General features: G+C 42.1%; 11 protein-coding genes, 1 long non-coding RNA gene, 5 other non-coding genes and 1 pseudogene across 32 annotated transcripts in view; 12 read left to right on the top strand and 6 right to left on the bottom strand.

Moving 5' to 3' along the window:
- The window catches only part of tmem248 (transmembrane protein 248), a 31084-nt gene extending 30109 nt beyond the window's left edge, over nt 1-975 (top strand). For both annotated transcript variants that reach the window (XM_014197875.2, XM_014197876.2), the window contains one exon: nt 1-975. This exon is cut by the window's left edge and continues 1364 nt beyond it. The gene's annotated coding sequence lies outside the window, so the exon portion shown is untranslated.
- Nucleotides 976-7485: 6510 nt separating this feature from the next.
- LOC106603748 (rab effector Noc2) lies at nt 7486-112020 on the top strand. Of its 5 annotated transcripts, none has more exons than XM_045717288.1 (11): nt 7486-7766; nt 14043-14118; nt 14648-14710; nt 16665-16764; nt 17245-17388; nt 17652-17781; nt 24650-24736; nt 57036-57207; nt 73882-73986; nt 74259-74426; nt 111212-112020. In XM_045717288.1, exons 4-11 carry the CDS (start codon nt 16688-16690, stop codon nt 111295-111297), a joined length of 969 nt encoding a protein of 322 aa, XP_045573244.1. In that variant the 5' UTR covers nt 7486-7766; nt 14043-14118; nt 14648-14710; nt 16665-16687; the 3' UTR covers nt 111298-112020. The 5 variants fall into 5 exon arrangements, with proteins under 5 accessions (XP_045573244.1, XP_014053280.1, XP_045573245.1 ...); XM_014197805.2 differs by having other exon boundaries at nt 14648-14723; XM_045717290.1 differs by lacking the exon at nt 7486-7766 and having other exon boundaries at nt 13969-14118.
- A 21389-nt stretch (nt 112021-133409) lies between these two features.
- Nucleotides 133410-322805, top strand: LOC106603746 (double C2-like domain-containing protein beta). 2 transcript variants are annotated; one of them, XM_014197801.2, is made up of 10 exons: nt 133410-134161; nt 214958-215037; nt 233204-233227; nt 259818-259892; nt 271946-272055; nt 298974-299100; nt 309649-309806; nt 316013-316094; nt 318531-318627; nt 319366-322805. In XM_014197801.2, exons 1-10 carry the CDS (start codon nt 133828-133830, stop codon nt 319500-319502), a joined length of 1224 nt encoding a protein of 407 aa, XP_014053276.1. In that variant the 5' UTR covers nt 133410-133827; the 3' UTR covers nt 319503-322805. The 2 variants fall into 2 exon arrangements, with proteins under 2 accessions (XP_014053276.1, XP_014053277.1); XM_014197802.2 differs by lacking the exon at nt 233204-233227 and having other exon boundaries at nt 133411-134161.
- A 2116-nt stretch (nt 322806-324921) lies between these two features.
- si:ch211-209a2.2 (L-asparaginase) lies at nt 324922-337467 on the bottom strand. The gene is made up of 7 exons (XM_014197807.2): nt 337090-337467; nt 336707-336802; nt 336071-336234; nt 326557-326640; nt 325966-326065; nt 325696-325758; nt 324922-325241 (listed from the first exon to the last, which is right to left on the bottom strand). Exons 1-7 carry the CDS (start codon nt 337198-337200, stop codon nt 325059-325061), a joined length of 801 nt encoding a protein of 266 aa, XP_014053282.1. The 5' UTR covers nt 337201-337467; the 3' UTR covers nt 324922-325058.
- A 78-nt stretch (nt 337468-337545) lies between these two features.
- Nucleotides 337546-342158, top strand: LOC106603751 (uncharacterized). Of its 2 annotated transcripts, none has more exons than XR_001328487.2 (9): nt 337546-337722; nt 338542-338613; nt 338980-339039; nt 339214-339270; nt 339620-339674; nt 340981-341024; nt 341396-341463; nt 341696-341731; nt 341997-342158. It is a non-coding gene; the product is annotated as an uncharacterized lncRNA (long non-coding RNA). The 2 variants fall into 2 exon arrangements; XR_001328490.2 differs by having other exon boundaries at nt 337665-338016.
- LOC123742594 (small nucleolar RNA SNORA18) lies at nt 339416-339549 on the top strand. Its single transcript, XR_006769748.1, has one exon. It is a non-coding gene; the product is annotated as a small nucleolar RNA SNORA18 (small nucleolar RNA).
- On the top strand, nt 340778-340914 carry LOC123742592 (small nucleolar RNA SNORA8). The gene has a single exon (XR_006769746.1). It is a non-coding gene; the product is annotated as a small nucleolar RNA SNORA8 (small nucleolar RNA).
- On the top strand, nt 341074-341213 carry LOC123742593 (small nucleolar RNA SNORA8). Its single transcript, XR_006769747.1, has one exon. It is a non-coding gene; the product is annotated as a small nucleolar RNA SNORA8 (small nucleolar RNA).
- Nucleotides 342159-350776: 8618 nt separating the features above from the next.
- On the top strand, nt 350777-373194 carry castor2 (cytosolic arginine sensor for mTORC1 subunit 2). Its single transcript, XM_014197803.2, has 9 exons — nt 350777-351165; nt 363546-363616; nt 364812-365005; nt 367003-367135; nt 368474-368597; nt 368924-369034; nt 369926-370008; nt 370259-370353; nt 370483-373194. The coding sequence occupies exons 1-9, from the start codon at nt 351050-351052 to the stop codon at nt 370546-370548; spliced, it is 993 nt and encodes a 330-aa protein (XP_014053278.1). The 5' UTR covers nt 350777-351049; the 3' UTR covers nt 370549-373194.
- A 3038-nt stretch (nt 373195-376232) lies between these two features.
- Nucleotides 376233-390133, bottom strand: rcc1l (RCC1 like). Of its 6 annotated transcripts, none has more exons than XM_014197649.2 (12): nt 389921-390133; nt 388097-388386; nt 386858-386987; nt 386091-386219; nt 384575-384641; nt 381429-381480; nt 381089-381173; nt 379160-379341; nt 378645-378732; nt 378028-378201; nt 377456-377541; nt 376233-376871 (listed from the first exon to the last, which is right to left on the bottom strand). In XM_014197649.2, exons 2-12 carry the CDS (start codon nt 388376-388378, stop codon nt 376794-376796), a joined length of 1353 nt encoding a protein of 450 aa, XP_014053124.1. In that variant the 5' UTR covers nt 388379-388386; nt 389921-390133; the 3' UTR covers nt 376233-376793.
- A 1847-nt stretch (nt 390134-391980) lies between these two features.
- On the bottom strand, nt 391981-406767 carry ncf1 (neutrophil cytosolic factor 1). Its single transcript, NM_001165350.1, is given in 11 exon segments — nt 391981-393982; nt 400622-400797; nt 400969-401082; nt 401264-401381; nt 402082-402189; nt 402589-402711; nt 402871-402929; nt 403751-403916; nt 406105-406180; nt 406321-406401; nt 406682-406767. Coding segments are annotated over 11 exon segments (1239 nt in total). The 5' UTR covers nt 406754-406767; the 3' UTR covers nt 391981-393836.
- A 4455-nt stretch (nt 406768-411222) lies between these two features.
- On the bottom strand, nt 411223-413498 carry LOC123723715 (zinc finger protein 527). The gene is made up of 4 exons (XM_014197655.2): nt 413327-413498; nt 412726-412965; nt 412591-412632; nt 411223-412339 (listed from the first exon to the last, which is right to left on the bottom strand). Exons 1-4 carry the CDS (start codon nt 413379-413381, stop codon nt 411519-411521), a joined length of 1158 nt encoding a protein of 385 aa, XP_014053130.1. The 5' UTR covers nt 413382-413498; the 3' UTR covers nt 411223-411518.
- Nucleotides 413499-418354: 4856 nt separating this feature from the next.
- upk2 (uroplakin 2) lies at nt 418355-420436 on the top strand. Its single transcript, NM_001140930.1, is given in 5 exon segments — nt 418355-418467; nt 418921-419064; nt 419278-419419; nt 419526-419584; nt 419739-420436. Coding segments are annotated over 5 exon segments (540 nt in total). The 5' UTR covers nt 418355-418415; the 3' UTR covers nt 419882-420436.
- Nucleotides 420431-421930, bottom strand: LOC106603683 (tripartite motif-containing protein 29-like; annotated as a pseudogene).
- Nucleotides 421931-431126: 9196 nt separating this feature from the next.
- On the top strand, nt 431127-442983 carry cenatac (centrosomal AT-AC splicing factor). 3 transcript variants are annotated; one of them, XR_006769666.1, is made up of 11 exons: nt 431127-431537; nt 431681-431847; nt 434505-434603; nt 434702-434768; nt 435116-435178; nt 436321-436385; nt 439388-439505; nt 439620-439650; nt 439736-439853; nt 442533-442665; nt 442825-442983. XR_006769666.1 is itself a non-coding variant. In XM_014197800.2 (11 exons), the coding sequence occupies exons 1-11, from the start codon at nt 431421-431423 to the stop codon at nt 442925-442927; spliced, it is 1059 nt and encodes a 352-aa protein (XP_014053275.1). In that variant the 5' UTR covers nt 431127-431420; the 3' UTR covers nt 442928-442983. The 3 variants fall into 3 exon arrangements, 2 of the variants coding, with proteins under 2 accessions (XP_014053275.1, XP_014053274.1); XM_014197800.2 differs by having other exon boundaries at nt 439391-439505; nt 439755-439853; XM_014197799.2 differs by having other exon boundaries at nt 439755-439853.
- Nucleotides 442984-442985: 2 nt separating this feature from the next.
- Nucleotides 442986-482500, bottom strand: part of LOC106603743 (glutamate receptor ionotropic, kainate 4) — a 75134-nt gene continuing 35619 nt past the window's right edge. For both annotated transcript variants that reach the window (XM_014197795.2, XM_014197797.2), the window contains 14 exons: nt 480754-480807; nt 478546-478710; nt 476880-477032; nt 464960-465064; nt 458188-458295; nt 453973-454176; nt 452255-452368; nt 449423-449532; nt 446929-447102; nt 446469-446634; nt 446079-446304; nt 445359-445487; nt 444760-444878; nt 442986-444302 (listed from right to left, as the gene is read on the bottom strand). In XM_014197795.2, coding sequence (XP_014053270.1) covers nt 443937-444302; nt 444760-444878; nt 445359-445487; nt 446079-446304; nt 446469-446634; nt 446929-447102; nt 449423-449532; nt 452255-452368; nt 453973-454176; nt 458188-458295; nt 464960-465064; nt 476880-477032; nt 478546-478710; nt 480754-480807 — 2193 coding nt within the window. In that variant the 3' untranslated portion in view covers nt 442986-443936. The remainder of the gene's footprint in view (nt 444303-444759; nt 444879-445358; nt 445488-446078; nt 446305-446468; nt 446635-446928; nt 447103-449422; nt 449533-452254; nt 452369-453972; nt 454177-458187; nt 458296-464959; nt 465065-476879; nt 477033-478545; nt 478711-480753; nt 480808-482500) is intronic.
- Nucleotides 463343-463395, top strand: LOC123742631 (U7 small nuclear RNA). The gene has a single exon (XR_006769781.1). It is a non-coding gene; the product is annotated as a U7 small nuclear RNA (small nuclear RNA).
- trnaa-agc (transfer RNA alanine (anticodon AGC)) lies at nt 465172-465246 on the top strand. Its single transcript has one exon. It is a non-coding gene; the product is annotated as a tRNA-Ala (tRNA).

Here is a 482500-nt window from a genome sequence, read left to right as displayed (position 1 = left end):
CTTTTATTTGCGGATGATTGAATTGATCCCTTTTCATTTTTAGAATTGGTTTTCGGATTTCATTTGAAATGGGTTTTAAGGGTGCTGTCATATCAACTTGGTTTTCCTGCAGTAGCTAACCGAGTGTGGCATACAATACATGCTTCCCCCCCCTCCATAGAACTGCATTAATTCCACTGATATCGCCTCTCTTGTTAGTTCAGAAGTTCATGTTAAGGTTAACTATGCAGCGGTAGGTGGGTGCATCCAAATCCTTTTTGTCTAATGCTTTCAGTCAGAGCTGAATATATTACATTGTAGTGTGTCATTTCATAAGTACATAGTAAAGACTGTGTCCTGGGTTGATGGGTGACAAACAAAGCATTGTGTTGTCAGCCCAGAAACCATTCATTGTAATGCCTATGATTTTGTCCTTTTCTTCCCTGTGAGAAATGCCTGCCCATTTGAAAGATTGCCTTAATATTACTTTGTTGTTTTCGTCCTCAAAGTAGATGGCTGTATGTCTGTCTGTTTTGCTTTCAGTTCATGCTCATCATCCCGTCATTCAGAATTATCTCCATAGGCATCACATCAGGCTTAGCTTGTCAAAGGTGTCCCTGGGTTTCGTCACACCCTGTATGTAGTATAGTTGACTATACGATCACCAACATTTTGTATTATAGTACAGGAGGTATGTTAGATATGAATTTGACCTTACTCTCACAGCACAGGATATTAGTTATGTGTTCTCACCTGGACCTTAAATGTTACGACATCCATCCCCCAATACTGAGCATGGCAACCATTTTACCTTGTTTTCCTTCAATTCTTATAGCAGCACATTGTGCCTTTTGCACTAACCTGCTGCACCATCCCAGTAAATAGCTCCTCTGTTTAAATGTGAATACAAGGGGTCAAAGGTAACAATGACAAACTTTTCTCCAGTGCAACTGTAAATTATTTGAGTTGAAATAAACTTGTCATCTGTTGAAGATATTTGTGTTCACATTTCTCCTCTCTATCCCAACATGTCTCTTCACCGTAGCATCCTACCTACAGTTAACTGACCATATATGCCATCTTAAACTGCAGCTCAACAATTGGGAAGGTATCTATGTGATAGGGTAAATAACATTCAGTTTGATTTTCAACCATTACCACATGGTCCAAACACAAAATTTGTCATGTCTGACTTTGTTTTGAGATTCACATAGATTGACATTTGCTTCAGTCATTACATATTTTGTCCTACAAAACATTCATCATCATCCTGTCTTTGAAGTCTTCTCTCACTTTTTTTTTATCCATGGGCCCTCAACTCATTTGATTGTTTACTTTTTCAATGTAGGTCACCTATAGAAACTACTGAATACCATGCATTATAAATGGCTGGTTCCATTCCAGTTTGCAACCTGCATCTCTGTGAAGAAAGATTCATTTTGTTCCTGGCACTGAAATGGCAGTGATGGTGACGTCTATCTTATTAAACGGAAATTGACAGAAGACAGACAGCCTCCTGGGCTGTTGTTCAGATCATATTGATCTCCCCCTCTTTCATGTGGCTCAGTAATTGTATTTGTGGATGGTTTTCTCCAACTCAAAACACAAGTATGATGCCATTGCAATTCTTTCACTTGTCTTGTTGCATGATTGAAATGTTAACAACCGCTGCTCCGTTTGTATGATGATTGACAATCCCTCTGTTTCTGTACTGTTTGTAAAATAGGCATATGCTTTGCTGAATAAAATCAAAGATAGACTACTGATGAATATGTTCTACTGTCAAATTTAATCGATACTTGGTGACCATGGCACGCAACCTGTCGTTTTATGACCCTGGTGAAGGACTGTGGCACATCTGGGACTTATTCAAGAGGGTGCGACGCTACAGAATGTTTAGATAGAACTATTGTGAAGGACTTAACACTAATGCAGAAAAGTGGATAATATCAGCTCTATACACAATTTCTATATGAAACCATAAGGGTATTGCACCCCACTAAACAGGCCCCTGTTTTATGGCTAGAATCTAACCCCACCTTGGCTACATTGGATATCATTCAAAAAGTGGTAGGTACTGAAATGATAAGACTTACAATAAACTACATTAAGTTTTCTTAAGCAGAGTAATCACATTTTCTACAACAAATTGCTTGATTGTTCTGGTATCTGGACTACGAGAGTTTGAGAAGGAAATGGGAGATTATCCTTAATAGCAAAGCTAGGAGTTTTAAAATGGCCGAAGGGGAAAATAAATTACATGGGGCACTTTGAGCTTGGCCATCTGTGTTGCTAATTCTATTTGTTGTCAATAATGGATTCCCTGGCTGCCAGAGGCCCTTAACCTGGAGAATATGATTCTGACCTTTCAGATGGATTTTTGGGCCCTTCTTTCACAGAGGGGGGGGAGGGAAGTCAAGGAAACATCTAAGCATATCTCTCCATCAGACCAGGTGTGAAGGCTACATAAACACAGAACAAAGCCCTAGTATCCCTTTCCAGAGATGGAGACTAGATATCTTTTGTCTTGGTTTTGAGACCACATAAATGAGGTCTGGGTCTCGGATGGTGGCTTTCCGCTCCCTCCGTTCGCTACATTGGTGTCAGAAGTGGAATGGCGCAATGGTGGCCATCGGAAAGGCATGTACACCTGAAGGATTCACTGAAGGAAGTAATATAATAACCTTAACTCAATGGATTTTTGGGCCCTTCTTCCTGATTTTGCTACAATATTATCTATACTGTGGTCCCTACATTTGTGACAAAATTGGTTTAGGCAGCTAGGTGATCCTGAATGAATTTACAGACTTTTGATCCAACAGTAGCACTAAAACACCTGATATCTGATTAGAGAATTTATTTCAGAATTATTTTGTTGATAGCATTGAATATATTTCACATTTGCTTATCCAAATACCTACAAATGCCCAGACAAGGAATTGTTGAACATTTTGACTTTCAATTTTGTATCGCAGATGAGATGTAGGTTGATTCAATCAATCACACTTTCATTCAATTGCCTTTCTTCTCTTGCACGCATGGTAGATTACTTTTGCTTTTGCTAGTTTACATAATAGACACATTTTATTTTCAATGATGTTACCTAACATTTAAAATGTGTTAATTTGACTCAAATATGATATATTGGCGGGTTAAATTTTTTTTATCTTGAATAATCCTTCATGATTAATTCAGTTTGTTTACAAACATTCATGAATGGTGTAGCCTAGCACTCGGAAAACGTTTGAACTTTTTAGGCCTACATGGAAAGTTATTCTATCCCAAAAGGCTAAAGAAATTGTCCTCTCATTCGCACTGTTGGTATTCTTGGTATTTTATTAGGATCCCCATTAGCTGTTGTGAAAGCCGCAGCTACTCTTCCTGGCGTCCACACAGAACATGAAACATGAAATAATACAGAACATTAATAGACAAAACTACATACATTTAAAAATGGCACACATAGCCTACATATCAATACATACACACAATATCTAGGTCAAATACGGGAGATGTGTTGTGCCATGAGGTGTTGCTTTATCTGTTTTTTTAAACCAGGTTTATTGTTCATTTGAGCAGTATGAGATGGGAGTACCATGCAATAATGTCTCTATATAATACTGTACACTTTCGTAAATTTGTTCTGGATTTGGGGACTATGGTGGGATAAGTGTGTGTGGCAGAGCTGTGTGTCAGTTAACTATGCAAACAATTTGGAATTTTCAACACATTGTTTCTTACAAAAAGAGGAAGTGATGCAGTCAGTCTCTCTTCAACTCTTAGCAAAGAGAGACTGGCATGCATAGTATTTACAGTTGAAGTCGGAAGTTGACATACATTTAAACTCAGTTTTTCACAATTCCTGACATTTAATCCTGGTAAAAATTCCCTGTCTTAGATCAGTTAGGAACACCACTATATTTTAAGAATTTGAAATGTCAATAATAGTAGAGAGAAAGATTTATTTCAGCTTTTATTTCTTTCATCACATTCCCGGTGGGTCAGATGTTTACATACACTCAGTTAGTATTTGGTAGCATTGCCTTTAAATTCTTTAACTTGGGTCAAAATGTTTCAGGTAGCCTTCCACAAGCTTCCATAAGTTGGGTGAATTTTGGCTCATTCCTTCTGACAAAGATGGTGTAACTGAGTCATGCCTCATGATGCCATCTATTTTGTGAAGTGCACCAGTCCCTCCTGCAGCAAAGCACCCCCACAACATGATGCTGCCACCCCCATGCTTCATGGTTGGGATGGTGTTCTTCAGCTTGCAATCTTCCCCCTTTTTCCTCCAAACATAACGATGGTCATTATGGCCAAACAGTTCTATTTTTGTTTCATCGGACCAGAGGACATTTCTCCAAAAAGTACGATCTTTGTCCCCATGTGCAGTTGCAAACCATAGTCTGGCTTTTTTATGGCAGTTTTGGCACAGTGGCTTCTTCCTTGCTGAGCGGCCTTTCAGGTTATGTCGATATAGGACTTGTTTTACTGTGAATATAGATGCTTTTGTACCTGTTTCGTCCAGCATCTTCACAAAGTCCTTTGCTGTTGTTCTGGGATTGATTTGCACTGTTCGCACCAAAGTACATTCATCTCTAGGAGACAGAACGCATCTCCTTCCTGAGCGCTATGCAGGCTGCGTGGTCCCATGGTGTTTATACTTGCATACCATTGTTTGTACAGATGAATGTGGTACCTTCAGGCATTTGGAAATTGCTCCCAAGGATGAACCAGACTTGTGGAGGTCTACAATATATTTTCTGAGGTATTGGTTGATTTATTTTGATTTTCCCATGATGTCAAGCAAAGAGGCACTGAGTTTGAAGGCAGGCCTTGAAATACATCCACAGGTACACCTCCAGTTGACTCAAATTATGTCAATTAGCCTATCAGAAGCTTCTAAAGCCATGACATCATTTTCTGGAATTTTCCAAGCTGTTTAAAGGCACAGTCAACTTAGTGTATGTAAACTTCTGACCCAGTGGAATTGTGATACAGTGAGTTAGAAATGAAATAATATGTTTGTAAACAATTGTTGGAAAAATAACTTGTGTCATGCACAAAGTAGATGTCCTAACTGACTTGCTAAAACTATAGTTTGTTAACAAGAAATTTGTGGAGTGATTGAAAAAAGAGTTTTAATGACTCCAACTTAAGGTTGTAAACTTCCAACTTCAACTGTATGTTAGCCCTCTGATTACAATGAAAAGCAAGACGTGCCGCTCTGTTCTAGGCCAGCTGCAGGTTAACTAGGTCTTTCTTAGCAGCACCTGACCACATGGCTGGACAATAATCAAGATAAGACAAAACTAAAGTGTGCAGGACTTGTTTTCTGGAGTGTGGTGTCAAAAAAGCAGAACATCTCTTTATTACGGACAGATCTTTCCCCGTCTTTACAACCATTGAATCTATATGTTTTTACCATGACAGTTTACAGTATAAGGTAACACCAGTGGCATGTCATTGGTAAAAATATATTTTAAAAAATAGAGGGCCTACAGAACTACTCTGCTGTACACCACAGCCTACATGTTTGACATTAGAGAAGCTAACACTAAATAAAACCCTCTGAGTTGTATTAGATAGATAGCTCTGAATCCACGATATGCCAGAGGTTAAAAAGCCATGAAACATATATTTTCTCAACAAAAGATTATGGTCAATAATATTAAAGACTGCACTGAAATCTAACAGTACAGCTCCCACAATCTTCTTATTGATTTCTTTCAACCAATCATCAGTCATTTGTGTCAGTGCATCACATGTTTAGTGCCCTTCTCTATAAGCTTGCTGAACGTCTGTTGTCAATTTGTTTACAGAGAAAATAGCATTGTATTTGGTCACAATCTTTTCTAACAGTTTGATAAGAGCTGGCAGCAAGCTGATTGGTCTGCTGTTAGAACCAGTAAAGGACACTTTACCACTCTTGGATAGCGGAATGACTTTGGCTTCCCTTCAGGCCTGAGGACAAAAATATAGATATAACAGATAGGAGTGGCCATATAGTCAGCTACCATCCTCAGTAGCCTTCCATCTAAGTTGGCAATGCCAGGAGGTTTGTCATTATTGATCGATAACAATTATTTTGTATCTGTCCCACACTTTACAAAAATCAAACTTACAATGCTTTTCTTTCATTATTTGTTTTTTTCTGCATGAATATGATTGTTCACTGTTCGTTGTTGGTATTTCCTGCTTAAGTTTGCCACTTTGCCAATGAAGTAATCATTCAAATAATTGACAACATCAAATGGTTTTGTGATGAATAAGCCATCTGATTTGATGAAAGATGGAGTTGAATTTGTCTATCTGTCCATAATTTCATTTAAAGTACGCCAACATTTTTTTCCATAATTCATTATGTCATTGATCTTGGCTTTATAATACAGTTTCTAGTCACATAATGTCTCAATTTGCAGTAAGTCAGCCAGTTAGATGTTCAGCCAGGCTTATTAGCCACGTCTCTTTCAACCATACAGCTTTTCATTTCCTCAACAATCCATGGAGCCTTAACAGTTCTAACAGTCAGTTTCTTAACAGGTGCATGTGTATCAGTAATTGGAATCATCCACATAAGAGTAACAGCAAAAACTTTTCTATGATCTCTTATACAATATTTTAGGCCCATCTTTTGGAACCTTGGTTCTCATAGATATAGGCACTATTTTATGATCACTACATCCTGTGTAAATCTTTTGACTGTGCGTTACTTAGTAAACAACATTTAATTGATAGGCTATATTGCTACAATTCCAGGGAGCACGCGTGGTAGGCGTTCGTTTATAATGTCTGCTGAAACCGTTCCACAGTAAGCCCACCCTCCAGACATCATGCCTTCTGAAACAGATCCACAGTAAACCTACCTACCCCTCTGATCTGAGTGGTTACTGTAGATGTAAAGACATAATGCAACTGACTTGGCCAATGTTTTTCCAGAGAGGTGAGTGATTGAGAGTGTGTGACAGATGTCCTCTGTTGTCATTAGAGATGCTTGCCCTTTAGTTGCTTCGAGACTTTTGGTCCCTTATAATGAAGTTGACCTATGCATGATTAAATTTAGTTTTTAGCGGTTTCAATCCTGAATGGTCATCACACCTTTATCCTATTTGTCTCAAATTGATTGTAAAGCATATGGTCATCATAATTGTGTATAATGCAATGATTGTATTTAATGCCTCAAAGTATGAGTATTAAGAAATGAACATATATTAAATACATTGTTGAATGTTAAATGTACATTTGTGGACACTAAATACAATATTTGCATTATACACAATTATGATGAGACAGCAATGGCTTTATAATGGAAAATGTAAATATGTCTATTATGCCACAGAACTCTGGTCGAACACTGAACTAGAACACTTGCCATACAATCCTCTCTCTCTCTCTCCCATTTCCATAAGCCCAGAGAGAGGCTGCTGTTTGCGGTGGAGAGCAAAGCACACGTGGGTTAATGACTTTTTCTAGTGGGTGGGTGGGGGAAGCAGCCGCCACCAGATAACTTGAACCACTCGTCCACTGTGCCAAGCTAACGACACATTTGCTCCCACGTTTGCTCCCTGTGACACTAGAAATGGTCTTTCCCATATCCCTTCTAATAAATTGACAAGAGGAAACAGCACAGAAGTCCACTCCAAAGCCTCCCTGAATTGGATGTGTTTTCATTGTACCAGACAGGTGTTTTTGTGCCGAGTTCACGTCAAGTTCCAGGAGCAGCTGGAGCAGAGAGAGGGAAAACCTGCACGGATCCACTATTGACCTCCATCTGCGGACACACACAGGTAAGAGAAATGACCGAGGTAAAGATGGTTTTATATTCACACATTTGGACATTCATCACACATTCAACAGACATTTGCCAAAAGCCATTTAAAAATGTATAAATCAATAACTAATTCAACGTTTGTTACAGAAACATCAAACTAGGTATGATTTATTCTATAAATGTCTAACATACTTTTACAACCTTTTGTTTTTAGTAAACATTCCAGTTTTGATTTGAAAAAAATGCATCAAATCTATAAGATGCCATTTAAAGAAGTATAAATCAATAACTAATTCAACGTTTGTCACAGAAACATCAAACTAGGCAGGATTTATTCTATAAATGTTTAGTGTACTTTTACAACCTTTGCTTTGAGTAAACATTGCAGTTCTGATTTCATAGAAATACATTAACGTCTATAAAATGGCATTAAAAATATATATATCAATAACATTTTCACTGATTATGACAGAATCATCAAACTAGATATGATTTATTCTATAAATGTCTAACATATTTTTAAAACCTTTGTTGTGAATACAAATGCCAGTTTGGATTTTATAGAAATACATAGAATCTATAAAAGCAATTTTAAAGATGTGTAAATCAATAACTAATTCACCGTTTGTCACAGAAACATCAAACTAGGTATGATTTATTCTATAAATGTCTAGCATACTTTTACAACCTTAGTTTTGAGTAAAAAATAATTGCAATTTTGACTTGATAGAAATACATAAAATCTATCAAATGCCATTTTAAACTGTATAAATCAATAATGAATTCACTGTTTGTCAGAGAAACATCAAACAAGGTGTGATTTATTCTATAAATGTCTAGTGTACTTTTACAACCTTTGCTTTGAGTAAACATTCCAGTTCTGATATGATAGAAATGCCACAACATCTATAAAATGGAATTAAAAAAATATATATACAGTTGAAGTCGGAAGTTTACACCTTAGCCAAATACATTTAAACTCAGTTTTTCACAATTCCTGACATTTAAACCTAGTAAAAATTCCCTTTCTTAGGTCAATTAGGATCACCACTTTATTTTAAGAATGTGAAATGTCATAATAGTAGTAGAGAGAATTATTTATTTCATCTTTTATTTTTTTTCATTACATTCCCAGTGGGTCAGAAGTTTACATGCACTCAATTAGTATTTGGTAGCATTGCCTTTAAATTCTTTAACTTGGGTCAAACATTTTCGGTAGCCTTCCACAAGCTTCCCACAGTAAGTTGGGTGAATTTTGGCCCATTCCTCCTGCCAGGGCTGGTGTAACTGAGTCAGGTTTGTAGGCCTCCTTGCTCGCACATGCTTTTTCAGTTCTGCCCAGCTTTGTGATGGCCACTCCAATACCTTGACTTTGTTGTCCTTAAGCCATTTTGCCACAACTTTGAAAGTATGCTTGGGGGTCATTGTCCATTTGGAAGACCCATTTCCGACCAAGCTTTAACTTCCTGACTGATGTCTTGAGATGTTGCTTCAATATATCCACATATTTTCCTGCCTCATGATGCCATCTATTTTGTGAAGTGCACCAGTCCCTCCTGCAGCAAAGCACCCCCACAACATGATGCTGCCACCCCCATGCTTCATGGTTGGAATGGTGTTCTTCGGCGTGCAAGCGACCCCCTTTTTCCTCCAAACATAACGATGGTAATTTTGGTCAAACAGTTCTATTTTTGTTTCATCAGACCAGAGGACATTTCTCCAAAAAGTACGATATTTGTCCCCATGTGCAGTTGCAAACCATAGCCTGGCTTTTTTATGGCGGTTTTGGAGCAGTGGCTTCTTCCTTGCTGAGCGGCCTTTCAGGTTATGTCGATATAGGACTCGATTTACTGTGGATATAGATACTTTTGTGCCTGTTTCCTCCAGCATCTTCACAAGGTCCTTTGCTATTGTTTGTCCCAAGGATGAACCAGACTTGTGGAGGTCTACAATTTTTTAGTGATTTCTTTTGATTTTCCCATGATGTCAAGCAAAGAGGCACTGAGTTTTAAGGTAGGCCTTGAAATACATCCACAGGTACACCTCCAATTGACTCAAATTATGTCAATTAGCTTATCAGAAGCTTCTAAAGTCATGACATTATTTTCTGGAATTTTCCAACTTAGTGTATGTAAACTTCTGACCCATTGGAATTGTAATACAGTGAATTATAAGTGAAATAATCTGTCTGTAAACAATTGTTGGAAAAATGACTTGTGTCATGCACAAAGTAGATGTCCTAACCAACTTGCCAAAACTACAGTTTGTTAACAAGAAATTTGTGGAGTGGTTGAAAAACAAGTTTTAATGACTCCAACCTTAGTCTATGTAAACTTCCGACTTCAACTGTATGTATATATATATATATATATATATATATATATATATACATATATCAATAACGTTTTCACTGATTATGACAGAATCATCAAGCTAGGTATGATATTTTCTATCAATGTCTAGCATACTTTTACAACCTTTGTTTTGAGGAAAAAATCCAGTTTTGATTTGTAGGAATACATAAAATCTATAAAATTCAAGTTTAAAGCTATGTAAATCAATCACTAATGCACCGTTTGTCACAGAAACATCAAACTAGGTTTGCTTTATTCTATAAATGTCTAGCATACTTTAACAACCTTTGTTTTGAGTAAAAATTCCAGTTTTGACTTGATTGAAATACATAAAATCTATCAAATGCCATTTTAAAATGTATAAATCAATAATGAATTCACTGTTTGTCACAGAAACATCAAACAAGGTGATTTATTCTATAAATACCTAGCATACTTTTACAACTTTTGTTTTAAGTAAAAAATACAGTTTTGATTTAATTGATGGCATGTAGTCCATCTAGAGGGTGTGTGGTTAAAGTTTTAACGAGTCTGTTGTACACTATTAGAAGGTGCCTGGCATATAATTCTGCATCTTCAGTCATATAAGAGTGAACCATAACATACACTACCGTTCAAAAGTTTGGGGTCACTTAGAAATGTCCTTGTTTTTGAAAGAAAAGCAAATTTTTGGTCTATTAAAATAACATCAAATTGATCAGAAATACAGTGTAAATATTGTTAATGTTGTAAATGACTTTTGTAGCTGGACACGGCTGATTTTTTTAATGGAATATCTACGTAGGCGTACAGAGGCCCATTATCAGCAACCATCACTCCTGTGTTCCAATGGCACGTTGTGTTAGCTAATCCAAGTTTATAATTTTAAAAGGCTAATTGATCATTAGAAAACCCTTTCGTAATGATTTTAGCACAGCTGAAAACTGTTCTGATTAAAGCTTGTTCTAATTAAAGAAGCAATAAAACTGGCCTTCTTTAGACTAGTTGAGTATCTGGAGCAACAGCATTTGTGGGTTCGATTCCAGGCTCAAAATGGCCAGAACAAAGGACTTTCTTCTTAAACTCGTCAGTCTATTCTTGTTCTGAGAAATGAAGGCTATTCCATGCGAGAAATTGCCAAGAAACTGAAGATCTCGTACAACGCTGTGTACTACTCCCTTCACAGAACAGCGCAAACTGGCTTAAACCAGAATATAAAGAGGAGTGGGAGGCCCCGGTGCACAACTGAGCAAGAGGACAAGTACATTTGATTGTCAAGTTTGAGAAAAGTCCTCAACTGGCAGCTTCATTAATTAGTACCCGCAAAACACCAGTCTCAACGTCAACAGAACTGGGATTTTTACTCAAAACAAAGGTTGTAAAAGCACACTAGACATTTATAGAATAAATCACACCTTGTTTGATGTTTTATAGATTTCATGTATTTCTATAAAATGAAAACTGGCATTTGTATTCACAACAAGGTTTTAAAAGTATGCTAGACATTTGTATAATAAATCATATCTTGTTTGATGATTCTGTGACAAACGGTGAATTAGTTATTGATTTATACACTTTTAAATGACATTTTATTGATTTTATGTATTTCTATAATATCAAAACTGGAATTTTTCCTCAACAAAGGTTGTAAAAGTATGCTAAACATTTATAGAATAAATCATACGTAGTTTAATGTTTCCGTGACAAATGGTGAATTAGTTATTGATTTATACAATTTAAAATGGCATTTTATAGATGTTATGTATTTCTATCAAATCAGAACTGGAATTTTTGCTCAAGAAAGGTTGTAAAAGTATGCTAGACATTTATAGAATAAATCATACCTAGTTTGATGTTTCTGTGAAAAACGTTGAATTAGTTATTGATTTATACAGTTTAAAATGGCATTATATAGATTTTATGTATTTCTATCAAATTAAAACCTGGAATTTTTCCACTAAACAAAGGTGTAAAAGTATGCTAGACATTTATAGGTTAAATCGTACTTAGTTTGATGTTTCTGTGACAAACGGTGAATTAGTTATTGATTTATACTTCTTTAAATGACATTTTATAGATTTTACGTATTTATATCAAATCAAAACTGGAATGTTTACTCAAAACAAAAGTTTGTAAAAGTATGCTAGACATTCATAGAATAAATCATCCCTAGTTAGAGTTTTCTGTCATAATCAGTGAAAACGTTATTGATTTATATAGCTTTAAATGGCATTTTATAAATGTTATGTATTTCTATCAAATCAAAACTGGAATGTTTACTCAAAGCAAAGGTTGTAAAAGTATACTAGACATTTCTAGAATAAATCATACCTTGTTTGATGTTTCTGTGACAAACAGTGAATTAGTTATTGATTTTTACATTTGTAAATGGCTTTTGGCGAATGTCTTATGAATGTCATTGATCATTAGAAAACCCTTTCGTAATGACGTAAGGATGTCTGTTGAATGTCTGAATGTGTGAATATAAAACCAACTTTACCTCGGTAGAGAAATGACCTCTTCATAGTATTTCAAACTAAAGCAATGTTTTCTGTGAGCTACAATTCATGGCACATACTTTATGCATAATAACTAAATGCATACAAACATTCACCTTGGCCTGAAGTTCCTTTCATTAATGAAATAGCTGACTGAAGATTTGAGCACAACATGTCAATACTTTGTAACTTCAAAGAAAAGTTTACAGCACAGAAAATGCATCAAAGACATAATTAGATGTATTTTGGATTGTCACATACCAGATAGATGCAGTGAAATGTGTTGTTTTACAGGGTCAGCCATAGTAGAACAGCATCCCTGGAGCAAATTAGGGTTAAGTGCTTTGCTCAAGGGCACATCGACAGATTCTTCACCTTGTCAGCTCAGATATTCAAACCAACAACCTTTTGGTTACTGGCCCAATGCCCAAACTGCTAGGCTACTTGCCGCCTAAATTAACAAGTACAGAAACCACAAGAGACACTGAATCCTGTGTAGGGACAGACTGTATAAGTAAAGTTGTCACTAGAAACGTGCCACTCTAAAGTCGCCTAAAAACAAGCAGGTAGATTAGCAATATATCAGATGCATGACTGTTAAACCTGTGCTACACATGAACTCTAGGCAAGTAGGCATTTTCAATGGGGGGGCATCACATTTGTATCACTTTTTATATCCCACCTGGTAAGATTTTGATGGCAATTGCTTCATGCTGTTCTATACGCTAAAAACAGCATGTTTTGAATGGGCCACATAAACAAATGTATTCATTCAGTCTACATTTACATTTTAGTCATTTAGCAGACGCTCTTATCCAGAGCGACTTACAGTAGTGAATGCATACATTTTCTCTCTGTACTGGTCCCCCGTGGGAATCGAACCCACAACCCTGGTGTTGCAAACACCATGCTCTACCAACTGAGCCACATGGGACCAAATAGATTTTGAGAATAATGAGGAGTGGGTCCTCTGGTAGAGTTCACATTCAACCTCAATCAGCCAGGGCATACACATTATTACAACAGACGAGTTACAGCAATTGAAAACAACACTGTCACATTTAATTTCAATGACTTGAATTATGCACAAAGGGCCCTCCCCAAATAAGATAAAGGAGACTCTCAGAATTGTTGGTAAAAGCATGTCAATGGTAACCATGTTAGCCTTTTCCTGTGTGCTTGCATTGGGTGGAGAGCCATGGCACTGCTTTTGTTATCCTAGTCAATCACAGAAGTCTGTTTTACATTTACATTAGTCATTTAACAGACACTCTTATAAGTCAGAGTGACTTACAGTGCATTCATCTGGAAGGAACAGGATGTTTCTGTGGGGAATTGTTCTCCTGTCATGTGACCAGCCTGTCAGACAAGGCAGGCAGGCTGTGAACTACGACTGAGAGCTAAACCCCTGACTTCACTGTTTCCTTCTTTTCCTCGCTCTTGCCTTTTGTTTGTTCACAGGCCTAGCCCGCAGCAAAGCGATATAACTGGCTCTCATAGCTCTCGCTCGTTCAAAGGAAGGGGGGAAATTTTACAGGTAAACAGTTTCTCTCCCTTCTTTTGACTGTTTGCCAACAGCTTTGTGCCAAGGCAGGTTTTCCCCTTGAAAAGGTGCAGAGAGCGATTGCCCCAGAGCTAGATAGATCCCTGTAGTTTATGTAATGGAAAGACTGTTTGATAAGGTTGAGACGTGTGCTGGAAATCAGTCAGTTATTACTGCCAGATAAGAGCCGACGATGACTGCTTTAATGTTGCTCTGTTTCATAGCCAATTCGTTGGAAAAAGTGCACTTTGAAGTATATCACAAGGCAGTGTGTTATAGATTGAGCATATCTCTGTATGCACATACATAATTGAATTACCTGATTGAACAAGCTGACAATACTCTATTTTCTTCTTAAATTGTTTATGTACATGTTACAGGGCCAAATAGGGAAGTTTGTGAGCACTATGAAACTTGATGTAGATGTAAAGTTTTATCTCACTGATTTGGCAAATTCAATCTGAAGCCTGTAAACGTGTTTGTGTCCTAATGAATTCTGCTGTTTTTGTTTGCTGTGCTCTAGCCGTACTTAATGCAGTCAGCCGGGGCTGAGACCAGACCACTAGTGTTGAACAAAGGCCATTAGGTGGGTTGGAAAGGTAAATAGATTTAATTGCTCAGCCATAAACAAGAACACGGTGGCATCTCTGTGACATGGTGTTTTAGGTTTATAGCCAGAGAATATTCGTGGTAGGAAGGTTGTACGTGTTAGCGAGGGAAAGAGTAAAAAAAAAAAATGTTCATAAAATATATATTTAAATTGTCTAAAGTGGCTTCTGTCCTGGTCAATTAACAGAAGCCTATATGATATCTGTGTCCCTGTCTTTTACGATTAGTGGTAATGAAAGAGAAAAAGCAAGGCGAGGTTTCTATTTTTGCCTACTGAGATGTAGCCCGAGGCCGGCATTGGATTCAATCCAACAGATTAACGACCTGCGCACAGGGATATACATTTTGTGGAGATTACGTTTGCTGTAAACGACTCTGCAGATGTTTAGCTCATGCCCAAATCAATTTATAAAGTCCATCACATTATACAGGTTATCAGTGTTGTTTTTTAATGGAATTTAAACATAAAAATAAATAAAATAATCATAAGTATTTTCACTTTGAGACCAATTTTAAATGCCAGAGAGATACAATCAATTGGGAAAAATAGCTTGAAGGGTTGGTGCAGTGATTGAACCCCGGTCTCCGTTGGGAGAGAAGTAGGCCTACATGTGGTTAGAGAAGGGGAGCATTACCCTTTACACCAGGGGCTCTGCATCTACAGTAGTGTGTTTGTTAGTGGGGGAACGAGAGGTGGAGCAGAATCAAAGAATGCATGATTTAAATTGTAAACCCCTCTTCGAGCAAATGAGAGTGGGGCACTCAGACCCTTGCTGTGTCCCAACAACACTTAGAAATTAGGACAGTGACTTGGATATTGACATGATAAAATGAGGTTACACAATGTGAATGAATGTTGTGTGTGTGCATGTGCTGTCCTCCCCTATGAGGGAAGTGGGCAGATGTTTTCCACAGTGCTTATAATTCCTTATTGATAGTCTGGTAACAGTACTCAGTAAAGCAAACCATTTTCCAGCAGGGTGAAATCAGCTGTAATGGTTGTTTGCATGTGTGCCCACATACCAGAGAACTGGGTGACTCATTGTTTGGGCCTGTGATAAATAGCTGCCTTTGCTCTACTTCACAGAGACAAATGCTTTTACCTTTGCATTGCCCTCTAAGATACACACATCAATACACTCCCGACAAGAATGTCATCTGTTTGTTTGGATACAAGGGCCTTCTTTCATCCTTTTCCATTTGAAATGACAATCAGTAATGGGTTTATCCAGGAGCTACTCATTTACTGGACATTGATGTTCTACTAATAGCACGTGTTAGTGCAATCCAAGAGTAAAGAAGAAAAGGAAAAAAAACATATTTGTGGACAATAACATGTTGTTGTTGGCTGATGCGAGTGGACCATTTCACATGCACATCTGTTGATGAATGTATTACACAAACAACTGAAGCAATGGATGTATTGCCTGGCAGTGAAATGGAGATGGCGTGACCATCACGATGATCTGTTGCCCAAGGCAGGAATCATTATTGAAGTTGTAACTGGCAACAGAGACTGTTGTATTTCTGCCTACACTGTGAAGAGCCACCCAGAACTGACTTCTGGTCTCGTTAGCTGCCCTACAGAGCTGAGACATAGGCACACTTTTATGTCCCTCTCTTCATGGACATAACCCTCCATCTTCTTTGCTTACTGATTGGTCAGTTTATTATCTGTAGGTCCGTGTTTATCATGTTGTTGATTTGGTTTTCTTCCCTAGCAGTACTCATTCACTTATCAATGTATTTTGATAATGTCATACCAACTTCTTTCCTATTGCGATCTATGTACAAAAGCCACAAGTATATACAACTAAACTCAATTAGAGGGGGTAATACAGTGCTGGGTCAATATCTATTTGAAGTAATTTTCCCAGATGGGGTGTAGCCTTTCATTTAGTAGGACTGAGTGTCTGGATGTGTTTTTGCAGCCCTTGTCATCAGCTCTCAAAAGATGACGGAGGCCATGTTTGGGACAGTGAACGATCAGTGGGTCTGTCCCAACGACCGGCAGCTGGCCCTTCGAGCCAAGTGAGTACGCACTCCAAAATCTCTACCATCTCACTAAGTATGTGAGTGTTTTTGTTGTGTCACCTGGGGAAGATGTAATGGTTGTGTAAAGTATTCCTGTGCCCATTATTTTCATTACTTTGAATAGTTTTTGTTGTAGAACTGAGTGTGTGTTTTGTTGAAACTTGTTTTTGATAGCATGGCAGTTATGTTTTATAAAACCATTGTGACCATTTGATCTTACACTGCAATGTATATTTATGTATTTGATACAACATTTTGCACGTGTACTAGTTTGTTTGTGTTCAGTGCAGTCATATAAGGAGATATTTTTGCTAGCAGGATAGATATTTTTGTAAGGCGTGCATACATGCATGCATAAGCCTGTGTTAGTCACATAACATGTTTCACTTTGGCCTGCACTGCCACATGTAATGACACAAAAGAATAAACATGAAAATTGATGAACAGCGTAAAGCAACATGTGTGTCTGTGTCCCAGGCTGCAGACAGGCTGGTCTGTCCACACCTTCTGTACAGACCGACAGAGGAAGAGCCAGATGCTGGAGCAGCAGGAGATGGAGAACATCCTTAGTGTCATCCGCAGGGCTGAGGAACTGGAACAGACTGAACAGCTCCGCATCGGGTAGGACGCACTCGCGCGCACACACCACACATGCGGTTGGTAATGCTATTGAAAATTAGAATAAAACCATGAATTGCTGGTAGTTTATCTGGGAATGACTATCCTTAAGCTGTCAGTTGCAGTACATAGCCAACTTTAGTCTTTGTTTGTGTGTGTGTGTGTGTGTGTGTGTGTGTGTGTGTGTGTGTGTGTGTGTGTGTGTGTGTGTGTGTGTGTGTGTGTGTGTGTGTGCGTGCGTGTGTCCGTGCGTGTGTCCGTCCCAGGAGGCTGGTGGAGCGTCTGGACAACATGAGGAAAAGTGCGATGGGAAACGGCCTGTCCCAGTGCCTGCTGTGTGGGGAGGTCCTGGGCCTCCTGGGAACCCCCTCCGTCTTCTGTCAGGACTGCTGCAAGGTAAAGGTCACCGCACCTACTCTTCTGTTCTACTATAGCAGAGGCCCAAACTGACCTGAAGGGTTGCAGTGTCTTTGGTTTTCATCCAAATCTCTTAATCCGTAACTCTTCCCAGCATTTGAAAGTACTGTGGGGATAGAGCTGGGACGATAAATTACCAATACCGATATTGCCTTCCTCTTATTGAAGCAATTTTGCTTACATCTGTAATTTTCATGATTAGGCAATGGCACTAGTTTACAACCGGAGTATGCAATTGAGATGATGCACTGGTAGAATGAAGCGGAGCGCGCGATTTGGGGTGAATACATCAAGTAGCCTACCAATGGAACGTTTTTGTAGGACTTTAAAGGTTCAATCTGCGATTAAATTAATGAGATATACCCAATGTTAGACAAGAATCCAAAGTTATAAATGCCTTTATGAGCTTAGTTCAACTGTACCCCATCAGAACCCCAAATAGAAGATTGATTTACTCCATTGTTTGTAAACAAGGTAATTGTAAACAAACACTATTATAGCCTCAAAACATGGTTGAAACAATACTTTTGATATCATAGAGCTATGGGTGCAATGACTGACCATCTATTTCTGAATTTGAGTGGTTACATTTCTCCAGCCCCATCCCTCACTTTGTTATTGTTTGAACTGCAGATTGCCGCTTTCCATTTACTGTTAGATCAATTACATGGCTATCTAGCAACAATATCCTATTTAAAATGTGTAATCTAGCTAATATGTTTTGATTTCCCACTTCCTCGGGTGGTGAATTATGTAGCATATAGCCTAGGTCAATATCCACAAAAAAAGATGGGGGCAAATTCATCTCTAAAGTGCCAAAAATAACTGATCATTCTGAATCCTTTTTTGAAATGTTGCAAATTAAAATGTCAATCATGCATTCCCTGAATCAGTTAGATGAAATAGCCAACTTCTTTCTTGTCTTACTTATTGATGACAATGGAAAAAGTTAGTCTAGATCCCTGTCGCTAATGGAAAGTAACTGCATCCAAAAAATATGCTTTTGTATTTATCGATGATGTTGATAATTAACACACCTGATTCAACTAAAGGCTTGATGATGATCACTACTCTTTTTAGCCGTGAATCATTACAATTGCAGTATTCTCCTACAGATACTGTGGGTTTGACATGAAGCTCATTGAACTTCTCCTATTCTGAGTGTTCTCTCCAACTCCTCTGCTCCATGTGCTAGAGGCCAGTGGCACTGGGACGTAATGAGATCAGAAGGGAGGAAATGAAACAACCCAGGGGAAATAGATTATGTGGGTCTCTGAGAGGAAATGTAATAAGTGGTATGCGACTGTATAAACCAGATAAGAGGGGGTTCATTCTGCTGTTCAGTAGTGCCTATAATGGTTCTCATCTCAAACAGATACTTACAAGAGCTCTGTCATGTCTATAACATAATAACTTTCACCAAGCAAGGCACAGGCCTATTAGACGTAAACAGAATGTATAGGACTCATCATTAGGGAATATTGTTTAATTGTAGTGAATGGCAGTTCAATTCACTGTTCCAAAGCATGGACTTGACTGGATAGCCAGCTTGTAGTAATCACTTTTCACCATTGGGTTGCAGCAGAGACCTTAGATGGGAATGCCTAAGTTGCTTACCTAAAGCATGAAAGCGGGAGTGTTTTATGATAATCTATGTAAAATAACATTTCAAATGGGAAAATATTTCTGAATATACTCATTCTCCTACTAATTTCCCTGTAAAAAATGTACAAATACTGTAGATTAGTTGACGTTGCATGATATGTTCAATGGTGTACTCATGATGTTATGCAAACTCCTTAAGTGGTCTATGCTAGACTGTTTTATGTATCGCTCGACTACATGAAAGAAAATGTTGAGAGGTCAGTTTGAAGATTGTCGGAAGGAAAAGCCCGGTAGTAAACTTAAGGCACAGGAGAGGGCAGCAAAGCCCTGAAAGAGGAGCATAGAGCAGGCTGTGTTTACAGTCTCATAGGAAATGGATATGTGGATATCTTCACCATCCTAACTGGGAGGGACAGGTGTGGAGGCATCCAATATATTAAGTGTGTCCAATCCCAAACTTAAGGATGCTGCTAGGGACTGTGTGATGCTCGATGATGAACGGTTGGACTGTGTAAAGCTGTGCAAATACAGGCCCATCCAGGGAATGAGGAGACATGCGCGCACACACACAGCTAATGAAGTCACTACCCTGCCTCTGCCCACTACCCTGCCCTGTACCTTAGACACTGTCACTAGCCGGCTACTGCCCGCTACTCTACCCTGCTCCTTAGACACTGTTTCTAGTCTGCTACCGCCGGCTACTCTACCCTGCACGTTAGACACTGTTACTAGCCGGCTACTGCCCGGTACTCTACCCTTCTCCTTAGACACTGTTTCTAGTCTGCTACCGCCGGCTACTCTACCCTGCACGTTAGACACTGTTACTAGCCGGCTACTGCCCGGTACTCTACCCTTCTCCTTAGACACTGTTTCTAGTCTGCTACCGCCGGCTACTCTACCCTGCACATTAGACACTGTTACTAGCCGGCTACCGCCCGGTACTATGCCCTGCTCCTTAGACCCTGTCACTAGCTCCCCTGTAGCTCAGTTGGTAGAGCATGGCGCTTGCAACGCCAGGTTTGTGAGTTTGATTCCCACGGGGGGCCAGTATTAATAAATAAAGGTAATAAAATGTATGCCCTCTACTGTAAGTCGCTCTGGATAAGAGCGTCTGCTAAATTACAATTTAAAAAATGTAGACACTGCTGCCCTATGTATATAGAGTCATTGAAAACTACTCACTTTAATAATGTTTATTGTTCTGAAATCATTGAAAAAGACAAGATTACCATTCTTACAACATTATTTTTTTGAAATGGCAATTGATCTCTGATAAATTATGCTAATTGATTACACACATTATACACTGCTCAAAAAAATAAAGGGAACACTTAAACAACACAATGTAACTCCAAGTCAATCACACTTCTGTGAAATCAAACTGTCCACTTAGGAAGCAACACTGATTGACAATACATTTCACATGCTGTTGTGCAAATGGAATAGATAACAAGTGGAAATTATAGGCAATTTGCAAGACACCCCCAATAAAGGAGTGGTTCTGCAGGTGGAGACCACAGACCACTTCTCAGTTCCTATGCTTCCTGGCTGATGTTTTGGTCACTTTTGAATGCTGGCGGTGCTTTCACTCTAGTGGTAGCATGAGACGGAGTCTACAACCCACACAAGTGGCTCAGGTAGTGCAGCTCATCCAGGATGGCACATTAATGCGAGCTGTGGCAAGAAGGTTTGCTGTGTCTGTCAGCGTAGTGTCCAGAGCATGGAGGCGCTACCAGGAGACAGGCCAGTACATCAGGAGACGTGGAGGAGGCCGTAGGAGGGCAACAACCCAGCAGCAGGACCACTACCTCCACCTTTGTGCAAGGAGGAGCAGGAGGAGCACTGCCAGAGCCCTGCAAAATGACCTCCAGCAGGCCACAAATGTGCATGTGTCTGCTCAAACGGTCAGAAACAGACTCCATGAGGGTGGTATGAGGGCCCGATGTCCACAGGTGGGGGTTGTGCTTACAGCCCAACACCGTGCAGGACATTTGGCATTTGCCAGAGAACACCAAGATTGGCAAATTCGCCACTGGCGCCCTGTGCTTTTCACAGATGAAAGCAGGTTCACACTGAACACGTGACAGATGTGACAGAGTCTGGAGACGCCGTGGAGAACGTGCTGCTGCCTGCAACATCCTCCAGCATGACCGGTTTGGCGGTGGGTCAGTCATGGTGTGGGGTGGCATTTCTTTGGGGAGCCGCACAGCCCTCCATGTGCTCGCCAGAGGTAACCTGACTGCCATTAGGTACCGAGATGAGATCCTCAGACCCCTTGTGAGACCATATGCTGGTGCGGTTGGCCCTGGGTTCCTCCTAATGCAAGACAATGCTAGACCTCATGTGGCTGGAGTGTGTCAGCAGTTCCTGCAAGAGGAAGGCATTGATGCTATTGACTGGCCCGCCCGTTCCCCAGACCTGAATCCAATTGAGCACATTTGGGACATCATGTCACGCTCCATCCACCAACGCCACGTTGCACCACAGACTGTCCAGGAGTTGGCGGATGCTTTAGTCCAGGTCTGGGAGGAGATCCCTCAGGAGACCATCCGCCACCTCATCAGGAGCATTCCCAGGCGTTGTAGGGAGGTCATACCGGCACGTGGAGGCCACACACACTACTGAGCCTCATTTTGACTTGTTTTAAGGACATTACATCAAAGTTGGATCAGCCTGTAGTGTGGTTTTCCACTTTAATTTTGAGTGTGACTCCAAATCCAGACCTCCATGGGTTGATAAATTGGATTTCCATTGATTATTTTTGTGTGATTTTGTTGTCAGCACATTCAACTATGTAAAGAAAAAAGTATTTAATAAGATTATTTCTTTCATTCAGATCTAGGATGTGTTGTATAAGTGTTCCCTTTATTTTTTTGAGCAGTATATATACATAGCTCATCCTATACAACTACTGCTGTACATACCTTTTCCTACTTTTATATTGTCCATACTGTCTATACAGACCACATATTTATATTCTGGACTCTGATATTGCTCATTCTGATATTGCTCATTCTGATATTTCTTCATTTCTAGTTATTATGATTAAAATATATATTTGATTTATTATTATTTCTGTATTAGTATAATACTGTTAGACATTTACTGCACTGCTGGAGCTAGAAACATAAGCTTTTTGCTGCACTCGCTTTAACATCTGCTAATTTATGTATGTGACAAATAAACTTTGATTTGATATGACCCTCAGTTCGCTGCAGGTGTGGGAGCGGTGGCATCTGTCTCAGTATAACATCACACACTTTAGGTCATTGACACACTGTGATTCTAGACTTGTTACGTTTTCCTTTCAACTTGTCTTATGAAGTAAGCTACTGCCTATTCAATAAAAAAAATGGAATTCCCCACAGTGGAGATAGATATCACATTTGAGCTAATTCATATGTTTGCATATATACTTCTTGTTGAATGTTTATAGTCTTGTCAATAAATGCCCCCAGTCGAAACACAGCCCAGATTTGTTAGTATGTAATTGGAAGGTAGACAGATGTATTGGTCACTAGGTGACTGTAGTCTTCAGAAGAAGACCTGCTCTGGGTATGAAAACTGACAGGTGTACACATCCATCAGACTATGCTCTGTAGCTAGAGTACAGATGAGATGGCTATAGTCAGGCATCTTTGGGCCAGGTATCCTGGAATCCAGAAGCAAATCTTACGTGCGATGGCCAGCATTTTGGCATAATATTCCATTTATATTAACATTCTGTTACAGTAAACTACTATTTTAGCTGATGGCAGTTGACCGAAAATGTTTGATCTTAGAAGGTGGAGACCCAGATATTCTATTTCTCTCTCACTCTCTAAAAATACTGACTTACTTCAGGAAAGACAATTATGAGCACTTCAGCCAAGGTCTGTCCTCCATTGCATTAGGTTTGATTAAAGCTTCCTTCCTGTGACTTTATCAAGTGAAATGTTATTGGTCACATACACATGCAAATGTTATTGCGGGTGTAGCGAATGCTTGCTTTTCAACATCATAATCAACCCTGCTTCCAAATTTATTCTTAAGGTAATGTAATTGGATGTTTTTTACACTGCTGCATCCAACCAAGCTCTCGCTTTGTCAAAGGCTACGCTAGGTGAACACACTGAAGATCTTTGTTGTTCTCTAGGAACATACAAATGTTTCCTTTTTTCTTGTTGTAAGATAATGTCGTTTTTCCATTTTAAGCAATGCAAAACATACACATACAAACGAGAACATACAAACATCCACAACATCACCCCTGCCCAGACCCACCTGCTCACACATCTCCAGCGCCCATATCACTCTCCGCCACATGGCCTCAAACTGCACCATTTTGTTTCTCTCCGTCTTCCACGCACTTTCAACATTTACAAATATGTTTCTGATGATTGTATTAATGCTCAGTTCCAAGTCGATCCCTTAGCCCTTACTCCCTAGCCACTGCTGTAGGTCTGAGAGGACTGGATAGATTGATGCAATATGATGAAAACTACACCCAGCCAGCCATTCAGAATGGAGAAGGAAGCTGTCTTCAGAAGTTCCTAGTGTGTAGGGGCTAGAGGCCATTTGAAATTCCGCATAAGTCTGCATGTTCAAATGACTCACCCCCTTTATTTGTGGTGGGAGGAGGTTGAGCAGTGTTTTGTTGAGTTGTGCAATGACTTGACTTCACATCATGGAAATACATGTGTCACAGTGACTTTTCTGTGAACTTTTCAACGTCACAAACTTGGCTGTGATGGCTCAGCAAATTTCCAACACTTTGATAACTATTGATGGTACTCTATAATTGAATTGATCAGTGATTTTTATTCTGTTTCGTTCTTTAAACAATAAAAAAAGTGTCCTTTCAAAAGCTTTATATTTATTTACATTCATTTAATTTTGCAGGATATATATTATCAGGCACGCTCCAATTTTATGAAGTACAGAGTTGTTGGACTTACTAAAGGTTCTTCACTTGGCACGGACTGTTTTCAATTTCAATATGGAACATTGCATTTTGTATAGTAATTCAAGCCAAACTGTAAAATTATCATGTGCGTTTTTTTACTGTTGCAAAGTGCAAGAACTTTATAGCTAAGTATGTATATAACTTTTTACAACTTAGAGTATATAATACATATTAAAGTATAGAAAAGTATTGTATGACCTTTTTGTGTTTTGTCCACGTTACTCAGTACACCACTCATGTTCAATTCAAAATCGGGTCTTATTTAAAAAAAAGTTATTCTCTCTCTCTCTCTTACAGAAAGTGTGCACCAAGTGTGGCATAGAGCCCCAGTGCAGTCAGAAGAGAACTCAGTGGCTGTGCAAGATCTGCAGTGAACACAGAGAGGTAACGTACATCCCTACAACTGGATAGCCCATCTGAAGTTGAACTGGCAACTACATGAAAACATATATTTGATAATTCTTCAAATTACTATTCACATTATATACCAGATGGATGCTTTCCATTGTGGTGAGTCCTATATATTTATAAGGGGGTAAGCCCATTCAGTGAACACTTTCAGTTTGAGAAAAGTGCAATGGAAGTGCAGAAGCAAAACAGTATAATTTCATGGAAGTATCTTAGCAACAGCAGCAGCATCCAGAGACAATGTTTACCACAGGAGGTTGGTTGCACCTTAATTGGGGAGAACGGGCTCCTGGTATTGACTGGAGCGGAATTAGAGGAATGTTATAAAATACATCAAACACGTCGTTTCCAGGTGTTTGATGCCATTCCATTTGTGCCGTTCCAGCCATTATGAGTCGTTCTCCCCTCAGCAGCCACCTGTGTATACTGAACAAAAATATAAATGCAACATGCAACAATTTCATTGGTTTTACTGAGCTACAGTTCATATGAGGAAATCAATCAATTGAAATAAATGAATTAGGCCCTAATCTATGTATTTCACATGACTGGAAATACAGATATGCATATATTGGTCACAGATACCTTAAAAAAAATGGGCCTCAAAATGGGCCTCAGGATCTCGTCACGGTATTTTTGTGCATTCAAATTTCCATAGATAAAATGCATTTGTGTTCATTATCCGTAATTTATGCCTGCCCATACCATAACTCCACCGCCACCATGGGGCACGCTGTTCACAACGTTGACATCAGCAACCTGCTCACCCACACGTGGTCTGCAGATGTGATGCTGGTTGGACATACTGCCAAATTCTCTAAAACAACATTGGCGACTGCTTATGGAAGAGAAATTAACATTAAATTATCTGGCAACAGCTCTGGTGGACATTGCTGCAGTCAATTGTACTATCCCTCAAACCTGACATCTGTGGGATTGTGTTGTGTGACAAAACGCTGCTGCTACTCTCTGTTTATCTTATATGCATAGTCACTTTAACTATACGTTCATGTACATACTACCTCAATTGGCCCGACCAACTAGTGCTCCTGCACATTGGCTAACCGGGCTATATGCATTGTGTCCCACCACCCGCCAACCCCTCTTTTTACGCTACTGCTACTCTCTGTTCATCATATATGCATAGTCACTTTAACCATACCTACATGTACATACTACCTCAATAAGCCTGACTAACCGGTGTCTGTATATAGCCTTGCTACTCTTGTTTTCAAATGTCTTTTTACTATTCGGCGCACGTGACAAATAAACTTTGATTTGATTTGAAAACCGCACATTTTAGAGTGGCCTTTTATTGTCCCCAGCACAAGGTGCACCTCTGTAATGATCATGCTGTTTAATTGGCTTCTTGATATGCTACACCTGCCAGGTGGCTAGATTATCTTGCCAAAGGAGAAATGCTCACTGACAGGGATGTAAACACTTTTGTGCACTAAATTTGAGAAATCATTTTTTGTGTGCATATAGAACATTTCTGAGATAATTTATTTCAGCTCTTGAAACATGGTACCAACACTTTACATGTTGTGTTTATATTTTTGTTCAGTGTAGTATCTGTCTGTGGTCCCACAGGGCTGTAGCTAGCTGACAGACTTCAGACAGAGTGCTGCAGGTTGGCTTCTCCAGGGATAAGGTTTCTCTCAGGGATTGATTTTGGCACCCATTGGTCATCAGCAGGGCTGGCAGGATCTGGATGGGCATCTCACCACAGTGTTGTTTACAATGCACAAGCCTGATTGGGGGATTCATCTTTCATCTTTTCGATTATGGAAATGTACCTTTTTTTAATGCTGATAAAAGAGCGATAAAAGTGTTTGCGATGACAGGTTTTTTTTCGAGGGATGAGCCAGCACTGTAGTAACGACATGGAGCATTCTAGACCCTTCAATGTATGCCTTTCAAAAGTGTTCTGCAATTTAGTCCTGGCATTTTCTCCTCCATGCGTATATCAATCTTGGATCAGGATCTTGATACCTGGCCATAGACAAAATGGATGTGCATTATTTCAGCTGTACTGTTGGTTGTCATTCAAGCCGAACACCATTTTGGAAATTACAGTAACAGCAGTCAATGGACTATATTCATTCACTATACTATAGGACTATTTTCATTGGCCTCTCTCAAGGAGTTTATTGGTTGGCCTGTTCCATGTGTGGGGGCATTTCTCTGAGTAATTGAACATCTGAACCACGTAATATTACCATATGTAGGCCTATATCCAGATTATTCAAGTAATTTGCAACTTTCGCCTCATGGAAAGCCATATCACAATAGTGCCCCCAAAAAGCTGCTTAGCTGGAGCCTGTGAATTGGCGACCTAGATGTATTATTACCGTACAACACAGAACTTCTTGGTTTTAGGTAGGCCGCCTTTGTTCAAGTATCATTTCCTCAGTGTTGACATATGGATCACCAGGCATCCCTGACTTTAATAGGGGAGGTGGAGGGAGGATGGGGTTAGTTTTAGCAGGAAGATCACAGAAGCTTATGAATAATTTCCACGACTCTGCAGAATTGAGGACTGAGAGAGGGCACTGTACCGTAAAGACATTTATGTCCAAATCGTTTTCATTGCCAAATGTTTTAACCACACACTGTGCCTTGAAAGGCAGTCTTCATTTGTCATTCCCCACTGCTGTGAATCTGCTCCCGCAGATAGTCACCGTTTGGAAGGTAGTGTTTGACAGGGCACCTTATTGACCTTCTTTAGATGGTGCCGGTGCTTACTCAAAATGGCTGTCTTCAGTCGGATTTGGGCTTGGTAATGACATGCCTCTGTGGAGGCGCCCCTCCTGAGTTTAGTTTCCTTTCCCTCAGTTCTATTTTGTTAACTCTCCTCTCTTTCTCTCCCTCTCACTTTGTCACAGATTAGTGTTCAGATTAGATTTTCATATGGTCATACCGTCCTTCTCTCATCTCGGGATTTACCGTATTACTGGTTTAGTTCACGGGGGGGGGGTAATTTTGTGCTTCATTTGCTCTTCTCTACTGGATGAGAATTGATGAATGGGCATTCTATCAGCAGACAGCGCTCTGACTGATGTGTAGTTACTTTTCTCAGTGTAACCAGTCTACTTTTCTCTGGTAAAATGCAAGATTAACTTTAAGAAAAACATTAGGACATTTAGCTGGCTTCATTCTTTCTATGATACACATTATAAATATGAGGCCCATGCAAATTTTTGCATAAAAAAACGTGTTTTTCATTGTGAGCATTTCACTTTCACAAGCTACACTATACAAAATAATGTGGACACGCCTTCAAATGAGTGGATTCGGCTATTTCAGCCACACCTGTTGCTGACAGATGTATAAAATCGAGCAAATAGCCATGTAATCTCCATAGACAAACATTGGCAGTAGAATGGCCTTACTGAAGAGCTCAGTGACTTTCAACATGGCACCTTTCCAACAAGTCAGTGCGTCAAATTACTGCCCTGCTAGAGCTGCCCTGGTCAACTGTAAGTGTTTTTATTGAGAAGTGGAAACGTCTAGGAGCTGTGGATGGGACCGTCGAGTGCTGAAGTGCATAGCTCGTAAAAATAGTCTATCCTTGGTTGCAACACTCACTACTGAGTTACAAACTGCCTTTGGAAGCAATGTCAGCACAATAACTGTCCGTCGGGAACTTCATAAAATTGTTTTGTAAATAAGATACCTTATTTACAAAAGTATTTGGACCTTTTGCTATGAGACTCGAAATTGAGCTCCGGTGCATCCTGTTTCTTTTGATCATCCTTGATGTTTCTACAACTTGTTTGGAGTCCACCTGTGGTAAATTCAATTGATTGGTCATGATTTGGAAAGGCACACACCTGTCTATATAAGGTCCAACAGTTGACAGTGCATGGCAGAGCAAAAACCAAGCCATGAGGTCAAAGGAATTGTCCGTAGAGCGCTGAGACAGGATTGTGTCGAGGCACAGATCTGGGGAAGGGTACCAAAAACATTTCCTTGGCCAGAGTGGTGACCAAGAACCCAATTGTCACTCTGACAGAGCTCCAGAGTTCCTCTGTGGAAATGGGAGAACTTTCCAGAAAGACAACCATCTCTGCAGAACTCCACATACCTCATACCCCATCGTAGTCGTCAGATTGAGGGAAAACTTGAATGTAAAATGGTGGTGGTGTTAGTTGATTAGAGTGCTCTAGTGTTGCACTGCACCTCGTTGGATCTGACCTTTAACTTTTTACTGCAGTGGGCTAAATCAGGGTCACGGAGTGTTTCTTGATAGTCTTAAACAAATCTACTTCGAAACAAAAGTATACACCTCACATACATATTTATGCAATAACAAAAAGATGACACCTGCACCATGTCAGATATAGAGTTGAAATGTATTACATTTTGAGTTTGCATCCCAATATTACATACATCACAGAAGACTGAAATATAACGAAACCGTTTGACATAGAAACACTGAATTTTCTGCAGGTCTTTTTATAATGTTTATTAATTATGAAATTATAACAAATATAGATAACATTCCACCCATGAGGTCACTAGAGGGCAATTTGATCATTTGATTGCAGGAAGGGGCTACTGGATTCTGATACAGGCTCAATTATAGTGTCTTAATAAAGGATTCACACTCCTTGACTTTTTGCACATTTTGTTGTTACAGCCTGAATGTAAAATAGATTACATTTTGACACAATACTCCATAATGTCAAAGTGGAATTATGTTTTTAGAAATGTTTACAAATTTTCTTCTGAAATCACCTTATTCCTAGAAATTAATTCAAGGCAAGGTATGTCCTGCTCTTCCATATGGAAGAAAATACAAAATTAAACAAACCCTGATAACTCATTACCACATACCTTATATATTCTTAAAAAGTTTGGCTCAATCTCAGGGTACAAGCTGAATCTAGGCAAGAGTGAGCTTTTTCCTGTAAATCAGGCTGCTTTAAAGTGTTCTTTTACAAGCTTTCAGTTTAGGATTGTCCAGGATCAATTCACATACTTGGGAGTTAAAGTGACAAGGAAATATTTAAATTTGTTTAAGGAAACATTGTTGATCTAGCAGACAGTTTGAAACAGTCTTTTACTTTTTGGAAGTCTCAACCTCTTTCTCTTATTGGAAGGGTTAATGTCATTAAAATAAACGTGTTGCCCACATGTTTATATTAATTTCAATGTTTACCCAATTTTTATTCCAAAATCTTTTTTTAATTCACTGGATCAAACATTCATGTATTTTATTTGGGATGGCAAGGTACCACGGATTGGTAAAAAACATTTACAGAAGCCTAAGCCTAAGGTGGTTTAGCTCTACCAAATTTTCAGACATATTATTGGGCTGCAAATTTCAGAGGCCTTTTGTACTGGCTGCAGACTGATCCTACTGGCCCTGAACCACTCTGGGTCCAGATGGAGTCTGAATCATGTAAACTTGCAGCACTCCTCGGTGTTGTGCTCGTCTCTTCCAGTGTGCCTAGGCAAAAGGTGTGTCAACCCAATTGTAAAACAGTCGCTTGAAATTTGGAATCAGTTCCGTTTAGCCTTTAGCCTCTGAGGCTTTTCTCTCTCAGGCCCGATCAATCAGAAGATTTTATTTCCTCTATCTTTAAAACCTGTTGGGGCTAGGGGGCAGTATTTGCACGGCTGGATAAAAAAATGTACCCGATTTAATATGGTTACTAATCCTACCCAGTAACTAGAATATGCATATACTTATTATATATGGATAGAAAACACCCTAAATTTTCTAAAACTGTTTGAATGGTGTCTGTGAGTATAACAGAACTCATTTGGCAGGCAAAACCCTGAGACATTTTCTGACAGGAAGTGGATACCTGATGTGTTGTATTACCTTTAAACCTATGCCATTGAAAAACACAGGGGCTGAGGAATATTTTGGCACTTCCTATTGCTTCCACTAGATGTCACCAGCCTTTACAAAGTGTTTTGAGTCTTCTGGAGGGAGATCTGACCGAACGAGAGCCATGGAACGATGATGGCCCATTAGACACCTGGCGCGCGAGTTCATGTTGGGTACCCTCGTTCCAATACGTTATAAAAGAGAATGCATTCGTCCACCTTGAATATTATTCATGTTCTGGTTAAAAAAGGCCCTAATGATTTATGCTATACAACGTTTGACATGTTTGAACGAACGTAAATATATTTTTTCCCCTCGTTCATGAAGTGAAGTCCGGCGGGCTTAGATCATGTGCTAACAAGACGGAGATTTTTGGACATAAATGATGAGCTTTTTTGAACAAAACTACATTCGTTATGGACCTGTGATACCTGGAAGTGACATCTGATGAAGAGAATCAAAGGTAATGGATTATTTACATAGTATTTTCGATTTTAGATCTCCCCAACATGACGGCTGGTCTGTATCGCAACGCGTATTTTTCTGGACGCAGTGCTCAGATTATTGCAAAGTGTGATTTTCCCAGTAAGGTTATTTTTAAATCTGGCAAGTTGATTGCGTTCAAGAGATGTAAATCTATAATTCTTTAAATGACAATATAATATTTTACCAATGTTTTCTAATTTTAATTATTTAATTTCTGGTGCTGACTTGACTGCCGGTTATTGGAGGGAAACGATTTCCTCAACATCAATGCCATAGTAAAACGCTGTTTTTGGATATAAATATGAACTTGATAGAACTAAAAATGCATGCATTGTCTAACATAATGTCCTAGGAGTGTCATCTGATGGAGATTGTAAAAGGTTAGTGCATCATTTTAGCTGGTTTTATGGTTTTGGTGACCCTGTCTTTGAATTGACAAAACATTACACACAACTCTTGTAAATGTACTGTCCTAACATACTCTAAATTTATGCTTTCGCCGTAAAACCTTTTTGAAATCGTAAAACGTGGTTAGATTAAGGAGATGTTTATCTTTCAAAGGGTGTAAAATAGTTGTATGTTTGAAAAATTTGAATTTTGACATTTATTTGGATTCAAATTTGCCGCTCTTGAAATGCACCTGCTGTTGATGGAGTGCACCACGGGTGGGACGCTTGCGTCCCACCTAGCCCATAGAGGTTAAATGATGGGGCTTTTGGCATCTGTCACCCACTTGGCCTCTCCTCACTATCCTAGTTATTATTTGATGATACATTTGCCTCTTTTGCTCAGCTACAGGAAAAGTTCAACCTCCCCAATCCCATTTCTTCCGCTCTCTTCAGACTAGGAACTTTGTCAGAGCTAATACACCTGAATTTTCCAATAGGCCTGCGAATACAGCTATATAGATTATCTTTGAGCTAAACAAGCTTCCTAAGTGTGCAATTTCAGATGTATACGCAATCATTAAAGACTCGATTGGAAAAGGATTTGGGGGAGGAACTTGTGGAAGACACCTGGGAATCTGTGCTGCACAGGGTGCATTCATCCTCTTTTAGCACTAGACACAGCCTAATTCAAGGTGGTTCACCGTATCCACTGGTCCGGGGCCAAACTTAGAAGAATATTCTCTGATTTTGATCCTACCTGTGTCAGATGCAAAACGGATCCAGCCACACTGTTGCATATGTTTTGGGACTGTCACAAACTGTCTGGTTTCTGGGAATTAATATTTAAATGTTATAGATCCATCTCCCCTTACAGCCCTTTTTGGAGTACTGCCTATAAGTACCCCTGTCAAGAATTCAGTCGCACACTATTGCTTAATTAAACAACTTTTAGCTAGACGGCTAATACTCCAGAACTGGAAGATGGCAGTTCCCCCATCTTATAAAAATTGGGTGGGAGATGTGTTGTGCTCTCTGAAATGACAGAAACTGTAATTTAATACATGTGGGAACTCTATATGATGCTTGGGCTCCATTCCGGTCTTACTTTGAACAGTCCATCCTCTGATGGCATTCTTATTAAAACAAAAATAAGTCTGTATTTGACACCCCTGTGACTCAAAGGTTGGAGGAGCATTTCTTTGTGGGTTTTTGGGGTGAGGGGGACATTGAGGTTGATGTGCCTATTGATTCTTATTGAATGTGACTTGCTGATGCCTTATTCCTCTTGCCCTGTCAGAGACTAAAATGTGAGCTTACATAAAAATAAAAAAAGCATTGTAAACTTAAATATTGGTCCAGTGGATGGTCAGTCTGTGGCCATGACTGTCTGTAAGTGGTTGCATTTTTCCACCCATATCCCTCGTCTGTTTACAGGAACAGTGGTGAGGTTACCGCTCTGTCCCTCTAAACTTCTTGCGGATTCGCTAGCGTCCCATTTCAAAAACTTCCGGTGAAATTGCAGAACGCCAAATTCAAATTAAATTACTATAAATATTAAACTTTCATGAAATCACAAGTGCAATACATCAAAATAAAGCTGAACTTGTTGTTAACCTCTTGTCGTTCGCCTCGGACAGGGGGCGCTACAGCGATTAAAAAAAACGGCCTCCTACTCAAACTCAGAAGCTAGGATATGCATATAATTAATGCTTGTGGATAGAAAACACCCTAAAGTTTCTAAAACTGTTTGAATGGTGTCTGTGAGTATAACAGAACTCATATGGCAGTCAAAACCCCGAGACAGATCGTAACAGGAAGTGGAATTCTGAATTGCGGACTCAACTTCATCAGTTTGCCTGTAAATCACACAGTGAGCAATGGTTCATTGAGCACTTCCTATTGCTTCCACTAGATGTCCCCAGTCTTTACAAAGTGATTTGAGCCTTCTACTGTGAAAACTGAATGAATGAGACGCAGTGGAACGTGGTCACACGGAGAGGGCCATCACCATTATGACGCCGGCGCCCCTGGCTACCCTCCCCTTTCGAAACGTTTTGAAACACAATGCAATCATCCCCCTTGAATCTTATTGGAGCTCTGGTTGAAAAAGGCCCTAAAGATTTATGTTATACAACGTTTGACATGTTTGAACGAACCTACATTTAAAAAAAAAATCATTTATTCGAAAGTGGAGGCCCGCGCACGACTGAACTTTTGGTGCAGCCTTCAGAACGCGCTAACAAGAACAAGATATTGGAACATAAAGGATTAACTTTTTCGAACGAAAATACATTTGTTGTGGACCTGGGATTCCTAGAAGTGCTTTCAGATGAAGATAATCAAAGGTAAGGGATTATTTACAATAGTATACAAGACTAGATTTGATATGCGATTGTTCCAAGATGGCGCTGACCTGTAACGGTAGCCTATTTTCTGAGTATCGCATCCCCTTTTATCGCAAAGTGTGATTACCCAGTAAAGTTATTTTTAAATCTGGCATTACAGGTGCTTTCAAGAGATATTCATCTATAAATCTTAAAATGACAATATTACATTTTAAAAATGTTTTAGAATAGTAATTTAGTAAATTGTAGCGCTGTTTCACCGGATGCATTTGAGGGAAAATAGTTAGTCAACGTTACGCGCCGATGTAAAATGCTGTTTTTATATATAAATATGAACTTTATCAAACAAAAGAATGCATGTATTGTGTAACATGATGTCCTAGGGGTGTCATCTGATGAAGATTGTCAAAGGTTAGTGCTGCATTTAGCTGTTTTTTGGTTATTTGTGATGCATGTGGTTGGTCGGAAAATGGCAATGTGGCTACTTTTACGATATACTCCTCTAACATAATCTAATGTTTTGCTTTTGCTGTAAAGCCTTTTTGAAATCGGACAACGTGGTTCGATTCAGGAGAGGTGTATCTATAAAACGATATAACATGGTCCTATATTTGAAAAAATATATATATTAAATTTCGTTATGCTAATGGAAATAGGATTTTTCGCTGGATTTTTCGCCCGACCAGGGGTTAATCCAGCCACCGTGTCAGATTTCAAAAAGGCTTTATGGCAAAAGCAAACCATGCGATTATCTTAGGACAGCGCCCAGCACACAAATGCATAACAAATAATTTTCAACCAGGGAGTTACGACACAAAAGTCAGAAATAGCGATATAATATATGCCTTACCTTTGAAGATCTTCTTCTGGGACCTTCTTCACTCCAAAAGGTCCCAGTTACATTACAAATGGTCCTTTTGTTCGATAAAGTCCTTTTTTATATCCATAAAATCTCAGTTTAGCTGGCGCGCTTCAGTCAATAATCCACTCGGTTTCCCTCCTTCAAAATGCATACAAAATTAATCCCAAACGTTACCAATAAACTTATCCGAAGAAGTCCAATCAACGTTTATAATCAAACCTTAGGTACCCTAATATGCAAATAAATGATACAATTTAAGACGGAGAATCGTTATTGTCTTTACCAGAGAAAAATACTAAAGAACGCGCTCTCATTCACTCGCTTTGAAACACTACAGCCAAAATGGGAGCCACCTAGAAAACTACAATTTCTGACATTGAAATCAAACATTGAAATCAGTGGTAGGATGATTTTTTTGGGGGGGGAGGGGGATGGTTTGTCCTCGGGGTTTTGTCTGCCATTTCAGTTCTGTTATACTCACAGACATTATTTTAACAGTTTTAGAAACTTTAGAGTTTTCTATCCAAATCCACCAATTATATGCATATCCTAGCTTCTGGGCCTGAGTAGCAGGCAGTTTACTTAGGGCATGCTTTTCATCCTGACATCAAAATACCGCCCCCTATCCCAAAAAAGTTAACTACAGCATTCCCTTTAACCTTTTTACCCTTCTGCCCAGTGTGTTTGAACTTGTCTAAAGTACGGTATCTTTATAGTTTTTTTTCTTTTTTTCTACTTGAGTATATTATTTATATTGTTTGTTGTCTTGTGTGTAAAACTGAAAAAAGAGTTAAAACACATTTTGTTTTACAAATGAAAAGCTGGAATGTCTTGAGTCAATAAGTATTTAACCCCTTTGTTATGGCAAACCAAAATACATTCAGGAGTAAAAATGTGTTTAACAAGTCATATAATAAGTTGCATGGACTCACTGTGTGCAATAAGTGTTTGAAGATGATTATTGAATGGCAATCTCATCTCTGTACCCCACACATATATTTATCTGTAAGGTCCCTCAGTTCAGCAATGAATTTCAAAAGCCGACTCAATCACAAAGACCAGGGAGGTTTTCCAATGCCTCGTAAAGAGGGATTTCACCATCAGGCCAATGGTGACTTTTAAACAGTTTACAAAGTTTTATTGGCTATTTTACTCCACATTGCTAATCTAAATGACAGAGTGAAAAGAAGGAAGTCTGTACAGAATAAAAACACATCACTCTTCATATTTTCAAGCATGGTGGTGGCTGCATCATGTTATAGGTATGTTTGTCATCGGCAAGGACAAAGAAGTTTATTTTTTTTAGGATAAAAATAAACGTAATTGAGCTAAGCACAGGCAAAATCCTACAGGAAAACCTGGTGCGGTCTGCTTTCCAACAGACACTGGGTGACAAATTCACCTTTCAACAAGACAGTAACCTAAAACACAAGGCCAAACAGGACCCTGTCTTTCAAAGATAATTTGTAAAAATCCAAATAACTTCACAGATCTTCATTTTAAAGGGTTTAAACACTTTCCCATGCTTGTCCAATAAACCATGAACAATGAATGAACATGCACCTGTGGAACGATTGTTAAGACACTAACAGCTTACAGACGGTAGTAAATTAAGGTCACAGTTATGAAAACTTAGGACACTAAAGAGTCCTTTCTACTGACAATGAAAAACACAAAAAAAACACTGCTCATCTGCATGAACGTGCCTTAGGCATACTGCAAGGAGGCATGAGGACTGCAGATGTGGTCAGGGCAATAAATTGCAATGTCCGTACTGTGAGACAAGATCGGTACATTCGAACATCACACCTGCGGGACAGGTACAGGATGGCAACACAACTTCCCGAGTTACACCAGGAACGCACAATCCCTCCATCAGTGTTCAGACTGTCCTCAATAGGCTGAGAGAGGCTGGACTGAGGGTTTGTAGGCCTGTTGTAAGGCAGGTCTTCACCAGACATCACCGGCAACAACGTCGCCTATGGGCACAAACCCACCGCCGCTGGACCAGACAGGACTGGCAGAAAGTGCTCTTCACTGACGAGTCGCAGTTTTGTCTCACCAGGAGTGATGGTCATATTCGCGTTTATCGTCGAAGGAATGAGCGTGACACCGAGGCCTGTACTCTGGAGCAGGATCGATTTGGAGGTGGAGGGTCCGTCATGGTCTGGGGCGGTGTGTCACAGCATCATCGGACTGAGCTTGTTGTCATTGCAGGCAATCTCAAAGCTGTGCTTTACAGGGAAGACATCCTCCTTCCTCATGTGGTACCCTTCCTGCAGGCTCATCCTGACATGACCCTCCATCATGACAATGCCACAAGCCATACTGCTCATTCTGTGCGTGATTTCCTGCAAGACAGGAATGTCAGTGTTCTGCCATGGCCAGTGAAGAGCCCGGATCTCAATCCCATTGAGCACGTCTGGGACCTGTTGGATCGGAGGGTGAGGACTAGGGCCATTCCCCCCAAAAATGTCTGGGAACTTGCAGGTGCCATGGTGGAGGAGTGGAGTAACATCTCACAGCAAGAACTGGCAAATCTGGTGCAGTCCATGAGGAGGAGATGCACTGCAGTACTTAATGCAGCTGGTGGCCACACCAGATACTGAATGTTACTTTTGATTTTGACTCCCCTTTGTTCAGGGACACATTTCAAGTTCCACATGTCTGTGGAACTTGTTCAGTTCATGTCTCAGTTGTTGAATCTTGTTATGTTCATACAAATATTTACACATTAAGTTTGCTGAAAATAAACGCAGTTGACAGTGAGAGGACATTTCTTTTTTGCTGAGTTTAGTTTAAGCAGACTGTGTTTGTCTATTGTTGTGACTTAGATGAAGATCAGATCAAATTTTATAAACAATTTATGCAGAAATCCAGGTAATTCCAAAGGGTTCACATACTTTTGCTTGCCGCTGTATATTATAGTGATGGGGAATTTGTTTAGCACACAGGTTGTTCTGGCTAACCTCTGGTCCTATTTGGGATGACACTCTATTTTTTCTGACCTCATTGCAACACATCCCGACCTTAACTTTCATCATTTGATACTGGGCGGAGATTTCAATTGTGTATTGCATCCAAGTCTAGACAGATCCAGACCGAAGCCTAGTAATGTAATTTCAAAATCAGGCGCAGTAATCAGCACATTTCTAGAATCCTGTAATTTGTCTGATCCATGGAGGAGGAGGGATCCCACTGCTAAACAGTACTCATTTTTTTCTCCAGTCCACAACTCATACTCTAGGATTGACTTTTTCCTGCTGGACAATAGAATTCTTCCTTTTGTAACTAATCGGCAATATCTTCTATGGGCTACGTTGGAAATATCAGGGCGGCAAATTCAAAAACAACAAAATGTCATAATTCAACTTTCTCAAACATACAACTGTTTTACACCATTTTAAAGATACACTTTTCCTTGATGTAACCACATTGTCCGATTTCAAAAAGGCTTTACAGCGAAAGCAAAACATTAGATTGTGTTAGGAGAGTACATAGACAAAAATAATCACACAGCCATTTTCCAAGCAAGGACATGTGTCAATAAAACCCAAAACACAGCTAAATGAAGCACTAACCTTTGACGATCTTCATCAGATGACACTCCTAGGACATTGTGTTACAAAACATACATGTATTGTGTTCGATAGAGTTCATATTTATATCCAAAAACAGCATTTTACATTGGCGCGTGATGTTCAGAAAATGTATTCCCACCAAAACTCCCGGTGAATGTGCACATCAATTTACAAAAATACTCATAAACGTTGACAAAATATATAACAATTATTTAACCTGTCTGGGAACCTGGGACGCTTGCGTCCCACCCTGGTCAACAGCCAGTGGAATCGCGTCGCGCGAAACACAAATACCTCATAAATGCCATAACTTCAATTTCTCAAACATATGACTATTTTACACCATTTTATAGATACACCTCTCCTGAATCGAACCACGTTGTCCGATTTCAAAAAGGCTTTACGCAAAAGCAAAACATTAGATTATGTTAGGAGAGTACCCTACCAAAAAAAATCACAGTGCCATTTTCAAAGCAACTAGCATGCATCACAAATACCCAAAACACAGCTAAATGCAGCACTAACCTTTGACAATCCTCATCGGATGACACTCCTAGGACATCATGTTACACAATACATGCATTTTTTGTTCGATAAATTTCATATTTATATATAAAAACAGCATTTTACATCGGTGAGTGACGTTCAGAAAATATTTTCCCTCAAATGCTTCCGGTGGAGCAGCGCTACAATTTACAAAATTACTATTCGAAAACATTGTTAAAATTTAATATTGTCATTCAAAGAATTATAGATTAACATCTCGTGAATGCAACCTCATTGCCAGATTTAAAAATAACTTTACTGGGAAATCACACTTTGCAATAAACAACGTGGTATGCTCAGAAAAATAGGCTAGGTGATACATGTTAGCGCCATCTTGGAACCATCTAAAATCAAATATACTATTGTAAATATTTCCCTTACCTATATATATATATATATATATATATATATATATATATATATATATATATATATATATATATATATAGGTATCTAAAATCAAATATACTATTATACTATTGTAAATATTCCCTTACATATACATATATATATATACATATATATCACACATCTATCTATCCATCTATCCATCTATCCATCTATCCATCTATACATACACCATCTTCCTCTCCCCGCTCGGCGCTTCTCTCACCCCATCCCCATCATTGCGTCTCTCAATACATACATTTTAAACAAACTTACAAACAGATATTAAACAAAAAAGCTCAGTTTAAACCAAGAAGTTATGTTCCACACATGGAAGAGAATTCTTGCAGCATAATAGCTGATACCTCAGGTTCTAGGTAATTTAGATAAGGTTTCCATACTTTGTAGAACTGATCTGTTTTAGAATGCAATGTACATGTCAGATATTCCAGTGGCACCCATTCAAATAGTATCTTATGCCAATTTTTAATAGAAGGAACCTTATCACTAATCCACTGTAAAAGGATGTTTTTCCTCGCTGCGAAAGTAAGGATGTTGTAAAGCCTCCTCTTACCCACATAAGTAACATGCCTACTAGGTAGACGTAACAGTAAAGAAACTGGGTCCAATTCTAGATCAACCCCTAGGATTTTTTCAATTTCTTGCAGAACACCAGACCAATATCTTTGTATTTTGGTACATGACCATAAACAATGTGTTAGGGTGCCTGTATCAGTTTTACATTTAAGACACCAAGGAGAAGAGGAAGAGGGGCTAAAAGCATGTCTGCGATTTGGGGATATATGCAATGTTTGTATTATTCTTAATTGGATTGCTCTAGTACGATTACATATAGATATTGTTTTTGCATCTCCGAATGTCCTCCCACATCTCTTCATCAATAGTAACAGACAATTCTTTCTCCCACACTTGTTTCACCCTCTGTGTGTCGACAGCAGAAAAGGACCGTAAAGCATCATAAAACAGACTTACAGGCATTTTCCTTAGTGGGAAAAAAAGCATTCTTTCAATGACAGACATATCAGGGTTGCCAATTAAGGTGGTGCTCTTCAGAATATCATGTTTTACTTGTAGGAAGCAGAAAAAGTTCTGCTTTGGGAGTCGATATTTCTCAACCATCTGCTCAAATGACAATAAAATCTTATCAGCTTATAAGTCATTTAGTCTGCGTGTGCCCTTACTAAGCCAAAAGCTAAAGCCAGCATCCAGCAATCCTGGACCAAAATCTGGGTTGTTAAGAATTGGGGTAAGAGCAGAGGTTAGTTTGGACCTTCCCAAAAAACGTTGAACTGACCTCAATACTTTGAGTGTGTTAAGTGTAATGGAATTATTGCAGTGATCTTCTACAGACTTGAAACTTCTGAAAAATAAAAGATCCTGTAAGGGGTATTTTGAAAGAGAAGTCTCAATGTCTAACCAAATAGAGGAGTCATCGTTTGTGATCCAGTCAGAAATATAACATAGGTGGGCACACCACTGATAGAACCTGATATTGGGCAGCTGCAATATTGCCATCTTAAGTCTTGGCTTGCGTCTACTCCATATAAAGGAACTTAGCCATCCATTTACATCCTTTATTAGCTTATTGGAGAGTAATACTGGGATCATTTGGATTGGGTAAATTAGTCTAGGTAAAATGTTCATTTTCAAGAGGGATATTCTACCCAACCATGAAATCGGGAAAGGGAGTTCCAGCGCTCCAGATCCTGTCTTATTGTATCAAACAAGGGAACAAAATTGGCTTTGTACATTTGCTGGAATTTAGGAGTTACAAATATACCCCGATACGTAAAACCTGAGGGAGACCATTTAAAAGGGAAGGGGGGAGAAGTATTAGGTACAGAGTGAAGGTTACCAAGTGGCATAGTCTCTGATTTAGTTAAGTTAATCTTGTAGCCTGAGAATTTTCTGAATAATTCAATAATGTTAATAAGAGATGTAATTGAAGTCTCGGGACTAGAGATGAATATCAGGACATCATCAGCATACAAGCTTATTTTATGGTGAACATCACCAATGAACAGCCCCTGTATAGCAGGCGTTACCCTGATGGCCTCGGCCAGTGGTTCCATATTGAGTGCAAATAGGAAAGGGGACAAAGGACAGCCCTGTTTGGTACCTCTGTGTATAGAGAAGCTATTTGACCGTAGCCCATTAGTAAGGACAGCAGCCTGAGGATCATCATATAAAACTTTCACCCATTTTATAAAGTTGTCCCCTAGACCAAATCTATTTAGAGCAAAGAATAGGTAAGACCACTCCACACGATCAAATGTTTTCTCAGCATCTAGGGAGAGCACAAGACCATCCATAGCACTTCGTTGGTAGGCTTGAATTACATTAAGAAGCCACCTGACAATGTTGCATGACTTACGGCCCTTAATGAAGCCAGTTTGGTCTCCTTTCACAATTAGTGGCAGTGAGTCCTCTAATCTTGTGGCCAGAATTTTAGAAAGCAATTTTCTATCCACATTCAGAAGGGAAATGGGTTTGTACGAGGAACAAGACTCTGGACATTTTCCCTTTTTGAGAATAAGTGATATGTTGGCTTCTCTCAGCATTTGAGGGAGCTGGTCATTTGAAAATGAGTGGTTAAACATATCACGCAATGGTCCTGGGGCCTTACCATTTTGCAGATTCTTAATTGCAAACATTATCTCTTCCTCGGTAATAGAGGCATTAAGGAGAGACCTCTTCTTCGGAGATAGTAGGGAGCTCAATCTTAGAAAATAAGTTCTCCATTAATTTGGGTGCATCATTTGTCAGTACTGAGGCATAAAGATTTGCATAAAAGTTCTTAAATGAGTCATTTATCAATTTACTTTCATATAAATGATTGCCATCAGAATCAGTAATAGTAGCAATTGACTGTGAGTCAGCTCTCTTTTTAGCTAGGTACGCCAAGTACTTTCCTGGCTTATAGCCATGTTCATATAGCTTTTGCCTGACAAATCTCATTTTCTTTTCAGCGTCCTGTGTTAGGAGAGAGTCCAACGTTGATCTAAGGACTGATATTTCCTTTAATAGGGCAGGAGTGGGAGTTTTAATGTGGTCCTTCTCTTTAGTTCCTAATTCACCCTCTAACATTTTTTTCTTTTCACGCTTTTTCCGCCTCCTAGTGGCTGTGTATGACATAATCAGACCCCTGGCGTACGCTTTACAGGTTTCCCAAAAGAGCGAGGGGTTATATGTTGATTGAGAGTTAATAGAGAAAAATGCTTTAAACTCTGTAATAAAATATGATGTGAATGTATGGTCTTTAAGAATGGTTGTATTCAACCTCCAATCTCTTGACAGATTGAATGCCCCGTTGAATTTTATGTCCAGGATCACCTCCGCGATCACCTCAGGAGGGTGGGCAGGGGGGAAGTAAATATTCATTATGGAAATATTCTGCCCTTGTAATGTACCATTAATTATAACAAAGCGACCAAATTTATCTTTCACACAATTCAACATCTTAAGTGGTAGGTTATTTTTCACAAGAATTGCTACACCTCTACTTCTAGAGAAAAACACTTGACCAAACCCCCCTTGCAATTTCAGATGCTCCTTATCATCCAAATTAGTTTCTTGCAACAGAGCAATATCAATATTTTATTTTTTCAAAAAAGACTGTACCTTCTTCCTTTTAATCGGGTTATGGCTCCCTCTCTAATGTTCCATGTACATACACGCAGTCTGTTACCTGCCATTGCACTTTGACCATTCAATATCCAGACTGAATCCTTCTGTAAAAATGGGGTGGTACCTTTTTCCATGTGTTGAACTCTCTTCTATCTCACCGAGCATAAGCAAACGATATGAACCCTGAACTCGAACTATATTAAACCCAAAAATTAAACATGTAATGATCCAAAAGGGGGTTTTCCCACTAGCTAACATGCAGGGGATTTCAACTTTCCAATGTAGACTCTCTATTGAGGCATTGCCACTCAATAGCCTCATCCTTCATATATATGGAAATGAAAATCAATAGAAGAAGATTGAGGATCTTCCACCTAAAACCAAGCCTGGGCACCAATATAGATTCACACATATCACATATCTCAGTCTGAGCTATAGTGGCAGTTACTTTAGCAAGAAAAATAATAAAGATACGGATATTACTGAACAGGAGCACGTGAGAACTCACACCACTGTTTCATGATCAGATTCAAATAAAAAAAGTTATCCAATGCTGCGGAGGTGCAGCTTAGTTATTTACCCGAGAGAGTCAATAAATGCAGCAATAAATGTGTAGAGTTTTTAGGCGATCCGTTGACCATAATCTTCAATGTGGCCAGGTACAGCAGTGCATAGTCCATCTTCATTCTCGAGTCGAGCCTTCACCTCATCAAACGCTTTGCGTCTTCGTACAACCGCTTTGGAATAATCATTGAAGAATGAGACCTTTGGATCTTTATGTTGACTACCGTCAGAACCGATGTTTCTAGCCGCATCTAGCCGCTGCTTGTCGGTGAAGTTGTGGAACTTTATAACCACTGGCCGTAGGCATTGGTTGGGACCAGGTATCGGTGCTTGAGAGCGATGGGCTCTGTCCAGCTTCACACGACCAGCCTTAGTGTCCATTTGTAGGTAGCCAGGGATCCATTCCTCTAAAAATTTGACTGAACGTGTTGCAGCTTCTGTTTAAGTAGAGGCAGACATTCTATGAACATGGAGAGAACTGGCAAGTTATTATCTCACCAGCTTCGACAATCCGCTGCCAGCAGCACCATATCTGAAATCTGTGTTGTAGCTGATTTCACTTCTACCCATCCCAAAGAAATCAACAATCAATTTAAGCAATTCTACTCTGCTCTTTACTTGTCAGAGGCTCTTCCTGACACATCACGTATGCATGCATTTCTAGACAATCTAGACATCTCGTCTCAATTCAGTTGAACAAACCAACATGGATGCCTCAATAAGTGATGATGAAGCTACTCTGGCAATCCAGTCCATGCAAATGTAAAATGGTATAGAATCCTCTTGATCCCCCCTCTGTCGAAGAAGCTTATACCTTCTTTTTTGATATTTCCAGTGGTATTTTAAACAAACACACCCCCATAAAGAAAATGAGAATTAAAAACAGGTTCAGCCCTTGGTTCAACAGGGATCTTGCAGAGTTACTCCACCTCAAGAATTGCATTTGACGAAATGCTCGACACACGCATACTCAGACTCTTGTTCAGGCAAATGACAAATAAGTGCACTCAGGCTATCCGGAAGGCCAAAGTTAGTTACTTTAAGGAGCAGTTCTCCCTCTGTAGGTCTAACCCCAATAAGTTCTGGAAAACGGTTAAAGGCTTGGAGAATAAATCCTCCTCTTCACAGCTGCCCATGTCCCTTAATGTTAATGATGTGGTTGTTACTGACAAGAAGCACATGGCTGAGCTCTTTAATCACCACTTCATTAAGTCCGGATTCCTATTTGACTCATCAATGCCTCCTTGCCCGTCCAAAATTTCCTCATCTCCCACCCCTTCTAATGCAACTATCTCTGATGCTTCTCCCTCTTTTTCCCCTGCAGGCAGTCCATTGAGTGCGAGGTGCTAAAGGAGCTCCTGAAACTTGACCCCCAAAAAACATCTGGGTCAGATGGTTTAGACCCTTTCTTCTTTAAGGTCTCTCCTTTCTGGGGAGGTTCCCATTGCTAGGAAGGCAGCCACGGTTCGTCCTTTATTTAATGGGGGAGCTCAAGCTGATCCTAACTGTTATAGGCCTATTTCTATTTTGCCCTGCTTATCAAAAGTGTGGAAAAGCTTTCTTGATGTCTATAGTATTCTCTCTGGTATTCAATCTGGTTTCCGCTCAGGTTATGGATGTAAACTGGTCATCTCTGTATACCCGTCGTAAGACCCACTGGTTGATGCTTATTTATAAAACCGTCTTAGGCCTCACTCCTCGATATCTGAGATATCTACTGCTACCCTCATCCTCCATATACAACACCCGTTCTGCCAGTCACATTCTGTTAAAGGTCCCCAATGCACACACATCCCTGGGTTGCTCCTCTTTTCAGTTCGCTGCAGCTAGTGACTGGAACAAGCTGCAACAAACACTCAAACTGGACAGTTTTATCTCAATCTCTTTATTCAAAGACTCAATCATGGACACTCTTACTGACAGTTGTGGCTGCTTTGCGTGATGTGTTGTTGTCTCTACCTTCTTGCCATTTGTGCTGTTGTCTGTGCCCAATAATGTTTGTACCATGTTTTGTGCTGCTACCATGTTGTGTTGCTACCATGTTGTGTTGTCATGTGTTGCTGCCTTGCTATGTTGTTGTCCTAGGTCTATCTTTATGTAGTGTTGTCTCTTGTCGTGATGTGTGTTTTGTCCTATATTTATATTTTATTTATTTTTTTATTTTTAATCCCCCATTCCAGCAGGAGGCCTTTTGACTTTTGGTAGGCCGTCATTGTAAATAAGAATTTGTTCTTAACTGACTTGCCTAGTTAAAGAAAGGCTAAATAAAATAAATACATTAAAAAGAATGGCAAAGCTCCTGGGCCTGATGGCTTCCCTATTGAATTTAATAAAGCATATTCCTCTAATCTATCCCCTATCCTCAGCTCAATGTACAATGAAATCCTTTCTAGTCAGAAACTGCCCCAGACACTTACCCAGGCGACTATTTCGGTTTTGCTTAAAAAGGACAAGAATCTCCTAGACTGTGGCTCATACCACCCTATAAGCCTTTTGTGCTGTGATTATAAAATTCTCACTAAAGGTCCTCTCGTGCTGTGTAGAGACAGTAGTACCTAATATAATTAACTCTGACCAAACTGGATTTATCTCAGGTAGGCAATCTTTCTATAATATGAGCCAGCTATTTAATGTTGTCATCTCTCTTGATGCTGAGAAGGGTTTTGACCGGGAATATCTATTTACAGAACTAGAGAGATTTGGGTTTGGCCCGCCATTCCTTTCCTGGATTAAGATTTTGTGCTCGTCCCCAGTGGCTTCTGTTCGAACCAACAATGTTACCGCCAGGTACTTCTCTCTTCACAGGGGGGCCAGTCAGGGTTGCTGTTTATCCCCTTTCCTATTTGATATGGCTATTGAGCATCTTGCTATGTACTTATTCCAAATTATTCCCATTTTTCTGCCAAAGTCGATGTTCAAACAACTGTACAGCTACATTTCCAACTTAATTTGGAATAAGTCAAATCCACGAATGAGAAAGGTATATTTAGAGAGACCTAAGCCCGTAGGCGGGCTGGGACTTTCCAATTTTTTACACTACTATTGGTCAGCAAATATATCTAAATGTGTTTATTTGGGTTTCTACATTTGAAAATAAGGATGGTCCAACTTGGGCCATCATGGAGTTACAGTCAAGCCTTCCAACTTTTCCTGTCTCGCTCCTTTGCTCCTCACAGCCCATGAACCTTGGCATCCATGTTTTGAATCCCATTGTCAAGAACTCCCTTGAAATCTGGTCCCAATTCCGAAGCAAGCTGCTTCTCTCCATTAACATCTAATCATCTCTTCCCAGCGTCACAGATTGACATGGCATTCCTGTTCTGGTATAGGAATGGTCTGGTGTTTTTTTGTGACCTATTTGTTGATAACACGTTCATCTCATTCGATACTCTGAAGGTTGATCATAATATGGCCAATACCCACTTTTTTTTAGATATCTGCAAACTCGCGGCTTTGCCAAAAAACATTTCCCTTCATTTCAACTCAAGCCCACTAAGTGTCCAGTCAAGAGGTGCTTAGATCTTAACCCGTATCTAAAGGGCACAATCTCCAGATTATACGACATAATACAGAACATTAATCTGCCTTCCTTGGCAAGTACAAAATCTGCGTGGGAGGAAGACATTGGTGGCGAGCTACCCAATGATATATGGCAACAAAGTATTGAGTGTATCTGCACCTTATCATTTTGCATAAGGCATGGACTCATTCAGTTTAAAGTTTTGCACCGTCACCATTACTCAAATGACAGATTGGAAAAAATATATCAATGTTTAAGTGTTTGAGATGCCACCAGAGTCCGGCAACTGTGGGACACATCTTTGAGTGGCTTCTGGGACCCCATTTTTGAGGCATTCTCACATATGTGTCATACAACTGTTAGCCCCAACCTGTTCACTGCCATTTTGGTGGTACTTCCTTTATGCAGTGTGTTAAGGTGATGTCATCTCTGCCTGTGGAGAAGGTTAGGTACACTGTGCATGGGTCCCGACAAAAGTTTGATTTAACCTGGTCCCCAGTAATACAATGCTTGAAAAGCCTGTCTTTTACTTAGTGTAACTTGCATATTTTGGTAAGCAGTCATGTCTGTTCTCGTAGCCATTTGTGCTGATAAGAATTTGTTATTGAACTTTTTCCATTGTTTTTGGTTGTGTTACTGTTTGTTTCATTCATTACATTTTCTAGCATATCCTTGTACGATGCCTTGGTGGGAGGGAAATGAGGGTTTGGGGTTGTTCTGTTTCTGTTCTCATATCTGAAAATCTATAAAGTTATATAAAAAAAGATGGTGAAGTTATTAAATACACTTTGGACGGTGTATCAATACACCCAGTCACTACAAAGATCCAGGTGTCCTTCCTAACTCAGTTGCCGGAGAAGGAAACAGCTCAGGGGTTTCACCATGAGGGCAATGGTGACTTTTTAAAGCAGTTACTGAGTTTAACCCACTGTTCCTAGGCTGTCATTGTAAATAAGAATTTATTCTTAACTGACTTGCCTAGTGTTTTTTTTTTTAGGGGTGGATCAGTTTAATATTGCGGAAAGAATGTTGCTTCCATCAATGTAATTGTCTGCATCATTTCCAATCCCCCACACATTTTTGGGGTAAATATATATATCCATATACATACACGCATGCATACATATACCCATATATAGATACACATACCTATATAGACATACATACTTTTTTTAGAATATACCTTTATTATTCCCCGCAAACCCTACCACCCTTCCCCCAATTGGAGTAAACTAATAAACAATAACACTTAGGCTTCTACCTTCAGTTTATATATCTTATGCACATTTTACAGACACAATCTATTTTACAATAGTTATATTTTGTTTGTTTTTAGGCTTCCTCTATTTCTGATGTCTATCCAGTTTGATTTCTATTTGTAACTGTGCTATTTCACAAACGCTCTGAACCTATATACATTTTACAGACCCCGTATGTTTTACATTGGTTATCTTGTTATTAGTCCCACCCTTCAGCTCCATTCAACTCCTCCCATCTATCTCTCAACATCATCCATTTTGGATTTCTATTTGCCATATATTTTTCAACTGTGCAGTGATGCTTCACAAAAGTATTGAACCTTTCTGTTCTCATAGCTTCTACAGATTGTAAATTAAAAATAAACATTTTTGCTAAAATAATTATTATATTATTGATTGATTGACTATGGCTTTTCAAATCACCCAGTATTGCTATCTGCAGCATTATTTCCAGGCAAATGTTGCAATTCTTCAGCCATTCCTGGACCTTTGACCAAAAACGAGCTACATATGGACAATACCAAAATAAATGATCTAATGACTCTGCCTCCTCACAGCAGAATCTGCAGAGCTGGGAAGATTGTATCTCCCATATATATAACATTCTATTGGTTGCAAGAATTTTGTATAGCAATTTAAATTGAATTCGAAATGTTGAATCCGGTGGTGTTTTGCGTATCAATTCATAAACCATGTACCATGGAATGGGTACATCGAAAATCTCTTCCCAACTATTTAGCAATTTATATGGCACAGCTGTCAGTTTTTTGTTCCTTAAATGAAATTGCTATATGTTTTTATTTATCACACTTTTCTTTAACCATTTATGTTCTTTAATACAGGGCCGACATACAAGTTCCTTACTTTTTTCCCCTTCTACTTGCCTCTTCCATTTCTGTGGTAATGCTGCAATTAATTGGTTGTAATTTTGGGTATAGCAGACATTTCCATGTGTCTGTGTTAGCTGTATGTGTGACATAACTCCACCAGTCCTATTTATGATACAATTCACTAAAATTATACCTTTTTTAAACAATGTTTTTTTTTAATCAATAAGTATATTTGAGTTTAACCACTATTTGTTGTGTTATTTGTTCTGTCTTTTCGGGTGGATTAAACTGAAATTGCAACCAACTTTCTAAGGCTTGTTTAAAAAAATAACGATATTTTGGAGATTATTTCCTTTTCAAACAACTGAAAGTGAGCAGATGTAATCTGAATAAAGGGAAAAAGGCCCTTCTTGAACATAGCATGAGACATTCTTACCAATTTACTAGAGAACCAGTTTGGATTTAAGTAGAACTTTTGTATGACTGATGCCTTTAGTCAGAGGTCTAATGCTTTAATATTTAATAGTTTCTGCCCTCCGAATTCATATTCGTTATATAAATAGGCCCTTTTAATTTTGTCTGGCTTGCCGTTCAAAATAAAATGGAATATTTTTTGTTCATATAATTTAAAAAGCAGGTCACTGGGTGTAGGCAAAACCATAAGCAAATAGGTAAACTGGGATATGACTAAAGAGTTAATCAGGGTGATTTTTTTCCACAAATAGACAGGTATTTTCCTTTCCATGGTAGCAAGATCTTATCTATTTTTGCTAACTTTCTATACACATTTATTGGAGTTAGGCAACTGACTTGCCTAGTTAAATAACGGTTAAATAAAAAATAAATTAATAAATAAAAAAATAAAAAATGCCCCCACAATGTAACCACAACCTAATGAAACATTCTGGGAACCTTTAACCTTATCAGTCCTGAGACCCCAGCAACATCAGCTTTTCATAGATAGCTTTTAATAGTTTGTAGCTCAAACCATTCAGACTCTACAGACATTTTTGAAAAAAGAACGGGGCCCGGGCCCCTTCGGGATCCACCCTTGTCTCACAAACACTGCTCAGGTTCAGCCCCCAATGGTTGTTATTTACGAATCCAATGGTATAACCCAGAAGTCTGTAGCTCAGACACACAATGTTTAAAAGGGGTTAAAGTCCAAAACGCACCAACTTTACCGTGGGACTCATTGGGTTAAAGAACAGACAATGTGATCTGGGAACGTTCTTGTAACATCAGGTGAATGTTTTTTTGCGCCCTTAAACAAACATTGTAGAATCATCTGCATAACTCGACAGTTATTGTGTTTTTTGGGAACATATCTTTTGTGATGTCCCCACAATATACCCACCAGATGGTTCCCACAACCTAATGAAACATTCTGGGAACCTTTAAATAACAGATTAAATGTCTTAAAGGATATTTCGTGCAACATCAGGTGATTCTGTAATCATCACCACGAATGGACAGTTTTTATGTAAATTTGCCACGACCTAACACATTTTCTAGGAACTTTCACAGAACTAATTTTGGTTTGCTCGGAAAACATTACTGGTACATTGTGTTATTACATTACGTGGAAACCTAATGATAACTTTTGGGGAATGTTCTGTGGTGGTTGTTAAAGATGTTGTGCACAACATTTTAGTCAATAATTCTTTTTTTTTAATGTTAGATAAAACCCTAGTTAAGGTTTTATATATATAGATATACAGTTGAAGTCGGAGGTTTACATACACCTTAGCCAAATACATTTAAACTCAGTTTTTCACAATTCCTGACATTTAATCCCAGTAAAAATTCCCTGTCTTAGGTCAGTTAGGATCACCACTTTATTTTAAGAATGTGAAATGTCAGAATTATTTATTTCATCACATTCCCAGTGGGTCAGAAGTTTACATACACTCAGTTAGTATTTGGTAGCATTGCCTTTAAATTGTTTAACTTGGGTCAAACGTTTCAGGTAGCCTTCCACAAGCTTCCCCACAATAAGTTGGGTGAATTTTGGCCCATTCCTCCTGACAGAGCTGGTGTAACTCAGTCAGATTTGTAGGCCTCCTTGCTCGCACACGCTTTTTCAGTTCTGTCCAGAAATGTTCTATAGGATTGAGGTCAGGGCTTTGTGATGGCCACTCCAATACCTTGACTTTGTTGTCCTTAAGCCATTTTGCCACAACTTTGGAAGTATGCTTGGGGGTCATTGTCCATTTGTGACCAAGCTTTAACTTCCTGACTGGTGTCTTGAGATGTTGCTTCAATATATCCACATATTTTCCCGCCTCATGATGCCATCTATTTTGTGAAGTGCACCAGTCCCTCCTGCATATATATATACACACAATTGAATTCGGAAGTTAATATCAATCTTACCTTAATGGCAATCTTAGCTAATGTTCTGGGAATGTTCCCGATTTTCTGGGTCTCCTGTGAAAGTAAAATCACATTAAACTGGAGTAAATGTGAAGAAATTTAGACTGTAATCAATGTCAATGATTTTCTCTAGACTGTGTGACATCTGTTACCACCAATAAGTGGAGTTTGCTCTTGAGGTCGATGCACCCCACTAGGGGAACTTATTTAGACCTCCTGGGCCCCGGCCCAGTGGCTGTGTTCCCCGTTCCGGCCGGTCACTCTCCACACATTAGCGCCGGAGTATTAGTGGTTAGTGCCGCTCAACCTCTCCCGGGGCTGACCCTTTTTGTCAGTGTGACACAGTGGATCCGGGTGGCACTAATAGAGTTTTGGCTCGCTGCTCCTCCCCAAGCCCACTGACTTTAACTCCCGATCCAGTCGCCGGTCTGACCGGCCATGCACCGCACCCAGAGAACTAATTTCACGAAACACTGCCTCTCCCCATGCAAATTAAAGATGTTATCTTATCATACCCACTAATTAAAATGCCTGAAAGGAAATTGTTTGCCGCGATTTCCATTTCAATTGGCACGTCCCAAATCTGTCGAATAGTGAAAGGGAAATTAATGCTTGGATAGGCGTGGCACTATTGAAGCACAATTGGTAATTGGCTGGAGAATACCTGGATTGTATTGGTAATAGTTTGGTGTTACCTGCATGGATGTTTACCTTATGGTAATTCTCCTTATAAGCTTATCTCAATTTGTTGTTTGATACTCACTGGCAACTGTTGTAGTCTGAGGGATTTAATAAAAGTAGTGTTACTTATTTTAAAACAGGTGAATGCTTTTTTGTAAAGTAAGTTCCTGTCTCTTTTTCTGTCTTTGGCAGACCTGCCCTGCAATTGATGATAAAATGTGTATTGTAACAGTCCACGGTGTATATGGGCTGTCTATCATGGCATTCAGTGGTTCTCACTGTGTCCATCTGTCTTCCCAATGAAAAACAAGTCTGGAGATGGGCTGTACGCTCTAGTAAAGATCCACAGTTTTCCACTCACACGTCTCATATCACTGTGGTTACACCTGTGCCAAACCCCAGCAGCCGTCTCCTGTTTCTGTTGTCTAATTTCAAAGATGCCATCTGTACAGCTGTGGGTTTCTCAGCATGGTTTATCAGCGCTGTGCTGCTAACCTACACCGCAAGTCATTCCTCTTTGAAAAGTGGTTCATATCTTGTTTGTACTGCAGTCTTTCCCCGTTCTAAGGCAGATTGTGTCTTCACTGAACTAACAGTATGAAATGTATAAAGGTTTTTGAGACCAGAAAAAATAGTGAAGCTAGTCAGACTGATGAATATTCTAAACATGAACATATTTTCAATTATATGCATATCTTTATTTCTTCACACTCCACATAGAAGTTACCATTAAGTCAGGGATGGACAACTTTGAAGGGAGTGGGGGCCACAAACAATCTGAAATCATGAGGGGCCGCAGTTGCTGGTGGGTCTGCGTACCCACATCCCCCCCATTCACACAAATCGAGCAAAACATTTTAGTGGCCCCCTTCTTGACAGCGGAGAGACACCTGCAATTCTACACATATTTCTATCGGGTGGAGAGAAATGTTTGCATGTTTTTAACAAGATAAGAAGTTTAGATAGCTGGCTGCTAAACTAAATTAGCAATCAAAACTTATCAGTGACTGACATAACAAGAGAAAAACTGCTGATGCACAATCAAATTTCAAAATTGCACCTTGTGTATACTACTATTCTAAATCGAAACAGTAAGTTGAGACCCCGACTGAGTTTTTCTTTTGGGGGGAGGGGGGAATTGATCCGAGGGTCTACAAAACGTGGGCCGCCGGTTCCCCATTCCTGCATTAAGCAATGTGTTTTTTTCCTGCCTGGTGAAAGATGACATTACTTCTTACTTCGATGACAAATCCTTAGTGTAGTTGATTGACATATTGTCAATACAGCGTTCTTGTGCATGTTACATGCTGAATTGATGAGGCAAACAACGGGCAAACTCACTGACATGAGTCTCTCATCCAATATGTTTATCTTGAATTGAAAAGCAGGAGCTAATGACATTGCACTTTGATTGTTTGTCAAGGAAATTAAGTTTGTTTTCTGAACTCTAGTTGCTTTTACTCTATAAATCCTCGGCTTTATAACAGAGGATTTACATATTTTTGTTGGGGAGGATGTTAGATTATACATTTTAACAAAACAGTTTTTCGGACGACTGCTTGTAATCCTATTATAGCCAAATACTCATCTTTGCAGTATCATTGTAATTTCCACCTTGCATCACTCTTTCTTGTGATCTGCAGCAAAAGATTACTAAGAAAAAAAAAACACGAATTTCGTACATTTGGTTGTGTTCTCCAGGGGTGATTTCTGCTGTGTATGTTCTTTAATAAAGTAGATGCGTCACTGCATGTACACCCAGAGGAACTCATCAAACAGTCTTTAAACAGTCATTTCAAGAACAAAAAGAAGCTGTGCTACATAACTCCCATCACAGACATCAATCCTGTGGCCTCGGCGGAGCACAGTCGCTAACAGCACGCCTGCTACATGTTTAACCATGAATGAAAGGTGGACCTATTCTGTGCTTGTTAACCTAGATTACAGCCCCCTCAACCTGGCAGCTAAGATAATGAAGACCCATATTATGGGACCTGACGTGGAGAAAGTTGCCTCACCACCATCTCCCCCCTTTATGTTGTCCTTGACGTGACAGTTGTGATTCCCCAGTAGAGCATGCTCTTCCTTTACCATAATGACTACTACCGTGATTAAATAATGAGAGAAATTGCGCCTGGCAGCTTTTACCTTTTTGTTATTTCTCCCCCTCCTATGATAAATAATTGAATGTAAAGAGATCAATGCAATACATCTCTGTCACGTCTGTTGTAAAGACAGGTTATGAGAGTGCCTGTCATCCCTTTGCACCCGGTGAATTTGTCCATTTAAATTTGACACGTTTCTATTGGTTTTGTTCTCTGGCATGTTCGTTTTGTAGGAAAGCTGATGTGTATATATACAGGTTAGGGGCTCTTAAGTAAGCATTTCACTGTAAGGTCTACACCTGTCGTATTCGGCGCATGTGACTAATACAATTTTATTTGATTTTATTTGAAATAGAAGTACAGGGTTCAAAGAAATACAGTTTAAACCTTATTTACTAGAAAACAGTTCTCTAACCTTTCATTTGAGCTCCATGGTCATCCAAGAATTTGAATCTTAATGCATGGTTACCATGCAATTGCATCATTTATTTCAGAAACTGACTTGATAGTTTGAGTAAAAAATGATATTCTTAATTACTGACTATAGGTTATGAGGAAAAAAGGCATTTCTTTTCAATTCAGTACAGTGTACTTGAGTTGTACATACAGTGAGGGAAAAAAGTATTTGATCCCCTGCTGATTTTGTACAATTGCCCACTGACAAAGAAATTATCAGTCTATAATTTTAATGGTAGGTTTATTTGAACAGTGAGAGACAGAATAACAACAACAAAAAATCCAGAAAAACAAATTTTAATGAGGGAAATAAGTATTTGACCCCTCTGCAAAACCTGACTTAGTACTTGGTGGCAAAACCCTTGTTGGCAATCACAGAGGTCAGATGTTTCTTGTAGTTGGCCACCAGGTTTGCACACATCTCAGGAAAGATTTTGTCCCATTCCTCTTTGCAGATCTGCTCCAAGTCATTAAGGTTTCGAGGCTGACGTTTGGCAACTCGAACCTTCAGCTCCCTCCACAGATTTTCTATGGGATTAATCTGGAGACTGGCTAGGCCACTCCAGGACCTTAATGTGCTTGTTCTTGAGCCAGTCCTTTGTTGCCTTGGCCGTGTGTTTTGGGTCATTGTCATGCTGGAATACCCATCCACGACCCATTTTCAATGCCCTGGCTGAGGGAAGGAGGTTCTCACCCAAGATTTGATGGTACATGGCCCCGTCCATCGTCCCTTTGATGCGGTGAAGTTGTCCTGTCCCCTTAGCAGAAAAACACCCCCAAAGCATGTTTCCACCTCCATGTTTGACGGTGGGGATGGTGTTCTTGGGGTCATAGGCAGCATTCCTACTCCTCCAAACATGGCGAGTTGAGTTGATGCCAAAGAGCTCCATTTTGGTCTCATCTGACCACAACACTTTCACCCAGTTGTCCTCTGAGTCATTCAGATGTTCATTGGCAAACTTCAGACGGGCATGTATACGTGCTTTCTTGAGCAGGGGGACCTTGCGGGTGCTGCAGGATTTCAGTCCTTCACGGCGTAGTGTGTTACCAATTGTTTTCTTGGTGACTATGGTCCCAGCTGCCTTGAGATCATTGACAAGATTCTCCCGTGTCGTTCGGGGCTGATTCCTCACCGTTCTCATGATCATTGCAACTCCACGAGGTGAGATCTTGCATGGAGCCCCAGGCCAAGGGAGATTGACAGTTTTTTTGTGTTTCTTCCATTTGTGAATAATCGCACTAACTGTTGTCACCTTCTCACCAAGCTGCTTGGCGATGGTCTTGTAGCCCATTCCAGCCTTGTGTAGGTCTACAATCTTGTCCCTGACATCCTTGGAGAGCTCTTTGGTGTTGGCCATGGTGGAGAGTTTGGAATCTGATTGATTGATTGCTTCTGTGGAAAGGTGTCTTTTATACAGGTAACAAACTGAGATTAGGAGCACTCCCTTTGAGAGTGTGCTCCTAATCTCAGCTCATTACCTGTATAAAAGACACCTGGGAGCCAGAAATCTTTCTGATTGAGAGGGGGTCAAATACTTATTTCCCTCATTAAAATGCAAATCAATTTATAACATTTTTGACATGTGTTTTTCTGGATTTTTTGTTGTTGTTATTCTGTCTCTATTCTGTTCAAATAAACCTACCATTAAAATTATAGACTGATCATTTCTTTGTCAGTGGGCAAATGTACAAAATCAACAGGGGATCAAATACTTTTTTCCCTCACTGTACATTCGCCCAAAGTGGAAGCCGGAATGAGAACATCATTTTTGGAATGCTTACTTCTTCCTGCTGATTTTCAGGGGGTTTCGGGGAGCTTACTTGCTGATACAAATGTGAAAATGTTGCCTTCTTGATAAAATGTGATAATGCAGTAGGCCGGCAGAAATGAGGAAATGTTTCCAACTAGGATGTGGCACTTGCCAACTCTGGAGCAGCTGCTATCGGCCCTGACATTTTAGTGCCTGCTGTCCATTAGTGGCACATGGCTTGCCCACAGCACTGAACGGTGGTGAGCCTAGCGCCCACCTCCAGTTTGTTAGCATGCTTTTGTCAGGAGACTGTCAGTGCTTCTCCAGACAAGACTGTTGTGGCCTATTGGAGCTCAGACATTGCTTTTAGACCAATCTGTGTCTTTGAAATTATTGTTATTTTCCTTTTGGGTATGCATGGAAAAGCTGTCATATTTTATGTTTAATATACTGTATGCAAATTGCACATTTTCAATGTTTGTCTGATGTGAGGTTGCGCCTCGCAATTTGTAAACCAGGGCCACGTTCGGTATCCAGGAAACTAGAGAAAACGTATGAAAACTGAAAAAGTACTAATTGAACTAGTAGGCACTCACACATTTGTCCTCAAAACTGACGACAACCCTTTTGTATGTGTTATCCAGGTGTGGAAGCGCTCTGGAGCCTGGTTCTACAAGTTCATGCCCAAGTACGTGTACCCTGGGAAGGAGGGGCCGAGTGGTGCTCCTCTGGGACTGCGAGGAGCCAATGGAGGAGGGCAGAAGATGGCCAGGAGTTCCACTGTCAGCCGCACCTACACATGGGCACACAGCAAAGGTCAGTCAGTCACTCCCCATGTCCACTGTAATGCAGTTATTCCTTATTTGGAATAGTTTAAAATGGGTACATTTGGTGTCCTGTTGCGGCTTCTTTTGAGACATGCTTGAACTGAAAAAAAACATCAGTTCTTTATAAGACAGAAATTCATCATGATTTCAGTTTGTTTTTGTAAAGTTACAAAACAGTGACATAGAGATGACCTTAGATTTTAGAATACTCTTTAAGTCCATGTTTGATTAGGATGACGCTTCACTGGGCGTGTCCGAAAACTCATAATATTAGTAGGCTTTTTGGGTAGTAAAGAAAAGAGTATAATAGTATGTGAAACTTTTACAAATTAGTACATTAAATGCCAGGATGTCATATTTATTTACGTTTTTCATTTAGCATGAATTCGCTGCACACTATTGAGGAAAATAATAGTATTTTCCTACACACGTGTTTGACAAAAGCTGATAATTGGATAAAGGGGATGGGCTGTGCCTTAATGAACGAATGGCGTGGAACAACCCAATTGCACTTAAGATAACGCCTTCTTTGCATGGATTAGCTTAGTATGTTGTTTTGTTGCTTACATACATTTTTACTGAATAGTATGTTCTAAATAGTGTGTAGTATGGTTAGTACATAGTATACACAGAGTGTAAAAAACAGTGCTCTTTCCATGACATACACTGACCAGCTGAATCCAGCTGAAAGCTATGGTCCCTTATTGATGTAATTTGTTAAATCCAATTCAATTAGTGTCGATGAAGTAGAGGATACAGGATAAAGAAGGATTTTTAAGCCTCGAAACAATTGAGACATGGATTGTGTATGTGTGCCATTCATATGTTCCAGACACACCAGTTTGAGTGTGTCAAGAACTGCAATGCTGCTGGGTTTCCCATGCATATCAAGAATGGTTCACCACCCAAAGGACATCCAGTCAACTCCTCATTTTGCTGTTTTACTCTCACAGTTTTAGAGAAGCAAGGTTAAGAATTTTTTTTTCTGATATGTGTGGGCTGCTTCAGGTCCAATATCTCCTCCCTACAAGGGAAGGTGAATCCAGATCTTTTTTGCCATTTATCTTCAGTTGTCAAATCTGATAACATGACAATGATAAGAGGGAGATGCATCATCATCACTGTCTATTGTCTCTGTGGAGCTACAGTATAAAACATTATATATATTATCTGCAGTTGTGCTTTGGATGCACCTTACAATCACTATAGCATTTTGATAAAAAGGTGGACACTTACTCTCACAGCTTTATAACCAACAAGGTCAAAAGTATCATTGCCTTAGAATGCAAGTCTCCCTTTCTAAAGGCCTCATCTATGTTTTCTATGGTGTTTCTCAGGGCCAAGCTCCTCATCTCTGATGTTGAATGGCTAGCTGGGGGCCTCTGAGCTCCATTATGCCACATATTTGCTATGAGTCACCTGGGGAATGAACAAACAGCCTTTGATGCAAGGCCACAGATGTGTTTCTGACCGTCCTCCTAAGCTATTCTAAAAGCGTTTGTCGCTGCATTTTCCTCAATAGATATGTGAGCGTCTCCTCTGTTTATTCTCTATCACAAGGCCATAACTGAAGCCTTTAGTATTTATTGAATCCTGAGCGAAAAACAGCTGTCTGAGCTTAGCGTATACCACCCTGAGTTTGGTAAGCAGTTAGTGCCATTTTAGATTTAGATTTCAACATTCTGACATTGAATTCATGTTCTCAAACCTTTGCATACATACATGTATGTTAATTGGCCCCAAATTGAAAGTGAGGTGACGCCCCTCAGACCACCTCTTAAACAGCATCATATTTATGACTGCATCTTGAAAGAGAAAGAAAACCCACTGCATTATTGCCAGGACTGGTCCATTAATAAAGATTAAATTGATGTCAAAAACTACCTGAAATAGCGAGCAGCTGGTTGCAATTTGCTTAACCCTTTTAAAAAGAGCGAGCACAAAAGAACGATTTATGCTAAATAAATGGTGTGTAACACAGATAAATACCCAACAATCTGTTATTCTTGATTCAATGAAGTAGTTCAGTGAATCACACACTGAACTACTTCATTGAATCAAGAATAACAGATCGTTGGGTTTTTATCTGTGTTGTGCACGTTGTGCGTGTGTGCTGCATAGCACACTCACTGTACCTTGTGTGTTTGTGCATATCCTATATAGTTTAATACACATGAACTGTGTGTGTGTGGGTGGGTGGGTGGGTGGGTGGGTGGGTGGGTGGGTTTGTCTTTTTATGTATACTGTAGGTCACTACACATCTGCCTGTCAGGGTGTGGACCTGTGGGATTTTTAAGGGGATTTCTATAAAGTCTCCCTTCATGGGGCTGAGAGAAGAAAAAAAATGTTTTAAAGCTACTTTCCTACTATTCTACACATTTTTCCATGGGGCGGAGAGAACATTTGACCGTTTTAAAGATAGTTCCCTGCAATTTTACACATTTTGCCATAGCTTATGCTGTTATTATGCTATCTGAGTGACTCAAACATTATAACAAAATCATTGAGGGCCCCATGCCAAGACATTTTGGGAACTGTCTAGTTTTTTTATTGTTGATTGTTAGTTTTGAATGATGATCTTATTTAAACATACAGTATATAGAGTTCTGTTATCTTTTCAACATACTTTATATATGTTTTTTGTTGTTTTAAGTTTACACTGCCAACATTTTACCTGTAATGACTTCCGCCGAAGTTGGTCCCTCTCCTTGTTCGGGCAGCGGTCGACGTCACCGACCTTCTAGCCATCGCCGATCCACTTTTCATTTTCCATTGGTTTTGTCTTGTCTTCCATCACACCTGGTTCCAATTCCATCAATTACATGTTATGTATTTAACCCTCTGTTCCCCCCCATGTCCTTGTCCGTAATTGTTTGTTGTAGTGCTTGTGCACGGTATGCTGGTATTGATCGGGTTTTGTTTGACCCATTTATTGTATTGTTCTGTTGACGGTGGTTTATGGTAATTAAACACAACCGTTGTAAATCAGTTTCCGCTCTCCTGCGCCTGACTTCTCTGCCGCCAGTAGCATCGCATTACAGAAATACGGACCAAAACTATGGAGTCAGCAGGAGCAGGTACCCCGGGTATAGGGGTGGAGGAGCGTATCCGGGAGCACGCAGCAATGCTCCAACATCTTGGCACCACCATGGACCGCGTTGTCCAGACAATGGACCGCTGGGAGAGACAGGGAGTTCTTCCAGCGCCTCCACCAGCACAACCAGAGTCTCCACTGAGCGCCCCTCTTCATCCTGGTCCCAGTGGGATTCGTCTCTCCCTGCCCCAGGAATACGATGGGAAGGCTGCGAATTGCCAGGGGTTCATTTTACAAATGGATCTATACCTGGCCACCGTCCACCCGGCTCCGGGCCGTGAGAGGGTATCCGCCCTCGTCTCGTGCCTCACCGGGAAAGCCCTGGCGTGGGCCAACGCCGTGTGGAGAGAGGGAGATGCGGCGTTGCACCAGTTTGAGGACTTCACCCGCTGTTTCCGGGCAGTCTTCGATCACCCGCGGCGGGTGAGCACCTCCTCCATCTGAGGCAGGAGACGAGGAGCGCCCAGGTGTTCACCCTGGAGTTTAGGACCCTGGCTGCCGGCGCGGGATGGAACAACAGGGCCCTGATCAACCATTACCGCTGCAGTCTGTGCAATGACGTCCGTCGGGAGTTGGCCTGCAGAGACACCACTCTCACGTTCGACCAGCTGGTGGACCTGTCCATCCGGCTGGACAACCTGCTGGCTACCCGCGGACGTTCAGATCGGGGTCTGGTGGTTCCATCCACCCGCACCCCTCTCCGATACCTATGGAGCTGGAAGGGGCAGTGCGCAGGGAGACCAGAGGGGGTTCCAGCTTGTGCACCATCTGTGGCCGCAGAGGTCACACTGCCCATCGGTGCCGGGTTGGCTCCTCTGGGGATCTTTGGCGTCACCCCAGGTGAGCCGACACCATTCTCACCCAGAGCCCTCTGTTGCTCATATGTTTGTCTATGTCACTTTTTATGAGTTTTCCCCGCATTCCCAGCATAAGGCGCTCGTCGATTCAGGCGCGACTGGGAATTTTATAGATAGATCGTTCGCCCATAGTTTAGGAATCCCCATTGTTCCCGTGGCTGTGCCCTTCCCCGTTCATGCCTTAGATAGTCGACCATTAGGGTCAGGTTTGATCAGGGAGGCCACCTCTCCTCTGGGCATGGTGACGCAGGGGGGGCACAAAGAGAGAATTAGTCTCTTCCTTATTGAATCTCCTGCGTTTCCCGTGGTGCTAGGCCTACCCTGGTTAGTTTGTCATGACCCCACTGTTTCTTGGCCACAGAGGGCTCTCACGAGGTGGTCGCAGGAGTGCTCGGGGAGGTGTTTAGGGGTTTCCGTTGGTGCTACTACGGTGGAAAGTCCTGACCAGGTCTCCACTGTGCGCATTCCCCCTAAATATGCCGATTTGGCTCTCGCCTTCTCTAAAAAGAAGGCGACTCAATTACCACCCCATCGATGGGGCGATTGTGCGATAAATCTCCTGGTAGACGCTGCACTTCCCAGGAGTCACGTGTATCCCCTCTCACAGGCGGAGACGGAGGCTATGGAAACATATGTCTCCGAATCCCTGCATCAGGGGTACATTTGGTCCTCCACTTCACCCGTCTCTTCGAGTTTCTTTTTTGTGGAGAAGAAGGAGGGAGGTCTGCGCCCATGTATTGACTATCGGGGTCTGAACCAGATCACTGTGAGGTATAGTTACCCGCTACCACTCATAGCCACAGCGATTGAGTCAATGCACGGGGCGCGCTTCTTCACCAAACTAGATCTCAGGAGCGCTTACAAGCTGGTACGTATCCGAGAGGGAGACGAGTGGAAGACGGCTTTCAGTACCACCTCAGGGCACTATGAGTACCTCGTCATGCCGTATGGGTTGATGAATGCTCCATCAGTCTTCCAAGCCTTTGTAGACGAGATTTTCAGGGACCTGCACGGGCAGGGTGTAGTGTATATTGATGACATTCTGATATACTCCGCTACACGCGCCGAGCATGTGTCCCTGGTGCGCAGGGTGCTTGGTCGCCTGTTGGAGCATGACCTGTACGTCAAGGCTGAGAAATGCTTGTTTTTCCAGCAATCCGTCTCCTTCCTAGGGTATCGCATTTCCACCTCAGGGGTGGAGATGGAGAGTGACCGCATTTCAGCCGTGCGTAATTGGCCGACTCCCACCACGGTAAATGAGGTGCAGCGGTTCTTAGGGTTTGCCAACTACTACCGGAGGTTTATCTAAGGTTTTGGTCAGGTAGCGGCTCCCATTACCTCACTGCTGAAGGGGGGCCCGGTGCATTTGCAGTGGTCGGGTGAGGCGGACAAGGCTTTTAGTCACCTGAGGGCTCTATTTACCTCGGCTCCCGTGCTGGCCCATCCGGATCCCTCTTTGGCGTTCGAGGCTGGGATAGGAGCGGTGCTCTCTCAGCGCTCAGGTACGCCACTGAAGCTCCGCCCCTGTGCCTTCTTCTCGAAGAAGCTCAGCCCAGTGAAGCGAAACTATGACGTCGGGGACCAGGAGCTGTTGGCTGTCGTCAAGGCCTTGAAGACGTGGAGACATTGGCTTGAGGGGGCTAGACACCCTTTTCTCATCTGGACTGAACACCGCAATCTGGAGTACATCTGGGCAGCGAGGAGACTGAACCCTCGCCAGGCTAGGTGGGCCATGTTTTTCACCCGTTTTGTGTTTACCCTTTCCTACAGATCAGGCTCCCAGACCGTGAAGGCAGACGCATTGTCCCGGCTGTATGACTCAGAGGAGCGGCCCATGGATCCCACTCCCATACTCCCCGCCTCCTGCCTGGTGGCGCCTGTAGTGTGGGAGCTGGACACGGACATAGAGCAGGCGTTACGTGCAGAGCCCGCTCCCGTCCTGTGTCCCGCTGGGCATCTGTACGTCCCGTCTGTTGTTCGTGACCGGTTGATCTATTGGGCCCACACGTCACCCTCCTCTTTTCATCCTGGGATCAGTCGGACATTGCGCTGTTTGAGCGGGAGGTACTGGTGGCCTACCTTGGCTAAGGAAGTGAGGGTTTATGTTTCCTCTTGCTCGGTGTGTGCCCAGTGTAAGGCTCCTAGGCACCTGCCCAGAGGTAAGCTACACCCCTTACCCGTTCCACAGCGGCCTTGTTGGCACCTGTCGGTGGATTTTCTGACTGATCTTCCACTCTCACAGGGTAACACCGCGATCCTGGTCATTGTGGATCATTTCTCTAAGTCCTGTCGTCTCCTCCCTCTGCCCGGTCTCCCTACGGCCCTACAGACTGCGGAGGCCTTGTTTACACACGTGTTCCGGCACTACGGGGTGCCTGAGGATATAGTGTCTGATCGGGGTCCCCAGTTCACATCTAGGGTCAGGAAGGTGTTCATGGAACGTCTGGGGGTCTCGATCAGCCTTACTTCAGGGTTTCACCCCGAGAGTAATGGGCAGCTGGAGAGAGTGAACCAGGATGTGGGAAGGTTTCTGCGGTCCTGTTGCCAGGACCGGCTGGGGTAGTGGGCGTCGTTCGTGCCCTGGGCCGAGATGGCCCAGAACTCGCTCCACCACTCCTCCACTAACCTCTCTCCCTTCCAGTGCGTACTGGGGTACCAGCCGGTTCTGGCACCTTGGCATCAGAGTCAGACAGAGGTTCCTGCGGTGGACGACTGGTTCAGGCGTGCGGAGGAGACATGGGAAGCCGTCCGTGTCCACCTTCAGCAGGCTGTGATGCGCCAAAAGGAGAAAGCAGATCGCCACCGCTCTCGCCCGAAACCTGCCCCTCCACCTGCCCTGCCAGAAGCTGGGTCCGTGGTTTGTGGGGCCATTTAATGTCCTGAGGAGAGTGAACAAGGTTTGTTATAGCCTACAGCTTCCACCCGATTACCGTATTAACCCCTCTTTCCATGTGTCTCTCCTCAGGCCGGTGGTGGCTGGCCCGCTCCAGGAGTCTGAGGTGCGGGAGGTTCCTCCGCCCCCTCTGGATATCGGGGGGGCCCCGGCGTACTCAGTTCGCTCCATACTGGATTCGAGGCGTCGGGCGAAGGGCCTTCAGTATCTCGGGGTATGGGAGGGGTACGGTCCGGAGGAGAGGTGCTGGGTTCCAGTCGAAGACGTGTTGGACCCTTCAATGCTGCAGGAGTTCCACCGTCTTCGTCCGGATCGCCCTGCGCCTCGCCCTCCGGGTCATCCCCGAGGCCGGTGTCGATGCGCTGCTGGAGCCGCGCGTCAAGGTGGGGGTACTGTCACGACTTCGCCGAAGTTGTTCCCTCTCCTTGTTCGGGCGGCGTTTGGCGGTCGATGTCACCAACCTTCTAGCCATCGCCGATCCACTTTTCATTTTCCAATGGTTTTGTCTTGTCTTCCATCACACCTGGTTCCAATTCCATCAATTACATGTTGTGTATTTAACCCTCTGTCCCCCCATGTCCTTGTCCGTAATTGTTTGTTGTAGTGCATGTGCACAGTATGCTGGTAATTACCGGGTTTTGTTTGACCCATTTGTTGTATTGTTCAGTTGACAGTGGTTTATGGTTATTAAACACAACCGTTGTAAATCAGTTTCCGCTCTCCTGTGCCTGACTTCTCTGCCTCCAGTAGCATCGCATTACATTACCATCACGAAAATTATAATCATATCTTTTTAAAATATACTGCTCAAAAAAATAATGGGAACACTTAACAACACATCCTAGATCTGAATGAAAGAAATAATCTTAAAATACTTTTTTCTTTACATAGTTGAATGTGCTGACAACAAAATCACACAAAAATAATCAATGGAAATCCAATTTATCAACCCATGGAGGTCTGGATTTGGAGTCACACTCAAAATTAAAGAGGAAAACCACACTACAGGCTGATCCAACTTTGATGTAATGTCCTTAAAACAAGTCAAAATGAGGCTCAGTAGTGTGTGTGGCCTCCACGTGCCTGTATGACCTCCCTACAACGCCTGGGCATGCACCTGATGAGGTGACGGATGGTCTCCTGAGGGATCTCCTCCCAGACCTGGACTAAAGCATCCGCCAACTCCTGGACAGTCTGTGGTGCAACGTGGCGTTGGTGGATGGAGCGAGACATGATGTCCCAGATGTGCTCAATTGGATTCAGGTCTGGGGAACGGGCGGGCCAGTCCATAGCATTAATGCCTTCCTCTTGCAGGAACTGCTGACACACGAGGTCTAGCATTGTCTTGCATTAGGAGAAACCCAGGGCCAACCGCACCAGCATATGGTCTCACAAGGGGTCTGAGGATCTCATCTCGGTACCTAATGGCAGTCAGGCTACCTCTGGCGAGCACATGGAGGGCTGTGCGGCCCCCCAAAGAAATGCCACCCCACACCATGACTGACCCACCGCCAAACCGGTCATGCTGGAGGATGTTGCAGGCAGCAGAACGTTCTCCACGGTGTCTCCAGACTCTGTCACGTCTGTCACATGTGCTCTGTGTGAACCTGCTTTCATCTGTGAAGAGCACAGGGCGCCAGTGGCGAATTTGCCAATCTTGGTGTTCTCTGGCAAATGCCAAACGTCCTGCACGGTGTTGGGCTGTAAGCACAACCCCCACCTGTGGACATCGGGCCCTCATACCACCCTCATGGAGTCTGTTTCTGACCGTTTGAGCAGACACATGCACATTTGTGGCCTGCTGGAGGTCATTTTGCAGGGCTCTGGCAGTGCTCCTCCTGCTCCTCCTTGCACAAAGGCGGAGGTAGCGGTCCTGCTGCTGGGTTGTTGCCCTCCTACGGCCTCCTCCACGTCTCCTGATGTACTGGCCTGTCTCCTGGTAGCGCTGACAGACACAGCAAACCTTCTTGCCACAGCTCGCATTGATGTGCTATCCTGGATGAGCTGCACTACCTGAGCCACTTGTGTGGGTTGTAGACTCCGTCTCATGCTACCACTAGAGTGAAAGCACCGCCAGCATTCAAAAGTGACCAAAACATCAGCCAGGAAGCATAGGAACTGAGAAGTGGTCTGTGGTCCCCACCTGCAGAATCACTCCTTTATTGGGGGTGTCTTGCTAATTGCCTATAATTTCCACCTGTTGTCTATCCCATTTGCACAACAGCATGTGAAATTTATTGTCAATCAGTGTTGCTTCCTAAGTGGACAGTTTGATTTCACAGAAGTGTGATTGACTTGGAGTTACATTGTGCTGTTTAAGTGTTCCCTTTATTTTTTTGAGCAGTGTATATTTATTGGAGTGGCGGCAATGATTTAGCACCAGCGGCTTGCCACTGCTAAATGAATATAGGGGAAACACTGAAATATAATCATTCGAATATGAATCATACACCCAGTACATTAATATTTGAGACTGTATTATCATACTGTCTACTGTTATTTCACATTACAGACGAACTAGGTTCATCAGCACTTCAGAAGACACTGCACACGCAGACATTACATAGCATTACACATTTCACATTACATCATATAGCATGAGCTATGGGCTTGTCACGTTTGGGCCCGCTTCACATGTGCTTTTCAATAGTCCAGGCTGAGTCATGGTCAGCTATTGTGGTCCCAGCAAAAAGCACGGGTGGGTTCAGATGGTGCTGGAATTTCCAGCTGTGACCTGTGTGCACCGTGGCCCACCGCTTCGGTGCAGATGAGCGGATACAGAGCTGCAGAGGCAGGGGAGGGCTCACCGCGAAATAATCTGGACACAGACTCCAGCAGGTGTAAAAGCTGATCTGAGTATAGTTTTTAGGAGCTAAGGAAGCGCGCAACGTGACACCACACTGCGTCTGTGGAAAGTACAAGGGGACTCTGCAGAGGTGTAGTACTGTAAATGCGACATTTTTGTATCGCAAAATAATTGTGCAAAGATAATGCCATTTTTAAAAAATGATTTATTACAAAAAACACAAGGAAGGGGTAACATTAAAGTATTAGAACATGAAGGACAAACAATACAGCATCGAGAGCAAAAAATGACTATAAACCTCATTCTGGCAGCAGGATTTGATTTCAGTGATTGGAGTGAAGCATCTTACTCTTATGAACTATAAAGTCACAAATAAGATTTTTGAACCACGTAGATTTTTTGGGTTGTGATTGATGGGCTTTTGTGATTCAGTCTTCCCACATCCATAGTAGTTATTTCCATGCATTTACCTATATAGGCTACTTATCTAGTGCGTCTATAACACAGAAATGGAATTCGGAACCATTTCCCGCCTTGTTTTGTGAGCGGGCATGCACTGATATCGCTCCCTACCTCTCTTCCTAGTCATTAAGGGCACTCATCAGGGAAGTGTGAGATTGAGCAATGAGAGCACTGGTCTGTCCTCAGTCCTATTTCCAGCTTTAGGTGGAGCCTTGTGGCTGTTGCACAGCATGGAGAAACACTGGGCTCTAAAGATAGGGAGATGATTCACTGTCTAATGACTGGCTCGGCTCATTAAAATATCCACCAGTTTAGAACACTTAGAATAAAGAGGATTCTGTGTTTGGAGGATGGGTTTGTTTTACTTACAATGCTTTGTGTGGGTGGGTGGATGCTTCAACCATTTTTTTGTTTGTTTGTGAGTCGTGTGCGTGTTCATGTATTAATCAACCTTTTCTTCTACGAGGCACGAAACCAGTCATTTTACTAACCACAACCATGTCCAAATAGCATCTTGCTTATTATTCATTGACCTGTGTTGTTTCGACTCGGCGATAGATAAAGCTATTGTGCTTGACCTCGCCCCACCTATCTAGATGAATGGGGTTATCTAGTTGAATGGGCTTAGTCCCAAATGGCACCCTCTTCCCTATATAGTGCACTTTATAGGAAATAGGGTGCCATTTGAGATGCAGCCTTATTGTCTGGGGCTACATTTCAGCTCTTCCTCCATGGTGAAATGCCCCAAGATCATTTGAATTAATTTCCCTATATAGTGCACTTTATAGGAAATAGGGTGCCATTTGAGATGCAGCCTTATTGTCTGGGGCTACATTTCAGCTCTTCCTCCATGGTGAAATGCCCCAAGATCATTTGAATTAATTTCCCTGGGTTAATCAGAGATCATTTATGTAAATTCCCAAAATGGGTTTCATTAGTGTGCCTGAAATTCTGTATTTGGCTGTGCTAACCGAGTAATGATCATAATACCCCGCTATTGATGAGTTTATAGAAGGCAATGGGTGGTTATTTTAGGATGGAGGGATGCAGGGTTGACATGGAGGGAGAGGGAGGGTTGCTCTGTCTCTGGACAATATCTTTTGGATCTCCATTCTGTCAAAGGTTGAAATGGGAAATGCCCTCTGTTCTCTGTTGAGGGGGATTTACCACCACAAACCAATGCTGGCACTAAGGCTGCACTCAACGAGCTGTATAGGGCCATAAGCAAACAAGAAAACACAAATGCACATCCAGAGCCGGCGTTCCTAGTGTCTGGTGATTTTTTTTTACCAGCATGTCACCTGTGCAACTAAAAGCAAAAAAACACTTCATCACCTTTACTCCACACACAGAAACTCATACAAATCTCTCCCTCGCCCTCACTTTATCCCTACTTATATGTAAATATCTACCTCAATTACCTCGTACCCCTGCACATTGACTCGGTACTGGTACCCCGTGTATATAGCCAAGTTATCGTTACTCATTGTGTCAGTATTTCACTGTTAGTCTACATCTGTTGTTTACGAAGCATGTGACAAATACATTTAGATTTGATCTTGATTCAGGTCTTTTTAATCAAGGGGACCTGTCCCATATCCATTCTCCTTTTACCATACTGCTGTTCTGTTTTAAGGCTATCGGTAACAGTGATTTTGAATTACAAAACTGTTCAATCTCCTTGGCTTTGTCTATAGCTTTAATAGTAAGGAAGGTTCTAAGTCAATGGCTTTGTATACCATTGCTCAGAAGAATTCTACCTGCCACTGCATGTCATCATGACCATCAATTAAATGTGCTTTCATTGACTTGGGTAACAATCTCCCCATTCCCACTAACAGGATGAAGCTCTGTACTAAGTGATGTGCCTGAATACTAAGTGCTCCATTTGGCAACTAAAAAGGGAGGCATTTCAATCTGTAATTCAGGATAAACACTGCATAAATTCACTCTGTGTGTTTTCCTACTCCGACACCCATTTTAACATCACGCTTTGAAGATGATGATAAATATTGAAAAACGCCAATGAACATTCCTTGCCCGTGAGTTGTGCTTAAAACGAGCTGTTCAGAGGTATGAGTCATATTCGAAGTGGACAAGATCAATTGAAATTAGAGATCTTGCTCTCTCTCTCTTTGGAGACCCCAGGTTTCTGCATGATAAGTGGTAGAGATAGCCAGCCTGCCGGTGATGCTACCAATCATTCAACAGGGCCTTCCAAATTGGCTCACAGAGACAGGGAGCAATAAGAAAACTTGACAGAACAACCACGCTTTTAACGCAGACGCCATCTGTGGCGTAGGCTCGAGACGGTGACTCTTAAAAATGTTTATTTGGCCAAATGTATTCCGAGGTAGATTTTATTTTTATGATGGAGAGGGTAACACCGCTTTCCTAGTCAGACCTCAACGTGACCCATGCGCTTTATTGTGTTTGTTCAAATAAAGCGCTAAAATAGCTGCCGTGTGCATTCCCCACAGTACTGCAGGTGCAATACACATACTGTACTACTGGATGAAGACTTACCAACCACTATACCATATAGTGTCATTAGACCTTATGAAATATGCCTCTCAGTTTTGTCATCACTGCCATGGCAAATAACTGCATGTCAGTGTATAGGTCTTGAAAGCATTTTTTCAAAAGAACGGTCAGCAATGTGCCAGATTTGTTGTAATGCTGACAAATTAGGTTGAAGTACATCACATATATAACAACACATTTCACTGCACCTCTCCGGTGTGTGTGACAATACATATTTTTGTCCCAAATTTGTTTTATACTAGCATACAACACAAATAGTGCTGTTCAATCTGTTAGCTAGAGCGACATGTTAAATCTTGACCTCTATCTAAGAAGTCTGTCATTTGTATTTGGCGCCGTCTACTCCATCAATCAAATTAATTTATAAAGCCCTTCTTACATCAGCTGATTTCACAAAGTGCTGTACAGAAACCCAGCCTAAAACCCCAAACGTAGAAGCACGGTGGCTAGGAAAAACTCCCTAGAATGGCCAGAACCTAGGAAGAAACCAGGCTATGAGGGGTGGCCAGTCCTCTTCTGGCTGTGCCAGCTGGAGATTATAACAGAACATGTCCACACAGTCATGAACACCTCAGTCATGCCTCACTCACATTCTTGCCCTTCGCCGTGTGACTGAGTCACACAAACACATTATACTCACTGAGACCTCTGACTGCATTACCCAACCACACTAGCTATGGCATTTATTTTATAACCTTTATTTAAAAAGGCAAGTCAGTTAAGAACAAATTCTTATTTTCAATGACAGCCTATGAACAGTGGGTTAACTGCCTTGTTCAGGGGTAGAACGACAGATTTTTACCTTGTCAGCTCAGGGATTTGATCTTGCAACCTTTCAGTTACTAGTCCAACACTCTAACCACTAGGCTACCTGCTGTCCCACATCTGAATCGGGAACTCAAATAATTGAAACCAGAGCGTCTCCTCTGAGGAAGCCATTACTCTTCGTTTAGTTAGTTTGCCACCACTGTTGATTGGTTGTTTAATGAGATGGGAGGAACATTATGCCAACAGCAACAAGCATGTAGAGAGCGAGCAAAATGCCACTGGTTTCCCTTTTTTCATTGTATTTTTAGATAGTTGTGTGGGTGGGGGGTGTAGGTTGAATGAGCCATATAGGTAAGAGCAGTGGGGTAAGTTTGCACGCTAACCTGTACTCAATATGTGCTGCAGGCAGCATTACCCACTAGACCAGCCAGAGGCTCTCCTTATTTCCTTTTAGCTTATTGCTGTGCAGCTCTGTGTTTTTAGGTGAATGAAGTTTACCTCTGCACCCCAGATGTTTGTTGGCACAATAAGGGTTGAGAGAAGTACAGAGTCAATCACTTGGCAGCTCCTCTGGATGTAGTTTTGGAGTTGAGTGCCTTGCTCAAGGGCACAATGGAAGGAAATTGCACATATGCTGCACATTACGATGGTATCCTCAGAAAATTGCTGTCGAGCAGCAAGATGTACTGGAAATAAAAACCTAAATATAAGTTTTCCCATAAAATGGCAGAAATTTGCCTTTTAGATCTGTCTGTCTGTAATCCTCTAGAACACTAGAAAACTTGGATTCAAAAGGTCCTTGAGGCCTAGGCTGTATAAAGTGGTGTCATGTTTTGCATAGCACAATCTGAAGTTGAGAACTTTACATTTTCCACTCCAATATTAACTTTGTTCCCCAATTGATCCGCGCAGTTGTTTTGGTTTGGGTAAAGCTGAAAAGTCAAACGCGCACTCATATTCTCCTCTATAGCTGCCTGCCTGTGGGGCTGACACAGTTTGGGCTGGTGCGGGAGGGAATTGCTGTGAGTCAGCAATGACATAGAAGTCGCTGCTCCCTTGGCCGTATTCATCAGGCCAGATTGAAGAGCCGGGTGGTATTTCACAGGGAGCATGAGAAAGGAATGAGTGAGGGTGTGTGTGTGTGTACAGTAGGTGCATGCGTATGACAGCGTGGGTTTGTGGCTGCACCTGTGTATATGCAAGTCAATATGAATGTGTGTGTATAAATGAATGAGACTGTTTATTTGGAGAGAGAGAGAGAAGGGGTGGTATATAGCACACACTCAGTCCTTGCATTGCCAGCCTTCCTGCCTGATTGAAACCACGGCAGATGGGCTGCGAAAAATTGGAAGGCAGACCCACACTGGTCTTCCTGTATTTTTTTATTTCTCTCTCTCTATCCTTTATAAAACATAATCAGGCCACTGATCGGGTCAGTGTGTGGTGATGCAATGGCGAGGGCCAGAGCGGCGCAGACTTGGTTAGGTGCCCTCACACCCCTGCCTAACTCCTAAATTGCCCCAGCACACCCCGAAGCGCAGGGGATTATGCAACTTGCTCTCTGAAGCCATCGGTTTACGTTTGAATCAGATTCAGTTTCTCTCTCTGGCTGCCATGTGTCATTTACGATACTGCAGCTAGCATGATGTGGTTGTTTAAACCAATATGAACTAGACCAATAGAAGGTCCCAGCAGAGCGAGAGCTTGTCTCTGTGCTATGATAATGGTTTATGATTATCTTTGCATGATAAATGGAACCCCTCTTCAGGTCATACAGAGGCACCTGCAGTTGGATAACTAGGCTCGGCAGTATACCATATTTTAAGATATACCGGTATTTTACTTTACCTCCTTTAACGGTATTTGAATGTTTGGTTTGTTAAATGTGATACGCCATGTGTAAAGTACATTTTTATAGTTTACTTCGCTACTTGAGTCATCTCTCTCCTCGCTCTCTCTCTCTCTCTCTCTCTCTCTCCATGCCTCTTCCACAGAGACCTAGCCCAGCCCCCTGTCACTCAAGGAGTGCATTTGTTGTTCCTCAACCACAAGACACTTGCGTTCAGTGTGTTTGGTCAATGCAGCACATGCAACAATGTTGATGGCAAAGATGCTGTTTTATCTTTGCTTTTTAATATAAATCCACTAGAGTTATATTGTTTCTTACATCTGCAAACAGCTAGTTTGTCTTTTCTTAGCAAGTTGGGCCTACATCTTGTTAGCCACTAATGCTAATCACGAATCCTAATCGCTTGCTAGCCAATAAATGTACTGAGTCAGAGCAAACGTAAATTTGCTATACAGCATGATAATGCCAGTGATGGTGTAGACCTAAATTGACATGTTGTTTATGCAACAGTGTATTCTAAATCAAAGAGGAATACGCAAAGCAAGCTTATGTTAGCTACATGAAGTAGCTAGGAGAAAACATTTAATGTAGCCAAAGATTATAGGGTCCTCTAGGAAACACTTCTCAACACTTTGGTTCCTACCCTGTCACAATAACACCTCCCTGGTATTTTCATTTGTTGTCAAGTCAAACAACACTGTATTCAAAGTTCCCACTATTATATTCTAACTGTAGAACTAGAATAATCATTCTATTTCCATGATTCCAACAGTTGTTCTAAATCGCAATTGCAACATTTGATTAAAAATAAGGCCTAGATTGCTTGCCCATATCGTGCAGCCCTATGTGGCAGTATGGAAATGATCTCAAATAAGTGCAGTAAATGCAGAAATGGATGAAAATGCTGAATTTTTGGGGGGTTGACGTTAAATTGAACAGTATAAAGCAATAAGAATGGCGAAAGACCCGTTGAATTCACTTAGAATGTATGTGTTGCCACCCTTGGGTCATGCACTACTCATAAAGCAAATGTAGAACTTTTATTATTCAAAAACATAAAATAGCGTCAAATACCGTCATACTATCTTTTTTTTTTTATACCGTGATATAATATTTTTCCCATATCACCCAGCCCTATGAATAACGCCCATAACTTCTTAATTAACACGTTAATGCCATTATGGAGTGACACTGGGCTGTACCTTTCTAACTTTTTTTCATTTACACATGGTCTATATTGTAGGAGAATCACCTAGTCACTTCGTCAAGAGGTTCAGATCTCTTGATGTAAGAGCTAAGGTGTTGTGTTGTTTTTATGTGATACCTACTGGTCTTGTTATAATCCCCTATTGACGTGCCCTCTTGTCTTGTCTCTTCTGTGTGTCTGCAGTGGTGTCTAGTGGCAGCGACAGTGAGTCGGACCACAGTGAGGGAAGCGTGAAGAGCAAGGTGTCCAGCCACGGTCTCCCTGAGGGCAAGCAGCGTACTGACTCAGGTACATCCCTCTGGAAGTATACCTTCTCTCTGTAATTTCAACAGCCTGACCCTGGCACGCATATGACACCACAAATATACACAATGGAGTAATACAACCTTTGATTTAGAGATTGTATGGGGATAAGACAGTTGTAATTAGTGTGTAAGCCATTGATCAGTTTTATTCTTGAACAATCAATATCAATCACAATGAACAGCAAAACTATTGAACAATAGGAAATCTTCCAGACTGTGCCTTTTAACCCCTTGGCCCTGTGTGTTTGTCCACAGTGTTCAGTGGGGGGCAGATTGCGACCCCCACAGTGCTGGGTTGGGGTCCACAGGGCAGCCTGCTGTCACAGAGCCGCTCCAGCCTAGCCAGCGAGCCCCCCCACAGCACCACCCCCCCAGCAGCCCCCCCTGAGGACTACGACACAGACCGCAGCTTCCCCTCCCCCAGTGAGTACACCCATATGTACATCTAGAACTCAACATTATCTATGTGGCTCTAATGGCTCAGTCGGTTAGACAGAGCATGGTGCTGGCAACGTCAGGGTTGTGGAGTATGTACTGCATTGGCCATATAGGTGTGACTTTCAATGTGGCCTTGGATAAAAGTCCCATATTATATCACTACATCCATAGTATCCATACCCAGAGTGGGTTCTAATCCATCAAACCACTCCCTTCCCCCTGTTCTTGTTGACTACTTTCAACGGACCTGACAGGACCAGATAGATTTAAGCAATATGGGAATGCTGTGTGGATCCACATCACCTTATATTAGGCAAGGTGTTGTTTACACTACACTGCTTTCACATCTCATAGGCCTAATCAATAAGGGCAGAGGTGAGAGAGTGAATCAACCCCTGTGTGTTGCCTAACCCTACACACTAGGCCAGTATCTAACAAGTCTGGCCTGTTGCAATGCATTGCAAATTAAGAGCTCTGACCGCTTTGGCTGCCATGTCAAGCCGGCCTAGATTGGCTCTGTGTAGAGGACTCTTGAGGGGATGTGAGCTCAGAGCAACAGGCGTTGGTGCCAAGAACGGATGCCAAGAAGGGCACCTGTTTGCGCTCTCCCTTCCATGTTGTGTTCCCAACAATAATGTCTCTAAATTCGGAAGCAATATGTGCACACCCACCGACCGGAAGAAACCTGAACACGAGTACTTACAGAACTGAACCCCCCTTAGCCCTCTGACAAATGTAAAATGTAAATACTGAGCAAAGCTCCTGTTCTCCACCCCAGGAAGGAAACCCTGTCCTCGGGTGTTCCAGCCCCAACAAGACCCCCTGTCTCTCTCGGTTTATGCCAGTGGGTGCGGTGTAATGCCACTATGGGGTCCCCCACCGCTACCCCTGCCCTCCACAGCCAGAACGCCCGCTGGCATAACTCAAGACCAATTAAGCCTCATTTGTACAGCGATGGTGTCTTGCCAATTTGTGGCACCCGCTTTTTTAAAGATAACAACTCTCTTTCATGTGCTCACTTGACACATTTGTTGAAAGCGTTGACTTTCCCGACTGTGACCATGCAGAACGTAGAGCCTTAATTTAATTGGGGACTTTAATTTGTATTTTGTTTTGTACTTCTCTTTGCCTTCATGCATCCCTACAAAGAAAGCCATTTACCACATTTCATACCCTCCTCTTTTATCTGCCCTTTTCCTGTATACTTTTATATCATTAAACTTAAGCGGTACTGTATCACCAATGCCAGCTACCACCGTCCAGTGTGGTAAACGTGCAGGCTAACTTTGCAGGATAATGACTTAATTTGACTTCAGGGTCCTGTGTCGCTCAGTTGGTAGAGCATGGCGCTTGCAACACTAGGGTTGTGGGTTCGATTCCCAAAGGGGACCAGTATGAAAATGTATTGCTCTGGATAAGAGTGTCTGCTTAATGACAAAACATTTGCATCTACGTGTACTCCGTTAGCCAACTAGCAAAATGACTCCCTCTGCACCACTAAATGGAAAAGGACCCGGAAATCCATCTCTGCCCAATAGTTGGGGATAGACTGCATAGATAATGGTCCGCAGAGTCTCTCTTTTTCGTTTCTACTTCTCCCCCTAATACCCCACTGCTGTAATTGATTGAAAATACGGATGTAATTTATTTACAAATGTGGACATCAAGGATAGCCCGGGCTGTGTTGAATGCGCCACTGCATGGATTACCTCCAGGGAAGCCGGAGAATGGATTTATATTTATACGGCGTTGATTTATGTCGCCTGCGAGCGGCTGGCCGTCATTAATCAGAACATAATGGGGTTTAGCCCTATGCAAGGCGCTGGGACTCCCCTGCTCACTCATTTGTTTTCAATCAACATCGTCCTGTTTCAAGCCACTTAGGGATTAGTCAGAGCAATTACTCATTCCCACTATTTCTTCCTTTGAATCTTATTCATTAGTCTTTCTTTATAAGGTAGCAGAACCGTTTCATGTGTGTGCATGTTCAACCAAGCTTGAATAACAACCATTTTTGAAGTGTGTTATTACAGTAGAGTTTTATCTCCAGATTTCCCATTAGATCTTGGTTTTAGCATTGATTTGTGATTTATTTTCTTCTATTTGAGACACTAGCACACTTTCAATCCAGTCTATTTCACACCCTTTTAGACACAACCTGTATGTTGAAGCTATTCACCATGATATATAGCTCTAGACTGGAGTAGCTTTTAATGACGATGACATTTAGCAGACATTGTGTACTTTACTAGGTATATTTACTGGAATCCAAAGCACTGAAGGTGCAAAAGGAGCTATATGAAAAGTATTTTTTCTATATGGTACTCTTTATGACTTTATTACTACCTCCGATCATTGTAGATGATGCAACCAAGGCCAGACTACTGTTCTCGCAAGAATGAATGATGGACATCATACGATGCTAAGTAAAAAAGGAAGAATGTCATCATATCACCCCAAGCAACCATTTCTTAATTCAATCAGTTTTTTTGTAGTTTTTTTTCACTCTACCCAATGTGAAATCATGCTAGTTGGCTTTGTGTGCGTTCCTTCAATGAAGCCTTGAGCCCACGCACAACCTGGGTCTTTATGTTCACATCGCTTTGTTTTGATGTAGTCTTTCAAGCGCCTTTTTTTCTGTCATTACTAAGGTAGCCGTGTGCAGCTGTGTGCCAGCTCAACTGGAAATTGAAGCGAGAGAGGGAAAATAACCAATAAGGCTCTTACAGTAGTGTCTGTAAGTCTTTCATTGATTTCCCTGATAGCAGGAGGGAAAATTACTTGTTGTCGGTCTCTGTGAATAACCCTCCCACTTCCCCATGCACCCCAGTCTTATACTTCCAACCATTCTCCACTCCTCCTCCTCTCTCTCCCTCACTTCATTTATCTAATCTACCTTGACATTTCTGAAGTTTGCTGCTATGCTGAGGTTGTATAATCGCACTTCATCATTGTGCACTCTTTCGGGAATCATTCCTCACTCTCTGATGCAGAAAACCTGCCACAGTGTTTCAGCAAAGGTTTTCTGAATGAAAAATGACCGGAGGGAGTCGGCACTGAAGAGGAATCGTTTTACAGTTCCTGTGTACGCTCGCCGTTTTAACACAACGTACATGTATGTTGAGTCTCCCCTTTTCCTTAAGAGCTACCCTAACATTACCTGCAGTTAACCTGATTAGAATAGGAAATGTGCATATTACATGTGCCGCTCCGTCTTGGTTTAATGAAATGCTGTTTAGTGATCGCGTCTTCCTCAAATGCGCTTACTCAATTAGACGATGCCATACACAGGCTTGATGAAGTGGCATTTTTTCTCCCTGTCAGTTAGCACCGATTGAGCCCATCTAATGAGAACCTGGGACTCTGATACAGAAACCTACTGTAGCATTGAGGTCTGCAAGAGATTCAAGAGGCTCCAATATGTGATAAATCTCTTATGTGAAATCGGTAGCATTTGCAGAGCTCAGTACAGTATGTACCAGGACCCTACTTAATACACTATCAGCGCTAACTGTTCTTGTACGGCCAAATGAACTGGAGTACACAAGTCCATTTTACTCTGTTCTTGTCATTAATTACAGTTAAATACACAACAGCCACACAGGAAATCATTGACGTAAATACAATCAAGTTACCGGCCTTGATGCAGAGCCGCTGGCTGATTGAGAACATCAGCTTTGTTTTTCTTCATACTACTCATACTTCCTCAAAACCTGTTTGCTAGTATTCTGCCATTTTAAAGGCTACTGTATTTGGGTTACATTATTGTTCTCATTTTCTATTGGTTGACTTCAAAGCAAAATGGTGTCATTCTGCATGCGATATGCTGTAGACCGGGTCAGAGGTTACACACCCCTTATGTAAGCGCTCTATATGAGATTGGTCAATCGTAGGCAGTTTGTTTGGGTCTTGTAGTTGAAGGTTATTGGAGAGATTGGCATTTCAACGCCCTTTTAAGGATCCTTCTGTCCTCTGCGTAAGATGAGTCATCCACCCTCACCTTTTCCCTCGGCCAGCAACAGTTTCATCTGAAGAGCATCACTAGTCTGACTGATACCGTTCTTCACAACATAACAAAAAGACGTGTAATTAACACCCTTTATTCCTGGCCATTGGTATCAGCAACAACTGAACATTAATATGACACAGCCTGTGTCCCAAATAGCACCCTGTTCCCTACATAGAGCACTACTTTTGACCCGATCAAAAGTAGTGCACTATATACGCAGCCTCAGTCACCGATGAAAGCAATGATCAACTTGCAATATACGATGTCATTACCTCACTTACATCACAAGTTTGATATAATTGATTTAACATTTCCAAATGTGCGTCTGCGGAACGTAGCCTCCCCCAACAAAATATCCGATAATGACTCTGATCTGTCAGTTACACTGTTGCGAAATGCTAACATGACACCTCTTTCAGGAATACAAAACACCTCCTCTGCCAAGGCTGGGGACAGATGCAATGACTGCCATTTTCTAATAAGGGTTGGGGAAGGAGGGGGTGGGTGATGGCGCGGTGGAGGGAGGGTGAGGGGGGTGGGGGCAGTCATTTGGCAAACATAATTAATAACACTCCAGTCTCCTCTGATTAGCTCAAGACAAGGCCTGAATACGAGATGAGGACTAGCAATAGAGAGTCTGCTGGAGATTTGCCCAGGGACCGATGATGTGTTACTCCGACCTAATGATTATTCTAGGAGGCATTATGAAAACAGTGAAAGCCTATTGTAGTTTCAGCTTAACATTGGATGGTATATAGGCCAATTGGGATGTATTTACAATGTTGCTTGATTTGCTTCATACTGTACCATCTCTACCGTTGAAAAACAACAAAAAGATGCCTTTAACCTACTTCTCATGTAAAAATATTTGGAATTGATACAATTGTTGTAATACACAGTCGAGTCGATGAAGTAATCTGCAGACATTAAAATTAGCCAGTATGGGTTTCCATTCAAAATGTGTCTTAGGAAATTAATAATTATCTTCCCACTAAGGGAGACAGTCAGACTGCAGTGCTGTGTTCAGGCATTCTCCACGGAAGTTCACAATGTCAAGCAATTCCTTCTGCTTTGACAGGCAGTCATGATTGGATGCGGTGAAATAACTTTACAGAAAAACTTGAGGGACAGGGAGGTTGATGGGAAAACACACTTGGTGTCTCTTGACATTTTGGTCCAGCACTGATGTGGTTCTCTCATTTTGGTCCAGCAACTGGCTGAATTAAAGTTGTTGATAAAACAACTGTAGTAGAGCTATGTGGTGTGCATTTTGCATTGGGCTCTTAATTTAATCATACAGCGGTGAGTTGCAGAAATTGTGTGGATTAAAAAACAGCCTTGACCCAAATTGTAATTATTACTAGAGCTCTGCATCTTCGTAAGCCAAGTAATCTGCACTTTATAATTGATTGTAGGTCTACCTTACCTTATGGTGAGGCATTGTCTCGCATGAGCGTCTCTCAACAGAAACATAAGCCTCATAGAGTGCTGAGGAGAAGGAGGAGCACCGCGGACCCTTTGTTTCCGGAAGTGATTTAGCCATTTATTGTAGCCATTTGTGCTCTGTAGTGTTACTAGTTTTCTCGTGTCAATTAACTCGTGACATTCCTGGATGACTCATTATACGAAGGAAGTCTAATTTAGTCAACATCCTTAACCTTCTTCAAGGTTACATACAGTTGAAGTCGGAAGTTTACATACACTTAGGTTTGAGTCATTAAAACTTGTTATCAACCACTCCACAAATTTCTTGTTAACAAACTATAGTTTTGGCAAGTCGGTTAAGACATCTACTTTGTGCATGACAGAAGTCCTTTTTCCAACAATTGTTTATAGACAGATTATTTCACTTATAATTCACTGTATCACAATTCCAGTGGGTCAGAAGTTTACATACACTAAGTTGACTGTTCCTTTTAAACAGCTTAGAACATTCCAGAAAATGATGTCATGGCTTTAGAAGCTTCTGATAGGCTAATTGACATAATTTGAGTCAATTGGAGGTGTACCTGTGGATGTATTTCAAGGCCAACCTTCAAACTCAGTGCCTCTTTGCTTGACATCATGGGAAAATCAAAAGAAATCAGCCAAGACCGCAAAAAAAAATTGGTTGGTTCATCCTTAAGAGCAATGTCCAAATGCCCGAAGGTACCACGATCATCTGTACAAAGAATAGTACGCAAGTATAAACATCATGGGACCACGCAGCTGTCATACCGCTCAGGAAGGAGACGCGTTCTGTCTCCTAGAGATGAACGTACTTTGGTGCGAAAAATGCATATCAATCCCAGAACAACAGCAAAGGACCTTGTGAAGATGCTGGAGGAAAGACAGTAAAACCAGTCCTATATCGACATAACCTGAAAGGAGCCTCAGCAAGGAAGAAGCCACTGCTCCAAAACCATCATAAATAAGCCAGACTACGGTTTGCATCTGCACATGGGGACAAAGATCATACTTTTTGGAGAAATGTCCTCTGGTCTGATGAAACAAAAATATAACTTTTGGCCATAATGACCATTGTTTTGTTTGGAGGAAAAAGGGGGAGGCAACCATGAAGCACGGGGGTGGCAGCATCATGTTGTGGGGGTGCTTTGCTGCAGGAGGGACTGGTGCACTTCACAAAATAGATGGTATCATGAGACAGGAAATTTATGTGGATATATTGAAGCAACATCTCAAGACATCAGTCAGGAAGTTAAAGCTTGGTCGCAAATGGGTCTTCCAAATAGACAATGACCCCAAGCATACTTCCAAAGTTGTTGCAAAATGGCTTAAGGACAACAAAGTCAAGGTATTGGAGTGGCCATCACAAAGCCCTGACCTTAATTCTATAGAAAATTTGTGGGCAGAACTGAAAAAGCGTGTGCGAGCAAGGAGGCCTACAAACCTGATACAGTTACACCAGCTCTGTCAGGAGGAATGGGCCAAAATTCACCCAACTTATTGTGGGAAGCTTGTGGAAGGTTAGCCAAAACCTTTGAGCAAAGTTAATGAATTTAAAGGCAATGCTACCAAATACTAATTGAGTGTATGCAAACTTCTGACCCAGTGGGGATGTGATGAAAGAAATCATTCTCTCTACTATTATTCTGACATTTCACATTCTTAAAATAAAGTGGTGATCCTAACTGATCTAAGACAGGGAATTTCTACTAGGATTAAATGTCAGAAATTGTGAAAAACGGAGTTTAAATGTATTTGGCTAAGGTGTATGTAAACTTCCAACTTCAACTGTATCTGGCTATGCTGGCAAAATCACTACATATCCCAATGAGCCAAGAAACTTCCAGCTAGCCATACGCAAATGATGCTGGTAGATCTCAAAACTGAATTTGGATCCGTTAAAATTAATTTTAAGTAGCAATGATATCCTTCGCCACTGTTGTCTTACGACATGATAGATAGCTCGAACCAGTCATGAATATTCAACAAAACAATAACAATTTTCACATTTTCTTTCCAGCGAATTTCTTAGTTATATGATTGTATAACTTGCAAACGACTTTTGAAGTTGAGGGTGCAGTATTTATGAAGTTCAAAAACTAGCATAGTTTAGCCAGCTAGTTTAGCCAGGGAAAACCAGGGAAAACAAGCTTTGGACAGGATATTGCTGGGCAGACATGCGTACTAGGCTAATTCGGGACACAGATTGTAGTGTTTATGCCGTGATATCAGGAGCTGACGGTGCAAAGTTTGATTAAACAATTCAGAGACTGAAACAAATACATCAGATTACAAATATTTAAGGAGAGCGAATCGATATACAATCCGAATTCAGTTGTAACTGTCAATAGTAAAACAAAGTTTAAAACGATATTTGAGTTTTTACCTTAATCCAGAAAATGTATGCTGAAGTCGCTTCAGGACACAGTAGACACCTTCTCCTCACCACTCTATTGAGCTGCACATACAGTGGTAGTGATTCACACTCTAGTTATTCATTTAACTGAGGGAAACTGTACTAGCTATAGCTAAAGGTGCGCAAAGTAAGTAGAGTGGAAAACTTTAGCTAAACGTGGCTCTCCTAATGATCTGGATGGATGAAAAGCTAACAGGAGACAGGGGTGTTTAACCCTTTGGCCTGCAGCTCTTTATGTGGCGCTCGTCAGCTATGCTGATGCACCGATGGAGGAGACTCTCTCTCCCACACGCAGCCCTATTATCTACCCAGGAGGCTGCAGTAATTGTGTTGGTGTCAGTTAAAGGTATTGGTATGCAAAACGGACCAGTGCCGGTTTATTCAGTGGTCCGACAGCTCTTTTTTTATGGGCAGTAGATCTTACCGATAGTCATTCAGGTTCCTAAGGCGTCTTTATTTAAGCCTGTATGAAATGTTATCTGGGCTTCCAGCAAGGAATTTATTAATCACTAAAGGGTCCACAGTTATAGCTGTTCTTTAAAAAAAAAAATGAAAGGGACGCTGGAACAAAAGGTGTATGCAGTTATCACACAGACAGAGTAATTTGATACTTTGTATATTCCCATTTGAAATTGGTAAATGACTGAGTGAGGTGAATGCCACAATTGGATTTGATTGATTTGTAAATGACTTTTTAATTGTATTAAATATCCTAAATTCATTAATGATCTTTCAGTTACACCTCAACTGCGCCACAGCGACTGGCTATTCATTGCTAACTATGTCCGGAGGCGTCTTTCAGAAAAATTGTCTCAACAGAAAAGAAAATGGCCAGTCAAAATCCTAAGTGATGGTCTCCGCTGAGATGAATGGAATGCTTTCCCTCTTCAACCCTGTTGTCGACCTTTATCCCCAAGGCCAACCTTAATGTCTGGTTCACCTGCTGTTTCCCCAAGGCTGGACATAAAGATCGTATGTTAGTCATGCACTGCATCTCCCGACACACACCTCACTACAGCATAGTAAGAAGCTACAGGGGGCCCATTCTGTGTGGAAAACCTTGTCGTGTGCCATGCAGACAGGCTCTTGGCTTGGAATGCTACACTTCTTTTGTTCAATGGGGCCAATGACTTACCTAAGAAGTTGGGTCATTCCACGAATAGAGTACATTTTGCATCCCTTTGATGTTGTAAGTAGAAATTGTGCACCAATATTACATTGTAATAGCCTGTTGTATTAAATGTGCCCTTCAATATAGACCACATGAGCATTCAATGTATCCGAATAAAGACTTGCTAAAGTGCCAAAAATCTGCATTTTTAATAATCAACATTCTGATTTTAACCCACTTAACCCCAAAATGTCTAAGTTTTTACCATCAGTGTAATGTGTTCAGTGTCATCAGTGTAGTTATGTTCTTGCTTTGACTGTCATTTCTAAAGATTATTATATATTTAATGTAATTATTGATACATTTACGTCTCTCCCTCATTTTCAGGTGTTTGATTATGGGAAAACTATTCCTTTTTAAATAATTTTTCATAAGAAACATTGAAAATATAAGCTATAGTAAAAGCAGGTGAGCTGGTGCTACTCTTTTTGGCTATTTTTTGGTGTTTTGTGGTGGAAAACTGAGATCTTCAAGCATAACAAGCATCCTGTTACCCATAGGCTAGAAATATTTTAACGTTTTAAAAAGGTTTGTGAAGCTTGCATTCAATTGCCCCTCCCTGTTGCACACACCAAGCTTCCATTTCCACTGTCACAAGGGGATTTATGGCTGATTTAAGATGAAAACCTCAACCATGTTATGGTCAACCAGATTTAATGGCACTTTATTGGCACTTACTTTTATTTAACCTCTTGAGATGGGAAAGCATGTATTTGTATGAAGTTGAACATTTATGGCAGAATGTTATTTTAATTTATTTTTACCAAGTTAGAACACCCTAAATGTATGTACTCTATTTGTGGAATGACCCATATATAATGTTCAATGGTGATGCTCTTACCTCTTTACTGTGTGTCCTCTGCATTCTCAATATGTATCTTCTTATCCAACAAACCAAACCTCTTTGGCACTGGCCAGAGACCACAAAGCTCTTGTGTTAGTTTCAATAGCTGTTCAGTGATAATTGTGAAGTTTACTTTTTAAACATACTGAATCTTTATGGTATTCTGAGACTTTATTGAGACCATATGTAAATCAGAAGGGGATACAGGAGAAACAGTGGGAAGGGTGGACACGGATTGAACCTGGTCTCCGGTAGGGGGATTTGTATACACGACGTGCCGGGAGTGTTAGCACTCAACCACGGCTTTGCTTAGGTTGTCCTTTTTAAAGGAAGATAAATAACGGTTTATCTGCCGTGATCTATTGTCTACTCATGCATAAGGTACCATTGCAGTAGTCTTTACACTCTTATTTGCTCATTCAGTGGTTCCCTCAGATCAGTTCCCTATCCATTTGGATAGTTTTGATGTGATATCAATTCTTCTATGGTTTCTGAGCATGTGCGGTATCACTATGGTGAGATTATGGGCTACCTGGTTGCCTGGAGACAGACAGCAGGCTCTTCCTTCCTGGAGCCATGTTCCAGCAGATCCCCTTTAATGAAAATGACTGTGTGACACAAATAGCAGTATTAATTTAATTGTGGACTGTGCCAGTCCTCCCTCAATGGTCGGTAATTGTATTATCATGGAGGGGTGGTGGATTACTCTTAAAATATAGAAATAAACTACAGTAGGAGGTGGTGAGGGGTAGATATGATGCTGTACTGCTCCTGGAATCTAAGGTGCAGTCAAGCATATGACCAGCTCCCTGTACAGAAGCAGTGATGTTATGGATCAACTCTTCAAAGGGATAATTTTAACAAGAATTCAGTTTGATTTGAACCCCTATTCCACAATTATTGTTATATTTTAAGCTTTACTCAGTCTACTGAAATAGCCATCTGTAATTTCCAAAGAAATGTTTTATTGATGGCCACCTTCTCGCGATAAGAATGCCCCGATTGTCCATGAATAGAATGCTGTTTGAATAGCTTGTTTGTCCTCCACATTTACCATTAAGCACCTGAAATTGATTGTACCATGTAGGTCATTTGTGCTTTCCCTATTGTTACTATGCACTGTGGAGAAAAAAGTAACTGAATTTCATGTTGCTTTCCAACAGCTATTAATTCTATTGGACGAGAGGATCTGAGGGCTCTGTTGTTCTGAACTGTGTTCTGATGAGTCATTTTGGAAATTATGAACTGAGAGGGGAAGCAGACAGGCTCTCCATGGTGCCAGAGTCGGCCTGGTGGGACTGCGGGGTCGCGTGTGTCTGTGTGCCCGCCGCGCTGCGTTACACTGATTGACAGTGATGACCACCTGCCGGCCTTAGCACAGCGGGCACCCTTCACATGCCCCCTCCACAGTGGTGGGGACACGTCCTCACCACAGAGCCAACCCCAAACTCTGACCCATACTAGGAAGTAGGAGATGCAGGTGGATAAGCTGTGTGGTTCTCCACCTCTAACCCACAGCTCAGAGTCTGGAGGTATGGGTTTAAACATACCACTGTGGCAGAGCTACAGGGCTTCCTTTTTGTAGTGATGTTAGTCTGATTTGGTTGCATTCCTGTTTCAATGTGAGCTCATGCCATGATTTAAAACAATTCCTGATAGACAACCTGTGTACAGGAATGGATTGACATTGCTAAAATTGTAATGATAATGATTGAAACACCAAGTTACAGTTTATGTAGAATTGCTTATTCTTGAGGGAAAGCCCTCGATAATGACTTCTTTCCTAGTCTTAGTTATTCTTTGATATGACGTTTGTCTTTTTATGTTGTAGCACATGGACACTGTGCTACAATCCACAAATATACTTAACTCAAGGCTTCCAGTTTTTTGGAAACTCTTGTTCAATGGCCTGTTTTTCCAGTGTTGATTTTCTAGTGGTCTCACCATTCTTTGAAGATCCTGAGTCTTGGAGAGCACACAGCAAAACGGGGAATCCCGGGGAAAATGGAGCAGGCTTTCAGGGGCCGCTAAACCGCAGTGACAACCTTTAAAAAATATTAAAGCATTACACAGCTATTAAAACCTGCCTAATAGACACATTGCAGGAGGCACACACAGACACGCATGCAGACACATCTCTTGCATCTCTCCTGTTGCTCTTGGAGCACAAAGTGTGCGCAAAAAGTGTTTTTATACTGTTTTCATACTTCTGTTAAATATTCTTAAATATTTTTACTGAAAATGTAAAATATTACAGATTTTGCTTGGTTCTAAGCTGATGCCTGTGGAACCTAATAAAGGTGTATTGAATGGAATTGGAAAACGGGCAACTTCCAATCATTACTCCTATAGTCCATACTCGATAAGCTTAATGAAAAGGAACTTTTTAAAATGTGGAATGTTTATGATTGAATTGTAATAATCCATCTGTCTTTCTATTACATACCTCTCTCTCTCTCTCTCTCTCTCTCTCTCTCTCTCTCTCTCTCTCTCTCTCTCTCTCTCTCTCTCTCAGAATGACTGAAAATGTGTATGGTGAATATTGTGCATCTGAGGAAATTATCTCCATTTTAATCCTGCTTATCTTCTTACTCCCGATCTTTAGCTGCACTGTGATCTCTACTTTCTAGAATAATAACTTTCAGGTATATGGGGTAGATTATTTATAGCGTTTAGAAGCCAGTGCCATTACCAGAATAGTAGTTTCACTGTTTCGGTCACCATAGTGCCTGATTTCATGTCATGCCTGGTGTTTAGCATCTGTTGCCACTCCTCTTGTACCAAGTCAATTGTACCGTGCAGTGCATGCTATTTTTGCCTTTTCACTTGGTGATGAGTTTTAAAAACAAAAACCTTTACAGTGGATGATGACAGTTAGTGCCATTTCATTAACAAACAAGCACTTCTTAGTGCCCTCGCCTGCTGTCAGGGGCCCGCTTCATACACTTGCCCTGTGTCAGCACCTGGGGGCCAGCGCCGATTGGGAGCCCACTCCATAGCCATCACATTACATAGGTAATGGGGCTCCCCTGCCAATGTGGCCCCTCGGCCCTGGCCCTAGAGGCCCAATCACAGTCAAAATGGTTCTCAGTCCACGCAAGGGCTTCTATAAGTGTTGTGTGTGAGTGTGTACTTGTGGCTGTGCAGCTGTGTGTGTACGCTTATGTTTGTCCACAAACGGATGAAGCAGGGGAACTATTGGAAGCAACAATATACCGCTGGCCTTCACCATAGTCCCTCCCTGTTTGTCTGTTTTTTTTTCGGGTTGGTACACTTTTTCTTCTTGTTTGTGTTACCCTAGGACAATACCCACATGTGGGTATATGATGGTGCCGCCTTTGTGGCAGACAAAGCCTGATTTGGAATCCCCTCAAAGCATTTCAGCTTAGAGATGAGACTGGAAATGAACATCAATTTGTGATGCTTTTACATTTCTTCAGACACCTACACTTATCTAAAAGAATAGCCCTGTTGCAGTGCTCCTACATTGCAATTACATGGTTCCATGTACACTTATGCTGGAGTGCTCTAGCCTTGATTTATGTATAAGGATTTGGTGTAAATGGCCATAACCAATGCAGGAACTGTGAATGGGTTTATTTCTGTTCCCCACAAAGTGGGGAGCACTTAAACTAGCTTAAACTACAATCAATTGATTGTATAAGCTTGGTCATTGTAGCATGCATTGACGTCACACAGATATTCACTTCACCCCCCCAAAAAAAATCACATGAATTATTTTGTCTGAGAGGTTATGAGTGATTGAATGGTAAAATCACTGAGTTATGCATGCTATACAGTTGTCCAAATAGCTTCCCACTGAACCGTGCCACAATGGCCCCCCATGTCAAAGTCTTTTGAGAACTGTATGAACAGCATCTTTTCAAAAGACCCTAGGCATTCCTGGCAACATTTCTTCAATGAACAAGAAATTGTTATGAGGTGTTTGCACTGAAAGCACCGGAGGGCGTGGGTTGGTAAAGGCACCTAATACACACGTCACAAAAGCCAGGGCTGTGTTAAACAAAGGTATGTGATTCTAAGCCCGCGAATGACGTTGTGGCCTTGTGCTCCCGCTCAGACAATAAGGCTTATGGGTCGGTATTGCTCAGCATCGAGCCTTGTCGTCGGCCCCCCTCCACGCCGTACCACCTCCATATCCCTCGGTCTCCCGGAGAATAGACATTCTGTTCTAACACATTTCTCACTGAGTCTTTACAAACAACAAGGTTGCCCAGACCTCGGCAAAACTTCTCCTCGCTGTACTCTTTAGCTAAATTTTGGAGAAAGAGAAGCGACATCGATTTCTCTGCTTCAAAACCTACTGTGTGTCTCTTTTGAGGATGTTTCCGGTCTTTTTTTGGAAGTCGCTGAGCCCTTAAGTAGTTCCAGGGGATATTTTAGTCCTTCGAAATGCCTCCCGGATTAGCTAAGCGTGGACTTGTACTGCGGGCTATTCCTCTGTGGCCTAGCCAGACTTGTGAGGACAACCTAGGTCGTTGTCCAACCAGCTCTTTACCGTTGGACTCCTAGCAATCCAGATGCGTCACACACACTCCCCGTTTATAGGCTTTTTGCCCTACAGGCTATTGGTTATATGCTGCTTCTACCCCTAGCATGTACTTCTGTCTGTGAGGATGACTCACTAGCTTAGCGTAGTCAGCCTGCGGCTTTGTATCCTCACAGATATGTGGGCTCTCCATAGGGACAAGGGTAACCAGAGAATGACATACAATGCCTTCGCCTCCCAACCTCGCACTGCCAGACGTATGTATGCACTGACTCACCATAAACCGTTAGGCAAACATGAAATACTCCGGTTGAGCGAGGACATTTACATAAGCTAGCAGCTTACCAGTGCCAGCCACCCAAGTGAAAGGAATCTGTCAATCATGTCTATTCGACGACAGAGATTCTGTCTTGGTTTACATTGTCCATGTACCAAGTCGATGTGTGTCTGCCTTTGAAAGCCATAATCAAACCCATCAGATTGAAGTGTGTATTGTGAACAGATTCAATTCTGTGCACAATAGAAATTGCAGGTTCCTATGCAATCAAATCTGCTATCCTGGAGTTATCAGGGTGAGCCAGAATGATATTATTTTCCAGTAAAGTTTGTGTCATTCAATGGATTTACCCTGAAGTTCTCTCATTCTCCGAGCATTGTTTCATGTAAAATATAGTTGTGTGACTAACAGAAAAATAATATCTTATGTTTAACCTATTGTACAGTTTTCTGCTTTCACACTTTCTCTAATATCATTTTTGGGGGAATGCAAAGGTGTATTTACTCTGTGCCTGAGCATATTAGATAATCAGTTTGAGTTGGCAGTGAAAAGTGGAAAGTGTTACAACCTCTTAGTTGTTGGAATTGTCCTGAGCTCATTGGTATTCTTGGAAACACTCTGCCATATTCTTTTCATGAGGTAGTCTAAGAGCCCTCCATTGCACACATTTTATTTTACTTCTAATGTTAAAATCCCAGACTTCCCTTAAAGGAGTGTTTATTTGCCCCTCAGTGCTCTGACAAAGTAATGCCCCTATACTCGAGAGAGGGCCATAAACTATTTTCATCACTCCACAACAGCTTTCCCAGTGTATTTTTCTCCCTCTTACAAGCTATGAATATCCACCATCATGCCCCTAACCCATTCAAAGGGATAGAAAAAATATATATTTTCTCAACACTTGACATTACAGTGGAATAATTCCAGAGTAACTGTAGTGGACTATCCTTGTAATTACCTTATATTGGGTAGAAAAGCACAATCAACACAGTACTTTATACAGATAATCATAAAAAATTCTTCCATGTACATGCTTGATAGACGTTTGGCTGATAGAAGTTTATTTCTCTTTAATTACTCTAGTGTAAAGCGTGTACGAAAACCTCTCAAACCTCAGCCAGGTCCTGTTTGTTCTGCTGTTTGTAAGCATGGCCATCAATCGGGATGGGCTCCTCAATGTCTTCAAATTGGTCAGACTATCTGGCTCGAAGGACCATAAAGAAGTCGAGCCACACAGCGGTTGGTGGACTCTGAGACACAAGGCCTATATTGTCAGGTCTGAAGTTATTGGCACCCTTCATACAGATGAGCAAAAAAGACTAACATAAATAATACAAATACTGAGCTATATAGTATGTAATTTTTTGTGGTGGGAATTGAATTAATTTATACTAATACAATTGCTCAGAGAAAGATTTTGTTTAACAAGTAATACTTTCTCTCAAAAAGATAGGTGTCAAAATTATTGGCACCGCTATTTCAATACCTTTCAATACCTCACCTTGCAAGGATAACGGCACTGAGCCTTTTTCTAAAATGTTTTATGAGATTGGAGACCAAAACCCAGAGCTGGACGCAGTGGTTGTGCATGCTGGTACAAATGACATCAAGCTGCGGCAATGGGCTGAGTTGAGACAGGACTTTGAATAACTGAGACAGACTACGGGCAAGCAGATAATTTTTTCTGTCCCTATCCAAAAACATGGTTGTGGAATTGATCGCCTCTCCCGGCTACTTGCACTGGACTTTTGGATGAAATCAGGACACTTCTCTAAAAAGCATTGGATTTTATTGACAATTTCGATCTGTTTTGGGAGCGACCGCAGTTTCTAAAAATGGACGGCCTGCACCCGAACAGGAGAGCAGCTTGGATGCTGAGTGCCAACATCGAAAAGGTAATAAAAAGGCTATGATGGGATATCAGTCCTTGCCCGCAACAGGTAACCCTCATTGATTCTTGTTTTAATCCACGTCCTCGTTCAAGGCATAGACAAAATGGCACAGTTCTAAACAATCTTGTATCTATACCATTTTAAGCCAACTCCATGGCTATTTTATATAGAGAGTTACATACTGATCATAGCATGTTTGTGTTAGAGACTCCGACTGATCTGAAATCCCGCAGCTGTGGCCTTGGACTGATTCATGTAAAGTTTGAATTCGAAAATGGAACTTATTGTAATTCTGGCTTCTCAAACCAGCCCTGACATTTTGATAATACTGAGACTTGGTTAAAAAAGTGCAAGATTCTGATGTGTCTCTGAATGGATAAAATGTTTACAGATGTGGCAGAGGTGGGGGTGTCACCATATTCATAAAGAACAACTTGAATGCTGCTGTGTGTATCACCTCTGTCTCCAAGCAATTTGAATGTATTATCCTAAATGTGGGCCTTGGTTATAATGCCCAACTAACATTAGTGGGAGTTTATCGCCCTGCCTCGGCCCTCCCAATTGCTCTTAGCAAATTGTCTGAATTGCTGTCTAACTATGCTACATCTGAATTATTAATATTGGGTGATCTTAACCTGGATTGGTTGATGCCAGTATCAGATAGACTGAAAGATATCTGTACTGAGTTAGATTTAACTCAACTAAATCCACCCGCACAAACTTAAAAAAAAGGAAAATCTATTATTTTGGATATCATTCTGCCAAACACCCCTCATAAGTATAGAGCCAATGGAATTTTACCTAACAAGCTTAGTGACCATTGTCCCATTGCCTGTATTAGAGATACTAAGCTACCTAAATCCCATCTGCGCATTATTACAAAGATATATTTTAGAGCTTTCAATGAGCAACATTTCCTGTATGACCTGGGGTTGTATGATAGGGAGGTTGTGTCCTTTATGTCTGACTTGGATCAGGCCCTTAAAATATTTACCTCTTTATTTAACTCTGTTGCAGATAAGCATCCCCCATATAAGAGATTAACCTCTTCGCTATAGGGGGCAGTATTTTCACGGCCGGATGAAAAACGTACCCAAATTAAACTGCCTACTTCTCGGGCCCAGAGTTAAATATTTGCATATTATTAGTAGATTTGGATAGAAAATACTCTGAAGTTTCTAAAACTGTTTGAATGGTGTCTGTGAGTATAACAGAACTCATATGGCAGGCAAAAACCTGAGAAGATTCCAAGCAAGAAGTGGCCTGTCTGAGAATTTGTAGTTCTTCTTTTGGTTCTCTATCGAAACTTCAGTATCTGTGCGGTTACGTAGCACTTTCTAAGGCTTCCATTGGCTCTCTAAAGCCTTCAGAAAGCGGATTGAGGCGTCTGTCTCTCCTGTCTCTGGGCAGAGTATAGTAGCTCAGTTTCTCAGTGGTCTGCCTGGTGACTAAGAGACTGGATATGCGCATTGACTAGACCACGCTGTTTTTTCTTTTCCTCTTTGAATGAATACACTATTGTCCGGTTGGAACATTATCGCTATTTTACGAGAAAAATACCATGAAAATTGATTTTAAACAGCGTTTGACATGCTTCTAAGTAAGGTAATGGAACATTTTTAATTTTTTGTCTCGAATTCCGCTTGCGCGTTACCCTTTGGATAGTGACCTGAACGCACGAACACAACGGAGGTATTTGGACATAACTATGGATTATTTGGAACAAAAACAACATTTCTTGTGGAAGTAGAAGTCCTGGGAGTACATTCTGATGAAGATCAGCAAAGGTAATACAATTTTTCTAATACTAATTCTGAGTTTAGTGAGCCCCGAACTTGGCGGGTGTCTGAATAGCTCACCGTCATGGCTGAGCTATGTACTCAGAATATTGCAAAATGTGCTTTCGCCGAAAAGCTGTTTTAAAATCTGACACCGCGATTGGATAAAGGAGTTCTGTATCTATAATTCTTAAAATAATTGTTATGTATTTTGTCAATGTTTATGATGAGTAATTTAGTAAATTCACCGGAAGCTTTCGGTGGGAATACAATTTCTGAACATCACACGCCAATGTAAAAAGCTGTTTTTTGATATAAATATGTACTTGATTGAACAAAACATGCATGATTGTATAACATAATGCCCTAGGAGTGTCATCTAATGAAGATCATCAAAGGTTAGTGCTTCATTTAGCTGTGTTTTGGGTTTTTGTGACATATATGCTTGCTTGGAAAATGGCTGTGTGATTATTATTGGCTGTGTACTCTCCTAACATAATCTAATGTTTTGCTTTCGCTGTAAAGCCTAATTGAAATCGGATAATGTGGTTAGATTAACGAGAGTCTTATCTTGAAAATGGTGTAAAATAGTGGTATGTTTGAAACATTTTAATTATTGCATTTTTGAGGTTTTGTATTTCGCGCCATGCTCTTCCATTGGATATTGGCGAGGCGTTCCGCTAGCGGAACCCCTAGATGTAAGAAGTAAGGATAAAAGGACAAATCTAACCCATGGTTCACGCATTAATTATCTGAAAGATTTTATGAATGAAACTTAGCTTGTGTTAAGGCTAGATTCACTGGTTCTACCTCTGACTGGCAGTCCTTCAGACATTTGAAAAATGTATATCTTACTCTGGTTAGAAAAGCAAAGACAAAATACAGTTGAAGTCGGAAGTTTACATACACTTAGGTTCGAGTCATTAAAACTCGTTTTTCAACCACTCCACAAATTTCTTGTTAACAAACTATAGTTTTGGCAAGTCGGTTAGGACGTCTACTTTGTGCATGACACAAGTAATTTTTCCAACAATTGTTTACAGACAGATTATTTCACTTATAATTCATTGTATCACAATTCCAGTGGGTCAGAAGTTTACATACACTAAGTTGACTGTGCCTTTAAACAGCTTGAAAAATTCTCAAAAATTATGTCATGGCTTTAGAAGCTTCTGATAGGCTAATTGACATAATTTGAATCAATTGGAGGTGTACCTGTGGATGTATTTCGAGGCCTACCTTCAAACTCAGTGCCTCTTTGCTTGACATCATGGGAAAATCAAAAGAAATCAGCCAAGACCGCAGAAAAACAATTGTAGACCTCCACAAGTCTGGTTCATCCTTGGGAGTAATTTCCAAACGCCTGAAGGTACTATGTTCATCTGTACAAACAATAGTACGCAAGTATAAACACCATGGGACCACGCAGCCGTCATACCGCTCAGGAAGAAGATGCGTTCTGTCTCCTGGAGATTAATGTACTTTGGTGCGAAAAGTGCAAATTAATCCCAGAACAACAGCAAAGGACCTTGTGAAGATGCTGGAGGAAACAGGTACAAAAGTATCTATAGCCACAGTAAAACGAGTACTATATCGACATAACCTGAAAGGCAGCTCGGCAAGGAAAAAGCCACTGTTCCAAAACCACCATAAAAAAGCCAGACTATGGTTTGCAACTGCACATGGGGACATAAAATATCCTCTGGTCTGATGAAACAAAAATAGAACTGTTTGGCCATAATGACCATGATTATGTTTGGAGGAAAAAGGGAGAGGCTTGCAAGCCGAAGAACACCATCCCAGCCGTGAAGCACGGGGGTGGCAGCATCATGTTGTGGGGGTGCTTTGATGCAGGAGGGACTGGTGCACTTCACAAAATAGATGGCATCATGAGAAAGGAAAATTAAGTGGATATATTGAAGCAACATCTCAAGACATCAGTCAGGAAGTTAAAGCTTGGATGCAAATGATTCTTCCAAGTAGACAATGACCCCAAGCATACTTACAAAGTTGTTGCAAAATGGCTTAAGGACAACAAAGTCAAGGTAATCGGAGTGGCCATCACAAAGCCCTGACCTCAATCCTATAGAAAGTTTGAGGGCAGAACTGAAAAAGTGTGTGTGAGCAAGGAGGCCTACAAACCTGACTCAGTTACACCAGCTCTGTCAGGAGGAAATGGGCCAAAATTCACCCAACTTATTGTGGGAAGCTTGTGAAAGGCTAACCGAAACGTTCGACCCAAGTTAAAGAATTGAAAGGCAATGCTACCAAATACCAATGGAGTGTATGTAAACTTCTGACCCACTGGGAATGTGATGAAAGAAATAAAAGCAAAATAAATCATGCTCTCTGCTATTTTATTATTTCACATTCTTAAAATAAAGTGGTGATCCTAACTGACCTAAGTAAGGGAATTTTTACTAGGATTAAATGTCAGGAATTGTGAAAAACGGAGTTTAAATGTATTTGGCTAAGGTGTATGTAAACTTCAAATCAAATCAAAGTTTATTTGTCACGTGCGCCGAATACAACAGGTGTAGACCTTACAGTGAAATGCTTACTTACAGGCTCTAACCAATAGTGCGAAAAAAGGTGTGTGTGTAGATAAGTAAAGTAATAAAAAGACATTTGAAAATAAGAGTAGCAAGACTATATACTGACACCTGTTAGTCAGGCTTATTGAGGTAGTATGTACATGTAGGTATGATTAAAGTGACTATGTATGTATGATGAACAGAGAGTAGCAATTGCGTAAAAAGTGGGGTTGGCGGGTGGTGAGACAGAATGCAGATAGCCCGGTTGGTTGGGCAAATTGAGGTAGTATGTACATGAATGTATAGTTAAAGTGACTATGCATATAAGATAAACAGAGAGTAGCAGCAGCGTAAAAGAGTGGTTGGGGGGGGGGGCACACAATGCAAATAGTCCAGGTAACCAGGAGTCTTATGGCTTGGGGGTAAAAACTGTTGAGAAGCCTTTTTGTCCTAGACTTGGCACTCCGGTACCGCTTGCCATGCGGTAGTAGAGAGAACAGTCTATGACTGGGGTGGCTGGGGTCTTTGACAATTTTTAGGGCCTTTCTCTGACACCGCCTGTCACAGGGGTCGTTGAATGGAGACCAAGACGCAGCGTGTATAGTGCTGATTCTGTTTCTTTAATGAATACACTTAAACAACAAAATAACAAAACGACCAACAACAGTCCCGTCAGGTACTCTAGACTAAACGGAAACAATAACCCACAAACCCCAAAGGAAAACAGGCTGCCTAAGTATGGCTTCCAATCAGAGACAACGATAGACAGCTGCCTCTGATTGGAAACCATACCTGGCCACAACATAGAAAATGACAACATAGAATGAAACTCTAGACAACCCACATAGAAAACAGAAAACCCAAAACACATACAGTGCCTTGCGAAAGTATTCGGCCCCCTTGAACTTTTCGACCTTTTGTCACATTTCAGGCTTCAAACATAAAGATATAAAACTGTAATTTTTTGTGAAGAATCAACAACAAGTGGGACACAATCATGAAGTGGAACGAAATTTATTGGATATTTCAAACTTTTTAAACAAATAAAAAACTGAAAAATTGGGCGTGCAAAATTATTCAGCCCCTTTACTTTCAGTTCAGTGAGGATCTCTGAATGATCCAATGTTGACCTAAATGACTAATGATGACAAATAGAATCCACCTGTGTGTAATCAAGTCTCCGTATAAATGCACCTGCTCGGTGATAGTCTCAGAGGTCCGTTTAAAGCGCAGAGAGCATCATGAAGAACAAGGAACACACCAGTCAGGGCCGAGATACTGTTGTGGAGAAGTTTAAAGCCGGATTTGGATACAAAAAGATTTCCCAAGCTTTAAACATCCCAAGGAGCACTGTGCAAGCGATAATATTGAAATGGAAGGAGTATCAGACCACTGCAAATCTACGAAGACCCGGCCGTCCCTCTAAACTTTCAGCTCATACAAGGAGAAGACTGATCAAAGATGCAGCCAAGAGGCCCATGATCACTCTGGATGAACTGCAGAGATCTACAGCTGAGGTGGGAGACTCTGTCCATAGGACAACAATCAGTTGTTTACTGCACAAATCTGGCCTTTATGGAAGATTGGCAAGAAGAAAGCCATTTCTTAAAGATATCCATAAAAAGTGTTGTTTAAAGTTTGCCACTAGCCACCTTGGAGACACACCAAACATGTGGAAGAAGGTGCTCTGGTCAGATGAAACCAAAATCGAACTTTTTGGCAACAATGCAAAACGTTATGTTTGGCATAAAAGCAACACAGCTCATCACCCTGAACACACCATCCCCACTGTCAAACATGGTGGTGGCAGCATCATGGTTTGGGCCTGCTTTTCTTCAGCAGGGGCAGGGAAGATGGTTAAAATTGATGGGAAGATGGATGGAGCCAAATACAGGACCATTCTGGAAGAAAACCTGATGGAGTCTGCAAAAGACCTGAGACTGGGACGGAGATTTGTCTTCCAACAAGACAATGATCCAAAACATAAAGCAAAATCTACAATGGAATGGTTCACAAATAAACATATCCAGGTGTTAGAATGGCCAAGTCAAAGTCCAGACCTGAATCCAATCGAGAATCTGTGGAAAGAACTGAAAACTGCTGTTCACAAACGCTCTCCATCCAACCTCACTGAGCTCGAGCAGTTTTGCAAGGAGGAATGGGCAAGAATTTCAGTCTCTCGATGTGCAAAACTGATAGAGACATACCCCAAGCGACTTACAGCTGTAATCGCAGCAAAAGGTGGCGCTACAAAGTATTAACTTAAGGGGGCTGAATAATTACCTCAATTACTTCAACTACCTCGTACTCCTGCACATTGACTCGGTACCGGCACTCCTTGTATATAGCCTTGATGTTGTTATTTTATTGTGTTAATCTTTCCATTTATGATTTTTTTGCTAATTTTTCTTAACTCTGCATTGTAGGGAAAGGGCTCGTAAGTAAGCATTTCCTGATAAAGTCTACACTTGTTGTATTCGGTGCATGTGACAAATACAATTTGATTTGATTTGACTGTAAAATGTGGTGGATCTTTTGATAAGTCAACCCAATTGAACACTTATGGGAGATTCTAGAGCGGTGCCTGAGACAGCGTTTTCCACCAACATCAACAAAATACCAAATTATTGAATTTCTCATGGAAGAATGGTGTCATATCCCTCCAATAGAGTTCCAGACACTTGTAGAATCTATGCCAAGGCGCATTGAAGCTGTTCTGGCTCGTGGTCGCCCAGCACCCTATTAAGACACTTTATGTTGGTGTTTCCTTTATTTGGGCAGTTACCTGTATACACGCACACAAGGCCTATATCTAGTGTGACCCTCGGTTTTAAATGTACAAGTGATTCTGAAGATGTACAATAAGACACTGCCTGCTTCATTGGGAAAATAATAGTTGAATCAACTTGAAATATGGAAAAAATTATCACTTTGTTTTCACTTCATAGATATCTTTTCACTGTTTGTCCAGTGAATCGGTTTGGCTGGTTATGGTTGTAATTCCATGCAGCACAAGCAAATTTGTTTGATAAACATTTTTGCCAAGGCAATATACCCCGTTTATGATTTGAAACCACCCAGCAGATGTCTGACGGCCTATTTTCTGCTGCCCAGTCCCACCTTTGATGTCCAGCTGTGGCTGACTGTGGCTAGATTAGACCCATTCTGATGGAAGGGGCTGATAAATGTTATCCTTTTGGTCCGGCATTGTGTTTCCCCCGTAAAGGTGTCTCTGCCTCAAGGTGGGAAAAGCTGGCTTCCGTCTCCATGGCAACGGCCTGGCGGCACCGGCAGACAGCTCAGACTGCAGGAATCCTGGTTGATGAAGCGGCATTTATATTTCTGCCACATTTTGCCCAATTTCACAGGCGTTATCCTCAACGCTACTGATTTTATTTGTCGGATGTTTGTTTTAGTTTTCTTCTGACTCTACAGTGGTATTGTATTGGTACCTCTTTATTTGTTTTAGATCACCTCTTAATCTTGCAATGTACATACCATCACAGTTAGCCAACAAAAATGTGAAGAATGGCACAAATGCATCCCTTGACATTTTCACATTCAAATAACACTTGATTTAATAACACTTGATCTGTAGAGCTCAAGAAATTACATTTCATTAGTGCAACACTCTAATCAAGGGGGTTATTATATTCACTGAAATTACTGTAAATGTAAGTTTGTGTCTCAAACAGTGACATTTGCCGGACAATACTGTATTCTGGATTTTATCGCTCATTGATTGGGCTAGATATTCTTTCCTAACATGCACCTGTGGAAAAGAGGGACTCAGGTATGCAGAAGAGTGGCCACCATTCACATTGGACAAAGGAAGGCATTTTCACTCTGAAAGGAGCCTAAGTAGTGCACCAAGAGTCATCAATTAAACTGCAATAACTACTCAGGCTCAAACCCAATTTGACTTTTGATGAGGAAGTCAAACTCATATATGACTAAGGATTTGTCATCCACCCTCTTTGGATTCTTGATTTTCAAGGGCTTGCCGTAGATGACACTGCTTTCCCCAGACACCAAGACCCCAGAAAAGTATTTACAACCACCATGGGGGTGTGCACTCCGGCTAGTTTCTCGCAACTCAGTGACAAAGACAAATTCTAAACCAATTTTTGGCAGCTATTACAGAGATCACTTAAAAATTGAAACTACAGTTAGAACCTCATCAGGTCCTAATTACAATCAATCCATGCAGTTTATTATTTATTAGTATTTGCTTAATTTATATTCTCCTCCTTCAGAGGAGCTGACCAGGTTTCAATCAGAAATCGGATTGGTACGTGTTGCTTGCTCCTTGGTTGCTTTTCCAGAGTGTAGAGTCGTGTTGTGCCATATTGTGCTTCTCCCGTTATGGGCTCTCTGGCAGCAAGGTGTGGTGAGATCTGAAGTAAAGGATGGCCAGAGAAAAGGGAGGTATTCATCACATTGACACAATTCACTTAATTGCTTGTATTTCATGGAATTAGACAAATTAACCTGTGAATGGTGTTTAATCTTCCAGGTGGAGGTGCCAATGGGCCACGTTTAGGTGGAGTGGCAGTGTGTGTGACAGTGTGTGTGGCATCGTCTGTCGGAGGGACACATTCTCACCCAAGCATGAGGCTAATGACGTCTCAATCAAACTAGCATTTTTGGACAGTCTAGCAGGTTTTTCTCAGGGACGTCAACAGTTTCGCATGTTAGCCAGTGGTGCTTCATATACATTCAACTGGTTTATACTTATGGACTTATTTGCACCCTGTACACCTCTGGGAGGTGATGCAGTGTGAATATTTATGGACGTTGTGAGCAAACCGACAAATATGTGCCTGTGAGGGAAGTTAGCCTTCCCTGTAGCTCAGTTGGTAGAGCATGGTGTTTGCAACACCAGGGTTGTGGGTTCGATTCCCACGGGGGGCCAGCACAGAAAAAAAAAAATGTATGAGTTGTATGAAATGTATGCATTCACTACTGTAAGTCGCTCTGGATAAGAGCGTCTGCTAAATGACTAAAATGTAAAAAAGTTGTGTTGAGGGATGATGCATTCAGATTGACTTTGGCTGCATGACCTGCATAGCATAGCAATTTAGTTGCTACTTATAAAACATGTATACTGGCTTTTCACAGGTTTTAGCAAACAAAGTTGCTGATTTTTATTCTATTGACTCCAACTAACCCTCTTTAAAAATCACCACTCTGCTAGAACAAAGTTAAACAATAAGGGCAGCTAACACCCTGCTCTGCCCGTTTTTGTGTAAACAAGTTAGCCTTATCTCACCCATTCTCAGGAAAAGTGGGGGTGGGAGGCAGAAAAACAACAGTGGCCAAATTGCGTGCCATGTCTGCTGATACCTGATTAATGGGCTCCTAACGATCACCCTGAGGAGGGCCTCACCACCCAACAACTCTGTGCAAATGAGTCCATGAAGGTATCCGAATGATGAACCTGACCTTTTCAAACACACCCTGGTTTAAATGGCCCACACTGAGACCTGCTCGGAATTTAGGCACTCACACTTCTGGCTCATACGCACACACACACACACACACACACACACACACACACACACACACACACACACACACACACACACACACACACACACACACACACACACACACACACACACACACACACACACACAACCCTGTCAAATACAGTACACACACACCAACCGGGGCCCTTAACACTGGGTTGTGTGGGTGACTCACCCATTTCCAGAGCCCTCTTTGGAGAAGGTAATTAAAGGAGTTCTCACTTGGGCAGTGAAAGTAATCATGGCCTCACAGTTCCTCCTCTCTGGATTTTCCTGGCATACTTTTGGTCATTAATTATGTCATCCCGCTCCCTGACTAATGACCGCTTACTTTTCAAAGTTTGTCTTTAGAAAGGCGCCATATGCTGCTGTGTGGCCCCAGTTCCTCTGAGGGGCTTTTTATTTAGCTCATAATGAGTCCATTAGCAATCCAATTTATCCAATGAGTGTCACATTGGCATTATTAGCGTCATGATTGTTCTCCTGAACCACTGCTCATGTTTTTGCTTTCAGCTGAACTTTTTCATTAAAGACGGATTAGCAAAACTATTTAGTCGCATTAGATATGGTGGCACATGTCTAAACAACATTGGTATTATAGCCAAATACTTGATGTTACTTTAGACAATGGACATTAAAACCATAGTACTTGTTGAAACTTAACAGACAATGTTTAATTTAATAATGGACCTAGGAAAGACATTATCATAGTGTGGCTGAGATACCTGTAGCCATGGGGTATTCAACATAGGAGGCTGCGGAGGAACTGCAGGGGTCCGCCAAATATATATACAGTACCAGTCAAAAGTTTGGACACACCTACTCATTCAAGGGTTTTTCTTTATTTGTACCGTTTTCTACATTGTAGAATAATAGTGAAGACATCAAAACTATGAAATAATACATATGGAATCATGTAGTAATCAGAAAAGTGTTAAACAAATAAAAATATATTTTATATTTCAGATTCTTCAAAGTAGCCACTCTTTGCCTTGATGACAAATAAATAAATCACTGACAGTGTCACCAGCAAAGCACCATCACACCTCCTCCATACTTCACGATGGGAACCATACATCCATTCACCTACTCTGCGTCTCACAAAGACACGACGGTTGGAACCAAAAATCTCAAATTTGGACTCCTCAGACCAAAGGACAGATTTACACCGGTCTAATGTCTATTGCTCGTGTTTCTTGGCCCAAGCAAGTCTCTTATTATTATTGTTGTCCTTTAGCAGTGGTTTCTTTGCAGTAATTTGACCATAAAGGCCTGATCCACACAGTCTCCTCTGAACAGTAGATGTTGAGATGTGTCTGTAACTTGAGCTTTGTGAACATTTATTTGGGCTGCAATTTCTGAGGCTCATAACTCTAATGAACTTATCTTCTGCAGCAGAGGTAACTCTGGGTCTTCCTTTCTTGTGGCGGAGAGAGCCAGTTTCATCATAGCGCTTGATCGTTTTTGCAACTGCACTGGAAGAAACTTTTGAAGTTCTAGAAAGTTTCCGGATTGAATGACCTTCATGTCTTAAAGTTGTTTCTCTTTGCTTATTTGAGCTGTTCTTGTCATAATATGGACTTGGTATTTTACCAAATAGGGCTATCTTCTGTTTACCACCCCTACCTTGTCACAACAGAACTGATTGGCTCAAACGCATTAAGAAGGAAAGAAATTCCACAAATTCACGTTTATTAACAAGGCACAACTGTTAATTTAAATGCATTCCAGGTGACTACCTCATGAAGCTGGTTGAGAGAATGCTAAGCGTGTGCAAAGCTGTCATCAAGGCAAAGGGTGGCTACTTTGAAGAATCTCAAATATAACATATATTTTGAGTTGTTTAACACTTGTTTGGTTACTACATGATTCCATATGTGTTATTTCATAGTTTTGATGTCTTCACTATTATTCTACAATGTAGAAAATAGTACAAATAAAGAAAAACCCTGGAATGAGTAGGTGTGTCCAAACTTTTGACTGGTACTGTATGTAAATGTGATATTTCCGTTTTGTAATTTTTATAAATTTGCCCAAAAATCGAAAAACCTGCTTTTGCTTTGTCATTATGGGTTATTGTGTGTTTTAAAATAAGGCTGTAATGTAACAAAATGTGGAAAAAGTCAGGGGGTCTGAATACTTTCCGAATGCACTGCATATGTGCTTTGGTTTCGAAATACCTGGTTGAAGCATTCAAACAGCTTATCAAAGCCGGGAGACAGTATCAACATACAGTCAGACTTGGGATGTGACCTGTCAATGTGTTTTGTGTCTAACCCAGTGCTCTTTCTTGTCTGTAAAGTTGTGGCGATTAAGGTCCAAGAAGTCATTTTTTTGATTTATAACTACTGGTGAGAGTTATTATTTTCCAGGAGGGCATTTTTACACCAGCTTTCAGACAAGCTCACAGCTACTGTGTAATTATTTAGTCTATATCCCCAGTACCTGGAGCGACCACCGGTTTAATACCCCTGGCCTACAGGTATCTCAGCCACACTATGATAATGTCTTTCCTAGGTCTATTATTAAATTAAACATCGTCTGTTAAGCTCCCCTGAATTTCCTGAAATTCATCAAAGATGTGTATTCAACTGCTGTCACCAGTCTTATATGAATAATGATATGCCCCCGTAGCCCAATCAGTCAGTCTTGGGCTAATGACATCTCACTACTGGAAATGTTATCATTAACGCATAGATAGATGGGGTAGATGGGTGGCAGTTGGTTTCATAGTACCCTGACATACCTTAAGTGTCCCATATCTCACTCTGCACTTCTGAAACTGAAATACCTTGAGAGCTAGTCGGTCCATGGAGCCTGACAAAAAAGAAGTATGACTCAGATTCTGCGTCCAGGAACCTGGATTAAGGGAACCAGGAATGTGTAACGCCCTGGCCATAGAGAGGGGTTTTTGTTCTCTATTTTGGTTAGGCCAGGGTGTTACATGGGTGGGCGTTCTATGTTTATTTTTCTATGTTGGTTTGTTTCTTTGGTTGGCGGTGTGTGGCTCCCAATCAGGAACAGCTGTAGTTCGTTGTTGCTGATTGGGAGTCATACATAGGCAGCCTGTTTTTCCTTTGGGATTTGTGGGTGATTGTTTTCTGTTGAGAGTTTTCCTGACAGGACTGTTTTGCTGTCGTCTTTGGTTTATTTTTGTAAAGTGTTCTCTTTTCATATTAAATTTCTAAGATGAACACACATCCTCCGCTGCACCTTGGTCTCATGACGACGATAGCCGTTACAGAATGAGTCATCGTGGGTCACATACTCACTTGTTTAGGTGGATACATTGTTTCACTGTTGCTATTAGGGTTGCACATTTTGGGGAATATTCAGATGTGGAAACTTTCCGTGGGAATATATGGGAATTAACCGGAATATGGGAATTAATTAATATGGGAAATATATGCAAATTGATACAATTTAAATGTTGATGTTTTTTGCATTAGTTATATTTACCATATCATATGGAGACAGAAAGATAAACATTTATCTTATCATAAGTAGACATAATTGCAAATGATTAAATCCTTCCAATAGAAATAAAAAAAACGATTTAGTTACGAATTGAATTTTTATTAAATGACTTGTCTCTTCACATGGGATGATTTCACTGAACAACAAAACAAAGGGAATAGTGAATGATCCATCGCATCTCCCAAAAATGTTTTCAACATACATCTGTAAAATGATAATCAAAGCTTTAGTTTCTAGACTGTCTTCCTCTCAGGCTACCATGTCTTTTCCCTGGACTTCCTCAATGTCTTCCTCTTGAACATCAGATTCTGAGAACTCATCTTCACTGTCACTTTCCAACCATGTTGTGGATGGCTCGTTTTCAGGCTCAAAAAGCCTCAAATTTGCACAGATGGCCACCAATATTTCAGCCTGTTGCATGCTTTGGCGAGTGTGTTCCCAAACAAGGACCAGTTGTGCTCTGAGGCGGCTGATGTTGGTGGGATTTGGAGGATGATGGAGGCAACAGGCGAAAGAGCTTCAGATCCACAAAGTCCCTTCCACCAGGTGGCTGATGAGATATGTTGGCACGACTGCCATATTTCATCTCCATCCCAAAGCCCTTGCTTGGAAGTGTACTTCGCCAGACTGCCAAGAACCTTGTCCTCATCCAGACCAAGGTTGTGAGACACAATAGTGATGACACCATAGGCCTTGTTGATCTCTGCACCAGACAGGATGCTCTTGCCAGCATACTTGGGGTCCAACATGTACGCTGCGGCATGTATAGGCTTCAGGCAGAAGTCTTCATGCTTTTTGATGTATTTCAGAACTGCAGTTTCCTCTGCTTGGAGCAACAGTGAAGTGGGCAGGGCAGTATGGATTTCTTCTCTTACATCTGCAAGCAGAGTCTGAACATCAGACGGGATGTCATTGTCTCCCTCAATCCGTGCAATGGCTACTGCTATAGGTTTCAGGCTGCTTACCACTCTCTCCCAAAATACATTCTCATGAGGATCCTCTTGATGGGGCTGTCCATATCGGCAGACTGTAATATGGCCATTTCTTGGAGAGACTCCTTCCCCTCCAGGAGACTGTCAAACATGATGACAACGCCACCCCAACGGGTGTTGCTGGGCAGCTTCAATGTGGTGCTCTTATTAGATTGCTGCTATAACTTGATGATCCTTCACATACCTAACCATTTCCTTGGCTCTCTTGTAGAGTGTATCCATTGTTTTCAGTGCCATGATGTCCTTGAGGAACAGATTCAATGCATGAGCAGCACCGCCAATGGGTGTGATGTGAGTGTAGGACTTCCCCACTTTAGACCAAGCAGCCTTCATGTTCGCAGCATTGTCTGTCACCAGTGCAAATACCTTCTGTGGTCCAAGGTCATTGATGACTGCCTTCAGCTCATCTGCAATGTAGAGACCGGTATGTCTGTTGTCCCTTATGTCTGTGGTCTTGTAGAATACTGGTTGAGGGGTGAAGATGTAGCTAATTATTCCATGCCCACGAACATTCGACCACCCATCAGAGATGATTGCAATACAGTCTGCTTTCTCTATAATTAGCTTGACCTTCACTTGAACTATGTTGAACTCTGCATCCAGCAAATGAGTAGATAAAGCATGTCTGGTTGGAGGGGTGTATGCTGGGCAAAGAACATTCAGAAATGTCTTCCAATACACATTGCCTGTGAGCATCAGAGGTGAACCAGTTGCATACACAGCTTGAGCAAGACATTCATCAGCATTTCTCTGACTACGTTCCTCCATTGAGTTAAAAAAACATCTGATTCCAGGAGGAACATGAGCTGTTGCTATCGATAAGGTGTCTGATACATTATTTTCACCTCGAATAGAAGTAGAGGGACTTTTGTCAGAGGTTGCTTGTTGTGAGCGCTGAGGGAACTTTATGCACTTGGCCAGATGATTCTGCATCTTTGTTGCATTCTTCACATATGATTTGGCACAGTATTTTCAAATGTATACAGCTTTTCCTTCTACATTAGCTGCAGTGAAATATCTCCACACATCAGATAGTGCCTGTGGCATTTTCCTGTAAAGATTAGAAAAAATGAGTAAAAAAAACCCATATACATTTCCATGTTAGTTAAATAGTTAACCTGTTAGGGCTAGGGGGCAGCATTGACACGGCTGGATAAAAAACATACCCGATTTAATCTGGTTACCACTCCTACTCAGTAACTAGAATATGCATATACTTATTACATATGGATAGAAAACACCCTAAATTTTCTAAAACTGTTTGAATGGTGTCTGTGAGTATAACAGAACTCAAATGGCAGGTCAAAACCTGAGAGATTCCTTTACAGGAAGTGGCCTGTCTGACCATTTCTGGAACTTCTTTGCCATCTCTATCATTTACTAAGGATCTCTGCTCTAACGTGACACTTCCCACGTCTTCCATAGGCTCTCATAGCCCGGGAAAAAACAGAATGTCGTCATTCCAGCCCCAGGCTGAAACACATTATCGCCTTTCTCAAGTGGCCCATCAAGAGACACTAGCTTATGCGCGTGACCCCGACCGCCCCCGCCTTTGGGATTTTTTCCTCTGTTTGCCGAAAAGGAGATTCCCTGTCGGAATATTATCGCTTTTCTACGAGAAAAATGACGTAAAAATTGATTTTAAACAGCGGTTGACATGCTTCGACGTACGGCAATGGAATACTTTGAATTTTATTGTCAGGAATTGCGCCAAGCGCGCGACACTTCTTTACTATTTCGGATAGTGTCTGGAAGCATACGAACAAAACGCCGCTATTCGGATATAACGATGGATTATTTTGGACCAAACCAACATTTGTTATTGAAGTAGCTGTCCTGGGTGTGCATTCTGACGAAGACAACAAAAGGTAATGACATTTTTATAATAGTAAATATGATTATGGTGAGTGCTAAACTTGCCGGGTGTCTAAATAGCGAGCCGTGATGCCTGGGCTATGTACTTAGAATATTGCAAAATGTGCTTTCACCAAAAGCTATTTTAAAATCGGACATATCGAGTGCATAGAGGAGGTCTGTATCTATAATTCTTAAAATAATTGTTATGCTTTTTGTGAACGTTTATCGTGAGTAATTTAGTAAAATGTTAGCGAATTCCCCGGAAGTTTGCGGGGGGTATGCTAGTTCTGAACGTCACATGCTAATGTAAAAAGCTGGTTTTTGATATAAATATGAACTTGATTGAACAAAACATGCATGTATTGTATAACATAATGTCCTAGGGTTGTCATCTGATGAAGATCATCAAAGGTTAGTGCTGCATTTAGCTGTGGTTTTTGTTTATGTGACATTATATGCTAGCTTGAAAAATGGGTGTCTGATTATTTCTGGCTGGGTACTCTGCTGACATAATCTAATGTTTTGCTTTCGTTGTAAAGCCTTTTTGAAATCGGACAGTGTGGTTAGATTAACGAGAGTCTTATCTTTAAATGGCTGTAAAATAGTCATATGTTTGAGAAATTGAAGTAATAGGATTTTTAAGATTTTGAAAATCGCGCCACAGGCTGCAAGTGGCTGTTACGTAGGTGGGACGAATTCGTCCCGCCGGTCCCATAGAGGTTAAGCAGTTAGATTAAAATGGAAACAGTTGAATTAACACTCCTCAGTTAGCAGGCTCAAGCAAGCTAGAACCCACATGGTAGCAAAAACTAACTAGCAGAAATTGTTAACAAGTTAGAAATGATTTAAACACACTTTGCTGTAGGCTACTATTTACTAGTTAACTTCTATGGGCTAGGTGGGACGCTTGCGTCCCACCTACTCAACAGCCAGTGTAATCCCGTGGCGCGATATTCAAATACCTCAAAAATGCAAAAACTTCAATTTTTCAAACATATGACTATTTTACACCATTTTAAAGACAAGACTCTCGTTAATCTAACCACACTGTCCGATTTCAAAAAGGCTTTACAACGAAAGCAAAACATTAGATTATGTCAGCAGAGTACCCAGCCAGAAATAATCAGACACCCATTTTTCAAGCTAGCATATAATGTCACATAAACAAAAACCACAGCTAAATGCAGCACTAACCTTTGATGATCTTCATCAGATGACAACCCTAGGACATTATGTTATACAATACATGCATGTTTTGTTCAATCAAGTTCATATTTATCAAAAACCAGCTTTTTACATTAGCATGTGACTAGCATGTGACTAGCATTCCCACCAAACACTGCCGGTGAATTTACTAAATTACTCACGATAAACGTTCACAAAAAACATAACAATTATTTTAAGAATTATAGATACAGAACTCCTCTATGCACTCGATATGTCCGATTTTAAAATAGCTTTACGGTGAAAGCACATTTTGCAATATTCTCAGTAGATAGCCCGGCATCACAGGGCTAGCTATTTAGACACCCAGCAAGTTTAGCACTCACCAAAGTCAGATTTACTATAAGAAAAATGTTATTACCTTTGCTGTTCTTCGTCAGAATGCACTCCCAGGACTTCTACTTCAATAACAAATGTTGGTTTGGTCCCAAATAATCCATTGTTATATCCAAATAGCGGCGTTTTGTTCGTGCGTTCAAGACACTATCCGAAAGTGTAAATAAGGGTGACGAGCATGGCGCATTTCGTGACAAAAAAATTCTAAATATTCCATTACCGTACTTCGAGGCATGTCAACCGCTGTTTAAAATCAATTTTTATGCCATTTTTCTTGTAAAAAAGCGATAATATTCCGACCGGGAAAGCCTGTATACGTACAAAGAGAGAGAAAATAAATACATCTCGTGCCCTCGTGCACGAGTGTGAGTCTCAGAGTACTCTGACCAGCCACTATCCAAACGCGATAATGTGTTTCAGCCAGAGGCTGCCTCGATATAATTCAGCTTTTTCCCGGGTTCTGAGAGCCTATGGGAGCCATAGGAAGTGTCACGTTACGGCAAAGATCCTCAGTCTTCAATAAAAAGAGCCAAGATGAACAACAACTTGTCAGAGAGGGCGCTTCCTGTTTGGAATCTTCTCAGGTTTTTGCCTGCCATATGAGTTCTGTTATACTCACAGACACCATTCAAACAGTTTTAGAAACTTTAGGGTGTTTTCTATCCAAAGCCAATCATTATATGCATATTCTAGTTACTGGGCAGGAGCAGTAACCAGATTAAATCGTGTACGTTTTTTATCCGGCCGTGTCAATACTGCCCCCTAGCCCTAACAGGTTAACAAAAAATGATGTATGTCATATAAAATAGATTCACCCCACCCAGTATTGTTATCAAAACTGACCAGAAAGCATGTAGTCATTTGCTCAGACAGTGTAGTAGTGTGGGCTCAATATCATCTCATTCGTGTGCAAGATCTTGAGAATCAGCTGTACATGTGATGGAAGAGTGCACTGCACATGTGGTGGAAGAATGCACTGTGCATGCAGAGGGTTGCGATTCCATTGAATTGGAGATCGTTTAACCAAAATATACCACAAGACCTATAATTGCCTTAAGTGTATCCCACAAAAAAGGTTCACTGTTATAAGCTAACTTTTTTATGAATTTAAGCAAAATTCCCGAAATTCCAGGGCTTAACTTCCCATGGACAATTTCCCTGGAAAATGTCTGGAAATTTACCGGAAAGTTTCCGACCCTTTGCAACCTTAGTTGGTATTAGTCTAGGCTACTGTTAGCCAAAAGCTACTGGAATAGCACCCTGAAAACAACTGCACTGTCTGCTGTTGTGGCATTTTGCGTCATTCTGATTGGTTAAGAGAGTAGAGCAATAATTTTCTGAAAAATTATACTATCTGAATATCCGAAAATAAAATTATGATATTATTAGAAGAATAGTGAATAGTAATAGTAATTTCAAATACCCATCCCTAGCACAATTACAGTGAAAGTGAAGTATATGACAGAATATTTAGTTAGTGCTTAGTTATCAATGTATTTGTTTGTTATTGCGCTGTTAACAAAAGTGTTAACTGCATTTTTCAAATACGAAGCTCAGGACATGATAAAAGTACTTTACAAGGTTTTCTTTTGTTGTGAAGATGATCATTTGCAATTGTCTTTTTTCCATCACAATTGTTTGGACTGTAAAACACTTATTCCAGCAGTGTGTACATATTGTTAATGCCCTGGAATTGAATTGGAATTACACTGTTTAGTAAACTGGTCTTTCCCAAAGGTGCAGTGCCTATCATTGATTTTGACTTATTCCAGCATTAGACTTGTGATAGTCTTAGCATGAACACTGGGACAGTGGTAGCCTACTGTAAAAAGAAAACATTGAATAGCATCTCTGTGATCCTAATGTGTTGTTTAATTAAATCAATACTGTATGTCCCTTGCAGTGCTTATTTATTACAGGATTTTGTCCCCATTGGTTCAGGTGTATACTACTTAGGCTTATTACCATTTAAAGGGGTAGTCCATCCAAAATCCATTCCTTTTCATAAAAAATGTTCTGGTGATTTCTGTCTACACACACACACACACACACACACACACACACACACACACACACCAGTGTTTTCGAAACTGGAGGTGCGTACCACTTTCTTACATTACCATTTGGCTTTAAACCTGCACCCCTCTCACACAAACAAACCCACCGACCATGCCTTCGAGAGTTACAACATTTCTCACTGATATGATAGACGTTGTCTGAATAATTTAGTTAGCTACGTTATTTATTCACTTAATTGGCCCCTAAAAATATATTGATGTTTCTGTGGGCAGATGTGAAGTTCATGACCTCTGCACGAAGAGGTTTAATCTTTTTACTTGTATATCATTGGTGAATTAACATACTTAACAGCAAGCATCCTTAGAGCATGAATGTGATGGATTGGTGAAGGCAGACATTATGCACAAGTCCGTCCCATTTTGTTATGTTGATTTGTTGTTGTTGATTTTCTCTGCAGGATTGTCTCCGCTGTTGATTTCAGGTGAAAGAAGATTCACAGTGACGATTCCAAATGCCAAACTTGTGTTTACCGAAAATGTGTGATTCATAGCAATAACTAGTGAGGAGTTTGTATTTTGAGTTATTGACATAACTTTAATTTACACACTGTCCTGCTGTCAGTACTTTTTGGCTGTTTGACGATTGTTGTGCCCAATCAATGTACCCCACACTCCCTTACTCATTCAGTAGACTGGAGTTAATATGGCAGCCATATGGAGTGCTGATTGTGTTAAATTCTCTAAGTTAATGAACTGTGTGAAATGTTTGCTCTTAGATTGACCACCACCTACCTCAAGAGATTCAGACAAATGTGCCTCACACTCAGAATGCTTCCATTCAGCCATTACACAGTAGGTAGTGTGAAGCATAGCACAGAGAATTTTCGAACAACCTTTTCTTGGCGGTACTTCCTCAATTTCTTACTTCCTTAATTCCTGACTTAGAAGAAACAACTTTAATAATGAAGCATTTTCTAAATTAGACAATTAGACATGGAAGTTAAGAAGCTGTGTTGTCTTCCAAGTCAGGAATTGAGGAAGTTTTGCCAAGTAAAGGTTGGTCAAAAATTATCTGTGTTATGCTTTACACTACCTACTGTGTAACGTCTGTATGGAAGCATTCACATATCACCGCTGTTTCAAAGTGTAGCTAAGCAACAGGCACCTGTCACATTGGTTGGTGGTCATGTCTCTCTGATAAATGTAATTGTTCTGTTGCTTGGCAGAGTGAAGGGGAAATCAATAAAGGAAAAGTCTTGCTGCCTGATTCGAAGGTCAGAATGCCTCTTACAGTGTGCTGCCAGATTTTGCAATTTAGTTTAATAGCTGGTCCGCTTATGTAGCATTATAACCTATGTCTAATGTTCACTTTGTGGATCAGGGAGGGAGGGGAGCCAAGGGTAGATGCTCTACTACAGTTTAAGTGACAAAGTTTACCTATGTTTACTTGGGTAGCATACCATGACATAGAGAGGACATAATGTAGCATGGACCCTGGCATAGAGAGGACCTAATGTAGCATGGACCCTGGCATAGAGAGGACATAATGTAGCATGGACCCTGACATAGAGAGGATATAATGTAGCATGGACCCTGGCATAGGGAGGATATAATGTAGCATTGACCCTGACATGGAGAGCAAGGTTCTACACTAACTTTTTCCACTGGTGGCACTGGTGCTACCGTACCAACTTTTTTAGTTAATGGCACAAGCACATGATTTGATAGAACCAATTAAAAAAAGAAAAGTGCCTGCATTCCATACAGAACCAGTTTAATAATGACTAGCCATCTTTTAAATGAGCATGCCCTTGTGTTCTTACAAATATTTGAATTGATTTTACTGTAACAGCAAAGAAAAGAGACTGTTAAAATGAAGTACAACATTTATTTATTTTGATTTCAAAGTGTTTGGAGAAAAAAAAAAACGATATTTGATACCAAAACTATACCATGGCAACAAATAAAAAAATCAGGGGAAAGGACTTTTATTTTCCTCAGTTTTCTCAGGTTTTCACTCTCAGAATCACACTTTAAAAAAATATTTGTTTTTCTAAGTCCACAACAATGCTTCAACCACACCAGGGGACTATTTTTTACATCTTGGGAAAAATCTGAGAATGTTTTTTTTTTGTCTAGACAGTTGTGATTGGCTAGCGGTGTTTCTGTAGCGCACTTGTGATGAAGTTTTCAAAACAAATGGCCACTAAAGCAAATTATCATGATTCTGCCAGGTAGGCTACTTTCTAGATACCCTTTAATTACATCTACCCAAAGATGGTTTGGCTATCATTAGCATTGCCTACAGCTAAACAAAGTGGTTGACATATAGGCCCTACGCATACCGCACACACAGGGCTCGGCATTTAGGTAAATTTGTCAGTGGCACGCCGGGCCAGTGCCAACTAAAAGCTATTGGCCCGAATGGAAAACAAATACTGGCCCGGGTCAAGATCCTTCAGGAAACCGAATGATGCATGCATAATTTCAATAGCAGGTGATTTTATCGTTCATTTACGGGCTGAGAAAGTAGCCTATACAGGGTTCATACAGACATTGACATTTAAAATTTCAAGCACTTAATTGTCATTTTCAAGGACCTACATTTTGCCCTTTCCTGCAGTCAAAAGACCAAATCACCCTCTTGTGACCTCATGGGTGGAATGTTATTCATATTTTTCATAATTTCATAATTAATAAACATAACCTTTTTTTTAAACGTCAAAAATCCGCTGTTTCTATGTCAAACAATTTTGTTATATTTCAGTCTTCTGTGATGTATGTAAAGTGTAATATTGGGATGTCAACTCAAAATGTTGTACATTTCAACTCTACCTGACATGGTACAGGTGTCATTTATTTTAAGCCCATAAGCATGTGTGTGAGGTGTATACTTTTTTTTCAAAGTAGTTTTGTTTAAGACTACCAAGAAACAGTCTGCGTGATCCTGATTTAGCCCACTGCAGTAAAATATTAATTGTTTAAATAGCCAATAGCAAAAAACTCCCCCACAAAATGTATGTGTCACGCCCTGACCTGAGAGAGACGGTTTATTTCTCTATTTTGTTAGGTCAGGGTGTGGGGTGGGCATTCTATGTATTTTATTTCTATGTTTTGGCCAGGTATGGTTTCCAATCAGAGGCAGCTGTCTATCGTTGTCTCTGATTGGGAACCATACATAGGCAGCCCTTTTTCCCTCCTTGAGTTGTGGGAGCTTGTTTTTGTGTTGTGCCTGTGAGCACACCATTACTTCACGTTTCGTTTGCTTCTGTATTTGTTTTGGAGAGTTTCATTTATTAAAACATGTGGAACTCTGCGCACGCTGCGCCTTGGTCTATTCATTTTGACGAGCGTGACAGAAGATCCCACCACAAGAAAGCCAAGCAGCGTGCGCTTGCTGGGAAGACGAGCTGGACCGGGGAGAACCAACATCAAGGGAAGCACGAGAGGCATCCCCCAATTTTTTGGGGGGGAGGGGCACACGGGGAGTTTGGCAGAGTCATGTTGGAGACCTGAGCCAACTCCCCGTGCTTACCGTGGGGAGCGAGTGACGGGGCAAGCACCGTGTTATGCGGTGATGCGCACTGTGTCGCCAGTGCGCACTCACAGGCCGGTGCGATCTGTGCCCGCGCCCTGCAGTTGTCGAGCTGGATTGAGCATCCAGCAAAGACGGGTTGTGCCAGCCATACGCGCCAGACCTCCAGTGTGCCTCCATGGCCCAGTATATCCTGCGCCAGTTCTGCACACTGTGTCGCCAGTGCGCCTGCACAGCCCAGTTCGTCCTGTGCCAGCGCTCCGCCCTTGCTGGGCTAAAATAAACATCCAGCCAGGACGGGGTGTACCGGCCCTAAGCTCCAGACCTCCAGTGTGCCTCCACGGCCCAGTATACCCTGTGCCTGCTCTGCGCACCCATTCTCCTGCGCATCTCCCCAGTCCGGTGAGACCGGTTCCAGCTCCATGAAGGAAGCCTCCAGTGATGATCTATGGTCCGAAGCCTCCAGTGCTGATCCATGGCACGAAGCCTCCAGTGATGTTCCATGGCCCGGAGCCTGTAGGGATGATCAAATCAAATTTATTTATATAGCCCTTCTTACATCAGCTGATATCTCAAAGTGCTGTACAAAAACCCAGCCTAAAACCCCAAACAGCAAGCAATGCAGGTGTAGAAGCACAGTGGCTAGGAAAAACTCCCTAGAAAGGCCAAAACCTAGGAAGAAACCTAGAGAGGAACCAGGCTATGAGGGGTGGCCAGTCCTCTTCTGGCTGTGCCGGGTGGAGATTATAACAGCACATGGCCTAGATGTTCAAATGTTCACAAATGACCACCATGGTCAAATAATAATAATCATAGTAGTTGTCGAGGGTGCAACAAGTCAGTAACACAAGAGTAAGTGTCAGTTGGCTTTTTCATAGCCGATCTTTGAGAGTATCTCTACCGCTCCTGCTGTCTCTAGAGAGTTGAGAACAGCAGGTCTGGGACAGGTAGCACGTCCGGTGAATAGGTCAGGGTTCCAGCAGGTCTGGGACAGCAGGTCTGGGACAGGTAGCACGTCCGGTGAACAGGTCAGGGTTCCATAGCTGCGGGCAGAACAGTTAGAACTGGAGCAGCAGCACGGCCAGGTGAACTGGGGACAGCAAGGAGTCATCAAGCCAGGTAGTCCTGAGGCATGGTCCTAGGGCTCAGGTCCTCCGAGAGAGAGAAAGAAAGAAAGAAAGAGAGAATTAGAGAGAGTATATTTCAATTCACACAGGACACCGGAAAAGACAAGAGAAATACTCCAGATGTGACAGACTGACCCTAGCCCCCCGACACATAAACTACTGCAGCATAAATACTGGAGGCTGAGACAGGAGGGGTCAGGAGACACTGTGGCCCCATCCGATGAAACCCCCGGACAGGGCCAAACAGGTAGGATATAAACCCACCCACTTTGCCAAAGCACAGCCTCCACACCACTGGAGGGATATCTCCAACCACCAACATATCATCCCGGGACAAGGCCGAGTATAGCCCACAAAGATCTCCGCCACGGCACAGCCCAAGGGGGGGCGCCAACCCAGACAGGAAGACCACGTCAGTGACTCAACCCACTCAAGTGACGCACCCCTCCCAGGGACGGCATGGAAGAACACCAGCAAGCCAGTGACTCAGCCCCCGTAATAGGGGTAGAGGCAGAGAATCCCAGTGGAAAGAGGGGAAACCGGCCAGGCAGAGACAGCAAGGGTGGTTCGTTGCTCCAGCCTTTCCGTTCACCTTCACACCCCTGGGCCAGACTACACTTAATCATAGGACCTACTGAAGAGATATGTCTTCAGTAAAGACTTAACCTCTCTAGGGTATGTGGGACCACCTACTCAACAGCCAGTGGAATCCCGTGGCGCGTTATTCAAATACCTTAGAAATGCTATTACTTCAATTTCTCAAACATATGACTATTTTACACCATTTTAAAGACAAGACTCTCGTTAATCTAACCACACTGTCCGATTTCAAAAAGACTTTACAACGAAAGCAAAACATTAGATTATGTCAGCAGAGTACCCAGCCAGAAATAATCAGACACCCATTTTTCAAGCTAGCATATAATGTCACATAAACCCAAACCACAGGTAAATGCAGCACTAACCTTTGATGATCTTCATCAGATGACACTCCTAGGACATTATGTTATACAATACATGCATGTTTTGTTCAATAAAGTTCATATTTTTATCAAAAACCAGCTTTTTACATTAGCATGTGACGTTCAGAACTAGCATACCCACCGCAAACTTCCGGTGAATTTACTAAATTACTCACGATAAACGTTCACAAAAAACATAACAATTATTTTAAGAATTCTAGATACAGAACTCCTTTATGTAATCGCTATGTCCGATTTTAAAATAGCTTTTCGGCAAAAGCACATTTTGCAATATTCTGAGTAGATAGCCCAGCCATCATGGCTAGCTATTTTTAACCCCACCAAGTTTGGCCCTCACCAAACTCCAATTTACTATTAGAAAAATTTGATTACCTTTGCTGTTCTTCGTCAGAATGCACTCCCAGGACTTCTACTTCAATAACAAATGTTGGTTTGGTACAAAATAATCCATAGTTATATCCAAATAGCGGCGTTTTGTTGTGCGTTCAAGACACTATCCGAAGGGTAGCGAAGGGTGACGCGCCCGGCGCGTTTCGTGACAAAGAAATTCAAAATATTCCATTACCATACTTCGATGCATGTCAAACGCTGTTTAAAATCAATTTTTATGCGATTTTTCTCGTAAAAAAGCGATAATATTCTGACCGGGAGTCGTTGTTTTCGTTCAAAGACAGAGAAAGTAAAATGGACTCTTCTCGTGCACACGTGCGCCAGTCTCATTGTTTTCAGATCGACCACTATCCAAATGCGCTACTGTTTTTCAGCCATGGCCTGCAAAGTCATCATTCAACGTTCTGGCGCCTTCTAAGAGCCTATGGGAGCGTTAGAAAATGTCACGTTACAGCAGAGATCCCCTGTTTTGGACAGAGATGATCAAGAAGGCCAAGAAATAGTCAGAGAGGGCGCTTCCTGTTTGGAATCTTCTCAGGTTTTGGCCTGCCAAATGAGTTCTGTTATACTCACAGACACCATTCAAACAGTTTTAGAAACTTTGGAGTGTTTTCTATCCAAAGCTAATAATTATATGCATATTCTAGTTTCTGGGCAGGAGTAATAATCAGATTAAATCGGGTACGTTTTTTTATCCGGCCGTGAAAATACTGTCCCCTATCCATAACAAGTTAACTTGTTCTCTGAAACATAGTATTGTATTTGGTCAAACACAATTCTCTCCATCAGTTTACTAAGAACATGTAGCAAACTGATTGGGTGGCAGTTAGAGCCAGCAAAGGGTGCTTTACTATCCAGGCTATCCACTATCCAGGCTGTATCACAACCGGACTATTGGGAGTCCCATCGTGCGGCGCACAATTGGCCCAGCGTCGTCTGGGTTTGGCCGGTGTAGGCCGTCATTGTAAATAAGAATGTGTTCAATTAACTGACTTGCCTAGTTAAATAAAGGTTAAATAAAAAATGTATGTTTTAGGCAGTGGATTTACTTTAGCTCCTGCCGCTCCTTTAGATTTTTGTTAAAGATAAAGCAAATAGAGGTGGCAATACAGTCTGCTACCATTCTCAATAGTTACCCATCAAAGTTGTCTATCTCTGGTGGCTTATCATTACTGATAGATAACAATAGTTTTTCCACCTCTCCCACACTAACTTGATCAAATTCAGCAAGCCTTCTCTTTCATTATAAGATATTTTATATAGAAATATGATGGTTGATTGTTCAATGTTGTCATTCCACTTCTGAGTTTTTCCACTTTACTAGTGAAATAATCATTGAAATTATTGGCACTATCAAAAGGTAATGTTATAAATTACTCATCAGCTTCAAAGAACGATGGAAATGAATTGGGTTTTCTGCCCATGATATCATTAAGGTACTTTTATGTAATTTGTCTTGGTTTGATAATATCGTTTCTTATTCTTTTTGTTAAGTTTTTTTTAGTCACCAAATTTCTCAATTTATAGTATGTCAACCATTCAGCTGGCCAGACTGACTTGTTTGCCACCTCTTTTGCATGTTTTTTTTTAGAACCTACACTTTTTTAATTCATCATCCAAAGGGCTCTAACAGTTCTCACAGTTAATGTTTAACAGGTGCATGCTTGTCAACAATTGGCACGAATACTGTTACAAATACTTCCAGTGTTGCATCTGAATTCACTTCCTCATACGCATCAGACAAACATATTTTTTTACATCTTCAACAAAAGAGTCTTAAGAAAATATTTTGTATGATCTCTTAAAAATTATTTTAATACCAGCCTTTGGCACTTTGGCTTTCCTTGTTATTGTCACATTGTTATGGCCACTACAGGCAATGGGAATTGATATTGCTTTGGAGCAAAGCTCTGCAGCATTAGTGAACATGTTATCAATACAAGTGGATCCAATGCTATTGGTATGCACTCTAGTTGGTTGAGTGATAACATGGGTCATATTACAGGCATTAGTCACAGTTAGAAGCTTCCTCTTGAGATGACAGCTATTTGCTAACCAGTCAATGTTCAGGTCACCCAAAACATATACCTCTCTATTAACATCACACACACTATCAATCATTACACACATATTATCCAAATACTGACTGTTCGCACTTGGTGGCCTATAGAAACACCCCGAAAGAAGAGGATTTAGATGAGGCAGGTGAACTTGCAATCACAACACTATACTTTTTTTTTAACTAGGCAAGTCAGTTAAGAACAAGTTCTTATTTTCAATGACAGCCTACAAACAGTGGGTTAACTGCCTTGTTCATGGGCAGAATGACAGATTTTTACCTTGTCAGCTCAGGGATTCAATCTTGCAACCTTTCGGTTACTAGTCCAATGCTCTAACCACTAGGCTACCTGCCACCCAATGAGATCCTCTCAGGAATATGGCGCCGGAAATGTACTGCAACACCTCCCCCATAGGAATTCTTGTATTTTCTGTACATGTTATATCCTTGTATTGCTACTGATGTATCATCAAAGGAATTTTCTAAGTGCATTTCAGAGATGGCCAGTGTTAGCAAGTTATTGATTTCATGAACCTTATTTTTAAGTTTACATAAATTAATATGGCCTATTCTTATACCTTTCCTGGGTAGTTATCGGAGATAATCAGTAAAATAAAAACATTGTTTAGCTAATAGTCAGTCAATCAGGTGCTTGTGAGTGTGTATTGGTGTATGTATACAGTACCAGTCAAAAGTTTGGACACACCTACTCATTCAAGGGTTTTTCTTTATTTATACATTGTAGAATAATAGCGAAGACATCAAAACTATGAAATAACACATATGGAATTATGTAGTAACCAAATAAGTGTTAAACAAATCAAAATATATTTTCTATTTTAGCATTCCAAAAAATGATACATTCAGGAATATTTTTGTCATGGCATGTGGCCCCCATTGATTTTGTTATAATGTCAGAGCAGAAGGAAGCAAGTTCTCTTCCAGGACAACCTTGTACGTGGCTTGATTCATGCGTTCTTCACAAAGACAAATCTGCCCGAATCCAGCCTTGCTGAAGCATCCCCAGATCATCACCAATCCTACACCAAATTTCACAGTGGGTGCGAGACACTGTGGCTTGTTCGGCCTCTCCAGACCTCGCACCCACTGTGAAATTTGGTGGGTTCCTTCTGCTCTGACAATGTTCCCCAACTCGGAGGATTGTTTTTTCCAGCAGGACAATATTCCATGCCACACAGCCAGGTCAATCAAGGTGTGGATGGAGGACCACCAGATCAAAACCCTGTCATGGCGAGCCCAATCTCCAGACCTGAACCCTATTGAAAACCTCTAATATGATCAAGAGGAAGATGAATGGTCACAAGCCATCAAACAAAGTCGAGCTGCTTGAATTTTTGCGCCGAGTGGCATAAAGTAAATTCTGTGCTTCCAACTTTGTGACAACTGTTTGCACAAAGCGAGGTCCGTACAGAAATGGTTTGTCGAGATCGGTGTGGAAGAACTTCACTGGCCTGCACAGAGCCATGACCTCAATGCCATCAAACACCTTTGGGATGAATTGGAACACTGGCTGCTGCGACATGACTGCCGTTTGACAAGTAAAAATATTCCATAATAATAATCTCTCATGTAGTCTAACCTACCCGCACCGCCTACCCGCACTGTATCTGAGGGGCTATTGGCCAGAGCGCACGTGTCAAGAACAGAGTGGCACATTTGCTATTTATCGCAACAGTTTGGTAAAGTTCAAAATGCAATGGAAACACACTGAACTTTAGATTTTAGAGGGTTGGAACTCTTTCTTATCGGTCTATTAACTAATTTACCGCTTGGTAATATCACCAGGCAGGCCAATATTCCATCCAACCAAAACAGTCTGAAGTTTTTCAAAAAGCTCTTACGGTCAAAGGGCATTATAGTAAGTTTTACAATTTTACTGTATCATTCCAACCTCAGTGTGAAAATATATATAAAAAAGGAAAAAACTATTTTTTTTTATTGCGCTGGGACTTTAAAAGCTAAATATTTTTTAAAAGCGAAATATATTTTTTTAAATGACATTTGCTGCAGCGGAAGCAATGATTGAGCAGCGGTGGGCCGCTGCTAAATGAATATGGGGAAACATGTTAATCACACACTATCAAGTGCTCCAATTACAATTATTGTTAATTCTTTACAGGACCTATTGATCATTAGGGCCACGTGCTGCTGTTGTGAAATGCAGGGAAACACTTGGCCTCAGTCCTGGAGATGGGAAGTCCTGGAGATTTCCCCTTGTCTCTGAAAATAAACTTTACTCTGCAAACTTTGCCGTAGAAGTGCCCTACTACAGCTCCGTACCTCAGTACCCAATAAGATCACTACAACGCATACCTACTGTAAGTCCCTAGGAAGTGCCCTACAACACTACCAAAGTCCCTTCTCCAGTTACTGCCGTACAGTGGTCCAACCATTGCCTAGGTGCCTTGTATTCATCTCTGAAATGAAAAATCCCTGTTCGTTTTGTTCTTTGGAGTCTTCTGTTGTCCTCTGATTAAGAGAATACAAGCTCTTAATCTCATTTATTGGCATGGAGCCTAATAATGGATTGATTTTCTGTTTTATTCTACCAGTTACTTAAATCCCAAGTGGATCTTCTAGTGTTTATATTGTTCACAGACCTGGCTCAAACTAACGCTCTGATTTGTATGGAGATTTTATTGTCTGGTTCATGGCAGTGATTCTTGGCCGTATTTCAGGTTTTATTAGTTGTATGTACGGGATATCAAATCAAGTCAAATGTTATTAGTCACATGCGCCGAATACAACAGGTGTAGACCTTACAGTGAAATGCATACTTACGAGCCCCTAACTAACAATGCAGATAAAATAAATATTGATAAGAAGTAAAAGTAACAAGTAATTAAAGAGCAGCAGTAAAATAACAATAGCGAGACTATATACAGGGGGGTAGAGGTACAGGATCAATGTGCGAGGGCACCGGTTAGTTGAGGTAATATGTACATGTAGGTAGAGTTACTAAAGTGACTATGCATAGATGATAACAACAGAGAGTAGCAGTTTGTGTAAAAGAGGGTGGGGGGCAATGCAAATACTCTGGGTAGCCATTTGATTAGGCATTCAGAAGTCTTAATGCTTGGGGGTAGAAGCTGTTTAGAAGCCTGTTGGACCTAGACTTGGTGTTCCGGTACCGCTTGCCGTGCGGTAGCAAAGAGAACAGTCTATGACTAGGGTGGCTGGAGTCTTTGACAATTTTTAGGGACTTCCTCTGACACCGCCTGGTGTAGAGGTCCTGGATGGCAGGGAGCTTGGTCCCAGTGATGTACTGGGCTATTCGCACTACCCTCTGTAGTGCCTTGCGGTCGGAGGCCGAGCAGTTGCCATACCAGGCAGTGGTGGAACCAGTCAGGATGCTTTCAATGGTGCAGCTGTAGAACTCTTTGAGGATCTGAGGACCCATGCCAAATCTTTTCAGTTTCCTGAGGGGGAATAGGTTTTGTCGTGCCCTCTTCACGACTGCCTTGGTGTGCTTGGACCATGTTAGTTTGTTGGTGATGTGGACACCAAAAAACTTGAAGCTCTCAACCTGCTCCACTGCAGCCCTGTCGATGAGAATAGGGGCGTGCTCGGTCCCCTTTTTCCAATAGTCCATGATCATCTCCTTTTGTCTTGATCACGTTGAGGGAGAGATGTTGTCCTGCTACCACACGGCCAGGTCTCTGCCCTTCTCCCTATAGGCTGTCTCGTCGTTGATCAGGCCTAACACTGTTGTTTCATCGGTAAACTTAATGATGGTGTTGGAGTCGTGCCTGGCCGTGCAGTCATGAGTGAACAGGGAGTACAGGAGGGGGCTGAGCACACACCCCTGAGGGGCCCCTGTGTTGAGGATCAGCGTGGCAGAAGTGTTGTTACCTACCCTTACCACCTGGGGTCGGCCCGTCAGGAAGTCCAGGATCCAGTTGCAGAGGGAGGTGTTTAGTCCCAGGGTCCTTAGCTTATTGATGAGCTTTGAGGGAACTATGGTGTTGAACGCTGAGCTGTAGTCAATGAATAGCATTCTCACATAGGTGTTCCTTTTGTCCAGGTGGGAAAGGGCAGTGTGGAGTGCAATAGTGCATCATCTGTTGATCTGTTGGGGCGGTATGCAAATTGGAGTGGGTCTAGGGTTTCTTGGATAATGGTGTTAATGTGAGCCATGACCAGCCTTTCAAAGCACTTCATGGCTACAGACATGAGTGCTACAGGTCGGTAGTAATTTAGGCAGACTCCCTTAGTGTTTTGGGGCACAGGTACTATGGTGGTCTGCTTGAAACATGTTGGTATTACAGACTCGGGCAGGGAGAGGTTGAAAATGTCAGTGAAGACACTTGCCAGTTGGTCAGCGCATGCTCACTGTACACGTCCTGGTAATCCATCTGGCCCTGCGGCCTTGTGAATGTTTACCTGTTTAAAGGTCTTACTCACATCGGCTGCGGAGAGCGTGATCACAGTCTTCCGGAACAGCTGGTGCTCTCATGCATGTTTCAGTGCCATTTGCCTTGAAGCGAGCATAGAAGTAGTTTAGCTCATCTGGTAGGCTCGTGTCACTGGGCAAATCTCAGCTGTGCTTCCCTTTATAGTCTGTAATGGTTTGCAAGCCCTGCCACATCCGACGAGCATCAGAGCCGGTTATAGTACGATTCGATCTTAGTCCTGTATTGACGCTTTGCCTGTTTAATGGTTTGTCGGAGGGCATAGCGGGATTTCTTATAAGCTTCCTGGTTATAGTCCCGCTCCTTGAAAGCGGCAGCTCTAGCCTTTAGCTCAGAGTGGATGTTTCCTGTACACCATGGCTTCTGGTTGGGGTATGTATGTACGGTCACTGTGGGGACGATGTCATCGATGCACTTATTGATGAAGCCAGTGACTGATGTCGTGTACTCCTCGAAGCCATCGGAGGAATCCCGGAACATATTCCAGTCTGTGCGGCAAAACAGTCCTGTAGCTTAGCCTCTCTGTGTGTGGAGTAAAGGTGGTCCAGAGTTTTTTTCCCCTCTGGTTGCACAATTAACACGCTGATAGAAATTTGGTAAAACAGATTTAAGTTTCCCTGCATTAAAGTCCCCGGCTACTAGGAGCGCCGCCTCTGGGTGAGCGTTTTCTTATGGCGGAATACAGCTCATTCAATGCTGTCTTAGTGCCAGCCTCAGTCTGTGGTGGTATGTAAACAGCTATGAAAAATACAGATGAAAACTCTAGGTGGATAGTGTGTTCTACAGTTTATCATGAGATATTCTACCTCAGGCGAGCAATAGCTTGAGACTTCCTTAGATATCGTGTACCAGCTGTTATTTACAAAAATACATAGCCCGTCGCCCCTTGTCTTACCAGACACCACTGTTCTATCCTGCCGGTACAGCGTATATAACATGCCAGCTGTATGTTGATAGTGTTGTCGTTCAGCCACGACTCCGTGAAGCATAAGATATTACAGTTTTGAGTGTCCCGTTGGTAGTTTAATCTTTGGCGTAGATTGCACGTTTTCTAGCAGAATGGAAGGAAGTGGGGGTTTATTCGATCACCTACGAATTCTCAGAAGGCAGCCCGCCCTTTGGCCCCTTTTTCTCCACCTCCTCTTCCCGCAAATCACGGGGATTTGGGCCTGTTCCCGCGAAAGCAATATATAGTTTGCGTCAGGCTTGTCAGACTCGTTAAAGGCAAAAAAGGATTCTGCCAGTCTGTGGTGAGTAATCGCAGTCCTGATGTCCTGAAGTTATTTTCGGTCACAAGAGACGGTAGCGGCAACATTATGTACAAAATAAGTTTAAAAAAACAAGTTAAAAAAACGCAACTAAACAAACAAAAAAAACACGTAAAATGTCTGCCTTCTTTATACACGAAATGCTTACTTGCAGGTTCCTTCTAGACAATGCAACAACAATAAGAAGTAATAAAATATGAGAATACGAACATAGTGATATTCCACAAATTAACAAGGCACACCTGTTTATTGAAATGCATTCCAATTGATTACCTCATGAAGCTGGTTGAGAGAATGCCAAGAGTGTGCAAAGCTGTCATGAAGGCAAAGGGTGTTGTCTATTTTGAAGAATCTAAAATATATTTTGATTTGTTTAACACTTTTTTGGTTACTACGTGATTCCATATGTGTTTTTTCATAGTTTTGATGTCTTCACTATTATTCTACTATGTAGAAAATAGTTCAAAATAAAGAAAAACCCTTGAATGAGTAGGTGTGTCCAAATTTTTGACTGGTACTGTATATGTTTAAAATACATTTTGACAGCATGCAATGTAGCTAGTAAAATATATTTCATGAATATGTGTTGCCATAGGGCTAGGGGGCAGTATTGACACGGCTGGATAAAAAAACATACCCGATTTAATCTGGTTACCACTCCTACCCAGTAACTAGAATATGCATATACTTATTACATATGGATAGAAAACACCCTACATTTTCTAAAACTGTTTGAATGGTGTCTGTGAGTATAACAGAACTCATTTGGCAGGCAAAACCCTGAGACATTTTCTGACAGGAAGTGGATACCTGATGTGTTGTATTACCTTTAAACCTATCCCATTGAAAAACACAGGGGCTGAGGAATATTTTGGCACTTCCTATTGCTTCCACTAGATGTCACCAGCCTTTACAAAGTGTTTTGAGTCTTCTGGAGGGAGATCTGACCGAACAAGAGCCATGGAACGATGATGGCCCATTAGACACCTGGCGCGCGAGTTCATGTTGGGTACCCTCGTTCCAATACGTTATAAAAGAGTATGCATTCGTCCACCTTGAATATTATTCATGTTCTGGTTAAAAAGGCCCTAATGATTTATGCTATACAACGTTTGACATGTTTGAACGAACGTAAATATATTTTTTCCCCTCGTTCATGACGAGAAGTCCGGCTGGCTTAGATCATGTGCTAACAAGACGGAGATTTTTGGACATAAATGATGAGCTTTTTTGAACAAAACTACATTCGTTATGGACCTGTGATACCTGGAAGTGACATCTGATGAAGAGAATCAAAGGTAATGGATTATTTACATAGTATTTTCGATTTTAGATCTCCCCAACATGACGTCTAGTCTGTATCGCAACGCGTATTTTTCTGGGCGCAGTGCTCAGATTATTGCAAAGTGTGATTTCCCAGTAAGGTTATTTTTAAATCTGGCAAGTTGATTGCGTTCAAGAGATGTAAATCTATAATTCTTTAAATGACAATATAATATTTTACCAATGTTTTCTAATTTTAATTATTTAATTTGTGGTGCTGACTTGACTGCCGGTTATTGGAGGGAAACGATTTCCTCAACATCAATGCCATAGTAAAACGCTGTTTTTGGATATAAATATGAACTTGATAGAACTAAAAATGCATGCATTGTCTAACATAATGTCCTAGGAGTGTCATCTGATGGAGATTGTAAAAGGTTAGTGCATCATTTTAGCTGGTTTTATGGTTTTGGTGACCCTGTCTTTGAATTGACAAAACATTACACACAACTCTTGTAAATGTACTGTCCTAACATACTCTAAATTTATGCTTTTGCCGTAAAACCTTTTTGAAATCGTAAAACGTGGTTAGATTAAGGAGATGTTTATCTTTCAAAGGGTGTAAAATAGTTGTATATTTGAAAAATTTGAATTTTGACATTTATTTGGATTCAAATTTGCCGCTCTTGAAATGCACCTGCTGTTGATGGAGTGCACCACGGGTGGGACGCTAGCGTCCCACCTAGCCCATAGAGGTTAATGAATGGAAAATGTAGCTTTTTACCTTACATACTGTAGCTAGGCTACATAAAAATGTAATGCATGAAAGTTCCGCACTAAATAACAATAGAATGCTGTGGTAAACATTGAAAAGTTTGATTTTTAAAATGTATTCACTTTTATTTATTCAGGGTAGCCCAATTGAGACCAGGGTCTCATTCCCAATGGTGCCCTGAGTACAAACGTTTTATCACAAACAGAAAGCAAAAGTAACATTACAAATAAAACAATAATAAAATGCACAAGACCACAATTTTAACAAATAAATCAATTACCCGAAAGATTGCAGTTGGTCATCCAACCGCAATCCTCAATTAATTAACTCAACACCAGAGTCCTAAACTGCCCTAGCAGTAGGGATTCAAGATGCAAGGAATTTTGTTGGTTATTCCAACAATGGGGGACACTAACACTAAAGGAGTATTTACCTAAATTGGTTGAGACCTGAGGGACCTTGTGTTAACCAATCCTGCAAGCGGGTTTGGTAGCTCATTCTTTTATATGTTATCAACGAAGTTAGGTAAGTTGGATGCTTGTGTAGTAGAGCTTTGTGAACAAAAAAGGAATAATGAAGTGATCTACGAGACTTTAATGAGGACAGCCAACCTTTTGACACAGGATGCAGTGGTGAATGAATGACTCATGTTTTTGCTCAAATAATTTGGTCCATTGTTCAATTGTGTTATGGGAGTCACTGGAAGGTTGCATCTAAAATACAATGTACACATTTTCTCTGCACTTAACTTATCTATTTTTGAAAATAATGTCACCCCCAGTGTCCATTTTCAGACTCACAAGTTGACAGTTACCCTGTGGATAATGCAGAGACAAAGAGTCAGTGAAAGAATTCCACACAAGATGAAGAATAAATAAGGGATTAATGTTCATGAACACTTTTTCATTTCATTGGGAACTATACTGAATAAAAATATAAAAGCAACATGCAACAATCTCAAAGATTTTACTGAGTTACAGTTAATTTAAGAAAATCTGCCAATTTAAATAAATTAGGCTCTAATCAATGGATTTCACATGACTGGGGATATAGATATGCATCTGTTGGATCAGAAAACCAGTCAGTTTCTGGTGGGACCACCATTTGCCTCATGCAGCACAACACATCTCCTTCACAGAGAGTTGATTGTGGAATGTTATCCTACTCCTCTTCAATGGCTGTGCGAATTGGATAATGGCGGGAATTTGAACACGCTGTTGCACACGTCGATCCAGAACATGCTGAATTGGTGGCAAGTCTGGTGAGTATGCAGGCCATGGAAAAACGAGGACATTTTCAGCTTCCTGGAATTGTGTGCAGATCCTTGCGACATGGGGCCATGCATTATCTGTAATGTGTGCGTGTCGGTGGCAGGGAAGTCAGGCGCAGGAAAACGAACGTGGTATAAACGAAGTCGTTTAATAAGTGCTCATAAAACTCCAAAACCAAAATATACAAAAAAATTATATAAGTGGATACAAAACCAGTCGCGCACCGACACATGACTTGCACATAACATACAATAAAACAATCTCCGACAAGGACATGAGGGGAAACAGATGGTTAAATACGCAACATGTAATTGATGGGATTGGAACCAGGTGTGAAGGAAGACAAGACAAAACCAATGGAAAATGAAAAATGGATCAGTGATGCTAGAAGGTTGGTAACGTCGACTGCCGAACACCGCCCGAACAAGGAGAGGGACCGACTTCGGCGGAAGTCGTGACATTATCATGCTGATACATGAGGTGATGGTGGCGGATGAATGGCATGACAATGGGCCTGATCTCGTCACGGTATCTCTGTGCATTCAAATTGCCATTGATAAAATGAAATTTTGCTTGTTGTCCGTAGCTTATGCCTGCCCATACCATAACCCCACCACCACAATGGGGCATTCTGTTCACAACGTTGACATCAGCAAACCGCTCGCATACCAATTGCACACTCCCTCAAAAATTGAGAGATCTGTTTCATTGTGTTGTGTGACAAAACTGCACATTTTAGAGGGCCTTTTTTTGTCCCCAGCACAAGGTGCACCTGTGTAATGATCATACTGTTTAATCAGCTTCTTTATATGCCACACTTGTCAGGTGTATGGATTATCTTTGCAAAAGAGAAACACCCACTAACAGGGATGTAAATACATTTGTGCACAAAATGTGAGCGAAATAAGCTTTTTGTGAGTTTGTAAAATTTCTGTGATCTTTGATTTCAGTTTATGAAACATGGGACTAACACTTTACATGTTGCGTTTATATTTTTGTCCAGTGTAACTAGCTAAATGATTAAAAAGATGAGTTACATTGGCTGGGGTCTGTCCTTAGGCAGCTGAGGCTCCAGACCAGAATGATCCACTGCAGGATGGAAAAATAAGATTATGGGTCAAAACGTAGCCTATTTGGTTAGCAACTTCAGAACCTCAGAACTAACACCTTTTTTTTGCCCGTCTGATGGAAGGATGAAATAAAACACATTTACTCATTAATGAAAACATGTAGTTCATCTTTTTTTTAATGTTGGCAACTGTTTTATAATATCAATAAGGCCCTCGAACCCGGAGATTATCGTGGGATAACTCCCTCTTAAGGGTTGTTCCCGGCCCTCAGTGAAAAAACAGCCCATAGTCGGGAGTTATCACACGATAATCCCCGGGTCCTCATGCCTTATTGATTACATAATGTTTTCAGCTTAGTCATTCTATTTTTAATTTTTTCAAATGTTCTTAATTATTTTAAATATATACTGCTCAAAAAAATAAAGGGAACACTTAAACAACACATCCTAGATCTGAATGAAAGAAATAATCTTATTAAATACTTTTTTCTTTACATAGTTGAATGTGCTGACAACAAAATCACACAAAAATAATCAATGGAAATTCAATTTATCAACCCATGGAGGTCTGGATTTGGAGTCACACTCAAAATTAAAGTGGAAAACCACACTACAGGCTGATCCAACTTTTTGATGTAATGTCCTTAAAACAAGTCAAAATGAGGCTTAGTAGTGTGTGTGTCCTCCACGTGCCTATACGACCTCCCTACAACGCCTGGGCATGCTCCTGATGAGGTGGCGGATGGTCTCCTGAGGGATCTCCTCCCAGACCTGGACTAAAGCATCCGCCAACTCCTGGACAGTCTGTGGTGCAATGTGGCGTTGGTGGATGGAGCGAGACATGATGTCCCAGATGTGCTCAATTGGATTCAGGTCTGGGGAACGGGCGGGCCAGTCCATAGCATCAATGCCTTCCTCTTGCAGGAACTGCTGACACACTCCAGCCACATGAGGTCTAGCATTGTCTTGCATTAGGAGGAACCCAGGGCCAACCGCACCAGCATATGGTCTCACAAGGGGTCTGAGGATCTCATCTCGGTACCTAATGACAGTCAGGCTACCTCTGGCGAGCACATGGAGGCTGTGCGGGCCCCCAAAGAAATGCCACCCAACACCATGACTGACCCACCGCCAAACTGGTCATGCTGGAGGATGTTGCAGGCAGCAGAACGTTCTCCACGGCGTCTCCAGACTCTGTCACGTGCTCAATGTGAACCTGCTTTCATCTGTGAAGAGCACAGGGCGCCAGTGGCAAATTTGCCAATCTTGGTGTTCTCTGGCAAATGCCAAACGTCCTGCACGGTGTTGGGCTGTAAGCACAACCCCCACCTGTGAACGTCGGGCCCTCATACCACCCTCATGGAGTCTGTTTCTGACCGTTTGAGCAGACACATGCACATTTGTGGCCTGCTGGAGGTCATTTTGCAGGGCTCTGGCAGTGCTCCTTCTGCTCCTCCTTGCACAAAGGCGGAGGTAGCGGTCCTACTGCTGGGTTGTTGCCCTCCTACGGCCTCCTCCACGTCTCCTGATGTACTGGTCTGTCTCCTGGTAGCGCCTCCATGCTCTGGACACTATGCTGACAGACACAGCAAACCTTCTTGCCATAGCTCGCATTGATGTGCCATCCTGGATGAGCTGCACTACCTGAGCCACTTGTGTGGGTTGTAGACTCCGTGTCATGCTACCGCTAGAGTGAAAGCACCGCCAGCATTCAAAAGTGACCAAAACATCAGTCAGGAAGCATAGGAACTGAGAAGTGGTCTGTGGTCCCCACCTGCAGAACCACTCCTTTATTGGGGGTGTCTTGCTAATTGCCTATAATTTCCACCTGTTGTCTATTCCATTTGCACAACAGCATGTGAGATTTATTGTCAATCAGTGTTGCTTCCTAAGTGGACAGTTTGATTTCACAGAAGTGTGATTGACTTGGAGTTACATTGTGTTGTTTACGTGTTCCCTTTATTTTTTTGAGCAGTGTATTTTACATGTGATAAGGCCACATGGAGGGCCAGAGATAATTAGACACCTGTGATAATCTGAAGTACTGAAAAGGGGCCACTAAGTGTCTTGTGATAGATTACATAGAATCCTTGAAAGATACAAAAATTCTGGTAGTTTACTGGTAAACTTTTAACATTTCCAGTAATATACCCTTAACTGTAACAGAACATTTAGCAAGTGAGGTTTTTGTCTCCTCATCCACTGTCAATTAAATAGTGTGGTCAACAATGCAATGTTAGTGTAAGGGCATTTAAAATGTACCAGTGTCTCTAACACGTTTTAAAAAATAGAACCTTCAAAGTCTGCCCTTGTAGTGCACTTAAAAGAGTGCACTTTTTCAGATACATAAGATAGCCTTGAAGGGAAAAAAAGCAACAAGAGCTAGTCTCTTCGGAGCATTAAACCCCAGATGGAAAGTAACATCTCACACCATTTGCCAACATCTCATCAATCTATTTCACATCAACATGTCCTCACAAATAGTGTTGCCTGTCTGTCACCTCCCTTAAATATTGTTTTTATAAGAAATGCAGTCCATCAACTCTCTCTCTCTCGCATCTTGCCTCTGCCAACGAGAGCTCATACTAGATGTTCGGCACAATGGGCTTGGGTGTTTTTAGTTATTTTCAATTTTTTTGTTGTAAAAGTTTGGGAAAGTGAATTAAATGTGCCTGTTATCATCAGTCTCAAAGAGAGAAATCCTCCGGAGGTATTGTCAGAAATGGATTGGGAATTAATGAGATTTGCTCTCATTGAGTATTTCCCTCAAAGAATGGCCACCATACACCGCTGATTCATTAATAGCTTAATTGTTCTGAATTGCTAAACGTCAGTCAAAAGGGGTTCATTTATATTTAAATTAGGACATGTATTTTATGGTTTTGCTGGTTATTTTTGCAATAGTTTTCTTTAATGTACATTTTGATTGGCAGGTTGACAGATTGCTTGATCAGGTGATTTGTTGATGAATAGATTACATGACTTTTCTGACTCCTGTCAAGCTTGTCAGATGTCATGTGGACTCATGATCTTTTAAGTGAGGTGAAAGTCACTCTTATAGATGTCTACATTCCCAGTGTGATCGATGCTTCACCATTTTCATTTTGAGCAGGCAACAAGAAAAATGTTGCTGTCTTTGACAGCTGCTGTTCACTTTTGTCAGCATTGTCACGCTACCTGTGTCAACAGCCACGATGAACAACCAAGGCTGAGGACAGTCTAGATCTGAAAAACACACAGAATCAATGTTTGTGGGCCATATACAAACACAGTGCTTTGCAGAGGGCATTTAAAGTTACATTTTCTTTTACATGTAAATGGATATTTCACTACTTTTTAAACTCATACATTATCTCCAGCACCATACCACTATGACAACGACAATTTGTTAATGATATGTAGTCAAAAAAAGTACAAAGAAAATGTCCTTCAAAAATTCAGTGATTTTCAAAAACAGTAATGACGTCCCACACAGGGGGAGGTCGTTTGCCCATTCTACGTAACGGTGAGTTAATTTAGAAAAGTTGAAAAGGACTGATTTTAAATTAAGACCTGATAACATCATAGGTGGTTGTGGGGATTGAACCCACAACAATCTGGGCTCTAAGGCTGCGTTTAGACAGGCAGCCCAATTTGGATATTTTTCCATTAATTGGTCTTTTGACCAATCACATCAGATCTTTTCACATCAGAATTTTCTTCAGAGCCGAATTAGTGAAAGGCAGAACAATTCTGATATTTCTATCTAAACACAGCTAATGTTACCACTCGATAACACAGACATTCCATTTTTCAATTCTTAATTGTTATTATGTTGATCTTTGTTATTCAGCACCTGTTGCTCTAGAGATTCGTTTGATAGAAGGTGACCAATGTTTAATTGTCTCACTGCTCATTCCAAACATGGGCTGGTCAAAGATACCCCAGGGCCCGACTCTCTCCCTGTGTGTTACACACAAAACACTTTGCCTCTTTCTTTTTTCTTCCTTTCTCTTTGTCGCTAGCTCGCTCGCTCTCTCTCACTCACAAACATATATACGCACATGAACGCTTGCACTCCTCATAAGTACACAGACACTCTTCCTTACAGACACACATTATGCCTAAACTCTACAGTCCCCACACTCACACGGAGCTATTCACTTCTCTTTCACACACACACTTACATTTGCGGTAGTGCTCCTATAACAGAGACGCGCTCACTCAAAGACGCACGTTTTATCTTTCACTCCACAGCACACAGGCATGCGCACACACGCACGCATAGGTATTCTCTGCAGTCTCTCTCTTTATGCTCTTTCTCTCACACACACGGCAGAGCCTCCCGCTCTCTGACAGATGGATGGGGACTAATAGCATAATTAAGTACCCACACCGGCGGTCCCTGTTTACCGCTCGGTTGCTAAGAGGTGACATCAGCTGAGCCCACCTCCTTCCTCACTAATCCCCCCCCATCCCCCACACCCCCTCTCGCTCTCACTCTCTTGCGCACACACAAACAAACGGTAGCCGTGTGCAGGGTGTGGAGTAGAGGTAGAGAGAGCAGGCAGGCAGCAGTGTGTGAGGCAGACAGACAGCATGGTTAGAGTGTGCAGGGTGGACCAGCCACGGCTCTCCATGTAGCCCAGTGCAGCACAAGCTAGAGGGGGGGAGTCCGAGGAGTCACCAGGACCTACTCATCTCACTCACAGCCAGGAGCTCTCTCTCCACTCATGCTACTGGCTTTCTCTTCAGGGATAGACTTCAGAGGAGCAACTTCAAATTTCAGTTTTTTTTCTCTGGCTGGCTTTGGTGTTTACTTTCGAGGAGCCTTTTTTGTGTATTTGAGGACACCTGGGGAATAGTTATTGTTTTGACTGGGTCTTGACTGGGCTGGGTGGGCGCTCCAAGGGACCGCATGCATGACACAACGCAAAGGCGAGAAGACCACCATCAGCATCCAGGAGCACATGGCCATTGACGTGTGCCCTGGCCCCATCCAGCCCATCAAGCAGATCTCTGACTACTTCCCCCGCTACCCGCGGGGTCTCCCCCCGACAGCACCCCCAGCCCTCAGCCGGGCCGGCTCGCTGCGCTCCTCCTCCGCCAGCCACAACTCTGGGGATGACCCGGCCCGCTCCCACACCGGCGACGACCCGGATCGGGCGTTTGGCGGTGCCGCCGCCCCAACACCCGCGGTGACCGGCAAGAAGGAGGAGGAACCGGACGTGGAGGGCTATGACTCGGACGACTCAAGTGAGTAGAGACATTTTCTCTCTTTTGTCCTCTTTTTCTTCCTTCATTCCTTCCTTCAGTGTCTGGTTGCCGAGTGGCCATCTGGTGTGGCTGTGTCTTTTTTGACCTTCTCTTCTCCACTCTCCTTTTCCTTCCATCTGTGGTTGCCGAGTGCCGGTGTGTCTGTGCGTCTCCCTGTCTGTGGCGTAGCTAACTCTGACTGTTGAGAGCCAACTGTTGCTGCCGCAGAGCGGCTGTTGCTTCGTTCCCTGCAAATACTGTACTCCTGCACTCATAAACTATAGACTTCCGTAGGTACCATAAGCACAGATCAACAAAAATAATTATTCTACCAGTGTAAGAAAGGTGATGTGATTACACGTGATGTGAAAAGGCTGGCCTTATGTGCTTGTTGTGCTGAAGCTTCATGCCTTCTTTGAGTAGTTGTAAATTAGCAGGCAGGATATACACTGAGTATACCTAACATTAGGAACACCTTCTTAATATTGAGTTGCACTCAACGCGCGTTTACTGTGAACACTGAGGCTGTACCCAGTTTAAGTTACAGTTTCAGACAGTGGCCAAGTAGGCTACTGTGGCTATTTGATCATAATGGCGGCCTACCAGAGTGGCCTACTATAAAAAACAATGGAGAAAACTGCATCCTATAACATTTTAACATGGCGATAGAACAGCTATCATTCAGTCTACAGTAGCAGCCAATGTCTGGTGTTCAATGTAGGCATACATTCCATGAGACTTTTGAAAAAAAAACATGCAGGGATCGACATTAACCTGTTAATCCACTTGTCCTTCAGACAAAGAGGTGACCAGAAATATTGTTGTGTTGTTTGATGCAAGAAACCACTTTACAAAATAAACTGCATTATTATTCCCATACCATTGTTACAGAGAATCAGACAAATTATGCTACCCTCTGCCTATTGGCTACTTAGCTTATTCAAGCCTGTCTCAAAATACAACTGGCTCCAGGTCATCTATAAGTCTTTGCTAGGTAAAGCTCCGCCTTATCTCAGCTCACTGGTCACCATAGCAACACACACCCGTAGCACGCGCTCCAGCAAGTATATTTCACTGGTCATCCCCAAAGCCAACACCTACTTTGGTCGCCTTTCCTTCCAGTTCTCTGCTGCCGTTGACTGGAACGAATTGCAAAAATCACTGAAGTTGGAGACTTATATCTCCCTCACTAACTTTAAGCATCAGCTGTCAGAGCAGCTGACCAATCACTGCACCTGTACACAGCCCATCTGTAAATAGCCCATCCAACCAACTACCTACCTCATCCCCATATTTGTTTTTCTGCTCTTTTGCACACCAGTATTTCTACTTGCACATCCTCATCTGCACATCTATCACTCCAGTGTAAATTGCTAAATTGTAATTACTTCGCCATTATGGCCTATTTATTGCCTTACCTCCTTAATTTGCACTGTATACAGATTTTTCTATTGTGTTATTGACTGTATGTTTGTTTGTCCCATGTGTAACTCTGTGTTGTTGTTTTTGTCACACTGCTTTGCTTTATCTTGGCCAGGTCGCAGTTGTAAATGAGAACTTGTTCTCAACTGGCCTACCTGGTTAAATAAAGGTGAAAAAAAACAGCCCCTTTATGACCCAAAAAAGTTCTTTACCTGACTCACTTTTTTATAGATTTTTTTTAAAAATGTACACATTTTGAGCTTCCAACAACAGCAATCACTCCCCTATTGTTGACTACAAATGATCTATACCTGGGCTAATAACTCACTAACTAGCAAAGGATATGAACAGAATGTGCACACGTGGCTACATGCAGCTCTCGCTTTGATCTCAAACAAATGCATCAACGACCGCTCATGCTGTAAACACTCCAGTTCAAAGTAAATGACACAGATCCATATATATTGGATAGGTATATTTGTGTATAGGCCTACTGCAGCTCTGATTGTTTATGTCCAACCGGTCTCTGTAGAGTACGGGATGAGTAGTACGTGTCAATGCAATAGAATCCTACTCCGATGCGTTCTATCTACAACAAATTCTCTTGCATAGTTTTTTGTTTCAGTATGTTGCATTGAAAGTGGCTATTGCGTTGATTCAATCACAATTGCCACAGTAAAGGGAAATGTTGTTTGTGTTAACAGGAGAAACTCTAGAACAATGGTCATCAACCTTTTCTGAATCCATATCTCTTTCTGAGTCAAAATACAAGCCAAGATCTACCGCTCAGATTTTTTTTTTTACATGACTTAAAGAATGTAAGCCTATGCAACATTAACCAATTAAAAATAGTACTGTAGCAATGAGGTTTGTGCAGTCAGCTATAGGCCCGATACATTATCACCGCATATTGGCTTTGCTTGAATTGCCCGGCCAATGCATTGTTGTTCAGGCCATTTAAAAATATATATTTCTAAATTTGAGGTAGGCTATATGATCACACCGGTAATAAATCCGTTGTTTTATTACTTGTGAGGCACAGCTGAGTGAGCGTACATTTAAATAATTTGCTTTTTATATTTTTATTTTACTGGGCTGATGGTGCCTGCATCTGATGGTCTCAGCGGAGGAGGGAGAGAGGGAGAGCGGAGGAAGAGAGCAGCAGACTGAGGGTCAACCTCTCAACATCCCTCCGCTCTCCCTTTCCTCCACTGACACTGACCAAAAAGGGACACCATCTTCCAGCTGATGGCAAAACTCGAATTGCACTGCATTATTTCTGCCTCATGCACAAATTCATGTTGTTACTCCTATGAATAGAGAAAGTGAAATATTTATTGATATTCAAAAAGACCCAAGCTGCTAATAATAACAACAACTCAAGCCTATATATATATTTACTTTCTTAATCATTCATTACTGCTGCAGTGCTTGTTGTAGCACTGAGTGGAAATAGGAAGAATGCACATTTTATGGCTTATAAAAGGGATGACAGTGCTGAGTAAGAACTTAAACATGAACTCACAGCAGCTATTTGCTGTATTTGTTGACAGCCTCTCTCTAGTCATGGTTTTAAACGCTTTGAAATCTCACAGCATCAACTTTGCTGTAGCTTTCTTTTATGCCTGCTACGTTACTGCAGACACGGTAATCTGAGCCATCCGATTGGCCAGTGGTAGGTCTATAGTGCCGGGCCGTTGGGAAGGCAGAGTTTGTATCTTCAGACACATGAAATGGTTCAAAATGGCAACCGTTCGCCTACCCGGGGCACAAGGCAGCTGAATCAGGTGCACCTACTGCTAACAGCCCGAGACAAATATAATTTAAAAAAAATAGGAACACCAGGCTTTATAGTTGTTTTTTTTACAGAAATGGTTGTCGATCGACGTGCTAGCTGTCCCAGACCTGCTGTTTTCAACTCTCTAGAGACAGCAGGAGCGGTAGAGATACTCTCAATGATCGGCTATGAAAAGCCAACTGACATTTACTCCTGAGGTGCTGACCTGTTGCACCCTCGACAACTACTGTGATTATTATTATTTGACTATGCTGGTCATTTATGAACATTTGAACATCTTGGCCATGTTCTGTAATAACCTCCACCCGGCACAGCCAGAAGAGGACTGGCCACCCCTCATAGCCTGGTTCCTCTCTAGGTTTCTTCCTAGGTTTTGGCCTTTCTAGGGAGTTTTTCCTAGCCACTGTGCTTCTACATCTGCATTGCTTGCTGTTTGGGGTTTTAGGCTGGGTTTCTGTACAGCACTTTGAGATATCAGCTGATGTAAGAAGGGCTATATAAATGAATTTGATTTGATCGACTAGGAATGCCTTGGAGGTCGATTGGGATCGACCGGTTGGTGACCACTGCTCTAGAAAGTTGAGTGAAGTTCAATCTCGTGCTTCTCTCTGTGGGCTACTTCTTCTGCGCCGCAGTCCCGGGAGAGCTTTGCGTCATTCTCGGCAAAACATTGGTTGCACCACCCCCTTTTGCCCTCAGAACAGCCTCAATTTGCCTGGGCATGTACTCTACAAGGTGTCGAAGGAGTTCCACAGGGATGCTGGCCAATGTTGACTTCAATGCATCCCATAGTTGTGTCAAGTTGGCTGAATCTCCTTTGGGTGGTAGACCATTCTTGATACACACGGGAAACTGAGTGTGAAAAATCCAGCAGCGTTGCAGTTCTTGACACAAACCTGGCACCTACTACCATACCCTGTTCAAAGGCACTTAAATGTATTGTCTTGCCCATTCACCCTCACCATGTCTCAATTGTCTCAAGGCTCAAAAATCCTTCTTTAAATCTGTCTCCTCCCCTTCATCTACACTGATTGAAGTGGATTGTGATATCAATAAGGGGTCATAACTTTCACCTGGTCAGTCTATGTCATGGAAAGAGCAGGTATTCTTAGTGTTTTGTATACTCAGTGTGTGTAGTGGGCTCCGGTCGGATTTGTAGGCATGCTGTTGAGTCTCGGCACGAGGGCTGTTTACATCCACACGCAAGCAGCCGGCCAAACAGCGAGGCTGGCAGGCTCCTGTTGTCTGTCTGTGTCTGTGTGTGTGTGTGTGTGCATGCACATACAGTATGAGCTATTAGTATCAAGCTACTGTTGTGTGCGTGTGTGTGGCGTGTGTGTGTGTGCATATGCCCCAGTCTCGCCTGCCCCAGTCTCACCTGCCAAGGGAATGCACCTCCTGTGACAAGCCCGTTTTGAATTTCTTGTCTTACAGTGAGTGGTTTTCATGTCACCCACTGTCTGAATGCTCTAAAAAGCAAATCCCTTATGAGAGCACTAATCACTTTGCCCAGCTACCCAAACACTTCAGCCAAACGTTACACCACGCCTATGGATGTTAGGTTCTTCAAAGCAAATGAGTCTGGATCTGAGTACCTCCCTGAAAATTTCAAGAATGGAGATCCATTCTAGACCAGTACATCACGGTGGCCAAGCTTCCTGCCATCCAGGACCTATATAATAGGCGGTGTCAGAGGAAAGCCCATAAAATTGTCAGAGACTCCAGTCACCCAAGTTATAGACGGTTTTCTTTGCTACCGCACTGCAAGCGGTACCAGAGCACAAAGTCTAGGACCAAAAGGCTCCTTAACAGCTTCTAGCCCCAAGCCATAAGACTGCTAAACAATGAATCAAATGGCCACCGGACTATTTACACTGACCCCCCCACCCGACCCCTCCATTTGTTTTGTACACTGCTGCTACTCGCTGTTTATTATCTATGCATAGTCACATCACCCCTACCTACATGTACAAATTACCTCAACTAACCTGTACCCCCACACACCGACTCGGTACCAGTACCCCCGTATATAGCCTCGTTATTGTTATTTTGTGTTACTTTTTATAATTTTTTACTTTAGTTTATTTGGTAAATATTTTCTTAACTCTTTCTGGAACTTCTTTGTTGGTTAAGGGCTTGTAAGTAAGCATTTCACAGTAAGCTCTACACCTGTTGTATTCGGTGCATGTGACAAATAAAGTTTGATTTTGATTTGTCCCAGAAACCGATAGGTTGGGCCAGAGCCAGAACACACGTGGGTAAAGCGACGTTTTTATAATTTGGTATTGGTTTTGATACTCTAATTGGTTAGAGATTATCCAATCGCTGATGACTTTGTTTTGTGCAACACCCCTCATTTTAAGGTCACCACAATCATCTTCAATAATGGCAGTCTCCGACTGAAATATGTAACTAACGAAGAATTCAGTGTGAATTCATTGTGAGTCATTAGGGATCTAAACAATATTGAGAACGTTAAAAAGAAGCTGACTGTGCAGGCTGTCCATCCACTGACGTTAGTGTCACTCAAGCATGTCAATCTTACAGACCCGTTATCTATTTCCCTCCAATGGGTGCTGTTATGGGTCTTTTTAACACTATAGTGAATAAAGGTTAGTGTGACAGCACAGTAAAGGCTTAATCCATACAGAGTGACATGCAGAGGGTTTAGGGATGCCCTGCCTATCCTATAATCCTGCACCAGATTGGGGGATGGAATGGCAACAGCACGGAGTGGGTGGAATAGGCTGACTTTGACAGATGTTGAGCTATGACCTTGCAGACAGCGCAAAGCTCTCTTATCGAGAGGGGAAAGGAACATGGAGTTGCACTCGGCATTAAAGTAGCCTTGATTTGAAGTGGAATCAAGCCCTTCTTCAACCGTTATATAACGGTTTACATTGTCGAGGACTAAATATTTTGTACAGTTACCAGTGGTGTAAAGTACTTATGTAAAAATACTTTAAAGTACTACTTAAGTAGTTTATGGGGTATCTGTACTTTACTATTTATATTTTTGACAACTGTTACTTTTACGTCACTACATTCCTAAACAAATCATGTAATTTTTACTCCATACATTTTTACTGACATCCAAAAGTACTTACATTTTGAATGCTTAGCAGGAAAGGAAAAATGGTGCAATTTACACACTTATCAGGACATCATCCCTGGTCATCCTTACTGCCTCTGACCTTGAGGACTCACTAAACACATTCTTCGTTTGTAAATTATGTCTGCGTGTTGGAGTGCGCCTCTGGCTATCCGTACATTTAAAAATATATATACACTGCTCAAAAAAATAAAGGGAACACTTAAACAACACAATGTAACTCCAAGTCAATCACACTTCTGTGAAATCAAACTGTCCACTTAGGAAGCAACACTGATTGACAATAAATTTCACATGCTGTTGTGCAAATGGAATAGACAACAGGTGGAAATTATAGGCAATTAGCAAGACACCCCCAATAAAGGAGTGGTTCTGCAGGTGGGGAACACAGACCACTTCTCAGTTCCTATGCTTCCTGGCTGATGTTTTGGTCACTTTTGAATGCTGGCGGTGCTTTCACTCTAGTGGTAGCATGAGACGGAGTCTACAACCCACACAAGTGGCTCAGGTAGTGTAGCTCATCCAGGATGGAACATCAATGCGAGCTGTGAAAAGAAGGTTTGCTGTGTCTGTCAGCGTAGTGTCCAGAGCATGGAGGCGCTACCAGGAGACAGGCCAGTACATCAGGAGACGTGGAAGAGGCCGTAGGAGGGCAACAACCCAGCAGCAGGACTGCTACCTCCGCCTTTGTGCAAGGAGGAGCAGGAGAAGCACTGCCAGAGCCCTGCAAAATGACCTCCAGCAGGCCACAAATGTGCATGTGTCTGCTCAAACGGACAGAAACAGACTCCATGAGGGTGGTATGAGGGCCTGACGTCCACAGGTGGGGGTTGTGCTTACAGCCCAACACCGTGCAGGACGTTTGGCATTTGCCAGAGAACACCAAGATTGGCAAATTTGCCACTGGCGCCCTGTGCTCTTCACAGATGAAAGCAGGTTCACGCTGAGCAAGTGACAGACGTGACAGAGTCTGGAGACGCCGTGGAGAACGTTCTGCTGCCTGCAACATCCTCCAGCATGACCGGTTTGGCGGTGGGTCAGTCATGGTGTGGGGTGGCATTTCTTTGGGGGGCCGCACAGCCCTCCATGTGCTCGCCAGAGGTAGCCTGACTGCCATTAGGTACCGAGATGAGATCCTCAGACCCCTTGTGAGACCATATGCTGGTGCGGTTGGCCCTGGGTTCCTCCTAATGCAAGACAATGCTGGACCTCATGTGGCTGGAGTGTCAGCAGTTCCTGCAAGAGGAAGGCATTGATGCTATGGACTGGCCCGCCCGTTCCCCAGACCTGAATCCAATTGAGCACATCTGGGACATCATGTCTCGCTCCATCCACCAACGCCACGTTACACCACAGACTATCCAGGAGTTGGCGGATGCTTTAGTCCAGGTCTGGGAGGAGATCCCTCAGGAGACCATCCGCCACCTCATCAGGAGCATGCCCAGGCGTTGTGGGGAGGTCATACAGGCACGTGGAGGCCACACACACTACTGAGCCTCATTTTGACTTGTTTTAAGGACATTACATCAAAGTTGGATCAGCCTGTAGTGTGGTTTTCTACTTTAATTTTGAGTGTGACTCGAAATCCAGACCTCCATGGGTTGATAAATTGGATTTCCATTGATTATTTTTGTGTGATTTTGTTGTCAGCACATTCAACTATGTAAAGAATAAAGTATTTAATAAGATTATTTCTTTCATTCAGATCTAGGATGTGTTGTTTAAGTGTTCCCTTAATTTTTTGGAGCAGTATATATTCTGTGTATATTGTGCCATCTGGTTTGCTTAAAACTTCTCTAGGGTAGGGGGCAGTATTTTGACGTCCGGATGAAAGGCATGCCCGTAGTAAACTGCCTGCTACTCAGGATCAGAAGGTAAGATATGCATATTATTAGTAGATTTGGATAGAAAACACTCTGACGTTTCTAAAACTGTTTGAATGATGTCTGTGAGTATAACAGAACTAATATGGCAGGCAAAAACCTGAGAAAAATCCAACCAGGAAGTGTGGAAATCTGAGGTTTGTAGTTTTTCAAGTGATTGCCTATACAGTATAAAGTGACTTAGGGTTCATTTTGCACTTCCTAAGGCTTCCACTAGATGTCAACAGTCTTTAGAACGTTGTTTCATGCTTCTACTGTGACTGGGGAGAGAATAAGAGGTCCTGGAAGTAGACGACTGAGAAAATGACATGAGTTCAGTGGGGCGCGCTCACATGAGAGTTAGCTGTGTTCCTTTTCTTTTTTGAAGACATTGGAATTGTCCGTTTGGAATATTAAAAACATCCTAAAGATTGATGCTGTACATCGTTTGACATGTTTCTATGAACGTCAATATAACTTTTTTTGACTTTTCGTCGTGACATTTTGCGCACGCTTCCTGCATTTGGAGTAGTGGACTAAACGCGCAAACAAGATGGTGGTATTTGGACATAAATGATGGACTTTATTGAACAAAACGAACATTTATTGTGGAACTGGGATTCCTGGGAGTGCATTCTGATGAAGATCAAAGGTAAGTGAATATTTATAATGCTCCTTCTGATTTTAGTTGACTCCAAAATGGCGGGTATCTGTATTGCTTGTTTTGATATCTGAGCGCTGTACTCAGATTTTTGCAAAATTTTCTTTCGCCGTAAAGCTTTTTTGAAATCTGACACAGCAGTTGCATTAAGGAGAAATGTATCTATAAATCTTTGAATAACTGTTGAATATTTTATCAACCTTTATGATGAGTATTTCTGTAAATTGATGTGCTCATTCATTGGATGTTTTGGGAGGCAAAACATTTCTGAACATTACATGCCAATGTAAAATGGGGTTTGTGGATATAAATATGAACTTTATCGAGCAAAACATACATGTATTGTGTAACATGAAGTCCTATGAGTGCCATCTGATGAAGATCATCAAAGGTTAATGATTTATTTTAGCTGTATTTCTGGGTTTTTGTGACGCCTCTCCTTGCTTGGAAAATGGCTGTGTGATTTTTCTTGTCTCGGCGCTGTCCTAACATAATCTAATGCTTTGCTTTCGCAAATAAAGCCTTTTTGAAATCGGACAATGTGGTTGGATTAACGAGAAGTGTATCTTTAAAATGTGATAATAGTTGTATGTTTGAGAAATTTGAATTATGAGATTTTTGTTGTTTTGAATTTGCCGCCCTGCTATTTCACTGGCTGTTGAATAGTGTGTCCCGCAGGTGGGACGTTAGCGTCTCACATACCCCAGAGAGGTTAATATAAGGAATTTGAAATTATGTATACTTTTGATACTTAAGTATGTTTTTGCAATTACATTTATGTTTGATACTTAAGTATATCTAAAACCAAAAACTTTTAGACTTTTACTCAAGTAATATTTTACTGGGTGACTCACTTTTTTACTCAAGTATGACAATTGGGTACTTTTTCCAACACTGACATTTACTTACGGTATGGCCAAAACAACTAGACCTAGTTGTGACATAATTGTTTCAAAGTGCATTAGTGAGTGTAGGTTGGATACAGACTGTACCTTCAACAATAGACTAGAGAGGCAATAGGACAGGTGGTATTAGTATGGTATTGGTATGGCTGCTGAGAGCATATGCTTTAGTCTGTTGTTGAATGGATTTTGAGCCATTAGATCTGATTGTCTTGGGCAGAATGTTAGAAACATATCAGTGCTTCATGGCCAACAGGTGGATAGTGGTTATACACTATTGCTAAAATCATATGCCTCATCTGCTGCTGTACAAACTTGGAACAATTAGATCTGATTGTCTTGGACAGAATGAGGGAAACGCATTAGCACGTAGAGTGCTTCTGCTTCGCCCCAAGGGCACTGGACCAGAACACAGTGTGGTGAACAGAGTGTTTTCTAACCACAATCCTCCTGGCTGCTCCTTCTTCGGCATAACGGTAACTGTTGCAATGAGCACGAGGATGCACAAATTGGCAACATGGAGGAGCAAATTAATTGTAATGAAGCCGTGTGTTGTGTGAGATGTGCAATACAAATAGGGCAATTAGAAAGACACACTTGAAGCAACATATAATGGGCGCAGAAACACACAAGGAAGGAGTCATCGGAGATGCCTTAGAACAGTGGTTCCCAAACTTTTTATAGTCCCATACCCCTTGAAACATTCAACCTCCAGCTGCGTACCCCCTCTAGCACCAGGGTCAGCACACTCTCAAATGTTGTTTATTGCCATCATTGTAAGCCTGCCACACACTATACAATACAATTATTAAACATAAGAATGAGCGTGAGTTGTCGTCATAACCGGGCTCGTGGGAAGTGACAAAGAGCTCTTATAGGACCAGGGCACAAATAACAATATAATAATAATCAATAATTTTGCTCTTTATTTAACCATCTTACATATAAAACCTTATTTGTTCATTGAAAATTGTGAATAACTCACCACAGGTTAATTGAGAAGGTTCTGCTTGAAAGGATGCACATAACTCTGCAATGTTGGGTTGTACTGGAGAGAGTCTAAGTCTCCAGGATGCTGGCCTTCTAGGCAGTGTTCCTCTGTCCAGTGCCTGTGTTCTTTTGCCCATCTTTATCTTTATTGGCCAGTCTGAGATATGTATTTTTCTTTGCAACTCTGCCTAGATGGCCAGAATCCCGGAGTCGCCTCTTCACTGTTGACGTTGAGACTGGTGTTTTGCCGGTACTATTTAATGAAGCTGCCAGTTGAGGACTTGTGAGGCGTCTGTTTCTCAAACTAGACACTGTAATGTACTTGTCCTCTTGCTCAGTTGTGCACCGGGGCCTCCCACTCCTCTTTCTATTCTGGTTTAAGCCAGTTTGCGCTGTTCTGTGAAGGGAGTAGTACACAGCGTTGTACGAGATCTTCAGTTTCTTGGCAATTTCTCGCATGGAATAGCCTTCATTTCTCAGAACAAGAATAGACTGCGACTCAGAAGAAAGTTTTTTGTTTCTGGCCATTTTGAGCCTGTAATTAAACCCAAAAAGGCTGATGCTCCAGATACTCAACTAGTCTAAAGAAGGTCAGTTTTATTGCTTCTTTAATCAGAACAACAGTTTTCAGCTGTGCTAACATAATTGCAAAAGGGTTTTCTAATGATCAATTAGCCTTTTAAAATGATAAACTTGGATTAGCTAACACAACGTGCCAATGGAACACAGGAGTGATGGTTGCTGATAATGGGCCTTTGTACGCCTATGTAGATATTCTGTCAAAAATCTGCCGTTTCCCGCTACAATAGTCATTTACAACATTAACAATGTCTACACTGTATTTCTGATCAATTTGATGTTATTTTAATGGACCAAAAAAATGTGGTTTTCTTTCAAAAACAAGGACATTTCTAAGTGACCCCAAACTTTTGAATGGTAGTGTATAACACACTTTGGCTGAGGAAAGGCACTTCTCCCAATATAAGTGAACCCCAAATCAATGTAGTTCTCATCCTATTTGCGCCTCTTCGATGGTCCAACGTCCCTGGCTGTTGTTTGGTGCTTTCCCGGGTAAGAGGGCAGTAGCTCTTCGGCTGTATCAGATACACAACTGTCAGTGTCTTTGCTAGCTGGGCTAAAAACAAATGTAGAATTACTTATTCTAGCATTGGATGTGCTCGTGGAAGCAAAACAACTTGTGTTGTCAACAGGTGCAGGTGTAGTACTGCTGGTAGTAGCAGTACTACTAGTAGAGCTGGTATGTGTCTTTATGGACGCGGGCCTTACTTTTTTAACCATTTATTCATTTTCGAGCAAACGGAATGAGCAGCAGCTGTTTGGCTACATACGGACCTTTCGTGGAATTCCCGCGAGAGAGTAAGGGTTAATGTGATTGGATGTTAATTATTTGACTAGGCTACCTGTATTTGACATTGTGTTGTTATTTCGCTGAACACTAGATGGTTTAATTGTATTTTTAGCAGTGAAACGAGGCTACTCAGGCGAGAAAAAAAAACTCACCCAAATGTATAGCCCGTTGGAAAATATAAATGGACTGTTTGAAAATGTGAATAATGTTTTACATTATATATCTTTTTAATGTGATTCACACTTTTATTTTGCATACCCCCAACGGAATTTGGCCAGTTTGGGAATACCTGCCTTAGAAGAAACTAGATTCCCTAATTTGAGCCAGTTTGCTACAGCACGAAAATAATACTGCAGCAGCAGGGAATGTGAATTTTTAAGTGGAAATTACAAACTTCAGAAGCCTTTTTAAACCTCAAATATACTACAAGTGTTACATTTCCTGTATGGTAGGGAAGTTATCCTGCAAAAGGGTGGTCAAATTAAAATCCAACATCTATAGGAGGTAGTTGAAATGCAGCAGGTGCGTTTCTTTTGGAAAGTTGTATCTGATGCTTTCTCACTTCAACATTTAACTACTGTCTCGCTGTCTCCACCTTGACAGAGTGTTTATATTATAGGACAAATTCGATTAGACCGACATCAAATTGGGAAGCCAAGGTAACGAACAGGGAACCACAATCATGCACTGACTATTGTAGCAATAAATAGTAAATTAAAGTTCTCAACAATGCTGTCAATCTTGAGTCATCATCTGGCGTATGTGCATGTCACCAGCCTATTCGGGAGCAACTAGCTTCCAGTGTTGTGTCTAAGGAAAAGAGAGACACTGAAATAAAAGTCTGATGCATCACAGAAAATAAGCCCTGGTTATTGCACATCCCACGTCAAGGGATGTTGTCCCAGCTAGTATTACAACACATCAGGCTGCTGGAGTTAGTTGTCTAAAGCCTTGTTCACACTGCAGCCCTTAATGCTCAAATCAGTTTTGTTTTTCAAATCCGTTTTGGAATACTGACTGTCCAAAGAGCAAGTTATAAGTGACCAAATCGGATTTGTGTGTGTTCAGACAGCAGTCATTTGCTGGCATGGCTACGCTAGTTGTTATAGTAGCAACGTGTGTGTGTGCGCAGTGGCGTAGTTTGATTGGTGGTGGTGCTTGTACTTCATATCACTCAGAAGTTAAGTAGCAAACTAAGGTGACAACAATGCCTGCCATGAATGTTTCCCAGTTGCTGTGAATGTTCAAAATCATAGTGTAAGAACACATGTAAAGCCTCAAGGATAAGATGATCCAACTTTCAAAACGAGTCCTTTTTGGCTAGCCACAGCAGTCAACTAGCTATCTAGGTAGCTGTTTAGCTTTCTAGCACATTCACTAATTAGTTTGTAAACATTTAATACGCTATTGTAACTACCACATTATGTTCTTGTCAAACTGTCTACAGAGTAGCTAGCAAGCAACAAGATATGCCAATTAACAGTCTAGAAACCACTTGATGGCAAATAAATAAGATTTGACTGTTCAGACACAAGTCGCATGCCCAGAAATCAGATTTGTATCGGACTTCAAACCACCTACGAACGATGGTTTGAAATGTGGCTTGAATTATCCAATTCCATGTGGCTTTTGGCTGTTCAGACTGCAGGAAAAATAGAATTTAATCGGATATGTAAAGAAAATATATATTTGCTTCACTTCAAGCTGCCAATGTGAACAAGGCTTAAGAGACCACATTGTAGATTAGTCTGACACAGTAGAACAGCATCTGCCCTATTTAGCTAGTGTTTGTAGCTGTAGTGTCTGTTCAGGTGGATGGTAGTCAGTGAGAAGCCAAAGGATAGCGGGCAGTATACCCCTATAGGGTTGAGGCCAGGAATGGAACTGTTCACTGAAGAAGCTGAAGTGAATGGTTTACTATGGGAGGATAGGGCCATGTATTTGTTTTCTAGTTTGACATACTTAGCCCTTTCCCATTCCATTGTGTAATTTTAAATAAGAGGTTTTTTTTGTGTATATTTTCTGGAAACACGGATCTTTTAATAGGACAGTATTTACGCACATGGTTGATTAGTCATGCTGTACAATAAAGCAATTTCCTCCTCAAGGCTGAGCTGGGAAGTAATGGGGAGGAGAGGGGGTAAATTAAGAGCATCAAGACTTGCTTATCATTATAGCCAGATAAGAAGTAGATGAACTCAACATTTACAGATATAGTCTGAACTGTCCAAGCACCCAGTCTAAGAATAGGTGTAAAAAAACTAATAAAGAAAAAACCTTAAAGAGAAATTACACCGCTGCTCTATTTCACCATATATGCCCTTTTAATATGTTATGTCATAAAAATCCTCACTACACGCAAATACAAGTGTTTCTGCATCTCACCGGTAGAAACGAGCCATCTGCATTTCCTGGAAACATCCATTATTTGGGAGGAGACATGAGCATCTCGTCATTTTAGAAAGATCTCTGATCCAAGAAATATCAAAATGTCTGTAGCCAGATTTCGAAACGGAACTGAAGTCTCAACTGATGGGGTTGCCGGGTCGTCGAACGTTGAAAAGTGATGCTATTTGTAACAGTTGTCGTTGGGAATGGATGACCAAAACACAGCCGGGATATGAATGCTCATCTTATTATTTATTTGAATAAAGAGAACACTGAAAACAAGAAAACGAATAAAGACAAGGTGACCGTTTCACAGGCTATACGGATACTAGCAGTGCGAAATACAACAACCCACAAACCCCAGGTGAAAAACACACTCCTAATATATGACTCCCAATCAGGAACAACGAAATACAGCTGTTCCTGATCGGGAGCCACACAGACTAACAAAGAAATAGAATACCTAGAAAACACATACAACACAAACCTTCTGCCACGTCCAGACCAAAACTAATACAATACTCCCTCTGCTGGTCAGGACGTGACACTATTCCATCGAATTTCCCCTTCACTTCAAAGGAGGAAGGCATCCGATTAGCCAACATCAACGCAGCAGAAAATAAGACGAGCTGAGCAAACTGAGCTAACTAACATTACCTAGCTAAACCAAAATCTTAACTAGCTAGGTAGCTTTCATAAATACACTGGCTAGACATTTCAAAGCAAATCAATGTATTTGGCCAGCTGCTTTCTACTGATATGATTTGTAACTTTGCAAGCTAACGTTAGCTTCGTTAGGTTATATTAGCTACAGCCTACCGAACCGTATCTAACTACCACAGAGAATAACATGACTATTTAGAGTCCGATCCCCTCAACATCTGCAGCGGCATCAACATCAAGCTCAGCACATGTCACCTTTGCTAAATCTTTCCATGACTCCATGATAAGCAAATAAATATACTGGAGCTAGGCATAAACATGGTCTGTGTCTTGATGTCATAATTGGTGTGTTTAGAAGTAGGGTACAACTTCTACTGTAGTATGGAGGGTAAAGTTGATTGTTCATGCAAGGCTTGAAGTCTAGATTGGAGAATAGGAGGTATTGGGTGTGGGTAACCGACTGGTGTCTGTTGGGGGTGGGTATTGTGTGTGACGGTTAGCATGCATGATATATTGACATGAGGGTGGTGGGTGGATATAGTACCTTGTTTGAGTGTGTATTGATGTGGACAAAATAGTAAAATGTTGGCTAATCACTGACTACTGTGTGTCCTACAGACTAATCACTGACTACTGTGTGTCCTACAGACTAACCCTGCTGCTGATGACAATGACCTTGACACCAGCTTTAGTAGTACAGAGCCTGTAGACCCATTGGGGCCAGTCAGTAACCAAAAGGTCACTAGTTCAAATTCCTGAGCTGACTAGGTGAAAAATATGCTGATGTGCTCTTGAGCAAGGCACTTAACCCTAATTGCTCCTACAAGTTTCTCTGGAAAAGTGTCTGCTAAATGACTAAAATGTACATTGAAGCTTTCAGGTCGGAACAAGCTCAACATCTGACTCTGAAACAACCCAGGACAGCCAAAAGTATTTATGAAAGCACAATACCCTCTAGAGAAAACAAAATCACCAATACATTAAACTGTCTAGAAGCCAAGTGCTCCTCAATCTTTTCACACCCTTGCAGTCAGCTCTTTGGCATGGGGGAGAGTTGCTGTTAGTATACTCTTCTAGCCTATTCACTATATTGTTGGCAGTGCTTGTCTACTCAACAGCACAACTGTAGGTGTTCATACACAACAATACACAACTTTCTTCAAGTCAAGCCCCCCTCAAACGTTGCACATCTTTGCCAACAGCCCAACAACATCTCAATGCCCCATTATTGACACATACAGTACCAGTCTCTTTTTTTCTTTTACTTTTTTTTACAGATTTGTTTGCAAATAAACATGTTTCAATAAAACAGTAGATTAGTATGTCAATATAGCAAATAAGTAGACATGGCTTATATTCAGGTTTATTTGCTCTGGAGACCAAGGTTAATTTGCACAGCGGTATGCAGAAACAGTTATGGCAATGTATGACATAAAGGGAATACTTGCATATGGTGTGTTTGGGTGGTGCAGTGAGGTGTTTGGAGTAATTTTAATACAAGGGGAGATTGTTGTTAAGGGACCTTTCACATCTCTTGAGTCATCAACTTCTCTGTATTGAAGCGGTATTGTCTGAGAGAAAGACAAAAACGCTATTAGACATTCATGGGCAATTGTTGTGTACAGTCGTGGCCAAAAGTTTTGAGAATGACACAAATATTAATTTTCACAAAGTCTGCTGCCTCAGTGTATTTTGATATTTTTGTCAGATGTTACTATGGAATACTGAAGTATATTTACAAGCATTTCATAAGTGTCAAAGGATTTTATTCACAATTACATGAAGTTGATGCAAAGAGTCAGTATTTGCAGTGTTGACCCATCTTTTTCAAGACCTCTGCAATCCGCCCTCACATGCTGTCAATTAACTTCTGGGCCACACTGATGGCAGCCCATTCTTGCATAATCAATGCTTGGAGTTTGTCAACCCGCCTCTTGAGGGTTGACCACAAGTTTTCAATGGGATTAAGGTCTGGGGAGTTTCCTGGCCATGGACCCAAAATATCGATGTTTTGTTCCTCGAGCCACTTAGTTATCACTTTTGCCTTATGGCAAGGTGCTCCATCATGCCGGAAAAGGCATTGTTCATCACCAAACTGTTCCTGGATGGTTGGGAGAAGTTGCTCTCGGAGGATGTGTTGGTACCATTCTTTATTCATGGCTGTGTTCTTAGGCAAAATTGTGAGTGAGCCCACTCCCTTGGCTGAGAAGCAACTCCACACATGAATGGGCTCAGGATGGTTTACTGTTGGCATGACACAGGACTGATGGTAGCACTCACCTTGTCTTCTCCGGACAAGCCTTTTTTCGGATGCCCCAAACAATCGGAAAGGGGATTCATCAGAGAAAATGACTTTACCCCAGTCCTTAGCAGTCCAATCCCTGTACCTTTTGCAGAATATCAGTCTGTCCCTGATGTTTTTCCTGGAGAGAGGTGGCTTCTTTGCTGCCCTTCTTGACACCAGGCCATCCTCAAAAAGGCTTTGCCTCACTGTGCGTGCAGATGCACTCACACCTGCCTGCTGCCGTTCCTGAGCAAGCTCTGGACTGGTGGTGCCCCGATCCCACAGCTGAATCAACTTTAGGAGACGGTCCTGGCGCTTGCTGGACTTTCTTGGGCGCCCTGAAGCCTTCTTCACAACAATTGAACCGCTCTCCTTGAAGTTCTTGATGATCCGATAAATGGTTGATTTAGGTGCAATCTTACTGGCAGCAATATCCTTGCCTGTGAAGCCCTTTTTGTGCAAAGCAATGATGACGGCACGTGTTTCCTTGCAGGTAACCATGGTTGACAGAGGAAGAACAATGATTCCAAGCACCACCCTCCTTTTGAAGCTTCCAGTCTGTTATTCGAACTCAATCAGCATGACACAGCCTTGTCCTCGTCAACACTCACACCTGTGTTAACGAGAGAATCACTGACATGTCAGCTGGTCCTTTTGTGGCATGGCTGAAATACAGTGGAAATGTTTTTGGGGATTCAGTTCATTTGCATGGCAAAGAGGGACTTTGCAATTAATTGCAATTACATCTGATCACTATTCATAACATTCTGGAGTATATGCAAATTGCCATCATACAAACTGAGGCAGCAGACTTTGTGAAAATTAATATTTGTGTCATTCTCAAAACTTTTTGCCACGACTGTACTGTCTGTATTCTAACTGTAGCAGCAGTATGTATAATATGAAACATCTCACAGACACACGTTAGCTAGGTGAGAAAGCATGTGTTTTGCATGCTTGTGTGTGTGTGTGAGAGTGACAGAGAGAGTGTTCTGGTCACTGCCAGCCCAGCTGGGACGGGTGTAGGCCAGGTTGGAAGGTTATGTCGATATAGGACTTGTTTTACTGTGGATATAGATCGTTTTGTACTCGTTTCCTCCAGCATCTTCATAAGGTTCTTTGCTGTTGTTCTGGGATTGATTTGCACTTTTCGCACCAAAGTACATTCATCTCTACGAGACGTGTCTCCTTCCTCAGCGGTATGGCGGCTGCGTGGTCCCATGGTGTTTATACTTGTGTACTATTGTTTGTACAGATGAACGTGGTACCTTCAGGCATTTTGAAATTGCTCCCTAGGATGAACCAGACTTGTGGAGGTCCACAATTTTTATCCTGAGGTCTTGGCTGAATTCTTTTGATTTTTTCCATGATGTCAAGCAAAGAGGCACTGAGTTGGAAGGTAGGCCTTGAAATACATCCACAGGTACACCTCCAATTGACTCAAATTATGTCAATTAGCCTATCAGAAGCTTCTAAAGCCATGACATCATTTTCTGGAATTTTCCAAGCTGTTTAAAGGCACAGTAAACTTAGTGATTGTAAACTTCTGACCCACTGGAATTGTGATATAGTGAATTATAAGTGAAATAATCTGTCAGTAAACAATTGTTGGAAAAATTACTTGTGTCATCCACAAGTAACCGACTTGCCAAAACTATAGTTGTTAACAAGAAATTTGTGGAGTGGTTGAAAAACAAGTTTTAATGACTCCAACCTAAGTGTATGTAAACTTCCGACTTCAACTGTGTATATATAGACACACAAAGTTTACATTTTTGACTGCACTGGACCTTTAAGACTTTAATGGAGTAGACTAGGATTTGGTTAGACCAGTGTCATGGGAGGAGGGGATTAAGCGTCTTCCACTTGTTTGCGTCTTCAAGACTGCAGTCCAGCCGAATATCTGTGTTGCAGTCCAGCCAAAATATCTTCTCCCCATGCACCCAATCACTCTCTCTTTTTCTCATTCCCTCTCTCTCTCCACTATTTACCTTCTGGCTAGGTAAATAGGGGGGACAAAACATGGTTTACATTTTCTGATTGCCCACAGAGCCACCACCACCCCTTTCCTTCTCCCCCCTCACCACCCACGAACGGTAATCAGAACCGATTGGATCTCCCACCCTTTCCACAACGTTATTAATTAAACGCCTCCGTCCGATGATTAGACGCAGAGCCCGAGAGAGGGAGCCTTTTCATCACGACTGTGTGGCGCCATTTTAAACGGTGTTACTTACATCTTCTTTCCTCCCTCTCTCCCCTGTATGGTGCATCGAGCTCATGTGTTGACAGGGGTAGAAGTGAGGATGTGCTCACGGGAGGCGAATTGCATGGCTCGTCGGAGATGTCGTGCCTGGGCAGCCTCAGTGTCTCTCTGGGTAGAAGTGCAGGCCAAAGGGATTTGTTTGCCTCTGAACTGCTAAGTGAGAGAGAGATTAGGGAGGGGGTGTTATGATGCACAGGAAGGGAGAATGTGATGGAGGATGTGTCAAGTGCCATGTTGTTTCCTGGGCGCAATCCCATTGGGAACACTATCAGGTGAGAGAGGGATTTGAGCAGCCAGGGTCGCACAGTAGAATCTAGGGCTGGGTTGATACCAGCAATGTTCCCTCTAAACTGCGTGAGAGCAGCTCCCCCGGGACAGCCGCTCCAAGAAATATTAGCCCACAGAGAGAAGCATGAGCTTAAACTTCACTCAACTTTCTAGAGTAGTGGTCACCAACCGGTCAACGGGATTGAACTTCACGCAACTTTCTAGAGCAGTGGTCACTAACCGGTCAATCTCCAAGGCATTCCTGGTCGATCGTCAAACATTTCTGTAAAAAAAACTACGATAAAGCCTTGTGTTCCTATTTTTTTTATTGGTCTCAGGCTGTTGGCGTAGGTGCACCCGATTCAGCTGCCTTGCGTGCCAGGTAGGGGAAGTGTTGCTTTTTTTAAAACATTTCATGTGTCTGAAGGTACAAATTCTGCCTTCCGGGCCCGGAGAGCAAATCCAGTGCACTATAGGCCTACTGCTGGTCAATCGGATGGCTTAGATTACCGTGTCTGCAGTAACATAGCAGGCATAAAAGAAAGCTACAGCAAAGATGATACTGAAAGATTTCAAAACATTTAAAACCTTGAATAGAGAGAGGCTTTCAACACATACAGCAAATAGCTGGTGTTTTTATGAGTGAGTTCATGTTTAAGTTCTCACTCAGCACTGTCAACAGCACTCAGCACTTTCTGTGAGCGCCTTCTTCCTATTTCCACACAGCGCTACAACAAGCACTGCAGCAGTAATAAATGAGTAGGAAAGTTTATCTATTGGCTTGCATTGTTGTTACCATAAGCGGGTTGGGTCTTTTTTAATATGGAGGGATATTTCACTTTCTCTGTTCATAGATACAGTGAGGGAAAAAAGTATTTGAACCCCTGCTGACTTTGTACAAATGATCAGTCTATAATTTTAATGGTAGGTTTATTTGAACAGTGAGAGACAGAATAACAACAAAAAAATCCAGAAAAACGCATGTCAAAAAGTATTTGACCCCCTCTCAATCAGAAAGATTTCTGGCTCCCAGGTGTCTTTTATACAGGTAACGAGCTGAGATTATGAGCACACTCTTAAAGGGAGTGCTCCTAATCTCAGTTTGTTACTTGTATAAAAGACATCTGTCCACAGAAGTAATCAATCACTCAGATTACAAACTCTCCACCATGGCCAAGACCAAAGAGCTCTCCAAGGATGTCAGGGACAAGATTGTAGACCTACACAAGGCTGGAATGGGCTACAAGACCATCAGCTTGGTGAGAAGGTGACAACAGTTGGTGTGATTATTCGCAAATGGAAGAAACACAAAAGAACTGTCAATCTCCCTCAGCCTGGGGCTCCATGCAAGATCTCACCTCGTGGAGTTGCAATGATCATGAGAACGGTGAGGAATCAGCCCAGAACTACACGGGAGGATCTTGTCAATGATCTCAATGCAGCTGGGACTATAGTCACCAAGAAAACAATTGGTAACACACTACGCCGTGAAGGACTGAAATCCTGCAGCGCCCGCAAGGTCCCCCTGCTCAAGAAAGCACATATACATGCCCGTCTGAAGTTTGCCAATGAACATCTGAATGATTCAGAGGACAACTGGGTAAAAGTGTTGTGGTCAGATGAGACCAAAATGTAGCTTTTTGGCATCAACTCAACTTGCCGTGTTTGGAGGAGGAGGAATGCTGCCTATGACCCCAAGAACACCATCCCCACCGTCAAACATGGAGGTGGAAACATTATGCTTTGGGGCTGTTTTTCTGCTAAGTGGACAGGACAACTTCACCGCATCAAAGGGACGATGGATGGGGCCATGTACCATCAAATCTTGGGTGAGAACCTCCTTCCCTCAGCCAGGGCATTGAAAGGGGGTCATGGATGGGTATTCCAGCATGACAATGACCCAAAACACACGGCCAAGGCAACAAAGGAGTGGCTCAAGAAGAAGCACATTAAGGTCCTGGAGTGGCTTAGCCAGTCTCCAGATTAATCCCATAGAAAATCTGTGGAGGGAGCTGAAGGTTCGAGTTGCCAAACGTCAGCCTCGAAACATTAATGACTTGGAGAAGATCTGCAAAGAGGAGTGGGACAAAATCCCTCCTGAGATGTGTGCAAACCTGGTGGCCAACTACAAGAAACATCTGACCTCTGATTGCCAACAAGTACTAAGTCATGTTTTGCAGAGGGGTCAAATACTTATTTCCCTCATTAAAATGCAAATCAATTTATAACATTTTTGACATGTGTTTTTCCGTTTTTTTTGTTGTTATTCTGTCTCTCACTGTTCAAATAAACCAACCATTAAAATGATAGACTGATCATTTCTTTGTCAGTGGGCAAACGTACAAAATCGGCAGGGGATCAAATACTTTTTTCCCTCACTGTAGGAGTAACAACATGAATTTGTGCATGAGGCAGAAATAATGCTGTGCGACTCTTGTTTCGCCATCAGCTGGAAGGTAAAATAAGCGTGCACACAATAAATGTGCACTGGAAGTTGCACAGAGTTTTGCGCTCAGCAGATCTGAAATTTGCTTAGTGGGGGGAAACAAACATCCTTATGTTGTCATCCAGTCACATGTATTTATTTTCCAAGCTATATCACACAATATTTTACATACAGCAGGTTTTTAAAGGACCAAAGAGTTTGGTCTGCTTTCTGTGAATAAAATATTGCGATACTGGTTTCTTCTCGACCCTAGTAGAATCCTATTATGACTCTATCTGCCAGCTGTCATCTGATAATGGCTGACTGTGGAGTCCAGTGTTCTCCTACTGTGGCCACCCTCAGGCTAACAGAAATAGCCCAAGTCCAGACTAACTTCATTACGGGGCTGTTATTTGTATACTCGGTCCATGGGGTCCACGTAATGTCTTTGTTTATGAGCACTTTCTGGGCAACAGTTTACTGGCAATGGATAAAATCTCTTCCCTCCCTCTTCCGCTACAAAATGGACCCATTTGCCATCTGGTGGTGTTGTCAGTGGGGCCCGGTTATGTTTGTTTTTGCGCCACTGTGTTTACTTGGATATGTTGGCTGGCATGCGTTTCGAGTACTTTGTTTGTTGTCGGTGTGCGAGTTTGTCACGGCTTTATCGGTCCAGTTTGTAAAATGCTAATGTCCACATTCACGCGCCACAAGGGGATTGAGTGCTTATGTGACACCAGCTGAAGAGCAGATGATGGGAAGATCTCAATTGCATACTCCTCATGTCCTCTCTCATCATCTCCTCTCAAAGCCAATTGGATGAGAAAGCCAGAGGTCCATGTCCTCTGACCTTCTCATCCAATGGGTTTTGAGGAGGAGATGAAGAGAGAGGAGTGAGGATGACGCGAGAAGTATGCAATTGAGATCTTTCCGATGATGCGGTTTACTGCACACTAAGCATTTATGTCATGGATATTATGAGTTTTAGCCATGGCAGGACTATGGGACAATGTCTGTGTGTTGCAATTAGATTTGTTTGTATCCATGGTAGCTGAGAAAATGCCCTTTATGGATGACTAATATTTCTAGTCTCTTGCTAGCTGACATAATATTTTGTTGTGTGTTTTTATTGTTTATATCCAAGATTAACGTGTCCGAGAGGGCAGCTCCGACCTGTATAAAACAGATGAAGCTCATAGTGATACATGAATTATGTTATATTTTCTAACTAGTTAGCTACTATTTGCTATTGTTAAAACTTTTTAAAATCAATTGCAATACATTTTGACTTCCACAAACTTTAGTCCATCTTGGAGCAATCATCATACATCTGCCCACTCACTGACAGCATTCAAATCCCTTTCTTGTACTCTTTCTTGCACAAAATCCCTTTCATCCGGCCTTTAATAAAATACTAAGCAGCCTTACCAGCTGCCATTCTTACATGGCTCCTTCAGTATACCGGGGGGCAAGATGAAAGATAGGGTTCAGAACTACAAGTAAAGTACTGCTGACATTACCCAATGACATTCTGCTGCCGTGTTCCACATTAAAACATGGTTAGTACACTACGCACATCCTGTCCCTTTTCAAGGATACGTTTGATACCTAAAAGGGAGGTTACATAAATAACCGTGGCTGTACCGCTTTGTCCTTTAAAAGTACCGGTACTTGAGTCATCCTTTAAAAGACATGAGGAGAACAGAGAAGAGGGCTGGAAGCAGAGGGTCTCACAACAGAAATCAATTTTCATCGATATATGTATGGTCTATCTCCGCACTATTTCAGAGCCCCAAACCTAAAGCACTTCATTCTTTGAGAGTTAGGGAGAAAGTGGTGCTTTTTAAGAACACTGCCCGTGCTTCGCTAGAAAAGGGATGGTGGAGGCAACCAGGCTCTCTGCCATTAGCCATATATAGACAATCTCTCAGGAAGTTTCGCACAATTATCCCTACTTTTCTAGCTCTTCAGAAAGTGTTAAAATGGTTGTTTACAGTGTTAGAATACATCACTAAACATATTTTGACTGCAAATAGGCCACTTTAAGTAGCTCAGGCCCATAAATGGTGCTCAGTTTGCTTATACTATAGCTTTTGTTATAAAATCACCTGGATTGGCTTTAAAGGTTAACATGGTCACATTTAAGGTACCTCACATAAAATGTTAACTCGCTGCACTCTGTATTTAAATGTTCAATCATACATTTTAACATCCCGTCAAATGCTTCTGATCACATTCTTTCAAGTATTTTACATCAATGCAACAAACATGAACCATCTGCTCTTTAAACAGTGCTGCATGTTGTAGAAAATCTTCAATACAAAACTTTATTTAATGGTGTGACATTAACGGGGGTGAAGGTGCCGTGAGAGTTATTTAAGATACTCTTCAAAGAGGTAAGGTTTCAGGCATTTTCGAAAGAAGGGCAGGGACTCCACTGTCCTGACTTTAAGGGCAAGCTTGTTCCACCATTGGGGTGCAAGGACAGAGAACAGCTTTGACTGGGCTGAGCAGGAGCTGCCCTCCTGTATGGGTGGGAGGACCATGAGACCAGAGTTGGCGGAATGGAGTGCTCGGGTTGGGATGTAGCATAGTCTGAAGGTAAGGAGGTGCAGTTCCCCTTGCTGTTCTGTAGGCAAGCACCAGGGTCTTGAAGAAGATGGAAGCCAGTGGAGTGTGCGGAGGAGCGGGGTGACATGGGAGAACTTAGGAAGGTAACTAATCATCTCGCTCTCTCCCAGAAGCTTAGCTGGTATGTAAAACCCGTGAATTCAGACAAACAAAGACGTGTAATGGGTTTTCACTCAAAAAGATGTCCCATAAAGCTTCATAATTACATTTTCTTTTCATTCAAAACAGCATTTGTAAATAACAGATGAGCAGCAGGTGCTTTTAATCAGGAGAGAGAGAGAGAGAGAGAGAGAGAGAGAGAGAGAGAGAGAGAGAGAGAGAGAGACTTTAGCAGCAGATACAGAGAAAGAGTTGGGAATGGAAGGAAGATGGGTCCTCCGGAAGTTTAGGTTTCCACTCAAATGCCTGCAGCCCTGTTCTGTTAGCACACAGTGAGTCACTCAGCCACGGAGCGGGAGGGGAAGGTTGGGCCGGACGGGAACAGTGAGATTTAAAAGTTGTGAAAAGGGAGGAGAGTAGGGGTCGAAGAGGCAGAGTCAGGAAAAAGAAGAATTAGCAGAAGGAAGAGAGGATAACCACTGGTTTATGATATGTAGCCTACGGTATTAACACATAATCACATCTCTGGGCCCATAGAGACCAGTGAAGTGCTGACTGTGAACCAGTATATACAACTGGTAGCCTATAGTAGCAAGGCCTACTGAGCCACTAGCAACTCAAGAGGCTATCTAAGCCTTTCTACTACTTCTACATTCCTCTAGCATGGACTCTGTGACCAGTGCTTGACTTCCTGTGGTGATTGTAGTGTGTACACACACCCCACCCCACACACACACACCCACACATACTCTTCACATCCAATCCTCATCCCAGCACTCGTAAACCCTAATCCCTCTAATAGTTGTGATCTGACATTGGATGAAGGTTGGGAGGAAGACACTATCTTCAGAGTGGCACGGTGTGTTGTGTTGTGGGGTGCACTGCCAGCTGTGGAAGGATCAGTCCCACCCCAGTGTATCTGATGACTTATCAGGTATTAGCGATAGCCACCTGCTACGCTCAAGGGCCTCTCCCTGAAGTGTTACCCACCATGGGGGACTGAACCATGGAATTATATTCAGTTCTACAGTATAGAAAAGACAGGAATCTACCCCTCATGAAGTCTCATGTGGCCCAACAGTATAGGGATGCAAGTGGATCTTGCTTTGTGTGTGCATGATGCATAGAACACTTGGAGTTAGTGTGGTAGGCTAAAACTGGTTGAACACTGCAAATTATCCCAATAAGGTTAGCTGTCATTACCATGATCCTAAAGGGACTTTCACAATTCAAAAAGTGGATATGAAGTCAATCCATTACAGCCCTCAACATTGGCTTTATTATAGAGTGAAAGCATTGCGAATCATCCCGGATTGTGGACAGTGCCCAGCAGGTGGTCCATTAGGGGCGGATCTGATTCGTGGCTCCTTGCTAGGCATTATGGGAACAATATTAACATCACTAACAAAATGCAAACAAATGTATGTGGTAAGTGTCCAAGTTAGAGTTGACATCATCCAAAATGAAGCTATTTTTAATGTAACTGTCATCACATCTACTGTAATGCACTGAATAGCTATGAGGCAGTAGGTTGGTGATAATGATATGCTATTGTGTCAGAGGAGTGCAGTGGTGTAAAGTGCTTAAGTAGAAATACTTGAAAGTACTACGTAAGTAGTTTTTTTGGGTATCTGTACTTTACTTTACTATTTATATTTTTGACAACTTTTACTTCACTACATTCCTAAAGAAAATTATGTACTTTTTACTACATACATTTTCCCTGACAAACAAAAGTTCTCGTTACATTTTGAAAGCTTAGCAAGACAGGAAAATGGTCTAATTCACACACTTATCAAGAGAACATCCCAATTGCCTCTGATTTTGCCTCTGATCTGACTCACTAAACCAAAAACTTTTAGACTTTTACTTAAGTAGTATTTTACTGGGTGACTGACTTTTACTTGAGACATTTTCTATTAAAGGCATGTTTACTTTTACTCAAGTTTGAAAATTGGGTACTTTTTGCACCACTTTTTCCACCACAGTGGACTGTCATGAACCCTCTATGTCAGTGGTATTCAAACTTTACAGGCGGGACCCAATTTTTTCCACTATCATTTCTTTTCTCATAAGAACTTCTCGCGACCCCACTCCACCCAAACTCTAATGGCATAATCTTAAAATCGTTACGATTGCATTTTTACAAAAACAAATAACCTTCATCTCTTATCGAAACCAATAAATAAATGTAATTTAAAATTCTTTCTCCAAAACGTTTGCATTGTCCCCCAAAAATATAAATAAAAAACATTTAGCGACCCGACTGCGGTTCCCACGCGACGTCTCGACTCCGACTTTGAATACCACTGCTCTAATTGACATAATTTGAGTCAATTGGAGATGTACCTGTGGATGTATTTCAAGGCTTACCTTCAAACTCAGTGCCTCTTTGCTTGACATCATGGGAAAATCTAAAGAAATCAGCCAAGATCTCAGGAAAAAAATTGTAGACCTCCACAAGTCTGGTTCATCCTTGGGAGCAATTTCCAAACACCTGAAGGTACCACGTTCATGTGTACAAACAATAGTACGCAAGTATAAACACCATGGGACCACGCAGCCGTCATACCGCTCAGGAAGGAGACACGTTCTGTCTCCGAGATATGAGAGTTCTTTTGTGCGAAAAGTGCAAATCAATCCCGGAACAACAGCAAAGGACCTTGTGAAGATGCTGGAGGAAACGGGTTCAAAGTATCTATATCCACAGTAAAACAAGTCCTATATCGACATAACCTGAAAGGCCGCTTAGGAAGGAAAAAGCCACTGCTCCAAAACTGCCATAAAAAAGCCAGATTACAGATTGCAACTGCACATGGGGACAAAGATCGTACTTTTTGGAGAATTGTCCTCTGGTCTGATGAAACAAAAATAGAACTGTTTGGCCATAATGACCATCATTATGTTTGGAGGAAAAAGGGGGAGGCTTGAAAGCCGAAGAACACCATCCCAACCGTGAAGCGCGGCTGTGACAGTATCATGTTGTGGGGGTGCTTTGCTGCAGGAGGGACTGGTGCACTTCACAAAATAGATGGCATCATGAGACAGGAAAATTATGTGGATATATTGAAGCAGAATCTCAAGACACCAGTCAGGAAGTTAAAGCTTGGTTGCAAATTGGTCTTCCAAATGGACAATGACCCCAGGCATACTTCCAAAGTTGTGGCAAAATGGCTTAAGGACAACAAAGTCAAGATTTTGGATTGACTATCAAGTCCTGACCTCATCCTTTAGAAAATTTGTCGGCAGAACTGAATAAGCATGTGCGAGCAAAGAGGCCTACAAACCTGACTCAGTTACACCAGCTCTGTCAGGAGGAATGGGCCAAAATTCACCCAACTTATTGTGGGAAGCTTGTGGAAGGCTACCTGAAATGTTTTACCCAAGTTCAACAATTTAAAGGCAATGCTACCAAATACTAATTGAGTGTATGTATATTTCTGACCCACTGGGAATTTGATGAAAGAAATAAAAGCTGAAATAAATAATTCTCTCTACTATTATTCTGACATTTCACATTCTTAAAATAAAGTGGTGATCCTAACTGACCTAAGACAGGGAATTTTTACTCGGATGAAATATCAGGAATTGTGAAAAACTGAGTTTAAATGTATTTGGCTACGGTGCATGAAAATTTCCGACTTCAACTGTACATATGAGATGAGTAATGCAAGATATGTAAACATTATTAAAGTGTCATTGTTAAAGTGACTAGTGATCCATTTATTAAAGTGGCCAATGATTTCAAGTCTATGTAGGCAGCAGCCTCTCTGTGTTAGTGATGGCTGTTTAACTTCTTGTGGATCCCTTCGCGTGCCAATCCTGTTAATGGGATTGATTTGACAACACCCAGTGAAATTGCAGCGTGCCAAATTCAAAACCAGAAATACTCATAATAATAATTCATAAATCATACAAGTGTTATACATCGGTTTAAAGATGAACTTCTTGTTAATCCAGCCACAGTGTCAGATTTCAAAAAGGCTTTACGGCGAAAGCAAACCATGCGATTATCTGAGGACAGCGCCCAGCATACCAACCCATGAAAATCAGATTTCTACCCGCCAGGCGCGACACAAAAGTCAGAAATAACAATATAATTCATGCCTTACCTTTGAATATCTTCTTCTGTTGGCACGCCAATATGTCCATTAAACATCACAAATGGTCCTTTTGTTCGATAGATTCTGTAGTTATATCCCCAAAATGTCCATTTATTTGGTGCGTTTGATTCAGAAAATACACCGGTTCCAACTCGCCCAACATAACTACAAAGTATCTAATACGTTACCTGTAAACTTGATCCAAACATTGCAAACAACTTTCCTAATCCAACTTTAGGTATTTTAAAACGTAAATAATTGATAAAATTTAAGACGGGATAAACTGTGTTCAATAGCGGATAAAATGAAAGTGGAACGAGTTTCAGGTCACGTGCACCAAACAAAACAGTCCACTTGGCTCTACATCCAGAAAGGAAAGGGCTACTTCTTCATTTCTCAAAGGAAAAACATCAACCAATTTCTAAAGACTGTTGACATCTAGTGGAAGCCCTAGGAACTGCAACCAGGTCCCTCATAAATCTAGTTCCCATAGAAAACCAATCGAAAAGACAGTGACCTCAAATTATTTTTTGCCTGGATGGTTTGTCCTTGGGGTTTTGCCTGCCAAATAAGTTCTGTTATACTCACAGACATAAATGTAACAGCTTTAGAAACTTTAGAGTGTTTTCTATCCAAATATACCAATTACATTACATATCCTGCTTCTGGGCCTGAGTAGCAGGTAGTTTACTTTGGGCACACTTTTCATACGGAAGTGAAAATAGTGCCCCCTTGCCCAAAGAGGTTTTAACAGTCTGATGGCCTTGTCCCAGGTTTGATGCACCTGTACTGACCTCGCTTTCTGGATGGTAGCGGGGTGAACAGGCAGTGGCTCGGGTGGTTGTTGTCCTTGATGATCTTTTTGGCCTTCCTGTGACATTGGGTGATGTAGGTGTCCTGGAGGGCAGGAAGTTTGCCCCCGGTGATGCGTTGTGCAGACCGCACCACCCTCTGGAGAGCCCTGCGGTTATGGGCGGAGCAGTTGCCATACCAGGCGGTGATGCAGCCCAACAGGATGCTCTCAATTGTGCATCTGTAAAGGTTTGTGAGGGTTTTAGGTGACAAGCCAAATTTCTAAAGTCTCCTGAAGTTGAAGAAGTGCTGTTGCGCCTTCTTAATCACACTGTCTGTGTGGGTTTGACCATTTCAGTTTGTCCGTGATATGTACGCTGAGGAACTTAAAACTTTCAACTTTCTCCACTGCTGTCCCGTCGATGTGGATAGGGGGTGTGCTCCCTCTGCTGTTTCCTGAAGTCCACAATCATCTCCTTTGTTTTGTTGACGTTGAGTGAGATGTTGTTTTCCTGACACCACACTCCGAGTGCCCTTACATGCTCCCCATAGGCTGTCTCGTCGTTGTTGGTAATCAAGCCTACTACTGGAGGCATGTTGTCTGCAAACTTGATGATTGAGTTGGAGGCGTGCATGGCCACACAGTCATGGGTGAACAGGGAGAACAGGAGGGGGCTGAGCACCCACCCTTGTGGGGCCACTGTGTTGAGGATCAGCGAAGTGGAGATGTTGTTTCCTACCTTCACCACCTGGGGGTGGCCCGTCAGGAAGTCCAGGACCCAATTGCAGAGGGCGGGGTTGAGACCCAGGGCCTCAAGCTTAATGATGAACTTGGAGGGTACTATGGTGTTGAATGCTGAGCTGTAGTCAATGAACAACATTCTTACATTCCTCTTGTCTAGATGGGATAGGGCAGTGTGATTGCCTATTGGGGACCTATTGGGGCAAATTGAAGTGTTGACAGGTAATGTGGAGGTGATATGATCCTTGAGTAGTCTCTCAAGGCACATGATGATAGAAGTGAGTGCTACGGGGCGATAGTCATTTAGTTCAGTTACCTTTGCCTTCTTGGGTACAGGAACAATGGTGGCCATCTTGAAGCATGTGGGGACAGCAGACTGGGTAAGGGAGAGATTTGAATATGTCCATAAACACACCAGCCAGATGGTCTGTGCATATTCTGAGGACGCAGCTAGGGATGCCGTCTGGGCCAGCAGCCTTGTGAAGGTTAACACTTTTAAATGTCTTACTCACGTTGGCCACGGAGAAGGAGAGCCCACAGTCCTTGGTAACGGGCCGCGTCGGTGGCACTGTATTATCCTCAAAGCGTTAGTTTGTCTGGAAGCAAGACATCGGTGTCCGTGACGTGGCTGGTTTTCCTTTTTGTAGTCCATGAATGTCTGTACACCCTGCCACATACATCTCCTGTCTGAGCCATTGAATTGCGACTCCACTTTGTCTCTATAATGACATTTCACTTGTTTGATTGCATTGCGGAGGGAATATCTACGCTGTTTGTTTTCAGCCATATTCCGAGTCACCTTTCAATGGTTAAATGTGTTGGTTCGCGCTTTCAGTTTTGCAGGAATGCTGCCATCTATCCATGGTTTCTGGTTAGGGCAGATTTTAATAGTCACAGTGGGTACAACATCTCCTATGCACTTCCTTATAAACTCACTCACTGACTCAGCAAAAACAGTGCCTTGCAAAAGTATTCATCCCCCGTGGCGTTTTTCCTATTTTGTTGCATTACAACCTGTCATTTAAATGGATTTGTATTTGTATTTCATGTTCATATAATGGACATACACAAAATAGTCCAAATTGGTGAAGTGAAATGTAAAAAAAAAAAACGGAAAAGTGTTGCGTGCATATGTATTTTCCCCCTTTCTTATGAAGCCCCTAAATAAGATCTGGTGCAACAAATTACCTTCAGAAGTGACATAATTAGTTAAATAAAATCCACCTGTGTGCAATCTAAGCGTCACATGATCTGTCACATGATCTCAGTATATATACACCTGTTCTGAAAAGCCCCAGAGTCAGCAACACCACTAAGCAAGGGGCACCACCAAGCAAGCGGCACCATGTAGATCAAGGAGCTCTCCAAACAGGTCAGGCACAAAGTTGTGGAGAAGTACAGATCAGGTTTGGGTTATAAAAAAATATCAGAAACTTTGAACATCCCACAGAGCACCATTAAATAAATAATACAAAAATTGAAAGAATATGGCACCGCAACAAAACTGACAAGAGAGGGCCGCCCACCAAAACTCATGGACCAGGCAAGGAGGGCATTAATCAGAGAGGCAACAAAGAGGCCAAAGATAACCCTGAAGGAGCTGCAAAGCTCCACAGCGGAGATTGGAGTATTTGTCCATAGGACCACTTTAAGCCGTACACTCCACAGAGCTGGGCTTTACGGAAGAGTGACCAGAAAAAAGCCATTGCTTAAAGAATAAAAATAAGCAAACATGTTTGGTGTTCGCCAAAAGGCATGTGGGAGACTCCCCAAACATATGGAAGAAGGTATTCTGGTCAGATGAGACTAAAATTGAGCTTTTTGGCCATCAAGGAAAACGCTATGTCTGGCGCAAACCCAACACCTTTCATCACCCCGAGATGTTTTAAATCGTCAGGGACTGAGGAACTGGTCAGAATTGAAGGATGGCGCTAAATACAGGGAAATTCTTGAGGGAAACGTGTTTGTCTTCCAGAGATTTGAGACTGGGACAGAGGTTTACCTCCCAGCAGGACAATGACCCTAAGCATACTGCTAAAGCAACACTCGAGTGATTTAAGGGGAAACATTTAACCTGTTGGGGCTAGGGGGCAGTATTTTCACGTCTGGATAAAAAAACGTACCCGACTTAATCTGGTTACTAATCCTACCCAGTAACTAGAATATGCATATACTTATTATATATGGATAGAAAACACCCTAAAGTTTCTAAAACTGTTTGAATGGTGTCTGTGAGTATAACAGAACTCATTTGGCAGGCAAAACCCTGAGACAGATTCTGACAGGAAGTGGATACCTGATGTGTTGAATTACCTTTAAGCCTATGCCATTGAAACACACAGGGGCTTATTAATGTTTTGGCACTTCCTATTGCTTCCACTAGATGTCACCAGCCTTTACAAAGTGTTTTGAGTCTTCTACTGTGAGATCTGACCGAACAAGAGCCTTGGAACGGTGATGGCCGATTAGACTCTGGCGCGCGAGGTCATGTTGGGTACCCTCGTTCCAATACGTTTTAAAAGAGAATGAATTCGTCCACCTTGAATATTATTCATGTTCTGGTTAAAAAAGGCACTAATGATTTATGCTATACAACGTTTGACATGTTTGAACGAACGTAAATATATTTTTTCCCCTCGTTCATGAAGTGAAGTCCGGCAGGCTTAGATCATGTGCTAACAACACGGAGCTTTTTGGACATAAATTATGAGCTTTTTTGAACAAAACTACATTCGTTATGGACCTGGGATTCCTGGAAGTGACATCTGATGAAGAGAATCAAAGGTAATGGATTATTTACATAGTATTTTCGATTTTAGATCTCTCCAACATGGCGGTTAGTCTGTATCGCAAAGCGTATTTTTCTGGGTGCAGTGCTCAGATTATTGCAAAGTGTGATTTCCCAGTAAGGTTATTTTTAAATCTGGCAAGTCGATTGCCTTCAAGAGATGTAAATCTATAATTCTTTAAATGACAATATAATATTTTACCAATGTTTTCTAATATTAATTATTTAATTTGTTGTGCTGACTTGACTGCCGGTTATTGGAGTGAAACGATTTCCTGAACATCAACGCCATAGTAAAACGCTGTTTTTGGATATAAAGATGAACTTGATAGAAATAAAAATGCATGTATTGTCTAACATAATGTCCTAGGAGTGTCATCTGATGGAGATTGTCAAAGGTTAGTGCATAACTTTAGCTGATTTTATGGTTTTGGTGACGCCTGTCTTTGAATTGACAAAACATTGCACACAGCTAATGTCAATGTACTCTCCTAACATAATCTAACTTTATGCTTTCGCCGTAAAACCTTTTTGAAATCGGACAACGTGGTTAGATTAAGGAGATGTTTATCTTTCAAAGGGTGTAAGATAGTTGTATGTTTGAAAAATTTGAATTTTGACATTTATTTGGTTTCAAATTTGCCGCTCTTGAAATGCACCTGCTGTTGATAGGGTGCACCACGGGTGGCACGCTAGCGTCCCACATAGCCCCAAGAGGTTAAATGTCTTGGAAATGGCCTAGTCAAAGCCCAGACCTCAATCCAATTGAGAATCTGTGGTATGACTTAAAGATTGCTGTACACCAGCGGAACCCATCCAACTTGAAGGAGCTGGAGAAGTTTTGCCTTGAAGAATGGGCAAAAATTAGAGTGGCTAGATGTGCCAAGCTTATCGAGACATACCCCAAGAGACTTGCAGTTGTAATTGCTGCAAAAGGTGGCTCTACAAAGTATTGACTTTGGGGGGTGAATAGTAATGCACGCTCAAGTTTTCTGTTTTTTTTTGTCTTATTTCTTGTTTGTTTCACCCCAAAAAATATTTTGATCTTCAAAGTGGTAGGCATGTTGTGTAAATCAAATGATACAAACCCCCCAAAAATCCATTTTAATTCCAGGTTGTAAGGCAAAAAAATAGGAAAAATGCCAAGGGGGTGAATACGTTCGCAAGCCACTGTCAATCAATATTATTCTCTGAGTCTACCCGGAACATGTCCCAGTCCGCGTGATCAAAACAATCTTGAAGCGTGGATTCCGATTGGTCAGACCACCGTTGAATAGTCCTTATCACGGGTACAACCGGTTTGAGTTTCTGCCTATAGGAAGGGAGGAGCGAAATGGAGTCGTGGTCAGATTTGCCGAAGGGAGGGCGGGGTAGGGCCTTGTATGCATTGCGGAAGTTAGAGTAGCAGTGATCCAGTGTTTTGCCAGCGTGAGTGCTAAAATCAATATGCTGGTAGAATTTAGGTAGCCTTGTTCTCAAATTTGCTTTGTTAAAATCCCCAGCTACAATAAATGCAGCCTCAGGATATATGGTTTCCAGTTTGCATAAAGTCCAGTGAAGTTCCTTGTGGGCCGTCGTGGTATCGGCTTGAAGGGGATATACACGGCTGTGACAATAACCAAAGAGAATTCTCTTTGGAGATAAGTCTGCATTTCATTGTGAGGAATTCTAGGTCAGGTGAACAAAAGTACTTGAGTTCATTTATGCTGTTACAATTACACCATGAGTCGTTAATTATGAAAAATTCACATCCGCCCTTCTTCTTCATGGAGAGATGTTTATTTCAGTCGGCGCAACGCACAAAGAATCCTGGTGGCTATACCGACTAAGACAGCATATTCCGAGAGAGCCATGTTTCCTTGAAACAGAGTATGTTACAATCCCTAAAGTCTCTCTGGGAATTAACCCTTGCCCTAATTTTGGCTACCTTGTTATCTAGAGACTGGATATTAGCGAGTAATATACTCAGAAGCGGTGGGTGGTGTGCGCACCTCTGAAGTCTGACCAGAAGGCCGCTCTGTCTTCCTCTTCTGCGGCGACGTTGTTTTGGGTCAGCTTCTGGAATCAGTTCAAATGCCCTGGGTGGTTCGGACAAAGTATCTGCTTCGGGAAAGTTGTATTACTGATCGTGGTGCTGGTAAGTTGACGTCGCTCGGATATCCAATAGTTCTTCCCGGCTGCATGTAATAACACTTAAGATTTTCTGAGCTAACAATGTAAGAAATAATATATTAGAAAACTAAATACTGCTAGTTTCCCAATGAGAAAGATCTCAATTTAAGGTAAGGTTTGCCCCTTGTATGATCGAATTTGATATTGTTTTATGGTGATACCATCTCTTTTATTTGTACACATTTTTCTAAAACAGAAAATGGACACAATTGAATGGATATCAATCAACAAAGAGGTAAGAAAATATATAGGCTATAAGAATATGTTGAAGGCTAGCTGTTTTGGGTGCAGATGACTGAACTGCTCACTTTTGTATCTGTGTCTGCATGTATACAGACAAGGAGGCATACAAAGGTATGTCAATTGGTATTGGTATGTTATGAAGATCACATTTACCGCTTCAATTAATATCCCATAGGACTCTACATTATGGACAAGGTATGTGTTTGAAAACCACTATCATAACAGTTTTTTTAAATTCACATTCACCACAAAAACCAAGGTATGAATTCTGTCATGTGCATGTTTTGTTAACCATCTGTATAATTACTATTTTTGGGATTCACAGACTTCACCCTCCCTACACCTCTGAATATAGCAGGAAACCTGTTCGATCACCATGCACTGCAAAATCATTCTGGCTAGGGATACGGAGAACATCAACACATTAATATCAACACGTCAGAGGATATACCCATTGGACTTGGGGCTCTGCTGGGAGTTTACATCATTATTTAGATTTTTTTATTCTGCTTTGCCACTAAAATCATAATAAACACAGAACTCAAATATTGTGTTATTGTTATGCGTATTATTATTAATAGGGGAGTGGGAGTAGTTAATAAAAATGAACACCAAAAAGGTTCTTTAAAAGGTTCTTCGAGGATCCATTAAAAGGGGTTATTTTGAAGAACCCTTTTAAAGGATTCTTGGAAGAACCTATAGGGGTTCCCCCACAGTTTAAATTTGAAGAACATCTAAAGGACACTCCAGGAACCTTTTCTTTTTAGAGTGTACCTGTGGAATTCTCCATGGTAAAGAGTCAATACGAATCGAGATCAATAGTGAATCTTTGATTTTAGATCTTTTTATACTGTATGTAGCTACTAGTGTTCATGAGTGAATCATGAAAGACATGTCTTTCAGATACATGCTCTCTGTGTTTGTACAGCAAAAATACATTACCAATGCACCCCTGTCTACCTTGAGAACTGGTCTCCATACCCTCTCCACCTTGTTAATAATGTAATAATGTAGTCCCCCCCTTTCAGTTCCTATTTCCTCCTTCTATTACTGTCCTACTCTGTTACTCTGATTAGGCGTTTCTGCTCATTCTGAGCCAGTCAGACCTACCTTGTGATCTCATTAACAGAATGAGATTGGCATCGTTGGATACTGTACTGTGTGCATGTCCAGACCAGATAATCTTGTGGCTGCAATGTAAAGCTGTTGTTGTTTACCATGAACTACGACTGTTTTTGTATCGGGATTTGTGCCTTTTTATTTTCAAAGTGCAAGACTATTTGATATTAGGAAGTGCAAGCTGTTTGTGTGGGGGACAACTGCCTCAATCTAGTGTTGTTGATATCAGAGGGAATTTGATCAACTGTATCTAACATGACTCCGTATGATTGAAATTCCTAGTGTTGGGCCTCCCGCGTGGCGCAGTGGTCTAAGGTACTGCCTCGCAGTGCTTGAGACATCACTACAGACCCAGGGGGGCTTTACTTGGCTCATCGTGTTCTAGCGACTCCTTGTGGCGGGCCGGATGCCTGCAGGCTGACGCCATTCGTCAGTTGAACAGTGTTTATTCCGACACATTGGTGCGGCTGGCTTCTGGGTTAAGCAAGCGGGTGTTACGGAGCGCGGTTTGGCAGGTCATGTTTTGGAGGATGTATGACTCGACCTTTGCCTCTCCCAAGCCCGTTGGGGAATTGCAGTCATGAGACAAGATCGCAATTGGTGAGAAAAAGGGTGTAAAATAATAATAGAAATTCCTAGTCTTAATAGTGGACCATATGGAGTAGCTGCAGTGAGCCTGTGTGATGTTACACATTATAAGAACCAGTCAGTCAGCGAACATAGATTGAAGCTACTCCCCAATTGTGTCTCCAGAAATGTCAGACATCCTACTTGAGACCAGGGTTTTGCTTTAATGGACCGAACGACAGCTCTGTCAAGGTCAAAGACAGCTTAAAAAATAAAATAAAAATCACACTGTTTATCCAAGAGCCGCATTTGTGTAATATCTGAGCACGGTATTGGAGGGTCAAATTTCCTCCAGCGAGCTGATACACAGTGGTAAGCTGCATTCTAATCCCTCCAGAGGTACGTTAATAGCATAGACTGGATGGGGCCCAATGGTTGTGCTGCCTATCTGTTTGGCTAAATTTAGCCGCTACACAATTTAGAGAGGCTTTGGGCCTCAGAGGGTCCTCCCAAAGATTTCCAAGTTCACTCACGCCACATGCGTCACATGTAGCTAGCATCTATCGCTAGTAGAAAGAGAGAAACAAAGAGTTCAAATGAAGGAGAAAGGAAAAAAGAGGGACGTGGGCATGAAACCAGAATGGGGGAGAGAGACGGCAAGATCTGGAGGTGCCACTCTGTTGTGAGAGATTTGGTCTAGTGAAGACTGATAACAAGGTAGACAGAGAGAAGGGCAGTGTGTGGTTTATTTTTTCCCCCAGACAGAGAGAAGGGGAAAGATAAAATGAAGGACGTAAGCCAGAAACAGAGAAGAAGACAATAAGATGTGAGGTTGAGGTGGGCTGGAGGTGCCACTGACGGCCATGAGAGACTTGGTGAGCAGGTACCAGCAGTGAGACTGGGGTGAGGGGATTGCACCTGACTTGTAAGCTAATATTGAGCTAGCTGTCAGTTAAAGAGCCAGCTGAATGTCAGGGATCACAAGTGTGTCTGTCAAATGTGTCTATGGAAGGATAAAATCAAATCAACCTTACATGTCGACAGGACTTCCTCCCCTTTCCCTTTTCAAAAGTCCAGCTCAGTACGTACTCAATATGAATTATGAAGTACATTTTTTGAAATTGAGATTTGAAATACGTACACTACCGTTCAAAAGTTGGGTCACTTAGAAATGTCCTTGTTTTTGAAAGATGTCATACAACGCTGTTCACAGAACAGCGCAAACTGGCTCTAACCAGAATAGAAAGAGTGGGAGGCCCTGGTGCACAACTGAGCAAGAGGACAAGTACATTAAAGTGTCTAGTTTGAGAAACAGATGCCTCACAAGTCCTCAAATGGCAGCTTCATTAAATAAAAAAATAAAAAAAGCAATTTCTCAGACTGGCCAATAAAAATAAAAGATTAAGATGGGCGAAAGAACACAGACACTCTGCCTAGAAGGCCAGCATCCCGGAGTTGCCTCTTCACTGTTGACGTTGAAACTGGTGTTTTGTGGGTACTATTTAATGAAGCTGCCAGTTGAGGACTTGTGAGGCATATGTTTCTCAAACTAGACACTGTAATGTACTTGTCCTCTTGCTCAGTTGTGCACCGGGGTCTCCCACTCCTCTTTCTATTCTGGTTAGAGCCAGTTTGTGCTGTTCTGTGAAGGGAGTAGTACACAGCGTTGTACAGATCTTCAATTTCTTGGCAATTTTTCACATAGAATAGCCTTCATTTCTCAGAACAAGAATAGACTGACGAGTTTCAGAAGAAAGTGCTTTGTTTCTGGCCATTTTGAGCCTGTAATCAAACCCATAAATTCTGATGCTCCAGATACTGAACTAGTCTAAGGAAGGCCAGTTGTATTGCTTCTCTAATCACCACAACAGTTTTCAGCTGTGCTAACATAATTGCAAAAGGGTTTTCTAATTATCAATTAGCCTTTTAAAATGATAAACTTGGATTAGCTAACACAACGTGCCATTGGAACACAGGGGTTGCTGATAATGGGCCTTTGTACGCCTACGTAGATATTCCATTGAAAATCAGCCGTTTCAAGCTACAATAGTCATTTACAACATTAACAATGTCTACACTGTATTTCTGATCAATTTGATGTTATTTCCTTTAAAAAAAAGGACATTTCTAAGTGACCCCAAACTTTTGAACAGTAGAGTATGTATCAAGAAAAACGTGAAATACATCAAATGTATCAAGAAAAGCCTCTTGAAATTAAGTTATTAACAAGTTGTTTTACTTTAAAACTAAATATACTGTCTTTTTTAACATTGGTCATTCCAGCTGAAACTGTTTACCCTCAAAGCAGTCTGTTTGAAATATTTATCTCCCCTCTTAGCTCTAATTTCATTTTCTCCAGACTGCTCACCTGCACTTGCACCGGTGTTTGCTTCCTGTGAAAAACCACAGCCACCCATGGCTCCCGTTAATAGAGCCGCAGAGAGGAAGTCTTACTAATCATGAGCCATGTTCCCTCCTTAACACCGCCAGTGTAATTCATCCGGTCCCACAGGTTTCTGGGGTTTGGATACGCCTGGCTTCTGTTTGTGCTAGCTTTAATTGGAGTATTATTCAAAGCACTCCCAAATGATCTCCCTGGTTCGTGGGTAGTGTGTTGGTGAAATAAGCAGCTAGGGGAGCCGGCAGTGTTTTGTGTAACAAGGACTCGGCAGATCTTCTGTTGTAGTTTTTTCCAAGTGAGTCAGGAGAATGCCAAGTCGGGTGACAGAGAGGAAGACGCCTGCTTTATGCACTGGCACACACTTGTTGTGTTGCCGGCAGCAGCCACATGCCTTTAGAGCCGACAGTATTGATTTGTATGATAATAAGGACTCATCAATCCAGCATCCAAATGTTCACCGGTGACAGCGACTGAGGGAAAATGCATGACTTGTTTTTGGAGGGATATCTATCAGTTTTTTGGAATTAGTTTGAGGCATTGTGATTGAAACAGGTAAGACAGTGAGGGTGGAAAATACCTCTGAACCCTCAGCGTGAGTGAGGAAGGGATCAATCCTTGGGAAGGCTTGTTTTTCCTGTTTGACAGACCGCTCTAACTATACAAAAGAGGTGGCCTTGACAGACACCTCCACCGAGACTGAGTGAAAAGCACTCTCTTCGCTGTTTACATAACCCATTCATACTTTAAGCGAGACAACAAAGGCATTTTCAAAGGCATTGCAAGTCCTGACTTATCTGAAGCTGAGTTTGTGGTTATAGAGTTTCTAGTTCATTTGATGTGCAACAATCAAACCTGTGTCTTTCATAAAAACAAGAGGTCAGATGCAGGTCTGTTTAACTTCCCAGTGACTGAACCCTGAGAAAATGTAGTACACGTAAAACTTCATTTAATAGTATTTATTTGGTTAAATCACTCAACACAACAGGCGCTATTAGAGACAAGCTTATTTTTGAGCCAGGCGTCTATTTCCTTAATGCACACAGCCTTTGCTCATTTGCATAGTTAATTGTTAAATTCCAGCATTGACTTCCAGCATTTCATTCAATTTCTTTATTTACTGCACTAATGTGTTATCATTTACACTCTGTCACGTTTCTTTTGTCTTAGTATGCCTCTATTAAAAATAATAATAATCCTTGTCAAAATAATTATTCTCCTCTTTGGCTGTGCATTTTCGGCAATTCTTACCTAGACCATTAGAGGGCGATCAGCTGATTTCTGAGGTTCTGTACTCCTGAAGTTGTTGACTGTTTTTGTGCTTGACAGGTACTGTAGCTGTTCTCAGCTGTTAGCAGCCAATGGCTAGCAGTTTCCCGCTGATGATTGCCTGAATGTTTTCTAGTCATTACTGAATTATTTAATGTAATAAATCAAACATTAAACCTGGCAAACAATTCATGGTAAATTTGTAATCAATTAATTTAGACCCTGCGTTTATTTGAAATGGGTGTTTATTTGCTGAAATGTGTGCCGTTGTCCAGCTATTAAAAGGGGCAGCATTTAATTAAAGTTGTACGGTATGTTATAACAGGTGTTTCAGGACAGTAATGATGTTTGTTTAGTCTGACTCGGGTATTAAACCTCTAAAAGTCTAAGGTGACGTTGGGGGGGTACTAAGCATATGGAATTGTTTTAAGATTGTCATACCATGGATCATTTAGCTATTTGATTTAGAATTATCAAATTTTATTAGTCATATGCGCTGAATACAACAGGTGTAGACCTTAGAGTTGTAAGGGCTGTCTGAAGAGAGAGTGGACCAAGATGCAGCGGAGTTAGTGTTCATCATTTAATATTTAATTGAACAACTTGAACACTATACAAAAACAAGAAAACCGACAGCAAACAGTCCTGTCAGGTGCAAACACTAACAAACAATTACCCACAAAACCCAAAGGAAAAACATGCTCCTTATGTGTGACTCCCAATCAGCAACAACGAGCTTCAGCTGTGCCTGATTGGGAGCCACACACAGCCCAAAACAAAGAAATACAAAAACATGGAAACGGAACATAGAACGCCCACCCAATGTAACACCCTGGCCTAACCAAAATAAAGAACAAAAAACCCCTCTATGGCCAGGGCGTTACAAGAGTAAAATGCTTATTTACGAGCCCCTAACCAACAATGCAGTTAAAATATGGATAAGAATAAGAAATAAAAGTAACAAGTAATTAAAGATCACATTGAGGGAGAGGTTGTCTTATAAGCTCCGGGTTAGAGTCCCGCTCCTTGAAAGTGGCAGCTCTAGCCTTTAGCTCAGTGCGGATGTTGCCTGTAATCTATGGCTTCTGGCTGGGGTATGTACAGTTGAAGTCAGATGTTTACATACACTTATGTTGTAGACCTTAAAACTCGTTTTTCAACCACTCCACAAATGTCTTGTTAACAACCCGTAGTTTTGGCAAGTCTGTTAGGGCATGACACAAGTCATTTTTCCAACATTTGTTTACAGACAGATTATTTCACTTATAATTCACTGTATCACAATTCCAGTGGGTTAGAAGTTTACATACACTAAGTTGACTGTGCCTTTAAACAGCTTGGAAAATTCCAGAAAATGATGTCATGGCTTTAGAAGCTTCTGATTGGCTAATTGACATCATTTGAGTCAATTGGAGGGGTGGTGTATTTCAAGGCCTCCCTTCAAATTCAGTGCCTCTTTGCTTGACATCATGGAAAAAAATCTAAAGAAATCAGCCAAGACCTCAGGAAAAAAATTGTAGAGCTCCACAAGTCTGGTTCATCCTTGGGAGCAATTTCCAAACACCTGAAGGTACCACGTTCATGTGTACAAACAATAGTACGCAAGTATAAACACCATGGTACCACGCAGCTGTCATACCGCTGAGGAAGGAGACATGTTCTGTCTCCTAGAGATGAACGTACTTTGGTGTGAAAAGTGCAAATCAATCCCCGAACAACAGCAAAGGACCTTATAAAGATGCTGGAGGAAACAGGTACAAAAGTATCTATGTCCACAGTAAAACGAGTCCTATATCGACATAACCTGAAAGGCCACTCAGCAAGGAACAAGCCACTGCTCCAAAACCGCCATAAAAAAGCCAGACTAAGGTTTGCAACTACACATGGGGAAAAGATCGTACTTTTTGGAGAAATGTCCTCTGGTCTGATGAAACGAACATAGAACTGTTTGGCCATATTGACCATCGTTATGTTTGGAGGAAAAGGGGGACGCTTGCAAGCCGAAGAACACCATCCCAACCGTGAAGCCCGGGGGTGGCAGCATCGTGTTGTACTTTGCTGCAGAAGGGACTGGTGCACTTCACAAAATAGATGGCTTCATGAGGAAGTAAAAGTATGTGGATATATTGAAGCAACATCTCAAGACATCAGTCAGGAAGTTAAAGCTTGGTCACAAGTGGATCTTCGAAATGGACAATGACCCCAAGCATACTTCCAAAGTTGTGGCCAAATGGCTTAAGGACAACAAGGTCAAGGTATTGGAGTGGCCATCACAAAGCCCTGACCTCCATCCTATAGAAAATATGTGGGAGCATGGTGGCTTACAAACCATGATTCAGTTTCACCAGCTCTGGCAGGAGGAATGGGCCAACATTCACCCAAATTATTGTGGGAAGCTTGTAGAAGGCTACACAAAACATTTGACCCAAATTAAACAATTTACTGGCAATGCTAACAATTACTAATTGAGTGTATGTAAACTTCTGACCCACTGGAAATGTGATGAAAGAAATAAAAGCTGAAATAAATCACTCTACTATTATTCTGACATTTCACATTCTTAAAATAAAGTGGTGATCCTAACTGAGCTAAGGCAGGGAATTTTTACTAGGATTAAATGTCAGAAATTGTGAAACTGAGTTTAAATGTATTTGGCTAAGGTGTATGTAAACTTCCGACTTCAACTGTGGGGACGATGTCATCGATGCACTTACTGATGAAGCCAATGACTGATGTGGTGTACTTCTCAATGCCATCGGAGTAATCCCGGAACATATTTCAGTCTGTCCTAGCAAAACAGTCCTATAGCTTAGCATCTGCTTCATCTGACCACTTTGTTTTGATCTTGTCACTGGTGCATCCTGCTTTAATTTTAGCTTGTAAGCAGGAACCAGGTGTGAGTGCATCTGCACGCACAGTGAAGCGAAGACTTTTGGAGGATGGCCTGGTGTCAAGAAGGGCAGCAAAGAAGCCACTTCTCTCCAGGAAATACATCAGTGACAGACTGATATTCTGCAAAAGGTACAGGAATTGGACTGCTGAGGACTGGGGTAAAGTCATTTTCTCTGATGAATCCCCTTTCCGATTGTTTGGGGCATACGGAAAAAAGCTTGTCCGGAGAAGACAAGGTGAGCGCTACCATCAGTCCTGTGTCATGCCAACAGTAAAGCATCCTGAGACCATTCATGTGTGTGGTTGCTTCTCAGCCAAGGGAGTGGGCTCACTCCGAATTTTGCCCAAGAACACAGCCATGAATAAAGAATGGTACCAACACATCCTCCGAGAGCAACTTCTCCTAACAATCCAGGAACAGTTTGGTGACAAACAATGCCTTTTCCAGCATGGTGGAGCACCTTGCCATAAGGCAAAAGTGATAACTAAGTGGCTCGGGGAACAAAACATCGATATTTTGGATCCATGGCCAGGAAACTCCCCAGACCTTAATCCCATTGAGAACTTGTGGTCAATCCTCAAGAGGCGGGTGGACAAACAAAAACCCACAAATTCTGACAAACTCCAAGCATTGTTTATGCAAGAATGGGCTGCCATCAGTCAGGATGTGGCCCAGAAGTTAATTGACAGCATGCCAGGGCGGATTGCAGAGGTCTTGAAAAAGAAGGGTCAACACTGCAAATATTGACTCTTTGCATCAACTGTCACAGGCGTCGTATAGAGGAGACCAAGGCGCAGCATGTAGAGTGCTCATTGTTATATACTTTAATGGAAAACGAACACTAGACAAAATAACAACCAACAGTTCCGTCAGGTATACAAACTAAACAGAAAGCAACTACCCACGACATATTAAGGAAAAAAGGCTGCCTAAGTATGGCTTCCAATCAGAGACAACGATAGACAGCTGCCTCCGATTGGAAACCATACCCGGCCAAAACATAGAAATACAAACATAGAATGCCCACCCTCTATCACACCCTGACCTAACTAAACAGAGAAAAAACAGCTCTCTAGGTCAGAGCGTGACATCAACAATGTAATTGTCAATAAAAGCCTTTGACACTTATGAAATGCTTGTAATTATACTTCAGTATTCCATAGTAACATCTGACAAAAATATCTAAAGACCCTGAAGCAGAAAACTTCGTGGAAATTAATATTTGTGTCATTCTCAAAACTTTTGGCCACGACTGTACAGCTGCAGCGATCGGTTAAGCTGCTCTGACAGCCAATGCTTTAAGTTAGTGAGGGAGATACAAGTCTCCAACTTCAGTGATTTTTGCAATTCGTTCCAGTCATTGGCAGCAGAGAACTGGAAGGAAAGGCGGCCACAGTAGGTGTTGGCTTTGGGGATGACCATTGAAATATACATGCATGGAGCGCATGCTATGGGTGGGTGTTGCTATGGTGACCAGTGATCTGAGATAAGGTGGAGCTTTAATACAAACATTTTACAAGCAAGTAAAGGAATTACCAAAGTCAGAAATAGCGAAAAAAATTAATCACTTACCTTTGAAGATCTTCATATGGTTGCAGTCACAAGAGTCCCAGCTACACAACAAATGCTTGTTTTGTTCAATAAAGTCCCTCTTTATATCCCAAAAACTCTGTTTTGTTGGCGCGTTTTGTTCAGTAATCCACTGGCTCAAAGGCGGTCAAAACATGCAGACGAATACATCCTAATAGTACCGGTAAAGTTTGTCGAAACATGTCAAACGATGTTTATAATTAATCCTCAGGTTATCAATTGTCTAAGTAATCGATAGTATTTCAACCAGACAAGTTAACCCATTACTGTACTTGAGCCTTCCTCTGTTTCTCCATTGTAAAGACAGGGTGTGAACCTCAATAGTCTGGTGGTGTTTTCTTCATCAGCAGTGATCTGATAAAATAAGATAAGAAAGCAATATGGCAGGCCAGTGTGAATGAAGGAAAAAATAACCAGGAGAGAGAGAGAGAGACACACACACACACACAGAGGCCACCCATGAGTAAGACGGGTATATTAACTTAAGGGGCCTTGAGGGACAGTTCATATGAAACTGCAGCATATATCATGCTTTTCCCTGTGGGTTCTTTCATTTCTCAAACGCACCCTTTTTCTAATGTGACCGCAGGCGTTTCTGGCCATTGCATAGTCCCTCTACACCCACCCATTTATTGTTCTAGAGATCATATTAGATCAAGTCTGGCCCAATATGGTGGGACATTTGATGGTGATTGGGTTTTGTCCACCTCATCCATTCCCCTCTTTTCCTGATTCCCAGTAATGCCTGGGGCTCCCTTCGAAGATTAGGCTGTCTATTTCCATGGGCCTCCAACATGTGGCCATGCATAGTCTGTAGGCTGACACCAGAACCATACACACACACACAAAATACATACATGCATGTACTGTAGATACACAGTAAATAATTATTCCGTGTGCACACACACACACACACACACACACCCTCCAGGCCCATTGGCAGACCCGGACACCACACACGACCAGTACTTAATTTGTAAATCTTGGGGTGCCTAAACAAAAAGTGAGTGTGAGAAGGGGGTGACCTGGGGAGTTCAGAGGTACAGGAACGCATGAGAAAAAAAAAATCTACTTTATAATAAAGCATTGCATTCATATCATTTGCGTAGTGGCATATTTATTTTATTTGTCCTTTATTTTATTTAACTAGGCAAGTCAGTTAAGAACAAATTCTTATTTACAATGACAGCCTACCACAGCCAAACCTGGACCAATTCTGCACCACCCTAAGGGACTCCCAATCATGGCCGGATGTGAGAGCCTGGATTCAAGGGTCTGTAGTGATGCCTCTTGCACTGAGATGCAGTGTAAGAGGTACCTTAGACCGCAGTGCCTTAGACCGCTGTGCCACTTGGAAGCCCTAGAACAGTAGAGGCACTTACAGAAGTTGCACACATGGGGAGCATTTTTTGTAGCCTAGGGTCCAGGAAAAAATGTGGCCTTTTATGAATGCATTTCATGCAATTCTACCTAATTTGACATAACCGGAGGCCTAATATTTTTGAATATCGCACTAAAGATCGAAATGACAGACCACTTTGGCACTGACAAACTGAAAATCTGAGATCAATAAAAACGACTTTGTCTTGAATCCATAAATATCCTAGGTGTGTGGAGACAGATATTTTAGAGTACAATATGAGGAAATTCTAGTCCTAAAAATGCTTTCCAGTTTCACTGACTCACCCAATGATGCGCAGCTCACTCACTGGTGATGGCCGGTGCGCTCGTTGCACTCTGTTTTACTTTGTAAAGCAATATTTGGAAGTTGATCAAATATTTTGGTAGCCTACAGCATAGTCTTTTAAGCAGGAGCCATTTGCTTTCCAACCTGTGTTTTTCCTCAATTGTATTTGAAATATTGTGAAAAGCCTGTTTTGTCTGCATGCTGTTTTTTCACTGACAGATTTGTCGCATTTTCCCAAATGCAGGCTATTCCTTGTTAGACTACAATCAACAGCTAGGCTACTTTTTAAAATAAGCTATTGATTCTCTATGGCTAAATTATAGGCATTTCTCATGGTGTATTAGGCTATTCTGAATTATTTCATTTGTTTCTAAACAGACAGAAGTAATTATATAACTCTGGCAAATGTATTTCAATTTATCAGACTTGCTGCAGTTCCTTCAGAAACCTTTTTATATTTTATAAGGAAATAAATGAAGTGCAACGCTGGAGAGATGAGAGTTGCAGGCTCATGTCTATCAGAGCAGAGTGGGAAAGAGATCATAGAAAGTTAATCTCATTCTAGTTATGTGAGAGATACTGACATGCTTCTCACACAGCCACCGCCAAGCGTTGGTCTCAAACACAGGTTACAATGTTGCACAATCGAGATCCGATGATAGTATCGGTAATGTGTTTTCGGATCTTCCCTTGGTTGTATTCTCATGGGGCAGAAAATCTCAGAGATCAATTGGTGAACTCTGATTTACGACCCCAAGATATCCCTGCACAACGTCTATTTGCGCCCCTACTGGATGGAAGCTACAAGTGTAATGGCTGTGCTCAATGCAATGGCACTTATAAATGTAGATCCTTCAAACACCCCCAAACAGGGAAACAGATCCCATTCAAATGTGTTATCACGTGCTCCACTAAGGCAGTTATCTTATAACTTGTCCTTGTGGTAAAAATTGTGGGTTAAACAAAGCGCAAATTAAAAGTATGAATCTCGGAGCCCATTAGGTGCAAAAACTCGACTTACCCAGTTGGAAGCAAATCACTCAATTTCTTCTCTACGTTATATTGACATCGAACATGTCACCCTCCCTAGGAGAGGGGGTGACCTCGATAATTTATTGTTAAAATGAGAGGCTGCCTTGATCTTTAATTTAAAGACCCTTGCTCCCTTCGGTCTCAACGTAGAAATTGATCTGAAGCCATTCTTGTGATTTTGCTATTGTAAATGTTTGTAGGCTTATGTAGCCAAATTGTATCTATGACCGTATTCTATCCATTTATGTTTTTTGTTTGCTATTTTAATATATGAGAATTAACCAATGATATCAGGCCACACCCGGCCATGATAACAGACACATGCATGTATCTTTTGACACTATATAAACGAGTCACCTCGCAGTGTTTGTCATTATACCCTGATGAAGACAGCTTGTCTGTCGAAACGTTGGACATTACATTTTTGCATCTGAGCGGAGTGTTCCACTCCGCTAGCCAGCACCTCACTTAAATAGGTGTGCGTTTCTTTTGCCTCTAGATTACAATGTTACGCAAACCATAAAATCTACTTTTTCACATTACGTTGTTAGGTTCTAATTGTCAGAGTAAAAACTCAACGACCACTATGAAAGCTTAAACCAAGTTTATTCCTCCGAGAGGGTCAATACAGCTGCATTAGACAAAAACATTTTCACACAAGCACTGATATTTAACCCTTCCTCCTAGGCTGAGACTCCTCCTACACATCTGTACAAACATTGTGTCTTTACTGCTAAGCAGGACACTAAGTGATGCGGGCCATAAACTTTTATTTCTCCCTTAATGAGACCTGACCTCGACCCCCCCCCTCATCACTAATCCATGGCTCTCTCCCCTTATCAATGCCTGCCAAATGTGATCGCTTCCCTGCAATGTCTTTCAATAGGATCCCTGATATAATGTAAACGTTATACATTACCCTCTCCCTCAGTGACATGAATAAGTACATTTCATATTCTCAGAACAGTCCCTCCTCTAGAACAATACCTTCCTACTGTTCAACTTACTTACACTTGGAAATTACTTATAAATGAACAAACAATCATAATAAAACATTCATCATGAGGTTTACAAACTCAGAGACTTATGGCCTCTGTTCTATGATCACACCATACAAATCTTATTTCCATCTCTCATATAACACTGATAATAACTTGTAACATGGAGCTGTTGACTTCTTCCAGTTCAACGTTCTCCTTCTGGTTCCTAAGAGACCCGAGAAACACAAAACATAACAGTATTAACAATGTGGTAAGCTATGCATAATTATATATGCATGAAAACCAAAGTCTGAGACCATGACAATTCCCACTCTCTCTTTACCTGACTCTATGCATCCAGGATACTTTTCTGCTGGATTCCACAAAAATAAAAGCCTCCTCATGCTTTCGGCCGGTCTTCCCCTTTCCGCCCCCAGGTTTCCCAAGAGGTGTTCCCAAGCTATGTCATTTTCACTTTGTTCCCCATTTCCTCCATTGCCACCTGATAGGCACGTCACCTGATAGGAAAGTGCGTATCCCTAATCAACGCTACATCCTCGAGGTAACTCATCACTGTATAGACTTTTACATCAATGCCTCCGAAATGTTGTTAAGAGTACAGTTACCCCAATATCTATCCTTTCATATGATGCATTAACCAATAAAGCAGCTAACCCAACCAAACTATGATAAGGTAGCACCCAGACCCAACCCATCTGCATGTCTTACAGTGGAATCTAGTCTTTCTCTCGCTTTCTTTAGCTCCGCTTCCTCTGTCATGGCATCTTCAAGCTCACCCATTATGCAGCTGGACCTCCCTTCCCGTGAGAATTGTGCACCCACTGAGGAGAGACCTGACGATCTTTACCCCTGCAGGTGATGTAAGGAGTACTATGCATGGACCAGACCAATGCTGTCCCAACACCCCCACCTGGTGTATCTTGATGTACACTCAATCTCCAGAATTCAGCTCGTGCCCTCATTTATCTCCTGCTTCTCATGTGCTGCTGTCACCTGAGGATATACACACTGCAACGCATGGGTAATTTCCTGACAACAGACTCCCCCTTTATGGCCAAATCACAAATTTGTGACATTTGAATAACATACCCCGGTACTCCCATCGGTCTCCCAGCTACCAAGTCCTCATAAAATGATATCCCAACAATGCTACTAAAGTAACCCCTGCTACTACTAACATGGCCCATGACTATAGCCTCCTTCAATTACTTTCCCTACAGCGACTGCCGTGAGAATAACTACTGCATGTAATCTGTCAAGTGTTCGCTGGCTGTTAGAAATTGGGAAAGAGATTAATGAGTTGGAAGAATATCCAACCTAGCAAAACTATGAGCCTTGTATGCAATTAATTGTACCGTATCATCCAGCAATCTTTATGTATCGATGCGATTTAACATAAACATTTTGACGACATTGTAAAACAAGAGAACAAACCAAAAAAAAAAATATTCATGGTTGACCCAAGCTATCATCCAGTGAGTTCTCTAACAACCTCCCTGCCAGACGATGCTTAAAGATAAGGTTTCTAGAGCCTTCCTAGGCCTAATAAATTTGAGCAGTGCCCCAACCCCTCACCGTTTGAAAGCAACTCTTGCTGTATCCAAATCATAACTAAAACATTTTATAATTGATCCAACCCAAATTCAGAATGACAGTCCTTAGTGCTTACTTTGAGTCTATGACTCAAATTCAAGCCTCTCAACCTAGCACACATCATCCCAGTTAGAATGTACATTTATAAACGGAACCTTTCATTGCCGGTAATAACTCTCCTCATTACAGCCCCTCTTTGTCCCTGTTTTCCTGTTGCAAGTGGCCTGGTAATGAAAGAGCGGTATCTCAATGCATACTTAGTCTAAAATGTTTGCAGTATGTAGACCACACCCCCCACCCTTTCTCCCGGGAATTATCATTCTAGCGTGTCTTCTTCAGATAGTGTTACATCTTCCCAACGGCACATGTGACTCTTGCCTGTCACGCCCTTGATAATGTCCCGATTTCAATATGCAACTAGATACATACGTTTCTCCCATGTACACGAGTCTCTCACCTGAGCCGTTCTCTCTCCACACGCACGGTCTCAGCACTCCTGCCGCCCATACCCAGGTTTGGCTCGGACTCAGAAGTGTTAAGTCAATGTTGCATTGAACGCCTTTGTCGCTCTTTCTTCAGCCGGTTAGGGAGGGTTTTGAGGTTCACACACACTGTTTGTGGCCAAATTATTCCTGCATGCATTAAGACACCATCTGACGTCACCTTTCATGATAATCAAGAAAGGACAGATCAGAACAACAGTTTAGTTCAATTCCTTTCTGTTTCAGAAAATCCAGACAAGCATTGACTATGACAAATTATTACATTCCCAATTTTCTTAACATTATCTCTAAAACAAATGTCAAAGAGCATAACATACTGTTACTGTTGAAACCATTTTCAGAATTAGCTCATACTCCCTTACATGCTGAACACACCACTTGCGTCGCGTGCGCGAGCGTTGCAAAATACATTTAAACATACATGCTATTCAATTATTGCACCCACACTGCTCGTGTGCACCATCGAGCGTCTGCGTTGCCAAGTGCTAAAATAGAAGTCAGGTCTATTTGTGACGCTGAACGCAGTGCAAGTCCTGCCTCTCCCATCTCCTCATTGGTTTATAGAAGCAGATACCAACATGTAATCTCCTCCTCATACCCACGTGGGTGATTGAAAGATGAACTGAGTTCGGTCGGTCGTCGTGGTAACTATGAAAGTTAGATGCCAATCGCCATATAAAGTCCAAAGAAGAAAAAGCATGGAAGGAGGAGAGATGACTAGAAACTATTTGGTTGACCGTTTTATGTGTGGATTAGTTGTCGGAGTAGAGGACCTTGTGCATTTCAGGTAAAATAACGTCGCAACGTTTATATCCCAGGACAAATTAGCTAGCAACAGCAAGCTAGCTAAATAGGAGAAACTAGCTAGCAACTGCAAGCTAACTAGCTAAATTGCCATAAATGTATAATGCTGTTCGACCTGTCCCCAAATTATTATAAATGGTTCAGATTTAGTTTTGATATTTCAACCTGCGTGTCGTTATCACGTTTGGTGTGGGGGGAGAAAATCAATTTGCGCACGATGGCGCACACCTGTGGCAGGTTTGGGTACGGTGTTATTTTACTGGCGACCTCTCTGAAGAGTTACCAGAACAGGGAGTTAGCACCCTAACCCATCGGGGAATCCCACACTCCATAAGGCCCAATCTGGTGAAATTTGTAACGAAACAAAGACAAAAATAAAATCAGCAATACACATATCACAATACATTTGGAGTAACTGTCATCCCTTGTTAACATATCATTTCCTTCTAAACTCAGCAAAAAAGAAATGTCCCTGTTTCAGGACCCTGTCTTTCAAAGATAATTCGTTAAAATCCAAACAACGTCACAGATCTTCATTGTAAAGGGTTTAAACATTGTTTTCCATGCTTGTTCAATGAACCATAAACAATTAATGAACATGCACCTGTGGAACGGTCGTTAAGACACTAACAGCTTACAGACGGTAGACAATTGAGGTCACAGTTATGAAAACTTACGACACTAAAGAGGCCTTTCTACTGACTCTGAAAAACATGAAAAGAAAGATGCCTAGGATCCCTGCTCATCAGCGTGAACGTGCCTTAGGCATGCTGCAAGGAGGCATGAGGACTGCAGATGTGGCCAGGGCAAAAAATTGCAATGTCTGTACTGTGAGACGCCTAAGACAGCGCTACAAGGAGACAGGACGGACAGCTGATTGTCCTCGCAGTGGCAGACCAAGTGTAACACCAGCACAGGTTCGGTACATCTGAACATCACACCTGCGGGACAGGTACAGGATGGCAACAACTGCCCGAGTTACACCAGGAACACACAATCCCTCCATCAGTGCTCAGACTGTCCTCAAAAGGCTAAGAGAGGCTGGACTGAGGGCTTGTAGGCCTGATGTAAGGCAGGTCCTTACCAGACATCACCGGCAACAACGTCGCCTATGGGCACAAACCCACCATCGCTGGACCAGACAGGACTGGCAAAAAGTGCTCTTCACTGATGAGTCGTGGTTTTGTCTCACCAAGGGTGATGGTCAGATTCGCATTTATCGTCGAAGGAATGAGCGTTACACCAAGGCCTGTACTCTGGAGCAGGATCGATTTGGAGGTGGAGGGTCCGTCATGGTCTGGGGTGATGTGTCACAGCATCATCGGACTGAGCTTGTTGTCATTGCAGGCAATCTCAACGCTGTGCTTTACAGGGAAGACATCCTCCTCCCTCATGTGGCACCCTACCTGCAGGCTCATCCTGACATGACCCTTCAGCATGACAATGCCAGCAGCCATACTGCTCGTTCTGTGTGTGATTTCCTGCAAGACAGGAATGTCAGTGTTCTGCCATGGCCAGCGAAGAGCCCCGGATCTCAATCCCATTGAGCACGTCTGGGACCTGTTGGATCGGAGGGTGAGGGCTAGGGCCATTCCCCCCAGAAACTTACAGCTGCCTTGGTGGAAGAGTGGGGTAACATCTCACAGCAAGAACTGGCAAATCTGGTGCAGTCCATGAGGAGGAGATGCACTGCGGTACTTAATGCAGCTGGTGGCACACCAGATACTGACTGTTACTTTTGATTTTGACCCCCCCTTTGTTCAGGGACACATTATTCCATTTCTGTTAGTCACATGTCTGTGGAACTTGTTCAGTTTATGTCTCAGTTGTTAAATCTTGTTATGTTCATACAAATATTTACACATGTTAAGTTTGCTGAAAATAAATGCAGTTGACAGTGAGAGGCCGTGTATTATTTTGCTGAGTTGATATGCAGACTGAACAAAATACATTTGTGTATTTACCCAAGGACCAGGACCCCAGGGAACTGGTCATTTTCCCTTCAAACACATAATTCACACCTTGATTCAAAAACATGTTAAATAAAAAATAATAACCAATCGAAAAACCAATCAACTTAGAATTACAACTCTTGACACCTCCATAAGGAAATAGTATCTTTTTTATTTGTTATTTCAACTTTATTTAACCAGGTCGGCTAGTTGAGAACAAGTTCTAATTTACAACTGGGACCTGGCCAAGATAAAGCAAAGCAGTGCGACAAACACCAACAAAGAGTTACACATGGAATGAACAAACATACAGTCAATAATACAATAGAAAAGATAGTGTGTGCAAATGAGGTCGGATAAGGGAGGTAAGGCAATAAATAGGCCGTAGTGGCAAAATAATTACAATATAGCAATTAAACACTGGAGTGATAGATGTGCAGAAGATGAATGTGCATTCCCCTGGCCTTTCTCCTAGATTCTTCAACTCAAAATATTTTTCCCTGTGGCAAATTTAGCCAATTTCTCATCATAAGGAATGTGCGATTTGATCCCTGACATCTATTAAAAAGTTGGGTAAGACGTGCTCTCATAAGTCTTCCTTCACATAGAAACTGTAATTTCTATGAACCACTGTCGGTTGAACGGAGGCCATACACCACTATGTGAAATGTTCCTGTTCCGCTGTTCTCAAGAGGATGTGTCGCTGCTCATTTGACCAGGATGCAAACGCTTGTAGAGCGGCATTTCCTCCAAATGCAGCAGGTTCCAGTACCACCCCACACTCAATCTTCCAATGTCCGATAACGCCCTGTTTTAGATGTGGGACTATCCCCCTACGTTTTGATGTCTTTTTGCTACGTTTCTTTGTCTTACCTTGGCCATTGAAACCACTGTTAGTGACTTTCACTGTGGCCGTATTAACCCCTCACACGTATGCGAAGTGAGCAAAGTTATATTCCACTCTCAACATCTTGCTCCATTTCATCAACAACCCCTGCAATTACCATTTTGATCACAGGTATCAAACCTGCCATCAAAGCTGAAGTGCAAATTCTATCAATGTACTCACGTACTGTAACGGCCGTCGTCAGAATTAGACCAAGGTGCAGCAGAGGATGTGTTCATCATTAGAATTTTAATTCAAAAAACAAGAGAACACTACAAAAATGAACAAAAAACGACAGCAAACAGTCCTGTTAGGAAAATACTCAAAACAGAAACAATTACCCACAAAACCCAAAGGAAAAACATGCTCCTTATGTGTGACTCCCAATCAGCAACAACGAGCTTCAGCTGTGCCTGATTGGGAGCCACACACGGCCCAAAACAAAGAAATACAAAAACATAGAGAAAGGAACATAGAACGCCCACCCAATGTAACACCCTGGCCGAACCAAAATAAAGAACAAAAAACCCCTCTCTATGGCCAGGGTGTTACATGTACCTAGTTTTTTTGCAGCTGAATACACAAATTTCCCATATTTGAGCTGAATTGGTAGAATGCTTGTGCACTTCTTTCAGCATGGTTTTATTAAAATCCTCTAGCTCTATTTTACCGGGAGAATCGGGGCCATCTGTTGCCATATCAATAGTTATTATTCCCCAACCTCTCCCGACGTTGTCCAGGGTGTTTTAGATTTATTCACTCCCGTCTATAATACACACCTTCTATTAACTATTTTTCCAAGGTAGTGCTACTCACTTCCCCAGAGAATAGCTATGGTATTTGGGCCTATTGATTGGTCACGGCACTTAATACCGTGTATTAGAACCAATACTATAGTGTTTTCAAATGTATTACTGGAGAATACGGATGCCAGATGCCAGTATTGCGCCTCAAATATCACTGTTGTTGATTACCAAAATTATTCATACTTGTCTTCCTGTTTCCACATCATTTTTCATGGTCCCCCTCCCCATAGGGCATAAACCGACCTCTCTCCGTAGTTCTACTGCTACTACACGTAACTCAAACAGTGTTCAAATATCTTATTTTTTCTTTATTTTAAACTCACTAGCTTCTAGAACTCTCGTCTTCCTAAAACTTACTAGCTGCTAGAACTCTCATCTTCCTAAAACTCAATGCAGCTGGGACTTTTGTCCCTTTTACAGATCTCGCAGGGGAATACCACTAGGGACCTATCCTATACGGAACCCACCCTACACTCTATTGTCACTCCTGGATCTCGCAGAGGAAAACCTACACTCGGGACCTATCCTTAAAGGAACCCACCCTACACCTTATATCAGCCTGGATCTCGCAGAGGAAAACCTCCATTCAGGACCTATCCTTATGGAACCTACCCTACAACTGATTTTTACCTGGATCTCGCAGAGGAAAACCTCCACTCGGGACCTATCCATATGGAACCTACCCTACACCAAATATTTACGACCGGTTGTTACACAATGGGCCTACTGAATAAACTCAGGCTTTCTAGGTCCGTATCCTATAATTGTTCAGCCTACATTTTTCATCTCCCCAAGATGTCAAAATGAGTGGAAACAGGTGTAGGAACTGTGCTTACCTTGTTTGTTACCAGCTCCTGCTCCACTGATCTGGACTCTCTGGTTTGACTACAAATTGTGGTGAATCCTATTCATGACGCCAACTGTTCTAATTCTCAGAGTAAAAACTCAACGGACACTATGAAAGCTTAACCCAAGTTTATTCTTCCGAGGGTCAATACAATTGACAAAAACATTTTCACACAAGCACTGATATTTAACCCTTTCTCCAAGGCTTAGTCTCTTCCTACACATCTGTACAAACATTGTGTCTTTACTGCTAGGCAGGACACTAAGTGATGCGGGCCATAAACTTTTATTTCTCCCGTAACATGACCTGACCTGATCTCGACCCCCCTTCATCACTATTCCATGGCTCTCTCCCCTTATCAATACCTGCCGAATGTGATCGATTCCCTGCACTCTTTCTATAGGATCCCTGATATAATGTAAACGTTATACATTACCCTCTCTCCCTCAGTGACATGAATAAGTATATTTCCTATTCGCAGAACCCAACAAAACATTTTCTGGGGGCAGGATAATTAACGAAGAGGCAACTCGAATGAACTTTGATCGCTTTTGTTAGAATTTTTACGAGAGGTGCTGGATCCGGCCAAATAGGTTCCAGAACAAACAGTCCAAAACGGAGAGGTGCTGGATCCTGTTCCAGGAGCATCCAGCTCAAATTAAGCACTGCACACGACACACCAAGCCCACTGGCAGACCCGGAGACACACACACACACACACACACACACAGGCAAACCCGGACACCACACACCAGGCCCATTGGCAGATCCGGACACCACACGCACACCTTCACATGCAGACACATCACCATTCCAGCCCCTTTCCTCCTTTTTCTCCCATGCTGTGAAATGCAGAGATTTGCTGTCCCTCAATTTGCCCCAGCTTCCGGCCCTCACTGACAACGCCCTGCGGAGGCACAGGTGCATCACAGTGTGGAAGGAAGAGTGATTAGTGAGGAGCTAAAGCACTGCTCCAATCAGCCAGTTGGCTACTCCATCAGATGGCAAGAACACTGTCCCTACTACAGTAAGCACTTGACAGTCTGTCCCTATCATGGACATGTTTTATGAGTAAAAAGTCCCTGATCAGTTTATAGACTGAAGGAATGGATGTCATAGTAAGGTCATTGATTAAGGATGTGAATTAGAAAGCCATGATCTAGATCAAAATAAGCCTTTGTGTCTTCTGAGACGATAGGGTGGATGAGAGGTGGGAAAGCTGGTGGAGGTGGTGTCACACCTCACTGATGCTGTCTACAGAAGTATCCTCAGTAAACCTAACAACAGCAGGGTAGAAATGATCAACGCATATTTATTTTGTGCAGAATTGACTTTGCAAATTCCCTGTTCATTTCCTCTCTCTCTCCCTCCCTCCTTCCCTGTATCCTTTTTTCTCTCTCTTGCTCTCTTTCCCGCCATCTCCCTCATCTATCTATCACTACCTCTCTCCTGTGAAAAATATGCCTAGTAAGGGTAGAAGCCAAAATGTGGATGGTGAAGAGAGTAGTGTATGGTGATTTGGTCTCAGAGCGATAATACTACTATTCTCTCAGCCCTCAAAGAACAGCTTGCTAATGAGAGTTGTAATGAAGCTGAACTTGTGATGAAGCAAGTGCAAAGACTTACTCAACGAACACACTTACTCAACAAACTGGTGCCTTTGTAGCTCAGTTGGTAGAGCATGGCGCTTGAAATGCCGGGGTAGTTGGTTTGATTCCCGAGACCACCCATACTTGACTGTAAGTTGCTTTGGATAAAGATGTCTGCTAAATGGCATATATTATTATTAACCCAATGAAAGGGAGCTTACAACAGAATTTTAGAATAGTGTTGCAAGTCTGTTCTAAGTTTACTGTTTTCAATTTGCACTTAGGATTGCCATAGGTAGCATTTAGCTTACATGTCAACCATCAAACACACTAATTACTGTATTAGTACTTGATATATGTTCTGCATTCAAAACTCATTTTTATTTGCAGAGAAAATTCATAGCAGCAGTAGTTTGGTCCTGAGACCATCCTCAGACTACATGTATCCAGCCCATCTGTTCCACTGCTTGGTTTCGGGTTTCTCTTGATGGTTGGTCACTGCTGTTGAAAACAATGTATTTACTTGTAGATGTCTCATCATCTACAGTATACTACAGTGTAGTTCTCCAAGGAAGATGGCTGGCCAGTTTGCCAGGCTCCCAGACGGATTATCAGGACGCATCAGCTGGCAAGTGTTTTCACTGACATTTTCAACCTCTCCCTGACCCAGTCTGTAATACCTACATGTTTCAAGCAGACGACCATAGTCCCTGTGCCCAACAAGGTAACCAGTCTAAATTACTATCACCCCGTAGCACTCACATCTGTAGTCATAAAATGCTTTGAAAGGCTGGTCATGGCTCACATCAACACCATCATCCCAGGCACTCTGGACACAATCCAATTCGCATACCGCCCCAACAGATCCACAGATGACTCCATCTCTATTGCAATTCACACTGCCCTTTCCCACCTGGACAAGAGGAACACCTATGTGAGAATGCTGTTCATTCACTACAGCTCAGCGCTCAACACCATAGTGCCCTCATAGTGCTCATCACTAAGCTAAGGACCCTGGAACTGAACACCTCCGTCTGCAACTGGACTTCCTGACGAGCCCTTCCCAAGTGCTGAGGGTAGGCAACAACACATCCGCCACGCTGACCCTCAACAGGGGGGCCCCTCAGGGGTGCTTGCTTAGTCCCCTCCTGTACTCCCTGTTCACCCATGACTGCTTGGCCCTGCACGACTCCAACACCATCAACACAATGTTGGTAGGCCTGATCACTGATGACGATGACACAGCCTATAGGGAGGAGGTCAGAGACCTGGCAGTGTAGTGCCAGGACAACAACCTCTCCACCAACGTCAGCAAGACAAATGTGCTGATCGTGGACTACAGGAAATGGAGGGCTGAGCACACCCCCATTCACATCGACGGGTCTGTAGTGGAGCAGGTCGAAAGCTTCAAGTTGCTCGATGTCCACATCACTAAGACTCTATCATGGTCCACACACACCAAGACAGTCATGAAGAGGGAACGACAACACCTTTTTCCTCTCAAGAGGCTAAAAAGATTTGTTATGGGCCATCAGATCCTCAAAAAGTTATACAGCTGCACCACTGAGAGAACCTTGACTGACTGCATCACCACTTGGTATTGCAACTGCTTGGCATCCGACCACAAGGCACTACGGAGGGTAATGCGTACTGCCCAGGACATCACTGGGGCCGAGTTCCCTGCCATCCAGAACCTCTATACCAGGTGGTGTCAGAGGAAGGCCCTAAAATTGTCAAAGACTACAGCAACCCAAATCATAGACTGTTCTCTCTGCTACCGCACAGCAAGCAGTACCGATGCACCAAGTCTGGAACCAACAGGACCCTGAACAGCTTCTACTCCCAAGCCATAAGACTGCTAAATAGTTAGTTACATAAACTCAGCAAAAAAATAAACTGTTAACTGCGTTTATTTTATCAAACTTAACATGTGTAAATATTTGTATGAACATAACAAGATTCAACAATTTTGACATAAACTGAACAAGTTCCACAGACATGTGACTAACAGAAATGGAATAATGTGTCCCTGAACAAAGGGGGGGTCAAAATCAAAAGTAACAGTCAGTATCAGGTGTGGCCACCAGCTGCATTAAGTACTGCAGTGCATCTCCTCATGGACTGCACCAGATTTGCCAGTTCTTGCTGTGAGATGATATCCCACTCTTCCACCAAGGCAGCTGCAAGTTCCCGTACATTTCTGGGGGGAATGGCCCTAGCCCTCACCCTCCGATCCAACAGGTCCCAGACGTGCTCAATGGGATTGAGATATGGGCTCTTCGCTGGCCATGGCAGAACACTGACAATCCTGTCTTGTAGGAAATCACGCACAGAACGAGCAGTAAGGCTGGTGGCATTGTCATGCTGGAGGGTCATGTCAGGATGAGCCTGCAGCAAGGGTACCACATGAGGGATGAGGATGTCTTCCCTGTAACGCACAGCGTTGAGATTGCCTGCAATGACAACAAGCTCAGTCCGATGATGCTGTGACACACCGCCCCAGACCATGACGGACCCTCCACCTCCAAATCGATCCCGCTCCAGAGTACAGGTCTTGGTGTAACGCTCATTCCTTCGACGATAAACGCCAATCCGACCATCACTCCTGGTGAGTCAAAACTGAGACTCCTCAGTGAAGAGCACTTTTTGCCAGTCCTGTCTGGTCCAGCGATGGTGGGTTTGTGCCCATAGGCGACGTTGTTGCCGGTGATGTCTGGTGAGGACCTGCCTTACAACAGGCCTACAAGTCCTCAGTCCAGCCTCTCTCAGCCTATTGCGGACAGTCTGAGCACTGATGGGGGGATTGTGCGTTCCTGGTGTAACTCGGGCAGTGGTGTTCGGATGTACCGATCCTGTGCAGGTGTTGTTACACGTGGTCTGCCACTGCGAGGACGATCAGCTGTCAGTCCTATCTCTCTGTAGCGCTGTCTTAGGCCTCTCACAGTACAGACATTGCAATTTATTGCCCTGGCCACATCTGCAGTCCTCATGCCTCCTTGCAGCATGCCTAAGGCACGTTCACGCAGTTGAGCAGGGACCCTGGTTATCTTTCTTTTGGTGTTTTTCAGAGTCAGTAGAAAGGCCTCTTTAGTGTCCTAAGTTTTCATAACTGTGACCTCAATTGCCTTCATTCTGTAAGCTGTTAGTGTCTTAATGACCGTTCCACAGGTGCATGTTCATTAATTGTTTATGGTTCATTGAACAAGCATGGAAACAGTGTTTTAAAACCTTTACAATGAAGATCTGTGAAGTTATTTGGATTTTTACTAATTATCTTTGAAAGACAGGGTCCTGAAAAAGGGACGTTTCTTTTTTTGATGAGTTTAGTTTGGGTAGCTATCTGCATTGACCCTTTTTACACAAACTTTTTTTGACTCATCACATAATGCTGCTTCTACTGTTTATCGCTTATTCCTAGTTATATGTTCATACACTACGTGACTAAAAGTATGTGAACACCTACTCGTCGAACATCTCATTCCAAAATCATGGGCATTAATATGGAGTTCGTCCATCAGACTGCTAGAGACTCCAGAGAGCACGTCTCCACTGCTCCAGAGTCAAATGGCTTAGGCTTGTGTGCGGCTGCTCGGCCAAGGAAACCATTTCATGAAGCTCCCGACGAACAGTTATTTTGCTGATGTTACTTCTAGAGGCAGTTTGGAACTCTGTAGTGAGTGGTGCAACCGAGGACAGACAATTTTTACGTGCTACGCGCTTCAGCACTCGGCTGTCCCATTCTGTGAGCTTGTGTGGCCTACCACTTCGCGGCTGAGCCGTTGTTGCTCATAGATGTTTCCACTTCACAATAACAGCACTTACAGTTGACCAGTGCAGCTCTAGCAGGTTCAGAAATTTGACGAACTGACTTGTTGGAAAGGTGGCATCCTTTGACGGAGGGCCATGTTGAAAGTCACTGAGCTCTTCAGTAAGGCCATTCTACTGCCACTGTTTGTCTATGGAGATTGCATGGCGGTGTGCTCGATTTTATACACAGGTCAGTACCAAGTGTGGCTGAAATAGCCGAATCCACTAATTTGAAGGGGTGTCCACATACATTTGTATATATCGTGTATATACACCTCAATTACCTCGTTCCCCTGCACATCGACTCGGTACTGGTGCCCCATGTGTATAGTCAAGTTATCATTACTCATTGTGTATCTATTACTTTTGTTATTATGTGTGTTAATTTTCTATTATTTCTCTATTTTCTTTCTCTGCATTGTTGGGAAGTTCCCGTAAGTAAGCATTTCACTGTTAGTCACTGTTTACGAAGCATGTGACAAATACAATTTCATTTGATTTGAATCGTGGATTACCTCTCACTGGCTTTGGCAACACACCATCTAGATTAAAAGAGGGGAGAGTTTTGTGAATGTTGTCAAAGCTCACCTGCTGTCGCTGTTGCTGCGCCATCTGTCTGCGACTCCCCCCACAAAAACTCCAGACTGGCCCATAATCCCTCTGTCTGGAACCAATCTGTGTGGTTCCTTGGCTGTGTTCCAATTCCATACCCTTTTCCCGAAGTGTGCACTCATGGATATAAAAGGAATGGAGTGGTGTAAGGAATATGGTGGAAACTTCCTCCAGCTATGCTTGCACCAATCAAATGCTTCCAGGCCCTAAATGCATGAGGGGGAGTAAACGAGCGCACACTTCTGAACGAAGGGTAGAGAATCGGAACGCAACCCTCGTTTCCCTAGGATTTGATCTATGATGTAAAAACAATAGATATTCTCCTGAGAAATGTTACATTCTAGTGACGGACGCTTGGCGTATTTGTCCAAAGACTAGTTATTGCCTTCTAGCTGCTATCAATTCTGTTGGTGCACTGGGAGTCATGTCAATATCTTCAGTTTAGGTCTGCATGCATCCTAACCTGATAAACACACACATATCTCCCATTGACGTCAATGCATGATTTCTAGATCTACTTCTACTTCTTGATGTCCCTCGTTGATTCTCTAGTTGGGATTCAGCACCTCAGTAAGATCATGCATCAAATAGGAAGAGTCGTACTGTATGTATCATTAGACTGTGTGCTCTCAAGCAAACTACCCTCTTTGGTGAGGTGACAATAATGCCTTACACCATGCTACCCCTCAGCCTCAGATTGGGAGCAACAGGGGCACACACCTATAAGCATGCAAGCATGTACACACAAACACACATACAAGTGCATGGAGATGCACACTAACAGACACAGCCCAATATGTTTTTATTTTATACAATATACAGACACACACTCATACTAGCACACCTGCTAAAAACTATCTAGTCTGTCTGTGTCCTTCTCCTTCTCACACAGACAGACCAGTCGGGAAGACTGTGTGTGTGTGTGTGTGTGTGTGTGTGTGTGTGTGTGTGTGTGTGTGTGTGTGTGTGTGTGTGTGTGTGTGTGTGTGTGTGTGTGTGTGTGTGTGTGTGTGTGTGTGTGTGTGTGTTTTTCTAATGAGAGCCCTTTGGAGTGAGTGACAGTGTCAGAAGGTTAAATGTCACCCTCTCATGGCCCTCCTGAGCAATTAATAGAGGAGCATGACCTCTACCATGGCTCTACCAGCACCACTATTAAATCTATTTATACACCAACAATTCGCCTATATATTGTACAAGATCTCCCATTACCATTTACTTTGAGGTAAGCCGTCTAAGCAAAAAATCGATTTAGTTAGTTACGGAATGGACGGCTGTGAGGTGTACTAGCTGCATGCGAGTAGCCAAACTGATCTGCTATATTCATTTCTTTTAGATATTTAAGTTCTTATCTACAGTCAAACCCCTGTGGAATGGTTTGTCGTGTGTACGGCCAGGACTTTCCCTCAATGTGTGTTCATGTTGCGTGTCCTTGACCACCCCAAACACTTATGTTGTCATGACTCCCCTGTCCCCTGTGCTATCAGGCTCTGGCACACCTGGTTTCTGTCAGAATGTATTAAGTGCCTTCCCAGAACTGTACAATGCAATATCCCTTACCTCGACATTTACCGTAGACTCCATTCAACTACCGCTGAGGCAGCACTTTCTCTGTCACTTTCTCAATTCTCCCCAACCAAACAACAGTGCCACCATACATCCCAGTGCTGACGTGTTGTTGTCAGTGCAGGAGGCCTTTTGCAAAGGTCCTTGATGACATTTTATTCAGTTCATCGTCTTATCAGTTCTTCAAGTCTTTGATTTGATTCATCATAGTTGACTCCACAGTTTTGAGGATGTGCAGTATTTGGGTACATGTTTCAACAGCTGTACTGTAACCCACTGGGCGTGTTCTTGACTAACTGTTAGAATCTTTGGGACATAGACCTAACCGTTGAGACAGACTTGTTGTTCTTCTTCAACCATAGACCTGTCATTACACGTGGCATGGGTTACAAGGTTACAAGATAAAAACACCTGCGTCTGCGGTGACACAGATAAACTAGGCATTGTTTTTACTCTCCGTGAGTGCTCCTGTCATGTCGAACACATGACTTCACAGGGATTCATTAATATTACTGAGTTCTGAAGAGAACAACAGAAGACTTTACAGGTGATAGAGAATCACACTGAGACATGTTTAGATTTTTCTCATGTTCAACGTGTATGATTTTATTCAGATCTCCATTAGCTGTTGAAGAAGCAACAGCTATTCTTCCTGGGGTCCACACAAAACATAGAACATGACAAAATACACAACACTAAGGGACAGCAACAGCAACACAAATTTAAACTAAGAACACTACTATTTTAAGAAGAAAATAAAGAATAATAAATGAACAATGCTAAGTAGTGTGTGTCTCTTCAGAGTCCGTGTTGTTCCTTGAGGTGTTGTTTTATCTGTTTTTTAAAACTGATTTTATTGCTTGCCTGAGTTACCTGAGGTGAAAGAGAATTGTACTACTGCACAAGACGATTTGAATCAGTGGATCACTGTGAGGACTGTCGCTGGGAAACGAGAAGCAAGTACAGGGAGTGAATATTTAATAAATAACAGACATGAAACAAAACAGTGTCTGGACAAAGTAAACATAACGACATTAATGCTGACACGGGGATGAAACTGAGGAATAGAAAGATATAGGGGAGACAATAAAGTGATGGAGTCCAGGTGAGTCCAATGAAGCGCTGATGCGCGTAACGATGGTGACAGGTGTGCGTCATGATGGGCGGCCATTATTACCTCGAGTGCCAGAGAGAGGGAGCGGGAGCAGGTGTGACAGATCACATTTTGCAAGGTGAGTGAGTGAGTGAGTGAGTGAGTGAGTGAGTGAGCGAGCGGTCATTCTGTAAAATTAACAACAATAGTACTGGTATAACATTCTCCAGGCAAGGACCAAACAACAAGCCCTCAGTCCAGCCTCTCTCAGCCTATTGCACTGATAGGGATTGTGCATTCCTGGTGTAACTCGGGCAGTTGTGGCCATTGTCGTGTCTTTGGCATCATTAAAACTGAAGACATATTTATCAAATAACTCTCTGTAATTATTATTATGCGATTAACCTGATTAATCATGTAACTGTAATTAACTAGGAAGTCGGGGCACCAAGGAAAATATTCAGATTACAAAGTTATAATTTTCCTAATATAACTTTCAGATATTATAATATCTGATCTATTAGTCTTCTGATTAATGACGTATTAGTTACCTCACGTCAGTCTCATTCCAAACGTCGTAAATTGTTGGTTATCTGCACGAACCCAGTCTTCACTATGAGTCATCCATACATCAATTGTCTTAAAATCATTTATTTACTAACTAAGTAATTCACAGAAATGCATAACAAACAGTAGATATCGTTACAAGAAATGATAAAGGAATGTTCCCTAGTGGGCTAAACCGGCATGGCGGCTTGTTAGACAAAAGGGGAGTGGGGGAGGTTGAGAAGACACTACAGAGTTGATAATTATAACAATTGAAATGCTAACCCTTTGCACATGAACGCTCACTCATTTGGGAATAATTGCAATAAATACAGATATTTACGCTCAGTGTGTCGTCGGGATCTTTGTTGAAAAGTTTGTTTCTGTTGGAGAGTTTGTCCTCTCTCTCTCTCTCTCTCTCTCTCTCTCTCGTGGTTAGGATGGATAGTTCAGAGTGACATTCATTCATGTCGTTATAGAATGGCGGTTTCGTCGGTCTTCGCGTTCAATGATAGCGAACTCCTAGCTGCAGACTAGTAATTAATATCAAAGACTTGTTCTTATTCTGTCGGTATCGATAGTCTAAGAGTTTAACCTCTTGGGGCTAGGTGGGACGCTAGCGTGCCACCCGTGGTGCACTCCATCAACAGCAGGTGCATTTCAAGAGCGGCAAATTTGAATCCAAATAAATGTCAAAATTCAAATTTTTCAAAAATACAACTATGTTACACCATTTGAAAGATAAACATCTCCTTAATCTAACCACGTTTTACGATTTCAAAAAGGTTTTACGGCGAAAGCATAAATTTAGAGTATGTTAGGACAGTACATTTACAAGAGTTGTGTGTAATGTTTTGTCAAGTCAAAGACAGGGTCACCAAAACCATAAAACCAGCTAAAATGATACACTAACCTTTTACAATCTCCATCAGATGACACTCCTAGGACATTATGTTAGACAATGCATGCATTTTTAGTTCTATCAAGTTGATATTTATATCCAAAAACAGCGTTTTACTATGGCATTGATGTTGAGGAAATCGTTTCCCTCCAATAACCGGCAGTCAAGTCAGCGTCACAAATTAAATAATTAAAATTAGAAAACATTGGTAAAATATTATATTGTCATTTAAAGAATTATAGATTTACATCTTTTGAACGCAATCAACTTGCCAGATTTAAAAATAACCTTACTGGGAAATCACACTTTGCAATAATCTGAGCACTGTGCCCAGAAAAATACGCGTTGCGATACAGACTAGACGTCATGTTGGGGAGATCTAAAATCGAAAATACTATGTAAATAATCCATTACCTTTGATTCTCTTCATCAGATGTCACTTCCAGGTATCACAGGTCCATAACGAATGTAGTTTTGTTCAAAAAAGCTCATCATTTATGTCCAAAAATCTCCGTCTCGTTAGCACATGATGTAAGCCAGCCGGACTTCTCGTCATGAACGAGGGGAAAAAATATATTTCCGTTCGTTCAAACATGTCAAACGTTGTATAGCATAAATCATTAGGGCCTTTTTTAACCAGAACATGAATAATATTCAAGGTGGACGAATGCATAGTCTTTTATAACGTATTGGAACGAGGGTACCCAACATGAAGTAGCGCGCCAGGTGTCTAATGGGACATCACCGTTCCATGGCTCTTGTTTGGTCAGATCTCCCTCCAGAAGACTCAAAACACTTTGTAAAGGCTGGTGACATCTAGTGGAAGCAATAGGAAGTGCCAAAATATTCCTAAACCCCTGTGTTTTTCAATGGGATAGGTTTAAAGTCAATACAACACATCAGGTATCCACTTCCTGTCAGAAAATGTCTCAGGGTTTTGCCTGCCAAATGAGTTCTGTTATACTCACAGACACCATTCAAACAGTTTTGGAAACTTTAGAGTGTTTTCTATCCATATATAATAAGTATATGCATATTCTAGTTACTGGGTAGGATTAGTAACCAGATTAAATCGGGCACATTTTTTTTATCCAGACGTGCAAATGCTGCCCCCTAGACCCAACAGGTTAACCACGTGGTATGGTTAAAGTTCAGAAAGAGGAATGCATGGTCTCCAACCTTTAGCCATCTCGTAATTGAGGTCAGCTCGGTCTCGTGATAGAAAACCTGGGTGGGGGTTATATTCGGAATAAAAGAAAAAGGCTGTCTCATGACGCCAGGTCCCGTCTGTTCATGGGGGCGTGCCGATGACTTAGTGAAATTTTAAACAGAAATACAATTCTCTCACATTAACCTCTCTGGGCCAGTGGGACGTTTGCGTCCCACCCTAATCAACAGCCAGTGTAATCGCGTGGCGCGAAATACAAATACCTCAAAAATGCTATAACTTCAATTTCTCAAACATACGATTATTTTACACCATTTGAAAGATAAGACTCTCGTTAATCCAACCACATTGTCCGATTTCAAAAAGGCTTTACAGCGAAAGCAAAACATTAGATTATGTCAGGAGAGTACCCTGCCAAAAATAATCACACAGCCATTTTCAAAGCAAGCATGTATGTCACAAAAACCAAAACCACAGCTAAATGCAGCACTAACCTTTGATGATCTTCAACAGATGACACTCCTAGGACATTATGTTATACAATACCTGCATGTTTTGTTCAATCAAGTTCATATTGATATCAAAAAACAGCTTTTTACATTAGCATGTGATGTTCAGAACTAGCATACCCACTGAAAACTTCTGGTGAATTTACTAAATTACTCATGATAAACGTTGACAAAATACATAACAATTATTTTAAGAATTATAGATACAGAACTCCTTTATGCAAACGCTATGTCAGATTTTAAAATAGCTTTTCGGCGAAAGCACATTTTGCAATATTCTGAGTACATAGCTCGGCCATCACAGGCTAGCTAATTTGACACCCCCCAAGTTTGGGGCAACCTAAACTCAGAATTACTATTAGACAAATTGGATTACCTTTGCTGTTCTTTGTCAGAATGCACTCCCAGGACTTCTACTTCAACAACAAATGTTGTTTTGGTTCCAAATAATCCATAGTTATATCCAAATACCTCCGTTTATTTCGTGCGTTCAGGTCACTATCCGAAGGGTAACGCGCGAGCGCATTTCGTGACAAAAAAATTCAAAATATTACATTACCGTACTTAGAAGCATGTCAAACACTATTTAAAATCAATTTTTATGCTATTTTTCTCGTAAAATAGCGATAATATTCCAACCGGACAACGTTGTATTCATTCAAAGACTGAAAGAAAAAAATTTAGAAGTCTCATGAACGCGCATCTCAGTCTCACTGTCCCCAGGCAGGCCACTTACAAACTCTGGTGCTGTACTTTTCCCAGAGACAGGAGACACGTCATTCCACTTTCTGAACGCTTTAGAGAGCCAATGGAAGCCTTAGAAAGTGTCACGTAACAGCACAGATGCTGTAATGTCGATAGAGATGCAACAGAAGGACAACAAATTGTCAGACAGGGCACTTCCTGCATGGAATCTTCTCAGGTTTTGGCCTGCCATATGAGTTCTGTTATACTCACAGACACCATTCAAACAGTTTTAGAAACTTTAGAGTGTTTTTTATCCAAATATACTAATTATATGCATATTCTCGTTTCTGGGCAAGAGTAGTAACCAGTTTAAATCGGTACGTTTTTTATCCGGCTGTGAAAATACTGCCTCCTAGCCCCAACAGGTTAACATCATTACAAGCATCCCAACATATCCCAAATAGCTTTATCCTTATTCATTCATTTTATACAACCATTAGATGTAAGTCTCACAACTGAGGCTATTATATAAACAGCGCCATGGTAATGTGGCCCGTATTGTCTCTCATGAGCTTCACAAAATTGTACCAAATGGACCAGTTCATAACTGGATTCTTCACCGATCTTTTATACCTTCTCCAGAACCTGAATATTGTTCAGTTGTCAAGTTCTGTGAGGTAGAAGAATTCTTCCTTTGTTTGGTCTATGAAAACTCACTCTGTCTCCATACTGTGGCCATGAGGCAGGACATTCTCTTAGGAATTTACAACCGCTCTCACAGAGCCTGGGTGTGGGAGACAGAGGTAGGGGGATGGTGCATAGAAAACCCAAAGAGGGCAACGTCATGACACCATCCTGTACCTGTCCTGCAGGTGTGATGTTCGGATGTACTGATCCTGTGCAGGTGTTGTTACACGTGGTCTGCCACTGCGAGGACAATCAGCTGTCCGTCCTGTCTCCCTGTAGCGCTGTCTTAGGCGTCTCACAGTACAGACATTGCAATTTATTGCCCTGGCCACATCTGCAGTACTCATGCCTCCTTGCAGCATGCCTAAGGCACGTTCACGCAGATGAGCAGGGACCCTGAGCATCTTTCTTTTGGTGTTTTTCGGTAGAAAGGCCTCTTTAGTGTCCTAAGTTTACCTAACTGTGACCTTAAGTGTCTTAATGACCGTTCCACAGGTGCATGTTCATTAATTGTTTATGGTTCATTGAACAAGCATGGGAAACAATGTTTAAACCCTTTACAATGAAGATCTGTGAAGTTATTTGGATTTTTACAAATTATCTTTGAAAGACAGGGTCCTGAAAAAGGGACGTTTCTTTTTTTGCTGCATTTGCACTTATTCATACCCAATAGTTTAAGAATCAGACGGTGTAATCATCACATAATAGACAGATTCAAGACACAATCATCATATGCTTTCTTCTCATATTAAGAAACTCTGATTTCTGTCAAATAGGACATCTTTACACAGAGAAGAAAGCGGTGTCTGGGTGCAAATGCCATCAAATACTGTCAAATTTGCAAAATGTCAAAGATGAGTCTTTGAAAAGGTCAGCGGGAAACCTTTTTAGATAATCATGTAATGATGCTATTCCAATGACAGGCCTTTCACTTGTGAGATACGGTCTGCATGCAATTGTAAATGCTGGAATTTATAATTAGAAATACAGTGAGCTCCAAAAGTATTGGGATAGTTGAGAACCTTTGGTTTGTTTTGGCTCTGTACTCTAGCACAATGGATTTGAAATTAGATCATGACTATGAAGTTAAAGTGCAGACTGTCAGGTTTAATATGAGGGTATTGTCATCCATATCGGGTGAACCGTTTAGAAATTGCAGCACTTTTTGTACTTGTAATTTTTGTAAATAAGAATTAGAATAATTTTCGAAACACTTCTACATTAATGTGGATGCTACCATGATTATGGATAATCACTGTCCCAATACTTTTGGAGCACACTGTGATTGATAGATATAAAGTGCATTCGGAAAGTATTCGTACCCCTTGACTATTTCCACATATTGTTACATTACAGCCTTATTCTCAAATTAATAAAATTATTTTTCCCCTCATCAATCTACACACAATACCCCATGATGGCAAAGCAAAAACAGGTTTTCATAAATTTTTGCAAATGTATTAAAAATAAAAAACGTAAATATTACATTTACAGTTGAAGTCGGAAGTTTACATAAACTGAGTTTAAATGTATTTGGCTAAGGTGTTTCACAATTCCTGACATTTAATCCTAGTAAAAATTCCCTGTCTTAGGTCAGTTCGGATCACCACTTTATTTTAAGAATTTGAAATGTCAGAATAATAGTTGAGAATGATTTATTTTAGCTTTTGTTTCTTTCCTCACATTCCCAGTGGGTCAGAAGTTTACATACACTCAATTAGTATTTGGTAGCATTGCCTTTCAATTGTTTAACTTGGGTCAAATGTTTCGGGTAGCCTCCTTGCTCGCACACGCTTTTTCAGTTCTGTCCACAAATTATCTGTAGGATTGAGATCAGGCCTTTATGATGGCCACTCCTTGACTTTGTTGTCCTTAAGCCATTTTGCCACAACTTTGGAAGTATGCTTGGGGGTCATTGTCCATTTGGAAGACCCATTTGCGACCAAGCTTTAACTTCCTGACAGATGTCTTGAGATGTTGCTTCATTATATCCACATAATTTTCCTACCTCATGATGCCATCTATTTTGTGACGTGCACCAGTCCCTCCTGCAGCAAAGCACCCCCACAACATGATGCTGCCACCCCCGTGCTTCATGGTTGGGATTGTGTTCTTCGGCTTTCAAGCCTCCCCCTTCTTCCTCCAAACATAACGATGGTCATTACGGCCAAACAGTTCTATTTTTGTTTCATCAGACCAGAGGATATTTCTCCAAAAGGTACGATCTTTGTCCCCATGTACAGTTGCAAACCGTAGTCTGGCATTTTTATGGCAGTTTTGGAGCAGTGGCTTCTTCCTTGCTAAGCGGCCTTTCAGGTTATGTCAATATTGGACTCGTTTTACTGTGGATATAGACACTTTTGAACCTGTTTCCTCTAGCATCTTCACAAGTCCCTTTGCTGTTGTTCGGGGATTGATTTGCACTTATTGCACCTAGGTAGGGTTCATCTCTAGGAGACAAAGCGTCTCCTTCCTGAGAGGTATGACGGCTGTGTGGTCCCATGGTGTTTATACTTGCATACTATTGTTTGTACAGATGAACGTGGTAGCTTCAGGCGTTTGGAAATTGCTCCCAATGGTGAACCAGACTTATGGAGGTCTACAATTTTTTTCCTGAGGTCTTGGCTGATTTCTTTTGATTTTCCCATGATGTCAAGCAAAGAGGCACTGAGTTTGAAGGTAAGCCTTGATATACATCCACAGGGACAATTCCAATTGATTCAAATGATGTCAATTAGCCTATCAGAAGCTTCAAAGCCATGACATCATTTTCTGGAATTTTCCAAGCTGTTTATTGGCACAGTCAACTTAATTTATGTAAATTTCTGACCCACTGGAATTGTGATACAGTGAAATAATCTGTCTGTAAACAATTGTTGGAAAAATTGTGTCATGCACAAAAGTAGATGTCCTTACTGACTTGCCAAAACTACAGTTTGTTAACAAGAAATTTGTGGAGTGGTTGAAAAACTAGTTTTAATCACTCCAACCTAAGTGTTTGTAAACTTCCAATTTCAACTGTACATAAGTACTTAAACCCTTTACTCAGTACTTTGTTGAAGCACCTTTGGCAGCGATTACAGCCTCGAGTCTTCTTGGGTATGACGCTATGAGCTTGGCACACCTGTATTTGGGGAATTTCTCCCATTCTTCTCTGCAGATCCTCTCAAGCTCTGTCTGGTTGGATGGAGAGCGTCGCTGCACAGCTATTTTCAGGTCTCTCCAGAGATGTTCAATCGGGTTCAAGTCCGGGCTCTGGCCGGGCCACTCAAAGACATTCAGAGACTTGTCCCGAAGCCACTCCTGCATTGTCTTGGCTGTGTGCTTAGGGTTGTTGTCCTGTTGGCAGGTGAACCTTCGCCCCAGTCTGAGGTCCTGAGCACTCTGGAGCAGGTTTTCATCAAGGACCTCTCTGAACTTTTCTCCGTTCATCTTTCCCTCGACCCTGACTAGTCTCCCAGTCCCTGCCACTGAAAAACATCCCCACAGCATGATGCTGCCACCACCGTGCTTCACCGTAGGGATGGTGCCAGGTTTCCTCCAGACGTGACGCTTGGCATTCAGGCCAAAGAGTTCTTGGTCTTGGTTACATCAGAACACATAATCTTGTGCCTCATGGTCTGAGAATCCTTCAGGTGCCTTTTGGCATACTCCAAGCGGACTGTTATGTGCCTTTTACTGAGGAGTGACTTTCGTCTGGCCACTCTGCCATAAAGGCCTGATTGGTGGAGTGCTGCAGGGATGGTTGTCTTTCTGGAAGGTTCTCCCATCTCCACAGAGGAACTCTGGTGCTCTGTCAGAGTGACCATTGGGTTCTTGGTCAACTCCCTGACCAAGGCCTTTCTCCCCAATTGCTCAGATTGGCCAGGTGGCCAGCTCTAGGAAGAGTCTTGGTGGTTCCAAACTTCTTCCATTTAACCTCTTGGGGCTAGGTGGGACGCTAGCGTGCCACCTGTGGTGCACTCCATCAACAGCAGGTGCATTTCAAGAGCGGCAAATTTGAATCCAAATAAATGTCAAAATTCAAATTTTTCAAAAATACAACTATGTTACACCATTTGAAAGATAAACATCTCCTTAATCTAACCACGTTTTACGATTTCAAAAAGGTTTTACGGCGAAAGCATAAATTTAGAGTATGTTAGGACAGTACATTTACAAGAGTTGTGTGTAATGTTTTGTCAAGTCAAAGACAGGGTCACCAAAACCATAAAACCAGCTAAAATGATACACTAACCTTTTACAATCTCCATCAGATGACACTCCTAGGACATTATGTTAGACAATGCATGCATTTTTAGTTCTATCAAGTTCATATTTATATACAAAAACAGCGTTTTACTATGGCATTGATGTTGAGGAAATCGTTTCCCTCCAATAACCCGGCAGTCAAGTCAGCGTCAGAAATTAAATAATTAAAATTAGAAAACATTGTTAAAATATTATATTGTCATTTAAAGAATTATAGATTTACATCTTTTGAACGCAATCAACTTGCCAGATTTAAAAATAACCTTACTGGGAAATCACACTTTGCAATAATCTGAGCACTGTGCCCAGAAAAATACGGCGTTGCGATACAGACTAGACGTCATGTTGGGGAGATCTAAAATCGAAAATACTATGTAAATAATCCATTACCTTTGATTCTCTTCATCAGATGTCACTTCCAGGTATCACAGGTCCATAACGAATGTAGTTTTGTTCAAAAAAGCTCATCATTTATGTCCAAAAATCTCCGTCTCGTTAGCACATGATGTAAGCCAGCCGGACTTCTCGTCATGAACGAGGGGAAAAAATATATTTCCGTTCGTTCAAACATGTCAAACGTTGTATAGCATAAATCATTAGGGCCTTTTTTAACCAGAACATGAATAATATTCAAGGTGGACGAATGCATAGCCTTTTATAACGTATTGGAACGAGGGTACCCAACATGAAGTAGCGCGCCAGGTGTCTAATGGGACATCACCGTTCCATGGCTCTTGTTCGGTCAGATCTCCCTCCAGAAGACTCAAAACACTTTGTAAAGGCTGGTGACATCTAGTGGAAGCAATAGGAAGTGCCAAAATATTCCTAAACCCCTGTGTCTTTCAATGGGATAGCTTTAAAGTCAATACAACACATCAGGTATCCACTTCCTGTCAGAAAATGTCTCAGGGTTTTGCCTGCCAAATGAGTTCTGTTATACTCACAGACACCATTCAAACAGTTTTGGAAACTTTAGAGTGTTTTCTATCCATATATAATAAGTATATGCATATTCTAGTTACTGGGTAGGATTAGTAACCAGATTAAATCGGGTACATTTTTTTTATCCAGACGTGCAAATGCTGCCCCCTAGACCCAACAGGTTAAGAATGACAGACGCCACTGTGTTCTTGGATCTTCAATGCTGCAGAAATTGTTTTGTTCCCTTCCCCAGATCTGTGCTTCGACACAGTCCTGTCTCAGAGCTCTACGGACAATTCCTTCACCTTCATGGCTTGGTTTTTGCTCTGACATGCACTGTCAGTTGTGGGACCCTATATAGACAGGTGTGTGCCTTTCCAAATCATGTCCAATCATTTGGATTTACCACAGGTGGACTCCAGTCAAGTTGTAGAAACATCTCAAGGATGATCAATGGAAAAAGAGTGCACCTGAGCTCAATTTCGAGTCTCATAACAAAGGGTCTGAATACTTATGTAAATAAGGTATATATATTTATTTTTTTACACCTGTTTTCGCTTTGTCATTATGGGTTATTGTTTGTAGATTGATGAGGAATTTGTATTATTTAATCCATTTTAGAATAAGGCTGTAACATAACAAAATGTGGAAAAATGGAAGGGGTGTGAATACTTTCCGAATGCACTGAAAATACTGTTGCCATTCTATTTGTTTATAAGACAATGATTTACACTATTGTACCTTGAGTGCCCAGACATACTCTTTACATCTTGCATTAATGACACTTGCATTAATGACACTGTCTTTCTTTCACATCAGACAGCACAGGTCTATTAGCGTTATTATTGCCTCCAACCGTACAGTATCACATCCTGATTTCCATAGTTTCATTCACTTTAAGCCTTAGTCACCCATTTGATATGAAGCGCAGTACGATTGTGGTTTCTGTCAAGGCAAGGAATCGTTTTCTGCATTTGATAATGCCACCGACCCCAGGAGTGGACTAAAAGATTCTGGGTCAGGTATAATATTGCTCTTCCCTGCACCCTGGCTACTCGAATCCAAATATTTCCTTTCTCTCTTTTGAGCTTTTATGGCTTTGACATTTTATCATTAGTTTTACAGTAACGCCCGCCGGCATGTCCTAGGATTCCTGCGATCCGTTCGCCACCAACAACAACAAGAGGCCTGTTTCTTTTCTCTTTTTTTCTTGCCCTCCTTGATCACCATGGAGATAACCGGGTTGTTTACCACCTGACTTCTGTGGGGCACAATGGAAATATGATTATGGTAATAGGGTCGTGTTTAGTGACGATCGAGGAGGACTTGTCCAGACGCTTAGGCCCAGTGAAGAGGCCCATTTAGGCGATACCCACAGCCTTAATTAATATTTTATTCATTTTAATTGAACTAGATGAGCTTTGATTAAGCACTCAGAGGCCCCAATGTTGGCCGCGCCTGAACAATGGTGGCCCTTTTGTCAACCACATAATGAAACGCTTTGTCTGCTGTTGCTGTTTTTGGCCGAGAGGAGAGGAGTGCTCATTTTCTTGATGGGCTCTCTGACACCGTCTCTTAATGTGCTTCCAAATGTAGGTAACCGTTGAGAAGCCTCGATCTGTGCGTCACCAGGAAATGCGCGGGGAAGGGATTTAATGTTGTGCGGCGCCCCGAAAGCTTTTAATGAAGCTTTTGGCTCATCAGGCAAGACTAACACACACACACACACACCAGCGGAATTAGGCGGCCAGTGCCATCTCTCGCTCTCTTTCTCTCTGAGAGAAAGGCAATTTGTGTCCTATTTTTATTAATTGAGCTTTTATTGTTATTATTCTTATTAACCTCATTGGGCTAGGTGGGACGCTAGCGTCCCCCCCGTGGTGCACTCCATCAACAGCAGGTGCATTTCAAGAGCGGCAAATTTGAAACCAAATAAATGTCAAAATTCAAATTTTTCAAACATACAACTATCTTACACCCTTTGAAAGATAAACATCTCCTTAATCTAACCACGTTGTCCGATTTCAAAAAGGTTTTACGGCGAAAGCATAAAGTTAGATTATGTTAGGAGAGTACATTGACAATAGCTGTGTGTAATGTTTTGTCAATTCAAAGACAGGGTCACCAAAACCATAAAACCAGCTAAAATGATGCACTAACCTTTTACAATCTCCATCAGATGACACTCCTAGGACATTATGTTAGACAATGCATGCATTTGTAGTTCTATCAAGTTCATATTTATATCCAAAAACAGCGTTTTACTATGGCATTGATGTTGAGGAAATCGTTTCCCTCCAATAACCGGCAGTCAAGTCAGCACCACAAATTAAATAATTAAAATTAGAAAACATTGGTAAAATATTATATTGTCATTTAAAGAATTATAGATTTACATCTCTTGAACGCAATCAACTTGCCAGATTTAAAAATAACCTTACTGGGAAATCACACTTTGCAATAATCTGAGCACTGCGCCCAGAAAAATACGCGTTGCGATACAGACTAGCCGCCATGTTGGGGAGATCTAAAATCGAAAATACTATGTAAATAATCCATTACCTTTGATTCTCTTCATCAGATGTCACTTCCAGGTATCACAGGTCCATAACGAATGTAGTTTTGTTCAAAAAAGCTCATCATTTATATCCAAAAAGATCTGTGTTGTTAGCACATGATCTAAGCCAGCCGGACTTTCGTCATGAACGAGGGGAAAAAATATATTTTCGTTCGTTCAAACATGTCAAACGTTGTATAGCATAAATCATTAGGGCCTTTTTTAAACAGAACATGAATAATATTCAAGGTGGACGAATGCATTCTCTTTTAAAACGTTTTGGAACGAGGGTACCCAACATGACCTCGCGCGCCAGAGTCTAATCGGCCATCACCGTTCCATGGCTCTTGTTCGGTCAGATCTCATAGTAGAAGATTCAAAACACTTTGTAAAGGCTGGTGACATCTAGTGGAAGCAATAGGAAGTGCCAAAACATTAATCAGCCCCTGTGTGTTTCAATGGCATAGGCTTAAAGGTAATTCAACACATCAGGTATCCACTTCCTGTCAGAAAATGTCTCAGGGTTTTGCCTGCCAAATGAGTTCTGTTATACTCACAGACACCATTCAAACAGTTTTAGAAACTTTAGGGTGTTTTCTATCCATATATAATAAGTATATGCATATTCTAGTTACTGGGTAGGATTAGTAACCAGATTAAATCGGGTACGGTTTTTTATCCAGCCGTGAAAATACTGCCCCCTAGCCCCAACAGGTTAACTTACTTTCCTATAGTTGTTGCATTGTCATGTGGTGAACCTGCAAGGGAGCATGTACTCCATGTACTGTATATCATGTATATATGACAAATAAACAAACTTGAACACACACATACATCTAACTATGGCATTTATGTGTACATCTTTCTCTCGGCAGCCACTGAGTGCCCCGACAAAAGAAAAACGAGGCGATAGCCTGGCTCTCCTAGCCCACTAATGCACCCACAAAGTGCTTTCTAATATGCACAACGGGGAGAAAGATTCAACGTTTTCTACGGCACTGTAGACTAGGCCGGCACGCTAAGGTTAATCACAAAGTGGTAGGCCTAAACGTTGGGCACCGTTTATGGAATCAAAGAAAAATGCTGTGTAAGATGGGGATGGACGGCTGCACCAAGCCAAGGCTGCTGCCAGTCAGTGCTGATGAATTAGACTGTGTTATATTAAAATGACTCCTCTTGTCTGGCTCCCGCTCCAAAAGGCGCGCGCTTTGTATTATTGACATTTCCCTTAATTACCGGCTGTCCCCACAGCCAGAGTTATAATTTATGCGGCGGAAATGATTTTCTTAACATCACTCCAATGAGCCTTTCAATGCTTTGTTGCAGTGAACTTTCTGCGGACATGGATTCGATCAGCTGTCTGTTATGTTTTTGACTGGCTGTATCTGCATGCACATTGAGAGACTTCCTGCTTGTTGTTGGTCTGTAGGTTACTGTGCTCCTTCTCCTCTTCCTGTGATGTCATTCATTGTTTGTTTGTTGGTCTGTAGTTTACTGTGCTGCTTCTTCTCTTCCTGTGATGTCATTCGTTGTTTGTTAGTTGGTCTGTAGGTCACTGTGCTCCTTCTCTTCCTATTTGTAGGTTGCTGCTACACCACTTTGCAGTGTAGAGGTTGCAAGTGACATAACACAAGCTGCCAAACTAGAGCAGTAGGTACTCTACCCTTACAGTTATACGTACCAGGAAAGCCACCCATGGATGTGAAACACATAAAACTGCAGAACATTGAGGTACTAACACATCTAATGACCTGAGAGGCCAAACGGTCATCAGACAGCTGAAAGCCATGCTGTGGCGAGACAACCTGTGGCTCCGGCCATACTGTATGTATTGGCTTACCGTATTTCCCATGCAAAGAATACAGACGGTCCGTTATAGTACGGAAACATGTTTTTGCCCCAGGATTTTCAAGCCTTTGAGGAAACCAATTGATAGCTTTGCAATACGAAAACCAAAAGCACAGAGCACTTTTAGTTCGAGAGAGACATGTTTAGCCATTGAATAGATGGGAATAGATACGGGAGGAGTGTATCGGCCAGATCCATACAGTTGCACGCCTCCCTGAATTTTGCGTAATGGCTTTATTACCTGCCAATTTTTGCTCCCTCTCCCCCTCTCTGCGTGATTGCTGTTGGGAAAATGCTGCCTGCAGGGATATGTTCCTTTTTAGAGCACAGAAATAATGACACGACATTGCGTAATGGATTTGATACAAGCTACGTGCTACGAGGCAACGAAGGGGAAGAACATTGTTGGTGGGGGTGATGAAGGGACAGTAGGAGGAAAAACAAATTTGAGAGGCAATTCCACAGGAAAAAAAGAGCACAGGCCTCCGCTGAATGCCGTACCCCCAGCATCTCATAAATGTATTAGAGATTGAAGTCACGGCCCGGGCGCCAATCTCGATAATCGAAAACAAACCTGGTTTAATCCCTCTGGTGTCCTCTGTTGCCTTTCTACGCAGCATCACGCGCACACACACAACCTCCATGGGCAAACGTGTTGCAATGTTTATTGAATTAATGCACCCTCCAGATGCCAGCGAGAAGACAAACAAAGGCGGTATCAAGGTCTTGGACTAACGGTCTCTCTGACAGGAAGTGGCAGAATGTAATGCTATTTTAGGTGTTGGGCCATGCTGTGGAACAGGCCTTTATGGGGCTAATGAAAGGATTATTTTGTATGATCATGTAGTTAATGAAACATTTGGAAGAGTTTATACTCCAGATGGACCCTATGGAGTAGATCAGGCATGAAATATGTTCTACTCTATATTGGCAGACAGGTCTATATGAAGTGAGGTTAAACACAGTTGTGGTGTGTTTGAAGCAAGCAGTTGAAGGCATCTCCACTCTGTCGTCTGATTTCTGTTGTAGTCTCCTCTTTCTCTCTTTCTTCCATAGTGTGTAGTTGAAGCCATCTCTGCTCTGATATCTATAAAAAATGTTCTCCTCTCGCTCTCTCTCTCTCTCCTAAAGCTACGTTGGGGACCCTGGACTTCAGTTTACTGTATGACCAGGAAAACAACGCTTTGCACTGTACCATCAACAAAGCCAAGGTGAGCATCCATGATGATGTTTGTCATTCAACGGGATATTGTTTCCATGGTTTAGGGTTAACCAATGTAAAAACACACACACACACACACACACACACACACACACACACACACACACACACAACCAGAACCACCCCAAGCATGGATCAACATCTCATAGGTTAATTAGTTATATCAGTTGTTAATTCATTACCAATCAGTGCTATTAAGCTGTTACCCCATGTTGTCAAGTTAAAACTATATCCTTGTCGTAATGCTTGTCGAAATAGTAGATGTAGTATTGACACTCACATTTGTATTGCTTGGTAGTCATTGGAGCAATTCCATTTAAGTACCTAGGTCCGGGGCTCAATAGCAGTACATATTTCGATCCATACATGGCAATATAGTAGGTAGCTGGTCTCTAACTAACTTTGCAAAATGACAGGGAATAAATGGTATGTTTCTTGTTAAATAGTCAGATGTTTGCAATTTATTCTGCTTTAAACCCAGCCTGTAAATGGGACCATAATTTCCCCCCCTATTTCAGATAAAAGATGAGGAGGACTTTTAGAGCTCAGCAGCTCTCTCTTTTCCTATTTCAGATATCTAGAACGGTAACATAAAGTAGGCTCCACGGACATCCATGATGCTACATGGTTATATTTTGATCAAGGTGGTTGATAGCCTTTCTCTATCTCAAACACACACAGACAACACTCCAGGCTCATAGCTAAACATGTACCAGAGGCTCGCAGGGGGATCACTGGCAGCTTGTTTTGGCTCTGTCGGTGTGTATGTGTTCTCTGCTTCTTGCCACTCTGTGGTCATGTGAAGGGTATTTCCCCTGACAACAAGCTGCTGGTAGCATCTGTTGCTGTCCACTTTACTCTGGATCCAGACGAAGCCTTTAGTCTGTCCTTACAGCAGCTCTATAGTACACACACAGGTCAACACACACACACAAAAACACATGTGCATGCACAGGCTCACGCACTCACAAACACACACACACACACACACACACACAGGAAAACACACACATGCATGCACTTGCTTATGCACACACTCAAACCCACACAAAAACACATGTGCATGCACACGCACACATTAAAATCCACAAACACTCAAATCCCCCCAAGAAGGGAAATCTCTTCATGTCTGAGACTCAAAGCATTTTCCCTCACTGTGTTTTGTTTAAATAATTGCCACTTCCTCTTGAAGATTACTTTTAGGTTTCAGTAGCTCATTCACTGGGCTCTAGGACAAAGCAGGAAACATCTGTATACATTTCAGATATCTCTTCCCCTCTGTTGCTCACCCAAATTCTTTGTGACATTTACTAGTTAATGATCTCAAATGGATTTCCTGTGACCTACTGCATGCTATTGTATCATGGCTTGGTCTGCAATAGGCCAGACAGGATGTCTGAATGCAGTGGCTCAGGTGGCTTAAGAGGAATGTCTGAAATCAGGATTATTTACTGAAGACTGCATGCTTTCCAACCCAAACAAACAGCATCTCCATCCAAATCAACAAGGTGGGGAAAAAGTTACAGAGCCTCTGCTATCTTTTCCCTCTCCACTTAAAGTTGAAGTGGCCATTTTCCTTTTCCAACTTGCTCGTAATTGTCTTTTCAGGATAAGTAGGTCCAATATACCCAGCCAGATCCACATTGGCTGGCTTGGGGGAAATGCCAGACAAGGAGAGTCAGGTCAGACACTTACTTTGCCCTCTTCCACATACCCTTTTCTCCTCAAAGAGAACCAGCTGGCTGATCTGAGAATAACCCCTTCTTGTTCCAATCCCTTCTATTCCCCAAGGAAATAATTTAAGTTTCAGGGGTAACACACTGGGGTCATGTTCAGCAGGGCACACTGTATCATTTTTTTTTTTGCAATGGAAAACGAAAATCTGTGGTTTTAAGTTCAAGCAGTACCTCCCTCTTTCACCCCAGTTTCTCCCTATCAAACATGCCAATCTGAGATGGCAGATTAGGCCTTTGGTTAGTGACTTCCTCTGGGATTTCAGCTGCTCCAGCTGTCACAGTCAGTGCAAGGCTCTACATGAAACCCCAGGTGTCATAGTAGGCAGCAGGCTTCCTCTGCTCTGGTACCTGGCAGCGGACTAGCGAAGCCCCAGTCCAGGAAGCTCCAGGCGACTCCTTTGGCTTCCTCTCAAAGCCTTGGAGCAGCGGCTGGGCTAGCATCAGAGAGAGACTCCCTGGGAGAGAGAGTGCTAGAGAGGCTCTGTCTGGGCTTGTGGATGGCCTCACTTTTTTTCACTGTTGGGATTTCTGCAAGGTTTTGAGGATTTGAAGAGTATTCGATCCCATTAGGGTGCTTGTCATCGCTTAACATAACTGGAATGCATGCCAAAAAGGCAAAAACACTCAAATGCAGCAGCAGAGCCTTTTAAAACTCAGCTTTTTTTCTTTGGTGGTGGGGAAATTTCACCTCTATGACTTTCTTGTAACAGACTAAATACCTACTTCACGTACATTTTGACATCCTCCATGCACTATTTTTAGTGCAAAAGTTAACACACTAGAAAAGACTGGTAAGATAAGCAGTGTTTTTCCCTGGCATGGATCCATATGTGAAAGTAAAGGCCAAGTCTCAATAGACACTCAGGACATACATGGTCAATAAATAACTACAGGATTGATGCATTTCTGCCAAGAACACAGAGTACAGAAAAAGTTATATTTTTCTTTAATAATGCAAAACAAAGAATTCTCAGGAGAGAGGGAATAGGCCTCTGTTCTATCTAGTGCACTTCATTACATTGTTTGATCCATCACCTGTTTTATTTAGACTGAACCATCAAGCATGACGAGCCACTCTGGACGAAGCTAGCGTAGATAGGCTAAGCATCGCTAGCTAGTGGATCTTGGCCGATAGTACTACTGACCGTGAGCAGTGGTACGGTCTCTCTCTTGCTGTGCGAAATACACTTGTTTGCTCAATCTAAGTAATATAGATGTATCTATGAACATATGTTGCCATCCACAAGGATACACTGTGTAGTAGGGAATGTTTTAAATCAAAACCTGGAAGTGTCAGAGTCAACCCAGGAGCTAGAAAGCTTTATAGACCACCACTACCAGGCCCTGTCAGACATGAAACAAAGGCAGCATCCGCGCTAGTTCCGTCATACGCCCATCGTTTGACATCACCAGTTAAAGAGAGTCTTTCAACATGGAGGCCATGGACAGTGCCAGGGATGTGCTGGAGTCTTTCGACAAAAGAAATTGTGAAATTGGAGATGCTAGAGACAATCCAACAGAGCATCTCAGAACTGACAGCCTGTATGGAGTTCAGCCAAAAGGAAATAGACAAACTGAAGAAGAAGAATGAATATTTTAAAGGTACCATATATAACATTCAGAATGCAGTTGAGACAATTTATCGGGAGATCAGAAAGCTGAAGGAGTCACTGCTTGGTGTACAATCTCGGGGAATGAGAGACAATCTATTATTTTCTGGAATTTCTGAGACCGATAATATCAAACCAGAGTATAGTGTGAAGGAATTTATGACTAAAAAGATGAAACTGCCCCCCGATGGGGTGGAGAAAATCACCTTCTCTAGGGTGCATAGAATGGGGAAATCTTTCAGAGGCAGACCTCGCACAATTATTGTGCGCTTTGAACATTTCAAAACAGAATGAAATGGTCAAAAGCAGGAACAGAGAATGAAAAGGAACTAACTATGGGATGAATGACCACTTTCCCCATGATATAAGCAAGTACTACAGTGAGGGGAAAAAGTATTTGATCCCCTGCTGATTTTGTACATTTGCCCACTGACAAATAAATTATCAGTCTATAATTTTAATGGTAGGTTTATTTGAACAGTGAGACAGAATAACAAAAAAATTCAGAAAAACGCATGTCAAAAATGTTATAAAATGATTTGCATTTTAATGAGGGAAATAAGTATTTGACCCCTCTGCAAAACATGACTTAGTACTTGGTGGCAAAACCCTTGTTGGCAATAAGAGGTCAGACGTTTCTTGTAGTTGGCCACCAGGTTTGCACACATCTCAGGAGGGATTTTGTCCCACACCTCTTTGCAGATCTTCTCCAAGCTATTAAGGTTTTGAGGCTGACGTTTGGCAACTCGAACCTTCAGCTCCCTCCACAGATTTTCTATGGGATTAAGGTCTGGAAACTGTCTAGGCCACTCCAGGACTGAGCCACTCCTTTGTTGCCTTGGCCGTGTGTTTTGGGTCATTGTCCTGCTGGAATACCCATCCACGACCCATTTTTAATGCCCTGGCTGAGGGAAGGAGGTTCTCACCCAAGATTTGACGGTACATGGCCCCGTCCATCGTCCCTTTGATGCGGTGAAGTTGTCCTGTCCCCTTAGCAGAAAAACACCCCCAAAGCATAATGTTTCCACCTCCATGTTTGACGATGGGGATGGTGTTCTTGGGGTCATAGGCAGCATTCCTCCTCCTCCAAACACGGCGAGTTGAGTTGATGCCAAAGAGCTCCATTTTGGTCTCCTCTAACCACAACACTTTCACCCAGTTGTCCTCTGAATCATTCAGATGTTCATTGGCAAACTTCAGACGGGCATGTATATGTGCTTTCTTGAGCAGGGGGACCTTGCGGGTGCTGCAGGATTTCAGTCCTTCACAGCGTAGTGTGTTACCAATTCTTTTCTTAGTGACTATGGTCCCAGCTGCCTTGAGATCATTGACAAGATCCTCCCGTGTAGTTCTGGACTGATTCCTCACCATTCTCATGATCATTGCAACTCCACGAGGTGAGATCTTGCATGGAGCCCCAGGCAGAGGGAGATTGACAGTTCTTTTGTGTTTCTTCCATTTGCGAATAATCGCACCAACTGTTGTCACCTTCTCACCAAGCTGCTTGGCGATGGTCTTGTAGCCCATTCCAGCCTTGTGTAGGTCTACAATCTTGTCCCTGACATCCTTGGAGAGCTCTTTGGTCTTGGCCATGGTGGAGAGTTTGGAATCTGAGTGATTGATTGCTTCTGTGGACAGGTGTCTTTTATACAAGTAACAAGCTGAGATTAGGAGCACTCCCTTTAACCTGTTATGGATAGGGGGCAGTATTTTCACGGCCGGATAAAAAACGTACCCGATTTAATCTGATTATTACTCCTGCCCAGAAACTAGAATATGCATATCATTATTAGCTTTGGATAGAAAACACTCCAAAGTTTCTAAAACTGTTTGAATGGTGTCTGTGAGTATAACAGAACTCATTTGGCAGGCCAAAACCTGAGAAGATTCTGTACAGGAAGTACCCTGTCTGACCATTTCTTGGCCTTCTTTGTCATCTCTATCCATTACAAAGGATCTCTGCTGTTACGTGACACTTCCTACGGCTCCAATGGGCTCTCAGAGCCCGGGAAAAAGCTGAATGACGTAATTCAAAGCCCAGGCTGAAACACACGAGCGCTTTTGCTAAGTGGTCTATCAGCGGACAAAGGAATTGGGCGCGTGCCCGAGTCGACCCCATGCTGTATTTTCTTTCGTCTGTTTACCTAATTGCAGATTCCCGGTCGGAATATTATCGCTTTTTTACGAGAAAAATGGCATAAAAATTGATTTTAAACAGCGGTTGACATGCTTCGAAGTACGGTAATTAAATATTTAGGAATCTTTTGTCACGAAATGCGATAGTGTCTAGAACGCACGAACAAAACGCCGCTGTTGGACATAACTATGGATTATTTTGGACCAAACCAACATTTATTATTGAATAAAAGTCCTGGGAGTGCATTCTGACGAAGAACATCAAAGGTAATCAAACTTTTCTAATAGTAAATCTGATTTTGGTGAGTGCTAAACTTGGTGGGTGTCTAAATAGCTAGCCCTGTGATGCCGGGCTATCTACTGAGAATATTGTAAAATGTGCTTTCACCGAAAAGCTATTTTAAAATCGGACATATCGAGTGCATAGAGGAGTTCTGTATCTATAATTCTTAAAATAATTGTTATGTTTTTTGTGAACGTTTATCGTGAGTAATTTAGTAAATTCACCGGAGGTTTGCGGGGGGTATGCTAGTTCTGAACGTCACATGCTAATGTAAAAAAGCAGTTTTTTGATATAAATATGAACTTGATTGAACAAAACATGCATGCATTGTATAACATAATGTCCTAGGGTTGTCATCTGATGAAGATCATCAAAGGTTAGTGCTGCATTTAGCTGTGGTTTTGTTTTTTGTGACATTATATGCTAGCTTGAAAAATGGGTAGTCTGATTATTTCTGGCTGGGTACTCTGCTGACATAATCTAATGTTTTTCTTTCGCTGTAAAGCCTTTTTGAAATCGGACAGTGTGGTTAGATAAAGGAGAGTCTTGTCTTTAAAATGCTGTAAAATAGTCATATGTTTGAAAAATGGAAGTTTTCGGATTTTAGAGGAATTTGTATTTCGCGCCACGCCCATCATTGGATATTGGAGCAGGTGTTCCGCTAGCGGAACATCTAGATGTAAGAGGTTAAGAGTGTGCTCCTAATCTCAGCTCGTTACCTGTATAAAAGACACCTGGGAGCCAGAAATCTTTCTGATTGAGAGAGGGTCAAATACTTATTTCCCTCATTAAAATGCAAATAAATTTATAACATTTTTGACATGCGTTTTTCTGGATTTTTTGGTTATTCTGTCTCTCACTGTTGAAATAAACCTACCATTAAAATTATAGACTGATCATTTCTTTGTCAGTGGGCAAACATACAAAATCAGCAGGGGATCAAATACTTTTTTCCCTCATTGTATATTCTGTCATGAATGAACACAGGGGCTAGAGCAACCGAGTAGCACCGGTTGAGGACAAACTGTACATAAATGGCTAGCTGTTCCAAGACACAAATTATCCCCTGGCTGTTTTAGTTCATTCCCTCTTTGCCATGACTTTTGAATCCTGCATTCCACTAAAAACACAATGACTGCATCTAAAAGAATTTCGCATTCTGTTGATTTGCAATTATCAAAGAAAGGACAGGAACAGACAAGGTGGTGGTGTTGCAATATATATATACAGATTCACTTACCGTTTAAACTGAGAGATGAAGAGAAATGCTATGGCTACAGGTTTATTTAACATTTCAACCACCAATTTTGGTGGGGTGTGTGTACAGGCAACCATGTTCAAATGTATCTTACCTGGATGATATACAGTATGTGACCATGCCTCTGATGAAAATAAAGAGTTATACATTCTCTGAGATTTTGATATTAATTGGAAGGTCAAGAATGATGGCAGCAAATCCAGGATTGCCAGATTCACTGACAGTGTAAATCTAATGCAAATGGTTAATGCCACTAGAAGATCATCCAAAAACAGGTTTTGCAACCAAACAGAAACATGTATTGATTTTATATTTTTCAGTAATACAGAAAAAAGTACAAAGGCTAAATCTGTACCTTTGGGCTGGACCGATCATAGTAGTATTGCAATAACTAATAAAGCAATGGTCCCAAAAAAGCCGCCTCAAAATTGTGGTAAAAGGAGCTATAAGAATTGCAAAGTGCCTTTGGAATGTATACAGACCCCTTGACTTTTTCCACATGTTGTTAGGTTACAGCCTTATTCTAAAATTGATTCAATAGTTTTTTTCCCCTTATCAATCTACACACAATACCCCATAATAACAAAGCAAAAACAGGTTATACATTTTTGCTAATTTAAAAATATAATATACATAAGTAGGGTTAAGTATTCAAACCCTTTACTCAATACTTTGTTGAACCACCTTTGGCAGTGATTACAGCCCCTTGGATATGACGGTACAAGCTTGACACACCTGTATTTGGGGAGTTTTCCCATTCTTCTCTGCAGATCCTCTCAACCTCTATTAGATTGGATGGGGAGTGTTGTTGAACAGCTATTTTCAGGTCTCTCCAGAGATGTTCGATCGGGTTCAAGTCCGGGCTCTGGCTGGGCCACTCAAGGACATTCAGAGACTTGGCTTGAAGCCACTCCTTTGTTGTCTTGGCTGTGTGCTTAGAGTCGTTGTCCTGTTGGCAGGTGAACCTTCGCCCCAGTCTGAGGTCCTGAGTGCTCTGGAGCAGGTTTTCATCAAGGATCTCTCTCTGCAGTACTTTGCGCTATTCAGCTTTGCCTCGATCCTGATTAGTCTCCCAGTCCCTGCTGATGAAAAACATCCCCACAGCATGATGCTGCCAGCACCGTGCTTCACTTTAGGGATGGTGCCAGGTTTTCTCCAGACTTGACGCTTGGCATTCAGGCCAAAGAGTTCAATCTTGGTTTCATCAGACCACAGAATGTTGTTTCTCATGGTCTGAGAGTCATTAGGTGCCTTTTGGCAAACTCCAAGCGGGCTGTCATGTGCCTTTTTATTGAGGAGTACTGGTGGAGTGCTACAGAGATGGTTGTCCTTCTGGAAGGTTTTCCCATCTCCACAGAGGTACTCTGGAGCTCTGTCAGAGTGACCATTGGGTTCTTGGTCACCTCCCTGACCAAGGCCCCTCTCCCCCAATTGCTCAGTTTGGCTGGGTGGCCAGCTTTCAGAAGAGTATTTGTGGTTCTAAACTTCTTCCATTTAAGAATGATTGAGGCCACTTTCTTCTTAGGGAAGGAAATGCTGCGGAAATGTTTTGGTACCCTTCCCCAGATATGTACCTGGACACAATCCTGTCTCAGAGCCCTTCAACCTAATGGCTTGGTTTTTGCTCTGACATGCACTGTCAACTGTGGGACCTTATATAGACAGGTGTGTGCCTTTCCAAATCATGTCCAATCAATTGAATTTACCACAGGTGGACTCCAATCAAGTTGTAGAAACATCTCAAGGATGATCAATGGAAACAGGATGCACCTGAGCTCAATTCCGAGTCTTATAGCAAAGGGTCTGAATACTTATGTCAATTTGCAAACATTTCTAGAAACCAGTTTTCATTTTGTCATTATGGGGTATTGTGTGTGTGTGTGTGTGTGTGTGTGTGTGTGTGTGTGTGTGTGTGTAGATTGCTAAGGATTTTTTTTTGTTAATCCATTTTAGAATAAGGCTGTAATGTAACAAAATGTGGAAAGAGTCAAGGGGTCTGAATACTTTCCAAGGCACTGGAACTGTAAACATTTTCTTGATGACTTAAATGATTTGCCCTGGGAATTGGTCTACCTTGAAGACAACATAAATCATGCAGTAGTATGTTTCACAACATTTTACAAGGACGGTTGATCGCTATGCCCAAATAATAATAGAAACTGTGAAGGTCAGCCCATCCCCATGGATGGACAATGAGCTATGTGGGGTTTTTACACAGCGATATGAGGCAAAGATTCATGCTAATAACTCACAATTTGAATCTGATATAACGTTGTACAGGAAACCCGCGGAACTATGCTGTGTAACTGAATCATCAGAATGTATTATTATTTTGTACAAAAAAAGCGTTCACTGACTGCAAAAACAATCCCACATCAGTCTGGAATAGTGTAAAAGGCCTCCTGGGCACATCCAGCACATACTATCAATATACTGTGGAAGTAAATGAGGAAATAAAAACAAAACCTCTTGATATTGCTAATCATTTTGCAGATTATTTTGAAAATAAGGTGAACAGTCTCAGGCAGAATATGAGCCATCCTGTCAATGAAAGGGACATTGTTTATTCTACTGACAAAATCATCAAAAGCCTGCAGTTTCACTTTACCACAGGTATCAACTGATGAAGTGCGCAAAGCATTAATGTACTTACCTGAGGACAAGTCACCTGGGCTTGATCTCATTGACAAACTTCTTTGACTAGCAGCACCATATATTGCAGCTGCAATTAGGCATATTTTTTTAAGGAATTAAAGTTTCCCAATGAATGGAAGCATGCAAAAATTGTGTACAATTCCAAAAGGCAAAACACAACCTTTTTATCAGACCGTAGACTAGCCTACTGTCATCATTTAGTAATATTTTGGAAGCAATTGTCAGTAACTGTATATGGGTGTACAGTCGTGGCCAAAAGTTTTGAGAATGACACAAATATTAATTTTCACCAAGTTTGCTGCTTCAGTGTCTTTTAGATATTTTTGTCAGATGTTACTATGGAATACTGAAGTATAATTACAAGCATTTCATAAGTGTCAAAGGCTTTTATTGACAATTACATGAAGTTGATGCAAAGAGTCAATATTTGCAGTGTGGACCCTTCTTTTTCAAGACCTCTGCAAGCCCGGGCATGCATGCTGTTAATTAACTTCTGGGCCACATCCTGACTGACGGTAGCCCATTCTTGCATAATCAATGCTTGGAGTTTGTCAGAATTTGTGGGTTTTTGTTTGTCCACCCGCCTCTTGAGGATTGACCACAAATTCTCAATGGGATTAAGGTCTGGGGAGTTTCCTCGCCATGGACCCAAAATATCGATATTTTGTTCCCCAAGCCACTTAGTTATCACTTTTGCCTTATGGCAAGGTGCTCCAGCATGCTGAAAAAGGCATTGTTCGTCACCAAACTGTTCCTGGATGGTTGGGAGAAGTTACTCTCGGAGGATGTGTTGGAACCCTTCTTTATTCATGGCTGTGTTCTTAGGCATAATTGTGAGTGAGCCCACTCCCTTGGTTGAGAAGCAACCCCACACATGAATGGTCTCAGGATGCTTTACTGTTGGCATGACACAGGACTGATGGTAGCACTCACCTTGTCTTCTCCTTATAAGCTTTTTTTCCAGATGCCCCAATCAATCGGAAAGGGGATTCGTCAGAGAAAATGACTTTTACCCCAGTCCTCAGCAGTCCAACCCCTGTACCTTTTGCAGAATATCAGTCTGTCCCTGATGTTTTTCCTGGAGATAAGTGGCTTTTTGCTGCCCTTCTTGACACCAGGCCATCCTCCAAAAGTCTTCGCCTCACTGTGCGTGCAGATGCACTCACACCTGCCTGCTGCCATTCCTTACCAAGCTCTGTACTGGTGGTGCCCCGATCCCGCAGCTGAATCAACTTTAGGAGATGGTCCTGGCGATTGCTGGACTTTCTTGGATGCCCTGAAGTCTTCTTCACAACAATTGAACCGCTCTCCTTGAAGTTCTTGATGATCCGATAAATGGTTGAATTAGGTGCAATCTTACTGGCAGCAATATCCTTACCTGTGAAGCCCTTTTTGTGCAAAGCAATGATGACGACACGTGTTTCCTTGCAGGTAACCATGTTTGACAGAGGAAGAAGAATGAATCCAAGCACCACCCTCCTTTTGAAGCTTCCAGTCTGTTATTCGAACTCAATCAGCATGACAGAGGGATCTCCAGCCTTGTCCTCATCAATACTCACACCTGTTGTTACGAACCCCTTTTGCCCTACAGTCTAAGGGGGATGGAAACGAGACCCATAACATATCTCATGCAAATCATAACAGTGAAAAGGAACAGTGAGAACAACAAAAAAGACAACCTAAACCTACCATCAAACACTTTAGGTTTATTTTTCAAACACATGGTAATGGGGGGGGCTGAGCTGGACCCAAGGAAAGTCGCTGGAGTTTCCGGGCTGCAGGCCGTCTCAGGAGGTTCCGGACTGGGGAGCGTCGCTGGAGGCTCTGGACTAGAGACCATCTAAGGAGGCTCTGGACTGGGGACCGTCGCTGCAGGCTCCGTGCCATGGATCATCACTACAGGTTCCGCGCCATGGATCATCACTGGAGGCTTCTTTCATGGAGCTGGAATAGGTCTCACCGTACTAGAGAATGTCGCTGAGAGTTCTGGACTAGGGAACGTCGCTGGAGGCCGGGTGCGCAGAGCAGGCACAGGGTATACTGGGTCGTGGAGGCGCACTGGAGGTCTGGAGCTTATGGCTGGCACAACCCGTCCTGGCTGGATAACCACCGTAGCCCGACAAGCGCGAAGCGTTGTGACAGGTCGCACAGGTTTATGTTGGCGAACTGGGGGTACTGTGCGTAGAGCTGGCGCAGGATTACCTGGGCCGAGAAGACGCACCGGAGACCAGGAATGCTGAGCAGGCATACTCATTCCTGGCTGAATGCCAACTCTAGCACGGCACCTGTGAGGAGCTTGCATCGAGCGCACCGGGCTGTACCTGCGCACTGGCGACACAGTGCGTATCTCACCATAACATGGTGCTTGCTCGATCACTCGCCCCCCACAGTAAGCACGGGGAGTTGGCTCAGGTCTCCAACCTGACTCTGCCAATCTCCCTGTGTGCCCCCCCCCAAAAAAAGTTTTGGGTGGCTGTCTCTCGCACTTGCCTCGTTGTTGGTACAGCGCCTCATAATAACGCCGCTCTGCTTTAGCTGCCTCAATCTACTCCCTCAGGCGGCAATACTCCCCAGCCTGCCTCCCGGGTCCTTTACCATCCAGAATCTCTTCACAGGTCCATTCCTTACCACGCTGCTTGGTCTTTTTGTGGTGGGTTATTCTGTCACGGCTGTCGAAAGGAGCAGACCAAAGTGCAGCATGGTTGTAGTTCCACATTTTATTAAATCCGTGAAACTTTGCAATGCATAAATAACTGAATGGACAAAACAACAAACCGTGACGCAGAGAGAAACAAACACTACTCAAAATATAATAACCCACAAAACCCAGGAAGAAAACACCTACTTAAATATGATCTCCAATTAGAGACAACGAGGACCAGCTGCCTCCAATTGGAGATCAACCCAAAAAACAACAACATAGAAATAGAAAAACTAGAACTTAAACATAGAAATACAAAACATAGAAAAACACAAAACACCCCCTGTCACGCCCTGACCTACTCTACCATAGAAAATAACCTCTTACTATGGTCAGGACGTGACAGCAGGTGTGTCTTCAGATTGGCGACTGATTGGCTGCCACCTTTGACTAGGGCAGAAGGAGAGAAAACAAATACACACAGGATACCTGTATCTGTAACACCTGTGTTAACAAGAGAATCACTGACATGATGTCAGCTGGTCCTTTTGTGGCAGGGCTGAAATGCAGTTTTTGGGGGTTTCAGTTCATTTGAATGGCAAAGAGGGACTTTGCAATTAATTGCAATTTATCTGATCTCTCTTCATAACATTCTAGAGTATATGCAAATTGCCATCATACAAACTCAGGCAGCAGACTTTGTGAAAATTAACATTTGTGTCATTCTCAAAACTTTTGGCTACGACTGTATATAGAACAAAATAAAATGATCACAGTCTACCAGCATGCATACCGTAAGGATCACTTGACTGCAGCAGCTCTGGTTGATTTAACAGATCATTGGCTCTGGTCACAAGACCAAGGTAAACTTCTGGGTGTGCTGCTTCTTGATTTCAGTGCTGCTTTTGACCTTGTTGATTTAAATTGTGTCACTATGGATTTGATTACACCTCATTAAGATGCTTAGAGTTCTATCTTGTCAACAGAAAGTTTACATTCACAAATGGTGCCTATTCTGAACCTCATTCTGTATACTGTGGTGTCCCACAAGGCATAGGACCTCTTATATGCTTGCTGTATTCAAATTATCTCCCTCTGGTGCTCTCCAATTCTATGGCATGTTTGCTGACAATACCACTGTCTATGTAACAGGCAATGTTGTAGGGCAGCTAAAAAAGGCTCTTGAAGCTGACATGATTAGTATTTCAACTTGGATAACCCAAAACAAATTAGTACTAATAAAACCAAGACAATACTAATATGTATGAAGAGAAGGAAGAAACTACACTCCTCACAGCTGACAGATGACAGGACTCCCATAGAGGAGGTTTCAGAGACTAGGCTAAGTGTGCTGCTAGACAACAGTATCTCTTGGTCATCACACATTTCACAGCTCTGCAACAAAATCATCGGCACCTCCTGTATGCTCAGAGGGATTGTGAAATATATGCCAGAGCAAATTCTTAAACAAATCTCACAAGCTCTCATCCATAGTCAAATTAACTACTGCTCTGTCGTCTGGAGTAATGCAAGTGTTGGTGACCTAAAGAGAATGCAGATAAGGCATTCCAAATGAGGCATTCCAAATGGTTCTGCAATGTGGTTACAAGAGGTCTTCCATATAATCATATAATGCACTCAAATGGCCGACTGTCAAGAAAATTATAGAAAATAATATACTCATTATTTTTCATAAAATTCACCACTCTCTGAAAAACCAACCGCTATATATGATAAACTGGATATGGTCAAAGACAAATACTGTCGTAACACACAGAGCAGAACCAAGGCCACCTACAGACCACCAAAACCCAAATTAGAGCTGGGCAAAAGCTTTTAGAGATTAATTCACAATATTTGTTTTTACATTTCTTAAGGACTCTTGGAAGACTGGCCCTTGGGCTAAAAGTCAATTCAAATCAAACAGAGGCTAGAATAAAAGCTTTCATATGTTGCTGGTTGGTAAACAATAGAAAGTAATTGTTCCCATTCCTCAGAGCTGCGCTGGCTATTAGTGCTCTACAGGGGACGCAGGTCACATAGGCCTACCTTTATGTGTGAAACTCACTATCCCCCCTCAGGGTTCTCCACTATTCATCACGTGCCCCCCCCCCAATTAATGCTGAGCCATTCCTAGAGCAAATAAGTTTACTATTGTGTGATGATGAAAAATCACACACGCTTTCTCTGGCAAGAGTCGGTGTTCAATGCGGCAATACTGATTTTCGTAGTTATCGTGTTATATGTTGCTGGACTATAAAACGTGCATTGTTGCACATATTTGTTCCTTCTTACTCATTCTAAGATACTGCATGGGTATTGACTTAGACATTTCTTTTCCAAATTGCACCCAGAAGTCAGATTGTACGTCAGGCATTTGATTTGTTTTGATTTCCCAAAATGCAATAATGAGTTAAAGTGAATTGCAGTTCACTTTGATAATGATATGGTTGCGTTGTTAATTTTCTCTGCTTGGTACGTATGCCTTCCACATTAGAGCCTCCTCTTCAGTGTCAACAAAAGCCACTCCAGCTAACAGAAGTGTGCTCTTAAAGGGAGACCTGAGCCAGCTCCAGAGTCCTGTGGTGTTATTGCCTATGATTGTTACTTGAAGAGTGTTGAAGTAACAGTGAGACAAAGAAGCGCCTCTGACAGGGCTTGGCCCTCCATCCTGTAGCTCTGTATCTGTCAGGGTGGCTGGATAGCACAGAGGGTAGCTGGCAGCTGAGGGGACAGACTGGGCATGGCAGTGGGTAGGAGAGTGGGTGCCCCGGCAGGCCAGCCTGCATTGATTGATGGCAGCTATTTGCAGACTGGTTGACTCCTGAACTGTATCCATTGCCAGACTGAGGGACACATGTGGAGAGGAGTGGTCTCTTTCTCTGTCTCTCCCAGTGTGTATCAGATGAGATGATCTTTTCCTGCATCTCAATAAGCCAAACTAAATTGCTTCACTTAAATAATTGGAGCGGTAAAAACAAATCTCCCAGAAGTTTCTGAGCTTTCAGATATGCACAGAGGGGGAAGGGGCCACACAGACTGGAGCCCACTTAAGAGAATTGAGACTCCATAGTAACACGATCACATGTGAAGGGTCCAGCTCCACCCTTTGACGAACGTACCCAGCTCTCCAGTGTGACAGGATTCTGATAATTACCCATCCATCTCGGTAACTGTCCTTGGACCACGCACATCCGTAATTAAAACAAAGCTGTAGATTCCCATTCAAGCCATGTGGTTTACCCGGAATAATCCATGACTCCTGGAACTGGGAGATAACTTGTTTGTTTTTATCTCCCCCAAGTTCATTAGCGAGTCATTGTGAAGCTTAGAGAGCCAGTCACTATGAAGGAGGAGGCTTCGTCTCCAGCCTGACAGAGCGTAGAGAGGCTGCTGTCTATCTTCTAATGCAACGTTGACGCGCCACCTGTCATGTGATCTCGCGGCTGTTGCGTGTGTCTGTTTGTTGTAGCAGAAATACAGAGCCAAAAATGCTTAATCGTATCAAAGATAGGTTGTGCGACGACATTTTAACAAATTTTATCTGGACTGTCACTATCAGCATTGACAGCAATGATGGTCTCCACTCTTTGACGTCTTTAGTTGTCCTCACCATAAAGAGCATTGCCAGAGACACACAGGTGACCAAGGTCACAAACTCTCTGACCTTGTATATTCTGATCGCTGTGGTAGATGTGAGCTTTGTTTTGATGTGCATTGAATTAATTATAGCTTGAGGGAGAGCCACCACTAACATGTTGCAGGCAATATTGACATCATATGCTGTTTCAATGGATCTGGAGACACATACTTCAGTCCTAGCCATAATGAACATTAAGAAACCTGTTAGTCTAAGAGGCACATAAGACTTATTAACGACGTTATCCCTTATCTGTAAAATGATTCAACCAAGATGGATTGAGCATTGATGATACAATATTGCTAACACACACACACACACACACACACACACACACACACACACACACACACACACACACACACACACACACACTAGCCTTCCGCATGCTTCTAGTGAAGCTAGTGTGCAGTATGTTTATGGTGAGTTGTTACGCATAACATACTGGACAACCCTCTTACCAGTATGTGAACTCTTACTCCTCATCCTGTGAGAACAGAGCTATCTAAAAGGATTTAATTTATAGACTTTGGGTATTCTCTCTCTTAGAAGCCATGATGGAGGCAATGGCAAAGGAGAGTTCCCATGTCACATTACAACTCTAACATGATCTTAGATAGGTGGCTTTGACTGCTGATTCAGTGGAATGCCGACAGGAATGTTCATGCTTCAATCTGCAGTATTATGGCTGTGACTTCAGATAACAAAATATTCTCCCATGACCCACATGAGATGATCCCCCCCCCCAGAATGAATCTGGGGCATATTCTATTGCAAAACGTTTCTTAAATGAAAGCAAATGGAACAAAATGGGGAGGGACCTACATGAATTATTTGCCAAACATTCCACTTTGCAACTGTTTGGACTAATGATTACACCCCTGTTGTACTAAATGTCTCCCAGACTCCGTTAGAATGAATCACAGAGATTGCATGCTTGTCCACCTACTGCAGTACACACGACCCCAATTTGACTCAACGTGTCAAACACACACACACACACACACACACACCCCCGCCTAACTCAATTAAAGTCACCTGTCTGTGACCTTTGGGTACTTTGACGGTGACAGCTCTGAAAGAGTCACTCTCATTAGTTAGTGATAGCAGCTCGGTCACTTGCTAAGAGAGGTCCCCTGCTCAATGATGTCAGCCCTATACACCACTAGACTTTTGATGCTGGGAAAATGACTCTAAGGCAACCTTAACAAAACCAAGTCTGGTAAAAGGGTCAGTACAACATTTGAGTTTTCACCTAAACAAAAAACCAAACTGCATACGTTGAGCAGAAATTATGTTTTGGAATTGACCTTTGCTAAAACTAGTTTATGTTCTATTTCAAAATCAACTGAGCAATCTACAAATCTGCCCATATTGTTTAAACACGGATGAGATGTAATGTTACCAATTGATTCTGGGTTTAATGAGTTGTATAGCATGAGGAAAGAACTGGTTGTAAGGCAGTCAATGTCCTTATTTACTCTGCCCTATACCCATGCATTTTGACTGTTAGAGCTCTATAGGGGAACTGTTTATCCCCTGCCCCAACTCCTGCACTTTGGGACAGCATTGGATTTGGAGCAGCTCATTACCGAAGTGTTAAACTTGGCTAAATGGATGTTTAATTGAACCTCCAGGCACCATATTAATTTGGTAGTTTTTTATGTAACGATACTCATTCTCATTATTTGTTTAGCCTTTGGTGCAACAGTTATGTAGTAGTATGTGACTCACTGACCGAATTATGAGTGGCACATTCTATCTCAAACTTTTATTGTAAAACAGGATTTGGAAATGTTAATGAAAAGAACCTTAACAAGGCCAACTTAATCCCTAACAATGAGTTTCAAGGTAACAATGTTTCAAAACTGTAAACTTTCTAGCAACTCACCATGAAATACAAACGTACATTTCATTTCATTGTAACACACTTTTCAAATTCCGTCTTTGTTATTATTTTAATAATGTTTCCAAACTCATATCGATATAAAGCATTTTCATTTGATTTGTATTTTTTTTTTTAAGTTCAGACAATACTCTCTTTCCACTCTTTTTATTTTCTTCAAAGGCATGCTGTTGTTTTTCTCTTTATCTAAAGTCTTCATATTTATTTTATGTTTCTCTTCTTCCACCTTACTCTCTTGCATGCACTCCTCTCTCTCGACATGGTCCTGGTTTATGTTTGCTGGGGAACAGCTCCCCAATCCCAGGTATAAGAAGGTAAGGCACCGACTACCACTGTTCCCTGTGGAGTGGAAAATCCATAACCAAACCCTAACCAGCCTACACCAACCCAATCAATTACCATTTTCTCCTGTGGTGTGCACAAACCAAAAACAAACCCTAACCACCCTACACCATCCACAACCAATTACCACTTTCCCCTGTGGAATGGACAGCCTCTAATCAAACCCTTACCAAACCCTAACCAGCAGCCTACACCAACCCAAACCAACTCCCACTTTATCCTGTAGAGTGGACAACCCATAACCAAATCTTATCCAGCCGACACCAACCCCAACCAACTCCTAATGTCCCCTCTGGAGTGGACAACCCCTAACCATACCTTAACCAACCTAGACCAACCCCAACCAACTCCTAATGTCCCCTCTGGAGTGGACGACCCCTAACCATACCTTAACCAACCTAGACCAACCCCAACCAACTCCTAATGTCCCCTCTGGAGTGGACAACCCCTAACCATACCTTAACCAACCTAGACCAACCCCAACCAACTCCCAATGTCCCCTTTGGAGTGGACAAACCCTAACCATACCTTAACCAACCTAGACCAACCCCAACCAACTCCTAATGTCCCCTCTGGAGTGGACAACCCCTAACCATACCTTAACCAACCTAGACCAACCCCAACCAACTCCTAATGTCCCCTCTGGAGTGGACAACCCCTAACCATACCTTAACCAACCTAGACCAACCCCAACCAACTCCTAATGTCCCCTCTGGAGTGGACAACCCCAAACCATACTTTAACCAAACCTTAACCAACCTAGACCAACCCCAACCAACTCCCAATGTCCCCTTTGGAGTGGACAAACCCTAACCAAACCCTTACTAAACAGTAACCAGCCTATACCAACCCTAACCAACTCTTTCTCGCTATAGGCATCCCACCAAGTAATACCTGGTGACGCATCCAGTCAGCCGCTCGAGAGTAACATGTGTTACAATGTTTGAAATATTTGTTTTTTTATAGTTTTTTGTTGTTGTCGTACTGCATACTTTTCCTTGCTCTTTTAAAGGATTAAGCATGGCTTTGATAACGATGGATTGTACAAACGTTGTGCAATACTCAAAAAACGCACCACATATCCGAGACAAACTTCAGTGCTTTGGGATAATGCGCGCAAGAAGCCAGATGAGAGGGACTACAGCTGGTAAGGGCAGACATAGGAAAATACTAAATAATAGAAGGTAAAAGACCTAAAATACTTCAAAAACACAATCGCTCACGTGAATGCAGAGTTGTAACTGAATTATGTGATGTCTCAAATATGTCCAAAAATGCCACAGAGACTCCGAATGTTTGTAATTCAAGGTCATTGATTAACAAAGTGGATGAATTTAAACTGCTTCTTCAATCCGTAAATGCAGACATTGGATGTGTCACTGAAACTTGGGCCCACAAAAATATCCCAGATTAATATCTTTTCTAACAAGAAAATCTGTTCAGAAAATGACAGGTCCAGAGGGGATGAGAGGAGTGGGCGTGGCTATGTATGTGAATCACAGTATGCAGGCAAAGAGAAGAACTGACCCAGAGAAAGAGGAATTTGAGTGTATGTGGCTTCGACTCCGTCCTAAACGACTACCCGGCTCAGTTTCAACTCTGGTAATGGGAGTACTCTACCATCCACCATGGGCAAATGAGAAAACACTTCCGCATAACACTGTGGATTATCTCATAAATACTGTCGATTTGATCAGGATGTCCTCTCCCCAAATGGGTTTCATCCTGTGTGGAGACTTTAATCATGTGCCCATCAAGATGCTGGCAAACGGTCAGTGGTCAAAGACAAGACCAGAGGGGACTCCATCCTAGATTTGATCATTACAAACATGAAGAATCACTACAACACCCCCACTGTACTTGCTCCTCTCGGATCCAGTGATCACAAATGTCTGCTGTTCTCCCCATTCACAACATCAGGAGGGAGAAGCGACGTGCAGTGGAAAAAAGAACGTCTGGTAACCCAGAACTAAAGGAGGCCTCGGCACCATATGAGGTGGAGAGCATCGATGCAAAGGTGGAGACGTTAAACTCCTGCATTCAAACTGCGCTTGATGTATGCATGCCAATAAGAAAACAACACTGGATAAGCACTGGATGACTGAACGAATAAAGGCTGTTATAAGAAAAAGAGAAGATGTTCAACAGATGTGGAAAAACAATGAAATGGAGAAAATACAGAAACAGTGCAAATGCTTATCAAGGAAGCAAAGACAAACTACTGCAAAACTGAAATCAAGGACCTAAAGAATAAAAACCCTAAGGAATGGTGGGACTTCATTAACAAAGGACTGGGACGAAAGAAAACACAAGGAGGGAGAATACAGGTTGAGGGAATTGAAGACAATGACGTGGCTGATGTTTTCAATTGCTGAGGCATGGACAAACACCACACCTCTTGCCATCTTCCCCCTGCCCATGCCTACAAGGCAGGTTGAGCTGTGCGGCATTGGCCAAAGCAAGCTCTGACCAGACTCAGCCTACGTAAAGCATGTAGGCCTGATGGCATTGCAGCCTGGCTACTAAAAGAGCATGCAGAAGATCTAGCCCCTGTCATCACACACATTGTTAACATCTCATACTCGCAATAGACTGATCCTGCTGCCTGGAAGATTGCCAATGTGTGTCCCATACTAAAGTGTCAAACCCATGTACAACGAGTGACTGGAGGCACATCTCTCTAACTTCATGCCTTGGAAAGTTGTATTTTGAGTGAACGAATCAGTATGCCTGCCTACCAAAGTCCAGCACTACTGCCGCCCTTGTGAAAGCCACACACTCCTAGCTGACAGCTACAGACTCCAGAAAACCAACAATGGTGAGGTGTTACTTGCTGATATGTCCAAAGCGTTTGATCAAGTACATCACATACAGCTTCTCCAACATCTGTCTGACATTGAACTGTGTCCACATCTACACCCCCGGAAGAAGGCAGAGGGTGATGGCAAATGGCACATTTAGGCCTTGGTCAGAGGTGACCTCTGGTTTGCCACCAGAGGGTGTGGTTTCACCATATGTTTCTCCTTCACATGTCCACATGAAAAGTTGTCTTCAGTGGCACTCTAGTCTAGACAATGGGTATGCAGACGATGTAGGGCTGTCCCGAGCCATACCATTAACCAGCATCCAAGAGGATACTTCCATGGGCTTGGAGGCAAAGCAGCTGGAAGAGTGGGCCACATCCAACATCATGCTCCTGAATGGGAAAAGGTCTGTGGATATTCGGATATGTTTCTCTAGAGATCATCCACAACCTGCGCCACTAATCCTAGGAGGACAGGAAGTACCAGTGGTAACAACAGCCAAGTATCTTGGTTTTCATCTAGATTCTAACCTCAGTGGTGACACACATGTGGAGCAGTCAGTGAGGAAAGCCTCAAAATGCCTGCACTTTTTGACTGTTCTTTGCCAGAAATGGCCTACCCACTGAAGATCTGGTCACAGTCTATACTACACTGGTCAGGCCTTGTCTGGAATACGGTGGAGTGCTGTTAGTTGGATGCAGTAAAAAGCAGCAGGCCCAACTAGACAGGGTGTAGAAGAGGGCCTTAAGGATCATCTCCAGAGGTGGAGCAGTCCAACCACAGCTCCCATCACTGCAGAGGAGGCGAGAGCAGGCTGCAGTGCACCTGGTGAAGGACATGCACACTCTTATCCACTGAATAACCTGCTCCCTCCAAAAGAGGTAACTGCACCGCCAGGCTCCTGAGAAACAGCCACGAACTGTCCTGTATAACTGCCTGTACGAACAGCCTGCGAAATGCTACTCTACCCACTGCTATCAGACTGTATAATAACTTTAGCTCTTCAACGGTTCTCCCCCAAATTTTATTTTTTACAATCACATTTTAATATTTCAATTTCCATCATGGAAAATGTCCTGTGATGTTTCAAGTGATCTGAATTATATTTATGTCAAGTATTATGTGTTTATCTATTTTAAATGAGTGTTTTGCAATTATTAGTAATGTAAATTCTGCATTTCTTCAGTTTTATCTGTGAGCAAGAATAAATAAACTCAAACCTTTTTCTAATACTCTTCTCACACTATCATACTATACTGTGCTGGCCTGGATACTTTATTTTCATATTGTCCTTTCCCAGCACAGTTCTATCAACTACAGTGGAGGCATGACCAGGCAAGCGCAGTAGAGCTCTGCTCGGCTCTGTTCAGTTGTGTGAAAAGTGTATAAGCAATGTACTTGATACAACGCCCAGATGTGAGAGTCAGACTTAGCTTAGGTACATGTTAAACCACCAGTGTAGATTTATCCTTTCTATAAATTGTGGCACATTTCAGGTTATACGAGTCACGGAGCATGCCCTTGTTTCTGTCATTGCTGCAGAATGAGACTGTTTCTGGTATGTAAAATACAGTGACAGTACTTTTAATTAACCAGAGCCTGGTTGAATCATTATGGAGTGTCACTTGTAAAACCTGAAAATGGTCTGCCAGGCACTTTTATCCTTCTGTGAGTTTTTTTAATCAGGTGTTTTCAATTTCAGTCCAGACTGGGCCAATCCCAGCCAGAAAATGATCTTCTAGCCCAACACTAACACATCTGATTCAAATAATCATTAAACCGTAGAGTGATTAAGGTCCCCAAGACTAGAAAAGCCAACCTAGTCTGATAGATCTTACTGGCCCAATGTCAAGGTTCTTTCTATCTCTATTTCTGTTTGTGTAGATGTGGTACATAAAGTTAGTTTCACCCTTGAACTTTCCTCCCTATATTGAATATTTGTTAATTGATCATTGCCACGTTGATTGACACAAAATGTATTGCCCTAATTTCACCCATCCAGATCTGTAAAATGCCTATGGGTTAGTCAGTGTCAAAATTAACACATGGCGATATATAGGCTAATGCATGTGTATGTTTCCAAAGCAGTATGATACTGCTTATATGTCATTGATACATTGATATGATACAGTGCCTTCAGAAAGTATTCATACCCCTTGACTTATTCTACATTTTGTTGTGTTACAGCCTGAATTAAAAGTGGATTAATCATTTTCTCACACATCCACACACAATACCCCATAGTGAAAAATGAAATACAGAAATATCTCATTTACATAGGTGTTCACACTCCTGAGTCAATATATGTTACAATCATCTTTGGCAGTGATTACAGCTGTGAGTCTTTCTGGGTAAGTCTCTTAGAGCTTTGCACACCTGGATTTTACAATATTTGCACATTATTATTTTAATTATTCTTCAAGCTCTGTCAAGTTCTTTGTTGATCATTGCTAGACAGACATTTTCATGTATTGCCATAGATTTTGAAGCCAATTTAAGTCAAAACTGTAAATACATTCAATGTCGTCTTGGTAGGAAACTCTGTGGGCTCAGTTGGTAGAGCATAGCACTTGCAATGTCTGGGTTTAATTCCCACGCGGGAGCAATATGAACAAAAATGTATGTACTCACTACTGCTCTGGATAAGAGCGTCTTATGAAATGTATATTTGGCCTTGTGTTTTAGGTTATTGTCCTGCTGAAAGGTACATTTGTCTCCCAGTGTCTGTTGGGAAGCAGACTGAACCAGGTTTTCCTCTAGGATTGTGCCTGCGCTTGGCTCTGTTCAGTTTCTTTCAATCATAAAAACTCCCTAGTCCTTGCCGATAACGAGCATATCCAAAACATGATGCAGCCACCATGCTTGAAAATATGAAGAGTGGTACTCAGATGTGTTGTGTTGGATTTTTTCCAAACTTAACGCTTTGTATTCAGAACATGAAGTTAATTTCTTTGCCCATTTTCTTTTGCAGTTTTACTTTAGTCAAATCAAATCAGTTTATTTGTCACGTGCGCCGAATACAACAGGTGTAGTAGACCTTACAGTGAAATGCTTAAATACAGGCTCTAACCAATAGTGCAAAAAAGGTATTAGGTGAACAATAGGTAAGTAAAGAAATAAAACAACAGTAAAAAGACATGCTATAAAAGTAGCGAGGCTACATACAGACACCAGTTAGTCAGGCTGATTGAGGTAGTATGTACATGTCGATATGGTTAAAGTGACTATGCATATATGATGAACAGAGAGTAGCAGTAGCGTAAAAGAGGGGTTGGTGGGTGGCGGGACACAATGCAGATAGCCCGGCTAGCCCATGTGCGGGAGCACTGGTTGGTCGGCCCAATTGATGTAGTATGTACATGAATGTATAGTTAAAGTGACTATGCATATATGATGAACAGAGAGTAGCAGCAGTGTAAAAAGGGGGAAGGGGGGTGCACACAATGCAAATAGTCCGGGTAGCCATTTGATTACCTGTTCAGGAGTCTTATGGCTTGGGAGTAAAAACTGTTGAGAAGCCTTTTTGTCCTAGACTTGGCACTCCGGTAAAGCTTGCCATGCGGTAGTAGAGAGAACAGTCCATGACTGGGGTGGCTGGGGTCTTTGACAATTTTTAGGGCCTTCCTCTGACACCGCCAGGTCCTGGATGGCAGGCAGCTTAGCCCCAGTGATGTACTGGGCTGTACGCACTACCCTCTGTATTGTCTTGCGGTCAGAGGCCGAGCAATTGCCGTACCAGGCAGTGATGCAACCAGTCAGGATGCTCTTGATGTTGCAGCTGTAGAACGTTTTGAGGATCTCAGGACCCATGCCAAATCTTTTTAGTTTTCTGAGGGGGAATAGGCTTTGTCGTGCCCTCTTCACGACTGTCTTGGTGTGTTTGGAACATTCGAGTTTGTTCTTGATGTGGACACCAAGGAACTTGAAGCTCTCAACCTGCTCCACTACAGCCCCGTCGATGAGAATGGGGGCGTGCTCAGTCCTCCTTTTCCTGTAGTCCACAATCATCTCCTTAGTCTTGGTTACGTTGAGGGATAGGTTGTTATTCTGGCACCACCCGGCAAGGTGTCTGACCTCCTCCCTATAGGCTGTCTCATCGTTGTCGGTGATCAGGCCTACCACTGTTGTGTCATCTGCAAACTTAATGATGGTGTTGGAGTCATGCCTGGCTATGCAGTCGTGTGTGAACAGGGAGTAAAGGAGGGGACTGGGCACGCACCCCTGGGGAGCTCCAGTGTTGAGGATCAGCGTGGCAGATGTGTTGCTATCTACCCTCACCACCTGGGGGCGGCCCGTCAGGAAGTCCAGGATCCAGTTGCAGAGGGAGGTGTTTAGTCCCAGGATCCTTAGCTTAGTGATGAGCTTTTTTTCCCACCTTTTGTCCAGGTGGGAAAGGGCAGTGTGGAGTGGAGTGCAATAGAGATTGCATCATCTGTGGATCTGTTTGGGCGGTATGCAAATTGGAGTGGGTCTAGGGTTTCTGGGATAATGGTGTTGATGTGAGCCATTACCAACCTTTCAAAGCACTTCATGGCTACGGGCGTGAATGCTACGGGTCCATAGTCATTTAGGCAGGTTTCCTTTGTGTTCTTGGGCACAGGGACCATGGTGGTCTGCTTGAAACATGTTGGTATTACAGACTCAATCAGGGACATGTTGAAAATGTCAGTGAAGACACCTGCCAAGGCCCCGCAGCCTTGTGTATGTTGACCTGTTTAAAGGTCTTACTCACGTTGGCTATGGAGAGCGTGATCACACAGTCGTCTGGAACACCTGATGCATGCCTCAGTGTTGCTTGCCTCGACGTGAGCATAGAAGTGATTTAGCTCATCTGGTAGGCTCGTGTCACTGGGCTGCTCACGGCTGTGCATCCCTTTGTAGTCTTTAATAGTTTGCAAGCCCTGCCACATAAGACAAGCGTCGGAGCCGGTGTAGTATGATTCAATCTTAGCCCTGTATTGACGCTTTGCCTGTTTGATGGTTCGTCGCAGGGCATAGCAGGATTTCTTGTAAACTTCCGGATTAGAGTCCCGCACCTTGAAAGCGGCAGCTCTACCCTTTAGCTCAGTGCGAATGTTGCCTGTAATCCATGGCTTCTGGTTGGGGTATGTACGTACAGTCACTGTGGGGAAGACGTCCTCGATGCACTTATTGATAAAGCCAGTGACTGATATGGTGTCCTCCTCAATGCCATCGGAAGAATCCCGGAACATGTTCCAGTCTGTGATAGCAAAACAGTCCCGTAGTTTAGCATCTGCTTCATCTGACCACTTTTTTATAGACCGAGTCACTGGTGCTTCCTGCTTTAATTTTTGCTGGTAAGCAGGAATCAGGAGGATAGAGTTGTGGTCGGATTTACCAAATGGACGGCGAGGGAGAGCTTTGTACGCATCTCTGTGTGTGGAGTACAGGTGATGTACTTTGTCTGTGGTGGTAAATAAACAGCCACGAAAAGTATAGCTGAAAAGTCTTTAGGCAAGTAGTGTGGCCTGCAATTTATCACAATATACTCTACTTCAGGTGAAGTAGAGTATATACCCCCCCTCGTCTTACCAGAGTGTGTTGTTCTATCTTGCCGGTGAAGCATACATCCCCTAGCTGAATATGTCGTCATTCAGCCACGGTTCCGTGAAACATACGATATTACAGTTTTTGATGTCCCATTGGTAGGATATTCGGGATTGTACCTCGTCTAATTTATTGTCCAATGATTGCACGTTGGCGAGTAGTATTGACGATAACGGCAGCTTTCCCACTCGCCTTCTCTGGGTCCTGACAAGGCATCCGGCTCTTTGTCCTCTGTACCTGCGTCGCTTCATCTTGCAAATAATGGGGATGTCGGCCCTGTGGGGTGTTTGGAGAATGTCCTGTGCGTCCTCCTTGTTGTAAATCTTTGTCTAATCCGAGGTGAGTGATCGCTGTCCTGATATCCAGAAGCTCTTTTTTGCCATAAGATACGGTTGCAGAAATATTATGTACAAAATAAGTTACAAATAACGCGAAAAAACACATAATAGCACAATTGGTTGGGCGCCCGTAAAACTGCTGCCATTTCTTCCGGCACCATTTTAAACATCGTGCCTTTTTAAAAATGTTATTCTGTACAGGCTTCCTTCTTTTCACTCTGTCATTTAGGTTAGTATTGTGGAGTAACTACAATGTTGTTTATACATCCTCAGTTTTCTCCCATCACAGCCATTAAACGAACTGTTTTAAAGTCACCATTAGTCTCATGGTGAAATCCCTGAGCGGTTTCTTTCCTCTCCGGCAACTGAGTTAGGAAGGATGCCTGTATCTTTGTAATAACTGGGTGTATTGATAAACCATCCAAAGCCTAATTAATTACTTCACCATGCTTAAAGGGATATTCAATGTCTGTTTTTTGTGTTTTTACCCATTTACCAATAGGTGCCCTTCTTTGCGAGTCATTGGAAAATGTCCCTACTCTTTGTGGTTGAATCTGTGTTTGAAATTCACTGCTTGACTGAGGGACCTTACAGATATTTGTATGTGTGGGCTACAGAGATGAGGTACTCATTCAAAAATCATGTTAAACATTAATATTGCACACAGAGTGAGTCTATTTAACTTGTTAAGCAAATAACAAAGTGCTTGAATGAAACAAGACATTTTAGCTTTTCATTTTTAATTTGTAATAATGTCTAAAAACATAATCCCACTATGGGGTATTGTGTGTAGGACAGTGACATTCAGGGTGTGTAATAACAAAATGTGGAAAAAGTCAAGGGGTGTGAATACTTTCTGAATGCATGAGTATTTCTTTATTAGGATCCCCATTAGCCGACACCAATGGTGACAGCTAGTCTTACTGGGGTCCGACACATAACGAAAAAAATAATTTTAGTACAATTTGTACTGAACAAAAATATCAACGCAACATACAACAATTTCAAAGATTTTACTGAGTTGCAGTTCATACAAGGAAATCAATCAATTGAAATAAATTAATTAGGCCCTAATCTGTGGATTTCACATGACTGGGAATACAGATATGCATGTATTGCTCACAGATACCTTTAAAGAAAAGGTAGGGCCGGGCCGTGGATCAGAAAACCAGTCAGTGTCTGGTGTGACCACCATTTGCTCATGCAGCGCAACACATCTCCTTCACATAGAGTTGATCAGGCTGTTGACTGTGGCCTGTGGAATGTTGTCCCACTCCTCTTCAATGGCAGTGCAAAGTAGCTGGATATTGGCGGGAACTGGAACATGCTGTCGTACATGTCGATCCAGAGCATCCCAAACTGCTCAATGGGTGACATGTCTGGTGACTGGGACATTTTCTGCTTTCAGGAATTGTGTACAGATCCTTGTGACATGGGGCCGTGCATTATCATGCTGAAACATACGGTGATGGCGGCGGATGAATGGCACGACAATGGGCGTCAGGTTCTGGTCACAGTATCTCTGCATTCAAATTGCCATCGATAAAATGCAATTATGTTCATTGGCAATAGTTTATGCCTGCCCATACCATAACCTCACCACCACCATGGGGCACTCTGTTCACAATGTTGACATCAGCAAATCGCTCTCCCACATGATGCCATACACGTGGTCTGCGGTTGTGAGGCCGGTTGGACATGCTACCAAATTATATTCTCTAAAACAACATTGGTGTTGGCCTATGGTAGAGAAATGAACATTTAAATCTCTGGCAACAGCTCTGGTGGACATTATTGCAGTCAGCGTGTAAATGTTATTTTTTTTATTTCACCTTTATTTAACCAGTGTCATGACGTTGGCCTCTTTTGGTACAGGGAGGACAGTTGAACCCTCCCCTTTGTACCATCTCCTAACCTACCTTCCCCCCAACCCAGGCCCTGTGTGAAAGGGTTGTAAAAACTCTAAGAGGAGAATCTCCTACCACATGTTTCATAGAGACACAAAGGAAATTCTTCCAACTCATAGAATTGGAGAACCGAACGACATTTGTGTTCTGGAGAAGGTATGGAAGATTGGTGAAGAATCCAGCTACGAACTGGTCCGCTTGGTACAATTTTGTGATACTCAGAAGAGACAATATAGCCATATTACCATAAAACTGTTTATATAATAGCCTCAGCGATGAGACTTGCATCATAATGGTTGTATAAAATGTATTAATAAGGATAAAGCTATTTGTAATACATTGAGATGCTATGTACTGATGTTAATGTGATAGAATTGGATTTCTGTACCAAGCTTCACTCAGCCATCGGCACGCCCCCCAAGGGACACAGACAGGACCAGGCGTCATTTGACAAGCCTGTTCAAGGGTCACTATAAAACTATACCCTGAGCTACATTTCTTTAGACCAGGCCTCCACTCCATTGCGAGAAGTGGGCCAATAGGTTTGACCATCCAAGTACTCTACTGAAAGTGAACTATACCACGTGGTTAACTTTTAGACTATTGATACTGACAGAATAAGAACAAGTCTTTGATATTAATTATTAGTCTGCAGCTAAGTAAATTATATCATTGAACGCGAAGACCAACGAAACATCCATTCTATAACGACATTAATGAATGTCGCTTTGCAAGATCCATTCTAACCGAGTGAGAGAGAGAGAGTGAGAGAGAGAACTCTCCATCAGAACGACGCTCGAACAAGGATCCCGACGACACACTGAGCGTAAATATATATTGATTGCAATTGTTCCCGAATGAGTGAGCGTTCAATTGTCAATTGTTAATATTAATGAACTCTGTGTACCTCCTCAGCTGACCGTTTATGACCCATTGTCTAACAGACCAGCCATGCCTGTAGCCATTAGGGCACATTACCCTACCAATCCTTTGTGACGATAATTACTGTTTGTATGTTTTCTGTTAATTACTTAGTGTAGTAAATAAATGATTTTAAGACAATTGATGTATGGATGATTTTAGTAAAGACTGGGTTCGTGCAGATACAACAATTTACGACGTTTGGAATGAGACTGGACGCGAGGTAAAATACACCATTTAACCTCTTATGGCTAGGGGGCAGTATTTTCACGGCAGGATAAAAAACGTACCCGATTTAATCTGGTTACTAATCCTACCCAGTAACTAGAATATGCATATACTTATTATATATGGATAGAAAACACCCTAAAGTTTCTAAAACTGTTTGAATGGTGTCTGTGAGTATAACAGAACTCAAATGGCAGGTCAAAACCTGAGAGATTCCTTTACAGGAAGTGGCCTGTCTGACCATTTCTGGAACTTCTTTGCCATCTCTATCTTTTACAAAGGATCTCTGCTCTAACGTGACACTTCCTACGTCGTCCATAGGCGCTCAGAGCCTGGGAAAAACCTGAATGTCGTCATCCCAGCCCCAGGCTGAAACACATTATCGCCTTTCTCAAGTGGCCGATCAAGGGACTGTGGGCTTATGCGCGTGACCTGGCCACCCCCGTCTTTGTGATTTTTTTTCCTCTGTTTGCCGAAAAGGAGATTCCCGGTCGGAATATTATCGCTTTTCTATGAGAAAAATGGCATAAAAATTGATTTTAAACAGCGGTTGACATGCTTCGAAGTACGGTAATGGAATATTTAGATTTTTTTTGTCACGAATTGCGCCATGCGCCCGACCCTTCTTTACCATTCGGATAGTGTCTGGGACGCACGAACAAAACGTCGCTATTCGGATATAATGATGGATTATTTTGGACCAAACCAACATTTGTTATTGAAGTAGCAGTCCTGGGAGTGCATTCTGACGAAGACAACAAAAGGTAATCAAACTTTTATAATAGTAAATCTGATATTGGTGAGTGCTAAACTTGCCGGGTGTCTAAATAGCTAGCCCGTGATGGCTGGGCTATGTACTTAGAATATTGCAAAATGTGCTTTCACCAAAAAGCTATTTTAAAATCGGACATATCGAGTGCATAGAGGAGTTCTGTATCTATAATTCTTAAAATAATTGTTATGCTTTTTGTGAACGTTTATCGTGAGTAATTTAGTAAATTGTTAGCAAATTCCTCCGGAAGTTTGCGGGGGGTATGCTAGTTCTGAACGTCACATGCTAATGTAAAAAGCTGTTTTTTGATATAAATATGAACTTGATTGAACAAAACATGCATGTATTGTATAACATAATGTCCTAGGTGTGTCATCTGATGAAGATCATCAAAGGTTAGTGCTGCATTTAGCTGTCTTCTGGGTTTTTGTGACATTATATGCTAGCTTGAAAAATGGGTGTCTGATTATTTCTGGCTTGGTACTCTGCTGACATAATCTAATGTTTTGCTTTCGCTGTAAAGCCTTTTTGAAATCGGACAGTGTGGTTAGATAAAGGAGAGTCTTGTCTTTAAAATGCTGTGAAATAGTCATATGTTTGAAAAATTGAAGTTTTTGTATTTTTGAGGAATTTGTAATTCGCGCCACGCCTATCATTGGATATTGGAGCAGGTGTTCCGCTAGCGGAACATCTAGATGTAAGAGGTTAAACCAGAAGATAATCGGCCTATATTATAATATAGGAAAGTTATATTAGGAAAATTATAACTTTGTAATCTGAATATTTTCCTTGGTGCCCCGATCTCCTAGTTAATTACAATTAAATGATTAATCAGTTTAATCGTGTGATAATAATTACAGGGAGTTAATTGATAAACATGTCTTCAGTTTAATGGTACCCCAAAGACACAACACCAGGTAGGCAAGTTGAGAACAAGTTCTCATTTACAATTGCGACCTGGCCAAGATAAAGCAAAGCAGTTTGACGTCATACAACAACACAGAGTTACACATGGAGTAAAACAAATATACAGTCAATAATACAGTAGAAAAATAAGTCTATGTACAATGTGAGCAAATGAGGTGAGATAAGGGAGGTAACGGCAAAAAAAGTCCATGGTGGCAAAGTAAATACAATATAGCAAGTAAAACACTGGAATGGTAGATTTGTAGTAGAAGAAAGTGCAAAGTAGATATAGAGATAATAGGGTGCAAAGGAGCAAAATAAAATAAATAAAATAAATAAATACAGTAGGGGAAGAGGTAGTTGTTTGGGCTAAATTATAGATGGGCTATGTACAGGTGCAGTGATCTGTGAGCTGCTCTGACAGCTGCTGCTTAAAGCTAGTGAGGAAGAAGTGTTTCCAGTTTCAAAGATTTTTGTAGTTCGTTCCAGTCATTGGCAGCAGAGAACTGGAAAGAGAGACGGCCAAAGGAAGAATTGGCTTTGGGGGTGACCAGAGAGATATACCTGCTGGAGCGCGTGCTACAGGTGGGTGCTGCTATGGTGACCAGTGAGCGGAGATAAGGGGGGACTTTCCCTAGCAGGGTCTTGTAGATGACCTGGAGCCAGTGGGTTTGGCGACGATTATGAAGCGAAGGCCAGCCAACGAGAGCGTACAGGTCGCAGTGGTGGGTAGTATATGGGGCTTTGGTGACAAAACGGATGGCACTGTGATAGACTGCATCCAGTTTGTTGAGTAGGGTATTGGAGGCTATTTTGTAAATGACATCGCCAAAGTCGAGGTTCGGTAGGATGGTCAGTTTTACGAGGGTATGTTTGGCAGCATGAGTGAAGGATGCTTTGTTGCGAAATAGGAAGCCAATTCTTGATTTAACTTTGGATTGGAGATGTTTGATGTGAGTCTGGAAGGAGAGTTTACAGTCTAACCAGACACCTAGGTATTTGTAGTTGTCCACATATTCTAAGTCAGAACTGTCCAGAGTAGTGATGCAGGACAGGCGGGCAGGTGCAGGCAGCGATCGGTTGAAGAGCATGCATTTAGTTTTACTTGTATTTAGGAGCAGGTGGAGGCCAAGGAAGGAGAGTTGTATGGCATTGAAGCTCGTCTGGAGGGTTGTTAACACAGTGTCCAAAGAAGGGCCAGAAGTATACAGAATGGTGTCGTCTGCGTAGAGGTGGATCAGAGACTCACCAGCAGGAAGAGCGACATCATTGATGTATACAGAGAAAAGAGTTGGCCCAAGAATTGAACCCTGTGGCACCCCATAGAGACTGCCAGAGGTCCGGACAACAGGCCCTCCGATTTGACACACTGAACTCTGTCAGAGAAGTAGTTGGTGAACCAGGCGATGCAATCATTAGAGAAACCAAGGCTATTGAGTCTGCCGATGAGGATGTGGTGATTGACAGAGTCGAAAGCTTTGGCCAGGTCAATGAAAATGGCAGCACAGTATTGTTTCTTATCGATGGCGGTTACGATATCATTTAGGACCTTGAGCGTGGCTGAGGTGCACCCATGACCAACTCTGAAACCAGATTGCATAGCGGAGAAGGTGCGGTGGGATTCGAAATGGTCGGTAATCTGTTTGTTGACTTGGCTTTCGAAGACCTTAGAAAGGCAGGGTAGTATGCATATAGGTCTATAGCAATTTGGGTCAAGAGTGTCCCCTCCTTTGAAGAGGGGGATGACAGCAGCTGCTTTCCAATCTATGGGAATCTCAGACGACACGAAAGAGAGGTTGAACAGGCTAGTAATAGGGGTTGCAATAATTTCGACAGATAATTTTAGAAAGAAAGGGTCCATATTGTCTAGCCCGGCTGATTTGTAGGGGTCCAGATTTTGCAGCTCTTTCAGAACATCAGCTGAATGGATTTGGGAGAAGGAGAAATGGGGAAGGCTTGGGCGAGTAGCTGTGGGGGGTGCAGTGCTGTTGACTGCAGTGGAGGTAGCCAGGTGGAAAGCATGGCCAGCCGTAGAAAAATGCTTATTGAAATTCTCAATTATAGTGGGTTTATCAGTGGTGACAGAGTTTCCTATCCTCAGTGCAGTGGGCAGTTGGGAGGAGGTGTTCTTATTGTCCATACCTTTACAATGTCCCAGAACTTTTTTGAATTTGTGTTGCAGGAAGCAAATTTCTGCTTGAAAAAGCTAGCGTTAGCTTTTCTAACTACCTGTGTATATTGGTTTCTAACTTCCCTGAAAAGTTGCATATCACGGGGCCTGTTTGATGCTAATGCAGAACGCCATAGGATGTTTTTGTGTTGGTTAAGGGCAGTCAGGTCTGGGGAGAACCAAGGGCTATATCTGTTCCTGGTTCTAAATTTATTGAATGGGGCATGCTTATTTAAGATGGTGAGGAAGGCATTTTAAAAAAATAACCAGGCATCCTCTGCTGACGGGATGAGATCAATATCCTTCCAGGATACCAGGGCCAGGTCGATTAGAAAGGTCTGCTCACTGAAATGTTTCAGGGAGCGTTTGACAGTGATGAGTGGAGGTCGTTTGACCGTAGACCCATTACGGATGCAGGCAATGAGGCAGTGATCGCTGAGATCTTGGTTGAAAACAGCAGAGATGTATTTAGAGGGCAAATTGGTTAGGGTGATATCTATGAGGGTGCCCGTGTTTACGGCTTTGGGGTGGTACCTGGTGGGTTCATTAATAATTTGAGTGAGATTGAGGACGTCAAGCTTGGATTGTAGGATGGCTGGGGTGTTAAGCATGTCCCAGTTTTGGTCACCTAGTAGCACGAGCTCTGAAGATAGATGGGGGGCAATCAGTTCACATATGGTGTCCAGAGCACAGCTGGGGGCCGAGGGTGGTCTATAGCAGGCGGCAACGGTGAGAGACTTGTTTTTAGAGAGATGGATTTTTAAAAGTAGAAGTTCAAATTGTTTGGGTACAGACCTGGATAGTAGGACAGAACTCTGCAGGCTATCTCTGCAGTAGATTGCAACACCACCCCCTTTGGTCGTTCTATCTTGTCTGAAAATGTTGTAGTTAGGGATGAAGATTTCAGAGTCTTTGGTGGACTTCCTAAGCCAGGATTCAGACACGGCTAGGACATCCGGGTTGGCAGAGTGTGCTAAAGCAGTGAATAAAACAAACTTAGGGAGGAGGCTTCTAATGTTAACATGCATGAAACCAAGGCTATTACGGTTACAGAAGTCATCAAAAGAGAGCGCCTGGGGAGTAGGAGTGGAGCTAGGCACTGCAGGGCCTGGATTCACCTCTACATCACCAGAGGAACAGAGAAGTATGAGGATAAGGGTACGGCTAAAAGCTATAAGAATTGGTCGTCTGTGACGTCCGGAATAGAGAGAAAAAGTAGCAGGTTTCTGGGGCGAAAAAATAGCTTCATGGTATAATGTACAGACAAAGGTATGGTAGGATGTGAGTACAGTGGAGGTAAACCTAGGCATTTAGTGATGATGAGAGAGATATTGTCTCTAGAAACATCATTGAAACCAGAAGATGTCATAGCATGTGTGGGTGGAGGAACTGAGAGGTTGGATAAGGTATAATGAGCAGGGCTAGATAAGCCAATAAACACTAACCAGAACAGCAATGGACAAGGTATATTGACATTAAGGAGAGGCATGCTTAGCCGAGTGATCAAAGGGTCCAGTGAGAGTTAGATAGCTAGCCGAGCCATAGGTAGCAAGCTGGTAGAAGATGGAGGAGGTCTGTTTTTAGCCACCTCGTGCGATTCTGTCTGTAGATTAGTGGGGTTCCGTGTGGTAGGGGGGACCAGTCCAATTGGCAAAATAGTTAGTTATAGTGGCCCAAGAAAATTGTCCGATAGACCTATTCAGATAGCAGCCAATAAGACAGCTAACGATTAGCGGGCCACAGATGGGCATTCGGGTTACGTCGTGACGGAGGGGCCAGTTGGATAACTCCCTCGGGCAGATAACGTCGGTAGTCCAGTTGTGAAGGCCCGATGGGGCTCCGTATCGGCAGTAAAACGGGTCCGGATAGGTGATTGTAGCCCAGGAGAGGCTGATGGAACTCTTCAGCTGGCTAGCTCCGGAATAGCCCAGGAGTGGCTGATGAAACGCTTCAGCTGGCTAGCTCCGGAATAATTTATGTTAACTCCGGGACCAACGTTGCCAATAGTCACTCAGGTAGCAGCTAGCTAGCTGCAAGATCCAGGTGTAAATGTCCAGAGCCTGTGGTAGAAATCCAGGTATATGGAGAGAGAATAGGTCCGGTAAGCTCTGGTCGGAGTGGCGCTGTACAAAAATTGGCAATAGCTTTTCGAGCTAATGGATAGCTGAGGACCGCTAACCGTGGCTAGCTGAACTACAACGTTAGCCAGTGAACTGGCTAACCTCTGGCTAGCTTCTGTTGTGGATTTCAGATTTGAGGTAAATAATACTTTTTTTAAATTGGTGAGGCGGGTTGCAGGAGAGTGTTTTGAGGTTGAGTTTTTAGAAAAAGAATATGTAAAAATATATGCGAAGAAAATATGTAAATATATATATATATATACGGGACACGACAAGAGGAAGACAAAGGACGTCTGAACTGCTACGCCATCTTGGGATCATCATCAATTACATCAATTACACACGCCCTCAAAACATGAGGCATTTGTTTTTTGAAACCAGGTTTGCTGTTCACTATATGAGATGGAAGGGAGTTCCATGCAATCATAGCTCTGTATAATACTGTACATTTCCTTAAATTTGTTCTGGACCTGGGGACTGTGAGAAGAAACCTGGAGGCATGTCTGGTGGGGTAAGTTTGTCTGTAAGTGCTGTGTGTATCGATGCAAATAATTAGGAATTTCCAACACAATGTTTCTTCTAAAAACATGAACTGATGTAGTCAGCCTTTGTTTATTTTTTATATTTTCTTCTTTATTTGTCTTTTTATACTTTTTTTGGATCAACTTAATTATTGTGGATAGATTGTTGCTTCCATCAATGTAATTGCATCATTTCCAATCCCTCATATTTTTGGGGTATATATACATACATACATACATACATACATACATACATACATACATACATACATACATACATACATACATACATACATACATACATACATACATACATACATACATACAGTTGAAGTTGGAAGTTTACATACACCTTAGCCAAATACATTTAAACTCGGTTATTCACAATTCCTGACTTTTAATCCTAGTAAAGATTCCCTGTTTTAGGTCAGTTGGGATCACCATTTTATTTTAATGTGAAATGTCAGAATAATAGTAGAGAATTATTTATTTCTTTCATCACATTCCCAGTGGGTCATAAATTTACATACACTCAATTAGTATTCGGTAGCATTGCCTTTAAATTGTTTAACTTGGGTCAAACGTTTCGGGTAGCCTTCCACAAGCTTCCCACAATAAGTTGGGTGAATTTTGGCCCATTCCTCCTGACAGAGCTGGTGTAACTGAATCAGGTTTGTCGGCCTCCTTGCTCGCACACGCTTTTTCAGTTCTGCCCACAAATTTTCTATGGGATTGAGGTCAGGGCTTTGTGATGGTCACTCCAATACCTTGACTTTGTTGTCCTTAAGCCATTTTGCCACAACTTTGGAAGTATGCTTGGGGTCATTGTCAATTTGGAAGACCCATTTGCGACCAAGCTTTAACTTCCTGACTGTCTTCAGATGTTGCTTCAATATATCCACATAATTTTCCTGCCTCACGATGCCATCTATTTTGTGAAGTGCACCAGTCCCTCCTGCAGAAAAGCCCCCCCACAACATGACGCTGCCACCCCCGTGCTTCACGGTTGGGATGGTGTTCTTCGGCTTGCAAGCTTCCCTCTTTTTCCTCAAAACATAATGATGCCAAACAGTTCTATTTTTGTTTCATCAGACCAGAGGACATTTCTCCAAAAAGTACGATCTTTGTCCCCATGTGCAGTTGCAAACCATAGTCTGGCTTTTTTATGGCTGTTTTGGAGCAGTGGCATCTTCCTTGTTGGGCAGCCTTTCAGGTCATGTCGATATAGGACTCGTTTCACTGTGGATGTAGATACTTTTGTACCTGTTTCCTCCAGCATCTTCACAAGGTCCTTTGCTGCTGTTCTGGGATTGATTTGCACTTTTCGCACCAAAGTACCTTCATCTCTAGGAGGCAGAACGCGTCTCCTTCCTGAGCGGTATGACGGCTGCGTGGTCCCATGGTGTTTATACTTGCGTACTATTGTTTGTACAGATGAACATGGTACCTTCAGGCGTTTGGAAATTGCTCCCAAGGATGAACCAAACTTGTGGAGGTCTACAATTTTTTTCTGATGTCTTGGCTGATTTCTTTTGATTTTCCCATGATGTCAAGCAAAGAGGCACTGAGTTTGAAGGTAGGCCTTGGTACACCTCCAATTGACTCAATTGATGTCAATTAGCCTATCAGAAGCTTCTAAAGCCATGACATCATTTTCGGGAATTTTCGAAGCTGTTTAAAGGCACAGTCAACTTAGTGTATGTAAACTTCTGACCCACTGGAATTGTGATACAGTGAATTATAAGTGAAATAATCTGTCTGTAAACAATTGTTGGAAAAATTACTTGTGTCATGCACAAAGTAGATGTCCTAACCGACTTGCCAAAACTATAGTTTGTTAACAAGAAATTTGTGAAGTGGTTGAAAAACGAGTTTTAATGACTCCAACCTAAGTGTATGTAAACTTCTGACTTCAACTGTATATACACATGTACACTTTTTTTTGTATATACCTTTATTATTCCCCGCAAACTCTACAACCCCTCCCCCAATTGGAGTAAACTAATAAACAAAAACACTTAGGCTTCTACCTTCTGTTTATTCATAGTATACACATTTTACAGACACAACCTATTTTACAATAGTTATATTTTGTTTGTTTTTAGTCCTGGCCTTCCTTTATTTCTAATGTCCATCCAGTTTTATTTCTATTTGTATCTGCTATTTCACAAAAGTTCTGAACCTATATACATTTTACAGACCCCGTAAGTTTTACATTTGTTATCTTGTTGTTATTAGTCCTACCCTTCAGCTCCATTCAACCCCTCCCATCTATCGCTTAGAAATCCAAAATGGATGGTGTTATTTGCCATATATTTTTCAACTGTGCTTCTCATAGTTTCAGCAGATTGTAAATTAAAGAAACATTTTTGCAAAAATAATGATTATTATTGATTGATTGACTATGACTTTTCAAATCACCCAGTATTGCTATCTGCAGCGTTAGTTCTAGGTAAATGTTGCAATTGTTCAGCCATTCCTGGACCTGTGACCAAAAACGAGCTACATGTGGACTGTACCAAAATAAATGATCTAATGACTCTGCCTCCTCACAGCTAAATCTGCAGAGCTGGGAAGATTGTATCCCCCATATATAAAACATTCTATTGGTTGCAAGAATTTTGTATAATTTAAATTGAAAAATTCAATGTTTTGAATCCGGCGTCATTTTTGCGTGTCAATTCATAAACCATGTGCCATGGAATTGGTACATTGAAAATCAGTCTTTCCACAACTCTTAGCCAAGAGAGACTGGCATTCATTGTATTGATGTTAGCCCTCTGATTACGATGAAGAGCAAAACATGCCGCTCTGTTCTGGGCCAGCTGCAGCTTAACTAGGTCCTTCTTTGCAGCACTTGACCATATGACTGGACAATAATCAAGATAAGATGAAACTAGAGCCTGCAGGACTTGCTTTGTGGTGTCAAAAAAGCAGAGCATCTCTTTATCACGGACAGACCTCTCCCCATCTTTACAACCATTAAATCTACAGTGTATGTTTTGAACATGACAGTTTACAATCTAAGGCAGGGATGGCTAACTTTGATTGGTTTAGGGGCCACAAAAAATCTGAACTCATCATGAGGGGCCGCAGCTGCTCGCGGGTCTGCAGGAACCACCAGTTGTCCATCCCTGATCTAAGGGGGGAGGGGGTATGGATGTGAGTTCAGTTGGTAGAGCATGGTGTTTGCAATGCCAGCATGGTGTGTGCAACGTCAGGGTTGTGGGTTCAGTTCCCACGGGGGGCCAGTACAATTATTTTTTTTTAAATAAAAAATAAAATAAATGCATGAAATGAAAATGTATGAAATGTATGCATTCACTACTGTAAGTCGCTCTGGATAAGAGCGTCTGCTAAATGACTAAAATGTAAATGTAGTTCCTGCAGACTGGAGAGCAACTGTCCTCAATTTGTTCAACAGCCACACCATTCAGTGCCAGATTCAGGCTGAGGGTACGGTGTATGCTTTTTTATCGGTGTAAGTTTAGGTGTAGTACCTGAAAGTCTATGAATCAACAGGTAAAGTAGTGGAGCCTTTCAAATCAAATCACATGCGCCAAATGCTGTGAAATTCTTACAAGCAGTTTTAAGAAAGAGAGAAAATAGAGCCTTTCTAAAGTGGGCGTACATCCTACAGTATACTATACATTTGGGCCGGGACGTAACCAGTATCGCAATACTTGTTAGTATCGTGGCTTAGGAAAAAAACACAAAGCGAATTTAATTTCTTTATAAGTTAAAGGCTCTGCATGGTCAATCCGACATCTGCATTGGCCGTCCAGCATTTAGGGTGATACGGCTCTGTAGAAGTCAGGGCGTTCATTCTTCTCGCTCTTCACCGAGCAGCGGAGAGCTGTTGCAAAGGAAGTTGTCAAGGAAGTGAGTTTGTGTTTATACTGGACCTCCCGCCCCCACCTACCATCAAGCAATCATGTCAATGCGGAGCTGTATGGAGCCCTTTGCATTGTTACAAAATTTGGCCTCTGCCTGCCTCCGGAGGCTCTGCAATTGCGTCACACTATCCATACTGCACCTACGACCACATTTTCAGATCAAGCATAAATTATCTCTTAACCCACACCCTGACTGTTACTCTGGGTTCAGCTCCCCGCGGGCTGGGATCTCCACCCCACCTCATCTATTCCATTATCACAGGCCAGTCAGATATGCTAACAAAGATATATGCCAGAGACAGTTAAATGTGGCAGGGAATAAGGCCAACATGCAGCGACGGAGAAAGGGGTCTCCAGATGTAGCACAGATGCTAGACAGAATGTATTAACAACATTTATGTTTTAAGCAAACAGTGGGGTTAGTTTTAGTTTTTTTGATATCTGAGATAGATTAGACTTTTTTCAGTTTTTCAAAAAGCGTTTTTTGGGGCAGTTGTGTGCATCCCACACGAGCTGCAAGATAAAGGTATGCATACTTTGCAGCAGCTGCCTGTGGCTTCTTTGATAAATAGGTCAGAAAAACAGTGAGTGTATTGACTATAAAGGTCCAATGCAGCCATTGTTACCTCAATATCAAATAATTTTGAGGTAACAATTAAGTACCTTACTGTGATTTTTTTTCTCTAATTAAAATAGTAAAAAGAAAAAAATAGGTTCTTAGCATAGAGTCATTTCTCAAGCAAGAATTTTGCTAGGACTGTCTGGAAGTGGTCTAAGTGGGGAGGGGAAGTCTGAAAACTAGCTTTGGAAGTCTAGGCTGGCCATGAAGCTTAGGTTATCTACAAGACTTCTTACATCCCTCCAATTCCCTCCAGCATTTCACTGAAACTAATCCCTACATTCACAAACATGTATTCTGCCTTGCTCAACCACACACACCTCCTCGCCTCTTCGTAAGGAGATGAAGGAGCGAAGGGTAGTATTAGAGATAAAGGGGACTTGACTTGATTCAACAAATTCACAGACACTTCCAGGCATGTGGGGAAAGGGGCCGGAGGGAGGCGGAGACACAGGCACGACACACAAAGGCAGCATCAAGGGGAATGAATGTGTGAGGTGTGTGGATACACTGATGCATGGTGCTCATCTGCCTTTCATAACCGTCATCTCCCCCCATTTCCCCATAATTATGATCAACCGGCTATTCACTGGTGGCTTAGGCAATCAGGGCCGCGATCATGCAGTAGTCTGTTCATCCGACACCAAACCCACATAATGCATCTCTGCCCAGTTTAAAGTTTAGAAGGTCAGTGGGGTGGTAACCGCCACGGAGGGAGATAGTATCTATGTCAGTCCCTTCAATCAACTTCCATTTTTTAGTGCCATAGTTTCAAGTTTTAATGGGAAAATATGTATGATATAGCCTATTCCCTGTCTTTACTATAAAGAAATGACAAAAAATTGTTAGATGATGAAAGCATTTCAGCTTTGGTTGTAGTTGGTCATTCGATGATGGCCTCTCAGGCTTGATTACAACCATTTTCTAAATGAGACATTCATGGCTCAACTCGGGCCATCATACCTGGTATCCTGTAGAACACTTAACCAGATGTCCAGGTATTTCAGACCAGGGCCCATGTCTGGTCCTCCTCTAGCCTGGTGGAACTATTCTGATCTCGCTCACAAGCCTGATCTCGCTTGCTTCTGTTTCGGTTGACTGGGCTAGTCTTTCTTCTGTAAGGAAGAACTAGGTAGAGGAGGTTGTAGCTGCACAGGGAGCTTTGGTTGAGTGTTACCTCGCCATGTGTGTAATGCTTCCACCCATACAGCCTAACAGTCAGGGTTTGGGTGAATTCCAATTTAATTTGAAATTCCAATTAAATTCACTCATGAAGTGGAGAATTTATGTTGAATTCAATTCAAATGTCAACATTCTTTAAGTTATTGAATTGGGATTAGACTGTTTGGACTATTTCAATTGAAATTGAATTGTAACTGTACAAATATTTAATCTTGAATTGATGGAAGTAAGGCAATTAGTATAAAAAATGGAGTACAGGATTTGTTTTAAATCATTTCAACTAGTATTTCTATATTTCCAGTATAGCTAGCCTGTCTGAACAGTGACATTATCATCCTGAAAGCCTGCGGGAATTGAATTGGAATTTTGGGAACGTACCTACCATTGGAATTTAGAGGAATTTAATTATCTCTGAATTCAAAGACTGAACTGGAGTTTGAATTGAGTTAAATGGAATTTACAGGGAGAGGGAATTTAATTTGTGGAATTAACCCTAACTCTGGTGACAGTGCAAGAACACAGTATCATAGTGCCTCAAAGCTATTGATCTATTGCTCTTCAGCGATGTAACAGAGTGAAGGAGCACCCCTAGCCTCATACTGTATGTCAGCCAGCTAGCTGTTTAAACCATGAACAAAGCAATTTACCTAGGGAAGCATTCACTCACTAAACACTACATGTACTCAATACATCAGCCTTGAGCTGCCGTTCAAATGCAAAGCTGATATTTCATGCTACTTGTAGACAGCAATTTCCAAAGTGTCTGAATGCTATTGGGTTCAGCCCAAAGACTGGTAGTGGTATCTACAGTAGAACATAACATCAAATAACTTGGAGTAGTGGGGCCCACAAGTGTGTGTTGGGAGCCTTTTTGTTGCCTGGCGCAATTCCACGACAGATCCTATCAATTCACATTTGTGGAGCAAGCCGCTCGCACAATGGGGAGACACTTGCCCCGCTGCACTATCAAAGAGAACAACCATCTGTGTCCCACACAAACATCTGACTCAACCTGGGGCTTTGTAGAGGAGATGAGATGCTGTTCGCTGCGAATGAAAGGAGGAAAGGCTCAGAGCGTAGAGAGTAGAGGCAGTAATGGACCTCCAACAAATGATTGCTAAGAGGAAGCGACGTAGGAACAGAGAAAAAACACTCATTCCCTCCTGCTCCGCTCAGTCCTACAATCATATTTCAAGCTTTTTTGTTGTTAAAGTTTTCATAGTTTAGTTTTGATGTGGAATTGGAATGTGACATGAGTTTTTGATTAGGCACACACAAATATGTATAAAAGGTTTTGCAGACGAGTAGCCGCCTCATGAAAATAGAAATATTAACTTTGCACTTGTTCACCCGAAACTCATGGGGATCAAAAAAACGTCCATTACCATTTGTGGTTCTGACAAGTGTTGCTCTGTGTTGGGAGAGAAATGCCACACACACACTGAAGAATGTTCATCCCACACATGGCTGAGCAAATAAGTTTGGGAGATAGGATAGCACTGACGCAGACGGATAGACACGTGCGAGCGCACGCACCCACATACACAGTTAAACTTAACAGAGGGGGAGAGAGAGAAAAAGTACAAGTTTGATTCAGCTGACACTAGGCAATTGCAAACAAGTCACAAACAACTAAGAGTTACAACAATCTGTTTATTGTAACTTCAAATATTAATACATGTCCATCTGACAATGCCCTAGTACAAGGATGGGCAACTCCGTTCACTGCCGCAGTAGCTGATGCTGCACATCAATGGCGTTTGGTTGAAATAGGGAAATATACAGTGCCTTGCAAAAGTATTTAGACCCCTTGGATTTCTTCACATTTTGTGTTGGTGACCTGATAGGTCACCCATTGAGCAGTTTGGGATACTCTGGATCAACATGTAGGACAGCGTGTTCCAGTTCCCGACAATATCCAGCAACTTCGCACAGCCATTGAAGAGGAGTGGGACAACATTCCATAGGCCACAATCAACAGCCGGATCAACTCTATGTGAAGGAGATGTGTCGCGCTGCATGAGGCAAATGGTGGTCACACCAGATACTGACTGGTTTTCTGATCCACGCCCCTAATTTTCTGTGACCAACAGATGCAAATCTGTATTCCCAGTCATGTGAAATCCATAGATTAGGGCCTAATGAATTCATTTCAATTGACTGATGTCCTTTTATGAACTGTAACTCAATAAAATCTTTGAAATTGTTCCATGTTGCGTTTATATTTTTGTTCAGTATAGTTGATTTACTAACACGAATGCTGACCAAGTACTTCATATGAACCGTTTTAGTTCTCTTGTTAGAGAGCTAACCTTCACAAGAGTTATATTTACTCGTTATTTTAGTTTCCCTCAACACATTCTGAAGTCGACTGAGGCAGTGAGATGGAATTGTTTGTTTGTGGAAAAGTTATTTTGCCAGCCGTGGAACAGGTCTCACCTCTGGAGTTTCTAATTAGGTGACATGGCTTTTGTTCTTCTGACGAGGTTGTGCACTCGACAGAAACAAAAGTGTTTGACTTAAATTGGATGTCAGGCGGCCTTGTATGTCTGGCAGGTACTACCTTGTGAAGTCTTATGACACTCTCTTCTCTGTCTGTCTCTCCCACAGGGGCTAAAACCCATGGACCACAACGGGCTCTCGGATCCGTATGTCAAACTGCACCTGCTGCCTGGGGCCAGTAAGGTACGTACCCGTCTTATTATACTTACATTAAAAGGTACATTATAGTAGTTTAGTTGCTAACTGAAATTTTGTGTGTCGTCTGTACAGTTCATAGGCACTATGATAATAGTAATATATTTATTTCCTCATACAATACAATCTGTAATTTTAGGCTAACAAGGAGATGTGCCCTTTTCTTTCCAATGAGGTCATTTCTGGACAATAAGTTTTGCCATTTAGGGGACCCTTATTGGCTCAAGAGCACCAAGTGTATTACCAACCAAAAACAGATGTTTTCAGACCTCAAATGTGTTCTTCTGTTGAGATAAGTCCAGCTCCACGCCCATCTGCTTTGTAGTTCCAGCGATATGCCACTGTCCAAAAAGAATAGAAAGATGAGAACCATATAAGTTCCAGATTTATTGTGCTTATCTTTTCCATTCACTTGAGGTGTATAGCTGAGGCGTACACAACTGGTGGTATGGGATGTGGATTCATCTTGATATTGGGATACTATTGAAAACATCTGACAAACTTAGATTTTGGAGTGTAATGTCCCTTTAATACTCTAAATGCAGTGATGCATAATGTTGTCTTGGCCTGTGTGTTGCATATCAGATGGTGTCATGTCTGATTATCGTAAATGAATGGACACTATCATGCCCTGTTATGAAAGCGGACACTATCATGCCCTGTTATGAATGCTTGGAATATACAGTAGCTTGCGTGAAGGTTTATCTGCTGCTGCTACTCTGCTGCTTCTACTCTGTTCTTTATTTTACTCATATTATTATCTATCCTATTGGCTAGTACTTTACCCTGTCTTCATGTACATTGAGCAACAATATAAACGCAACATGCAAAATGTCAAAGATTTTACTGAATTACAGTTCATATAAGGAAATCAGTCAATTTCAATAAGTATATTAGGCTCTAATCTATGGATTTCACATGACTGGGAATACAGATATGAATCTGTTGGTCACAAATACCTTAACAAAAAAAAGTAGGGGTGTGGATCAGAAACCAGTCAGAATCTGGTGTGATCACCATCTTCTTCGCATAGAGTTGATCAGGCTGTTGATTGTGAGTTGTGGAATCTTGTCCCACTCCTCTTCAATGGCTTTGCGAAGTTGATGGATATTGGCGGGAACTGTAACACGCTGTCGTACACGTCGATCCAAAGCATCCCAATGAGCATGTCTGATGAGTATACAGGCCATGGAAGAACTGGGACATTTTCAGCTTTCAAGAATTGTGTACGGATCCTTGCGACATGGAGCTGCACATTATCATGCTGAAACATGAGGTGATGGCGGCGGATGAATGGCACGACAATGGGCCTCAGGATCTCATTACGTTATCTCTGTGCATTCAAATTGCTATCCATAAAATGCAATTGTGTTCGTTGTCCGTAGCTTATGCATGCCCATACCATAACCCCACCTCCACCATGGGCACTCTGTTCACAACGTTGACATCAGCAAACCGGTCGCCCACACGACACCATACATGCTGTGTGCCATCTACCCGGTACGGTTGAAACCGAGATTCCTCTGTGAAGAGCACACTTCTCCGAACTGCAGTCAGGTCAAGACCCTGGTGAGGACGACGAGCACGTAGATGAGCTTCCCTGAGACGGTTTCTGACAGTTTGCAGAGAAATTCTTCAGTTGTGCAAACACACAATTTCATCACTTGTCTGGGTGGCTGGTCTCAGATGATCCCACAGGTGAAGAAGCCAGATGTGGAGGACCTTGGCGGCATGGTTACACGTGGTCTGCGGTTGTGAGGCCAGTTGGACGTACTGCCAAATTCTCTAAAATTATGTTGGAGGCGGCGTATGGTAGAGAAATTAACATAAACACACAACTGCACATTTTAGAGTGGCCTTTTATTGTCCCCAGCAAAAGGTGCACCTGTGTAATGATCATGCTGTTTAATCAGCTTCTTGATATGCCACACCTGTCAGGTGGATGGATTATCTGGGCAAAGGAGAAATGCTCACTAACAGGGATGTAAACAAATTTGTGCACAAAATTAGAAAGAAATAAGCTTTTTTGTGCATATGCAACATTTCTGGGATATTTTATTTCAGCTCATGGAACCAACACTTTACATGTTGCATTTATATTTTTGTTCAGTACACATATCTACCTCAAATACCTCATACCCCTGCACATTGATCTGGTACTGGTACTTTCACAGTAAAATCCACACCCATTGTATTAGGCGCATTTGACAAATACAATTTAATTTGATGAAACTGGCTTAACTTGTGTTTTTACTGCAGCAAATCATTTATCATATAGTGACACCAGTTATATCGATATACCCCCAGCCTGTCATGTCAGGCTTGCGACAAGTAGTTTAGGAAGAGTGTTACATTGATTAATTAGTGAAGAGAGCATTGCGATTGAGCCACTACTAATTTCAGATTATGTCTATGGTTATCAGACGGTTGGCAATTAATTTTATCCATGCTGATCGTGTCCATTCAAAGGGATGACGCATGCTGTCCCATTCTCTCCAACCCCCTCAAGTTTAGCCCGTCCTCATCTTCCATTCATTTCCAAGCCAAGACCTTATTTCATTACCAAAGCCCAGGTAGTCTTTCACTGTGACTTATTATGTCAGTTCAAGGGTTTTGAATCCTTTAATCAAATTATTGTAGTGTAGTACCTGCGGATAAAGCCAGTTCTTTTTACATGTATGTTACCATTTCCCGGCCACAAATACTGTTGTATTGTCATCTTTGTCTCCGTGATCTAGCCTTCTCTCGTGCCAACAATCACTTAGCAGCTGCAAATAAGGGTTTCCTAATCAGCCAGGCTGTCCCCAACTGTTTGGACACCTTGACCTCCGTGTGAATTCTCCTTAAGACCATTATTAGGTCATTGATTGGGTGTGAACATCGGGCATATGGACACTGTTTAATTTGGGGGCCTGAAATTGCACCACAAACATGGCAGCTGTGACAGGCCTCAGATGTTCCTCACTCCTCCTTAATGGCGGCCATCAAGTGGTCCAGACAGACTTGCCGCCAGAGAATTTACCTCCAAATTTGTTTTGCTTTTGTCTGAGTTTGGTCTAGCGCTAACGCAGCCAACTCCATACTGTGCATGACCTGTGAAAAAACGGAGTTTAGAATTTCAATCCCCATGTTGATCTCCTCAACCCGGTCTGCACACCTCTCATTGGTTTCCCCCTTTTTTAAGCACTATATCTGTCCCAATAAAACAATGACATTTGAAAGGAGGGTAATTCACTTCCCCTTTTCATAAAAACTAAACACAATTTGCCTTAGCAATGGTGTCAACCTATGGTCCTGGAGAGCGTTAGATAGACACAGTGCTCTGGTTGTTTGTGTGGCGTTTCAGAAATGAATCAGCTGCTGTTTGAGAGGAAACCAATAAGCTGGGGCTTTGTTCCCCGGAACATTCATGTGCGATGACTCAGCGGCAAATAATCCCACCAGTTAATCGAAGATGTTCTTCATCCTCACTGTCCATTACTCACCACCACACACAATATCATCTTGCTGTTTTGTTCAACTCAACACTGTTCTCTAGCAGAACGTGTGGGCTTGTGAAATCCACCTTGCAAAGCAATGTGCTTCTCCAATTACTAAAGTGGAGTGAAGTGTCTCATAGCAATGGAACTCTGTGGTAGGAGCTGTTCCTTAACTTTCTATAAAGAGCACAATACAGTGTAAAAGCTACATAGCATCTTCCTCACAAGTCAACATATAAGCAAGGGTTTGCCAATGACATGCATACGTCTATATGTTTTTTTTTCCTTAAGCACTTACGGATGTTCATGCATTGCATTTAAATGTTTCTTAGGTGCTGTTACAGTATGGTATGATGTTTTATGTTTTGCACTTCTTAGACACATTGTTATATAAGCATTTTTAGTATCGATACAATACTACTGCATATACAGTTATAAATCAAAAGTTTGCACACACCTACTCATTCAAGGGTTTTTCTTTATTTTACTATTTTCTACATTGTAGAATAATTCTACATTGTAGAATAATCAAGACATCAAAACTATGAAATAACACAAATGGAATCATGTCGTCACCAAAAAAGTGTTAAACAAATCAAAATATATTTTAGATTTTAGATTCTTCAAAGTAGCCACCCTTTACCTTGATGACAGCTTTGCACACTCTTGGCATTCTCTCAACCAGCTTCAGCTGGAATGTTTTTCCAACGGTCTTGAAGGAGTACCCACATATGCTGAGAACTTGTTGGTTGCTTTTCCTTCACTCTGCGGTCAAACTCATCCCAAACCATCTCAAATGGGTTGAGGTCGGGTGATTGTGGAGGCCAGGTCATCTGATGCAGAACTCCATCACTCTCCTTCTTGGTCAAATAGCCCTTACACAGCCTGGAGGTGTGTTTTGGGTCATTGTCCTGTTGAAAAACAAATGATAGTCTTACTAAGCGCAAACCAGTGCTCAGCATATGTGGGAACTCTTTCAAGACTGTTGGAAAATCATCCCAGGTGAAGCTGGTTGAGAGAATGCCAAGAATGTGCAAAGCTGTCATCAAGACAAAGGGTGGCTACTTTGAAAAATATAAAATATATTTTCACTTGTGTTATTTCATAGTTTTGATGTCTTCACAATTCTACAATGTAGAAAATAGTAAAAATCAAGAAAAACCCTTTTGACTGGTACTGTATGTGACAGCTCTTTTTTACGTGCATGTCAGATAAAAGGTAGGGATGAAAGGGACATACTGAACTCTCTATTTTAATCAAATATCCAACCTCACTCTTATCGCAAAAGATTAGTAACCAGAGGCTGCTGCTGCAGATGCAACCGTAAATATAGATACTTCCTCATGTAATGGCTTATGTAAAGACATTGAATGTGTGATTCATCACTGTGGAATTATATTCTTACTGCATCGACCCCAGTCAGCAGCCATACAATGGCACTACTTTTCAGATTCTAGTGATAACCAAAACCATGTATACCTTATATGTACATTATGTATGTGATTTGTGGTTGTCTTACCTACCTTAAGTTAACTGCACTGATTGTAAATCACTGGTGATAACTAGCTAATGCAGTCAGCATGCATTGATTGATTGATTGATTGATATTGGTAGATTAGTTTAATTTGAGAAATATTCAATCACTGGCAGGGAGCCAGGTTGATATTTCGCTGGCTGTCGTTTGTGATTAAATGCATCTCTCACATCAGATGGTAATCAGTTATAGATCACCACTTGTGCACAAACAAAGCACCACAGCCGCAAGATAAATGAACACAACACGGAAGCTTCTTGTTCAAATTTTTGTTTATCGAACCCACTGGAATTAATAATTGCCTGCTTATTAAGTTCCCAGCATGCATTGATATGCCTATTCTTTCATTTAATTGCAATCTGACATTTGCAATCTACGTCTGAGAAGAAATGCACGCCATTGTCCTTGTGTGTCGCTACTGTGGCATTCTGGTTTTGACGAAATCACCCGAGAGTTGAGAACGCGTCATATAAACAGGGAAATTGTTCACACCTCTGGTTTAACCTGAGAAGAGATTGATATGGATGAGATGAGACAAGATTGCTAATCTGAATTACAGATTAGAAATTGATAGGAAGATGGTAGAGGAGCAGACATACAGTAGTAGGAAGGGTGAGACGTGGGGATTGAACTCTTGTCTCGGGGTTTAGGCCTGTTGCGGTGACCGTATTACCACCACGCCGACAGTCATGAGTCATGACCGTTGTCAAATTCCACATGACCGTTGAGTCATGGTAATATCCTTTTATGCACTCTGGACATGCATTGGTAGTAGCCAATTCGCTAACGACCATCAGGTCACTAATGGCCTGATACTTGATACTAAGTGCTCTATTGTCCCTCTAACCACTCTGATACCAATGCAAATACAATCGAAAGTACAACAGTGGTGTGCAGAATGGCATTTCGGAACGCACAACTTGTCGACCCTTGTCACGGATGGCCTATTGCAGTGGAAGACCACACCGGGTTCCTCTCCTATCAGCTAAAAACAAGAAGAAGCAGCTCCAATGGGCACATGATCACCAACACTGGACAATTGAGGAGTGGAAAAACATCACCTGGAACATGACAGCTAGTTCAGTTTACTTGAGAGTCCCCAGACTTCAACCCAATAGAGAATATTTGGGATGAGATGGACTGTTCTAAAGGCAAATGTCAGTCCGACTCGGTACCGACCCGGTACCTAATAAACTGGCCGGTGAGTGTATATGAGCCCAAGCCCCCCCCCCCCCCCCCACATAATTAAAATAATGATTGTGTCATTATACAATACATAGCCTAATACCCTACCACATATTACTCACGGCAGAAAAAACAACAACATAGATTTAAGATATTCTCCAAAATGAAACAAATTCTAGTAATCACCTTTTGAATATGTGAACTGTATACTGGATTAGCATACTGGATGGACTGTTTACCTTATGCTACACTCCAAACTTTCTTTTCATGAGTCTTTGATTTTTTTATATTTTCATAATTAATAGACTGACACATTACGTTTAGCTACAGCATATCTCACCACCATGGGTTTCCATCTCCTCTTCTCTCACCTTCATACCTTTCTCAAGCGCGCAGAGAGAGTAGCTGTCAACAGTTTAATGAAATATGTTTTGTTGTGAAAACATCTTACTATCGATGTTCCCAAGCAGATTTCACTTGGTTTTCCAAATTAAGCACTGGGTAGCTGCAGGAACAGGGTTGGATATCCCATAGCATACAGAGTTTGGGTGGAATATCACCTGTCTCTCAGCGAGAGGCTGCATGCTCCTCAAACAGTGGTTGATGTGTGGAGTGAAATAAAGATTCTTAAAAACCCAGACATTTCTATATGCAATCCCGTGTGAACGCAGAGTTCTGATGGTTACCACTAAAAAGAGGAGGATCCCAGCTGCTAATATATTGATTTCTCAGCTGATAATATTAAGCACATGCTCCAATATAAAACCGGAGTAGCCTACCCAGCATGATTGAAAAACAAACCATGGGAAGCGGCCTCCATTCGCTATTCGAGTGCATACGGATTACATGTATTTTTCCCCTGCCCCTGTTCCTGCCCATTTGATAATGGACCATTCTAAATCTTAAACCAATTTTACATATTAGTAAAGACAAGATTAATTTGAGAAAAGTCTGATGGGTGAAAATATGATCACTTGATGAGATAACACCTTGTGTGCAGCCTGAGGCAAGGAACAGAGTGCAATACTTTTTTGCAATTGTTTATAATCTTATAGTTGGGTCATGGAGCCCATATATGTTTTGATTTCTATGACATTCTAAGGTTTTTATCATTCACAACTAAAGTTTCCAAATAACTCTAAATCTAGCATATAGGACCTGGTTCAATTGATCACTTTTACGCTAAACATAGCCACTTCATATTCGCACTCGCTCTGGGATTGGAAAAATATTGTTTCTATTTTATTCAGCTAAGTTCAATTATATTCTTCTTACTACTGAACAAAAATATGAAAGCAACATGTAAAGTGTTGTTCCCATGTTTCATGAGCTGAAAAAGACACCAAAAACTTTTGATTCACACAACATTTTGTGTACAAATTAGATTACATCCCTGTTTGTGAGCATTTCTCCTTTGCCAAGATAATCCATCCACCTGACAGGTGTGGCATATCAAGAAACTGATTAAACAGCATGATCATTACACAGGTGCAACTTGTGCTGGGGACAATAAAAGGGCACTCTAAAATTTTTCACACAACACAAAGCCACAGATGTCTCAAGTTTTGAGGGAGTGTGCAATTGGCATGCTGACTGCAGGAATGTCCACCAAAGCTGTTGCCAGAGAATTTAATTTGAATTTCTCTACCATAAGCCACCTCCGTTGTTTTAGAGAATTTGGCAGTAGGTCCAACCAGCCTCACACTGTAACCACGCCAGCCGAGGACCTCCTGTCACGGTAGTCATAAGGAGAGGACCAAAACGCAGCGGGAATATGTACACTCATCTTCTTTTATTGGGACAAAGAAGGAAAAACCCAAAACAAACACGTATACACAACGCCGAATAACAGGCCGGTAAGGCACAAAGCTATACACAGCATAATCTCACACAAACTAACAGGTGAAAACAGGCAACCTAAGTATGACTCTCAATCAGCAACAACGATGTACAGCTGTTCCTGATTGAGAGTCATACCAGGCCAACACAGAAATACAAAACTAGAACAGCCCCTTAGAAATACAACCACAAGAACATACCCAACACCCCGGAACACATAAATCAAATACCCCTCTACAATACACACACACCCCGAACCACCTAAATCAACTACCCCCTTTACATCGACACTTACACCAATAAACCCCAGAAACACTCTACACAAAATATCCCTCTATCTAAACACATACACAAAACCATGAAAACAAATACCCTCTGCCACGTCCTGACCAAGCTACAATAACAAATAGACCCCTTTACTGGTCAGAACGTGACACCTCCACATCCGGCTTCTATTTATGCATAGTCACTTTACACCTACCTACATGTACATATTACCTCAATTACCTTGACTAACCTGTACCCCTGCACATTGACTCGGTACCGGCACCCCCTGTATATAGCCTCGTTATTGTTATTTTATTGTTGCTCTTTTATTTATTTTTTACATTTGTTTATTTAGTAAATCTTTTCTTAACTCTTATTTTTCTTAACTGCGTTTTTGGTTAAGGGCTTGTAAGTAAGTATTTCACAATAAGGTGAGTTTGCACAACCAAAGAATTTCTGCACAAACTGTCAGAAACCTTCTCAGGGAAGCTCATCTGCGTGCTCGTCGTCCTCACCAGGGTCTTGACCTGACTACAGTTCAGCGTCGAAACCGAGTTCAGTGGGATAATGCTCAGCTTCGATGCCTGCTGGCTGGCTAGAGAAGTGTGCTCTTTACGGATGAATCCCGGTTTCAACTGTACGGTATGGGCATGCATAAGCTATGGACAACAAACACAATTGCATTTTATCGATGACAATTTGAATGCACAGTGATAGCGTGATGAGATCCTGAGGCCCATTGTTGTGCCATTCATCTGATGCCATCGCCTCATGTTTCAGCATGATAATGCACAGTCACATGTCGCAAGGATCTTTACACAATTCCTGGAAGCTGAAAATGTCCCAGTTCTTCCATGGCCTGCATACTCAAACATGTCACCCATTGAGCAAGTTTGGGATGCTCTGGATCAACGTTTACAACAGCATGCTCCAGTTCCCTCCAATATCCAGAAACTTCACACAGCCATTGAAGAGGAGTGGAACAACATTCCGCAGGCCACAATCAACAGCCTCAAGTAAAATAAAATTGTATTGGTCACATAGACATGGTTAGCAGATGTTATAGTGAGTGTAGCGAAATGCTTGTGCTTCTAGTTCTGACAGTGCAGCAATATCGAACAAATAATATCTAACAATTCCAGAACAAATAACTAATCTAAGTAAGGAATGGAATAAGAATATATAAATATATGGATGAGCAATGTCGGAGCGGCATAGGCTAAGATGCAATAGATAGTATAGAATGCAGTATATACATATGACATGAGTAACACAAGATATGTAAACATTATTAAAGTGGCATTATTAAGGTGACTAGTGAAAAGGAGTGATCAACTCTATGCGAAAGAGATATGTTGCGCTGCATGAGGCAAATAAATGGTGGTCACACCAGATACTGACTGATTTTATGATCCACCCCTCTACGTTTTTTTTAAGGTATCTGTGACCAACAGATGCATATCTGTATTCCCAGTCATGTGAAATTCATAGATCAGGGCCTAATTTATTTATTTTAATTGATTGATTAACTCAGTCAAATCTTTGAAATTGTTGCATGTTGTGTTTTATATTTTTGTTCAGTGTATAAAATCATATAATATAAAATAATGGCACATGAGTCATAAGCTTATCTTGTCTGCTAAATGAACTAGCCTACAGCCTATGGCATGGAGCCTAGCCAGATAACATGTACAATCGTGGCCAAAAGTTTTGAGAATAACACACATTTTCACAAAGTCTGCTGCCTCAATTTGTATGATGGCAATTTGCATATAATCCAGAATGTTATGAAGAGTGATCAAATAAATTGCAATTAATATTTGCCATGCAAATGAACTGAATCCCCCAAAAACATTTACACTGCATTTCGGCCCTGCCACAAAAGGACCAGCTGACATCATGTCAGTGATTCTCTCGTTAACACAGGTGTGAGTGTTGATGAGGACAAGGCTGGAGATAACTCTGTCATGCTGATTGAGTTCGAATAACAGACTGGAAGCTTCAAAAGGAGGGTGGTGCTTGGAATCATTCTTCTTCCTCTGTCAATCATGGTTACCTGCAAGGAAACACGTACCGTCATCATTGCTTTGCACAAAAAGGGCTTCACAGGCAAGGATATTGCTACCAGTAAGATTGCACCTAAATCAACCATTTATCAGATCATCAAGAACTTCAAGGAGAGCGGTTAAATTGTTGTGAAGAAGGCTTCAGGGCATCCAAGAAAGTCCAGCAAGCGCCAGGACCGTCTCCTAAAGTTGATTCAGCTGCGGGATCGGGGCACCACCAGTACAGAGTTTGCTCAGGAATGGCAGCAGGCAGGTGTGAGTGCATCTGCACGCACAGTGAGGCGAAGACTTTTGGAGGATGGCCTGGTGTCAAAAAGGGCAGCAAAGAAGCCACTTCTCTCCAGAAAAAACATCAGGGACAGACTGATATTCTGCAAAAGGTACAGGGATTGGACTGCTGACGACTGGGGTAAAGTCATTTTCTCTGATGAATCCCCTTTCCGATTGTTTGGGGCATCCGGAAAAAAGCTTGTCCAGAGAAGACAAGGTGAGCGCTACTATCAGCCATGTCATGCCAACAGTAAAGCATCCTGAGACCATTCATGTCTGGGGTTGCTTCTTAGCCAAGGGAGTGGGCTCACTCACAATTTTGCCTAAGAACACAGCCATGAATAAAGAATGGTATCAACACATCCTCCAAGAGCAACTTCTCCCAACCATCCAGGAACAGTTTGGTGACGAACAATGCCTTTTCCAGCATGATGGTGCACCTTGACATAAGGCAAAAGTGATAACTAAGTGGCTTGGGGAACAAAACATTGATATTTTGGGTCCATGGCGAGGAAACTCCCCAGACCTTAATCCCATTGAGAACTTGTGGTCAATCCTCAAAAGGCGGGTGGACAAACAAAACCCCGCAAATTCTGACAAACTCCAAGCATTGATTATGCAAGAATGGGCTGCCATCAGTCAGGATGTAGCCCAGAAGTTAATTGACAGCATGCCAGGGCGGATTGCAGAGGTCTTGAAAAAGAAGGGTCCACACTGCAAATATTGACTCTTTGCATCAACTTCATGTAATTGTCAATAAAAGCCTTTGGCACTTATGAAATGCTTGTAATTATACTTCAGTATTCCATAGTAACATCTGACAAAAATATCCAAAGACACTGAAGCAGCAAACTTTGTGAAAATGTATATTTGTGTCATTCTCAAAACTTTTGGCCACGACTGTAGTAAGCATTATTTCTTTAGACCTGCCTAAAATAAATAATGGATATATTGTGATGGTGTATATTAAATGGAGTTATTATACTTTCTTAAATTGTAGATGTTCCAAACGTGTTTATGTTAATTCACGGTCAATTACTGTGAGGCCTGTAGGCATTTGCATGACAATAACCGTCTGACAAAATTTCATGACCACCACAGCCCTATCTGGGGTCGTATATTATGTGTTAGAGCCAGGAGTGTTACCATTCCACCACAGGCTCTGCATGGAAAACCCGACTTCTGTGACCTAATAATGACTTCTATTGTGCCCTATGTGTCATTGTCAGCCTATGATGGAGTGGAGGTCGAAGGTCAATACCTAATCACAATATCTTTCTCCCTCTCTATTGCTTTCTCTCTTTATTTCTTGCTCATGCTCTCTCTCACACTCTCTCACACTCTCTCACTCTCTCACTCTTTCACTCTTTCACTCACTCACTCACTCACTCACTCTGTCAGGCCAATAAGCTTCGCACCAAGACCCTGCGCAACACCCTCAACCCCATCTGGAGCGAGACCCTGACCTACTATGGTATCACCGATGAGGATATGGTCCGCAAAACACTCAGGTAATCATCTTCTGTCTCCATATTCTAACCCCTAGCCTGCTTACATTTAAATTCAATCAAAACGTTGGAATCACGTTAATCAACGTGATCAAGACAAAGGAGATGATTGTGGACTACAGGAAAAAGAGGACCGAGCACACCCCCATTCTCAGGGGCTGCAGTGGAGCAGGTTGAGAGCTTAAAGTTCTTTGGTGTCCACATCACCAACAAACTAACATTGTCCAAGCAAACCAAGACAGTCGTGAAGAGGGCACGACAAAATGTATTCCCCCTTAGGAGACTGAAAAGATTTGGCATGGGTCCTCAGATCCTCAAAAGGTTCTACAGCTGCACCATCGAGAGCATCCTGACTGGTTGCATCACTGCCTGGTATGGCAACTGCTCGGCCTCTGACCGCAAGGCACTACAGAGGGTTGTGCGAACGGCCCAGTATGTCATTGGGGCCAAGGACTGCCCTTTCCATGATCTCGCCATCACGGTGGACAACTCCATTGTGTCCTCCTCCCAGAGTGCTAAGAGCCTCGGCGTGACCCTGGACAACACCCTGTCGTTCTCCGCCAACAACAAGGCGGTGACCCGATCCTGTAGGTTCATGCTATACAACATTCGCAGAGTACGACCCTGCCTTACACAGGAAGCAGCGCAGGTCCTAATCCAGGCACTTGTCATCTCCCGTCTGGATTACTGCAACTCCCTGTTGGCGGGGCTCCCTGCCTGTGCCATTAAACCCCTACAACTCATCCAGAACGTCGCAGCCCATCTGGTGTTCAACCTTCCCAAGTTCTCTCACGTCACCCCGCTCCTCCGCACACTCCACTGGCTTCCAGTTGAAGCTCGCATCTGCTACAAGACCATGGTGCTTGCCTACGGAACTGTGAGGGGAACGGCACCTCCGTACCTTCAGGCTCTGATCAGGCCCTACACCCAAACAAGGGCACTGCGTTCATCCACCTCTGGCATGCTGGCCCCCCTACCTCTGCGGAAGCACAGTTCCCGCTCAGCCCAGTCAAAACTGTTCGCTGCTCTGGCACCCCAATGGTGGAACAAGCTCCCTCACGACGCCAGGACAGCGGAGTCAATCACCACCTTCCGTAGACACCTGAAACCCCACCTCTTTAAGGAATACCTGGGATAGGATATAGTAATCCTTCTAATCCTTCCTCTGTTGTTATCTATGCATAGTCACTTTAATAACTCTACCTACATGTACAGTTGAAGTCGGAAGTTTACATACACCTTAGCCAAATACATTTAAACTCAGTTTTTCACAATTCCTGACATTTAATCCTAGTAAAAATTCCCTGCCTTAGGTCAGTTAGGATCACCACTTTATTTTAAGAATGTGAAATATCAGCATAATAGTAGAGTGATTTATTTCAGCTTTTATGTCTTTCATCACATTCCCAGGGGGTCAGAAGTTTACATACACGCAATTAGTATTTGGTAGCATTGCCTTTTAATTTGTTTAACTTGGGTCAAAGTTTTTGGGTAGCCTTCCACAAGCTTCCCACAATAAGTTTGGTGAATTTTGGCCCATTCCTCCTGACAGAGCTGGTGTAACTTAGTCAGGTTTGTAGGCCTCCTCGCACATGCTTTTTCAGTTCTGCCCACACATTTTCTATGGGATTGAGGTCAGGGCTTTGTGATGGCCACTCCAATACCTTGACTTTGTTGTCCTTAAGCCATTTTGCCACAACTTTGGAAATATGCTTGGGGTCATTGTCCATTTGGAAGGCCCATTTGCGACCAAGCTTTAACTTCCTGACTGATGTCTTGAGATGTTGCTTCAATATCTCCACATAATTTTACTTCCTCATGAAGCCATCTATTTTGTGAAGTGCGCCAGTCCCTCCTGCAGCAAAGCACCCCCACAACATGATGCTGCCACCCCTGTGCTTCACGGTTGGGATGGTGTTCTTCGGCTTGCAAGCCTCCCCCTTTTTCCTCCAAACATAACGATGGTCGTTGTTGCCAGACAGTTCTATTTTTGTTTCATCAGACCAGAGGACATTTCTCCAAAAAGTACGATCTTTGTCCCCATGTGCAGTTGCAAACCGTAGTCTGGCTTTTTTATGGCGGTTTTGGAGCAGTGGCTTCTTCCTTGCTGAGCCGCCTTTCAGGTTATTTTGATATAGGACTCGTTTTACAGTGGATATAGAAACTTTTGTACCCGTTTCCTCCAGCATCTTCACAAGGTCCTTTGCTGTTGTTCTGGGATTGATTTGCACTTTTCGCACTAAAGTACGTTCATCTCTAGGAGACAGAACGCGTCTCCTTCCTGAGCGGTATGATGGCTGCATGGTCCCATGGTGTTTATACTTGCGTACTATTGTTTGTACAAATGAACATGGTACCTTCGGGCGTTTGGAAATTGCACCCAAGGATGAACCAGACTTGTGGAGGTCTACAATTATTTTCTGAGGTCTTGGCTGATTTCTTTTGATTTTCCCATGATGTCAAGCAAAGAGGCACTGAGTTTGAAGGTAGGCCTTGAAATACATCCACAGGTACACCTCCAATTGACTCAAATTATGTCAATTAGCCTATCAGAAGCTTCTAAAGCCATGACATCATTTTCGGGAATTTTCCAAGCTGTTTAAAGGCAGTCAACTTAGTGTATGTAAACTTCTGACCCACTGGAAATGTGATAGTGATTTTTAAGTGAAATAATCTGTCTGTAAACAATTGTTAGAAAAATGACTTGTGTCATGCACAAAGTCGATGTCCTAACCGACTTGCCAAAACTATAGATTTTAACACTCATTTTTTGGAGTGGTTGAAAACGAGTTTTAATGACTCCAACCTAAGTGTATGTAAACTTCCGAGTTCAACTGTACATATTACCTCAACTAACCGGTGCCCCCGCACCTTGACTCTGTACCGGTACCCCCCTGTATATCATCTCACTGTTGTTATTTTACTGCTGCTCTTTAATTACCTGTTACTTTTATTTCTTATTCTTACCCGTATCTTTTTTAAACTGCATTGTTGGTTAGGGCTTGTAAGTAAGCATTTCACTGTAAGGTCTACACCTGTTTTATTCAGCGCATGTGACTAATAAAATTTGAATTGATTGGGTCCAATTTTGATTGCTAACACGACCACAATTGTGAAGAGGTCACCATGTGTCTCTTACCCTAGGCACAAAAGGAATCAAGTACAATTTTGTAGGCTTAAATCTGTTTTATCCATTCATGCAGTCTCCTTTTAATCAACTTCTAATGGTGTCAAGGGCGGGATTGCACGCATAATTCTGTCAAGAGTCAATGACGTGAAAAAGAGACACTTGTTCCTCAACAGAGTGCACATCATCCTTCATCCTCCGCCTCTTTGTCACAGTGTTTATCCTGTTAGTGGGGCTTTAATCGCGTTGCTGAGTGCTCTGCAATATTGTAGAGTTTGGGATTTGTTACCCGTGACTTGCCAAGCATTGACTCTTAAAACTGTTTGTGTAATGCCTTAGTGTTTTCCATTCCAGGATCCAGATTTTGTTGCGGCTGACTTCTATTCGCTGCACATTTTGTAAACCACCCTCTCGTTTGTGTCAGCGGATTTAATGAGTTAGCAGCTGAAGTGTTGGGAGGAAACCAACTGCTTAAGGTGACCATGAGCATGGTACACTCCTGGGACAGGTGTTTGCCACTTGACAGCTTGAAGTAGGGAGGTGGCAAAAGAGGTCTCCTAAATCCAAACACATAGTCTGTGGGATTATAATTAACTGTCAATCACCCAGAGTTTTTGTTGTTGTTGCTAGTATGACATAGTAGAATGTTTGCCATTCACCCAGTGATATCACCCCTGCCATAAAGGAGCATCAGCACTGTGACTCACACACCCACCCTCCATCCCCTAGTCATCAATTGATTAAACTCCACTGAACCCCTATAAAGTGATAATGATGAATGCAGAGTAGCAGCTCCTGTTTAGCCTGTTGTGTGTGTATTCAATAGGAACAACAGAAGCAAATGGAACAAAACGGAAAGGGACCTACCTGAATTTGTCCAACAAAAACTCTTGTTTTCATAGCAAAACATTTTCCATTGCAAAACGTTTTGCTATGGTGTGCGCTAATGAATACACCCTTTGTCCCATATATGTTTGTGCTATCATGCCAACTCCTTGTTATGCCAAATATGATAGCACAAACAGATCTGGGACCAGGCTAGCACCAATTAGGTTAAACAAGTGAATGAGTGATGGTGCATGATAATGCCGCCCATCACAAAGGTCATTTGGCCCATCAGTAGCTGTATATGACACTAATGACAAAAAAATCTTTACTAACAGCTAATTAGCATTAGTGGTTTACTGATCACCCTGATGAGTTAATTAGCCATAAATAATGACAATTTCAAAAAAAATTAATAAGTGTAGGTGTCTTCCATCCTTTTTGTTTGAGCAGTGTATACTATACAGTACATAAGCAAAACATTTGTCAGGGGCAAATGTGTCATGGAAAATATGTACTCTACCATCATCCCAGGTCTGTATGAGCTTTAACTAACTCCTCTCCTCTCACTATCATTCTTAATATGGCATAACAACATTACATTTACATTTAAGTCATTTAGCAGACGCTCTTATCCAGAGCGACTTACAAATTGGTGCATTCACCTTATGATATCCAGTGGAACAACCACTTTACAATAGTGCATCTAAATCTTTTAAGGGGGGGGGTTAGAAGGATTACTTTATCCTATCCTAGGTATTCCTTAAAGAGGTGGGGTTTCAGGTGTCTCCGGAAGGTGGTGATTGACTCCGCTGTCCTGGCGTCGTGAGGGAGCTTGTTCCACCATTGGGGTGCCAGAGCAGCGAACAGTTTTGACTGGGCTGAGCGGGAACTGTGCTTCCTCAGAGGTAGGGGGGCCAGCAGGCCAGAGGTGGATGAACGCAGTGCCCTTGTTTGGGTGTAGGGCCTGATCAGAGCCTGAAGGTATGGAGGTGCCGTTCCCTTCACAGCTCCGTAGGCAATCACCATGGTCTTGTGTCAGAAGGAGCTGACTGAGGCACATGTACAGGCACATGTACTGTACAGATCTGGGACCAGGCTAGATCAATGTACTCTACATCAGAGTTCCTATGTTCATCCAGGACTTTGTTTCAACCTGTATGAGTTTATCCATATGTTGATACAGTTGAAGTCGGAAGTTTACATACACCTTAAGCCAAATACATTTAAACTAAGTTTTTCAAAATTTCTGACATTTAATCCTCGTAAAAATTCCCTGTCTTAGGTCAGTTAGGATCACCACTTTATTTTAAGAATGTGAAATGTCAGAATAACAGTAGAGAGAATGATTTATTTCAGCTTTTATTTCTTTCATCACATTCCCAGTGGGTCAGAAGTTTACATACACGCAATTAGTATTTGGTAGCATTGCCTTTAAATTGTTTAACTTGGGTCAAACGTTAAGGTAGCCTTCAACAAGCTTCCCACAATAGGTTTGGTGAATTTTGGCCCATTCCTCCTGACAGAGCTGGTGTAACTTAGTCAGGTTTGTAGGCCTCCTTGCTCGCACATGCTTTTTCAGTTCTGCCCACAAATTTTCTATGGGATTGAGGTCAGGGCTTTGTGATGGCCACTCCAATACCTTGACTTTGTTGTCCTTAAGCCATTTTGCCACAACTTTGGAAGTATGCTTGGGGTCATTGTCCATTTGGAAGATCCATTTGCATCCAAGCTTTAACTTCCTGACTGATGTCTTGAGATGTCTCTTCAATATATCCATATAATTTTACTTCCTCATGATGCCATCTATTTTGTGAAGTGCACCAGTCCCTCCTGCAGCAAAGCACCCCCACAACATGACGCTTCCACCCCCATGCTTCACGGTTGGGATGGTGTTCTTCGGCTTGCAAGCATCCCCCTTTTTCCTAACATAACGATGGTCATTATGGCCAAACAGTTCTATTTTTGTTTCATCAGACCAGAGGACATTTCTCCAAAAATTACAATCTTTGTCCCCATGAGCAGTTGCAAACCGCAGTCTGGCTTTTTTATGGTGGTTTTGGAGCAGTGGCTTCTTCCTTGCTGAGCGGCCTTTCAGGTTATGTCGATATAGGACTCGTTTACAGTGGATATAGATACTTTTGTATAGATACTTTTGTGTTTCCTCCAGCATCTTCACAAGGTCCTTTGCTGTTGTTCTGGGACTGATTTGCACTTTTTGCACCAAAGTACGTTCATCAGTGAATTATAAGTGAAATAATCTGTCTGTAAACAATTGTTGGAAAAATTACTTGTGTCACGCACAAAGTAGATGTCCTAACCGACTTGCCAAAACTATAGTTTGTTCACAAGAAATTTGTGGAGTGGTTGAAAAACTAGTTTTAATGACTCCAACCTAAGCGTAGGTAAACTTCGAACTGTATGTGTCATCCTTTTATTAGGTACAGATGATTCAGACCATCTCATTGATTGGATTCCAAGTTTTACCCCCGGGCATTAGAAGACTGTCAATTATTTTCTAATCTACTCTGAGGCCGTAATGTAACTTTGTCAGGTTGAAACCAATGGAAATTGACAGTCGACGTCGATAGCTTTCCCCATTTATTGCATGATGATTTACCAATTTGGCGTAATGCCGTTATCAGCAGTATAGACTCAAACATGGATCCCTCTTGTAGTGCATAACCCGGGCCCTCAATGGAATGTGATGTAGGCGATATTGTTATTTGGAGACCTAGCCTCTCCTTCGCCTTTTTTGTCCTGGGAGTGTCAGACAATCAGATCCTTTGTTGTTGAATGTGATGTGGCTACTGCTAGCTAGCATGAGGACTAAAAGGGCCTTTTTCCAGGAAAACAAGCAGTATTTCAATTTTTTCGATGGAGCAGTGTGGAATTTTTTTTAATTTTGAGTGTAGTGGCATATCCCATCCCTGCATTGAGGTATGTTTTCTGACCCATATCTCGCGCCGGGTCCGCTTTGTATTAATGTAAACATGATTGCATTCTGACCTCAGTGCAGCTGAAGTATGGTAGGGGCAATATCTGCTGGCAACATGGAAGTTAACCCTGTATTTGCATCAATGCTCTTGGGCAGTGGTGATTGACATTTAGAGGCTTGGCTATTTGTTTAATTAATAGAATGGCCACAGAGTATGTCCCCTCCCTCCCAGACACTTGCTTCAGAAGGCAAGCTATTCACAAAGCATCACTTCTCTAGTGTACTCGCATCTACATACATGCAAGTCAACAGGGTAATTAGCTGTAGCATTTGATATAGCTGCCACTCATCAGTGGGACATTCAGACAGCGGTCCAGTGGCAATGGCCTCCAGTGGGAGGGTGGCATTGGACCCCTCTTTCTGCAAATTTTACACTCAGCAGCTGCACACCTCACAAGGGGAGAGGTCAGTTGTCACTAGATCTCACTGGGGCTAAGGAAAGTAACAGAGGCAGCTCTCCAATGTAAAATGGTCAGTAGATTATAATCAAAACACAGCAAACCTTTTCCTAAAATTTAAGTTACACACTGATAAACATTACCAGTGGGGAACATTACCTGTAAGTTGTTATGAACTGTTATGAACTCTGTTAAGCTTCAGGTGTGGTGGTAGAGGTTATGAAGTGATATCAGGACTGAGTTAAGAGACACCTGACTGAGATAAGGCAGAAAGAGGATGCTATTCAACTGGCCTGGTGAAAGCCTTGTCAGTCAGGATTGTTTTTTTTACATGTTTGTTGATGAACACCTATTTTAGACTCTCTTATGTGATGTGGGAATGTTGGATGTGTATTCATGTTGTTGTTTGAGGGAGTTTTACAGACAAAACACACACAGGTGCAGACATTTGTCAGTCTGGTCACTCTGATGTGATGATCATTTTGGTTTATATTTTTGTGTTTGTCCATGTAATAGTGTGTGAATGTGTGGCTCTACATTTGTGTGCATGTGTTTGCGCGTGACGTGAGTGCATGTGTGTGAGAGACGGGTAGAGACGGAGGGAGACAACGAGACATAGAGAAAAGGGGATAGATAGACCATGTCTGTGTGAATGTGGTGTGTTGATTAGGGAGGGCCCACCTGATGATTCACGAGGCGTTCACACTACGGCCTTACTTTAGACTGTCTCTGCCTGTTGCCATGGAAACTACCATCTCCTTTATACCGGCCTCGCCTTCGGGGGTCACCCTTGTCCTTCATGTAAATAAATACTAAACAATAAAAGATAACTGAACAGAGAAGTCTAACCATGTGATAACTTCCAGTCCTCAAGTATGGTGATAAATAATTTGCTGATTCAGAATGCCTTGGCTCTCCCTGTCCTATTGTTTTCCATGAACCCATATCTCTCTCAGCTCGCCGTTGATATCAGAGTGATAAAACTGGATTATTATGCCTGGCTGTCACACCTTCCAACCCAACAGCCTGTTCTCGCCAGTGTGCATCGATCAGAGTAGATTGGAAATTAAAAAGGACATCGCCATGGTGAGGCAGAGGAGGGGATGAAGGGCAGATGGCACTTACCCTCCTCAGGGACAGTTTTTTTATTTTAAAAAATCAATTAAAAGGAAATGGAATGTTTTTGGCCCTAAGGTTTCACCTCTTGAGAGTCTGCCATCCCTTTTACTCCTTGGTGCACCCAAATTAAAGTTCAAGAGGAGAGTTCACCAGGAGACATCTTAGGAATCGAACGCCTTCGCATTTCGTATAGTTGACCCTCCGAAAAAAAAACACAATGCATATTGTAGATTGAGCTCAACAGTTGTTGAGTAGGAGTTTGCTCTAAATTAAGCAGTGACCACAAGACGTGCCAAAAGAGAATGGATCAACTTTAGTTAACTTCCAGGTGTCTTAGTGTGGAACTTCCCAAGAAAAAAATGGTATGGTTATGTTGATCCCTGGGAAAAATTGTACACTATGTAGGGAATTTTCCTGCCTTCCCAGACTCCTTGTACGGCCAAACGCTATGCCACGCCCACGGATGTTAGTTTCTTCTCCACAATGAGTCTAGATCTGGGTACCTCCCTGACGATTTCTAGAACACAAACACATTCTAACCTTTCCGATTGGTTACAGAAAGCGATGGAGATGGGCCAGAACACTTGGGTAAAGCGGCATTTTGAAAATCTGTCTTTAGCTTTGATACTCTGATTGGTTAGAGATGGTCTAATCACAGATTACTTTGTTTTGTACAACACCCCTTATTTTGACATCACCACAAACAACTTCAACAATGGTGGTCTCAGACTAAAGTATGTAGCAAACATAAAGCAGTGGAAGAAATCAGTTTGAGTCGTCAGGCAAGTAGGGAATAGGGTTGGTGGTATTCCAGACACAGCCCTAGTCTTAGCCTGTTAGATTGTCTGCATTCATAAGTGTGTCACTACCACCTCCAGCGATTTGTAAACTTTCTGTTGTGCTTTGATTAGAGAATTGACCTGTTAGAGGTCGGTCCATCAGCTCGCTACAGCTGGTTCCAGGCAGAGATGGCCTGTATCCAACTCTCTCCAGTAACCCTCAGGAGTTAGTCGGAAACCTAAAAAGAAAGCTCAAACCAAATCACCACTGCCTGCTAAAGTTCCCCAGAAAAAAAGGTTAAAATAGCACAATAAAACATGTGCATCAGTTAAAATGATATGGGCCGAATATGTGACTGAACTAATATCACACTGTTCTTGATTCCCCTGACCACTACAATTACAGTATTCTACGCTCTACCTCCCGTGTCTTTTAAGTGGATTGATCCCACATGATTCTCATTTTCAGACTCATCCTCTGCCAACACACTGCTTGTTTCCTCAGAAGGCTATGAGCAGGGGTGCCGTTTCGTTCATGCACAAACCCCTTTGGCCACGGCCGTGCAGTTGAGTAGATTTACTGTGCCACGGGGCAGCCGCGCAATGGGATTATGTCATCTCGTTTACAGATTTATCTGAATTGTCAACAGAGATGGCTTGCATGGCCCGGCGCTTATTGATTCCCACTGAGTTATATCAGAGAGGACCAAGTGCTCTCAGATTTGGGTTTTCATATTTGTGGTCGACTGGTCGTCCATCAATCTGTGTTCGACTAAGCAATCCACAGGGCTGAACAACACATTAGAACACAGAATGACAAAGGATGATTTCATGAAATCCCTCATGAAATCCAATCAAACCACCTTAAAATTATTTCAGACACTCCAACAACCATAATGAGAAGGAAAAGGCTAAATGAACCATACCCCCCAACCAGCGTGTTTCACTCAAAGCTGGGTAAGTGGAGGTAATTGATCGGCGTTAAGTTAGATGTATGAAGCAGCAGTCTGAGAGCATAGAAACATACTGTACTGTACTCAGTCCTAACAAATGGGAGAGATGAGGCAAAGGCCCTGCTCCATAGAAACATTATGAGACACTGAGAGAACTGCAGAGGCTCAGGAGTCAGGCCACACACTGTGTTAACATTAGCCTCATCTGACAGCTTCCCAGTCATTCGCCATTGCTCTACTCACTCTCTCTTCACCAGTGCCAAGAGTGAACAACTGAACATCAGAGAGGCACTTTAATGGGGGGGTCGGTGAGGCACGGCGCGCAGAAACTGCTAACAGCAAGAAAAGTTGGAGTGAAAGTGTGTGTGAGAGTGAAAGAGTGTCACGGTTCCACCTGTCACCAGAGAGCGGCAGAGACCGTCCTAGAGACATTAACAACACTCAGGTGTGTCCTATTTACTCGTTAGGATTTTCCTGTTAAAAGAGGTATGTTTTCTGTTGTCCTTTGCAGAAGTTTGAATTGGTTACTGTGTGTGATTGTTTCCTGAGTGAGTGCTTGAGACTTGTTTTTATCCCCTTTCCCAAGTGTACTGTGATCCTGTGGCTACCGTTTCTCAGTAAAGTATTATGTTTATCCTTAACCACTGATTCCTCGTCTGGTCTCTTCTCTGCACCTGGTTCCAACCTTACCATGTCACAGAGAGAAAGACGGCAGACCGCCGGATCCTCCTCTAAACACCTATGACAGCTATCTTTATGGCAAAGTTGTCTGCCTGACTGCTCCTCATTCAAAGTTCTTGATTTGATAAATAGCCCCTTTATAGTACAGTATGGAAGAACGATGTGCAGAGTCTGCACGTTGCAAGATTGTGTGCTACAAGTTGAACTAGTGTGGGCTAAAGCCAGGCTGCAGTACAGCGTGGGGGCGGTTCATCAATAGCCTTTCCCAAAAATAATGAAAAGGCTATAGTCAACTTCATGATTCTACAGTATCAAAGAGGTACTTCAGTCATAAAGCCTGTCCTTTAATGTCGAATCTGCCACCCTAAGACTGCGTTTACACAGGAAGCTCAATTCTGATATTTATTTCACTAATTGTTCTTTTGACCAATCAGATCAGCTCTGAAAAAGATCTGATGTGATTGGTCAAAAGACCAATTAGTGTAAAAAAAGATTAGAATTGGGCTACTTGTGTAAACGCAGTCTGTTTTTTCTGGAGGGTCTTAATTTCTATTCAGTTCTCCGCAAGGCCCAACATGCGTGATTCTCCAGGACAGAGTTAGTGTTCTATAAATCACATTTATTTGCCTCTCTTAATGAATTGAACTTGCATTGATTTAAGTATAATGAGACACGTGTTAAGTTGCAGCTCATTCGTGAAGAGTTGTGTTTGTGTTTCCCCCTTTCCCCCACAGGAGTCAATCAAATATGTATACGGTTCTTAAACACTACTGGGTGTGTAGTTCACTATATAGGGAATGTGGTGCCATTAGAGACTCAGACACTGTAATGATCTGCTGTTCACTAGTCCCAGTGTACTGACCCTCAGTCCCACCAACGATTCACTCATTATGTTTGCCCGGGGCAATTCACAAATGAGTTGTGTCACAACGATAAGCTTGCTTTAGCCTAGTTTTCAGCATGGAGGGACAGATATGTATGCTATGTGTGTGAAACTTAGGAGTGGTGAATGATGGCTTGGTTTCAAGGCTCTGTTGAGCAGGGCTACAACTTCAACAAACCCAACATTACCCATTCTGGTCCATGGTTTGCTCCATTTCAGATAGACATTCAAATGGTTCTTGTTTGGTAGAGGACTGTTGCCTGAGTCAGATGTGGGACATCCTCAACCAGTGAAGGTGAACAATAGGTCCATTGAATGTTACACCTTCTTAGTAGTAGGAGATCAGATCAGACTGTCAGATGTGTCATTCAAACCTCCTGCGAGCTGGTTGCACATCTGTCTCTAACCTCTAGTCTAGGCCACCTGCCATCTGTTGTAGGGGATAGTTGTATGTTCTACTTAGCCAATTTTGACCCGATTGATCCTGATTGCTCTGTGAAACAAGCTTTCACCAATCATATCAAACACAATGTTTTCTCACTTACTGACCTCTGGGTAATAGGTTAATGTGGGGTATTTGATAGACTCACATCTTCCTGGCCTCCTGAGTGGTACAGTGGTCTAAGGCACTGCATCGCAGTTGCTAGCTGTGCCACTGGAGATCCTGGTTCGAGTCCAGGGTCTGTCGCAGCCCGGCCGTGACCAGGAGACCCATGGGGCGGCGCATAATTGGCACAGCGTCGTCTGGGTTAGGGGAGGGTTTGGCCAGCAGGGATGACCTTGTCCCATCACGCTCTGGCATTTAAAAAACAAATATATATATACTGCTCAAAAAAATAAAGGGAACACTTAAACAACACATCCTAGATCTGAATGAAAGAAATAATCTTATTAAATACTTTTTTCTTTACATAGTTGAATGTGCTGACAACAAAATCACACAAAAATAATAAATGGAAATCCAATTTATCAACCCATGGAGGTCTGGATTTGGAGTCACACTCAAAATTAAAGTGGAAAACCACACTACAGGCTGATCCAACTTTGATGTAATGTCCTTAAAACAAGTCAAAATGAGGCTCAGTAGTGTGTGTGGCCTCCACGTGCCTGTATGACCTCCCTACAACGCCTGGGCATGCTCCTGATGAGGTGGCGGATGGTCTCCTGAGGGATCTCCTCCCAGACCTGGACTAAAACATCCGCCAACTCCTGGACAGTCTGTGGTGCAACGTGGCGTTGGTGGATGGAGCGAGACATGATGTCCCAGATGTGCTCAATTGGATTCAGGTCTAGGGAACGGGTGGGCCAATCCATAGCATCAATGCCTTCCTCTTGCAGGAACTGCTGACACACTCCAGCCACATGAGGTCTAGCATTGTCTTGCATTAGGAGGAACCCAGGGCCAACCGCACCAGCATATGGTCTCACAAGTGGTCTGAGGATCTCATCTCGGTACCTAATGGCAGTCAGGCTACCTCTGGCGAGCACATGGAGGGCTGTGCGGCCCCCCAAAGAAATGCCACCCCACACCATGACTGACCCACCGCCAAACCGGTCATGCTGGAGGATGTTGCAGGCAGCAGAACGTTCTCCACGGCGTCTCCAGACTGTCACGTCTGTCACGTGCTCAGTGTGAACCTGCTTTCATCTGTGAAGAGCACAGGGCGCCAGTGGCGAATTTGCCAATCTTGGTGTTCTCTGGCAAATGCCAAACGTCCTGCACGGTGTTGGGCTGTAAGCACAACCCCCACCTGTGGACGTCGGGCCCTCATACCACCCTCATGGAGTCTGTTTCTGACCGTTTGAGCAGACACATGCACATTTGTGGCCTGCTGGAGGTCATTTTGCAGGGCTCTGGCAGTGCTTCTCCTGCTCCTCCTTGCACAAAGGCGGAGGTAGCGGTCCTGCTGCTGGGTTGTTTCCCTCCTACGGCCTCCTCCACATCTCCTGATGTACTGGCCTGTCTCCTGGTAGCGCATCCATGCTCTGGACATTACGCTGACAGACACAGCAAACCTTCTTGCCACAGCTCGCATTGATGTGCCATCCTGGATGAGCTGCACTACCTGAGCCACTTGTGTGGGTTGTAGACTCCGTCTCATGCTACCACTAGAGTGAAAGCACCGCCAGCATTCAAAAGTGACCAAAACATCAGCCAGGAAGCATAGGAACTGAGAAGTGGTCTGTGGTCCCCACCTGCAGAACCACTCCTTTATTGGGGGTGTCTCGCTAATTGCCTATAATTTCCACCTGTTGTCTATTCCATTTGCACAACAGCATGTGAAATTTATTGTCAATCAGTGTTGCTTCCTAAATGGACAGTTTGATTTCACAGAAGTGTGATTGACTTGGAGTTACAATGTGTTGTTTAAGTGTTCCCTTTATTTTTTTGAGCAGTGTATATTACTTGATAAACAAAATCTCTTACTTTGAGCAATTGTATAATTTTCCTTATATTTTTTGCATACAATATTGCTCAGTATTTTATACAGTATGTTTTGCTCATCTTTATCAGTAATTATGGACCTGGCTGTATATATGTAATATTCAGAGAAGGCTGAATTGTAGGAGAATCACAGCTGGGGCATGGATCATGGATGGGGGCTGCCCTCTCGTTCCCTCTGGGGCTGTCCATGGCTCGTTCACGTCAGGACGTAATGGAGATGGATGAACGGGGTGTCGGGAGCTGGGCAGGCTAGGAAATGGGAGCGAGGGTGTGAACGGAACGAGGAAGAAAGACCCTGCTTATCCTGTCACAGAGGAGCAGATGAGAGCTGAGGTGTGACAGCTGGAATAGGCCTACAGGGGAGATGGCTGTGTGTGTCACTGTCTCTCTCCCATCAATCTCTCGCTCACTCCCTCCCTCCATCCCCTCACCACAATCCCATATCTCACACACTGTGAGCAAGCTGGCTAGAGCTGGTCAGGCTTGTCACTGGCTGGTGGCAGGAGTATTATAACTATCCAAAAGAGTCCAGGTGTGATTTGACATCTAATGTAGCAATATTTGGAGCCGTTTGTGATGTTTTGGACATGTTTTTGTTTTTATTGTTGTTGTTGTGACAACAACACATATTACATTGGATATTTGGTGGCATCAATTTCATTACACACTGTCATTGCCAATGTAGCGGACATGAGTCGGTCATGGTTGCTCATGGTCATGTGATGATGGTCGTGCTGCTGCTCCAGTTTCAACTGTTCTGCCTGCGGCTATGGAACCCTGACCTGTTCACCAGACGTGCTACCTTGCCCCGGACCTGCTGTTTTCTCTCTCTACCGCACCTGCTGTCTCATACTCTGAATGATAGCTATGAAAAGCCAACTAACATTTACTCCTGAGGTCCTGACCTGTTGCAACCTCTACAACCACTATGATTATTATTATTTGACCCTGCTGGTCATCTATGAACATTTGAACATCTTGGCCATGTACTGTTATAATCTCCACCCGGCACAGCCAGAAGAGGACTGGCCACCCCTCAGAGCCTGGTTCCTCTCTCGGTTTCTTCCTAGGTTCCTGCCTTTCTAGGGAGTTTTTTCTAGCCACCGTGCTTCTACATCTGCAGTGCTTGCTGTTTTGGTTTTAGGCTGGGTTTCTGTATAGCACTTTGTGACATCGGCTGATGTAAAAAGGGCTTTATAAATACATTTGATTGATTGATGAGGTAGCACTGCCTGCGACTTCAGAATCGAGAATTTCCTCTTGGTCTAACAGTCAAGACGTTGGTTTCTCTTGTGGTGAGACCCGTGTTCAGATCCCACCGTGACACCAATCTCTCAGAAATGTGATGACAGAAACAAAAGTGCAACATTGTTACTGATTTGTTTCGCAATTTTAAGTTGAATAGCGGAGGTGCATAAAGATGGCAGATCCCATGCACTTACCACAATTTCCTAATTTGCTAAGTTTGGCGTATTGTGCATTGCTCTCCATTACTCTTTTTTTGTATCGTCCTTAGCAGAGTATACATCCCAATTTTAGCTCCAAGATGTCAGCAATAAAAAGAAAAAGTAGATTTATTGCCGTAGTTTAAAAACTCTATGAATAGTGCTTAAATAATGTCCTCATATCTGAATTCTGCCATCTTTATGCACGTTCGCCATTGAGGATTCACAAATATAACCAAGTTTGAGTTGTCATTTACCTCCAGCTCATCAGATAGAAGTGGGGAGGGGCACAATGACTCCCTGTTAGTCATCATTAATTATTGGAACAAAACATCTAGTCATAGCTGTGATTACCTGATAGAGGTGCATTGCTCCCAAACACAAAATCTGTTTTCCTCTGTCTGGGATATTTGTTCGTGTACTGTAGGGTATTATTAATAACATGTTTTTTTTTCCAAATGAGACGTCACCTGGAACAGGTGTGATTTTAAAGAAAGAGAAGTTGATGTGATTGTAAATTGCTGGCATGTTTAGTACTGGTTCTGTTTTTTTGTGTTTTTTTTTTTACAATTATAAAACATTGCACCCACAACCCTATTATTCTCAACTTTGATTCAACCAAAACATTGTTTGATTCATTTTCCCATGGATAAATCTCACTCAAAAAAGACACATCAAAATTTGTATGGTTAAACTCTTAATAATGTATCTAAAAAAATACATTTCATATTTATTAAAATCTCTCCTTAATTATGTTTCCTCTTTCATTCCAATTCAGAGCCATATAATGCATCTAAGTGTATTGTTCTTTGGTTTCGAATCCAACTCCTGTACAATAATTATCCACCATTTCCCATGTTGAATGGCATTGACCTTGTGCCACTGCAGTCAGAGGTAGTTTGAGGTAATGAATCTGCTCCAGGGTGAAGTTTCCCCACATACAGATCTAGGATCAATTTCCCCTTCCTCAATCCTAACCTTAACCATCTGTGGGGGAAATGCAAAACTGACCCAAGATCAGCGTCTTAGGGCCAATTTACACCAATTTATCCTCAAACTAAATGTTCTCTGTAGGTCTCTTAGCTAATGAAGTGGAATGAGTAGTTGATGATCATGTCAATTGGTCAATACTTGGTTATGGATGAATGGGAGGACCACTAGCAGGTTGACATGTACAGTAAAGGGATAGGCAGTGTCGAGTGTGATACAGTGACCAAAGCTTGATCCACAGACCTAAGCCCAGTTACGTTTCTTCCCTCTAAGTGGGCCACCTAAAAATGGTGCACTCGTTCAGTCCTCCTCAAGGGTTTAAAACCATTGGGATGGTGTATGAATTTGCCAAAGGGAGTTTTGACTATATCTCAATCCAGTCATTTTACATCCACAAAGGTGAGTTTACGAGTGCACACTGGGAGAAGGCGGGAAAACACATTTGGGCTCTAGTCCTGGATCTCTCATCGTGTTTGAGAACTAAAGGTTCTAAACCCCCATGTTATTTACAAGGTTTGTTGTTTATTCATCTAAACACAGAACTATAGACCTTTTCAGCTTCAATTGCGATTTTAAGCATGCTGGGCTCCCAAACAGACATGCACTTCATCGCTAACGTTCTGAGAAGATAATGACTGGTGTTTTCTCATTTCGATCCACACAAAGCTGTAAACAAGGTCATAGAAAGCCATTCTGACAAAGGAAAAGGCACTCATTATTGAAAGCAAAACACATCCTATGTGGCATTTTTTCTAATAGAATCAGCTTCCACTTTGATAACTCATCGTAAGTGGACAAACACAGTCTGCACTCCTGTTTTAGATGTTACCTAATCGGCGTGTCATCAACCTTGCTCAATAGCATTGTTTTCCATAAACTGTCAGAGTAATTCATGTAATTGAAAATGTGTGATAATAGAACTGTGAAAATCACTGAACCACTCATGATGAAATGGAACCCATTTGTGTCCACACCGCCCCATAAAAGTAACTTTGTTTTAGGAAACCATCTCATTTACATTTAAGTAATTTTAGCAGGCACTCGTCTTATCCAGAGCAACTTACATCAGGTGCTAATATACCAACTAATCACAAAAACTGAATGGATGACAAACATATTCATTGTTTTTTTATATATATTTTTGCCCGTCAGACTAAATGGACTGATTTTCTAGTTTCTCTCACACAAGATATTTACACCGAGGTAGCACCACAGGTACCAGAGTGGTGTGGCTGAAACCTAACCAGGTAAAACTCCGGACCTTATATGGTATGATGGGACCAGAGTTTTCTAATCAGGTCACATGGTTTAAAAAAACTCCTTGAAAAACTCCTGGCCTTGGGAAGGATGAAAACCCTGTCAAACTGCAGTAACCTTGTAGGACTAGGGGGGGTTTCCTATGCACAGAGAGAGAAAGCAACATGATTGGACAATAAAACTCACAGGGCTGAGCTTGCTTTATGCAGGTTTGCATCGTGTAGTCATGCCTTATGCAACTTTAGGCCTAATTAAAAATGTTCTCACAGTCTATGTCAGGTATTGTGTTTAATGATGAATTCCAGTTAAAAATTGTGGTTTTAAAAAGTCTAGGTAGTCTAGTCAGCCCAAGTGTGAATATAAACCAAATTTGATCCCATTCACATTTTCTCACAAACAAATGGACTGTATAAACACAACGTTACTACTTTGTTTACCTTGGCCAGAGAGACAGGGCGCATAGTAGGCTAGAGACTATGCAGCTGCTGTTGTTAGTAGCCTACAGTTGATCAGACTGAAACATTTTCCAGTTTCCAATGAAAAACAGCATTTCAGATTGCTAATGCATTCGGAATATATTCAGACCCCTTGACTGTTTCCACATTATGTTACGTTACAGCCTTATTTTAAAATTCATGACATTTTTTCCCCCTCATCAATCTACACACAAAACCCCATAATGACAAAGCAAAAACAGGTTTTTGGATATTGTTTAAAAAAGTAACTATTCAGACCCTTTACTCAGTACTTTGCTGAAGCACCTATGGCAACGATTACAGCCTAGAGTCTTCTTGGGTATGACACTACAAGCTTGGCACACCTGTATTTGGGGAGTTTCTCACATTCTTCATTGCAGATCCTCTCAAGCTCTGTCAAGTTGGATGGGGAGCGTCGCTGCACAGCTATTTTCAGGTCTCTCCAGAGATGTTCGATTGGGTTCAAGTCCGGGGTCTGGCTGGGCCACTCAAGGACATTGAGACTTGTCCCGAAGCCACTCCTGCGTTGTCTTGGCTTTGTGCTTAGGGTATTTGTCCTGTTGGAAGGTGAACCTTTGCCCCAGCCTGAAGTCCTGAGCGCTCTGGAGCAGGTTTTCATCAAGGATCTCTCTGTACTTTTCTCAGTTCATCTTTCCCTCGATCCTGACTAGTCTCCCAGTCCCTGCCGCAGAAAAACATCCCCATAGCATGATGCTGCCACCACCTTGCTTCACTGTATTGATGGTGCCAGGTGTCCTCCAAACGTGACGCTTGACATTCAGGCCAAAGACATCAATCTTGGTTTCATCAGACCAGATAATTTTGTTTCTCATGGTCTGAATGTTCTTTAGGTGCCTTTTGGCAAACTCCAAGCGGGCTGTCATGTGCCTTTTACTGAGGAGTGGCTTCTCTACCATGAAGGTCTGATTGGTGGAGCTCTGCATTGGTAGAGCGCTGCAGAGATGGTTGTCCTTCTGGAAGATTCTCCTAGGAACTCTGGAGCTCTGTCAGAGTGAGCATTGGGTTCTTGGTCACCTCCCTGACCAAGGCCCTTCACCCCCGATTGCTCAGTTTGGCTGGGCAGCCAGCTCTAGGAAGAGTCTTTGTGGTTCCAAACTTCTTCCATTTAAGAATGATGGAGGCCACTTTGTTCTATGGGACCTTCAATGCTGTAGAAATGTTTAGGTACCCTTCCCCAAATCTGTGCCATGACGCAATCCTATCTCAGAGCCCTTCGACCTAATGCCTTGGTTTTTGCTCTGACATGCACTGTCAACTGTGGGACTTTATATAGACAGGTGTGTGCCTTTCTAAATCATGTCCAATCAATTGAATTTACCACAGGTGGACTCCAATCATGTTGTAGAAACATCTCAAGGATGATCAATAGAAACAGGATGCACCTGAGCTCAATTTCGAAGTCTCATAGCAAAGGGTCTGAGTACTTATGTAAATAAGGTATTTCTGTTATTTTATTAAATGTTTTACTTGCAAAAATGTCTAAACCTGTCTTCGCTTTGTCATTATTGGGTATTGTGTGTAGATTGATGGGGGAAAAAAATATTCAATCAATTTTAGAATAAGGCTGTAATGTAACTCAATGTGGAAAAAGTCAAGTGAATACTTTCCGAATGCACTGTAATGGAAGAGTTTTTGCTTGCGTCTGTCAGGTGTGATGTGTTGTCACGCTTGCTAAAGCCCCCTAAGGTCTAAGGGGGCTTGTGGGGATCGTAGAGCATAACTGAGTTAGGCCAAACCGTTCAGACGCTACATACATTTTCATGAGAAGACCGACTTTTCTCCTGGTCCACCGCAGATGCGGAAGACCAACATTGGCGGATGCGGTGGATTGAGACGCAGCCCATGCAAAAAAAACAGATATTTCTAGCTTAAACAGACAGATTTGTATGGGGATTTTTTATCATGCTAATTCGATTTCCATGGGGATGCGGAGATCGATAAATACCAGAGGAAAGTGGAGAGCACACCTTGAGTTTTGTGCCCGACCCGCGCGACCTGAATCTGATCGGTCAAGACACGCAAATAGCCTGCAGCAGCACTCCAATGTGAAGGACAGAGAAATTCTACACGAGTTGACAAATCATGAGGCAAATCGGTAAAAAAACAGCACTTTGCATTGATATATTTTATTAAACTAAATTGAAAAGTGCTGTGGCAAATGCCGCCTCACGTTTTCTGGCGTCTGTATTGAGAACATTCTCTGAGTTAAATTAGATTTTTTTTTGCAGGGGAGACTAGATTGAAAAGGAAAGAATATGTCCTCATTCCTCTGGAAAAGCCACAAAACTAATGTCTCTGCACCCTCGTCCAATTCAGATGTTCTATTCATTTCATAACCGTGCCTTTGCCACCCGTTTAATTCAACAGTAACAACAGAAGATGAGAAAGAACCCCAAGTGCGTTACACTGACAGCAGATACATGTCCTCTCTAAATATATATATACTGTAGGTTTTAATCTGTACCACCACCTGTCCATAGGATAAATTGGTGACTGCTCAGTGGAGTTTCCAATATTGCTGCTGCGATTTAGATATGCCCCTCATGAGTGAAATGTAATTATCATTTGTTGTACAAAGGCCCATGTTTTCCCCCCACATGTCAGTCAATTACACACAGACAAGGAAACTAATTTCACACTGTATAAGCTCAATGTAAATAGATGTACTGTACAGCGCACAAATGAGAACATTGGATGAGTGTGCTCGCATAAGCACTGTTCTTATACACACAATGTTGAGAACATGCTGGAACAGGAACCTTTTGAGAGCTCCTGCGGTCATACTGGGGATTGTATTGATTTTAATTTGCAACTGAATGAAGTGCTCAAAAGGAGGACAGAATCGTTCCAGATAATTAGCGAGCCCTCGAGGTGTTATGGGAGGTAGAGAGGGGCTCGCTGAGAAGAGGATGAAAGAACAATCTCTAACACTTTCCATGTACAAGCTGTATAGTCCCTGTTTTTATGCTCAGTGCATTATATAACTTGCTATAACCATTCATAACACATCATCATGGTCTCCTATAACTGCCTGTATATGTGCATAATTGTTTTAAAGGCAAAAAGGCAGGCGGTTCATGAAGTGTTATTGACACATATCACTATTTTATTTTATTTCAGCAGAAATAAAATACTTATTACTTAGAAAACTCTTTTATCCAAATGGACTTACAGTACAGCGAGTGCATACATTTTTGTATGTTAAACCCACAACCATGGCATTGCTAGCACTACACTTTTACCAACTGGGCCACACAGAACTACTTGGCCTGTGAGGTTTCAAATGCTACAGGTAACTGCCAAAATAAAGGAAACACTTGAGTAAATGAGGGTTATGTTTCACTAAATTGGATCATTCCAATATATTGGTATCACTCCGCGGCGGAGGGATACATCCGAGGTGAGGATTTACAGATTTACTCCCGTGTGCACCTGTGTCACGGCTGGTCCACCCCTATATATAGACCCCATGGCCGCGACACATGTTCTCTTTAATTTTCTCGGTGGATGTCTGTATGGTTTGTGGTACAGACTTTCTGAAGTTTGCTTGGTAAGTCACTGGTAAGTGTAATATCTTGCATGGAAGTATACTCACTGGCAGTTTGCAGCTGGCCACATGGCCAGCCCCTCCTCTTGAGTGCTCCACTCGCTGCACGCGGTTGATCTGTATCTTCCGCCCGTGGTTTGTTGTACTTGTGTTTCGTTAGCGTTACACTATGACTCCGTGTGCATCCATTAGTAGGGTGGCTCTTGTTGTAATTTACCTTACACAACTTGCCGACTGGCTTGTCCTATGTGTGTTGTGATTTACTTAAACATGCTGCTCCCCGCTCCCTAGGCTGCTAATTACCCTGCATGTTTTTTGTTTCTTGTTCTTTCCCCTACAGAATGTAAGGGTATCGTGGAGGCATCAACTTTGGAGTTCCTTAACGGAGTTACTCCATCATATGGTGCTGTTTTTACTGCTTGGATATTAAACCGACTAGGTAATATTGCAGTTGGCGTAAACCAAAAACCAAATAAATCAAATCCATTACCTGGTTGCTGTTTTTTGTCAGCCTGTTTTTCCCACACGGGTCTTCCCCTTTTTTTGCAGAGCTACTGGGTAATTTATCCCTCACCGGGTTCCTATTCCTCCAAGCGGGTCACAACATAAGCTCTCCCAAGGTCGTTGGACCCCTGCTCTGTGGCCTTGTTGGCTTGGCTGAGCTTATGGCTTCCCTTTGTGACAGGTTTGATGGTGGCATCCCCCTGGGGATCCACATAACTCTTGTATGCATTGCCTGGGTTTGAGCCATGCGGAGAGGGCGGTGGAGCGCCCTACTGGATGCCTGTTTTGTGTGGTGTTCTCAGAACGCCTGCGCCTGGCGCGTTTGGAGGCCATGCACGAGTGGGTCGACCAGGCTCGGGCTCAGGCTGGGGACGAGCTCCCTCCCTCAGGAGTGGTGCGCCAGCGAGCTGTTAGTCCCTCTACTGGGCCAAGTAGCCCTGTCCTGGCACCTCTAACGTCCCGAGGATTGCTGACCCTCAATTACCTGGAAGATTAGCTGATTTGTGCCCCAACCAGGACCCAGGTCCTGTCAGAGACATGCACTTGACCCATATCGGCGGGCTCGGCATTACTGAAAACGACAAGAAAAGTCATCTGACGTCCACCCAGAGGGTGGCCTTCATTGGCATGGAATTGGACTCAGTCCTCATGAGAGCATGCCTGCCCACCAGAAGGGTTCAGGTGATCTTATCTTGCCTCAAACACTTTCGGCATGGGCAGATGGTATCCGCCCTGACCTGCCAATGCCTGTTGGGCTTGCTGACGGCGGCCTTGTTGCTGATACCCCTGGGCCTGCTCCATCTCCGGCCTCTTCAACGGTGGTTCAACTCCCACTGGCTGCACCTGAAACGCCACCATTACCGCCAGCTGCGGGTGACCACACAGTGCCTCAGGGCATTGTTGAGGTGGCGCTGTCACTCCTTTCTCTCAGGTGGGGTGGAGATGTTGAGGATGTGCCGCCGGGAGCTGGTCAGCACAGACTCCTCCCAGATCGTCTGGGGGGGTGTGACCAAGGGCAGATCGGCCAGCAGCTGTTGGCTACCCCCTTGGAGCGGCAGGCACATCAATACACTAGAACTCCAAGCTGTACTCTTTCCTTCCACATCTGAAGGGAAGACATGTCCTGGTGAGAACGGACAACACCACAGTGGTGGCTTACAGGTCCCGTGTGGCTCAGTTGGTAGAGCATGGTGTTTGCAACGCCAGGGTTGTGGGTTCGATTCCCACGGGGGACCAGTACCGAGAAAAAATGTTTGAAATGTATGCATTCACTACTGTAAGTCACTCTGGATAAGAGCGTCTGCTAAAATGACTAAAATGTTACATCAACCGCCTCCATCTTATGGCACGGGAGCTCCTTCTCTGGGCTCAGGGATGTCATCCTGAATGTGGCAGCGGATATGCTCTCGAGGGAGGGCTAGCCACCTTGGGACTGGAGCCTACATCCCCAGGTGGTGCAGCACCTGTGGGACAAGTTCGGGAGGGTGCAGGTGGACCTGTTTGCCTCCCTGGACAATGCACATTTCTCCATGTCGGAGCCACCAAGGACTCTGGGCTTGGATGCTCTGGCTCACGATTGGCCAGGGCTGGAGCTTTATGCATTCCCCCCTTTTCCCCTGATAGAGGCTGTGCTGGACAGGACGAGGATGGCGGAGCATCTGCCCCTGAGACTTGACCTGCTGTCTCGGGCCGGGGGAACTCTGTGGCATCCGAGACCGCACCGCCTCAGTCTGTGGGCTTGGCCACTGAATGGCACCAATGGTCCATATTAGGACTACAGGAGGGTGTAATGAACACCATGTAGAGCGCAATGGCACTGACTACAACTGCTGCATACCAGTTGTGCTGGCGGTTGTTCTGCTCTTGGTGCCCTGGTATTGAGGTTGTGCCTGAGTCATGCAGGGTGCAGTATCCTCCAATACCTGCAGTCTCGCTTGGATGAGGGCTTGGCAGCCTCTACGCTGAGAGGGTATTTGGCCAATATATCTGCTTGCCATGTGGGATGGATAGACATGCCAGTGTTGCACCATCCCTTGGTCTCCAGGTTTATGAAGGGGGTTCGTTTCCTGCATCCAGCTAGGACCCGCTCAATGGCGGGCTGGGCTCTGGTTCTGGTCTTGGCTCCTTTGGCAAAGCCGTCTTTCGAACCGTTGGAGTCTACCTCCCTGAAACACCTCTCTTTGAACGTGGCTTTCTTAGCGATTACTTCCATGAAGAGGGTGGATGAGCTCCATGCTCTTTCGGTAAGTTCTGAGTGCTACCGGGTGGACCCCGGTGGGAGGAGTATATCTCTCCGTCCCAACCCTTCATTCTTCCCGAAGGTTCTGTCAGACAAGCATGTGAACATACCTTTTATCCTGTCTGCTTACGACACCCCGGCAGTGGCGGGGGAGTCTGGGCCTCCCTCCGGCATGCTGTGCCCTGTGTGGGCACTGGCTGCCTATGTGGAGCAGACACGGTCAGTGAGAACAACAGACCAGCTCTTTATCTGCTATGATGAGAGAGTCCTGGGGGCTGGGTTATCAAAGCAGAGGCTCTCTCACTGGATCGTGGACATGATTACGACAGCATACCACCTGGCTGGCAGGCCAGTGCTGGGATCTGTGGTAGCACATTCAACACGAGGTGTGGCTGCGTCCTGGGCTCTACTTGGCTTCCGCTTGCACCTTTGCTAGGTACTATCAGGAAAATGTGGCACCTCCCTCTGCGGTTGGTTCAGCAGTACTGGGCATTGCCTCCCCTTCCGGGGACTGTGCCAGGACCCCCTTTCCACATTGGCTGGCCAGGTCCCTCTAGCACCGACTAAATCTGGTACGGGTATACCAATATATTGGAGTGATCCAATATAGTGAAACATAACGAAGGTTGCGTATGTAACCATGGTTATGTGAGCTATATGGATCACTCCAATCCTCTACGGTGCTAGAGACGCCTAAAAGATGATGTAGAGAACGTGTGTCGTGGCCATGGGGTCTATATATAGGGGCGGACCCCAGCCGTGTCACTGGTGTACACGGGAGTAAATCTGTAAATCCTCACCTCGAATGTATCCCTCCACCACGGAGTGATACCAATATATTGGAGTGATCCATATAGCTCACATAACCGTGGATACATACGTAACCTTCATTCTAACAGCTCTGTTGTGGTATGGGCTGCATTTTCCTGGCATGGTTTAGGTCCACTCAACCACATAGAGGGCAAGGTAAACACCAATAAATACACAGCCGTTCTAAGTGATTACCTTCAACCTATGGTGAAGCATTTCTATCCTGATGGGAGTGGTCTCTTCCAAGATGACAATGGCCCCATCCACAGGGCATGAAAACTATGTCAACTGTATGACATGGCCGTCTCAGTCACCAGATCTCAACCCAACCCAACGCCCTATTTAGACACTTTATGTTGGTGTTTCCTTTATTTTAGCGGTTACCTATACATGAGAAAACAAGGATCAACTTAACACTGAAATATCTCCAGTAGTCTCAGAGGAGGAATAGGTATAAAAATAGAATTAATAGAAAGGGGGTCTCCATTCAAGTCAATGATGGCATAATGGGTGGACTGCAGCCATTTTGAGTGTACCCTTGCCTAGGTCAAAATTATACAGGTTAAGACAACGTTGTCACAAATATTGTTCCCATTGTTGTAAAGAGTTATGGGATATTAGAATCCCATTGTCCTAACCTTCCCATCTTCAACCTAGACCCATACCAGGAAGTAAAAGTTGGAAGTGTACCCTTCTATCTGTACTGTGATTGGTTGAGTCAACTCAACTGACATTACACAAAATACATTTCATTGCATGAGCCACATCAGTTAGCATAATTTGAATGAACATTCTACATTACCATGGCAATCCAGCATCAGTTGATAGAACATTCCCATATACCATGGAAAATTTGCATCACAGGTTTACCAGTCAAATTGCCATGGTAAGAGCTTCCAACCCTGTTCTATTCATTCTATTTCTATGAGAATATGGCTCTATTCAGTCATAAGAAGTGTGCTGGCTGTCACTGGCAACGCGACAAACACATCATTGTCGTCCATTCATTTACAAAGTTCTCTGCAGAAACTACCATATTGCTTTACATCACTCCTGACACACAGAAGTATGAAATACCTCACTCACTCCCAGGGATGGCTAATTCTTGAAATTCCTTTTATCGCTACTGATCTAGGCAAAACGGCCGGGAAACCTGGATACTGGGTTTGATTAAATAGCAGCCCACAGTCACTTCAACTCTACTGCTGCTGACTCTTTTTCAATGTCTCCCCATTTTTCCTCCTCCTATCGCTCTTCTGCCCTCTTCTGATTTTTCTCTCTCTTATAGCTGCTTTGTATCTTTTGATTGATCTGAATATGGCTGAATGCTTCTTATCCTCCCATGCCAAAATCTGACCCTTAATATACTCATCTCTCTCTCTCTCATTTACTCTTTCCTCTCTCTCTTGTTCTGTACATTCAGGATTTCAGTGTGTGATGAGGACAAGTTCCGCCACAATGAGTTCATCGGAGAGACACGCATCCCTCTCAAGAAACTCAAGCCCAACCAGACCAAGAACTTCTACAACTGCTTGGAGAAACAGCTACCTGTAAGTTATCTCCAATTTGCCTTTTTCATCCTCCCCTTTGAATCCAAATGTAAGCATTTCCTAAGGTAAATTGGTTATTTGGTCAAAACTGCTAAATTACAAACCTTGACATGTAAATGTTATGTTCTGTATGTACAGATAATTTGCCTAAATAGAAATCTTACCTAGTGTTGAAAGACATCAATACTGTATGTCTCCTGTTATTAATAAACAATGAGCCTTGAAACATCTCACATACAGCCCAAATCCTTAACTTCATGAAACAACCACAGTAATTTCAATGAAACGCCACTTACTGAGGGGTCTGTTCAACACTGCCTCTCTCCTTGAATTAATTAAGCAGGTTAACAGCATTAAAGACCAGAGAGAATGACGGTCTCTCATAATCCATAGAACAAGCAATTATATTTACCAAGGACTGAGCATGGATGCAAGAGGCATATGATTTACTCACAAGTGCTACTTAGTGCACTGGAGGATGTTGTTGTCATCAAAATAGCTATTGTGTGATTATTTTACGCTACTGTTGCTAGTCAAATATGGACAAGCTTCTTTCACATACAATAGCTCCACCTTCAATTTCAATTGAACTTGAGATCTACTAAATCGATCTTTCGTTGAGCTGCAAAATTTGATTCTCTAAACTTTCTGAAAATGTGGGTTGCTGTTTCCAAGAACCTTAGTTTGGGAGCTTTACTTTTTACGAATGAGCTGATTGATAGGGTAGATATTGATAGCTATTCAGAGCCCTTTCTTAATATTCACTCTTTTATCCAAGCGTGTCGGTAAGATCTAATTTCATCTGGTTTAGCGGTGCTCACAGAAATACTTTTCTCTTACCGTCAACGACACAATCTGCTCTGAATACTCAGAGAAGGCTTAGCCCAGCCTTTGACTGAACAGCACTGTCTTTTTCTCTGGCTTTCCAATGGGCAGCCTGTGGATTACTGAGCTATGTGCTGCTGACGCACATACAGGCTCATACACACACACTCACTCACTCACTCACTCACTCACTCACTCACTCACTCACTCACTCACTCTTCATTCCTCAATTAGACTCTTCCCTTTATTGTTTAATTAAGAAGCACCTATGTCTAGAGCTTTCTTCTGGCTGTCCGCTACCACAGCTTCTACTATGTGTGTGTGAGCGTGTGCGTGCATGCTTGTGTGTGTACGTCACTGTTTTTGTTTGTCAGTGTGTGAGTGGGTGTGTGTGCAGACCAGCTGGGCTCTTGCAGCCAGCCTCCCACCTGTATTCAGCTGCTTTGTAGCAATGCAAAGCACCTCAGCAGGGGATAGTTTAGAGAGGGTCTCAGTTAAGGTTGCACAATTCATCGAATTCACATTGAAATCGCAATATTGACATGCAATATCCATATATCATGCAATATTTTGAAATGCCACTCAGTCACGCGTCGCGTTCTTTTTTATAAATGCTGAACAAAATTATGAACGCCAAATGTAAAGTGTTGGTCCCATGTTTCATGAGCTGAAATGAAAGATCCCAGAAATGTTCCATATGCACAAAAACATTATTTCTCAAATTGTGTGCACAAATTTGATTAAATCCCTTAAAACAACCTGTTGTGGACAGGCGTTCCGCCGTTCCGCCAACGGAACGCCTAGCCAACAGCCAATGGAGTCGCATGGCGCGAAATACAAAAACAACTAAAATACCACAATTCAATTTTTTCAAACAATCAACTATTTTACACCATTTTGAAAGATAAGACTCTCATTAATCTAACCACATTGTCCGATTTCAAAAAGGCTTTACAGCGAAAGCAAAACATTAGATTATGTTAGGAGAGTACATAGACCAAAATAACCACACAGCCATTTTCCAAGCAAGCATATATGTCAATAAAACCCAAAACACAGCTAAATGAAGCACTAACCTTTGATGATCTTCATCAGATGACACTCCTAGGACATTATGTTATACAATACATGCATGTTTTGTTCAATCAAGTTCATATTTATATCAAAAACCAGCTTTTTACATTGGCGCATGATGTTCAGAAAATGTATTCCCACCAAAAACTTCCGGTGAATTTACAAAAATACTCATCATAAACGTTGACAAAATACATAACAATTATTTTAAGAATTATAGATACAGAACTCCTTTATGCAATCGCTGTGTCAGATTTTAAAATAGCTTTTCGGCGAAAGCACATTTTTCAATATTCTGACTACATAGCTCAGCCATCACGGCGAGCTATTCAGACACCCGCCAAGTTCGGGCAACAAACTCAGAATTAATATTAGAAATATTGTATTACCTTTGCTGATCTTCGTCCGAATGCACTCCCAGGACTGCTACTTCCACAAGAAATGTTGTTTTTGTTCCAAATAATCCATATTTATGTCCAAATACCTCCGTTTTGTTCGTGCGTTCAGGTCACTATCCAAAGGGTAACGTGCGAGCGCATTTCGAGACACAAAAATTCAAAATGTTCCATTACTGTACTTAGAAGCATGTCAAACGCTGTTTAAAATCAATTTTTATCATAACATTTTTACATTTTAGTCATTTAGCAGACACTCTTATCCAGAGCGACTTACAGTAGTGAATGCATACATTTCATACATTTTTTCTCCGTACTGGTCCCCCGTGGGAATCGAAGCCACAACCCTGGCGTTGCAAACACCATGCTCTACCAACTGAGCCACACGGGACCTGTAAAGTTGCGATAATATTCCAACCGGACAATAGTGTATTCATTCAAGGAGGAAAAGAAAAAACGGCGTGCTCACGGGAACGCGCATATCCAATCCCTTTGTCCTCAGGCAGACCACTCAGAAACTGAGCTACTATACTCTGCCCAGAGACAGGAGAAGGCTCAATCCGCTTTCTGAAGGCTTTAGACAGCCAATGGAAACCTTAGAAAGTGCAACGTAACCCCACAGATACTGTAGTTTCGATAGGGAATCAAAAGAAGAACTACAATTCTCAGACTTTCCACTTCCTGCTTGGGATTTTCTCAGGTTTTTGCCTGCCATATGAGTTATGTTATACTCACATACACCATTCAAACAGTTTTAGAAACTTCGAGTGCTTTCTATCCAAATCTACTAATAATATGCATATTCTCATTTCTGGGCAAGAGTAGTAACCAGTTTAAATCGGGTACATTTTTTCATCCGGTCGTGAAAATACTGCCCCTATCCTAAACAGGTTAAGTGAGCATTTCTCCTTTGCCAAGATAATCCATCCACCTGACAGGTATGGCATATCAAGAAGCTGATTAAACAGCATGATCATTACACAGTTGCACCTTGTGCTGGGGACAATAAAAGGCCACTCTAAAATGTGTTGTGTTTTGTCACACAACACAATGCCACAGATGTCTCAAGTTTTGAGGGAGCGTGCAATTGGCATGCTGACTGCAGGAATGACCACCAGAGCTGTTGCTAGAGAATTGAATGTGTCGCTCTGCATGAGGCAAATGGTGGTCACTAGGGTTGAATATTTTCCTGGTATTTTACAAATGTTCCATCCCGAGAATAAATAAATGTTCTCCCTGGTAACCCGGTATTTCCCTCCAAAACCAGAAGTGTCATTCAAAAGCATTATAAAGCATATAAATATGCTTATGTCTGGATTTGATTATAGTTTTGATCGAAATTCAAGCCTGATGCTCCCTGAGCCAGATGAGCCATTCATTTTAGACATTTAATGAGCCTAAGCTCAAAAAAGCCCAAATGATTGTGCCGTTATCCAATACATATATGATATAGGCTACTGCACATTACGCACGACAGAAAAACACAAAAGCCCATAGATCTAGCTAGCTATATGCTCTCTTGGGTAAATAAATTAAACTAGCTCCAGTAGGCTCATCTTTTTCAGTGTGAACTGTATTACTGTACTGTATTTTATTATACTGTATCATATGGACTGGAATTACACACACTGTTCAAACCACGATGAAGCAGGGAGAGAACATGGTGGAGCACATGTGACCTACACAGTTGCTAGTATAGGCTAGCGAATTAGATTTTAATTTTGAAATATATAATAGGGCCTATTTGTATAATTAGTAGGCTGACGCATATATACACTACCGGTCAAAAGTTTTAGAACGCCTACTCATTCAAGGGTTTTTCTTAATTTTTTTACATTACTACAAAATCGAAAAAATATTATCTGACATGGGCTAGTTGATCTGGAACTTTCTGACAAGTTATAAATAGCTGTCTTACAACAGGAAAACTGAAGATGCACTACCCAATTTAGAAATTGCACCTTGAGCATTCTGCTATTACAACTTCCAAGACTTACTTGAAAGCCGGACTGAGCTGCGTTTTTTTTTTTCGTCTTCTAAAAAAAATCATTATACAGTACCTGTCAAACGTTTGGACACACCTACTCATTCCAGGGTTTTTCTTTATTTTACTATTTTCTACATTGTGGAATAATAGTGAAGACATCAAAACTATGAAATAACACATATGGAATCATGTAGTAACCAAAAAAGTGTTAAACAAATCAAAATAAATGTTATATTTGAAGTTCTTCAAATAGCCACCCTTTGCCTTGATGACAGCTTTGCACACTCTTGGCATTATCTCAACCTGCTTCATGAGGTAGTCACCTGGAATGCATTTAAATTAACAGGTGTGCCTTCATAAAAGTTCATTTGTGGAATTTCTTTCCTTCTTAATGCGTTTGAGCCAATCAGTTGTGTTGTGACAAGGTAGGGTGGGTATACAGAAGATAGCCCTATTTGGTAAAAGACCAAGCCCATATTATGGCAAGAACAGCTGAAATAAGCAAAGAGAAATGACAGTCCATCATTACTTTAAGACATGAAGGTCAGTCAATAGGGAAAAGTTTAAGAACTTTAAAAGTTTCTTCAAGTGCAGTTGCAAAAAAACATCAAGCACTATGATGAAACTGGCTCTCATGAGGACTGCCACAGGAACAGAGTTACCTCTGCTGCAGAGGATAAGTTCATTAGAGTTACCAGCCTCAGAAATTGCAGCCCAAATAAATGCTTCACAGAGTTCAAGTAACAGACACATCACAACATCAACTGTTCAGAGGAGACTGTGTTAATCAGGCCTTCATGGTCGAATTGCCTCAAAGAAACCACTACTGAAGGACACCAATAAGAAGAAGAGACTGGCTTGGGCCAAGAAACACAAGCAATGGACATTAGACCGGTGGAAAGTTGTCCTATTCCAGGTGACGCTGGTTGAGAGTATGCCAAGAGTGTGCTAAGCTGTCATTAAGGCTATTTGAAGAATCTCAAATATAAATGTTATTTTGATTTGTTTAACACTTTTTTGGTTACTACAAGATTCCATGTGTTATTTCATAGTTTTGCTGTCTTTACTATTATTCTACAATGTAGAAAATAGTAAAAATTAAGAAAAACCCTTGAATGAGTAGGTGTTCTAAAACTTTTGACCTGTAGTGTACCTTTCATAATATTTATCCTAGAGTATCTCCTCTTTTGTTGTTCTTATCTTCATCATTCTAATGGCATCCATGAATAATAAAGGAATATAATTAGACGCAGAAGGCTTTCACATGCATAACCCATCATCAATTAGCTAAATATACGACCAATAATGCATTGAATTAATTACCTGAAAGAAGTGGGATAGGACATCTACAGTATATATAGGGCTATATATAAATCTGGAACAGAGTTATCTATTTTGGATGCAATTTGAATGGAGTTAATGGAGAGAGAGAGAGAAAGACTGCGAGAGAGTGCTTGCGCATGCACTGATTTAAAGCAACAATATTTGAGTGATAGACTGTTTTAAAACTCTGCAGATGCAATAAAAATACAAAAATCTTTACAATAAAAAAATAAGGTGAACGCCAAAATCCAAATGGAGATGGGTAAATTAGACGCACATTCGGTCTTTATATTACTGTAGCATAGACTTTGCTGCAGCAAATGTAGGCCTTCCTGTCACAAGAAAAAAAGTTATGATGATGAGATGATAGGTCTACATGCATTGTGAACTACGCGCCATACTGAGATGGGTTGTCTGTCCCCACCCTGAGCGCTGATGATTCATCATGTGGAGGCCGTAGAGAAGCCAGATTTAGATATCGCATATAATTTAAGAGTTCCATTTCACGCCATGCTGTCATATACATAATGTATTTTCATTTACCGGTTTCTCGCAGTTATTTATCCCAGGGAAATGGGAGTGGTTTTGGGCTGTAAATCCAGGTAAATCTCGGTATCTGGTCACACCAGATACTGACAAGCCCCTACTTTTTTTAAGGTATCTCTGACCAACAGATGCATATCTGTATTCCCAGTTATGTGAAATCCATAGACTTGGGTCTAATGAGAGGGAGTGAGAGTGGCTTGTTCACACAGCAGCCAATAGCAAAACCGGGACAGGCAGATACTTTCATTGCAGGAATCAACATAAAGCATAGGCTATTACTGTTGACCAAGTTTAGAACAATCTACAGGAACGTTGTGTAGCAAAATCACAGAAAATTACAGACTTAGTCCTCCTCAGTCACTCTGTGTGCTGAGTACCAACTGAGGGTAGTTTAGAGAGGGTCTCAGTCCTCCTTAGTCGCTCGGTATGTTGAGTACCAACTGCAGGTAGTTTAGAGATGGTTTCAGTCCTTCCTCCTCAGTCACTCTGTGTGCTGAGTACCAACTGAGGGTATTTTAGAGAGGGTCTCAGTCCTCCTCAGTCACTCGGTGTGCTGAGTACCAACTGAGGTAGTTTAGAGAGGGTCTCAGTCCTCCTCAGTCACTCTGTATGCTGAGTACCAACTGAGGGTAGTTTAGAGAGGGCCTCAGTCCTCCTCAGTCACTCGGTATGATGAGTACCAACTGAGGGTAATATAGAGAGGGTCTCAGTCCTCCTCAGTCACTCTGTATGCTGAGTACCAACTGAGGGTAGTTTAGAGAGGGTCTCAGTCCTCCTCAGTCACTCTGTATGCTGAGTACCAACTGAGGGTAGTTTAGAGAGGGTCTCAGTCCTCCTCAGTCACTCGGTATGATGAGTACCAACTGAGGGTAGGCTGGAGAAGGTCTCAGTCTCTCAGTCACTCGGTATCCTGACTACCAACTGAGGGTAGTTTAGAGAGGGTCTCAGTCCTCCTCGGTCACTCGGTATGCTGAGTACCAACTGAGGATAGTTTAGGGAGAGTCTCAGTCCTCCTAAGTCACTCTGTGTGCTGAGTACCAACTGAGGGTAGGCTAGAGAAGGTCTCAGTCCTCTCAGTCACTCGGTATCCTGACTACCAACTGAGGATAGTTTAGAGAGGGTCTCAGTCCTCCTCGGTCACTCGGTATGCTGAGTACCAACTGAGGGTAGTTTAGAGAGGGTTTCAGCCCTTCTCAGTCACTCTGTGTGTTGAGTACCAACTTAGGGTAGTTTAGAGAGGGTCTCAGTCCTCCTCAATCACAGTATGCTGAATACCAACTGAGGGTAATTTAGAGAGGGTCTCAGTCCTCCTCGGTCACTCTGTATGCTGAGTACAAACTGAGGGTAGTTTAGAGAGGGTTTCAGCGGTTCTCAGTCACTCTGTGTGTTGAGTACCAACTTAGGGTAGTTTAGAGAGGGTCTCAGTCCTCCTCAATCACAGTATGCTGAGTACCAACTGAGGGTAATTTAGAGAGGGTCTAAGTCCTCCTCAGTCACTCTGTATGCTGAGTACCAACTGAGGGTAGTTTAGAGAGGGTTTTAGCCCTTCTCAGTCACTCTGTGTGCTGAGTACCAACTGAGGGTAGTTTAGAGAGGGTCTCGGTCCTCCTCAGTCACTCGGTATGCTGAGTACCAACTGAGGGTAGTTTAGAGAGGGTCTCAGTCCTCCTCAGTCACTCTGTGTGCAGAGTACCAACTGAGGGTAGTTTAGAAAGGGTCTCAGTCCTCCTCAGTCACTCTGTGTGCTGAGTACCAACTGCTAAACCCTCCCCTTCCCTTTAGTGTGTGCTTGTATCCATTGTCTGGCTCTCATTAACAGCACACACTTCTGGTGTGAAGATGGCCTCATAGCATTCAGTTCCTTGATTTGCCCTTGTTTGTTGATGGTTGTCGTTGCTCTGTCGTTCCCTCTGTATTCAATGCTACAGGTCTTTTACAATCTAGTTTTGACTCAAGGGTACTCTCTCGTGGACAGACTACGTAACATACATGTTATCGTAATGTCTGTCAAAAGACTGTGGGTTATGATCACTAATGAGTGACAGTTGTTCCTGCATGTAGGTTTTTTATCCTTTGTTATTTGAACAAATCACGATTTAGCGGGTGTGTGCGTCTTTAGAAATTCAGAAGGGGAGGGGACATTTGGCCTATAGCCCGAAACCTTCAAAAGACAGGGGTGTGGAGCTACTGCCCTGCTTCTGCTCCTCACACTAGTGTCTTTTCTGAACGTCTCCCCCGAAAACCTAATCTAGTTTCTAACACAGTTATACACGATTTTAGTTAATTCTGGGTTCACAAATTTAACAAAAGTGATATATTTGATTCATTATCAAGGTTAGGGTTGCAAAATGTCACTTACTTTGCCAAAAATGTGTAGGTTTTTCAGAAATCCCGGTTGGACATTCCCAAAAGCAGGAGGGAATAAGCAGGTATTCCAGAATCTTCCAACCAGGATTTCTGGGAAACCTAGGAATTTTGGGAAAGTTACCAGAATGTTGATTCAGCTTAGCTCTGAAAGATGTGGTTTGACAATGACCAAGGTGTCGGCTACATGACAAACAGATCCCCCAAGGCTACATATTTCTTATCTTGACCATACACTGGAAATGAGAATAAATCGCCTTCAATATTTGGGCTGAATTATTCATAGCCGTTCAAGACAACACCGACAAAAATTGGAGCTGAGACTTCTGTCCATGATTAATTCAACTGGGGTTGGCAGACACTTTTCCCCATCAAGCAGGGAAGAGAGTCCATTACATATTTGCTGCTCCAGTGTTTTTGGGGGCAGAATGTAGTATACTGCAGGGATCAGCACAAATCACAACAGAGGGATATCAGGGGAGAAAGCTGTTGACCAAAGCAAGTCAATACACTCCATCATTGCGCGGCCGTGCTGATCCACTTGATGCCGTCAAAGGATGTTGATGTAGATGCGTAACCAGGGGCAACACGACAGGGTTGATCAGAGAGTGGTCAGGTTGAATCAGGGGTAGTAGGGGAGGTGGCCCCTTGAACTCTGCTACAGCTGATCTGGGATCAGTTCTACGGGGCTGGACTTTGGATGGTGACAATCTGCTCAGAGGAAATTTGTTGGTTCTCATGCCGTCTCTTGTTAGTCACAATGTTGATGCTGGATGCTTTCTTCTACCTCAGCAATACAACACTTTGGGTATTTCCAGTATGTTTGTGAAACATTGTGCTATTAGGAACACTTACACACTTTTGCTTTAGATTCACAATATTGTGTGTTCCATGATGAATATTGTGACATATGTCAGGGCATTTCCACAGTAGAAGATATAAGAACCTCAGACAATATGACAATGCAGTGTGCATTCCATTTTATCTGTCCCCCTTACCAACCTCCAATTCTCTACTTCATGCTTTCTTTGTCTTTGTGTACTCTCCCTCTCTCTCTCTCTCTCTCTCTCTCACCATTCATTGCCCTTACTCTTTGGTCTGCGTTTTGACTTGCTGTTATTTTTTTTTTCTCCCCCAACGATGATTCAGCTGGCCTTGAAAGTCTCTCAGTTTCAGCAGTTCATTTAATCTATTCAAATTCTCCACTGCACGGTTGTTTTCCCCATCGCTCATCCACCACGCTCTCTCACCGTTTGAACCGGTAGGCTGTTTGAGGGCGTCTCTGTGAAGCTCAGTGCAAACGTAAACGAGACAGAGTAGTCACACAGCAGGGCGGGAATCATCAGAGACTCCTTCTGCACAGCAAATTAGCTAGCATCATTAGCCCAGAATTCTGGGCAAAGTGCATTTCCGATAAGGTGGACAATGAATCGGCAAATTTGCACATCTTAGGTTTGGAATGTAATCGAGACTAATGGGCACATGGTATTAAAGTAACTGCGAAGAGTTGCGCTGTGGCTGTGCAGACACTTGTGCCAAGTGTGGACTTGGAGTGTCTTGCATGGAGATTGATTATAGGTGTAGTCTAAGAGGCACACAGCAATACTCACTTTGCAAAATCAAACTCCAAATCAAGTCACAACATTAAATTAGATTCCGAAACTGATCCATGACATTTGCATTAGGAGAAAAAGCCCATCTAAAAAGCCCTTACTCAAAACTTGTCCATCAATCTTAACTGTTAGTTACTATGTACATCCCACTCAGTCTCTTCCTCCAGTCTCCTCATGTAATGGGTTGTGGAAGTGAATATTAACCATTGTAACTTCTAAACTGTTGATCCAACTGTTGGACTTCAAGAAGATCCACTTTGCATCAAAATGTTCTTAATAATTATGGTGGTATAGGATAGAGTATATAATGTGACGTGTGTTTGACTATGTAGCTATCGAGCATGACACCTCCACTATCTACTCACTGTGCTCATTTCCTTTGACCCCTGACCCCTGTGTGTCCCCAATCCTTACCCCGCAGATCGACAAGACAGATGACAAGTCCCTGGAGGAGCGAGGGCGTATCATGATCTCCCTCAAGTACAGTTCCCAGAAGTCTGGCCTGGTGGTGGGCATTGTCCGCTGTGCCCACCTCGCCGCCATGGACGCCAACGGCTTCTCAGATCCCTATGTCAAAACGTGAGTTTGTCACACATTCTTGAGATAGCACACGTCCCCAAACACACGCACTCCAGACCTCTAGTGGTACTGGATTGATGTTTGCTCATCATCCCTTAGGTCTGTCTGTATGGAATCAAGCTCTGGTTTATTACTTTTTCTGTTTTTATTAGGGTAACAAAATTTCCCTCCATTTGGAAATGTTGTCTGATACAGTACTAGACCAATACATTTTATCCTAGTGTTGAAAAACATGATGCATCTCTACATCGCCTATCAGCCAATACCTCTTTTGAATGTATGCAAAAATTCAGATTACCCTGCACTCACGAGGAAAATGATAAGATCATCTACTTTGACATATAGCCAAAGGATCTCGCTAAGCCTAGGGCTGGCAATCATTGCTAGCAGACTAAAGCAAGATCCAAATTCACCACGGTGTATAAAGTCCCTGGAACAAAACAGCTAGTAGCAGTGCTAACATTTCAGCGGTGAATCTCCTGTGATTACTCTCCAACATGAAAGAGATGTACTGCGCAAGAGGCCATCCTGAGGGCTGCAATTATGAACGGGTGTTCTTTTAATCACACCTGAACATTACTGTACTTCTTTCATCTCGCTGAATGATGGAAGTGCAATACATTACACTGGCAAGATCTCCACAAAAACAACCCACTGGGCACAGACCTCAATTCAACGTCTATTCCACAATGGTTCAATGTAATTTCATTGAAATTACATGGAAACAATGTTGATTCAACCAGTGTGTGCCAAGTGGGAAAGGAGGAAGACTCATCGAGAGAGAGGACAACAATTCCAACCAGCAATGGAGAACCACTCCCCAAATCCTGAAAGACTCGCAGCCCAGATAATAGATTTACAGACTCCCTTTTATGAGGGCTTGAAGGAGGGTTGCATCCAAAATGTCTCCCTATTACACAACATAGGGAATAGGGTGCTATTTTAGATGCAGCGGAGGAGTATGCTCTGTTGAATAGAGAAGAGCTGCAATGATTTTTCTGTCCTCCGACACCCAGTCTATGTCATGGCTGTCTGGCTTCAGAAGGCTGCCGGACTCTGAGTCGCTCCAACCCACTGTGTTGATGATAAGCTGGGCTTTTGTACTGGGCCTGTAGCTCTTTTGCACACACACAGACACACACACACACACACACACACACACACCAGTTGACAGGGCAGTGGTCCCTCTGAGAGTTACACGTGGTCAAAGGAAACGTTTGATTGACAGGCTGGGTGAATGTATGACAAGTGCACCCAGCATTTAACATTGCACATTGGTGAGAATAAAGACTCTGCTTTAATATAGTCTGTGTTAAAGGGGTTTGGGCACTTTATGATGGGGTTGGTTCTCTCAAAGGCTCTACATTTTCAGTGTCAACTTAGATTATAGAAACCCCTGTATCCCCTCTGACTCATTCTTTTGTCTCCGTTGGCATGCAAAGGCTGTGCTGCCGGCTTTATTGACTATGTATTGCCCAAACGGTGTTGAGTGACTGGCTTCTTTGCAGGATTTTTTGTTTTCAAATGAATGAGCTCAACATCTACACACAATTAAAGCTTCAAACTAGCCATACTCCCCTTTGATTCTCGATTACAAGGAAGTGAAAAGTTGTGCAACGGTGAAATAATTTGAATGGCTGCTCTAAATACCCTAATAATGATCAATTAGACACCCAGGAGCAATGAGATATGGAGATTATTGCACAACGTGAAATATTTGTATTTCATTTTGGGGAAACTAATCCTGTTCATGGTTCCATCACTTTGATAGCCCCAAAGCAAACTCTTATAATTATCCCTGACTATTCAACTTTTTAATTGAATAATATAGTTTTGCTCTAAAATTGTAAATTGTGTGACCTGGCTGGTCTAGCGGTGATACCGCATGCTCCAGCACACATCTACAGTGTTAGCGTGGGTTTGAATCACACATGCTGCTTACGCCAAATCCTGACTCTGCCATCAGCATGACGCAACAGAAACCGGGATTCGTCGGACCAGGCACTGTTTTTCCACTCCTCAATTGTCCATTGTTTTTGATCACGTGCCAACTGGAGCTGCTTCTTCTTGTTTTTAGCTGATAGGAGTGGAACCCGGTGTGGTCTTCCACTGCAATAGACCATCCGTGACAAGGATCAACAAATTGTGTGTTCCAAGATGCCGTTTTGTGGCCCGCCTGTTAGCTTGCAAGATTCTTGCCATTCTCTTTCGACCTCTCTCATCAACTAACCGTTTTCGCCCACAGGACTGCCACTGACTGGATGATTTTTGTTTGTCGCACCATTCTTGGTAAACCCTAGACAATGCCGTGCGTGAAAAGCCCAGGTGGGCAGCCGTTTCTGAGACAATGGATCAGGCGCCTCTGGCACCAATGATCATACCACACTCAAAGTCGCTTAGGTCACTCATTGTGTCCATTCTAATGTTTAACCGAACAGTAACTGAATGCCTTAATGCCTGTATGTATGCTTTATATAGCAAACCACGGCCACATGACTCATTGTCTGTAGGAGCGATCCATTTTCATGAACGGTGTGGTGTACCCAATAAACTGACAACTGAGTGTATATCTATATAAAATCACAGTGCAATGCACTGCGGTAATCATTTCTTTGCTATACTATTACCATGGAACAAGATTATTCAACATTAAAATAAAATACCTACAGAGCAGCCTCCATAGGTATCCAGGTATCACCTGAACATGAGCACATCCACGTACAGCCCTTTGGGAATCGTACATCGGCTAATTAATTGACTGGATTGTGGAGACCTGTGTTTTCTTCACATGGGGTCTTGTAAATGGGATTCCCTCTGAACTCGAATGAGGTTTCTAGCAGCTAATGGAATTCCTCAGCCTGAAGAGCTAGCGGCTGCTATAGTCTGTAATAAGGTTCAGAGAAAATCTCTCTTTCCTGCCACAAGTGAGATCTGTATATTACTTTTCAAAGGGAGTAGAGGCATTTTATTTTACCCCATGTTCTTCCATGTTCTTCCTCAGGCACTGTTGAGACTAGTACATTTTTGACACTGTAGCCATTCTATAGGGCACAAGTAGAGTTTGTAGGCCAGGATGACCCGTGTATGGGGCAAAAATTGTCCTATGTTATTTCATTAAAGCGTGAGATGTCAGCCAATATGGAGTATGCAGTCGAGTTGGTTTGAGAAGAAAGCAGTTGGCTTTATAGCGAGAGCCTTACTACAGACAGAGTCAAGTACTGCAGTTCTACTGGACTCAGTGGGGTGCTCGATCAAACTTCCTCGAGCTCCAACTCCAGTCAAGCCCCACTACTCCACCCAGGGTTTGAATCACACTGTGACTCTTGGGGGTGCCCAAAATCTATTTGGAGTTCCTGACTTTGAAATAGTATGCATTTGTTTACTTAAACATTTATGGATGTGTTGATTGTTATGGGGTGCCCAGCACTCCTGTAATTCTAACCATGACTGTTGCTCTCCAGACTCTAACCATGACTGTTGCTCTCCAGACTCTGTCATTGTGCATTGTCAGCATGCACAGCACAAAAAGAACCGCTGCTGTAGGAAGTCATTGTAATGACTTCCATTATTTATGGGAGCATTGCGAACATGTTAAATGTATTTCTGGAGATCAGAGCTTTCAGTTGGACCTAGGATGTGTCCCAAATGGCACCCTATTCCCTATATAGTGCTTTTATGAAGTAGTGCACTATATGTAATGTGGGTTGCCATTTGGGATGCAATCCTAGTCTAGAGCCACCAGCTCCATGCTATTGTATGTTAATACAATATGGTAATCAACCTTTCAACCCATTGACTGTCAGTCACTGTAGCAACAGCTTGCTTAGTGCTGGCCTCAGTATGCTGCCCACCATCAGGTTAAATATAATGCCACAGCAACCTCTGGTGGTAGAATTGGTATAACATTCAGTTTGATCAGGCTGAATTAATTAGACATATTTTCTGTCTCATTCATTTTCATAAATACCTTTTCTCATTCCTTTTAATATTGGAAATGTTATGTCCAATATGATATCGCTATATTTAAGTCAGTCATTGCTGCTGGACTACTTAGAGCTCAGAGAAGCAAGACGTTTCGACATTCTGTGTCCCAGGATGGAATCTCCTGACTGCCTGTCTATTATAGTGTACAGCACACCCAAGAATTAAATCAAATGAAATCAAATCAAATGTATTTATATAGCCCTTCGTACATCAGCTGATATCTCAAAGTTCTGTACAGAAACCCAGCCTAAAACCCCAAACAGCAAGCAAAGCATGTGAAAGAAGCACGGTGGCTAGGAAAAACTCCCTAGGAAAAACTCCCTAGAAAGGCCAAAAACCTAGGAAGAAACCTAGAGAGGAACCAGGCTATGAGGGGTGGCCAGTCCTCTTCTGGCTGTGCAGGGTGGATATTATAACAGAACATGGTCAAGATGTTAAAATGTTCATAAATGACCAGCATGGTCAAATAATAATAATCATAGTAGTTGTCGAGGGTGCAACAAGCACGTCCGGTGAACAGGTCAGGGTTCCATAGCCGCAGGCAGAACAGTTGAAACTGGAGCAGCAGCACGGCCAGGTGGACTGGGGACAGCAAGGAGTCATCATACCAGGTAGTCCTGAGGCATGGTCCTAGGGCTCAGGTCCTCCGATAGAAAGACAGAAAGAGAGAAAGAGAGAATTAGAGAGAGCATATTTAAATTCACACAGGACACCGGATAAGACAAGAGAAATACTCCAGATGTAACAGACTGACCCTAGCCCCCCGACACATAAACTACTGCAGCATAAATACTGGAGGCTGAGACAGGAGGGATCAGAAGACACTGTGGCCCCATCCGATGATACCCCCGGACAGGGCCAAACAGGCAGGATATAACCCCACCCACTTTGCCAAAGCACAGCCCCCACACCACTAGAGGGATGTCTCCAACCACCAACTTACTGTCCTAAGACAAGGCCGAGTATAGCCCACAACGATCTCCGCCATGGCACAACCCAAGGGGGGCGCCAACCCAGACAGGAAGACCACGTCAGTGACTCAACCCACTCAAGTGACGCACCCCTCCCATGGACGGCATGGAAGAACACCAGTAAGCCAGTGACTCAGCCCCTGTAAAAGGGTTAGAGGCAGAGAATCCCAGTGGAAAGAGGGGAACCGGCAAGGCAGAGACAGCAAGGGCGGTTCGTTGCTCCAGCCTTTCCGTTCACCTTCACACTCCTGGGCCAGACTATACTTAATCATAGGACCTACTGAAGAGATAAGTCTTCAGTAAAGACTTAAAGGTTGAGACTGAGTCTGCGTCTCTCACATTGGAAGGCAGACCATTCCATAAAAATGGAGCTCTATAGGAGAAAGCCCTACCTCCAGCCGTTTGCTTAGAAATTCTAGGGACAATTAGGAGGCTTGCGTCTTGTGACCGTAGCGTACGTGTAGGTATGTATGGCAGGACCAAATCGGAAAGATAGGTAGGAGCAAGCCCATGTAATGCTTTGTAGGTTAGCAGTAAAACCTTGAAATCAGCCCTTGCCTTAACAGGAAGCCAGTGTACGGAGGCTAGCACTGGAGTAATTTGATCAAATTTTTTGGTTCTAGTCAGGATTCTAGCAGCCGTATTTAGCACTAACTGAAGTTTGTTTAGTGCTTTATCCGGATAGCCGGAAAGTAGAGCATTGCAGTAGTCCAGCCTAGAAGTAACAAAAGCATGGATTAATTTTTCTGCGTCATTTTTGGACAGAAAGTTTCTGATTTTTGCAATGTTACGTAGATGGAAAAAAGCTGTCCCTGAAACAGTCTTGATATGTTCTTCAAAAGAGAGATCAGGGTCCAGAGTAACGCCGAGGTCCTTCACAGTTTTATTTGAGACAACTGTACAACCATCCAGATTAATTGTCAGATTCAACAGAAGATCTCTTTGTTTCTTGGGACCTAGAACAAGCATCTCTGTTTTGTCCGAGTTTAAAAGTAGAAAGTTTGCAGCCATCCACTTCTTTATGTCTGAAACACAGGCTTCTAGCGAGGGCAATTTTGGGGCTTCACCATGTTTCATTGAAATGTACAGCTGTGTGTCGTCCGCATAGCAGTGAAATTTAACATTATGTTTTCGAATGACATCCCCAAGAGGTAAAATATATAGTGAAAACAATATCCACAGCAAACAACCGTAGACTGCAGAGAGACCTTTGCTGTCAATGAAGGTTACTGCTTTATGTCTTGTCTGCAGGTACCTGAAGCCTGACGAAAACAAAAAGTCAAAGCACAAGACTGCTGTGAAGAAGAAGACCCTCAACCCAGAGTTTAACGAGGTAAGGAAGGACTCACTCTCTCTTCCTCTCTTTTCAGTCTCTCTTTCAGGGCTGTCTTGTCTCTCTCAGACATCACAAATCTCTCCAATAATCCTTCCCATTTAAGACTTGAGACTGAGGAGGTACCAGACATTTTCAGATAAAGCTTTATCAACTTACCTATGACACTCATTTTTCAAATTTGTCTAATTATACCTAACTTTTTTCCAGAATGATAGAACTATATGAAAATCACAACTTTAATACTGACTCATTCTACATGTACTAATCTTACCATCACATCTGGCACCTGTATCTCTCTGGGTCTCCTTATCACACACTAGTGTCCATTTTTTACTAAAATGCATTGGATAAAGAAGATTGTAATTATTTTATTGGATTTTACCATTTATCACAGCCATTAGCATGGCAAAGTAGCAAGTAGCAACAAATCTTAGGTTAGAAAAGCCAGTTATCCGTTGATGATATTTCAGGGCACAGAGGTGAGTTTCCATCCCCTCCAGCCGACTCAGCTATGATGCTCCGGGCCTCCTTCAGATCAGCCCTCTGTTAATTGTCATTGAGAGGCCAACTTGACTGTAGTAAAAGCTTGTTTCCCCCACCTCTCCTGAGCCTGCCTCTTCTTCTCTAAATGCCACACAACCACTCTACCATTAGTCTGTTATGATGTTCAGAGCAGTGGGCTCCAGAGGCCCCGCTTTCATGCTCAGACCACTGCCAAAGAGCTAGCTTACTGTAGCACTCGACTGCAGCATCGAGTGGCTCGCATCGGAGTGTTCAGCCATATCAGAGTGAATGGCGTCCTCCCAGACCACGCAAAGCCCGTGACTTGACATTTCCAATGACATTTCCTTTAGAACCCATTTCCATCCTGTTGCTTGTTGGCCTTTCGGCTCGAGATTAGGCAACCTGGGCTTCCTGTGCATTAAGAAGGCATTTTGATTCAATAAGACGAACAGATAACTTTGAGTATTGAGGGTTTGACAACTAAATGGATTCTCCTCTATCAGCATGATTATGTATGGTTATAGGCAGCAGTAATTAATTGTCATTGATAACATTGTTTAATACTTTTATACACATTTATACTTTTTAAATATCTAACTATTTGACCTCCTAAAACAGCACTTTCATGGGTTTTCTTCAACATTCTAAAGCTCCCATTGCTGAAAACTCCCATGACTTTCAACATTCTATTCATTGTAAACAATGTGACTTTTGACGCAAATCAGCCACTTTGAACACTTTCCCCAAAAAGTACACAAAAATGTATAGTGTATGAAATCTTAGTCTACCTCTCTGCTATTCATATTGGAACACAAATATCGTCTACCAATCAAATTATAGCAATTGGGGAGCACATGAGAATGATTGACACACAGCTCACCACAACCCATTAAAAAACGAACCCGCAATAACAACCCCCACACTCACTAACCAAACTACAATATTCATGGGTTGCATATTTTGTCACAATATTGTTTTGAACATTCTCTTGAGGACTGATGCCCAAATGAATGTTCTACTCAATGCTTTGTTAATTAGCACTGGTGAAGATTTCATCAAAACTTTGCTAGCTAATGGCAACATTGCCCTTTCTCTAAAGTAAATTTGACGACATCTTAATGATGGCAAAGTTTTCCCTACTTATTATTTCCCTACTTTAGCACTGTCATCTTATTTCCAAGCCCCGTTCAGAGTGACTGGGTATCAGTCATCAGCCAGGCACCAATATGGGCAGCTGCAGCGTCCGTAGGACATTCATCACAGTGGCAACGACACGACTAAGTGACGGAGGTGTAACCCGTGAATAGCTAACCCATAGCCTACCTATCTAAAACATTCACTATAAATATTACTACAGCAATTTACTGGTACTAGTACCTCTGGGCTACTTACTACTACTTCCTAGTCTCCCACTGATGGCTACTATAAACTATTTATTTTTAAAAGTCCCTCCCTCTACTACAACAATTTTTCAACACTAACAAACTTCTAAACTTCTTCCACTAGATGCACCATCATATTTCTCTCCCTAAATAATAGCCTAAAACTTTTCTAATTCCTTATGAGTTAAAGTGTACTAGTGTGATGAAATATGTGCTCTAACTGCCCCACACTGCAAAGTAATAAGGTTAATATAGTAGTCTATCAAAGTAATCAGACCAGATATTTTTATATATTTTTGACGATATTTCACTGCTTCACTTAAGTAACAAATTAATAATTCTTCAACTATAATGAAAATACTTTTAAACAGCTGAAGCAAGTCACACAATTTTACTTAATGTAAAATTATATTTCTAGTATTTAAATAAGATTCCTTTGATTATGTTTCTGGTAGAATCTTTTTGGGGGGATAACCTTGCTTTCTGTAAGAAGCTGTTTGGCAAGTCAAGTTTTTACATTATTTACATTTTTTACTGACTTTTGTAGGAGTTCTTCTACGAAATCAAATACGCCGATCTCAGCAAGAAGACACTGGAGGTGACCGTGTGGGATTATGACATTGGCAAGTCCAACGATTTTATAGGTAAGCACTAAGCAGGCGTTACCAAGCGTAGTGACCCTTAGTGACCAAAGCGGTGTACGCAACTGCACACTGCCCTGCCATCCACACCAGTGACACTCCTGACCAGCCCGGGCTCCCCTGCCTCTCTGCACCTGGCACCTCTGTTTACAACACCTGCTCACCCACCAGAGGCCTCCATGTGTCCTGATACCTGCCCAGGGCCACAAACCTGGATCTAAATGACAACAACAAACAACTGAGCTCTAAAGGAGCAAGCACGAAACACTGACCCCTGGTGCGTGCCAGCCAGGCTATCAGCCTTTCAGATTGTCATGCCAACATGTGGTTGGTGGACGAGACATTGAACTTGAAGTGCACTTGAACTTGTCTGAGTGAGGGAAGTACTGTAAATTACAAGGACTCAATGTATTTTGAAAGATTAGACATTGAGGATTATAATACAATGCCTTCAGAAAGTATTCATACCCCTTGACTTATTTCACATTTTGTTGCATTATTGTCTGAACTTAAAATATCTATATTTTATATTAATCTCAAAATGACAGTGAAAACATGTTTTTAGATTTTTTTTTAATGTATTTATTGAAAATGAAATACAGAAATATCTCATTTATACAAGTATTCACACCCCTTTGCTATGACCCTCCAAATTGAGCTCAGGTGTATCCACTTTCTGAAGGCATTGTATATGTGTTGTGTTCTAACCCTTTTCTGCTGTTCTCCCATCCCCACTCTCAGGTGGCGTATCCCTGGGCATCAGCGCCAATGGGGAGAGGCTCAAACACTGGTTCGACTGTCTCAAAAACAAGGACAAGAAAATTGAGCGCTGGCACACGCTGACCAACGAACTTCCTGGTACAACATTCAACGACTAATGGCCCATCCCCACTACCTATACATTTGCAAGTAAGGCCCCTCCCATACTTGCTGTGGACAGGAGTTCAGCCTTGATCGACCAATTTACCAAATCACTCTCCAGCTTTCCCATTTCCGGAGACATTTACCAAATCACAGCTCTTGTTTTCTGTATTTCTCTCCCAAGGTTTTGAGCTCACCCATTATCTTCTATCCCCTTCTGATAATGTGCTGTCTTTAGGGCTTATTTGATGATACTGCACCTGCAGCTGTCCACGAAACAACGGTTTGGCAGTGTTGAGAAAGAGTCTGATGTATGTCCCAACAAAACTATAAGTGCGCAACACATGGGAAACACAGGGTTTGCTGCACAAAACTAGAGATGAGATTATATTTATATTGTTTGCTGTCCAGAGATGCATATTCACTAGGTTTACTGGCAAATGTACTGGCAGATATGGGGAGCGTGCACTTTGTTGAAATGACAGGAGAAAAGTGTTGATTATTTACTTCAGAAACTGCTCTAAAAAGCATGTAATGTTTACAACAGTCTAGTATGCAGCTCCACACACCTATGCTGTTCCTCTCAAGTTCGTCTTTGCAGGAGAAAGAAGGGAAAATACACACGTAATGTGTTTTATATAGACAGTCTACTTTCAGGTCATTGCAAATGTCTAATCCTGTGATGAAGGGTTTGGGCTAGGGGAGGGAAATGAGGAAGGGGTGAGGCATTTTTAATAAAGTAGCGCTAAGTATCTTGTTGCTTGTGTTTCAGTTGTTTTTAAAGTAGAGTAAAATGTACGCTACCCCAATCATTGTATCAGATGAATGTAGACTATAACCCTTCTATCCCACAGTACAGTAACTCCTCTGAGAATGTGCACCCAAGTGCTGTGTGTTATTGAACCAGTTCATACATAAAATTCAAGGTCTGATAAACATCAGAGTTGCGTTGGATGGCATGGGAGGAAGAGAATTGAACTTCTGCAGCCCCATTGGGAAACTGTCAATGATGTTGCCTGAGGTGGAACATTGTCCATAGATCTATATTTTTAATGACATGAGGGCTGTCATGGAACTACCGATTCATAGTTAATGTAGTGGAATGTACGAGTTGGCGCTGCTTAGTCCCAGAACCCTATTTAGTCGATGAGAAGGCAATATGGCTCAGAACACACTTATTTGATATCAAAGCATGGTTTGATCGTCGTGCAAAATTAAGCATTTTAAATTCACCATTTTATTGTTGCCTGTTGTCTAAGAAATCGCAGGGCTAAAATGTACGTTTATGTGTGCGTGCACATGTTTGTACTGTATGTATGTTGATGAACGCAACCAACAAATTGTCCTTTTAATTGTGAAATATTCAATTGGCCAATTCTTAGCCAACAGGTAATCATTGTATATGTATTGCTAGTGTTTTAAATTGTACATGTTGTTGGCGTTCAAACTTGAACTGTACTTTTAGTTTATGTATAGCAGCATACAACCAGTATATACCCAACAGTACATGATTATAAGTTGTTTAGTTTTGTGTTATAATTTATTTTACCCATAGTGATATTTTTGACATCTTTTGTCTTCCTTTAATAATGCCAAATTGTGTCCCATTTCATTCTTAAACATGCAGTGAGCTTAATTTCGAGGGTATTTTTTATTTTCATTGACCAACCCATGTGGGCTTAACGTTCCTACTTCATCTTCACAGTTTACTCAAGAGAGGGTAAAATATTCCACCTGTCTATCTGAGCGTTAGTCTCCCTGGCCTGGTGTGGAGAGTGATTTGTGAAACACTAACTCTCATTGGCTATGCAGCAGTCAAATATCTTCCCCCTCTACTAATGAGAAGTTGTTTTGGACACAAAGGTCCAACACTATCTCTTCATCAGTCCTACAGGGGTCAGGCAGGCATGAAGGTGGTCTCTTTCTCAAATGCATATACAGTCGCAACAGCAGCCCAACCTGTGGAATTTTGTAATCTGTTTGCCTTTGTACTCAAAACTGGATATTATGACAAAAATGCATGCAGATGTTATTGGTTTGTCACGAAATGACTTTGCTTAATGTTTGATACTGCTGTTTTTTCTGTGAAAAAAAGAACACAACTGTGGATGCTACAAGAATGTCAATATTTCTTCTGGACAACGTTTTGTACCTTTGAACACTATCGCATTGACTGTCTGGGGATGTGACTGCATGTGAAGAAAATATCTGCCTCTGTTTTGTTCCTTTTTTTTTAACACCCAGGCAATTGTTTGCATAGTTCTGGTGGTTCTCTGGTTTTCAAAAATTATTAAGAAAAACAATTCGATTTTCTCCTATTTCACCTTAGTCTTGGCACAGAATGGCCGTATGATCGTGCCTTTTCTTTTGTAACAGTGTATTTTTGCACCGCTCAAGATTAGATCAATATTAGCTTTTAATATGGAAATAATACATGGCACATTTATATTTATGTATATGCGTTAGTATCTGAACACTGTTTCACTCTTTGAATATTTCCCACCCAAATGACACGAGGCCAGAGTGTCATTCCACTGTGTGATGGTGACAGTGAGAGCATGGGGGGTGCAAGGTTGAGGTGGAAGCATGGATTTATATGTCTGTGGGTGGAAGAGGTCACAATGAAAGGCAACAGGGTCTGTATTAACAAAGTGTCTCAGAGAAAGAGTGCTGATCTAGGATCAGTTTTGCCTTTTAAATTATAATGAATTAGATTATGTGGACAGGGGTGACCTGATCCTAATCAGCATCCCTGGTCTTAGATGCTTTGTGAATGCGGGCCCAGATCCCGATTTCTGAACGTAGTACACAAACCACAGATAAGCCAGTATGCCAAGTTACATCTTCTACTTATATGGAGGAAGTTTTAGTGTACTTTTTTACAGTAATCCGAATGTGGCAGACTGGTGATGGAAAGGCTGTGAATTTAATTAGTCTGAGCTTATTATCTTGGTCAGGTGTTTTTTGTACTGACAATTACATCTGTGGCGAGTTGCCAAGCATGCCACAGAACATTGTGTTTTGTAAGCTGTTTTCGGCTCACTGAAGGTATTCATCTTCAAGTAACAACGATAGGGTTACCAATATTGTCCATATTCATTGAGCGTACACCATATTCATTACATTATCCAGTTATGTACATTTTTTGACCCAGCAAAAAACTCTACCAGAAACCAGAATATTTCTTATTTTATCCATTTTTTTTCTTTTTATGTAAGTATTACATTATTCCTTACATTTGTTTTTTACTCTGGCGAATGGTGTGCTATTTGTATGTTTAAAATTGAAATCGTGTTCAATAAAGTAGAGAACCAAAATAATATTGCCTCATATTGTAATGTCATGATTCTTTACAGGGTTCTCAAAGTTCAAGCCCCAGTTCTGGAGAGCTACTGGGTGTGAAGGCCTTTGCTTAGAGCAAGAAGAGCCCTGTGGCTTTAGGCTATTGGGTGTGGGAGAGGGGAAATCTGGGGACCCGTTGTCCAAGTAGGCTACACGTAGCGACTGTATGTGTGTGGAAAACATTTAATCACAGGTAAGGCATTTAACTTGTTTAGTATAGTCCGTTTGTAACTCCACTCAATACTTGTAGCTGTATAGTCCGTTTGTTTGTGTTGTTGATCTTGGCTAGCTTAATGTTCTGGTCGGTAGCTAGCTAGCGCTCACTCACTCACGTGCCTGTTAGCACCTTCATGAAAAGAGGCATGAGGGAAGCTTTAAAATATTGTGTTTTTCTAAGTAGTGAGAACACTTGTGAGCAGGCAATGATGAAAATGTATCTTTAGACATTGTACTTTTCTTGAGTTTTGTAATTGACTTAAACAAGCAGAGAAGAAAATAGTTTTTTGCTGTGAACCAATGGGGTCACCACAGGTTGTTTTCCCCACAGGCAGGCGGAACTGTGACATGCTAATATCGACTGGGACTCCGAAATCCTCCAACCAGGATTTCTGGGAAACCAGGGAATTTATTGAAATATCACAGAATTTTGCAAAACCCTACTGATGTGTCAACTTCTCTGCAAGGGAATGGACCATAGACGGATTAAACTGAAACTGAACTCTGCCCTCTAGCGGTGTGTATTTGTAATTCCACAAGTGCAACATTTGATACTATGACAGCTGGTCTAATGCCGCGTTGACATGCTTTTTAGTCGTCTTTTTATTTGTTTTTTGCGTGTCAAGTTTATTTTAACCATCACAAAACTATGATAACTGAAGTGAAAGGCTTGTATTTTATTCCCATTGTCTATAAAAGTACTATAAAAGTAAAACAACTTTTGCAAATCAAGTAGTCTTTTCTGTTATTCCTGTCTTTACAGGTACTCTCAGCTCTCATCCACTTCCGCAGTGGGAGGATTTGCTTTGTCTTTGTCTAATATCCCCGCCAAAGTTTTGAAGGACGGCCCCCACTCGCTGAGGTATCTGAAGTTCTCACAGCTGTCTGCCGTCCACGACTCGATGGAGCTCAGCGACTCTGCCCCATCCCCCTCGTAGGCGTATGTAGCCAACGAGTCATACAGGGGAGCAGAGAAACCCAGGTGGTTCTCCTGGAGACACTGGTGAATATAGTCCCTGATGATGTCAGTGCTGCCCTCTGGTAGGGGTTGACCCATTGATCTCAGTTTGAGTGGTGACATCTGACCATGACCCTGTGCCCCGGCGGAGCATGTTCTCCTTGATGGCCTTTGTATTCCTCAGCGTGCCCATGTCGAAGGCGTGGGTGTCCTCCACACATGAGGACAGTGAGGGTGCCAGTGCTGCTCTGGGCTGGGTAGCCACTGTCCTCCACCACCACCACAGGCACCACATAGTACTCCTGGACTCGCCTCTGAAACCCCACACGCTTGGTCACTATCCCCGTTGTGTTTCCAAAGTCTCGCACAGTGAAATTCATGTTTCTGATTTCCCTGGGGGATTCGAAGAAGAACTTCTGTCCAACAGCGGGAAGATCCTTGTTCGCAGCATTGATGGTCTGAATTACCTGGCATATTTTTGCATTTTCACAGACAAACGTGTCAAAGGGAATGGTGAGCTCCGGAGGGAACTCGTTGACATCCAGCACATTGACTGTGACCTTGTTGGATAAGATAGGGTTGTAAAAAAAGAATGGTCCACCACCCAAAGACCATCCAGCGTTGACATGCTAGTTGGAACTAGGAAACTGACATTTCTGATTTGCTAACTGGTTGTGCCGCGTTCAACCAGTTAGCAAGTCAAACATTTACGAGATTCATAGTTCTGACTAGACCGTGAACGCACAAAGAATATTTCTGCTAAGAGTTATGCCGCTTTTTACTGTAAACAAAAGTCAACGGACATGTTAATTAAAATACTGATGATGAGAGTCATAACATTCACAACTATTATCAACCATAAAAATACAATTAACATGGGCAAATGAGCTAAGAAAATAAAAGAATAGCAAACAGCAAAATATAATTCTCAACATTTATCAATTTTGACTGTAAGCATTTCAGTAGAGGGAGACAAATGAGTTGTAAAATGAAAAAGAGTGAACAAAACTCGATAATTAGGTACTACATAAGGATAATGGGGCTAATTGTGTCCATGTTATGGGACCAGGGAGAGTTCTACCAGGCCTCTGGCCATCTGGTCCTCCACATTGATCTTGGTTTTCTCGGCCACGAGGTCAGAGACTTCCTTCTGGGCCTCATTGCTCAGCATCTCCACCAGGGTTTGCAGACCCAGACGCCGAGCGTCATCCACCGGCTGATTGTTGAAGAGGTCGCGCTGCTGCAGTGACAATACAGACACAAATCACTCAGACTGTCCTTATAGGGGTACCCAAGGGTGTGATTATCACAACGTATGGGGTAGACTAAGGCTACTGGTCCATTTGGATAAGTTATAGAAGTGAGAAATTAGAAATGGTATAACAGATTATCACCTCTGAATTGCACATTTATCTGAATAAATGTAATTTCTTGGACCAAATAGAGTGCATTCGGAAAGTATTCAGACACCATTCACTTTTTCCACATTACAGCCTTATTCTAAAGTGGATTAAATAAAACATTTTCCTAATCAATCTACACACAATCCCCCATAATGACAAAGCATAAACAGGTTTAATCCATTTAAGAATAAGGCTGTAATGTAACAAAATGTGGAAAAAGTTAAGGAGTCTGAATACTTTCCGAATGCACTGTACTATATTAAACCTGGTTGGTTGTGGAGAATTCAATACCTCAAGACTGGAGCCGTTCCTGATGCAGAACCTGACCATGTCTGGCTGGTTAGTGCAGACAGCCTAGAATAAACCAAAGTTACATGCTTTTTTGTATTCATTGCAGTTCTATCCATCAACATGTTTCATTCTGTATATTGGTGTACTTCAATATCATCAAAGAATTAGGTCATGCCAGACCACAATGTTATTCTGACAATATCTAAATCATAGTACTGCTAAGTACAAAATCATGTTACAGTGAAGATTTATGGGAAAGTAGAAACCCACCACATGCAGAGGAGTTCTGCCGTCGGCATCAGCAAAGTTGAAGCTAACCCCTGCCTGCTTCCACACCTCCATCTGCTTGAAGTCTCCCAAGAACGCAAGGCTGCAGACAAGAGAGGCCTTTAATTACATCTCAAACATGGTGTCATTCCCAATTATTATGGATTCAAAGGTCAGTTCTATGTATGACAGTAAGGAAATCAAACATTTTCATAAAAATGTGATATTCAATACATTAAATGCTCAGTCCTTCTACACATAGGGAAATTAAGCAGTGATCATTTTCATACAATTATAAGTGCACAAATAGCTCTGAGACGTGACTTTCAATATATGCCAGTGGTCACCAACCCTGGTCACAGCAGGACTAGAGTTTTGCAAGACTTTTGTCCCAGCCTAGTACTAACATACATGATTCAACTAATGAAAGTCTTGATGAACAGTTGATTAGCAGAATCTGGCGGGAACAAAAACCTGCAAATGCCATTCCTCTCCAGGACCAGTGTTGGTGACCACAGCTAGGTTATATGCTGTTTTAGTTAACCATAAGATTCAATAGATTCAGTAGCTGGCTACTTCATTTAGCTCACCCACCAACACATCTCAACCCCCAGTTCCAGAGAGGATGTCTCCAGGTGAGCCCCCTCACTCATCAGTTGGGACACAACCTCTATGCTCCTGTATGGACACAATGATGAGTCATGTCGTTGAGGGACTCCTGGTAAAAGACCTTTAGTCTAGCCATTCATTTCATGATGAGGTCTCCCATTTGGAGCTTTAGATACAGATGCATAATAAAAAAATGAGGAAAAATCTTTCCTGGAAATCTTTCAAATAATGTGTAAATATATACATTTGCAGTTATTGTATAATTGCCATGCCATTAGTGATGGGGGGAACATACAGTTATATATCGGGATATTTTTACAGTATATCGTATGACAATATTGCAATATTATTTTTGTGCTAGTTGGCTGTACCTGCACCCAAACTCCAGTATTTTTCCTTCATAGCTTGTTCTCTAGCGAGCCAATTTGTTTTCAGCACTTTTATTTCCACGTCAAGCTATGTTTCCATCCAATTGGGGAAAAATGTTCATGCAAATATTCTAAAATCCACAAAAACAATATGCACATTTTTTCACCAGAGTTGTGTTAACTTTCCATCAAATTACTTTTGCTGTTAAATTCCCAATTAAAAAAAAACAAGTTAAATGGGTTTCCATCAGATTTTGAACTCCACTGATCATTTTGTCATATAATGTTATATAGCGAATGTGCCCACTCTGGTATTGGCACTAGAGGTCGACCGATTATGATTTTTCAACGCCGATACCGATTATTGGAGGGCCAAAAAAGCCGGTACCGATTATTATTATTTATATATATATATATATATATATATATATATATATATATATATATATATATATATATATATATATATATATATATACATACCAACACACACACACACACACACACACACACACACACACACAGCTCTGAAGTGGCAACGATACTGAAGAGTCTGCTTAGGAGACAAATACTCTCAACTGTTTGAATAATAAAAATAGAGTTTAAGTTACCTGTGATGAATGCTGAAAACAAAAACTGTAATTCCTATATGCAGGAAATCCTATTTTAATAATGGGCATGGTAAGAATTGACTACCAAAGTGCGAGTCAGAATTCCCTTGACAGCTTCTAGAAAAATCTGAAAAGCGGTTCCTTCATTTATTCCATAGGATATTTTTAGATTATCTTAAAATAAGGTCTGTGTTTGGTTTAGGCTTACACCACCTTGCCAATTTTATAACTGTGTAGATATCCATAGGATATAACTCTGATCAATATAAGCGAAGATACATTTTTTGTAGAGTGGATTTATGAAAATATGTTGACAAACGTTACCTAGTGAGATTTACACGGGTATCAAAACGCCGAGGCGGTTTAAGCACAAAACACAGACCTTATTTGAAGTAGATCAAGACATTCTCTATGGAAGACATGAACGGTAAAATAACGAAGGAACCCCTTTCAAGTTCAGCCGCAAGTTATTACAGGAATTATGACACGTCGACTATTTCTCTCTAAACCATATACCTTTGACTATTACGAGCCTGCTGCTGCCTACCACCGCTCAGTCAGACTGCTCTATCAAATATCAAATCATAGACTTAACTATAATATAATAAACCTTAGGTCATTAACATGGTCAAATCCGGAAACTATCATCTCTAAAACATTATTCTTTCAGTGACATACGGAACCGTTCCGTATTTTATCTAACGGGTGGCATCCATATGTCTAAATATTCCTGTTACATCGCACAACCTACAATGTTATTTCATAGTTCCGTAAAGTTCTGGCAAATTAGTTCGCAACAAGCCAGATTCTGTATACCCTGATTCTGCGTGCAACGAACGTGAGAGAACTGACACAATTTCACCTGGTTAATATTGCCTGCTAACCTAGATTTCTTTTAGCTAAATATGCAGGTTTAAAAATATATACTTCTGTGTATTGATTTTAAGAAAGGCATTGATGTTTATGGTTAGGTACAGTCGTGCAACGATTGTGCTTTTTTTCGCAAATGCGCTTTTGTTAAATCATCCCCGTTTGGCGAAGTCTGCTGTCTTTGTTAGGAAGAAATAGTCTTCACAGTTCGCAACAAGCCAGGCGGCCCAAACTGCTGCATATACCCTGACTCTGTTTGCAAGAGAAGTGACACATTTTCCCTAGTTAAAAGAAATTTATGTTAACAGGCAATATTAACTAAATATGCAGGTAAAAAAATATATACTTGTGTATTGATTTTAAGAAAGACATTGATGTTTATGGTTAGGTACACGTCGGAGCAAAGACAGTCCTTTTTCGTGAATGTGCACCACATCGATTATATGCAAAGCAGGACAGGCTAGATAAACAAGTAATATCATCAACCATGTGTAGTTAACTAGTGTTTATGATTGATTGATTGTTTTTTTTATAAGATAAGCTTAATGCTAGCTAGCAACTTACCTTGGCAAGGTAAAGCAGGTGGTTAGAGCGTTGGGCTAGTTAACGTAAGGTTGCATCCCCAAGCTGACAAGGTAAAAAACTGTCGTTCTGCCCCTGAACGAGGCAGTTAACCCACCGTTCCTAGGCCGTCATTGAAAATAAGAATGTGTTCTTTAACTGACTTGCCTAGTTAAATAAAGGTTTTTTAAAAATTACAAAATAAAACATAAAAAATAGAAAAAATAAATAAATTTAAACATTTTAATTCGGCAAATCGGTGGCCAAAAATACCGATTACCGATTGTTATGAAAACTTGAAATCGGCCGTAATTAATCAGCCATTCCGATTAATCGGTCGACCTCTAATTGGCACGTGTACTCTAACCAACAGCTTGCAGATACAGTGCGGGTATTGCCTACATCAGTGGTTTCCAAACTGTGGGGCGCACCCCGAGGGGTCGGCAGGAGGGGCATGGGGATCTCCCCGCCACAATTATTTTTTAAATATACTGTACAGTACCAGTCAAATATTTGGAAACACCTACTCATTCAAGGGTTTTTTCTTTATTTGTACTATTTTCTATTCCTGTAGGAATAGTCTTGTAGGAGTTCCCACATATGCTGAGCACTTGTTGGCTGCTTTTCCTTAACTCTGCAGTCCAACTCATCACAAACCATCTCAATTGGGTTGAGGTCGGGTGATTGTGGAGGCCAGGTCATCTGATGCAGCACCATCACTCTCCTTCTTGGTCAAATAGCCCTTACACAGCCTGGAGGTGTGTTAGGTCATTGTCCTGTTGAAAAACAAATGATAGTCCCACTAAACGCAAACCAGATGTGATGACGAATCACTGCAGAATGCGGTAGTAGCCATGCTGGTTAAGTGTGCCTTGAATTCTAAATAAATCACAGACAGTGTCACCAGCAAAGCACCCACACACCATCACACAACCTCCTCCATGCTTCAGGGTGGGAACCACACATGCAGAGATCATCCGTTCACCTACTCTGCATCTCACAAAGACACGGCGGTTGAAACCAAAAATCTCAAATTTGGACTCATCAGACCAAAGGACAGATTTCCACCGGTCTAATGTCCATTGCTCGTGTTTCTTGTTCCAATCAAGTCACTTCTTCTTTTTGGTGTCCTTCAGTAGTGGTTTCTTTTCAGCAATTCGACCATGAAGGCCTGATTCACGCAGTCTCCTCTGAACAGTTGATGTTGAGGTGTGTCTGTTACTTGTACAAAAAAAAATGCATGAAATGAAATGTATGCACTCACTACTGTAAGTCGCTCTGGATAAGAGCGTCTGCTAAATGACTAAAATGTAAAATGTACTTGAACTCTGAAAAACATTTATTTGCGCCGCAATTTTGGAGGCTGGTAAATCTAATGAACTTATCCTCTGCAGCAGAGGTAACTCTGGGTCTTTCTTTCTGTGGCGGTCCTCATGAGAGCCAGTTTCATCATAGCGCTTGATGGTTTTTATGACTGCATTTGAAGAAATTTTCAAAGTTCTTGACATTTTCCTGGATTGACTGACCTTCATGTCTTAAAGTAATGATGGACTGTTGTTTCTCTTTGCTTATTGGGCTGTTCTTGCCATAATATGGACTTGGTATTTCCCCAACCAGGGCTTCTGTATACCACCTCCTACGCTGTCACAACTGAACTGATTGGAATTTCTTTCCTTCTTCATGCGTTTGAGCCACAAACTCACTTTTAACAAGGCACACCTGTTTATTGAAATGCATTCCAGGTGACTACCTCATGAAGCTGGTTGAGAGAATGCCAAGAGTGTGCAAAGCTGTCATCAAGGCAAAGAGTGGCTACTTTGAAGAATCTCAAAAACAAATCAAAATATATTTTATATAACACTTTATTGGTTACTACATGATGCCATATGTGTTATTTCATAGTTTTGATGTCTTTACTATTATTCTACAATGTAGAAAAAAGTAAAATAAAGAAAAACCCTTGAATGAGTAGGTGTGTCCAAACGTTTGACTAGTACTGTATATTGATTTTTTTTAAACGCAGCTCAGTCCGGCTTTCAACTTATTCTTGGAAGTTGTAATAGCAAAATGTATTTATTTTTATTTCACCTTTATTTAACCAGGTAGGCTAGTTGAGAACAAGTTCTCATTTGCAACTGCGACCTGGCCAAGACAAAGCAAAGCAGTTCGTCACATACAACACATGGAAGTTACACATGGAATAAACAAACATACAGTCAATAATACAGTAGAAAAGTATATATACAGTATGTGCAAATGAGGTAGGATAAGGGAGGTAAGGCAATAAATAGGCCATGGTGGAGAAGTAATTACAATATAGCAATTAAACACTGGAATGGTAGATGTGCAGATGATGAATGTGCAAGTAGAGATACTGGGGTGCAAAGGAGACAGATACATAAATAAATACAGTATGGGGATGAGGTAGTTGGATGGGCTATTTACAGATGGGCTATGTACAGGTGCAGTGATCTGTGAGCTGCTCTGACAGCTGGTGCTTAAAGCTAGTGAGGGAGATATGAGTCTCAAGCTTCAGTGATTTTTGCAATTCGTTCCAGTCATTGGCAGCAGAGAACTGGAAGGAAAGGTGGCCAAAGGAAGAATTGGCTTTGGGGGTGACCAGTAAGATATACCTGCTGGAGCGTGTGCTGCTATGGTGACCAGTGAGCTGAGATAAGGCGGGGCTTTACCTAGCAGAGACTTGTAGATGACCAGGAGCCAGTGGGTTTGGAGAAGAGTATGAAGCGAGGGCCAGCCAACGAGAGCGTACAGGTCGCAGTGGTGGGTAGTATATGGGGCTTTGGTGACAAAACAGATGGCACTGTGATAGACTGCATCCAATTTGTTGAGTAGAGTGTTGGAGGCTATTTTGTAAATGACATCGCCGAAGTCGAGGACCGGTAGGATGGTCAGTTCTACGAGGTTATGTTTGGCTGCATGAGTGAAGGATGCTTTGTTGCGAAATAGGAAGCCGATTATATATTTAATTTTGGATTGGAGATGCTTAATGTGAGTCTGGAAGGAGAGTTTACAGTCTAACCAGACACCTAGGTATTTGTAGTTGTCCACATATTCTAAGTCAGAACCGTCCAGAGTAGTGATGCTGGACGGGTGGACAGGTGCAGGCAGCGATCGATAGAAGAGCATGCATTTAGTTTTACTTGCATTTAAGAGCAGTTGGAGGCCACGGAAGGAGAGTTGTATGGCATTAAAGCTCGTCTGGAGGTTAGTTAACAGTGTCCAAAGAAGGGCCAGAGGTATACAGAATTGTGATTTCAAAATTGGGTAGTGCATCTTCAGTTTTCCTGTTGTAAGATAGCTATTTATAACTTGTCAGAAAGTTCCAGATCAACTAGCCCATGTCAGCTAATATTTTTAGATTTTGTGGTAATGTTCGAGTCACTTAAAAATCACATGAATACACATTAGACATGGCAAAATGCAAAGAATTGCAAGAAAATGTGCTTTAAAACTGCAAAATGTTCTCTGCACCCCATGACAAAATGTGTAGAATTGCAAGAAATAAGCCTTTAACCTGTTACATTTTCTCTCTGCCAAAAAGAGGGGTGTGAACAGTTTGTGTCATAAACAGTGCTTGTGCCAATAGAAATAGACGTGGGGCCCAGCTGAAAACTGTTGTACTGATTAAAGAAGCAATAAAACTGGCCTTCTTTAGACTAGTTGAGTATCTGGAGCATCAGCATTTGTGGGTTCGATGACATGCTCAAAATGGCCAGAAACAAAGACCGTTCTTCTGAAACTCAGTCTATTCTTGTTCTGAGAAATGAAGGCTATTCCATGCGAGAAATTGCCAAGAAACTGAAGATCTCGTACAACGCTGTGTACTACTCCCATCACAGAACAGCGCAAACTGGCCCTAACCAGAATAGAAAGAGGAGTGTGAGGCCCCGGTGCACAACTGAGCACGAGGACAAGTAGAGGGTCTAGTTTGAGAAACAGACGCCTCACAAGTCCTCAACTGGCAGCTTCTTTAAATAGTACCCTCAAAACACCAGTCACAACGTCAACAGTGAAGAGGCGACACCGGGATGCTGGCCTTCTAGGCAGAGTTGCAAAGAAAAAGCCATATCTCAGACTGGCCAATAAAAATAAAAGATTAAGATGGGCAATGATCAATTAGCCTTTTAAAATGATCAACTTGGATTAGCTAACACAACGTGCCATTGGAACACAGGCGTGATGGTTGCTGATAATGGGCCTCTGTACGCATGTGTAGATATTTCATTAAAAATAGCTGTTCCAGCTACAATAGTAATTTACAACATTAACAATGTCTACACTGTATTTCTGATCAATTTGATGTTATTTTAATGGACAAAAAAAATTGCTTTTCTTTCAAAAACAAGGACATTTCTAAGTGACCCCAAACTTTTGAACGGTAGTGTAAATGTTGATGTTTTTTTACATTGGATATAGTTACCATATCATATGGAGACAGAAACATAAACCTTTCACCTTATCATAAGTAGACATAATTGCAAATTATTAAATCCTTCCAATAGAAATAAAAATAACAATTTAGTTCCGAATTGAACTTTAATTAAATGAGTTGACTCTTCACATGGGAGGATTTCACTGAACAACAAAAGAAAGGGACAATTGAAGGATTCCCAATGATCCATCACATTTCCCAAAAACGTTTTCAACATACATCTGTAAAATTATTGTCTAGAAACTAAAGCTTTGGTTGTCTTCCTCTCAGGCTTCCATGTCTTCTCCCTGGACCTCCTCAATGTCCACCTCTTGAACATCAGACTCTGAGTCCTCATCTTCACTGTCACTTTCCAACCTGGTGAGGATGGCTCATTGTCAGGCTCAAAAAGCCTCAAATTTTTCCCTTGTATTTATCAGCATGTTGCGTGCTTTGGTGTGTGTATTCCGAAACAAGGACCAGTTGCGCTCTGAGGCAGGTGATGTTGGTGGGATTTGGAGGATGATGGAGGCAACAGGGGAAAGAGCCTCAGATCCACAAAGTCCCTCCACTAGGTGACTGATGAGATATGTTGGCACGACTGCCATATTGCATCTCCATCCCAAAGCCCTTGCTTGGAAGTGTACTTCGCTAGACTTCCAAGAACCTTGCCCTCATCCAGGCCAAGGTGGCGAGACACGGTAGTGATGACACTATAGGCCTTGTTGATCTCTGCACCAGACAGGATGCTCTTGCCAGCATACTTGGGGTCCAACATGTACGCTGCGGTGTGTATGGGCTTCAAGCAGAAGTCTTCACCCTTTTTGATGTATTTCAGAACTGCAGTTTCCTCTGCTTGGAGCAACAGTGAAGTGGACAGGGCAGTACGGATTTATTCTCTTACATCTGCAAGCAGAGTCTGAACATCAGACAGGATGGCATTGTCTCCCTCAATCCGTGCAATAGCTACTGCTATAGGTTTCAGGAGTTTCAAGCTGCTTACCACTCTCTCCCAAAATACATCATCCAGGAGGATCCTCTTGATGGGGCTGTCCATATCGGCAGACTATAATATATTTCTTGGAGGACTCCTTCCCCTCCAGGAGACTGTCAAACATGATGACAACACCACCCCAACGGGTGTTGCTGGGCAGCTTCAATGTGGTGCTCCTATTCTTCTCACTTTGCTTGGTGAGGTAGATTGCTGCTATAACTTGATGACCCTTCACATACCTAACCATTTCCTTGGCTGTCTTGTAGAGTGTATCCATTGTTTTCAGTGCCATGATGTCCTTGAGCAGATTCAATGCTTAAGCAGCACAGCCAAAGGGTGTGATGTGAGGGTAGGACTCCTCCACTTTAGACCAAGCAGCCTTCATGTTCGCAGCATTGTCTGTCACCAGTGCAAATACCTTCTGTAGTCCAAGGTCAATGATGACTGCCTTCAGCTCATCTGCAATGTAAAGACCGGTGTGTCTGTTGTCCCTTGTGTCTGTGCTCTTGTAGAATACTGGTTGAGGGGTGGAGATGATGTAGTTAATTATTCCTTGCCCACGAACATTCAACCACCCATCAGAGATGATTGCAATAGTCTGCTTTCTCAATGATTTGCTTGACCTTCACTTGAACTCTGCATCCAGCAAATGAGTAGATAAAGCATGTCTGGTTGGAAGGGTGTATGTTGGGCGAAGAACATTCAGAAAGCTCTTCCAATACACATTGCCTGTGAGCATCAGAGGTGAACCAGTTGCATACACAGCTCGAGCAAGACATTCATCAGCATTTCTCTGACTTACATTCCTCCATTGAGTAAAAAAAAACTTCTGATTCCAGGAGGACCATGAGCTGTTGCTATAGATAAGGTGTCTGATTCCTAATTTTCACCTCAAATAGAAGTAGAGGGACTTTTGTCAGAGGTTGCTTGTTATGAGCGCTGAGGGAACTTTATGCACTTGGCCAGATGATTCTGCATCTTTGTTGCATTCTCCACATATGATTTGGCACAGTATTTGCAAATGTACACAGCGTTTCCTTCTACATTAGCTGCAATGAAATGTCTCCACACATCAGATAGGGCAGAAATAGCTAACAAGTTAAAAATTATTTAAACACACTTTGCTATAGGCTACTATTTATTATTTAACCAAAAATCATGTATGTCATATAAAATATATTCACCCCACCCAATATTGTAATCAAAACTTACCAGAAAGCATGTAGTCCTTGACTCAGACAGTGTAGTAGTGTGGGCTTAATAGCATCTCATTAGTGTGCAAGATCTTGAGAATCAGCTGTACATGTGATGGAAGAGTGCACTGCACATGTGGTGGAAGAATGTACTGTGCATGCAGAGGGTTGCAATTCCATTGTGGATAGTTTAACCAAAATATGCCACAAGCCCTAGAATTGCCTTATGTGTATCCTACAAAAAAGGTTCACTGTTATAAGCTAACTTTTTTGATGAATTTAAGCAAAATTCCCCAAAATCACGGGCTTAACTTCCCATGGAAAATTTCCTGGAAAGTTTCCAACCCTTTGCAACCCTACTCACTACTGTAAATTGCTCTGGATAAGAGCATCTGCTAAATGACTAAAATGCAAATACCACTGGGCCCCACCAGACACAGATAACCTAAGATTGGGGTTTGTTTTCTCACTTGCAGCGAATGCCATCTCGGAGAGCAGTTTCTCTCGCAAAATCCCTAACGTTGACATCCGCTCCCTTCTTCAGCAGGAATCGGACAGTCTCGACATCCCCCTCACCAGCAGCCAGGTGGAGAGGTGTCCTCCCATGTCCGTCTGACACAGACACATCAGCTCCCTAATGCATGACAGTCAACATGTTGGGATGAATTTCCTAAGTATCAATACTTATGTCAACCAAATTAAATTCCTCTAAATGATGATACAATAGCAATGTTTTCATGAACTAGTAACGTTAGGTTACAGGATTCCCTTCCCACAAATTCAGTTGTATGACACAGTAGCTAGTTAACTAAGTAGTACTAGCTAGGCTAATAGTAGTTACTTATATAACTGTAGTGAATTCGGGAGGTAACCCCGACCGGGGACTTGAACCTGGGTCCAATGACCGTCAAGCCAACGCCTTAACAGTTAAGCCAAGAGGTCCAAACCCCTTGTCGAGCTCTATACATTACCCCCTTACTTCGAGAGAGGGTGTCCCCATACTTCTCTATATCAATTGTAACGTGGCTCAAAACATCATGAGAAAAAAGCTATATATACACAAATATATATATATCGACCAATAATAATACTCTAGGTAACGTTACCTGCTGTAAGTGTCCCTCGAGACCAACAATGTCTCCTTGCAAAGCAGAGGCATTCAACAGCATGGGGAAAATGGCAAGCTGGCACACCTTCATCTCCTACGGTTAGTACAAGAAAATTAGCCTTACAATTGAGAGTTAGGACAATAAAATGAACCTTGCAAAAGGCTATAATTCTTATTGACATTGACTTATTGACTTGACAGACAGTTCACCAATAACGTTATACTTTTGACCGACTGTGATTGGTGCATCCAACGGTTAGCTAGCTGGCTAGAAGCTGACATAGTTCAGCGCTAACGCTAGCTAGTTAGCCTTTACTTACTACTCTATAACGTTATATTGGTTTACTAGCGAACTTTAGTTTGCTGGCTAAATACACCAACCTTTGCCATATCATCAGTCCCCAACCATCCCAAACGGATGGATGATGCCACAGCTGACCAAAATCTGTAAACTTCTTCAGGGATCTTTCCTTTTGATTGATAAATACCCATGGTGGCGAATTACTACGCTTTCGCAATATAAACTTTTATTGAGAGGCAACACCACTACAAGGCCTGTCTGGGGTTCAAAATAATGAAATTATTCACTAACATTAAAAGTAAATGAATGGTTTCCCGCGTTCGAAAGTTCCCACCCGTCACGTGACATAGCACATGCATATCAAACAGATGTGATTTGTTTACTTGTTGAACGTATTGTAATTAACATCATTAACGTAACTTCATGAACATTGCATTCAAAGTGTTCACAAATGCAAGTATTATCATTTACATTAATCGAATGTTTCATGTTTGTCGTCTGTATGGGAAAACAGTCCCTTGCCTTCTTGCGGCAAAATATCCACGACTATGATTGGTTGTGGTGGTATGCCGTAAAGCGTTTTCTGCCACGCTGTCTTATAAATACCCTTCCGTCTCCTTGAACGGTCTCATTTCGTCTGGCTTCAGGATCGGTTTGGTAAAATAGCAGGCTGATATGCTCAGTCGACGGTGCTGCTAAATGCACTAATGAAGGTACAATTGAATTACTGAGTAATATTTCATGTATTAATCCACGTTGTACATTCAATGTTTAGGAGCTTATCTTAGTTTCTTTTTTTTCTCTAAATATTTGTTATTTCTATTTTCGTAACTGCGTTGTTGGTTAGGGGCTTTTAAGTAAGCGTTTCACTGCTGTTTGTATTCGGCGCATGTGACAAATACGAATTTGAATAGTTGCGATATTGCTGCTTTGCCACGCGGTGTTGCAAATGGCTCGCTAACGTTAGCTCGTTAACGTTTGCAGAAGAGGCATCAAACTAACTACAGGTAGCTAGTTTTGTCATGGCTTGTCTATTGGCTAATATAACTTGCATATTGTGGTGGCAGCTTATGGTTGTTTTGACTAGACTGCTGTAGTTTGTAGTCTGTTAGCAGGCCATCTAATGTTAGCAAACAGGCCCGAAGATAACTGGCTAGCTAAATGCCATGTGCACCGCTACGTATGGAGTTTCCTAGATTCAATGGGTGAATTCCGTCGATGTGACATGGCTATAAAACTGTCGGGTTTGCTTTCATCTTTACAGATTAATTGTATTGGTGACAATGAGGCCCGTAACATCCTCGCTAACCAGTCTTAACCTAGCTAGTTGACTAAATACAGGCTGAGGTTTGTTAATTAATCTGCTAGTTAACGTCAGTAATATTTATCTGTGAATACTAGTGTAAACTATTGTTTGCGAATATAGCTAGTAACACTCCAATCTCAATAGTATTTTAAACAGAACTATGGGCTTCTAACGTAATTTTATTCTATGATTTTTGTTACACATGCCTGATCCTTGATAATTGCAGGAAATGACAGGCCCAGCATTTGGCCATCTTGAGTTGAGCCAGAACTCCATGCACCAGAAGCTTTTCCATGTGGTAAGAAATGTCCTGTCTTGTCCATGTTTTTGTAAGCACAGCGCCAGTTGGGGCCTTGACATCGTGGGCCTTAGTGCTGGAGCAGTGCACATAGCAATCCATTCTCTTGCAACCCACTGCTGTGCTCACCTAGCAGCAGTGTTACTTATGAGAGTGGACATTTATTTATCTTTAACTAGGCAAGTCAGTTAAGAAATTATTTACAATGGTCTGCTAAAAGGCTTCCTCCTTGGATGGGGGCTGGGACAAAAAGTATATTTTTAAGACCAACACTATGCATAGAGACTTAAAATTGCATTGCAGCAACACATGACAACACAATCAATTTGTAAATGTATTAATACAAAGTATTTGCTGTTTATCCAGTGCCTTCATCTTTCAGAGAACAGCTTAATATGAAGCTGTTTAATTCAAGCTCAAACTCAGGTATGTTTGATAACCTTAAGCTTGATATATTAATGGAAGTAATGATGATTGGCTTAAATGTTCAACTGCTCTGAATTGTGATTATGGTATGCCTTTCTGAACAAACCAAGCATGTAAACGCTGTAAACCAATGTGCATATGCATTGAATTCACTACTTTCCATTGCTTCAACAGTGAGTTGCCCTGAATACCCAAGAGTTCCTGAGCGTATGGTCATTGGCCTAGTGTCAAGTTAGTTTGTTTTTCCAAGATCTAATCTGAGTTAATTCAAAATAACCTTAACATGCACTTAGTTTTATAGTGGGTACTTTCACCACTTGCAATGCAAGTTCACACTGTTATTTATACTCAGTGCTTCGTATTTAAAGCTTCCTATACTGAGGCCTATCCCGACAGACTCCTCACTGTGGGCCCTAGTCGTTGGAAATGCCTCAGAGAACAAATTTGTGGTTTCGCTTTACCCACAGGGCTACTGCCATTAGCCCTGTGGGATATTACTACAGAACAAATACTCAAAATTGCAGCTCTGTTTTAAAGTGAAATTGTCTGTTTCTAATGACCTTCTGCTTGTCTCGTGTAGGTCTACCAAATGGCCACTAGGTGGCTCTCGAGCCCAGATGAACAACAGCCCTTCGGTGAGTATTATTAATGAGGGCTGACTATTTAGTTGACTTGTGGCTCATTTTCAGTCTAGCAGGTGCCAAACATTTAATGGCACGTCTTCATTTGCACCTGTCTCAGTGGACTATTCCATTACTAGGCTGTGGGGATGGGACACCACTAGCCCACTTACTCTAAATTTCTAATCTGCAATGTCTGGGTCACTGGAATTTCTGTTAATGCGTTAAATATTAGTCTTACACGGAACCGAAACCAGCTGTGCGTCATTGTGCATACATTTATTTTGTCTCCCTACACCAAATGGCCCCCTACACCTTGCTAATTTGAGAGGCAGAACTTGCAGCCCGATATGCGTCAAATAGAAAGGACTTCTATTTTAGCCCTTGTTGACGTGCGTGAGCAGTGTGGGTGCAATAATTGAATAATAGGTTTCTTAAGTTATTTTGTGCTGTGAGTGGTGTGGTCAGGTTGTTTGTGGAGCGCACCACTTAGGCTGCACGTGTGAAAACAAACTTTTAGTTTAGGACAGCTTTAGTATGAACAAATGACTAGTTAGTCAATGACTGACTAGAACTGTTTTGAAGCCTTTATCTTGGCACTCCACACTTGTGAAACTGTTTTGGAAGCTATAGACAACCCATTTAATGTTTAAATTTGAGTTTTCCGTGGGTTTGCTTAGACACTTAAATTCATACTTAAATTAAATTGTGAGCTTAATATGAAAAGGTATTTCTGTTACTGTTCCCACTATAATACTTGTGATTTTTGTCCTTGACATTTAATTGAAATACTGTAATTCCTATGGAGGACTCTTCTTGGTGTTGCCAATATGGTGACTGGTGGCCACTGCTTAGCAGACAAGGTTATAGCAATGCTATGAACAATTTCAATTACCTTGAATTGTAATCCTTTTAGACTTGTGGGCAGGGGTTAAAGTTCTCTGTCACAGGTGCTTTTCTGGTCTTTATTGTTCCGTCTTGTAGTTTAATACATTTCCAATTATCCTCTTTCCCTAAAAGCATGATAGTTAACTTATCCTGTAGACTATCTGATCTGAGGAACTTAGGTTTCAGTCATGGGACTTAGTCTATCCCCAGGGATTAAAAACTATGATCAAAGCACTGCATGGTATCTGCAGCCAGCCGCTACTCCGGTTGGACTGTTCATTAGTCAGTGCAAGAGCAACTCGGCATATGGCATCGTTGGTCTCCATGTCTTTGTGTGTGGCGTCCTGGTATATCTGTCGAGACACTTAACTTCTCAATAAGTTTCCATCATTGAACTTCTGGTATGCAAATTTAATCTGTTTTCTCTTGACAGGCCTGTTGTATCATGTGCCAAGGGCTCTGAGGGTAATGATTTAAGTGAGTATTTGTGTTGTCTCTTGTGGCGCTAGCAGAGGGCCCAATGAGTAGCACTGTATGGTATCTGCAGCCAGCCTTCACCACGGGCTGTTCTGTTCATAACACAGTGCAAGATCAACTCTTCATATGGCATTGTTAGGCTCTGGGCTGGTCTGTGCCTGGCGCCCTGGTATTTGTGCTGAGACAACACTTTCCCTCTCGACAATGATTCCCCAAATTGAGACTGTCAATGTATCAAAGTTATGTTTCTGGGCGTTTAGAATATGGTCAAGTGTGTATTAAAGGGTAAGAATACTGGCCATGGTGTGTGTGATAAATACCCTGCTGGATTGTCTTAAGTATTGAGTAATTAAGTGTTGCCTTCCCTTCAGGTACACCAGGACTGGTCTTTTGATGATAGTACACCTGAACTTGGCTGAATGATTAATCTCCAGTGAAGGTAACTTCCTTTTGTCTTCCTGGACTTTTTGGCTGTCATCGGTTTGGTCATATACCAAGGCTCTTGGGATATGCAGTTCCTGACTTGCTGTGGAATTGACCATAAAGTAAAACTTCCAGTGGGTTTCGCCAGCACCATGCTGGAGGTGCTCTATTGGAAACAGTGCAATAACAAAGGTAACTGAAGAGTTACTCCAATTTATTTGTATTTACCTCAATTAATTCTCTTTCAGGTTGAATGCCTGGCCTACTGAAATGACCAGAGCAAGGTGAGAAGCTACTCAGTGTGATGTGTGCCGGATCATTTTCAAAGGGGGCCTGTCAGGCTTTCCCACTGCTGGTCCTTCACGCAGTGATCCCACAACAGTGCCCCTGGTGACTCAATGCAGATCCTTTTTGCCATGGGTGGTCTGCAGTCTCCACGGGCCACATGACTCCTTACCCAATATTACATCAGTGCCGAGATCTATGCGTTCTTAATACGGATGAAGGAAATTGCTTATGGTTGAAGTTTATCCAAAATGTCTCCAACAGGTGATGTGTTTCAGCCCTGTGCACCTATCAAGTTAAGAGGCGTTTGAAGAAATTAACAAGATGAATGCTTTCTCCAAGATTTAACTTAGAATGCATTTGAAGATGTGGCTCAAACTGACCTGTTGGACTTTCTGAATTTCAATAAAATATTTGGTAATGTAACTTGAGTACTTCCTACTCTCCTCGAAAGAAACATGTAAAGTGTTGGGTTCATGACCTGCAGTTGAAGATCATTACACTTTCCCATATGCACAGAAAGCTTAGTTCCCCAATTGTGTGAACATCTTTACATCCCAGTTAGTAAGTGTTTCTCCTTTGCCAAGATACTCCAGACATTAGAGAAGTGAGGCATAGCAAGAAACTGATTAAACGGGTACAACTTGTTTGCCCTGCCCATTTGTGAAATCTATAGCTTGGGGCTTAATTTATTTCATTGGGAAAAATAACTTACATTTATATTTCCAGTATAGATGCATGGCTGTTAGGGATGTTTTGTGCTGCATTAAGCTCAGTTGGCTGCATATAATTGGCACATACCTCACACCCACCAAGAAGGTGGACTTCAGGACTTTTCCCATAACTTGTGGTTGCGCTTTATATGTATATACACTGCTCAAAATAACACATCCTAGATCTGAATGATACTTCTTTCTTTACATAGTTGAATGTGCTGACCTCACACAAATAATCAATGGAAATCCAATTTCTCAACCCATGGAGGTCTGGATTTGGTGTCACACTCAAAATTAAAGTGGAAAACCACACTACAGGCTGATCGAACTGTGGCCTCCACGTGCCTGTATGACCTCGCTACAACACCTGGGCATGCTCCTGATGAGGTGGTGGATGATCTGAGGGATCTCCTCCTGGACTAAAGCATCTGCTAACTCCTGGACAGTCTGGTGCAACGTGGTGTTGGTGGGTGGAGCGAGACATGATGTGCTCACTTGGATTCAGGTCTGGGGAACGGGCGGGCCAGTCCATAGCATCAATGCTTTCCTCTTGCAGGAACTGCTGACACACTCCAGCTACATGAGGTCTAGCATTGTCTTGCATTAGGAGGAACCCAGGGCCAACCGTACCAGCATATGGTCTCACAAGGGGTCTGAGGATCTCATCTCGGTACCTAATGGCAGTCAGGCTACCTCTGGCGAGCACATGGAGGGCTGTGCGGCCACACCATGACTGACCCGCTGCCAAACCGGTCATGCTGGAGGATGTTGCAGGCAGCAGAACGTTCTCCACGGCGTCTCCAGACTCTGTCACGTGCTCAGTGTGAACCTGCTTTTATCTGTGAAGAGCACAGGGCGCCAGTGGCGAATTTGCCAATCTTGGTGTTCTCTGGCAAATGCCAAACGTCCTGCACGGTGTTGGGCTGTAAGCACAACCCCCACCTGTGGACGTCAGGCCCTCATACCACCCTCATGGAGTTTGTTTCTGACTATTTGAGCAGACACATGCACATTTGTGGCCTGCTGGAGGTCATTTTGCAGGGCTCTGGCAGTGCTCCTCCTTGCACAAAGGCGGAGGTAGCGGTCCTGCTGCTGGGTTGTTGCCCTCCTACGGCCTCCATGTCTCCTGATGTACTGGCCTGTCTCCTGGTAGCGCCTCCATGCTCTGGACACTACGCTGACAGACACAGCAAACCTTCTTGCCACAGCTCGCATTGATGTGCCATCCTGGATGAGCTGCACTACCTGAGCCACTTGTGTGGGTTGTAGACTCCGTCTCATGCTACCACTAGAGTGAAAGCACCGCCAGCATTCAAAAGTGACCAAAACATCAGCCAGGAAGCATAGGAACTGAGAAGTGGTCTGTGGTCACCACCTGCAGAACCACTCCTTTATTGGGGGTGTCTTGCTAATTGCCTATAATTTCTACTTGTTGCACAACAGCATGTGAAATGTATTGTCAATCAGTGTTGCTTCCTAAGTGGACAGTTTGATTTCACAGAAGTGTGATTGACTTGGAGTTACATTGTGTTGTTTAAGTGTTCCCTTTATTTTTTTGAGCAGTATGTATACCCTGCAATGTTAACAGGCCTGGTGTTTACATGAGGCAGGGTGCTCTTCATGGGGAAGGTGACTAAGAACTGACTCTTAAAGGTGGGTTAGGGCAGCACTCCGTCTACCTTGCATAAACATGGCCAAAGTTCATTCCTGCTGCTAATGCATATTTTCACATGGGTCTGTGGTTGGGGGTGGTGTTGCGATGTGGTTTGGGCCATACTGTTGGTACTCCAACACGGGTGGGTTTCAGGATGTCATGGGGGGTCACGAGATTAAAGGATTCCCTTCTGTGAGCAGAGCCTACTACATTGTCTGTTTCCATGTATTTTGTTCTCGCTGTTTTGTGGTTAAATTTCACTGGGCACATGCATCTATAATGGGTGGTTTCTGAAGTTGATGTGAATGTGTGCCCGATGCATAGGCCCTGGCAATGGGCTTGAAGGTTATGGTGGGTTGTGAAGCAGCTAGTCGGCCAATTAGAAACCTGCTACACTGCTCAATGCACAAATGTGTGCTGATGTAATCAAAGAGCCAGACACTTTAAAGGTTCCTATAATCCTTGCGCTACTTCCAGAACATACCGTCTCGCACTGGTCTCTAGGTTGGGCTTCGATGCATGTGTACAGATTATTTTTGGTGTTGCTTGTTAGAATAGATAAACCAAATTGTGTTTGGACACAGGCATAAATCTAGTAACTGTATTATCACATGTATTTGCCCTGTTTCACTACATAATCCCTCCCTCGCATTAACAGCTGTTCAAAAAATCTGCTTGAGCTCTTCCCAATTTGTGTCTGGGCTCTCTGGTTCATACTTTTGATCTAATCTGTAGTGATGGAGTTTTTTTAATGTCTTGTGCCTTATTCTTTTCCTCCCAAGGCTTGCTAAAGTAAGATCTCAGGAAATGTACCAACCAATGAGAGTAATCTCATTGAGGGTTTATGCTCTCATTAAATTGAGGATCAAACAGTATGGGGCTCGGTTTCTGTGCCAAGAACAGTCTGTACAGATCCTGCTGTGAACTGCCGTCCACTCCTTCAGCCCTCTAATTTCCTGGTCATGTCCATGCCGTCCTCCATCAATGTAGAAGGAAATCCATTAGAACTTAGATTTTCAGTGCTCTATTAATTAGCCTATTTCCCCTAGCATCAGTGGAGAATATCAAATCTAAGTTTGGAGTGCACTCGGGAAGTATTCAGACCCCTTCCATTTTTCCACATTTTAGCATTCTAAAATTGATTAAATAAAAAATGCTCATCAAACAATACCCCATAATGACAAAGCGAAAAGTTGACCATTTTATAAATCTATAAAAAAACATACCTTATTTACATAGGTATTCAGACCCTTTGCTATGAGAGTTGAAATTGAGCTCCGGTGTATCCTTTTTCCATTGATTATCCTTGAGATGTTTCTACAACTTGATTGGAGTCCACCTGTGGTAAATTCAATTGATTGGACATGATTTGGAAAGGCACACACCTGTCTATATAAGGTCCAACAGTTGACAGTGCATGTCAGCAAAAACCAAGCCATGAGGTCAAAGGAATTGTCTGTAGAGCGCCGAGACAGGATTGTGTCGAGGCAAAGATCTGGGGAAGGGTAGCACAAAATGTCATAATTGAAGGTCCCCAAGAACACAGTGGCCTCCATCATTCTAAAATGGAAGAAGTTTGAAACCACCAAGACTCTTCCTAGAGCTGGCTGCCCGGCCAAACTGAGCAAGCAGGGGTTAACCTCTCTGGGGTATGTGGGATGCTAGCGCACACTATTCAACAGCCAGTGAAATAGAAGGGCGGCAAATTCAAAACAACAAAAATCTCATAATTCAAATTTCTCAAACATACAACTATTATATCCCATTTTAAAGACACACTTCTCGTTAATCCAACCACATTGTCCGATTTCAAAAAGGCTTTACGGCGAAAGCATAACATTAGATTATGTTAGGACAGCGCCGAGACAAGAAAAATCACACAGCCATTTTCCAAGCAAGGAGAGGCGTCACAAAAACCAGAAATACAGCTAAAATGAATCACTAACCTTTGATGATCTTCATCAGATGGCACTCATAGGACTTCATGTTACACAATACATGTATGTTTTGCTCGATAAAGTTCATATTTATATCTAAAAACCCATTTTACATTGGCGTGTAATGTTCAGAAATGTTTTGCCTCCCAAAATTTCCGGTGAATGAGCACATCAATTTACAGAAATACTCATCATAAACATTGATAAAATATTCAACAGTTATTCAAAGAATTATAGATACACTTCTCCTTAATGCAACCGCTGTGTCAGATTTCAAAAAAGTTTTACGGCGAAAGCACATTTTGCAATAATCTGAGTACAGCCCTCAGATATCAAAACAAGCCATACAGATACCCGCCATTTTGGAGTCAACAGAAATGACAAAAATTACATTATAAATATTCCCTTACCTTTGATGATCTTCATCAGAATGCACTCCCAGAAATCCCACTTCCACAATAAATGTTTGTTTTGTTCGATGAAGTCCATCATTTATGTCCAAATACCACCTCCTTTCTGTTCGCACGTTTAGTCCACTACTCCAAATGCAGGAAGCGTGAGCAAAATGTCACGACAAAAAGTCAAAAAAAGTTATATTTACGTTCGTAGAAACATGTCAAACGATGTATAGCATCAATCTTTAGGATGATTTTATCATAAATCTTCAGTAATATTCCAATCGGACAATTCCAATGCCTTCAAAAACGAAAAGGAACACAGCTAACTCTCACGTGAGCGTGCGCCTCTGAGCTCATGTCATTTTCTCACTCATCTACTTCCAGGAGCTCTTGTTCTCTCCCTATTCACAGTAGAAGCATGTAACAACATTCTAAAGACTGTTGACATCTAGTGGAAGCCTTAGGAAGTGGAAAATGAACCCCAAGTCACTGTGTACTGTACAGGCAATCACTTGAAAAACGACAAACCTCAGATTTCCACACTTCCTGGTTGGATTTTTCTCAGGTTTTTGCCTGCCCTATGAGTTCTGTTGTACTCAGACATCATTCAAACAGTTTTAAAAATGTCAGAGTGTTTTCTATCCAAATCTACTAATAATATGCATATCCTACCTTCTGAGCCTGAGTAGCAGGCAGTTTACTACGGGCACGCCTTTCATCCGGACGTCAAAATACTGCCCCCTACCCTAGAGAAGTTAAGGGCCTTGGTTAGGGAGGTGACCAAGGACCCAATGCTCACTCTGACAGAGCTCCTCTGTGGAAATGGGAGAACCTTCCAGAAAGACAACCATCTCTGCAGCACTTCACCAATCAGGCCTGTATGGTAAAGTGGCCAGATGGAAACCACTCCTCAGTAAAAGGCACATAACAGCCCAGTTGGAGTTTGCCAAAAGTCACCTAAAGTACTCTCTCAGAACATGGGAAACAAGATGATATAGTCTGATAAACCAAGACATAATTCTTTGGCCTGAATGTCAAGTGTCACGTCTGGAGGATACCTGGCATCATCCCTACGGTGAAGCATGGTGGTGGAAGCATCATGCTGTGGGGATGTTTATCAGCAGCAGGGACTGGGAGACTAATCAGGATTGATGGACAGATGAACTGAGCAAAATACAGAGAGATCCTTGATGAAAACCTGCTCCAGAGCACTCAATACCGCAGACTTGGGCGAGGTTCACCTTCAACAGGACAATGACCCAAAGCACACAGCCAAGAGAATGCAGGAGTGGCTTTGGGACAAGTCTGAATGTCCTTGAGTGGCCCAGCCAGAGCCCAGACTTGAACCCGATCAAAACATCTCTGGAGACCTGAAAATAGTAGTGCAGCAACGCTCCCCATCCAACCTGACAGAGCTTGAGAGGATCTGCAGAGAAGAATGAGAGAAATTCCCCAAATACAGGTGTGCCAAGTTTGTATCATCATACCCAAGAAGACTCGAGGCTGTAATCACTGCCAAAGGTGCTTCAACAAAGTACTTAGTAAAGGGTCTGAATATTTATGTAAATGTAATATGTCCTGGTGGAGCTTTTTATACATTTGCAGAAATAAAAACATAAAACTGTTTTTGCTTTGTCATTATGGGGTATTGCGTGTAGATTGATGGGGGGAAATGACAATTTAATCAATTTTAGATTAAGGCTGTAACGTAACAATGTGGAAAAAGTGAATACTTTTTAAATGCACTGTATCTGTCACGTGCCAAATACTACAGGTGTAGACTTTACCATGAAATGCTTCACATGCGCCGAATAAAACGGGTGTAGACTTTACTGTGAAATCCTTACTTACGAGCCCTTTCCCAACAATGCAGATTTAAAAAGTACAAAAATCAGCAATTAACTAACTGTTCAGCAGTCTTATAACTTGGGTGTAGAAGCTGTTCAGTAGCCTTTTGGTCCCAGACTTGGCAGTCCGGTATAGGATACGTACAGTATTGTTTTGAACTGTATAACATGGAGTGGGGAGGGGCTTAGCTTTTTCTAAAGGGGAATATGAACTGCATGTTTATTTTCAGGACGCTCAATCTTGTTATCTGAGCTCAGGGAGGAGTAGGCCTAGATATGTTTTAAATATGGAAATGCATGCTCTTGCAGTTTCACAAAAGTACACATTTCTATAGCATCATGTTTTAATCTGTACAGTATTTCAATGTGGTAAGTTTTATGCATCAGACCACCCTAGAAATTGTCCTAACAACCTGATGAACCTGCAGTTCAGTTCAAGCCTGAAGTTGCCAACTCAGCAACTCCTTCAGACCCATATAAATCTACTTTCACTAGTCCATGTCAATCCAAGGAAAGGGGAGGTGGTGGAAATGGCACCAGAGAAACCTCAAGAATACAAAAAAACATCTGAAGGGAAATGTCCTTTGAACTGAACAATGTCATATTTTCCACACCCTCAACTGGGGCCTAGCTTTGCGAGATCAGAATGGCTGTAGGATCTTATCACTGCCACAGACAAAAAAAAGCTTGTTATTTTATGGCTCCAGTCAGCTAGGGCCTTACTTACCACCAATCATAGCCTGTGAATAATTAAACTCCTGTCTAGTTTTTATACTGAAGCATGGCCTAGTCTGGTCCGCGAGTGTAGGAGGGGTGATGGAGCTATTGAGAGTATGTGCTTCCCTACCCACTATCTACGAAATAGCAGTAAGTTGATGGTGATTGAGATGGAACTTCCACTGCATGAAATGACATCACCACCTATACAAGTCTGTCCTCCCACCTGCAGGTTCAAAGAATGTGACCTGAGAAAACATCATAGTTAAAGCTCCTGAGTGGCGCAACGGTCTAAGGCACTGCTTCTCAGTGCTAGAAGCGTCACTACAGACAACCTGGTTCGATTCCAGGCTGTATCACAACCGGCTGTGATTGGGAGTCCCATAATAGGGTGGAGCACAATTGGACCAGCGTTGTCCGGGTTTGTCTGGTGTAGGCCATCATTGTAAATAAGAATTTGTTCTTAACTGACTTGCCTAGTTAAATAAAGGTTAAATTAAAAAAATGTTAAGTGTACCTGTATTTGCCTTTGTAGAGATACTCTTCAAAGATGTCTGAATGTTGCACTCTACCAAGCACAATGGAACCACTGTCCAGGGGGATTAATGACATCAATGGTGATTATGATTTAGTCAGTTTATTTGGTCACAGAATACCATGAATAACTCATTTGTACGTTCTGTTGCCTCAGTCTTTGGATTTCTGTCAAAAATAAATCATAGAAAAGCTCATTTGTGGGCACAATTCCACCACCTTCAAAATCGGTCAATGCTATCAGGGATCCTTGGGATGTATCTACCCTAAATCCTAAACATTTAAAATTTCAACTTCAATCAGGTAGGGAAGTCCCAAGGATCCCGGATAGTACAGACCCTTCACAATCCCGGTCTGGTAGGTAGTAAGGTCAGAGTTCAAATACTCTTTCAAGCTTTTGTTTACCTAATGGCATCATCACCATTGTCATTTACCAATGCATTGACTGACCAGGCCATGAATTCTGAACCTCCATTGAGTGATGCTCTGAGTGGAATCCCATAAATCAGGTTACTTGTTTCTTTGTGTTCAACATTAAACTCTTATCATGCTGCTATCTGCTTTGGGGAGCTGATGAACTAAACATCAAAAGAAAGTGAGTATGGTGATTGAGTTAACAGGGTCCCATTGTTAAAGTTGCAAATGTATAATGTGTCAGAGGCTGTCAGACATCAAGTGTGCTGTTCCCCCAGTTCTGGCTATCAATCAGGCTACCCTGCAACTCTGATTTCTGTAATAAGCCTACTTTAATTGTAAATTGTATTTATGAGGAGAGGGAAATTAGTCTTCCGTCTTTCAATGCAACCCCCTACAAAATCTTAACCTTATAAGTAGGCCACCTATAGGACCAAAACCTGTGTGAGTAACTGAAAGCAAACAGTTCATGAATTTCAGATGGAGATAGGTAAGTATATAAGACATGTATGGATAGTGGACAGGCCATTAATGTCCTAGCGATGACAGTTTTTGGACATTATGGGCACAGATGTAGTAGGCCTATCTTGCAAGGTTGATATGTAAGATGTCTGGGGTTTATCCTCAGACAAATTAATGCATTACAAATCATGCATATACAAAACTGAAACAAAATACTTAATTTGTCATATTTTACATTGTCCCTGTATTTGCTCAATGATGGCCCTGCCATGACGCCATAGGAAATGTGAAACTACATGTCCCAACATGCCCGTGTGGCAAAGCAGGTCCTCCCCTTCTTTTGAGTGGCAAGTTGTTTGTTTCACTGTTACCAGCTGCTGGACTATTCCAATCCCTGTCGGAGAGAATACACGGGGACCGACTGTCCTTCTCTTCCTCATTGTGATTCTTTTATTACACCCTGCTTCTATTTTACCTCTCTTTCACTCTTATCCTAAGTGGATAACTTGTCCTTCTCCCTCCCTTGCTTTCTGCTACGTTTCACGGTTTTTATAAGCTATATAGGTGTATTTATTTGTTTTTTTATTAGAAACGATATACATTAATATCTTAGATGTTCCTCAAATGAGAAGACGCAAATGATGGAGTTGCATATTTTAGAACACAGCTTGAAAGTAGCGAGTATAGCAAAAGAGGGCATTCAGATTTGCACTCACGGATTAATCAAACTCGCCTTCTTGCCCTCTAAAACAAGGTAAGTAGCTTTATATATATATATATATAAATATTATTAAATCCGATACAATAAAGAAAATGAGTCATTCTAAATATCTTATTGGGCAGTAACGTTATTGCAAACTAATTGCCCGACTAGATACAGTGTTGCCGATGGTGGTAGCAAAGCTGTCCAATTGTAATTGTCTTCAGCAGTTCTGTTTTAGCTTTCAATGAAAATGCATGCTCTGTTTTTGCAGGAGTCAATGAGTGCTGACAGTATTCTTTAAATTCAGTATGTTGTTTTGCATTGTCATTTTTTTCAGCTTTTGTGCTTTTGTAGTCCGGTCGACGTGAAGGGGTGTGTAGGCTACGTGCTTATGCTGCGTTGACGTCCTGTCGGAAACTCGGAAATCTACTTGCTTACTTGTAGAAAGATGATACCAGAGATACTGGATATAATGAGGCTTATGACTCCGCCCTAACAATGGAATTCGTTTTCCACAGACCGGAACGTCGGGCTGTCAAGCTCCCGCCTATTCCTCTCTTTGGTTTGGTGGATACATCTTATTTTAATATTTTTTTTTATAATCGAAGAGGGGTGTTGACATCAACCGCCTGTATTCAATGGAGAGTGAGAAGCTATGCTAGCCTCATGAATATGCATAGACAATCTCGAATTTCAACAAGGACTACTCCAATATATATTTTTCTCAGTTGTCAAGTGCCTCTCACTTATTTTATTTAACCCTTATTTTACCAGGTAATTTGACTGAGAACACATTCTCATTTACAGCAACGACCTGGGGAATAGTTACAGGGGGTGAATGCGCCAATTGGAAGCAGTACACGTATCAAAATGGCAATTCATTTTAATCGTGACTAAATTCAACACTTTCTCCACCCCATACAAAAACTCAGTTGCTTAATAATGAATGATCTGCTTAATGTGTACAGATTATGGGGTCGGAGTTAACCCTCTTGCTTCACCTCTTCTGCCTTGTTCATGAGCTAGTCAGAACTAATAAACTCAAATTTCTGGTTGTAGTTATACGTGCTGCGTTCAACCAGTTAACAAGTCGTACATTTCCTACTTCCGACAAGCACTTGAACGCGGCATTCCTCTCTGATACAGGAGTTTCCCACTTGGGAAGGAGAATTGACCAATAAATACCTCTACGCAAATTACTTCTGTTCATTTTAACTCGGAGGTCCCGAGTTTCCCACAGAACGTGAACGCGACATTGCAGCTCTGCGGTGTTGTTTCTTCGTTGTGTGTAGGTGTAAAATTAAATGAGGTGAGGTGGTTGCTTTACATCAAACTTGAACCGGCGGCGTGAGACATTTATGTTGTTCGCGATGATGCCGAATATATCATTTGCAATGTTGCAATCATGATTTGGTTAGCTAGCCATTCTATCTGCTGCTGGAGATATGAATGCTGTCCCGGTGGTTGTGTTTCTGACTACAGCCTTTTTCGGTTTTAAATACATTGAATAGGTTATAATTAGGAGACAACAATAACGCTGTATATTTTTTCCTCCTATTAATTTCACCTGGCATGATGAGGATAGGGCAGGTTATCTGTAGATTATCTTCTGTAAACCTATTGCAAAAGTTATACTTACATGATGGAATGCCACTTATCAATAGGCTACTCTAACCTAAACTTCGTTAGTGCAGTTTTCCTCAAGACCTATTCTTATCACTGCAATTTTGGCTGCATGTGTGAGAAATGGGCCTACAGGTCAATAATATAACAGTTTTGCATTCCAACAAAGATCTTGGGATCCTTGCTCTTATAACTGCACCAGGACACAAGTTGAAGGCAAGTATATTTTAGTGACACATTAATGACACATGGGGTTGAAAAGGCCATTGGCTAACCTATGTTTACCAAGCTCTCCTCCACCTTTCAGTGACCTTTTTACATGTGCTGTGGTGACCCCTGAAAAATACTTGAAAAGGAGGCAGAGTTCCACAGAATGCAGTATAAATGTTTGTTGCATCGCACAGCTTGGGAGCGTAAAACATGCATTTAGGTTCACATTTTGCAGTGGTATGGTCTTACGGAAATGTATATAGAAACCATGTCCCACAACCTTTGTTGTGTAGATACAGTTTTGTCTGAATAGAAAAGATGAGTACCGTGTAATTTCCTGGTTTTAGTCGGTGCTTATCTTTTCCATTCATTTGGTGTGGAGGCATATAGCTGGATCTACACAACCGATGTCGTGGGACGTGGTTTCAACTTGACTACTTTAGAGGTATTATAACGTCTGACAAACTATGATTTGAAAGTGTAATGACCCTTAAGGCAGTGTTTAAAAATGCAGATAAAGATACTGATAACCCATACTCTCTCCACTAAGTAAAACAGCAGTTATAGTATAGAAACAAGAAGACAGACAACATTTTGAAAGATCTTATTTCCTGATGCCCAGACAGAACTTAATTAAAATAGATGTATCTGTCATTAAACATAGCCTGTGGTTTCCCCTCATATCTTGGAAGTGTTTCATTGCTTCCATTGTTGGCAGACAGAGCTGGATGCACCAAGTTGGTCTGTTTTCAGAACATTGTTTGGCCTCAAGTGGAATGAGGAAATCTTTGATCGGCTTCATCTGAGATTTGGGCCTTGTTGCAGCTGTCATTTCATAGCATTTCTATCATTTGGGAGTCACTAATAGATTTGCATATTGAGTTTTTATATCTGCTGTCCCTCCCATCACATACAGTACTGATTGTGTCCAATTTCGAGTTAAGTAATGGAAGGTTGTTAATTGCTCATGGGTTTTCTAACAGCCTGAATCAAACTCATTTAGAAGCTCCCTGTGAAGTGCCTTGCATTCATGTAGAATGTAAGTCGTGCTGACTAAATGTGGAGGCAAACAAACACAAGACGCTGGCTTGGAAGCTGCTTGCCACCCAGAATGTTGTTGATGCTCTTCTCCCTAAATGTGCTGTCTCACTGTTGACAATCCTGTCTTATATATATATATATACAGTGCCATGAAAAATTATTTAATTTTCTCTACTTTTGCATGTTTTTGATACTGAATGTTATCAGATCTTCAACCAAAACCTAATATTATAAAGGGAACCTGAGTAAACAAATAACACAAATTACATACTTATTTCATTTATTTAATAAACAAAGTTGCAACACCCAGTGCTCCTGTGTGAAAAAGTAATTGCTCCCTTACACTCAATAACTGGTTGTGCCACCTTTAGCTGCAATGACTCCAACCAAACACTTGTTGTAGTTCTTGATCAGTCTCTCACATCGCTGTGGAGTAATTTTGGCCCACTCTTCCATGCAGAACTGCCAGGCATAATGGGGCCCATGTCATCCAAAAAGTTGATACTTTTGACTCCTCTGTCCATAGAACATTCATCCAAGAGTTTTGATGGTCATCCAGATGCTGTTTGGCAAACTTGAGTCAACTTTTTGGACGACATGGGTCCTGTTATGCCTGGCAAAAACCAAACACTGCATTTCACAGTAAAACCTCATACCAATGGTCAAGCGTGGTGGGAGTGTGATGGTTTGGGGATGCTTTACAGCCTCAGGACCTGGATGACTTTCATTAATAGAAGGAACCACGAATGCTGCTCTGTATCAGACAATTCTACAGGAGAATGTCAGGCCATCCGTCTGTGAGTTGAAGCTGAAGCGCAGCTGGGTTATGTCTCAAGACAATGATCCAAAACACACAATCGAGTCAACATGAAAATGTCTAAAAAGCCACACATTTTTAGTTTTGGAATGGCCTAGTTAAAGTCCAGACCTAATCCCAATTGAGATGTTGTGGCAGGACTTGAAACAAGCAGTTCATGCTTTAAAACTCACAAATGTCGCTGAGTTAAAGCAGTTCGGCATGCAAGAGTGGGCCAAAATTCCTCCACAGTGATGTGAGAGACTGATCAACAACTACAGGAAGCATTTTGTAGCAGTCATTGCAGCTAAAGGTGGCACAACCAGTTATTGTGTGTAACATGCTGTCGAGACTGGGCATGCTCATGCGCCATCGCGCACATGTTGATTTTGTACATCCACACCAGATGCAATCTAGATATGCAGGTTGAAATATCAAAACAAACTCTGAACCAACTATGTTAATTTGGGGACAGGTCAAAACACATTACACATTCATGAACATTTAGCTAGCTATCTTGCAGTTGCTAGCTAATCTATCCAGGGATATAAACATTGGGTTATTATTTTACCTGAAATGCACAAGGTCCTTTTTTTCTGGATCTTTGTATAATTTTGACCCATTTTGAGGCACAAAATCGTGTGTTCTCTACTCCAACAAGGGGAAACTAATAGTTTCTAGTAATCTCTCCTCCTTCAGTAGTAGTGGACTTTATATGTCAGTTGGCAACCAACTTTAAGGTGCATTACCACCACTGACTGGAGTCTGGACATGAGTTCATTTTTCAATCACCCACGCGGGTATATGCTCCTAAAAACCATTTACATTTAAGTCATTTAGCAGACGCTCTTATCCAGAGCGACTTACAAATTGGTGCATTCACCTTATGATATCCAGTGGAACAACCACTTTACAATAGTGCATCTAAATCTTTTAGGGGGGGGTTCTATTTTAGCGCCTGGCTACGCAGACTTGTGAGCAGTTTAGATTAAATGATTGAATAACATGTATGTGTACATTTATTTTGCAACGCTCGCATACACAACGCAAGCGATGTGGTCAGCATGTAAGGGGGCAATTACTTTTTCACACAGGGGAATTGGGTGTTGCATAACTTTGTTAATTAATTAAATAAAGTAAGTATACATTTTTTTTGCTATTTGTAAACACCGGTTCCCTTTATCTAATAGTAGTTTTTGGTTGAAGATCTGATAATTCAGTATACTAAAATATGCAAAAATAGAGAATCGGAAAGGGGTCAAATTCTTTTTCACCACACTGTACAAAAGAGATTAGATGATATTAAGCAAAAATAATTGATATGAAAATCCAGTAACTGAATCTCAGAAGGTATGTTGTTGGTCTATGGCAAAACATATCCTGATGTCTCCAAAAGAGACATGGTAATCTTCGTAGTACTTTACCGTTACATATTCATTCCAGCAGGAAGCCTTGGGTAAGTTACGGAATTGCACTGAGACTTCGATTTTTCACTTTAAAATATCCTAAACAAAAACCATTGATTTCAATGTTTAATAAACCAACAACTTTATGCATAATGAATACATTGAACATTTTACAGTAAAAACATAATAAAAAATAAAACTAACATTTACTGGGTTAACTGTGCAGATGCCAAAGTATGGTAACAGAAAATTATTCCTTGTGCATAGAGTTGTCTGATTCGTTAAACTTTTAAATCAATGGTTTTTGTTAGGCATACATTTTTAAGTGGAAAATCTGAGTCTCAGTGCAATTCCATTATTGTGGAATTTCCTTAACCTGTTGAGGACAGACGTTCCGCCTGCGGAACCCCTAGCCAACAGCTAATGGCATCGCACGGCGCGAAATACAAAACCAACTAAAATACCCCAATTCAATTTTCTCAAACAATCAACTATTTTACACCATTTTAAAGATAAGACTCTCGTTAACTTGTTATGGATAGGGGGCAGTATTTTCACGGCCCGGATAAAAAAACGTACCCGATTTAATCTGGTTATTACTCCTGCCCAGAAACTAGAATATGCATATAATTAGTAGCTTTGGATAGAAATCACTCTAAAGTTTCTAAAACTGTTTGAATGGTGTCTGTGAGTATAACAGAACTCAAATTGCAGGCCAAAACCTGAGAAGATTCTGTACAGGAAGTACCCTGTCTGACCATTTCTTGGCCTTCTTTGTCATCTCTATCCAAAACAAAGATCTCTGCTGTAACGTGACATTTTCTAAGACTCCCATAGGCTCTCAGATTTCAGATTTCAAAAAGGCTTTACAACGAAAGCAAAACATTAGATTTTGTCAGCAGAGTACCCAGCCAGAAATAATCAGACACCCATTTTTTCAAGCTAGCATATAATGTCACAAAAACCAAAACCACAGCTAAATGCAGCACTAACCTTTGATGATCTTCATCAGATGACACTCCTAGGACATTATGTTATACAATACATGCATGTTTTGTTCAATCAAGTACATATTTATATCAAAAAACAGCTTTTTACATTAGCATGTGACGTTCAGAACTAGCATTCCCACCGAACACTTCCGGTGGATTTACTAAATTACTCACGATAAACGTTCACAAAAAAACAAACAATTATTTTAAGAATTATAGATACAGAACTCCTTTATGCAATCGCGGTGTCAGATTTTAAAATAGCTTTTCGGTGAAAGCACATTTTGCAATATTCTGAGTACATAGCTCGGCCATCACAGGCTAGCTAATTTGACACCCACCAAGTTTGGGGCTCACTAAACTCAGAATTACTATTAGAAAAATTGGATTACCTTTGCTGTTCTTCGTCAGAATGCACTCCCAGGACTTCTACTTCAACAACAAATGTTGTTGTGGTTCCAAATAATCCATCGTTATATCCAAATACCTCCGTTTTGTTCGTGCGTTCAGGTCACTATCCGAAGGGTAACGCGCGAGCGCATTTCGTGACAAAAGAAATCTAAATATTCCATTACTGTACTTAAAAGCATGTCAAACGCTGTTTCAAATCAATTTCTATGCTATTTTTCACGTAAAATAGCGATAATATTCCAACTGGGCAACGTTGTATTCATTCAAAGGCCACAAAGAAAAAAATGGAGAAGTCTCGTGAACGCGCATCTCAGTCTCACTGTCCCCAGGCTGACCACTTACAAACTCTGCTGCTGTACTTTGCCCAGAGACAGCAGACACCCCATTCCACTTTCTGGCGGCTTTAGAGAGTCAATGGAAGCCTAAGAAAGTGTCACGTTACAGCACAGATGCTGTAATGTCGATAGAGATGCAACAGAAGGACAACACATTGTCAGACAGGGCACTTCCTGTATGGAATCTTTTCAGGTTTTGGCCTGCCATATGAGTTCTGTTATACTCACAGACACCATTCAAACAATTTTAGAAACTTTAGAGTGTTTTCTATCCAAATCTACTAATTATATGCATATTCTAGTTTCTGGGCAGGAGTAGTAACCAGATTAAATCGGGTACGTTTTTTATCCGGCCGTGAAAATACTGCCCCCTATCCCAAAGAAGTTTTAAGGTAGGTTGTTTCTGAGGGAGCTTGCACTGAGAGCATTTGTTTGAAAAGAAAAATCTAGGTAAAGAAAGACATTTGATTTGAATGGAAACATCCTTTTTGCTATTCATATTTGAACATGAAATCAGCTGGTAGTGAGTTACCCCTATCTAACCAATTCTTCATGAGCAATGCGTGAAACTCGAAGTACAAAAATATTTTCAAGAGGACACGGCCATGTTGAATTATCCCTCGGAGTCATCTAACGTTTCAAGTCAAAAGCAAAGATCAAGTTACAAATGTTTGTTCTTCATGGCAGTTTCCAGGTACATGCACCAAGAGCAATGAGGTAGACAAACTTCAAAACGGCACTCTCTAAAGTCTACCGTTAGCTCAGCATCCTTTCATCATCTCAAAACCTTCAATTGAAAACACAAATCCCATAGTGGTAAAGAGCCAAGTCAATACTGAAGGTGAATCTAATCTGAAGTCTCCTTTAATGGCAGTGAGGTGCCCTTTCTCCATGCATATGTATTAGTAATGCTCTCCACCATGCCAACACAAGGACACTCGAGATGATATGACACAACAGCAGGAGAGGTTTGGGAGTGGGACAAGTAGGCCAGTCGAGTATTTAGGAGATGACGCACGCCATCATCAAATAAATGACTCATTGCATCAGACTCGCTGCTTTCCACAATCAACAAGTATCATGGTACCCCTTGATTGAAAGAGAGGTTTGGGTGGATCGGACAAAAATTGCTCTTCTCTCCCAGAATCGTGAGCTGGTTCAGGTTTTATGATCGGCATAATAGTCTGCAGCAGGTGCTGGCAGTCTCAACTCAAGGTCCATGTATTTTATTTGGGCATGTTTGCATAGGGGCATTTATATCAAAGAAACCATAAGCTAAAAAAAAAACTGACGGCCCCTTACACTTCAGTGTGATGCAAAATGCATAGCGCATAAAATTAAAAAGGTATTATTCATCCTTATCAGACAGGTTCTTACCTGGATGATACATTGGAGATATATAAGACAAGCACTGGAAACAATAGAACACTATGAAAAATCTGGGAAACAGGGCCTGGTATTCATAGCTGATATTGAAAAGGCCTTTGATAAAGTACCACTAGAATTTCTATATAAATGCCTTGACTATTTTGGAGAATCTCTTATACAATGGGTTAAAGTTATGTATAGTTACCACAGGTGTAAAATGGTAAATAATGGCTACTTATCAAAAAGTATTAAACTGTCGGAGTAAAACCAGGTTTTCCACAATTGGCATATCTATTTATTATGGCCATCGAAATGTTAGCTATTAAAATCAGTTCCAACAATAATATCATGGGACTAGAAATCCAGGGCTTAAAATCAAAGGTATCATTGTACACCGACAACTCATGTTTTCTTTTAAATCCGCAATCTGGATCCCTCCACAGCCTCATAGAGGATCTAGATAATTTCTCTAACCTCTCTGGATTACAACCAAACTATGATAAGTGTATCATATTACGTATTGGAATAAAAAATATATATAACTTTTACATTACCATGACATTTATCAATAAAATGGTCTGACGGTGAAGTGGACATACTTGGTATTCATATCTCACTAGAATACATTTTTATAGAAAGTTAGCAAAAATGAATAAGATCTTGATACCATGGAACGGTAAATACCTGTCTATTTGTGGAAAAATTACCCTGATTAATTATTTTGTCATATCCCAGTTTACCTATTTGTACTTATGGCCCTGCCTACACCGAACAACTTTTTAAAATGTATTATTATATTAGCAAAAAATATCCACTTTATTTAGCACAGCAAGCCAGACAAAATTAAACAGACCTATTTATATAATTAGTATGAGTTTGGAGGGCAAAAAATATTCAATATTAAAGCATTGAACCTCTCACTAAAGGCTTCAGCCATACAAAAGGTATACTTAAATCAGAACTGCAGATTAGTTAAATTGCCTTTTCCCCTTTATCTAGATTACAACCTCTCACTTTATTTCATTTTCAAATAACCGAATCTCCAAAATATTGTTATTTTAAAACAAGCCATCGAAAGCTGGTTGCAATTTCAGTTTCATCCACCAGAAAAGATAGAACAAATATTACAACAAATATTATGGTTAAACTCAAATATACTAATTGATGAAAAAAAAATACATTATTTATAATAAAAATGTATTATTTTTGTTAATTATATCATAAAAAGGACTGGTGGAGTTATGTCACACATGGAGCTAACTATTTTTTATGATAAATAAAAAAAGTATACCAGTTAGTTACATTTAAGGACCAACAAATGTACAGCTGCGCCATACTGGTTGCAAAATAGTTGGAAAGAGATTTTTGATGTGCCGATTCTATAGCACATGGTTTATGAACTGATACACAAAACAACTCCTGATTCAAAACACCGTTTTTCAATTTAAAATTATTATAAAAAATTATTGCAACCAATAGAATGTTTTGTATATGGGGGATATAATCATCCCAACTCTGCAGATTTTGCTGCGAAGAGACAACCATTAGATCACTTGTTTTGGTAGGACTAAAGGGAAAAATGGAAAACTATGGTAAAATGTACATGTCTGTAAAATGTATAAGTTGGAAGTATAAAATCGAAGTATTGTTGTCCATTAGTTTACTCCAATTAGGGGGCAGGTGGTAGGGTTAGGGGAAAATAATAAAGAAGGAAAATATATATAAAAATACAATATCAGGCATTGGAAATTATGCAAACAATTACATATAGAACCTGCAATATATTAAAGCTGATCTATCCCTAATAAAATATCTATATGTTTTTGAAGACCCATAAGCACCATGTGAGGTTTGTAGGAACATATCAAATTGGGTGTCAAATTTTTGGGAAATTAATTTAGTAATTTAGCAGACACTTATCTGGAGGGAGAATAATAAAAGTTCAGTGATTTTACTGACTGATATCAAATTTGTTTGTGAATTATTAAGTGCTTAAAACTCGTAATTTCGTAATTTCTTCAACTGAATTGGCTACAATGGGAAGTTATAATAGTCAAAAACCATAGTTGGGTCACCTGCTACTGTCCTCCCTTTCACTAGCATACCATTCTGTTGTCTGGTGGTCAAACCAAGAGTATTAAAACTCTCTCTCTCTCTCTCTCTCTCTCTCTCTCTCTCTCTCTCTCTCTCTCTCTCTGTCTCTGTCTCTCTGTGTCTCTCTCTCTCTCTGTCTCTCTGTGTCTCTCTCTCTCTGTGTCTCTCTCTCTCTCTCTGTGTCTCTCTCTGTGTCTCTCTCTCTCTCTGTGTCTCTCTCTCTCTGTCTCTCTCTCTGTGTCTCTCTCTCTCTGTGGTCAAACCAAGAGTATTAAAACTCTCTCTCTCTCTCTCTGTGTCTCTCTCTCTGTGTCTCTCTCTCTGTGTCTCTCTCTGTGTCTCTCTCTCTCTGTGTCTCTCTCTCTGTCGTTCTCTCTGTGTCTCTCTCTCTCTGTGGTCAAACCAAGAGTATTACAACTCTATCTATCTCTCTCTCTCTCTCTCTCTCTCTCTCTCTCTCTCTCTCTCTCTCTCTCTCTCTCTCTCTCTCTCTCTCTCTCTCTCTCTCTCTCTCTCTCTCTCTCTCTATCTCTCTATCTCTGTATCTCTGTATCTCTCTATCTCTGTATCTCTGTGTCGTTAATGTCACTTCTCCCAGATCTTACTGACACCTACCCATGAGCCCACTCTGTCCATTTACTGTAACCAGCATCCTCACCCACTGAGCACTGACCAATACTGGATGTCCATGGACGTTGACATTTGGCCAGTCCACCCTGGCCTTGAATGTTAACGCCCACAGACGGACCGGACTGAACCAAATCTGAACCTATCATAAACATATGTTTCACAAGTTTGGATAGCACAGTGACTAGAGTAGAGTACAGTGCACTACAATACGGTGAGTAGAGTATTGTACTGTACTCAACCGTACTGAACTATACCTTACTGAACTCTACTGTACTGTAATACCCTATTCTGCTATGCTGTGTTGTACTGTACTTTTCTCTGCTGTACTGTGATGTCCAAACTTGTGAAACATGAGGAGAATGACATTCATATCCATAATTTAGCATTTCTGTGTAGTACAGATCAGGGACCCATGTTGTAATTCTGTTACCGTAATTCTGTTACTAGGTGTAAATCCACCACTTACTGTAGTTCAACAACCAAAATAGATTTTTTTCAAACTCAAGGTGTCATGTCATAGCTGACACCCCATTCTTTCTGCAGATATCTTTGAATCTTAATTCACAGCAGATATTTAAAAGTTTTGGGAAAATGTGGTCACATTAAAACCTGAGGGAGATTTTACTGTAATTCCATTACCAAAGTTTGCATCTGCACAGTTATTCAGCTAAATTAGTTTTTGTGTTTTTCAGTGGAAATTTGTTAAAAATAGTCCTTGTGCATAGAGTTGATCAACTTTGAAATCAATGTTTTTTGTTTGGCATACATTTAAAGAGAAGAAACTGAGTCGATCCGTAATTCCGTTAACGTGGAATTGCCGCTAGATGGATGCATGGAGCGAAAATATTCAAAAACATCTCGGGTTTTGCAATTCCTGTGGCAATGAGGTTTGCACAACAGTATGGAGCTCCTATCATCCATTACTGATGGATGAAATGAAAGAGATAGCTGGGCTTACTTTGATCTGAGCAAAACCATGGTGTATTCCTATGTTGTCTCGATGACCTGATGGGCCTCAAATATAGTCCATCATTATGTCATTAAATATGGTGATAAAGAAGATATTCAGACTTGTGATCAGACAGATTGGCTGCACGGATGTGTTGCTTGCTTTCCACGAAAGGAACTTCGTGGGCCATGTGGGGTCAAACAGATTTTTGGAGGCTGATGACATTAGAGGCTTTACGGAAGTTTAGTTTCTAATTGTTAACCTCAAATGTTTTGTTGTTGTGACTGAATGGTTCATATAGGCATATTATGTAACATAAAAAAAGTTACTCATGAAACAACACACTACTTAAGGCGAACAATATGCTTTTGCTCATTTGTGTTGTCCAATGTGGTACTTTCTGGGTATTTAGGGGACCCCTTTTTGCTTATTGCCTGCAAGCAGCTTTCAATAACTCCTTTCCATTTAAATAACTGAACTGAGATAATCAATATGTTCTGTTGAAACTAACTGGTTATTTACAAGTAGCATAATGAACCATGTTATTCAATGTGAAACCTCCTTTATCGTTTCCAGATGCAAGTTTTTCAGTTTGACGGAGACTCCGGAGGATTATACCATTATCGTCGATGAGGAAGGCTTCAAAGGTGGGTTTTGTGGTCGCTACCTCTGGATCTTTAGCAGGATGGTAAATCATGAAAACATGTGTAGCCCTATGATTTTCGGGCAGTGCTATCCAGAATCCTTGGGACAAATTAGACTTTAGAAGTGTTGTTGCATGCCTTCCTAACCGTTACCCATTGTACATTTCAACTTCCCAGGGATCCCAGACAGTAAGGACCTATGCTTTCTTTAATTTCTCATATCTTGACTCGATGCCAATGTTTGACTACATATTGCTACATCAGTTCTGCCCGTTGTTCCATTATGGATTTTTACATTTTTAATTTAACCTTTATTTAACTTGGCAAGTCAGTTAAGAATAAATTCTTATATACAATGATGGCCTGGGAACAGTGTTCAAGGTCAGAACGACAGATTCTTACCTTCTCAGCTCGGGGTTTCGATCTAGCATTCTTTCGGTTACTGGCCCAACGCTCTAACCACTAGGCTACCTGCCGCCCCGGTTAACAGAGGCCAAGCTGTCACTGGCTTGGTTTTGTGGTTGAGTGATGAATCCATGTCATTATAGTCTGGTTTTCAGGGGGACCCTCGTTGGTCACCATTGATACTAGAAGCTCTGTGTTGTGAAACAGTTGCAGGTATTCTACTGTAGGTAGATTGTCTGGAAGTTTATATTGTGCTCATCTGTATGCATGTACTTTCCTTTGCTGCATCGAGGCTTCAAGTACTTGTTGTTTTGTTTTGTTTTCATGCCAGTGCATGAAAATGGCCGCACACACATTTAGCTCTATATTGAGACTGTTGACATAGCTTTCGCTATTAATCTATGCTCAGTGGTAAATGTTTTACCCTGAGTGATTTATAAGCTAATTTACTAACCACAATGAAGACCCTCTTGAAGGCGACTTGTTTAACTAAGTTATTATTGTTTTTTAGGATGAAATAAGCATGGTCAGTCTAGTGATATTTCATTGTTCTCAGCAGTGGAGTCAGGCCTTTTTCCAAGTCAGACCCCTCTCATATTAATGGCACCCAGGCTTGACAATGCCTCATCCAGCTCATCAGCGGAGGAGAATGTCAAACAATCATACGTAAAATAAGAGACATTGAGAGTCCGGCGATGCCGTTAGCGCCTCATTTATCGCTAAGGGGACCGCTGACAGACAGACACATCCATCTGGGGCCACACTAATGCGTAATTTTCTTGTCCCCTTTCAGAACTGCCCGAGTCGGAGCACCTTAGTGTCGCCGAGGCCACGTGGTTGGCTCTCAACGTGGTGTCGGGGGGCGGGAGCGCCACCAACTCTCAACCAATCGGAGTCACCAAAATAGCCAAGTCTGTCATTGCCCCCCTGGCAGACCACAACATCTCTGTGTTTATGCTGTCCACCTATCAGACTGACTTTATCTTGGTGAGTGCTGTTCCACTACAGACCTCTCTTAAGCGTAAATTAAAACCTATCTAGTGCGCAACTCAAGAACTACTAATAGCTGGTCAAAATGGTGATCCATTGTAGATGTGGGCAGCCCATCAATTACAAACTTCGTACATACTGTATAAATTAGGCTTTAGAAGTCTTGTTGCATGCCTTCCTCAACTTCCCAAGGAACACATGCAAGATATCAGCCAGCCAATTGGCCATTGTTATGAGCACCTTGTAGCGGCGCCCTTCTCCCTTCACATGTTATTGATACTCACATTTAGTTTGAGGACCTATTTGTCAGCTTAGCTGCTTATTCCTGTAAGTATTACTGAACATGGTCATTTGCCTTACCTGTTAAGTTACCAGTGGTATGAAGGTAGCCTACTCTTAAATATACCAGTAGATAATCGAAAATAGCTTACGGAACGGGCCATTTTAATCAAGTATGCCCTCACTTGTACTTTGTGGCCTGTGAGTGTTTTTCCATTTTGCTCAACATGAAAAGACAACAGCAGTGGATCTACAGTACCACCCTGGGCGGCACTTTTGCTTTGAGAAGAATCTTTTCATTTTGTCGAAGTTGCTTAATCACACCAGTCCTTTCTCATGCCAGGCATTTTTGGCTATAGGGAGTATTTGTATTACCCTGCTACTAAAAGGGGGTGGGGGGAAACACACAAGGTCTGCTGAATAACCAACCGGTGCCTGTGTATGGAAATAATTGTTAACAAAAATGGAGATGTTGATAATCTGGCAGTAGTTATGTAAAGAGGATCAGCCTCAGCTCAGTCTCTTGCTGAAATTCCCGGTAACATTCATGGCCACTGTTCTCCCTCCACGCCAGCTGCTCCCAACCACGGCCTAATCACTGTCTGTAAAGAAATGAAGGAAACAACTTGCGTCTCTCTCTGTCTCTCTGCCTAATGTCTGTCCATTTGTCTGTCTCAATCATGTCCCTCTCTCGCTTTGCCTCAATCTCTCTGTCTGTCTGTTTGTCTTGTCTCACTCACTCTTTCTCTCCGTTTCTATCCTGCATGCTCTCGTTCCCTCCCACTGTGTCTGATTGTATTTGAGGGTCTGAGCCAGGCTGAAGGCCTCTTTTTATTTTTATTTATTTTTTAATCTGGTGTTGTATTATGATTATTTGCGTTACATAAACGGTGGGACCCGACCCAAATGAAGAAAGCCTTAAGTAACCTGACTTTGTCTGACTCAACCACCCTAGAGGAGTTAGAGGCCAGCTTCTCACAGGAGGCTTCACATTTTGTTTACATCCTCAATGCAACTCAAATAAGGGTTTAGTCAGGGGGAGAGGAGATGGATGAGTTTCTGTCAGGATCCGGCAGAACAGCCCCCATGGGGATGGAATCAGTCCGTCATGTCCAAATGTACAGTTCTTCAGGGAAGGAGGCACAGAGTTCAGTCGGGGAGAGCACAGTTTTGGGGGAATGGACACACAGTAGCTTTGCATTAGGCCCATATAATGGAGACCTCTTTGGGGCATTTCATTTCACGTTGAAATTGTATTTTAAAGCAGAAGACCGTCTCCAGCTTTTTAGCATTGCATTCCTTTGGGAGGTTGTTTTCCCAAGCCTTTTGCTAGTCAGATATACCTGCTTGGAATGCTTGATTAACTTTTGCTGTACCCACAGGCCCATCTCTTTAGTTACCCTTGAAGTGTTCCGATAAGCAAAATGCAGAAGCTCTTGAGTTCTTTTGAAATTTCACTGAATAGTTTTCTATTGGGACTCCGTAGTTTATTTCCCCTGATAAGTGCAGTTTCAAATTGTGTTTGAAGTGCAAATATGAGTTACTTTCTGACGTAATTGCATCAGCCAGTTGGAAAGACCGTCTTCACCTGCTGTTCAAATGCTATTTCACGTTTCTATAAAACTTTTTTGGTTTTCCCAGTTGTAACAAGTTTGTGTTGTGCTTTGGTTGAGGCTGAGTTGTTGATGGCGTAGTGGTTGTGTTGTGTTCATCAGGTTCGAGAGCGGGACCTGCCCATGGTCATGCACACCCTGTCTTCTGAGTTCACCCTGCTGAGAGTGATCAACGGAGAGACTGTGGCCGCCAACAGCCTGGGAGTCACCAACGGCTTTGTCAAGCCTAAACTCGGTAAGGCCAGGAGTGTCAAACTCAATCCATGGAGGACCTAGTGTCTGCAGGTTTTTGGTTTTTCCATTCAATTAAGACCTAGACAACCAGGTGAGGGAGTTCCTTACTAATCAGTGATCTTAATTCATCAATCAAGTACAAGGGAGGAGCGAAAACCTGCAGACACTCGGCCCTCCGTGGAATGAGTTTGACAGTGGGGTAGGCACACAATACTTTTATTTCCCTTTTCACACTATCATGTGGACACAAACTTTACTGTGCTGGCTCGGTTATTTACTTTTCACATTTTCCTTTCCTTTACAGTTCGAGCCCCTATGGGACATGTGTAACCAGGCCAGCACATCTCGACTCAGTAGTCTGAAAAGGCTATTGGATTTAGATACAGTAACGCACACTCTGTTTCAGGTTGTGCATTGGGGTTTCTGTGATACAAATGGAAATGTATTCATCCCCTGAATGAGAATATTGCAGCAACTCCCTAATATGAATGAGAATATTGCAGAGACTCCCTGATATGAATGAGAATATTGCAGAGACTCCCTGATATGAATGAGAATATTGCAGAGACTCCCTGATATGAATGAGAATATTGCAGAGACTCCCTGATATGAATGAGAATATTGCAGAGACTCCCTGATATGAATGAGAATATTGCAGAGACTCCCTGATATGAATGAGAATATTGCAGAGACTCCCTGATATGAATGAGAATATTGCAGAGACTCCCTGATATGAATGAAAATATTGCAGAGACTCCCTGATATGAATGAGAATATTGCAGACTCCCTGATATGAATGAGAATATTGCAGACTCCCTGATATGAATGAAAATATTGCAGAGACTCCCTGATATGAATTGGCTGTTTTGCTGCAGCCTGTCAAACCTTGAATTGAACAATCCATATTTGGTAAGAGTATGTCAATCCAACACGCGCTGTCAAGGTTCTTCCCCAGAACAGAACCTGAGAACACAGTATGATATGGCAGGCAGAACAGCAAGGGCCAGCCCCAGGCATAAGCGACATAAGCGGTTGCTTATAAGCCCATGGGCTCATTTTACATTTGTCATTTAGCAGACACTCTTATCCAGAGCGACTTACAGTAGTCAGTGCGTACATTTTCGTTCTGGTACCCCATGGGAATCTAACGACCCTGGCGTTGCAAGCGCCATGCTCTACCAACTGAGCCACACGGGACCACATTTTGTTGTCGAGATTTGTAAATCTCTTTAGGTGACATATTTGATGGGTAGTATGAATTCCCCCAAAAAAATATTAGCATATATGTTCACAACTGCCAGTATCATATTAATAAAAACATGTTTTTGCTCTCTCTCAGTGCCCCGTCCCATCATCCACCCTCTGTCCAGCCCCAGTAACATGTTCTGTGTGACCAGCCTGGACCCAGACACACTGCCCTCGGTGGCCACCCTGCTCATGGACGTCATGTTTTACTCAGGCGGGTAAGAACCCACTCCTCAGCACTCCTCCTGTTTTACATAAGGCTGTCACCAGAGGCCATCTTTTTAAGAGACCATCATACACACACACTGCCACAGGAACACTTAGCTGCTCCGTTCAGACAATTTGTTTTAGGAAGTCTAGAACCTGGAAAAGGGTTAGACTTAAGCAAGGGCTGTCATAGGATGGTTATGCTGCTGTTATGATTAGACTTTAAAGGTGTAGAAAGGTTTGACTAGCAGACCACTCGGTGACCAGGTTGGAATGGACAGGACCAAATGTAGTTGAAAGATTGGACAGACTTGAATCTCAGTACTTTCTATTCCAGCATGAAGGAGCCTGGGGCGTCTAGCGAGGACTCTGGACACATCCGCTTCTTCTCCTTCTCTCTGATTGAGGGCTACATCTCTCTGGTCATGGACGAGCAAACCACACCACGGTAGGTGCTCTCCTGTGGTACCGCCATTTAGAAGAAAAGAAAACGCATGGTTATGGTGTCTATCATCATCAGAAAGGCACAACTGCTATGTCAATTTGCTGTTTCGAGTCATTTGTGGACAAGTTGTTTGCTGCTGGGTTGTTAAGAAACAAACATAGAAGATCATAGAAAGTTTATTTGGAAAGAAGTTAATGTAGAGTTGACAGCTGTTACAGGTGTCACTTGTGTGGTAACCCGAACAGCTGCATTACTAATCACGTGGATTGAACTAAAGGATTACAGTACCACTACATTAGTAGCTATTTTATCATGGGCTTGTCCTACATTGGCGAGGTATCCCTTATATGGGTCAGTTTTGTCTCCAAGATAAGAAGGGGGACAATATGTGAACCAAGATTGTAGTACTTCCGAAGTAATGTATTTTTCACCATAGCATGTAGGACAGGGATGATCAACTAGATAAATAATTTGTAGACTGCAAATTGACCGCAAGAAGCCCAAACAGATATAATATTTGAATAAAACATCATTTCAAACCTTGCTTACATTTATCTATGATCTCATCTCTCTATTATGTGTGGGAATACTTTGCAACAGATTTTTCCTAAATGAAAAACACTTGGAGCTGATTTCCTGGTGTTTTTAGTATTTTATGTCTAACAAAAATTCCATCCACCAGTTGGGGAACCCTGATGTAGGGCAACCACTGGCCTACAATCTGAATTTGACCAAATCGCTGAATTTAACACAAAAGACAAAAATATGTATTCACTGTTTTCTGAAATCTTTGAATACATCTGATGTGAGAGGTACATTAAATAATATCTTTAAATGTTACTTGCTATAGATTGAATGAGTGTGTGCATTAATTTTCAAATTTCTTAAAACCAGGTTTCCAAACAATGTCCTCTTCACTAGTGCTTCAGGGGAGCTTTGGAAAATGGTACGCATTGGAGGACAGCCTTTAGGATTTGGTAAGTAAGACAGTTGTGGTTGTCTCTGTTTGGTTTCCACATGTTAGTCAGATCTCTGTGCAGAGTGCACATCACCAAGAGACACTGTTTGATGCGAGTGTAATTTGGCTAAGATTAGTAAAAACAAACTGTGATGCCAATACGAATATTACTTGGCAATGTGAATACATTAAACGCCCAGATACGCCCTGTCGAAAATAATTCTGATATTCATGGATATCTGTTCTTTATTCTCATTGCCTTGTGTCAGACGAGTGTGGAATCGTGGCTCAAATATCGGAACCCCTGGCGACTGCTGACATTCCAGCTTATTACATCAGTACCTTCAAGTTCGACCATGCCCTGGTGAGTGATGGTTTACAACTCTACACCCTCTCTGTATCGCTCTCTCTGTTTGTATGGTAAATTGTAGGGGTCAGTTTAAACTGGCGCTTTTGGAATAAAGACTTAACCCCGCCCTCCTATCTCTCATAGGTCCCAGAAGAAAACATCCAGAGTGTGATTGGAGCTTTGAGGACCAATGAGAGCGCAGGACAGTGAATGGGAGGTGGGAAGAGACAGTGGAACTAGCCATTCCTGTGCCCTCACACCCACACGTTGATTTATCATGTCAAACTCATTTTTTTTTTTAAGTGCCAAGAGCATATCAGTGGACTGCTGTGGGGGGTGGTTCTGGGAACAGGGTAATGTAAAGCTTGGGTGGTGTAGATGGGGTACAGGGGAGGAACGGTGCGTGTGTGTAGGGATGCTTTTGTTCAGCGATCAGCAACAAGCCCCTCCTATTCTGAGACATTGCCAACTACGCAACCCTACCCACCACCTCACCCCCTTGACCATCCACTCTTACCCCAAACAACATTCACTTCTTTGGGGACCCAAAGCTTGAGTGACTGCTGTGTTTTTTTCCCCCTCTCGCTCTTTTTCTTTCTCCTCTCCCTCACACCATTTCACCATGGCAACGCGGCCTACTAAGTTTGGGCCTATCTCTTCAACACCAGCCCGGAATGCTGCGACCCGGCCCTCACCTTTTACTTTGGCACCCACGCGGCCCATGACAGCCTATACTGGTGCTTTAGTATACCACACTTTCCTTCCAAACTTTGCAATTTCTCACAAGCTGCTCTTCCCATAACAACCATACTGTATTAGTTACCAGTCCTCCCCATAACAACCATACTGTATTAGTTACCAGTCCTCCCCATAACAACCATACTGTATTAGTTACCAGTCCTCCCCTTATGGAAAGAGAATGTTCTCTACAAACAATTATCAAGATTTCCATTATTCTTATTATTTATTTTTCTCAGTGCCAAGTCGTTTTAAAGACCAATGCCTTGTCTAACGCTCAGTGTGTTTGCACTTGAAGGTGACATTTCTGAGTTGTCGTTGGTAGTGACACGACATAGTGTGGTTTTGTTTTTACAAGTTATTGAATAAGCTTTTAATGTCAAGTCCTGATGAAATTCTCATTATGGAAACTCTTCTTAAAGTAATCCATTTCGGGGCTAGAGTTCTCATTGAAATGCCATTTAGCTGAATGCTAGCAAATAGATTGCAGGGACTGAGGCAAGATGTATGTCAATGGTCCTAAACTCTGGTGACCTGGAAAGCAGATAAGATTTGTCAGATAGGAAAATGAAAGATTCTGGTGTTGAGCGTTAAATTACATTTACTGACAAATCACAGAGCCACTGTTATGTAGAACATATCATATAAATAACATTCTAGTGGGCTATATATATAAGCCAGTTTTCATGTAGTATCGGTCGTTTTGGGAGAAGTAGGTTATCGTTTTGCATCAAGTGCCAGACCATGCCTGACACTAAACCAGCCCTTTACCACACAAACTAGTAGAATAAGGATAAGTGGTGGGGGAATGTTGGTTGGGTTGTGGATCATTGAACCAGTCCTGCAACCCTGGTCAGTTTAGGCCTTCAGCTCCCCTCCCTCCCTCAATCCTCGCCCCCTGCCCCCCCAGTCTGCACTTTAATACAGGTCCATCCTGCTGTACTGATGTGAAAACGGGGAAGACTATTTTACCCTTGAAGGATTCTCTTGAGAAGGTGAGACTATATTGGTCTTAATGCATTGGTGTTATTTTTTTTTTGTCCGCACCAAGAAAAGCTTGCTTCATCAGTTAGCTTTGATTAGCAGAAACCATGTAGCTATTAATCAGTGTTAAAAACATAAAAGGGTGATATAAAAAAAAATATTGCTTTTGCTTTCATGTTCTAGTGTGTTTGGTTTCTCAAGGCCTTCCTGTCATCTGTACTGTTTTCATTTCTAACATTGGTCCCCCAGACCCATTGCATATTCAAATTTCATCATCTCACCGTTATCCTAATTTAGACTTAATATGATGGATTCTGAAAGGAACTTGCAGATTTCAGCAATAATGTGATTTTTATATTGAAATCATTGGTTGATTTACATTGATTCAGTATGTGATGGGCTGGAATGTAAACTCCTATGCATGGGGTCTTGGGGGACTGCTGTTGGAGCAGTTGTTTTGCTAGATGCTGTACTACAATCTCTATTATTGGCTTTTTAGTCCAGCATTTTTTTAAATTCCTTGGCAGGGCTAGGTTTCCCACTTCAATGCACCCGCTAATAAAGAATCAAAAGTGATAGATTGAAGTGGTCAAACTGTGGGACAGAATCATTCCTATTACTTACAATGTACCTTGCTTATCAAGAATCAATCATTTTGAAGAATGAAATCAGCCAAGGCAGATGTGAGTCTTAAAAGGACACTGTGATGGAGAAAAATGCAACAGTGGCTTTTTACTTTGTGGCCCTATAAACAGACAAGACGGGATTCAAACAAACCACAATGCGAAATCGGCGATGGCTTTATCTATCTCTTCCATGCTGACGCATTTGTTAGCTTTAGCTTCTAAGATTTGTCTGCCATTTTAAAATGTTCTCGCTAATCATACTAATTCGCTAAAAAAGTTTGCTAAAGGTGGGAGAAAATATTTGGTAGTCATGATCAACCGCACCCCTCACTACAATTGTCTTTTAAAGACATTTTCCCTTAAATCAAGTGCAGTGCGACCACTGCACGTTGCGGTTTGTTTGAATCCTGGCCAAACACTTACATTTTACCTCTTTGTTGAAGGCGTCTTGCAGTGCAATAACATTGTGGTCTGACATTGGTATTACAAATAAAGCTTGTATTCTATACTTGAAGTGCAACTAAACATCCATATCACAGTCACACCTATTGTTGGTCGTTTTAACCCAGGTGTCTGCCATAACTTGTTTGACCAAGGTCTCAATTTAATCCGTATTGCGTAAATACATGAAATTTAAATAATGAAATTTAAAGGCAATGTTCCTGCTTTCAAGGTAAATGTTGAAATTACCTTTTTAAAATTCAACATCTGCGATACGGATTGAATCTAGCTCCAAATCACTTAATCCAAGTATTGACACCTCTAGATTGATCTCTGTCCTCACCATTGCTGCAAATAGGAACAGCTGAGAATACATTCTAAAGAAAAGTCACAGAAGAGTGGTCTCTGTATTATTTAACCTGTGCAAACAAACTAGAGAACACAGTTCCTTCTGACTTGCAGTGGGAGGCTAACTATACAACGCCATTACCTTTTTACTGCTTAAACACATAGGTGGAGGAGGTGCATTGTTAGAGGGCGCGTTCAGCAGTAGCGTCCTATTTGGCGTGCTTATTGACCTTTTCTATTTGCCGTAGAGGTCAGGCAAGTAGAGCAGCCATTGATGGAGCATGCAATCATGTGGATAACGGTGACCCAAGATTCTGTTTTGCAAACAGTGGCGATTTGAGTACCCAGAAATTGAGTAGTTTGTCTCTTTCAAGACGATTTGATACATGGGCTCTGATATGTTTTAGTTTGAAACGATTTAGTGCAATTCGGTTTGATTCGAGAATGAATACAATAGGATGCAATACCATTTGTTGCATAAACATGAATTTTCTATTCTTAAATTTAAAATATGCTGTGCTGACGTGTTTATATGTAGTCACGTTGGTCTACCAGAATGTAGCCTCTGTTTTTGTCCCCCACACTTTGGTTCTGCAATGACAATCACCCACTAATTAACTTGTCATTTTTACAGATTAAGTGTTTGAGCTGAAATTTGATATTTGCTTTTTTGGTCTTTTCTACATTGTAGAATAATACCAAAGACAAACTATGAAATAACACATGGAATCATGTAGTAACCAAAAAAGTGCTAAACAAATCTAAATATTTTATTATTCTTCAAAGTAGCCACCGTTTGCCTTGATGACAGCTTTGCACTCTCTCAACCAGCTTCATGGAATGCATTTCAATTAACAGGTGTGCCTTGATAAAAGTTAATTTGTGGCTCAAATGCATTAAGAAGGAAAGAAATTCCAATCAGTTCTATTGTGACAAGATAGGTGGTATACAGAAGCCCTAGTTGGTGAAATGGCAAGAACAGCTCATAAGCAAAGAGAAACAACAGTCCATCATTACTTTAAGACATGAAGGTCAATCAATCTGTGAAAATGTCAAGAACGTTGAACATTTCTTCAAGTGCAGTCGCAAAAACCATCAAGCGCTATGATGAAACTGGCTCTCATGAGGACCGCCACAGGAAGTTACCGCTGCTCTAGAGTTCATTAGATAACTGCACCTCAGATTGCAGCCCAAATTAACGCTTCAGAGTTCAAGTAAGACACATCAACTGTTCAGAAGAGACTAGGTGAATCAGGCATTCATGGTAAAATTGCTGAAATGAAACCACTACTAAAGGACACTAAGAAGAGACTTGCTTGGCCCAAGAAACACGAGCAATGGACATTAGACCGGTGGAAATCTGTCCTTTGGTCTGAGTCCAAATTTGTGATTTTTGGTTCCAACCGCCGTGTCTTTGTGAGACGCAGAGTAGGTGAACGGATGATCGCTGCATGTGTGATTCCCACCGTGAAGCATGGAGGAGGTGGTGTGTTGGTGACACTGATTTATTTAGAATTCAAGGCACACTTAACCAGCATGGCCACCGCAACATTCAGCAGCCATCCCATCTGGTTTGCACTTAGTGGGATTATCATTTGTTTTTCAACAGGACAATGACCCAACACACCTATGGGCTGTGTAAGGGCTATTTAACCAAGAAGGAATGTGATGGAGTGCTGCATCAGATGACCTGGCCTTCACAATCACCTGACCTGAACCCAATTGAGATGGTTTGTAATGAGTAGGACTGCAGAGTGAAGGAAAAGCAGCCAACAAGTGCTCAGCATATGTGGGAACTCCTTCAAGACTGTTGGAAAAGCATTCCAGGTGAAGCTGGTGGAGAGAATGCCAAGTATGTGCCAAGCTGTCAAAGGTGATTACTTTGAAGAATCTCAAAATATATTTTGATTTAACTTATTTGCTTACTACATGATTCCATGTGTGTTAATTCATAGTTTGTCTTAACTATTATTCTACAATGTAAAAATAAACCCTTGAATGAGGCGTGTCCAAACTTTTGACTGGTACTGTGTGTGTATATATAGCGTAACATTGGATTTCACCCCCATCTCATGTTTTTGAGTGATCTCTCTTTGGCCATGCAGTGCACCTCACAAAAGTGATTGCTGTCCTAGTTATGATCAACTTTACCCTGTACATCTACAAATTACCACATATACTGCTAGTTTAAAGCAAAACTATTGCTGATGGTGAACCTGAACAATCAAAATCTATTGTAAGCCCCGTTCAGCAGGTATAGCCAGATAAGTTGTCTCCGGTAGCTTACCCTTTTCGGTAAAACAGCATTTAACAGCGCAGATAACAATAACCTAGCAAATGACTAAAACCTAACATCACACAAGCCATTTTAGCATTTGAATGCGCTGCGCAGATTGGGGAAAAAGGAACAGGATCTCTACCTCGTTGATCAACGTGCGAAGCTGGGCACAATGCCTGTTGACATACTGCCAAATTCTCTAAAACGACAAAGGTGGCCTATGGTGGAGAAATTAACATGCAATGCTCTGGTGGACATTCCTGCAGTCAACATTCCAATTGCACACTCCCTTAACTTGTGGCATTGTGTTGCATGACAAAACTCTGCCTTTTATTGTCCCCAGAACAACATGCACTTGTGTAATAATCATGCTACTTATATACCACATCTGTCAGGTGGATGGATTACCTTGGCAAAGGAGAAATTCTCACTAACAGGGATGTAAACAAATGTGGGCACAAAATTGGAGAGAAATACACTTTTTGTGCATATGGACATTTTATTTCAGCTCATGAAACGTTTATAATTTTGTCAGTGTATAAAAAAAAATCAACAGTGAAGGTAAAATGCCATAAGGACATTATTCTGGAGGTCTGACAGTCAAGTTTCAGCACTTCTCTACAGGAAGAAAAAAATCCATGGCTCCACCGCATCAGTTCTGCTCCACTGATCTCCACATCATCCAACAAGGGTGCCCAGTCACTAGTGTCAGATCAATAGTGTATAGAGATTAATGGAGTGCTGCAGTGACTGTTGCCTGTGAACCCAGCCTCCATGTTATCCCAGCCGTGCTAGCCAGAGACACAGGGAGCAGACTGAAGCGTTGATGGCGGACACAGTCACCAGATTGCCGGGAACGGAGGATCTCTACCACCCATGGAGGACAGCTGGCTCTGGGGTTCAGGCCTCCATTGGCAGCCAGAGGATGTGAGGCTAACAGGGCGACTGAACAGGGCCAGATACCCCTCAGTGATCGAGGGGGAGGGTCACAGGGAAGAAAAGGGCTTACTTTAGGCTCTGTCCCTGCCGGCTGGGGACGCTCAGATGACAGACTTGACCAGCGCCACCATGTGGTCCACCCCACACGCTACATCCACCACATGACCTGGCACAGTCACCTGAAACACATTGAAAACAGTACACCATCAAAATATTACCATAAGATGCAGTTATGTAGCATTAAAACATACATGAACTAGTTATGCATCCTTTAAAAAGTATGCTAAAAAGGTCTGATTCACTCCAAAATCAAAGTGGCCTAATATCCAGGTGAGTCCACCTCCATCTGTTGGGTAGATCCAGCTAGATGCCTCAATCCCAAATGAATGATAAAGATGGGCACCATCTGAGTTTATCATATTAGACAGTGCCCATCTATTCCATTTGAATGAGATTCAGGCATATAGCTGGGTCTATGCAACATCACTTAATGTCTGAAAACATTGGACAAACGTTGTTGTAGGCTTAGCGGAGTTGCCAATAACCGGATGCATCCAGTTTTCAGAGATACATGTCAATCAAACTAGCCACCTTTTCCACTGAAAACCGAATGTGGGAACTCTGCTCAGGCGTTTTCTTTCACGCCTGCTACGTTGATACGCCTGTTAATGTTGTAGTGGACTATTACTAAGTCATTTGAATAAACCACAAAATGTCAATGATCAGCAAAAAAAATTGATAAGTAATCTAAGTTTTGTCTCACCCGCCATGGGAAGTACTGGTCCTCTTTCTTTCCAATACCAAGACAACCTCTCACATTCTTCCCCCAAACAAAGAGTTCCCCACGATCTGGAACATTTTTTGTTTTTACATTTTAGTCATTTACCAGACGCTCTTATCCAGAGCGACTTACAGTAGTGAATGCATACATTTCATACATTTGTTTCCCCCATACTGGTCCCCCATGGGAATTGAACCCACAACCCTGGCGTTGCAAACACCATGCTCTACCAACTGAGCCACACGGAACAGCAAGCAATAGGTACATTCTACATATTTAATATTATTATTTCATCCAATGGCTTGAAATGGGAATGGGTTAATAAAATGCTAACAATATGTAAACATACAAGTACATGGAAGCATTCATATCTTGTATCATCCACTGAATGGTATAGCACCACATTATTTCTTGGGTAAGAAGTCCTACTTCCTGTATGCCAACATATTCATCTTAAACTGTAACATTGTGAGTTTGTGACTCTAAAGATGTATTGTTGTTTTTTTTGTCCAACATAACTCATTCCACATACTGAAAATCGCGACTTAACCCACCTGTGACAGCCGCGAAATGGTTCAGTCCACAGTGGATGCGACTCACGGTCACCGCGGGGTTAAACTCTGAGCGGCCGAACAGTGCAGGAGGGACCAGCTCAGGGGTTTGGGATTCAGAGAGATTAGGGCCCTTTCCAAGAATGCCGTAGCCCCATACAAATACCTCCCCTCTCTCTGTAAAGACAAACACGCCTTTACTGACACACTACATATTATTTATTAGTCTATTGAATGGGAAGCTATGCTATACAGTCCAGTAATGTTAGTTTTGTGTTAATGGTGGTGGTGCAAGTGATCTTTTATTATTTCACTGCCAAGTTCCATTTTGGCAGCCACCCCCCTCAATATTCACAGATCTGAAAGGACTCAATCATTTTTAGCAATATGGTGATGCCTAACCTTCCTATAGTGTAATTGGAGCTTCCACCATATTGCTTTCACATTCTCAGATTGGTAAATATAACAGTTAGCAACGAGCACTAGGCAGGCAGGTGGCCCTCCAAAGTGATCCTGGTGGCACACCCACTTTTAGATGCAAATCAACCCGCCAGAGATGGAAGAGGTAGGAACAATGGAAGTGGCGAGAGGCTGAAATGGAACAGGGCCCCGGTACTCACCGTTCAGAATGGCCACCTGTGTGCCTCCACAGGCCACCTGGGTCACTTTGCCCACCCTTTCAAAAGGAAGGAGTCGAGGGGAGTTAATCTAAGGAGAGGGAGAACATAAAGTCAGTAGCTGGACAAAAGGTCACACATTGAAATAGAATAAGAACACGTAGTGGTACCAATAGTTTAGCCTGGTAGAACCAGCCTGAACGCTACATTCACAATTCAGTCTAGCATTCCTGCTCATTGAAACTATTTGAGCGGTATTATTCAAAACTATCCTCAGCAATTGGATCCCCCTCAACCAATCAGGATGGCTTAATTCAAAGCACAGCCATTTTCTCTTATTTGCAAACACCCATCTATTGGAGAAAGTCCAGACTGATACATGAAGTGAAATAGAACAGTCAATGCAGCTGGTTCCACCAGGCTAATATATACTGTAGTATAGCCTTGTGAGAAACAAGAGTCACAAAGTTTGGCAAACATGATTTGAGATTGTGATGGGCACTACGTTGGCTCCTCACCTGGGTGGCCTCAGTGACTGAGGAGAGTTGGAGGTACTCAGAGTTGCCCCAGCCATAGAGCTGGCCGTCCTGGGACACGGCCATGCTGCAGTCTCCGTAGGTGGTCACCTGCTGCACCCTCACACCAGCCAGGTCCCCTCCTACAGCCACCGGCCTGGCACACATGTTGTGGTGGCCCAGACCTGAAAAAAAATTGCTTTGTCTTTAGAAAACAGTTAAGTGTGTGGGAGACTATGCATGTGTGTAACTATGCAGGTGTCTTAATGAAAAAATGATGCCCTTTCTTTATGCACTAAGAGACTTGGGCCCATGTCCACAAAACTTCTCAGAAAAGGTCCTAGGAATCCTGTTTTAAACTTCCAGCTCAGAGTAGGTTTTAGGATGATGTTAAGACACTGCTCAGACAAACTGAGTTTCTCAGTTGGTAATTACAACAGTTTGAGGTACCGCAAAAGAAAAGATGGTGATGACGCTCATTGACATTGTTGTAAATGATGGGGAATAACCAATCCGAGGAGGCATCGCCAGCTGTGAACTCTATTCCATGCTTCAGACAAAAAAGGTGAATGTGACTGTACAAATGTTGCAATGCTAAAACGTTTGATATAATTTTCGCCTGACACAATCACTTTGCATACTCTTAATTCTTTCCTAATATGTTGGCATACATAACCTTTTTTAACCAATTCCAATGGTTGTTAAATTATTGTTTATTATATCAACACACTCATCACTCCCATTTAATAACTATCGCTTTGGCACAGCAGGCATCAAGTCACTTGCCAATGTTTCATAAAACGGTTGAAAGGTCTATAATTTTCCTCGAACACAATCCAAGTTAACATGAAGCCCTTGATGCCTTCAAATCGCCCAACTTACATGCAAACCCAATTTAGGATATATATTTTTTAACAATATGATATTGCACTCTGAAGGGATAACTTGAAATAACACGTATATTAATTAAATAATCAAAAGAAAAAGTAATTATTTGTAAGCCTAGTGCAGGGGTACTCAAGCACTATTTGAGAAGGTCCGGTCACACAAATTTCCTAGGTGGCAAAGGGCCAGATTGAGATTGTCATTTATTGGCATAGTAACAAACCCCACCTTGCAACCCCAAACTGTTCACACCCCTCTTGTTGGCGGAGAGAACATTTTGCAGTTTTAAAGCCAATTTCCCACAATTCTACCCATTTTGTATGGGAAAGAGAAATGTTTTGCTTTTTTAAAAGTAATTTCCTGCAATTCTACACATTTGTTTTTATATGATACCAGGTGTCGAAGCCTGACAAGGTTAAATTGGTAGTTGGGACCCGCGGTCCATATTGACCTGGGTACGGATCCAGTATTTTGGCATATCATGTACAACAGGCCTCGTGAAATAATTGTCAAAAGTGCAAGAGATACTGTTTTATGTAGGTAGATTGTAATCAATTCAGAAACATCAACATACTCCAAACTCCAAAGCAATTGCATGTGGCGCAGGAACTACTGACTTGCTGACCTTTTCTATTATCAAGACACAAGCCGGTTACTCTTAACTGGTTAAGACAGCTCATGAAGTGTCCTAAATATCTGCTGAGTAAATTGGACTCTTATGACTACAGAGGCTTCATGCATTGATTTTATTTTGCGGAGTAAAATGTCTCTATTCTCAGCGCTTACAACCAATTTTCTACTCAGGTACTTTGTGGATAAAAATGTGTAAAGCTCACACAGCAGGAGTGAAACACTATATTTGCACAAGGTCATTAATTGGTTAAGTACATTTGGGTAATTCTGCATAAAAATAAACTGATATTGGAGAGAAATGTACAGAAAAAGGTGGAGACACTGATAAACCATAGCGACTCAGTTTATCTTTATAGGGACCCCTTGGCATTTTCCCAGCGTGTGTGTGTGTGTGTGTGTGGGGGGGCTTCTAACCTGTCTGTCCGTCTGCCCCCCAGCCACAGGCATATACCTTGCCCGTCTCAGTCAGGAACAGACTGTGGTCCTGCCCACACACCACCTATAGGACAAACATGGCATCCACAGGGTTCAGTCACACATAATATGTGCACACAACATATTTTCACTCTGGGGTGAAGTTTCCCCTATGTTCAGATGTAGGATCAGCTTTCCCTCCCCCCCCATCCTATTATTTGTTTATTTAGCCTTTAATTACCAAGGTGAGTCATGTAGAACACATTTTACTTTACAATAATGACCAAGGTGGAGCAATAATGGCTGAGGTGTCTTTCTGTCCCCGTTACACAGAACACACCTGAGTCACTGGGCTGTCAAAGCCTTCCATCTTGTGAATGATGTGACTGGCACTGCAACGGAGAGAGACTATATATATTACATAGACAGATACATACAGTGCCTATAGACAGTCAACAGACCTTTGAACTTTAGTCACATTTTGCCAGCTTAAAATGTAATATAAAAAGTGAGATTGTAGATCTGGAGGAAAACACAACCTACTCCACATTATCAAAGTGAAAGAACATTTTAAAACATTTTCCAAATGAAGAAGAAAAAACCCCACTGAAATATCATAATTGGATAAGTCTCAACCCCAGAGTTAATACTTGGTGGAAGAACCTTTGGTAGCCATTACAGCTGTGAATAATTTTCAAAATTTTCTACCAACTTCGCACAACTCTTAGGGCAACATACACAGTTGAAGTCAGAAGTTTACATAAACGGAGTTTAAATGTATTTGGCTAAGGTGTTTCACAATTCCTGACATTTAATCCCAATAAAAATTCCCTGTCTTAGTTCAGTTAGGATCACCACTTTATTTTAAGAATGTGAAATGTCAGCAGAGAATGATTTATTTCAGCTTTTATTTCTTTCATCACATTCCCAGTGGGTCAGAAGTTGACATACACTCAATTGATATTTGGTAGCATTGCCTTTAAATTGTTTAACTTCGGTCAAACGTTTTGGGTAGCCTTCCACAAGCTTCCCTCAATACGTTGGGTGAATTTTAGCCCATTCCTCCTGACAGAGCTGGTGTAACTGAGTCAGGTTTGTAGGCCTCCTTGCACACAACATTTTTCTGCCCACAAATTTTATATAGGATTGAGGTCAGGGCTTTGTGATGGCCACTCCAATACCTTGACTTTGATGTCCTTAAGCAATTTTGCCACAACTTTGGAAGTATGCTTGGGGTCATTGTCCATTTGGAAAACCCATTTGCGACCAAGCTTTAACTTCCCGACTGACGTCTTGACATGTTGCTTCAATATATCCACATCATTTTCCTACCTCATGATGCCATCTATTTGTAAAGTGCACTTGTCCCTCCTGCAGCAAAGCACCCCCACAACATGATGCTGCCACCCCCGTGCTTCACGGTTGGGATGGTGTTCTTTGGCTTGCAAGCCTCCCCCTTTTTCCGCCAAACATAACGATGGTCATTATGGCCAAACAGTTCTATTTTTGTTTCATCAGACCAGAGGACATTTCTCCAAAAGTACAATCTTTGTCCCTATGTGCAGTTGCAAACTGCACATTATGGCGCTTTTGGAGCAGTGACTTCTTCCTTGCTGAGCGGCTTTTAAGCTTATGACGATATAGGACTCGTTTTATAGTGGATATAGATACTTTTGTACCCGTTTCCTCCAGCATCTTTACAAGGTCCTTTGCTGTTTTTCTTGGATTGATTTGCACTTTTTGCACCAAAGTACGTTCATCTCTAGGAGACAGAACGCGTCTCCTTCCTGAGCGGTATGACGGCTGCTTGGTCCCAATAGTACACAAGGTACCACGTTCATCTTTACAAACAATAGTACTATTGTGGTACCTTCAGGCATTTGGAAATTGCTCCCAAGGATGAAACAGACCAGAAAAAAGTTTTTTTCTGAGGTCTTGGCTGATTTCTTTTGATTTTTCCATGATGTCAAGCAATGAGGCACTGAGTTTGAAGGTAGACCTTGAAATACATCCACAGATACACCTCCAATAGACTCAAATTATGTCAGTTAGCCTATCAGAAGCTTCTAAAGCCATGACATAAACTTCTGACCCACTGGAATTGTGATACAGGGAATTTTAAGTGAAATAATTTTACTGTCAACAATTTACAACAAAATTTCTTGTGTCATGCACAAAGTAATGTCCTAACCAACTTACCAAAACTATAGTTTGTTAATAAGATATTTGTGGAGTGGTTGAAAAACGAGTTAATGACTCCAACCTAAGTGTATATAAACTTCCGACTTCAACTGTATCCATCGTTTTTGTCAAAATTGCTCAGGCTCAGTAAATTTGGCTGGGGATCAATAATGGAGGGCAATATTTAAACCTCGTCTCTGATTTTCTAAGAAGATTTAAACCAGGACTGAGACTAGACCACTCATGAACACTCAACACCTCTTGAAAAGCCATTCTGATGTGTCTGTTGCATAAAACATTGTGTAACTGTCCCACAGAAAAATAAAACCCTATCCTAGGGTTAGGTTTTCAGAAGACTGAGGCGGGTTTTCCTCTAACTTTTTACCTGAGCTTTGCTCCTTTCATATTTATTTTGATTCTAACAAACTCCCCAGTCCCTGCCGGTGACAAGCATACCCATACCATGATGCTGCCACCACAATACTTGAAAATACAAAATACTAACATTGCATTCACTCCATATTACTAGCCTGTATGACAAAGTGAAAAGAAAGAAGCCTGTGTTTAAACAAAATCCACTCCAAATTATCCTTTCTGTTTGTAAGAAAGCTGTTAAGTAATACTGCAAGACAAATAAATGTACTTTAAGGCCAACATTTTAAACTACAGGGTTGGGTGAATTCCAAAACACAGAGTGAAACCCTCTGTATTTCCAAATATGTTGGAGGCAGCATCATGTTATGGGTATGTTTGTCATCAGCAGGGACTGGGGGGAGAGAAAGAGAAGTCAATCAATTACTCAAGGAGCCCCGCCTGTCCAGAAAAGGTCCCCTCTGCCCACTCCCTGTCGTCCTCTCCTCTGCTCACTCTTAGTAGGCCCCTAAAGACCGGGGGCCATATGTATCAGAGTAGGCATGCTGATCTAGAATCAGCTCCCCCCAGTCCCTATAATCTTAATCTTTGTGATCAAAAGGTTAAACTGATCCTAAATCAGCACTCTAACTCCGAAACATACGACCCCTGAACACACATTTATAATAGGATTGTTGTTCAACCTGAGCACTTAGGCAGTCATTGGGCAGAAAAGCAGTACAATTCCTGGAGAGTGAATACATTTCCAGCCTGCATTGATTTGACACTATGAGTCATCACTAGTATGACTCAACATACACCCGGTCGTGTTGCATGACAACGGCAGAGGCAGACTTTTCTTTGCATTTTGAGCATGGTTTCAGCCTGATCAACTTCGTCAGTTATAAGGTAATATGTTGAGTAAACAACAGCGGTGTGTGTGTGGTATCATACCTGTAGACTTCATCTTCAACCATCTTCCTCCCACACTGGCCATAGGCATTGTTTCCCAGACTGAACACTTTGATATGATAAAGAGAGAATGAGGGAAAGGAGAGAGACACACACAAAAAACATGTGGGAGGATGATCCAGGGGTACGATTAGACATTGTTAACAATGTGGAAAATGGAGCAGTGTCTGTAAAACGAACAGTAGCACTTTATTTTGAAGTACAAAAATGTCCAGGTATTTTCTTAAGTACATTGTAAAAATGTAAATAAAATGTAAATAACACAGTATTAAACTATAAATTACATGTTTGTTTATTTGGGATTAAATAAAACAAGAATAACCGGTCACCAGGTAGTTACCAATTGTAATATTCTTTTAGGTAAGTATCTCAAAGTACAGATTGTTACCACATCACTTCCTAGTAAATTCCAGGGAAATACCAGCGGAAAGAGTACCGTATAATAAAGTGCCACCAAATGAACAATCGTTACGCAACTATGACGCCCTCTTCGACGATCATCAGCTCAAATGTATTTCTGCAAAGTGCATAGGCAAAGGTCAGGATTCAAATTACACATCTACTAAAAATAGTAGGAAGAATTAACATCAATATTTTCAACATGTAAGGGACCACATTTTGATATCTTAAGCCTACGGAGTTGACCTGCTCAGTTATGGGAGTGCCCTGGCTTGCATCCATGTGTAGTATTTGTATTTATTATGGATCCCCACTCTTCCTGGGGTCCGGCAGAATTAAGGCAGTTATACAATTTTAAAAACACTACAATACATTCACTACAGAATTCACAACACACTAAGTGTGTATGCCCTCAGGCACATATTTCTCAACCACATATCTACAACACAAAATCCATGTGTAGTGCGTATGTTATCATGTGTGTGTATGCATGTGTCTGTGCCGATGTTTGTGTTACTTCACAGTCCCCGCTGTTCCATAAGGTATATTTTTACCTGCTTTTTAAATCTGATTCTACTGCTTGCATCAGTTACCTGATGTGGAATAGAGTTCCATGTAGTAGGTTAAGGGCTTGTTCATGGGCACAACGGTAGGGGAATGTCTTTAGGATGTGAACCCACCAGCCTTCTAATTCCCAGATCAATCCCCCCCCCCCCTATTTTCCCTAGTTTGTGTGTGACATTTTCCTCAAAGAAGCACACACAGTGAGCAAAATAGCCCTAAACAGACAGGAAGGCATATTATCCAAGGTAACAATTATCTCAGAATCTTGAGCTAGCTATTTTACTTGATTTCCATTGCATTTCCTTACAAGTATGTGAATGTCTGTCACGAGAGCTTATCCAAGACAGGTTTCACACTTTCATGCTCTTTACTTAGACTGTTAAATAAAAGTCCCCTTCTCAGGGATATCATAAAAGGAAGGTGTAACACAAATCACATTGCTCACAGTACTGGGAGATATATGGGAATTTTCGTAACAGCTCAGTGTCGTTTTACGTGAGGAGAACAAAACGTCACCCTCTATGTTGCCTCTTACCTCCCTCTGAGTCGGTGAGCACCAGGGAGTGGGCACGGCCACATGCCACCTGCACCACCCTGGTCTGCTGGGGCCTGGCCAGGGGGAGAGGCACCGGAGAGGGCTCCAGCACATAGTCATAGCTCTTATCTAGAGAGGGAACACTAGGTGATTATAAACATCACTGGGATGGTCTGACACTAGCCTGGTCGCAGATCTGTTTGTGCTCTTGCAAACTCCATTGCTGTCTTTGTCAAGCCTTGGCAAGAGAGCAGAAACAGACTGGCACCCAGACTAGTCTGACACATGCTCGATCACAGGCATCAATTCAGGGCAGGCGCTGCACAAATTCATCTGAATATTGGACGGCTAAAGCAGTTGATGGGACTATACAATCCATTTCATATACACTAAAGATTGGTGAAAGTGTGCAGCAGTTGTTGAAAACACACACCCACCATCGAGCAAATTATGCACATCCTCCAATTGGTTGACAAGCTGGTGCACTTTTATGGCTGAATAGGTTAAAGCTGCAATCCTTAATGCGAAAAACAACAAACTGCAGCCCCAGCCACTTGGTTTGTTATAAAGCGATTGAGTTAAACAATCTTTTGGGAAAGGCAGTTGTACTCAACTCATTACACATCTCTAAGTTATATTCTTCCTCAATCAATTGGTCATTAATTGAAAGTGCAAGATCCCAGATCGTGTGTAAAAAAAAAAAGGAAAGGAGGAGAGAGTGCTTGTCATGGAGGATGGGGGAGCGAGAGAATGAATGAGTGTCTTACGGCGGTCTTGTTGGGTGCGTTGGAAGCCCAGCTGTGAGTCTCTGTTGAGGCCCATGCCCCACACCTTGGTGAGGTCCTTGGTGGAAGAGGAGAGGAGGGTAAAGCCGTACCCACAGGCTGCAGAGGAGATCTGAGGAGAGAGACCAGCTCGGGAGTCAGTCACTCACTCTCAAGTACAGCACTTGTGTATTCAACAGGTCGCATATAATTTTAGAAACGGCATGCATGGCAAGTATGCGTACCTAAAAAACATGAGCTGGCGCACACCCAGAATAATAGTTTGTGTGGAGGTGCTGACTAACGGCGAATATACTATAAAGAAAGTCGCACACTCCATGTGTAATCTCCCAGCAATTTAATGGGTATTTACCAACGTTTCGGCATCACTGTGCCTTCCTCAGGGTCTGTGTACCTGCCATGGATGCAGTTGCATTTCACAGTGAGTGAAGACATATGAGGCAAAACTAAGTGATGTCAAGTAGTAGTGGTTAGGCAGTGGTCAGGTCACCAACCCTGGTCCTTGAGACTTGGGAGTGCAAGGCTTTTGCTCCAGCCCAGTACTTACACACTTAATTTAGCTAATCAACTGCTCATCAAATCAAATGTTATTCGTCACATGCGCCGAATACAACCTTACCGTGAAATGCTTACTTACAAGCCCTTAATCAACAATACAGTTCAAGAAATAGAATAAAGAAAATATTGACTAAATAAACTAAAGTAAAAAAAATTAAATAAAAAGTAACACAAAATAAGAATAACGATGCCATGTACAGGGGGTAGTGGTACAGAGTCAAAGGTTAGTCGAGGTCATTTGTACATGTACTGTAGGTAGGGGTAAAGTGACTATGCATTGATAATAAACAGTGAGTAGCAGCAGTGTAAAAACTGTGGTTTGGGGGGGGGTCAATGTAAATAGTCTGGGTGGCCATTTGATTAATTGTTCAGCAGTCAAAAGTCAAAAAGACCTTGATTAGCGGAAATCGGCCTTGTTTTCAGTAGACACCAGACAAGAGAATAACGTTATGAAACAGAAGTAGTCAACTACCTTGTCTGAACTTGTCCAATAAGAACCCATATTTTTGTTTTCAGTTGCATAGCGTCATGCCCCAGCCCTAACAAACAAACACGGCCTGGCTGTGTAGACCAACTGGCATTGAACAAAAGCAGTTGTCATAAATTGTATAGAAACATGTCTATTGTGTCAGTTAAGTGTTTCTGTGGTTAAACAGACATTACCTGCTGCTCTGTCTCCAGACGGTAAGGAGTGAGCTGGTATTTCCTAGGCTTTTTCCTGCCACTGTCTGGAATCACAAAGCTGGGGATGCCCAGGGCTCCAGTGTAGCTAAACCCCCATACAAACACTTTGTGGTTGGGCTTTCTCTGCTTCCCAACATACTGAAACACTGGACCCTCATCCTTTAGCTCCCGAGACCTGCGGTCACTAGCGGGGGTCGCATATCCCCGAGCTCCAAGTGCTAACCTGTGTTGGGTACACAATCGAAGGTACGCTAATGACATCTCCACCCCTGAGAAATCATGAAACAGAAAACATAATGAGCCAGATATTAGGTTGTCATTGGCAGTTTGACAGAGAGGACTGAAAGAGGCTTGGTTAGAGTCAGAGTTGTGTAACGTCCTTTAGCTAGTCACGCATCATCACAAAAAAAGTGGAACTTTAGCTAGTTATCGATTAGCTCTCAAATCCCTACAAACAGAGAAGGGTTTTTCAGCAGTGTTGACAACTATTTTTCAAGGAAGTCTCTAAATGACTTAATGACTTAATAGTGACAACGTTAATTTGTACATGCACATTAAGAAATCACATTTTTGTTCATGCCACAGATAGAACAATGAGACAGATATTTCACTGGATGTATAAATGTGAAGCATTTATGATAGTGAAAGGAAGCCCAGTGGCAAGCAGTGGAAGAAGGAAGGAGATGGATTTTGGCCAACATTCTGCAAATTTTGTCATCAATGGAACATTTTTATCTCAATAGAGTTCTGGTACCAAAACTGCAATCTGTTACAAACAGAGTGGACAAAGTGTTGTAGACTTCACCCTTTGCCAAAGTTTTAAAAAACGGAGCTATTGAGTTAATGCACATTTCGGAGTAGGCGTTCCCTAACAGAAATATGCAAATATACGCTAGAACGCACCAATAGGATCTTGCTAGCTCGTGCTTGGCTCTGCCCACTTTGCTTGTTCTGCCGACTATGACTAATTTGTTCCCATTGGAAACGACAGGATGTGGTATATTTTAGATACAAAAATCTTTACTAATACTCTCCCTCAGTCTCTCAATCAATGAGAACTTCTCCAAAGCAAAATGTAAAAGAAAGTTTGAAGGAGAACAAAAAGGAACAGATTAAATATTTAAACAGCACAGAAAAACGCAGTAAAGTAGATATTTTTTTAAGTACGTTTTTACCGATTAAATACATTCACTTCAGGCGCTGCAGCAGCAGGGAGAGAATCAAGAAGCTAGAGCAGAGAGAGGCGGCGGGGGAGAGGGCGCAAGTGATGGGTGCACACATGCAGCAGACTGCCGGCCGAGCGGGAGCAGACTGCCGGCCGAGCGGGAGCAGACTGCCGGCCGAGCAGAACAGCTGTGCTCAGCCATGCGGGAACACAAAAATAGGGAAGTCGCTAAGCAACACTTTTTTCAGCGGTTACATCTTTCCCACATTAGGCTCCATGTGAAATACAATTCCAATGCTGTGTTTTAACGTTTAGAAAAAGACAATCGTTTTCAAACCGGGTTTCTAAACATGTGCTGATATGCCTCTTTTATATCAGCAATAAATCATATTTCAAATGAAAATATACACTTACTGTAGCAGTTTTGCTCAGATCCACCAGCAGTGTGTGCCTCCAGTTGATGAACTAGCTAACGTTACACTTCTTCCTCAGTTATGCTTACACACAGGTGTTCCGCAAGCGTCGGGGCTCATAACAAAATATCCCAGTTCAGAAGATACTATCTTCAATAAATAGGCGCTAAAGCAGTTAGTGTCTATGAATGGGGTAACGTTAGCTACTTATGGGAATGGTCTTACCTGTTATGGTTATTTGTAATATTCACGAATCGAGCTTCAATGTGACACCCACATACTGATTTCATCTTCGTAATATTCATAGCTACATTATTTTGGGTGGCATAGGTTGTGGTTTTATTCAATGCAATTTATTCTGACAGGCGTGTTACCGCAGAGACAACCATGAGTCATCCCTAACTGCACTTTCAACTTTGACCCGGTTCAAAAAGGAAGAAACTGGGCCAAATCCCTAACAACGCAGGTGACAGTACGCCACCTGCAGGGCTGGAGTGTAAATTCTGAATCCCAGTTTAATACCTGAGCAACTTTGAATGTTTTATGAATCAAGGCTGTCTCACGCCCATTCGCAATATATTAATACGTTTTTTGGGGGATCCTCCATTTCGTATGATTTGAATTTATTTGGTAGTTGCTAAATGCTATGGTTGTGCTTACTGTAGCTAAAGTTGCTAATTAGCTAAGGATCTAAAGTTGTTATCAACTTCATTTTGATTTAACCTTAATTTAACTAAGCAAGTCAGTTTTAAGAACAAATTCTTATTTACAATGACGGCCTACCCCGGCCAAACCCTCCCTAACCCAGACGATGCTGGGCCAATTGTGCGCCGCCCTATGGGACTCCTGATCACAATACAGCCCAGTATCAAACCCGGGTCTGTAGTGACGCCTTAGACCGCTGCACCTCTCACAACATGCAACCTTTAGGTTGCTAGTCGTTTGCGTCATAGGTTAGAGTTAGCGTAAGGGTTCAACATGCAACAATTTCAAAGATTTTACTGAGTTACAATTCATATAAGGAAATCAGTCAATTGAAATAAATTCGGACCTAATCTATGGATTTCACATGCCTGGGCAGCGGCGCAGCCATGTGTGGGCATAGGCCCAACCACTTGGGAGCCAGGCCCAGCCAATCAGAAGGAGTTTTTCCCCACAAAAGGGCTTTATTACAGACAGAAATACCCTTCAGTTTTATCAGCTGTCCGGGTGGCTGGTCGCAGACGATCCTGCAGGTGAAGAAGCAGGAAGTGGAGATCTAGGGCTGGCATGGTTACGTAGTCTGCGATTGTGAGGCCGGTTGGACGTACTGACAAATTCTCATAAACATTGAAGGCAGCTTATGGTAGAGAAATTAACATTACATTCTCTGGCAACAGCTCTGGTGGACGTTCCTGCAGTCAGCATGCCAATTGCACGCTCATTTAAAATTTGAGACATCTGGGCCTCCAGAGTGGTGTAGCGGTCTAAGGCACTGCATCGCAATGCTTGAAACATCACTATAGACCCGGGTTCAATCCCAGGCTGTGTCACAACCGGCCGTTGGCCCCGTGTCGTCCGGGTTAGGGCAGGTGTTAAAAAGCGTGGTTAGGCGGGTCATGTTTTGGAGGATGCATGACTCGACCATAGCTTCTCCTAAGCCAGTTGTGGAGTTGCAGCAATGAGACAAGATCGTAATTGGATATCCCACCCCCAAAAATGGAGACATCTGTGGCATTGTGTGACAAAACTGCACACTTTAGATTGTCCTTTTATTGTCCCCAGTACAAAGATGCACCTGTGTAATGATCATGCTGTTTAATCAGCTTCTTGACATGCCAAACCTGTCAGGTGGATGGATTATCTTGGCAAAGGACAAATACTCACTAACAGGGAAGTAAACAAATTTGTGCACATAATATGAGATATGCTTTTTGTGCGTATGGAACATTTGTGATCTTTTATTTCAGCTCATGAAACATGGTACCAACACTACAGGTTGTGTTTATATTTTTGTTCAGTATAGTTGCAGATGTTATAGTTGTGGTTCGCTGAAGTTAGCCCCAGCGTGATTCGAACACCCATCCACCTGGACCCACCTCCCTACTTCAGTTTCCGTCTTAACTAACATTCTGTCTTAAGTAACAATACCATTTGTAACGTCATGAATATGAGGTACCCCAAAAAATGTGTACTATGCTACATCTAGTCGGAGCGACCAGGCTGGAATCAATCAAACACACACACACACACACACACACACACAGAGCATAAGCAGAGAAGATAAAAATGCACTCTGCAGAACATTTTCTGAATATATTATTTATTTTGTAGGTTACAAATGGTTAAATTCAACAAATAAATAACTATTCTTATGTTCCAAAAACCGCATACTGCGTCAAACACATTTAACAACCACACACTTTATCAAAAAACATTAAAAACATTGCATACGTAAAAGTAACAAGAAAAATGACCCTAGAAAAACAAATACACCTTTGCTTTTGTACATACATTCACTTTTCACTATTGTTTTACTTTCTCCATAAGCAGTTAGCTAGTGCTAAGTGGTAACATTCAGAACAAAATGTAAAATGCCCTCTATGGCACACATGGTTGCCTTTATCGGCTGTTTAGCTTGTAATGCACACATTAATAACCCATCTCTGATTGCATTGCTGACATGAGTCCAGATCCACACAGTTAACCTGTTAGGGCTAGGGGGCAGTATTGACACAGCCGGATAAAAAACGTACCCGATTTAATCTGGTTACTACTCCTGCCCAGTAACTAGAATATGCATATAATTATTGGCTTTGGATAGAAAACACCCTAAAGTTTCTAAAACTGTTTGAATGGTGTCTGAGTATAACAGAACTCATATGGCAGGCCAAAACATGAAAAGATTTCATGCAGGAAGTGGCCTGTCTGAGAAGTAGTGTTTCATCTTGGCTATTTTTATTGAAGACTGAGGATCTTTGCAATAACGTGACACTTCCTACGGCTCCCATAGGCTCTCAGAGCCCGGGAAAAAGCTGAACGATATCGAGGCAGGCTCTGGCTGAAACACTTTATCGCTTTTGGCAAGTGGCCGCTCAGAGTACTATGGGCTTAGGCGCGTGCCCGAGTCGACCGAATGCTTTCTTTTCTTTTGTCTGTTTACCTAAACGCAGATTCCCGGTCGGAATATTATCGCTTTTTTATGAGAAAAATGGCATAAAAATTGATTTTAAACAGCGGTTGACATGCTTCGAAGTACGGTAATGGAATATTTAGAATTTTTTTGTCACGAATTGCGCCATGCTCGCCACGCTTATTTACCCTTTCGGATAGTGTCTTGAACGCACGAACAAAACGCCGCTGTTTGGATATAACGATGGATTATTTTGAACCAAACCAACATTTGTTATTGAAGTAGAAGTCCTGGGAGTGCATTCTGACGAAGACAGCAAAGGTAATAACATTTTTCTTATAGTAAATCTGACTTTGATGAGTGCTAAACTTGCTGGGTGTCTAAATAGCTAGCCCTGTGATGCCGGGCTATCTACTGAGAATATTGCAAAATGTGCTTTCACCGAAAAGCTATTTTAAAATCGGACATATCGAGTGCATAGAGGAGTTCTGTATCTATAATTCTTAAAATAATTGTTATGCTTTTTGTGAACGTTTATCGTGAGTAATTTAGTAAATTCACCGGCAGTGTTCGGTGGGAATGCTAGTCACATGCTAGTCACATGCTAATGTAAAAAGCTGGTTTTTGATATAAATATGAACTTGATTGAACAAAACATGCATGTATTGTATAACATAATGTCCTAGGGTTGTCATCTGATGAAGATCATCAAAGGTTAGTGCTACATTTAGCTGTGGTTTGGGTTTATGTGACATATGCTAGCTTGAAAAATGGGTGTCTGATTATTTCTGGCTGGGTACTCTGCTGACATAATCTAATGTTTTGCTTTCATTGTAAAGCCTTTTTGAAATCGGACAGTGAGGTTAGATTAACGAGAGTCTTATCTTTAAAATGGTGTAAAATATTCATATTTTTGAAAAATGGAAGGTTTTGCATTTCTAAGGTATTTGAATAACGCGCCACGGGATTACACTGGCTGTTGAGTAGGTGGGACGCAAGCGTCCCACCTAGCCCATAGAGGTTAAAAGCTTAGCTTGATTTGCGGACACTGACTTTCTTGCGGGTGTTCTCTGTACAGCGCTCCATGATGAGTTCAGGACTGGGCCTAGGGGGGATGATGGGAGCCCCTTTCAGCTCACCCCCTGGACTAGAGCCCGCTGTCTTTGGGATGTTGTCTGAAAAACAATACAATAAACCAGGCCTAAATTAATGAAAGTCAATCTATAGAGGTTAGGGAATTATGAAGGCCTTTTATTAGCAACGGTCATCTAAATGATTAAAATGTTAAAAATACAATTCTGATTAATCTAACAGTTGGACATTGGATGAAGAGACTCCAAACTTTTAGAATTGTTTTAATCCATCAGATATTGACTGAATTATAGCACACAAGACATTGTACTGGGAGAGACAAATAATTAATGAAGTTCAGGCATGTGGGAATTCCAGTATTCAATTCATTGTAACATTTCACTTTTTCTTATAATGCACCCACATATACATTTTCTTAGTATGAGGTAGTTTTAAATATTCTGAAATTAATTTTAAAAAAGTTGTGCCTCATTTGAATATACTGTTTGGTCACATGACAAATTAACATAAAGAGGTGGAACAGGGCTGTAACCACCCACATTCCTCTGTCTAGGCTACCTTTAATTATAAAACTGCATTCTTTAGACCAGGGGTACTAAACTCAGCAAATAAAGAAATGTCCTCTCTCTGTCAACTGCGTTTATTTTCAGCAAACTTAACATGTGTAAATATTTGTATGAACAAAACAAGATTAAACAACAGACATAAACTGAACAAGTTCCACAGACATGTGACTAATAGAAATTTAATAATGTGTCCCTGAACAAAGGGGGGGTCAAAATCAAAAGTAACAGTCAGTATCTGGAGTGACCACCAGCTGCATTAAGTACTGCAGTGCATCTCCTCATGGACTGCACCAGATTTGCCAGTTCTTGCTGTGAGATGTTACTCCACTCTTCCACCAAGGCACCTGCATGTTTCCGGACATTTCTGGGGGGAATGGCCCTAGCCCTCACCTTCCAATGGGATTGAGATCCGGGCTCTTCGCTGGCCTTGGCAGAACACTGACATTCCTGTCTTGCAGGAAATCATGCACAGAACGAGCAGTATGGCTGGTGGCATTGTCATGCTGGAGGGTCATGTCAGGATGAGCCTGCAGGAAGGGTACCACATGAGGGAGGATGTCTTCCCTGTAACGCACAGCGTTGAGATTGCCTGCAATGACAACAAGCTCAGTCCGATGATGCTGTGACACACCGCCCCAGACCATGATGGATCCTCCACCTCCAAATCGATCCTGCTCCAGAGTACAGGCCTCGGTGTAACGCTCATTCCTTTGACGATAAACGCAAATCCGACCATCACCCCTGGTGAGACAAAACCGCGACTCGTCAGTGAAGAGCACTTTTTACCTGTCCTGTCTGGTTCAGCAACAGTGGGTTTGTGCCCATAGTTTGTGCCCAACGCTGTTGCCGGTAATGTCTGGTGAGGACCTGCCTTACAACAGGCCGACAAGCCCTCAGTCCAGCCTCTCTCAGCCTATTGTGGACAGTCTGAGCACTGATGGAGGGATTATGCGTTCCTGGTGTAACTTGGGCAGTTGTTGTTGCCATCCTGTTCCTGTCCCGCAGGTGTGATGTTCGGATGTACTGATCCTGTGCAGGTGTTGTTACTTGTGATCTGCCACGGCGAGGACGATCAGCTGTCACTCCTGTCTCCCTGTAGTGCCGTCTTAGGCGTCTCACAGTACGGACATTGCAATTTATTGCCCTGGCAGTCCTCATGCCTCCTTGCAGCATGCCTAAGGCACGTTCACGTAGATGAGCAAGGGACCCTGGGCATCTTTCTTTTCATGTTTTTCAGAGTCAGTAGAAAGGCCTCTTTAGTGTCCTAAATGTTCATAACGGACCTTAATTGTCTACCTTCTGTAAACTGTTAGTGTGTTAACGACCATTCCACAGGTGAATGTTCATTAATTGTTTATGGTTCATTGAACAAGCATGGAAAACAGTATTTAAACCCTTTACAATGAAGATCTGTGAAGTTATTTGGATTTTTACGAATTATCTTTGATAGACAGTGTCCTGAAAAAGGGCCGTTTATTTTTTTGCTGTGTTTATTTGAGAAGGTCCCATCACACCAATTTCCTAGGTGGCAAAGATCCAAATGGATATTGTAATTTATCGGCGTAGTAGTAATACACTCCCACCTCGCAACCCCAAACTGTTCACAATGTGTGTTCATGAGATACCGGAGTGACTCAACAAAATCAATGGGGGCTCTTGGGCATCTGGCCAAGATATATACAAGATATAGATATCTGGTTAGCTCAATTTACCTATCTAGCTAACATGGGCTAGTAGTTGATCAACTGGAAATTTCTGACAGGTAATAAATAGCTCTATGTCTGTCAGCGAATGACATAAGAGGAAAACTGCCCTTGCACTCACTACCACATTTTGAAATTGCACCTTGTGCATTCTACTATTACAACTCTCAACGGTAGTAAGTTGAATGCCCGACTGAGTTCCCCAAAACAAAAAGTTTTTTTATTTCTAGAAAATTATTCAGGACCCGCGGTCTGCATTGACCCCTTAATGGATCCGGATGTGGACCGTGATCTACCTGTAGAGTATGGCTAGTCTGGACAGCCTCATTAATTATTCATTACTGTTGTCACTTTCGCTTGCATAATTCAACAATTGTTTAAAGAGAAGGATACACCCAATTTAAACTCAACAAACTTGCTCTAGGTTATACTGTACCTATCTATACATCCTTTACAGTGTTTGCGGGGTCAGAGATAATATCACTATAATCTGAGTGTTCAATTTTACGGAAGTGGCTTTCATTTCAGCACATCTAATTTGTTAACATTTCAACTGCACAAAAAATGAACACTCACCAAAATAAAGTTATCTTTCGTCTATTTTTTGTAATATAAGTATCGAGACGGTACGTTAAGTACCCGACTAAGAGTTGGAGTTCTTATAGGGATACACAGCGTGGCGTTCACATGGGGTCCACTGGAGTACGGATGTAAATATCTGCTGTTGGCGGCCATTCAAATTAGTCCAACTTCATTTGTTCAATCTCGTTAATTCTCTTAAAGTAAATACCATGACTGTTTTCTCATTAGCTGGGAATGTTGTTTGAAATGCCCAATACAACATTATTTGACTGATATTGTTAACCCACTGTATACCCCTTAGAAATAATAATTATTGTGAGCAGGGTATGCTGTTAGCATGCTAACACTCATTAAGATAGACTGATAGCTAACGATGGCTAGCATTCACTGGCTGATGTTTAAGTAACTTTGAGTGTAATGGAGTTGACTGGTTACTATGATGTCATTTGGATGGGAGCTATAATCCGGTTATAACATCACCCCCAAAAATCAACTGTGTCGTTATTTCTTGAATTCAGGTAAAGTAAAACGGTTTTCAATGAGGATAGAAAACCGTGGATGAGTAGTGTCCCCTTAGATGCATTTCAGCCATAACCGGAGTGTGTGACAGGTCATTACAAACATTTCTGCGGTCATAATGCTAGTGGGAAAAAAGCAAATGGCACGCAAGAGTAGGAAATAGTCGCAAGAGTAAAATGAAAGCAATCAATCCAGTGATATTTAAGTGAGTAGAATTTGTACCCCTCAAACACAGGAAAAGCTAAATCCTCAGGTGGTCGGGGCATACGCATTGCTACTTTTATGGAGACTGCAATACACACAGAGTATACAAAACAATAAGAACACCTGCTCTTTCCATGACATAGACTGACCAGGTAATTTCAGTTGAAAGCTATGATCCCTTATTGATGTCACATGTTAAATCCACTTCAATCAGTGTAGATGAAGGGAAGGAGACAGGGTAAAGGATGATTTTTAAGCCTTGAGATAACTAAGACATGGATTGTGTATGTGTGCCATTCAGAGGGTGAATGGGAAAGAAAAGATTTTAGTGCCTTTGAACGGGGTATGGTAGTAGGTGCCAGGTTCTTGTATCAAGAACTGCAACACTGCTGGGTTTTTCACACTCAACAGTTTCCCGTGTGTATCAAGAATGGTCCACCACCCAAAGGACATCCAGCCAGCTTGACATAACTGTGGGAAGCATTGGAGTCAACATGGCCAGCATTCCTGTGGAATGCTTTCGGCACCCTGTAGAGTCCATGCCTCAACGAATTGAGGCTGTTTTGAAGGCAAAAGGGTGGGGGAGGGGTGCAACTCAGTATTAGGAAGGTGTTCCTAATGTTTGGTATACTCAGTGTACATCTCTGGGAGCAAGCCATTGCCGGTACTGTTTGAAGCAGGGTCTCCGGCGGGGTAGTATCTATCTTTCAAACACTTGGGATTATTAGATTGAGCTCAATCCAATGTGTTTTATAAAGCCCTTTTTACATCAGCAGTTGTCACAAAGTTCCTTATAGCTGAGCTGTAAAGGAGTGACTAGAGCGGAGCTTGCCTGTATATATTGACAACAAACATACTGAACAAAAATATGAGCGCAACATGTAAAGTGTAGGTCCCATGTTTCAAGAGCTGAAAAAAAAAAGATCCCAGAAATGTTCCATATGCACAAAAAGCGTATTTCTCTCAAATTTGTTTACATCCCTGTTAGTGAGCATTTGTCCTTTGCCAATATAATCCATCCACCTGACAGGTGTGGCATATCAAGAAGCTGATTAAACAGCATGATCATCACACAGGTGCACCTTGTCCTGGGGACAATAAAAGGCCACTCTACATGTACAGTTTTGCCATACAACACAATGCCACGGATTTCTCAAGTTAAGGGCGTGTGCAGTTGGCATGCTGACTGCAGGAACATCCACCAGAGTTGTTGCTAGAGTATTTAATGTTCACTTCTCTACCATAATCCACCTCCAACTTTGTTTAAGAGAATTCAGCAGTACAGCCAACCGGCCTCACAACAGCAGACCACGTGTAATCATGCCAGCCCACGACCTCCACATCTGGCTTCTTCACCTGTGGGATCGTCTGACACCCGCCACCTGGACAGCTGATGAAAATGATAAAGCCCTTTTGTGGGGGAAAAATTAATTCTGACTGGCTGGGCCTGGCTCCCCAGTGGGTGGGCCTTTGCCCTCTTAGGCCCATAGATGGCTGCGCCCCTGCCCAGTCATGTGAAATCCATAGATTAGGGCCTAATTTATTTCAAGTGACTGATTTCCTTAAATGAAATAAATCAGTAAAATCGTTGGAATTGTTGCATGTTGCATTTATATTTTTGTTCATTATACATATTGACATAGTAAAATAGTGAACAAAAATATAAACACAACAATTTAAAAGATTTTACATAGTTACAGTTCCTATAAGTAAATCAGTCAACTGAAATACATTAATTAGGCCCTAATCTATGGATTTCACATGACTAGTAACACAGATATGCATTTGTTAGTGACAGATATCTTAAAAAAAAAAGTAGGGGAGTTGATCAGAAAATCAGTCAGTATCTGGTGTGACGACCATTTGCCTCATGCAGTGTAATATCTCCTTCGCATAGAGTTGATCAGGCTGTTGATTGTGGCCTGTGGAATATTGTCCCACTCTTCTTCAATGGCTGTGAATGGTGGCTAGATATTGGCGGGAACTGGAACACTCTGCCGTATATGTCGATCCAGAGCATCCCACACATGCTCAATGGGTGACATGTCTTGAATATGCAGGCTATGGAAGAACTGGGACATTTTCAGCTTCCAGGAATTGTGTACAGATCCTTGCGTCATAGGGCCATGCATTATAATACTGAAACTTGAGGTGATGGCGGCGGATAAATGGCACGACAATGAGCCTCAGGATCTCGTCACGGTATCTCTGTGCATTCAAATTGCCATCGATAAAATGCAATTGTGTTCATTGTCCGTAGCTTATGCCTGCCCATACCATTGCCCCATAGTGGCGGTGGGGTTCTCTGTTCACAATGTTGACATCAGCAAACCGCTCGCCAAAACACAACGCCATACACGTGGTCTGCGGTTGTGAGGCCGGTTGGACGTACTGCTAAATTCTCTAAAACAACGTTTGAGGCGGCTTATGGTAGAGAAATTAACATTAAATTATCTGGCAACAGGTCTGGTGGACATTCCTGCAGTCAGCATGCCAATTGCACGCTCCCTCAGAACTTGAGACATCTGTGGCATTGTGTTGTGTGGCAACTGCACATGTTAGAGTGGCCTTTTGTCCCCAGCACAAGGTGCACCTGTGTAATGATCAAGCTCTTCAATCTGCTACTTGATATGCCACACCTGTCAGGTGAATGGATTATCTTGGCAAAGGATATGTGCGCTCACTAACAGGGATGTCAACACATTTATGCACACAATTTGAGAGAAATAAGCTTTTTGTGCATATGCAACACTTCTGGGATGTTTTATTTTAGCTCATGAAACACTGGACCAACACTTAACATGTTGCGTTTATATTTTTGTTTAGTGTTTCATGATGAAACCCTCATATTAAACACCATTGCTATTGACTATGTTGATGTTTTTTTATTTAGGATAATGTTTAACAACTTTGTCATTCTATTTTTAAATCTTATTCAATTATTTCATATATTTTACATGCGATAAAGGCACACAGAGGGACAGAGATTATTAGACACCTGTGATAATCTGAAGTACCCAAAAGGGCCACTAGATGTCTTGTTATAGATGACATAAAATCCTTGAACTGATACCAAAATTCTAGTAGTTTACTGGTAAACTTGGAAAGTTTTCAGTAATATACCCTCCCTTTGCAACCCTAGGTATACCTCTGTTATTCCAGTCCTGCAGCGGGGACTGTGTGGAGGCCTTGGACGTCTTCCTGGGCTGATTGGGCCGGCTGCCCTTCTGCTGCAGGAAGCGGCGACTGTTCCTGCGGTACGTGTCCTGGCTGATGCGCTGGCGCCCTTTGCTGTGAATACTTTGTGCATTGCGGATTGTTGAACTGAAAGCCAAAAGGAAATGTGTAAAGAGGAAATGAGAAGTTAAAAGAAAACGTTAAAAAGAGAAGTATCAATAGAGGAAAGACTAGGTACTCGTCTTTGTCTGAGTTTTTATGCTCTCATAACTTTCTTTATCCATAGAGGAAGTCATTTCCTGAAGTTTGTAGTCCTACCGTCTGGGTGGGGGTGTCTGTCTTCTCATCACATGCTCTTCCGACGCCATCTCCTTCTTCTCTCCAGTTCTGTAGAGAAACATTGAGGGGAAGTGTCCCGTCTCCTCTCCTTTCCTATCCAAGACAATATGCACCCAACAAGCACTTAGAAACACTGTGTTTGTGGCTACATGATACAACAGTAGAAAATATGTAAGTTACTACTGATCCAAACAGCTGCCTGACTGTGGACTGACTTTCATAGAGACGAATAGAGAGAGGGAAGAGTAGAAGAGTACAGAATCAGCCTACATACCTGACCACCCACCATCCATCCAGGAGCTTGTGAATGACCTCGATAGTTTCCCCCGTCTCAAGAGTCAGCTCATCATCTTGTGCTGCCTTGTAGGCTTTGGTGGTGATGTAGAGTTCTCCTGTGCGGACAAACACACATTGGAATTATGAGCTCGAAGTCAACGCTTGTCTACCACCTAGAGGAAAGACTTCCCTAACTTCTTAAAGTTTGTTTCGGATTAGGTTGATATTGTAGTATGTACACTGCCAACACAAAACTTAACAAATCTCCTGAGACCTCACTGAAAACAGTGTCACAAATCAACAGATATTAGATAAAAATGTAAATGACTAAAATGTAGATAGTAAGGCTGGTAATTGCCAGGGACCTCATGATAAGCTATTACTACGATACTTAGGTGCAGATACAATATGTATTGAGATTCTCACAATTCTATATGTATTGTGATTCAATAGTGTGATTTCATTGTGATTCGATGTTCCAAACATATTGTCACCATATGTCTGCTGCAGAGGGACAAGAGAGAGCCATGAGAAAATACGTTTTGATCAATCATGGAAATAAAAGTGCTGAAAATATATTGGCCCACTATTTAAAAAGAAAATGGAGAACAGGCTATGAAAGAAAAATGAGTTTTGGTGCAGGTACAGCCAACTAGCGCAAAAATAATATTGCAATATTGTCAAAACGATACGATGTATCGTCAAAAATAATATCCCGATATGTAACTATCGATCCCCCCATCATTAGTAGATAGTGACACCATTATCCTCCTGGCTCTTATTTTAGCTGGAGTCCTGACAAGTGGGGAGACTTGCCTGCGTAGTTGGGATCGGCTTCTTCCGACTCCTCTGGTCCATCCAGGGGCTCTAGGTAAGAGGCGGGCACCCAGCCCCGCTTGGTATCACACTGGCAGAACCACCAACCTGCCATGGTAAAGGGGTCAAAGGTCAAGTGAACACTAAGGTCATGTTCAGTAGGGCATGCAATGTTAAACGTTTTTGGGGGTAGGTCCAGGTACTCTCTCCCTGTTTCAGTCTGTTGTCTTCTGTTTTGTGCCTACTGAACATCACCCAGGAGCAGCAATCGGTTAATCAGGGACACCTTAGGGATCACCATGTATGTTGCATTCAGTGCACATTGTCACAAGCACACTTTTGTGCCTATCATTTCATGCAAAATGTTCATGGTTCATGCTTGGTGCTGTCATCTAGTGTACACTGAATACAACAGCCTGATATTACAACAACTCAATTTTCAGATGGCTTTGCTCTCTGACTGGGATCATTCTTTGGGTCAGTGATCTTATGTCTTATGACACTCACCATTCGGGCTTTTCTCCACAATCTCCACCAAGTCTCCAATATGCAGGGTGACCTCATACTTGGAGGTCTGGCTGTAGTCAGCAATCACCCTGTAGCTTTCCAATATGATGGGGCCAGAGATTTCTGAACAGACGACAAAAATTACACTCTTAAATCTTTATGGTAGATTTCTTTATAGCAGGACTATAGCACACTAGAGCCCATATTCCCTCAAGTTCGGCTAGAAAAGTGTGTCTATTAGTGGGTTAATAAAAAGGGTAAAGACAAGAGACAGGCTCTTACCAGAAGTGTTGTCTCTCGTTTTGTCATTGGACACCACAAAGGTCTCATTTCTTTTTAATCTACATGGGAAACATTGAGAACTCACTTATCAATCCAGAAGTAAAAAGTAATACAGGCTGAGTTTCATTCCAGGAAGCTGTCCACTTCCCTAGTTCATTTCCATTCATGGATCTGATACAACTGGGTAGGCGTAAGCAACAACTCCACTGAGTTTCCGCCATATTGCTTTTCACCCATCCAGTCCTATCAGATCTGGGAAGGGGGTGAACGAGAGAAGACGGAAGGGAACATCTTCCTGGAACATCTTCCTGGAATGAAACAGGCTGCGTTCCAATTCCTTACCCTTCTCCAGGGGTGTGTTCAGTATGACAGAACAGTGTACAATGTTTAATTCAATGGAACGCTAGTGGGAGGAGCTATAGGAGGACCGGCTCGTTGTAAATGTGTTTGATACTATTCCATTTATTCCATTCCAGCTATTACAATTAGCCCATGCTCATATAGCTCCGTCCACCAGCCTCCTCTGGTTCACTCCCCCGCATGCATTTAGAAGCAATGGATTGGTGCATACATGGCTGGAGGGAGTTGCCACCATATTCCTCATACCAGTCAATTATTTTAAAATCCATAATGGCGAGTGTACGAGTACATATTTCTCGTGTAGCTCAGTTGTTAGAGCATGGCGCTTGCAGTGCCAGGTTTGTGGGTTTGATTCCCATGGGGGACCAGTACAAAAAAAGTATTAAAATGTATGCACTACTGTAATTCGCTCTGAATAAGAGTGTCGACTAAAATGTAAATGTACGGAGAAGGGTAGAGAATCAGAACGTAGCTACAGTGTTTACAGATCAGTAGTGAGGCTGCTTGTAGTTGTACTGACGGGTGTTGAGCGGGTGGGTTCTCGTCCTCTGGTCGGACCTTGAAGAGGCTGCGTACCAGCTGGCTGCGGGAGATCTTGGGGGGCAGGTTGATGAGAGAACTGCAATATTCAGCCAGAGTGCTCTGCCTGGTCTCTGTGCTCTTTTGGTTGTCCAACCACTTTGGCGCTGAGGAAAGGAGGGACCAAAGGGAATGAGGGACCAAAGGAAAGGGAGAAAACAGAGAACCCCAATTCCTTCAAATGGAATATTCAAAATTGAATACTACAGTGGTGGATGTAGATGTTACATGTTTATCTGTGAAAAACATTATTTAGCACAAAAACAAAACTAACATAAGGACTTTGAGGACAGGGCTCAAGTTTAACGTTGTGTTGATGCAACATGGGGAAGCAGAAGTTGCAAACAAATCTCATGTGGTTTGTCTGCAATTTATCAGGTTTGTCTGCAACTTCTGCTTTCCCATGTTGCATCAACACAACCTTAATAACCACTTGAGCCCTGTTGAGGGAAAGTCCTTGTGTTCGTTAGTTTTGTTTTTGTGCTAAATAATATGGATTGGATCACAAGTGGTCACAGCCTTTGGATTAAAAACATGCTGCCTTTAGGGAGAACTGAAAGTACAAAATCTTTGATAAAAATCCAAAGTGTAAAATATGTAATATGCCTGTGTTAAACATACAGAATCACTACCCATCAGTTTTTAAGTGTAAAGTAGAGGTCTTCACGGTCCAAAAAGTTGGACCTGTTCCAAAATGGACCTGTGGCTTTCCCACCCAGATCCTACACGCATAAATAAAAAATGTAAATTCAGACCCGTTCCAAACGGACAACGAGACCCATTCTGTATTGACCTGGTAAGGTCTAGACCCAGTCTGATCCGAATGTGGGAAGCAGCAGAAAATTCACTTAAGCTCTTTTATTAACTGGAGCTGATAAAGCACGAGAGGATGGAGAGAGGTGCAGCTCTAGCAGGCGGGGGAGGGGCCGTACTATGAGCGAGTGACATTTGGAGCAGGGAGGTAGAGACCAAAACCAACCAAGCCGACTCGCACTATCAGATCCGACCCAGAACCATGATTTAATTTAGAATTAGTTATGGTTTACTGATTATCATTGTTTAAAAAACGAGAAGTACATTTGTCACATCTGGATTGCAGCAGCAGGTGTTTCCTTATGCAAAGCATTGACTGAGAAAAAACACACACACACTACCTATTTTTTGTCTATTCACCCAAGTGCATTCATCACTTACCTGTATACTTTTTAATGTTTTCAAATGAAGCAAAAAGGCAAAGGAGTGATTCCTCATAAAACCCAGATAAAAAAGGACCATGATTTTGGGCATCTTCACAAAATGTAACCCATAGAATAGTCCTTTTGGAGGAATGATTGTTGACATATATTTGACATTAGGTTCTAAAAGCATAACTGAGAAATAATTAATAAACTTGAATCAAAGTTGGCATATTTATGACATTTTGGCCTTACCCAGGCCTCCTTTAAGACTCCATAATGCTACAAAACAAAAATGGGTGTCATATGAAGCTTTACCACGCTTGCTCTGTAACATGAGTAGTATTTTGATTACAGTAAGTTTTTGTATTTTTAAATAAATGTATGAATATTAAAATATAAAACATGAATATTGAAAATATACCATTTTTGATTTGGCTAATTTGTCAATATATTGTTGAACATACGGGCATATCAAAGTTCCAGAGTGGGATCTCTGCTAGTTTTAAAGTTATGGCCCATTTCTTTCTGGAGAAATTGGCATAGTATAATTTTCAACAATATATTGAAAAATCATTTCCCCCAGAATTGTTAATATTTATATTTTTTTTTATTGAAATTGAAATACTACTTATATCACAGAGCAAGCAGTAAAACTTCATATGACACCAATGTTTGTCTTGTAGCACCGATTTATGAAACACTAGGGAATCTTAAATGAGGCCTGGGTAAGGCCAATAATGTCATAAATATGCCAACGTTGACTATTTCTCAATTATGCTTTTAGATACAAATGTCAAAAACATGTCAACAATCCTTTCTCCAAATCCCTCTTCTATGGATTACATTGTGAAAATCATGATTTCTTTTGTCTGGGTTTCATGAGGAATCACTCAAAGGACACTAGAATTACAACATCATTTCTATAGTAAATTGCCGAGACATCAATACTTTCTTTATCCATGATTTTCCACCTAGGTGCTCAAAGCACTTGACATAGTAAGGTGGAAACTCACCTCATCCACCACCTATGTGTTGCAGGCAAACACTGCCAGAGCGCTAACCACACATCAGCTATCATGGTGGAGGGGTAAGCCGTAGAGCAGATACATGTCCTCACCTGGTAGTGCAGGGATGATCCTGTCTTTCTTATCGATGTCACCTGCCTCAATGGGGAACATCTCCTTCAGGGATTTCTATAACCAAGACGCATTATCAACTGACTGCAGATCAGTGGGGGTAGTAGGAAGGCAGTCATTCAAAAGCATTTACACAGCTGTCCATCTTTCCTACTTTTTGCTTTCTGGTTATTAAGTTGTGTGAGTCAGCTACTCACATGAAAGGTGTAGATCTCCGGATACCCTCTATAGATCAACTTCTCAGAGAGGTCATTCCATTTCACCATCAGCATGTAGACCTTCAGAAAGTAGACAAAAACATAAGTGAAGAACTCCAATCAAATGCTCATCAGAAATGGCTTTTGCTGAATGAAAAATGTCATCAGAGCAATTTGATGTTAACAAATATACCTGGTCATTACATATTTTTAAGCATTTCTCTTTTGAGAATCTCCATTGAGCATGCTTTTTTAGTCTATGACCAGGCTTAATCTGTGTCTGGGAAACAACCACAAGTACTGCATGAACCTCCACTGAACCATTGTGTATTTTGGTCAACAATGGTAGTCTCAAACTCACATAGTGCTGGCTGGGGAAGAAGCGTTTCTCAAAGCCCAGCAACTCCACATGCCTGACATAGATTTCCTCCATTGTGAGATGCAGAAGAGTGATAATCAAGAGTGCTGGGTGAAAAGGGAAGATGGCTTTATAGCAACAGAGTGAGCTCAGAAAGCTACCACCCCCTGTAGGAGGTCATCCCTCAACAGATACCTCACGTAGCTATCACTCTGGTATTTTACTGAGAAACGGTAATAACTTTGATTGCATAGATCCTGAGTTCATTGGGTCAATTCATAATTTCAGTATTTTTTTTCTCTGTGTCATTCGTTAGATTTCAGAGTTCATTCAAGGCCATCTCAAATATATTTTATTTAAGTTATAAAGCTGTTATAGTCAAGAATACAGTGCATTTCACAACAGCTTTTTATTGATTTATCTCACAGAGATAACAAATGTGGATTCAAAGAAATAAACAGATCAGATCTCTGAAGGTATTGTTGCTGTTATAGATCTACTCAGTAGAAATTAAGTTATATGCCTCACTTATTGGGGTAATGTACATACATTTAACACTAACAATGATTTTCATGATATAGAAACATGGTAAGTGTATACAAAGGGGTGACTGACTCTTGGAGCTAAATAAATATGTGCTTCTGATCAATGTTAAAATGACATTCAATCAAAAAATAACAGTTAATACATCATCCATAGATCATAGCTGACTTCGCCATAGGAGAGGCTAGGGGGGAATCCAATTCAGATCATTGAGCCCAATGCAGAGGAAGATATAACAAGGATGAATGAATCAGAGGGTCATAGTAGCACATACTTTACTTTTATTTTCCTCAGTGTTTTTCACAGCAACCTTGCTGCCACACAAATGTTGGGTTTCACCGGGACTTTTGCAACGCTGAACGTCAGCAAGGTTTGTGACTTCAAAAAGTTTCATAATTTGGTAAAAAGGAACAAAAAACGGTTTAGAAACCCGAACAAATTCATATTGGCTGTGTGTGCTTCCTCTTTCCAATAATAGTTTTATTGTTCAGTTAATGATAGCCTAGGCTGGATTCTGTAGAGATTAACTGTAAACAAAAACAGTTTACACAGGATGCAGCAGAATGTTTGGGGAGGTAACTTCAAAAGAAACACACAAAAACAGCATGTTTTACTGTCCTTGTGGGGACCTAAAATTGATTTCCATTCAAAATCCAATTTTTCCCTAACCCCATAACACTAACTGTAAACCTAAGTTTAAAATAGCCTTTGTCCTCGTGGGGATGTGGGAAATGTCCCCACAAGGGAAAATGCCCCTTGTTTTTACTATCCTTTCAGGGACTTTTGGGGATTTACGGTACCCACGAGGACAACAACAAAATAACAATGAGGAGTACTAGCTGGTGAACCAAAATGGATGAAGAAAAAAATTAAAACCATCACGCAACATCATTCCTTTTTGCATTCCTGTGATGACCACATTGTAAAGTAAATTGCCAAGCCATCCCCAACCCCTATGACCCATGGGTTACCTGTGACACATAACCACTATGAATTAGTCACCAGCAGTCCACAACGCACAAAAGACAAACCAAACAGCTTTGTTTGGTGTAAAGTATGACATGATTGCACATTAAAAACAATACACTTTAAATGAATAAAGCAAAATCAAGATCTAAAGCAGTTTAACCAGATCAAGAAAAGTGGAGGGGAAAAAATGAAATTATTGTGAGCTCCTATTAACTTTGAATAAACAAAGCATCTCAAACATCGTAAAAAACAAACCATCTCAAAACCGAAATGTAAGCATAATTCTGACAACAGTTGTACTAGGCCAGGGATGGGCAACTGGTAGTCCGCGTAGTAGAATGAATAGATACACAAGGTGCAATTTTGAAATGTGGTTATGCATCAGCAGTTTCTCTCTTGTTATGCCAATCACTGACAGTCACTCAATTAGCCCGTGTCAGGGGGGAAAAAAATCTGATCGGTAAATTAGTCCAGCCAGCAATCTAAATTTGTAGTAATCATGGCCAAATTATCTACCGAAGTGGTCCTATTGATTTTGTTAGTCACGCTCACTCAAATATCATAGATTTTTTTATTTAGAAAATTGCTAAATCTATACACCCCATAGCAGAATGTGTACAATTGCAGGAAATTAACTCTGAAAAAGTATCTCCCACGGTCAATGGGGGTAAAATATTTTTCCTCACAAAAGGCTAGGGCCGGCAGACGGCAGTAGCCGGCAGTCAGGCGAGCCACTGGCCCCTTATGAGTTCAGATTTTTTGTGACCCCCATCAAAGTTGCCCATCTGGTGTACGCGCAATGCCGCCGGGGGTTCGCCAAAAACAAATGTGATTCACAATTTAAAAAATCTTCACATTTTCAAACAGTCCATTTATATTTTCCAACGGAGCTATACATTTGGGTGAGTTTTTTTCCCCCCTCGCCTGAGTAGCCTCGTTTCACTGCTAAAAATACAATTAAACCATCTAGTGTTAAGCGAAATAACACAATGTCAAATACAGGTAGCCTAGTCAAATAATTGACATCCAATCACATTAACCATTACTCTCTCGTGGGAATTCCACTAATGGTCCGTATGTAGCCAAACGTAGCTGCTGCTCATTCCGTTTACTCGAAAATTGATAAACGGTTAAAAAAGACCCGCGTCCATAAAGACACATACCAGCTCTACTGGTAGTAATGCTGCTACTCGAAAGTCGGTCTTAATTCTCCCTCAAAAAAACTTCTGGCTTATTTTTCAAATTGGCATGTTTGTTTCTAAATGTCTGCTTCTACCAGCAGCACTACACCTGTCGATGACACAAGTTGTTCTGCTACCACGAGCACATCCAATGCTAGCATCAGTAATTCTACATTTGTTGTTAGTCCAGCTAGCATGGACACTGAGTTGTGAATCTAATGCAGCCGAAGAGCTACTGCTCTATATCATTGAATATATTGTCTAATCCAGGGATGGGCAATTCCAGTCCTCGTGGACCGGAATGGTGTCACTTTATCCAAATCCCGAGCAAACACATTTGATTAAACTAATTACATTCTAAACTAAAGAGCATGATTAGTTGATTATTGGAGTCAGGTGTGTTAGCTGGGGCAAAAGTGTGACAACAATCAGGTCCCGAGGACTGGAGTTGCCCATCCCTGGTCTCATCCAGGGTTTCCCAATACTCTCTTTGGGCCCCCCACCAGAGACGTTTAACATTTTGTTTTTAACCCTAAACTGGCACACCTGATGCAATTACTCAAAGTCTTGATGATTAGTTGATTAATTGAATCAGGTGTGCCAGTTTAGAGTTAAAACTAAAATATGAAACATCTAATCTACACTGAGTGTACAAAACATTAGGAACACCTGCTCTTTCCTTGACCTAGACAAGGGGTGTCAAACGCATTCCATGGAGGGCCTAGTGTCTGCTAGTTTTTGTTTTTTCCTTTGAATTAAAACATAGACAACCAGGTGAGGGGAGTTCCTTACTAATCAGTGACCTTACTTCAATCAATCAAGTAAAAGGGTGGCGGGAAAAAAAAAGAGACAGTCGGCCCTCCGTTGAAGAGTTTGACACAGGTGAATGCTATAATCCTTTATTTATTGATGTCACCTGTTAAAACCACTTCAAATCAGCATAGATGACGGGGATGAGGCAGGTTAAAGAAGGATTTTTAAGCCTTGCGACATGGTTTGTGTGCCATTCAGAGGGTGAATGGGCAAGACAAAAGATTTAAGTGCCTTGGTAGTGGCACCAATTTGAGTGTCAAGAACTGCAACGCTGCTTGGTTTTTCACACTCAACAGTTTCCTGTGTGTATCAAGAATGGTCCACCATCCAAAGGACATCCAGCCAACTTGACACAACATTGGCCAGCATCCCTGTGGAACGCTTTCGTAACCTTGTAGTCTGTGCCCCGACAAATTGAGGCTGTTCTGAGGGCAAAACGGGGTGCAACTCAATATTAGGAAGGTGTTCCTCTGTTTTCTACACTCAGTGTTTAGTCTATAGCAGGGGTATTCAACTCTTACCCTACGAGGGCCGGAGCCTGCTGGTTTTCTGTTCTACCTGATACTTAAAAGCACACACCTGGTGTCCCAGGTCTAAATCAGTCCCTGATTAGACGGGAACAATGGGATGGGGGGTGGGGGGGGAGTACTGGCTTTGAGGTCCAGAGTTGACTTTGAGGTGTCTAAATTGAGGCATGAATATTTAAGTGCAGAAAATTAATTACAACCCTTTAACACATTGTCTTCTGTCAGATGGTGTTATTCTAATGTGACAAGTGTCTCCAGGAGCCATATCTAACTTAAGACAATGTGGTGTCACTGCTCTGGGGCCTTGGGATTCCCTTTGACCAGAGCGACAAGAGCCCCCTGGTGGCCATCCAACATCACTCCAACAACATCACCTTGAGCTCCACTGCTGCTAAAATAAACTGCAAACCTTTTTCTTAATGTCTTTTCTAATCTTTCCAATAACGGACTATGCCATGTTCTGGTTCTCCCAAGATCTGTCCAATCTTGCCTCCAATAAATATTTGAATACTGGTATTTGAAGTGGAATTTATTTAAAAATCTATTTGTATTACATTCAGAGAATGCAGATTTGATAATGCAGCGATTTGCTGATACAAGATGGCTTAATCAGTTGTGTGACAGTTGCAATCCAAAATGATCTACAAATAAATGCAGAAGCGATGCACAAGTATTTAAAGGGAACCCTTATGGTTTTGTATTGACATAATTTAGGGGTCCTAATTCATTCCTCTGTCCACACAAGCTTTTAAGTATCTGTCCAGTATTTTCTACTGGTGTATTTTCAGGATTTCTACTCCTCCTTTCTCAGTCAGACTGAGCCAAAGTCTCCCCCTTTCTTTCATGTCTTTTTATGTGAGCTTTCAGGTTTCCTAATTGAGTAAAACATTTACAACAGACACCACACTGGAAAGGTTTGTCACCAGTGTGTACTCTCTGGTGCACCTTCAGACTCCCTGCAGTAGAGAAAACCTTCCCACAGTCAGAGCACGGGTAAGGCACTCCGCCAATATGTTTTGCCTTATGAGCTAGTAAGTTTGCTAACTGAGAGAAACTGGCGTCACATTGATTGCACTGGAAAGGTTTCTCTCCGGTGTGCCGCCTTTGGTGAACTTGCAAGGATGCCAATTGAGCAAACCTTTTGCCACACGTGGAGCAGCTGTACGGCTTCTCACCGGTATGGATTCTCTGGTGTACTTTTAGGTGAGCTATCTGAGTGAACCGCTTCCCACACTCAGAGCAGTCATAAGGCCTCTCCCCAGTGTGTGTTCTCTCGTGGGCCCTCAAGTGTGCCAACTGAGTGAAAGTCATTGGACAGTTCATGCACGGATGAGGGCCGGGAGGCCCATTTGGACGACCTCTTCCTCGTCCAGTGCCAGGAGGCTCATTTGGACAACCTCTCCCTCGTCCACAATTTCCCCGTGCCTGAGAAGAAATCTTTCCGTCTGAGTAAGTGCCCTCTCCAGTCTGTTCTTCCTGTTGTGGTTCCAAGTCATTTGACTGAACAGAATACTTTCCAAAATCAGATATTAACTTTGTTGCTTCAGAAACCTCTTCAGAAATCTCTTGTATGAAGTCAATTGACGCTGAGGCATAATCCCCCATGTAAATATTGGATAGGTGTTCTCCTGTGTAAGAAGTACAAGGTTGTGTTCAAATAAACTGGACAAAGTGTAACCATCCTCATGCAAAAATGGAGCCTGGCACCCACTGATCATTTGCGCTACTGTTTAGACACAATCAAACATGCTCTGACTGACACTAGAGAAAACATGTAGGCTACAGCTATACACAAAGTTGTCCAACTATTGATTTCTGGAATAAACACAGCCTTGGTGTGGCACAACAATAGATGACGAAACACTCAGTAGTAACATACCAAAAGTGGCTGTGTCTCCAACCTCCACATCAACAGCTACAGCTAGTAGAAATGGAACAACATATCAACTGACTGGACAAAGTAACTAAGAGTTGAAAAATATACAGCAGTGTTTTTCTCAAAACTGGCACTTACGTGGAAATATGACGATAAATTCATCATGCACTGGTTCAATAGTTTCCACCTGTTTGACAGTGATGTTTGTTGATTCTGTTTGGGGGCAGTCTTCCGGCCTCGCAGTCCCCATGTTAAGGGCATGCAGAGCCTCAATGCACCCCCTTTGGATTTTGCAACAGTCCACTAGTGTCAAAGATTCTTTCGTCAGTACGCCCTGGGCTGCACCATCGCTGTCAGGACCACAGGAGTTGATCTGGTCTGAAAATCAAACAAGGCATGTAAATTGCACTCTGTGTGCAATTTATGCTAGTCTGATAATTAGCTTCGATAATAATTTCTGCCCCAAAGCAAACCCTACAGTTACGCCTAGCATTGCTTCTGTGTGGATTGGATCGATGTAATGTGGGAGCTAGCTAACTAATTTCATCTTGCTCTAATATGCCAGGTGGAATTGTTGCCATAACTATACCAAATCAGATCTCCATAAGTACCTAAAGGGCTTGGGATTGATTCTTTGAAAATCACTGTCTGTAGCAGTACGATAACAACATATGTTTAGCTAATGTTAGCTAAGCTGTCCTTTTGTTGTTTAATTTAGCCAGATTGCCTAGTTACTCACATAATACATTGTCGGGGTTTTGCATACTAGCTAGGTGAACATGTTTCACCAACATGAAATTAAAATTAGGTACACCTATGAGTTATCAATCGCACGTCTGAATAGACCCTAAACATCAACCAACACGCTATAAACCCGCACATTCCGCTTCCGTATCCGTGTTGGTTGGAGGACTTCCGGTCCGAAATGTTCTTCTGAACGTCAAAATAAAAGTCCTGATAATATTATTGAAACTTAAATAAATCATTACTGGCTAACGGTAGTCAAATAAACTTTTAAGAGCATAAAAATGTGTTGTATAATTACCCACTCTGATATTAAATAATATAGGCCTACTCATTGATTGAATATAAAACCATGACTGCGGTGCTTAGTTCAACTAACCTAACCCCATCATAAACCAAAAAGAAAGGATATTTTACTAAATATTTTGTGAACAATGTCTGGTAGCAACTTCAGGGACCGATTGAGCCCCCTTGCTACTGGCTCAACAGTAGGTATTTTGCCAAGATAGCCAAACCACTTTACAAGGTTACTAGGAGTTGATTTAAGGTCGCTATAGCGTGAATTTAGCAAGAGTGGGACATCATATAAACTGGGACAGCTTAATCCTGATGCATAGCCACGGGAAGATGTTTGGGGGTGTTTTTTTGTTGTTGTTTTTTTGTCTGCCCTACAGACAGCTATATCGGTCTGCTAATACAGGACTAATAAAGGCCCAGCACACTACTTTTGTGAATAATTACTTTAGGGGGTGTGGCCATGTCCTGACACTTTTATTTATTGGTCTGACAAGAGAAAATCTAAACTATTGTTACTAATGGTGCTTTCAAGACAACTGGGAAATATTTTTTTTTTTTTTAAACAAGGTCAAATCATGATGTCAGTGATCTCCAGGTCGGAAAGTCGGAGCTCTAGAAAGATGCCACATTCATTTTTTGTTTGATTAGGAAACATCTTAAGGATTTCAGAAATGTACAGTATCATGTGTTGGGCTAACATGTTGGATCAAGCATCAAATCAAATGTATTTATAAAGCCCTTCTTACATCAGCCGATATCTCAAAGTGCTGTACAGGAACCAAGCCTAAAACCCCAAACAGCAAGCAATGCAGGTGTAGAAGCACAGTGGCTAGGAAAAACTCCCTAGAAAGGCCAGAACCTAGGAAGAAACCTAGAGAGGAATCAGGCTCTGAGGGGTGGCCAGTCCTCTTCTGGCTGTGCCGGGTGGAGATTATAACCGAACATGGCCAAGATGTTCAAATGTTCATAGATCACCAGCAGGGTCAAATAATAATAATCACAGTGGTTGTCAAGGGTGCAACAGGTCAGTTGGCTTTTCATAGCCAATCATTCAGAGTATCTCTACCGCTCCTGCTGTCTCTAGAGAGTTGAAAACAGCAGGTCTGGGACAAGTAGCACGTCCGGTGAACAGGTCAGGGTTCCATAGCCGCAGGCAGAACAGTTGAAACTGGAGCAGCAACACGGCCCGGTGGACTGGGGACAGCAAGGAGTCATCAGGCCAGGTAGTCCTGAGGCATGGTCCTAGGGCTCATGTCCTCCGAGAGAAAGAAAGAAAGAAAGAGAAAAAGAAAGAAAGAAAGAAAGAAAGAAAGAAAGAAAGAAAGAAAGAAAGAAAGAAAGAAAGAGAATTAGAGAGAGCATACTTAAATTCACACAGGACACCGGATAAGACAGGAGAAATACTCCAGATATAACAGACTGAACCTAGCCCCCCGACACACACAGTGAGGGAAAAAAGTATTTGATCCCCTGCTGATTTTGTACGTTTGCCCACTGACAAAGAAATGATCAGTCTATAATTTTATTGGTAGGTTTATTTGAACAGTGAGAGACAGAATAACAACAAAAAAATCCAGAAAAACGCATGTCAAAAATGTTATAAAATGATTTGCATTTTAATGAGGGAAATAAGTATTTGACCCCTCTGCAAAACATGACTTAGTACTTGGTGGCAAAACCCTTGTTGGCAATCACAGAGGTCAGACGTTTCTTGTAGTTGGCCACCAGGTTTGCACACATCTCAGGGGGGATTTTGTCCCACTCCTCTTTGCAGATCTTCATTAAGTCATTAAGGTTTCGAGGCTGACGTTTGGCAACTCGAACCTTCAGCGCCCTCCACAGATTTTCTATGGGATTAAGATCTGGAGGCTGGCTAGGCCACTCCAGGACCTTAATGTGCTTCTTCTTCCTTTGTTGCCTTGGCCGTGTGTTTTGGGTCATTGTCATGCTGGAATACCCATCCACCACCCATTTTCAATGCCCTGGCTGAGGGAAGGAGGTTCTCACCCAAGATTTGACGGTACATGGCCCCGTCCATCGTCCCTTTGATGCGGTGAAGTTGTCCTGTCCCCTTAGCAGAAAAACACCCCCAAAGCATAATGTTTCCACCTCCATGTTTGACGGTGGGGATGGTGTTCTTGGGGTCATAGGCAGCATTCCTCCTCCTCCTCCAAACACGGCGAGTTGAGTTGATGCCAAAGAGCTCCATTTTGGTCTCATCTGACCACAACACTTTCACCCAGTTGTTCTCTGAATCATTCAGATGTTCATTGGCAAACTTCAGACGGGCATGTATATGTGTTTTCTTGAGCAGGGGGAGCTTGCGGGCGCAGCAGGATTTCAGTCCTTCACGGCGTAGTGTGTTACCAATTGTTTTCTTGGTGACTATGGTCCCAGCTGCCTTGAGATCATTGACAAGATCCTCCCGTGTAGTTCTGGGCTGATTCCTCACCGTTCTCATGATTATTGCAACTCCACGAGGTGAGATCTTGCATGGAGTCCCAGGCCGAGGGAGATTGACAGTTCTTTTGTGTTTCTTCCATTTGCGAATAATCGCACCAACTGTTGTCACCTTCTCACCAAGCTGCTTGCCGATGATCTTGTAGCCCATTCCAGCCTTGTGTAGGTCTACAATCTTGTCCCTGACATCCTTGGAGAGCTCTTTGGTCTTGGCTATGGTGGAGAGTTTGGAATCTGATTGATTGATTGCTTCTGTGGACAGGTGTCTTTTATACAGGTAACAAACTGAGATTAGGAGCACTCCCTTTAAGAGTGTGCTCCTAATCTCAGTTTGTTACCTGTATAAAAGAGCCAGAAATCATTCTGATTGAGTGGGGGTCAAATACTTATTTCCCTCATTAAAATGCAATCAATTTATAACATTTTTGACATGCGTTTTTCTGGATTTTTTGTTGTTGTTATTCTGTCTCTCACTGTTCAAATAAACCTACCATTAAAATTATAGACTGATCATTTCTTTGTCAGTGGGCAAACGTACAAAATCAGCAGTGGATCAAATACTTATTTCCCTCACTGTAAACTACTGCAGCATAAATACTGAAGGCTGAGACAGGAGGGGTCGGGAGACACTGTGGTCCCATCCGATGATACCCCCGTACAGGGCCAAACAGGCAGGATATAACCCCACCCACTTTGCCAAAACACAGCCCCCACACCACTAGAGGGATATCTTCAATCACCAACTTACCATCCTGAGACAAGGCCAAGTATAGCCCACAAAGATCTCCGCCACAGCACAACCCAAGGGGGGGCGCCAACCCAGACAGGAAGATCACGTTAGTGACTCAACCCACTCAAGTGACGCACCCCTCCTAGGGATGGCATAGAAGAGCACCAGTAAGCCAGTGACTCAGCCCCTGTAATAGGGTTAGAGGCAAAGAATCCCAGTGGAGAGAGGGGAACCGGCCAGGCAGAGACAGCAAGGGCGGTTCGTTGCTCCAGTGCCTTTTCGTTCACCTTCACACTCCTGGGCCAGACTACACTCAATCACTGAAGAGATGAGTCTTCAATAAAGACTTAAAGGTTGAGACCGAGTCTGCGACTCTCACATGGGTAGGCAGACCATTTCATAAAAATGGAGCTCTATAGGAGAAAGACCTGCCTCCAGCTGTTTTCTTTGAAATTCTAGGGACAGTTAGGAGGCCTGCGTCTTGTGACCGTAGCGTGCGTGTAGGTATGTATGGCAGGACCAAATCGGAAAGATAGCAGCAAGCCCATGTAATGCTTTGTAGGTTAGCAGTAAAACCTTGAAATCAGCCCTTGCCTTGACAGGAAGCCAGTGTAGAGAGGCTAGCACTGGAGTAATATGATCAAATTTTGGGGTTCTAGTCAAGATTCTGGCAGCCGTGTTTAGCACTAACTGAAGTTTATTTAGTGCTTTATCCGGGTAGCCGGAAAGTAGAGCATTGCAGTAGTCTAACCTAGAAGTGACAAAAGCATTAATTAATTTTTCTGTGTCATTTCTGGACAGAAAGTTTCTGATTTTTGCAATGTTACGTAGATGGGGGAAAAAAAGCTGTCCTTGAAACAGTCTTGATATGTTAGTCAAAAGAGAGATCAGGGTCCAGAGTAATGCCGAGGTCCTTCACACTTTTATTTGAGACGACTGTACAACCATCAAGATTAATTGTCAGATTCAACAGAAGATCTCATGTCTGCACGGTTCACTCCTGAAAGTTGCTCATGCCTGCAGCCTTCGGACACGGTCGATGGCCATAAGCGGGGGCCATCCCAATTCTCTCATCAATGTAGTGAAGTCAGGAGGACTTTAAATTTTATCATCTCACAAATTGACTAGACCTCCATCTAATAGGAATAAGGCAAGAGCCATTGGCCGTTCATTAGTACCTGACTATACCAGTGGAGGCTGCTGAGGGGAGGACGGCTCAAAATAATGACTGAATTGGAGTCAATGGAATGGCATCAATGGATGTTTTTGATACCATTCCACTCCAGCCATTACCATGAACTCCCCAATTTAGGTGCCACCAACCTCCTGTGGACTATACTATATATAAGACTGGGACGTTTAACACTATGTGGACCATTAGGCTGAAGAAAACACGATAAGATAAACAAAAGTTGTGACAGTACACAGATAAACCTGGTCAAACTGGTTTCCCTCTATTGTTCCCAGGCAGCACCTTGTCCCTGATTCGCGGATGTCAAGGTCAATTCTAGTTATTCCAGCGCTCCCATTCCATATAATGTGGTTGTGTTCACACGAGTCTCACCTACTCAGCACGGCTTGAAATCTATCAACAACAATGAGGACAATGTTCATCTTCTTTGGAATACTTTTCACCCTTTCAAATGCAGGTATGTTATGATTTTGATCTTTTTTCAAATGAACCTTTATTTAACTAGGCAAGTCAGTTAAAAACAAATTCTTATTTACAATGAAGACCTACCCCAGCCAAACCCTAACGACGCTGGGCCAATTGTGCGCCGCCCCATGTGACTTCCAATCACAGCTGTTTGTGATACAGCCTGGAATTGAACCAGGGTCTGTAGTGACACCTTCAGCACTGAGATGCAGTGCCTTAGACCACTGCGCCACTCATAAGATTGAATATTCACTTTGTCAAAACCTTTCTGACCTAGAAATTGTAACACACAAAGTCACAATTATGTCATAATTTGATCGAACATATCCTCATCTTAAACATTTTAAAAACACAGTGCATTACTGTATCTTTTGAGATACATTTTTGATGATTCATTATTCATAACATGTGGTTATTCCTTTTCCAAATTGTTGCTTTACTCTAGAATTCCAAGTGAGCCTTCTGAAAGAGTCAGATGGAGTTGTAACAGGCAGGTTTGCTGATTCTTTACTTTTGAGCCTGCCTCCATGTGCTTTGGCAACACAGAGCGTGACTTTGGAGTACAACAACACTGACACCAACGAGAGCAGTGAGTGTTCCTTTTGGCCTTTTGTCTCCTAATATCAATGTGATTATGGGAGGAATCTTGCATAACTCTCCATTCAATTGCTAAAACCAATAATTTTATTCTGACAAGACAATGGTAACAATGGTCATTTCGAAAATACTAAACCAGAAATAATTTTTATTGTTGTCATTAGTAATATTTATAGTACCGGGGTATGAATGTCTCCTTCCACAGAAACTTTGGTCAATATATTCAAAGTGCTCCCCTGTCGGTTCAGAAGGGACATCATCTCAACCATTGAGAATAATGCCCAGTTCACTACCAGCAGAAACCTGGGTTATCAAGTGACAAATCTCACCACTGGCTCAACATACAGGTAGATAGAGCTATTTTCCCCTTACATTTTCATCGTCCTGTATTTATCTTTTTTTTTTCTCCAAGATTTTCGACCACAATTAAATAGCTGTTATATTTATTTCAAGGTTTCAGTATGTGGTAGGGGCAGAGAAGAGCAACATTCTGGAGGTCTCTACAAGACAAGGTATTTTAAGACAGTAGTACCCATTGTCTTTCTATGTCATTCTACTAACCTTTATATCTGGAGTCAATATTCAGCACCGTCACATACAGGTTTCTGACTCCAGTTGCAAGTATACAAAACCTGAAACATATTTTCTGTATGCTTTTTATTTCAGTCAAAGACCACAACCAAATAGACTCTGGCCTGCCAGCATGCAGTGGAGCCATGATGGTCATCACTGTCATACTGTCTGTTTCCATGTTCATTTTGCTGGTAGCCCTCATTTTCACTGTTGCCCATTCCCTTGGTGGGGATTAAAACACATTTCTAAAGTCTGAATTTCACATTTACTATAGATTTTATATGGATACATTTATACTTCATATGCAAACACGCATCAGTACTGCACATTGCACATTATTTAATGATACAGTACCTTTGAACAATATTCTATGAGGAATCTGTTTCCAGAACTTTATAGTACATTTAAAACCTTCAATTATAGTGTTTTATGCAGTTTCAACTGCTGTCTATCGTTCGCTTATTTGGAGTATGACTGAATTAAAATGGTTTGAAAAGTTAATTGTATTTTTGTTAATCATACTAAGAATTCCACTTAATTGTTAATTGATTGTCATAAATTACAAAGGCTGATGGATTATTATAACACCATTCACATGTTGAATATGAAATGTTTTTGTTTTACTGCGCCGCTTAGTTTTGACAAATGACATCTATGTGGAAGCAAAAACTAAACAACATTCCAATGTTACATTTCATTATTATTAATAGCAACAAACATCATTAGTCAGCCTACATCAACTTCATAGCATTATAAAACATTTGATAAAAATAAACAAACTTTCAAATTCTTATGATTTGTCATATCCGAGCCCTTGTTCAACTCTATCGCCTTACGAAGTGCACTGAGCAGGTGCTCCCACATAGTCAAAGGAGTCAGAGTATAGAGCCAGCCCAGGTGGTGACTACAGACTATAGCAGGACTTCCTATCAAGTCCTTTCTCCACACGGTCAGGGTCAGCAGACCACAATGATCAGCCCTTTCAAGCACGTCTTGGAGCTCAAACAAATCATAATATCCCACTGGCACGTTGTTCACAGTCACCACCTCATCTCCTTCTTGTAAACACCCATGGGCTGGTGAGTTGTTTAGTATAGTTGATATTACCATAGGTTCTAATTGGTTAGTTCACCTTAAGAGTCTAAATCCAATGCAGGTGTCTGTATCTGACTTGTACAGGGTCACTTTCAGATGCTTGTACTGATTGCTGCTCATAGTGACGTCCACAGAGTCAAGACCCAAGGGCGGAGAGTGTGGGTCAAGCTGGGTTCTCTGCTGAGGTTGGAGCTGGGCTAGGGGCTGTGCAGGGGGGCAAGCTGCTGTGGCTAGGGGCTGAGTAGTGGGCCAGGCATTGGATTTAGAAGGTATCTTCTCCACCTCTTCCTGACAGATTTTCTCCAGTCTCTCCTTCAGCTCAGACACACTCCTCGTCACATCCTTGAACCATAGACATGGGCAACAGGAGGGGCTATGTACACCCTTAGGGTCCAGCTTGGCAATGAGAGACAGGACAATCTGGAGAAAGTGGATGTGATCCTCTGTGTGTGAGAGCTGTTCCAGCTCAGCGCCTCTGCTCCCCAGCTCAGCAACCTCCTGCTTCAGTCGCTCCTGGAGTCCTTCAGACCCACTCACTGCTGCCCTCTCCTGGGGTCTGATCAGCTCCTTCACCTCAGAGCACCTCTCAATGGAGCGGATCATCTCAGTAAAGATCCTCTCACTGTTCTCCACTGATTCATCTGCAAAGTGTATGATGTGGAACACACCCAGTTTAATATCTCGCAGCTCCCTTTCCCTCTCCTGGATCATCTGCTGGTACGTTGTCTGTTTCAGATCCAGCAGCTTCTGTTTCTCAGTCCCTTCTGATGCAGCTGAGACTGTCTCATGGCCTTTATGTTCATCCATCAGACACAGCAGACAGATACAGTGCTGATCGGAATGGCAATAAATCTCCAGCAGCTTGTCATGACGAGAGCAGATCCTCTCCTGTAGTTGTGTGGAGGATTTGACCAGCCTGTGCTTCTTAAAAGCAGGAGATAGTGAGGCTGGAGGTGAGTCTCACAGTAAGAGGCCAGACACACCAAACAGGACTTGAAAGCTTTACATTTTCTACCAGTGCAGACATCACACTCCACATCTCCAGGTCCAGCATAACAGTGAACAAGAGGAACAGCTGTGTGTTTTTTTTAGACAATATTATTATGCATGCCAAAGATTCCAAATTCAAACAATGGCAAGTATTTTAGTCCAGAAATGGTTATATTTAATAAAAATGTCTTATTACTCATGAAGGTCTTACCGTAAATAGATTTAGAAAAACCTTAGTATAGTTATAATATAAGTTACTATTCAGTCAAAGCTTTGTATAACTAACCCAAGAGAGACCACAGCCTGTCCTTTCCAATGGGAGCAAATGAATCATAGTGGGCAGAACAAGCAAGGTGGTCGGCAGAGCCAAGCATATTTCCGTTAGGGAACGCCTACTCTGTGAAGTGAGCCTGTGTAATAACGCAATTCGCCTTTGCACTCCTTCTAAACAACGCAATTTTTGGCAAAGGGTAAAGTCTACAAAACTTAGTCCACTCTGTTTGTAACAGATTTTAATTTTTGGAACAGAAAACATTAATGAGATCAAATGTTTAATCGATGAGAAAATCACACTGCATGCCACTGAGCTTCCTCTCATCACCACATTTGGTGGTGAGTGGAAATGCCAACCAGATGCTTCAGATTTATGTATCCGGTGAAACATCTGGCTCATTCGTTTTCTCTCTCTCTCTCTCTCTCACACACACACACACACACACACACACACACACACACACACACACACACACACACACACACAGCAGTGGGAGTGGCCATCCCTGCCAGTGCACGTAACCAAACATGATCTATATTGACAAGATAGTCCAGTGTCCACTCAAACAATGCATGTCCTCATAGATGGAAGGCAGGCGGGAAGAGGTGAGATCAGGTGGGACCATTCTAGCCAATGAGAGCAGATACACGTGTGAACAACAGGCACAACTAAATAGTTTTTCCTAAACATTGCCGGAATGCCACGTGCATCCACTTATATCAGTACATTTGTTACAGCCTAAACATTCCGAAAATTCTATTCGATCAAATTAGCCTCACTTAATTGGACACTCTCATAGACCCCCATACAAAAAAGGGCTTTTCTCATGGGGACAGATGTGGGCGGAGTAAATACTAACGTTAGCTTCGCCATTCTATCCGATGTAACTTCGTGGAGGCCAAACTTTAACGGATTATTATTTTTTAATTATGAAAGGCTCCTGGTGCACAAAATTGACGACATATATCGGTGCGCAGTGAGAGTTGAGTGGGGATGAACAGATTTGGTTCAGTCAGTAGCAGTACTCGGCAATAGGGACTCGGGAGCAAATGACACACTGTGCCCGGTGTTGTTGTCTTGCCGGCATGCAACTGAGCAGTAAATTGTATCACCAAAGATTTGTTCTGACTAACCCAAGATAGACCACAGCCGGTTGTTTCCAATGGAAGCGAATTAATCATGTTTGGCAGAACAAGCAAAGAGGTGGGCAGAGCCACGCACGAGCTAGCGAGATCCCACTGGCGCGTTCTAGCATGTATTTGCATATTTCCGTTAGGGAACGCTTACTCTGTGAAGTGCGCATGTGCATTAACTCTATAAACCCTTGCACTCCTTCTAAAGAACACCATTTTTTGAAACTTTGGCAAAGGATAAAGTCTACAAAATGTTGTCCAATCTGTTTGTTTACAGATTTTAGATTTGGAAACAGAAAACAGTATTCAGATAAAATGTTTAATCGCTCCATCTTCTCCCACTGCTGGTCACTGGGCTTCCTCTCATCACCATATTTGGTAGTGAGTGGAAACACCAAACGGATGCTTCACATTTATACATCCTGTGAAATATCTTGCTGTGGTATTACAGTGGCATCCAGATGGCTACTATCAATATTACAAGTTATTTCTCGTGTAGGCGGCTATCCTACTCAAAATATAATCAAGTGGGATGGAACAAATTGGCCACGTTAGCTACCACCAGTGACATGTGACGCAGCAACAGTGGGAAGCTTCTCAATACACCATTGCACAGCTCATTCTATACAGTCATTAGCAAGCAGGGTTGCCAGGTCAAGCACAATTTCTTGGCCGGTGACTACTCAAAACCTACAATGTCTGAAAACTAAGCCAAATGTTTTTTTTTGACAGGATGAAGGGAGATGTCATATCTATACAATTACCTATTTTTCCATAACGTTATCGAGCCAATTAAGTAGGAGAATCATAGTAACTTGTGACGGCTTTGAAAGCAAAATTTGGGTTTCCTCAAAATAATAATTATTGAATGCTATGACATTGCTTAATAATAGCAGTCAAACAAGTTAAATCAACATCCATTGATAGAAAATGATCTGGCAAAGGCAAATTATATTTTTTCTTGACACATATTCAAATTCCTTTATTACGTCATAAGGTACTAACGTCATTGCTGCTCTACCAAGCAAAAAGGCAGTAACTGCTCATTTGGTCGAAAATTAGTTCATGTCATTTTTGCTACATTAAATACATGCTTAATCATGTGGACAAGTATCCTGCCTCTATTGTATTGTGTTTTGGAGAAGATGGGGGTCATGTTAATACCTCTTAAGGATCTGACCCTTTTTTAAATTTTCGCCTAAAATGACATGCCCAAATCCTACTGCCTGTAGCTCTGGAACTGAAGCAAGGATATGCATATTCTTGATACCATTTGAAAGGAAACACTTTGAAGTTTGTGGAAATGTACAAAAAGTAACTGCATAAAGTTACTGTGAAACCAAGGTAAATAAAAGCCATTTTTCTCACTTCCACGCTATGAGCAGTTACTGCCTTTTTTATAGTAGGGCAGTATGGTATATGGCCAATATACCACGGCTAAGGGCTGTTCTTCTGCACGACTCAACACAGAGCGCCTGGATACAGCCATTAGCTGTGGTATATTGGCCATTTTTACAACAGGTGGGTCTAATCCTGAATGCTGATTGGTTAAAACCGCATTCCATTTGGTGTCTATTGCACAAGTTGCCACCGGCTAAATCTATGAAGTTAAAATGCCTATTTACTCTGTTCCATCTGACTGCACAATCCAACCAATTGAAAAAAGGTAAAACGAAACGCAGGTAATTTGCAGTCATTTGAAGTGATTGTGTTATTGTAGATGTGTTGTTGGCTAGCTCCTCTGAATGACAGTGTCCTGATGAGTGAGCACATTTTCTATGCCAGGTGAAATCACGCCTCACCAGCTTATTGTTATGGATGTATCAAAATAAATGTCACTAGAAAACAGTTTAAACAAATGCAAATGCAGTTACTTTACTGTTATTCTGGCTTTTTGATGTGACTGTAAATTAGTAGTAGTTGGCTAGCTAGCAAGCAAGGGATAAGAATGTTGCCAGCCAGTATGGCAATGGAACATTTAAAACGAACGACTGGGTCGCGTCCATAGATAAAGAACAAAAAGACTGAACGACTGGGTCGCATCTCTAGCAACCATAGATTTGTGTCGGGACTATATCTTGTGGAAGGATGAAATAGTAGGCCTATGAATAGATTAATAAAAATAACATTTTTAATTAAAATATGTCAAATCATTTTTTGAATATGTTGGTAACCCGTTGTATAAAAGTGATAATGCCCTCGAAGTCAGTGTTTGGAGGATATATTGGCATGGTTTGCCGACCTGTGCCAATATATCCTCCAAACACCGGCTTCGAGGGCATTATCACTTAAATACAACATACCCTGGGGTGCCTTGATGCTATTATAAACTGGTTACCACTGTAATTAGAACAGTAAAAAGTATACCACAGCTTTCAGCCAATCAGCATTCAGGGATCAAACCAGGTTTATACATTTTAAATCCCCTTTGCACGTGTGCATAACTATAGATAAATCTGACAGGAGAGTTTGAGTGATGAAAGTTGGACTGAGGATCTCGAAATATCTGAACAAGAAAAACTTGGGTGAACATAAAAAAACAAATGTTGGTCTATTTTCTGGCAATTGTGCTGTTATATGTGCCAGATGGTAAGACTGCAACCCATTTGCGACATTAATTTATCATGTCAATAGGCATAGGTTACAGACTAAAATCTGGGTTTATGATTGTAATTACATTTTGCCATAGTTTGCTTAGCTAAAGGCAGGTAGCCCATAGCCCCTGATAGGCCTACATCTAATTCCAGATAGTTTACAGCAGCCTAGACAAGATGTAGGCAAGATGTAAACTGAACGATTTAGCAGCTTGCTTAGTTCAAATGAACAGACTAATATATTAATGGATAGCGAGGTGATTTCGCAATAAGAAGCGCTTGTGTTTCCCAATAGCCTGCTGCAATAGGCTACTGAGGATGGGGTCATAATTTAAATCACTGAATTAAATATTAACTATCAGGAGTCAAAGTAAGACCCAAGTGCAGACTGTGTGAAGTAACAATGTTTATTGTAACCACAGGGCAGGCAAACAACAGGTCAAGGCAGGCAGGGGTCGATAATCCAGAGCCGAGGCCAAGGTACAGGACGGCAGGCAGGCTCAGGTCAGGCAGAGGTCAGTAATCCAGAGGAGGAGCAAAGGTACAAGATGGCAGGCAGGCTCAGAGACAGGCAGTGGTCAGGCGGGCGGGTACAGGGTCAGGACAGGCAAAGGTCAAAAACCAGGAGGTCGAGAAAAGCGAGACTAGGGGAAACCCAGGAGCTGAGCCAAACCGCTGGTAGGCTTGAACAAACAAGACGAACTGGCAACAGACAGACAGAAAACACAGGTATAAATACACAGGGGATAATGGGGAAGATGGGCGACACCTGGGGGGGGGGGGGGGAGACAAGGACAGGCACAATTTGGCATACACATTAATAGGCTACCTGATGGCCACAGAGGCAAATGTATAATTCTCCACATTTAGCCTAATGTCAGTTTCATTGAGGACTTTTCCCCATAAAAAGAACCATGCAGAGGGAGTTCCATTACTTCCATTTCAAATTTCCACTCGGGCAGCCCTGGAGACCCAAGAACTGAGCATACATAAAGCACTTCGCTTAATACCGTTTTCTTACAGCAGTAAATATTAGAATGCAGTTTATACCACCTCCAAGTGAATTTATGTAATGTGCTCTAGTGCGCCCAAAGTCGTTTTCCAGGGCTTTGTATCCATTCTTTCTTGATGTGCATCAGTTCTAGCGTATTATTATGTTTTATGGAAAAAGGGGTTGGAAATAGGTGTCTCCATAATGACAATCTAAATAGCCTACATACAACTGGTAAAAAGTTGTCACGTGCACACGTGCTGCTCTCTCGCCTCTCGTTCACGTGACTCAGCCAATAACTGTAGTATTCTCTCAACAAACATACACTGAGATGGGGGATATGCCATTGCAGATTAGGAGACAGCAGCTAGCAATGAATTATTGGGTCAACCTACAGGGACATGGGGTGTCTCATCCTGCAAAAGGGATTTTACAGGCATGCTGGGTACATGAGCGAAGACAGAACACAAGCTTTGGGTGGGTGGGTAATACCCAGGCGAAGGAGATGGGACTGTATGGAAGCTTGAGAGTCACTTGGGAGTATGGCTAGACGGTACACTGTCCTTCTCTCAGCACATATCAAAGCTGCAGGCTGAAGTTAAATCTAGACTTGGTTTCCTCTATCGAAATCGCTCCTATTTCACCCAACTCCCAAACTAACCCTGATTCAGATGACCATCCTACCCATGCTAGATTACGGAGACATCATTTATAGATCGGCAGGTAAGGGTGCTCTCGAGCGGCTAGACGTTCTTTACCATTCGGATTTGCCACCAATGCTCCTTATTGGACACATCACTGCACTCTATACTCCTATGTAAACTGGTCATCTCTGTATACCCGTCGCAAGACCCACTGGTTGATGCTTATTTATAAAACCCTCTTAGGCCTCACTCCCCCCTATCTGAGATATCTACTGCAGCCCTCATCTTCCACATACAACACCCGTTCTGCCAGTCACATTCTGTTAAAGGTCCCCAAAGCACACACATCCCTGGGTCACTCCTCTTTTCAGTTTGCTGCAGCTAGCGACTGGAACGAGCTGCAACAAACACTCAAACTGGACAGTTTTATCTCAATCTCTTCATTCAAAGACTCAATCATGGACACTCTTACTGACAGTTGTGGCTGCTTTGTGTGATGTATTGTTGTCTCTACCTTCTTGACCTTTGTGCTGTTGACTGTGCCTAATAATGTTTGTACCATGTTTTGTGCTGCTACCATGTTGTGTTTCTACCATGTTGTTATGTTGTTGCTACCATGCTATGTTGTCATGTGTTGCTGCCTTGCTATGTTGTTGTCTTAGGTATCCCTTTTTGTAGTGTTGTGTTGTCTCTCTTGTTCTGATGTGTGTTTTGTCCTACATTTATATTGTATATTTGTTTTTTAATCCCAGGCCCCAATCCCCGCAGGAGGCCTTTTGCCTTTTGGTAGGCCGTCATTGTAAATAATAATTTGTTCTTAACTGACTTGCCTAGTTAAATAAAGGTTAAATAAAAATAAAATAAATATAGCAAGGCATTTATTTCAAGTACAGAGGAAAGTCGGGGAGGACGGCAGGAAGGGACAGAAGAGAGGAGGCCATTTTTACAAGGTTAAGGGTGGGACACAGCCAGTAGAATAAGTCCTTAAATGTGATAGGAAAGCATCCAATAGGAAAGTGTTATTGTCAGGAAACAGAGACAGTGGAGCATGTATTGCTACAGTGTGGGCAGTATCAGAGGGAAAGAGAGAGGCTGAGATCTAGTATGAGGGAGGAGTGGATAGAGGAAATTAGTTTAAAGAGTATATTGAGTAGAACGTCATTAGATATAGTCTCAAATATTTTATCTTTTTTAAGCGCAACGGGGCTGGCAGGTAGGATTTAGTTTCTCTGTCTCTGGCCCACACTCCAGTACAGTAGGTGGCGGTAATGCACCATAACGTTGGATTACAACCGTCGATAAACCCCACCGAAGAACGAACGAACACACACACACACACACACACTCTCTCTCTGATAGTCAGCAGCAGGTAACAGTGACATATTTAAGAGAAATGCCATGGCGGCCGCAGTGCAACTTAGAAGTAGCTCAAAAACCTGCAACCCGTCGTTCAATACATTTTCACCTTCAACATTGTTTTCAAAGTATCCCAATTTGCCAGGAAAACCACAAACATGGCAACACTGTTGACAAGGACAGACTGGGACAAGAATTTGGCCCTTTTATTTTATCCACAACAGCTCACATCACTGCGCGCGCCGCCAACACCCCATCACCACACACACCCTACACACCCTTCTTAGACACAGGAAACAGTGCTGACAACATTTTCATACATCTTTATGTACACTATTTAATATTTATGTGCACTAACCCCTAATTAATTTGTGGTTCAACACCTGAGGAAGTAGAAACTCAAAACGCTAGATTGACAACTCTAAATAATACACACTGCTGGTTTGGGTCAGGACAATACCAGTATTGCGGTACTCGTTAGTATCGTGGCAAGGAAACAAAACATGAAGCAGATTGAACTTCTTTAGGAAAACAGCCCTAATGTTGGAAACAAACATATCATTCAGAGTCAAATCTATTGTCCCAGGCCCTACTGCTAATAGTAGCTAAGTATTCATCCAACAGTAAATTGAAGTTCCTAAATGTGAAATACATTAAAAAAAAATATATATATATATATATATATATATAAAAAATAAAAATAAAATTCTTAAGTCCCTTAAGTCCCTAAAAAAAATGTTTTTTTTGTAGATGTAGGGTACTACCCATGAGACCTACTGTATCCCATCGCGATGGACGGTGCACATTTAGTGTGACCGCCACTCCATATCTCAAAGCCATAGAAAATATATTGGTTGTAAAACAGTTGCTATAATTTTCTTGTTTAACCTTTATTTTGACAGGGAAGACATATTAGGACCTAGGTCTCTTTTCCAAATGCGCCCTGTATAATACAATATTGTAACGAAGACACTGTGTCGAGAAGCAGCTGAAACGTTTAATTAATAAAACAACAACTATTGACCGAACCAACATACCAGTAGCATCTTTGCATAAACACAGGATCAATACTGACTGGGGAAGGAACCTAAGGGAGTGCCAGATATAGGGGAGGTAATAAGTGAGGTAATGGAGTCCAGGTGTGCCTCTTGATGACGTGCAGGTGCACGTAATGATAGATGCCAAGTGTGTGTAATGATGAATCCCAGGAATGTTGGTTAGTATACCGGCAACGGCGAACGCCGGAGGGGAGGAGTGGGAGTAGATGTGACAAATATAAAATGCACATTAAACACAATATATACACTGAACAAAAATATAAACACAACATGCAACAATTTCAAAGATTTGAATGAGTTACAGTTCTTATAAGGAAATCAGCCAATTGAAATAATTTCATTAGGCCCTAATCTATGGATTTCACGACTGGGCAGGGGTGCAGCCAGGGCATAGGCCCACCCACTTGGAAGACAGGCCCAACCACTTGGGAGCCAGGCCCAGACAATCAGAATTTGTTTTTCCCCACAAAAGGGCATTATTCAGACAGAAATATTCCTCAGTTTCATTAGCTGTCCAGGTGGCTGGTTTCAGACGCTCCCGCTGGTGAAGAAGCCGGATGTGGAGGTCCTGGGCTAGTGTGGTTACACATGGTCTGCGGTTGAGAGGCCAGTTGGACATACTGCCAAAATTCTCTAAAAATCACATTGAAGGTGGCTAATGGTAGAGAAAATAACATTAAATTATCTGGCAACAGCTCTAGTGGACATTCCTACAGTCAGCATGCCAATTGCATGCACCCTCAAAACTTGAGACATCTGTGGCATTATGTTGTGTGACAAAACTGCACATTTTAGAGTGGCCTTTTGTCTCCAGCACAAGGTGCACCTGTGTGATGATCATGCTGTTTAATCAGAAATATGAAAAAATTGTTTAGCATATAATGATGAATGTGTTTTGATGATTTTCTACTATAACATAGGGGACCTCTATTTTTAAGTTCAATGGGCGTGAGTGGTGAAACACTATCATTATCTGTTCTTTTGATGTTGAGTCTTTGTCCAAGAAAGGGATGTTTGGGTACATAAGTTATACTGTACAAGTTTTGGTGCCGAATACATTATGTTGTTACAGGCGTCAAGCTTATGGGCATGTGGCAGCAGTGTGTAGAAGGGAGGTTCCTAGGTGTGAAAAGTATGCAGGTAGGACTAGATATATTTAAAAAGCGGAGTAGGGTGGTGGGTTTTTTGTAAGTGTAGGATTAGATGGTAGGGTGTTTGTTGCATTTTTCTGAATTATAAAGGGAGGTATACTCCAGTCTAGTAAGTGGCGGTAATGCAACATTTATTAGATGCCAACCGCCGTTAAACCTAATCGAAGAAGAATGAAGTTCAATGACAACCTGACCCGGAAGTGATACACAGCGGTCTAAATTAGCATTTTGTGTACACACTAGTTCTTACTAAAGCTATTGTAACTAGATATTTTAGTAAGAGCATGGTGTGCAATTGCATCTTATCGATCACTGTATGATAAATAGACGCAATATCTTGCACGAGACAGGGAGAGCTTGGTTAGCAAATAAGCTACGGTAACGTAATCTAGCTAGCCAGCCAGATAAACAACCCTGCGTCATCAGATCAATGCATATTTTGGGGATGGAGTTGGTCTAACGTCTAGAAAACAAAGGGACGTGCCGAAAATGGGTGCATTTTACTGTGCGATATGTAGGCAAACATCTTTCTCCGGAAAAGCACACATCTTCGGGAAAAGTCATCAGAGCAAACTCAAAGTCGTCCTTGTTAAATTCCTTGAGAAGGTAAAATTGGCAACTGCCTGCCTCATCAATGCCAGCTAGCCAACGTTAGCTACGCCTAACTACACTACAAATGTTTTTTTATCCTGCTCAATGAGATGCAAATCATATGAACTATTCCTGAAAGACATGCCTGTGTTTTACAGGTGAAAGAGGCGCGTCGAACGATAAAAAATCCCCAGGTGGAGAGGTTCGATTGCACTCAGCACAAACGCAAATGTTGGTGTTACTGCTGCGGCCTCCAGGTGGAGAGAGATGTCACTGATGGCGACATCACTGTGTTGTTCGGGGGCTTGTTGGAACACATGGCCAGGTAAGATACAGTACTAACTAATATGTTCATGTTAATATAAAGATGGGACGCTTTCACGCAGTTTTTGATTTGCTTTTCTTTACATTTACATTTACGTCATTTAGTAGACGCTCTTATCCAGAGCGACTTACAAATTGGTGCATTCACCTTATGACATCCAGTGGAACAACCACTTTACAATAGTACATCTAAATCTTTTTGGGGGGGTGGGGGTTAGAAGGATTACTATATCCTATCCCAGGTATTCCTTAAAGAGGTGGGGTTTCAGGTGTCTCCGGAAGGTGGTGATTGACTCCTCTGTCCTGGCGTCGTGAGGGAGCTTGTTCCACCATTGGGGTGCCAGAGCAGCGAACAGTTTTGGCTGAGCGGGAACTGTGCTTCCGCAGAGGTAGGGGGGCCAGCAGGCCAGAGGTGGATGAACGTAGTGCCCTTGTTTGGGTGTAGGGCCTGATCAGAGCCTGAAGGTACGGAGGTGCCGTTCCCCTCACAGCTCCGTAGGCAAGCACCATGGTCTTGTAGCAGATGCGAGCTTCAACTGGAAGCCAGTGGAGTGTGCGGAGGAGCGGGGTGACATGAGAGAACTTGGGAAGGTTGAACACCAGACGGGCTGCGGCGTTCTGGATGAGTTGTAGGGGTTTAATGGCACAGGCAGGGAGCCCCGCCAACAGGGAGTTGCAGTAATCCAGACGGGAGATGACAAGTGCCTGGATTAGGACCTGCGCCGCTTCTTGTGTAAGGCAGGGTCGTACTCTGCGAATGTTGTATAGCATGAACCTACAGGATCGGGTCACCGCCTTGATGTTAGCGGAGAACGACGGGGTGTTGTCCAGGGTCTCGCCGAGGCTCTTAGCACTCTGGGAGGAGGATACAATGGAGTTGTCCACCGTGATGGCGAGATCATGGAAAGGGCAGTCCTTCCCCGGGAGGAAGAGCAGCTCCGTCTTGCCGAGGTTCAGCTTGAGGTGGTGATCTGTCATCCACACTGATATGTCTGCCAGACATGCAGAGATGCGATTCGCCACCTGGTTATCAGAAGGGGGAAAGGAGAATATGAATTGTGTGTCGTCTGTATAGCAATGATAGGAGAGACCATGTGAGGATATGACAGAGCCAAGTGACTTGGTGTATAGCGAGAATAGGAGAGGGCCTAGAACTGAGCCCTGGGGGACACCAGTGGTGAGAGCACGTGGTGCGGAGACGGATTCTCGCCACGCCACCTGGTAGGAGCGACCTGTCAGGTAGAACGCAATCCAAGAGTGAGCCGCGCCGGAGATACCCAACTCGGAGAGGGTGGAGAGGAGGATCTGATGGTTCACAGTGTCAAAGGCAGCAGATAGGTCTAGAAGGATGAGAGCAGAAGAGAGTTAGCTTTAGCAGTGCGGAGAGCCTCCGTGACACAGAGAAGAGCAGTCTCAGTTGAATGACCAGCCTTGAAACCTGACTGATTTGGATCGAGAAGGTCATTCTGAGAGAGACAGCAGGAGAGCTGGCCAAGGACGGCACGTTCAAGAGTTTTGGAGAGAAAAGAAAGAAGGGATACTGGTCTGTAGTTGTTGACATCGGAGGTATCGAGTGTAGGTTTTTTGAGAAGGGGTGCAACTCTCGCTCTCTTGAAGACGGAAGGGACGTAGCCAGCGGTCAAGGATGAGTTGATGAGCGAGGTGAGGTAAGGGAGAAGGTCTCCGGAAATGGTCTGGAGACGAGGGGATAGGGTCAAGCGGGCAGGTTGTTGGGTGGCCGGCCGTCACAAGACGCAAGATTTCATCTGGAGAGAGAGGGGAGAAAGAGGTCAAAGCATAGGGTAGGGCAATGTGAGCAGGACCAGCGGTGTCGTTTGACTTAACAAACGAGGATCGGATGTCGTCGACCTTCTTTTCAAAATGGTTGACGAAGTCATCCGCAGAGAGGGAGGGGGGGAGGAGGATTCAGGAGGGAGGAGAAGGTGGCAAAGAGCTTCCTAGGGTTAGAGGCAGATGCTTGGAAGTTAGAGTGGTAGAAAGTGGCTATAGCAGCAGAAACAGAGGAAGAAAATGTAGAGAGGAGGGAGTGAAAAGATGCCAGGTCTGCAGGGAGGCTAGTTTTCCTCCATTTCCGCTCGGCTGCCCGCAGCCCTGTTCTGTGAGCTCACAATGAGTCGTCAAGCCACGGAGCAGGAGGGGAGGACCGAGCCGGTCGGGAGGATAGGGGACATAGAGAGTCAAAGGATGCAGAAAGGGAGGAGAGGAGGGTTGAGGAGGCAGAATCAGGAGATTGGTTGGAGAAGGATTGAGCAGAGGGAAGAGATGGAAGAGGAGAGAGTAGCAGGAGAGAGAGAGCGAAGGTTGCGACGGCGCAATACCATCTGAGTAGGGGCAGAGTGAGTAGTGTTGGAGGAGAGGGAAAAGGATACAAGGTAGTGATCGGAGACTTGGAGGGGAGTTGCAGTGAGATTAGTAGAAGAACAGCATCTAGTGAAGATGAGGTCAAGCGTATTGCCTGCCTTGTGAGTAGGGGGGATGGTGAGAGGGTGAAGTCAAAAGAGGAGAGGAGTGGAAAGGAGGAGGCAGAATTAATGGCCTAACAGACTTTTCTGATGGCTGGCATTATTATTGACCAATGTGCTTGTAAAATTGTGGTTCACCATATTTCTCATGGATCAATGTCAATTGTAATTTCAGGCCTGAACACAGGAAGGGCACCCACACATTCTGGTGGGAGAACAAAGCTGACCCCAAACTGAGGGACAAGTTTATAATCACAGAAAATGAAATGGAGAGGTAAGAACTCCTCTACCGTTTGATAAAAAGTTGTTTTAGCCTACAAGTGTGCCTTGGAAAATGTGTAATATGCCTCAACCTTTCTGTTTTCATTTTAGATTTAAAACAGAGGTGGCAAAAGCTTTAGGCTCATTTGAGGAGAAGGAGGATGAGCTTATCAAGCAGGTAGGACGTGAAATAACTCAGAATTACTTTTAAAGAGTGATATAATTGCATTGTATGTCTTTCTAGAGGAAAAAGTCAGGGCCACATTCACAAAGCGTCTCAAAGTAGGTATACTGACCTAGGATCAGGTCTCGCCTCTTATTCATTGATTTAAAAGGCAAAACTGATCCTGGAAAGGCACTCCGACTGAGACGCTTTTTGAATACGGGCCCTGACGTTTTCCTCTAGTAGACATGTAATGCTCTTTTAGTGACTCTGACATGTGTTATTAATACTGGTCCAGACTGTGAATGTGAGAACTCTGTTCTAGCCATGGTGACATCTGACTGTGGGTGTTTCTCCCCTAGCAAGCCACTCATATCCGAGCTCAGGAACAGCATCGCCAGGAGATCCTTCAGTCTCTCATAGAGGTTTGTTTACCCAGGATGCAACAACAGTATCCATATCACTGTGACCTCCCTAGTTTGATCAAGTGTGATATTTGTAGTGAGATGGTATCAAAATTGCACTGTATTCCCTACACGGTGCACTACTTTTGACTAGGGCTCATAGAGCTCTGGTCAAAAGTAGTGCACTATGTATAGGGTGCCATTTGGGACACCAAATCTGATACACTTTTTATATTCAATAATGTTTTGTACATACACTGAACAAAAATATAAACGCAACATGTAAAGTGTTGGTCCCATGTTTCATGAGTTGAAATCAAAGATCCCAGACATTTTCCATATGCACAAAAAGCTTATTTCTCTAAAATGTTGTGCACAAATTTAAAACCCTGTTAGTGAGCATTTCTCCTTTGTCAAGATAATCCATCCACATGATGGGTGTGGCCTATCAAGAAGCTGATTAAACAGCATGACCATTACACGGGTGCACCTTGTGCTTGGGACAATAAAAAGGCCAATTGTGTTGTGTGACAACTGCACAATGCCACAGGTGTCTCAAGTTTTAAGGGAGTGTGCAATTGACATGCTGACTGCTGGGATGTATACCAGAGCTGTTGCCAGATCATTTTGTTAATTTCTCTACCATAAGCCGCATCCAACATAGTTTTTGAGAATTTGGCAGTACGTCCAACCGGCCTCACAACCACTGACCACGTGTATGGCGTCGTATGGGTGGGCGGTTTGCTGATGTCAACGTTGTGAAAAGAGTGCCCTGTGGTGGTGGGGTTATGGTATGGGCAGGCATAACCTAGGGACTATGAACACAATTGTATTTTACCGATGGCATGAATGCACAGATACTGTGACGAGATCCTGAGGCACATTTTTAAGGTATCTGTGACCAACAGATGCATATCTGTATTCCCAGTCATGTGAAATCCATAGATTAGGGCCTAATCAATTTATTTAAATTGACTGATTTCCGTATAGGAACTGTAACTCAGTAAAATTGTTACATGTTACGTTTATATTTTTATTCAGTATAGATGCTCTGATGTAAGTTCACATTTTGTCACATTATTCAAAGCTATGAGGTAAAGTCACGTCATGTTGTTGGAGTCTGGTGTATGAACCACTGTTGGCTTTTCCTGAATCAACCTCAGCCTAAGGCAGAGCTGGAGCTATCGAACACAGAGGGCCCTTGCAACTCAGTGGACGAGGCTTCCAGGTAAGAAGTTGTGTTGTCCTTCTATAAGAGGGTGTTTAATGTTATTGTACTGTAGTTCTAATGATATACTGGGGTTTGTTCAGTAGGACACCGTAGCAGAATGTTTTGAAGCAGTGAACAAAAAATGGTTTATTGGACAAGTCCAGGTAGTCCCTTCCTCTTTGTCGATTACCCAATCCCAAATCGACCCCTAAACTCCACCCTACCGTGGTTGCTCCACTAAAAGTTTTGTGATTATGCTGCGGTACTTGAGGTAATTTGTGGTTTAGTACAGTACCCTGCATCACCACATTGCTCCAGACCAGCGCAAGGGTGAGTTAGAGCACTGATTATGCGTTTGGGTCCTACTGTGTCTCTAACTGACAATGAATGGGCGACATAAACCTAAATAGAAACCGATAATTGTACACAACTTCAGTATTACTTACTAAAACTGTTACACTAAGGTTATTTTATTTTGTTAGGATTATTTTGCTCTTACTGTAGTACTGTAGGCCACTCCCGACCGGTCACGTTGTACAGCGCCTGAGTGGTGCAACGGTCTAAGAAACTGTATTGCAGTGCAAACTGTGTTGCTACAGATGCTGGTTCAATAACTGTGCCGGCTTGACTGGTTTTTGGTTTCTCTCCCTCTAAAAACAGAAATAATTAATTCTAAATAACAAACTGGCTTTATTTACAAATTAGTAACAATGTCGTACCCCATGTTTAAGAATTGCCTTTTTCCTCGCTCAATTTACGTTATTTGAATACAAAATCATCTCCAAAATAGTTATTTTTTAAACAAAGTGATTATTAATTTAGAATTATATAAAAGCCCCTTGGACATCCTCACAGATATTAACCCTGTTATTAGCAGGACAATATATATTGGTCATGGCTCCAACTGTCCAACATTCTTTCTGATAGTCTTTAATAAAGAAATGTTTTGGTTATCCTGATCTGGACACCATGTACAGTATTATAATAGCCCATTATGGGCTATCAGCAGGACAATATACCTTTACCAACACCTCTCTTTATTTTGATACTTTGTGGATGGGGCCTCCCCAGTGTCACAGCTGTCTAAGTCACCACATCGCAATGCAAAATGTGTTGCCACAGATGCAGGTTTGATACCCATGCCGGCCGCCACCGGGAGACCCAATACTGGCTTTTGGTTTTAATTTAGAATCCTCCAATCCTCTGTTATTATTGGCGGAGAGTCACGTCATATTTTTTGATCTACTGTAGGCCTACCGTAGGCGACATGAGTCTCACTAGTGTTGAGTAATATTCTGTTTTATTTATTTAAAGAGCATATTGAAGTTAGACGCAATAGGATTTGAAGCATTTTCCTATAACTGTTTTAGCACTGTTTTGCGCTGCTCTGAGACAAGCATGGGGACTGGTCTTGATAAATCATTGATATTTTTATTTTGACTGAATCTCCGTTTGGGTATTGGTTAGACTAAAATTATGGTGTAGAAATGTTATGCTCTTAGTGTAACCTTTTTTAACTAGGCAAGTCAGTTAACAGCCTACTCCTTCGGAAACCGAGGGTTTTTCTTAGAATAGAAACACCATATTATTAAGCAACATTTCTTAATCAGTCCCATATACTATGTTCTTACAAAATGTTTTCAATTCTCTAGTACAGCCACTATTGAAGGCTATCAAATGCTTCTTAAAGATGCTCTCTGGTGGTCAAACTAGCACTAACTAGCATTAATGGTACCAGTGGTTGGCACTTAAATAACGTGCCATAGAATTCTGCGGCACCATGCAAGCTGGGCTGCAACATTTACATTTAAATTTTACATTTTAGTCATTTAGCAGACGCTCTTATCCAGAGCGACTTATAGTAGTGAATGCATACATTTTCATTCATTTCATGCATTTTCTTTTTGTACTGGCCCCCCGTGGGAATCGAACCCACAACCCTGGCGTTGCACACACCATGCTGGCGTTGCAAACACCATGCTCTACCAACTGAGCCTAAATGACAAACCTCTGTATGCACTTTATTTATTTTACCAGGTAAGTTGACTGAGAACACATTCTCATATACAGCAATGACCTGGGGAATAGTTTCAGGGGACAGGAGGGGGATGAATAAGCCAATTGTAAGCTGGGGATGATTAGGTGGCTGTGATGGTATGAGGGCCAGATTGGGAATTTAGCCAGGACGCTGGGGTTAACACCCCTACTCTTACGATAAGTGCAATGGGATCTTTAATAACCTCAGAGAGTCAGGACACCTGTTTAACGTCCCATCCGAAAGACAGCACCCTACACAGGGCAGTGTCCCCAATCACAGCCCTGGGGCATTTTTTAGACCAGAGGAAAGAGTGCCTCCTACTGGCCCTCCAACACCACTTCCAGCAGCATCTGGTCTCCCATCCAGGGACTGACCAACCCTGTTTAGCTTCAGAAGCAAGCTAGCAGTGGGATGCAGGGTGGTATGCTGCTGGCTTGACTTGTGTAGACCTAAGAGGATATGTATAAGGAATATGGTTATACTTCCACCTAGCCTATCAGTGAGCAAGTGGAGCTGTCAAATCCTCTGATCCCCAAAAGTGATAAGGGTCTAATGGTCGATTTTGCCTGTTCTTTCGTTTAGTCCTTCGTTAACACGGCCCAGATGCTTTCCCAAATTGAACCTACGACCTCTAAATCCCACTATTCGAAGGTCTTTCCAAATGGCTGAAAAACACCCCTATATGTTTTGCCTCACTTAGCTTACTGGCTTAGTAAACTAATTTAACATCATTATTTGCATGGATATTGTAACATACAGTAAAATGTAAATTAAGTTAATCAGGAAGAAGCTGCTGTTGGTACACATTGGACCAGGGCAGATATATTATAGACATCAGGGTCCTTGTATTTGTAAAGCTTACAGAATGCACCTGTAAATGGGCTGTATGTAATGTTATTCAAGTAATCTGTGTCTTTGTGAGTTCTGTATCACCTGTGGTATGTATACATTGGTGTGATGCTGTTAATTTGAACTTTGGCAGTAGCTCTCACTTCAGGGCCCCTGGATCCGATGAGCAGGCCAGGTCTGGTCGGGTCGACCAAATGGTGGCCAGGCAGTGGGCGGGCCCTGGACAGGGCCTGACCTTCATTGGCTACCAGGTACGCTGACACGTTGCTCGTCAATCATGACAACTATATTTTCTCTTCATGAGTAAGTGACCTGTCAATAAATAATAAAATACTTTACTAATATTATTTCCTTTTGGATGGCAGGATTCTTCCAACAGTGGAAATGTTCACACAGGTAATTGAAAATTAAAACGATACTTCAGCGTCTGTTAGTCACTGTATTGTTGTCTATCTGTGTAAGTTGATAACTAGGTGAATAGGTTTTAATGACTGTTGTAGGAGCCATCCCTCCATGGTTACAGGAGGACCCCCAGGAGGGCAGGTCTGGGACAATGGAGCAGGAGATCGGTCCATCACTCCAGGACTTCCTCAAACAGAGTAGGTCCTTTAGGGTTCAGACACATGAACAGATGAAATCGTGTATGACATAAATCATTGTCCGTTTTAATCCTACTTAAGTCAACTATTTTTCGGACGAGTTGCATACGGGAAAAGAAGCACCGTGTTTTTCCTTTTTGTGTCGTTCAATCATTTCCATTGTCATTACTGGATGAATGGATGACACCCATTGAAAAAGCATTGGCTCCATCCGAAATACTCTGACTCAAACTACCATTTTACAAATCCACACACTAATTACTTAAATTAACTGTCTACTTGAGGAGTTTTGGGACCACCTGGTGAAAGGGCTCTATAAATTCAGTCCGTACTAGGTTTGGTTTTGACCACAGCCCATTAGTCCTTGGTAGATCAGGGTCATGTGCAATCTGTAGACCTGGGCTCGTGTTCCCGATAGCGTTGGAACTTAGGCTTGAATGTTTTAACAATGCATCTTTCCTACAACGGCCGAAGATGTAACATGCGTTTCCTAAAACAGCATGCAGAGAACAGTCACTAAGTGCGTCGTTGGAGCATGTGTCGATACTGTTAAGATCAAAAGAAAGGCAGTGCTGCTCTCAGACCAGCTTTGTCAATTAAAATCTTACCTTTAACATTAGAATGATTTCACAATATTCAATGCAGTCATCTCAATTTTCATTTGAAGTATCAAAATTGCAAAGACATTGGCCATGTATTTATAGTAAACTTTGTTCTGAAGTTATCGGTGGTCAGAGAAACGGGTAAACCTTGCAGATCTTCCAATGGCATTGAGGAGTACACCACATCAGTCACTGGCTTTATCAATAAGTGCATTGAGGATGTTGTCCCCACAGTGACTCTATGTACTTACCCAAACCAGAAGCCATTGATTACAGGCAACATTCGCACTGAGCTAAAGGCTCGAGCTGCCGCTTTCAAGGAGCGGTACTCTAATCCGGAAGCTTATAAGAAATCCCGCTGTGCCCTCCGACGAGCTATCATAGGCAAAGCGTCAGTACAGGACTAAGATCGAATCGTACTACACCGGCTCCGACTCTCGTCGGATGTGGCAGGGCTTGCAAACTATTACAGACTACAAAGGGAAGCACAGCCGAGAGCTGCCCAGTGACACAAGCCTACCAACACTGAAACATGCATGTTCCGGATGACTGATCACGCTCTCTACAGCGAGTAAGAACTTTAAAACAGGTCAACATGTACTCCGAGCATGCGCTGACCAACTGGCAAGTGTCTTCACTGACATTTTCAACATCTGTAATACTAACATGTTTTAAGCAGACCACCATAGTCCCTGTGCCCAAGAACACTAACCTGCCTAAATGACTACTGACCTGTAGCACTCATGTCTGTAGCCATGAATGATTTGAAAGGCTGGTCATAGCTCACATCAGCACCATTATCAACAGATCCACAGATGACGCAATCTCTATTTCACTCAACTAGATCCTGGACTTCCTGATGGGCCGCCCCCAGGTGGTAAGGGTAGGTAACAACACATCTGCCACACGGGGGCATCTCGGGTGCGTGCTTAGTCCCCTCTACTCCCTGTTCACTCATGACTGCACGGCCAGGCACAACTCCAACACCATCGTTACGTTTTCTGATCACACAACAGTGGTAGGCCTGATCACCGACAATGAGACCGCCTATAGGGAGGTGGTCAGAGACCTGACCGTCTGGTGCCAGGACAACAATCTCTCCCTCAACGTGATCAAGACAAAGGAGATGATTGTGGACTACAGGAAAATGAGGACCGAGCACGCCCCCATTCTCATCGATGGGGCTGTAGTGGAGCAGGTTGAGAGCTTCAAGTTCCTTGGCGTACACATCACCAACAAACTAACATGGTCCAAGCACACCAAGACAGTCGAAGAGGGTGTGACAAAACCTATCCCCCCTCAGGACACTGAAAAGATTTGGCATGGGTCCTGAGATCCTCAAAAGGTTCTACAGCTGCACCATCGAGAGCATCGCTGCCTGGTATGGCAACTGCTCGGCCTCCGACCGCAAGGCACGAGAGGGTAGTGCGTACGGCCCAGTACATCACTGGGGCCAAGCTTCCTGCCATCCAGGACCTCTATACCAGGCGGTGTCAGAGGAAGACCCTAAAAATTGTCAAAGACTCCAGCCACCCTAGTCAGACTGTTCTCTCTGTTACCACACGGCAAGCGGTCCCGGAGTGCCAAGTCTAGGTCCAAGAGGCTTTTACCCCCAAGCCATAAGACTCCACAACATCTAATCAAATGGCTACCCATTGCATTGTTATTTTCCTGCTGCGCATTCATTATTTGTTACTTTTCGTTTTTTAAAGTGCAACGTTAATAACTTTGGTTTTGGGAAACCGCTCAGATGTAACGATGCTTTTAACGAACTTGGCCTTAAGATGCGCTTTGGGAAACCGGGCCCAGGGTTGTCATTTATTAGTCCAAACAGTTGCAAAATGGGATGATTTACAACTAAAACAAGTCTATTGGACAAATTGAGGTAGGTCCCTCCCCGTTTCGTTTTCTTCCGTTTTTAAATGTTTTGCAACAATCGGCAAAATGAATACGTGACAATGTTTTGCATTGTAAAAATAACAATGGGCATTTCTTAAGGACAGGTCCAGGTTGTCCCTCTTTCAGTGCCAAATGAATATAACCCCTGACACTCATGTTGCCATCTCTCCCCATACAGAGGAGCAGGAGAAGCTGAAGAAACTCCCCCCTAACCGGGTGGGGGCCAACTTTGACCATAGCTCCCAGACCGATGCCAACTGGCTGCCCTCTTTCGGCCGGGTGTGGAACAGCGGACGCCGCTGGCAATCCAGGTGATGTACTTGTCCTGCTGCAAAAACTGACTATACAGAGTTTCAATTTACATAGCACATGCATGGATGGAAGTGAAATCATCTCAGACCCAAGGAGTGCTTATGGATAGCAAATGAGGCTATTTCTTGTGTGAAGTTAACTTTGTTTTGCTCTACTAGGCACCAGTTCAGAGAGGAAGAGGGACAGACCAACAGACAAAAGAGAAAGAGGGATCAGGGTGCTGAGGGAACAAAGAAACCCAAGCCGCCTGAACAACAGTGACTATAGTATGCATTGTACATAGAAATGTTACAGAATAAAGCAGTTAAAAAACATGACATTTGTTTGAAAAGCCTTTATTTCTGGATATAAGGAACTAGGCTCAATTGTAAATTACCTTTAAATGTCAAGCTCACAATGCCCGTTTCAGATTTGATTCCCGGCCAATGTTTTTGGCACTTGTTTTGAAATAAAATAATGAACTGGACTACAGCCACGCTCCTGTGTCTCTCACATATGTAGTGGAATGTGGGGAGCGGCATTAGCCGTTAGTTGGAGCTGGGTCTTTGAAATACTGTCCTAGTGTCCTCTGGGCGTGCTTCCAGACTGGAACCCTGGGGCCTTAGCACCGACCCTGGTCCACTTGTCGGTCTTTGCACTTTATTTCATTAGATGAGACATCTAATGGCGTTTCGCCATCCTCAATCTTTGGGTTCAGGGGTTATTAACCGGTCTGTACATTAATGAAATAAAGTGCAAAGACTGACAAGTGGACCAGGGTCGGTGCTAAGGCCCCAGGGTTCCAGTCTGGAAGCACGTTTTCCACTGAACCCAGGACACTTTCGGTATTGCATTTTAGCTGAAGTCAAGTCCAAAAAGATGGCCGCGTAGAAGTCAAATGTGATAATTGCAAATAAAACTTTAGTCTTCACCATTGTACAAAAAACATCCATTAAATTATTCAAGTAACTTTTTTTTTTATCACTCACAGCCAAAGATGCATTTTATATTCATCCACTGTCTATAATGTTTCTGGATGATGTGATGACGCCGTCAGTGCGCAGGCGTAATCGGCTCTATAAAACCCGACCTAGACAATCATGAAACGGCATGTGTGAACGTGAGTAGATTACAATGAAAACACATATCTCTACCCGTGGGAATACTTTGGAACAGGTTTCCAACATTAAAATCACGATGTGTTTTTAGTCTTAGGTCCAACAATAAATAATATTTAGTTTTGCTCAAACTTGGGAGGGCCAAATAAAATCGCCAGTTGGGGAACCCTGCACTAAACATTCTCCTCCCTGAGGTCTGGTGAGTGTTTTCTGGGTGGCAGTGTTTGCACCCGCAGTCCTTTATATCCCCTGCACTCTGGGCAGATGCGGACGTGAGCGCAGCCCCGTGGACCCAAAATGGCTTCCTGTGCCAGTCTATGAGACCGTGGCTCCATAGGACCGCTGCTACTGTTGTCCATCCCGCACACCATGCCATTACTGAGGGTGCAAGTGGTTGTCTTGGTCCCTCCATGCTCCTCTGGGAGTGAAGTGTCTGTTTGTAGTAATATCCCTGGGCCTCGTAAACCATGCAGTGCCATACTGTCCTCACACAGCAGGATCCCATGGAGAGCCCTCAGCATCTCTGTACACATGGACAACTAGAACAGAAAGGGCAGAACCATAAGTCCAACTTTTGCACAGTCATCTTTTGAAACAGAGGAGAAGGATTGCTGGTTATCAGTGCTTTGGTTTAAAGCTGTTTTCCCCTCCGCTTTACATTCTTCGTGAGGTCTAGGTTCTAATTTGTTTATTTAACTTCAGGTGTGAAACCTTACATACTGAAGAACAAATGCATAAATGTATGCAAATTAAAGTATTTTTGTCTGTAATGTCTTTCGTTATATGACGTGCAGCTTTTACTATGAATGCGATTTCTGCGAATGCCAGGGAAAATGCCTTTAAAACATGTTGTTGGCTGTATAGTGCGCTGCTCTATAACGCCCCGAGGGTTGAATCACGGCCTGAATGAAGATTGACTTAAGTGGAAGTTAGGATTTGACCCTAAGAGGGCAGCTGGCAACTAAGCTGGGAGATCAGCTGCAGATGACCCCTCACCTCTGACCTCGGAGAGTGTTGCTGCACCCAGACAAACTCCAGCCCCGCCATGAACACAGCCAGCAGTAGACCAGACAACAGGACAACAAAGACCCCACCTATATTCTCCATGCCCAGCCCTACCACAGAGAGAAAGAGAAACAAAAGAGATCTTAGTGGTCTAATGGTGATAAACTTCCATAAATTAGGCCGGGATTCAATCCAATCGCGGGTTAAAGGCATTGCGGCTTTTAAAGGCTATTTCAAATTGAGTCGGCATATGCAGCGTTTACCGTGAATGGAAGCTCCGCAAACACAGGAACATGGCCTTTAAAAGCTGCAATGCCTATGACACGCGATCAGATTGAATCCCAGCCTTACTCTCTTGACATTGATGTGCATCACCATCGCTGTATATAGTTGTTGAATGCTGGGAGATTTTCCCCACAGTGTCGTCTTCTGTTGTGTACTATGATAAATAAATATATACTTGACTTTAAGTCAGCAGATTGTGGTTCCAATTCCAGCAGTTCTATAACTTCAGTTTAGAGACAATATGCACTGATACTGTATATTTTCTTGTCTATGGACAGTAGTTAAGATTGTGTATGAAAGTGTACCCTGTGCTCGATGGTCATCCTCTTTGGAACACTTGTCTCCCCGCCACCACTTCCTCTTAAGGATCTCCAGCCTGTTGTCCTCTTGGAGTTTGAGTATGGCCAGGTCGATCTCGTCCCGGTACACTGAGCCTGATTACATAGAATACAGTTTACTCTAAATTATGAATAAACCGCAAATAACTTCAGATCACCTAATTATAGACATTCTATCAGCAGGGTTGTGTTCAGTGGGCACAAAACAGGAGAAACATTTTGAAACAAAGGCGGTACTATGAACTTCTCCAATAAGAACACTGAAGGTAACTTTCAGATGTTTTCTTTCTCAAAGAGCTACATAACCGGTGTCTGATAATCCTATTATAATAGACTCAATAAGAGAATTAGAAACGGCACAGATTTTTGAAATGGAATAAGCAAGCCTCTATCCCCTTATACAGACCTTTGCAATAATCCACCTCTCCCTTCAAAGACAGCATATTGAAGTCTTGGGCAGAAAAGGGAATCATTTCCTTATGACAAGTGGTCACTGCTCTCGTTTGACCAACTACAGAAGTATGGAATCCCAGCCTCTCAGTTCTTTGTATTTGCAGATATAACACTTTATTCTCTTGGTGCAGCAAACACTGGACGATTCAGAAGGTTCAAAGATTGAAACTATTTTAAGGCAGTCCAAAAAACAGCTACATTGTGCACTTCTGAAGATAATAACACAGGTCTTACTCAGTGGCATGCCGATGCCGTAGCCCTTGGTGTCCAGCAGGCCTCCTATCTGGGTGAGGTTACAGTTGCGCTGGCGGTAGTACTCGTTCATGGTGCTCTCCAACAGGTAGGCGTAGTTGGAGTTGAGCACCCGGTCGATGCCTTCCTCCGTGCTCTTCACAAACACACTGGTTTGCTTGGCATGCATGAAGTTCCACATGCGCTGGTAGGTCTGGTACTGAGAGTTCTGTGGGCAAGCAAGAGAGAGATAAAAATCAGTGGGCTATATATAACCCAGAAGGAAAACTGGTTGAAACAATGTTACTGTGATAGAGGTTTTGTTCGCTGGGAAACTACGTGTGAGATAGCAAGCATTATGACTCCTTTCTCACACACACTCTCTCTCTCTACCTGGAAGAAGGTCATGGTGGACCCTCCCTGCATGGTGCCGTACTCTATGGTGGTCTGGTCTGCCAGGTCATCCACAGACTCGATGGGCACCTCCATCCTGTGAACGGTGAGGAAGGCAGCCAGGTTGGCTGTGTAGGAGGACACTATGATCAGGGTGAAGAACCACCTGCAGCAGGAAGGAACAGCACAAGCTGCTTAGTACACAGGAAGGCTCCCCATTAAGTGCAAGCCCCATTTGCATATTGAGGTGCGAGTCTTGTTTAGCGCGAGACAGTCAAATTGGTTCATACAGCATGGTAAGCATGCAGTGCATCAATACCAGGGGGGGTGTATCAATGTTAATGTGAATGGCCAATGGTTATTTTTGTGTTGGCAAATGTACAACGTCTGTGTGTGTGTATTTGCGTGCCGTTGGGTCAATTCAGTCCCTATGTAGGGGTTTCTTGTGTAGTCTACTCACCAGACAGCGCTGAGGCAGCGTGTGGACAGGGCATGGGGGGTGATGGCTGAGCCTTGCTGCATGAACCCCCCTACAGGGAACCACAGACTGTTTCCCAGAGTGTACTGGTTCAGCACCAGTTTACAGCGCCCCCGCAAGCATGGCTCAGTACTACACCACTCATACGGCGTTAGCCTGGGGAATAAAAACCGGGTTGTCATTATAGGGAAAATTAAAGCGTACATCTATGATCGTGTTGAATAGGCACACAACAGAAGAAAACAATTTGAAAACAGGTGAGATAAGATACAACTTGACCAATAAGTTTGCTAATTTTAATTTGCCGTTTTCAAATTATTTCCTCCCTTTTGTGCCTACCAGACAGGTCGCAAAATGTGGTGAGGAAAAATAAAGTGGAAAGTAGACAGCAGGTTCAGAATAGAGCGCTTGTTGCACTTCCACAGCACTGCCAGTACAGATGTGGTCAAATATTTTGGCACCCTTGCACTTTACAATGGAGTGGAATGGTACAGAATGTTCTGTTTTTTTATTTCCTTTTCAAAACTGGTTGAATAACAATTTTTACCCTGTAGGCAACTGTTATTTACCACAGTTGAGATAAATTACAGAGTAAACGAGAATCATTGCCTCTAACCAAATTAATTAGAATTTTGAATAATTTAGTCCAGCCCATTTTTAACATGAAAAATCTCAATTTCAGTTTAGATACAACTACACAGGACACACACAAAAATGTAACTCAAACAAATACATGTGTCAACACCCAATGTTTTTTCAATTTCAACCTATTTTAGAATAAATAGTGAATCAGGCAAGGGTGCCAGTATATACAGTTGAAGTCGGAAGTTGACATACACCTTAGCCAAATACATTTAACTCAGTTTTTCACAATTCCTGACATTTAATCCTCATAAAAATTCCCTGTCTTAGGATCACCACTTTATTTTAAGAATGTGAAATTGCAGAATAATAGTAGAGTGAATTATTTATTTCAGCTTTTATTTATTTCATCACATTCCCAGTGAGTCAGAAGTTTACATACACTCAATTAGTATTTGGTAGCATTGCCTTTAAATTCTTTAATTTGGGTCAAACGTTTCAGGTAGCCTTCCACAAGCTTCCCACAATAAGTTGGGTGAATTTTGGCCCATTCCTCCTGACAGAGCTGGTGTAACTGAATCAGGTTTGTAGGCCTCCTTGCTCGCACAAGCTTTTTCAGTTCTTCCCACACATTTTCTGTAGGATTGAGACCAGGGCTTTGTGATGGCCACTCCAATACCTTGACTTTGTTGTCCTTATGCCATTTTGCCACAACTTTTGAAGTATGCTTGGGGTCATTGTCCATTTGGAAGACCCATAGTGTGACCAAACTTGAACTTCCTGACTGATGTCTTGAGATGTTGCTTCAATATATACACAATTTTCCTTCCTCATGAAGCCATCTATTTTGTGAAGTGCACCAGTCCCTCCTGCAGCAAAGCACCCCCACAACATGATGCTGCCACCCCCGTGCTTCACGGTTGGGATGTGTTCTTCGGCTTGCAAGCGTCCCCCTTTTTCCTCCAAACATAACGATGGCCAAACAGTTCTATTTTTGTTTCATCAGACCAGAGGACATTTCTCCAAAAAGTACAATCTTTGTCCCTATGTGCAGTTGCAAACCGTAGTCTGGTTATTTTATGGCGGTTTTGGAGCAGTGGCTTCTTCCTTGCTGAGCTGCCTTTCAGGTCATGTTGATATAGGACTCGCTTTACTGTGGATATAGATACCTTTGTACCTGTTTCCTCCAGCATCTTCACAAGGTCCTTTACTGTTGTTCTGGGATTGATTTGCCCTTTTCGAACCAAAGTACGTTCATCTCTAGGAGACAGAACACGTCTCCTTCCTGAGCGGTATGACGGCTGCGTGGTCCCATGGTGTTTATACTTGCGTACTATTGTTTGTACAGATGAACATGGTACCTTCAGGCATTTGGAAATTGCTCCCAAGGATGAACCAGACTTGTGGAGGGCTCCAATTTTTTTTCTGAGGTCTAGGCTGATTTCTTTTGATTTTCCCATGATGTCAAGCAAAGAGGCACTGAGTTTGAAGGTAGACCTTGAAATACATCCACAGGTACACCTCCAAATGACTCAAATGATGTCAATTAGCCTAATCGAAGCTTCTAAAGCCATGACATCATTTTCGGGAATTTTCCAAGCTGTTTAAAGGCACAGCTAACTTAGTGTATGTAAACTTCTGACCCACTGGAATTGTGATACAGTGAATTATAAGTGAAATAATCTGTCTAAACAATTGTTGGAAAAATTACTTGTGTCATGCACAAAGTAGATGTCCGTACCAACTTGCCAAAACTATAGTTTGTTAACAAGACATTTGTGGAGTGGTTGAAAAAATATTTGTAATGAATCCAACCGAAGTGTATGTAAACTTCCGACTTCAACTGTACAGGATGACCGCATCTGTAGGTGTCAGTGTTGAGCTGCACACTTACCTGGCCACCAGGAAGAGCACACAGCTGACGATCAGGTAGGCCAGCAGCATGAAGAGCCATACGCCTGGAGAGAAGGGGTCTAGGAAGGACCAGTAGCCTGGTCGACGTGTCTAAAGAAGCAAGAACATAAATCATTTCGCTTGGACAGTACCTATGTTCACTATGTTTTCACTTCGCCCATCTATTGTTTGTAAGCCAGACTGATAAGCAGAGAGAAACAAATAGTGAAAGTAGTGTTCCTTCTGGATCCACCAGGCTATAAAGCAATTCCATGGAGATTCAACAGTTGCCAGGATAGTTGTATTCACTCATTGATATGGTTGATGAGAAACAATGAATTGGGGTACACTCAAAGTATCAGCATAGTCATATATTACATTTATGAATCAGTCCATTATGATCTAGCACCTCTTACAACAGTTGCCACCAACCCTGATCCTGGAGAGCCCAATTGTCACCAACCCTGGTCCTGGAGAGCTTCAGGGTGTGCAGGGTTGTGTTCCACCCCAGAACTCACACACTGGATTCACCCAATCAAGGTCTTGAGAATTAGTTGATGATTCAAAGCTGGTGTGTTAGCACTAGGCTAGAAGAAAAGGCTGCACTACCTGTAGGCTCTCCAGGATGCTCCGGGTAGAAGTTGCCCATACACTATATGCAATATGATCTAGGACAGGGATTCCCTAACTTTTTCACTCGGGGCCCCTCTTCCAGCCCTGAGGAACATCGTCACGTCTATTTCCATGGGCACAAGCACTGGGGCACAAGCACTGTTCAAGAATTTTGTAAGATTTTGCAGGTTTAAAGCGTTTTTCCTGCAATTCTACATATTTTGTCATGTCTAAGGTGAATTGATGTGATATTTAAGTGACCAAACAAATTGCAACAATATTTATGGGCTAAAAAAAAACTAAATAGAAAAACGTTAGCTGACATGGGCTAGTTGATCTGGACATTTCTGAAAAGTTATAAATAGCTCTAAGGTATGCAATGACTAACATGACAAGAGGAACGGATGATGCACTACCCAATTTTGAAATTGCACCTTATGCATTCTACTATTACAAGAAGAGTAAAAAAATAAATATTATATACATACAGTGCATTCGGAAAGTATTCACACCCCTTCACTTTTTCCACATTTTGTTATCCTACACCCTTATTCTAAAATTGATTAAAATAGTTTCCCCCCCTCATCAATCTACACACAATACCCCATAATGACAATGCAAAAACAGGTTTGTCAAAGTAAAAATAATGAAATATTACATAAGTATTCAGACCCTTTACTCAGTACTTTGTTGAAGCATCTTTGGCAGCAATTACAGCCTCGAGTCTTCTTGGGTATGATGCTACAAGCTTGGCACACCTGTATTTGGGGAGTTTCTCCCATTATTCTGTGCAGATCCTCTCAAGCTCTGTCAGGTTGGATGGGTAGTGTCGCTGCACAGCTATTTTCAGGTCTCTCCAGAGATGTTCGATTGGGTTCAAGTCCAGACACTGGCGGGGCCACTCGAAGACATTCAGAGACTTGTCCCAAAGCCACTCCTGCATTGTCTTTGCTGTGTGCTTAGGGTCGTTGCCCTGTTGGAAGGTGAACCTTCGCCCCAGCCTGAGGTCCTAAGCACTCAGGAGCAGGTTTTCATCAAGGATCTCCCTGTACTTTTCTCTGTTCATCTTTCCCTCGATCCTGACTAGTCTCCCAGTTCCTGCTGCTGAAAAAGATCCCCCACAGCATGATGCTGCCACCTCCATGTTTCATCGTAGGGATGGTGCCAGGTTTCCTCCAGACATTCAGGCCAAAGTGTTCAATCTTGGTTTCATTAGACCAGAGAATCTTGTTTCTCATTGTCTGAGAGTCCTTTAGTGCCTCCAAGCAGGCTGTCATGTGCCTTTTACTAAAGAGTGGCTTCAGTCTGGTCACTACCATAAAGGCCTGATTGGTGGAGTGCTGCAGAGATGGTTGTCCTTCTGGAAGATTATCCCATCTCCACAGGGGAACTATGGAGCTCTGTCTGAGTGACCATCAGGTTCTTGGTCACCTCCCTTACCAAGGCCCTTCTCCCCCGATTGTTCAGTTTGGCCCGGGCGGCCAGCTCTAGGAAGAGTCTTGGTGGTTCCAGACTTCTTCCATTTAGGAATGATGGAGGCCACGGTGTTCTTGGGGACCTTCAATGCTGCAGACATTTTCCCTTCCCCAGATCTGTACCTCGACACAATCCTATCTCGGAGCTCAACGGACAATTCCTTCAACCTCATGGCTTAGTTTTTGCTCTGACATGCACTGTTAATTGTGGGACCTTATTTAGACAGGTGTGTGCCTTTCGAAATCATGTCCAATCAATTTAATTTATCACAGGTGGACTTTTAATCAAGTTGTAGGAACATCTTAAGGATGATCAATGGGGGCGGCAGGTAGCCTAGTGGTTGGAGCGTTGGGCCAGTAACCAAAAGGTTGCTGGATCGATTCCCCGAGCTGACAATATAAAAATCTGTCATTCTGCCCCTGAACAAGGAAGTTAATCCATTGTTCCCCGGTAGGCTGTCATTTTAAATAAGAATTTGTTCTTAACTGACTTGCCTAGTTAAATAAAGATTAAATAAAAAAACATCTATGGAAACAGGATGCACCTGAGCTCAATTTTGAGTCTCAAATATTTTTGCGCACAGTTTGAGAACTGATCTAGGATCAGCTGCAAAAAACTGACCCAAGATCAGAGTCTAGGGGCAACTTCATTCTATATTTCCTCCTGGATTAAAGTTGGTTACCATTGTTTAACATGTTCTCTAAGCATGGTTGTGTGTGTGTGTAGGTGTGTGTGTGTGTCTCACCATATGTGCTGTGTACATGATGCTGATGCCCAGGGTCATGAAGGGTTTGGAGAAGTCAATGACCTTCTCTCTCTCTGAGGTGATGGTGAGCCCCGCTACTGCCAGGTCAGCTTTCTGGAAGAGATAACAGTTAGCCTACTGCAGTTAGCGACAGGTAAATATGGCAAACTGGTCCTGTGTGGCTCAGTTAGTAGAGCATAGCACATCAAACGTCAGGATTGTGGGTTCGATTCCTGCTGGGGCCCCCCACACAGAAGAATTCAGCATGCACCACTAAGTCACTTTGGATAAAAGTGTCTGCTAAATGTGTGTAGAAGGTTATTCAAAATCCAGGCCTCAAGAATCTAAGTAGAGCCGGTGATCTTTGCTCCCTGGTAAGTTAATTTATGTCATTAAATACCAGTTAGGAGACTGGTAAGACTGGTAAGGATAGAGGGAACAATGAATGGAGCCAAACACAGGCAAATATTTAATGAGAACCTGCTTCAGAGTGCAAACAACCTTTGACTGGGGGCAAAGATCTACGTTCAGTGCATGTCCATGCCACCGAAAGACTTCCCCATAGCATTTTACCTTTATTTAACTAGGCAAGTCAGTTAAGAACAAATTCTTATTTTCAATGACAGCAGGTTAACTGCCTTGTTCAGGGGCAGAGCAACAGTTTTTTTTTTACCTTGTCGGCTCAGGGATTTGATCTTGCAACCTTTTGGTTACAAGTCCAACACTCTAACCACTAGGCTACCTGCCACCCAGCATGATGCCGCCACCACCATGCTTCACAGTAGGGTTGGTGATTGGGTTCTTAGTCACCTCCCTGATCAAGGTCCTTCTTGCCCGGTTGCCCAGTTTGGTTGGCTGGCAGCTTTAGACAGTCTGGGTAGTTCCATATTTTTTCAATTTCCCAATGATAGAGACCACTGTGCTCTTAGAAATGTTTCACACTCTAGAAATTGTTTTATACCCTTCCCCAGATAGAATTGTGATGAAGCACATATCTCGGAGCTCTACGGACAGTTCCTTGGACTTCATGGTATAGTTTCCACTCTGACATGCACTGTCAACAGTGGGACCGTATATAGACAGGTGTGTTTCTTTTTAAATCATGTCCAAACAATGAAATTGGCCACAGGGGACTCCAGTCAAGTTTTAGTGACATCAAGGATGGCCAAAGGAAATTGGATACACCTGAGCTCAATTTAGAGAGTCATGGCAAAGGGCTGTGAATACTTCTGTAAACGTGATATTTCTGTATTTCATTTTCAATACATTTGCTAACATTTCTAAAAGCACTTTGTCATTATTGGGTATTTAATTCTTCAATCAGATTCAATTAAAAATCAAAATATATTGTTTGGATCCTAACATGAATGTATGTTTATTATCTGTTATTTGGAATGTTATCTTTAAAGGACAATCCCCTTCCAATGACTATTTCAGGAGGATGAGTAGTAAACATATCTTGTGTAATCAGCAATAACATACCCAGCCATCACCATGTTTTGAGACGTCTTGAGACACAGGTGATGGCTGGGTATGAAACAATATCGCTACAACAGGGTTTTTACACCATTTATCTTCTATCTACATGTGGTATAACTTGTGACTGCAGTACCTGTGACATCAAGACATCACCTTACCCTTACTATACAAACATAAGTGAATAGAGAGGGAGAAGATTTTTAGCCACAATCACACTGCAACACTCACTCAGTGCTCACCCTAGAGATGAGCTCGCCCACCATGCCCGTCCAGGTGCCGTTGGCACCGGGCACGCCGTACACGCCGTCCGCCACTAGCCGCAGACGGTAGCTGAAGTGCAGCAGCTCGGCCAGCTCTCGCAGCATGTCTACACAAAATCCTTCGTAGCGCTCGTTGCCCTCCAGGGCCTGGTGTTCGGGCCTCAGCATCACGTAGGGATTCTCCTGCATGAAGGGGCATCAGACTGGTGCAAGCTGAGATGTGTGTGTGTGTGTGTGTGTGTGTGTGTGTGTGTGTGTGTGTGTGTGTGTGTGTGTGTGTGTGTGTGTGTGTGTGTGTGTGTGTGTGTGTGTGTGTGTGTATATGTGTGTGTGTGTGTGTGTGGGGGGGGGCAGTTTGTGCATGTGTTAGCGTGAATTCGCATGCACTGGTGTGTCATCACGAAGTGCTTCTGTCATCATGAAGTGCTTCGAGAGGTTAGTCAAAGACCATATCACTCCTCCCTCCCCGACACACTCGACCCTCTCCAATTCGCCTACCGCCCTGACAGATCCATGGACGATGCAATAGTATTGCACTGCACACTGCCCTTATACACCTGGACAAAAGGAATGCATGTCGGGACGCTGTTCATCGACTACAGCTTGGCCTTCAATACCATAGTGACTTATAAGCTCATTACAAAGCTCAGAACCCTGGGTCAGAACTCCTCCCTATGCAACTGGGTACTGGACTTTGACGGGCCACCCCCAGGTGGTGAAGGTTGGCAACATTACTTCCTTGACACTGATACTCAACACGGGGGCCCCACAAAGGTGAGTCCTCAGTCCCTTCCTGTATACCCACAACTGCGTGGCCTCACACAGTTCCAACTCCATCATCAAGTTCGCTGACGATACGACAGTAGGCCTGATCACCAACAATGACAAGACAGCCTACAGGGAGGAGGTAGGTACTCTGATGGCATGGTGTCAGGGAAACAACCTCTCCCTCAACGTTAGCAAAACAAAGGAGCTGACTGTGGACTTCAGGAGGAACCAGACTGGACATGCCCCCATCCTCATCAACTGGGCCGCCGTGGAGCTGGTCAATAACTTCAAATTCCTTGGCATACACATCTCAGAGAAGCTGAAATGGTCTTAAGCGACTCTTCAACCTCAGGATCCTGAAGAAATTCGGCCTGTCCCCGAGGGCCCTCACAGTGTTCTACAGGAGCACCATCGAGAGCATACTGTCAGGCTGCATCAGCCTGGTTGCAGAACCAGCGTGGTTCTGCAACTCCCCCGCCGCGGACGCAAGGCTCTTCACAGGGTGGTACGTGCAACCGAACGCACCAGGTGTCGCAGGAAGGCCAAGAAGGTCATCAGGGACCCCAGCGCCCAAGCCATGTCCTGTTATCCACGCTTTAATCATTCAGACGGGGGCAGTACAGGAGCATCATGGCAAAAACTGAAAGACTGGCCAATAGTTTCTACCCTTCAGACCATCAGGCTGCTGAATAGCCACTACTCCCCTTATTGACCCTCCCCCACCCCTCACTACTCCCCCTCATGGAAATTTACCCGCCCACACACTCAACTCTCATTTACCTTACCTGCTGCTCCCCTTAAGGACATTATTTCTCCTGCTGCCCCCCCCCCACCCCCACCAAAACAACATTCATCACTGTCACAGTTGTTAATATGTGGATAATCTTGTGACAAAGCTTAAATTGAAATTGGGTTTTTATTTTCGTAATAAGGCTTGCTTCCCGCTTATGGCTAGAAAGAAGATTGTTCAGGCAACTTCTCTCTGTAATTGATTATGGTGACTTGTTGTATACGCATGCAATCTCCTCCGTCTTACAGAGACTGGACTCTGTTTATCATGCATCCTTGCGCTTTATTACAAATGCCAAGTCACTCACCCACCATTGCACATTGTACCAAATGGTAGGTTGGACCTCACTTTATATGCGCAGAAAGATACAAATATGTGTTTATCTACAAAGCCCTTTTGGGTAAACTCCCTCTTTAACTCTGTAGTCTGGTCTCCTTCACCACCAGCAGTTACCATACCCGGTCTGCTAGGGGGTTGCCACTTAAAGTCCCCAGGACATTCACAGTATTAGGCAAGACTGCCTTCTCTTCTTGTGCACCAGACGCATGGAATAATCTACAATCCATGCTTCATCTAGATATGTTAGTGCCACTGAATGAATTTAAAATATTGATGGGAGACTGTAACAGAGAAGTGTAAATGCAATTTTTTTGGCTGGATCATGTTGTATGTTCTAATTATGTAATGTATTGTTGTTGCTGCCATCTTGGCCAGGTCTCCCTTGAAAAAGAGGCTCTGGGTGTCAATGGGCTTTTCCTGGTTAAATAAAAGGTTAAATAAATAAAAAATATATAAAAAATAATGTTTTTTTATTTTATTTTACTCAATGGTCATGCTGCTGCTCCCCCTATAGTCATTCCACCCCACCCCCTCAACAGTCTAATCTGCCTCCACCTCAATGGACATTTATTTATTCATCACTGCCACAGCTGTCATTATGTATGTATTATGTCATTATGTATGCATTATGTATTATGTATCGTGCTATTTATATTGTTGTTTTTATTACTATTTTCCTAATTTTATTTCACTTAGTCCTGCATGTTGGAGCTCGAAGTCTAATATTTTCGCTGTACCCTGCAATCATACCTCCAACCCTGTACATGTGAATATTAACACTCTGAATATGAATGTGTGTATTGTGGTTGAGTGTATTTGCATGGTTCAGACTCAGCACCAGATAATAGCTATCTTGCAAGAGGCTTCAAACTGATATAACCTTGTGTGTGTGTGGTGTGCATGCCTGTGTCAGAGAGAGAGTGGGAGTGTGTGTGCGTGTCTGTAAGAGAAAGAGAATGGGAGAGTGTGTGTGCATGTGTGTGTGTGTGTGTGCGTGTGTGTGTGCATGTGCATGCCTGTGTCTGTGAGAGAGAGGGAGCGTGTCTATGAGAGAAAGAGAATGGGAGAGTGTGTGCGTGTGTGTGTGTGTGCGCGCGTGCGGACATGCTCTGTGAGAGAGGGAGTGTGTGTGCGTGTGTATGCATGTCTGTGAGAGAAAGAGAATGGGAGAGTGTGTGTGTGTGTGTGTGTCTGTGAGAGAGAGAGAGAGTGTGTGTGTGTGTGTGTGTGTGTGTGTGTGTGTGTGTGTGTGTGTGTGTGTGTGTGTGTGTGTGTGTGTGTGTGTGTGTTAGGCTAGCCGTGCGAGTGTGATTCGTAGGTCTCTCAACCATGACTCATGCCCTCCCTTGGGTCTCCCTCAGTTCTTCTGTGTTTCCATCAGTTTCTGACTAGGCTGCTTTATTAAAGCTCTGAGCCAATGTGTTTCTCTCTCAGTTATCCCTTAATGAGCCACACACAGTCGTTAATTCACAATATATTTAACTCACTTCATTAAGATAATGACTCAACATTTCCCACCTGTGTTCATTTGAGACTTGAGGTAACGAAGCAGCTTGCTTTAGGTTGCCTGGGATGTCAGACGGGCGGGGTCAGCAGTTTTGCGACTATTCTATTGGTTCCATTGTGCCAGTCAATCAATCTGCAAGCTGAAGGCCATGTACAGTAAGGCTATGTATGTAGCCAAGACTACAAAATATCAATGCCGCGCACACACACACAGTGTCTACCAATTAAAAAACAGTAGCTACCAACTACAGTATTCTGGCTGAATCTACAGTTGATTGAAGGGAAGAGGTTCATTTGATCATTTTTCTGTCTCCATGTAACAAAATGATGAGAAAATTCTAGTCATGCGCCGGTATTTCATACCCAGCGGACCAGGTCAAGCAAACGCAAATCTAGAAGAGACAGAGTCCATGGAGAATGAGCCTTGAGGAATCGCATTTTTTTTTTAAGGGCACCAATTAGGTTGTACCTCAAATAAGAAGAAACGCCAGTCTCTCATCTTCCTGAAGTCAACGGTGAAAGCATCTGGAACACTTGGTATGCTTGTGCTTACTTGAGTTGGCAGATGGATTAAAAACAAGTAGAAGGAACAAGTAGTAGAGCCAAAAACAGGGTCGTGTTCACAAGGAGCGAAAGCAAACAGGCTGAAACGGGGCGGGACTACCTGAACTTGTCCAATAAGAAATGGTTGTTTTCGCTTTCCGTTGCAAAACTTTTTTCTACCGTGTACACTAATGAATACACCCCTGCACACGTTGAAATAGTGTGGCGAAAAAAGAAGCTGCGCTCACCAAGATGGTGGTGATGGTGAGGGTGGTGTTGAAGATGGTGCCGGCCATGATGAGGAGGTTGATGTTGCTCTCCATGGACAGACCGTGCTCCGAATGCCACTCACCAACCTGGGAGGGAGGGAGACAGAAAGAAAGAAAAGAGGAGATGGGTAGAGGGTTGAAGGAAAGAGATTAAGAGAGAAACAGGGTGGTGCTGCGCTTTCAAACCAAGGTGCATGAACAGCAAACTGAAGATGAAAACATATTCAGCAACTCAGTAGTAGAAATTGAGGTTTGTTTGAAAAATCTATATGTTATTGTTAAAACCAAAGTGTTTTGGCAAATACCTTCATCAGGATATTTCAGAGTTGCTGAATTTCTTTTCATATTCAATGTTCTCCTCAGAAGAGAAAGTGCAGGCTCATTCAAATTGACAGCTTCTGTCTGAGTGGCCATGGTTGGATTTGAATTAGAATTGAAGATACAGTTGGCTGTCTCATAGGTTTCATCCCAAATGGCATGGTTTCTTCCCCTATTTTCTATGAAGTGCACAACTTTTGACCAGAGTAGTATGAAAAGTAGTGCACTGTTGGGGATTAAGGTGCCATTTGAGATTATAGGGTATGGCTCCTTTCCTTCTCACACCATGCTTTGTGCTGAGCGAGAGGGAGGTGTTACAGTAGTCTTCTATACAGTTAGGGTTGTATAATTCCTGTAACTTTTCCAGAATTTCCAGGTTTTCCCAAAATCTGGGTTGGAATATTCCTGGAATCAGGAGGGAATAAGAAGGAAATCTGTGAATCCTCCAACTGGGACTTCTGAAAAACGTGTGAATGTTTGTTGAATTTTGCAACCCTACACACATAAAAATAAAAAAAATAATACTACAGGACATACTTTAGAATTCTGCAGAATACTAAACTACACACTGTAGTATCCCTTGATCATGTGCAGTCCTTACTGTAGATTTTTATAGTAAACTGTAGCATACTATACTACACACTGTAGTAGCCCTCGATCATGTGTAGTACTTACTATATAATTCTGTATTAAACTGTAATAACACGTAGTATGTATACACTACAGACTGTATTGACATCTTAAGGAGATGATTGTGGACTACAGGAAAAGGAGGACCGAGCACGCTCCCATTCTCATCGACGGGACTGTAGTGGAGCAGGAGCAGTGTCCACATCAACAACAAACTAGAATGGTCCAAACACACCAAGACAGTCGTGAAGAGGGCACGACAAAGCCTATTCCCCCTCAGGAAACTAAAAAGATTTGGCATGGGTCCTGAGATCCTCAAAATTTTCTACAGCTGCAACATCAAGAGCATCCTGACTGGTTGCATCACTGCCTGGTACGGCAATTGCTCGGCCTCTGACCGCAAGACACTACAGAGGGTAGTGCGTACGGCCCAGTACATCACTGGGGCTAAGCTGCCTGCCATCCAGGACCTCTACACCAGGCGGTGTCAGAGGAAGGCCTGAAAAATTGTCAAAGACCCCAGCCACCCCAGTCATAGACTGTTCTCTCTACTACCGCATGGCAAGCGGTACCGGAGTGCCAAGTCTAGGACAGAAAGGCTTCTCAACAGTTTTTACCCCCAAGCCATAGACTCCTGAACAGGTAATCAAATGGTTACCCGGACTGTTTGTATTGTGTGCCCCCCAACCCCTATTTTTACGCTGCTGTTACTCTCTGTTTATCATATATGCATAGTCACTTTAACTATACATTCATGTACATACTACCTCAATTGGGCCGACCAACCAGTGCTCCCGCACATTGGCTAACCGGGCTATCTGCATTGTGTCCCGCCACCCACCAACCCCTCTTTTACGCTACTGCTACTCTCTGTTCATCATATATGCATAGTCACTTTAACCATATCTACATGTACATACTACCTCAATCAGCTTGACTAACCGGTGTCTGGATGTAGCTTCGCTACTTTTATAGCCTCGCTACTGTATATAGCCTGTCTTTTTACTGTTGTTTTATTTCTTTACTTACCTATTTGTTCACCTAATACCTTTTTTGCACTATTGGTTAGAGCCTGTAAGTAAGCATTTCACTGTAAGGTTTACACCTGTTGTATTCGGCGCACGTGACAAATAAACTTTGATTTGATATTTAATTTGCATATACCACATCCATTCCCCTCCCCCATATCGCAATTTCAAATCAAATCAGGCATTATTTGACAAATTAAAATAAAAAAGTTAAAATATTTACTACACAACAAACAAGATAAAAAGGAAAAGCTAAACATTTGTGTTTTAAGATCTCTTTTAAGTAAACTCAGCAAAAAAAGAAACATCTCCCTCTCAATGTCAACTGCGTTTATTTTCAGCAAACTTAACATGTGTAAATATTTGCATGAACATAACAAGATACAACAACCGAGACATAAACTGAACAAGTTCCACAGACATGTGACTAACAGAAATGGACTAATGTGTCCCTGAACAAAGGGGGGGTCAAAATCAAAAGTAACAGTCAGTATCTGGTGTGGCCACCAGCTGCATTAAGTTCTGCAGTGCATCTCCTCCTCATGGACTGCACCAGATTTGCCAGTTCTTTCCGTGAGATGTTACCCCACTCTTCCACCAAGGCACCTGCAAGTTCCAGAACATTTCTGGGGGGAATGGCCCTAGCCCTCACCCTCCGATCCAACAGGTCCCAGACGTGCTCAATGAGATTGAGATCCGGGCTCTTCACTCGCCATGGCAGAACACTGACATTCCTGTCTTGCAGGAAATCACGCACAGAACGAGCAGTATGGCTGGTGGCATTGTCATGCTGGAGGGTCATGTCAGGATGAGCTTGCAGGAAGGGTACCACATGAGGGAGGAGGATGTCTTCCCTGTAATGCACAGCGTTGAGATTGCCTGCAATGACAACAAGCTCAGTCCAATGATGCTGTGACACACCTCCCCAGACCAGACCACCTCCAAATCGATCCCGCTCCAGAGTACAGGCCTTGGTGTCATGCTCATTCCTTCGACGATAAACGCGAATCCGACCATCCCCCCTGGTGAGACAAAACCGCAACTCGTCAGTGAAGAGCACTTTTTGCCAGTCCTGTCTGGTCCAGCGACGGTGGGTTTGTGCCCATAGGCGACGTTGTTGCCGGTGATATCTGGTGAGGACCTGCATTACAACAGGCCTACAAGCCCGCAGTCCAGCCTCTCTCAGCCGATTGCGGACAGTCTGAGCACTGATGGAGGGATTGTGCGTTCCTGGTATAACTCGGGCAGTTGTTGTTGCTATCCTGTACCTGTCCCGCAGGTGTGATGTTCAGATGTACCGATCCTGTGCAGGTGTTGTTACACGTGGTCTGCCACTGTGAGGACGATCAGCTGTCCGTCCTGTCTCCCTGTAGCGCTGTCTTAGGTGTCTCACAGTATGGACATTGCAATTTATTGCCCTGGCCACATCTGCAGTCCTCATGCCTTCTTGCAGCATGCCTAAGGCACGTTCACGCAGATGAGCAGAGACCCTGGGCATCTTTCTTTTGGTGTTTTTTTAGAGTAAGTAGAAAGGCCTCTTTAGTGTCCTAAATGTTCATAACTGACCTTAATTGTCTACCGTCTGTAAACTGTTAGTGTCTTAACGACCGTTCCACAGGTGAATGTTCATTAATTGTTTATGGTTCATTGAACATGCATGGGAAACAGTGTTTAAACCCTTTACAATGAAGATCTGTGAAGTTATTTGGATTTTTATGAATTATCTTTGAAAGACAGGGTCCTGAAAATTAGTTTATGTCCACAGTTTCAGCACCCCTCAGGTTCTCTGGCAGGCTATTCCAGAGGCTGGGGGCATGGTAACTAAAGGCTGCCTCTCCATGCCTCTTGGTCCTAGGCTTTGGGATAGTTAAAAGGCCAGCGCAAGAAGACCTGAGGGACCTACTGGGTATATAACTTAAAAGCATGTCTGACATGTATTGGGGTGTACAATCATGGATTGATTTAAAAACCAATAGAAGAATCTTCAAATTAATTCTAAAACTCACAGGCAGCCAGTGCAGAGACCTTAAAACCAATGTAATGTGTGCTCTCCATTTGGTCTAGGTCAGTACCCGTGCTGCAGTATTCTGTATGTTTTGCACTTATCCAATGGCTTTCTTGGGTAGACCAGACAGAAGAGCATTAGAGTAGTCAAGCCTGCTTGTGATAAAAGCATGGATGAGTCTCTCTGCATCACCCTGAGAGAGAAACGGCTGCACCTTGTCAATGTTCCTCAGGTGGTAAAAAGCTATTTTGATCACATTGCTAATGTGTGATTCAAAATGTTGTTTAGAATCTAAAATAACTCCTAGGTTTTTTACCTGGTGTTTTATCTTTATTGCTCTTGAATTAAAATGTGCCTCTAGATTCTCTCTCTGAGCTTTGGCTCCAACAATAAGTACCTCGGTCTTGTCTTTTTGGGGTATTTTAACCCCTTTTTTCTCCCCAATTTCAATCATGTCTTATCACTGCAACTCAAGTCATGCGTCCCCCGAAACATGACCCTCCAAACCACACTTCTTAACACAGAAGGCAGCCACACCAATGTGTCAGAGGAAACACTGTTCAACTGACAACCTTGTGGCAGGCACCAGGCCCACCACAAGGAGTTGCTAGAGAGCAATAAGCCAAGTGAAGCCCAAACCCTCCCGTAACACGGACAATGCTGGGCGCTGCCCTATGGGACTCCCGATCACAGCCAGTTATGCTACAGCCTGGGATTGAACCCAGGTCTGTAGTGACGTCTCTAGCACTGCGATGCAGTGCCTTAGACCACTGCGCCACTGACGAGGCCTGGTCTTGGAGGAAGTTGTGAGCATCCAAGTATTTAAATCACTAAGTCTAATTTAGCCATGGAGCTAAAATACTCTGGTGACACAGAAATATAAAGCAGTGTATCGTCTGCGTAGCAGTGAAAATAAATGCAGTGCTTTATGATAATGCTGCCAAGGGGTAACATATATCAACTGAACAGTATCGGACCCAAAATCGAACCTTGTGGAATGCCATATGTGATATGTATTTTCTCTGAGTAATGTTCACTAAGGGTGACAAAAAAAACTCTCAACCGGTTAAATAAACCAATTTGTGCCAACCATGAGTGAGAAACCCACATGCCAAGTATAGACCATATTATTGTGTTCCCTACAGGTTAGGGAAAATGTGCTCTTTTAGTATTTGTCCAGTAGGTTTCCTCAAGGGGAAAGCCTCCACTTCTAAGTAAAAGATAATAAAACAAAAACACTATAGCCAATATACTACAGTAATGTCTGCAAAAACAACAGTAAATACTATAGTATACTACAGTAATATCTGAAAAAAACACTATTGTACTGTAAATATTACAGTGAATACTACAGTAATGTCCACAAAAAAACTTGAGTAAATACTAGAGTATATAGACACACAATAGCTTTTAAACTATAGTATTTATACTATAGTAAACTATAGTATTTTTGTGTGTACCTGCAGGTTTACTATACAGTACACTATACACATAAATAGATATTGGATAAGGGTTTGCAAGAGTTTAAGAAATGTATTAATTTGGGTCACACATAGTATTCTGGTAGCGGGAAAAAAAATGCTAATGACATTACATCATGCAATATGTTCCATCCCAAATGTAACCCCTGGTTACAAACACTGCAGAAAGTGCATGTCGTCATACATTTAATTTAATGCGCAAAACACTGCTTCAAAGCCTAAAGATAAATTACTACCTTTACAAGTCATGCCCTGTAGACCAACATTGAAGTTTCCCCCTTTCGACATTTGGATGTCTGATGAAATTTGGCCTGTTGACTGGAAATGCTCGACTACAAATGCTTGCAATTTCATACTTAATCCTTTCACTATTCACTGGTTCCTATTGTAAGATACCTCTGAAAGGAACACTGGCAGGCAGACACACAATGTCTTTGTGTCCTCTGCAATGCTACAGTGACTAGGGAGGGCACAGCAAATCTGACTTTCCGTGACATCTTTTTATATCACAGAATCAATAATATTGATATTGTCATGTATTCTAAGCCAGAAGGAGACATCTCAGTAAGAAACAGAAAAGTATACATGGGAACAATTAAGAGAACATCTTAAAAGTAAAGATAACCTTTTGGGAAAAAACATTGATAAAACAATAACTAAAAGAGCGATAAAATCCCTGACTACAGGCTATGCAAAAATATATTTAAAACCTAAATGCCGTCTACACCTCAACCCGACTATGTTGTGAAGCTTGGTTTTTGAAAGCTCTACCCTCTGCCATAATTTATCTTAGTATATAATCTAAAAGCAAATGGGCTATTTAAAATGTCAAATTAAATGATGGAATCAAAACATGTCACATTAACTGGAGGCAGGCATCGTGACAGAATAGCATCGTGACAGAATAGCATTGGGCCCTGCATCTATGTCTGCTATGGTTTGTTTACAAATGCAGTCTTCATGGTGAGGGATCAAAAGAAGTTATTTCAAACATCGTTTCATATGGTAACTTCTTTTTCGAGACGCCTTCATGAAAGATTTATGAGCTAGAGCTCCATCTCTCAGCTTCCCCTTTAAATGTCTGCCAAATGGCACCTTATTCCCTATTTAGTGCACTACTTTTGACCAGGGCCATGGTCAAAAGTAGGGAACTACATAGGGAATAGGGTGCCATTCGGGACTCAGCCTAAACCTTGGCATCAGACTGTAGCTCTTTATATACAGTTATACACAGTAAATCCCAGTCTGTTACAAAGTCAGTGGTTATTGTGTGCGCAGTGTAGCTTTACCTGCCTTAGCCCCTCTGAGCTGCTCTGCACGACCCTCAGGGAGTAGTTGAAGCGGTGGCCTTTGCTGTTGAACTCTATGTGTCCGGTTAGACCTTCCAATTCTACCTGTCAAAGACAGAGTAAAAGGAGAGGACATACTGGGCTGTGCATCTCAATGAGAGCTCCAAATGGTATTGCATTAAAACATATACAAACACAATACAGTATATATAGTCTCTGTCTGGCTCAGTTGGTAAGAGCGTGGCGTTAGCAATGCCAAGGTTGTGGGTTCAATTCCCACAGGGATATTTCCTATACAGTCATTGGATCACATTCACATATTAAAATGTTGGCTATGGATCCAGAGTTCTCGCCCCTCCAGAAACCTCTTTCATAGAACATGCTGATTGGCACGTGTGTTTTTCTGTTGCTCATTCAGTCTTGGAGGTGTGCTTCCTGACCGATTCCGTGTTTGGTTAATGATGTTTGTCCCCTATGAGACACTGTAGACAGGGAAGCCTATTTCGCTTCCTCAAAATCCCCAGAATGAATCTAAGATATCTGCAATTCATTTTGACTACTTGTTATTTTGACCGATGATGTTTTAGATGCACAATTTTATATCTAACTAAGTTGTTTGATGCAGTATTTCTCAAGTAACAAAAATGTGTGACGTGTTGTCTTATGTAAACAGCCATTGCTGCTGGGCAGGTCTGTCTCTATGCTATTGGGTAGAGAGCAATCACCGCAGCTGTTCCCACCATGTTTGTGGGCAAATGGACATCATCAAATCAAAACCCAACCTTCATTTACCTGGTGTGACGCATGGATGTTGCAAACTCAGTTTTTGACCAAAATGATAACATTTACACTTTGTAGTAAAATTTGACACGAGAATAACTGTTTTTGACTCATATCGATTTCATGTTCTTAGGGATTCGTTGCTTTTTAAAAGGCAGTGGCTCTTTAAAGCTAAGGATCAGGATCGTGTTCTTGCGCATGTGTTATTTTACACACACGTTCATTTTTCTAACGTAGCTGCTGCTCACAGTCCCCCTCCCTTTACACTCTTCTGAACCATGCTTAGCCAATGTTTGCAATGATGATGAAAAAATAACATTCAATTGCTAATTAGACTGCGATGGGCAAGTTCGTTTTGCATCGCCGGGTGCCATAGTTAATTGCCATCTGCTGATATCGTGGCGAGAGTAAATAGCTGCATGTACCTCAGCAGCTAAGAACATGAAATCGCTAGACTGCCTATTTGTGTCATGCTTATGTTTGAAAGACCATGTATTTTGTGTAAAACATGTAAATAGCTGTATGTAGCTTACTCCTCTCCTGAAAAAAGTAACATGCAATTGTGCTTTTACTTAGTGAGGCATGGAAGCGTGGGCAAATTGAGATACAGAAATTCTGTATACATAGCCACTCCGTAAAATGTTTACACACAAAGTGGTGTCTGGACAGAAAGGTACTTCAAAGAATCATGTTTTGGTTGGGAAATCATTGCTTTTAGTGCATATGGTTGACAGTGTGTACTGAGCTATTCTGGAGAGAGCATTCCAAGTTTATGACTAAGAACCTGACAAAGTCAACATGTTGCCGATGCTCATAATCGTATCTTGGCTTGGAGACCTTTACTCCAGGAGCAGTGTGATTCACTAGGTGACAGGCAAATGACAGGCCTGGATAACAGCCCTGATAGAGTGCATACTGTGTGAGAGACACAGAGCACATTGTGTGTGTGTGTACATGGGTTGTGTGTGTCAGGGTTGGGCTCAATTCAAATTGAAGTCAGTCAATTCAGAAATGATTTGAATTTAAAATCCCCAAATTTCAAAACCTTTTTTTTCTCTCAAAGGTTTTTTTTATTTGAATTTGTTTAAATGATTCTACAGATAACAGAACAGGTAGAGGGCAAAACACACATGGATCCCCTACAAAAATCAAACACACCCCAACCCCCCATACTCTAACAGAACACGCTTTCCCTACCAAATCAAGCCCACCCCAAAACCAGACTTAAAGCATGCATGATACAATGAGTAATATGAATCAAATAGTAAAAAAAAAATATATACACACACACACACACACACACACACACACACACACAATATATATATATATATACACACACATATTTATATATATATACTGCTCAAAAAAATAAAGGGAACATTCAAACAACACATCCTAGATCTGAATGAAAGAAATAATCTTATTAAATACTTTTTTCTTTACATAGTTGAATGTGCTGACAACAAAATCACACAAAAAAAATCAATGGAAATCCAATTTATCAACCCATGGAGGTCTGGATTTGGAGTCACACTCAAAATTAAAGTGGAAAACCACACTACAGGCTGATCCAACTTTGATGTAATGTCCTTAAAACAAGTCAAAATGAGGCTCAGTAGTGTGTGTGGCCTCCACGTGCCTGTATGACCTCCCTACAACGCCTGGGCATGCTCCTGATGAGGTGGCGGATGGTCTCCTGAGGGATCTCCTCCCAGACCTGGACTAAAGCATCTGCCAACTCCTGGACAGTCTGTGGTGCAACGTGGCGTTGGTGGATGGAGCGAGACATGATGTCCCAGATGTGCTCAATAGGATTCTGGTCTAGGGAACGGGCGGGCCAGTCCATAGCATCAATGTCTTCCTCTTGCAGGAACTGCTGACACACTCCAGCCACATGAGGTCTAGCATTGTCTTGCATTAGGAGGAACCCAGGGCCAACCGCACCAGCATATGGTCTCACAAGGGGTCTGAGGATCTCATCTCGGTACCTAATGGCTGTCAGGCTACCTCTGGCGAGCTCATGGAGGGCTGTGCGGCCCCCCCAAAGAAATGCCACCCCACACCATGACTGACCCACCGCCAAACCGGTCATGCTGGAGGATGTTGCAGGCAGCAGAACGTTTCCACGGCGTCTCCAGACTCTGTCACGTCTGTCACGTGCTCAGTGTGAACCTGCTTTCATCTGTGAAGAGCACAGGGCGCCAGTGGCGAATTTGCCAATCTTGGTGTTCTCTGGCAAATGCCAAACGTACTGCACGGTGTTGGGCTGTAAGCACAACCCCCACCTGTGGACGTCGGGCCCTCATACCACCCTCATGGAGTCTGTTTCTGACCGTTTGAGCAGACACATGCACATTTGTGGCCTGCTGGAGGTCATTTTGCAGGGCTCTGGCAGTGCTCCACCTGCTCCTCCTTGCACAAAGGCGGAGGTAGCGGTCCTGCTGCTGGGTTGTTGCCCTCCTACGGCCTCCTCCACGTCTCCTGATGTACTGGCCTGTCTCCTGGTAGCGCCTCCATGCTCTGGACACTACGCTGACAGACACAGCAAACCTTCTTGCCACAGCTCGCATTGATGTACCATCCTGGATGAGCTGCACTACCTGAGCCACTTGTGTGGGTTGTAGACTCCGTCTCATGCTACCACTAGAGTGAAAGCACCGCCAGCATTCAAAAGTGACCAAAACATCAGCCAGGAAGCATAGGAACTGAGAAGTGGTCTGTGGTCTCCACCTGAAGAACCACTCCTTTATTGGGGGTGTCTTGCTTATTGCCTATAATGTCCACCTGTTGTCTATTCCATTTGCACAACAGCATGTGAAATGTATTGTCAATCAGTGTTGCTTCCTAAGTGGACAGTTTGATTTCACAGAAGTGTGATTGACTTGGAGTTACATTGTGTTGTTTAAGTGTTCCCTTTATTTTTTTGAGAAGTATATATCTCTGAATGTGTACATTTCTCAATTATGGTATGTGCATCTAATTCTTGTATAAAATGAATGAGTAAATATGAAACTATTTGTGAAATGATGTAATGTGATGTTAACCTTTAATTATGAGAGAATTGCATTCCATGTAAAGTTTAACTAGTCAGCGGCCACGCCCCCGTGAACACAGACATGATCTGGCGTCATGGAACCGCCCTTTTCTATTGTTACGAATAAAAACCCCTCCTGAGGAAATCCTCTTCAGACTAAGCAAACCCCCAGTGTGAGCTGTGGTTGCAATGGTTGAGTACCAGGACTAGAAATCCATACCACGTGGCGCATGGGCTACACGACTGGAAATGGTTCAACTCTGAGACTATCGATCCCTACAGAATAAGAGCAAATCTTAGATACTAATTACTAGTCTGCAGCTAGAAATGATGTAAACCTGGGATGCGAATACCGACAACCGCCGAAACATCTACTCTAAGAACAATGGACGCCTGACGTATTCATTACAACAGACACTATCAGGAGCCGCCGATAGAGCTACCACCATGAGTAACCAGAGAATCTCTGATGAACTGACTCTCCAGCAGACGGACCGACGATTCCAACAGAGAAGACAACGACATACGGGCGTAAATATATTGATTGCAATTATTCCCGAATGAGCGAACGTTCATGTGCAAAGGGTTAGCATTTCAATGAATATAATTATCCACTGTGTGTAGTGATTCTTTTTGTCTTTCCCGCTCCTTTATCGGTCCACACCCCCTTTTCCTTGTATACCAAGCCGTCATATCGGTTTAGCCCAATAGGGGATCTTCCCTATCATTGTTAGTAACCAATATCTACTGTTTGTTATGCATTTCTGTGATTATTTAGTTAGTTAGTAAATAAATGTTTAAGCCAATATGTGTATGGGTGATTCATAGTTTAGGCGGGGTTCGTGCAGATAACCAACAATTTACAACATTTGGAATGAGACTGACGTAAGGTAAAGAATAATTCATGAATAGAAGACTAATTGATCAGATATTAAAATATCTGAAGAGTTATAGTCGGAAAATTATAACTTTGTAATCTGAATATTTTTCATGTAGCCCCGACTTCCTAGTTAATTAAAATGTACATGATTAGTTTAATCACGTAATAATAATTACAGAGAATTGATAAAATAACAGTCTTCACCTTTAATGATGCCAAAGTGTAACGAGTGTCGTGTGTGGAGGACCAAGACGCAACAGGGAAGTGTATACTCATCTTCTCTTTTTAATATATAAGAAGGAGAAACACGTATACAATTAACAGAAACGACACTAACAGTTCTGTCAGGTGACAAGCACAAAACAGAATACAACTACCCACAATACAAACACACTCCTAATTATAGGACCTTCAATCAGAGGCAACGATAGACAGCTGCCTCCAACTGAAGGCCCCAACACCAATTAACTAAACATAGAAATACAAATGAGTGGACAGAACATAGAAATAAACTAACATAGAACAATAACCAAAACCCTGGACTAATAAATCAAATACCCCTTTCTACATGGACACATACACACAACCACCCTGAACCACATAAAACAAATACCCCCTGCCCAAAGAACGTGACACAAAGACACGACAGGGGCCTCCTGTGGTACCACTCCAAATAATGCTATAATGGCAGAAGGTTCTATAGGTCTCTTGAGTATCTTAGAAAACGTCTCAAATTGATATCCAAAAATCTGTCCATTTCGGGCATGTCCAAAACATGTGTAATAAAGTAGCAGGAGCCTGTTTACATCAGTCACAAGTGGGATATATTTCTGGTCTAATCTTGGATAATTTTGCCTTTGACCAATGCAGCCGATTAACTATTTTAAATTGAATTACAGCATGTCTTAGACATATAGATGAAGTATGTATTCTCTGAAGTATACTCTACCAAGTTTCATCTGAAAGTTGTTCACCTAAATCCTTTAACCATTGGTTCTTAAGAGAGTTCAGGGAATCCAGATTGTACGTGTTTAATAATGTAAACAATGCATTCGGAAAAAATTCAGACCCCTTGACTTTTTCCACATTTATTTTTTATGTTATAGACTTATTATAAAGTTGATTAAATGTTTTTTCACCCTCAATCTACAAACAATATCCCATAATGACAAAGCAAAAACAGGTTTTTAGAAAATGTTGGGGTCGTCGTCCTGTTGAAAGGTGAACCTACGCCACAGTCTATGGTCCTGAGTGCTCTGGAGCAGGTTTTCATCAAGGATTTCTCTGTACTTTGCTCCGGTCATCTTTCCCTCGATCCTGACTAGTCTCCCAGTCCCTGCCGCTGAAAAACATCCCCACTGCATTATGTTGCCACCACCATGCTTCACCGTAGGGATGGTGCCAGGTTTCCACCACGAGTGACACTTGGCATTCAGGCCAAAGAGTTCAATCTTGGTTTCATCAGACCAGAGAATCTTGTTTCTCATGGCCTGAGAGTGCCAAAAAGGCACCTAAAGGAAACTCCAAGCGGGCTGTCATGTGCCTTTTACTGAGGAGTGGCTTTCATCTGGCCACTCTACCATAAAGGCCTGATTGTTGGAGTGCTGCAGAGATAGGAGAACCTTCCAGAAGGACTGTTTTTATTTAATCCATTTTAGAATAAGGCTGTAACATAACAAAATGTGGAAAAAGTCGATGGGTCTGAATACTTTCCAAATGCACTGTAGATCAAGCTTATGCCCCCTTTGATATAAGGGTTCACTTTAAAAATACAATCTAGAAGGGAGGCAGGTTGGTGTGATGGGAAGTGACAGGAGTATGAAGATACCTGCAATTGAGTAGTTTTGTACCTGAAGAAATGGGATCGAGGAATATTGAACTTTTCAAAAGATGCAAAATCCATATCAATGTACATGTCGTTCAGTGAGGAGATCCCTTTTCCAGAACAGGTAGGAAACGCCCTGCCTAATAATGATGGAGAGAATGAATGGTTCTTTAATAATGGGGCAGAAGTTGAAAATTCACTGAGACCAAACGATTGCCTGAACTGTTCCAGAATTTTAGAGAATGTTTCTCAATAGGGTTTTTTGTGTATTTGGAAACAGGCTCAGCTTATGCAAGTTTTGAGCAGAGCAAGGCAGCTAAGGAGGTGGGGCCACAGGATGAGATCTTCGGGCCTTTAACATCAGGGATTTCTGTCATCCAATATAGAATGATATTTACATTAGCTTCCCAGTAATAATATTTGAAGTTCGGAAGTGCTAGACTTCCGAACGAGATCTCTGCAATACGCTTTTACGTAAACAAGGCTTTTTCTTGTTCCAGATAAAAGCAGATATCAATTTATCTATGGATTTTAAAAAAACATTGTCAGAAAGATAGGAATACATTGAAATATGTATAGAAACTTAGCTAATTCTTCCACATTTATAGAGATCTTTGAAATTGTGTGTGACCCAAATATTTCAATTTCCATCACTGAAGGGCACATGACTAAAATAGGTTTGCATGGCAGAAGGATTAATAGGCATCAATTGACTTTTTAGATTAACCTGAGACCCGGATATTTCACCAAATGTCTTTAGTAGAACCTGGATCTCTGAAAGACCAGTTAAAAAAGCGTCAGACATATATTATAGCATGTCATCCACATAAAGTGAAACTTTATTCGAAGAGGGGGCTTAGAGCATACCACTGATAGTGGCGTTATTACATATTGCTATGGCTAAAAGCTTGATTGCAATGGCAAACAGCTGAGGGGATAGAGGACAACCCTGTCTTATCCCACGTTGAAGTTGGAAAGCATCTCTACATTGCAATTCAGTAAAGAAATTGGCCTATATGAACCACTCAAGTTTTTTTTATTTTCAGAATATGTGAAATACATGCTTGCCTCATTGTTGAGGGTAAAGACTGAGGAGAATGATTCCTCAAATATGGAAACCAAGAGAGGAGAGAGTTGATCTGAGAATTTTTTGAAAGAATTAGCTCGGAAGTCCTTCTGGTCCGTCGGATTTACTACACTGGATAGATTTAATTGCCAACACAATCTCTTCTACAGAGAACTGTTCTTCTAATTCAGCAGTTCAACTGTAGGAATATCTAAATTCTCCAAGAAGGTGTCAAGTAAGGTGGCATTACCAGTGGATTCCAAAGTGTATAATTGTGAGTAAAAGTTATGAAAGCATGAATTGACCTCTAAATGCTCAATAAATGTGTTACCCAGCCCATCAGTTCTCAGGCATGGTTTGATTTGCAGTTCTCTGACGCAGCTTTTTTTTTAGCTTGTCAAGTTGAAAGAAGATCAAACTCTGTCTGACGTGTCAAATGTTGTTTTAGTAAATCTGGGGATGGAGAGTGTGAATATGCTATATCCAAATCAAGATTTATTTGTAAGTTCCCCTAGGCTTGGAATATTGCACTTCCTTAATCTTGCGCTGTACGAAATAATTTGGCCTCTTAGACCAAATCAGATTTTATTGGTCACATACACGTGCTTAGCAGATGTTTTTGCGGGTGTAGCGAAATGCTTGTGCTTCTAGCGCCGACAGTGCAGTAATATCTAACAAAATACACAACATATACCCAATACACACAAATCTAAGTAGGAATGAATTAAGACTATATACATATGGACGAGCGATGTCAGAGAGGAACGGACTAAGATACAGTAGAATAGTATAGAAAACAGTATATACATGTGAGATGAGTAATGCAAGATATGTAAACATTAAGTGACTAAGATATCGTAGAATAGTATAGAATACAGTATATACATATGAAAGAAGTAATGCAAGATATGTAAACATTATTAAGTGACTTAAGACACCGTAGAATAGTATAGAATACAGCATATACAAATGAGATGAGTAATGCCAGATATGTAAATATTATTAAAGTGACTAGTGTTCCATTCCTTAAAGTGACCAGTGATTTCTAGTCTATGCCTATAGGCAGCAGGCTCTAATGTGCGAGTGATGGCTGTTTAACAGTCTGATGGCATTGAGATAGAAGCTGTTTTTCAGTCTCTCGGTCCCAGCTTTAATGCACCTGTACTGACCTCGCCTTCTGGATGATAGCGGGGTGAACAGGCAGTGGCTCAGGTGGTTGATGTCCTTGATGATCTTTCTGGCCTTCCTGTGACATCGGGTGCAGTAGGTGTCCTGGAGGGCGGGTAGTTTTCCCCCGGTAATGTGTTGGGCAGAGCGCACCACCCTCTGGAGAGCCTTGCGGTTGCGGACGGTGCAGTAGAAGTACCAGGCGGTGATACAACCTGACAGGATGCTTTCAATTGTGCATCTGTAAAAGTTAGTGAGGGTTTTAGGTGACAAAATAAATTTCTTTAGCCTCCTGAGGTTGAAGAGGCTCTGTGATCCATTTCAGTTTGTGTATGCCAAGGAACTTGAAGCTTTCCACCTTCTCCACTGCGGTCTCGTCGATGTAGATGGGGTGCACCCTCTGCTGTTTCCTGCCTTCATTGATTCCCATAATGTTGTAGGAGACATTCCAGGGGTTTGATTTAGCTTGAGAAATAGCTTAATTTGAGATGATATAAAAGCAACAAAGGTTTCTTCTGATAGCAGTAGTGAGTTAAGCTAAGTGAGTTAAGTTAATTAGCCTGTGTATTTGGTATAAGTAGTTTCATAGTAAGAGGAGAATGATCCGAAATGACTATAGCTTGGTAATCCCACTCCGTGATAAGTGGCAGAAATCTATTGTCTAGAAAAAAGTAGTCTATAATTGAGGATTGCGGAAACGCCACGCATCAGATATGCCAAATGTCTTAAGAAATAGCTGAATTGTGGATAATGTCTTTGATGAAGATGATACTTTAGTAGAAATATGATCCAGATTGGGCGACAGTACACATTTCATATCACCACCTAGTATTAGGTGGTGTGTCCATATTTGGCAATCAAGATTTTTTTGTTACGAATGAACTGTTATCCCAACTTGGTGCATACATTTTAGCCAAGATAACAGGTGCATTATACACAGTCTTCCTACTACAATAATAAAACGGCCTGCAAAGTCTGCCTTTACACTTGATATTGCGAACGGTATGTTTTTACTAATTCAAATGGTTGCTCCTCTAGTTTTAGAATGAAAATTGCAATGATATGATTGACTGATCCACCCTCCTTTTAAACGAGAGTGGTCGAAAGTGCGGAGATGTGTCTCCTAAAGAAAGGCGATATCTACTTTAAGGTGATTTAAATGAGAAAAGGACCCTTAAATCACCAAGTGAAACTTAACATTACAGCTTGCAAAAGTGACCGAGCAACCAGCTGTCCCTCTCATGATATTAGGCCTAGCCAGATAAATTCAGGTGGAAAAAGGTTAGATGCCAGATTACAATAACAACATTTTTCAAAAAATAGCTAATAAAAAAAAAAGTTGAAGAACAATAAAAATAAACAACAATACTCTGAAGTCTGGTATGAAAAAGAAACACAGCCTGGTCACCTAATAGAACAAGGTAATCCCGACGCAGATATCCACACATAATGTGCTTGTATTGGGGAACACTAAACCTATCCAGAAGAGAGCCCTGCTGAAATAGTGAAGGTTTTAAAAACAAGTTGCGCATAATAAATAAATAAGAAATACTTATTTACAACTCAAAACTAGGCTATTTTAAAAGAAAGTATAAAACATTTTATAAATCACATCTTACAGCAATACCACTAAGTTAGCCGCAATGTCTTTAAAGAAATTACGTAGCCTAATAATAGAACTTTGCTTTATCTACCCTGGATACTGGTACCATCGATAAATAGAAATGAGCAGCTTCATGGTAATAAAATAAAACTTTAAAACAAAAGGAGAATTGACTCACCAAAACTAAGGCACTAACGTAACCTAATAATAATAATAATAATATCAACTGATACCACTGGCAACGCTATACAGTATCTACAAAAGAGAGACTGAGTCTGAAGTGGTAGACACATTCGTCCATTACCCTAAATCGCCAAAAATAGGTGAACATTCAGCCATTTGCTTCCTCCGACCTCGGTAGAATGTTCGCCTTTATGAAGGCCATCGCCTTATGGGGGTCTTGGAACTCTTTCTCAGTGCTGTTGTATGTTATACGGAGGCGGGTAGGAAAACCGACACCATACCGAACATCGGTCCGTCCACGGAGCAGACTCTTGACATGGTTGAAAGTGGCACGGTCACAAGCAACGCTGGGGGGCATAGTCTGGGAAGACAGAGATGGGTGCTCCGTTGCATCGAAGTGGGCCAAATTCTCTGGCATGCCGAAGAACATCAATACAATCCTGATAGTATTGTAGTTTAGCCACAATGTCGCAAGGTTTTCCGCCAGGCTTTCTTGCTTGAGAGCCCCGATGTGAGTGGTCTACAAGGACGTCTTTATCAAATTTAAGGGTTTCCTTCAATAACTTTGAGACCAATGAAGTAGAGCTTGAGCCCAGGTCCTCAGCTACCCCCATGATCCTGAAATTGGATCTTTGCATATAACCTTGTAAATGTATGCATTGTTCCTTTAGGCTAGCCACATCAGTTTTGAGCTTCTTAACTGTGGTTTGTAGAGTAGACGTGTCGTCTGAGCATGTTGACAAGCCTTGTTCCATGTCGGAGACAGTTTTCTTAACCGTACAAATTATTGCTGTATGCTTTGCGAGTTCATTCTTGACTGCTTGTACTCTGACTTAATAAAATTAAAGTCCTCACTGAGCGCCTCGAGTTAGGACTTGAGTATTAATTAAATGTCCGCTCTGAGGGCAGCAAGAATCTCGACCTTCAAATCCTCGGTGTACATTTTTTTGCCAAGGGGAGGAGCCACTGTTCCCACTTATTGAAGAACTCGAGCTCCTCGTCTTGGGCCTAGTATTTTCTCTTTTGTCAGTGACTCCGCTGAACTTAAGGTTTCAGGTTATGCGCCCTTTACACATTAAAACAAAAATAAAAGTTGAACAAAGTAAAGCACATCATTCAAAGGCGGTGTTTCCTAATTCTTTTTGGGTCAAAGTGCAAAGAAAGTATTAAATAAATGCAATTTCAGGAGGAGCTCGCCCCCCAAATCTAAAAACTTTTGACATACATAGCTTCTCATTTTCAGTTTATTGAGAAGTCACTGAAAATGTCCTTTTTTCAATCATTGGAATTTCAGATTACCTTCTGAATTGACTGCCTTCAATTCTAATTGACCCCAGCCCTGGTGTGTTTACACATGCATGCGAGTTGTCAGCGCTCACCATCCGTAGGTAGTTCATCAGGCTGGTGCCGTGCTCCCAGATTTTGGGTGATTGACAGGTTAGCTGTGTGGCGCCCACGCTCTGGCTGCGGTTGAGCTCCCTCACAGCAGACACCACCACATGCATGGCATCATACAGCAGGGCTGGGGAGAGCTGGGGGACAGAGAGAGGGGGGGGGGGGCAGAGAGATATAGAGAGGAGATGGTAGATGGTTGAAGGAGAGAGGGAGACAAAAACAGGTAGGTAGAAGGTTGATAGAGATATATAGACAAAGGGGAGAGAGAAGAGAGGTGATGGGTAGAGGGTTAAAGGAGAGAGAGGAAGAAGGAGAGAAAATACAGGGTTGAGAGAGAGAGCAAGACACACTCAAATGCTGGATTAGGAAATCAGAGAGTCTCGATACTAAGCTATATATTTAGATATTCCATCCAGTGATAGTGTTTCTCTCTAAGTCTGAAAGAGCTTCATTGTAGGAGTGGGAGGAAACTAAGAAAATAATCCTCCTTAAATGTTCCGCACAATGGCAGGGTGGATTCCAGAAAGATATAATACCCATCTGAATAAGGGAAGGTAGCTCGCTTACTGCTGGTGAATACAAAGTAAGCATGCAGAGTCGTGTTAGAGAATGGGGAGAGAGTAGGCAAATAAATTAATATTCTACAATAGAGTAAAAACAACCCAGATGCCTAGTAGTTACAGTAGGAAGACAGCTAGCTCTGTTGCAATGTAACATTGATTAACAAAGCCCAAACTGTAGGGGGAGATTCAATGTGGATTCTTTATCTGCTTAATGTTGACGTCAGAAAGCACAACACAGCATCTTCAATCCAATGAAAAGTCCATTAATTAAAAAAGCATTTGAAATCACTTAATTAATCAGAATGTGTTGAGGCAAAACTCAAAACCCCAGGGTATTAATTGCACATTCGGCTTGCGTGGGAAGAGTGTTGTTGTGCCTTGTGTGCTTTGTGCCATAAACATGCAATTACTTTGGCTGCGGTTAGTTTGAAACCTTAGCCGAGGAGGACTGTGTTAAATGAGTACACTTGATTGAGTGAATGCACTAAAACCAGTGCACAGCCATAAGGGTAATAATGCACAGCTTTTCATCTGTTGTTGCGAGGCAACTGGGGCTTAGTAGATTTTTTGTCATGTCAACAAGGCTAGGGAATCACCATGTCAGCTCTTAACAATATATGGTAAGGGGGCATGTGAGCTGCTCAGGGAAAACTCTGGGCCCTAGTAATAGTATTTCCTGGAAGGTCATGTGGTCAAGAATATCTCCTAACCCTACCTGTGAATTTGTATCCATTTCTGCTTTCAAGGACTCAATTACGGACACCATTTGTGAATCATGTACTTGTTATTCCACACAATAACAATCATGGACTTGCTATGAAAGGCCTACATGTTATTCTTACAAATAACTAAGCAATCACAGACATTTTCCCAAACCATGTAAAGCACAAATATTGGCTGATTGTTTACGTGTTGTTGTCATGTCTTTCTGACCTTGTGTTGTGATGTCTTCCTATGTCTCATATTGTGCCTTTACTTGTATATATTTAGCCCGCACTTGCCAGGCCGTTATTATAAATAAGAACTTGTGCGTAATTGACTTGCCTGGTTAAATAAAAAAATACAATGAAAATGGAGCTTTGCTCACCGGGACCCCAGTGAAAGGGGCGTGGTCACAGTTTTCCTGCCAGGAACGGTTGAGGCTGAGGAGGAGGTCAGGGAAGTAAGGATGGCTGTGGTTGAGGACAGAGAAGCCAAGAATGTTGACCCAGCGCTCCACCAGGATGTCATCCAACTGCAGCAGAGAGAACTCCTGTATGCCAGAAGAGACACCAGGGGTGCGTTCAGTCAGTTAAACATTTTTCTGCGTGTACATACTGAACAGCACATTCGTCCCAAAACGGTACACACCGTTCAACATTCTTTGAGGTATATTTTCCCGTTTGGTGGGTGTGGTGGCCGTGTGAACACCGATCTTTAGGTGAGACTCGAAGCAGTGAGTGATGTATACTGCTCAAAAAAATAAAGGGAACACTTAAACAACACAATGTAACTCCAAGTCAATCACACTTCTGTGAAATCAAACTGTCCACTTAGGAAGCAACACTGATTGACAATACATTTCACATGCTGTTGTGCAAATGGAATAGACAACAGGTGGAAATTATAGGCAATTAGCAAGACACCCCCAATAAAGGAGTGGTTCTGCAGGTGGTAACCACAGACCACTTCTCAGTTCCTATGCTTCCTGGCTGATGTTTTGGTCACTTTTGAATGCTGGCGGTGCTTTCACTCTAGTGGTAGCATGAGACGGAGTCTACAACCCACACAAGTGGCTCAGGTAGTGCAGCTCATCCAGGATGGCACATCAATGCGAGCTGTGGCAAGAAGGTTTGCTGTGTCTGTCAGCGTAGTGTCCAGAGCATGGAGGCGCTACCAGGAGACAGGCCAGTACATCAGGAGACGTGGAGGAGGCCGTAGGAGGGCAACAACCCAGCAGCAGGACCGCTACCTCCGCCTTTGTGCAAGGAGGAGCAGGAGAAGCACTGCCAGAGCCCTGCAAAATGACCTCCAGCAGGCCACAAATGTGCATGTGTCTGCTCAAACGGTCAGAAACAGACTCCATGAGGGTGGTATGAGGGCCCGACGTTCACAGGTGGGGGTTGTGCTTACAGCCCAACACCGTGCAGGACGTTTGGCATTTGCCAGAGAACACCAAGATTGGCAAATTCGCCACTGGCGCCCTGTGCTCGTCACAGATGAAAGCAGGTTCACACTGAGCACGTGACAGACGTGACAGAGTCTGGAGACGCCGTGGAGAACGTTCTGCTGCCTGCAACATCCTCTAGCATGACCGGTTTGGCGGTGGGTCAGTCATGGTGTGGGGTGGCATTTCTTTGGGGGGCCGCACAGCCCTCCATGTGCTTGCCAGAGGTAGCCTGACTGCCATTAGGTACCGAGATGAGATCCTCAGACCCCTTGTGAGACCATATGCTGGTGCGGTTGGCACTGGGTTCCTCCTAATGCAAGACAATGCTAGACCTCATGTGGCTGGAGTGTGTCAGCAGTTCCTGCAAGAGGAAGGCATTGATGCTATGGACTGGCCCGCCCATTCCCCAGACCTGAATCCAATTGAGCACATCTGGGACATCATGTCTCGCTCCATCCACCAACGCCACGTTGCACCACAGACTGTCCAGGAGTTGACGGATGCTTTAGTCCAGGTCTGGGAGGAGATCCCTCAGGAGACCATCCGCCACCTCATCAGGAGCATGCCCAGGCATTGTAGGGAGGTCATACAGGCACGTGGAGGCCACACACACTACTGAGCCTCATTTTGACTTGTTTTAAGGACATTACATCAAAGTTGGATCAGCCTGTAGTGTGGTTTTCCACTTTAATTTTGAGTGTGACTCCAAATCCAGACCTCCATGGGTTGATAAATTGGATTTCCATTGATTATTTTTGTGTGATTTTGTTGTCAGCACATTCAACTATGTAAAGAAAAAAGTATTTAATAAGATTATTTCTTTCATTCAGATCTAGGATGTGTTGTTTAAGTGTTCCCTTTATTTTTTTGAGCAGTGTATTTTAAGAAAACGCAAAACTTGTGGAAAAGCTTTGCTTTCACCTGTTCAGTGCTTTCACATAAATGCAGATGTAGGAAAATGAGACATAAGTAACTAGTCAAGACTATTGAAATGCATGCACAGATAAAGAACCAGTCTAATCAAGCCCGGTTTTATGTTGAAACAGGCTGTACTTAGAATGAGACACATTGCATACAGAGTAGCACTGAACTCAGTTTTATTTACCTAATTCCATGGTAAAATAACATTTACATCTGGCCTCTTACCATTGTGGTGAAGATGTAGGTGTAGTAGACGGACAGCATCCCCAACTCTGACGCCTGAGAGAGGGAGCAATGGAGGTGGGAAGGAGAGAGATAGAGGGAGGGAGGAAGGGGGCTATAGACTCAGTCTGCTTTCACTCACCCCAAAATTGTACATTCTCTCAGCAGTAGTCTACACAGAGGAATATCATTTGTATAGGGGTCAGTGTATGACTTAATTTCTGTGGAATGCCTGAGAAACATCCTTTAATGATCAAAGGTCAAAGAAAAGGGAGGAGAGTTCCATTTTTGTCTGTGTCCAGAATATATTTCCCATGAGAGACTGTGCTGTCAAATTGATAATGAAAAATGTCTAAACTTGATAAACAAAAATAGCAAAATAAACATTTAACTTCACAACAGATAATACATGATCAGAATTGCAGCCATATGACTTCTAGCCCAGTTTTTGTAGAGCACTAGTACAAATCAAGCTGGTGCACTGGCAGAGACAAGTCAATTGACAACAGCTTCTGACAGGCTTGGTCAAAAATCACATTTTGAGAAAAAGGTTGTCAAGTTTGATCTGCGTCATCTGCCGTCAACACTGAGGAAAATGACAACTTAAAGGCAAACTTTACAACCAGGAGATACGGAATGTGTCTGAAATGGCACCCTATTCCCTATAGAGTGCACTGCGTTTGACCAGGGTCCATAGGGCTCTGGTCATCATGGGTCCTGGACAAAAGTAGCACACTATATAAGGAATAGGGTGCCATTTCAGACACAGTCAAAAAGTAAGAAACCGTAGCTGTGCTTTAGAATATTTCAAACTTTAGAGTAGTACTTTATTTGCCCATCTTATAAAGGAAATTGATTAGGTTTTATGAAGAAATTGAAGGTTTCTTCAAAAAATATTTATAGCATTTTAAGGTCTGAATCTGCAGCCAATACATATTGTGGATGGAGATTGTGAAGTGTATTATGTTTTGTTCCAGTTACAATGCCTCTATGCTTTTTACATTACTCTCAAAAGCAGCCTGCATATAAAACTATTTTGAATGTGTATTTCCTCTACATAATCCACCTGACTTCAATCTGCTGCTTCCTGAATCCACATCATTGGTTAGCTCACAAATAATGATGCCTCAAGCCCGAGAAGCTTCTTGTCTGTAACATAATCAAGAATTTTCACACTAACATGATGTGCTTTTAGAGAAACCACTTCAATTATTGCCCTTGGAAAGACATCCATTTTATTTTGGGGGATATTTGAAGTTTATTGGACAGAGACATGGAAGACGGACAGGAAAGGAGGGAGGAGAGATGATGTGCTAGAGGGGAGTGGGGCTCGAATTCGAACCCACGCCAGCACTGACATACATATGAGCTCTGAAGGCACGGCAGTAACCAATAGACCACCCCAGGCCACAGTCAGAAACATCTACCTAAAGTTCTTGAATAGTAGAGAAAAAATAAACTCTGTAGTCCATGTTGTCAGCAGACATTAGTATTCTCTTTATGATGGTTAGGGAATTTGCCTGGGAAAACATATTTCATGGTTTCATATTTTCAAAGTGTTCATTTCCTCCTGTCCCTTGGGATTACTTTAAAGGAAGAGAAAATTCCAAAAACAATGTGACATTTTTACTTGACACAACTTTTTACTTTGCAAACCAATCATAAAGGCAGTCAAATAAATAAGTCATGCCAATGTGGTTATTATAAATTCATAAGAACATGACCCAAAGCTTTTCCACGGATCTTTGAA

Source organism: Salmo salar, chromosome ssa04, assembly GCF_905237065.1.
Source record: "Salmo salar chromosome ssa04, Ssal_v3.1, whole genome shotgun sequence".
In the NCBI taxonomy this organism is placed as follows: domain Eukaryota; kingdom Metazoa; phylum Chordata; class Actinopteri; order Salmoniformes; family Salmonidae; genus Salmo; species Salmo salar.
This window is presented reverse-complemented; position numbering and strand designations above follow the sequence as displayed.

What these genes read in the sequence shown, in the direction of transcription:
- LOC106603748 (XM_045717289.1), top strand. Translation starts at nt 16,688, where the DNA reads ATGACGGAGGCCATGTTTGGGACAGTGAACGATCAGTGGGTCTGTCCC. An exon ending in TCTGTCAGGACTGCTGCAAG is followed by an intron (nt 17,782 to 24,649) that starts GTAAAGGTCACC and finishes TCTCTCTTACAG; the next exon opens with AAAGTGTGCACCAAGTGTGG. An exon ending in CAAGCAGCGTACTGACTCAG is followed by an intron (nt 73,987 to 74,258) that starts GTACATCCCTCT and finishes GTTTGTCCACAG; the next exon opens with TGTTCAGTGGGGGGCAGATT.
- LOC106603746 (XM_014197801.2), top strand. Translation starts at nt 133,828, where the DNA reads ATGACACAACGCAAAGGCGAGAAGACCACCATCAGCATCCAGGAGCAC. An exon ending in ATGGTCCGCAAAACACTCAG is followed by an intron (nt 272,056 to 298,973) that starts GTAATCATCTTC and finishes CTGTACATTCAG; the next exon opens with GATTTCAGTGTGTGATGAGG. An exon ending in TCAGATCCCTATGTCAAAAC is followed by an intron (nt 309,807 to 316,012) that starts GTGAGTTTGTCA and finishes TCTTGTCTGCAG; the next exon opens with GTACCTGAAGCCTGACGAAA.
- si:ch211-209a2.2 (XM_014197807.2), bottom strand. Translation starts at nt 337,200, where the DNA reads ATGGGTATTTATCAATCAAAAGGAAAGATCCCTGAAGAAGTTTACAGA. An exon ending in CGAGATGGCATTCGCTGCAA is followed by an intron (nt 326,641 to 336,070) that starts GTGAGAAAACAA and finishes GTGTCCATACAG; the next exon opens with GAGCATAGAGGTTGTGTCCC. An exon ending in GGAACGGCTCCAGTCTTGAG is followed by an intron (nt 325,242 to 325,695) that starts GTATTGAATTCT and finishes TTGTCACTGCAG; the next exon opens with CAGCGCGACCTCTTCAACAA.
- castor2 (XM_014197803.2), top strand. Translation starts at nt 351,050, where the DNA reads ATGATGGAGTTGCATATTTTAGAACACAGCTTGAAAGTAGCGAGTATA. An exon ending in CTTTGTCAAGCCTAAACTCG is followed by an intron (nt 367,136 to 368,473) that starts GTAAGGCCAGGA and finishes GCTCTCTCTCAG; the next exon opens with TGCCCCGTCCCATCATCCAC. An exon ending in GTCATGTTTTACTCAGGCGG is followed by an intron (nt 368,598 to 368,923) that starts GTAAGAACCCAC and finishes TTTCTATTCCAG; the next exon opens with CATGAAGGAGCCTGGGGCGT.
- rcc1l (XM_014197648.2), bottom strand. Translation starts at nt 390,000, where the DNA reads ATGAATATTACGAAGATGAAATCAGTATGTGGGTGTCACATTGAAGCT. An exon ending in ATTACAAATAACCATAACAG is followed by an intron (nt 388,341 to 389,920) that starts GTAAGACCATTC and finishes TACCCAACACAG; the next exon opens with GTTAGCACTTGGAGCTCGGG. An exon ending in GTCTGGAGACAGAGCAGCAG is followed by an intron (nt 386,988 to 388,096) that starts GTAATGTCTGTT and finishes CTCTCTCCTCAG; the next exon opens with ATCTCCTCTGCAGCCTGTGG.
- LOC123723715 (XM_014197655.2), bottom strand. Translation starts at nt 413,381, where the DNA reads ATGTTGGTGAAACATGTTCACCTAGCTAGTATGCAAAACCCCGACAAT. An exon ending in AAACCCCGACAATGTATTAT is followed by an intron (nt 412,966 to 413,326) that starts GTGAGTAACTAG and finishes TTTGATTTTCAG; the next exon opens with ACCAGATCAACTCCTGTGGT. An exon ending in TGGAGACACAGCCACTTTTG is followed by an intron (nt 412,340 to 412,590) that starts GTATGTTACTAC and finishes CTTCTTACACAG; the next exon opens with GAGAACACCTATCCAATATT.
- cenatac (XM_014197799.2), top strand. Translation starts at nt 431,421, where the DNA reads ATGGGTGCATTTTACTGTGCGATATGTAGGCAAACATCTTTCTCCGGA. An exon ending in TGACCTTCATTGGCTACCAG is followed by an intron (nt 439,506 to 439,619) that starts GTACGCTGACAC and finishes TTTGGATGGCAG; the next exon opens with GATTCTTCCAACAGTGGAAA. An exon ending in GGACGCCGCTGGCAATCCAG is followed by an intron (nt 442,666 to 442,824) that starts GTGATGTACTTG and finishes TTGCTCTACTAG; the next exon opens with GCACCAGTTCAGAGAGGAAG.